The 480,590-nt window shown below is 37.7% G+C and overlaps 2 protein-coding genes, 3 long non-coding RNA genes and 2 pseudogenes across 26 annotated transcripts; 2 read left to right on the plus strand and 5 right to left on the minus strand.

Moving 5' to 3' along the window:
- Nucleotides 1–4,437: 4,437 nt before the first annotated feature.
- On the minus strand, nt 4,438–286,206 carry KCTD8 (potassium channel tetramerization domain containing 8). 4 transcript variants are annotated; one of them, XM_089327169.1, is made up of 3 exons: nt 285,119–286,206; nt 232,776–232,817; nt 4,438–5,776 (listed from the first exon to the last, which is right to left on the minus strand). In XM_089327169.1, exons 1-3 carry the CDS (start codon nt 286,071–286,073, stop codon nt 5,316–5,318), a joined length of 1,458 nt encoding a protein of 485 aa, XP_089183295.1. In that variant the 5' UTR covers nt 286,074–286,206; the 3' UTR covers nt 4,438–5,315. The 4 variants fall into 4 exon arrangements, with proteins under 4 accessions (XP_089183295.1, XP_002709455.1, XP_089183296.1 ...); XM_089327170.1 differs by lacking the exon at nt 4,438–5,776 and adding an exon at nt 217,412–217,610; XM_002709409.6 differs by lacking the exon at nt 232,776–232,817.
- Nucleotides 285,122–376,122, plus strand: LOC138848442 (uncharacterized). Its single transcript, XR_011386225.2, has 3 exons — nt 285,122–285,254; nt 371,501–371,570; nt 375,987–376,122. It is a non-coding gene; the product is annotated as an uncharacterized LOC138848442 (long non-coding RNA).
- Nucleotides 297,687–302,493, minus strand: LOC103345114 (uncharacterized). Its single transcript, XR_001795788.4, has 2 exons — nt 302,360–302,493; nt 297,687–300,854 (listed from the first exon to the last, which is right to left on the minus strand). It is a non-coding gene; the product is annotated as an uncharacterized LOC103345114 (long non-coding RNA).
- On the minus strand, nt 340,300–344,505 carry LOC149127734 (uncharacterized). The gene is made up of 2 exons (XR_016229893.1): nt 344,281–344,505; nt 340,300–341,199 (listed from the first exon to the last, which is right to left on the minus strand). It is a non-coding gene; the product is annotated as an uncharacterized LOC149127734 (long non-coding RNA).
- YIPF7 (Yip1 domain family member 7) lies at nt 365,390–460,175 on the minus strand. 19 transcript variants are annotated; one of them, XR_016229890.1, is made up of 10 exons: nt 460,038–460,158; nt 458,830–458,934; nt 457,241–457,361; nt 450,911–451,074; nt 445,583–445,728; nt 439,253–439,434; nt 377,387–377,503; nt 374,276–374,423; nt 372,063–372,165; nt 365,390–368,859 (listed from the first exon to the last, which is right to left on the minus strand). XR_016229890.1 is itself a non-coding variant. In XM_089327176.1 (9 exons), the coding sequence occupies exons 5-8, from the start codon at nt 451,023–451,025 to the stop codon at nt 435,814–435,816; spliced, it is 606 nt and encodes a 201-aa protein (XP_089183302.1). In that variant the 5' UTR covers nt 451,026–451,074; nt 457,241–457,361; nt 457,774–457,910; nt 458,830–458,934; nt 460,038–460,145; the 3' UTR covers nt 434,028–434,385; nt 435,800–435,813. The 19 variants fall into 19 exon arrangements, 15 of the variants coding, with proteins under 15 accessions (XP_089183305.1, XP_051698465.3, XP_089183302.1 ...); XR_011386222.2 differs by lacking the exon at nt 457,241–457,361 and having other exon boundaries at nt 460,038–460,175; XR_016229889.1 differs by lacking the exon at nt 457,241–457,361 and having other exon boundaries at nt 458,815–458,934.
- Nucleotides 460,176–467,168: 6,993 nt separating this feature from the next.
- LOC100355845 (EF-hand calcium-binding domain-containing protein 14 pseudogene) lies at nt 467,169–468,564 on the plus strand (annotated as a pseudogene).
- A 7,233-nt stretch (nt 468,565–475,797) lies between these two features.
- LOC103346056 (glycosyltransferase 8 domain-containing protein 1 pseudogene) lies at nt 475,798–477,265 on the minus strand (annotated as a pseudogene).
- Between the last annotated feature and the right edge of the window lie 3,325 nt (nt 477,266–480,590).

Below are 480,590 nucleotides of genomic sequence, written 5' to 3' on the forward strand. Positions count from 1 at the left end.
TTAGCCTAGTGAGCCGCGGCGCCGGCCCTGAAATATTTTTAAAAATTTCATGTTAGTAATCTCCCTGTGAGGGATTAGCAATATAAAAATCACTAAGTGGGATTTGGCCTGGAAACCATCGTAAAATGACTTTTAGCAAGTCCAACAAGACAGGGAGTATTTATGCAGGACTGTTGATCAAGTTCTTGCATTGAAATATGTATTTATTATTTTGCAGAAGTCATTAACACCAGTTTACTCATTGCTTCTTCTGAAAGTAAGATCTTAACCTACATGAAACATCTCTAAATCTAATGGAAAAGATAATTACCTTTGTATATTATAAAACATAAGTGATAGATACAGCAAGGATGCTTTTAAAGTGTTCTGATGATGGCGTAATTGAAAGTGAAGGATTGGGGTTGGTGCTGTGGCATAGTGGGTAAAGACGTCACCTGCATTGCCGGCATCCCATATGGGCACGGGTTCATGACCTGGCTGCTCCACTTCCAATCCAAGTCTCTGCTATGGCCTAGGAAAGCAATGGAAGATGGGCCAAGTCCTTGGACCCCTGCATCCATGTGGGAGACCCAAAGGAAACTCCTGGCTTCCTATCAGTCCAGCTCTGCCATTGAGGCAAGTTGGAGAGTGAATGAGTGGGTGGAAGACCTCTCCCTCTCTCTCTCTGCCTCTCCTTCTCTCTCTGTGTAAATAAATAAATAAATCTTTAAAAAAAGGGAAGGATTGAGGAAAGCTTTGAAGACTATGTGTCACTTAATTCAAAATATGTAGCTTGAGGAGATTTATGTGTTTGGTTTTTTCGGGGTGAGGCTATTGCTAATTTTAGGGCATGAGAGAGTTGGAACAATCGTGACTAATTGGAATGCAAAAAAGTTTGCCTCCGGATGTGAATCTGGAAAGGATGGGCTAAATCTATGATAGATTGCAATCATAAATTCTTTGTTGCTGTTCCCATAAAGAGATATAGCAGAATTCCATACTCCTTGAATTTGGACAGACTTGCCTTGACCAACAGATACAGGAAAACTGATGCTGTATGGGCTTGGAGCTACACTTGTGGAGGCTTTGTAATCCCTAGTCTCATGCTTTTGAAACACTTCTGCCATCTGATTAAATCTGAGCAAGACTACTGGAGAACTGAGGCACCCCAGTTGAAGCCTGTAAAACATGGAAGAAGAATTTTCTGGATTACTTAGCCCCTGACATATTACCTGTTGATTGGCCGGATGAGAACACATGAGATCACTGCCAAGAACTGTCCAGGTGATCTCAGATTTCAGGCCAAGTTGTGAATATACACATTTGCAGGCTGATAAATGGTTATTGCTTTAAGTTATTAAATTTGGGAAATCGTGTGTGGCCTAAGAAAAGTAAACTGATATAGACCCATTTTGTTTAGGGCCAATAATGTGGTATTCAGGTCTCTGGATTTAATTTACAAAAACTGGGGAGTCTTAAAATACCTGACACAATTATGTGACCTTTCCACAACCTGTCATAGAAAAGGTATTATATAAAAATATTCAGCCTCGCTGCCCCTTTCCTGCTCTGCCAAGATAGAGCAGGCTTTTGCTGGGGCTTTCATCAGCACCTGTGGGAGTTTTTGGTTTCCAGCTTCCTTGGCTTTAATTCTGAGATACACAAAGCAAAAAGAAAATTCGGGCAGCCTATCATCATGTTTCTGGGGTCTCAGTATCCCTAACTGGCCTTACTTCTTATCTCAGCCAATCAGTCTTAATAAGTCTGTTTCATAATTTCTACAGTTTTCAGTTGTACTTAGTAGGAAGAATAAGAAAAAATATGTCTATTGCTTTTTTTTTTCAGAATAATAAATCTCACACTTTTATTTCTTCTTCTCAATTTAGTAGTCAATATTTCCATAGAGGCTGGCGCCGTGGCTCAATAGGCTACTCCTCTGCGTGTGGCGCTGGCACACTGAGTTCTAGTCCCGATTGGGGCGCCGGATTCTGCCCCAGTTGTTCCTCTTCAGGCCAGCTCTCTGCTGTGGCCCAGGAGTGCAGTGGAGAATGTCCCAGGTCTTTGAGCCCTGCGCCCGCATGGGAGACCAGGAGAGGCATCTGGCTCCTGGCTTCGGATCAGCGCAGTGCGCTGGCCACAGTGGGCCGGCGGCAGCGGCCATTGGGGGATAAACCAATGGAAAAGGAGGGCCTTTCTCTCTGTCTCTCTCTCTCACTGTCCACTCTGCCTGTCCAAAGGAAAAACAATATTTCCATAGAATTAGCAACACAAGCAGTAACACATCAGGTCAGTTGAGTGTCTACTTTATATCCAACAGAAGGTAAACCATAAATACTTAACTTCAGTGCCTGCTTCCAGTCTTCTGACAAACTTTGATGAAGATCAAATTGCAATACATATTCCCTAGAAAGGGAGTTTTAGATAGCAATTTTAGTTCAACTCATCTTTAAATTTTTGTGTCATCTTTTCCTTCAGGGAAGACAAGCCATTCTAGCTGCCTTCCTTAATCCCCAGGTTACCCTAAATGAGGCTACACACGTTCTAGCCTCTGGTAAAAGCAAAACATTTTGAAGGAATCAGACCATAAGCTTCCTCCAAAGGGCAATAGCTGGTAATTTTGTTTCTTGAATATAAGCCAAATAATTGGTATATGGTAAGTGCTCAAGACACTGTTATTAACATGGATTACCTTCAATATCATGATTCAGAACATTTATCATAATTTAATAAGAATTGTAAAGATAAATAGTCTCACTGGTATTGCTTCTGTTAGTGTAGAGAAATGAAGATCTAAAATTTCTCTGTTACCAAATTCTTTCCACTGTGAATCTATTTGAAGTTCTGTGTTGAGAAAAATTAGAGCAGGGTGAAAAGTATTTCTCATATCTATTTCCTGATCTTTGCCTTTGAGCTTTGTATTACAAGAGGATTGCTTGTGTAATTTACTTGGCTAGGATCCTTTGCCAACTTGCCTCTACTTACACTAGGAAAATTACAAGTATTGATGGGAAATCACAATGCAGGAGGAAGTGGGAAGCTAAGGTAATCTTCCCCCTTCTCTCTTTGCTTTAAGATGCATCTATGCAAGTATCTGTGATCCGATAGGGATTACTGCTTTTAGTAGACATTTTGTACCTCTGTATATTAAATTTCCCATTTCTTACTGCTGACTCCTGGACTCTGGTAAGACAATCACCTTTCGCTTTTTCTCCAACTCCATAAGTAGTGGTTATGCTCTACTTCAATAACATCATTTAAATCTTCTCTATGATATTACTGTCTCTTTAAATATTTAATTATTCCAAAGATCACAAATAGTGATATAGGTAAGATTTGAAATCTGGCAACACAACCAACAAGTCTTATCCACTCATCAGCTTGTAGCCATATCAAGCCACATGGAGACTGCCAACTTCCCAAAATGAAATGCAGAACTTAAGAGGTGTTCTTTTCCTAAAGCTTGTATATAATTCAAAGTAAATCATATATCTTAGATTTCTTTAATATTAGATTATAGATGATGTTTTATATAATTGCACAGTGAGAAAGAAAATACATTAAAAAATGAACAGAGAATTTTTAAAATTTTGAATTGATAGTGTTTATGTCCTTGTATTATACCGAAACAACTGATACCACAAGTGCTGCTTCACTTCCATTTCGACTAACCATGGAGGAAATTGATTTCTATAATGCTTGAAGATATTTTTACCCTTTCTCAGCCTGTACTTTAGTGAAATTTCATGCTATGTTTTTCTTTTTCTTTTTTTGTTTTAAAGGATTTATTGATTGATTTGAAAGGCTGAATTGTAGAGAGAAAAGAAGGGATACAAACATCTTCCATCTCCTGGTTCACTCCCCAAATGGTCACAAGGACCAGGCCAAAGCCAGAAGCTTCACCCAGATCTCCCATATGGGTGCTTAAGTGCTTGGGTCATCCTCTGCTGCCTTTCCAGGTATGTTAGCACAAAGCTGGATTGGAAATCGAGCAGCCGGGACATGAACCGGCCCCCAGAGGGATGCTTTACCTGCTATACCACAATGACAGCCCCACGTATTTCTTCTGTGGAGATGGTGAATTGGAAAGGTGAAATTGTGTGGCATTTGAAAATAGAGCTCATTTCTACATATATGGCCAGGAAAAAGTCACTTTTCATAAAGGTTGATCTTTTAGCTTGCTATTGACATTTTTCTCACTTGATTTGTTAGAGGTACTTTCCCAACTATTTTTAGAGAGACTTTCAATCTGGTTGTCAGCAAAAATGAAATTGTGGGCTAAATATTTATTAATATCAGGGCTCTCTTGAATTGACTCTATCTCCACTGTGAATAACATTTAAATTTGCCAACATTACAACTGAACAGATCTCTCCACAGTGTTGGATTAAAGGAACATGGAAGATAATATAACAATTGAATCTTTTAAAAAAACAGTCAATAGAAATCAAGGAACTCTAATAGGGTTTTTCTTTTTTTTTTTAATAAATACATAAAGCTCTTTACCATTTTCCTTAATTATTTTGATTAACATGATAATAGAATCTTTCAGGATATCATTTTACCAATTTTCACAGCCTTCTGTAAAAGACTCATTTTACAGAAATAATCATGACTAGCATTAATAGATGAATGTTGGTGCCATAACACAACAATATAAGGCATATTTACACCATCTTTACACACAGAAACATCATACACATACACAAAAATCACAGACCCAGAACGAACAAAATTCAATCTCCTAGACAGCTTACATTTACAGGTTTTGTCTGAAACTTTTTTTTGCTTTATTTATTGTAATTTTTCTTTCCAAGCAACAAATAGGTCTTCCTATTTCTTGTGATTTATTTGTAACATTATGCTCATGCAAAAATGATACTTGTTTTATTGCATTAACATTTAAACAGTTTTAGAGTTGAGTTCTAAAACCATCATCTAAAATTTTACTTGATGTTACTTCATCCATATTGTCATTTTCATTGATGTGATATGATGATTTGATTTTGGTGAGTTAAAAAATGACAAACATGTCTAGTTGACCACAGTTCAAAAATCAAGATTCTAAGCTTCTTGATCATGCACATTTTACTTCCATTCTTGCAAAACAGGTTAAATTAGATACACCATTTTGATTCAATATTTATTGGTTTCATTTTTTAAATGTTTCTAAAAACAGCAACAACAAAAAGAATAGAAGAAAATACTGTCCCACATCCACTTTTCACAAAAAAGAAGAGCAGCAAGAATCACACTGACCATTGTTAGGCTATCAGTCAGGTGGTGATACAGTAATAAACACTGGATGCCATCTCAGTACTGCAGGAATATGATCATTACTATAACCCGTACTTCTGCAACAGTTCAGACTGCCATTGGCGTTTGCGTTCTGGAAAATAATCTGGAATGTGGATCTTTTTAAAATCCTGAATGCACTTTTTCATTTCTTCTTCCACAGTTAGCTTCTCACAGACTTTCTTTTTGGACAGATTTGTTTCTCGGGACTTGCTGATGAGTGTCTGAAAGAGTTCACTGTTTCTGCGTTTGTCTGGTGGGGGCATCCACTGCACAGGTGCTTTCTTGGAGGGGCGATCCAATGTTAAAGTGTTAGGTTGGTGAGCTGCTGCCTGCTGGGCATTGGGCGGGTTGTCCTGGGGAGTGCTGGCCTCAGAGTGGCTGTCGCAGCTGGAAGTGGAAAGCTCATTACAGGAAGTCCCACTTTCACTTCCTTTATCTGTGACTTTGTCATTTTTCCTATCTTCATGTTCTTGTTTGGGTGACACTATTTTCTGAGGGGGTCCTAAGAAGAAAAAAAAAGTAAAACATAAGAAATGGGAGGGAGAAATGAAATGAATTTCATTCCTATTTTAAAGCAAGATTTGTTTAACTTAAGAAAATGCTGTTGCATTAGCCTATATCTGAGGGATAAATACAACACCTGGGGCCTTTATTGTACATTGAAATATGTAGCATGTTGATTATTTGTAATTATAAAATTGGAGAGTTTGATTATGAGTATTTCTGTAGCTTCACACTGAAAAGAAGGTTTTTGTTCATTTATTTTCGAATTGCTGAAACTTGAAAACACCATATGTAAATATTTTGATAGGTTTATATCTGTTTGACACTTAGCTCACTTCTGTTTTGGCCATACTCTATGTGTCCTTTGTGCATACATTGCCACTGTCAAAGCATGAAAGCAAGATTGCTCTGGGTTACAAAATAGCAGTATTCTCCAGGCCCAGAGGTGCTATGTCATCACTTATATTTCCAAATGGTAGGCTGGTTTAAATTTTATTCGCAATCTCTTAATCTCATTTCCTGTGTATTTCCATGGAAAGAATTATGAATGTGCAAATAAGATTTTATATATTTTACATATATATATATATATAAACACACACCTAATATTATGGTAAGAAAATATAGTTGAAATATAGTATTCTCCTAAAATATAAGGCTTACCATGGAAGTATATTACCTAGGAGGACAATTTTCAGAACATGATAGCTTGCCAAGATAATTATTTCAAATAAGCAAACACTTTATTTTCAGGCGAGAGCATATTTTATTCTCCTTGACTGTGCTGCAGAGCTAGGATCTCCATTTAACATTTATTGAATGCCTCCATACACTCAGAGCTATAATAAAACCTCAATTAAATGGAGCCTGAACACTCAGAAGTCTAGGGGACTCAAATCTCATTTTTTTTTCTTGGAGTCCATTTTTGTGAACAAGCTGTATACATAATGGGGGTAAAGGCATCAGTGTCCTTTAAGCAACTGTTCAAGGGATTCTGTTGTGCAGCCAGAATGGAGAACAACCCATCTAATTCAGAGGGTCTCAATCAAGGCTGCTTACTGCAGTCACCTGGAAAGCTTGATTGTTGATGTCTTGGAATTAGTGTAGACATCTGATTTAATGGAGAGCCACCTGGACATTGGGCCATTTAATAGATCCAGATGATTGTGATATGCAGTTAAGATTATGAGCCATTGCTCAGTATAATATGCAGGTCCCCAAAATTTCATGGGAAAATGGAACCAAAAGATAAGTTTACTTTGGTGCAAAAAATTAGAAATCTAGACTTTTTTTCAAAATTCGCAATTTCCCTGAACTTTGGGAAGACCTCTCATATAATTAACATAGTTTGAATTTCTCAGACAAATCAACAGAAATACTTTTCCTAAAAACACCTACTATTGCAACACACTACTCTTTGCTCTCACCAGTCTTCCTATTTAAAATCAGAAGAAACAAAAATTGATACCAAATATTAGTACATAAAAACTTAAGAAAGCTTGGAATGGACAACTGGTCTAATGGTTAACACGCTACTTGGGATGTGTGAATCCCATATCAGAGTGCCTGGTTTTTAATTACAGCTCTGCTCCTGATTCCAACTTTCAACTAATGTACATCCTGAAGGGCAATAGGTGATGGCTCAAACAATAGGGTCCCTGCCACCAAAAAAGATGGGATATCTCTGTATCCCTCTGCCTGTCAAATATAATTAGTAACTAAAATGTTTAACAAATGAAAATACTTGAAAAATTCTTGTATAATGGAAATATTCTACATCTTGATTGTGGGTTTGGTTACAGGACTGTATGTATTTGTGAAAATCGACAGAATTTCACACTTAGGATGAGTGCATTTTCTGTACGTAATTGATACTGAAATTAACTGGAACCCTCTTCCCCAAAAAAGCAATAAAATCATATATGTACCTATTTGAGGAAAGGGCTTAATCAATATTTCAAACTTTGTCCACAATATGATAAAACTAGAACAATGCTGATGCATGTGACTGGTAGATTAGAAAGTGCAGTAATACATTCAGAAGTATTTATAGCCAGGGAGGTTTTTTTTATTATTTTTTTTATTTTTTGACAGGCAGAGTGCACAGTGAGAGAGAGAGACAGAGAGAAAGGTCTTCCTTTGCTGTTGGTTCACCCTCCAATGGCTGCCGCAGCCAGCGCGCTGTGGGCTGCGGCCGGCCCACCGCGCTGATCCGATGGCAGGAGCCAGGTACTTATCCTGGTCTCCCATGGGGTGCAGGGCCCAAGCACTTGGGCCATCCTCCACTGCTCTCCCTGGCCACAGCAGAGAGCTGGCCTGGAAGAGGGGCAACCGGGACAGAATCTGGCGCCCCCACAGGGACTAGAACCCAGTGTGCCAGTGCCGCAAGGTGGAGGATTAGCCTAGTGAGCCGCGGCGCCGGCCTAGCCAGGGAGTTTTTAAAACATGTTGGTTTTGCTATTGTTGATTCCCCTGCAGTTTCTATTTACTACAGAAAGAGTGGGAATGAAGTTCAGGAATGGGGTGGAAAGGAAGCACTGCTGATGCTGCTAGAGTTACTCAGATCCATTCTCTTCTCTCCCCAGTCTTGGTGGCTGCTGGGAACAGCCTATGTCCTTAGGCTCCTTGCCTCTGGCTTCCAGCTGGAATCAGCCCGTAAAAAGGCCCTCACTCCAATTCTATCCCACTCCAGGATTGTCATGATCTGGTTGTGCTCCTGGACCAATCAAGAACCTCTTTGCATCTCCCTCTTTGTTGACTGACCCTCCTTCCTCCTCTACCACCTCTTTCCCATTCTCCATTAAATAGAGGGTCATACCTTCAGGTCTATAGGGTTTGACCATGCGCACTGTAATCTGCCATGGAGTACTGACCACACTGTTGTAAACTCGCATACCCCAGAGTACTCTCTGTTTCTTCTAGGCCCACTGACTGATGATCCTCACCAGTCATCAGCTGTCCTTTCCTTTGCCCGCAGGAGTGTTGCCTGAAGGACCAGGTTTTAGTGGCAGTCAATTTTAGGGATAATAATATTGAAACATATTAGGTGTAGAGTCCCACTCTTTTGGATTCAAATTCTGCTCTTCAGCAAATACTAGGCTTGCAGCTTTGAGCAATCAGCTTCTCTACGTTTTAATTCATTCATCTATAAAACAGGTTAAACTATTTTCCTCAAAGAGCACCACGTAAAAAGGTTTAGTACAATGAATGTCAACAAGAAGAGTATATCAAGTTATATCTGTGGAAAATTTTTGATGTACATATGCTCATGCCTGTCTCTGGAGATTTTATTTCAGGGTGTTGAAGGTTTGTATGTATATAATTATGCATATGTGGGGGTGCTGGAGATGAAGCATTTACCTAATTATGTTTTTGCATGAATCTGATCCAAGCAAGCTTGCAACTCGCTGCTCTCATACAACAGAAGATATGCATTTTTACACAATCTTCTGCAATTACATTAACAAAAATTTCAATCAACTGAATCTATTGTTTTCTTTCCTGATGATGACTAAAGTATTAAATCGCAAGGACCTGAGCAAACCAATTACATCTCAGGATAGATGAGTGATGAGAAAAATAATTTCCTGTTAGTATGTAAGAGATTGAATGTTAGAGGTATTAAGGCAAGAAAGAAAGACCATCAAAGTAACACAGAAGAGGAAGAGAAAGCTAGCTAATGCCAAAGCAAATTCTTCATTCTTTTTCTATTAATCAGAGAAACAAGCTTAATGGCAGACACCAGCAAGGATACAGAGTTCACATATAAAGTCCATATGTCAACAAGATAAGTTGTATTTAGATATTATACCTAATGCATCACAATTTACTGATAAGCAAAAGGTTCCCTCCCAGTGATGTGGGAAAGCTTAGATAGATAATTTTAAGTACATTTTCTGGAAGCCACACCTCCTTCCTCTGTGTTGCCATGTTCACCTACCTGTCAATCAGAGGACCCCTCACCAGGAAGTACTTCCTCTTACCTGGGACCTGGGGCTGGTACCACATAAATACTTCTGTTTTTCTGAGCTCATAAAATGCTAGAAAGAACAGAAGCTCTCTTTCTTGTGGGCTCAGGATGAACAGAGCAGGGAGTGATATTTCCCATTTTTGGCTCCACTTTCCTGAAATAAAGTCCTAATGGGCCTGTGTATTTTTCTCACACTGCATGCCATGCTTAGGTCTGTACTTAGAATTCATCTCTAAGTAAAAAGCAAGAGTCTGAAAAATTAAGTTAGACCCAACCTAGCTCACAACACCAATAAACTCAAAGATACTCTAGAATACAGAATATGTGTTGATGGAAACCAACGGCTCTTGTAGTGCAAAATAGATCAAGAAAGACTTCTTTGAAGAAGGCACCCATGTGCTAGGATTGGGAGAAGACACATGAAGTATAGGTGAATTCCGTTCTGATGAAGTTCTCAGGATTACTCTGTCACAAAGTTGGTGATGACAAAAATGTGCAGAGAAAAAAGACTGCATATGCATGCCCAAGGATCCTTATCATTTTCTACTAAGATGAGTTGAGACACACTTCATATCATATGTCTTCTAACTGAATTCCTTATAATAGTGTTCCCCCCAATTCAGTCTCCATTTCCTTTGTCACTAATTTTATGATTTCCCTTTTTTTTCCCTTCCCACCACTGATGACAAATAAGATGAATCAGACTATGGTCAGAAAAATAGTCTGTTTAATGTTATTATTAATTATTTAAAATGCATGAGGAATTTTAGAATCTCTCTCAATATAGATGTTTTGATTTATGAAAAGTATGTTGGGGATTGCATTTACTATGATTTTAGGAACTTCTTAACAAAAACTTACAATAATTACACATTAATGAGAATGAATAATTGCATATAATTTTATATTTTACTATTCCTATTTAATAATAAATCTTTAGGCAAGTTTGGCTCCTACTCAAAACAAAAAGGTTTGGGGCCGGAGCCATGGCTCACTTGGTTAATCCCCCACCTGCGGCGCTGGCATCCCATATGGGTGCTGAGTTCTAGTCCTGGTTGCTCCTCTTCCAGTCCAGCTCTCTGCTGTGGCCTGGGAAGGCAGTGGAGGATGGCCCAAGTGGTTGGGCTCCTGCACTGGCATGAGAGACCAGGAAGAAGCACCTGGCTCCTGGCTTCTGATCGGTGCAGCACTGGCCATAGTGGCCTTTTGGGGAGTGAACCAATGGAAGGAAGATCTTTCTCTCTCTCTCTCTCTCTCTCTCTCACTGTCTATAACTTTACCTGTCAAATAAAAAAATTCTAAAAAAAAAAAAAAAAACAAACAGGTAAACAGGTTTATATTATGACTTAGGGGAGAATGCTTCACTTTATTTTGTCCACATTTTAAATGTAATGTATGACAGTTCTCTGGATAAATCATTAGAAATGACTAATAGTCTCCCTTTGATTTATGCAAGCATTCAAAATTGCTACTTGATTAAGCACACCTTAAATCATGATTGATAAGTTAGTGGATTCAAATTGGAACTAAGATACAATCACTTAAGCTGATTTATGCCTTTTTTATGGTATGAAATTGAGAAAAATAGATCAATTGAGAAGAAATAATGATTTACTCTAGCTGCATAGTTTGCTTGTGGATGCCTGATAATTGTAGACTTGCAAGGTTCATTTGCAACCTTAATTTTACATAATTCCACACAATAGTCCAAAGCCAGCTGAAATTCCTTAAGCACAAATGATACTTTAAGTATCTCTAAGTTTTACACATATGGAAACAAGCATGACTGTTGAAAATTCTATTTCTTTCAAATAGTAATAGAATCAAATATACACCTGAATGATCATTGTGAAAGCATTTTGCCCCAGGGCACCAGTGAAACCTAGGTTGAAGAAGGGAATGCAAATGTCCTGTGGTGTCTCATCAGCTAAATTTTTTCCAACATGTAAAGAAACTCATCACTAATTACTAAATTGTAAGCAACAAATCAGTGATTGAGCAAATCTCACATCCATGTAATATTTACTTTCTAAAAAAGAGTTAACTATTTTAAAGTATCCAATACATAGTTACAGATAGAAATTTCAACTATTGAGAAAATGAATAAAGTTTTCATTTGGTGATTTGCCATGAGAGAGTCTACCAACCCAAGAATATTCTATCCACTGAGTATTTTCCAGTGGGACAGACAGCCCTATTTAAGACCTATAAGCCAGCTACCTAGCTCTCCACAATTCCATCTGAAAGAACAGTCAGTACACACACATACACATACACACACGCACACAATTATACTCATTATGTTCGCTTTTTCATCATTGTGAAAATTACTATGGAAGATCTGGGTTACAGTGTGGCTCTGAAATTCCAAGTAAGCAAATACTTTTTGTGCTGCTCCTAGAACTTCTCTGATATTTTGTCCTTGATGGTTAATATTTTAGGGATTACCCTTAAGTCTTTTTTTTTTGTTGTTGTTGTTACAATACTAATTCTAAACGAGGATCTGCATAGGAAGGAATTTTCCAAGCTATAAAGTCCAAGATTTAAAGATTAAATATTAAATGTTTGAAAGTTACCATGAGTCAAAATAACCTCCTAGAATGGGGAAACAAAGTCGATTTTCATTAAAATACTCCAAAGAATTGCAGAGTTCAAGGATGACTTTCTATATACTTACTGACATGTTGTCCTAGGAGACAATATCAACTCATGCCTGTTTAGTGACAGCTATAAAACACCAGTTTTGAGAATAATTAAAGCAGCATAAATCAGACTGTGGATTTATGTCTCAGTTCAATAACTTTAGGTTTGTTTCCTTAGTCAAGTTACTTTCCTTGAGCCTTGGTTTCCTCATGTTTAAATGTCTAAGAATTGTTGACAGGATGGGATCAGCAAACATATATAAAGTACTCTGAATGAGTCTGGCATGTATACATGCTATTTAGCCTTGACATGGCAAATTTACTTACTTGTATATTGAGAGAACTGACTGAAGAATTCAAATACTCCCATTTTAATTATAGCTCTGCACATATTACTTATGCATATACAAGGGATATTCAAAGAGTTTATGGAAAGCACATATGAAAAAGCATAGATTAAAAATTTGCACCAAAATAAACATATTTTAATTTCATTTTCCACACAAATTTTTAGTACTCTCATGTGAACTGTAGGCAAATATCTTAGTTTCTTTGGTTCTTCATTTTTTATAAATTAAAATCAGAATAGCAATTGAAATTGAAATCAGAATAGCAATATCTAGTCACATGGTTAGGGTAAGAATCAAATAAGATAATAAATGTGAAAGAACAGTGTAATCTGTAAAGTTTTACATACATAAACATATATTATCAATTTTGGTCTATAATAATCTTTAGTTATGTTTTGTATATATATATATATGTGCATATATATATATATATACAATTTTGGTTTGAGAAGCTAAGTATTAGATTTTAATATCCAAAAATATATATTTAAGAAAATAAAACAAAAGCGTCTGTTATAGGTTACTCAAAATGTATGAACTAACAGCCAAAGTAAAAACATTAGGTAAAATAAAACAAATGGAAGGTACCACAATGGTTTAAATCTAGCAAAATTCAGCAAAACAATGATTTATGTTAATTTCATTGTAGACAGTGAGACAAAAGAAGGAAAATATAGCTTATATTGTGGTTTAGAAACTAAATGTCTGGCCGGCGCTGCGGCTTACTAGGCTAATCCTCTGCCTGCGGTGCTGGCACACTGGGTTCTAGTACTGGTCGGGGCGCCGGATTCTGTCCCAGTTGCCCCTCTTCCAGGCCAGCTCTATACTATGGCCCGGGAAGGCAGTGGAGGATGGCCCAAGTGCTTGGGCCCTGCACCCCATGGGAGACCAGGAGAAGCACCTGGCTCTTTGCTTCAGATCAGCGCGGTGCGCTGGCCACAGTGCGCCGGCCGCGGCGGCCATTGGAGGGTGAACCAACAGAAAAGGAAGACCTTTCTCTCTGTCTCTCTCTCTCACTGTCCACTTTGCCTGTAAAAACAAAAAACAAAACAAACAAACAAAAAAAAAACAAACAAAAAACCTAAATGTCAAAATTTTTTGTCTTTAAAAAGGCTACAATGAAATCTGTACTGTGGTGCAGTGGGTTAAAGCCCCTTACTGTAGTGCTGGCATCCCATATGGGTGCAGGTTCTAATACAGCCCCTTGCTAATGCACCTGGGAAAGCAGCAGAGGTGACCCAAGTCCTTGGGCTCCTGCACCCACATGGGAGACCCAGATGAAGTTCCTATCTCCTGGCTTCCTATCGACTCAGATCCGACCATTGTAGCCATTTGGGGAGTGAACCAGTGGATGGAAGCCCTCTCTATCTGTGTCTCTACCTCTCTCAGTAATTCTTTCAAATAAATAAAATAAAATCTTTTAAAAAATAAACAAAGTAAGAAAACCACATGATTTCTGAGTAATTCTGTGTATGGGCATATTTATTAAAAGTTGTTATATTTTTCTTTGAATACACAAGCATTTCCAAATGAAATATATGTGTATAACTGCGTACTTGAAAAAACCCTTTATTTTAAAATCTTTATCTGCCTAGTAATGATAAAAAAAAAAAACCTCGGTATATAAAATGAGTATGCAACAAGCACAATTCCCAGAGGGAAAATTACTCTTTAATCATATTAAACTCAATGGTGTGTGAATGGGTATATGTAACTTCAACAGAATGAACCAGTCTACCTAAGTATTAGCACCACATACTTCTAAGGTTTAAGTAGCTGTATATCAGGGGGAGACCCTATATTTGGTTCCACGAATATCTGTTTAGTACCTACTGTGTACAAGGATTATTATTAATATTAATTACAAGGGGAGGGGCATATACACATGAGCAAGCATGTGTGTACACACACAAACAACACAAATACAGTCCTGATATCTAGTAGTTCAGGCCTGAGGTGACAAATGCAGATGTAACCAAAGTTTGAATAAGGCATGCAGGAGGAATGTAAAGTGTAATGTGACTGGAGTGAGATAAGGAATGGGAGCACTTTTTAACATCAATAGAATTCCTATACTACATTGAAACTCAGAGGTTACACAGGAGATGTGCTCATCTTAGAAACAGTAATTGAATGAATAAAGATTAAATCGTAAATGAAAAAAATGGAACTTATTTATTTATGTTGTCCAGACTTCACTGAAATTATTTATCTACTTTTATGAGTAATGGAAATTCAGTTTTATCACTGAATAAATAATATTAACAAAATTGTAAGTAAATGTAATGCAGCATTAAGAAAAAATGTGAGAAAAATAATTGTTTACTGAAATATATACTGACGAGGTTTCAAAAATCAATTTTTTATAAAAGAACATTTTACTTATTTATTTGAAAGAGAGGAAGAAGAAGAAAGAAGAAAAAATGAAGAGGAGGAGGAGGAAGAAAATAAAGAAGGATGAGGAGGAGGAGGAGTAAGAGGAGGAAGAGGGGAGGAAGAAGAAGGGGAGGAGGAGGAAAAAGAGAGAGAGGAAGGTAGGGAGGCAGGGGAGGGGAGGAGAGGAGAGGAAAGAGCATCCAATCACTGTTCACTCCCCAACAGCTGGGCATAGCCAGTCTGAAGCCAGGAGCCAAGAACTCCATCCAGGTCTCCCACATGGAGGTAGTGGTCCAAACACTCAGGCCATCATCCACTGCCTTCCCAGTTGCATTAGCAGGGAGCTGAATTGGAAAAAAGAGTAGCTGGGAGTGGAATCTGCATTTTAAGATGAGATGCTGGAGAAGCAATCTGCTGAACCATAATGCCACCTCCTCAAAATATCATCTCAATGCCTTCCTCTCAAAAATTCAAAGCCTGTTTCAAATGTTGCATTCAGCATACAACTTTTAATGCTTGTATTTAGATGTGATTTCTTGGGATTTCTTACTCTCCTAATAACCCATAGCAGTTCGTTTGAATCTTTGTCAAAATACTGAGAAAATTTTGTCTTTAACTATCATCCTACTATTCTTATTTAAATATTTACCCATGTGTTGTCCCTGTAAAACACACACACACACACACACACACACACACACACACACCACTGTAGCCATGTATGGGGCACAGATTATTTTATATTTTTGAATTTCCTGAAGCATCACCCCATGGCAAGGTCTGTAAAAATTTAGTACCTGTCAAACTGAATTAAATGATATTAGCATCATCTTCAAAGCAATGTCTAAGCACACAGGAGATGTTTTATTTCTAAAGAGGCACTCGTCTTTGTGTGGTGTTTTAACTAGAAAAGATAAATCCTGGTAGAACTCGTGGCTGGCAGTTGGAACACCACTTGGCTTGCCTGTCTCCTGTATCTGAGTACCTCTGTTCAAGTCCTCATTCTGCTCTCCATTCCAGCTTCCTGCTAACACACAGGAGGCAGCAAGTGAAGGCTCTGATGGTTGCATCTCTGCCACTGATGCAGGAGACCTGCATTGAGTTCTGGGCTGCTGACTTTGGCCTGGCCCATCATCAGGTGGCTTGGGTTTGACCTAGGCACTCTATTATGGGATGTGAGTGTCCCAAGCAGCAGATTAATTGGTGCACCACACACCTGCTCTGTCATTCCTTATTACTGATGTTAGAGTTTTCTTCACTTTCCTAGACATCCACCTTCTAATGACCTCCTTTTTCACAGGCACATAGTATATTAGAAAGGTGATTTATCTGGTTTTCAAACTTGTGGACATAAGCCCCTGCCTGGTTGTTCCATATCTATAAAACATGGATCATAACACCGGCAAGGTGCTTGGCAAGGATTAATGAAATGTTGTCTCTATAACATGCCTGATGGCTCTGGGAGGGAAAAAGAAAAGGTGCTTTGCAAACCTAGGCAGAGGGTTCACTTATGATGTTCTGTGTAAAACAAATTTATATGAACATAAAACATTGCTGGTGGTAAATTATTGTTGCCTGTTGTACACTAATAGCTGTACTAAGCCAGTGAAAACTTTGGTGATAACAGGGAAAGCAGAGGTTGTGAGGAGGCCAGCAAAACAAAACAGGGTAACTTAGGTTCCATAAGCAGAAGCAACTGAAGCAGCAAGTACCTAATTGAGAAGATTTTCCTTTATTGGATCTCTTTAGATGCTGAATGCTTGCTTGCCAATAAATGCTTACAAGTACTCCCAACAATGTGCAGCGAGATACTGCTCCTTGTAGCTGCCAAACCATTCATTGTGAATACTGTCTTTTTCTTCACTTTGAGACTGATAAGAGTGTCCTTTATAGGGGCAGCTTGGTGCAGAAATCACTATGATGAACGGAAAATGGAAGCATACACGTGCATCACAGGAGTTTAATTTCACTTTGTGGTACAATAAAAACAATGCTTAGCCTTTGGAAACACCGAAACTGTACTTGAAGTTCTGACACATACTAATAGGTGTCAAAATAAATCTTTGAGACTAATTATCCTATTCTGCTTATGAAGGAATTAAAAATATGTCTCTTTCCTCTTGGGGTGGTTAAGTCAAAATATGTATGAGAAAGCACTCTGTAGAAGGCTAAGACATGGCTCTAGAAAAGGTTGCAGGTCCTAATCCCTGGAATCTATAAATGCTAACTTAGACAACAAATATCTTCAAAGATGTGAATAGGGGTTTTGAGGTACACTGTCATTCTGCATTATCCAGAGGCATCCTAAGTTCCATCATAGGTATCCTTACAAGGGGGAGGCAGAGAAAGATCTGATGCACACAGAGAAGGAAGGAGCAAGATGACCACAGAGTCAGAGATGTGGCTGATGGAGCTGCAAATATATGGGTGCTGGCAGCCACCAGAACGTGGAAGAAGCAACAGATTTTCAGGAGCCTGTGTAGCCCTGCTGACGCCTCAATTTCAGCTCAGAGAAACTGATTCCAAACTTTGTGCCTCTGGAGCTCTAAAAGAATACACTTCTTCTTTTTTTAAAGTGAACAAGTTTAGGGTAATTTGTTATAACAGTCATTGGACACTGACCCAAGTCCATTCAATCTAAGGCATGGCCCTTGATAGATGTTGAAATGTTATCTTACATAAGTTAACATAATTAATTCTTAGTTTCTCCCTCAAAATAAAATCTTTTTCATGCTCTGCCTCCTGGACATCCTGTCTCTGTTTCAGTTCTAATAAAAATATGCCCAGAACATTTTGTATTATAAATCATTCTGTGGTGGGGGTCTGGCCTAGCATTTAAGATACCAACTGGGATGACTCTGTCTCCAAATCAGAGTGCCTAGACTTGAATCCTGGCTTTCTCCTAATTTCAGCTTCCAGCTACTGTGCACCCTATGGGGCAGCAGGTGACAGCTCGAGCAGTTGGTATTCCCATGAGACACTTTGGTTGAGTTCAAAGCTCCTGGTTTTGGCTTGGCCCATCTTTGGCCATTGTGAGCATTTGGTGAGTGAACCTGTGGATGGGAACTTTCCCTTTCTGTTTCTCTAACAAACAAATAAATACAATTACATTTTAAAAATCTAAAAAATGTTATTCTACTTTGAGGTGTCACAATTGTCATAAAACTCCTGAATTCAGCCATAATTTGTTGTTTCAAATTATGTTATCCCCTGGTCCCCTTTTTATCTTCTGAGGCAACACAGAATGAATTGAGCCCCCTCTTTCAACTTAGAGCCCTTAACAATTTGGAAAACTGATTTAAGTTCTTGATTTCCTCCAATAATATAAGTTCAACTATTAGCTGAATGTTTGTAGTCTCATTGTCTCATCTCTGTTCTCACTGTTTTCTCTCTTTCAACAAATCCACAAACATAGCCATGGCTCTACCCATTCTAACACATGGGCGTGCGCGAGTGCACAAGCATGCACACACACACACAATCACAGAGCTATCTTCTATCAATAACTGACTCCACACTCATCTCTAGCACTTAATAATATTTTGAAGCTTCAGCCCCGTGGTTTTTATGGCTTCTGGACATCTCCTAAACTTTATAAAACACGTTTAGAAACTTCACAGAGAGAGGGAGAGACTGAAAGAGACAGAGAGACATCTTCTGTCAGCTGATTCACTTCCCATTTGGCCACAATGGCTGGGGCTGGCCGAGATCTGGAACCTGGAGCCTGGAGCTCCATCTGTCTCCCATGTGGATGGCAGGGTCCCAAAGACTTTAGTTTTCTGCTGCTGCTTTCCCAGGTGCATTAGTGGGGAGCTGGATTAGAGGTGGGGCAGTCGGGACTCCAGACAACTGTCATTTGATATGCTGGGATCTGAGATGGCAGCTTAACCTGACCTGTCACATCCCTGGTCCCAACAAAACTGATTTTTGTTTGCTGATATTTGTATCTTGCAAATTTGCTGAATTTACTCATACATTCTAACCATTGTATTTTTCTGAGAACTTCAGGATTTTCTCTACTTAAGATCATGCTATGTGTGAACAGAGATAATTTTAAATATCCTTTTCCAATTTGTTTGTCTTTTTATTTTTAAAAATTGTTTTAGCTATGACTTCCAATACTATGTTGCATACAAGTGGTGACAACAGTTATCCTTGCATTTTCATGATCTTAGAAGAAAAGCTTTCAATTTTCATCATTGAGTATGATCCAAAACACCGAAAAGTTCTGTGCTTTAATGCATCCCAGGGGTTTCCTGCTACTGAATCACCCAGACTCTTTGCCTCTCGGCCTCATCCTTATCAGCAGTCATGGAACTGGCATGGTAATGATTAGCCTACTCTAGATTACAAATCTGGAACTGAAACTTGGGGGAGAGGGAGGTGGGGAGGGAGAGGAGGAGAGGGGGAGAGTGGGAGAGGAAGAGATACATCTTCTATCTACTACTTCACTACCTAAATACTCACAATATCCAGGGTTGATACAGGCCAAAGCCAGAAGCTTGGAGTACCAGAAACCTGGAGTCTCTCATGTGGGTGGTAAGGACCCAAGACTTGAGTTATTCTGTGCTGCTTTCCAGGGTGTGCATTAGCAGGAAGCTAGAATTGGGATCAGAGTTGGGACTCAAACACAGGCATTTTGATATGGAATGTGAATGTCATAGTGATGCTTAACCACCCCTGGCAAGCATTGTAGACCAAATAAAAAATAAAAATATTACAAGAAAAATTCCTTTTATAAACCTATTTAAATATCTTATTGGATGGAATATGAAATACAACTGAAACATCTTTTCCAAAGGCCAGTGGTATGATATGTTAGTTCTGTTTGCTGTTGGGGAACTCTAGTATTTAATGCTTATTAATAAATAAATAATATTTTATACTCATTTTAAGCTACTCATCAAAAACAGTTGGGGAAGTTGAAAGAATTATCTAGAAAAGATATAAGCCATTTGATTTAGGAGTGAATCATTGTGATTTTAATATATATATAATTTAAAGATCCCCTACGGTTTATTATTATTCTACTAACAAGGTCAGATATTATTGGCCCTGTTGTTACTATGATTATTGGCTTGGATTGGATTCCTCATCCATTCCTGCATGCTGGGGGGAAAAGATATGTTTCAAGAGCAGGTAGAGGTGCAAGGTAAACACAAAGACATACTACATACTCATGCACGCACACAACCAATACATGCTTCGTTCTGCAAGTGTGGCTAACTACGGAAAGCATTATGTAAACTATAGTTTATAGTGAAATAAGTGTTTTACATCATCACATATTAAAATGTTACTATGTAACACCTTTTCCTATATAGCTACTAATTCAAAAGACATAATGAGCTGAAAGAAACACTTTCAGGAATGGAATCAATACATGTTATTTAGTCTATATTTCACCAGGTTGACAGTTGCAATATTTAACATTTATTGAGTGCTTGCTATGGTTCAGGCTTAGGGCACTATATATACAGCACGTCATTTATAGGTCACAGTTACCTAATAAAGCAGGTGCCTATTATGCCTATTTTACACAAGAGGGAACCAAGGCTTGCAGAGGTTATGAAACTTGACAGGGCACAACTGGAAGTGGCAGTTACAGCATTCTGATTCAGACCTATTTGACCTCAGAGCTTCTGCTGACTTAAACTCTGAGATATGCTGCCTCAAAAATCCTGAAAATTATATTACAATAAGCTCCCTTGAAATAATAAACGGAAACTACAGTTACTCACAATCCTCATAGGATTGAACTGAGATGCATATCTGAAAATTTAGGCATAAAAGGGCTTAACTGTACCTGAGTGTTATCATTTATTTAGATCATGTGCCATACTGTATGATTTCTCACCATATCTAGCTATTTTAACAAAAAGAAATTTAAAAGGCTATACACATGAAAATGTAGACTGTGCTTTCTAACTCAGTTTATTGTGATCATTACTAGATCAAATCACTTTAATCAAGCAATCTCTATTTAGCAAACTCATTTTTTGCCCATTTCAAAACAAATGCTAAGGTTGTAATATCCTCTGCAATGCATATTTTTATTTATTTAAATCAGAAAAAGTAAGGCTATATTACATTAATTAGAGGGGCCTGCCAAAAAAAAACTATAAATAAAAATGAAATTATTTACTGTGAAATTAGGAAAATAGGGATTGATGAAGGAATAATTTTAGAACTTGTGACCTGTCAGACACTTCTAATTTCTAGAATATCAGAGTTACATTTGGACAATGAGGATTCTCTAAACTTAAACCTTCCAACAGTGTGTACCCTCTTGATCAGTCAAGGTTCTGACTTAAAGCCAGACATGTCTACTCAAAACTTTCATAGCCTAATTAAATAATGAGTAGATTCTGTCAGTGGTGAGCTGCCTTGAACTTTTCATGTCACTTCATAGTGTACTTTATTGTAAGCCTAATATTTCAATAGCAGAAGTAATGTCAATCTTTCTGACATTAAAGTCTAATAAATTAAAAGACTGAGAAGTGCCACAAATTAAACCATTACAAGATAAAAAGCTGTAGTGGTAAAACCTATTTATATCAATGGAAATGGTTGTGTCAAGGAAGGACTTGCACTGAAAATACGTTTGGAAATGGTATTTAATTATACAACATGTTAGTGATTATTCATTAAAGCATGAAGATAGCACTGGTAACAGAATATGCCTTGGTATGAAAATACTGAAAAGTTTTCCATAAAGTGCTGATAACAAAGAGTTCACAGAAATGAATATTCTGCTTTGATTCCATGCAGTTCAATGAAAGTGGTCAGACGTGTTTTTTGTTCACCATAGCAATTACTTAAAGATTTATGAGCTTTGTGAATGAAAAAATAAAGTGTATATTTCTTGTGTAATGAAAATTTCTATTACAATAAAGTAAATTGCATGTATAATTACTTAACTACAAGGATTAATCATAAAGATTACTTATTAATTAGTAGTTATTATTTATAATTAAATTGATTTCAATACAATTGTGAAGGTATACTGCATCACAGAAGTGATACACACACACACACACATACTCACACTCACAAACACAGAAAACTTAAACCAAAGGTTAAGGAATCATTCTTTGCTTCAATAGCTAGCTATAATCTATTTGTTTTTAATATGTTGTGAATGGTTTTCTAAGCAAAAGTTGCTGGGTCAAGGACAAAGACACTATAGAAGACTGAAAAGGTTCTGTTAGTAAAAATCAAAGAAAAAAATAAGAATTTTTAACAGTTGTTTTTATTGGTCTTTTTCTATGAATTTGTCCTTTTTGATTTCAATAGCAAAAATATACTTGTAACCAGGAAAAAAAAATCACAATTAAATCCTCAGTATCATGTATCCAAATCACTCTACCCTTTAGCTACCTTATTAATAATTAAAATTATTTCATAATGTAATCTTTAGTACATGTTTTCCCAAGATGCAGTTCTTTAGCATGGGGCATTCTAGGGAAGTCAAAATAATTACAAGGATAAATGAATTAAAAACACACTGCTTTCATTATGAGTGTGTGTTTCTAGAATGTCATCAGGGATTAGGGCATCATGCTCTTGATGGTACCAAGACTACAGAACAAATGAATCTTGATGTGAATGGAAGGGAAGAGGGAGTGGGAAAGGGGAGGGTTGCAGGTGGGAGGGACGTTATGGGGGGGGAAGCCATTGTAATCCATAAGCTGTACTTTGGAAATTTATATTCATTAAATAAAAGTTAAAAAAAAAAGACTACAGAACACATCCTTTCCTAGTGTAACACAGTATATAGGGCAGAGGAAAAAAAATGGAGGTGAGAAGCAAGGTGATGAACCATGTTTCCTATATTTCCTAATCTCTCACAAAATCCTTTAAAATGCTAAGGAAGGAGGAAGGAAAGTTAGAGAGAACAAAGGGAAAGAGGGATGTAAGTCAAGACATGTGAAGCCAGGGATGAGGTAGAGAATGAGACTGGATTTGTGTCTTGCAACAATCTTCCCCTGAGTGAGGAATGTCTTGGGAAGCAACAGATGCAGTTTGGACGTGAAGGGTGGCAGCAGATACAAGCCTGTCACTGTTTTCTAGGTGACAGATGATAAAACATTAGACTAAAATGCTGTTGTTACTGAACATGGAGAGGAATGAAAATACTAGAGCATTTTACAGTGTGCAAACCAACAGGATCTACTGATGACTTGGTTGTAGGCGAAGCAGAGGAACCTGTAAGGGAGATGAACACATCAGGGATGATGCTGAGATTTCTATCTTCACAATGGCTGCACTGTCATGTCATTCAGAAGCAGTAGATACTGGAAGAGAATGAGATTTATGATAAAAAATCATGAGTTAATTTGTTGTAAACCTATTGTATGTAGAAGGATTGCTATGTCTCAGTGGAAATTCATGTATGCTTCTGGACATAGACTTGCCTGGATCTTGAAAAGAAGTTGGTCTTTAAATCCAAGAAAGAAGATAGAAACTATAAGGGGAAATGTTTAAGAAAATAAGTGATTAAGGCCGGCGCCATGGCTCACTTGGCTAATCCACCACTTGCGGTGCTAGCACCCCGGGTTCTAGTCCCGGTTGGGGCACTGGATTCTGTCCCAGTTGCCCCTCTTCCAGGCCAGCTCTCTGCTGTGGCCTGGGAAGGCAGAGGAAGATGGCCCAAGTGCTTGGGCCCTGCACCCGCATGGGAGACCAGGAGAAGCACCTGGCTCCTGGTTTCGGATCAGTACAGCGTGCTGGCCGTAGCGGCCATTTTGGGGGTGAACCAGCGGAAGGAAGACTTTTCTCTCTGTCTCTGTCTCACTAACTCTGCCTGTCAAAAAAAAAAAAAAAAGAATCCATATTGAATCTTGAAATTCAGAATTTTCTTTACTTGCAACAATACAAAATAGCAAATAAAAATACTATGGTATCTGCATACACATACACAAACAGTACGACAAGTTGAGAAGAAGACCCCAGAAAAGAGAGAAAAGCTTTATCTTGTAGTACATTTAGCAGCTCCTTTTTTCTTGCTTTTTCAGCAAGAAATTTCACATTTTCAGTCTGCTTTGGGCCATGGAAACTCTTTCAACAAAAGACCTTACCATTTTTTTTTTTTAAACGGAGACTAATGCAGCCAATGAATAGCAAAATCTCTAAGACATATCCAATATGGAAAATTATGTCCTTATAGAAAGAACATTGTAGTCTTAAACATATTTAATTGAAAATGAAAAAAAAATAAATGAGCTAAGCATTTAACTAAGCATTCAAGGATTGCAAGACAACAAAACAACACAAAATAAGCAAGAGCTTACAGAAGAAAGACAGAAAATAACAAAGAAGGCAAAAAATTGGCATAAATAAAATACAGTGAAAATGTTGCTGAAAAGACAGACACCTTTGTGTTATGTCATAAAGAAGGAAGGCATCATTAAGAGCAAAAAAAGCAGGAATAATTAAGATATAAAAAGTATCAGAATGATAGAAATTCACTAGTAGTAAAATTATATCTACATTCCAAATTAATCATTCTCTAAAGCATATAAATTACCCTATTTTGACTGACTAAAAAATAAAAAAAACATGAAGAAATACAGTAAAAAAATAAATGGGAAATAATATTAACATCCCATCCTTAAAAGGAAGCATGACGGCTTTACAGAAACAAGTCTCTAGAAAAATAATAAGCTCTTTGTTATATAAACCCATTGAAAAGTTTTGAATCAGTTATGTAGGCATGAATATCACTGATATCAAACCCAAATAGACAGATAACAGTAATGTGGATCTATTGACTTTTTCAGCCTAGATATACATTTTTAAAAAATATTTATTTATTTAATTGAAAGGCAGAGTTAGAGAGAGCGATCAGGAGAGATAGAGAGAGTGAGAGAGACAGAGATAGATATTGAGATCTACTGTCTGCTGGCTCACTCCCCAAATGGTTGCAAAGGCCAAGGTTGGGCCAGGTCAAGGTAAGAAGCTTGGAATTTCATCCGGGTCTGCCATGTGGGTGTCAGGAGCCAAGGCACTAAGGCCATGTTCTGCTGTTTCCCCAGGCACATTAGCTGTATTGGAAGTGGGGAAGATGGGACTCACACCAGCACTCTGCTATGGGATTTTTTTTTAATGTTTACCTGCATTTTTATTTTTATATAGATATTTTTAATTTTATTAACATAAAGAGAACATGTATTTCACATATACAATTCTAAGAAGATAACCATACTTTCCTCCATCTACCCTCCTTCATATGGGATTAACCCACTGTGCCACAACATTGGCCAAAGATATCTTTCTCTGTCTCTCCTCACTTTATCTTTCAAATAAGTATTTAAAAGGGAGCACATAGACAAGTCTAGTACCTGCTAACGCTAACTGATGGAGTAAATAAAGGGGAGAGTGATCCAACATGGGAAGTGAGATACTCAGCAGACTCATAGAATGGCAGATGTTCTAAATAGCACTCTGGCCTCAGAATCAGCCCTAAAGGCATTCGGAGCTGGCTGAAAAGCTCATGAGAGTATTTCAGGCATGGAAAGCCAAGACACTCTGGCAAAAGATCTCTGCGAGTGAGATCCCAGTGGAAAGAAGAGGTCATCAAAGAAGGAGGTACCTTTCTCTGAAGGGAGGAGAGAACCTCCACTTTGACTATGACCTTGTCTAAACAAGATAAGAGTTGGAGAACTCAGAGGGCTTCCATAGCCTTGGAAACTCATGACCGGAGCATAGGGAGATTACTGATGCCATAGATAGGAGTGTCAATTGGTAAAGTCAACAACAGGAGTCACTGTGCACTTACTCCTCATGTAGGATCTCTATCCTTAATGTGCTGTACATTGAGATTTAATGCTATAACGAGTACTCAAACAATATATTTCACTTTGTGTTTCTATGGGGGTGCAAACTGTTGTAATCCTTACTTAATGCATACTAAACTGATCCTCTGTAAAAAAAAAAAAAAAAAAGAAATTATCAATTCCCAACTTGACTCTCACTGGGATTAAACATGACAATAGGTCTGCTCTGATTTCATCATCATTTAAAAAAAAATCATCTATTATTTTTCACTTTATGTTTCTGTGTGGGAGCAAACTGTTGAAATCCATACTTAATGTATACTAAGCTGATCTTCTGTATATTAAGATAATCGAAAATGAATCTTGATGTGAATGGAAGGGGAGAGGGAGTGGGAAAGGGGAGGGTTGTGGGTGGGAGGGACGGTATGGGGGGGAAGCCATTGTAATCCATAAGTCATACTTTGGAAATTTATATGTATTAAATAAAAGTTTAAAAAAAAATCATGTTAAAATTTTACCATGATTATAACAATGTGGAAAATTATGTCAACCAGAATAAAATGGAAAGGGCAACAAACAAACCATGGGCCTATAGAAACCTGCTATTTCAGTTTGATAGGAAAAAGGATGCACTATTTAATGAGTTGTGTCAAGACAATTAGCTATCCATTTGGAAAATACAGAACTATTTCTACCTCATAATATATTTTCTTGATAAATAAAACAGCCAAATATAAACAGTAAAATTAGAAATGTACTGGAAGAAAATCTGAAGTTCTTTAAAACAATTTTGTGCTATTGTAAAACTCAGAACAAGTGAAAGAATAACAGTTTTGATTTGTAAAGATATAAAATAAAATTACTATAGGAAATATTACCATTGCATTGTCAAAGATAAGTAACTAAGGAAACACCTCAACAAATAAAATCTATTCTGATCCAAAGCATTCAGGCTGATGGAGATCAAAATGTCACATTTGTTAGTGATAAAGTAATAAGAAGACCTGGATTAGGTAAAGATTAGAAAGAAATGATGCTGCTATCACTGTATAACCAATTAATCATATCTTTGGTAGATTTTGACAATTCCAGACCTCTACCTCCTTGGTAGTCTTCTCACTCTAAAGCTCATGACATCGAAGACAAAGGCTAAACAGATATTTTCTGGAGACAAGCAGATCCAGAAGTAAAGGGTAAAAGGTTGAAAGAAAGCTTATGGATCTGATAATGATGGTCTCTTTAGGGAAAGGCACCAGATATTAGGGACAGTGAAGAGGAACTTTATGTGTATTTCTTAATTTTAAAAAGAAATTAAATGTTTTTCTTATTTGGTGATTAAAAAATGCAGGCTCTAGGCCCCTGGCTTCAGTCTGGTCCAGTTATGGCTGTAGCAGGCATTTGAGGAGTGAAGCGGTGAATATAAGACCTCTATCTGTCTCTCTGCCTCTGCTTTCTGCCTTCCAAATAAAATGAAAATAAATAACTTTTTTATGATGCAGGCAGAGAGACATGACAAGAGGCTTGACTTGACATCCCAGTTCTGCTACTAAATAGGGGAACAATCTTCACGGAGAAACCCAAAAAACAGTTTGGATCCTCAATCATTGCTGCTTCAGTGAGGGAAACAACAACTACAAGGAACCAAATGATCTCTCTGAGCTCTGAAAGTTTCAAACATCTCAGCAGAAAGATAGAGAGATTTAGGGCCCAGTGTTTCCATGGGGAAGGCTGGTATCTCACCTCTTCTCAAAATAGCCTCCAGCTACAAACCTGCAGCAGGTTTACAAATGTTCACAGTTATTGGAATCAGACCTGCTTATGGCTCTTATGCTTTCTGGAAGCCAGAAGATTGATTCTCTCATTTAAACTCACATGAGTGTCTACTTTTCACCCACATAGCCTGGGACCTCCAATTGAACAGGAGTTGTATCTTGTGTAGTTGCTAGGAACACAATTTGGAACACAGGGCTGAGTTCAGGTTCCTATTTAGCCTCTTCTTGGCTGGAGGTAACTGTAGGAAAGTTATTAAAACACCTCCTGTAATCAAAGTGTTCTCACCAGTGAAGAACTACTGTAAGGATTACATGAGACATGCTAAGTGGGGAAAATATTATTTACAGAATGGAATCACATTTTTTTCAAAGCTGGAAGAACTGTTCCTTTTAAGTTGGTAACTCGGTGTATTTGTGTCCAAGTACCAGATGATAAACCTTACACTTGGAGATGTTAGAGACCTTTGTTCTAGTATTTGGTGTGGCCTTGCACAAGTTACTTGAATTTTCATTATGTGGGATTCCTAACAAGTAAAAGAGAGATTAAAATAGGTCTTTGGGCATTGTGACTTGCTCTCACTGAGTTCTCAATGAATGTTTTAAAATAAACAAACCCTCAAAAGAAATGCAAATTATAATATATGAATGTTGCATCATCATTTCTTTCATGTATTTGATCAGTATCTTCTCTGAGTTCTACTCTGATTACTCCATCTAAAACCATAATACATCTCTATTTATTCCTCTTTTATCCCTTCAAAATATAATGAAATTTGCTTTTTATGTCTTCTGTATTTCAACCTCTTCCCCATTAGAGTGTTAGTTCCAGCCCCTGTCTTATTCCATGTACCTGACATAGCATAGACACTTAATAATATTTATCAAATAAACAAATCAATGAATGAATAATTCATTGATAATAATCCTTCCCCTCTATCCTATATCTCTGTAATACAAAATTGGTTTTCACCAAATGTGTGTGTTAACACATAAAGTTGATACATTTAAACAAACATGTATCTCCTTAATTTCATAGCAGGGGAAAAAAACCCACAAGCATATAACACTCACGGCAACTGCTACACAAGCACTGAACATAATATAACAAAAACTTCTTTATAACAGGAAAACACACTGTTTTCTCTGCAGGAAGCCTAGAATAATGCTGAAAGATGAAATTGCTTTGCCTGAGGAGTTTTATTAGGTGCTGCAAGCCTGGGGAATGGCTTGCCGCTGAGTTGCTAGCAGTATCAACACAGGCAGAGGAAGCAGGGATGAGAATCAGAGGCATAAAGATAAGACTGAGATGATCACACTTGACCTGTTTGGTGATATCAGAACTTCTTCTGGAGCTCAAGAAACAGGTATTAAAGAAATCTCAGATTTTTGTGCTAGACTAAGCAATCCTATGTCCATCACAGAGTTTTCATCTTTGGGTATAAAAGGTTAACACAGCTTTTAAGAAGAGAATCCACTTAGCTTTTTTAGAAAACAAATCTTCTCAATTTCCCCAGCAATTATCTCCACGTTTCTTTCTTCTGTTGATGCATAGTTTCTGACTATTATCATAATTGTAATACAATAATTGCATTCAGTGCTGAACCAAAGACATCATTATAATTATTTTTATAATAGTTTTACTGAGTCAATACCAAGCGGTGTCATCTCTCATGTTTGCCCCGAGTCTCCTGGCACAGTGAAGGACCAGCTAGCAGGGGAGGTAATTACCTGGGAGCCATAGCCACCAGGACCTTCACAGAATTGCAGTATCACCACAATGCATCTTAATGAGTAGCCTTTGAATCTTCACCTCCACCTCTTATCACCACTTCCATAAAATGAAATCTTCCTAATTAGGATCATCACATCAGGCCACCAGATAGAATACAAATTATATATATATATATATATAAACCACAAAATAGCACCAAATAGGTATGGTATGCTCCAAAAGTACAATGTATGCAAATCTTTCATTCTAAAAGAAAATGATCTTGTCTGGGAGAGAACAGCTGGGCTGCAGATATTTCAATACTGTGCTTTCCATCCTTTTGCTGATGCACTGCCCTACCCCTTCATCCATAAAGCTCAACTGAAATCCAGTCTCCTTCCCCATCATAAATATTATAACTATTACATAAACAAAGGCTTCCTGATCATATCAGGAATTAAGAAATAGAAACTAGACGAGGGAAGACATGTTTGTTTCTATAGTATTTATCAATTCTGACTTGGTAAGTGGTGTCAAGACAGCACTATATGTCCATCTATAATCCAGTCTAAATCTCTTGGCAATGGGAGAAGAATGCCATTTGTTTATTATTAAGAAGTATTTAATTTCCTTGAATGTGGATTTTCTTGAGATCTTTTTATTTTAGGAATGACATGTGATTTCCTATTTAAGTGTCCTAATAGAAAAATTAAAATGAAAAGACTAAAATGTATTTGATCTAAAATCTTGGATTTTTGCCCCCCACAATCAATTACATTCAATGATCTGTTAAAATGTGTTTTCTAAAGGGCTTCTATTATGCGTACACAGCAGGGCTTGCTTTAGAATGGCTTTTGTTACAATGAGGGATAGAGAAAAGAGATGTGATGGGCTGAAGAGCACTTAATAAAAGAATATGAGATTCAGGATTTCTGTTCAAAGGCAAGATGCCCACTAGGGAATATCAGGTTCAAACATGATTTTCATCTCTTTGAGTTCACTCTTCAATCTAAGTAAACATTTTATTTCACAGACTTTAGGATAAAAAGTCTTCTTTCTCCCTTTTTTTGTAATATACTTAATTTGTTCTTTCTCTTGCTCTTTTCAATGCTACAGATGAAGACTAATTTACCTATCATCTATCCATCTAATCTCTATCAACATAGATTCAGATATACAGATAATGTAAGCATAGATACAGACACAGATGTGGATACAGACATACCCAAATTCACTGAGCTGCTTCCATTTGCCAAGCACTGTACTGGTTCCTTCTACAGATTTTCATTTTGCCTGTAATTACTCAGCTTATTTTGTGCTAAAACTGGATGTGAATGTTTTAAGGAATGGTAGGGCTTGAACTGAGAAAAATAAGCCAGTGGGGGGGAAAAAAACGCAGTAAAAATGTAAAGATGCGAATGAAAAGGAAAGGCAAAAATACAGGGACACAAACACACTAAGGAATCTGGACAGACTGAGGCAGTGAAAATGTAAAGTTGTGAGGGCTACAGAAGAGTTATGCTATTAAGAACATGGGAGGGGGCCTGAGCTGTGGCTCACTTGGTTAATCCTCCCCCTACGGCGCTGGCATCCCATATGGGCACCGGGTTCTAGTCCTGGTTGCTCCTCTTCTAGTCCAGTTCTCTGTTGTGGCCCGGGAAGGCAGTGGAGGATGGCCCAAGTGCTTGGGCCCCTGCACCCGCATGGGAGACCAGGAGGAGGCATCTGGCTCTTGGCTTCGGATTGGCGCAGTGCTGGCTGTGGTGGCCATTTGAGAGGTGAACCAGCAGAAGGAAGACCTTTCTCTCTGTCTCTCTCTCTCTCTCTGTCTAACTCTGTCAAATAAATAAATTTAAAAAAAAAAAAAAAGAAAGAAAGAACATGGGAGATTATGGAGTTCTGACTAAATAACTCCATGAGTTGAAAATTGCTGCTTTCTAGAAGGGAGCTATACTAGAGAGACCAGAAGGCAAATTAACCTCTATGAACTCAAGTTTGAGATATTCCTATCTGAATGCCCAATGTGTGCTTTTTTCTATGTGTGTAGATATTTCAGCAGTTAGCCTTATTTTTATCTCTTCACTGCTTTTTCTTTGCAATTCTCTCCCTAGAAGTGTTTGCTCCCTGTTTATGAAATGTTAAATTGTTTTCAATGAATCCATATTTCAAGAGTTTGGGAAGTTAGATAATTATAGCAATGAGCTCTCCCAATTATCTGTGTGTATCTATGGCAATGAAAAAAAATCTTAAAGTATTTTTCTTTTTCATATTATTTGGCACTCCATTGGTAATATTAATTATTGATTTTTTGAAAGCAAGAAGATACCTGGAAAATATTTTTATAAAATAAAAGAAGGATGACAAATCAAATGGTGTTAGCTATAAACAATTAGAAGATTTTAATTATAAACATGATTGGTTTACCTTTATCTCACAATTTTCATCTACTTCAAAGAACATTTATCCACTATGCATTCTGGTAACAACACAGAAAAAATGTTCATTAAAATGTCTTACAAAATGTCAGCTAAATTTTATAAATGAACACTGGAAGAACAATATTATATTTGACAATGAACTTTCCTTTTTACTAGTTTGGTTTACCTTTAAAATATCCTTATAATGAGGAAATTATTAAGCTCATTTATTTAAAAATATTGCTGTGTATAATTTCTTTTTTAAGATTTATTTATTTATTTTAAAGTTGGAGTTACACAGAGAGACAAGGAGAGGCAGAGAGAGAGAAAGAGGTCTTCCATCCGCTGGTTCACTCCCCAACTGGCCACCATGGCTGGAGTTGAGCTGATCCAAAGCCAGGAGCCTAGAGCTTCTTCTGGGTCTCCCACACAGGTGCAAGAGCCTAAGAACTTGGGCCATCTTCTACTGATTTCCCAGGCCATAGCAGAGAGCGGGACTGGAAGTGGAGCAGCTGGGACTTGAACCGGTGCCCATATTGGTTGTCAGCACTGCAGGCAGTGGCTTTACCCACTATGCCACAGCGCCAGCCCCTGTATATACTTTCATACATATAAAACTACAAGTAACATACGTTATGCAACAAAGCATAATATAGCAAATCATGGTGATTATGCCACCAAGAACTTGACCAGTTCTCTTAACGGAATGTGTGGTTTCTCTCTGATGTCAAACCTTTGCATATCCCATAAAGATCACTATCGTTCTTCTTTGTAGAAATTAGTTTTCCCTAGTTTTAAAACTGCTGTAATACACATGAACATGAACACACACACCCTCACACTCACACCCACACACATACACACAGTATAATATCTGGTTTGTGTCTTCTCATTTATGAAAAAGTTGCCATATGTGGATTTAAGAGTGGAATGGTGGTGCCAGCATTGTGGTGCAGCGGCTTACGCCATTGCAGAGTGCCAGTTTGAGTCCTGGCTGCTCTACTTTTGATCTGGCTCCTTGCTAGTGCACTTGGGGAAGCAGTGGATAATGACCAAAATGCTTGGGTCTCTGTCTTCCACACGGGAAATCTACGTGGAGTTCCTGGCTCCTGGGTTAGGCTTGGCGCTGACCTGGCTGTTGTGGCCGTTTGGAGATGAATTAGCAGATACAAGGTCTCTCTCTCTCTCTCTCTTTGTGTGCATATGTGTGTGTGTGTGTGTGTGCTGCACTTTCAAATACCTCTGATTCCCAGGTAACAGGACCTTTCAGTAAACTTTAACTGTGACCACGGAAACGTCTACTGTACCTTAAGGAGTGAGATTTTATATCTTAGGGCCACTACAGGAAGTGTGATTAAAGATCTCATTGTTTGCCTCTCCCTGCTTATAGACAACATTGTGTGGGAATGTAATATAACCCACTTTTATTTGCAATCAAATTCTTTAGCTTTCACTTAGGTATTTGGTTTTAGATGAGATATCCTTTGATTTTTCAATGTGATTGATAATCAACATAAATCTCTATTTTTAAACCTGATTCAATGTATGTACTCACCCGGAACATAACCAAACTAAGGCATCTGAAAGAGCCAACACAGAGAACTGACTGGTTGTTTCCAGGCTTAAATTCTCAGTTTGGTCAGCTGAATAAACTTCAACTTTGATTTTCCAACCAGACTCTGATTATTTGTCAACATATAATTTATTTCTCTGCTTCAGCTCAACATTATATTTCTAAGATTCAGCCTCATGGTTGTGAGTTGCTGAAGTTCATTTACTTTCACAGATGTGTGTTGTACTGTTATGTGATAATACTCTTTTCTCCCATTAGAGCATATTGAGGCAGTTTGTAGGTTTTTTTTTTGTTGTTGTTGTTATGAACAGTGCTTTTACTAACATTCTGACTACTGTTCCTTGGTACATATATATATTGAGTATATCATGGGCAGAAATCACTCAGCCTTATAAAAATGCCAAATAATTTTCTCAACTTACTATTTGTCTGTGTGACACATATAATTAAAAGCAGAAAAGAAGATCTCCTGTCCTGTTAATAAATGGTGGAATTCCCCATGTGTATTAATATACTCTCTGCTATTCGTTATTGCTACTTAATTTTAATTTTTATTATATTTCATTATATTGTTTTATAAATACAAATTTCTATAATTGTGCAGTGCTTCTCATATATATATTACTTTAAAAATCATTCATTATTTGAAATATATAATATTTTGAGATGGGGATAGGGTATCAAAAAGATAGCACAAAGAAAATCTGTGGTAACAGAACAATTTTGTTTCTTGACTTTGGTGATAGTTATACAAATCTACATACATGAGAAAACTTCAGTAAAGCAAATACACACGTTTCCTTTTCCCTTTTTTATTCACGAAATTTTAAATTATATTTTTATTCTTTTTTTCTTAAAAAATTACCTGAAAGGCAGAGTCTCACTCTCTCTCTCTCTCATACACACACACACATAAACACACACACACACACAACAGAGAGATCTTCTATATCTGTTGATTCACTCCCTATTTCAAATTGCCACAACAGCTAGTGTTGGGCCAGGCTGAAGCGAGGAGCCAGGAACTCCATCCTCGTCTTTCAGGTAGGTGGCAGGGTCCCAAATACTTAGACATCTTTTTCTGTCTTCCCAAGTATACTATTAGGAAGCCGGATTGGAAGTGGAACAGCCAGGACTCAAATTGGATCTCTGCTAGGGGATGCTATGGTTTCAAGTTTAACAGTTTAACCTGCTGTTTCTCAATCCTGGCCTCTGTATTTTTATATGTATCTCATATTTTTACTTAACTAATTTGAGATTATAAACTCTAATTTTTTAGTGGGTAGGTCAACATACCATGAATACGTAGTATCTTTTTATTTCAAACCTAAAGTTAATCAATACTTTGGCCACACATTTGAACAATATAAGGGACTATCATATTTGAATATAATTTGAATATTTGGGAGTATCATATTTGAATTCTCACCACCACCTTTTCTACTTAAATGTCATTAAATTGACACCCCTCCCTTTAACAGCCTTAGACCAGTGCAGTCTCGGATTGCCTCCACATTCTTGTGACAGTTGAGGCTTGGTTTTCTCAGCCAGTCTCAGGTATTTCAGCCCCCTCATTGGTATATGTCTCCAAACAAGCCTAGCCTATGTGTTTGCTTATACACACTATTCAAATTTGCTTCTCAATCTGCTAGTGTCCTCTTCTTCTTTAGGTATTTTCTTCAATAAAATGGAAGCCCAGGGCCCTTTAAATATTATATATAGTACTCGATTCACTTGTAGCACAATTATGCTTTAGGATATACCCTAGGCTTTACAGCTATTAAAATAAAGTCCTCTGCAATAAGCCAGAATTTTAAGCAATCTTTCAAAAAACAACAGAGGTAATAAATAGCATAGGTGGAAGACAGGACTAGCTCTGAAAAAGTCCCCTTTTATAAAGAAAAAATTAAAAAGGAAAATTTCATTAGTAAAGGTGTGTATAGCAGAAAGGGTGCTACTTCCAATTTTATCATTTAGAGATTTATTTATTTATTTTTTAGCCTAACAATACCAGCTTCCTCTACCACATAATCGCTCTCCCCATCTTTGCATAATTAGGCTGTACTACTCCAATAAATTGTAAGTTCCAATTCCTTTCTGTAACTCAGGATGATATATATATATATAAGCTTCAATCATCTGATTCTTCTTTCAGTCCCATTTGTTGTGCAACTCTGGTGTGTATGTGTGTAATTAAAATTATTTCCCGCATTTAATGTGTTTTTTATCAATTTAATTTGCAGTCCAGCCAAAAAATAGCAGACTAGAGTTAAGCCATTTATGCTTCCTTTGTACATATAAATGATGCAATTCCTGTTTTCATTGTTTTTTCTTCTCTTTTTGCTTTAGGCAATATCTCAAGCATACAAAAACACAAGTTCCTCTACATCAAAAACCTTCCCTATGCTGCTTAGAAAAAAAAAAAAACAGATATATTTCAATGATCTGGACATATGGTAATAAGAGCAATAATATATAGCTTAGTATTTTAGCAGTACAAAGCTAAATAATGACAAACTCATCATTAAGTAAAATAATAAAACATCAACTTTCAAAGACAAAGTGTTTCCCTTTTATGCATTTTTTAACTTAAAAAATACAGAGAAGTGAAATGCAATGGTATTAATCATTCTTTCATATTGTTATAATTTTTTATAGGGAAGAAAACGCTTCCATCAGTTTTAATTGAAGGGTATGGCATTGAAAGATCACCTTTCTGTTTTCTAATTATGATATTTAATTAGGAGGTCTTAAGTAAGTTAAATCCTTAATTTGGAATTCTTCAGAGAATTAACAGGAGAAACTAAATGGACATGATCATGAATTTGGACTAAAGTCAGTTTGGAGATCTGGTTATCTTCCCAATTTTTAGTGCCTCATTAACCTTATATAGAGATTTAATGAATCCAGAATCACAAAAAAGGGGCTTTTGAAAGCTAGCAGACTGAAATTAACTTATCCGGTTCTCCTGAAAGGAAAGAACCTACAGAGAGAAAGGAGCAGGATGTCTGCCCAAATTGCTAAGTCTTTCTTAGATTATAAGACCAGAAACAGGTCCCCTGCGTCTTGTCCTGTCTTATTAGAAACTTAGAAAACACTTAACACCTAATAATATGATGAGGTGCAAAAAGAAGCAACTGCTGACATTCACTGAAGCCAAAAGGCACTTTCCATTTTTGTATCAAGACTTTGAATGAAAGCAAACAGTGCAGGACTGGAAATTAGTATTTGTGAAGACTCTTTGCTACCAAACTTTCCTGAGTAGAAATTCTGGAGTTTATGAAAATTTAGAAAATTAAATATCTTTAGTGACACTCAGTATATGTACCTTAAAATTTCACAACTGAGATTTCCTACTCCTATTAGCTAAAGAGCCTGCTTAATTCATAGAAATGAGTATGTTTGAATGTTGATTTTCCACCTTGTACCACTTCATGCTGTAAACATATATATTAAATCTCATATGAGGGTATTATCAGGCTTTACTGAGACTAAAAGATAGTCCACAATAACAGTCATAAGGTTACCTAAGATCCTATTTCCTGATACACTAAAGTAGAAGGCACCATTATCACAATTAAAGGAGAAATCCCATTTTTTCTGAATGAATCTGAGGTGAAGTACATGATGGTTTGTACAGGCTGTTGGAAGGATGGAAGAGGAAAACATCAGGATGATATAGCTTAAAATAATATTTTCCTCTATTATAAAGAAAATCTCTGAATCACAAACCAGGCCTGATAACATCTAATTTATAAAAAAATTCAGAAACAGAATTTGATAGTATACATTAAAGCTATCACTGGTTTCTAGCAATGATTTCAGCTGTTCTAATTTGTTAAAATTGTGTGAATATGTGTGCATTTGTAAATTTTATAGAGGCAGCATGGCTAGTAACTATACATACATAACTGGCTCAACAAAGATTGTAAGTTATTAATACTTTTCTTTCAAAAGAGTTTCACTCTACTGGTCTTAAGACCAAATCATCTTCCCACTTATCTAGAAATAAATGCCCCGTTTTCCTTTCACTGTGTGCGCCAAGGTACACAAAAGATACTGTGTCTCTCTTCATCATTTCAGGAAGCAAATGCAAAAAAAAAAAAAAAAATCAAGCCTTCATAACTGAACAAGTCAAAAAGGATTCAAAGAAAGCCAAGCTGGAGTCAAAGGTGACCCTCATATAGAGAAGGAAGTAAATTATCCTCACCAGGGATCTCATTTGTGGAAACCATACTGCGACAGATTTATTTAGTTCTCTGGTTGAAACTAGGAGAAACGTCACCACAGTAAAATACCAGGTCTCCCAGAGCATTATTTTCCCAAGAGTATCTATGAGACCTGGGAGAAAAATAAAAGCAGTCTCTTGGAATGATAGATCACAGGGATTATGATTCTTGATTCAAAATTCAAATGTGGAAACGAGGAATATAATGATAGTCAAATTGGTGTATAGGAAAAATTCACTGGCTAGAAGAGAACATTTGTTGGAGAAACAAAGAAAAAAGAGTAGCAAATCACATGGAAGTATCCAAAAGAAATGTGGAGTGTCATGATATCTGTGTTGGATTAGTGTTGCTGAATCAAAGGCTTTCATAAGCCTCCTTCCTCACCCCACCAGTAGAGTCAGGTGATACAACAATTACAGATACACAGCCTAAAGTGAGGTTCTTAGCTAAATCATTATGAAATCTTTCTATGCTTCATAAAACTGTAACCAAATTCCTTCGGCCACTGACTTATTTCCATAATGCCACCAGGCCTCTAAACAGTGCCTTGAATGCAGACGTTACATACCATCAGGACCCAGTCTCTTGCCAGCCCTTCTCTAGCTTTAAGTGCCCTTGTCCTGCCTTTTGATGACACTAAAATTAACTCACTCAATTGAAGGAGGAGTGCAGCCAGCTCTACAAGGTTCTAATTACCAGACTCATGGAGTCACTTGCTTCTCTGAGAGACAACACCTTGATAGCCAGTACTGTCTTAGCAGGTTTCATTTAGGGAATTCCGAGTCCAAGCAGAAGGGTTCCAGGTTGAGAACAGAGAGTACCAACTGCTTGAAGCCCTCAGACTGACTGAAGCCTATATGGCCATCATAAGCATTGCCTACCGAGCACGGCACTGTCAACCAATTAAAGGAAGGCCATGAGCACCGCAGACCAAGCAGGAACTTGAGCATGAGCTGACCATGTACCTCTCAGCTTCAACTTCAGTTTATCAGAACATTTACCCCTAACTTCCCGGGAAGCCTGCAAATTAATCCATAGCTGTAGGCTCTCTGTTCTGTGCTCTGCAATAAGCCTCCATTTTTCCATACCCAATGTCACAGCTTGACTTTCTGCCTACCTGGCAAGAGGACCCTGGTTTAGGAGTTCTAGAGCAGCTCCTTCAACCAGTTTTTGTTGTTGTTCTGTATTAATAGTATTGGAACTGTGTTTTCCTCAGTATTCCTAGACAAGCATTTTCAGCCTCTTCCATTCAGAACACTGTGGCTTTCACTTTGAAGAGCATTTCTTGATTCATCCTCCATCACCCCTCCCTGAGACCCTAACACATATTTCCTTTAGCCACTTCAAAAAGTATTAGAAAGCAGCCAAATCATAAACTATGCTTGATGAATATAAACATAGAAATTCCAAATTTATTTTGAATTTTATGACCAATCCATGATTTAAGCAATTTATTTATTTGAAGACACTGTCACAATGTTGTAAGTATAGTTTTGATCATGTTAAGGAACTAGAAATGACAGCATGAAGCAAAGAACCAACAAACACATTTTCACTTTTAGTTTTCTAATGTTTCTAATGTTGCTGATTGAGTTGTATACTGCCAAAAGATATTTCCAAATTCTAACTTTCTGTATCTATGGATGTGACCCTGACCTTATTTATTTGACAACAGAATCTTTACTAGTATAATCAAGTTAAGCTATGATAATACTATATGAAGGTGAGCCCTATTCCAATGATTAGTGTCACTAAAAGATGGGATAAATTGGGGGGAGGAGAAACAGAGGTACGAATGTATGGATATGGTTGCAAATGCTGGAATTATTCAGCTGTAAATGAAGGAATTCCAAAGACTGATAGTCACAAGCAGAACTGAGGAACAGTCTAGGCAGGATTCTACCCATAGTCTTGGATGGAGCATGGTCCCTAGATTTCAGACTACTAGCCTTCTGAGCTATGAGAGAACAAATCCTTGTTATTTTCATCCACCCACTTGCAATTTGTTATGATAATCCTAGAAAATTAATGCTGTTAAAATTAAATTAATGCTTGTTAGAATAGTGATTGTTCAATATGATTTTTGGTCTCTACATCTGCATAAAAGTACAACTGTTCCAAAAACTAATCTCTGTCATTTAAAATGAAAGTAGATAGACTAAACATTTTACCAAAGACAAATTTTCTATCAGTTTCAGACCACAACAATTTGTGATTTATTTAAAAATGTTATGTTTTTTATTTCCAGGAAGTGAAAACTACTGATGAACTGATTATGTAGCAAAAATTGATCAGCACAAAATTATATGAGAGTCACAAAAATTCTAAGACACGGTTTCTGCATTCACATTGAAGGAAAACAAAGCTTTTGCATACATAGATCAAAGCAGAACATCTGGTGCATAAAATGTTGCCATAAATGATTCCACTGACATTACTGCTCACATTTTTGATGTTGATCCTTGAACCTTTTGGACTGAAAATGCATTCCTAAGTTTATGCAACATCCATCTGAACTAAAGGATAAATTCTCAGTAGCTTACAGGGTTATTGCAAGAGTTTGAAAGAATGCAGAAAGCCAAAAACAAAAATGCCATGTATTGGTTGTACCTGATTCTCTAAGCCGAACAATGGATTTTCTTGTGGAATTAGATATTCTTTGTAAGGCATGATAAATACAAAAGAGTCTACATCTAGAATTATACTAGTTAAAGGAGTGACTACCTAAGAGCCACTGATAGAAAAAAAAAAAAAGCAGTGGCATCAAAGGGATGGATTTAAACAATTTGCCAACCCAAGGAAAGTGGTATTAAGAGATTGAATGCTCTCATAAATTCAATCAGTAGTGCTCATGACAAGACCTAGAAACTAGCATACCCATTCATTTTTAGGTATAATGGTGGCAATGTAAATAGTAAGACAGGAGAAAAAGGTTAAAAAAACCTTAAAGGAAGGCAGGGTCTCTCTTTTGTAGCTTAATTCCAAAACAGTGGTGTTAGGGGCTAGCATTGTAGTGTAGCAGGTAATGTAGTGTAGCCTACACTGCCAGCATCCCATTTGGGCACCATTCGTTTCCTGGCTGCTTCACTTTTGATTCAGGTCCCTGCTAATAAGCCTGGGAAAACACAGAAAGATGGCCAAGTCCTTGGGTCCCTGCCACCCATGTAAGAGACCTGGAAAAAGCTTGTGACCCCATGCTTTGGTTTGGCCCAGCTACAGCTGTTGCGGCCATTTGGGGAATGAATAAACAGATGAGAGCCTTCCTCTCTCTGTAACTCTACCTTTAAAATAAATAAATAAATAAATCTTTTAAAAAAATTTAAAAACCCAAACTAATGGTGTTAAAAAGAGCTAACTATAAGGTAGGAACATATAGAAACAAAGGATAGTTTGGAATTCTTTAGAGAAGAAGATAAAGAGGTATTTCCCAATAGACAACAGATAAAGTGAAGATAAAAGATGTATTGGTTTCCTACAATTGGCCAGGGAAGCCTAGGAATGACATACGCAATGTTTCCATAGAACTATGATGCAATAGTAATAATAAAACAGGTATTGCTAAAGCATCCAAAGGGAATAAAGATATCTAAGAAATATCTCTGGGGCGAAGACACAAGGTGGTGAATAGGGTAGAGCCACATTAACTCAGCTGCTCTGGGATATGAAAAGAACAAAGGAAGGACCATGTTTCCAGGGGACTAATTGATGGAAATTTTTGGCTATTAACCGAAAACAATGAAGTCTCCAAAGGACAAGAGAAAAGACAGAGACAATGCCTCAGTCAGCCATGTGGTACAGCCAGATGCTGGCTGTAAGCCGCCATCATATCACAACAAGGTAGAAAGAAATTCCCATGTGCCCTGCTGCTTCAGTTTTAGTAAGAGGAAATTCCACAGTCACCCACTGGCTTTTACTTTAGCCCATCCCTTGGACAATGGCTCTCAGTGAATGGCAGGGAGAAGCATCAAGAGGATGAGTAAGGCTGCAGCCGCTTGCATGCATATGACTAGAGAATTTTATCTGAAGGATAAATCCACGGTTTTCACTGACTTAGACTCTGGCCTGCAGAGTTGGCAGGGCGTCTTTGCCCACTTAAGCCTGTGAGTCACTCCCCTCCCTTTTATAGCAGTGGTGCCTGTACTCTAACTGCCAGGGTGTAACACTGACAGGAACTGGATCTGGGAATGCCTCAGCTCTCTCCATAGATGGATCCCCTGCTCCCTCTAACTGTGGGAGACTTATACAGTATGACTGTGGGAGTTCTGTGACTGCACCACAGGGCATGGTGTGTAGCTGGGTCTCTGGGCAATCACTGTGTCTGGTTTCAGAGGCTCAGAGTTCTGTAAGTGTCGGGATCAGGTCACTGAGACATTTTAGTGTTCATACTGAAGAAACATGGATACTTCATGTGGCTCTTGCAAATACATGGGTGGGGTATGTAGACACTGTGGGCTCATCCAGGGCATTGGTCAGTTTGACAGAGAGGAGGTGAAGCAGTGATCACACCTGCCAATGACAATAGAACAGATTTACCACGTTCAAGGTAGGTGTCACTCTGGACTCTTGCATCACTGTGGGGAGCAACCGGACTAGACTGAGTTACTGGAATTAAGACTTATTCTATGCATCTGCTCTCCCACAATATGGCGCTGGGAGAGAAGTAAACAGCTTCCGCACAGCTGCCTCCAGTTCAACCAATAAACTGTAGGACTTGCTCCTGATTGGAGGAGAGCAGCGTACTCGGCGTGTGGGCAGCCGAGTTAGGATTGGCGGAGGAGGACTATAAAGGAGGAGAGAGACGGCATGCACCAGGAACATCTAAGGGGAAGATCTAAGGGAACCTGTGCAGCCCCCGAGAGAGCCGGCCGGCAGTGTGCCGCTCCCCTGCGGAAGTGGGGAATGTGGCCAGGGGGAACTGCCCTTCCACGGAGGTGGAAGGGATAGTAGCCAACCCGGGAAGAACCAGCAGCAAACCCGGGGAGGGCCGAGCAGACGAAAGAACAGCGCAGGGTCCTGTGTCGTTCCTCCACGAAGAGGGGGAGCGACATAATGGTGCCGTGACTCGGATATGAAGCCTAGGCAGGGTTCAGTGTCGTTCCTCCACGAAGAGGGGGAGCGACACATCACCTCCTGAGCAATGACCTGAGCTCTCTGGCCCATCCAACACACACCTTTGAATAACCACTGAAGGAGCCACAGAAGCATATTTCAAAGATAAAAGGCATCAGAGGACAAAACCAATAGTATTTCCACAAATGCCTAAAAATAAATATAGAAACATGAACAAGGAAGACAACATGACTCCACAAAAGGAATACAACAACACTCCAATATTAGAATGTGAAGATGATGATGTGAATGGAAGGGGAGAGGGAGTGGGAGAGGGGAGTGTTGTGGGTGGGAGGGAAGTTATGGGGGGGAAGCTATTGTAATCCATAAGCTGTATGTAGGAAATTTATGTTCATTAAATAAAATATAAATGAAAAAAAGAATATGAAGATGAATAGACTGATGAAATGTCTGAAAAGGAATTCAAAAGAAGGATGATCATAAGATTACTCAGAAGCAATGAGAAGCAATTTCATGACTTAAAGAAATCTACACATGACATGGATGAAAAATTCTCCTGTGAGATAAAGATATTGAAGAGAAATCAAACAAATATTAGAAATGAAGAATTCATTATGTCAGATTAAAAATACTGTGGAAAGCCTTAACAGCAGATTTGGTAAGGCACAAGGAAAAACATCCAAGCTAGAAGAAAAAAATCTATAGAAGTATCTCAGTCAGACAAAAAAAAAAAAAAAGATAAAAATGAGAAAAATTGAAAATGGCATTTGAGATTTATGGAATACTATCAAACAACCTAACATATATATCTTAGGAGTTTCTGAAGGTGTGGAAAGAGAGAATGAATTAGAAGGCCTATTCAGTGAAATAATTACAGAAAAGTTTCCTAATTTGGAGAAAGAAAGGGACAATCAGAAAAGAGTTTCACCATGAGACATTATACTCAAATTTTCAACAGTTGAATATAAAGAAAATATTCTGAAATGTGCACTAGAGAAATGCCAGATTACCTTCAGGAGATCTTCAATTAGACTGACAGCTGATTTCTCATCAGAAACCCTATAGGCTTTCAGAGAATCAACAGACATAGTCCAAATCTTAAAAAAAAAAAAACAAAAAACAAACAAAAAAAAAACTGTCAATTCAGAATAGTGTACCCTGAAAAGCTCTCACTTATGAAGTAAGGTGAAATACGCATCCTCCAAAATAAACAGAAATTGAAAGAATTTTTCACAACTCATTCAGCCTTACAAATGATGCTTAAGGATTTGCTACACACAGAAACACAAAAAGATAGTCGACATTGTGAAAGCAGAATATCTCCTTGCTAAAAGTACAAAGGAAATCTAAAATCCAAAGCAAACAATAGGAATATTTATGAAAAAAAAAAATGGCAAGGTCAAGTCATTACTTATCAATAGTAACCTTGAATGTAAACAGCCTAAATTTTCCAATTAAAAGATAAATACTGGTTGAATGGATTAAAAAACAATACTCATCTATTTGCTATCTGCAAGAAACAAACCTCATCAACACAGATATATGCAGACTGAAAGTGAAAGGATGGAAAAGATATTCCATGCTAACAGGAAGCAAAACAGAGGAGTATCCATCCTAACATCAGACAAAACAGACTTTAACAAAAAAATTTGTTAAGAGACAAAGGAGGGCATTATGTAATGATGAAGGAATTAATTCAATGGGACGATATGGCTAAATTAAATGTACATGCACCCAAAGCCTGGGTGCCTGACTATTTAAAAGCACTCTTAATGGATATAAAGGGAGACACAGACTCCAATATGATAACAGTGGGGCTTTCAACACCTCACTTTCACCATTGTACATACCAGCTAGACAAAAAATCTACAAAGAAACAACAGTGCAAATCTACACTATGGAACAAATACACCTAACTGATATCTATTGAACCTTTCATTCCACACATTCTTTTCACCAGTACGTGAAAATTTCTCTAGGATAGACCATATGCGAAGCCATAAAATAGGTCTTAACAAATTCAGAAAAACTGAAATCATACCATGTATCTTTTCTGATCACAATGGAATGAAACTGGAAATTAAGAATGAAAAAATTCCAGAAAACATTCAAACACATGGAGACTGAACAACACGTTTCTGAATGAACAGTGGGTCACAGAAGAAACAAAAATGTTCTGGAAATAAATGAAAATGACAATACAACATATCAAAACCTATGGGATACAGCAAAAGCAGTGTTAAGAGGAAAACCTATAGCAATTAGTGCCTACATCAGGAAATTCTAAAGGTATCAAATAAATAACAATGCATCTCAAGGACCTAGAAAAACAACAACAAATTGGACCCAAAATTAGTGGGAGGAAAAATAATTAAAATTGGAGCAGAAATAAACAAATCAAGACAAAAATAAATATAAAAGATCGGTGATATGAAGAGAATTTTTTGAAAAATTAACAAGATGGATACAAAATTGGCCCAACAACCCCACCCCCAATAGGGAGAAGGCCCAAATCAATCAAATCAAAGATGTAAAAGGAGATGTAACAATGGATACCAACGAAATGAAAAGAATCATCTGGAACTAATACAAAAAGCTATATATAACCAAATTGGAAAATCCAGAAGAAATGGATAGACTTCTGGACACATACAATCTACCAAAATTGAGTCATGAAGATATAGAAAACTTAAATGGACCAATAACCAAAATGGAGATTAAATCAGTAACAAAGACCCTCCCAATGAGGAAAAGCTCAAGACTGGATAAATTGACTGCTGAATTCTACTAAACTTTTAAAGAAGAACTAATTCCAATTCTTTTCAAACTATTCAAAAACAATTGCAAGGGAAGAAATCCTCCAAACTCCTTCTATGAGGCCAGCATAACCTTAATTACAAAACCAGAAAAATATAAAAAGAAGAGCTATAAACCAATAGCACTGATGAATATAGATGCAAAAATCCTCAACAAAGTACTATCTAAACGAATCCAACAACACATCAGAAAGACTATTGACCCAGACCAATTGGGATTTATATCTGCTATGTAGAGATGGTTCAATATATGCAAATTAATAAAGGTAATACATCACATTAACAAACTGAGGAATAAAAACCATATGATTATCTCGACAGATGTACAGAAAGCATTTTATAAAATACAACATCCTTTTATGATAAAAGAAATCCTTAAGTAAATTGCATATAGCAGGAACATTCCTCAATCAAGGCAATACACAACAAACCCACAGCCAGCATCATGTTGAAGGGAGAAAAGTTGGAAGCATTTCCATTAAGATCCAGAACCAGACAAGGATGTCCACTTTCACCACTGCTATTCCATATAGATCTGGAAGTTTTAGCCAGAGTCATTAGGCAAGAAAAATAAATTAAAGGGATACAAATAGAAAAGGAGGAAATCAAATTATCCTTCCTTGCAAATGACAAAATTCCACATATAGGAAAACCAAAAGACTCCACTAAGAGACTATGGAATTCACAAGAGAGCTCAGTAGAGTGGTAGGATATAAAATCAACACACAAAAATCAATAGCCGTTGTATATACAGACAATGTCATGGCTGAGAAACAAATTATGAGATCAGTCCCATTCACAAGAGTTACAAAAAAATTTAAATACCTTGGAATAAATTTTGAAAAGGAACTGAAAGATCTCTACAATTAACATTACAAAACATTCAAGAAAGGAAAAAGGAGAAACAAAAGAAAATTAAGAATCCTCCATGTTTGTGGACTGGGAGAATTAATATCACGAAAATGTCCATACTACCGAAGGGACTTACAGATTCAGGGCAATCACAATCAAAATACCAATGACATTATCAGATTTAGAAAAAAATGATGCCAAAAATTCAGATGGGAACACATGAGACCCCAAATAGCTAAAGCAACCTTAAACAACAAAAACAAAGCTGAAGGCATCATGATACCAAATTTCAGGATATACTACTGGGCAGTTTTAATCAAAAAGCCTGGTATTGGCAGAAAATAAGATACACAGACAAATGAAATAGTATAGAAACACCAGAAATCAATTCACTTGTCTATAACCAATTAATATTTGATAAATAAGATAAAATCAATTCCTAGAGAAAGGACAAAATCTTCAACAAATAAGTTGGGAAAATCGGATATCCATGTACAGAAGTATGAAACAGGACACTTACCTTACACCTTATAAAAAAATCAACTCAAAATAGAACAAGTATTGAAATCTTTGACTTGATACAACCATCAAATTGTTAGAGAAAAATGGGGGGGATCTCTGCAAGACATTTTCAACGGCAAAAACTTCTTGGAAAAGTTCCCAGAAGCTTAACCGTAAAGAAAAACAGAAAATGGGATTTCATCAAGCCAAGAGGCTCTGCACTGCAAAGGAAACACTCAACAAGGAGGCAACCAACAGAATGGGAAAAAATATTTGTAAACTAAACAACTTATAAAAGATTAATATATAGGATCTTTAAGAGCTTAAGAAACTCAGCAGCCGGCACCACGGCTCTCTTGGCTAATCCTTCATCTGCGGTGCCAGCACTCTGGGTTCTAGTCCCAGTTGGGGTGCCGGATTCTGTTCCAGTTGCTCCTCTTCCAGTCCAGCTCTCTGCTGTGGCCCGGGAATTCAGTGGAAGATAGCCCAAGTGCTTGGGCCCTGTACCTGCATGGGAGACCAGGAAGAAGCACCTGGCTCCTGGCTTCGGATTGGCACAGTGCTCCGAAGCGGCCATTTGGGGGATGAACCAATGGAAAGGTTCATCTCTGTCTATCTCTCACTGTCTAACTCTGCCTATCAAAAGAAAGAAAGAAAGAAAGAAAGAAAGAAAGAAAGAAAGAAAGAAAGAAAGAAAGAAAATAAAAGAAACTCAGCTACAACAAAACAAATGATCCAGTTAAGAAATGGGCAAAAGTCATGAAGTCATGAACAAGTCATGAACAGGCATTTCTTTCTTTTTTTTTTTTTTTTTTCTTTTTTTTGACAGACAGAGTGGACAGTGAGAAAGAGAGATAGAAAGAAAGGTCTTCTGTTTCCATTGGTTCACCCCTAAGTGGCTGCTGCGGCTGGTGCACCACGCTGATCCAAAGCCAGGAGCCAGGTGCTTCTCCTGGTCTCCCATGCGGGTGCAGGGCCCAAGGACTTGGGCCAACCTCCACTGCACTCCCGGGCCACAGCAGAGAGCTGGACTGGAAGTGGAGCAACCGGGACAGAATCCAGCGCCCCGACTGGGACTAGAACCCAGTGTGCCAGTGCTGCAGGCGGAGGATTAGCCTATTGAGCAGCAGTGCTGGCTGGCATTTTTTTCAAAGGATGAAATGCAATGGCCAACAGACACATCAAAAAATGCTCAGGATCAGTACCATCAGGGAAATGCAAATCAAAAACGAATGAGATTTCAACTCACTCCTGTTGGAATGGCTATCATAAGAAATCAAAAAACAAATTCTGGTGAGGATGTGGGGAAAAGAGTACCATAATACACTGTTGGTGGGAATGTAAACTAGTACAAGCATTATGGAAGACAGAATGGAGATTCCTCAGAAATCTGAAAACAGATCTACTATATGATCTAGCCATCCAGCTCCTGTGAATTTACCAAAAGGAAATGAAATCAGTACATGAAACTGTTATCTGTACCCCCATGTTTATTGCAGCTCAATTCACAATAGCTAAGATATGGAATTAACCCACATGTCCATCAAATGATGACTGTATAGAGAAATACTACTCAGCATTTAAAAAAATGAATTCTTCTCTTTCAAACAAAATACATGCAACTGGAAACCATTATGTTTAGTGTAACATGCCAGTTCTGAAAAGACAAATATATTGTTTTTGCTGATTATTTACAGCTGCTGCTTAAACTTTTTTTTTTTGACAGGAAGAGTGGACAGTGAGAGAGAGAGACAGAGAGAAAGGTCTTCCTTCCATTGGTTCACCCTCCAAATGGCCGCTACGGTGATTTTATCTTCTTACTATTTGTGGAATTCTTTACTTAGTGGATGGTTAATCTTATGATCATGAAATAAACTAAAACTATCATTATAAAAATTAATAGAATAGTGGGTAAATCTGCAGCATAGTGGGTAAATCTGCAGCATAGTGGGTAAATCTGCCTCCTATAGTGCTGGCATCTCATATGGGCACAGGTTCAAGTCTCGGATGCTCCACTTCCAATCCAGCTCTCTGCTATGGCCTGGGAAAGCACTGGAGGACAGCCCAAGTGCTTGGGCCCCTGAACCCACTTTGGAGACCTAGAAGAATCTCCTGGCTTCTGACTGGCACAGCTCTGGCTGTTGCAGCCATTTGGGGAGTGAACCAATGGATGGAAGACCTCTCTCTCTCTCTGCCTCCCCTTCTCTCTCTGTGTAACTCTGACTTTCAAGTAAATAAATAAATAAATCTTTTAAAAATTAAAAGAAAAGATAAGAAAGGGATGAGGAGGTAGGGTGGGAGCATGGGCAGCAGGAAGGTTAGGGTGGTAGTATCACTGTGCTCCTAAATCTGTATATGTGAAATTTGTTCACCCTACATAAATTTTTTAAAATATGTGAAGAAAAATATTTGAAGGTATACTGACATTTGAGTAGGGGACACCACGCTGTACCCATAATTCTTCTTCAAACATAATTTACTGCCAATGTTTTTATTTCTTTAATACAGACATGATCATTTGAAACTAAGTGTTATTAGATATTGTGCTTCTGACACTTATTAAGTAGCATTTTTCTTTTGACCTCTGTACTTCTCTCTCCACAAAGGGATACACCTTGTCACATTTAGTTTTTTTGGAGCTTCTTAATATTGAATAGAGATAAATTCTGTCATGAGGAGAACAGTTATAGGGAGCTGAGACCAAAGGCAGAAAACTTAGGGGTATCTGGCATTAAGAATTAACTACTTTGATATGTGAAGAAAATGAACTTAAGATTTTAAAAAAAATTTTAAGAGGAACTCTATACCTCCCTCCACAATGCTTGTATAATTAACTTCAGTTGAGGAGATTATTCTTTGACCAGGCTACCTTTTTTAGCCTAGACCACAACAGCCCTGGTTTACTAATTGCTATTTTTGAAAGACAAGTAATGGGTTTTAGACTCAAGAATCAGTGGCAGTTACATATTGGAATAAATCCATCATCTTGATGTGAGCCAGCAATGTTTGCCTTCATTACTGCTGAGTGCTGGACTCTAAACATATGAGGTTAAATGAGTGAAATACAATCAGTAGGAACTGTGTAGTCCTTGGAATGCTACTAGAACCAAAAAGGCTCTTTGGCAGCAATCAATTTATGGTCTTTCAGATCCAAATGCTTCCTTACACACCTTCTCTACTAATATAGGCTGGACACCAAGAATATTTCTCCTATGGCTGGCATTCTGGCAATAGTAGGTAAGGCATGGACTACTAAACTGGCATCCTACATGGGCACTGGTTGGTTAACTGGCTGTTCCACTTCTGATCCAGATCCTTGCTAATGGTCTCATAAAAGCAGCAGAAGATTGCCCAATTATCTGGGCCCTGCCACCCATGTGGGAGACACAGATGAAGCTCCTGGTTCCTGGCTTGGCTCAGCCATAGCTGTTGCAGTCACTTGGGGAGTGAATCAGAGGATGGAAGATAGCTCTCTCTCTCTCTGTCTCTCTCATATTTAAAAAAAGAAAAAAAGAAAAAGAAAGAAAGAAAAGTATTGCTCCTTTATAACAAGCATTATATTAAGCTGTGATAGTACAAGGTGATGCTGGAATATTACGAGAGGAATTCCTGTTTTATTTTTCTTACTGAATGATCAATCAGAAGCGTGTTTGCTAGTGTGCGAAGAGGGACACCCAGTGGACAAACAAATTACTGCCCTCAGAGAGCTTGCTTTCTAGTGGGGCAGATATACAACACTAAAATTCATCTCTATTTTTTGACAAACACAATAATGGAAATAAATAAAATGAAAATTATCCACATTTTCACTAAAATCTAAGGGTTCACTTAGAGAGGCATAACTGCAGTGGAATTATAGAATAAGAAATTTATGATAGGTGTTTGTTGAATTATAGAATAAGAAATTTATGATAAGAGATAGTACTCAATATAGGAAAGTTTCCATAGCCTCCCACCTCTGTTTGTAGAGTTGAGCCTGGAACAGATAAAGGTCAACAAGACTGGCAATTGTGAAGGAAAGCTAGATGTAAACGAGAGCAAGAATAAACTGGGACCCAAAGGGACTCTTGAAAACAGCATCTGTTGTGGAAGAACACCAATCACGACCCTGTGTGTAACCTGCAGGTACATCTACTCCCTTCACAACAGCTGCACATGTATGCCTAGGAATCAGCAAAGCTGAGGAGGAAATTTGGGGATGGGGTGGGGCTGGAGAAGCTGTGGATCCGGGTGCTGCCAACTGCAAAACTTAAGCCACTGTATCTGTGAAAGACCTCAATATCTGTTGTATATCATCACTCAGAGAGTTAAAAATAAAAGTCAACTGGCATCCACCTTCTAATTCTCATGTAACTGTCCACAAAAGGAATTTTGGGAATAAGAGTCTATCACCCAAAGCATAAAAACACTACACCTGACTACCACGCAGAGAGAGGGGGAAACAAGCCAGACAAAAATGTAAGTGGTCTTCAAAAAGTCTGTGGAAAATTCATATTATAAAAACTATGCATAGCTTTCAAAATCTTCTGCATCAAAATGATTGTCTTTTAATTACATTTTCCATAAACCTTTTGAACTAATCTAATTTTAAGAAGCAAACAATTCTTGAGAATTCTTAGCAAATGATTTTTTTTTTTTTGGACAGGCAGAGTGGACAGTGAGAGAGAGAGACAGAGAGAAAGGTCTTCCTTTTGCTGTTGGTTCACCCTCCAATGGCTGCCGCGGCCAGCGTGCTGTGGCCAGCGCACCACGTTGATCTGATGGCAGGAGCCAGGTGCTTCTCCTGGTCTCCCATGGGGTGCAGGGCCCAAGCACTTGGGCCATCCTCCATTGCACTCCCTGGCCACAGCAGAGAGCTGGCCTGGAAGAGGGGCAACCGGAACAGAATCCGGTGCCCCAACCGGGACTAGAACCCGGTGTGCCAGCGCCACAACATGGAGGATTAGCCTAGTGAGCCGTGGCGCAGGTCCAGCAAATGATCTTAACACTAAACTAGAAATGCAGCTAAGAAACTAATCCTGGGTCATTCTATGTGGTTATGATATGGATTTTTAATTTATTCCAAATTCAACAAGAAATTATTGAACACTTTTATCAGATAAGTATCTGTCTTAATTATGTAGAAAATGTAAGGAGTGTATTGATATTGGATGCAGGGATACTTCGCAGTAATTAGATGAAGAATAATGGTGGTGAGAACAGATGAATTCTTTTAAAAAATCTTTATTTTCACTTTACTTGTAAGGTGGGTGGAGAGAGAAAGAAAAGAAAAAGGAGGTAGGAAGAAGAAGAAAGAGGAACAATGACTGTGAGGAGGATGTAGGGGAAGAGGAGGTGAAGAGAAGGAGAAAGAAAGGGAGAAGGAGGAGGAGGAAGAGAGGGCAGAAGAGAGGGAAATCTTCCATCCACTGATTTACTCCCCAAATGTTTTCAACAGCCAGATATAGCAGAAGCCAGAACACAATTCAGGTCCCCCATGTTGGGTTCAAGGACACAATTACTGGATACATCACTCGCTGCCTCCCAGGGTGTGCATTAGCAGGAACCCAGATCAGAAACTGGGACTTTAACCAGGCACTCCAATATGGAACACATCTTAACTGCTGAGGCAAATGCTTGCCCTAAATGGATAAATTTTTTTGAAAAATATAATTCAGAGGGGCTGGCGCTGTGGCACAGCAGGTTAACGCCCTGGCTTGAAGTGCTGGCATCCCATAGGGGTGCTGGTTCTGGTCCTGGCTGCTCCTCTTCCAGTCCAGCTCTCTGCTATGGCCTGCGATAGCAGTGGAAGATGGCCCAAGTCCTTGGGCCCCTGCACCCATGTGGGAGACCTGGAGGAAGCTCCTGGCTCCTGGCCATTGCGGCCATTTGGGGAGTGAACCAGCGGATGGAAGACCTCTCTCTCTCTGTCTCTCTCTCTCTAACTCTCTCTTTCAAATAAATAAAATAAATTTTTAAAAAGAAAAAGATATAATTCAGAGGTAGGGCCTACAAGAATGTGTCAAGATTTGCATTTACTCATAACATTCCAGAGTAAAACAAAAGAATGGCTCACAGGATTTCCAGTGACTGGACAGTTGGTAAAGACGTTGGTGAAGAGAGAACACTGGATTACCAGATTTGGGGGTGGAAGTGGAAGGGGAAACAAATGTAGCGTTTTATATCTACTACAGAGAGAAGCCTTTGGGAGAGCCAGGTGTGGAAGGGTTAGATAAATTGTTCAAACTTATGGACATTTCTAATAATGGCATGACTATTTCCCACTCACTCAAGCTTAATACACATTCTGCAACATTTTAGGTTTAGTTCTTTCTTACTTTTCATATCAAATCCACCAAAATATATGCAGTTGCTTAAACAAATATTTCACTGACTACTTTGTTCGCAATAAAAAAAATTAACACCACTAACATCTTTTACTTTACTGAAATGGCAGTGAAAAAGTATGGTGATTATTAAGATTCAAGATCAGAAGTGGGATACTAGCATAGCAAATTTTACTTGATTGATTTCCAAGTTTGTGTCACATGTTTTTCTTCCCTTCTCCCATAGTTGAAGTACTGTTACTATTTTATCTGGTTGGCAAAGCTCAAGACCAGGGTTGGACTACTGTTTTTGTAAACAGTTTGTTGAAGCATAGCCATGTCTATTCATTTACAAAAGATCTGACTACTCTGTTGCTATGGAGGCAGAGTTGGGCATAGACTATGGCCTACAACCCCTTATGGCCCTTAAAGAAGCTAGAATAGATATAATTTAAGATAAGATATTCCAATATCTTTTCGTGTAAGTTTCCTGCTTCCTCTTTTCAACCCAATCCTTCCCACACATCACTGATAGATTAATAACTCAAAAGCTGCTCTAAGCCTTTCTTCAATGAGAGCTGGTATACTTAAATAAGCATTAAAAATCATTCTATGAGTGCCTTTGAGTATCTGACACCCATGCTCATAATTTTTCAGCAGCTCTCTCCTGCCTTATGAAATAAACATGAATATCCCGTCTGGCATTCAAAAGCCTCCATTATGTGATCAAGATCTAATTGTTTAGGCTTATCTCCAATTACACCTCAGTAGAGTTGCTTCAGCAAATTGATCTTTCTTTTTAAGTGATTTTCCACTTCTGTGCCTATTCCATATGGCATCTTTGCCAGAAAGCTTTTCATTATGCCATGATCTTCGCAGATACCCATCTGCATTTTCAAGCTAGTATTAGCTTCTAAGACACAAATTCTAAAATTTCAACAACTTAATAGAATAAGATTGTGTTTCTTGTCTACCTAATAGTTCAATGCATGTGTTCTCAGTCAGTGGTGTGGAGTGCAGTAGTGAGTACAGGCAGTCTGCTTCACAAGGACATTCTCATCTTTAACACCAGTCTCTCAAGGTCAAAACGAGCATCTGTGTCCAGTCAGCAGGTAGGGAAGAGGGGACAGAGAAGGGTCACAGCTTCTTAATTTCCTCAATCAAGTAAATCACACATATTCCTTCTGCCAGCATTTGAGTCATGAAAACTAGTGATAACAGCATCACATTATTTCAAGGGAGTTTGAGAAATATGATCCCTAGCTAAAAACTACTCCTCAGTCACAAATCTACACTGTGAATAGAGAATAAATCTTTGGTGGGCAATTAGTAGTCTCTACTAAGACATCTTTCATGGTACATCTCCTAATTAGATTATTCCTAATCAGATAACCTTTGTCCCACATTCATCCCTTTTAACATTTTAAAAATACATTATTAAAATCTCACATAGTACATGAAGTATTTATTATTTTCTTTTTAAAAAGATTTTATTTATTTATTTGAGAGGTAGAGTTACAGATAGACAGAGAGAGAGAGACAGAGAGAAAGGCCTTTCTTCCACTGGTCCATCCCCAAATGGCCACAATGGCAGGAGCTGGGCTGATCCAAAATCAGTAGCTTCTTCCAGGTCTCCCGCACAGGTACAGAGCCCAAGCATTTGGGCCATCTTCACTGCTTTCCCAGGCCTTAAGCAGAGAGCTGGATTGGAAGAGAAACAGCTGGGACTAGAACCAGTACCCATATGGGATGCCTGCACTGCAGGCAGAGGCTTAGCCTACTAGACCATAGCACTGGCCCCTATTTTGTTCATTTTTTACTTGATTTCTCTTTTTACTTTTCCAACATCATTTACTGAGCTTCTGTTGCTCATTGTACCATTTTGTCTCCACTGTGGTGATTACCCAAAAACCCTTGTGCTTGAGTTCATTTTGAATTTGTTGTGTGGGAACTAATGTTTATGGGCAAAGATTACATATTTTTTTCCTGCCCCTACACTATCAAGACGGATATTTGTATGCTTTAGGGGATACACTTAGTGAATTTTTTAAAGAAGCTTTTATTTAATGAAATAAAATTTCATTAGGTAAAATTTTATAGGTACAGGTTTAGGATTATAATGGTTCTTCCCCCCATACCTGCCCTCCTATCCCCAGTCCCATCCCACCACCTACTCCCAATATCCCTGAAATGTAGATGATATTTAGAGATAGTCCCCATTACAAATATGTGGTGTCTTCAAAAATTTCATGGAAACTGTGCATTACTGAAAAACTATACTTGGATAATAAACAGAAAATCTTGCCTCAAAAGAAGCTTATATTTGCATTTAATTTTCTTTATTTAAAAGATTTATTTATTGATTTGAAAGTCAGAGTTACACAGAGAGAGGAGAGGCAGAGAGAGAGAGAGAGAGAGAGAGAGAGAGAGAGAGAGAGGTCTTCCATCTGATGGTTCACTCCCCAATTGGCTGCAATGACTGGAGCTGCGCCAATCCAAAGCCAGGAGCCAGGAGCTTCTCCCAAGTCTTTTACATGGGTGCAGGGGCCCAAGGACTTGGGCCATCTTCCACTGCTATGGTGGTGATTTGTTTTCCTAAAAAGATCCATTGAGGAGCAGACATTTGGTGCAGAGATTAACACTCCATATCAGAGTGTTGGTTCCTAATGGAAGTTTCATTTTAGGAAAGAAAACAGACAATAAAAAAGCTGAGCTAGACTGGGATCAGGGAAGAGTGGGTGATGCTGGTGCTTCAGAAGTTAACTGTCCATAAAAGGCTCCTCTGAGAAGGTGGCAATGAGAATAGAAAGGAAAGAGGGAAGGAAGACCCACAAAAGAGCACAGGAAAGCAAGTGAACCCCTGAAGCAAGAACAAAGTTGGCTGTTTGTGCCATCAACAGGAAGTCACACTGTTCACATATTATTTACTAGGAATGTGATGGGCTAATCGTTGTCCATCCTCTTCAACCTAGTATGTTAAAGTCCTAATCCTCAGTACCTGAGGATATTACTGGATTTGGAGATAGAGCATTTAAAGAGGGAATTAAGGTAAAACAAGGGTAATTGTGGTGGATCTGAATCTGACTGGGCTGGTGTCTTTGTAAGAAAAGAAGTTTAGGACAAAGAGATTATAAGAAGACACCAAGAGAAGATGACCATCTACCAGCAAAGGACATTAGTCACAGGAGAAACTCACTGTGCTAACACCTTGAATTAGGAAAATTTAAAGAAAAAAAATTTCTAGTGTTTGAGCCTCCCAGCTGGTGGTACTTTGTGTGGAGCAGTCCTAGGACACTGGTACTGGAATAGTGGTGTGAAGTGGAGTTGGAAAACTGACATGGTCCAGAACATGACAGTGCTGTGGCAGGGATTCTGGATTTCATTTTAAGGAAAATAGGAAACAAATATCAAGTATTAAATATAGTAGAAACCTTGTATGATTTATGGTGTAGGAATATCTTTACTGGCCATTTTGTGAAAAAGTATTTGGGTAGACAAGAGTAGCAGCATTCTCCCTGTATGTTCACATGATCTTCCCACTGCAATTCTTTTTTTTTCTTTTACTTTAAGGTGTATTTTATTTATTTTTTTCTTTTTTTATTTAGTAAATATAAATTTCCAAAGTACAGTTTATGGATTACATTGGCTTCCCCCCCATAATTTCCCTCCCACTCGCAACCCTTCCATCTCCTGCTCCCTCTCCCATTCCATTCACATCAAGATTCATTTTTAACTATCTTTATATACAGAAGATCGATTCAGTATATATGAAGTAAAGATTTCATCAGTTTGCACCCACACAGAAACACAAAGTGTAAAATACCTTTTGAGTACTAGTTATAGCATTACTTCACACTGGACAACACATTAAGGACAGATCCCACATGAGAAGTAAGTACACAGTGACTCCTGTTGTTGATTTAACAATTTGACACTCTTGTTTATGGCGTCAGTAATGTCCCTAGGCTCTAGTCATGAGTTCCCAAGGCTATGGAAGCCTTTTGGGTTCGCAAACTTGGATCTTATTCCAACAGGGTCATGGTCAAAGTGGAAGTTCTCTCCTCCCTTCATAGAAAGGTACCTCCTTCTTTGATGGCCCCATTCTTTCCACTGGGATCTCACTCGCAGAGATCTTTCATTTAGCTGTTTTTTTTTTTTTTTTTTTTTTTTTTTTTTTTTTTTTTGCCAGTGTCTTGGCTTTCCATGCCTAAAATACTCTTACGGGCTCTTCAGCCATATCCGGATGCCTTAAAGACTGATTGTGAGGCCAGAGTGCTATTTAGGACATCTGCCATTCTATGAGTCTGCTGTGTATCCTGCTGCCCATGTTGGATCTTTCTCTCCCTTTTTGATTCTATCAGTTAGTATTAGCAGACACTAGTCTTGTTTATGTGATCCCTTTGACTCTTACACCTATCAGTGTGATCAATTGTGAACTGAAGTTGATCACTTGGACTAGTGAGATGGCATTGGTACATGCCACCTTGATGGGATTGAATTGGAATCCCCTGGCACATTTCTAACTCCACCATTTGGGGCAAGTCTGATTGAACATGTCCCAAATTGTACATCTCCTCCCTCTCTTATTCCCACTCTAATATTTAACAGGGATCACTTTTCAGTTAAAATTTAAACACCTAAGAATAACTGTGTGTTAATTACAGAGTTCAACCAATAGTACTAGAACAAAAAAATACTAAAATGGATAAAGTATTACATTGTACATCAACAATCAGGACAAGAGCTAATCAAGTCACTGTTTCTCATAGTGTCCATTTCACTTCAACAGGTTTCCCCTTTGGTGCTCAGTTAGCTGTCGCTGATCAGGGAGAACATATGATATTTGTCCCTTTGGGACTGGCTTAATTCACTCAGCATAATGTTTTCCAGAGTCCTCCATCTTGTTGCAAATGACCGGGTTTCATTGTTTTTGACTGCTGTATAGAGTACATGTCCCATAATTTCTTTATCCAGTCTACTGTTGATGGGTTTTTGGGTTGGTTCCAGGTCTTAGCTATTGTGAATTGAGCTGCAATAAACATTAAGGCGCAGACTGCTTTTTTGTTTGCCAATTAAATTTCCTTTGGGTAAATTCCAAAGATTGGGATGGTTGGGTTGTATGGTATGGTTATCTTCAGGTTTCTGAGGAATCTCCAGATTGACTTCCATAGTGGCTTAACCAGTTTGCATTCCCACCAACAGTGCGTTAGTGTCCCTTTTTTTCCCACATCCTCTCCAGCATCCATTGTTGGTAGATTTCTGAATGTGAGCCATTCTAACCTGGGTGAGGTGAAACCTCATTGTGGTTTTGATTTGCATTTCCCTGATTGCTCCCACTGCAATTCTATCTCTATGTCTGAATTTCTCTTTTATAATGCCACCAGTCTTGTTTGATTAGGGAACACCCTAATGACTTTATTTTCATTTTATTACTTTGGTATCAATCCTATTTCCAAATAAGGTCACATTCTGAATTACAGGGGGTTAGTACATCAACCTATCTTTTGTTCTTTGAAAATTATTTATTTGCTTTAGCCTCTCCATGCATATTATATTGACTGAAAATCAAAGGGCTTCATTAAACAATTGGTGAATGAATATTTCTTTTACCTTCCAAAAATATCATCAAATATTGTCTAATAGCTAGTCATATTTTTGGATGTAAAATAAACAGACTCTGAGGCCTAGTTTCCAGGGCTTAAATCCCACCCTTGTCATTTGTAGCTCTAATTTATGTAAAGCTGAATAACCATGATGTTATTCAATTGCCACATCTGCAAAATGGGGGTAATATACTCACCTGTGGCACTGGCTTATTACAACTGAATGTGATATATCTGGAGTACTTAAAACTATACCCAGCACACATATGCATTATGTAAACACTTGATGTTAGTATTATTTAAGATGTATAAGATATAGTGTTGTTGCTATAGTTGATAAAAAGTGATGAAGATCTTATTTTTGGTCCTCAGGGAGTTTACTGTATAGCTGTAAATCAAGTTAATCACATAAATGTTGATTTATCTGTTAAAATGAAGTGATAAAAGTAAAAAAAAAAATGGAGTGATAATTACGAAGAACACAAAGATACTTAATGCTATTATATATCATATAGTTATTCTCAAGCAAATGCTATTGTCTAGTACTGATTTTACCATCTGCCACAAAGTCCTGTTCCAAGAAGTACTATTTATGAGGTACTTCCCTGGAGATCACAAGTTATCTCCTGAAATATTTCTAAAATATGTTCTTTAAGGATGTGAAGTAAGTGAATGACAGGCAAAAATCTACAGTAAAATATGAGATTTTTCTTGAATTCTTAGCTAAGTACTTAAAAATTTAGGACAAATAAGCATCTTACACCTTTGTGTTTTCTTACTTATGGAGGATTCTTGAGTTAAACTTTTAGTTCAGCTTTGCCATAAAATCTCTTTGTATTCAAAGCTTGTCTTCAGGATTTAGAGATCTTATCATAAATGTCATTTTGAACAGCTACTGACTGGGGAATATCCAAACCCTTAAGCATAACAGATGGAAAAGTATGCGATTTCTGAGCCCATTTGGTCATCTGTGCTCAACAGTACCAAGCAAATATTCTGAAAATTGATTTTGCTTGCAAATTTATAGATTTGATCCTAAACTCTTCACGTTTGCTTAGTGTTCTTTCACTGGGCAGCAGAGATGCTAAATGGTAATGACAAACTCAGATATGCTTAGTTAGCCAATTATTTTAGAGTCCAAACACCTGTGCCAACAGTAGGTTGCTGTTGAATAATCCTAGTTGTCCTCCAGATTCCATGTGACTTGTTTCATATGTGAACTATGCAAAGATCATATATCTTACCCCATTCTTTTCCACAAAGGCTCTATCTCTGATTTCCAGGTCTTTCTATAATTGCTTCCATCAATGTTATAACAAACTAAGTGGGCATTTAGGGATAATCTATTCAGAATACTATAATTAGCAAGCTCTGTAAATCTGGAGAGGTTAATGCAAAGCATTCAATTCCAGGAAGGGATTTACATATAAAAAATTTATATAAAATTTTCTTTTTTTTTTTTTGACAGGCAGAGTGGACAGTGAGAGACAGAGAGAAAGGTCTTCCTTTTCCGTTGGTTCACCCTCCAATGGCCACTGCGGCCAGCGCACTGTGCCGAATCGAAGCCTGGAGCCAGGTGCTTCTCCTGGTCTCCCATGGGGTGCAAGGCCCAAGCACTTGGGCCATCCTCCACTGCACTCCTGGGCAATAGCAGAGAGCTGGACTAGAAGAGGGGCAACCGGGAAGAATCCAGCACCCCGACAGGGACTAGAACCCAGTGTGCCGTCGCCGCAGGCGGAGGATTAGCCTATTGAGCCACAGCGCCGGCTATAAAATTTTCTATGACATTTACTAATACTGACTTGGTAGATGCTCATTCTTGGTCTTTAGTTAATTTATTTCAGATTGTATATATATATCACTGCCTTTATCTTATTTTCTGAAATAATTATGATGAATAATCACCGTTATACTTGATCAACATGGAATGTTGTCTTTTAATATGTAGCCTAAACATTTCAGCATTGTATTATGATCACTGAATGCAATTTCACATCACATTTGTGAAATAATTTTAATTCTTTTCATTTATCAGAAAGATATAACACAAAAAATTAACTACACTATTCTTTTAATTTCAACTTTTTATGAAGAAACTTCCCTGGGATTTATGCATCAAAGACATTTCTATCTCTCTCACTCTCTCTCTGTCTCCTCAACCTTTCCCTCCCTCACTCTTTTTTTTTCTCTCTTTCTAGTAATGACTTGTTACCAGTTCATACTGAGTCTAGGTAGTAATTCCAAAAATGAAATCAAAATGGTTGCTCTAAAAGTCAATGGCCAAATTAGAAACCTCGTCATGATATCATTAAGCATTTGTGATGAAATGTACATTTTTAAAATATTTATTTATTTATTTTAAAGGCAGAGTTATAGAGAAGCACAGAGAGAGAGATCGATCTTCCATCTGCTGGCCCACTCTCAAATGGCCACAACATCAGGAGCCGGGCCAATCCAAAGCCAGGAGCCAGGAGCATCCTATGGGTTCTTGACATGGGTGCAGGGGCCCAAGCACTTGGGCCATCTTCTATTGCTCTCTAAGGGCATAGCAGAGGGCTGAATTGGAAATGGAGCAGCTGGGTATCAAACTGGCTCCCATATGGGATGCTGGCACCACAGACAGCAGCTAAAGCCACCACGCCACGGCACTGGCCCCCATGGAATAAACATTTTTAAATTTGATACTACTGTCATTATCACTAGTCCACAAATTGTTTTCTTAGATTTATTTATTTACATGAAAGGCAGAATGATAGAAAGAAGAAGACACACACACACACACACACACACACAAACACACTGGGGGCAGAGGTGGAGAGAGAGACAGAGATTGAGAGAATGAATAAGAGAGAGAGATTGGTCTTACTTTTACTGGTTCACTCCCCAAATGCCTATGCAAGGCTGGTCTAGGCCAAATCCAGGAGCCAGGAATTCCATCCCAATCTCTCACATAGTTAGCAGTAGGATCCCAAGCATTTGGGTTATCTTTTGGTGCCTTCCCAAGCACATTAGCAGGAAACTGGGTTAGAAGCTAACTGGCACACGGCTATGGGATGCCAGCTTTGCAAGTGGAAATTTAACCTACTGTACCAGAAAGCTAGTTCTCAAGTTTTTTGTCTATCTATCTGAATCTTTTGGATAGTAGAGATCTTGTTAATATGAAAACTTCTAATCCCTCGCCAGAGAAATTCTAATTCAATGGATCTGAAGTAGGACCTATTTTTTGGAAATCTCCAGATAAGTCTTAAGTGATAGAGAAACAGCATTTTCAGCAATGATAATTTCTAGACTAAAAGGCTCTTTCACAGTGCTCAAACATTCCTACACTTCATTCTCATTGATATGTTTATTGAAATCCTGAGTTTATTCTTCCCTGGGCTTAATTCTCAGCCTCCTTTGTAAATAATAAAGTGGTTAAAGAAGCTGTCCAAAACTCTAGCTGCAGTGCTGAGTCAAAGCCACTCTTCTGCACTACTCCTTCTGTCACATCATGCTGCCCTTTACCGATACAATCTCCTTAGCTAGATAATTCACAAAGCCTAGCTAATAAGGCTTTTTTAATAGAAAGCTTTTAATGAATACAAATATCATAGGTACAGCTTTAAGAATATAGTGGTTCTAACCCCACAAACCTGCCCTCTCACCCCCACTCCTGTCCCTCCTCTACTACCTCTCCCATTCCATTCTTCATTAAGATTCATTTTTAATTAACTTTATATACAGAAGGCCAATTCTATACTAAGTAAAGATTTCAACAATTTGTACCCCCACACACACAAAATATAAAGTAGTATTTGTGAACAAGTTTTACAGTTAATTCTCGTATTACAACTCATTAAGGACAGAGGTCCTACATGGGGAGTACGTGTACACTGACTCTTGTTGCTAATTTAACAATTAACATTCCTATTTTTGATGTCAGTGATCACCCAAGGCTCTTGACATGAGCTGCCAAGCTATAAAGCCTCAACCAAGTTGCAAGGCAGCATCATAGCTAGAGAATGAAGTGTGCTATGACATTGCACTCAGTTTACAAAATGAAAGGGGATTGAACTGCACTTCAACTTCTATAAGAAGAATCAACTTTGTGCTCATTTTACTCCCAGAAATACAACGAAATAAATAAATTGAGATTACAATGCTAGACTAATAAAAATAATAAACTCAAAAAATGATTTGCTTTGGGGAAAGAACAATTCAATTTTAATAAATTTTACTGATAAATTTTACTTTTAAAGTTGAGATACAGTTTACAACATTATCATACCTATTTTTGATTAAATATTTAATTAAAATGATATTCAATGCTTATTGCCTAGCAATGTGCAATTAAGCAAACATGAAATATACAATGGATATACAGAACATGGTTGCCTCTGAGGAGCTGAAACTGGCTGTGGGAAAGCGAAGGAGATACAGAATAACTTGTTTTTTACTACAAAAATTACTAATTGATGTTTTAAATTATATAATGAACTAGCTGATTAATGTAAAATTTGAATACAAAAAATTAAGAATATTATTTTAGATAATAGTTTCATTTGCTTTTTTTGTTTGTGTTATTTGTCTGTTTTCAACAAGTGAGTTGATTAGTTTAGGTAATCACTTTATGGGCCCTTTTCCAAAGAATGAGTCAAAAATAATGTATTTTCTTTACTGTTCTTTTGAGTGGATTTTTACACTATTATTTCATCTAGGTTTTCTGAGTGCCTTTTGCCTTTTTGGTTCCTTCCAAATATTCAAGATATTATACTAAGGATAAATTATTTTATCATTTATACCTCCCATTTCAGCTTAGAGTGTTTCTATGATCTTAATAATCATAAATATAATTAGTACTTTTTCATGTAGCTTCCTAATTCATTTCAGTGCTGCTTTGCTTTCAAGTTCACCCAGGTTTTTTACCACTTCAATGACCTACACAACCTGTGAATCCCCCAGTCCTTGATTTCACTAAGATTAACTTGCTTCAATGTAACAAGTACAGTGGCTCTCCAGTTCAGATACAATGAACTGAGAACCGAAATCAAGTTACTGTCATATGGAACTGTCAGGTATGTTTTGTTGCTCTGTCCTTGTTTCACTTTTCAACATAATTTCTGTATCATGGGGGTTATCAAAGGCTGCCAAAATTGGATTTAGCATATAATTTATCACAAGAAATCTATTATTTTCAGAGAAAGGTAAAGAATATATTACATTCACAGTCTTTGGGAATCTTAACTATTCTTTCCTGATAGAATTTCTTTAAACTTGAGTATTTTTTTAAGATTTATTTTATTTATTTGAAAGACAGAGTAACAGAGAGAGGTAGAGATAGAGAGGTCCTCCATCTGCTGGTTCACTCCCTAGATGACTACAACGGCTGGAGCTGTGCTGATCTGAAGCCAGGAGCCTGGAGCTTCTTCCATGTCACCCACGTGGGTGCAGGGGCCCAAGGACTTGGGGCATCTTCCACTGCCTTCCCAGACCATAGCAGAGAGCTGGATTGGAAGAGAAGCAGCCAGGACTAGAACCGGCACCGATATGGGATGCTGGTGCCTCAGGCCAGGGCATTAACCTGCTGCGCCACAGCGCAGGCCCTGTAAACTCAATATGTTATTTATATAAGCACAGAACATTCCAATAAAGGAATAAACGGTCTATATATTATGGTTTTAAATAGTTTCCTATTCACTCACATACTGAATATTTCCTGTTAGATGGTTTCTTTTCTGTGCAATGAGACTTGTGATACTATCAACATTGTAAGATTTAATGAGCTAACACATATGTACCTCACTTACCATGTGCTCAGTGCTGTTTTCCATCTTTTGTGTATAATATTTAATTAATACTCAAATGTAGCCATGTATGAGTTACTGTTATCATTAGAAATGTATGGACTACAAAATTGCTGCTGATTCTTTTCTTCAATAGACATGGTTTCTACTCTTAACGGTGCTTATATAGAATAAAGATAAACAAGCAATTAAAATCAAGTAGCAATAGTGTCTGGATATGAGCACAAATGTACAAATGGGGTGCAATGGCAGGAGACCACAGGGAGGCTCTAATCTGCTCCACAGGGTAAAGGAAATTATCACAGAACAGATGAAGCAGTGAAAGTTGAGTTCCATGTGTTCTGATGATGACAACAAAGATGGTTCTGGTAGATGTGCTTTGGCAGACCAAAACAAAGTTGATTAAAGAAAGGCTTTTTGGGATGATTGGAGGAGCTAAAGCGTAAACGCTGCTTTTGCTCTCAACGTATTAATACATGATAATTGGACAGGGAAAAACAGCATAGAGGAGCCTAGCACTGGCCAAGGCCAAACTACTGGCTACAGCGAGGTCATGCAGCATCTCACTACTTGACTGTCAGCTAAAGAGCAGGAACAGAAAGTCATTCCCTTTTGTCTAACCTCCTGCTTCCTTTTAGTCAATGAACATCGAAAACATCACTCAATGTCAGGCCCTACAGGGAAACAGTGGTGAATATTACAGATAAGGTCTGGTCCTCAGGGTTTTTAAATTCCTATGTGAAATTAATGAAAGTCAAGACTTCACTTCTGGAAATATCACTTTTAGATAGGGGCAAAATATTTTTAAAGTAACAGTCCAGAAAATGTAGATCCAGGTTCAGTTAATTGACATCCCTTTAATAACAGGATTGGCAGATGAACATAGTCTTGAATCTTGGTTTAAAGAATTAATAAAATAAGGGCTGGCGCTGTGGTGCAGCAGGTTAAAGCCCTGGCCTGCACTGCTGGCATCCTGTATGGGCACCGCTCCACTTCCAATCCAGCTCTCTGCTATGGCTTGGGAAAGCAGAAGATAGCCCAAGTGCTTGGGCCCCTGCACCCACATGGGAGACCTGGAAGAAGCTCCTGGCTTTGGATCAGCTCAGTGCTGGCTGTTATGGCCATTTGGGGAGTGAACCAGTGGATGGAAGACCTCTCTCTCCCTCTGGCTCTACCTCTCTCTGTAATTCTTTGTTTCAAATAAATAAAATAAATCTTTTAAAATGAATAAAATATATTGAAAAATTACTTGACAGAGGGTGAAGTCCAATCTAACAATAAATAAAATCATTACAACAAAACATATCATTAACCTTTGCTGAGCAGTAATGATGATGATGATGATGATGATACACTAGTAATAAAAGCATAATTGCTCCTTATCTGTGGGAGATAGCTTCTAAGACTCCCAGTGGATGTCTGAAACCCTAGATATTACTGAACCACATAGACTAACTTTTTCCTATATAAACATATGATAAAATTTAATATAGAGAAATAAAATCATGCATATCTCAATTATATGACACTTGTCTGTATATCTGAAGAATGTTGACTTATTCCTTCTGAAAACATGCTGTCAGCACTTTGATTTTACACATGGCTTTCACCTTTATTACAATGATTCTCCCCATTTCATTCAAGGTTGCAGCAGGAAACAGGAAACCAAGAAAGATGTTGGTCGAGTAGAAGGCAACAAATGGACTGACAAAGGGTGAGTGGGGATGAAGGAAACCCACGGGAGATGCTGCAGCACCAGAGGGCTGGCAACACAGAGGCTCCTTCCTGAAGGTTCAGACCTGTAGGACAAGGGGACAGAGCATCCTCCAACAAGTGAAGGGAGGGTCACCCAGAAGGGGTTCCAGCCACAGCACCAGAAACTCAGCCACTGCCCAACTGCCACCCTGAAGATGGAGACAGATAGGAGAACAATCAGACTCCACCATTCTCCCAAGCCTCCATATCCTTCAGCGTCCCCACTACCTGGGCCTTAAGGGAAGTAAGAGGACAAGGGAGCATGGTCAGTGCAGCACAAGAAGGCCAGACTGCTGGAGTCAGGAGGGGGAATGTAGGAATAGGTTTCCAGGTTGGTTCCATTGCTTCTGGCCACTGACAGACTCAGAAAGAAACAGGAAAAAGAGAGAAGACGACTTTGGAACCACTTAAATTCCCTTACTAGTAATTCCATTTTGGGAGAAGTATTTATTTCCTCCCATCTCTTTTATGTTGTTTGATAACTGTGAACAGGTTGCATTCAATTTATGCCTATGTAAACAAATAAGTTTTGAAGCTATATATAGAAAAGGAAAGAAGCTATAACATTTTTCCACCTGTTATACTTTGTGAAATATGCAAGGATTTCAAAAAGCTCATTATTTTTAATTCCATTTTTCTGAACTTTTTGAATCCTGCTTTTATTTATCTGAAATGTACACATTGATACATATTGATATGTGTGTGTGTGCATTTATATAAAAGATCAGTAGGATGAACTCAAACTCCCCAAGAAATACTGAGAAAAAAAAATACAGCTAAAAAGCTATGGGGAGCATTTATTCACCACTGCCCTTGTTTCTAAGCATGGAAGAAATACCCACTGCACAGCTCAGAGGAGCAATGTGGGAGGAATCCATATGCTTCTTTTTCATACCTCTCACCCCTTTCCAGGAAGGAGTGACATCTGGCTGATGAGTAGTTCTAGATAGGCTCTCATTCTCCCTTTGACTCTTTGTTCCCATTTTCCTTTACAAGATACACAGAAATTCCTGCTCTTCTGGATCTTATTAAAACTGACTATGACCCTGTGGGCTGCTCCTGGGGAGGTGAGAGTAATTGGGATGGAGTGGTCTGTGGTTCTGTGTAAGTAAGATTATTCATTCAGGGTACAGTGACAGGATGCCAACTGTGTTCTAAAGTAATTGTAACCACTAGCTCGAGCACACCAGTTATAAAGTCAACATCTCCATCAGTGTATCTCACACATCACTTTAACTGGTTTACAAATGGGGAGGAGAAGGGAGAAGTGATCCTTCTTATTACCTACTCTGAAAAGATGCCCAGCAACAACTATCATGAAACATGAAATCATACAAGAAATCTCTCTTCAGATTCCCCATCTAACCCTGAGTATATACCTTTTTTTAAGGACTCTGCCCACTTGGCTTGCTCAAAGACACCCTAGAAGGACAAAGATGACTCACTGAATAAATCTCAGGTGATGGAGTGCAGAATTACTGCCAAGAAAATAAGTAGAAACCAGAGACAGCTGAAGTCCAAATTTCAGTTTCCACTCATGTGTACATAACACCCAAATCTCCTCCTGTGATTATTCCCTCCCCTAAACTCATATTAGAAACAAGAAGAAATAAAAACAAAAATAAACTTTCCAATATCTTTCACTGCTCTCAGGATGAAATTCTAAATCTCAAGCTTTTTCTTTCACTCTGGATTCATCTTGAGGCACACGATCCTGCACTCTCTCTGTTTGCCAATTCCTCAAACTTAATAGTCTCCCTCCTGTACGTGCTGTTCCTACCACATGGAATGTTTTCCCCACTCTTAGCCTAGTAAAATGCCACTCACGATTTTTATTTCAATATGAGCTTCTCTTCTTTATGGAAGCTTTTTTGACCCTTCAGTTTAAATGATGGATATTGAGGAATTAGCCTAGCATATAATACACTGGGTAAGGTGCCCAAATATCATGTCAGAGTACCTGGGATTGTTACTCTACACTGGCTCCTAACTCAGGTTTCTTATTAATTCAGACCCTGGGAGGAAGTGATGATGGCTCGGTTGTGTTTCTGTCACCCACATGGGAGACCTAGATTGAGTCCTCAACTCTGAGCTTTGGTCCAGCCCCATACTGCTTTGGGGGCATTTGGGAAGGGAACCAACAGACAAGAGTTCATTCTGTCTCTCAAATAAATAAAACTTAAAAAAAAAGGATAATGTGTATGCTAACATAGTTTCACTTCCTCTCTTTACTTCCTTTCTCTCCTTCTACTTGTGATATTTCATTTATTGATGAGATTATTTGGTTAATAACTACTTGAACCCAGACTACAGCTTCATGAAGGTAAAGACTATGTGTAATTCTGCCCACCTACTATTTACAGCAATTTAGCCATTACCTGTAAACAGTGAGTGCAAATTAATGAAAAATGTAGCTGCCTAATTGTTAACATTCATATGTGTATGCAAAAATGCTGACTAAATAGAGTATGGGTCTCAGAATATAGGATCTCAGAATCTCTTAAGAAAATACTACATATTGAAGCATAAGGTGACTTTTAAATTTTACTAGCTAGTTTTCTGTTTCTCAAATTTAAAAAATCATTTTAGTGGCCTCAAGTTAAAAAAAATCACCTCTGTTGAGAGACAATGAAGTTTTTTACTACTCGCTGATTATGTTTTAAATTTATTTAATTCAAACTATTAAGATACTCCAATGAATTTAAAAAATAAAAAAATTTTCTAAAACCATAAATTATTCCCTCCAGATGCTGCATATTCAACAGTCTCATATCAACTTTGCTTATTTTTTATTTTAAATTATTTTATTTGCAAATGGGGAGAGAGGGAAAGAGGGAGAGAAGGAGAAAGGGAGAGGGAGAGAGAGAGAGGAAAAGAAGGAGAGAGAGAGAAAGAGGGGGAGAGAAGGAGGAGAAGGAGAGGGAGAGGGAGACGGGGAGAGGGGGAAAGGGAGAGGGGGAGAGGGAGGGAGGGAGGGACGGAGGGAGAAAGAAAGAAAAAGAGAAAGAAAGAGAAAGAGAAAGAGAAAGAGAAAGAGAAAGAGGGAAAGAGAAAGAGAAAGAGGGAAAGAGAAAGAGAAAAAGAGAAAGTTTGTAAAACTCCAAGCATGATTTGGATCGAAGACAATCACAGTGTACTCCTATACCACAAAATCTCAGAGAGCCTGGATGTTGTTTTAGACTCAGAAGCTACAACATACTTTTCCAAACCAGGAAGTGTTGCAGCTAAGACATGGCTGCTTAAGCCAGAAAACTGGCTCCCATTCCAATATGCCCACTTACTGAGTGTGTGACCTCAGGAAAGTTACTTCACCTATGTTTGCCTCTGTTTCTTCAGCAGTAACATCAAGCTGATGATAGCACAAATCTCATATTATTTTCATATACATGAAATGAAGTAGCACATGGAAGGTCCAAAGAACAGAATAAGCATCAATTAAGTATTGGCAATCATTCATAGAAATGGCTCAGTGAAATAATTCATAGTCTGACATAGCACTTCCTTATATTGTATAGTATGGATGATGATAGTTTATTAAACTATTCATCACTGATTCTGTAGTCTTTTGGTGAGAAAACAAAAGAAGAAAACCTTTGTTCATTTTATACTTCCTAGACATTTTATCAAAGAGAATATAACTTGGCCAATTGTAATTTAATTGACAGATAGTCATTGTTTTGTACTTACTGGTCATCTGTATTGCCACTCTGTCTCACTTTCACTGTGGTCTTCTCTCTTCCTCCCATGAGATGTGTGCTTCCACAAGATGTGTGTTGGTTCTTCCAGTGAGCCTATTTCTTCACCATTCAGACTGGACCTCTGAATTTTCAAAGGTTGGACTTCTAACTTGAATATCTGGTTTCTCTTGGACTTAAGGTTACCTTAATTCAAGTTATGTCAAGCTGTCTTCTACATTTAATGTCAATTACATTACTATATGGATTCAGTAATAAAGAAATTGGAGAAAACTAATACTGACTCCTGCAGAAATGATCAGAAATTTTCATAATGCCATTTATCAGGACCCAGTGCCAGTCTCCATTATGGGAAGCAGCTTTACTTTGAACACTATTTGCATCAATTTGTAAAACCATTTGAGACAGTGGCAGATGATTTACTGATGTTAAGAAATAACTATTGCCTTCTTGGCAGCCACAAAGGTATTCTTGTGTCAAAACAGCAGTAGAATGAGGTTTTTTTTTGGGTTTGTTATTAAGAGAACCATGGACTTCATTGTTCAAATTGGTTTATTCTGTCTACACTGTAAACTCCTTTCCCTATTTTGTTTTTCTGTAGAGAATAAAGGGGGATTCGATTGCCAGCAGCTTGTTTGCAAATACCATACATACTTTCATCACCTTCTTGTATTTCTGCTGAGAGGTTCCTAATGTATGTTTATAACTCTACCCATAAATAAGAACTGTTATCAGCCTAGGATTTTATTCTTGCTTGTGTTCATGAATGATTTTATTGTGTGTATGAGTAACCAGTATCTTCAGGAGTATGCATTCAGGACCTCATAGCCAGTCCCATTTCTGCAACAATTCTTTCAATGCTTTTAAAACTGAAATTGTGACAATTCTAAAACCAGCTGTCCATTGCCAAAATGGTGTATTAAAGGATGTGTTGGGTCTATATAATACCTGTGGCAATTGTTCAATTCTATAAAAATGAACAGGTATTTCTGTTTTACCTAATTCATCAGGAAGCATCTCCATGAAGAGGTTTTCACCCTTTCTTCCCTGTACAGTCTCAGGCAGAACCCTGCTCTGTGTTGAGAACAAAACCCAGACTTCTTGCTTTTTTTTAAAAAATTATTTATTTGAAAGAGTTACAGAGAGAGAGAAGAAGATACACACACACACACACACACACACACCCCTTTCATTTGCTGGCTCACTCCCTAAATGGCTGCAACGACTGGGGCTGGGCTAGGCCAAAGCCAGGAGTCAGGGGCTTCTTCTGGATCTCTGACATGGGTTCAGGTGTCCAAGCATTTCGGTCATCTTCCCCTGCTTTCCCAGGTGCATTAGCAGGGAGCTGGATGGGAAGTGAAGCAGCTGGGTCTCGAACTCGAGACCATTTGGGATATCAGCAACCGAGGGGGAAGCTTAACCTGCTATTCCACAATGTCACCCCTCACACTTGTTTTTTCCACAGTTCTCAAGATACCTATTTTTCTACCCACTCTTCCAAAGCTCAGTGTTGCACTGCCCTCATTTTTTCCAAATACTAAATCCTTAATCTACACTTCAGTGACATTCCACCAAGCACTGGCTACCAAGCACTGGCTATGTGTTTTGCATGCACTTTCTCTTTTCATTCAAAAAAAAAAAAAAGAAAGAAAGAAAGAAAGAAAACTATGCATATCATATTTATAACACTGGTATAAATCATAAAGTTTGAAAATATATAGGGCTATAACATGGCTGAAAGAGGGTTTGTTTTGTGAATGTTGTAATTCTAAAAGAAAATCAGGAGACTTCTCCAGACCATAATACAATATAACTAAGATAGCAAACATATAACATTTTTTGATCACGTCTCTGAGACTAGGTAGTTTTCTAAGAGTACACATTTATACACACATGCATTTATACACTCATGTATGCACACACATACACATTCACAGACTTTAGCTAAATGTAGATTAATTAAATATATGTACATATAAAAGCAAACATATGCATGCTGCTCTAATTCTCAAAAAATCTTCTAAGATTATTCTCATTTCATAAACTGAGGAAATTATAACTTAGAACAATTAAGTAGCTGCCAAACATCAAAAGCCAAATAAATGGGAGAATCAGGTTTGGATTCAGGCAGTCTGCTTCAGAACGAATTCAACAAATACTTAAGGAATATATAATACTTTATGCACCGGGAATGAAACAAATACGGATATTATTTATGTGACCTTATTTCTAAAAAAAACTCATAAAACCAAATAACTATCTGGTATAATATTGAAATATTAGTTCTTTTTAGTAGACTGGAATCACGGATCATAGCTACCAAGTGTCATATCTTTGAATGGCAGGCAGAGTTAACTAGAACCCTGGTAAAATGCACCTAATCCTGAGAGAATAGGTCCGCAAAACCCAGTAACAACCAGTAATAAGGTGATGAACATTGATTCTCAGTTAAACAAAGTAGTGGGTACAAAAGATAAGCCTGCTCTTTATGCTTATAATGAAAGAACTTTAATGATCTTATAGATAGGCTTCTACCAAAGGGGTGTCATGGCACTTCTCTAAGTCAATGCCTTGACTGAAGCCCATGGGCCTTTCTGTTTATTTCAGTTGCTAATCAACACAACATGTCTGTGCAACGTGCAGAAAATGGGAAGCAAAGGGCTTATTTATTCATGAAGCAAACATTTTATTTGATACAACAAAGCCTTACCGTGGGCAAGATACTTTTTAAAAAATATTTTTTCATTTATTTGAAAGGCAGAGTTACAGAGAGGCAGTGACAGAGAAAGAAGGAAAGGTCTTCCATCTGCTAGTTCATGTCCCAAATGGCAGTGTTGGCTGGAGCTGGGCTGACCCAAAGCCAGGAGCCAGGAGCTTCTTCCAGGTCATATGGGATGCCGGCATTGAAGGTGGCAGCTTTACATGCTGAGCCATGGAGTGGGCCCCAAGATGCTATTTTAAATATTTGAAGTATATATTATTTAATTTTAACAACAATCTTATGTGTTAGGCATAATTTGCTTCCCATTTTTCATATAAAGATATCAAAGCAAAGAGAAGTAAAATAGCTTGTCAAATGACATAGGTAGAAATAACAAAAGCTGTTTGATGGTGCTGGGAAAACTGAATCTCCACATGCAGAAGTATGAAATGAGACCCCTACCTCATACCTTACAGAAAAATCCTCTCAAAATGGATCAAAGACCTAAATCTATGACCTGACACAATCAAATTACCACAAAACATTGGAGAAACCCTCCAAGACATTGGCATAGGCAAAGACTTCTTGAAAAAGACCCCATAAGCACAGGCAATCAAAGCTAATATTGACAAATGGGATTACATCAAGCTGAGAAGGTTCCACACTGCAAAAGAAACACTCAGCAAAGTGAAGAGGCAAATGATGGAATGGGAGAAAATGTTTGCAAACTAAGCAACTGATAAAGGGTTAATATCCAGAATATATAAACAGAATGAAATTTAATAACAAGAACACAAATAACAGTTAAGAAACGGGCAAATGGCTTGAACAGGCATTTTTCAAGATAGAAAATTTAAAAAGCCAACAGACATTTGAAAAAATCCCCAGGATCACTAGCCATCAGAGAAATGCAAATAAAAACCACAATGAGGTTTCATCTCGCCCAGTTATAATCGTTTTCATACAGAAATCAACAAACAACAAATGTTGGTGAGGACGTGGGTGAAAAATGTACCCTAATCTGTTTGTGAGAATGTAAACTGATGAAGCCACTGTGGAAGACAGTATGGAGATACCTCAGAAATCTGAATCTAGACCTACCTATGATACAGCCATCCCACACCTGGAAATTTACCCAAATCAAAATGAAATCAGCATATGAAAGAGTTATTTGTACCCCCATGTTCATTGCAGCTCAATTCACAATAGCTAAGATATGGAATAAACCCAGAAGTCCATCAACTGATGACTAGATAAAAAAAATTATGGTATATATACACTATGGAGTACTACTCAGCTGTTAAAAAATGAAATCTTTGCCGGCACCGCAGCTCAATAGGCTAATCCTCCACCTGCGGCACCAGCACCCGGGTTCTAGTCCCAGTCGAGGTGCTGGATTCTGTGCTGGTTGCTCCTCTTCCAGGCCAGCTCTCTGCTGTGGCCCGGGAGTGCAGTGGAGGATGTCCCAGGTCCTTGGGCCCTGCACCCGCATGGGAGACCAGGGGGAAGCACCTGGCTCCTGGCTTCAGATCTGCGTGGTGTGCCAGCCGCAGCATGCTGGCCACAGCGGCCACTGGGGGATGAACCAACGGCAAAAGGAAAACCTTTCTCTCTGTCTCTCTCTCACTGTCCACTTTGCCTGTCAAAAAAAGAAATCCTGTCTTTTACAACAAAATGTATGCAACTGGAAACCATTATACTTAGTGAAATAAGCCAATCCCCAAAAGACAAATACCACATGTTCTCTCTGATTTGTGGTAATTAATAGAGTACCTAAAATGTGATGTATTGGAAAGAAATGGGCATTTTGAGATTCAATGATTGTTTATAGCCCTTGTCTCTTCTGTTGAGGAACAGTTTTTTTCTTCATACTATTTGTTGAACTCTTAGTATAGGGTTAACCTTATGATCATTAAGTAAGCTGAAAATAACGTCTTTGTAAAAATTAAGAGTGGTAATGTGAGGAGGAAGTAGAAGAAGGGTTGGAATGTTGGCAGGAGGGAGGGTAGGGTGGGAAATATCACTATGTTCCTAAGTCAGTATAGATAAAATACATGAAGTTTGTATAACTTAAAGAAAATTAAACTGTTTAAGACACATACACACAGAGAATATGAACTTGGTTGAACCATGAAGACAGAGAACCCAGGGAAATGGAGAAACAAAATATAATGCAAAAGAAGTGACAATTTCAAAGTCAAGAGAAAGAACTTTCTTTGTAGGATCTCATAAAGTTAAAAATGTATGGATGCTAAAGTAACAGTTAAAAATTTGTGTTTTCATTTAATAAATTAAAACCCATGCATCCATGTGTTATGACAAGTTTATCCTGTTGATAGCTGAAGTATGGTAACAAATTTTATATTTAAAAGATAATTTCAGTATTAATACAAATCACATCTTATAGCATACTACAGAGTATAAATTTAATGTTGTATGATTAATATTTGCCATTAATACCTCTAATTTTGTGACTGTACAAATTCTCTTGGAGATACTTCCCAAAATGTTAATGTAGCTGTCTCCATAATGTGAAGTCTGAACAACTGGCACTTCTGGATTCCTAGGCATCAATCCTTTAACCTTGTATGGGAAAGACTTTGATCCAAGTCTTCCTAATAACCCTGTGATATTATAGCTGGGATAAGTATGATTCAGCAATGTTAATTACCCTAAGGACTATCAACTTGTGAGATCTGACACAGCTCCGATTCAAACCTAAATCTGTCCATTCAAAGGCCACACAGCTGCATGGTGTTTAGGCAGCAACAAAACAGGAAGAAGAGAGTGGCTGGTGTTAATAATGATTTTGTGTACTCTCTCCTTTTTATACTTCAGATTACCTTCCCATTAGGTTACTCTTCCTACAAAACAGCACCCTCAACTTCATCACAAACCTCACTACTTCATTTTTCTAACCCAAAGAAACACTGCTTTCACTGCTCTTATCACGCAAGAATATAACAGGCTTTGAAAGATGGCTTGTCTCCACTCATCTGTATTCTGACTATATTCAGGTAGGGATCCCAGATCAAACACAAGATTCCCAAACAAATTTTGACAAATGTAAATTACATATTATTCAAATATGACTGGAATTTCTGTAATTCTATCTGGTAAACATGACAATTCTATTACTAGAAGGTATTAACCTAATCAAAGCACCTTAAGCAGGCTCACTATACTATCCTTTATTTTTCCTTAGGCTACTTCTCCATATTCAAAACCAAGATACTTATAGAGTCTGATAGTTTAACTTTTTGTGATTCTGCTATTTGATTACAGCAAACTGTTTTACATGCCTACTCCATTAGAGTAAAATAAGCTTTCTCAACCTTTCTTTGCTTTAGCAGTTCCTTGGAATGATAAAACAAACACAGTAAAGTGCAAACATTTGGATCTGTGACTTTCAAAACCCTATAATATGTGTCAAAAAGCATTATGGTAAGTGTGGCAATGAAAACAGGGGACATTAAAGGCAAATTATTTTTTTCTGGAGAAGAGAATAGGAAGAATGTGAATGATTAAATAGTCCTCAGCATAAATTGCAATGTCTAAAATATTAATCCCAGTGCATTGAACCTGAAAAAAAAATGCTGGATATAGCATATTCTAAGGAGTCTAAGACTGGCAACTAACTATGTAAGTCACAGAAAATGATCTGACAATAAACAAACCAACCTCCTTTTTCTCAGCTAATAATATATGTAGTATCCAGGTTAACAGACATGTAGGCTCTTACACATGTTATGGCTTCAATAATAAGAACTAATGATGTGGGAATTTTTTCTTTAATTTTATCTGAAAAAAATCCTTTAAAATATAAGTAGAAAAAAAAACATAAGATTCATTCATAATCCAATAAAATGATAAGAGACTATCAGGAAAAAAGATTAGGAATGCAGTCTAATCATTGTTAAATATCAATATTCCAACAACCATATGCCAGCAGTAAATTCAACTAAACTAGTAGTTTTCCCATATCAAGCAATAAATCAAGCAGAAGATTGATTTAAAAAGTCAGCTGACTCTTATAAAACATCCTAGAATTGGTTTCCTGAAACAAAGGTGCCTCTACATAGGTCATAAAGTGCTTGAAATAATTTGAAAAATTTAAGGACTTGGACCATAATATATATTATGGAACATAATATACCTTATATACTCCTCCCAACATTTTACACATATGTCGCTCCCCCACTCGCGAAGGAACGACACCGGACCGGATGCTGTTTTCTTTCCCCCGGCCCTTCCCAGATTTGCTGCCGCTCCCCCGCCTCCACGGAGGAGCAGCATCAATGAGCTCTCCAACCGACTCTCTCAGGGGGCTGGCATGTTGTCTCTCTCCCCTTTTATAGTCCTCTCCCACCAATCCGTGCTCTGCTGCCCACGTGCTGAGCACGCCGCTTTCTTCCAAACAGGGGTTGGGTCAGGAATCAGCTAATTAATGAAGCAGCTGTGTAAGATTTGTTTACTCTCTCTCAAAGCCATATGGTGGGAGATCAGATGCATAGAGTTAGTTTCAGTCCACAGTCTCAGTACTTATTTGTCTCCCGGGCGCCCCGCCATGTTGCGGGAGATGGACCCTGCTCCCCACACACATAGGATTCCAGTACTAAAGGTATTCATTGTTTCTTTAAATAGTGACATTAAACACTAAAACTAATCTGTAAAACCACATTTTCCTATTAGCATTATAAAGTAGAACATGATGACTAGCTCCCAAAATTGCTGAGTTAAAATTTTAAGGTTTTCTCAAATGCTTAAATTCCTTGCAAATGATTGTATGTCCTACTTAAGAAAAAACTAAAGGGGCTGGCACCGTGGCTCACTTGGTTAATCCTCTGCCTGCAGCGACAGCATCCCATATGGGTGCCAGGTTCTAATCCTGGTTGCTCCTCTTCCAGTCCAGCTCTCTGCTGTGGCCCAGGAAGGCAGTGGAGGATGGCCCAAGTGCTTGGGTACCTGCACCCACGTCAGAGACCAGGAAGAAGTACCTGGCTCCTGGCTTAGGATCAGTGTAGCTCTGGCTGTTGCGGCCATTTGGGGGGTGAACCAATGGAAGGAAGACCTTTCTCTCTGTCTCTCTCTCTATTTGTCTAACTCTATCTGTCAAATTTAAAAAAATAAATAAATGTCATCAAAATAAAAAAAAATAAAAATCTAAAATCATTGTATTTGAACTACAACAATCCAAACAATCAAACTCATCTATATTTTATCTATATTTTATCATATATTTTTCTCCTCCTCTCAGGATTGGGTATCTCTCTGCTTTTTTAAAGTTAGTCCTTCAACTTTTGATCTTTAAACTTGGTTTTCCATCTTTTTCAAAGAACATGCTCCATTAGTGATATTTAATCTATGGTAGATTTAAGTATTTATTTGAAAGGCAGAGTTACAGAGAGGCAAGGACAGAGAGAGAGAAAAGGAGAGAGAGAGAAAGAGAGAGAGAAAGAGAGAGAGAGGAGAGAGAGGTCTTCCAACTGATAGTTCACTCCCCAGATGGCCGCAATGGCTGGAGCTGTGCTGATCCAAAGTCAGGAGCCAGGAGCTTCCTCTGAGTCTCCAACTCGGGTGCAGGGGCCCAAGGACTTGGGCCAACCTCTACTGCTTTCCCAGGCCATAGCAGAGAGCTGGATCAGAAATGGAGCAGCCAGGACTTGAACCAGCGCCCATATGGGATGCCGGCACTGCAGGTGGCGCGGCCTTACGCACTATGACAGAGTGCTGGCCCCCTCTTGTAGATTTATATCTACAGCCAAACATCTTTTTTTTTTTTTTTAGAGCATGCAGGCTTAATTTTCTTCTTTTTTGAAAATCAAAATGGCTTGGATTCACCTTGTAGCTACTGTTTACTTTTTTCCCAAGTTTATGCTTCTTGGAAGAGCCATCAATCCTCAATGTTTGCAGTTTCTCACTGCACATTTTTTCTCAACTGTATTTTTTATCTTCTCACCTCCCACAGCAACACCTTTCCCTACAAAGGCTTGTAGTGAAATCAACAATAAAGACTGCTGCCAAATCCCAGTGGCCTTTGAGATGTGGAGCACATATTTAGCCTCACTGCCATCTTCTGCTCCTGTTTGTCCTCCTATTCACAGTTATTCCATTGTTGGAAAAGGTTTGTTTATTTATTTATTTGAAATTCACAGGAAGAGAGAGAGATGCACACAGAGAAAGAGATCTTCACTCCCCAAATAGCTGCAACAGCTAGGTCTGAGCCAGCCTAATGCCAGGGGCCAGCAACTCCAGCCTAGTCTCCTACTAGGAAGGGTGGCAGGGGTCCAGTATTTGGGCCACCTACTACTTGCCTTGTCAGGTGCATTAGCAGGAAGTTGGATTAATAGCTGAATGGCCAGAGCTCAAACTACACCTGGTATTTTTTTTTTTTTTTTTTTTTTGCCAGCATTGCAAGCAGAGGCTTAACCAATTGTGCCACAAGGCTATTCTATTTTCTACTGCTATTCTATTTTTTCTCAGCTGGATCTTCCTGCTCTGCCTACCCTTAAACAACTGCAGTCCACAGATTTGTGTCATTCACACCCCCCCTTTTTAACTTGACAACCCCCAATATATGTATTATTATTTGTAGAGTGAGCATTTTCAAATTACAGCCATCGTCTAGACATCTTACAGGGATTCCAAAACAAAACATGTCTGTCAACTTCTCATCATTGCTACCTGAATGGCTCACAAATCAGGTAACAATGTCCCCAAATTATCATCTTATGCCTACCCCAATGGCTCTATCCCTCACTTCCTTAAGCCTGTCATTTGTTTCTGCATTTTTTATCTGTTGATATCAACTGTTCCAAGTGGAGAAATAAATTAACTTGTATGTATTTTTAGTGATCTGAGCTTCTCCCCATGCAATTAATCACTTATTTCTATTAATTCTAGATTCTAATTTTTTCTTGATTATTTGCTTTTTAAATTTTTTTTATTTAAGGTATCAAACAATGCATTTCATATACACAAATTTAGGAACATAGTAACTTTTCCCACCCACTCTCCTATCCTTCTTCCTCCAGTATCTCCTATCCCCATTCTTATTTTTTACTAAGATCTGTTTTCAATTAACTTTATACACATAAGATTAACATTACACTAAGTATAGAGTTTAAGAAATAGTAGTATGAAAAAAGAACTGTTCCTCAACATTCGAGACAAAGGCTATTCAAAGTCATCACATCTCAAAGCGTCAATTTCACTTTCATAGATTACCTTTCAGGTACTCTAGTATTACCACAGATCAGGGAGAACATATGGTACTTTTCTTTTTGGGACTGGCTTATTTCACTAAGTATAATGTTTTCCAGTTGCATCCATATTCTTGCAAATGACAGGATTTCATTATTTTTTACCATTGTTTAGTATTCCATAATGTACATATCCCATAAAAAAAAAACTGGATAATTTCTTTATCCAGTCAACAGTTGATGAACATTTGGGTTGATTATGTACCTTATCTATTGTGAATTGAGCTGCAATGAACATGGGAGTACTGATAACTTTTTCATAAGCTAATTTCATTTTCTTTGGGTAAATTCCCAGGAGTGGGATAGCTGGGTCATATGGTAGGTCTAGATTCAGATTTCTGAGGTATCTCTAAACTGTCTTGCACAGTAGTTGCTCCAGTTTACACTCCCACCAACAGATTAGGGTATCTTTTTCCCCACATCCTTGCCTGCATTTGTTCTTTGTTGATTTCTAAATCAAAGCCATTCTAACTGGGATGAGGTGAAACCTCATTGTGTTTTTGATTTGCATAGCCCTGATGGCTAGTGATACTGGGGATTTTTTCAAGTGTCTGCTGGCAATTTATATTTCCTCTTTTGAAAAATGCCTGTTCAAGACCTTTGCCTATTTCTTAACTAGATTGTTTGTTTTGTTGTTACTGAGCTTTTTGAGTTGTTTATAGATTCTGTATATTAAATCTTTACCAGTTGCATAGTGCAAACATTTTCTCCCATTCTGTCGCTTGCCTCTTCACTTTGCTGAGTGTTTCTTTTGCAGTGTGGAACCTTCTCAGCTTGATGTAATCCCATTTGTCAATATTAGCTTTAATTGCCTGTGCTTCTGAGGTCTTTTCAATGAAGTCTTTGCCTATGCCAATGTCTTGCAGGGTTTCCCCAATGTTCTCTAATAATTTCACTTCCTGCTTTCCCTTTTGTATCCCTTTGGTTTCCTTTTTTCTTTTTGGTTTCCTTAAAAAAAAAAAAAAAAAAAAAAAAGCTCTGGAAAGAACTTCCACTGAATAACAATGGTGAAAGAGGGCATCCTTGTCTGGTTCTAGATCTTAGTGGAAATGCTTCCAACTTTTCTCCCTTTATGTGATGCTGGCTGTGGTATTATGGTATATTGCCTTGATTGAGAAATATGCCTTGTATACCCAATTTACTTAAGATTATTTTTTATCATGAAATGATGTTGTACTTTATCAAATGCTTTCTCTGCAATCTACAAACTTTCTCTGTTATCTATTAACATAGCATTTTTAACTTTCAATTTGTCAATGTGATGTATCACATTTATGTATTTGCATATATTGAACCATTGTGCATACCAGGGATAAATCCCACTTGGTTAGGGTGAAATATCTTTCTCATGTGTTGTTGGATTTGAATAGCTAGTATTGTGTTGAGGATTTTTGTGTCTATGTTCATCAGGGAAATTGGTCTGTAGTTCTATTTCTCTGTTGTACCTTTTTCAAGTTTAGGAATTAATGCTTGCTTCATAGAAGAAATTTGTAAGGATTCCCTCCTTTTTGCCTTTTTTTTTTTGAATAGCTTGAGAAGAACTGGAATTAGTTCTCCTTTAAATGTATGGTAGAATTCAGCAGTGCAGCCTTCCAGTCCTGGGCTCTTCTTTGTTGGGAGGGTCTTTATTATTGATTCAATTTCTGTCTTGGTTATTGGTCTGTTTAGGCTTTCTATATCTTCATGGCTCAATTTTGGTAGATTGTATGTGTCCAAGAATCTACCCATTTCTTCTAGGTTTCCTGATTTGTTGGCATACAGCTCTTTGTAGTAATTCCTGTTGATTCTTTTTATTTCTGTAGTATCTATTGTTATATTTCCTTTTTATCTCTAATTTTATTGATTTGGGTCTTTTTTGATTAGTTGGGTGAATGGTGTATCAATTTTGTTATTTTTTTTTAAAAAAGCTCTTTTGCTGATCTGATATAATTTTTTATTTCAATTTATTAAATTTTTTTAATTTCAATTATTTCTTTTCTCCTACTAATTTTGGGTTTGGTTTTCTGTTGTTTTTCTAAGTTCTTAAGGTCACTAATAGCTCATTTATTTGGTCCTGTTCTGATTTCTTGATGTAGGCACCAATTGCTATGAACCTTCCTCTTAACACTGTTTTTGCAGTATCCCATAGGTTTTAATGTGTTGTACTGTTGTTTTCATTTGTTTCCAGAAATTTTTTTATTTCTCTTTTGATTTCTCCTATGGCCCACTATTCATTCAGGAGTATGTTGTTCAGTTTCCATGTGTTTGCATATATGCTAAAGATTCCTGATCAACCCTCTTAACAAAATTTTAAGTGCACACTAGAGTTATCATTAAATATAGGCACAGATATCTCAAAGTTACTTTTTCAAAGATTTATTTTATTTATTTGAAAGACAGAGTTACAGAAAGAGATAGAGATAGCGAGAGAGAGAAAGAGAGAGCGAAAGTGAGAGAGAGAGAGAGAGAGAGGGAGAGAAACTTCCATCTGCTGGTTCACTCCCCAAATGGCCTCAAGGGCTGCTGCTGAGTTGAACCAGGAACCAGGTGCTTCTTCTTGGTCAATCACATGGTTGCAGGGGCCCAAGGACTTGCTGCTTTCTCAGATGCATTAGCAGGGAGCTGGATTGGAAGTGGAACAGTTGGGACTCGAACTGGTGTCCATATGGGATGCTGGTGCTGCAGTCTGGGACTTTAACCCACTGTACCACAGGGCCAGCTCCTCTCAAACTTACTCTTGTAAATATAACTTTATATGTGTTAAATGGCAATTCTATTTTCCCTTCTGCCCACCTCAGTTACCAATAATGTTCTCTCTGATTCTATGAGTTTGGATATTTTAGGCATCTGACATAGAATCAAGCAGTATTTCCTCTTTGATTGGTTCACTTCGTTTATTGTCATGTCCTCGATGTTAATACATGCTTTCAAACGAAGGCTGAATAACATTCTATTGTGTATTATGAATAAATTTCAAAAATCTCATGGAAATGCATATTTTTAAAACACTGCATGATTTCAAACATTTTTGCTCTAAAACAAATTCATCATTTAATTTCATTTTCCATGAAAATTACAAAATATTAAAGAAAGAAATAGAAGAAGACTTATAAAAGAAATAGAAAAATCTCCCATATTCGTGGATTGAAATAATTAGTGGTCTAATATGCTCCTCTGTCTTGCAACTTAAAACACTATACTTTCTGCTTATAACACCTTCTTCCTGTCTGTAATAGCTGTCTTATGGCTGCACAGCTAACTTGTATTTCTCAAAAAGAATTGCAGTTAGTTATGGCCATATGATCAAATGATCTCCAATAAAATGGGAGCATATGTACTATGTGTTATAATCCAGTCCTGTTTTGTAAAAGCTCCAGAGTGCCCGTCAACGTTCTCTGGGCCGGTAGCAGAGAGAAGGATCTTAAATTCACATATGCTTGATGATCAAGCTGCCATTAGCCTCAGTTCCTGATAAACTGCACAGAGGAGAGTCCCTCCACGTTCTTGGAGGAGCAGCCTCAGATTGCTTTGTGAGAAAATAAATCTACTGGGCTTGAGCTATTACTTTCAAGATCTAATTAGCCTAATTCACTATCCCTCCTCACATTCAGGTCTCAGCTAAATAAATATTATCTGTTATGAAAATATTGCCTATTATGTTGAATTGCTGAAGGAGGTGCAAAAAAAATGAAGGAGGCGGGATGATTCAGTAGATTAAGAGCTGCAGTGAGAAAACAGAACTACATTGAATTTTATTTGGGACATAGATTATAACATAAGAATACTATATTCTCATTATTTCTTTTTTTCCTCAGGACTACATACAGTTTTCTCTGGCTTTTACCTTTGAAGTAAATTAGAAGTTAATGAGTTACTGTTAACATGTCCTTGCATAAAAATCACTCAAAAATCAATTCTCGTTAACAGTTTTAATGCATACTCTTAAAATCATAAAAAAATTATGGGAAAACTGCACATTGTACAGCATGCCATTTGGAATGTTTTTTCTCTAAAGATTTCATTAAGAAACATTTTAGAATTATAGACCATAAATTCTCTGTCACAGTTATTCAATTCTGTCATTAAAACAGAAAAGTAGCCATGGATGACAAATAAACAAATATGTATGGTTGCTTTCTAATACAGCTTTATTTAAACAAACAGGTGGCAGACAGAATTGGGCCCACAGGATACAGTTTGACAAGCTCATGACCTCTGCACAAACACACAGTATTTGTATAAACACCACCAATTACACTAATTTTTTTATAGTCTCTTCCTCTGTCTCCTCCTCCTCCACATCTTCTTCCTTTTCCTCCTGTTTCTCTCCTCCCCCTCTCTCTCCCTTCCTCCCCTTCCTTTATTTCTCGAATAAATAAAATATTGCAGATATCGTCAAAGCCACACTTCCTACCGTGTCCTCAGAACATTCTCCCAAATTCATCCTTTCTTTCACTATTCTGAAGTTGGAATCTATCATTCCTAAACTTGTATTTAGGCTTCCTCTCCATGTACAAGTATTGATAAGTGATACAAAATTAACATTTTGCTTTTAAATTATCCAAAATGTATGGTATAATTTTTATGCATAATCTTCTGAAACCAGTTGTTTTTCACTCCGAAATGTACTTTATAAAAACTCAGTGTGTTCATCTTGGTGCACATGTACAAAATGCATATGTGTAAGAGCATACACCTACAAAGCGGTGTATAGTCTTAAGTCTCTGAGAAATGGAAATGCTCAGCACTTATGGCGTAAGTACCTTTAATTCTACTAATGCCAAATCACTTTGCATGTATGTGTTCAACAGACATACATTAGTTCCTGCTATATCTGTCTTGCCACACTTGGTGTTACTGAACTTAATAATTATTTTCTATTTTATGAAAGCACAATGAAATCTTGTTGTATTAAGTGGCTTAGGGCTATGGAGTGTTTTTATGTCGAACATGCATCTACACAGTTAGTATGTCCCAAGGTGAAAAATCATGTGAGGAAGGTTTAACTTCACCTCCATTTTACAGCTGAGAGAACAGACTAAGAGATGGAAAATAACTCTCACAGAAGTAGGCTGCTCAGGTTGTCAGGGACAGAACCAGAATGGGAACCCAAGTAATCTCAGCCTGAAGTCCACATTCTTCTTCTTCTTTTTTTTTTTTTTTTTTTTTTTGGACAGGCAGTTAGACAGTGAGAGAGAGAGACAGAGAGAGAGAAAGGTCTTCCTTTTTCTGTTGGTTCACCCCTCAAATGGCCGCCACGGCCGGCACGCTGCGCAGATCTGAAGCCAGGAGCCAGGTGCCTCCTCCTGGTCTCCCATGCAGGTGCTGGGCCCAAGCACTTGGGCCATCCTCCACTGCCTTCCTGGGCCACAGCAGAGAGCTGGACTGGAAAAGGAGCAACCAGGACAGAATCCAGCATCCCAACCAGAACTAGAACCCGGGGTGCTGGCGCCACAGGCAGAGGATTAGCCTAGTGAGCTGCAACGCTGGCCTTGAAGTCTACATTCTTTACACAAGAAATGAACAGTTCTTCCTCTTGCTTTGATTTTTGCTTTGCTCTGATTGTGAGCAAGTTCTATGGCCACTTTGTATACTGATCAAGCACTGAAACCCACTTTTGTGTATTTCCTGAATATCCTCTTGCTTGAGTCAAAGCTCATTATTATTTAATTGTGCTTTCTTTCCTCATTGGTTTGTAGAGATTTTTTTATATTTTCTGAGAAGTAAATAGTATTTAATTTAAACAAGTTGAAAATATTTTCTCCAACTCAAAAGCTTGGTTTTTTATTCTTTTAAGGTCTCATTCCACTTCAAGTTTTCACTTTTTCTTTATGGTTGTCTTTTAAAATTGTTAAATAAGAATTTCATTTTTTAAGGTTATGAAGATTTCTTTGTGATGTCCTTTTTACATTTCTTTTTTTTTTTTCCACATGGATAGCCAATTTTAACAACATATATGGGAAAATGTATCTTTCATTGTAATGCCAGTGTGGCACTTATTCTTCCTAGATGTGAAGATATTTTGAGGCCTTTTATTTATATCCACTGAGATATAAAATATTTAAATTGTCACGGTGCTTATGCCTTAGTGGAATGAATTTTCTCCTATAAGCATAAAAATATCAGGACTGTGCTCTTTTTATTTCTTTGTCCTTTCATGTACATTTAGGCTCGATCTGGCAAATTCAAACAAATAAAAACCAACAGGTAAACTAGGAATAATTTAAATATATAAATTAGATTATGGAGAACTGGCATCTTTATTTTGTGGAGGCTTTATAAACATGATCATGATAAATTTCTCAATCGATTTGTGTCGTCTGTATGTCTTTATTGGTGATTCAATATATTTTCCATGAAAGTTCTATCTAATATTTGTTAGGTTTATTCTTAGGTATCTTATTTTTTGTTATTATAAATAACGTTTTTAAAGCTACATTTTGTAGTTATCTATTGCTGACATTTATGACAGCTATAGATTTTTGAGACAGTAGTCTTTTTTTTTTTTTTCTTTTGACAGGCAGAGTGGACAGTGAGAGAGAGAGACAGAGAGAAAGGTCTTCCTTTGCCATTGGTTCACCCTCCAATGGCCGCCGCGGCCTGCGCACTGCAGCCAGTGCACTGCGCTGATCCGATGGCAGGAGCCAGGAGCCAGGTGCTTTTCCTGGTCTCCCATGGGGTGCAGGGCCCAAGCACTCGGGCCATCCTCCACTGCACTCCCTGGCCACAGCAGAGGGCTGGCCTGGAAGAGGGGCAACCGGGACAGAATCCGGCACCCCGACCGGGACTAGAACCCAGTGTGCCGGCACCGCTAAGCGGAGGATTAGCATAGTGAGCCGCGGCGCCGGCCGACAGTAGTCTTTTTTAATTTGTTCCTCCTTTAAAGAAAATGCCTGTAACATTTCTCTATCATGGATATTGTATATTACAGTTTTTGGAAATAACTTTCTATGAATTAATTTCTACTACTCATTAACTATTCCTTCTTTTAAAACCATGATTATGTATAAAACTTTTCGTATGCTTTTAAAAAATGTGTTAAAAAGTTATTTCCTCCTTATAGTTTACTGTGGGGAATTTCTTAAAGATTTATTTATTAATTTGAAAGTCAGAGTTACACAGAGAGAGGAGAGGCAGAGAGAGAGAGAGAGAGGTCTTCCAGCCGATGGTTCACTCCCCATTTGGCTGCAATGGCCTGGAGCTGCACTGATCTGAAGCCAGGAGCCATGAGATTCTTCCTGCTCTCCTGCATGGGTGCAGGGGCCCAAGGACTTGGGCCATCTCGAACTACTTTCCCAGGCCATAGCAGAGAGCTGGATTGGAAGTAGAGCAGCCAGGTCTCAAACCGGTGCCCATATGGGATGCCGGCACTTCAGGCGAGGACATTAACCCGCTGAGCCACAGCGCCAGCCTCTGTGGGGAATTTCAATAGCAGATTTGTCTAATGTCAAATCACCTTTTCTTTTCTGAAATAACTTCTATCTTGTCTGAATGTGTTTCTTAGGTACACACTCCTGGATTTATATTCCTAATATTTTATTGAATATTCTTACAACACTGGACATAGATGAAATAAATAGGTTGTAGTCTTTCTTTTCACAAATGCTATCTAAAATTTTAACAAGTTGCATGCTAGAATTACAAAGTGAAAACAAGCTCTTTCTATGTTTATGCAATGACTCACATATCATAGGGAGTGACAGTTTGAACATTTATTATAACTTAACCTTTAAGAACCTCCTCAGCCTGTGTTTAGTTTTGTTTCTGAGAGAAGACTTTAATGTATTGATTCTGTTAATTTAATGGCTAAAGGTTGTTACATTTTTCTCCTTAAATCATACTGTCAGTTTCATATACACTGGAATAAAGCTATTCATTTCATGATTTTTAATATCCTTGTATTTTTAAGCAATGACTTTTCTTCTATGTTCTTGTTCAAACTCAGAAGGTTTATAGTTCACCTGACTGTCCCAGATAATGTTTTAGTCCTATTGCTATTCTCTAGTTTTGTTTAATAAAATTTACTAGTGAAATTATCTGGGACTGAGGATTCATTCATGGCAAGATTATTATCATGAAATTAATTTGTAATAGGTATTGACTATTCTGATTTTAATTTTTTCTGTCTTCAGTTTAGATAATTATGATTTTGAAATAATCTGTCCCTGATGGATTAAACATCACCTTAAGTTTCTGTTACTATGTCCATTGATGGTAGAATTTGTGTCTTTTTCTGTAAGACTGGGACGGATTTGGCAAACAGAATCCAGCAGAATATTATAGGAGTGGTGTCTTGGCAATTCTAAGCAGACTCCAAGATGGCTCACAGCTTCCACTTCTCTTATGTTTTTACTCTTGGAATCAGACAAATTATAAGGAAGTTATCTTCATGAAGAACTCCAATAGGTTTGGAGAAAAGTCCACAACTTTCTCCTTTGTTTCTTTCCAGTTCTCTGGACATACATGTGAGGGGAATCATCTTGGCTTTCTATGTCTGAAATGCCTTCTGATCACAGCCCCATGAGATACCCCAAGGAAGATTTGTGGAATAACTATTTGGTTAAACCACATGTTCATGACATACTATGATTGTTTATGTGTCTTGCCACTGAGTTTTGGACATTTTGTTATATAGCAACAAGTAAACAAATTCAGAAATTGGTTATGCAAGTGGGATATTACTGCATCAAACTGTAAAATGTGTGTATATACTAGGCAAAAACTAGAAGGTTTTTTGGGAAACAGTTCATGAACAGTGCAAGGGCAGTGTCAAAACATTACTGGAGCCAATACAAAAACCAACTTGTATTACATAGTGGTGAAAAATCAGGTAACACCATAACCTGTGGTAATATGACAAAATAGAAAAAAAAATTGGCTAATAGATGGATGCATAGTACAAGAGATACTAACTAGCTTCTTTAGTTGTGTATGATATATTATGGAGAGAGAGACAGACAGACACAAATAGATGATAGATATACAGATAAATAATGAATTCTTTAGTATGTTTTATTCACAAATTTGTTATCTTAATAGTTCTACTATATTAAATTGATTACTGCTACTTTTATAAAAATTTTAATTTCTTTTTTAAAAAATTTTTTGAGCAACAGAGCAAGAAAGAGGAGAAAGAGACAGACACAGAGAGATAACACTCCCATAATGGTTCACTTCTCAAATGTAAGCAACCATTAGTACTGAGTAAGACCAAGGTCAGGTACTAGGAACTCAATCAAGTTCTCCTCCTTGGGTGACAGTGTCCAAACTACTTGAGCCATCACAACTGCTTCCTATTTGTTGGCAAGAAGATACAGCCAGGAGTCAGAACCAAGAATTACAATTAGACCTCTGATATGGGATATGAATATCTTAACTCTGAGGCTTATTCCCCAGATATACCATTTAAATAACTTAAATATTTCATAAATCTTTTGTCACATAACAGAATATTACCCCCAACCCTTTCCATGTCCTTTTGTCAGTAATACAATCTCACTACTTAAGAGTTTTTATGCAAGAAAGCATGAATTTTGATCTAGAATTCTTCCCATTTAAAGGAAGTCAATTGGATATCTATATAGAAAAAAACAATAATCTTGTACCTCTGTCTAATACCATACATAAAATCCATTAAGCATGGATTATTGTTCTAACTGAAAGGAAAATAAATCTTTCAGTGGAAACATAACATTATCAACATTATCTTCAAGATAGTATAATAGATGATGATCTCCTAAACATGGCATACAAAACATTTCATCATAAACAGTAAAAATTAATAACTGATATTTAAGAATATTCAAATGAGAGCAGCTGTTCATCTAAAGAAAATAAGTGTGGGATGGTGCCATGGCTCACTTGGTTAATCCTCTGCCTGCGGCACTGGCATCCCATATGAGCACCAGGTTCTAGTCCCAGTGGCTCCTCTTCTAGTCCAGCTCTTTGCTGTGGCCTGGGAGGGAAGTGGAGGATGGCCCAAGTGCTTGGGCCCCTGAACCCGCATTGGAGACCAGGAGGAAGCACCTGGCTCCTGGCTTCAGATCAGCGTAGCTCATGCCATAGCAGCCATTTGGGGGGTGAACCAATGGAAGGGAGAACTTTCTCTGTCTCTCTCTCTCACTGTCTATAACTCTACCTTTCAAATAAATATAAAAAAGAAAAGAAAAGGAAGCCCATAAAATATATACTCTTGGGGCCGGTGCTGTGGTGCAGCTGGTTAATGCCCTGGCCTGAAGTGCTGGCATTGGGCGCTGGTTCTAGTCCTGGCTGCTCCTCTTCCGATCCAGCTCTCTGCTATGGCCTGAGAAAGCAGTAGAAGATGGCCAAAATCCTGGGGCTCCTACACCCACATGGGAGACCTGGAAGAAGCTCCTGGCTCCTGGCTTCAGAACGGTGCAGCTCTGGCTGTTGCAGCCATCTGGGGAGTGAACCAGCGGATGGAAGACCTCTCTCTCTATTTCTACCTCTCTCTGTAACTCTGTCTTTCAAATAAATAAAATAAATCTTTAAAAAATGTATATGTATATGGATATATAAACTCTTAATTCATACATGCAACAAAGTATTTTTCTTCATGGGTACAGAAGAAAAAGCATCAAACTGTCAAGATACAAGTCTTTTCCTTCTGGGAACAAAGATGGTGGCTAAGTAAGATGCTCCAAGTATCACTCCCACAGAGACAATGATTTTAACAGTTATTCATGCAACAAGTCAACTTCAGAAGAGCTACAGAAGACAGAAGACAGGATTTTGGATGATTCACCATAAAGAAATATTAAATGTTTAGAGATAAATATATTTGCCGTGACTTGACATTATATATTGTATATATTCATCAACATATCACATAGTATTCCATAAATACACATAATCTTATACATCTGTTAAAATTATTTTTAAAAATTAATAATAAAAATTATTGAACTATTGACCTGGATTCTTATTTTATAAGTGCCAAATACATAGACAGATGATGATTTCCATGGATAATCTTTAGATTTATAAAACTTAGGTGTATAAAAATATTGTATATATTTAACGTTGTCAAAATATCTCTAGAATCAATAAAATACAAAAGCTTGTAAATGGCACACAATTTGAACAGGTATTTCAGAGGAAAAGATATCAAAGTGAACAGTGAAAAATAAATGAGTTTTTTTTTTAACCCATTCAGCTACTCAGTGTCTTTTAACTTGGGAGTTGAGGCCATTTACATTCAAGATGACTATTGATAAGTAACAACTGTGCCCTACCATTTTTCCAAAAATATTCCTAATTTTTACTTTGAATTTCCTCTGAATTTTACTGAGAGACTTTCATCCTTTATTTTCTTTCATAGCGATTACCAAGTTTCTACATGCAGCACATGCTTAAGCATCTTTTGTAGGGCTTGATGGTTGGTGACAAATTCTTTCAATTTCTGTTTGTTATGGAGGGTCTTTATCTCAACTTCATTCATAAAAGTGAGCTTTTCAGGGTATTATAATCTGGGACGACAGTTTTTTTCTCCTAAGATTTGGACTATATCTCACCATTCTCTTCTAGCCTGTAGGGTTTCTGATGAGAACTCCACTGTGAGTCTAATTGGAGATCCTCTGAAAGTAATATGGCGTTTCTCTTGTGCACATTTTAGAATCTTCTCTTTATGTTTTACTGTGGTAAGTTTGATTACAATGTGTCATAGTGAGGATCTTTTCTGGTCATGCCTATCAGGAGTTCTATGTGCTTCCTGTACTTGGATGTCACGTTCTTTCTCCAAACTAGGAAGCTTCTGTTATTATTTCATTAAAAAGGTCTTCTAATCCTTTCTCTCTTTCCATGCCTTCAGGAACTCCTAGAACCTGTATATTGGGTCTTTTTATAGTATCCTGTAGATTCCCAACAGTGTTTTTTAGTTTTCTAATTTCCTCATCTTGTCTTTGGTTTGACTGTATAATTTCTTGTACTTTGTCTTCTAAATCCGATATTTTTCCTTTTGCTTCACTGATTTTGTTGTGAAGGCTCTCTATTGAATTTTTTATTTATACTATTGAATTCTTCATTGCCTTTTGGTTTCTCTTTAAGATTTCAATTTCATGGGAGAAATTTTCTTTTATGTCCTGTACGGATTTCAGTAGTTTGCGCATTTGCTTCTGATTATTTTCATGTTTATTTTTTTGCTCGGGCAGCTTTTATCTTTGTACTATGACTCTGTAGATAAGTGGAATGTCTGCTTTCAGTGAATATCTGGTGGGTTGTAGTGGGTGAGGCCACTATTCAAAAAACTCTATTAAGAGACTATTGGGGGGACTGGTGCTGTGGCACAGCAGGTAATGCTGCCGTCTGAGGTGCCGGCATCCCATGTGCCAGAATCCCATATCACGTCCTGGCTGCTCCACTTCTGATCCAGCTCTCTGCTATGGTCTGGGAAAGCAGTAGAAGATGGCCCAAATCCTTGGGTACCTGAACCTATGTAGGAGACCCAGAAGAAGCTCCTGGTTCCTGGCTTTAGATCCATGCAGCTCCAGCCATTGCAGCCATCTAGGGCATGAACCAGAGAATGGAAGACCTCTCACTCTCTCTCTCTCTCTCTCTCCCTCTCCCTCTCCCTCTCCCCCTCCCTTTTCTTCTCTCTCTGAGTAACTCAGACTTTCAGGTAAATAAATAAATCTTTAAAAAAAAAAGAGAGAGAGAAATATTGGAACTCATAGAAGAGTTTGGTAAAATAGCAGGATATAAAGTCAATACACAAAAATCAGCAGCCTTTGTATACACAGACAATGCCTTGCTAAGAAAGGACTTCTAAGATCAATCCCATTCACAATAGCCACAAAAAAAAAATGCTTTGCAATAAATTTAACCAAGGGTGTCAAAGATCACTACGATGAGAATTTAAAAAACATTAAAGAAAGAAATAGAAGATGCAAAAAATGGAAAACTCTTCTGTGATCACAGATTGGAAGAATCAATATCAAAATGTCCATTCTTCTTAAAGCAATTTACAGAATCAATGCAATCCCAATCAAAATATCAAAGACATTCTTCTCATATCTAGAAAAAATGAAATTCATATGGAGGCACAGGAGATTTCAAATAGCTAAAGCAATCTTATATAACAAAAAAAAAAGCGAGAGGCATCACAATACCATATTTGAAGACATGTTACAAGGCAGTTATAATCAAAACAGCTTGGTTCTGGCAAAAAAAAAAAAAAAAAATAGGTGGGTAGACCAATGGAACTGAATAGAAACACCAGAAATCAATCCAAATATCTACAACCAGCTTATATTTTTTCAAGGAGCTAAAACCAATCCCTGGAGCAAGGACAGTCTCTTCAACATAGGGTGCTGGAGAGACTGGATTTTCACATGCAGAAGTACAAGCAAGACCCCTACCTTACAACATACACAAAAGTCCACTCAACACGGATTAAAGATCTAAATCTATGACCCAACACCATCAAATTATTAGAGAACATTGGAGAAATTAGAGACATTGTCACAGTCAAAGAGTTCTTGGCAAAGACCCCAGAGGCACAGGAAATCAAGCTAAAATTAACAAATGGGATTACTTCAAATTCAGAAGTTTCTGTATGGCAAGAGAAACTCTCAGGAAAGTGAAGAGGCAACTGACAGAATGGGAGAAATTATTTGCAAACTATGCAACTGATAAAGTATTAATAACCATAATCTACAAAGAGATCAAGAAACTCCACAACAACAAAACAACTCAGGTAAGAAATGGGCTAAGGACTTAAACAGACATTTTTCAAAAGAAGAAATCCAAATTCCCAACAGACTCATGAGAAAATGTTCAGGATCACTGTCAGCTGTAAGTGAAATGCAAATTAAAACCATAATGAGTTTTTAGTTCACCCTGGTTAGAATGGCTTTCATACAGAAATCAACTAACAACAGATGCTGGCAAGGATGTGCGGAACAAGGTTCCTTAATCCACTATTGGTGGGAATAAAACCACTATGGAAGACAGTTTGGAGAGACCTCAGAAATCTGAATATGGTCCTACCATACAACTCAGTCATCCCACTCTTTGAAATTTACCCAAGAGAAATGAAATCAGCAAATAAAAGTTATCTGCACCTCAATGATTATTGCAGCTCAATTCACAATAGCTAAACATGTAATCAACCTAAATGCCCATCAACCAAAGTCTGGATAAAGAAATTTTGTGATATGTACTCTATGGAATACTGCACAGCAGTGAAAAAAAAATGAAATCTGGTCATTTGCAACAAAATTTATGAATCTGGAAAACATTAAATTAGTGAAATAATGGGCCGGCGCTGCGGCTCACTAGGCTAATCCTCCGCCTAGCAGCGCTGGCACACCGGGTTCTAGTCCCGGTCGGGGTGCCGGATTCTGTCCCAGTTGCCCCTCTTCCAGGCCAGCTCTCTGCTGTGGCCAGGGAGTGCAGTGGAGGATGGCCCAGGTGCTTGGGCCCTGCACCCCATGGGAGACCAGGAAAAGCACCTGGCTCCTGGCTCCTGCCATTGGATCAGCGCGGTGCGCCGGCCACAGCGCACCGGCCGCGGCGGCCATTGGAGGGTGAACCAATGGCAAAGGAAGACCTTTCTCTCTGTCTCTCTCTCTCACTGTCCACTCTGCCTGTCAAAAAAAAAAATAGTGAAATAAGCCAGTCCCAAAGGGACAAATACCATATGTTCTCCCTGATCTGTGACCACTAACAGAGCACCTAAAATGAAACCTGTAGAAGTGAAATTGACACTTTGAGAAGCAATGACTTGAAGAGCCCTTGTCTTGACTGTCGAGGAAGAGTTTATTATCTTATTTTATTTTTATTATTTTATTTTTGTACTTAATATCATTAGTCAAACTCTTTACTTAACATAGAATTGTTTATAGGTGTATAAATCCAATTGAAAATAGATCCCAGAAAAAATAAAAGGGGGAATAAGAGAGGGAGGAGATGTACAGTTCAGCGCACATTCCCATGGATTCACCCTTAAGCACAAAGCTAAAAATTTGCCATGGGACTCCAAATCTCATTAAGCTGGGTAGTACTAACATCATTTTATGTGTTAAAGTGATCATATTAAGTGTGTAATTGATCATATAGATTGGAGTAAGTATCAAAGGGATCACATAAATAAGACCAAGTGTCTGGTAATATTAATAGATAGAATTAAAAAGGAGAGAATGTTCCAACATGGGAAGCAGTCCACACAGCAGATTCATAGAATGACAAACACCCTAAATAGCACTCTGATCTTGGAATCAGCCCTTAAGGCATTCAGATCTGGCCAAAAAGCCCATGAAAGCATTTCAGGCATGGAAAGCCAAGACACTGTGGCAAAAAATTATCGTAATGAAGGATCTCTGTGAATGAGATCCCAGTGGAAAGAAGGGACCATCAAAGAAGGAGGTACTTATCTCTGAAGGGAGAGAACTTCCACTTTGCTTATGGCCCTGTCTAAATACTGATGGAGTTTGTGAACTCAAAAGGCTTCCATAGCCTTGGCAGCTCATGTCAAGAGCCTTGTGTGATCACTGACATCATAAATAAGAGTGTCAACTGTTAATTCAACAACAAAAGTCACTGTGCACTTACTCCACATGTAGGACTGCTGTCCTTAATGAGTTGTACTATGAGAATTAACAGTAAAACTTATTTTCAAACAGTACTTTATACTTTGTGTGTCTGTGTGGCTGCAAATTGTGGAAATCTTCACAGTATAGAGTTGGTCTTCTGTATAGGTAATTAAAAATGAATCTTAATGAAGAATGGGATGGGAGAGGGAGTAGGAGGAGGGACAGGAGTTGGAGTGGGAGGGCAGGTATGGGGGGAAGAACTGCTATATTCCTAAATCTGTACCTATAAAATTTGTATTCACTAAATAAAAGGTTTCTTAAAAAAAACTGAGAACTATGGAAATAGAAGAAAATGAAAGATAACATTTGTCTAACCTAAAAAAAAAGTGAACATAAAAGTACAAACGGTGGATAACTTTATTAGTCTATCTACCACCAATTGATGAAGATGTGGAGGAAAGAACTTTCATATATTGCTGGTAAAAATGTAAACTGATTCAACTTCTTTGGAAACCTATCTGATAATATATCCTAAAGTTGAACACTGATATAGCCTGTGTAGTATGCAGAATAGGGTCTCCTGAATCTGCATCCTAAACCCTAGAACTTGTGAATATATTACCTCATCTAACAAAAATGATTTATGTTATTAAATTAAGTGTTTTGAAGGCCGGCGCCATGGCTCAATAGGCTAATCCTCTGCCTGCGGTGCCGGCACGCCAGGTTCTAGTCCCGGTCGGGGCTACGGATTCTGTCCTGGTTGCAGCTCTTCCAGGCCAGCTCTCTGCTGTGGCCTGGAAGTGCAGTGGAGGATGGCCCAAGTCCTTGGGCCCTGCACCCCATGGGAGACCAGGAGAAGCACCTGGCTCCTGCCTTCGGATCAGCACGGTACGCCAGCTGCAGCACGCTAGCTGAGGCGGCCTTTGGAGGGTGAACCAACAGCAAAGGAAGACCTTTCTCTCTGTCTCTCTCTCTCTCTCACTGTCCACTCTGCCCGTCCAAAAAAAAGAGTTTTGAGATTAGGTATTTATCCTATGAGGAACCTAATGAAATAAATTACAGAGGTCTTAGTAAGTGGTGGACAGCAGGGACAGTTAGAGAAAATGTGAAGATGGAAGCAGAGGTCAGGGGCAGGAAAATGCCATGACTCAAAGAATACAGATAGCCTCTATAAAAAGGAAAAGGCAAGAACCTTGAGAAGGATGGTATCCCTAAACTCACACTTTAGACTCTGACTTTAAAACTGTCAAGATGTTCAATTTTTATTGTTTTTTGAGACACTAAAACTGTACTAACTTGTTACAGGAGCAAAAGAAAATGACTATGTTATGTGAACCAACAGTTTCTTCAGTATATCCCAACAAAGTATATTCAGCAAAAGAAGTATGGTACCAGAATGTTTATAGCAGTAAAATACAGTGCTGTGAACTTGAAACCAATTGCCTACGGATAATAGAATAAATAAATAAATGGTAATATCTTCCAAAACAAAACTTCTCTTAATGAGAAGGAGACATCTACAAACACAGGCAGTAACAGGGATGGATGTCCATATATTGAAAGAAGAGGGTTTCTTATAAAAAATAAGGTCTATATGACATCATTTACATGAAATTCAAAACAAAATCTACAATTATAGGAAACTTTAATACGGTTACACATGGGGGCAGATCAGAGCCTGCAAAGGAACAAGACAGGGGGTTTCAGGTTCTGTTAATACCTATTACTTAACATGGTTTATGGTTACACAAAGGTGTTCCATTTGTGAAAATCCATCAGTGTTATATATTTTATACTTTAATAAAAAAGTGAAAAAATGAATTAAAAGATGACCCAGAAATTTCTTTTGATTTACTATAGGGAAAAATAAAATCTGCAAATTTTCAAACGTAAAAAAATGATTAAAAAGTCACTTTGGATAAATTCATCAGAAATATTAACCAAGGTCTTTTTGAGGTCTTATTTAAAAATTGAAACATTCTCTGAAGACCTGAGGGCATTGCCTGAGGCCAGAAATGTCCCTAGAGTACTGTCTTGAAACCATGCATATTTAATTGAATAATTAATTGAAATATGCATAGAAAAATATTCTCCCAAAGCTGATATAATGATAATGTTTTCCTCTCCAATTATTTTTTCCATGTGCCTATTGTGATTACAGCCTAAAAAGGGGCTATATTTTTAGCTATAGTCACTTCTAATTAGATATTTTTGTATTTCTGGTAAACTTTCTGTTACTACTGCTATCAGGTACACTGATGCAGTTAAGTGCCCAGAGAATAGAGGAAAGAAGATTCAAGGCAGCCATATGGTAGGTTTTAGAAATGCATTGGGGTTAAATCCAAAGGCCCCTACTTTCTGTCTACCTCTACAGAAAGAAAAAGTGTACCACTGACAAGGTATGAAAGTCTTGATCTAGTGACCTGATTTCCCATTTTGCAAGAATCATGAACCTACAAAGATTGATGATGCCTATGGATAACTTCATCTGGAACAGGAGGAAAGTTACAGCTTCCTAAATTCCTTCTATTCACTAATTCCTTTCAACCTTTATATTAAAGATATTTTCAGTTGCTCACTGTATATGATGTGCTTTTAGGAAACTGAGGGGTTAACAAGAAATGAAAAAGGAAGTCCCTATACTCCAGGAGACCAGATATCAATAGTAAAGGCAAGTCATTATTCATCGACATGAATTACTATGAAATTTCTTCAAACTATTTTGAGGTCTCCAGTTTAAAGAACTGTCTAAATAGTCACACTATGAGGGATCATAGAGGTCTGAGAATGTATTAAATTTAGAATATATATATCATCACATCCTTATCATTTACCATCCATAGTAAAGCAACCTTACATCCTCCATGCTAAATGTCAAAGGCAAGCAATCATCGAGTTGCAGTGTGAGAGAATCAAAGACATTATTCTATGTAGTTTGGTTTAAGAAAAATTTCTCAGTTTTAATTCTGAAACTGGATGTGTGTAAACACTTAATTCCCATTGTCTAGGTGATAAAATAAAGTAAAATAGTTATAACTGGCATTCTATACTTCCAGTTTTATGACTCCTTACTCTATTAAAGCTAGTAAACTTAAGTTCTCCACCATTCCCTTGTTAAGAAAAGTATTCACCTCAGTAGTTTATTCAAGGACCTACTAGGGTAGGCAATTCACAGAAGCCACAAAAGCACCTTAACTACATATTATTTGGCCAGAGAGTGGCCCTTAACCCACAGGGAGTCAATCTTAGAAACCTCCACGAGTCATGAGTGAGACAAAAATGTTTAAGAATTCGATTAGTATCAAAACTTGAATCAAAAGTACACAGAAGACAGGGCATGATGATATGGCAAGTCCATTAAAGACATAAATGGATAGAAGTTATTAAATTATGAGTAATCAGAAGTCAAGTCATTGGGATAAAGCAGCTTGAATGAAACAAAGATAGGCTGTAGCACATTAAAAGAAGGGTCCTACTCCACAATCATAGAGAATATTTTAAAACATGTATCTCATAGAAGACTTATACCTAAAGCATAAGAACTCAAAGGTATAATGCAAAATAACCTAAGAACAAAAACAGCAAAGGATGTCAATGTTTTTCCAAAGTTAATCAAAAGGCCAATAAGTACATGGGAAGAGACTCAACATCATTAGTTATTAGAGAAATACAAAGTAACAAGGAAATGTCCTTGCATATCCAATAGGAGATCTTTAATCAAAAGGTCAGATAATGGGGTGGCACAGAAGGTTAAACTGCTGCCTTGCAGTGCCCACATCAACTACTTCACTTCCAATCCAGCTTCCTGCTAATGCACCTGGGAAAGTAGCGAGGATGGCCCAAGTCCTTGGGAGACCTGTATAAAGCTCCTCCTGGCTTCAACCTGGCCCAGCCCTGACTGATGCGCCCATTTGGGGAGTGAAGCAGTGGATGGAAGATCTTTCTCAGTCTTTGTCTCTCCCTCTCTCTCTCTAGCTGTGCCTTTTGGTTAAAACAATAAATCTTGTTTTTTGTTTTTTAAAGGGGTCAGATAATAACAAGGGTTGGTAAGGATGTGGAGAAAGTACAACTATTACTCATTGCTGGTAGCAATGTAAAATGGTTCAGCCACTTTGAAAAACAGTTAAGTATTTCTTAACTGAAGATTTAGCAAATGACCCAGCAACTTCATCCCTAAGAAAATACTCAAGAGAAATGAAAAATACATCTATAAGAAATGTGTACATAAATGTTCACAGATTTATTCATGATTGCTAACAGTAGAAACCAGCTGAGTGTCCATCAACTGATGAATGCATATGCAAATGTGACATATGTCTCCATACCATGAAACAGCATTCTGACACGAAAAGAAATACTTGCATATGCTACAATCTGGATATACCTTGAAAAAATCAGGTCAAAAAACAGTATTGTCTTGAGATTTGAGAATAGGCAAATGTATAGCGATATAAAGATTAGTGATTACATAGGCTGGGAAGAGAGAGGATGAGTGATTGCCAATAGGTACAGAGATGATTTGGTGAGTGATCAAAACATTCTATACTTAGACTGTGGTGATGGCTGCACAACTCTGTTCATATGCCCAAACAAAAAGGAATCTTTAAATAGGTGAATTTTGTAATGTAGATTATATGAATATAAAGATCTTTTAAAAAAGAGTACTAGAAAATAAAATAATGAATACAAGAATCCAGGAGGAGGGGAGGAAAGGACATGCTGAACTAATCTCATTTCTTTAGCCAAGCTGAAACATTTGTGAGTAACCCTTATTTCTAGTTGTCTAGCTGTTCATATATTTACAGATTAGGGTGATTTTACTCTTTTAAGAAAAAACTTGTATAAGGTGGACAAATTTCATGTGTTTCATAAATACAGATTTAAAAGCATAATATTACTATCATATATGTGTATTATTTTTTAGGTTCATTAGCTAGCCTTTAATTGTCACAAAAATTGCATGCATTTATGGGGTATAGTGTGATATACTGATACATGCATGCAATGTATAACGATAAAAATCAAGGTAATTAGCATTTCCCTCTCTTTAAATATTTGGCATTTCTTTGTGTTGGGAAGCTTCATTTTCCTGCCTTCTAGTTCTTTATAAAATATATAATAGATCATTGTGAACTATAGTTATGTTATAAAACATTAACTTATGATTCCTATGTAAATTTATTTTGGTTTCCAACCTTCCTATATTTCCACTTGCCTCATAATTCATAGCCTGTAGACACCATTCTTTTACTCTCTACTAAACTTTAATCTGAGAATAAATGCATTCGTTAAAACCCAGAGAATATATTTAATACATTTCCCTGGATAACACTTCACTCCTTTCTCTATTACTGGTTCTATTTCCTTTAATCAAAATTGATTATGAGGAAAGTCACTTGGTACCTATATTGGCATATAAATCAAGTGGTTTAAAATGTGACTTCAGGCTGGTGCTGTGGCTCACTAGGCTAGTCCTCTGCCTGCAGCGCCAGCACCCTGGGTTCTAGTCCCGGTTGGGGCACCGGTTCTGTCCTGCTTGCTCCTCTTCCAGTCCGGCTCTCTGCTGTGGCCCAGGACAGCAGTGGAGGATGACTCAGGTCCTTGGGCTCTGCACCTGCATGGGAGACCAGGAGGAAGCACCTGGCTCCTGGCTTCGGATTGGCGCAGCACGGGCCGCAACGCACCGGCCATAGCGGCCACTTGGGGGGTGAGGCAATGGAAAAAGGAAGACCTTTCTCTCTCTCAAACTGTCTAACTCTGCCTGTCCCCCCTCCCCCCAAAAAAAAGTAAAAAAAAAATGTGACTTCACTTAAAAACTGCATGATCTTTAGCTCGCATTTATCCTCCCTGTGTTTCCGTTTCTTTGTAAAATGGGAATAATAATGACTCGACCTTTTAAAATTGGTGTGAAATATCTGATACGGAGTTAATACTGACAAATATCAACTCAATGTATCTTTTGGAGCCAAATTTCTATATATATGAAGGATCTTGATAAGTTCATTGAAAATGCCTTGGCTGGCACCGTTGCTCACTAGGCTAATCCTCCACCTTGCGGCGCTGGCACACCGGGTTCTAGTCCCGGTTGGGGCGCCGGATTCTGTCCCAGTTGCCCCTCTTCCAGGCCAGCTCTCTGCTGTGGCCCGGGAGTGCAGTGGAGGATGGCCCAAGTGCTTGGGCCCTGCACCCCATGGGAGACCAGGAGAAGCACCTGGCTCCTGCCTTCAGATCAGCGCGATGCGCCGGCTGCAGCGGCCATTGGAGGGTGAACCAACGGCAAAAGGAAGACCTTTCTCTCTGTCTCTCTCTCTCTCACTGTCCACTCTGCCTGTCAGAAAAAAAAAATGCCTTTAATGAGAAAACAATCCATGGATTTAAAAAAAGTACCAAAATAAACTTTTTTTTATTCTCATTTCCATGAACTTTAAAAAGTGCTCTATATATGGTTCCCATAAATAATGAACAGAGTTGGGAAGGTTTTGGGGAAGCAAAGTAGAATTTCCTAAGTCCTTAGATGACAGTAGTGGCCTTTAAACTTTCACAGAATACCCCATCCTGGGTCTGAAGTGGTGCTTGAGGAGTTTTTTGTTGTTGCTTGTTTGTTTATTTCAAAAGTAATTATTTGGTTTGTCTTTGTCTTTTTCTTTTCTATTTGCTGATTTTCATGAGTTTGTCCTTCAGACATACTTTGCACTCACATGCATGCAAAACAGATAGAGACATGATAATTACATGTTTCTTCTCTGCACCTTAAGGAAATAATGTATCCTTTAATTACCATCAGCAAGATCCCACTATAAATGAAGTAGGCAACTGCCTCTTTAACACTTTGAATCTGCCAAAAAGCTTATGCTTCCCCCTTTCAAGTAGAAATAGCTATGTGATTATAAAAGCAGAGATGCAAGAGAATAGGAAAAAGCTACAAGATTTATATTTTCATTCTCCTACTTCCAAATTGAAGAGTAGATCTACTTTTTTTTTTAAAAAAAGATTTATTTACTATTTTAAAGTCAGAGTAACACAGAGATTGAAGAGGCAAAGAGAGAGAGAGAGAGAGATCTTCCATCCGCTGGTTCACTCTCCAGTTGGCCACACCATTGCAGCGAGCTGGATCAGAAGTGGAGCAGCCAGGTCTCAAACTAGCGCCTATATGGCATACCAGCGCTTCAGGCCAGGGCGTTAACCCACTGCTCCACAGTGACGGCCCTGAGTATATCTACTTCTTAACATCTTGAAGGAGGAATGAATTTTCCCTGGGTAACTTGATCTAATTGCTTATAATCTATATAATCAAGTATTTCTTTAATAAAAAAAGATTTATTAATTTGAAAGGCAGAGTTAGAGAGAGAGAGAGGAGAGAGAGAGAGGAAGAGAATCTTCCATCCGCTGGTTAACTAACCAAATGGTCACAACTGCTGGGGTGGGGCCAGGCTGAAGCCAGAAACCAAGAGCTGGGAGCTTCTTCCAGATTTCCCACATGGGTGCAAGAGCCCATGTACTTGGGCCATCCTCCTCTGCTACTCTGCTGTGGGATGTAGGCATCTCAACTTCTAGGCTAATCATCCAGTCCCTAAAAAGTGGTTTAGACTGTGGTGTTTGTGGCAGGGATGAAAATTGGTCAAACTTCATCTTTTTACTGAAGGTTGGAGCTAATGGAATTCCTAATGGTTTCTGTAAAAAATTTACAAATAAAGAATGCCAGGACTTAAGAGAGATATGAAGATTTTTCACCTGGAACACAGGTGTACTAGAGGTGGTACTCACTAAGTTAGAGAACACAGGAGGAGGCAGAAGTTTGGCAGGAAAAATCAAGAATTTGACTTTGGACATACCATTTGAAATGCTGATGAGATTCCCATTGAAAATTCCAGGCAAAAGATGAATACACAAAGGTCTGTTTAAGTGTGAAGTCTGAGCTTGGAAATCAAACTTTGGCTGTCATCAGAGTCTAGATGTTATTAGAAACTATGAGAATGTATGAGATCACCTAAGAATGCCGTGTAAATAGAGAAGAGATTTTGGGGCTGGCATTGTGTAATGAGTTGTGCTGCCACTTGTGGTGGTGGCATTCTATATGGGCATGAGTTCAAGTCCTGGCTGCTCCAATTCTGATCCGGTTCCCTGTTAACGTACCTGGAAAAGCAACAGAGTGTGGTCCAAGTGCTTGGGTCCCTGCACCCATATGGGAGTCTTGGAGGAAGCTCCTGGCTTTGGCTTCTGTCTGGTCCATCCCTAGCCATTCTAACCATTTGGGGGTAAACTAGTGAATGGAAAATTTTCTTTCTTTCTATCTATCTATCTATCTATCTATCTATCTATCTATCTATCTATCTCTATACCTTACCCAACATTAACTCAGCCATTCAAATAAATAGTCTTTTTAAAAATGAGAGAGAGGGAAGATATTTCAAGAACTATTCTCTAAAAATTTCAGATAAACAATAAAGTATAATTAACTAAAGTCATCACACTGTATTTTAGATTCCCAGACCTTACTTTTCACAGTAGAAAAGCTGTATCCTTTGCAAGATCCTCATTTCCCACATCTTCAACCACTGGCAGATTCCATTCTACTCTCTGTTTCTATGAATTTGATGATATAGATTCCAAATTGTAAGTGACATCATATGTCAGTACTATTTGTCTTTATGTATCTGGCTCATTTCATTTAGGTCCTTTAGGTGTATCCATGTTGTGGTAGGATTTTCTTCTTTTTCTTCTTTTTCTTCTTTTTCTTCTTTTCTTTTTTTTAAGATTTATTTATTGATTTGAAAAGCAGAGTTAGAGAGAGGTTGTGGGGGCAGGAGGAGAGGGAGTCTTCCATCTGCTGGTCCACTCCCCAGATGCCCACAATGGCCAAAGCTGTGCTGATCTGAAGCCAGGAGCGAGGAGCTTCTTCCAGGTCCTTCCATGTGGTGCAGGGGCCCAAGGACTCGGGCCATCTTCTATTGCTTACCCAGGCTATAGCAGAGAGCTATATTGGAAGTGTAGCAGCCAGGACTAGGACCGGTGCCCATATGGGATGCTGGCACTGCAGGCAGTGGCTTTACCCACTATTCCACAGTGCTGTCCCCAGGATTTTCTTCTTTTATTGTTAGTACCAAATAATATTTCACTACCAAAATTGTAAACGGGCAATAATCTATGTGTTAAGTGATTTGATTATGATAATTATTAAACAATGCATGTGTAAATTAAATCATCACATTGTATACCTTGAATGTGCATAATTAATTGTCAGTTTTAAAAAATACAGTAAGAGGGGCTTGTGCTGTGGTATGTTGGGTAAAACTGCTGCCCACAACACCTGCATCCCAAATGAGCATCAATTGGTGTTCTTTCTGCTCCACTTCCAATCCATCTCCCTGCTGATATACCTGGGAAGGCAGCAGAGAATGCCCAGGTCCTTGGGCCAGGACACCCAGGGGGAAACTTCTTGTAATATGAAATTTTTGTGTAATTGTTTTCACTGTACCCATGACTTCTAAATTTCACTCTGACATGTTCTCTCTTCTGCCAACACAGCAATGAGAAGCATATGATATTTTTTCTTTTTGCTCTATATTTTGATAATCTTTATTTTGTGACATTTTAAGCATGACCCAGTTGAAAATTTACTTTCTTCTCTCTTCTAGTATATATGGATATTTGTGTTAAAAATATAAGTAAGTGCGGGAATGGAGCTCTTTTGCTTCTCAGAGAATACTAAGTCACAACCATATCTCTGGATTCTTTCCAAGAAAGCAAATGGAGCACCACTGTTGTCAATTTATGTAGTCAATACTTAACAAGACTGTCCCTGAAGAAAGTGCTGATGTTTTGGGTCCTAAAAATGGTTACTTGTTAATTATTTACCGTGGATTCAAGACTTTAAAAACCCAGAGAGAAACACACTGCATTTTATTGTCTACAGATGGATTGATATTGTACTGATACACAATTTATTACCTTACTTTGATGTTAGAACAGCGAGTAGTATGAATTGAAAGACAAAAACAAAAGGAAACGAAGGGAGGAGAGGAGAGGAGAGGAGAGGAAAGGAGAGGAGAGGAGAGGAGAGGAGAGGAGAGGAGAGGAGAGGAGAGGAGAGGAGAGGAGAGGAGAGGAGAGGAGAGGAGATGAAATGAGAGTAAAAGGAAGGGTACGATAGCAGAAGGGAGGGGAAAAGTCAGGACAATATTCATATTGGGGGAAATGGTTTAAAATATGTGAAAATGTTATTAAGAACAGTAAAATTCATCCCTAGTTAACGGCACATCAAGTTGAACTTGTAACCAGAATAGGAAGTAGAAACATTCATTCACCAGCATGATGGCTCCCCAATCCAAATGCAGCTGTATTTTCCTTAGCAGACACCTCAAACATTCTAAAGATGTGTCCTCACAATCCTTGAAAGTATACAGTCAACTGGAATCCCTTTTCTTTGCAGGGAACTATCTCTAATCTCTCACTCTTCCCATGTGACTGGAATATGCTGCCACATTTTGACTGTGACCCAATAACTTAATAATTTAGAATAAGTTACTTATCTTCAATTGCCTAAATTTTCTCATCTGCATAATTTGCATAATTCAGCTTCAACCTCAAATAGTTATTATTGCAACTAAATTAATTTAAAAGGGGAAGGTGCTTTAAATTGTGTTGAGAACATTTTAAGGACTCACTAAATATTACTTATTATTAATGTTTTTTTTTTATTTGACAGGTAGAGTTATAGACAGTGAGAGAGAGACAGAGAGAGAGGTCTTCCTTCCATTGGTTCACTCCCCAAATGGCCGCTATGGCCAGTGCTGCACTGATCCGAAACCAGAAGCCAGGTGCCTCTTCCTGGTCTCCTATGTGAGTGCAGGGTCCAAGCACTTGGGCCAACTTCCACTGCCCTCCCGGACCACAGCAGAGAGCTGGACTGGAAGAGGAGCAACCGGGACTAGAATCCGGCGCCCATATGGAATGCCGGTGCCCCAGCCAGAGGACTAACCAAGTGAGCCATGGCGCCAGCCCCTACTTATCATTAATTTTATTATTAATTTAAAATGATGAAGAACTCTCTCTCTCTTCCACAATTGGTTTATTTGTATGGGAGAGAAGATGGAGGGAGACAGACACACTGACCAGTCTCATCTGTTGTTTCACTCTCCAAATGTCCACAATGTCCTGGGCCAAGTTAAAGCTGGGGGGAGAGAGGGAAAAAGGGAGAGACAGGGAAAGGGAGAAATCCCATCCAGAGATCCATTCTCCAAATGCCAGCAACAGTCAAAGCTGGGCCAAAGTGAAACAAGTAATCAGGAAATCAATCTGAGTCTCTTACATGTGTGGCAGGAGCCCAACCACTTAAATAATCATCTGCTTCCTTTCAGCGTGTGAGAGGAAGCTGTAATTGGAAGTGGAGCTGAAACTCAAATCTAGGCACTCCAAAATGGGATGTAGGTATCCCAAGAAGAGGCTTAACTACTGTGCCAAACACCTGCCCTATCTCTCTCAATCTTTAAAGTTCTTCATTGAAACTTACTGTGAATATTAACATTCTCTCTGACATTTTTTAAAATATTAGTTTGCCTTAATATTTGGATTGGAATTTTACTACTACTACTACTACATAACCACCATAACATTTAAGTCATTTTGAGTCAATCTTCTATGTTCTTACTTGCATCACATTAGGAGATTTGACAAGCCCCAGGATTCTGTCTGCATTATATTATAAAGTCTTAGCAGGTAATACTGTAGCTTTTGTTAGAAATTTCCATTGTATAAATAGTGTCAAAATAAGTTGAGTCTGACAAACTGGATAATTCTGTTGGTTCTAAGGAAATATAGGTGAATATTCCACAGAATGAGAAACTGCTAAGTCTAAATAGTAGTTGCCACCCATATTTTCATCTATATAAATTTACTTACAAATGTGTTTTATATATGTTGCTAATACTTATTTGTTCAATGTGACTTTCATGTCAAGATGATTAGAATTTTCTTTTCAAATATGTACCATCTTTGAGAGTTCTTTGACAAGCATTTATCTCAATATATCATTCCCTTCTCTCAGTGTGACTCAAATTTTTTTTTTTTTATTTCATGGCTTTTTTTTTTGGACAGGCAGAGTTAGACAGTGAGAGAGAGAGACAGAGAGAAAGGTCTTCCTTTTTCTGTTGGTTCACCCCCCAAGTGGCCGCTACGGCTGGCACGTTGCGGCCAGCTCACTGTGCCAATCCAAAGCCAGGAGCCAGGTGCTTCCTCCTGGTCTCCCATGCGGGTGCAGGGCTCAAGCACTTGGGCCATCCTCCACTGCCATCCTGGGACACAGCAGAGAGCGAGACTGGAAGAGGAGCAACCGGGACAGAATCCGGCGCCCCAACCAGGACTAGAACCCAGGATGTCGGCACTGCAGGCAGAGGATTAACCTGGTGAGCTGCGACACCAGCCTTTGCCTATCTTTCTTTCAAATTGAAGAATATTAGAACAGTTATCCCACATGTTGATTATAGGAGTTATAAACAAATTGTTAAGAAGAAAAATTAAGGTACACTCCTCTCTGTGCATCACAAAAAGGCATGAATTTAGGCAGCAGATGAGGTTAAGATTCATAAATAAAGCAAAACTACTAACATGTTAGCCAATGACATGTTTGTACTTATATTATTAATTATATTATAACTGTTCCTATCTGTCAGAAGACATAATTCACTTCGAAATCCTTCCATTTAGGGTTTATGCTCAATCAATATTTATATAGAATGCCAGTCCGCTAGCAGGAATAATCAACCTAATGAATGGTAATCAGTCATAATAGAGATATGCTGGGCATGCCAGATAATTAATTTGGTAATAACTCTTTCATCGTGGGAGACAAAACAGAATAATGATTAAGAGTCTTCAGGCTTTTGACAGAATCTTCTAACACTCAAATATCAATACCATAGTTTACTGAGAGTGCAACCATTTTAATTCCTCTATAAATTAAGAGGATATGAGGACCTGTACTATGGGTTACTATTGTTAGTATGAGACGAGAAGACACATTAAGTACCAGATCATAGTAATGAACCATCAATCAATACCTGTAATATTACTTACATTGATATATACAGAGGGTTAGCTACAAGTAACTGCTATTGACAATGTCTGTCAAATATTGACAGCTTTACATGGGTCAATACAATAAATACACAGACTGAATCTGCATGGGCTCCAAATGATATCTCACAAAAATTAGCAATGGGAGCATTTTCCCATGTAGATCATTTGCAGAAGGACAAATGAGGAAAAACTAAGCTGAAATGAAAATATATTAATGGAGTTCCCAGAATGAAATAATTTGTCCAACTCTCATGCTCAATTCTAAAGTAATACATAAGGGCAGTCTGTTATGAGGCACTTATGAACTTGATAAACTGTAGAATATCATACTCTTAAAAATATGTTGGGGCAGGCATTTGGCACAGTGGTTTTAAGAGGCCACTTCAGGTGCCCACATCCTGTATCAGAAAGCCTGGGTTCCAGTCCTGACTCTGTTCGGTCCAGCTTCCTGTTAATGGGTATCCTGGGAGACAGCAAATGATAGCTCAAGAAACTGGGTCTCTGCCACTTAAATGGGAAACCTGGATGGAGTTCTGGGCTTCTCGCCTTGGCTGATCCAGCTTTGGTTGCTATCAGCATTTTGGGAGTGAACCAGCAGATAGAAGATCCCTCTCAGTCTGTCTCTTTCATCTCTCTTTGTCTATCTTTCAAGTAAAATGAAAAGAAATAAATAAAGCCAAGTGTAGAATGGAGTATTTAAGTTTTATGAAAGTGGTCATCTATACAGAATAATATTTTAGATCATCAGTGTGGAGCATTATTAATAGACTTGTATTACCATAAACTCACATCCTTACATGGAATTTGTGCATATTGATTGCATTAATGGTAACAGAGGCTACACTGTTGTGCACTTTTATTTATTAACACAAATCATTTATTATCATGTCAATTATGCATCAGTTACGGTGTCAGCTGCTAGCAAACATAATGGTGAGAGACAGGCAGTGTCTCTGTTCTCAAGTACAAACAGATCATTGGAACTTCTGAAATCTATTTAATACTACAATGCTCCCAAAACAAAGAACAGAAAATTCTTCAAATACAAAAATACAAACTCCTTTTCTCACTCTATGGAGCATTTATTAATGACAGAGTGGTTAATATTTCCCAAAAGATAATACAAATGGTTCTTATGCAGAAGATAATCCCTCTTCATTTATGAGTTATATAACATATGAAGAGGCACAAAATTTCTTATTTGACTTCAAGAGTTAGATAGCTAACAACAAAATTGGAAAGTGGAAGAATAATAGTCAAATCACAAATCTACTTAAAGAACTCTGAATGTTATATGACAGTTCATTTCTTTGGCAGCTTATTCCCTAAAAAGAAATGTTCCCCAATTTAAAAAAAAATCATGTTCATAAATATTCAGAAGGTGACATTCCTTCCATATGGCACATGTAATTCATTATTTTCCAAGCTAAAGATGAAAAAAAAGTATATTGAAAAGGGCCTGACTCTCCACTTTAATTTAAAAGCTTGCTCTTTTAGTAGTGAATTTATAGGCAAAAAAATATGTGTGTACATTTGTCATATGTAAAGTAACAGATCTCTACATAAATATTTTTCTGTGGGAAAACAACTAAGATATTTTCAATGTTAGCATTGTAAAACCTTAATGAATTTTTCATGACTGAAAAGGAGCAGAGGTTTTCAATACAGATTAGAAGTCTTACAAAAGGTTGAAAATGTCTCAGAAGGCAATCATTAAACAAAGGGTATGGGGAGAGAATGAAGTTGTCTTGGGAAAGTAGTCACTTTTCCTGAACTAAAAGAAAAATATCATAAGCTGAATCATCAGGATACTTCATGGACAGGCATTTCTTAGCTTTTTCCCATTGACAACCTAACAATTATTTAGAAAAGTATGTATTTTATAGGAGAACTTTTTTAAAACTATGACAGGAAGATTAATGTCAGTAGTTAAGCCAAATAATCTGGAGCTTTTTGAAAGGATAATAATACTAAATAATCCAAAAATGCTATAATGATAGTGTACTTTCTAATTATCTTATCAATATGACCAGATAATCAATTTGGGCTCTAAAGTTGTTTATTTAAAAACCATCCTAAGAACTGAGGAGAAAAACATAGATTATTATCCTCTAACAATTTCTGTTGTTTGGAATAAATCTTATTGTTGTTTGAAATCAGGTACTTAAAGTCTCATGATCTTAATTTTTTTATTTTATTTGACAGGTAGAGTTACAGACAGTGAGAGGGAGAGACAGAGAGAAAGGTCTTCCTTCCGTTGGTTCACTCCCCAAATGGCTGCTACGGCCAGTGCTGTGCCAGGAGCCAGGTGCTTCTTCTTGGTCTGCCAAGCAGGTATAGGGTCCAAGCACTTGGGCCAACCTCCACTGCCCTCCCGGGCCACATCAAAGAGCTGGACTGGAAGAGAAGCAGCCAGGACTGGAACCCGGTGCCCATATGGGATGCCAGCGCTGCAGATGGAGGATTAACCAAGTGAGCCTAGGCACCTGCCAATCTTGATTTTTCTAAACTCAAAATGACTATAGTAACCCACTTGATCTGTCAATGCCACCACTCCTTTGTACCCATTAAACTCAATCCCAGAGATTGTTTTAACAAAATTGAACATTCTGCCAAAATTTAGAGAAAGTATCAGAGATTTTACAATACTTAGCTTACAAAGAGATATCCTACCAGCTGAGCAAATCATTAAAAATCCTTACTTTGCTCTTGGAGTAACTGAGAGAGACCTCACCTTCTAGCTTTAGGAAAAACTAAGAATATGTAGTCATTTTTTTCTGAATGATTACAGGTGCTCCTCAAAGGTATCTACACAACTTATCTACATCAAATTCACTTATTATTTTCACTTTTTAATCTCCATAATCACTACCTAAAACTTCAGTTTCCTAGAATTGATACAATTTGAAGCTCCTCCACATCAGAATAATGCTGACCATCAGATTATACTGAAATCATGAATGAATTCTTGTAACTTTTCCACTGACACACCCTATTCCCATCCTATGAGGGGCTCTCAAAATGTTCATTGAAAATGAATACTGTTAAGAGCTATGCATGAGTTTTGTTTTTTTCTTATCAAAATAAACCTCTACTAACTTGTTATAGCAAGTCAGAGCAGGATCTGGTTTGATGTGAGAATTCCAAGAGTCATCTTAGTCACTGCACCAAACTTCCACTCCACGATTTATTTTAACATATAAAGAATCTACAGCAAAGAATCTCTTAATTTAGTTTATTCTTAGATTTCTCTTACCTAGGCCATGTGATCTTTTTTCAGGGGATACATGATCACTTTTCATAGGAAACAGATCCATAAAGTAAATCACTCACTCAACAACAGTTTACTAAGCAACAATCAAAGGAAAATAATTATGTCAGGATTTGGAAAATTCAGAGGAGAACAACAACTTTTGCCCCTAATAATTAATTAGTTAATAATTAGTATGGGACATTGAAAGCATTTACTTCCATGAATTGTCTTAAACATTTACATGCATTATTTCTTATGGTAAACTACGACTTTGATCTTATGCAGGAACCACTATACACTATTATAAAGATAATGAAGCAGAAGTTTATAATCATTCAACTAGTAAACTGTGGAATAGACTTTAGACTGATACGTTTCTGATTACAGAATCTAGGTTCTTACTATACCACTGTATCAGAAAATAAAGTTCCCTAAAGGAATTTACTTTCTGGAAATAGCAATAAGTTTATACAAAAGGTAAAATATTATTCTTCAAATTTTGTCTTGCTGCCTTGCCTTCCAGAAAGCTCAGAACAAAGAAAAGTGATTGGCTGTGATGCTTTGTTGTCAATACCACTGCGTTCTCCCTGTTATTTATTACTTTGGGTTTCCTCTTCTTAGTTTGAATGTTTGACTTTCACCACTGTTTTACAGTTATGAGTGTACTTTAAACAGTTTGTTAAAAATAGGCATAAATGGCAAGTTTATTTAGGGAAAATTTTTGAAATATATGTGTAGTTTTTTCACAATACATATTTTCCATAAACTTTATGAAGACCTCAAATATATCAATTAAGTAAAGTCCATTGAGAACACCAGAAAAAATCCAAATATGTAATAAATATCTGCATCTGCATGAATCACTCAAGAACACTATATGATTAGCCAGATCATTTCCCCATCAATACAATCCAATTAGACATCAGTTTCTTCTTTCCTACATTTTTCCTTTCCTAACTCTTCTGTCTCTCCCTTTTTGAGGCAGGACAAGAAAGATAGCTGCAAAGTGCTGGTAACAGGAAAATATTGCTTATTAAAACTCAGAATATTGACAAGTAGAAGAGTAATTTCTTTCATATTGACTAAAAGGTCAATGATGAAAAATGAAGCAAGGGGCACCTCAAAAAGGTAACGAGGAAACAGTTTAGAAACTGTACAAGAAACAGTGAATAGCCACGGGCTGGCTGGCCTCAAGCTGATACATTATCTAGACTTACTTTGAAATTCTCTTGAATTTGGAAAACATATCACACACTACATTGTTCAACTGTATTCAAGCTGAAACGAAAGGTGTCTGAAATAAGATATGAGAATCCCAGGGACCTGTTTCATAGGCAATCCACGACTCATCCCTGGGCTCATCCTTTCTGACCTCTCAGCCATAACTCATAGAGCAGCCCACTGTTTCTACTGTCCCTCAGCTGTGGAGGAAATGGAAGCCACTGGCTACCAAAACCTTCTGCAGGCCTTTCCCAATATTTTCTTTATTGATAGGCTAAAAGGACCAAAAAAGTAAGGGCCACACAAGTCAGTACACTGCAGGATCTTCATGGTGCAGATACATAACCCACCCTAAATAATTTGTTTTGTGCTTAATCCCCTCCCCCCAAACTTTGATATGGCTTGTATTTCTTAAAATAGATAGAACCACCAAATTAAATTACAATTTATGGGATTTGCAAAGTGATGGGCTGCTCTAGTTCCAATACAGTGCCCTGCTAATGATCTGGGAAAGAAGTGAAAGATGGCCCAAGTACTGGAGCACCCTGTCACTCATGTGGGAAACCAGGATGGAGTTCTTGGGTCTTGGCTTTAGCCTGGGCCAGCTCCTACAGTTGTAGGCATTTGAAGAGTGAACCAATGGATGGAAGATAGATCTCTCTCTCTCTCTCTTTCTCTCTGTTGCCTGCCTTTCAAACAAATAAATAAAGCAAACAAATCTTTTAAAATGCCTATTTCATTCCAGTCTTATTCCCAAAGTTATTAATTAAACTTAAATAAAACAACAATATTTACTTTATTATCAATTTCCTAATTTTTCATGATCAACATGTAGCCTAAACTTTTATCTCCTGCTTTAACCTCAGAATGACTGAGGTCTGGAAATTTTCAGTCACCCTGGAGAAGATGGTATAAAATTTATGCAATTACTACTCTAGAAAATTTCTAATAGAGAAGAACTGTTGGGTAAAAAGATTTCTCTTATCTTTCTGAGAAGTTAAGAATTTCAAAGAGTCTCCCAAGGCTGAAGCATACATAGATTAAACCCTATTAGCCATAGAGAAGCATCTGGATTTTCTCTTCCAAACTAATGATATGCAATAGCAAAGGGGTCCACTGGATTATAAATGACATATACTGCTACACTCTGGGCATTTTTTCACTTGACAGACTCAAGCTGCTACCTTTATCCCCAAATGGTTTTCTGTCACTGTGCGAGCAACAACGTCTCATCAGATTTACCACAATGTATCTACTTGAATTTCAGTGATACCAATGATCAATTCTACCATTAAGGATCAAGGAAATACATAAAATGTTCCAGAACGAAGATGGACTCAGTACCTGCATTGTATGCCCTTTCTCATGGCTACCACAGGGACTATAGTAGGGCATTAAATAATGGGAAGGGACGGCCAGATTTCATGTAGGTAGCTCTTCTACAGGCAGTCAGTATAATCAGAATACTCCTCTTTTTCACACTCTGAAAGTTTCTTTGTGATATATGCATTCCTTCCATTGTGTTCCCATAGCATCTACCAAAACTAAAACAAGTTTTCTGCTTGCTGCCAATGTGGTACCCTTGGTTGTCTGATTGAGTTCCTATAGTTTATGTACATCACTTCAGAATGAGATTCAATTGAGAGAGAAAGGAGGTATGGAGGTAATGTCGCATTAGAAGTAACATAGAAAGTAAGATGATATATATAGAGGTCGTTTAGAGCATGGATGAGAAGTTTTGATCTTATAAAGAAAATTTATTTTTATCAAGATGACAGCATGTTAGAGGTATGAAATTTGAAATTACCAAATCTAACTGACTTTAAAAACTAGTGAACTGAGGCTAAGAGTGGTTATGTAATTAGCCTCAAGAGAAACAGGTTAATCAAGGCCAGTGTAGAGTAGCATAACCGGAGGCCGGTCTGATGCTATTTCCACCATGCTACATGCCCTGTCTCCTTCAAAATTGTGCAATTCCAGTCAGTTTGTGAGTGTGCCCCTTGCTATCTGCACCAAAATTTAAAAATACTGATCACATTCATATGCTGGTTGTTGATTCACTTATTGACTGCATCAGAATTAAATCTGTGGATCACTTTTTCATATAGAATGCACCTCTATGATTTATACTTCATAAAGAGTGCATATTTTCTTACTTATATTTGGAAGGGACAGATGTCCTACTTTTTCCCTTGCACATATTAAAGTATAAATGGCTCAAGTGACAGAGATATTTGCTTCCCATAACTTTTTCCTGGACACTCTTTTGAATAAATTAATGTGTACACTGTTAAACACTGGGGTTTGACTGATAAGATTTCCCCTGGGCCTTCTGCCTAATGATATTAAGACAGAGTTCCCAATTTGTACTTGTGTGATTTACTGTTCTTTTTCTAAACATAATGATGGAAAATGCTTTTCCACTATCATTTAATTAGCCCAGAAATCCTGGTAGAAATTAGTCTTAAAAATGTACCAGCAGAAAAAAGATTGAGAGCAGCTATAAAGAATCTTGCACCACGACTGGACAACTTTAATAGCATAGCATTGGTATTAAGCACTATCAATAACAGGAGTAATCCTTTACCATGAAAGGATTAGACCCAGAGCTCTTCAGCCTTTGGAGGCTTACTCTCCCCATCTGTTTAACAAAGAAGTTGATCTAGCAATTAGAAATATTTCTAGTTCTATGACTCTATGCTTCATACTTCCAAAACGGCCTAACTGAAAAGTGGCCCTGAGAATGAATAGCATGTTGATATATACTAGAAAATGAAATCAGAATTAGACATTAGAATGAAAAGTTATTCTGAAACCATGAAACAAACTGGCTTCTTTATTGAGCTGGTCATACCACAGCTTAATTTCTTGAAGTCCTAGGTGTTCATCAAAGTGTCTAATCCCTTAACAAAAGCAAGAAAAGTGGAGATTGTATATTGCATTTCATACAGGAAATGTGAACTCATCTGGAATGGTAGAGAAGCTTGGCATTGATTTGCTATAATAATCAAACAATAATTAATATTTAAAGAATAAGAGTGGGATAAAATATCAAATATTGAAGCCACAGTAAAGAGACTCAGGTATATGCTTTAGAAATCATAATCATCTTGAGTAATATATATTTTTATAAAACTAAAAATGATAAGCTATGGTTCCTTGAGCTTTCCAGCTATGTAAGTGAAGAAGTCTCTAAGAAAGGAATAATTTCACAGGAATATAAAATAAGATTCGTGGTTTTTATCAGGGAGTCAAAATGTGTAGAATTCCTTTTCAGAAAAAAGAATACATTTCCTTTGCTTTTACAGTCTTTAGTTTTCTTTTCAGCAAAGGCAGAAATTAAAGATAAATACTGCAGATCACACTAATAAAAAAGTTGTACTCTGCTATTACATCTCTCCTCCTCAGGCATGTAAATGCAAAAATATTAATAATTTTTCAATGTCAAATTCGCATATTGCCTCCAGGTTTGATTTTTAACAAACCTGAAAGTCAAAATAGGAGAGATTCTTACAAAATAATGTAAAGTTATATAACTAAGAAGAAGTAGGAAATGTTTCTATCACATTGAAATAGAGGTTTTTATGTTTTTAATTTTTTATTATTTGAATATATGACTCAGGGAACCAAAAAAATCAAAGTGATTACTAATTATTTCTTTTCTTTATCCTTTTCTTTAATCTGCAATAGAAATTCTTTTATTGAAAAAACCTATGAAGATCTAGGAAAGAGTAAAATGTTTTTCTGACTGAACTCCACTTGTATACTGAGACAAATCAATTTTAAAATCTTTATTATAGGAAGAAGTGACCATTCTGCATATGTAGCAAAATAATAATGAAGCATGGTTAGAGATAAGAGTTCCAATGTACCTGTTCTCCCTGATCGGTGACAACTAACTGAACACCAAAAAGGAAACCTGTTAAAGTGAAATGGACACTATGAGTAACGGTGACTTGATCAGCCCTTGCCCTGACTGTTGATGAACAACTTAATACTTTATCCCTTTTAGTATTTTTTGGTTGTTCTACTTAATACTATTGGTTGAATTCTGTAATTAATACACAGTTATTCTTAATTGTTGAAACTTAACTGAAAAGTGATTGCTGTTAAATATAAGAGTGGGAATAAGAGAGGGAAGAGATGTACAATTTGGGACATGCTCAATCGGACTCACCCAAAATGGTAGAGTTAGAAACATACCAGGGGATTCGAATTCAATCCCATCAACGTGGCATATTCCAATACCATCTCACTAGTCCAAGTGATCAATTTCAGTTCACAATTGGTCACACTGATAGGTCTAAGAGTCAAAGGGATTACACAAACAAGAATAGTGTCTGAAAATACTAACCGATAGAATAAAAAAGGGGAGAGAATGATCCAATATGGGAAGTGGGATACACAACAGACTCACAGAATGGCAGATGTCCTAAATAGCACTCTGGCCTCAGAATCAGCCCTTAAGGCATTTGGATCTGGTGAAAAGCCCATGAGAGCATTTTAGGCATGGAAAGCCAAGACACTCTGGCAAAAAAAAAAAAAAAAATGACCTAAATGAAAGATTTCTGAGAGTGAGATCCCAGTGGAAAGAATGGGTCATCAAAGAAGGAGGTACCTTTCTCTAAAGAGAGGAGAGAACTTCCACTTTGACTATGACCTTGTCTAAATATGATAGAGTCAGTGAACTCAAAAGGCTTCCATAGCCTTGGCAGCTCATGACAAGAGCCTAGGGTGATTACTGATGCCATAAACAAGAGTGTCAATTTGTTAAGTCAACAACAGGAGTCACTGTGCACTTACTCCTCATGTAGGATCTCTGTCCTTAATGTGCTGTACATTGTGATTTAATGCTATAACTAGTACTCAAACAGTATTTTTCACTTTATGTTTCTGTGTGGGAGCAAACTGTTGAAATCTTTACTTAATGTATGCCCAACTGATCTCCTGTATATAAAGAGAATTGAAAATGAATCTTGATGTGAATGTAAGTGGAGAGGGTGTGGGAGAGGGGTGGGTTGTGGGTGGGAGAGAAGTTATGGGGGGGGGGGGAAGCCATTGTAATCCATAAGCTGTACTTTGGAAATTTATTTTCATTAAATAAAAGTTAAAAAATGTAAAAAGGCTTAATACTTCACTGAATAAGAAGTTTAACAAGTAAAAAGTAAAAAGACACTAGCTTAGTGGGAATATAGACAATAGTTACAAGCAATCATTGAGTGAAAAATGACCATTTCACCCATATACAGTATATTTTAAAGTTTTCACAGATCATTAAAACTACAATAGTATAACATTCTTAATTATTGGTTTGACAAATATACAAATAAAGTTTGATTTCTAATTTTCTGCAAAACCTGAGGGGAAAATATCAGAAAGAACTTCTGTAGTCTGCATCTACCCAACGATGAGTATATGAGTCCACATTCTCTGCCTTTCTCTGAAGCAGTCACCCACACTGCTGGAAGTCCTTCTCTCAAATCCTATTCTTTCTCACAAACTTGGGAACCTCGCTGAAGTATGTTTCATTTCACTTCCATATTACCAACTCTGATTTCTACATATACAATTCAGTCCATAGAGAAACACAATATTTAACTTGACTCCATTTCCTACACCAGTCACAAATGGCATCATTTCTTTACCTGTGAAGCGAAATTCCTCAAAAGGGTGGGTGCTTAGCCTGGCAGCTAAGAAGCCAGTTAAGATGTCTGTGCATCATGTCAGAGTACCTGGGCTCCATATTTGGTTCCAATTGCTAACTCCAGCTTCCTTACTAACACAGACTTTGTGAGGTAACAGTGATGATTCCAACAGATGGGTTCTTTTCATCAACATGGTAAACCGATATTGAGTTCCTGGCTCCTGATTCACGTCAGTCCAGTACCAGATATTGTGGAGCAGTGGATGGAATGGGAGATCTCTCTCTGTGTCTCTGCCTGCCATATAATTTTCTTTTTCTTTTTTTTTCTAAAGAAATATGTTTATATTTACTGTCTCCACTTCTTCTCCAGCTATAATCTCTTAAATTCACTTAAGTTTTCACTTCAACCACTCCCTCAAAATTACTCTTATCAAATACTGAATGGTCAATTCTCAGTGTTCGTCTCATTTGCCCAGTTAGCACAGTTAATCTTGTCCATTTCTTGCTACGTGTTTCTTTTTCAGACTTTTTGAACCCCACACTTTACTGGGTTTTCTCCTACATCCCTGGTCACTTCTTCACTTTTGTAGATTCCTTCCCCCTTTCCAAAAATCTCTTGATATTCTAGTGTTCTTTAGCTCAATTCTTGCCCTTTTCTCATTTTTGTCCACATTCATTCTGCTGGTAAATACAAGTCTCATAATTTTAAATACCAAATATATTCCAACAACTAAGGTTAATATATCTGAATCTTATTTTTTTAAGATTTATTTATTCTGAAATTCAGAGTTACAGAGAGAGAAGGAGAGACAGAGAGAAAGATCTTCCATCCACTGGTTCATTTTACAGATGGCCACAGGGATGGGCCAAGATGAAGCCAGGAGTCAGAAGCTTAATCCAGGTCTCCCATGTTGGTAGCAAGGGCCCAAACACTTGGGGCATCTTTTTCTTTTAAGTTTTTATTTATTTATTTATTTTTTTGTTTTTTTTTTTAACTTTTATTTAATGAATATAAATTTCCAAAGTACAGAATATTGATTACAATGGCTTCCCCCCCATAACGTCCCTCCAACCCGCAACCCTCCCCTTATCCACTCCCTCTACCCTTCCATTCATATCAAGATTCATTTTCGATTCTCTTTATATACAGAAGATCAGTTGGGCATACATTAAGTAAAGATTTCAACAGTTTGCTCCCACACAGAAACATAAAGTGAAAAATACTGTTTGAGTACTAGTTATAGCATTAAATCACAATGTACAGCACATTAAGGACAGAGATCCTACATGAGGAGTAAGTGCACAGTGACTCCTGTTGTTGACTTAACAAATTGACACTCTTGTTTATGGCATCAGTAATCACCCTAGGCTCTTGTCATGATCTGCCAAGGCTATGGAAGCCCCCTGAGTTTACTGACTCTGATAATTTTTAGAGAAAGCCATGGTCAAAGTGGAAGTTCTCTCCTCCCTTCAGAGAAAGGTACCTCCTTCTTTGATGACCCATTCTTTCCACTGGGATCTCACTCGTGGAGATCTTTCATTTAGGTTTTTTTTTTTTTTCTTTTTTTTTTTTTTTCCCCAGAGTGTCTTGGCTTTCCATGCCTGAAATACTCTCATGGGCATTTCAGCCAGATTCGCATGCCTGAAGGGCTGATTATGAGGCCAGAGTGCTGTTAGGACATTTGCCATTCTATGGGTCTGCTGTGTATCTCACTTCCCATGTTGGATCATTCTCTCCCTTTTTGATTCTATCAGGTAGTATTTGCAGACACTATTCTTGTTTATGTGATCCCTTTGGTTCTTAATCCTATCATTACGATCAATTGTGAACAGAAATTGATCACTGGGACTAGTGAGATGGCATTGGCACATGTCACCTCGATGGGATTGAATTCGAATCCCCTGGTATATTTCTAACTCTACCGTTTGAGGTAAGTCAGCTTGAGCATGTTCCGAACTGCACATCTCTTCCCTCTCTTATTCCCACTCTTATATTTAACAGTGATCACTTTTCAGTTAAGTTTCAGCACTTAAGAAGAATTGTGTATTGATTACAGTATTCAACCAAAAGTATTAAGTAGAACAAACAAAAAAAATACTAAGAGGGATAACATATTAAGCTGCTCATCAACAGTCAGTGTGAGGGCTGATCAAGTCACCGTTTCTCATAGTGTTCATTTCACTTTTACAGGTTTCCTTTTTGGTGCTCAGTTAGTTGTCACCTATCAAGGAGAACAAGTGGTATTTGTCCCTTTGGGATTGGCTTATTTCACTCAACATGATGCTTTCCAAATTCCTAATAGGGATCACTTTTCAGTTAAAATTTAAACACCAAATGTCCATTCTCCCAAAAGCAATTTATAGATTCAATGCAATACCAATCAAGATACTGAAGACCTTCTCAGATCTGGAAAAAGTGGTGCTAAAATTTATATGGAGACACAGGAGACCTCGAATAGCTAAAGCAATCTTGTACAACAAAAACAAAGCTGGAGGCATCACAATACCAGATTTCAGGACATACTAAGGGCAGTTGTAATCAAAACAGCATGGTACTGGTACAGAAACAGATGGATAGACCAATGGAACAGAATTGAAACACCAGAAATCAATTCAAACATCTACAGCCAACTCATATTTGATCAAGGATCCAAAACCAATCCCTAGAGTAAGGACAGTCTATTCAATAAATGGTGCTGGGAAAATTGGATTTCCACGTGCAGAATCATGAAGCAAGACCCCTACCTTTCACCTTACACAAAAATCCACTCAACATGGATTAAAGAGTTAAATCTACGACCTGACACCATCAAATTATTAGAGAACATTGGAAAAACCCTGCAAGATATAGGTACCGGCAATGACTTCTTGGAAAACACCCCAGAAGCACAGGCAGTCAAAGCCAAAATTAACATTTGGGATTGCATCAAATTGAGAAGTTTCTGTACTGCAAAAGAAACAGTCAGGAAAGTGAAGAGACAACCGACAGAATGGGAAAATATATTTGCAAACTATGCAACTGATAAAGGGTTGATAACCAGAATCTACAAAGAAATCAAGAAACTCCACAAGATCAAAACAAACAACCCACTTAAGAGATGGGCCAAGGACCTCAACAGACATTTTTCAAAAGAGGAAATCCAAATGGCCAACAGACACATGAAAAAATGTTCAAGGTCACTAGCAATCAGGGAAATGCAAATCAAAACCACAATGAGGTTCCACCTCACCCCAGTTAGAATGGCTCACATTCAGAAATCTACCAACAATAGAAGCTGGAGAGGTTGTGGGGAAAAAGGGACACTAACCCACTGTTGGTGGGAATGCAAACTGGTCAAGCCACTATGGAAGTCAGCCTGGAGATTCCTCAGAAACCTGAATATAACCCTACCATTCACTTGGGGCATCTTCTACTACTTCTCCCATCACATCATCAGAGAGCTGGATTGGAAGCCAAGCAGCTGGAACACAAACTAGTGCCAATATGGATGTTGGTGTCCAAGTTGAAGGCTTTACTCGCTTTACCACAACACCAGCCCCTAAATATCTCTCAGGCATCTCAAATTAAATGTTCTCAAAATTGAATTCCATATCTTCTCTTCCTACTGTACTGCAAATTTAGCCTTTCCCATTTAATTAATGATGAGACCACCTTTCCAATTGCTTAAACCAAAATCTTTGTAGTCTTCTTAAAATTCTCTCAAAAATATATCTATCAGAAATTACTGTCAGCTCTTCTTACAAATGCATCCGTGATTTTTTTTACCATCTCCAATACTCATGTCACTATCTTGTTTTTCATTATAAAATTCAATAGTTTTCTAACTTATCAAAAGTCCAGTAGCTAGGCAAATGGATACAGGATAAAAAATGTGTTATCATAGAAAAAGGCCAGTGGAATATTCCTTTATATCTCTAAAGGTAAAAGTTAAAAGTCTTGGTTTTCATTGTACAGAAATAAGAAACTATTGGAGCGCTTTAAGTAGAGAAGTGACATGATCTGATCTGGGTATTGAAAAAGATAACTGCTGTTGGAAGGAGAATGAATAGTACAGGCATTAGAATAAAAACAGAGGGATCAAATAAGAGGCTCTGTAGTAGACAAGGGAAAGACAATGAGTGAATATGGAGGTCAGATTTCAAATTGAGGTACAGATCACAGGACGTGTTGATGTTAGCTAAGGGAAAGAGAAATGAATGGAACTAGTGTTCTTACCTTAAGCAACGTGGTAGACAGTGTTTTTTTTTGTTTGTTTACTAATTTAGAAGAGATCCACTTACTACAATTTATTGGTATATACAAAGCTATAGAACAGAATATTCTCATTTATTTCAGAGATATATTTCATAGCTTATTCATAGATATAAACTGACATAAATTCATTAAAATAGAACATCTAACATCACTTTCATATACTCTATGATGCTTCTCTGCTTCAAAATTCATTTCTTAATCATATATTGGTCATGTTGATAAATTCCAACAAGCTTATAGTCAGAAGTATCTAGAATGCTTAATATTTGGCTAATCTATGAGCTAAAAATGCCAGGAAAAGGAAACTTACCTACCACCGGAACTCTAGCCTCAGATTCAACTGTTTTTAATTAATGAATTACTTATTCATTTTTATTGAAAGGTAGAGTGAAAGACATAGACAGTCATACACACACACACACACACACACACACACAGAGTTTTCCAGCTACTGGGTACTGTTTCTCTACCCAAATGTCTTCAATATCTAGGGTTGGGCTAGGCTGAAGCCAAGGAGCCTGGAGCTTCATCTAAGTATCCCATGTGGGTGGCAGCAACCCAAGTATTTGAGCCACCAACTGCTACCTCCCATGTTACACATTAATAGGAACCTGGAATGGAAGCAGTGACAGAATTTGAAGCCAGGCATTAAGATTTGGGATTTGTTCATCCTAAACAGCACAATGCCCACCCCTTGAACTCAACTTTTAAACCTACTGAACAATTACAGCACATATCTTTATTTTGAATCAAAATCTACCTCTTGTATTTATTTATCTAATACTCTGTCTACCATATGCAGTAAATAAATAACATATAATCTAGGATGAACACTTATTTGTACTGCTTAATTCTGCAACACAGAGCAAACATCACTAACTAATCACTGTACCCTTTGCTGCTGATCCAGCCAGCCTTAGAATCATAGGCAACACACTCTTTCTGAGTAGACAGGAGATAAAACTAATCTCTTAAAATAAAAGTAATATTTAATGAGTCCTTAGTATATTTCTGAATTCAAAGAATTCACAATCTGGCTATATAATAAGAAAATTGCAAAACATTCTCATGGAAATGAGGATAAAAAGAAATACAGAATTCTGTAAAAACAGAGCAAAAGGGTACCTGACACAGATTAGACAGGAATAGGAACAGATATTTCTTGCTAACATCCCCTCAGTTAGATACATATTATATGTCCCAACTTTTTTTTTTTTTTACACTGAAGGCCTTAGGGTCAAAGATATTTTCTTAAAATTTCAGATGTCTTCTCTTTTTACGATAAAATATTGAAGTTCAACAATGCTTTCAGTTATCTGTTCTTACTTGTTACATTAAAGTAAAATTAAATCAGAATTTTCTATGTATATATGCAATCAATCCACTTTCAAAAATAATATCTTTCTCACTAGCCATTTAATTTCCCCTTTGATTTTCTAAAAATATATTGAGACTTCCATATGGAAAATAGAGAAGACAAGAAAAGGTTATTGTTGGAGGTCATTGTTTGAGTCTTGTTAGAATTTTTCTCACAGGTCTGTGTAATGTTAATAAAAACAATAAATTCATTATATATTTTTAAAAGATAAAGTTTTAAAATCCATATTTGAATTTTATCCTTGTGTATTTTTTCTTATGTATCCAAGTAGATTCAGAATTCTCATCCGTGAAATAGTGAGACTATCTCTCAGAATTGTGTTTCAAATAAATAGATGTATATTAAATATCTCTAAACTACAAGGTTTTATATTCATATTATATAATATATAAATAGATAACATTAACATAATACATATTAATACAAACACTTTGAAATATCTACAAGGGGCATTCAGAAGGTTATTGAAAATATACTCTCCATGGATTTCGAAATTTTGGCAACAAAGTAAACTTATTTTTTAATTCCATTTTTCCATAAAACTTTTGAAGTAGCCTCATATAAGGACATTTAAATACAAAGCCAAATGCAATGCTGGAATAGCTGCTCTTAGAACAACAGCTATCAAATTTTTCCATCATTAAATACAATTAGTGGTGTATTTTTTTTCTTGTGACTAGTTACTAGAATTAGACATATTAAAGGGGAAAATGTTAAAAACTTCAAGTCAGACTTAACCATTAATAATTCTTCATCTTAAAAGGACTTAAATATTTTAATAGTTACAGAATTTCCTGTGGGAATGTTTTATCTCAGAAAGGACAATGCTTCCCCTCAAAAGTTTTTAAATTATAATTATTAATTCTGAAATGATTCGGTGTACTTTTGTATGTTTAGTAGGGGCTACAGGGAATAATTTTATCCATCTTTTGTAAACACATATCTAACTATTAAAGGCTTATGGCTAGCTATTAAAGATCATTAAGAGATATTGATAAGAGTGGGCAGCCTAACTGTTAAGATGCCTCCATCCCATGTAGTATTGCCTGGGTCCCAGTTCTGGCTCTCCTCCTGACTCCAGCTTCTTGCTTAATGTAGACTCTGGGAGGCAGCATTAATGACACAAGTGACTGGGTCCCTGCCACCCACAAGAGAGTCACAAGCTGCATTTTTAGTTTTGGGCTCTGGCCCTCATGGGCATCTGGGGAGTGAGTCAGCTGATGGGAGCTTTCTCTTACTGTCTATCCCTGTCTGTCTCTTCTCTTTTCCTTTGATTCTGTACCTTTCAAATAAATGAATGAATGAACAAATAAAAGATGTTGATAAAATATTCAAAATAAAATTTAGATAATCATTTTCTTATTTTAAAAAGGGATAGCTAGAATCTGAACAGATGGAAACCTTATATAAGCACAGGATTATGATGGAAACTAACACCTAAAATTTTTATTTGGTATTTTCCCATGCATCTAAAATACAGTTTTCTTCTGAAAACTACTTTAATAAGTTTTTCTTTACCAATTGATGACCCTTTTTCCTTTTCAAGGCAGTTATAAAATATAATCCACCAAATTACTGAGCTCAAATTATTTCAAAAACAAAATGTGTAACTTTCCCAAATTTAAAACCAGATTAATTTATCTCCAATTCTACTGGAAACTGTTAACCTTAACTGCTGCTAGGACTCTAAATTTAATTCCACATCTTGATTTATATTTGATCTTGCAGTGATCCTGAGTAGCTTATAGATTCATGCCTGGAAGTAGTAAAGGTATAACTAATAGAAGAAGCACAGAAGACATAAAGAAATCAGATTTATATAATAAAATGTCATGGAAAAGCAAATGATATTTACTATTTCATTTGCTAGGTTTCTGGCCTTTGATTCTCTACCAACACCCCAGGAATCCACTGAGATACATTAGTTGATAACACTTAATCAGTTGTTTGAGAAAGAAAATCCCCAAAGAAGCGTCTCTGACACTGACCAATAATGGAGCAAATTAAAAGAAATTTCAAAATTAATTTAGAATCTTCTAGTTAGGGTAGAAGATCTTACACGAAACCATTGTCAGACAGCCTGTGGAAAGCAAACCAAAAAAGAGAATTCTTTATCAGAAATATCAAAAGAGGGATATGAATTTGGCATAGTGGTTAAGATGCTCTTTGGGATGCCCACATCCCATACCAGAGTGTGTGGCTCCACTTCTGATTCTAGGTTCCTGCTAACGTGCACCATTCAAGATAGCCCATCACGGCTCAGGTGGCTGGGTCCCTGTCTCATGGCGGGGGTGGGGGGTGTTGGATTGGGTTCCAGGCTCCTGGTTATGGCCTGGCTTAGTCTGGATTACTGCAGGCATTTGGAGAATGAACCAGCAGATTGGGAGATCTCTCTTTGTCCTTCTATCTGTTTGTCTCTTTCTGCCTTTCAATAAGAAAAAATAAATAGAAGAAATATAAAAAAATTATTACATTGAGAATAAGTCCATTTTCTCATTTGTTCAATGATCTTCTTGAAAATTTTGTTAATTTTATGGTATGTCATACCCTTTTAAATTTTTTTTTTAAATTTAAGGTAAACATATGTCATGTATTTCATATATACAGATTTAGGAACATAGTGATACTTTCTACCCCACCTTCCCTCCAGCTCACACTCACCATCCTTCCTCCTTCCTATACTCTTGCTTAAAAACAGGATAGAAAAAGGATAGAGTTCATTGTTGTCAAAGTGTTAATGAAATTGATAATCACAAAACTATGAGTGATGGCACGTTGCTGTGGGGCTAAATCACAGAAATGATTTGACATATACAAGGTTTACATAAATATACAAAAAGGCAAATGAAGTTACATTTCTACCCTTAGGGAATTTCTCCTCTTAGCATGCCTGGGTAACTGGAGTACCATGGTATTGCAGGAGAAACAAGCTCATCTGACACAGAAGCTTAGCAGATTTCATGATTCTCACCTGCCCACTGGCACCAGAAATCTGAAGGCCAGTATATAAGAACACATTCCACCTAAATACCTTACAAAACCAGATATTCACATTGTAACTAGAGAAAACTGTCTCCTAAAAGAATACCTATTCTTTTTCTCATGTCATCAAGTTCAAAACCATTTCACCCTCTAGCACCACAGCAAATGCTGAGATGATCTGGTTTTGATTTATAAAAGCATTGGCTCACTTTGACATAGGGTGCTTATTCATGTATCCTGAAAAATTTCCTGATTTTCTTGGCAACTTGTCCCCTGAGGGCTCTCTTGGATTCTCATCAAAGACCGTCATCAGCAGAAGTGAAAATCATTGACTCTTTTTAACATCCTATATATCAACTTGCGCCTGGGTTTTTAAACTCACATTTCTAAAGGTGGAAGTTTCTTTCCTAAGTGACTCTTACGCAAAGCCCAGTAAAAAGAACAGATGAAAAGTGGAGCTGATTTGTTTAAAGCAGATTGAAAATCCAGTGCCCTCTGGCTTAAGGTCCATCTTTTCTCTGGTGAAGCACTGAGACAAGTTCCTTGGTTTCTAAGGACAGGAGCCCACAGAACCACAGTACGTAGGAGAGGTGACAAAATGTTCTCAGACAAAAGGCAATAAAAGGCTGTCAGAAACACAGAAACTGGAGGGTTACAAACCTGTCCCCTAGCGCAGCCTTCTAGAACTAAGATGCTGGCAATCTTCCTTTTGGCCCTAGGCTCAAGAGTTCCTGAATGCGAGGCCCAGGGGAGCCCCTACCTTCAGGACCTTAAATGCCAACTTCTGGGGAAGGATAGGAAAGCGGGGAGAAACTTAAAATCTTTAAATATCTCAGATAAACATATATTTTATTTGTAAGTGATATTATTTATGTTTCTTTAAATTTTGATGAAAATTTTACCTGTCATTTGTTTCGATATATGTCCTGGTCCAATTTTGCTGCCATAAGAGAATACACAAACCACAGACTATGAAATTTATAAAGAGCATAAATTTCTCACAAGCCTGGAGCCTGGGAAGCATAAGATCAAGGTGCTGGCATCTGATGAGGACTTTCTTGCTGCGTTCTCATATGGAGGCAGGCAGAAGGGGCTAATCCACTCTGCCAAGCTCTTTGTAGAATGCTGTGAATCCATGTGCGAGGGAGGAGTCCTCATGATCTAAACACCTCCCAACACCTCAGTCGGAGAATCAAGTTTCCAACATCTGGGTTTTGGGAGAGCAATTCATATCACAGCAATAGGAAATTAATACTAATAGTGAGTCACTAAAAAATTCAGTTTTAATATTTTGTCCTTTGTAAAATGGTTAGCTGAGTCATTTGGTAGATAAATTCAAAACTGTTTCAATATCTTGAAACTATTCTCAATTTTCTTAACTGCCAAGTCATAAGTAATGGTTTCTCTTAATTTAAATATTTCAAATTATCCAAGTGTGTTTGCTTACTTTTGAAGCAGAATGAAGAAAATGAATATTCTGTTATTTAATATAGTACAAATAGAAATCACAAATGCAGCTTTAGAAATTTAGATGCATACTATTTGAAAGGATTTAATTTTTTTTCTGTTGGGCAAGGAAGAGATAAACCCTCTCTATTTGTGATCTTAGAACTAAGATGAATTTCTCTCTTTCTTTGCATATGAAATACACTTAATTCCCTTCCAGTCACAATATCCCATACAAGAAAAATATAGGAAATTCAGTCTCCAAACAGAAGATCTGTGCTTAACCTTGTAAATGACTCTCCCATAAAACTAATAAGAAAATGAGTGTCAGTCTCAAAAGTATCATAACAGGACTGCATAAGTGAACTCATATTTGTGAGCAGGACTGGGATCCAACAATCATTTTTACTGCTATTCTAGTTTCAAATGAATACATTAATGGCTTGTGAAACAGTAAAATTTCTAAATCATTTTTATAAAAAATAAGAACTTTCTAGATGCCAATATAATCTGCAGAATACTTTTGCTAATCTAGTTCACAAGATTACTATATTCCTATGATAATGCAGAGACAAATGCTATCCTGTGGGTTCCAATAATATTTTTTTCCTGAATTCTCGTAAAGAGACACCAGAGAAGCTGGATGAGTATTTGCTTTATTTTTAAATCTTTCTGTGATTTTCCTGAAAATTTAAAAATATTTTTCTTAGTGACAATTTAAAGTCAAGGAAGATAAACTACTTCTAAAAAAATTCAAGAATGACAGCCCAAAGATGATTTTACTGTTGGTATTACAGAGTCCATGCTATACAAGGCAAAATCTGAAATACTCTATGATACAGAAGAATTGCCCCCTCTCAATTTTGCCTTACATAAACAAGACATATTAAAGTAAGTTCTCTCCATATTTTAAGGAGTACTATATTTAGTGTTACAGAAGCAGAGTACTTTCACATATATTTTTGGTATATCTATGTGCCAACCAGTGGGTTTATATAAAAACATAAATAACACATTCAATAATTAAGACATTAACACATATATAGTATGCTACAAATGCAAAGCACTAAGATAAAAAATTTAAAACAGGATATGAAAAAGGCATCCAACTAAAAGATAAACCAGTAAATGGAAGAAATGAAATAAAAAATACACATGAACAGAAATATTTCTAACAAAGTTAAATTTTAGATAGCTATTCAAAAACTTCATTTACTTTGGACAGTTCCATTTTGGACTGTTTTTCATGAAAATACTCACCCTTCTATAAAAACATAACATAAAATGTTTCTCTATTGGGCCAGCGCTGTGGCATAATGGGCTAAGCCTCTGCCTGTGACACTGGCATTCCATATGGACTCTAGTTTGTGTCCTGGCTGCTTCTCTTCTGATACAGTTCTCTGTTACGGTCTGGAAAACAGTGGAAGATAGCCCAAATGCTTTGGTCCTGGTACCGGCATGGGAGAACCAGAAGAAGCTCCTGGCTCCTAGCTTTGGATCAGACCAGCTCTGGTTGTTGCGGCCATTTGGGGGAGTGATCCTGTGGATGGAAGACTTTTCTCTCTGTCTCCTTCACTTTGTCTGTAACTCTACCTCTTAAATAAACAAATAAAATCTTTAAAAAGTGATTCTCTAAGATTTTCATTTTTATATAATTTCAAAATTAAATATAGACTAATTATATCTTCTTTGGTTAAGTATTCTTTTAAAAGTCTTACAATAAAATATGTATGCATGTTTTCTGTTTTAATGTAAAAATTGACTATTACCTTGTTCTTTAATATAAATCTGTGAAACACAATGTCTCTCCTATATGGCTACCTTAGAGGAACCTTGAGAAAAGACTGTGACTATTAATAATGTTTAAATAAAACATTGTATGCATTTATCTCAAGGCAAAGCTTTCTATGATCCTACATAGAGATATGGTATATCTTACACTGCTTATAATAGTTCAAAGGCATGTTTACCTTTTTATATAAAACATTATATATGTCTTGTTCTCCAAGTTTGAATTTGAAACTTCCTTGGAATACAACACTTGTGCTATGCCTAGCTAACATTTCTGAGTAATTTCTTATGGCAAAAGCTCTGGTTTTCCATGGAATTTTTTACCTCTTATAATTAGAGGTTAGTACTTTCTTCAAAGTGCATAGTAGATAAAACATCCTTTCACTGTACAAATTATAACTAATATATCCATCTCTGATCCTGCCACCAGGCTATGAACTTAGTGGAGTAAAAATCCAAAAGTAGTTATCACTCTGTCCTTCAAAAGAAGAACAAGATTTGATGCAGAGTGTGTCTGTACTCATGAAAACATGTATAGAATGTGAGTTATGATGGAAAATATATATCACAAGCAAATGGAACAGGAACAACAAAGAGATACTTTAATATTTCTTTTTTTTTTTTTTTTACTCTGTACTGATAGGGATTTACAGGTGTCTTCCCAAGCCAACTGAGGCTGAACACTCCTTCCCCAACAAATGGTCAAAGTTGCTTTTGTTTAGAATTATAAGACGATACGTTTCAATACACACATCACCTGAGATGGATCTGCATTCCTAGGGGGAGGTAGGCAAGTATTTGATTTTTCCTAAGAGAACTCGTTCACGCCAATGCCATACACTTTTTTTTTTTTTTTTGACAGGCAGAGTGGACAGTGAGAGAGAGAGAGACAGAGAGAGAAAGGTCTTCCTTTGCCGTTGGTTCACCCTCCAATGGCCGCTGCGGCCGGCGCACTGCGCTGATCCGATGGCAGGAGCCAGGTGCTTCTCCTGGTCTCCCATGGGGTGCAGGGCCCAAGTACTTGGGCCACCCTCCACTGCACTCCCTGGCCACAGCAGAGAGCTGGCCTGGAAGAGGAGCAACCGGGACAGAATCCGGCGCCCCGACTGGGACTAGAACCCGGTGTGCCGGCGCCGCAAGGCGGAGGATTAGCCTAGTGAGCCGCGGCGCCGGCCCCTTTCATTTTTTGAAAAGTAAAATTAATTAAGATGAATCACAGGGAAAGTAGAAAGAGGCACCAGCCCTATCACTGACTGCTCACATTTCCTGTTCTGGCATCAGTGAAGTATAAACATATTAAAGAGCTCATAGCTTCCAGCAGCAATGGAAAGATGCCCCTAAAATGTACTTCTTGATGGTCATCCTGACAGTCTCAACACAAAACACCCTCTTGGCTGGCTGAACTTCCTCTTAGGTATGGAAAATAGCTCTTCATTTAGAGTCACTCCAACTGGCTCTGTACCCAAGTGTCTAAAAGATATCACCATCATAAAGATACTCCGGTTGAAATAAATCTCACTGGATCCAGAAGAAGAGAACACAGTACAGAAGCTGGACATGAAATACAGATCAAACGAAAAAAACCATTTGTCTCATATAAATGAATAAACTGCAAAGGTGAAAATACCTACACAGTTAGTCTTCCAAATCTGCAGGCTCTGCATCCATGGATTAAATCAACTGTGCATCAAAAATATGCCAAAATGAAAAACCACGCATCTGCACCAAATAAGTATAAAGAATTTTTCTAATCATATTCCCAATAAAATAATTATTTACATAGTATTTACACTGTATGAGCCCTAATCAATACTCTAGAAATTATTTAAGCCTACAAGAAGATGTGTGTAGACTATATGCAGATTCTACAGCATTTTATATAAGGGACGGAAACATCATTGATTTTGTTATCCATGGAGGGGAGTGGGGTCCTAGAACCACTGCCCCTGGATATTGAGGGAAGGCTATGATTGTAAAAAAATTAAAATGTGGCCGGTGCTGTGGCACAGCAGGTTAAAGCCCTGGCCTGAAGTGCCGGCATCCCATATGGGCGCTAGTTCTAGTTCTGGATGCTCCTCTTCGGATCCAGCTCTCTGCTACGGCCTGGGAAAGCAGTAGAAGATGGCCCAAATCCTTGGGCTCCTTGCACCCACGTGGGAGACCCGGAGGAGACTCCTGGCTCCTGGCTTCAGATAGGTGCAGCTCCAGCCATTCCAGCCATCTGGGGAGTGAACCAGCAGATGGAAGATCTCTCTCTCTCTGTCTCTACCTCTCTCTCTGTAATTGTCTTTCAAATAAATAAAATAAATCTTTAAAAAATAATAATACGCATTCGGTGTTCTGTGGAGATCCGCCCACCTTTGTGAATTCATCTGTTAAGCCCTCTTCCTCTGAGAGAGCACCAGCGATGGTAGTTAACTCCCATTCATATTCTCTCTCTCTCTCTCTCTCTCTCTCTCTCTCTCATGCTGGTTATTCTTGAATTAAGCACAGACTCATAAGCTCAGTTGCTTTATCATGAATAATGTGTGTGACCCTGCAATTCTTCCACAGTTCAGCAAACAAGTTCTAGCTTCACTGACCAAAAATTACGGAAGGAAAACACAGTTTTTTTTAAACAGTCCATCTTTTAATAGCCGATACTGATGTGTCCATGGTGCTCTTCTTGCTGTGGGATTTCTGAAATCACACCCATTTCTGACTTAGTGTGAGATGCTCACAAGTACCCTTCCTGTTGTTCTGTTAGCATTGAAATCTATTTATTAGGGATCTATACAACAGTGTGGTTCCACTGTATTTCATTTGCAAATGCGGGGAACAGCCATCTCCACCTTTTGCAAATAATTGATACTCCATATTGGATTCTCAAAGACTTTGATATGGCGAACCTATCAAACCTAGAAGCCCTATTCCATCCTCTCATGACTGTGGCCTGAGCTCCCCAGCCCCTTCCGCCTCTCGTTAGATGAACCTTAGCACCCTTTCAGTGATTCAGCATTTCTGGAGTATGTGTCATTGAGACAATCTGAGCTCATGGCTGATGCAGTAACCAGTTTCATGCTGTGTCATCACACTCACTACTTACACTGCCATGGTGAACATGTGGAGGAAGAACAGTCTCTGTGTGTCTGGGAAGCATATACACTTGTACATTTTTTATACTCTGATTCTGTAACATTTCTTGAGTTTTGTTTTTGTTTTACAGAAAAAAAAAAAAAAAAAAAAAAAAAAACAGTGATAAAGCAATCAGAAGACCAAGAGGTTTACTCTTGACGTCAGGGTCATCTGACGTTTTCTGGCCAATAGACCTATATGGCCAAATTAATTTACAGGAGTAATAATTTTTCAAAAGCCAATTTTTTTTCTGTATGAAACTGCCAATATCATGAATAGAAAGGGATAACCATAAAGGAGAAAGAACGTGACGTTCATTTGTGTTTGTGTTAACCTAAAGAAGCAGTGTGGAGACAGACGCCATCAGCTGAACCTAGGGACTTGGTGGCGCTGCTTCGGAGGCATCCATACTTGCATCTTGCATTCTTCATGTGTAATCATATTGCCAAAGACAAACTATTTCATCATTTATTGTAAATAACACTTTCCCCCAGACCTACCATAAAGTTTCTGTGATGTATTGTCTTCCAGTTGCAATAAAAATTACTGAGTTGCATCAGTTGAAGAGAAAAAAAAATAATAATTAGAAGTTTTCAGCTGTAATAATATTTAGTTTCCCTGATTATTCTAAATGTCTTTGGATAGAGCAGCCACTTTAAAAACAAATAGCACTAAAATTATTTTTTATTTTTATGTTAACTGATGCAAAAATTGTACATATTTCTGGAATAAATATTTATGTGATGTGTTGATACATGTATATATTGTATAATGTTCATGTCAGGGTAGGCATATCTCTCTCCTCATGTACTATTTAATACAGAACATTAGTTAGCCATCACTAATTCCCATTATAGATGTGAATATATGCTTGTGGAAGTGGATTATGGCTGTATTATCTGGATCCCAGTCACAAACATAAGAGACCCAGATGGAGTTCCTGGCTCTTTGCTTCAGCGTGTCCCAGCCCCGGCTGCAGCGGCCATTTGGAGAATGAACTAGTGGATGGGAGATCTCTCTGTGCCTATATATTACTCTGCCTTTCAAACAAATAAATCTCTAAGAAAACACAAAAGTAAGGTGATCACGAGAATCTCATTACTCAAAGATAATCACTGATAAAACACTTCTAACTTCTTATCTGACACCACAAGAAATGTTTGCAAGGGTTTTTTCTGCATCATTTTTCAAAAGATCACTCTTATTTCTCTCTCTTTAAAAGGAGGATCTGTCATAATCTTTGTTAGACATCAAGTCCTCTTTGTGTAGCAAATTCTCACATGATGAAACCTCAATATTTTCTCTAAAATTACAAAGAGACAGCAAATGGCTGTTTGTTTCTTCCTTCTTGCATAAAAACATGGTGCCTTGGATAATTTAAAAACATATCTGACACGTCTATTTTTCAAATGTAATAGAAATTCAGACTTGTTTAAAAAGACCTATCTGGGTATACAGTAACACACTGTTTTGCTGTAAAATAAAGTCTGTCCAGTTATGATTAAATTAGAATAGATTATAGTCCTCTGAAGGTCTGATGTTTATTAGCTATGTATTTCTGTTTCAGTTTTCTAATCATGATTTTCATTGCTAATAATATAATAATAAATTGAAAATATCTTCCACAGTGTATCTAATTCCGATTCATACATCTGTAAAAATATTATAATTACATATTTTGTGAGAAAATTATTCCAATATCAACTCTTTCTAAATGAAGGTTATTTGAAATATTCTATTAAATATTGCTGAAAAGAACTAACTTTGCCATCTGATTGAAACAAGGGAAAAGACTATCATATCAATAATATAATTCTTATGGTATGCTTTTTAAATGTTCATTTCAAACTAATTCTATGATATTAGGATTATCAACAAGGCTTAAAGAAATCAAGAATTTTTTAAATTAGGAAAGAGTTAGAGGAAAGACTATTGTTTTCCAACATCTCAGCTGCAGGATATATCCAAATTAAACTTTCAGATTAATAAATTAACATGTAAGAAGTTACACTGATAAAACTTTACATCACACTAAGCTTTGAGAGGACACATGATATCCATCCCACCGCCAACATTACCTTGTGTACTGAGGAACAGTTATATCACTTGAGACAATTAAATTTTGACTCTATTAATATCTCCAAATAACCATTTACATTCAGTTTTATAAGAATATACTTTTAGGACCATAGTATGCTCCTAAATCTGATATAAATAAATTTAAAAAATCATTTTTTCATTATTAAAGGCTTAAAAAAACATTAAGTCCAATACGAATAAAACAAAAACAAAGAAAGGTGAGTTATTGGTATATATCTCTTTCCAGGTGACACAAGAATTGACATGGATGACAAAATTACCTGTTGGTTAAATGAAAGCAATGTAACCAGGACCATAGTCACACAGATGTGGTGAAGTTAGAAGGTCTTCATTTAAAAAAAATAGTTTTTTAATCTTTCTACCATTTAAAGGACTGCTTTTGTCGATAAATTCCTTGTCTCAATCTCCTGAATGTACGGTATTGATTATTTGAAGCTCAATAATAAGTTAAGTGATAGTGGCCTAATCCAATCAGGAAATGAAAGGAACCTCAGTGAATAGGAGGTTCAACTGGAAGGGAAGGGAAGTCATTTGTTGGGACCTCAACTGGACCTTAGCTCATAACTGTCTTCCAAACCTTTCTTTATTTCATTTCCTCTTTAAAATGGTTGCTACAGTTAACAGTTAATGATGATAAATGGTTAACAATGATTTCTACACTTGCAAAAACTTCTGGACTCTACTTCCCTGAAAGTATTCAGACTCTTATTCAGAAGTTTCACATAAAATATACTCCCATGAAAGATAACAATACATCACAAAAAAGCATTATAATGTCATTAATACTCTTTGTTCTATTGTAGTAAATGACCTTAGATTAAAATTGTATAATATAGCTTTCCCACCATTATCTTGATAACCAAGGTAATAACAGAATGAAAAATATTAAATCTTTGCTAGGAAAACTTAAACAGGAATTGAAGCATATTCAGTGATCACGCTTTGTTTCTGATAACCCAAAGTGACACAGAGAAGCTTCTAAAAATGTGCATGAGAGAAACACCAGATCACTTTCAGAGGATCTCCAACCAGACTCACAGCTGAATTCTCATCAGAAACCCTACAGGCTAGGAAAGAATATGGAAACATCGACCAAGTCTTAAGAGGAAAACCCAGAATACTGTACTCCCCAAACTCTCATTTATGAATGAAAGTGAAATAATGACCTTCCACAGCAAAGAGAAGTTGGAAGTATTTGTTGCCACTCCTCCAGCCTTACAAAAGATGCTCAAGGATGTGCCACACAAAGAAATGCAGATACATGGTCATCACTATGAAAGAACGTGAAGGGGATCCAAAATGGCAGTGAAGAGTTAAAATTGTATATGTGCAGGTGTAAAAAGTTAAGCTTAAGCTTACAGGTTTAAACTTTCCTGGTGCAGCTGTGAAAATAAGACAGAGTGAAGTAGCACCTTGACAGTAGGGACTCCATTTTGGAGCACTTGAGACTCCATTCTGAGAAAGCACCCCCCCACCGTGAGACTCTGGTCTGAAACTATGATCTCAAATAGTCGGACAATAGCAGTGCACTACATCACCCTTGGCAGAGCACAAAAACCCCCTAGCATGATTGCTCAAGCTTAAAAGTGGAAAGGTTGCACCTGGGTTACCTGGGCTAATAATAAAGATGTGTCTGTGTCTTACATTAATGTCGTCCTAATTCTAATTGTAAGATTGTAACTGGTATTGTCAAGATTATGATAAATATTAATTTCACTTAGGTTTTAGGTTATGTTTACCCCAGTAACCTTATACTCTCTTTTGATTTTATGTACTCTCTTTTGATTTTAGCAACTGTGTATAGCAACCGTGCATAGCAACCATGAATTCCCCCTTCCCGGTTTTGCGGTTTTTGCCTTTATAAACCCTAACCTTTGGTTATTCGGGTCTGCTCTGCTCTTGTATGATCAGACAGCCCCGGCATGCTGGAGAATCAATAAATCTTTAACCCTTTGCTGGTTGCATGAGAGAAAAGTCTCTTGGAGTTGTTCCTCGGGCAGTGGGCTTTTTCAGACTCTAACAGCAGAATAGGCAGGGAGCTCACTGTACTCCAGAAAAAGAGTTTATTAAAAGTGGAGATACTGTAGTCTCAGGGAAGAGTTAGGGAAAAAAACTGCAGATAAAACGCCTCCAGAATTAGAGGGGCACAGTTGACCTCAATGGAGGTCATGGGAACCCACAGCTCAGGACCCCAGCTGCCGATTCTATGCACCAGCGCTGGAAAGGGAGGTGAGGCGAAACCACAGTATCCCAAGACACGGCAGAAAAGTGGCAGGAAGAGCCTAGAGGGAATGAGGCTTGAAGCCCCATGGGGAAAAGTGCACCAGCCTAACTAGAGGTGAGAAAAAAAAAATAAAAGGGATGGTAAGGACACAATTCTCTCTCTCTACTCACCTTACAGAGGCAAGCGAGGCAATAGAGCAGGCGCCATTTTGGACATATGTAACAGCTGTGCCAGCTTGCGGCTGGGCCCGCTCTCAGCCAAGCAGAAAAACCTGATTCTGGTGTGGAGAAATAATAGAAGACTAAAACCTAGTGAATGTGTGGATCTTATGAAACGGGACTATGAAAAAAAAAAAAAAAACTGAGGATGTGTGGAAGAACTCATGGTGTGGCTGAGATGTGAGTAGTCTTGGTGGGAAACACCACAAATTTGGGCTGCTTTGGCTACCCAGTGAGAGACACTGCAGGGGAATCTGAGTTCACACTGAGGACTGCACAGATACTTTGTGTAGTCCTTGGGACAGAGCAAACAATATTATACCCACTGTGGCTAGCACTCAGGCACTGACTGCCATCCGGGAGAAGAGCTCAGCTAAGTGGAATTACTTCCCTTCTGAATTAAAAAAATAAATAAATAAACAGAAGATTTACCACACCAAACCTGGATGTGTCACCATTGGCACACCCTTAACCCTGAAGAACTAAACAGAGCTCTCTGGCCACACCCACCACAATCCACCAAAAGCAGACAGTTCACTTAATCTAGAGTCATAGTATAACAAGAAAAGCCAGAACAGTGAGAAAAAAAAAAAAAAGAAAGAAAGAAACCAAAGAATATCTCCACAATGCCAAACAACAAATGCAGAAACTGAGGAAACAAAAACAAGGAAGAAATCATGATGCTCCCAAATGAACATGACACTCCAATACAGGATTATGAAGATGATGAGAAAGAAAAAATGCAAGATACAGATTTCAAAAAATTTATGATAAGAACATTTATTAGTTATCAGAAACAAATGCATGGCCAGTTCCATGGCTCACTAGGTTAATCCTCCACCTGCGGCGCCAGCACCCCGGGTTCTAATCCTGACTGGGGCACCAGGTACTAGTCCCAGTTGCTCCTCTTCCAGTCCAGCTCTCTGCTATGGCCCAGGAAGGCAGTGGAGGATGGCCCAAGTGCTTGGGTCCCTGCACCTGCATGGGAGACCGGGAGGAAGCACCTGGCTCCTGGCTTCTAATTGGCACAGTGCCAGCCATGGCAACAATTAGGGGAGTGAACCAATGGAAGGAAGACCTTTCTCTCTGTCTCTCTCTCTCTCACCATCTAACTCTGCCTGTCAAAACAAAACAAAACAAAACAAAAAACAAATGCATGAACTACAGAAATCCATACAGGACAGAAACTCTCTCTTGTGAAAATGAAAACTTAAGGAGAAATCAAAATGAAATGAGGAATTTAGTAGAACATGAAATTGAGATATTGAACAGAAATCAAAATGTAATGAAGAATTCAATAGATCAAATGACAAACAAATTTGAGAGCCTTAAAAACAGAATCAGTGATGCAGAAGAGAGATTATCACACTTAGAAGACAGAGCACAGGAAAGTAGACAGTCAAACCAAAGAAAATAAGAGGAAATTAGAAATGTAAAAAAATTGTTGGGCTGGCGCCGCGGCTCACTAGGCTAATCCTCTGCCTTGCGGTGCCGGCATACCAGGTTCTTCTAGTCCCGGTTGGGGTGCCGCATTCTGTCCTGGTTGCCCCTCTTCCAGGCCAGCTCTCTGCTGTGGCCAGGGAGTGAGTGGAGGATGGCCCAAGTATTTGGGCCCTGCACCCGATGGGAGACCAGGATAAGTACCTGGCTCCTGCCATCGGATCAGCGCGGTGCGCTGGCTGCAGCGCGCCAGCCGCAGTAGCCATTGGAGGGTGAAAAGGAAGACCTTTCTCTCTGTCTCTCTCTCTCTCACTGTCCACTCTGCCTGTCAAAAAAAAATTTAAAAACAAAAAAACAAAACCAACATTCAGGTTCTAGGAGTTCCTGAAGGCATGGAGAGAGAAAGGATTAAAAGGCCTTTTTAGTGAGATACTAGTAAAGGAAGACCTTTCTCTCTGTCTCTCTCTCTCTCACTGTCTAAATCTGCCTGTCAAAAAAAAAAAATACCACCTTTACTTTATGTAGCCTTAAATAATAATAATAAAAAAGAGAGATGGGCCAAGGACCTCAATAGACATTTTTCAAAAGTGGAAATCCAAATGGCCAACAGACACTTGTGGCATGTACCAATGCCATCTCACTAGTCCAAGTGATCAATTTCAGTTCATAATTGATCACAATGATAGGATTAAGCATCAAAGGGATCACATAAACAAGACTAGTGTCTGCTAATATTAACTGATAGAATTTAAAAGGAGAGAACAATCCAACGTGGGAAGCGGGATACACAGCAGACTCATAGAATGGCAGATGTCCTAAACAGCACTCTGGCCTCAGAATCAGCCCTTAAGACATTTGGATCCATCTAAAAAGCCCCTGAGAAATTCTCAGGCATGGAAAGCCAAGACACTGAGGCAAAAAAAAAGACCTAAATGAAAGATTTCTGAGAGTGAGATCCCAGTGGAAGGAATGGACCATCAAAAAAGGAGGTACCTTTCTCTGAAAGGAGGAGAGAACTTCCACTTTGAGTATGGCCTTGTCTAAAGAAGATCAGAGTTGACGAACTCAAGAGACTTCCATAGCCTTGGCAGCTCATGACAGGAGCCTCGGTTGATTACTGACATCATAAATAAGAGTATCAATTGTTAAATCAATAACTGGAGTCACTGTGCACTTACTCCCCATGTAGGATCTCTGTCCTTAATGTGTTGTACTATGTGAATTAATAGTATAACCAGTACTCAAACAGTACTTTGCACTTTGTGTTTCTTTGTGGGTGTAAAGTGGTGAAATCTTTACTTAGTATATACTAAATTGATCTTCTGTATATAAAGATAATTGAAAATGAATCTTGATGTGAATGGGATGGGAGATGGAGTGCAAAATGGGATGGTTGCGGGTGGGAGGGAGGTTATGGGGGGGAAAAGATGTAATAATCTAAAAGTTGTACTTTGGAGATTTAAATTTAAAAAAAAAAGTTAAAAAAATAAAAAAGAACTAATGTGAAGGCCAAAAATCTCCCAGTAATGTACAAAATAATACGAAGTAAACAATAGGGATATTTATGGAAAAATAGCAAGGCCATGGCATTACTTATCAACAGGAACCCTGAATGTAAATGGCTTAAACTCTCCAGTTAAAAGTTATAGACTGGCTGAATGGATTTAAAACAGGGCAAATGTATTTGCTTCCTACAAGAAATGTATCTCAGCAACAAAGATACACACAGATTGAAAGTGAAAAGATGGAAAAAGATATTCCATGCTAACAGAAACCAAAAAAGGAGCTGATGTAGCCATTCTAATTTCAGACAAAATAGACTTTAACATGAAAACTGTTAAAAGAGACAAAGAAGGTACTGTTAATGATTAAGGCATCAAATCAACAGGAAGTTGTGACTATAATAAAAGTATATGCACTCAATTACAAGGCACCTGGCTATTTAAAGGAAATGTTAATGGATCTAAAGGGATTCATAGATTCTAATTCAATAGTAATGGAGAATTTCAGCACCCCACTTCAAGCAATATCAACTTAACAGAAAATCAACAAAGAGGTAACAAAGCTAATTGACATTATGGACCAAATGGACCTAACTCATATCTATAGAACTTTTCATCCCACAGTTGCAGAATACATATTGTTTTCATCAGTGCATGGAACTTTCTCTAGGATAGACTACGAAGTAGGCAGTAAGGCAAATCTCAGCAAATTAAAAAAATAGAAGCCATACTGTGCATCTTCTCTGACCACAATGGAATGAAGCTGAAAACTAATAACTCAAGACTCTCTAGAACATACGCAAACACATGGAGACTGAAAAACATGCCCTGAATGAACTGTGGGTCATAGAAGAAATCAACAGAGAGATTAAAAATTCTAGAAATGAATGAAAATAGTTATCTATGAAATAAAAGGAAAAAGAAGTGACCCAATTAGCTGAGCTATTATCTGCTGCCTACTAGGGCACTCATTATCAGGAAGCTGAGGTAGAACTGGGACTCATATTCAGGTACTCTGCATATGGAATACTGGCATCCCCAGTAGTGACTTCACCACCTTGCCAAATGCCTGCTCCAGATGTAGCGACATTAATGTTAAACTTTAAAAGAAAATGTGACATCAGAGATAAAGAAAATTACTTCATTATTATTAAACAATCAAACTTACCAGGATGATATACTATTTCACTTCATATGTATCTAATAACATAGCATCAGAACATATAAAGAAAAACTTTCAACCGAACTAGAAATACATATATATATATATATATATATATATACACTTTATTTATTATACTAGGTGATTTTTATGAATCTCTGAATAATAGAGCAAACAGACAAAATTTGAACAGAAATTGGCATTGTGCACAGTAATCAAGTCACTCTTTGGTATGCCCACACCACATATGTATCAGAATTTCTGGTGCAAGTTTCAGCTACTCCATTTCTAATCTAGCTTCCTGATAATGTGTACTCTGGAAGGTAGTTTATTTACTTGGTTTCTGCCATCCATGTGGGAGACCTGACTGGACTTCCTGGTTTTTGGCTTCTTCCTGGAAGCTTGTTCTTTATCTCTCTCTCTCTCTCTCTCTCTAACTTTCAAATGAAAGGAAAATAAATAAAATTAAAAATTCCAAATTTGTAAGCCTGGAGAAAAGCTGAATAATTTAAATAACATGGCTAATCTAATACATGTATGTAAATTTATAATTCTTTTTTTTTAAATTTTTTGACAGGCAGAGTGAACAGTGAGAGAGAGAGAGACAGAGAGAAAGGTCTTTGCCGTTGGTTCACCCTCCAATGGCCGCTGCGCCCAGCACACTGTGGCCGGCGCACCGCACTGATCCGATGGCAGGAGCCAGGTGCTTCTCCTGGTCTCCCATGGGGTGCAGGGCCCAAGGACTTGGACCATCCTCCGCTACACTCCCTGGCCACAGCAGAGAGCTGGCCTGGAAGGGGGGCAACCGGGACAGAATCCAGCGCCCCGACCGGGACTAGAACCCGGTGTGCCGGCACCACAAGGTGGAGGATTAGCCTAGTGAGTTGCGGCGCCAGCCTATAATTCCTTTTACTCTCAAATAAAAAATGTCATTTTTTTCAAGTATAAATTAGATAGTTATGAAAACTGACCATTTACTGGGTCATAAACAGAGTTCCAAAATTTCAAGATTTGCTACCACAATAATTCTATCACATTTTCTATAATGAAGCAATTTTTTTATTGATATAATGATGTAAATAATCTTCTATAGGTTAGAAATTTTAATAAATAAAAGTATTTCCAAATAAATAATTTGTTAGATACCTTTTGAACAACACTGCATGTCAAAAAAGTGTAGAGAGACTGATTTTTCTAATAAAATGCTTACATTAGAAAGAATGAAAAGCTAAAAATTAATGAGATGAGTACTCAACATAAGGAGTAGATAAAGAATCCAAGAATAAATCCAAAGACAGTAGAAGTAATAAAAATAAATGTAAAAACAGTAAATTATAAATAGAAAATCTGTCAGTTAAACAGAGGAAAAGGGATTGTTTGCTAATTCTCTAATATGATACTGGCACTGTGCTGTCAGCTTGTCATTATGACTTCATTAAATTTTTAAATCAGTCAAATACTATCATATTGCCACTTTCCTGCTAAATAACTTGCCAAGGTTTATAGGGTTAGTAAAGTGGACATTAAAATATTTGTCTCCTAGTTCTAAATCCTGTGACATTTTCCAATATACTTTAAACATCTTCACATATACTTAACAAAAAAAGTCACACTCAAATATCAATTCAAAGTTCATGCTTTGCCAGCTACATATTATCAAAATATCCAAAGAAAGCTATTAAAATAGCTCTGTTTTCACAAGCTAGAATATAGAGGACCAGAGCATAAAGTTATTAATATTACTACTTTTTTTGTGTAATTCATGAATCAGTATTACCTAGAAGGTTACTTATAAAGACTAATCACAAACCTAATCTGAACTTGTACTTTGGAATCTGCATTTTAACAAGATGATTAAGTAATTCATAGTCACATGAAAGTCTGAGAAATATTGCTCCCACCAGCCATCAAATCTGCATAAAGGTTCATGTGAAATACTCACATTTAATGCTCAGGGTATACAAACAGTGTTGGGAGAAATGAAGATTGGAGAATAGGATTATAATTCTCAAAGATCTCAGCAGGCTACAACCTGGCTTTACAACAATAAATACCTACTTTCGGTTAAATTCTTTACTATATGTTGCACACAGTGCTGGAATTTTTTCTCATAAACATTGATAATTACTATTAACCACATTCTGCAAATTATAATATTGGCGCATAAAGAATTTAAGAAATACCAGCTCTAATACTCAGATATATTTGACTCCAGAAGCTCTGTGTTCTCACCTATAATGTATCATTGTATTTTAGGTTCTTTATATCACACGCATATTTGAGAAGAGTAAGTTGAGTAGCAGTTCATGTATAAAAGGTACTCTGACCTCAGAATCAGTCCCTAAGGCCTGACTGAAAACACCATGAGAGCATTTCAGGCATGGAAAGCCAAAACATAGTTGCAAAAATCGTTCTTCATGAATGATCTCTGTGAGTGACACCCCAGTGGAAATAAGGGGCCATCAAAGATTGATGTACTTTTCTCTGAAAGGAGGAGAGAACTTCCACTTTGACTATGGCCCTGTCTAAATACTGATGGAGTTTGTGAACTCAAAAGGCTTCCATAGCCTTAGCAGCTCATGTAAGAGCCTCGGGTGATCACTGACATCATAAATAAGAGCGTCAGTTGTTAAATCAACCACTGTGCACTTACTCCCCATGTAGGACTGCTGTCCTTAATGAGTTGTACTATGAGAATTAATGGTAAAACTTGTCTTCAAACAGTACTTTTTACTTTGTGTTTCTGTGTGGGTACAAATCGTTGAAATCTCTCCTTAGCAAAGAGTTGGTCTTCTGTATATAAAGTCAATTAAAAACAAATCTTAATGGAAAATGGAATGGGAGAGGGAGTGGGAGGTGAGATGGGAGTGCAGGTGGGAGGGTGGGAATTGGGGAAGAAGCACTATATCCCTAAAAGCTGTACATATGGAAATTGGTATTCATTAAATAAAAACCTTCAAAAAAAGGCCTTATAATTCTAAAATACCATGAATTCAAACAGTGTAATATAGCACATAAAATCATATATGCACCCTTCAAAGTCCCATATCATATTTTGTCATGGTCATTAGATTGTGTCTTCATCATTCTAGAGCAATATTTAAAGTGCCCATTAGACATCTAATATGGCTATGAAAAAACAATTATAATGGTAGTGTACCAAATTTAATGAATTTTTTAACTCACATTCAGAGTATTTTAGACACAGGCAGTTCAAAAATGGTATGCCAGTTCTACTATATCATCTCAGGCCCACTGTGTTTTCATCATTCTGTTCAGCCATTCTTTGCAAATGCTTGTTGCCTCTTTTGACACATAATGAATGATCCATCTACTGCTTTTGAATTATAGGCAGAAAGATGGGAGTAAAAGGTAAGGTCCATCAATGTAATTCAATCACCTTGTAAAGATATTTCCAGAGAAAATGTATCAAAGATTTTCTGTTTTAATGTGATTGGATAAAAGCTCATCAATGGTCATCCTAGAGAGTTAAGAAATAAGAAACTTTATTGGATCTGTCTCCCATAAAATTGGCCTTCTGTCAGTAAAAAAGAAAATGCACTTAGTTCTCTCTGGCTTAGATCATTTTTAAATGGAAAGGGGGAAAAAAGGTGAAAAAGAAATTTCTAATTAACAAATTATATTATGTTCAGGGAAGACAAGCGGGAGAATGACAAAGGAGTCTTAAAAAGTCAAAAGAATGAACAATAGCTAAATGTTCAAGGGACATTTAAACTTGAGAGAGTGATGTGACAGCTGTCTTCATATATGAAAGGAATTACTTAATTATAGCAGCTGTAAAGGAAGATTAGCAATTAAGAGTTATGAAAGAACAGAACTGAACTGAATGCAAGGCAATATATGTCAGTAAGTGTTATTCAGTCTAAAAACTACTAAAATTTCCAAACTCCAAAAAATTTCATGACAGTCTGGTTGCATGTTTGTTATGGGTACTGTAGAAGGCTTGTTTATTTAGGGAAAAAATGAAATTGGGAGAAACTGAAGAGCTCTTCAAAGTCCATGCTCAGGTTTAGATAACAATCACTTGCTTTCTTTGCTTAATATGACAGGGATTAGTCAAATTTATAGAACCCAAATTAAGCTGCTATATATATATATATATATATATAGTGTCTAAAACTGGTATGTTATGGTCAATTTCCATTCCCATTTTATGAACTCATCCTACATATATGCATTAATAGTTTCAAGAGCAAGCCGGCGCCGTGGCTCAATAGGCTAATCCTCCACCTTGCGGCGCCGGCACACCGGGTTCTAGTCCCAGTTGGGGCGCCGGATTCTGTCCCGGTTGCCCCTCTTCCAGGCCAGCTCTCTGCTATGGCCAGGGAGTGCAGTGGAGGATGGCCCAGGTGCTTGGGCCCTGCACCCCATGGGAGACCAGGAAAAGCACCTGGCTCCTGGCTCCTGCCATCGGATCAGCGCGGTGCGCCGGCTGCAGCGGCGGCCATTGGAGGGTGAACCAACGGCAAAAGGAAGACCTTTCCCTCTCTGTCTCTCTCTCTGTCCACTCCGCCTGTCAAAAAAAAAAAAAATAGTTTCAAGAGCAACATAATTTCTAGAAAATAGTTTAGCACTAGATTCACACATTTTCAATAATTTTGCATTATAAAACAAAGATATTTATGGAAGTTCAATAGACTATGATGTTAGATTACAAGCAAAATATGCATTTTCATTTGAATAAAAGACCACTGGGGTCAAAACATGATTACACTATTATAATTTATTGTCCAAATAATTGCATAAGTAAATCTCAAACTCCCGAAGAAAACATTCTGATTCAAGATCCATATCATTTGATGGTTTTCATTATGTTAACTGACATGAGTGAAGTATAATTATCATGAAATAGGCCACAATATATACATACCTTTCATTCAAATCATGTGGCCTTATAGGTAACAAACTTATGTGCCTAAATAAAATCTCTAGTCACATACTCATGAGATGCATATAGCATATAGGTTCAGTGTATAATATCTTAAAGAGATCCAAGTAGAAGAGAGATTCTTCAACTATAAAATGACATAATTTAAGTAGCCTACAAACATAAGAATATGGCCCACCACTGCACCAAACTCTGCTTATTTCAATATACTAAACTACATTCTTTATCTGGTTCTCACATACTATATTTCTATTATATATAGGAACATTTCTTTCTCAATAATATATATGCACTCTTTTATATATAATCCAGAAATCTGCATTATAAATAATACAAAATATTTCATAAACCAAGATAAAAAAGAGAACCTATAATTACACATGATATCTCACAGCTAGATATGGCAACAGAACTTTCAAACTGATATCGTATATAATCAGTCAATCAATAAGCTCTCTTTAAGCTCCAAATCTATGTCTACAATAGAGACTAAATTACCATGAATCTTTTCCTTCTGTCAAAAAGAATACAAACTGTTTTATTTTCAGCTAGTATGATTATCTAAATCTCATTTTCCTCATATAATAGAGTGTTTCCTAAACATAAGCTAGCATTAAAAGTTATGTGTAAATAGGAAACAAGAAAGGAGGGGCAAACAGTACCTAATGTTTTCTATGTTCAAGGTCTATAACATTTTTGTATTTTAATATTTCATGTTTGTATTTTAGTGTGCTATAAATATACCTTTTTGGTAAGACTGGGATATTTACAATGAGAATACACTATTATGTTCACATCTATGCACACATTTTAATTAATGCTTAAAGAGTTCCCTCTTCCAAAGTACTCTAAAAGATTTTAAAAATGTAGATTTCCTATCAATAACAAAATGAAGATTTGCAAACAGAAATGTTCACTAGGACACTATCACAATTTCAAATGAAATATGAAGAAGTAAATACTGAATCACTAACATATAGCCTCCACACTACAGATATAAATCAGAAACTCCAGGAATTTGTTCCACAATAGCATATTAATTGAATGCTGAACAGGAATGTTGGATATTGGCATACAGGACTTAAAGGATATAACTATACTGAATAATGATCTTAATTATGGAATGCACATCAGGTAAAAACTGCATATTATTTTGATTCATCTCTAACAAATCAAACTGAAGTCTTTTAAGCCCAATATCTAAAAGCAGGTGTCTGAACTGTTAAATTAATATAAAAATTTCAAGACTATCTTAAATATAATAACTGAAAAATATTTTACAGAATTGAAAGACCCATTGGAAGACAGATATACCCTTTAAAAATTGTATATTATTCTGAGCCCCATTGATGTTATTGGAATTCAGTAAAAGCTTTTGGCTATATTTAATTCTATTACTCATAGCAAGTAATTTGGCAACTCACGCAATTGTAATTTTATAGCAGAGGTAAAATGGAGCTAATAACTAATTTCAAAAAGTTACATAATTGAGGCAGGCATTTGGCATAGTGATTAAGACTCTGCTCAGAATGCCTATATTTCATATTTGAGTTGCTAGATTCAGATATTAGCTCTGATTCTGACTCCAGCTTCTTGCTAATGTGGGGCAGCAGGTGATGGCCCAAGTACTTGGTGCTCGCCATCCACGTGTGGGGCCCAGATCGAGTTCCAGGATCCTGGCTTCAGCCTAGCATAGTCCTGGCTCTGGTGGGCATTTGGAGAGTGAACCAATGAATGGGAATCCTGACCCTGCCTCTCAAATTAAAAAAAAAAAAAGTAAATAATTTAATAAAAGTTATGTAATAAGTTTCATAAGACTAGTCTTATAATATTTTGTCAAATCTCAACATTTGATTAATTGAAAATACAGTTTAAATAGTTATATTTATTGGTATAACTTGAAGAACAGTTGTCTAACAGAGTAATGAAACTTTGAAGTCAATCTGATAATAGGATTTACATCATTTTTAGAATTCCAAGCCTTGAAAAGATTCTTCAAAAAGTAAAACAAACAAAATGTTTCATATTCTTTAAAACAGCTTGGTACTGTATTACTAATTTAGAATCAATTGACAGTAATACAGTCTTTTCAGTTCATATAAACCACTTGAATCTTATGGCATTTTTAGAAATCAATTTGGAATTTGGTTAAATGTAGCCTAGTGAGGCAGATATATTAATAGCATAGATGCTAATATCTGTGGCAATACTGGGTACTTTGTGGATAATGATTTTGAACACAGAAATAGCCCTAATTTATAATGTGTAGAGCAAGGCATGATAAGATAATGAAACGTTGTTGAATGCGGTGATTTTAGTGCTATAATAAAAAAGGCAACAGGGAGTTTTATGGAAAAAATATTAAAAATGAAAAGAAAAATTAGAGGTTTTAAGCACAGTTTTAGCAAACTAAGCTTATCTAGTGATACAATAAAATTGCTGTTTAATCATTTTTAAGAGTAAAAATTAACTAGTACTATACTATCATAGGTTTTCTATGTTAGTATAAAAGCTTAAACACTGAAATGTTTCAAAGTTACCAGTCTTGGAAACCTTTTTACACAACCATAGGGAATAGTGATCAGATTCATGAGTAAACCTCAGGGACACAACACAATTAGTTACCACCAATGTGAAGAGACATTGTAGATGCATTGAGAGATCTTTTAATTAAAATTATATTGTAATATCAAAAATATCTTCCTTAAACATTTCATTTATTTATTTTCATTTTATTTGAAATGGAGACATCTGAAGGGGGCGGGGGGAGATGCACAGAGATTTTGCTTTCGTTGGCTTATTTCTCACACATCTACAACAGCCAGGGTCGGGTGAGGTAGAAGTCAGGAGTCCGGAAATCAATCTGAGTACCAGCAGAAAGCTGGAATAAGAAGCACTGTAGGACTCGAACCAGGCATTCCAATATGGCTGAGGGCATCCAAGCTTCATCTTAACTGCTGTGCCAAATATCTGAAAATCTTATGATTTGATTAGCCTGGATGTTGACGGAATTTGTTATCTATGTGTGTGCAAGCCCTTGTGCAAGCATTACATATAAATCAACTCTTTTCCATATTGAATACAACAGATTAGACTTGCAGAACTCATTTCCTTCCCACTGACTGGAATGGTAAGTATAGATCACAATACCAGTTTTCCAATGCAGGTTTGCCCTATTCTAATCTTTCACATGTTTCTACATCTCTATTTTACACTCCTTTGTTATTTGCAAACAGTTCTGAATTTAGTTTTAAGGATTCCTGTTAAGAAAAATAATTTTTATATTGCTCTTTCAAAGACAGTTTAAGCCTTTAAATTATTCTGTAAATAACAGTCCAACAAATCTCTTGTTCCCAGAATCAGAGACAAGAACAGCCCTTAACTCTGATACTCTCATCACTTCTCTAAATTTTCAAAATCATTTTGTATCTACAATTCAAATGATAATAAAGGCAATATCTGCCATAAGCTCTCTTTTCCACCTTTATTTTTCTATTTCAAATGGTGTTGCCTTCATTCTCTACATTATTTTCTCTGATAGTAAGAACTTCAAAACCAGATGGTCTTCATGTCTATTCATTACCTAATTCAGTCAGATAAAAGTGAACATTGCTCATTCACCTCGCATATTTAAATACAGAAAGCGATACTTTCCACTTACATTATATTATTATTATATTATATATACTGTCTATTTTAGTCTTGTTACAGGAGAGATCTGTTTTAAAATTCCAGAGTTAGTACCAGATATCATGGCATATTTTCTGAGATGCTGGAAGGCCTGTCCTCTGTGGCTCTCAGATAGGAAGGCCATTATTACAATGCTGTTACCTAAGAGCAAATACGGGATTTAATATTTAATATAACATGACATTGTAAGACAAATGAGGAAGTTCTTTTATTTTTTCAAAATTAAGTACATAGAGTTTTGGGAGTTCTTCAAAGGTGAAGTAAACACTTTATTTGTCTTTGTCTCTCAAAGCACACTTAGGGCTCAACAGGTATTGGCAGTTGTGCACCAGGTAACTCACTTGAACGGACTATTAAACTGAACTGAACAGATTTCCTAATTGCATCTAAAAATTGAAAGGGCATTCAAGCCATGACCTGAATGTCTGGGAATCAATAATCTTTTATCTTTTTAGGATAACATGAAGACACAATTAACACTAATGTTGGTCTTTTATTATGTTTTCACCACCCAATTACTCACTTGGTTTCCAGAGCAAATATGACTGAAAAATGATTTAAGATATAAAACCAAAAAAAACCTATAAAGTGTAACTTCTGCATGCACACACAGATAACTTTGAACAGTAAAACAGATACCATGCACAGTAAAAAATTTTATGAAAAGTATGGAAAAAGAATTACTTATTATCTCTTCACTATCATGTTTAATAATTAAGTTTAATACATACCTTTCCATAATTTCTTTATGCATAAATGTTTTGACAGTCATATTCATAGAATGACAACTTATTTTGTCTCTTGTTATTTTATATAGGTATTATTCTTTGTGAGAAGACAAAGATTGAACAAACATTCAATTATTAATCAGGATACCTTTTGGAAACAATGAGATATCTTGGGCCAAGATTTTGCTTTTCTTCCAGCAAAGGGTGCTTTGCATGATCTTAACTTCTTCATCTGTCCATCTGGTGGGCAGTGGCATCCTTATCACTCACTCCCTTATTGGCTCATATGCTGGTTCAGACTAATTTTCCAACCCAACCCAAGATTGTTTTCTCTCATTTTAAAAATTTTATTTGAGGAGCAAAGAGATAGAGACAGAGGAAGCAGAGCATCCATCCACTAGTTCACTCCCCAAGTATCCACAGGGGCTCCAGGCCTAGAATCACATTCAGGAACCTGAAATTCAATCCAGGTGTCAACATGGGTGGCAGAGACTCTACCTGAGCCATCAACTCTGCTCTCCAGGATGCACACTAACAGGAAGGAGGATTCAGGAGTGAAGCCAGAACTTAAATATAGGAACTCAGATATGAGACATGGGTGTCTTAACCAGCATTTAAACCTTTAGGCTAGATGCCCACCTCTGGCCATTTTTAAGGTTACTATCACATTTTTCTCTCTTCAAAAGGGAAAAACAGAGTGGTAGGTTACTTTGCTGGAATAGTCCTTTGGAGTCACTCAGCTGTTTCCACTGCAATTTTCCCTACTATTTTTCTGTCCATTCTTCTGTGTGCTATCTGCTAATGATTACCAATCTAAATCATCAACTTCTACATCTTCTGGAATTCTAATCTAATAAATCCAGCTAGATGAATCTCTTATATGTCCCACAGATTCTCAAATACATACTTCCAAGACAGAATTCCTGGTCTCTCTGTTTTCTTTACAGGCCAAAGCAACTTATATCATTATTTTTCTTACTTTCATGAAAGAAATCTCCATAACAGGTGCCTATACTGGACCTTTGAGTTCCATTAAGCTTCCATTTTCAAAACCAACCACACATAATCAATCACTAAGTCCTTTCCATTTAACTTCCTGTAATGTCATGAATCTATCCAAAACGTTTCTTTCTTATACATCATTAGGTCAAAATGCATAAGCTTTTTTTTTTATTTTTTTTCATCATGAGACCACTGATTCGTCAGGATTCAAGCCAAGGAACTCTGACACGTGATGGGGTGTCACAACCCATCATCTTAACCACTGTGGCAAATGTCCACCCTTCAGGGACTCCTATCTCATCCTCTAAAACTCGCTAGAAACAGTGTTTGCATAGATTACTTTCTGTGTTTAGGGAGGAATACTTAGAATTTCTCTTGATGTCAAAACCTCCCAATTTCTAGATAGTTGCTTTATCACAGGAAAAGAAAAGGAACACACCTCTCTCACATATTCTAAATGTGCTTATTTCATAAACAATCTGGGTGATTCACAGCGGTGTTTGCATTCATTGACTCTGTACTTGGATTGTCTCTGAACTTCCTTGGAAAGATCGTTTATCTCTGTTGTCTTGCATTCTACCATCTGCAAAATCCCATGCAGTCTGCTTTCTATATTCCATCTATCATATAAAATTTTTAACCATTACTCAATTGTTTATTATCATCATAATGTATCTTTTGTTTTTATGAAAGTTCTGATACATGAAAATTTTGAAAGATTAAAGATGTGAGCTAGATTTTTGTGCTCAAGTTGTCATTTGGGACTTGAAACTCAAAAAAGAAAAAAAAGTTTTACAAGAAGGAATAATCAATATTGCTAAGTACTTCAGAGACATCAAGTGAGATGTCAGTGGAAAAAGTGGCTCTAAATATAGAAACAAGGATGTCATTTGTTACCTTGGAGATAGTGGATTAAGTGCAATAGTGGAGGAAGAGGGCAGGGAGCAGTAGCTTGGGGAATGACTGAGATTTAAAGAAACATACCAAGTATACACATACAATTTTTAAATACTTGTCTGTGAGGGAATGGAGAAAAATAGCCTGTACATGCCTGGAGATGTGTGAATAAAATCTAGGTTTCTATATACTTTTTTTTTTTTTTTACTGCTGTTGCTTGTTCATTTTAAGACAGGAGAGAATATATCAAATTTAAGAGTGGAAACAATTTGAGACGGGAGAATAAGTAAGAGTTAGCATGAGAGAATAATTTATGAAATCTATCATTGGTAAAACAGAAGAGAATAAACTTGGGACATTCATGGAAGAATTCATTAGAGTTAGATGACACACGGGAGGAGAGGAGGAAAGAATCATGTGGATCAGTGTAGAAATGTGGAAAGCTGTAAAGGTTTTCCTCTTACCGTTTTTGTTTGCTGTGTGAAGTTCAAGCTGAGAGAGACACGTTAGGTGTTAGCTAACGTAGGAAATTCAGAGAATGTTGGAATAACTGCCAAAGATAATGGAAGTCAGTGAGCTTGGATAAAACTGAAGAGTTGAGAGTCTAGTTTGGGGGCAGACATCATTCTTCTGCAGTGACATGGTTTCAGTTTATAATTTTTTTGGAATTGCTTTCCATAGCCTGAGTAAGAATGCAAAAGAGACTCACAGGCCGGCGCCGTGGTTCAATGGGCTAATCCTCTGCCTAGCGGCGCCGGCACTCCAGGTTCTAGTCCCAGTCGGGGCGCCGGATTCTGTCCCAGTTGCCCCTCTTCCAGGCCAGCTCTCTGCTGTGTCCCGGGAATCCAGTGGAGGATGGCCCAAGTACTTGGGCCCTGCACCCCATGGGAGACCAGGAGAAGCACCTGGCTCCTGCCTTCGGATCAGCGCGGTATGCCGGCCGTAGCGCGCCGGCCACGGCGGTCACTGGAGGGTGAACCAACGGCAAAAGGAAGACCTTTCTCTCTGTCTCTCTCACTGTCCACTCTGCCTGTCAAAAAAAAAAAAAAAAAAAAGAGAGAGAGAGAGAGAGAGAGAGACTCACAGCTGGGGTTTTAGCCAGGAGAGGACTGGGAGATTAGCAAGAGACTAACTGAAATGTGACCATGAGGTTTAAAATGAATAGGAAAGAAAGTACAAAGAAAAGAAAAAGTACAGGACTTAGGGACTGAGTTCTTTAGTGATAAATAAAATGCAAGGCAGTGCAAATCATGGAGCAAAAGAGTTTCAGGAAAACAAGCTGCAATGAGAGTAAAATGCTTAAGAACAGAATATATAGGGAGAATTTCTATGCCATGTTCTGTTCCTCATGTTGTTTTGCAAATAAGTTACCTAAATTCTCACATCACGTTGAAGAATGATTAAGGATTTGCTATAAGCGGTGAGAAAAGCATGTTTTAGAAAGGTAAATTCCAAAGTTACGCATGCCAAAATAAATAGAATTCAAAAAGGGTTTCTACAGCCAATACTAAGTTTCTCACATCCCCTCTCCCCACATCTCAATGATTTTTATAATGAGAAGGAAACTGGTAGAAAATGGTATTCTGGGCCTGGGTCCCTTGGGGCTTCAAATCCTGGAGCAAGTCTCTCCTACCCCTTCCTACATTGTCTATTCTTCCTTTCAGACGATTTCACATTAAAAAAAAACAATTCCTACCATGGAAAATTGTGTGCTCTCCACATAGCTAAGGAATTTCTTACTTTAACTAAGGCACTTGGAATTCACTTTAATAGAAATTTCACCGTAGATTCTGGTCTGCATTAAATGACAAGAATGCATGTTATGATTCAGATATATAACCATGCCTAGTCATTGGGACTATTTCCCTGTAAATACTGTGAAATAGGGCTTTATACATTTTGGTGGTTTAGACAAATCACTAAAAAAAAGGTCATCCAATAAAGCATTTTTATTTTGGAGGGCTCTGCTGGAATACATGCTTCAGGGAAGGTTTTGAAATAGAAAGACCAGGATGCACAATACCACAGGTAGTATAATAGAAACAACGTTAATGAATTATAATAAACCCCTATGCTACAGTGACTGGAAGAAATGTAGAGGGGAATGAAAAAATGAAATACCTTTATTCATAATTCTAAAAAAAAAAAAACAAACAGTTCAAAACCTACCAACAAACACATTCTCTTTGTTAATATACTTTGGTTTGTTTGAAGATATTTCAAGAGGCAAGCAAAGGACAAGATTAGAGTGACAGGATAAGCCTAATATTGAAACTACACAGACTCACAAGATAACATTCCCAGATACATTTGCACTTGTTGTTCTACATGCCTAGACTGTTCCATGCAATGCTCAAGTTCTTACTGCCATTGTTCATAGTGACTTTCATCAGTCACACTAAGTAAATGCTTCCTGCCATGTTTGTACTTAGCTCTCTATTCTGTTAATGTCCTGAAGCATATTTATCTTAATACTTGTCTTATTTTTCTTTGCTCTCACTTTGTGTTCTCTTTAATCCCCATTTTAACTACAAGTAACAATTTAAAAATCAAGGTAATTCTTTTTGGTTCACTATTGGCCACCTTGAACTTTGCACAAAATATGTTTCAGATCATTTGCTAACTGAATTAATTTGGCATATTCCTTAACTTTATAGCAACAATTTTGTAAAGCTGGACTGTAACAATTATGATACCAACTATATTTGGGTGCAAGTAACAGACCCTAAGAGTGGCTAATCCAAAGTATGCAATTTCTTTTTCATAAACTAGAGGCAAGTATTTCAGGAAAAAAATAACAACTCCACAATACTACCTCTGACCTGGAATCGTTTATAAATTTCAATTTTTTTTTAATTTTCATTTATCCCAGCCTTAGCATCCTCCATTACAGGCCAGAGCATGTAGTCTGATGCATTTGTTTAAACTAGGAGAATCACAAGATATCAAGAATATGCTAATTAGACAGAGGACAGATATCTCATACATATGCTAGGAGGCTCTAGGATGGATATATAACAATAACAAAGTCTTTATCACATGGTTGTATCACTCTATTAAGACTGGTCAACATAGAAACTAAAATTTTTAGCAGAAGGAGGTCCAGAGAGCACTGAGTTTTGGGAGACAGACAGACACACCACACACAAACACACACAGACACACACAGAGACAGACAGAGAATTAAATATCTAATGGCAGGATATGACACTAAGACTGATATGTATGTTCCCAATTTATGGAAAGCCTTTCCAACGAGATACTCAAAGTTTGTGCAGAAAAACATCCTCTCCACTAAACTAGATCTGAATTGTCAGTCAACCACTAATTCTGAGGTGCTCTCTTTTCTGTAGTTCATTTCCTTACTAACTCCTTTCTTACAGGCACATGCATTCTTTTTATATTTTAGTATGTTCAATTAGATTGGTATTAGCATTACAATTGTGGATGTTAATCTTTCTTTTTAAGGCTACTTTATATGTTCTACCTAGTCTATCACATGTTGACTTCATGGTTCAGAAAGCATTTCATTTTCATATTTTCTATGTTCTCCTGAAACAGTCCAGCAAAATCATTAAATAATAATAGGAATGTATCCAAAAAACTATACTCAGTTTGTGATCTTAAAGTTGACTGATAGATAAATATTTAACATAAAATTTCCTTCAAATTTTGTTTGATTACCTTTTCATTCAATTGTCCCTTAGGCTAGGGAATTGTTGCTAATAGTATTTTAGCAATAAAGATTCTCCTGATAATGTTTTTACATTTATATCAGGTGTCAAAAAGGAGGACAGCACCAAGAATGCAGCTGAGTAAGGAGCTTTGCAAATAAGTCTCCACAGAGCCACCAATGTGAACAGCTATACACACACAAGTCACTTTCCTAAGAGCTATCAAAGATGGACCAATGCTTGTGGACAGAGTCTCTGGAAAGCTAGATTGCTACAGGCTAGGGGGAAACAGTACCAAAAAAGTGGAAAAAAGCATTCTCAGGGGAGAATTGGAGCAAAAACTGCAACAGAAATTCTGTGGAAAAGGAGAGATGCTGTGGATCTGTGTGGAAGTTGCAGTCACACAGCAACAAGCACAGATACAACACATGACTCCAGCAACCCAGAGCTAGAGAAAGCACCAGCTTTGAAGATCAAGGTGAGACCAGAATGCAGCAGTCTGTGCCAAGGATGATATAGCCAAAGGAAGAGCCTAAAGGGCTACACTGTCCTTGAGTCTGGCATGAAGCCCTGAGGGTAACAGGGTGCCTGCTAACCCAGCAAAAAAATTGGCAAGTTTCTCTTTCTCCATCCAAACAATGATGCCTGACTACTGGCTGAGAGAGGGAGGATGCTTTTTGGATGTAAGTAGGTAGCAGCTGAGGCAGCTTCTGTGAATGTGCTGAGCAACTGGAGAGGACAAGATGCCATTTTGCCAGCAGTAGAAACCCCAGCAATTCGGTGTACATGCCCAGCAACAAGTGGGGAAAGAGCCATTCTGACGTCAGTATGAACTACAGAGACTTGTATGCCCCCAGCAACCGGTGGGGAGAAGGTGCGATTGCGAAATGAGTAGGGCGCTATTATGCACGTGTTATCCAGAGGGATAAATCCATGCTTCCAACTGACTTTGAGTCTGACTGGGAGGATTGAAAGGGACTGGGCACCCATGGAGGACTCTGGGATGCCACTAGTCTCTCAACATCACAGGCTCCGGCGCAGAAACCACGTAAGTGGAGCACTCACAGGCAGCTGGCTCTCAGAAGGTCTCAGCCTCTCTGTTGCTGGGACAGGATACCGGGGCAGAGAGGATCCACTGTACTCAGTGACTGTGGGAGTCCTGTGTGCTGAGACTGTGGGAACACTGTGACTGCATGACAGGGCAGAGTACAGCTTAGTCTTTGGGCAATCACTGTGTGGCTCAACGTGCTCACAGCTCCCTGATTGCCTGGGCTGGATCACTGCAGTGAGATAAGTGCTCAAAGTGAGGACTGCATGTAACCTTTGTGCAGTGCATATGGAAGCATGGATGAGTATCACACCCACTGATATCTAACACCCAGGTTTTTATCATCTTGGAAGAGAAGAGGTAAGGGTGTGATTATGCCAACAGAGGTGACCAAACCCCTCTTTAGTTAACAAGAGGAGATCTAAAATGTCCAACCTGGGTGTCACCCTGGATAGCTGCCCCACCCTGGAGCATCCACCAGAGCTCCATAGCCACACTCAGCACATACTTCTAGTATTCACTGAAAGAGCAAACATTCCACTAAGCCACAGAAGCACAAAGATAAAAGCCACCAGAAGAAAACAACAAATATCTAGACAAATACCTAAAAATAAATGCAGAAATTCAAGAATCAAGATTAAGAAGATTGGGGCAGGCACTGTGGCGTAGCGGATAAAGCTGCCGTATCCAGTGCTGACATCCCATATGGGCACCAGTTCGAGTACTGGCTGCTTCATTTCTGATCCAGCTCTCTGCTATGGACTGGGAAAGCATTAGAAGATAGCACAAGTCCTTGGGTCCCTGTTCCCACGTGGGAAGACCTGCAGGAAGCTACTGGCTCCTGGCTTAGGATCCGTGCAGCTCCAGCTGTTGCGGCCAGTTGGGGTGTGAACCAGTAGAAGGAAGACTTCTCTTTCTCTCTGCTCTCTCTTTCTCTCTCTTCAAACTCTGACTTTCAAATAAATAAATCTTTAAAAGAAAGACTAAGAAAGACAACATGACCTCCTTCAAAGGAACACAACACTTCAATATTAGAATGTGAAGTTGAAGAGACTGATGAAATGCCTGAAACAGAATTCAAAAGATTAATCATAGGATTACTCAGGAGCAATGAGAAGCAAATTCACAAATTTACTACATATTGTAGTCAGACTTTCAACAGTAAGACATAAAGAAAATATTCTAAAATATGCAAGAGAGAAACACCAAATTACTTTCAGAGGATCTCCAATTAGACTCACAGCGGAGTGCTCAAAAGAAATGCTACAGGCTAGGAGAAATGGAGAGAAATAGTCCAAGTTTTAAGAGGAAAAAACTCTCAACCCAGAATACTGTAACCTGCAAAACTCTCATTTATGAAATAAATAAATAAAGACTTTCCATAACAAGCAGAAAATCAAATTCATCACCACTTGTCCAGCCTCATAAAGGATGCTTAAGATACACATAAACACAGAAAAATAGTTATCAGAATGACAGAATGCTAAAGCAGAAAATCTCTTAGTAAAAGTACAAAGGAAACCAAAAGTAAATAATAGGAATATTTATTGAAAAATGGCAGAGTCAAGTTGTTACTTATCAATAGTAATCTTGGATAAATATGGCCTAAATTCTTCAATTAGAAGATACAGACTGACTGAATGGATTAAAAAACAAGATCCACCTATGCCGCCTACAAGAAACACACATCACCAACAATGATACATACAGAGTGCAAGTGAAAGGATAGAAAAAGATATTCCATGCCAACAGAAAGCAAAAAAGAGTAGGTGTAGCCATCCTAATGTCAGAAAAATTAGACTTTAACTTAAAACTAGACTTTAACTTAAAAACTGTTAAAAGAGACAAAGAGGGGCATTATGTAATGATTAACGGATCAGTTCAATGGAAACATGTGACTATCATAAATGCATATGCACCCAATCCCAGGGTGCCTATTTAAAACAAATGTCAATAGATCTAAAGGGAGACACAGACTCCAATACAATAATCATGGTAGACTTCAAGACCCCACTTTCATCAATGGACAGATGAGTTAGACAGAAAATCAACAAAAAACAACAGAGCTAATCAACACTATGGACCAAATGGATGCAAATGATATCTACAGAAGTTTTCATACCACAGTTGCAGAATACACATTCTGCTCATAAGTGCATGGAACTTTCTCTAGTGTAGTCCAAATGCTAAACCAGAATGCAAGTTTCAGCGAATCATAAAAACTGAAAATATAAATTGTATCTTCACTGACAACAGTGGAAAGAAGCTGGAAATTAAAAACTCAAGAATTTTTAGACATAAGCAAATACATGGAGACTAAACAACAAGGTCCTGAATGAATAGTGGATCATAGAGGAAATCAAAAAAGACATCAAAAAAATTCTGGAAACAAATGAAGACAATACACCATATCAAACTTATGGAATACAGCAAAGGTAATGTTAAGAGGGAATTTTATAGCAATTGGTGCTTACATCAAGAAATTGGAGGAGCTGGCACTGTGCTGCAGTGGGTTAATGCCCTGGCCTGAAGCACCAGTATCTGATATGGGCACTGTTTTGAGACCCGGCTACTCTACTTCTGATCCAGCTCTCTGCTATGGCCTGGGAAAACAGTACAAGATGGCCCAAGTCCTCAGGCCCCTGCACCCACGTTGGAGACCTGGAAGAAGTTCCTGGCGAATGGCTTTGGATCCCAAACTTTCAAACTACTAAAAGAAAGCACATGGAAAACACTTCTGGTCATTGGAGTGAGCAAGTATTTTCTATATCAGATCCCAAAAAAAGCACAGGAAATAAAAAGCAAAAACAAATAGGATTTTCTCGAACCAAAGAGCTTTTGTTCAGTAAAGGGAACAACCAACAGAGTGAGAACACACATACAGAAGGGGAAAAGATATTTGCAAGCTCTACATCGTACAGGGGATTAATATTAGGACTATAGAAAGAATTCAAACTACTTAATAGCAAAAATACAAACAATAAAACCTCCTACTTGACAAAGGATTAATATCCTGAATATATCAGCAACTTAAAAAACCCAACAACAATACAAAACCAACCAATCTAGTTGAGAAATAGGCAAAGGACTTCAATAAGACAGTTCTCAAAAGAATAAATATAGTTGGTGCTGCGGGTCACTTGGCTAATCCTCTGCCTGTGGCGCTGGTACCCTGGGTTCTAGTCCCGGTTGGGGTGCCGGATTCTGTCCCAGTTGCTCCTCTTCCAGTCCAGTTCTCTGCTGTGGCCCAGGAAGGCAGTGGAGGATGGTCCAAGTGCTTGGGCCCTGCACCTGCATGGGAGACCAGGAGGAAGCACCTGGCTCCTGGCTTCGGATCAGCACAGCACGCCAGCTGTAGTGGCCATTTAAGGGGTGAACCAATGGCAAAGGAAGACCTTTCTCTCTGTCTCTCTCTCTCTCACTGTCTAACTCTGCCTGTCCAAAAAAAAAAAAAAAAAATACAAATGGTCAACAAACATATGAAAAAAAATGCACAGCATCAATAGCCATCAGGGAAATGTAAATCAAAACTCAAAGCTGTACTTTGGAATTTTATATTCATTAAATAAAAGTTAAAAATACAAAAAAAGAAATTTTAAAAGTCCACTACAAAAAAAAAAAAAAAAAAACAAAAAAAAAACAATGAGATATAACCTCATCCCTGTCACAGTAGCTAAAATCCAAAAGACAGAGTTACAAATGCTCAAATGCTGGTGAGGATACGCACAAAGGGGAACACTTTTAATCAGTTGGTGGGAACGTAAATAGATTCAGCCACTGTGGAAAATAGTGTGCAGATTTCTTAAAGAACTAGAAAGACTTGCCATATGAACCAGCAATCCCACTACTGGGTATATACCCAAAAGACTTGAACACAACGTATCAAAGAGATACCTGAGCCACCATGTCTATAGCAGCAGTTCTCACAACAGCCAAAACTTGGAGTGAACCAAGGCACCCATCATCAGATGAATGGATAAAGAAAATGTGGCATATATATACACAATGGAATACTGTTCAACTATAAAAAAAATTGAAATTCTATCATTTGCCACAAAATGGTTACAACTGGGGGGACATCATGTTGAGTGAAATAAGCCAGATCCAGAACTACAAGTACTGCATGTTCTCCCTTATATGTGGGAGTTAAATTAAAAAACAAAAAAAAAAAAAAAAAAAAAAAAAAAAAAAAACAAAGAAGAAAGCAAAAGGAAAGAAAAAGAAATGTCTGTATATATCAATACTGTGACAAATATAGTTTCATAAAACTTTGTTTTACATTTTTTGTCAAACCAATGGTTAATAGTGTTATACTACTATAGTTTTAGTGCTGTGTTGATTACTTTGAACTTCACTGTATATGGGTAAAATGTTCATATTTTCATTCAACTATTGTTTATAGTTGTTGTCTAAATTCCTAATAAAATAGGGTCTTCTTGCTTTGTACTTGTTAAACTTCTTATTCGCTGAAGTATTAAGCCTTTTTACTTTAATATAATCTTAAAATATGCTATCAGAAAAACTAAAAGAAAAAGTGAAAGGGTGAAGGAAAAATGGAGGGAGTAAGAATTATATCTACAAATCATTGAATCTGTAAAAAACTAATTAAAAATTAAAATTTAAAATAAAAAAATGGGCAACAGATCTAAATAGACACTTCTCAAAGGAAGCCATACAAGTAGCCAATGAGTACTTGCAAAAATGCTCAATAACACTAATCATGGAAATGCAAATTAAAACCACAATGAGGTATCACCTTAACTTTAGTTACACTGATTGTTTTCATACAGCTCTCCTACCTGAGTACAGGGACCCAAACATGTGGGCCAGCCTCTGTTGCTTTCCCAGGTGCATCAGCAGGGAGTTGGATTTGAAATGGAACAGCCAGGATATGAACTGGTACCCATAAGGCAGATTCACTTGCTACACCACAACGTAGGCCCCTTTTTAAAATAAACAATTTTTGAAAGTAAAATACATAAAAATCAAAAAGACTTTGTTGAGTATATTGAATGAGTCTTTTACATACATACACACACACTCCTTTGTATTTTAGGTATTTTTTACCTTCATGAACATTGGCATGGCACCAGTGACATTATGATGGAAAATTACTGTGTGTGTACATCTGTGTTTCTATTTTGGCAGCTATCTCCCCTTTCTGGTTTAATTTTCACTTAAAACTAGGATTTCATTTTATACCATGTGTCTCTAACTTTTATGGTTTCAGAACTGTGACTAGAGCAGTTTGATGTAGTGGAAGTGACTAATTAAAAGAAATGGTATGCCAACATCCCTCAGATCTACTTCTGTATATTTTATTTACTTGCAGGGTTTCAGGTCTGAATTATCAAGATAACTAGTTTCACTCTTTATTGCATTTACCTAAGCATAAGCATCATTTTATTTTTCAGAATTTTGTTCCTCTTTTTGGTATAAACAAGTTACATTTTTTTCTGCATTCCACCCTACTTGTTTATCTAGTTAGCTTTTCCTCTCCTTCTGTTTTTCACTATGTATGTCCATGACTGAAAGTCCTGTCTTCCCAATATATAAACATTTGAAGGCATGATATTCTCCAAAAATGATCTCCATGCATGAGTAACAGGTATTCTCACAGTGAAATTAACCAGCTTCTATTCTTCATTCCTTTGTTCTTCCAAATGAGGAAGCTAATCTTGTTATGTAAGTCATTACTTCATCTACTCATCAGCTGTTTCTGACATGCTCCAGTTGGCTCTCAGTTTGGAAATAAAATTACACAAGGATGAAAATGAAGCCTGTTTCAGAACACTTTCAAGGAAGATTTGTTCCTCTAATGGCTCTTTGCTGAAAGATATGGTTTTTAATTTGTGAGAAAATAAAAATGCAGTTCAAACAAGTGAAGCGTACAAAGTCAGGGGTCAAAAGACTTTCTTATCTTTATAGTAAGAAAATTCAAACTCCATATGAAGTAAAATTGAAAACACATGTTTTTTTGCTGTGATCTAGTTCTAAGGGTTTAGACAATTCATGTAAAAACAAAATAAGTCAAGATTTCAAACGTGAGGTTTTTGTTCTTATTAGTCTCAGAATCCATATTTTCCAAGTAAGTATTAAATATGTTGACTTCATCCTCACCATCTCTACTTCCTTATCATCATAGTTCTGTTTTATAACTTCTAGTAAATAATGTATTTCTCAGATGACACATGGAGTAATATAGAATGTTTGCATAATGTTCATCATTTTAGTCCCAGATGCAAACCATTTTGTAAATATTGGAACTTACAGCAAGTCCTATGGTATATGGAAACAATCAAGGCTCAGAAAGAACCTAAGAGTCTAAGATAAATTACCATTAGTATTATTACTATTACTATTATCATTTTATTTAAATATTTGCAGACTATAAGGATACCTATTATCTGGAAATAAACTTCCTAAATTCACATTTCAGATTTCCTGCTAATCAGCTGTGGGATCTTGGGCAAGTAACTCAACTTTTCTATGCCTCCAGAGCATCATCTGTTGGTTGGCCAAAGGGAGGAAAGAAATTTTAAAAAGCAGCTCATAATTCATAGAATTATAAAGATTGAATGAGTCATTACAAAAAGCAATCATATTGAACACTTTGTGTCAGATATTTTTCTAAGCAATATGTAATAACAACAAATTGTAACTTTAATAAAGTTTTAAAATATTAATTTTCAAAGTACTCTGGGGATTCATATAGTTCTTCAGGGATATTTTATATGGTTTTTCATTAAGAACATGAACCTATTAACCATTCTGCACCAGCCAAGTCCAAGAGTCTGGTTGCTTAAATAATTAGTACTTCCTAGAGAGCTTCCTTTAAGCTTCAACAAATACAGATGAGGCTGAATTGCGCTGGGGAAATGGTCCAAGCTTTCACAGAGTAGAATCTTAACTGCTGGCAAGTTACTTTGGAAAATCCATTAATCATTAAAGAGCCCTGAGATTCCCTTCATTATTGGCTGTCAGTATAGACCGGTTTGCCCCTCGGTCCATGGCAGCTGAGGAGAGGAGCACAAATCAGAGAACTGTTACTCACTAAGGAGACATTGCTCAAGTCACTTCTCTAAGGGCTATTGTTTTTCCATCTATCTAATTCGCAAAATGACATTTCGCTCTTAAGATCTTGCAAAATTTTGAGGTCATTTTTAGGCATCCTAAAGAGCAGAGTACTCCTTTTGTAACATTACATCACAAAAGTAAATATTGCTTCATGATTTTGAAGACATAACAGTTTTCAGTATTTTGTGGATTAATTCTCTGGAGTTTTTTTAAATATGAAAAATTACCTTCTCCTAAAATCTATTCTATTTAAATGTGTTGAGATATCAATGATTTATCATTCACAAATCAATTGCATTTCTGGCAAAGATTAAGTTTCTTTGCCAGAATCCTGGAAACTTTCAAAAACAGAAAAATCCTGTCCCACTTTACATATTTATTAATAAGTTTGAATTACTTTCTCTCTAATTTCTTTCTAGAATGCCTTTTTGTTAAGTGTTACTTTCCATGATATCAAAATAAAGCATTAAAAGAATGAAGTTTAATAAACATGAAAGAGTTTATAAACTGTAAATTCTACATAGATGTAACACCTCCAGCATTCTTGTGATCTTATCCAATTAGAGATATGATTAACTCTTAGCTGGTTTTGTATAACCAGATTAAAAACATGAACTTCAAACCAAATCTTTGACCTGGATTACAAGCAATTAACACAGATTTATTGAATGAAAAGACTAGGTACAGAATATAAGCACCTGTTCTGGATGTAACATTAAAAATACTATATAATTTTAATGTTATTGAGACACAAGGGATTCAAATCACTAGGTTTTCTTTTTCAGCATCTTAAGACTAATATGAATAGGTGATGACAACCAAAGAAGGAAGGTTAAGTCTAAAATGTAATAAAAATCAACAATGTGTTTTGATCAGCTTACACAGGGAACATTTATGAAGTAGGAAACATTGAATAATAAGAAATAAACAGCATTACAAATACTTTGGGATAGGTTTTATGCATATATTTTAAATATTTGTAAACATTTTAAAATAATTTTTATTTATATAAAGTGAATAAATTTTATGTGTTTCATATATACAGATTTAGGAGCATAGTGATGCTGCCACCCTACCCTCCCTCCCTCCCATGTTTTCACCATACTTCCTCCTTCCTTTCTTACTCTTTCTTTTAATTTTTACAAAGACATACTTTCAGTTTAATTATAATCATAAGCTTAACCCGCCACTAAGTAAACAACTCACAAATAAGAAGAAGAAAAGGCCGGCGCCACGGCTCACTAGGCTAATCCTCCGCCTAGCGGCGCCGGCACACCGGGTTCTAGTCCCGGTTGGGGCGCCGGATTCTGTCCCGGTTGCCCCTCTTCCAGGCCAGCTCTCTGCTGTGGCAGGGAGTGCAGTGGAGGATGGCCCAGGTGCTTGGGCCCTGCACCCCATGGGAGACCAGGAAAAGCACCTGGCTCCTGGCTCCTGCCATCGGATCAGCGCGGTGCGCCAGCCGCAGCGTGCCGGCCGCGGCGGCCATTGGAGGGTGAACCAATGGCAAAGGAAGACCTTTCTCTCTGTCTCTCTCTCTCTCACTGTCCACTCTGCCTGTTAAAAATTTAAAAAAAAAAAAAAAGAAGAAGAAGAATAAAAAACACTGTTCCTCAACAGCAAGGGCTGTAAATAGTAAGCAAATCTCAAAATGTCAACTTTGTTCATATACATTACAATTTTTGGAGTCTATTAGTTACCACAGATTAGGGGGAAACATATGGTATTGTCTTTTTTGAATTGCCTTATTTTACTAAGCATAACAGCTTCCAGTTGTATCCACCTTGTTGCAAAACAGGATTTCATCCCTTTTAATGGCTGAGTAGTATGCCATAGTGTATATATACCACATTTTCTTTCTCCAGTCATCAGCTGATGGGAATCTGGGTTCATTCCATATCTTAGCTATTGTGAATTGAGCTGCAATAAACATGGGAGTACAGATAAGTCTTTCATATGCTAATATAATTTGCCTTGGGTAAATTCCCAGAATGGGATGATTGGGACATATGGTCAATCTGTATTTACATTTCTGAGGAATCACTATACTGTCTTCAACAATGTCTACACTAGTTTACATGCTCACCGACAGTATTTTAAGGTATCTTTATTCTCCAGCATTTATTGTTTTTTGATTTCTATAAGATAGCCATTCTAACTGGGGTGAGGTGAAACCTATGATTTTTATTTGCATTTCCCTGATAGCTAGTGATACTGAGCATTTTTTTTCATGTGTCTGCTTGCCATTTGAATTGCTTCTTTGGGAAAAATGCCTATTCATGTCCTTTATCCATTTCTTAACTGGATATTTTGTTTTGTTGTTGTTGAGCTTCTTGAACTCTTTATTGATGCTGGATACTACTCCTTTTTCAGTTGCATAGTTTGCAAATATTTTCTTCCATTCTGTTGATTGCCTCTTCACTTTGTTTAGTGTTTCTGTTGCAGGGCAGAAACTTCTTAGCTTTATGTAATCCCATTTATCTATTTTTGCTTTGATTGCCCATGCTTCTGGGCTTCTACAAGAAGTCTTTGCCTATGCCAATATCTTGAAGTTTCCCCAATGTTGAATTGATTTTTGTATAAGGTATAAAATAGGGGTCTTATTTCATACTTCTCCACACGTAGATCTGATTTTACCAGCACTGTTTGTTGAAGACACTGTCCTTTCTTCAGAGATTGATTTCAGTTCATTTGTCAAAAATTAACTGGTTATAGATGCGTGGAATGATTTGATTTCTAGGGTTTCCAATCTGCTCCATTGCTCTTCGTGTCTATTTTTGTGCCAATACCAGGCTGTTTTGATTATAACTGCCCTGGAAATATGTCTTGAAGTTTTGTATTGTGATACATCTGGCTCTGTTTCTGTTGTTTCAGATTGCTTTAGCTATTTGGGGTCTCGTGTGTTTCTGTATGAATTTTAGAATCTATATTTCTAGATTTGAGAAGAATGTCATTGGTATTTTGATTCGATCACATTGAATTTGTACACTGCTTTCCATAGTATGAACATTTTGATATTTGCCTCACTGGAGACAGATCAAGTGTAGTTGCCCACAGAATCTCCTATCTCCTGGAAATACATTAAAAGCCCTCAGGTCTCAGCACTGCGTAATCTGATCACTGCACTAGTATATGTTCTATTCAGAAAAGTCCTACCAATTTAAGAAAAAAACAAGTAGTAACCTTGTCAGGTTTTTCTATTATCATTTTGTTTTTCACCATAACTACATTTTCACATTTCATATGAAATACATCTGAATCATAGCACTTAGATCTTTCAGTTGGTGTTCAAGCCATTAGTAATATACAGTTAGAAATTCCTGAAAATTTACAAATGTGGGTCATACCTTCGGCAGTATCTCACAGAAATTACAGTCACACTATTTAGCTTCAAACCTCAGGCCAATGCCATCCTAACTTTTTATTAACACTGTCACTAGACAATTCTATTGTTTTATTTAGTTATGTTGATCTCAAATATATCAACTCATCTTCTAAATTCATGACTTCTTTGAAACTTCATATCTCTGGTTTAGTTTCCTATTCCAGTTTTCACTGGACCTTTGTCATTCATGAATGTTACCAGTATCTTAGGATGCTATCAATTTTGCAGAGGCTCCAGGCCAATTTTGTAGTCACTCTTAAAGGTAAAAGTAAAACAGTTAAATATATTATGAACTTGAGAAAAAACTAGAGTATAAAATTAGAGAGATCTGGATATAAATCATAATCTGACAGTTATCGGAGGTATGAACTTGACTAAATTCACCAAACTTACCTGATTTGTAGTGAATACATCTATAAATTATGCATTAAAATGGCTACCAAAAGGTTTCTGTGAAAATCAAATGAGGGACTATATGCAAAGCATAGGTATACAATTATGGTAGGGACTCGGTTTCCCTATGGAGTTGATTAAGATAAAACAGTGATGATGAAGAGTGTATCAGTGAGGCTGTTTCAGAGCTATCTGCTCTTTCTCAGTTTGGCAGTAGATCTTTGATGAAAAGAATAACTCTAATTTTCAGATTTTAAATAGATACTCTTTATTTTCTATCCTCTATTAACTGTCAGCACAAAATTAAAAGTTAGGGTATTAATCACATACTGACATACCCAGTGTTGAAGATCTTTCAGTTCAATGCTGTTAGGAATAAAATTAGTTCATAAACACTTTAACTATTTTAGTACTTTGAGAAAAATATGTCACTCCATGGAATATTTTTATTCTATTATAAAGCATTGAGGAAAGAATTTGAACTTAACAATGGGATATTTTTCTTGCTTTAATGACTGACACAATGTAAATTTAAATTAATCTGTAAACAAAACTCATTCTAATTTTGAGTAAAAATTCACTGCTAACTTTCCTTGCTACTTTTGAGATAATAACAGTTCTTAAGATGTGTATATCTTGATTGATATACTGCATATCCACATGCACACACACACACACACACACACACATACTGGGAGAAAGAGAAAAGCTACAAGGTCCATGTAAATGCCTATATTTTTTTGAAACTAATTTTCACAAATCTGAAATAAGGTGTAAATGATAAGAAATTATAAGCTACTTCATAGAAACTAATGCCATCAATTGAAATCCAGACCAAAGATCAGCATGCCTCTGACAGACATTAAGTTTAATGCAATATGCTGAAAGAAATATTCTAAGGCATCAGAAGATCTAAATTTCAGTGACTATTCAATTACTTTCTAACGATATCATCTTGAGTAAGTCAAGCAGTCTCTAAATTTCACTGTTCATAACTATTCAAGAAGGAATGGAAATATATCAGCTAGTGTTTTCCCTGAATTTTGTAGCAGTTAAATCCTCTTTTTAAAACATAATCTAATCTGAATTCCTCTAGGAATGGACTTTGAATGTTCACGGTTGGAATGTACATGAGAGGATACATAGTGTCAGACATTCAGTCTTATTTGTCACTCAAGGCTGTTATGTAAGACCCCTTAACTTACTATAGTAAGTCACCAGCAAACTAAGGGAAGACTTTCATTGGTAAAAATCTGGGTTACTCTCTTAAAGACATAAGTTAATAATGAAATACTGTGCTTTACTCATGCTTTTCCAAGTCTCAGTGAGCACAAACAGAATTTGAGCCTGAGCTGGGTAGAAAAAACTGAGGCCACGGCTCCCATGATTCCCTAGTAGCAGTATATTACTGAGGGTCCTTCCAGAAATATTGTGATTACTACTTGTGACTGACTACTTTTACTCAAACATTTCTTCACACAGTTAACTGATTGTTTTTATCTAGTACACATAACAGGCTAGAAAGTTAAGATGATACAGGAGCTAAGCTAAGGATCTGAAAGAGATTATATGAGAATAAATGAAGATGTATATTCTTTTGAAAAAAACGTTTAAAAGCATACAGAAAATCTGAAAGTAAAAAAGAATAACGACTATATTATTACCTGCCAAAGAAATTAGTGAAAAGAGGGTGGATCACTTAATATTCATAGAAAGGAGGCCGGCACTGTGGCTTATTTGACTAATCCTCCGCCTGTGGTGCCGGTATCCCATATGGGCACTGGGTATTAGTCCAGGTTGCTCCTTCTCCTGTCCAGCTATCTGCTGTAGCCTGCGAGGGCAGTGGAGGATGGCCCAGGTGCTTGGGCACCTGCACCTGCATGGGGCACCAGGAGGAAGCTCCTGGCTCCTGGCTTTGGATTGGCACAGCGCTGGCCATGGCAGCCATTTGGGAAGTGAATCAACGGAAGGAAGACCTTTCTCTCTGTCTCTCTCTCTCACTGTCTATAACTCTACCTGTAAAATAAAAATTCATAGAAAGATATCATATTCATTCTCCTTTATGCAGTATGAATGATCACCAAAATATATGAAGCAAATACTAAGTATTAAAAAACATGAACAAAATACAATTTTATTACCAAACTATTTCTAATTAAGAAAGATAAAAATTATATCTGTAGAGTATTTGAAGAATAGAATTAATAAAGTTAATATATAGTATATTGAACTCAGCACCCTATAGAGAGAACTATTATACCTCTTATTCCAATTTTTTTTAAAGTCACTTATTGAAAACTGCATGTCTAACTGCATGCTGAACATTCTTCTAGTTACTAAGTGGCAGCAAAGAACAGAATACAAAATTCTCTTCCTTAGCTAGTACACATTTTAGTGAACTAAGTCACCATAAACCCTCACGAAAACCCAAAGCAGAAATTTTTCAAAACATATTTATTAACCACAGCAATATAAAGGAAGAGATAAAATTACACATATTCCAAGAAAATATTCTATAATTTCTTTTACATATTTATCTTAATTTTATGAGGGGACTTAAAGAAAGCCACGTAAAATGGAAATGAAAAAATGTACATTCCCATGAACTTTTTGAAGGGCTCTTTGTTTATAGAGTACTAGTTCTGAGAATTAATTCTAGGACAATAACAAGATTGATCCCTTGGAAGAGATGAGGTGAAGCTGTGATAAGGTCAGCAGATGTGATCATAACCTTCCCACTGCTGACAACATAAGAGATATGCCATGGCCAATCTGGCTGTCACCTGGACTCTTATCAAGCTTTGATCACTGAACAGTGCTCCCTAGATATCCACTTAAGGAGCAGATATCCCACTAAGCCAGAGAGGCATAGTTCAAAGATAAAAGTGATCAGAGGAGATAGCCAATAAGTATTTCCCAAAATGCCTAGAAATTAATGTAGAAATATAAGAAACAAGAACCATGAAAACAACAGACAATATTGACTCTCCAAAAGGAATACAGCACTTCAAAATTAGAAGGTAAAGATGAACAGACTGATGAAATACTTGAAAATGAATTCAAAAGAATGATAAGATTACTCAGAAAAACAGAAATAAATTCATGAGATGAAGAAATCCAGACACAATATGGATGACAAATTTTGCCAGGAGATAGAGATATTGAATAGAAATCAAACTGAAATACTAGAACTGAAGAATTAAATAAGTGAAATAGAAAATACAGTGGAAGGCATCAAAAACAGACTTGGTAAGGAAGAAGAAAGAATACCTGAGCTAGAACACAGATCTTTAGAGATAACTCAATCTGGCAAAGAAAAAAAAAGTAGTAAAAAATAAGAAAAACTCAAAATACCATTAGAGATTTATGAAATACTATCAAATGACCAGACATATCTGTCATTGGAGTTCCTGAAGGTGTCAAAAGAGAGAATGGATTCAAGGCCTATTCTGAATAATAATAGCAGAAAACTCCCCTAATTTGGGAAAAGAAGGGGGCATCCAAATACAGGAAACACATAAAACTCCTATTAGACATGATCAGAAAATATTCTCACCACAACACATTACAAATCTTAAACATGAAAACATAAAGAAAATATTCTAAAATGAGCACAAAATATTTTAAAATTATCCTGCTTTCAGAGGATCTTCAATTAAAATAAGACCTGATTTCTCATCAGAAACCCTACAGGCTAAGAGAGAATGAAGAGACATGGTCCAAGACCTGAAAGAAACAACCCAGAACCATACCCAGCAAAGCTTTCATTTATAAATGAAGGTGAAATAAAGGCATTACAAAACAAATAGCAATTAAAAGAATTTGTCACTATTTGTCCAGCTTTACAAATGAGTCTTAATTATGTGCTACACACAGAAACAGAATGATAGTTATCATTATTAAAGAATGTGAAGGTAGGCCAGTGCCATGGCTCACTTGGCTAATCCTCCACCTGTGGTGCCAGCACCCCGGGTTCTTGTCCAGGTTGGGGTGCTGGATTCTGTCCCGGTTTTTCCTCTTCCAGCCCAGCTCTCTGCGGTGGCCCAGGAAGGCAGTGGAGGATGGCCCAAGTGCTTAGGCCCTGCACCCACATGGGAGACCAGGAGGAAGTACATGGCTCCTGGCTTCAGATTGGTGCAGCACACCAGCCACAGTGCACTGGCCAGAGTGGCCATTGGGGGGTTGAATCAATGGAAAAAAGGAAGATCTTTCTCTCTGTCTCTCTGTCACTGTCTAACTCTGCCTGTCAAAAAAAAAAAAAAAAAAAAAAAAAAAAAAAAAAAAGAATGTGAAGGCAGAACATCTAAGTAAAAGTACAAAGAAACTCCAAAGCAAACAATGGGAATATTAATCGAAAAATTATAGGATAAAGTTGTTATTTATCAATAATAACCTGCAATGTAATTGACCTAAATTCTCCAATTAAAAGATACCGAATGGCTGAATGGATTCAAAAACAAGACCCATCTATTTGCTGCCTATAAGAAACACACCTCACCACTAACAACTCACAGATACTGAAAGTGAAAGGATGGAAAAATATATTCCATGTTAATGGAAAGTAAAAATGAGCAGGTATAGCCATCCTAATATCAGATAAAACAGGCTTTCACACAAAAACTACTAAAAGAAACAAAGAAGTGCATTATGTATTGATTAAGGGATCAATTCAACAGAAAAATGTGACTATTGTAAATGTATATGCACCCAATTCCAGAGCACCTGGCTATTTAAAACAAATGTTAATGGATCTAAAGGGAGATGCAGGTTCCAATAGGATAATAATGTAGGACTTCAAACTCTACTTTAATCAATTAACATAACAATTAGACAAAAATTCAACAAAGAAACAACAGAATTAATCTAGACTACAGACCAAATGTACCTAATTGATATTTATAGAACATTTCATCCCACAGTCGCAGAATGCACATTCTTTTCATAAGTGCATGTAACTTTCTCTAGGATAGATTATATGAAAGGCAAGAAAACAACTCTCTGTAAATTAAAAAAATTAAAATCATACCATGTATCTTTTCTGAACACAATTGAATGAAGCTGGAAATTAACTGAAGAAACTCTCAAAAATATGCAAACTCACGGAGAGTAAAAACACACTCCTCACTTAACAGTAGGTCATAGAAATCAAAGAGGAAATAAAAAAAATTCTTGGAAACAAAGATGATAATACAACATATCAAAGTAATGGGAAACAGCAAAAGAAGTGTTGAGGGAAATTTATAACAATTACTGCCTATATCAAGAAATTGAAAGGCATCAAATATGTGATCTGTCAATGCATCTCAAGGACATAGAAAAACAACAACAAACAAAACCCAAAATTAGTAACAGGAAAGAGATAATTAAAATTAGAGAACAAATCAACCAAATCAAAACAAAAAGAGATACAAAAATTGAGCAAGATGAAGAGCTGTTTTGTTAAAAAAATACTGAATTATTGTACCATTAGACCAACTAAGCAAAAAAAGGGGGAGAAGACCCAAACCAATAAAATCAGAGATGAAAAAAAAAAAAAAAAGATGTAACAATGGATACCACAGAAGTAAAAAGAATCACCTGGAGTTGCTCACCCCAGTTAGAATGACTATCATACAAAAATAGAAAACAAGATAAACAATAAACAAATAAATCTTTGAGAGGATGTGGAGACAAAAGTACCTGAATACACTGTTGGTGGGACTATAAACTAGTACAACCATTATGGAAGACAACATGGGATTCCTCAAAACTCTAACATATGACACAGTCCTTCTATTCCTGGGAATTCAAATGAAATGAAATCAGCATATTAAAGAGTTATCTGTACTACCATTTTTATTGCAACTCAATTCACAATAGCTTATATAAAGTAGCAACCCAGATACCCATCAACTGATGAGTAGATAAAGAAATTATGTTATATAGACACTATTGAATATTACTCAGCCACTAAAAAAATGAAATCCTGTCTTTGGCATTGAAATGGATGCAACTGGAAACTATTACACTTAATGAAATAAGACAGTCTCAAAAAGGCAAATATCATGTTTTCTCTGTTATGTGGCTGTTAGTATAGAATACCAAAAAATGTATAAGAATGAAATGGTCATTTGAGAATAGGATTTGTCATTTTTAGCCCTTCTTAATATTCTGTGGAACAGTGGTCTTCCTATATTTTAGTTGTTGAATATTATAATTAGTGACAAATTAAGCCTATGAATATAGAGTGGATTAAAATTATATCTTTGAAAACTGATGAACAGAGGGGAGGCAGAGAGGGTATTGGGAAGAATAGTGGAGTGAGGGAAGTGTGACTGTCTTTGTGGAATTGTGCCAACAAAATTCATAAATCTGTTCTTTATATTAATAAAGAAATTTTAGAAAAAGAATCCAGTCAAAAAAAAAAAAAAAGAAAGTGAGAACTTTCAAAGAATCAACTGAAAAACTAATGATAAAAACCTCCTTTAAATGGCTGGAAATATGACAAAAGTTTAAAAAGTCAGTATCTTTTCTTATACCAGTAACAGTGATTTTAAGTAATTAAGTACATGAAAAAAATAATTATGTTCAAAATCATTTTAATTAAAATAATTCTATTATTTTAAGTAAAACCCAAAGTATACAGTTATTTTAATTTTCATAGAACATATATAACCATTAATTGGTGCTTCATGAAAAGCTTCAATAATGTGAAAAAGCATCCGCATTGTTGAGGGTAAAATTTTATTTTACTTTTTACTTTTCCTTTTTTCATTTGTAATTCTAAATTTACAGAACAATTTATTTTATTTTTTTAAGGATTCTTTTTTTAAAGATTTATTTATTTATTTGACAGAGTTACACAGAGAAAGAGAGGCAGAGAGAGAGAGAGAAGTCTTCCATTGGATGGTTCACACCCCAACTGGCTGCAATAGCCGGAGCTACGCCAATCCAAAGTCAGGAGCCAGGAGATTCCTTCGGATCTCCCGTGTGGGTGCAGGGGCCCAAGGACTTGGGCTATGATCTACTGCTTTCCTGGGCCATAGCAGAGAGCTGGATCAGAAGTGGAGGAGCCAGGACTTGAATTGCTGCCCATATGGGATGTGGGCACCACAGGTGGCAGCTTTACCTGTTACACCACAGTGCTGGCCACCAGAACAAAAATTTTAAGATACTATTACAAGTTGTTCCCATGTACTTCTCACTTAATTTCCCCCATTAGTGCCTCATCTTAATATATTTGGCAAAATAAGTAATACATACTCAGTTTGCTCTATTTCAGATAATACTCTCTTTTTATCCATTTGACTCCTCCCAGCCTCTGGTAATCCACATTCTGTGTTCAGATTGAGATTTTTTTGGTTTTCTTGTTTGTTCATTTTAATTTTAGCTCCAGAAACCCAGAAAGTGTCAAATCTTTAAAATCCTAACACTGCACAATGGCCTGAACTGAACTATTTAAAATTCTTTTCTATGGGAGGCATATTTTATTTCTACTTGACAATATCCTATATGTTGTCAATTTTTTGATTTATATGTATGCATTATTTATGATAAAATGAATTGGAATGCCTAGGAAAACAATGCACCATGTAGCCAATATAATTATATTATGTCAGATTATTCATGATATTAAATTATCATCCTAGTTAAATTGGGGAAAACAGATTTTATTTAGCATCACACTATCATCTCCTTTTTATAAATAGCACATAGGCACAAGGAAGAGTTGAAAATACCAATAAAATACTAATCACAGAAATACGATGGAATTAAAGATGATATATATATTTATTCTTTATTATACTCATCTAACCTCCAACATATTCCATAATAGGAATAAATTATTTTCATATTAAGAAAACTAGAAGTTATTTTCCAAATTAGCATTAACTAATAAACAAAGTGAAACTATAGCACTGTTGTATAAAATTTCTCTAACACAGAAAATAAAGATGCAAGAATGGCCTTGAAGTATGTCTGATAAAAATCTGTAAAAGGTCAAGTTTCCATCTAGGAAAATTTTTCAGTTAAGATCAGAGAATGGAACAAATCACTTGGAAGCAAGCTATTTGCCTTCTATATGAATATCTTGCTATGTAGTAACCATGTGCATTTTTGTCTGAAACATGTTCTCATGACATTGAGACTACCATGGATGGATGTGTCTGTGTGTATATGTGGTTTCAATTTATGATTTCTTACATATAATGTATAAAGATTTGTACAAATACTCATGGAAAAAGTTCGTGAAAACTGTGAATAGTAAGTAATTTCATAAATGAATGGTTCAATTGGTGAAATGGTTAAATGGCACTTTGTTATTAGATCTAATCAGAAGGGCTTTCCAAAAGTAGACAAATTTCAAATTGGAATTTTTAGAGGAACAAATGAGAGTGGAGACAGTGAGGAAAGTAAGATATACTTATAATTGAAAAACCTCACTTCATAAGCCCCTTCTATAGACTAGGAAATGAGTATACAAAAGAAAGGGCTAGGGCTTTTTTTGAACACAGAGACACATTCTGAATATTAAGAGAGAAAATTTTTTTTCTTATTTTTTAACAACCTTGCACAGCAGGGGAATTGAGATTCTGGAGACAAGAAGATAAAGCAGTTTAAAATCATCAGTCTGGGTGACACTGAGCCTCAATGACTTTATCTCCAAAATGGAAATATTAACTGCTTAATTTACATGCTAGGGTTGTTTTAAAAACAGATACATGGGGCTGGCGCTGTGGCACAGTAGGTTAAGCCTCCGCCTGTGGTGCTAGCATCCCATATCAGCACTGGTTTGAATCCTGGCTGCTCCACTTGCCATCCAGCTCCCTGCTAATGGCCAGGGAAAGCAGAAGATGGTCCAAGTCGTTGGGCTACTGCACCCACATGGAAGACCTGGAAAATGCTCTTGGCTCCTGGATTCAGATCCATCCAGCTCTGCGATGATTTGGGAAGTGAACCATTGGATGGAAGACCTCTCCGTCTCTGTCTCTTCCTCTCTCTGTCTGTAATTCTGCCTCTCAAATAAATAAATCTTTTAAAAAATATTAGAAATGGTATAGAAATTTTTTAAAGAGTTATTTTATCTATTTGAAAGTCAGAGTTACATTGAGAGTGGAGGAAAGGCAGAGAGAGAGAGTTCTTCCATCCGCTGGCTCACTCCCCAAATGGCCGCAACGGCCAGAGCTGTTGCTTTCCCAGGCCACAGCTGAGAGCTGGATCAGAAGTGGAGCAGCCAGGACTTGAACTGGTGCCCATATGGGATGCCAGCACTGCAGGCTGAGGCTTTACCTGGTAAGCCACAGCGCCAGCCCCAGAATTGATAGTTAACAAAGTGATTACTAGTTGCAGTATCATAAAATGACTCAAAATATTTTAACTACTCAGATAATTCATGTTTTCTTTATTGAGTAAAGAGGAAATTCAACCTAATGAGTCATTTATAGCTAAAAGTTTCAGCATTTCTGTTGCTATCCAGCAGAAAAATGCCTTAACTTACAAGGGGAAATTTTATTACAGAGTTGTTATAATCTCTAACAAAATATCTAGACATACCAAGAGTAAGAAAAAATAATGATTTAAGTATACTGTATTTCAACCAAGGGAAAAAGTTTTAAAAAACTGTATGTGTATTATCATTTTGTCCAAATTTATGGAAGGGGATAGAAGAAGTTAAATAGCTAAAGAATGAACGTAAGAAGAGGATTAATGCTTTGAGATTCCTTACATACATCTACCCCTTTTTATTTTGGTAGTTCTATCCCAAGTTTGTTTTCTTCTCTTTCCCACTTTCCTCACACAGTAGCAACTGTTAAGCCAACTCTTGATATAACAGAGAATAGAAAATTACTGGACAGTGTCTAAAAGACACAGGATCTCAATTAGGATTTCAAGCCCTAATAGATTAAAGAGGTAAAATCAATTATCAATCAGATGTTAGGTCCTCCGTGTGGGTCCTGACTGACAGAAATTTCCCAAATTCCTTGTGGAGGACAGAATAGTGTCACCCCAAGATGCCCAAGACCTAAACCTCAGATCCTGTGGCTGTTACTTGAATGACAACACGAGTCTTTGCAGATGTAATTAAAGTTAAGGTCTCGGAAAAGGGAAAATGATCCTAAATTATCGGAGTGGAATTAATCTAACACATGAGTCCTTAAGGTGGTAGTAGTGGAAGAAGAATGATTGGGCATGAGAAGAGATTGTAAACAGGCTGCAGGACTTAGAAAAGAGGGGCATATACCTCTGATTCTGACCTCTGGCACATGTTAAAGGCCAAAGAGCCAACCCTGAGGAATTTCTGTCTGATAAGGGGCATTTTCACAACTGACAGTCCTACCTGGACAGATACTCAAGCCTTAATGATCACCTTTCTGATCCCAGAAGAAAAATCAACTATGTCAGTAAGGGCTAAGTAGGAAGCTGACAAGCTGCCAATCAACCTGACACCCAGATGTGGAGGACAGCTGAGAAATCAGTTCCAGTGATTCAGTTCCAAATTGGGACCCCAGTATACAAAAAGACCTAAAGAGATTAGAGCATTATACCTTGCTGCTAAAAGATATCCTACAAATTGGAGTAAGCTAAGAGAGATATAGCAGAAACCAGAAGAAAATCCCTCTGCCCTCATACAGAGATTAGATAGGGTCTTACACTATACCTGAATTTTTACTGCAGCCCATTACATGAGGTCAGATGTGGAGATTTCCAGTTTGGCATCCTATAGGGACTAAAAGAATTTTAGATTTTGGACCATCTTAGACTTCAGGTTTTTGTAGTAGGATTGCTCAACCAATATCACCATAACTTCACTAAACTAGACAAATTTATAAAGATTGAAAGCATTAAACATGTGAAAGGATATAGAGAAACTGGTACTCACATACTTTGTTCATGGGAGTAAAAAATGGTACAGCTACTTTAGAAATCTGTTTTGTATGTCTATAATAATTAGGAACTTATCTTTTGATACCAACCTATTCCTAGATTTACCTGAGAGAAATAAAATCAGAGGTCCATATAAAGATTGTGCAAGAATGTCTTTATAATACACAAAAGTTAGATGCCACCTGAATGCCTATCTTAAAATCAGTGGATAAATAAATGATGACATATTCAAACAATGGAGTAATATTTAGCAATTAAAAGAGCTGAATTACTGAACTGCAACAAAATGGATGAATTTGTCAAGCAAAATAACATGAATACGTTAAAGCACACACAATAAGATTCCATTTATAAGAATTCCAAGATTTGGCAAAACTAATCTATAGTAACAACAATCAAAAGAGGGCTTTCCTTGCAGGGAGAATTATAGTGAAGAATGAATAGAAAGCACAGGTTAAAATTTGCTGGTGTGAGCAGCTGGCACTGTGGCGCAGAGGGTTAAATCCCTGGCCTGAAGCCCCAGCATCCCATATAGGCACCTGTTCTAGTCCCTGCTATTCCTCTTCCAATCCAGTTCTCTGCTGTGGCCTGGGAAGGCAGCAGAGGATGGCTCAGGTCGTTGGGTCCCTGCACCCATGTGGGAGACCTTGAAGAAGCTCCTGGCTTCAGATCAGCACAGCTCTGGTCATCCTGGCCATTGGGGAGTGAACCAGGGGATGGAAGACCTCTCTCTCTGTCTCTACGTCTCTCTTGTAACCCTTTCAAATAAAATAAAAACAAATCTTTAAAAAAATTGCTGATGTGATAATTTGTTCCAAATGCAAAGACTTCAAAATTAGTGGAAAATTACACTCTCTTAATTCCATTTTCCTATGAACTTTTTGAAGCTTCCTCATATTTTTATGGGGTAATATATTATATGAAATGGTTATCTGTCAGAATTCATTAAGCTGTATATATAAGCTCTATGAATTTTACTATATGTAAATAATACTTTAATAAAGTAAGATTTTAAATCTACAATGTGAAATTAAGTATAAAGCCAATAAGCTTTCAGGGTTTTAGTAACTAAAATTAAAACATAAAAATATAGTTTATATTATAAACTAATAAAGTATGATAATAGAAACATTAGTATAATGCAACAGCTTATATAATGCTGAACTAGAGGTTACTACCTGAAATTTAGCTGACCACTACATTAAAAGATCTTTTTAACATGCCTATATGTTGATTACTGAACATGTCCTATGTTTCTCTATTCAAACTTATTTTATAATGATTTACTTTACTTGAAAGGCAGTGTGACAGAGAGAGAAGTGGGGAGGGGCAGGGAGAGAGAGAAAGAGAGGGAGATCCATCTTCACTCTAATGGTTCACTCCTAAATGGTGGCAATGGTCCCAGACTGGGCCAGGCCAAAGCTAGGAACCTAGAATTCCATCAGGATCTCCCATGTGGATGGCAGAGCCCCAAGCACTTGGACCATTTTCTGCTGCTTTCCCATGTCCATTATGAGAAAGAGATCAGAAGTGGAGCAGCCAGGATTTGAACCAGCATTCTGGTATGGAATGCTGGCATTGCAGCATCCGATGGCAGGAGCCAGGTACTTCTCCTGGTCTCCCATGGGGTGCAGGGCCCAAGCACTTGGGCCATCCTCCACTGCACTCCCTGGCCACAGCAGAGAGCTGGCCTGGAAGAGGGGCAACCGGGACAGAATCCGGCGCCCTGACCGGGACTAGAACCCAGTGTGCCGGCGCCGCAAGGCGGAGGATTAGCCTAGTGAGCCGCAGCGCCGGCCTTATAGATATTTTAAATTCAACTTCCATGTCTCTTTATGGTACTGATTAAAGCAACACTTTCAACCAATCACAGACCTTCTCTGGAACTGAAGTCTAGCCACTAACTTATTTTAGTATCTTCCTTCTGATGGCTTGTCAAACAACCAGAACATCTATATCAAGTGGTAGAGGTAATTACTGAAAAATTGGCCAGAGAATGTTTGTGGTGAAGGACTTCAACTTCTAGAGACAGGATGAAACTGACTCAAACCAAAAATGTATGCAGATAAAAAGTGTCATCCACCTCTTGTCTCCATGAAAGAGGCTGGATACGGGATCAGAGATGACTCTTCATACTGGTACATAAAGAAACAATTCAGGCTGATCCTCCTTAGTTTTAAGCCAGCACAAAGTGACATTCTTTTGCAAAGCATGTGCTTTTCCTAAGAAAACACAGGTTTTTTAGTTAAAGGCAATATACCTGTTCATGTTTAAAGAGAGAAAGATTAGAATTGAAACACTGCTATTATGAACACTTGTACAAAAAATATGATATATTTGGAAGGAGAGGAGAAGACTAGTAGGGATGCACTGAATCTCTCACGAGTTCAGCAGTAAACAGAGAAGTCAGTCTGATGTACAGATGGCTTGCTGGTGTTCTTAGGATATAGATTCTCTAGACACATCATGTTGGGTGATATTATAGCAGATACTAACAGATATAGCCATGTCTTGGTTGAGGGCATCAAAGTGGAGTCTGCTGTCCCAAGGCTATGAAAAGGGATGTAATTGCAGCCCTTCTTAAAGTATGCAATATGCAAAATTTTGGAAATGAGCAATTGGTCACATTATTTTGAAGCTTTGAATATACCTTGTTAAACACAGCAATATCAGCAGTAGGTCTGTCTAATGAGGGAAAGGGTCTTTCAAGTTCTCTGGTCAAGGTCTGTGGGAATCAAAGATGGCTCACAGCCTTTGTTTTGTTTTGTTTTGTTTTGACAGGCAGAGTGGACAGTGAGAGAGAGAGAGAGAGAGAGAGAGAGACAGAGAGAAAGGTCTTCCTTTTGCCATTGGTTCACCCTCCAATGGCCGCCATGGCCAGCATGCTGCGGCCGGCGCACCGCACTGATTCGATGGCAGGAGCCAGGTACTTCTCCTGGTCTCCCATGGGGTGCAGGGCCCAAGCACTTGGGCCATCCTCCACTGCACTCCCGGGCCACAGCAGAGAGCTGGCCTGGAAGAGAGGCAACCGGGACAGAATCCGGCGCCCCGACCGGGACTAGAACCCAGTGTGCCGGCGCCGCAAGGCGGAGGATTAGCCTAGTTAGCCGCGGCGCCGGCCAGCTCACAGTCTTTGGACCAGGGCTGATGCTGCTCAGTTCTTTAACACAAGTAGTGGCTGCATAAAGCAAAAAGAATGGCAAATGACTCAGCTTTCAATGGCCACTACAGCACTAGGATCAGCATGCATTCTGGAAGACACCAGGAGCAGATGGCTACAGGTCTGCAGGGTGTTTCCAACCTCCATCCTTAACATTTGATCCACAGAGAGATCCTTCTGTTAGTCCCATTAGTTACATATTACTTACTTGGTATTCCTGAGTTTTTTCAACTAAACATGCTTAGTTGACACCGAAACCCAGCAAACTAATAACAAGTAAGATATTTTATGTCTACTAGATTTTTATCTTGTGTGCATATATATATGTATATATATCTTCAGTAGAAATAATGAGAAGATTGCACTAAATAAAAATATCAGCATTAAGAATATCTGGACAGTTAAGATCAGTAACAGAAGTTCATATAAAGCTTTTTAGCAAAAAGATTTTAAAATTAGTTTTAAATACTATTTATATATATATATGAGCCATTCAAATATGTATACATGTGTAAATATATATCATGATGATGCTAATGGTAATGTAGGCAGCCATATGTTTATATTCTTACAATTAAAGAAATACTTAGATCAATAATTTTGTACAAGAAAACAACTGCCATCATTATCCCTGTATGGCATAATCCTGGTCTTTTACTTGAAGTAAGTCAACAACTTACATTCATGATAAATAATGTAATGTTAACATCACAGTTGGAGGACAGTTCTCTGAATATACACAGCAGGTGCAGAAATTATAGCCCAATTTTACTTGAAAATGTACTATTCCTTCGTAATGATTATGTCTAGCTTCAAATAACACAGAAGGACAGGGGTAGGACCATAATTGAAATTACTGTATTACATAAAAAAGATCATGTAGCTTTGCACGATAAAAACTGTAGGTCAGCTATGCAAATCATTAAAGAAAATGGCACTATTAATTGGGTTGAATATTAGAAAAGTGAAGCATCATTAAAACCAATTTTTCTACTTCTTTCTTATCTCAGTTTTAAATAACTGAAATAAGGCAGATGGCATGTGTAACATCAACCTGAAATTCCCACTTGACTCTAGAAAATACAGATGTAAACCAATTTAAGGGACTATTATGTTTAGTCCATTTGTTTAAACAAGAGGAAAATCAGTGCAAACTAGCAAGAATCCCAAAGAAGAATGTAAGTTATTTTGAAGTTAAGTACATACACGCCTGCGTGTAGGTGTGTGGGTGTGTCTTTGGTTTCTAGTCTTTCAATTAATGTATTCATTCTAACAAGAGATAGCTGTGAATGTTCACTGTTGTCAGTAATCTCTATATTAATTCCTCATCAAAACTATGTATAAAGTTTTATCTATTGCTACGGAGGGTAAGTGACAACACCTCAGATGTTCTGATATCATTAAGTTCTAGACCTGTTATTCTAGGAAACTAATGACTCCTCTGAGTTTGCGAACAGTCATTTATGTTCAAATTTCTGACCAAAATTGTGGTTCAGAAATACACACTCATAAAGAACAACAACAGGTTTCAGCAGGTTAAGTTGTTACTTTTAATGCAGATGTCCCAAATCAGAGTGCTGGTTCCAATCTGAGTGCTCCGATTCCAATAGGAGTGGAACTAGGGCACAAATCCATGCACTCAGATATGGGATGTGGGCATCTTAACTGCTATGTCAAACTCTTATCACAAAATTCAAATTCTTTAAGTTGGCACACAGGGCCACACAGGGCTCACCAAAGTCTGGGCCCAATCTTTCTTTTATCTGAAAAATAGTAAAGTCATGTAAAAAAAGACACTGCAGAGCTAGAGATAAGCTTTATAATGCTGATTCTACCCATTACTTAAAATGTTGCAAGATTTTTCACTTTAATTTCATCACTAATAAAATAATATCTGAGTGGATTTTGTAAAGCTAAAATTTTAGGTCACAAAAAGCACTTAACACATATTAACTCCCTTCTACTATAATTTCTGTTCTGCATGTATACAATAAAATTTTAAAAATATAGTTATTTGAAAGTCAGAGAGAGAGAGAGAGACAGAGATCTTTCATCTGCTGGTTCACTCCCCAAATGGCTACAATAACCAGTTCTGGGCCAGGCCAAAGCAAGGTGACAGGAACTCCATTTGGGTCTCCTACACACATGGCAGGAGCCCAAGTTATTCGGCAATCCTCTTTTGCCTTCCCAGGCAGATTTGCAGGAAATTGGATCAGAAAACAAGTAGCCAAAAGTGTATAAACATGGGATGCTGGCATCACAGGCAGAGCTTAACTCACTTTGTCACAACACTGGCCCAAATCAGATAATTTTTATGTTGTGAATATGTCTCATTTTTTCTTGTGTTTTTACTCTTTTTTTTTTTTTTTTTTTTTTGACAGGCAGAGTGGACAGTGAGAGAGACAGAGAGAAAGGTCTTCCTTTGCGGTTGGTTCACCCTCCAATGGCCGCCACGCTGATCTGAAGGCAGGAGCCAGGTGCTTCTCCTGGTCTCCCATGGGGTGCAGGGCCCAAGCACTTGGGCCATCCTCCACTGCACTCCCTGGCCACAGCAGAGAGCTGGCCTGGAAGAGGGGCAACCGGGACAGAATCCAGTGCTCCGACCAGGACTAGAATCCGGTGTGCCAGCGCCGCAGGCAGAGGATTAGCCTATTGAGCTGCAGTGCCGGCCTACTCTATTTCTTTTAAATTTTCTTTTTCTGTACCATACTGATATCCAAACATTTTCTCAGAGATTAAAATGCTACCCATTGAGACAGGCATTTGTCATAGCAAATAAGACATCTCTTGGAATTCCTGTATCTGACATCAGAGAACCGGAGTTCTAGAATAAGTGGACAAAGAATTCAAGATCACCATATGCATGTGTGTGTATGTGTAAAATATATACATATATACATGTATATGTGTATAAACTATATCACAGCATTTGTCATAGCAAATCCTAAAAGAAATTTCTGAATAACATCATCTGACAATATGTGAACCAATAATTTCAAAAAATTATTGTTTGAAGGACATCTATTTATGTATGACAGCTTCACAAAAGATATACTTAGCAATGTGAATTTTAAAAACTTTCATTGCTTCGAAAAACATTTTATAACCGCACTTCTATGAAATGTCATTAATTTAAAATGGCATGATAATGAATCTGTAAAGCTAGACTATCTTTTCCATCATTTATTTAACAAATATTGATTTTCTGCCCCATTTCAGCTTAAGTCTTTGAAAGACCTGTCAATAGCTGCTCTCTTCCTCATTTCTTCTCTTTTTTTTTTTTTTTGAAGTTTTCACAAATTTACTAATTTCTTTTTTTTTTTTAAACTTTTATTTAATGCATATAAATTTCCAAAGTACGACTTATGGATTACAATGGTTTTCCCCCCATACCGTCCCTCCCACCCACAACCCTCCCCTTTCCCACTCCCTCTCCCCTTCCATTCACATCAAGATTCATTTTCGATTATCTTAATATACAGAAGATCAGCTTAGTATACATTAAGTATGGATTTCAACAGTTTGCTCCCACACAGAAACATAAAGTGAAAAATAATAGATGATTTTTTAAAATGATGATGAAATCAGAGCAAACCTATTGTCATGTTTAATCCCAGTGAGAGTCAAGTTGGGAATTGATAATTTCTTTTTCTTTTCTTTTTTTTTTTTTTACAGAGGATCAGTTTAGTATGCATTAAGTAAGGATTTCAACAGTTTGCACCCCCATAGAAACACAAAGTGAAATATATTGTTTGAGTACTCGTTATAGCATTAAATCTCAATGTACAGCACATTAAGGATAGAGATCCTACATGAGGAGTAAGTGCACAGTGACTCCTGTTGTTGACTTTACCAATTGACACTCCTGTCTATGGCATCAGTAATCTCCCTATGCTCCAGTCATGAGTTTCCAAGGCTATGGAAGCCCTCTGAGTTCTCCGATTCTTATCTTGTTTAGACAAGCTCATAGTCAAAGTGGAGGTTCTCTCCTCCCTTCAGAGAAAGGTACCTCCTTCTTTGATGGCCTGTTCTTTCCACTGGGATCTCACTCGCAGAGATCTTTTGCCAGAGTGTCTTGGCTTTCCATGCCTGAAATACTCTCATGAGCTTTTCAGCCAGCTCCGAATGCCTTTAGGGCTGATTCTGAGGCCAGAGTGCTATTTAGGACATCTGCCATTCTATGAGTCTGCTGAGATTCTCACTTCCCATGTTGGATCACTCTCCCCTTTATTTACTCCATCAGTTAGCGTTAGCAGGTACTAGACTTGTCTATGTGCTCCCTTTGACTCCCAGTCCCTTCACCATGACCAACTGTGAACTGAAACTGATCACCTGGAACAGTGAGATGGCATTGGTACATGCCACCTCGATGGGATTGAATTGGAATCCCCTGGTATGCTTTCAACTCCACCACTTGGGGCAAGTCAGCCTGAGCATGTCCCAAAGATGTATAATTTGGGACATTTCTTCTCTTATACACCTCACCAACTCCAATCAGACACCTGTCCCAGTCACCTGAAGGCAACCATTATTGCAAACACCAATGAATCAATGTTGGCTGCCTGGAACAATCTTAGGGAAAATTCTAATTCACTCAATATTTCAATTTCATTCAGATGCCTGTCCAAATATATATTCCCACTTCTATAACCCCCATCAAAAAATGAATTCCTCCCATTAATTCTATTCTTTGTCTGGTCATATCTGTAATTACATGACATTATTTACATAGCAATTTTTAAATTGATTGATTTTTGTCTTCTTCCCTAAGACACAAATTTAATGAGGACATGGACTTTTGTTTACTCACTGCTTTAGCAGCACCTAGAACACCTCTAGCTGTCAGGAAATGATTGTGGAATGCATGAATAAATGATGTGCTGAGGATAACATTATGGGTTAGACAATCTGACATTTTCACCACAGGACTAAAATTAGTTCAGCTTTTAATCATTCAAAGAATTTTATACATCAAAAGTAACCAAACAAACCCATTTGGTTGATACTGAAGCCAAGTTAGATTTCCCTATCATATTACCTACATTTAGTCCCACCAAAAAGGTATAGAATTAATTATATATTATATAATAACTATATACTGTTTATATGTTGTGTATAATGTATAATGCACAGTATCTGTGAGGTTTAACATTATAAACCTAAACCATTTACTTTAAGGTTACTATTCTTATCATTATTTGGTGTTCACAATTACTGTCATGCTTTAGTTTCAGTTGAAAAACGTGTTAGGCTCTGCTCACTGTTGTGCTTACAAACAGCATGATAATAAACCAGAGATAAATACACACAAGTGTTTCTCTGAAAATCCCTTTTCAGTTTCTTGCAGTATCAAGGGACCATTTTTTAAATTTTTATTTATTTTATTTTATTTTATTTTTTGACAGGCAGAGTTAAACAGTGAGAGAGAGAGAGAAAGAGACAGAGAGAAAGGTCTTCCTTTGCCGTTGGTTCACCCTCCAATGGCTGCCACGGCCAGAGCGATGCAGCTGGTGCGCTGCGCCAATCTGAAGCCAGGAGCCAGGTGCTTTCTCCTGGTCTCCCATGCAGGTGCAGGGCCCAAGCACTTGGGCCATCCTCCACTGAACTCCCGGGCCATAACAGAGAGCTGGACTGGAAGAGGAGCACCCGGGACAGAATCTGGCACCCCGACCAGGACTAGAACCTGGGGTGCCGGCGCCGCAGGTGGAGGATTAGCCTATGCGCCGCGGTGCCAGGCTTGAATTCCATTTTTAAGGTAATTTTTAAGTACCCTCATAATGTGAAAACAGTTGTAAGATCCTTTATATATTTTTAATAAAGTTTCTTGTCAGAGATATGTTTTGTAAACATTTTCTTCAAGACTATGTCTTGACTTTTAATATTTACATCTTTTATTTGTAAATTGATTATAAAAGATGATTAAGCACATTATAAATCATGGTTAAGTAACAGAAATGTCCACAATAAGCTTAAATATGATAAAGTGGAATAATATTAAATTCATCCAAATTAGGAACACAAAGAGAAATAAAATGAAAAAGTTATTGATTTCCATGAAATCAAATGTGTTAATTTTCTTCTTTTATATTTCATGATCTTTGAATTCTATAATAAATCTTTGCCAAATCTAATATAACTTAACTAAGATCTTTTCCAACTTCTAGAAATATATAATTTCTCTTTTATATTTAGGTTTATGATCCATTTGGAGTTAAGTTTTTTATGAAGTGTGAAATAGGGATTATGATTCAATTTTTCCATATGTCCTTCCAATTTTTTTCATACATAATTTTTCGATTATTTAAATACTAGTAAGTACCATGTTGCACTGCTTAACTTGCAGTTCCTAACAGTCTCATGGATATATTATAAATTCCATGAGGGAAAAACTTTGTAAAATATTTAGCAAAAATGTTGGAAACAATAGGCTTGATACTGCACATAATTGTTTCTGGTTCTGATGGGAGAAAAGTGAAAAAATAGTAGTCATGAAATGCTATTTTTTTAAGGTTGATATTACTGAGGGAAATGAATAATAGCACAAGAATCAGGAGGTAGGCCGTAAGTAACAAAATAACTTTCGTGCTCTCAACATTTTAGCTTGCATAACTATTGTATTAAAACTAAAATTTCTTTATTCAACAAAGCATTAATGCTTAAAATACTGATTATCAGTGAAGAAAGAATTCTCCAAACAATCTGTCTCTTAAAACAGAGAATGCCAAAATATACTTTGCCCTTCTCTTGGTAATATAGTCATTGGGAATATTGATTACTAAACTATACAGTGATAAGGTCATTCTCTCAGGAGTTACTGAGATCGATGAAGACATTTGCTTTATAGCTGAGCATGTTGCTTCTTTTGTCTTATACCTCATTAGAAATCTTGTTACAGTGTTTTAGTTTTTAGTAACTCTAATATACACTATTAACATTTGGTTATCTCAAAATTACTAAATTATCTAATTCAGTTTTACAATTACAAATATTCTCTACCATTATGAGTAGTTCTAATCTCATTAAAATTGTATACAGATTTTGCAATATGTTTGCCATGATGAAAGTATTCTTATTTATTTCTGAGTTAATTTGTTTTGATAGCTAAGGTTATCAGAATATGATTTCTGTCTAAACAGAGTACTTACACAGAATAAACTGCCATCCAGTGTCTTGACAAAAATTACTTGAACTCCATGTTGACAGTGTGGGCATGATTGAGAAATGCAGATACACTTACTTCTCCAATTGACAGCATCAATCTCAAACTATGAAGGTGATTGATTCATCTTTGCAATTCCATATGGTGCAGCATAATTGAACTGTTGAATGCACAAAGCTACTAAAAGAGTTAAGCACAATCATAAATACTTAAGAAACTGAATACTTTTACACATAGCAGTTAAGCAGTCACTCAATATGACTGAATCCCATACTGGAGTGCCTGGGTTCAAGTCCTGGCTCTGCTCCCAATTCCAGCTTTCTGCTAATGTACACTTGGGAGACAACCAGTGTTGACTCAAGTACTTGGGTCTATGCCACCCGTGGGTAAACCCTGGATTGAGTTCTGAGCTTATGGCTTTGGTGTGGCCCAGCCTCAGGCTGTTGAAGGCCTTTGGAAAGTGAAGTATCAGAAAGAAGCATATCTATGTCTCAGTCCTTCTGTTCTTTTATCTATCAAAAAAAATAATAACAAACAACATGAAAATATTTCCATAAAATATAGAAAATAATATATTCCTACAGCAAAAATTAAATCTAGTATTTTCATCAACAATCATTTGCAAAATGATCATTATCTAAATTAAGAATATGGTTGCACTGAAGCACATTCACACATACTCCATCTTAAATCTATATACACTGTAGTAATTTCTTCCAATTATGGATTTGCCCCTCAGATTTGCATTGTATATTCTTCATTAGTCTCTAATGTACTCTGAATCTTACATAATTTTCAGAATATGGTTAAGTTGAAAAGGATCTAACTTTTCATCAAGACTTCTGAAGTGCTTCTCAATTAACTATAGTCCTTTACATACTTTTACCAAAAGTTTAGTAAGAATTCTAAAGATCACAGTAGTTTAGTGTGAATTATGACTGATGTTGTCTCTATGTACATTTTTTTGAATCATTCTTTTACAGCAAAATATAAGTGAAAGGATATAATGAATATAGGTTCATTATTGGGAAATGGTAATTAATCCTATTAAAATGTGTTTATATTTTCATTTTCTATACCTTCTATAAGCTGCCCAGGAGATGGTATATCAAAGTCAAAGAACAGTTTACTACACTTCATGTCATCCACATTTCATTTTCACACTAGATATTTTTTGTTTATGTAACTTGTAATAAGAGGTTTAGCAAATGAGGACATTAACGTCCATCATGACTATGACATAAATTGTCTTGACTGAAATTATTCTGTGCTTACAACAGTATTTTTGAAAACTCTTAAATTGCTGTGAAATTATAGGAAATTACTTCTGTTGACTATTCTGTAGGATGTTATTCCATTGTTCAAAACACCCAATGGTAATGGCATTTATTTCAAAGAAAGTTATTTATGCAAAATAATAATAATCCAACACAATGATATGAAAATAGTTAACATATTTATTACATGAATTAAACCATACCTCTTTCTGTACCACAGCATTTAGTCCTCATTTTCAATATTGAGAAACTGAGAAGTGAAGATGTTAAGTCACTTGGCAAAGGCAGCACATCTAGAAAAGTGGTAGAATGTGTATAGCCTATCACACAGGGCTCTGGAGTGAGCTTGTGCCTTCTTTCATCAGTCTATGCTTCACTCCTTCTCTCCCTTCTCCAGAATTACCAAGCCAGTAATACAGATAAAGACAAGATGGATACCTGAATGTATGAATGAATAAATGGAGCACTGTTCTTATCTTGATGAAGGAACAGGTAATTCCATAAAATACTGATGCTGGCTCTCAAAAGAAAAGACAAAAACAGGTGAGGTGTGTTAGAAGACTAGTTCTGACCACCCTGGGGTCAGTTAGCATCTTTCCCAAAAGCCAATTCTCTGAAAAAAAATAGTTCATAAATATTAAGACAAAGCCCTTGGGGGAACTCTGCTTAAAAGAATCATCAGAATTGGAAATATTGTCCAGAGGATGTGAATGAGGATAGTACATATAATTACTGAACACCCTTCTGAAATTAATCTAAAATTTAAAAACAAAAAAGTCTACTGCTGTATATATTTATAAGCAAAGACTTTTGTTTTATACATTGTACTTTCTTTTTGAACAAATGTTCTGCTCTGGTATCATCAAAATTAAAGGAAATGTGAGAGTTAAGGAATAATTATATCTGGTATGATAGTTAAGTTCCTCTCTAAGCACATAAATATTCTTTAATTAGAAGTTCTGGATTTCATCTGTTCTGTTTGCTTTTTTATATCACAATGTAGCAAAAACAACATGTGAGGGGAAAGAAATACTGCCAGCAATATTTTTTATGGTAACCTTGAATGCTATTAAAGCATCTAAATATAGAAGATGAAACTGAGTTGGAAATTTCTACCAAATCCATATAGGAAGGACTTAACAAGGTCAGGATTCTTCTCTCCTCTTGAAGCTATATACTTCTTGTAATTTAATAAGAGCATAAACATGTTTCTTTAAATGTCAAGGACGGGGCATGGCTTAATTAGTAGTTTGAAAGTTATTTCACTCAAGCCCATAGTATAAAGAACTTACAGTAACCAAACAGGCTGGTGGAAAGTACACTAAGGCAGGAGCTAGCAACTTGAGTTGCAGCCTCATAATCACTACCCAGTGCCATTGATACATCACTCTCCTCTCTGATTCTCATTTTCTTTCTTGGTAAAATAAAGTGATTATATCAAGTGATCTGTAGGTGCCTTTCTGTATTATATTGAATTACTGTATTTTTTCTTGCTTGAGAAGAATATTTTTTCCAATCAGAAATACACTGATCATTGCTCCTCCAAAATTCCTAATATATTCAGCATATTATTAATGTCAGAGAACAGTAAGGAGGACTGCCACAACCAAAGCTTTCTTACTATATCATCTAGGAATTTTGTCACTACAATCTTCTCATTTCTGAAGTCTAAAATTTATTTTTCTGAGGATTTGATATAAAAGCTTGCTTTCCTGTGTGTTTCAAGTTACTACACAACTTTTTTAGTTCTGCTTTTCACATGAAAGAAAGAAGCATTTAAATTTCTGCAACATTCCCAACAGCATGCAAAGCCCTGTGGGAAACAAAGAAACATTCAAATAGCATTCCTTAGGTTTCCTTAAGTAAACCTATTTGTATTAGTGAGGGATGAATTATGGTTTACTAAGCAAGGTTCAAGAGCCAGACCACAGGGATTCAGTTCCTGATTCAACACCTGCTTATTAAGTGACCTCTAGAAAATTTCTTAATCTCTCTGTGCTACACTGTAATTTTGTAACAAATTGAGGATAATGAATGTCACCAGGTTTTTTTGATGATTAAACAAATTGGCGTTTGTAAAGAAATCAGAGAAATCACCTGTCACACAGTAAGCACTTCACAGTATATAGCAGCATTTATTACATTTTTTCAAATGACATCCAATTAAAAAAGAAATATTATCAATGAAAGAAACACAGAATAAGAGTTTATAATTGTGGGCAGAAAAAGCTGCCCTAATTGATAGGCAACCATAAACTATAAAAGGTTGACAGATCATTTTTAAAAATCTGTAAGACATATCCCTAAGTAAATATAAGGTAAATGTGACACTAGAATAATATGCGTAGGTATGTGCATTGTGGTGGAGTGTGGGGAATCCCACAGGAGTCCCAAAAATAGTCACAGATCACCACTTACCTGACGAGCAGAAGGAGGTGAACTGTGAAAATGCCACAGAAAAACCTAGAGTCAAAAACTACCACTAACCACAAAGTGAAAGTAAAGAAAAATGGAGTCACTCACGTCAAGCCAGAGACTAATGGCATCACTTAAGTCAAGCTCATGGCTTGCCAGAAAGATGTTCCTCATCAGACTGAACAGACATCCCCGGGAGGTCTGATAACATGTGTGCTATGGACGATAACCTTGAGTTACCTTCCTACTTGTATGATGATTGGACGCACCCCAAGAATGAGCTGGAGACACCCTGTCCTAGGCATTGGATTGGTGTCACCCTGGGAAACTCTGGGGAGGAGCACAACTGATTGCTGACACCCGGACCCCTACTGGAGACTCCCCCTTCAGAGTGACAAGGATAAAAGGAGAGCCTTTTCACTGCTCTCCACCCTCTCGAGCATCATGGCCTGGTGTGTGTGAACCTCTGGATCTCGATCTCCACACACCTGAAGCTGAAGGGGCAGCCCATTACTCTGCACGGAGCAGGTAGCAGCACAAGCCGACAATGAATAAAGGGTCCAGTGTGTGAACCTCTGGGTCTCCACACATTTGGAGCTAAAGAGCCAGCTCGCTAGCCCCCTTGCTAAGCAACACAAGGCGACTATAGGATCAAAACTCCAGCGGAGATGCTACCTCGCCTGGACCCCTTATCAGCCCGCTGCCAGACCTGATCACAGAGCTTGACCAGGCCTCTCAGTAGGGGACCTCTCCAGCTCCTCCCTGTCCAACTTGCAACTTCAAGCCCACTGCCCAGAGTGACAGCCTTCCCACAACTTCCTGCCTGTAAGTGACTGATCTGAGATCCGTCACTGTATACTGTGATCTGTGGTTTAATGAATATAATGGGTGAGTAGTAAGAAAATAGTATTATTGTTAAGATTTGATTCCAGTAGTTCTTTAGTCATTAAGGAAATAGTGTTATTATAATAGTTAAGTGTTATTGTAGTAAGTTAAGTAGTAGTTAAGCTATAGATTGGACTAAGTATATTGATAAGTATGGATTGATAAGTATATTGATACTGATAAGTGTATTGACCTTAATGAGCATGCTGATAAGTAGTATGACAAAAACCCCTGGTGTGTAAGCAATAAAATCTTCATTGTGAAGGCAGTCTTGTGTCCTTGTGTTCCTTCTTCCCTGTGCTCTGACACGTTGCCCTTAAGCCCTGTTGAGTTGCATGACAGCAGGCACTCGCGACATGGAGAGAAATGAGCTACCCCCTGGGGCGCCCTCATTCCATACTAGAGTACCTGGGTTCAAGTACCTGTTCTCTCTGTGCTTTTGATCCAACATCCTGCTAATAAACCGGGGAGACAGAAGATGACAGCCCAAGTACTTGGGTTTCCTCCATCCAAGTGCGAGACCCAGATGGAGTTCCTGGCTCCTGGTATCAGTCTGATCCAGCCTGGTTATTGCAGGTGTTTGGGAGAATGAACCAGCAGATAGAAGAGCTCTTATCCTCTCTCTGTCTCACTGTGTGTGTGTGTGTGTGTCATTTGGTCTTTCAAATAAATAAATCTTTAAAAAAAATTGCATCATGACAAACAATATATGAAAACCCTCATTTTAAAAGGGCTCCAGTGAGTCAATAAAGTAGTCAATTGAAAAAAAAGCAAAACCTATTCCCATGAAATTATCAAATAGTCACAAATAAACAACTTTATTAACCAAAGAAAGAGAAAGAAAATTAAAATTGGATGTTTCTCTCCACCAAGACAATGCAGTTATTGCTTAGCACTAGAGAGAATAAAAGGGAGCTAGAACCCCATCACAGTGCAATCCATATGTGGACATTTCACAATGTCATTAGAGATTAAGTAATACATAAAACTTAAATCACACATTTCATTTTGAACCTCATAATCTCAGTTCAAAAAGTCTGTTATAGAAATCTTCACATATATTTGCAAATAAGTTATTTGCAACATTATAATAACAAATAATCAAGGGGCATATATTCTCATTATAAAGGAAATGAATCTTCACATATATTTGCAAATAAGTTATTTGCAACATTATAATAACAAATAATCAAGGGGCATATATTCTCATTATAAAGGAAATGGAGCTATTAATTTTTTAAAACAGGCAACCCACAGGTTAAAGCAACTATTTTTTTTTTCAGAGGAGATAACAGTGATACCAATTTACATACTGCACAGGAAAATACATTGCTAAATAATTACATAGAGTGACATATTGCTTAACAATGTGGATACGTTTGGAAAAATGCACCAATAGGTGATGCAATTTTATCATGGTGCAAATATCATTTGCAAGATTTAATCAAGCACAAGTGAAAATGCAAACAAGATGTTAAACATCACATGCATGAGGCTGCTGCCGAGGTAACAGAGCATATTGTTTTGTAATGATCTATTTTTAGGAATACACTCTAAAATAATAAGCCGTTTAGTATGATAAATATATAAATCAAGAGCATAGTCATTTATTACCATAATCAAGTGTTATGTACTGTACATAATTGAATGTGCCATTGTTTCCTACAGCTGGAATCACAGTAGGTTTGTTCACACACTAGCATCATCACAAACATGTGGGTAATGTATTGTCTCTGACATTAGAATGACTGCGACCTCACCAGGCAATAGGGATTTTTAAGCTCTATTATCTTCTGTATATGTGCCACATATGTTATTGGTCACTGATGGAACATTGTTATGTGTGGTACATGACTGCATTCTGACCAGGTTCTTTTAAAGACAAAAGTTACAGGGACAAGATAAAGAAATATATCTTAATGACACAATCACAGGCCCAACTCAGTTTTCTTCTTCGTTCTATTGCTGTGTTAAAATTTCTCAAAAAGAACGTCTTTCTTATTTAGAGTTGATAATGTTTGTTACTGTGTGCATAAGAACTAAAATATGTGCACATGACCTCAAGTCATGCCTTATTGATAAGGAGATGATGCATATACTGACTTGGGCATTTTAAAAGCTCTTTCAATGCAGTTATGTCTTTCAATGCAGTTACATTATAAATTAGAGTCATGCTTTCTTTGCCTTTTGTGTAATCAAAAGGAGACTTGCTATTGCCAGTCCCATTAGAAACTTTTTACAATAGACACATAACATTTAAATGACAAAATGATATTCCTTTTTATTGAATCAGTGTCCAAAATAAAAATACCATTTCTATATCCATACTCTACTGACAGTACTGTTCTGAATTTCAGTAATAAAATTCATAAATATTGCACAAACACATTAAACAATACCATTCTCTTCTTTAAAGATATCCACACCTAAAACATTCATTTTAATGACAAAAAATATACAGCACCATTAGAAAGGGAAAAACATATACAAAACTTGATGAGGTCATGACAGCTGTCTTCAAACACCTGCAGTATGTTCAGGTAAAGAAAGCATAAACATCTTCTCTTGCTCCACATCTGATCATATGGAAATGGCACATAAATAGAAGAAACTTCTAAGGTTTCAGCTTTTTTTTTCACACAACTCTCTATTACTTACATGATTTTTTAAAGATGCATATTATTTGGAGAATGGAGAAAACCACACCCAGAAAAAAAAAAAAAGTAGACACAAAGTTAGTAAAGCCATGAACTCTTAAAGAATTGATATAGATCCAAGATGGCTGAACAGAGAGGCCCTGCAAAGGGAAGATCTAGAACAACAAGAGAAGAATTGCAGGAGATTGACTGAGGGAATTTTTTGGTAAAGAAGGAAGAGGAACTGTAAATAGCACAGACACCTGGACAGACAGCAAGAAGAGAGGAACAAAGCACACTGCAGCTACTCCCCTGGCATCCAACCACAGGTATGCCATCTTGCCAGAGAAAGGTGAGCTGAAAGCACCACATCCCAGACCAGTGAGACTATCACAGTTCTGTGCAGCTTTAAGGCCAATCTAGAAAATCGAGCGGGATCAGAGGAACAGCTTTGCTCCAAAAATGCAACCCACATTGCTTCTACCCCTCCATCCCGTATTAAGTGGCTGCACGCAGTCCCACTGCAACCAGATGCAACCCCATCTCTGGATCTGGAGCACTTGCCAGAGCTGATAGCAGGTCCCCCCTCTTTCTGTAGCTGCAGGATTGCTGGACACAAGCCCTGGAGCCATGTTTACTGACTCTACACCATCTGGGGAAGTTCCCCTCTTGTTCCTGAGGCCTGGCACCAGCAGTGGCTGATACACAAGCTCGGAGGACCAAACCTGGGGAAGTGTCCTTTTGCATCTCTGAGCACAAGGGGCTGTGGAGGTGGGACACAAGCCCAGGAGGACTCTCACATTGCCTGCGGAAAGTGACTTAGTGTGCTAGAATATCTGGAGTACCTCACATGCATCAGTGGTTCCTGAAAGAGACTGATCTGCATTACCCTGCTTCAGGGTGGTGTCTGTCAGTCCACAATTTCCAGAAAAACTGCACTTGCTCTGGTAGCTTAAGGAACCCACTATATTCTGCAGCTCTGAGACTATGAAGTTGGCTCTGTAAGTCCCAGAGACACTTGCACTCATGCATTGGGCCTGAGGAAGGCTTTATCCGCATCCTGCTCCTCCAGATCTGAAAGTATGAAATCGTAAAAGAAAATACAGAGGAAATATTTCAAGGCATTAGTGTAAGCATTTATTTTTGTTTTTTGGTTTTTTGGTTAACACATAATAAGTGTAGGCAACAACAGCAAATCTAGACAGATGGCATTATTTCAAACTCAGAAGCTGCTTCACAGCAAAGGAAAAACCAGATTTAAGAGACATCTGACCGAATGAGATAAAATATTTACAAGCTACTTATCCAACAAGGAATTAATATTCAGAATATATCAGGAACTCAAAAAATTAAACAATAACAATCAAAATCAACCAATCCAGTTCAGAAATGAGCAAAGAATCTAAATAGACAGTTCTCAAAAGAAGAAATGCAAATGGTCAACAAATGTATGAAAAGATTCTCAATATTGCTAGCAATCAGGAAAATGAAAATCAAACCTACAATAAGGTATCACCACATTTCTGTTAGAATGGCTATTATCAAAAACATAGAAAGTAATAGATGCTGGTTAGGATGTGAGGAAAGGGGAACTCTTATACACTGTTGGTGGCAATGTGAATTAGTATACCCATTATGGAAAAGAGTACAAAGATTTCTTTAAAATTTAGAAATAGAAGAGCTTTTTGGTCAAGTAATCCCACTACTGGGTATATATCCAAAAGACATGAAATAATTGCATTAAAGAGATAACTGCGCTACCATGTTTATTGCAGAACTTTCCATAATAGCCAAGATACAGAATCAACTAAAGTTTATGGCTAAAGAAACTGTGGGAAACACACACATACATACAAACACACACACAGTGGGAAATTATTCAGAGATAAACAAATATGAAATCATTTCATTTGCTGCAAAATGGATGGAATTGAAAGAAATCACGATAGGAGAATTAAGACAGAAAAGAAACTGCATGTTCTCTCATATGTGGGAGCTATAAATAAATAACATAACAACACAACAACAACAAAACCTAAGTCTCAACACAGAATGGTGATTGCCAGAGACTGGAAGGTGTAGGAGGAGATAGAGGGAGTTTGGAAAATGGGTATCAAATCAGAGTCATATTGAAGGAATAATTTCCTAAAATTATACAGCACAGTGGAGAGACTACAGTCTACAATAAACTAGTCTACATTATATGAACAAACAGAAGGAAGAAGCTCCAAACTTCCAATCATAAAGCAATGCCAAAGAAGCGGAAATGCTGATTACCCTGTTTTAGTAAATATTGCAATGTCACATTTTAGCACAAAAATACATATAATGCTTATTGATATAAATTTTAAAAATGACTTGATATGGAAAGCAGAGAAGGTTGTCTTAGAAAATATTACAACTCCAAACCCCTAAAAGCCCTTTAAATGGATGACCTGGCAATTATGTTCCAGGGATATACAAAGGGCTTCAAAAAGTTTGAGAAAAAAAATGGAATTAAAATATAATGTGCCTTTTCAATGAATTTTTGAAGCCCTCTCACATAGGTGAAATTCCCACATTAGGTAGATTTTGAACTTGGGTATTTTTCAGTTCTCTTTAAAGCTCAAGACTTGCACATCAGTATGATATTTAGTTCTGCATATATACAAATATTACCCTAAATATAATTAATCATATGCCTTACACACCAGAAAACACCTGTATAGCAAATTACTCTTTTTGTATGCAACATAGTTGAATTTGGAGCCATTTCAGGGGATAAGATAAAGGTAAAATACACCTAAAATGAACTTCATTGCTGCACAAGTAAAAACAAAAAAGGTCTACCATATTTTAACATATAGAGAAACTAACTTAAATGATAGGCTCCACTTAGTTCCCTTAATGCTGCAGATTTCTATGAAAAAAACAATTATATTGAGACTTAGTTTCCTAAATTCACTAAGCTTCTCTTCACTAAAGCATTTTTTTTTTTTTGACAGGCAGCGTAGACAGTGAGAGAGAGAGACAGAGAGAAAGGTCTTCCTTTGCCATTGGTTCACCCTCCAATGGCCGCCGCGGCCAGCGCACCACGCTGATCCGATGGCAGGAGCCAGGTACTTCTCCTGGTCTCCCATGGGGTGCAGGGCCCAAGGACTTGGGCCACCCTCCACTGCACTCCCTGGCCACAGCAGAGAGCTGGCCTGGAAGAGGGGAAACCTGGACAGAATCCGGCCCCCCAACCGGGACTAGAACCCGGTGTGCCGGCGCCGCAAGGCTGAGGATTAGCCTAGTGAGCCGTGGCGCCGGCCAAAGCATTTTTCTTGGAAATTACTATGTAGTGACAGTTTCAAATTCATAAGTTATAATGGTGGTATATATGTTATATACACATACACACACACACTGAGTAAAGAATGTGGTGGGTAACAAATCCCATTATAGTATTTTCTCACCTTTGGCAAAGCATTTACTATTAAACTCCATGAAGAATTCTCTGATGGGCACCAAACTCTCTTCTGTTATCTTTGTTTAAGGAGGAATGGTGATTTGTTGGTTCTGCTCTCCAACATCCAAATCTTTTTCTAAGCAATCTGGTTTTCTGTGGAGGAATGAGTCTCCTCTTTCCCATTGTGTTTCATTAGTAAGAAGATCATTTTAACTAATGGGTTTGACATTAGTTAAACATTAGTTTAACTAAAGGATTTGACATCCTCCTTAAAGACATCAAATGCAAACCCTTCATCGCCTAAGCAGGAATTATTGGGGATATAGGCCTTCCTATTGGAATCACAAAAAAGGGACATATCACTGACCTATTTCCACCCTACATATAGAATATGGACATGTGATACATGAATGCATTATAAAAAAATTAAGCTCTACCTACCACTAAAGAAGCCCAAAGGTCAAAATTTCCCATTGTTTATCTTGTAAGATAATATGGCCAGGTAAATGCTCTTTGTTGTGAGAGTCCAACTGAGGAAATGTAGCAAGTAGAAGCAAGCACAGTTACAGGTAAGACATCACAGAGGCACCATCCTTCCAAACTACCTAGTGCTTTGGGGCTGCTGTAATTTCTGCTTGTTTTCAAAGAAGGAAACTCAGAAACCTAGAAATCTTTGATCTCATCTATATCCTTCTTATAAATTCTCCCTTGAGAAGGTTTGCCAAAGTTTCTATTGCTGGCAACCAAAATCCATAGATTACCATAGGGCAATAACAAAATATATAATTACAATGCTGAGTTTGGATACATAGTGAAAATTACTAATCCTGATATAAAACTGTTTTAGATAGATTTATTTATTTTTTTAAACTTTTATTTAATGAATATAAATTTCCAAAGTACAGAATATGGATTACAATGGCTTCCCCCCCCCATAACATCCCTCCCACCCACAACCCTCCCCTTTCCTACTCCCTCTCCCCTTCCATTCACATCAAGATTCATTTTCGATTCTCTTTATATACAGAAGATCAGTTGAGCATACATTAAGTAAAGATTTCAACAGTTTGCTCCCACACAGAAACATAAAGTGAAAAATACTGTTTGAGTATTAGTTATAGCATTAAATCTCACTTCCACTTTGACCATGGCCTTGTCTAAAAATTATCAGAGTCAGTGAACTCAGGGGGCTTCCATAGCCTTGGCAGCTCATGACAAGAGCCTAGGTTGATTACTGATGCCATAAACAAGAGTGTCAATTTGTTAAGTCAACAACGAGTCACTGTGCACTTACTCCTCATGTAGGATCTTTGTTTTAGATAGATTTATAAGAATGCTGGGTATAATTTATAAAACTCAATTTTATATTTGAAAAATTTCTATGTACAACAGCAGGAAAAACAGATACCCAGCTTAAAACTCATGAAGACATGACAGATTTCTCTATAGAAAAAACAAACAAATAAAACTAAATCATTTAACTGAAAGAAATTAAAGGAGACCTAACAACTGAGATATGCATCACATTCATGGATTCTAAGACTAAAATTTTTCAAAGATGTTGATTTTTCACTAATTGCTCTAAGGATTGAATTGTATTCAAATAAAATCATAACTCTGTGTCTGTGTGCATGCACATGTAAATAAGCTGATACCAAAATGTGGAGCTGCAAAGACCCAAGAATGACAAAGATCCTACTAAAGAAAAACAAGATGAGACGACATGTTCAATGGAAATAAGGAGTTCTAACAATATAATTATTAAAACAAAGTAAATAAATACAATGCAGAGACCATTATTAGAGCATGCATATATTGGCAACTGATTTTTCTCAAGTTAGCACTTCATACAATACAGTAAGAATCTTTTTCAATAAATTATTCTAGGACAATTTAATATCCACAAAGAACAAAGTGAATCTTGACATATTTCTCACATCATATAAAAAAATCAATTCCAAGGGAACTGTGAATCTAAAGTTTAACAGGCAATATAATAAAACTATAATATAGTATTGGAAAGTATCTTTATGACAGGGTAGAGAAACATTTCTAAAACAGGACAAAATAAATAGAACTATGAAATACAGGATTGGTAATCTGGATTACATAAATTTAAGAATTTATGTTCCCAACCTACAGCATTAAGGGAGTGAAAAGTTAAGTCACACACTGGTAGAAAGCACATGTAACACACACAGTGAATACAGGATTTTTATACTCTGTATGTGTGTGTGTGTTTCAGTTATACCAAACTACAAAAAAAAAAAAAAAACACTTCACAAAAGAGCAAATGGAACTCAATCTAATTAGTCAGATAAGAAAATTAAGACCAGACCCAGATATCAAAAAACAGCAATCAGAATGGCTAGCATTTAAAAAACCTGACAAATAATTGGTAGGGAGTGAAACAATGGAAATACATCAGACTGGTAGGGCGTATATGGTTATAACCACTTTGTGAAACAGTTTGGCATGATCTACTAAAGCTGAAGATACACAGATCTAACAATTTCACACCTGCATGTATAGCCAACAGACAGAAATATAAAATAGAAACTATCAAATATCTATAAGCAATATAATGGAGTTAAAATTACAAAATATCCATAAATTAAATACCATAAAGCAAGGGAAACGATTAGAGTACAGCTGTGTCCAACAGCTAGCATAACCAGCATCATGTTTAGAGAAAGAAGCTAGGGAGGAAAGGATGCATAATGAATGTGTGATTCCATTTATTCAAAAAATGGTGACTCCAACGTGCTTAGCGATGGGCACATAGGATTTTAAACTATAAAGTAAACCAAGGGATTAGCAACATTATATTAGGAACATTGAAGTCAGTATAAAAATTGACAGGAGGCTGAGGAACAGATGGTAATTTAGAAAAGGAGTGTGGCTACCAGAGTCTTAGCACATCTATTTCCTGTCCTGGATGTGTTTGCAAAAGGGTTGGCTTTGCCATAAGTAATTAGGGTGTATAAATCTGTCCTCCAAACTGTTTTGGATAGTTTATATTGCATCAAAATAAAAATTGAAAATTAAAACCTGAAAAATAAAATGAGAAAATTGTACTCTCCAATTTGATGTTATTTCTGATTTCTTTTTTAAATGTTAAGTTATTTAATTTACTTGAATGGAAGAGACACACAGATGGAGATTTCTCATTCACTGGTTCACTCCCCAAATGCCCCAAATGCCCACAACTAAGCCAGGCTTCAGTGAGATTCTGGAAACACACCCAGGTTTCCCACAAGGGTGGTAGGGAATCAACTCCACCTGAGCCTCCCAGAATCTGCATTAGCAGACAGCTTGAACAAGGAGCACAGCTATGACCCCCACTCTGGTATGGCAATGCCAGCATCACAAATAACTTCTTCACCACTAGGCCAAATGCCTAACCTTCTAAATGTTTGCTTTAAAAACTGGAAGCCACAACATTAAATAACAGCACAGCACTGTAATTCTTCTGAATCTGATTTCCTTCCTGCCTAGATTCACATATTTAGCAAAACTGTCACATACCATTCCTTCAACTGACTTCCTAAAACATAATATTGTATGACATTTCTTAAATATATTTTATTGAGATTAATAACAGAAAAAAGTTTCTAACAGCAATAAAATGAATTAAATTTTGAGCACATTAATTATTTATAAAACTTATTGATCATCTAAGTCATCAGTTATTTGTAAATTAGGGAGTAAACATACTTCAGGGACATATGTAAATACATATGTAAGAAATGCCAAGGGGCCAGCACTGTGGCGTAGTGTTTTAAAGCTGTGGCCTGCAATTCTGGCATCCCTTATGGGCGCTGGTTCGTGTCCCAGTTGCTCTACTTCCAATCCAGCTCCTTGCTAGTGTGCCTGGGAGAGCACCAGATGATCCAAGAACTTGAGTTCCTGCACCCACATGGGTTACCAGGAAAGAGCTCCTGGCTTTGACCTGGCACAGTCTTGGTTGTTGTGGGCATTTGGAGAGTGAACCAGTGGATGGAAGATCTTTCTGTCTCTGTCTCTTCTCTCTCTGTAACTCTGCCTTTCAACTAAAATAAATCTAAAAAAAAAAAAAAAGAAAGAAAGAAATGACAAGAGTACCTGTTTTTATCTGTATTCTCTTATACTATATAATACAAAATTCAAAATACTAAATAGAATCGCCTCATTTTTTGCACACGTAATTTATTTCTGAGGTTATTTAACTATCTTCTTTTTGTTCTTGCTTGTTGTGGGACCTAATTCATGTAGATCATGAACTAAATCCATGTACAGCTGTTATCTTCTCTTGAGGCTTAGACAAAATTTCAAGTACCAAAGACTATTCTCAGTAAGCTTAAAATTAATCATGAGGGCAGATAAAAGATACACTATTAAAATTTGCATTGTAGCACTCTCCTAAACATTTTCAACAATACAACATGAAGAAATTATCATGGAGAGAAACATACAAATACCTTTCAGAATAAATAAACTTACCTTCATGAAATAGGAAACTGAGAATATTTGAGTGTTTGAATGTTTTTCCCACTAAATAGAAGTACACAATACACTTAAATATATTCCTTTATTTTAATAAAATATTTGAATCATAAAAAGGAATATATGGAACATATAAATTATAAATGTAATATAATACAAAATAGAATATCCAGATTGTTTTGTACACACCATCCAAATTCTCTAAGAAACTATAAAATTTTTATTTGCTTTACGTATTCCTGATCTCCAATAAAAGACAAACACACTGTGAAAAAGCACTGCTCCCTGTTGTGCTGTACACACTGTGTATGGCTTGCTTGCTATTAGTGTTATCGAAGTTGATAGTTATCTTTCATGAACATTATCATAAAACTGATGAAAACAGAAATGCAGTCAAAGAAAAGTAAAATTAAGGCTATCATAAGGAAAATATCACTAATAATGTTCCCTTGGACATTGTCTTCCAGTCAGAAATGGTTTAGGTAAAACATAACTGAAAACATTAAAAAATGCACTCAGGTTAAGACTCTTTTCTTGGTCATAGGTATAAATGAGATATTATACATTATTTGGATCTCTGTTCAACATCTTCTAAACAAAAGGCTATTCACCCAGTAATGCAATAGAACCATATATGTTGAAATGCATTTTGGTTAGAAATTAACTAAATGTTTTTAAAAATGAAGTATTGGGCCGGTGCAGTGGCATAGTAGATTAATCCTCAGCCTGCCGTGCCGGAATCCCATATGGGCACTGGTTATAGTCCCAGCTGCTCCTCTTCCAATCCAGCTCTCTGCAGTGGCCTGGGAAAGCAGTAGAAGGTGGCCCAAGTGCTTGGGCGCCTGCACCCTCATGGGAGACCAGGAAGAAGCACCTGGCTCCTGGCTTTGGGTCAGTACAGCTCCAGCCGTTGCAGCCTTTTGATGAGTGAACCAACAGAAGGAAGACCTTTCTCTCTGTCTCTCCCTCTCACTGTCTGTAACTTGACCTCTCAAAAAAATAAATAAAATCTTAAAAAAAAAAAATGAAGTATCATCTAATGATGAATCAGATTATTCCCTTAATGGGAAGTAGAACTGTCAAATTCTAATATGATAGGGAACATTTACTGTTAGCCAATTTGAAATACTTTTCTAGACAATAATAATTTTAAAATATCCAATTGATATGTACTCTACATTACTGAGATGGTCTAATATGTCCCCTGAGCCAATACAGAGAAAGCACAACTGTACCAAATTTTGACACTTTTAATGTTTTTGTGAGTATCTTCATATTTATATAAGATACTCTTGAAACAATAGGATAATTGTGAATATTAAAATATAAGTGACATTTTAGGTCATCAAATGGTTATAGAAAGCTTTCTTTGTGTCTGATATAATTCTAAGTGCATAAGCACACATTAGTGTAACACTGATCTTGCTTTTGAGTACTTTATGTTCTATTAAAGAAGATCTGCACACAGTTAACAATAATTCAAAGAAGTCACTGTTGAGTATCATAATAAAGTAAAAAAATCTCAGTACCCTACAAATGTCAGGAAGAAAAGAATCACTTTAGGCTTGATTACATTGAGGCAGGAATTTGGAGACAGCACGTTATATGAGTTTACTGGACTGCCAGCATTTCAACAAATGGCCATGTCAGAAGCAAGACATTATAAGCGGCAGAAGTACAAATAGAGATTGAGTACAAGATGGGGTAAGAGTCTGAATGGGCTTTGGCTGAAATTTTAGCCTCACGTTGGTGGGTCAATTTAAACGTTGAGAGGTTGTCTGAACCATAATTGTGACTGATTTTGGATGCAAAGTTAAGAATTTTGAACTTTATTCTTCAGGGAGATGAGAAACATGAGGGTGAAGAAGCACTATTTTCACTTAGGAGCCCAAATATTATGAGTTCACTGAGACATTTCATTGTAGAGAGATAGTAAAGAGTCTGTTCAAAAATCACATGGATAATGTATATTGGTCAGCTGTTCATTATTATAAAGAAAAAGAAATCCAGTCTTTTGCAATGAAATGGATACAACTGGAAACCATTAAACTTAGTGAAATAAGCCAGTTCCAAAAAGAAATATATCATATGTTTTCCCTGATCAGGGGTAACTAATAGAGTACCTAAAATGTAATGTATTGGCGTGAAATGGACATTTTGAGATTTGATGATTGTTTACAGTCCTTGTCTCTTCCGTTGAGGAACAGTGTTTTTTTTTTTTTTTCATATTATTTGTTGAACTCTTTTATTTAGTGTAGGGTTAACTTTATGATCATTAAGTAAACTGAGAGTAGATCTCTGTAAAAATTAAGAGTGGGAATGGGAGAGGTAGAAGAGTTGGGGGGAAGGAAGTATCACTATATTCCTAAATCTGTATATGTTAAATACATGAAATGTGTAAGTTAAACACAATATTTTAAAAAAGCAAACAAAAGAAAAAGAGATTTATGTAACTCATAGTTTTGGACACTGAATGTCCCAATGGCATGATGCAGGCTCTAGCAAGGCCCCATGCTGGATGGTGGAAGCATGTGTGGGAGAAAAGGGTGCAACACAAGACAGGAAGTTTGAACCACTGGCATTCCACAGTCCTTCTCAGAACTAGCATCGCCAGTGACCTGAAGGCTGTCCTAGACTTGACTCCTTAAACAGTCTACACCATCTGCCAACAGCACCTCCTTTTCAACTAAGTTTCCAAACAGAAATCCTAGGAGGATACACTCAAACCACAGCAGACAGCTAGCAGTGCCTTTTCGACATCAAGACTCTTTCCACAAAACAAAACAGAATGACTACTACAGTAATATAAGCAAGATCCTGTTTGTGACTAATCGCATAATACTACAGAGTGTGGAGCAAAATACTGCAGAAAAAGTTACCTAAGGAGCATCATGAAGTTACTATGAAACAATCTAGTGAATAAAATGGAAACCAGGGGCAACTGCAGTGTGGGATGTGAGTATAATAGAAAACAAATAGTCAAACGGTACTATAAGGAATCTACACAGCTTCTTCACTCAACTGTAAAGGAAATATGAAGATAAATTCAGTGGACAGTTAGTCCCTCCTTATCAAAGTTCAATTTTGAGCATGGGCAGGAGGGAGGATGGGGGGGAAGTGTCACTATGTTCCTAAATCTGTATATATGAAATGCAAGAAACTTGTAAAACTTAAATAAAATTTTAAAAAGCTTATTAAAACTTTAACCCATTTAAATCTAAAAATTTTAAATATTAATTATGCATACACTATGAAACAACTCAGTAATTCCAAAGATAATTTCTAAATATCAAAAGTGTTACAAGATGTACTTATAATACTCAATCCATCTGCTTTACTCTTTCTTTTTATAACATGGGCTAAAACTATCCAATAAATTTAGGGAAAAAATAAGCATGTAGTTATATGGATGAAAATGATTCCTGAAATTGGTATTTTCAATTCACTTATTGTGGAAAATAGTTTATATGCAGGATGATAATTTAACCAAAAAGCTAGAAGAATTAAAATATATTTCTTTTTTTTAAATCAACTGAAAGCATCATTAATTCTAAATATTACCTTGATGCCTGTCACCATGGTATCATATCACAGAACTATTAGAAGAGAAACATTAAAAGGAACTGAAACTCTGATGTCTTTTGTATTCCATTGTAAGTTATATCAAAGCTTAGGAAGTGACAGAAATACTTCACATTCTTTATTCTAAGGTTAAAGTGGGAGACATTTAAAAAGATGTATCTTTGAAGTATTGCTGCCAATTGTAATACTGAGACTAGAACCACTCTCAAGGGTAAGGATCAGGAATGAGGGCACCTACCTGAAAACCTTCTGCTGCTAGCATCAAACACTAAATGAAGTTCACTGCAAACCAACAAAGCAAAGATAACAGATTTGATTAAAATGAGAATCTGTGAGAAAGACCAGGGCAGCTGCTAGAAATGCTACTTTCCTCTAGGCACACTGATAATTTTGCACTAACTTATGAATAGTCTTTTATGTGTTCAAAACATTATACTAGCTGCACTGAACCTGTAGAAGTGTCCCTGCCACTGATCTCATCCTAAATTAAAGACTCAGTAAAAATAAAAATCACTTTTATGGCTTCCATGTAAGCTACTCAGAGTAGCTAAATATTCGATTCTACACCTAAACCTATAGCCACATTTATGTCTTAATATCAGTAACACAGGGTGGTTGAAGGCTCCAATCATGGACAAAAACATGTGTCCTTGTACAAGTGGACATCCACGTGTCAAAAAAAAATCTAAAGACAGACTTACCACTTTAACAACAACAACAACAAATCAACTAAAAATGAACCATAGGTATAAATGTAAAAAACAAAACTATAAAATTTATAGAAGGCAACATAAAAAAAATTAGATGATCCACAATTTTTCAAAAACATTTTGGACACAATACCAAGAGCACGAACCATGAAAGAAGGAATTGATATTGGATTTCATTAATATTTTCACCACCCTCTGTGCAGAACATACAATTAAGAAAAAGAAATGGCAAACCACAAACTGGGAGAAAATTTTGTGGAAGTCACATTAGTAAAAGATGTGCATCCAAACTCAAAGAATACTTTAAGACTCAGCAACAAATAAACAACTTGATTTTTAAAAATGAAACAAATTGAGTGCACACTGTATTTATTAGCCACACAGATGGCAAATGAGCAGATGAACAGTAGCTCAACATGACATGTCATTAGGAAACTGAAAATTTAAATTACAATGAGACACCTCAACATACCTATTAGAATGGCTAGAATCCAAAACATTGGCAAAAACCTGTTGGCTAGATCAGGAGCAATAGAAACTCCCATTTATTTTTGCTGGGGATGCAAAATTATACAGTCATTTTGGAAGACAGTGTGACAGTTCCTAACATAGCTAACACAGTCTTTCTGTATGATCCAGGAACTGCACTTTATCTAAATGAGTTGAAAAATTTTGTCTAAAAAAACTTGAATATAAATGTTTATGCCAACATTGATAATTTCCAAAAACTGGAAGCAATTAAGATATCATTCAATAGGTAAACCAACAAACTATGGTTGGAAAGATTATTCAGCAGTAAGAAGAAATAAGCCATCAAAAAAAAAAAAAAAGACATGGAGGCTTAAATACATATTGCTAATTGAAAGAAGCCAATCTGAAAAGGCTACATACATATGTTTCCAACTAGATGACATTCTGGAAAAGGCAAACTATAAAGACAGTAAAACAATTTTATATTTGCCAAAGATTGGTGGGGGTGGAGCAGTGAGAAGAGACGACCAAGTGGTGCTCAGAGGATTTTTAAGAATGAAAACCTATCATGTTGAAACTATAACAACAGCTACTTGCCATTGTACATTCTCCAAAACCAATAGAGTTTGAAACGCTAAGTAAACCCTACCATAATCTATACACCACAGTAAATTTTAGAGTATCAATACTGGTTTACCAATAGTAACAAATGTTCCACACTAATGAAAAGAACTGGTAACAGAGGAAAATGTGTGGGAGGAGGGTGGAGGGGAAATGGGAACTTTAAACAATATTTCTGTAAACCCATAACTGTTCTAAAACATAAAACCTACTTGTTTTTTAAAATTAACAAAAATGTAAAGTGTTTAGTCTTGAAGAATAAGAGTTCTGTATAATAACACCAGGAAAAAAAAAACTTTGAAGTGTAAATTGCAGGGTTCCATCAAAATGCTTGCAATATTCCTGTTAAGAAAATTACTCTAAAGTCAGTAAAGAAAATATATGTAAATGTCTGAAATATGTGAAAAAATCTTTATTTTATATGTATTCCTAAAATTTGAATGCACCAAATTGTGAAGCCAAGACATTGAGAAAAATGACACTGAATTAAAAACAGAAGCCAAAGAAATAGCCTGTCAGAAAGACAAAAAATAACCATAATGAAAGAAAACTGTCCACTCTTGGCAAAAAATTAGGGTAAATAGGGAAGGGATTGCTATTATATTCTTAGAATTTGTATCTATGAACTACACTTAATCTATTCTGTGTGTATTAATGTTACATTAACATGAAAAAATAAAGTACCAGAAAACACTAAAAACAACAAAAAAATAGTTACATCACTTCAAAAGAAAGAACTTTAACTCCAAAACTAATAAAGATGAAATTGTTTCAAACTTTTTGGAAAGCAAAGTAATAAAAATAGATAGAAATTTTAAATGTGTATACCAATTGAACCAATAATTCCATGTAATGATTTATCCTAAGGGGATTATCAATTAAGGACAAAAAGATTTATGCATAAGGATATTCTTGTAAGTCTTATGCTTATATAATGGGGAGAAATTATAAGTAACACACATGTTCATCAAAATAGCAACTATTAAATAAATTATGGTCACTCCTCAAATTATAAAGAAAATACTTTGCTTAAAAATTGAGCTTGTAATGCAGGCTGTAAAATTATATTTATGGCATGATTTATATAAAATAACATATAGGTTGTCTGCATGTCCAAATCTAAATATGATTATCTGCTTGTGTCTGTACACAGAGAGAAGGGACTGAGGGTATCTGCTTTTATTTTTTATGTCTTACTTCTCAAGAATGTAGCTGTATTAAAAAATTAAAACAAATAGGCAAGCAAAAAACAAATAAGGCCAAACAAATAAGACTTCCCATGAGGGAGACATAACTGCATGGGTTGGCCTATCTCACTGAATTAACATCATCATCATCATCATCATCATCATCCTTCTCATCAATATTGTATCTATAGTTTCTGGCAGCAGGAGTTGGAATTACAAACCTGATTTACCAACTGCTGGAAATCACATTATCCAAGCCAATCTTCCTCTTACTACATTTCTGTCATTTGCCAAGTCCCAAAAATCCTGAATTAGACGGCAGGTGTACACTCTCCTCCCTCCAATTCTTTCTATACCCACAACCTGTGTTGGCTTTTTGAAGGAGGAACTGTATCATGTTGCATGTACTCCACCATCTTCCTGAAATCACCTACTTGCTGCTACAGTAAAGGCAACAAGTTTTACCACTCTGCATGAGTTGCTCTTAGCCACACTCTCCATCCTCACAGTGAGCCACCTTTTTATCTGCACTCCACTCACACCACTCTTCCTTTGGTCCTTCATTCTCCCTTGGCTCCCTCCTGTCACAGACTCTTCACAAGCTGCTGCTCCTTCTTCCCCTTTCCCTAGTTAACTCCTGCTTATCCTTCCATATTATTAACTCAAGCATCAAATTCTCAGAAGCACACTCCTTAGCCTTGCTAATTGAAATGTCCCATTATGTAACCACATTGCATTGTGTATCTCTTCCATTGTTGCACTTATCACAGTTAAAATTTGTGATACATTTTATTAATGTCTGTCTCTTTACCTCAATATAAGCTCCAAAAGTACAGGGAACATGTCTATTTTTACTTAATATTGCATTAGCACACAGTCTGATAAACTTAAGCAACTCAATAAATCATTCATTGAGTAAATATTGAATCATTCAATAAATCAATCACTCAAAACAGCTCAAAGCTAACAGAATATGTATGGATTTATTCTCCATTATTATATCAAGTTTTGTACACATGGCTGTGATGTTCATGCTGTATATTAAGTTTACAACAAGGGATCATGTATGGACAGACTATCACTGATCTTAGAAAGATATACTTTCAAATACTAGTAAAATGAGAACAAAGGGCATTTTCTCTCAGTATTCCCACTTTTTTGCCTAAGCATGCTTGAATTGAGAATCCTTGCTACCATGTATTCAAATGTGTCATTTATGAGAACTTCTGAGACAGTTATAGAAAAAAATAATGGTGATGTTTCTCTTTTCCATGAATTCAATAATCTGAGCGGACACTCTTTAAATATGTTTCCATACACTGAATATGTAAAATACAGCAAATAACACCAAATATACCACTATTCGTATGAATATATTTAGGATTTGATATAATTTTTTAAGATTTATTTTATTTATTTGAAAGGTAGAGTGATAGAGAAATAAAAAGGGAGAAAGACAGGGAAAGAGAGAAAGAGAGAGAGGAAGGAGACATGGGAGAGAGAAAGAGAGACAGGGAGAGAGAAAGATGAGAAAGAGACAGAGACAGAAAGAGAAAGAGATGGAGAAAGAGAGACAGAGACAGAGACAGAGACAGAGACAGAGAAAGAGAAAGAGAAAGAGAAAGAGAAAGAGAAAGAGAAAAAGAGAAAGTGACGTCCCATCTGCTGGCCACTACCTAAATGGCTATAAAACTCAGGTTAGGCCAGGTCAAAGTCAGGATCCTGGAACGTAATGCAGGTCTCCCACATGGGTGGCAGGCGGCCAAGTACTTGGACCATCTTCTGCTGCTTTCCCAGGCGCATCAGCAGGGAGTTGAATAAGAAGCCAAGCAGCTGGAACTCGAACTTGTAGTACTCTGATGCAGGATACCAGCATCACAGGCACCAGCTAAACCTGCTGCACTACAATGCCTCATACTAATTTTTAAACTATCATTGTAGGTTGCTATCTTAAACTTTATATGCATATACATATACATGCACACATCTATATATATATATATTTTTTGTTGTATCTTTTTTAATTTTTTAAACTTTTATTTAATGAATATAAATTTCCAAAGTACAGAATATTGATTACAATGGCTTCCCCCCCATAACGTCCCTCCAACCCGCAACCCTCCCCTTATCCACTTCCTTTCCCCTTCCATTCACATCAAGATTCATTTTCATTTCTCTTTATATACGGAAGATCAGTTTAGCATATATTAAGTAAAGATTTCAACAGTTTGCTCCCACACAGAAACATAAAGTGAAAAATACTGTTTGAGTACTAGTTATAGCATTAAATCTCAATGTACATACAGCACACTAAGGACAAAGATCCTACATGAGGAGTAAGTGCACAGTGACTCCTGTTGTTGACTTAACAAATTGACACTCTTGTTTATGGCATCAGTAATCACCCTAGGCTCTTGTCATGAGCTGCCAAGGCTATGGAAGCCCCCTGAGTTCACCGACTCTGATCATATTTAGACAAGGCCATGGTCAAAGTGGAAGTTCTCTCCTCCCTTCAGAGAAAGGTACCTCCTTCTTTGATGACCCATTCTCTCCACTGGGATCTCACTCGCAGAGATCTTTCATTTAGGTTTTTTTTTCTTCCCCCCTTGGCTTTCCATGCCTGAAATGCTTCTCATGGGCATTTCAGCCAGATCCGCACGCCTTAAGGGCTGATTATGAGGCCAGAGTGCTGTTAGGACATTTGCCATTCTATGGGTCTGCTGTGTATCTCACTTCCCATGTTGGATCATTCTCTCCCTTTTTGACTCTTATCAGCTAGTATTTGCAGACACTATTCTTGTTTATGTGATCTCTTTGGTTCTTAGTCCTATCATTACGATCAATTGTGAACAGAAATTGATCACTGGGACTAGTGAGATGGCATTGGTACATGCCACCTCAATGGGATTGAATTGGAATCCCCTGGTATGTTTCTAACTCTACCATTTGAGGTAAGTCAGCTTGAGCATGTCCCGAATTGCAGATCTCTTCCCTCTCTTATTCCCACTCTTATATTTAACAGCGATCACTTTTCAGTTAAGTTTCAGCACTTAAGAAGAATTGTGTATTGATTACAGTATTCAACCAAAAGTATTAAGTAGAATAAACAAAAAAAATACTAAGAGGGATAACATATCAAGTTACTCATCAACAGTCAGGGTGAGGGCTGATCAAGTCGCCGTTTCTCATAGTGTTCATTTCACTTTAACAGGTTTCCTTTTTGGTGCTCAGTTAGTTGTCACCTATCAAGGAGAACAAGTGGTATTTGTCCCTTTGGGATTGGCTTATTTCACTCAACATGATGTTTTCCAAATTCCTAACAGGGATCACTTTTCAGTTAAAATTTAAACACCTAAGAATAATTGTGTGTTAATTACAAAGTTCAACCAATGTTACTAGAACAAAAAAAAAATACTAAAATGGATAAAGTATTACATTGTACATCAACAGTCAGAAGAGAAAAGACTCCAGGAATTGGTTTTGGATCCTTGATCAAATATGAGTTGGCCTGTAGAATCAATTCAAACACATCTATATATATATATATATATATATATATATATATATATATATGAAAGAGAGAGAGAATACTTTTCTTTAGAAAATCTTCTAGTTTCTTTATCAAGACAGCCTGAGCTGAAGGCCTCTGATACAGGCCATCATGCTCAGCTGGTGAGATTAAGAATAAAACCAGGATTTCCACAGATATCATATAGAGCTTCCGGAACAGTGTCTTCAACTCCTGGCTTATACTCTTCTGAAAGGCAAATTGGATTCTGCATGAGACATACTCTGGAATTCAGCCAACTTCCACTGATACCCAGGGGCATGAATGCTTTTTGGTGAGATTACATGGAGGACCACATCCGAGTGTATGAAAGATCCCTTTAATTATGGGAAGAATAACTCAAGCTTTACATCTCCTGACCATTGTAATTATTCAGCAACAAAAAGATAGATGTGGATTTTGGCACTCAGAAGAGGAACAGGTTTTTTGAGCAGAAAGCTGTTATGTAAACTATAAGTTAAAGAAGTAAGCCCAGAAACAACAAGCCATAAATCTTGTTAGACTCATCTTTGTATAAGAGTATTTCCAAAATCACTTGCCTTGTAAAAAGCAATCTCAACCAAGGCTATAGTTAAATGTGAAGTACAATGGTGACATTTTGAGAAAGGATCAAAATTTCTAAAATCATCGGGAAAACACACTTTCTAGAAATCTTATAATCTGGCACACTTTGGGATGTGCACTGGGCTGCTTCTAACTTGATTTTACACCTGACTGGACTTCCGTGAATCATCAGTATAAACATTGCTCAGTTCTTTCTGTCCTTTTTTGCAACGCTGCATGCAAAAAAGATGGTTATCTAGGTTTTCTGCATCAACGACTCCAAGTTGTATGGGGATACACTTCAATGTAAGGAAGACATGGAATGAAAAGATGCATTTCTGGTTAAGGGAGGAGGGGGTCAGAGTATTTACCAGCATACAAGGACTCTACACTGGAATGAAAGTGGAAAAAAGAGGGAGAATTTCTTTAGCATAAATAGTCTCTGTAATTGTCTGTACACAGATTATTTAGACTATAGTAATTGTTACATTTATATTTCTAATTAAATCATATTTAGGGTTCTAGAAACAATCCCCAAAGGAAAGTTTTCTGGCTACTTTAAGGAAGAGCCAAATATAATTTCTAGTTCAGTATATGCTCCATAGTAAAACTCTGTAAGGGCAGTCCAAGAAACAAGCCCATTCTAATCTGCCTGCAGAATTCACACATTGATTATGAAGGCATCTGGAAACTGCAGAGTCCTTGAAGATGTGAGGTCCTGAGTTCTGGTGAACTTAGTTGATAATCACATTTGTTAAAAAAAAAAAGGGGATAAGAAAGTATCTGCTTCATTAAAGAAGTAAACAGAAGCAAAAAAAAAAAATAGAGAGAGAAAAAACTTCACTGGCTTTGAAATGAGTCTTCTTTTTAACTGTTAAATGAAGTTTTTATTTAAAGTAAGATTTGCTTTTGATTACCTTTGTGCATTTCCCAAACAAGCCTATATGAAGACACAATACCCTGCATAGAGTGGATGCTCTATAAATATTATCAACTATATTGAATGACTATTTATAAAGAAAAAAAATTGTTGCTACTTATATGATATTTACAAGATGCCAAAGAAATTTGATTTCTGAAAATGGTTTGCAAATTTCCAGGTCTTGAGAATAACACGTACAGTGATTTCATTGCAACAGTACTATGTTTAATATTGAAATGAAGGAATGCTGTACTAAAAAATAAGAAATCTGTTACTGAAATTTTAAAAATCTTCTTTTGGTTTAAGAAAATACATGGAAAGCTTTAAAAAAAAAAAAGGAATAAGAGGGAGAGCATTTGGCCAAGAATTTAGGTACCAGTTAGGACACCCATGTGTCCCAGATCAGAGTGCCTAGATTGGAACTCCATCTACCTCTGAATCCATATTCCCATTAATGTGTACCATAGCAGGCAGCAGGTGATAGCTCATGTTGTTGCATCTCTGTCATCCATGTGGAAGACCTACATTGAGTTTTAGATTCCTAGATTTGGCTCCTTGTTTCAGATTGTTGCAGGTACTTTGGGAGTAAACAAGCTGGTTCAGTTTCTTTTTCCCTCTCCCTAAAAATAAACAAATAAAAAAAAATTTAAAGAGGGATCAGAAATTATTATAATAGATGAACACAACTGTCTTCACCTGAATTTCTTTTCTGAAACCTGGATGTTTTAAAAAATAAACAATATCATACCTATTTGCTAGAATTCTACCATAATTTATACAAATTCTTAAGCTCTTTTCTGTGTTATAAAATACCCAGACATTTCAGAATGAAGATGATATAAGTGGGGTGCAAACAAGTGTCTCATGACATTGACGTTCTTTCTGTTTCTGTCATCTTAAATATCAAGATTGTCCTTTCACCCATAGAGTTCACATAAACATTCTTTTTTTAAAAGGCTCATGAGTACCCACTACTGTTCCACTACTTCACTTTCAATCCTGTTTTTTCACAGCAAGAAGATGGAGACATTTTCTGAGCTTAACTATAACCTTTACTATCATTAAAAGAACATAGTTTGGGAAAGCATTCTATTCTAGTGGTTAAGAAACTACACAGGATCCCTGCTTCCCATGCTAGATAACCTGGATTCAATCCTTGGTCCTGGTTCCAGCTCTGATTCCACCTTCCTGCTCATGCAAACCATGAGAGGCAGCAGAAGATATCTCAAGTAGCTGGGTCCCTGCCATCCTTGTGGGAGGCTTGGATTGAGTTCCCAACTTCCAGCTGTCGGCCTCCCTAATCATTGCTGACATTTAGGAAGTGAAGCAGCAGATGGGAGGTCTCTATCTGTCTTTTTATACTCTCTTATTTTTTTTTAATTTTAAAAAGGGACACAATAAGTTGAAAATCTATAGCTACTAATTACCCACCATTTGAAATGACTGTTTCTATATATTTGAATATATGATATGTTTCAAACTTTCAAGATGTTAATATAGACAAATGTACCAAAAGTTATACCTTTACATCTAGGAATTATACACCTAGAAATTTAGTTTACAAGAATAATTAGAGATAGGCTCAAAACATTGCAGATGTAGTTTCCCATTATGACATGATGTTATAATTGAAAAAATAAAATCAACCTAAAGACAGTAAACTACCAAGTTGGCTAAATAATATATAATATTATGACTTTGTGCAGCTGTAAATAACAGGAAATCCTACTAATGGAGGTTTTAACTCATAAGAGTTTGTTTTTCTCAGATGAGAAGTCTACTCACAAGTAGTGGCTGGTACTGTTCTAGGTACTCAGTGATCCCTATTTGAACACAGGTTTTTTATACATTTCTGCTCTCACAGTCTTAGAATATTGCTTATGTTCTCAAAGGTGAAGCATGGCATACAACTCTGCATTTTCTTTTAAGTACCAAGAGTGGGATAATGATCAAACATCTCTATGCATCAGTCCATTTTGTTAAAGAAAGCAGAAACTTCAAAAATCTAGCATAAGACATGTATTAAATACTACTGGTCACAACTGAGTTACATTACCAATTCCAGCTGGAAGAGAAATGTAAAAAGTGAGTATTGCTTTTTCAGCCTCAAATCTTAGAAGTGAAAAGAGACGAGGTGAAAAGTGAATGTGGAGTTAGGCAATGCATGGAACTGACCATTATAGTAGTCAGAGTTCTAGAGAGAAACAGAACCAATAGACTACAGATAGATAAGAACAGATTTATTATGAGGCATTGACTCACATACTATGGAGTCCACAATCTGCTATCTGCAAGTTGAAGAGCCCGGAAAGCCACAGGTGAAGCTCAGTCTGAAAGCCTGAGAACCAAGGGAGCCATTTATGTAAGCACAGCCCAAGACTGATGGCCCATGAGCCAGGAGTGCAACTCTGGAAGGCCAGAGAATATGAATATTCCAGCTCACAAAGAGAGAGGGAAACTGTGCTTCCTTTGCATTTTTGTTCCATTCATGCCCTCGGTTGGATAACGACTGTCCACGTTGGTGAGAATCATCTTTACTCCATCTACCTTAAGAGCTAGTATCGTTCAGAAGCATTCTAACAGGCCCATCAAGAAATACTGTTTGAGGCCAGCGCCACGGCTCAATAGGCTAATCCTCCGCCTTGCGGCGCCGGCACACCGGGTTCTAGTCCCGGTCGGGGTGCCGGATTCTGTCCCGGTTGCCCCTCTTCTAGGCCAGCTCTCTGCTGTGGCCTGGGAAGGCAGTGGAGGATGGCCCAAGTGCTTGGGCCCTGCACCCCATGGGAGACCAGGAGAAGCACCTGGCTCCTGCCTTCAGATCAGCGCGATGCGCCGGCCGCGGCAGCCATTGGAGGGTGAACCAACGGCAAAATGAAGACCTTTCTGTCTCTCTCTCTCACTGTCTACTCTGCCTGTCAAAAAAAAAAAAAAAAAAAAAAAAAAAAAGAAAAAGAAAAAAAAAAGAAATACTGTTTGAGCTGCTATCTGGGCATCATGCTCAGTTAAGCTGACATCTAAAATAAACTACCACAGCTACATAAATTATATATTTGAGATAGATTTCATCAGAGCAGGGACTTTAACTGTTTTCTTTCATATTTCTGAGAGTAGGTTAGAGGTCACCACTTGACACAGTAAGTAATTGATGATAGATGAATGAAATATAGGCATTCACCCCACATATTTTCTTTTTCTTTCTTTCTTTTTTTTTTTTTTTTTTTTTGACAGGCAGAGTTAGTGAGAGAGAGAGAGACAGAGAGAAAGGTCTTCCTTTTGCCGTTGGTTCACCTACCAAGTGGCCGCTACAGCCATTGCGCTGCAGCTGGCACGCTACACCGATCTGAAGCCAGGAGCCAGGTGCTTTCTTTTGGTCTCCCCTGCGGGTGCAGGGTCCAAGAACCTGGGCCATCCTCCACTGCACTCCCAGGCCACAGCGGAGAGCTGGACTGGAAGAGAAGCAACCGGGACAGAATCCAGTTCCCTGACCGGGACTAGAACCCGAGGTGCCGGTACCGCAGGTGGAGGATTAGCCTAGTGAGCCGCAGCGCTGGCCCACCGCACATACATTTTCAAAAGATATTAAGAGCTAAAGAGTTTCCTATAAAATATTAAACAAAGAAAGCAGAATGCAAATCTATTAATTCTGTAATTACAATTCTGAAACACAAATTTGCCAAGTAGGAAGATAAGATTGAGATTAAGAATGGTTCTCTCCAATTAGTTTTACTCCAAGTAACAACCATGCTGAACCTCAGTTTCATTGCAAAATGGATAACAGAAGCTGTAACTCAAAATTCGTTATGATCATGAAACAAATGTCTCAGTTGCTAGGTATCCTCAAGAATCTGTTTTCTTCCCTTCCTCATTTCTGATTAGCTTTTTAGCTAATAATTTTCTATCTGATCCAATGTTGTTTTCTAGCCAGATTCTCTACACATCTTCTCCAGACATCTTACATGAGACTTACAATTACCTTCTGCTGATCCTCTACTTGAGGCCAACCAAGAAATGGTAAAAATATACATATGTATATCTATATTTTGGGGGAGTACATTTGGATCTTCTAATTGAAACAATATTACTCCCTAATATAAAATATTTTAGTGGTATAAGTGATTCAGTCTTTTAACAACCACATTGTGTCATGTACTCTATTGTACTACATATAATATAGTTGCTATGTTCAAGGGGCACACATTCCAGAAAAAGACAGATGGACTACAAATTATAGGTAAAGGAGGCTGATGCAGGGGTAATACTAAAACCATACTGAGTGTTTGCAAGCATAGAGGGAGGTAACAGGGTCTAGCAAAGGCAGGAAGGATCAAGGCAGCTTTATGGAAGAGATGCTACAAATGCAGATTGATACCATGGGAACAGTTAGACTTCGAATGAGAGAAACAGGGGGTGAAGCATTTAAGAAGAAGACAAAGGGAACATCTTCTGAAGAATGATGCATTTCTACCCCAAGAAGCTTGCAACATATTTTCCTTTGTCACTTTACTCACAAAGCCACTTCAAAATCCAGCAGTTTTCTGATAAATGAAAATCCTCCATTCTTGCAGCAAGGAAAGGTCTTAAAACTGATAACAGGAATTCTTTCTGAGCTCAGATTTGTGTCTGTGTTTAAACTTCTACAAAATCTGGACAGATTTCAAACACTCTGCTTTAATTATTTTAAAAACCTAGGGCACTATTACAAGTTGTATCTTGGTGTATAGAAATAACTCCACATTATCTTTCACTGAAGTACAAGTATAATTAAAAGCCTTTGGAAATTCATATGTTAGACTTCAGCAGCTCATGTATAATATAGCAGGACACTTTTTTAGCCACTAAGAAAGAATGACACATCTGTTATAAACATCATTTCTCTTACATAAAATAAACGTATATGCAAAGTCTTTATGTGTACTAAAGGAGCTCACCTTTCCTTGAACTTCTTTGTCCCTCTCCTCCGCCTACCTAACCTGTACTTAAGCTTCAGCAGGAATAAATCCTTTCCTTATTCTGGAACCATGAGAGAGAAGTCTTAAGTTCCTGTGCCTTTCATCCTAACAACTGTCAAGTAATTGTCCATCTCCTTCACTACATTTATAATGCTCACAGACTATAAGCCCTCCTAAAAGGGTCAGTGCAACTGTAATTAAGACTCCAGACTCCAGACATGAGCTGCCTGGAGTGAAATTCTAGCTCTGCCACTCAGTGGCTCTGCCTCTGTGTTCCTCACCTACTTATCCTTTGGTTTCTTCATTTGTAATAGAGTCCTTAAGAGTACACAGTTCATGAAGTTGTTATGAAGAAAGTTATCTAGCACTTTTAAAACATTTATTCTGGAGCTTGATTCATAACAAGTAATATATGTTTAGCTATCTTAAAATTATTACTTAGTCATCAGTAAATGCACACAGTATGATTCTTGTCATTTAACAGATTATAAAAATGTGTTGACTAAATGGATGGAAGAAAATGATTTACCAAATTTCTTTTCTCCCATCCTGTTCTTCCCACTTTACTTGGGGCTCTTCCTCCTGCTTTCTTGGACCTCATTTGCTTCTCTTTTCTTATTTTTTTCTGACCTCTTCCATTCTCATTTCACAACATGGGTCAATACTCCAATTTATGAATTCATGGGTTAGACATTGTGAAATTCACATACCTCATTTATTACACTGAAAGGACTTAGTTAAACACATCTATTTCCCACAAGTACAATTCTTTAGAAATAACACAAAATAACTGAGATAGTTACATAAGTAAAGTATGTGAAGATAATAGTCTCTCGGGATAATTCTGGCAGTCTTCAAAACCAATCTGTGTAGGCAATGGTCAATATCCATTAGCCTAGGCTATCTGTAATTTTCTAGATAACTGCACAGGTTTTCACTATAAACTAGTGGGTAGGCCCGAATTTAAAGTGTAGACTAATGCAGAAAGGTCTATAGTTCTCACAGAGTAGTAAGGACAACTGAGAAGGAGAGGAGAGGAGTGCTGGAAAACTACAGAGAAAAGTCACAGAATGGGATTGGGGGATTAATTACTGAACCCCTAATATGTGCCAGATTTTATGGGTGATTACATTGTTATTTTATTTGTTCTAAGAAACCAATGCATTATTTATTTTTCCACCCTTTTCAACACTGAGGAAACTAAAGCTTAGTGAAATTAACTGATATTCTCAAAGACAAAAATGCTACTTTAAAATTGGATATGAAGACTGGTTGTTGTGACTTCAAAAGTCATATTTTCCCACTGTTATTCAGGATAAATAATGTAATAATAATAATTAAGAGAACTTAGAGCAAACCATATATGATAATGACTAACTCCCCAAATGATCCTTTTCTAATGATTCCAATTGAGAAATAAATGCCACTGGGCTTTGAAAAGTATTTAGTTTTTTAGTTAAATGTAAGCATCCATATTTATTAATGATAAATTAAAAATTATGTTTATTTATAGTTACCTTGGATAAAGCAACCAACATAAACGGGACTGACCTCTTATATCCCAAAATACCATTACGTGGCGGCATACCCTTCTACAGGAATAAATTTCAAGGGCAGGTCATGAACACAGTAAAAGGAGAAATGACCCTTGGCTATATGACACCGACACATTTTCACAGAGCCTGATTTCTAAGAATAATTATGGCAATTTTAGATTGTTTGTGGTGTTTGTGGCAGCTGTAACACAGGATTAATAAACAGTTATTTGATACCAGAATTGTGTTCTGTGTATAAGGAAAAATTATGCTCATAAATCCAATTTTTTTTTAAAAAAAGTAAATAATCTGTGCTTCTCACAGAAAATTATCTATGTCACTACCAATATATAAATATTATTATGATAAATTTTGGTGTTTTAAACAAGCAGAGATTGTCAAATTAGAAACATAGAATAGGGGCTGGCACTGTGGTATAATGGGTAAAGCCGCCGCCTGCAGTGCCAGCATCCCATATGGATGCTGGATCAAGTCCTGGCTGTTCCACTTTCAATACAGCTCTCCGCTATGGCCTAGGAAAACAGTAGAGGATGGCCCAAGTCCTTGGGCTTCTGCACCTATGTGGGAGACCCAGAAGAAGCTCCTGGACCCTGGCTTCAAATTGGCACAGCTCTGGATATCTGTGGCCATCTGCAGCTAGCAGATGGAAGAGCTCTCCCTTTTTCTGCCTCTGTGTCTCCATAACTCTGTCTTTTAAATAAGTAAATAAATCTTTAAAGAAACTTAAAAAAAAAAGAAACACAGAATAAGGTGTGGGTAAATCAGATATCCAATTGCTAAAAAATTACTTATGTTTTCTCAGCTTCTGATTTCCTTAATGTTACTAACATTAAAATAATTTTATTTGAAGAAAACTATATATGGAAATATATGTATCACTAGTAATCTTTAAAGAAGCACTGTTAGACAAAATAAAAATTAATAAATACTGTTTTGACCAGAAGTCTTTGGTGGAACTCATTCCTCTTTTTCAAATCTCTTCTAAGGAAATTTTGTTACTGAAACCTTCAGTCATATCTTAAATATGTTCTGTAAGTTATCATAGACAAATGTTCAAGAGTAAAGAAAATACGATAGACAGTGCAGGGAATCTGGGAACAAATAAAAGAGTTCACTGGCTCAGGTTAAATGAAGCAGACAATCAAAGGATAGAAATAATCTTTCAAAATGAGTTACAAGAGAAATGGCGAATTTTTTCAGGGCATGAATCCAGCAGTGAGCGCTGTATGCCACCTGATCCCTTATATTCTAAACAACTTTATACCTAACTTTCTTCCTACATGTTATCTGGATTCAAACATGATCTGGATCACTATATTGTGTAGCCCTTTTAAAATCACAGTGTTTCAGGTAGGACAAATATTGTCCTTATAATTTATTCATGTTACCACACTTGTTAGCTTACCTTCTTTTTGTTTTACATTATAAAATCTCAAATTGGGGATTTAAACATGTAAAATATATCCATCTAAGCAAAGGACATTGACAATAAAGGAGTCAGACAATGTCGTCAGCAGAGATGGGCAGATACAACCTGCTGGGAACATAGGGATGTATATTGGGAGTGTGAGGCAAGATACAGGAAATCCTGGGGTCCAGGGAGTTCTGGTGATATCTGAGGCCAGAAAGGGAAAAAAAAGTGTGAGGCAATTCTAAGCAAAAGTGACACAGACAGAAATCAGGTAGCCTAGGAAAGTACAGGCAGATGAAAAATGAACGAAGATCAACTAAATGATGTGGGTGATGGGAGGGCAGCCAAAGGTCAAATGACAGTCAATGAATTCAGGAAAGAAGTGAAATGTGTAGGCATTGGGAGGATGTTGTGAGATTTCTCTGTCCTTGGATACCCACTATGGTATTCAAAAGTTCCAAGGCTTCAACAACAGCAACCTAGATCTTAATTCTGTGCTAATTTGTTTAAGGTAACCTGTACAAAACAAAATCTCCCATTGCCAAATCCAACTGGAAGCTAGAAAGATTAGCACAGAACAGGTGGAAGCCAACTGGGAGGCAGAATATAGAGGGAGGCCCTAGCACACGGTTTCTCAATTTGGACAATAGGTTATTTGGAAAAACAAACAAACAAACAAACAAATACTCTAAGCTACCTATCCTTGGAGGTTGTACTTAATCCTTATGCTCTCATCTGCACACATGAGGGAACATGCTTTGTCTACCCAACTCAGCAAGTGTCACAGAGAGTATTTTGCATCTCTCTACTTTTCTCATTCTTTTTCTTTCCTATTCCCCTACACCTGCCTCAAAGGGTAAAACAGACAGATTAAACAGACTGATGCCACTGATTACAATTATTATTCTTCTCAAACACATACAAGGATACTTTAAAACATTTGTGAAAAAAATGAAATTAAAATGTTTGTGTTGGAGTCCAGTGTTGTGGTGCAGCAGGCTAAGCCCCTACTTGAGACATTGGCATCCCATATAAGTGCTGGCTTGAATATTGGCCGCTTCACTTCTGATGCAGCTAATGTACCTAGAAAAGCAGTGGAAGCTGGCCTACGTGTTTGGAGCCCCGTCATTCAAGTGGGAGAACAGAATGAAGTTCCATACTCCTGAATTCAGCCTAACTCAGTCTTGGATATTGCAGAAATTTGGGGACTGAACCAGCAGAGGGAAGATCTTGATCTTGAGCACTCTCTTGTGCTCGTCTCCCCTGCCTCTGTAATCCCATCAAATAAATAAATAATTTTTTTAAAAAAAGTTTATGTTGATGCAAAAAAGTGGTGAATCTGAGTGTAGTTTTATTCCTAAAAATTCCAAGAACTTTTTAGGTTCCTTCATATTCACCACCTAAAACTCCCTCACACACTGCCTGCTGGATACACCAGAGAACAAGGTCCATAATTTCTTATGTTTTCCATCCTACACAAAAGGCAACCTGAGCAGGCCCCAAACTTTCATTCCAAGGGTAAGACTGGAACTCTCCCTTCTTATGTTCTGTGCATTTGATCCCACCAGTTCATGGGTATGTGTGTTGGAGGCAGGGAGGGAGACACATTGTTCTTGCAGCCCAGTGGTAAGTACTTTCAGAGGATCTCCCTACAATGGGATCCAAGGCTGAGTTCTGGGAAAAAGTGGTAGGATTCCCCCAATCTCCTTACACCTGGTCACCCAGCTCTGCTTCAATTTCAAGACACAATCATGCTCTCAACACACTTTCACCAGAGAGACATGTACTTTGGGTTTATGGGGGCTTAATTTAAAAAAGTCACTTTTTAAACTTTAACTACCCATGCATCTAGTATAGAAGTTTTCTCAGGACCAAGAGGAGGAAGAAAACTAAGTGATACTCATCTCATACCACCAAACTATATGATAAGCACAGAGTGTGTTTTGTGTCATTAAAGATGGCTATGTGCTAGGCAATAGGAATACAAGTATAAAAAATCTGAACCTTTCCACCTTCTCGTCAGGGATATAAGAAATGGATTTGGACTAAAGGAAACAAAAGGAATGCACTGAGAAAATGCATAACTGACGGAAGGAAGTTAGCAATGACTTTTCTGTGTCTTGATAAACATGTGTCTGGAACGGAGAATGTATGCCAGGATTTTAGGTAAAATATTCTAGCTAAGAAATGGCATTCCTGAAAAAGGAGGTAACACAGGCTTAAGTGCCAAACAGCATGGAAGACTGGAAAACTGGTAAGTGACAAGAACATCTGGGGCATGTGAAATGCTCAGAAACAGAGGAAATGACGGTGACTCTACCATCTGCAGAACCAAGAGGACAAATATAAATGAAGCCCATATACTACCTGCCTGAGTATTTAAGATAGAAATCAAATTAGCATACTGCTAAACAAAATACATTAAAGATTTCTGTACTTACAAACAGTCTTAGCAACTTGGAAGCCAGACTGTAATGAGGTTTCATACCAGGATATATCATAATCCACACTCTGGTCTGCTCTTCCCACTACAGCTCCTTCCTTTGATGTGAGGGTTTCTCACACATATGCACAGGTACTGCACAGTGCACAATCAAGCTCCTCCTCCATTCTCCCTAGAAACTGCAACTACTGGGCTGTGTCTTAGGTTTATGGTAAAAGATAGGTGAATATTCCGCTCTTGCAAAGACAGACCTGTAAAAGAGGCAAGCTTTGGCCCTGAGACAGGCTTGGAGCCACTTTTTTGGGTGGAATTATGGAGTCCTGAATAACTCAAAGATCTAAAGCAAAGTACAGTTGCAGGGTAGTCAGCAGTCCTTGGTCCCATAGATTCCGGGCTCCTGGCTTTGGCCTGGCTCAGCTCTGGCTGTTACAGCCATTTGGGAAATGAATAAGCAATAGATGATTCATTCTCTCTCTCTTTCTCTCTCTCTCTCTCTCTCCACCCCCCCAAAAAATATTAATAAAGCTAAATAGTTAAGTCCCTTTTTTTTCCAGTTTGACCTTTAATAGTCATTCTCTAGGACACAGTATATTTACCAACAGTATTGGTGTGGTTTAAATTTCTTTACCTAATTTCACTGGCTTGTGAATAATTTATGCAGTTTTAGAAACTGTTTATACTAGTTTTCTTTGGAATATGTTATTTTTATAACCAAATATGGAATAAAGAATAGCCTTTGTTTTCCTCTCCTTCTACATCTTCTTTACTGAAAACTGATAGTTATTTTTACTGAAAATTGATACTTTTGAAGAGCAAATAGAGCTATAGTTTGAAATTAAATTGCTCTTAAAAACAACTCACTCATCTGAGGCCACAAAACTGTGTTCAGTACAATCAATGCTTAAATATGAAAGGAATACAATTCTGCTATATTTTCACAATCGTGGATCTTTCCCACACTTTTTGGTGCAATGATATCCAGTAGGAATCCGGTGTCAGCACTTTTCTTATGTTTTGGTGGCCATCAGTATTCATGCTTCATAGGCTGGAAAGAAAGTATTTCTTTGTCCATATCTGTTCTGACAATTTGATATATTTAGTTTTATCACATGAATATCATTTGGTGATATTTTTGGTATTCAGTAAAAATAGAAGCTTTTCAGCTGCACAGTTAGAGTTTATGATAAAATTTATGTTGAAATGTACAAGGTGGAGATCACGATGAAGCTACATTGTTCTTTGCATGTAAGCCAATTTCATCATTTTTATACTTTTCTTCATTTATCCTGGAAAGGAAGTTATACCCACCATCTGGGATTATCTCACCTGGCTATTCTTAGCTCCCAAAGTTTTTCATTATTAGCATGATCAAAAAACCTTATTTAGCATCTTTTTATTGGAGTGAGTCAGAGTAGCAGTGCCTCTAAGTTTTGGATGTTGATGAATATTCACAGGGGAAAATAAAGGTGATTTGGAGAAGTTCAAAGACTTCTCAAAGCACACCACATCTTTACTGTTTTGAGTAATGAGAATTAGTGATGGCTAACACAACCCACAAGATCAACCTGTGTTTTATTAGTACTCAAATGATCAGGTCAACAAATATGTTATTTAATAATTTTCTAATGCCTTGTTTTGCAGAAAGCAATGTCCATCACAGTGTAACAATTCCAAGACATGAGAACACTGGACATGGTATACTGATTCTGAGAACCAACACTGTCTCCTTCAGTAATCTTTAATGCCACTTTTCAGGAAGCAAAGTTTATCCAGTTTGTGAGACAGTAAAAACCTGCAGGCCCTGTTCTGTTAAAGAAATGAGCACAAGCCTAAACAATACCTATGTGTGGACTGAGGGATGCAAAAAGGGTCATATTAGCTAAAATGTTTTGTCTGTCTTGAAAAGTTTCTGATATTCTCACAATTGACATAAGGCTTTAAGAATCATCTTTTTAGACTTGTACTGAAGTTTGACATTGACCTAGAATTTTGGACCAAACTTGCTGTTTGGCTTTAGCTTCAGGTTCTGGTTTTAGAAGACTGATTTTCTGGTTGGTAACACAGTGTCATTTCTGGTGACTCTGAACTTGTGAGGACTCATCTGGATTAATATAATTTCTAATCAGTCTGACAGTAACACAAAACATCATTTGTATTGAATCTGAGAATATGAAAATTCATTATTTAAAAGATTTTTAATATTTTAATTTTAATATTTTAATTGTGGAAAAACACACATATAATTTACCATCTGAAAGATATATGGTTGATGGAGGAATACTGGAAGATATCTCATTTGATAGCCACTATGGCAGTTTTTTAATTCTCTCATTTGAGTCAATTTAGATACCTGTCAAAATTAAGGCATAAAACCAACCCAAGACAGTATCCAGCACAAGCTCCATTTTATACCTGATATCACTAGGAAGCAGGAAAGTAAACCTGTTCTATTTAGTGTAGTAATGTGAATTGACCCCTGCAGAATGAGTTCAGCATGTGAATAGCCAGGTATTGTATACCCAACATGGGAACAACTATTTACAGATGGGGGGAAAAACACATGTGGTTCTTGGAACACAGAGAAGCCCCAAATGATGGAAGCATTTGCTGATGAACAAGAGAACTATTATGTATAAGTTGAGGTGAGAAAGTAGGCCAAGACTAGTTCATGGAGATCCCTAGAATCCATGGACATTGAGCTTGGATTTACCATTAATTTGATATTCAATGAAAGAAAGGATCTGATGATAAATTCTTCAAGAATTATTTCATATACTTGGTGAACATGAGAAGTAAGGGCAACCAAGAAACCAAGCCTGACCACACTAAGGATAACCAAGATAAACTGCATTGCAGAAACCAATGGGAGGATAGCGTTTAGGATGGGTTAGAGGAGCTGATCAATGTTGCCAAACATTATAAGAGAAAATGGAGGTCATTTCATTGAGCCATTAGATGGTAATAGTTTCAGTAAAGTAGTGAAAAGGCAGAAATCACATTGTGAAGGAGCAAAAAATCATCAGTTCATGAAATAATTCAGACAACTAGGTTTAGGAAGTGAAGTAGAGAAACACTAGTATAGACCAACCCCTCAGATGGTAGTAATGCTGGAAAATATTGGGATGTGGAAATTTCAGTTTAGATGTAGGAAGGCTAAAAATGCCAACGGATCAAGGACAGATTGGTTGTGTAAGCAAGATTCCAGAAGAAGGAGAAGATGATTAGATCTCACTCAGAGGTAGAAGAGTTATCTGGGCAAAGATTCAATGAATAAAGAGACTAATAGCCCTTTTTAAAAGATTAGAAGAAGCTAGCTTGGTTTACAATTAATGATACTTCAGCAGGATAAAGGGTATCTACCAAAGCAATATAGAGTATATGGCTTGGGGTGTCAACCAGAAAGTAAAATTCAAAGAACATATTTCATTAAATATCACAAGAAGAAAAAGAACTGTCAGGTTACAGTAAGTCTAATGTTGGAGATCATAAATCATACAACAGAAGAGAAAGACTTGAATGTAAATAGGAATATATTTACTTTGCACCAACTGTGATGAGAATAAATCTTTTTCTGAATATATATTTTAGAAAGTATTGAGGTAAAATACAGTGTATTCTTTTCTAGATAAGACAATCTTTAGCACATTTTATGATGGACTCTAAAAGAATTTGCGATGCCCTCTATCATACTTTAACCCAGCATTTTTCTGCATTAAGAAAAGACCTCTAGTTAGAAAAAGAGTTTCTACTATTAAACCAGTGTAATCTATTATTAAATTCAATTATATAGTGTTCATGGTACACCTGCTCTTATTTAAAAAAAAAAAAAAGGTATTTTAAAAAAAATGTGTATTTGTTTGAAAAGCAGAGAAAAAGATACAGAGATAGGTCTTCAATCTTGTGATCTACTTCCCAAAAGCACACAACAAGTAGGGCTGGGCCAGGTTGAAACCAGGAACATAAAACGCAAGTCTCCCACATGAGTGGCAGGGACCTAAGTACTTGGGATACCACCTGTTCCCTCCTAGAGTGCCTGTTAGCAGGAAACCAGACAGGAAGCAGAGTTGACTCAAAACTATGATATGGTATGTGAGTATCTTAACCATTGCACCAAACACCTACACCTATGGTAGCTTTTCATATTGTGTAACTGGTATTGCAACTACTTATTTCTGTTCACATAAATCTGGATTATTTTACTACAAGAGAAAAAAAGCTCAAATGTTTGGAGTTGTTTTTGATTTCAGATTAGTTTTTTTTTTTTTAATTCTATAATACTGGCCTGTGTTGCCCATTCAACAGCAACTGTTGAGTAATGGGATTGGACATATAACATTTAAAAATATTTTTAATTTTTTGAAAATTTTTATTTATTTATTTTATGTATTATTTAAGATTATTTATCTGAAAGTCAGAATTACCGACACAGAAGGAGAGACAGAGAGAGAGAAAAGTGATCTTTCATCTGCTGGTTCACTACCCAGATGGCTACAATGCCCCAGGTTAGGCCAGGCAGAAGCCAAGAGCAAGAGCTTCTTCCAGGTCTCTGACATTGGTGGCAGGGGCCAAAGTACTTTGGCCATCTTCCACTAGTTTTTCCCAAGGCATTAGCAGGGAGCTGGATTGGAAGTGCAGCAGCAAGGTGGTGCCTATATGGTGCCTATATGGGATATCAGCAATGCTGGTGGCAGCTTTACCTGTTACACCATGATACCAGCCCCAATTTTTTTTCTTTATTTTAAGGAATTTATTAATACATTAAATTCTCAGGGTTACATCAAATGCATGAGAATTACTACAACAGAATTCTCATGTTAATGTGATATTAATAAAAAGAGAATAGAATATTCTAAGAATATAGTGATACTTCCCTTATACCCTCTCTTTACCCAATGTTTCATAAGACGGTAATGTCGGGTCAAAAATAGGAATATTCTTCTCTCCTAGTTTTCATGTATTCTAGCATGCTGTTACCATTTCAGAATGCAGAGAATGAAAAAAAGAAACAGACATCAAAAGTAGTTCTTTTGTAACTTCAATTATGCAAGCTCAACAAATCCCATGAAAATTCACTATGTGCAGGTTTTTAGTTCAATAGATACGTTTCATGTTTTTGTTTTTTTTTTTTTTTGGTTTAAGATTAGTTTGGAATAAGTAAATGTGGCAAGTTTATGGTACTGATGGTTTTCAAGCAGAACTTTGTAATACCTGCATTCTGTGTTTTTCCTCTGATCACCGTGTCAGAAAGCCCTGCATTCTTTAGAAGGCAATGGAATGACTAGAATTTTTATCAGTGTATGGTTTAGGGTTTTTCTCTGGTGTGCATCTTCTTACAGCAGTCACTGATTCAAGTCAAAGACAAAGGACATTATGGGGCAAAGGTTAACCCATGAGTTTGGAAGTCAGAAAGATCTGGGTTTCAGTACCTTTGTACAAGTCACTTAACTCTTCTGGGGTTGATCTCCTCTCTGCAAATAGAGATGAAAATACTACTTAGAGTTGTCTCAAAAAATAAAAAAGCTTATATATACAAAATATTTAACAAAGGAAGCTCTGAAATAATAGCAATGCTATACTATTTAGGTATCTCCTCTTATATCAAGTCCTTAATATTCTAAGTCTCACAAAACCTTCACTTCCTCAATTAGAAACTACAAGATTATTATGGTGTCGAATAAATAAATTATATTTTTTACATTGTCAAGAGCAACACAGCTTTCTCCTAAGTAATTTTATACAAAGGGGTCATGAAGTTCACAAACTGAAAGAAATTATGGAGCATACAATAGTTTAAAAATGATTCTCTTAGTTATTTCAAGATCCCACATTGTTTTTAAAATCTTAGAGTTTAAAATGAAAATTTGTATTCTGAAGCAAAACTTGAATTCACAAAGTAAGTCTAGCATTTGAATGATTTCATAGCCAAAAAGATAGATTGGTGAATAACGACAGAATAAAGGACAATTCAGAAAGCTACACATTTTCAGATGTCAGTAGTCGTGCTATTATTTGATTTTTCATTTTACTACCTGTAAGCCTTTCAACCTCAAATGTTTACTTTCTCTTTTAAGCACAGACCTTAGCTCAACAGCGCAATGTAAACAATAATCTAACAATGCAAATGTTCTAAGACTCTACTTTCTTTTGGCATTGCAAAATCCTTAATATCAATATTTAATTACTATATAATTGAAATTAATGGCTATATGACATTTACACATGAGGAGTAAAAAATGCAAAAATCCAATGCTTTCCTAAAGAAAAAGAAAACAACATGAGAAAGCAGTCTAGGGTAGTGTTCTCATTAACTCTAATGTGAATTTAGGCAAACGACTTGAGGCCCAGAAATCATCTTACCTGAATTTAAAAATGCTTAGGTTCAAGGATCCTTCCTAGATCCTAGGAAAGGTCCTGAAAATGTATCTATACTTATATTTTCCAAAAATCTACAAAAGATATTTTAACTGAAATGCATTATAATTGCTGTCACACCTCCCCTCAAATCAACTGGCACTGAAGTGGGAGTCTAAATATTGTAGGAATTTGGCTAATGGGAAGAAGAAAAAGAAATTCCTTTCAGGATATAATGAAATGATTTCTAGCAACCTCTATAATCTTAGCCAACCTACTGTAAAAATGGCTCCCAAGAATACTCCTACTGTCCAATAGTCCACATTAGCCTTGAAACAAAAGCTTGGAAAAACATTACATATAATAAACATGTGCCCTTTTGATATCTGGCACTGGAAGTATTCAGTCTATAGAAATAAGGCTGAAAATGAATGGAGCCAAAAATTTGCCCTTGGAAAATTCTTTCATTATCAAACATTCAGTGTGAAACTACAAATGGAAAATTCAACAACACACGGGCAAAACTGAAGATATCCTGTCACCAGTAACTTAATAATGTAGCATACTCAATTACAAAGCCTATTTTTGGGGGATTGGTGGTTGGATAATATAGAACTTACCATAATTGCTTTGCTAGTTAAAAATCTCTAGTAGTAGTATAAAAAGTGAGTGAGTATATGTGTGTGTGAAATTATACCTTATGGATCCCAATAATTTTAAAATATGTTTCAATCAATCATACCAGAGGAAAGACTAAATTATTTACTTTTTCTATAGCAAATATTATGAAAATATTTTAATATGTAGTTGGGAGAGGCATTATATTAATTTGTTAGGTTTGCCATCACAGAACACTGTTATTCCTCAAATCCATGGTGGATTGGGTGCAGAACCCCTGTAAAAACCCGAATCCATAGATTCTCAAGTCAGTTTTATAAAATATACAGAATCTGCATATAACCTATGCAAGCTTCCCATATACTTCACATCATCTCTAGATTACTTATAATAGCTAATGCAATGTAGATGCTCTGTAAAGATGTGTTGTATTATTTAGACAACAATTACCAAAAAGATCTGTACATGTTTGGTACTGGTAAGATTGTTTTTGATAAAATATTATCAATCTTTAGCTACCTGAATTCATGAATGTGGATAGATCCATAGATTTGTAGTGCCAACCATGTACCACAGATCAGGTGACTTAAATAACAAAAAATTATTTTTTCACAATTCTGGTGGTTAAAAGTCCAAGATTAAGGTGTCAGGAGATTTCTCCTGAGGCTCCATTCTTTGGCTTGTAGCTGGCCACTTCTTTGCTCTGTCTTCACATAATCTTCCTTCTGTAAGGGAATGGCCCTTGGTATTACTTCGTATTTCCAAATTTCGGCTGGTGCCACAGCTAATAGGCTAATCCTCCACCTGTGGTGCCGGTACTCCAGGTTCTAGTCCCGGTCAGGGTGCCAGTTCTGTCCCGGTTGCTCTTCTTCCAATCCAGCTCTCTGTTGCGACCCAGGAAGGCATGGAGGATGGCCCAAGTGCTTGGGCCCTGCACCTGCAAGGGAGACCAGTAGGGAGCACCTGGCTCCTGGCTTCGGATCGGCGTAGCACTGGCCATAGCAGCCATTTGGGGAACGAAACAACAAAAGGAAGACCTTTCTCTCTGTTTCTCTCTCTCACTGTCTAACTCTACCTGTCAAAAAATATATATATTTCCAAATTTCTCCTTTTTCTAAGAATACAGTCAGATTGTATTGGGTGCCATTCTGGAAGCTTCACTTTAGTTTAACTATCTCTTTAAAGACCCTTTCTCCAAACAGGCATCATATTCTCAGGCACTAAGGGTTTTCAACCAAAAAAATAAATAAATATATAAAAATAAAATAGTAAAAGAGGTACATTGACATGTTAGGCAATTAATTTTTCAAAGTATTATTCTATAGATTTTGTGATATTTCTAGAATTTTTAATATTTTTAAATGTGCAAATTGTTGAAATTTATTTTAAAATGTGAAATTACCTATTTACTTTTGTACCTTTTTGTTTATAATTCACTTCATATTCTTCAGTATCCACTAAACCAGTATTCAATCCTATCTCTTCACTTCAGTCTATATAATGTCACAGTTCAATTAACTAATCTCTGAAACCAAAACTCTTCTATTGACATGGAAAAATAAATATGTAGACTTCATTTCAATACAAGATACCTGCATTTTGAGTAGAAATGATCACCTCTGTAATGTCATATATTGAAATAGTTTCCTAGGACACACACACACAAGCTTGTTTTTGTTGTTGCTATTTCTCTTTTTTTTTTTTTTTTTTTTTTTTTTTTTTTTTTTTTGACAGGCAGAGTGGACAGTGAGAGAGAGAGACAGAGAGAAAGGTCTTCCTTTGCCGTTGGTTCACCCTCCAATGGCCGCCGCTGCAGCCGGCGCACCGCGCTGATCCGATGGCAGGAGCCAGGATCCAAGTGCTTTTCCTGGTCTCCCATGGGGTGCAGGGCTCAAGCACCTGGGCCATCCTCCACTGCACTCCCTGGCCATAGCAGAGAGCTGGCCTGGAAGAGGGGCAACCGGGACAGAATCCGGCGCCCCGACCGGGACTAGAACCCGGTGTGCCGGCGCCGCAAGGTGGAGGATTAGCCTATTGAGCCACGGCGCCGGCTTGTTGTTGCTATTTCTGATATTCAGTTGTCCTTCAAGTCCATTAAATATTAAATATTAGATATTAAATTCCTTGCTGTATTCTTATTCTATCATTTTTTACATCTCCTTTCTCTCTATGTGTATCAAGGTCATAAGCAGGAAGTTTTGAAAATACCAATAGGGAAAACTTAGTGACATAAATAATATGTAAATGAACCTGACCTTGACAATAGGACACCTAAGTATTTTGTGTTTCCATGTGAAAGTCTATATATTATTATTTAATGAGATATTCATTGTATAACCCAAATTTAGAGCTTTTCTGGAACCTCAGCATGCCCTTGGGTAACATCCAAGTTATGCCTCAGGATTAAGCAGATAGAATAGAGAAGGAAAAATTAGTTGAATGATCTAAAGAGCTGGCCTGTTTGACACATACTCTGCAGAATAATGAGTTAAAGAAAGTGGATGTTTAATTTATAAAAACCTCATGTTTTGCACCTCAAGAAATCTCCTTACTTACACTCATTCAGAATTCCATCATTTTATTTTTAATTTCATGTTTGAAGTCACATAAAAGTAATGAAGCTTGTCAAGCAATCTTACTTTGAACATTTACTGAAATGTTGAGAAGAATTCAGGTCAGACTTTCGGGTGCTAAATGCCGCTCTTGTTTCATAATAATCACAGTTCACCTTCACTCAGTTATGTTTGAAGTAAAGTACTCTGGGTTTCTTAGGACAAAGCTACTTTGAAAAGATTAAAGAAATTACAGTTCAAAGTAGATAACTGGAACTTTATTTTCCTAATTTTAAAATTCATGAGGCTTCTTAATTTAGATCTGGATTTTTCTACTTCGTGTGATCTAATATTCATGACCAATACATATCACCTTTCGTTCCAACCAAAACAACAACTCAAAAAGGATTGATAACATATGGTCTTAGGTTAAAAAAAAAGAACACTGGAAAATTATCCTTTCATTGAGTCAAATATATGATCGTTCAGGCCCTTAAAAATATGTAGAATTTATTTCAATACAAGATACCTGAATTTTATCTATAAAATATCATATATTAAAATGGTTTCCTAGAAAATCACATACCCCAAAACAGGTTGGTTTAGTTGGTGTTGTTTCTGATATTCAGTCCTTAACCTCCAGACATTAAAATCCTTGCTGTGTTAATTTATTATTTTTCATGTATCTCTCCATGTACATACAGGTCATAAGCAGCAAGTTTTGAAGATACCAACAAAGACAAAGAGTAGAGGAAGACATGGCCTCTGTGTCAGTCTTCTAATTTTCTCCAGTTTATCATCTCTGGAACTCTACTTAAACAGCTCCACATACCAAGAAAAAGGTTTCATCTACTTTTATCTTAATCTAATGTAACAACTAACATATATATTAATGGCACTCACTATTACTTTTGAATCAGTCATCCCTCTAGCTATGAGAGCTTTGAAGGGCTTGTCCTGTTGTCTCAGAGAATAGTCCTGTTTTTCCTACCTGAAACAAGCCTTTATACTCTAAACCTTCTAACATGTTTTGTTTGCAGGGAACTGAAAAATTGGAAGAAATGGGTGGCCATTCCTGAAGCCTGACATGACAGTTTGCTAGCCTGGCTTCCTTTGAGTTCAGTACTGAGAAAACTGTTGTATGTCTCTCTTAGATTGAGACACTTCTGGTTTTTTTCATATTAATTTGGATACCTTCCTCCTCTGCCTGCACTGAGACCACATTCAAATCAAAGAGGTAAATATACAGAGAGTATAATTTCTGAGCTTAGAGTAGAAGAGGAACAAGTTTCTGGTAGTTATGTGGCATCTAGAGCATGTTAACAGACTGCTTCCATGGCTTAAATACAGCTCAGACCATCATCGTCAGAGCATCACTTTATGTACTGAAAAATATGACACTTCTTCCCCGAGCTGAAACATGATCCATAAGCCAAGTCTTAAGAAAAGGATTTAGGAGCAGAAATATCTATGGGAACAACAGCCTTCATCAAAAAAAGAAAATGCTGAAGGAATTTTTTTGAAAAAAAAAATGTATTCATAATTCCAGTGAAGAAGATCCCATCTGTGCTTCTTGTCACATTATTTTTATCCTTAAATTTACATATTGTATTTACAAATGTTTCTGTTCTCAGGTTAATTTTAAGAGCTCAAGTTGGGCATTTAAATGTTTGAATAAAACATAACTAAATAAATATGAGAACACAAATCTTGGATGTCGAATGTATATAGATGACTAATTCTTCTAATTGTCAGCCAACACTTCAGTTCAGTTCCATCTGTCTAATAGCCCACTAGTCACGTCCAGATTACTGTCCAACCATCACCTCACAATTCTCTAAAACTTTTAGAGAATTTGCTTTTTCTTTCTCAAAAAAGTACTACTGTACAATGTTATTATTTTAATCACTATTACCAAAACTCTCCCTATTACTTTAAACACAGTTCAGCAACATCATTCTCTCATGCATCACTTTATTCCCTAACTAACTTCTAAAGACTCTGCCCTTAAAAACCTATTTTATTAACCTAGTCTAGGGTCTCAAGATTTATGTCCCAATTACTATATTAAGCTTCTAACTTTATATATCTGTAAATGCTACATTTAACTAGAATGCTTTATTAATGAAAGCAAAAACAAAATGACCTCAAGTGACATATACTCAAAATGTAAGACAAAAAAATTTAACATATGTAATAGTTGAGAAATGAGTGCTAAGAATTTGGAAGTCAGAGTCTCTGAATGGATAATTTATTACCATACTTTTAGCACTAGGATTCTTTTAGTAAAATGATTGACAAAGAAGAGAATGACAGCTTTATGTATCTAGAAGGAGGCCACAAACATCATCTGTGGCTATTTTTATACAGACATGCCATACAGAGCCCAGAGCTCTGCTAGGAGAGCTGTTCACATCCTCTAACAGTCAGGAAGACTAACTTCTAACTCTAGTGTTCCAGCCATGCCAGATATAGCGGTAGCTTGGTTGGCTTTTATTGAAGAAATTACAAAAAATTATGTTGGGGAAAGAAAAGACACTCAGAGACTAAGTAATAATAATTATGAAGTGCTAGTTTGGGAGAAGTCTTTGACTTATACAAAAACAATCATTTTAAAATACTATACCATGTTGTGATCATATAATTCAGCTATCCCCAAGACAGTTATGGAAAATTCTAAATTTTCTTTGATAAAATTTTTCCAACATCAAACGTACCCACCAGACGTTAGGTCTGGTTCAACAGGTTTTTCTCGGGACTTCTCAGAAATTATAATACTCATAAGAGGCACGAGGTCACCAGGAACAGCACATGAAAACGTAGAGTAACTCACAATATCCTACACTTATTTGATGACTCACTGTCATTTTTCTTTCTTGCATTCTTGGAATAAACTTAGAGAAAGACAAAAAAATAAAACAGCTATTTCCATATAATCATTAATGTGACATCCTTTTAAAAGCTGAAAATATAATGCCAAAACACAATTTACAGAAATTATCCTACTTTTTAAAAATCTGTGCCCCCAACCTCCAAAATAGTGAAATCCCAAATCTTAGGACTTTAGACTCTTCCCTTATATGAAAATAGGGCTGCTACAAATACAATTATTGAAGATAAAAATCCTAATAGGGTAGACTCTTGGGCCAAAATGGCTGGTGTCCTTGAAGAAATGAGAGTCATGGAAGAAAAATGCTGTACAACACCAGAGGGAGAGACCGAAGCAGTGCAGCCACAAGCCAAGAAGTGCCAACGTCTGACACCTGCTACCAGAAACCAGGAAGGCACAAGCAAGTATTCTACTCAAAGTGTCAGAGGGAACACAGTCCTGTAGAATGCTAGAGTTCTGAAGTATGAGGCAATAAATTTCTGTTGTTTTAAGCTGCCCAGTTTATGGTACTTGGTTGTGACAACCCTAGGAAACTGATAAACACTTAAGGAGGCAAAATTTTGATACATTAAGCCGGGGTTAAAATGTAAAAAAGTTTAGAGTGAAGCTGCTATGTAGTAACTGGGAAGGGTAATTTAGAAAGAGACTGGGAAGCAAATATCCATGAGTCAACTGAGAAGAAATCTTGTTTGTATTTGAAACAAGCTAATCTAGATAAATAATTTAACACCTCAATAAAACTCAATTTTATTTGTTATGGGGAGAGAGAGATCGATCTTCCATCCTCTGGTACACTCCTCAAATGGTCACAATGGCTGGAGCTGGGCCAGATCAAACCCAGGAGCCAGGAGCTTAATCTGGGTCTCCCACATGAGCACAGGGTCCCAAGCACTTGGGCCATCTTCTGCTACTTTCCCAGGTACATTAGCAGGTAGTCAGATCAAAAGTGGAGCAGCTAGGAACTGAACCAGGGTATATATGGGATGCCAGTGTTGCAGATGGCAGCTTTACCCGCTATGCCACAATGCCAGCCACAGAACTCAATTTTCTGAGCTGGAAAATAAGGCTGCCAGCTCCACTTTATAGGCTGACTATAATGATTACCTGACAAATATGGCACCCAGGAAGCAATCAAGAAATACCACACCATGTTGGCTCTTTTACACTGTCATTACTCTCCAGCCACGAACCTTTTGTTGTCTTTTTTAGCTACTTCAGAGAACTCCAAAGGCACTGCAAAAGTATTATTCTAGTGAAGAAAGAACAGGTCATTAGAATATGGTTTCCTCAGAGAAAACTTTCTCATTTGTGATAAACTTGATAGGCAAAAGTATTCAATTGGGGAGAATAAGCTCCAAAAATAATGGAATGAAAAAGAAAACACTACGATGACATTTAAAACACAATTTAAAATTAATTCTATCATTTTATAGTCATATTGTCAATGAGTTAAATTATTCAATATTATTAAGCTATTTGCCTAGGACTCTCTTTAGACTGTTTTAAACTAGTCAGAGTATTGCTCCAAAGCACAAAATAAAACACAGACTTCTTTTCTCTGAATCCTTTTATCCTTGCCTTGCCATGATCATGCGACCCTACTGCAATTTGTTTATTAATCCAGAACCTACAAGATGAATTTGCAATGTAATAAAATATTGCCTGTATGCTAACTGGAAGTCATCTTCAGGTAAAAATGCTTATTCTACCCTTCTATTTTTCTGTTTAATACTATAAATACTCTATTAACAAAACTTGTTATATTCCACTACATTGGTGCACACATGTTGTAACAATGTATGGAAAGCTCCAGGAAGGAAAATTTTTTGACTAATCTACCTAAACATCCCCTGAGAAGGATGAGTACATCTATATTAGGAGATGAATTACAGAATTTGCTAAAATTTAAGAAACATTTTTATATGCTATGATAATATCTAACAAGTTCATGGAAGTAAATCTTCAGGTATCTGAAACTTGGACCTTAAAAGATAAATTTTGAAAAAAGAAATTCTCACTCCTCTAGGTAGAAATATCTAAACTATGTGACCTATATCTTATGATCTATAGCTGTTATACAAGGAAATTATCTGAACTCCCACATAACAGCAGCCCCTAAGAGTTGCTCTACTAACTTTCACACTTGAGGGACAGGATGACCTATATATAGAAACTGGTTTAAAGGACCAGATTTCTTCCAAATTAATGCTTAAAGAGAAGTCTGACAATATAAGTATTGTTATATGTAAAAATATTACATATTAAATTGTTTACCATATCCAAAAATCATTACTTTGATGGCTATGGCAGGCAGAATAAGGGCCTCCTAAAAATTTTCACCTCCTAATCCCTGGATACTGTACATATTGACAAAAAAAGATTTCTAGATATGATTAAATTAAGTCAATTGTAGTGGTAAGCCGATCCTCTATCATACATGAAAACACAGTATAATCACAGGAGCCCTTACAAAGGGAAAGGGGTAAAGAATGTGATAAGAAATGGAGAGAGTGACAGGAAGAGCGAAGAAAAAGAGGGAGGGAAATACAGGGGGAGAATTGAAGATGTTATTCTACTGCCTTTGAAGATAGATGGGCCCAGGAGGTAAGGAATATGCTTAACTTCTAAAAGGCAAGGAATAGATTTTCCCCTGGAGCCTACAGAAGGAATATAACCCTGCTGACACCTGATTTTTATCCCAGTCACATTTCGGACTTTTGATCTTCCATAACTCTAAGACAATGAATATGTCTTGTTTTAAACCACTTAATTTGTTGACAGCAGCAAAGAGAAAGTAGTACACTGGTCTTTATGGAGTTCTGGAAAAGTACAGTAAAGGAACAAAAAGATTGAAGGAATTTAATCAGTACTGACCAAGGAAAGAAAATTTTCAAAGTTCTAAATATTAGAAAGGAGACCTGGATAATTAACTCCACAAAACAACCCCACTCCCTTTGATCTGTTTTTGTGCTCACCATGCATACTTTTAATGACCAAAGTGACTTCCAGGATATAAAATTAGGAGAATGTGCTCTGAGTAGTAAAATTAAGAGAAAATGTGCTCTAGTTATATTGTATCTGTAAGAATAGCACTGACTCTGTTACAAATGATTTTAAAACTAGGGAGCATAATCTGGTTTTGAATCCATTTAAAAAGATGCACACTGAGGTTGGAGTTTGCTCTAGTGTTTATAGTGGTTAAGATGTCCAAGTCCTAACAAGGCCTTAAAGCCCACCAGGTTGTTTTCAGGCCCCTTCTGTCAGATTCTACTTGCCTCTCAATTGGAAAACTTATTCATGTTTAGGCAACAGCTTTCTTAGGTTCTCCAATAATGAGTCTGTCCTTTGTTCTAGACCCTATCTAGACCACTTGGGGCCTCATTCCTTTGTAATCATAGCCTCTACTCTAACATCAATGGCTCTACTCTTAACCTGTGTGAATTGATGGTGCTCTCCCCCACTTAATGTTGTATGATTATTCAGAATTTCTCTACAGACAAACCCCTCTACCTGCAAAAGATGAGTGGCCTTTCTCCCAGTCTTGGTTAAGATCAGCTTTAAACAATGTCCATCAGAGTCATCACGAAGGTCCAGAGACACCCCCCACACACACCATTTCCTCTCCTCTATGCAATCCTCTCATTACCTGGTTAATGCCACTACTAGGACCATTGGTTGCTATTCTCACCCTGATTTATACTATTGTGTCTGTTTAAGTGTTTACAGGAATTGATAATGGAACGAACCAAGGCATTCACCAGCCAGGCAGTCAACCAATTGCTGCTACAGGGATATACTCGGCTCTCCCACTCAGGAGACAGTGGCTTGAGACATTGCCCCATGCCAGCAAGAGTACCTCATTACCCCATGTCAGCAGGAAGTAGCTCTAAAGACAGATCATTGACCCTCTACCCCTCCTGGACTTTTGAGGCTAATGTAATCCCATACAATTCTTGCTTTATGAAATAAAAGGCAGGGAGGGGAATGTTAGTAAACTGGTGCAGTCTTATCTATGGTGTGATCTACACTCTAGACACAATCCTAGGCTCTAGCCTCCACCCCCACTGCTGGAAGCCAGGTGACCACATGGCCCAACCACTGGTGTCAGCTCCACCCCCAACTCTAATGGGATTTGCTGCTCCTACTTCCCTGCCTGCTCCCCCCACCCAGAGAAGAGGACCTGTATCTGAACATGTCTTAAGTAGGACCTGTACCTGAACACGTGGCTCTCTCTCTTTCTCTCTCGATCTCTCTTTCTCCCTCTTTTCCTTCTTTGCCCCTTCCCTCCGGTCTGTCAGTTTCCCCCAATAAACGCTTTACCTAAAAAAAAGAAGTCCATGTCCCTCATCAGAATACCTGGATTCAATTCCCAACTCCAGATCCTGACTCCAACTTCCCACTAATACAGACAATGAGAGGCAGCAGTTGATGGCTCAAGTAGTTAGGACTTTGCCACCTACAGGGGAGATCATGACTGAGTTCCTGGCTCTAGCTTTGTCTTGGCCTGGCCCTATCTGAATGAAGCAGCAGATGGTAGCTCGCTTGCTCTCTGCATAACTTCTCTCTCCTACCCTACCACAACTTCCTCTCAAGTAGTCATAATTCCTTTTAATAACTGGTGCACCATCACACAGGTGAGGAAATGATGCTTAGAGTAGTAACCTGCATTAAGAAATACTAAACACACTCAGAAAATAATCATCTGAGTCAATAGTAAATAAGGTGCCAGAAATAGAATCCCTGTTTCTGAATTCAAAGCCCCAAACTCTCAACTGTAATTGCTGTAATACAGCAGTGTTGCTGGGGCTTTAAGTACTGCTGACTTTTCACCTTTACATAAAATAGCCAAAGTGGTAGGTTTTAGAAACTGCTGAAAGCCACTTTATGTGTTTTTCTGAGTCTAATTTACGTCTCCTACAGAAATTGGAATGCAAAGCTTATTAAATACTATGTTGAAATTATAGAACACAGGATATTTCCTCATTAGTAGAGCCCTTTATTTATAAATTGTATTTTGGGAAAACATCTTTGAAAATGACTTTAAAATAAAGAAATCGGGCCGGCGCCGCAGCTCACTAATCCTCCGCCTTGCGGCGCCAGCACACCAGGTTCTAGTCCCGGTGGGGGCGCCCGATTCTGTCTCGGTTGCCCCTCTTCCAGGCCAGCTCTCTGCTGTGGCCAGGGAGTGCAGTGGAGGATGGCCCAAGTGCTTGGGCCCTGTACCCCATGGGAGACCAGGATAAGTACCTGGCTCCTGCCATCGGATCAGCGCGGTGCAACGGCTGCAGCGCGGTGCGCCGGCTGCAGCGAGCTGGCCGCGGTGGCCATTGGAGGGTGAACCTACGGCAAAGGAAGACCTTTCTCTCTGTCTCTCTCACTGTCCACTCTGCCTGTCAAAAAAAAAGAAAAAAGAAAAAAAGAAAGGAAGGAAGGAAGGAAGGAAGGAAGGAAGGAAGGAAGGAAGGAAGGAAGGAAGGAAGGAAGGAAGGAAGGAAGAAAGAAATCATATCCTCTATTTTAGGAATTTACCAACTCAAAAAAATTTGTCATTATTTACTAATCTCAGTGATATGCTTTCCTGTTTAGATTATAAACTATTTGAGGGGGAAATGTGCATTACTTGGGTTTGTACATTTGACAGTTGTAGATCTTTGAAAAAATAAACCTCTTCATGAGGACTGAAAAACACATGACACCCACTGAAAGCAAGTTTCTTTTTGTGGGAAACTGCCAGAATTAGCCAACAGCATCTGCTATAACCATTGTCCAGGACAAGATATATCTGACAAAATGGAAAACTACATATTGCAATAAAGAAAGGAAATGCAGAATATCATTAGTTGTCCTAAAAAAGCCTTCATTTAAGAAATGACCCATGTCTGTTCCTCTATTTTAATTTTAAAATGTAGATAAATTTGTTCTTCAGTGTCTGAAATGGGGTTAAGAAAAATTATTTTTTGCTTCTTGCAAGTAAGATAGGCAGACAGAAATGTTCCACCTGCTGGTTCACTCCCTAATGTCAACAGCTGCCAGAGTTGGCTTGGGCTGGACTCAAGAACAGGGAACTCAGGCCAGCTATTCCACGTGGGTGGCCAAGTACTTGAGCCATCACCTGCTGCCCTCAGAGTGCCCATTAACAGGAAGCTGGAATGCAGGCAGAGCTGGAACTCAAACCCAGGAACTGTTATGGAAATCCAAGAGGCAACTTCACTACTGCACCACATGTCCACCACTAAAAATGATGTTTTGATATCATATGAAGATCCATCATTTCTTTTCTAAAAGGAAAATGTCAAAACTCTCTTCCCTTGAAACAGGAGCTCCTGGTGAATAACTGTCTATAAGGTAAGGCATCATCATTATCAATCTAGTCATTAAGAGCACAATACCAACTCAGAGCCCAAAACAAATCAGGAAACTGAAATATGTGGCCTTTAGGCAGAGGATGACAAATAGTTTAATTAACTCCTGAATATTGTTTAGGAATTTATTTATCACATATCAATGAATAATAAATCCATTCTGTCTAATTTATTTCTCAGACTGTCCTAAAATTTCTCTCCTTGTAATTTTAAAAGTTAAAGTAGATTCTTATTCAGTGATGTTTATCACTCCTGATTTTGGCATATTCTAGACTCATTAAAAGATGAAATTTACTAATCCTCCGCCTTATGGCGCCAACACACCAGGTTCTAGTCCTGGTCGGGGCGCCCGATTCTGTCCCGGATGCCCCTCTTCCAGGCCAGCTCTCTGCTGTGGCCAGGGAGTGCAGTGGAGGATGGCCCAAGTGCTTGGGCCCTGTACCCCATGGGAGACCAGGATAAGTACCTGGCTCCTGCCATCGGATCAGCGCGGTGCACTGGCCACAGCAAGCCGCAGCGGCAGCCACTGGAGGGTGAACCAACGGCAAAGGAAGACTTTTCTCTCTGTCTCTCTCTCTCACTGTCCACTCTGCCTGTCAAAAAAAAAAAAAAAGATGAAATTTACTAGCTTTCAAGACATATATCATTGAGGAGGAGGAGGAGCCAAGATAGCAGAATACAGATGGAACTTACTAATAGTCCGGAAGAAGACAGATTAATAAAAGTGAAGACAGTGTAGTCTCAGGGAAGAATTAGGGAAAAAACAGCAGAGGAAATTCTTCTTCAATTAGAGCGACATGGTAGACTCACATGGAGGGCATGAGCGCCCACAGCTCGGGACCCCAGCTGCCAAGAGGCTCTGCACCAACGCTGGAAAGACAGGTGAGACGAAACCGCAGTAGCCCGAGACACTGGCAGAAAAGCAGCAGGAAGAGCCTAGAGGGAACAAGGCTTGAAGTCCTGTGGGGGAAAGTACACCAGCCTAACTAGAGGAGAGAAAAAATAAAAGGGATGGTACGGACACAATTCTCTCTCTCCAATCATCCTACAAAAGCCTACAAGCTGATAGAGCAGGTGCCATTTTGTACACACGAAACAGCTGTGCCAGCTCAGATCTGCACCCGGCAACCAGCCAAATAGAAAAACCTGACTCTGGTGGGGAGTAATAATAGGAGAGTAAGACCTAGTGAATGTGTGGAGCTTATGAAATGGGATTGTGGAAAGAAAGAAAAAAAAAAAAACTGAGGGTGTGTGGGGGAATACACTGTGTGGCTGAGACTTGAGTAATTTTGATGAGAGATGCCAAAAGCTTGGGAGGCCCTGGCTACCCGGTGAGAGACACTGCAGGGGAATCTGAGCTTACACTGAGGATTGCACAGATCTTTTGTGTGGTCCTTGGGACAGAGCACACAAATACTATACCCACTGGGGCAAACACTCAGGCACTGATTGCCATCGAGGAGAAGAGCTTAGCTGAGCAGAATTATTTCCCTTCTGATTAAAAAAAGAGAAAGAGAGATTTACCACGCCAAACCTGGGTGTGTCACAATAGGCACACCCTTAACCCTGAAGAACTGAACAGAGCTCTTTGGACACACCCATAACAAGCTTCTAGAGAGTAACTGGAAGCAGACAGTCCAATTACAAATGCCAAACAACAAAACAACAACTGAGGAAACAAGAAGAAGGAAGACAACATGACACTCCCAAAAGAACATAACATTCCAATACAAGATTATGAAGACGATGAGATAGAAGAAATGCAAGAAATGGAACTCAAAAAATTTATCATAAGAATATTTAGAAGTATGCAAAACATATGCATGAACTACTGAAATCCATGCAGGACATGAAAGAAAATCTCTCTCATGAAAATGAAATCTTAAAGAGGAATCAAAATGAAATGAGGAATTTAATAGAACATGAAATTGAAATACTGAAGAGAAATCAAAATGAAATGAAGAACTTAATAGATCAAATGACAAACACATTTGAGAGCCTTAAAAACAGAATCAGTGACGCAGAAGAGAGAATATCACACTTAGAAGACAGAGCACAGGAAAGTAGACAAACCAAAGAAAATAAGAGGAAATTAGAAATCTTAAAAATATTGTTGGGAATCTACAGGATACTAATAAAAAACCCAACATTTGGGTTCTAGGAGTTCCTGAAGGCATGGAGAGAGAGAAAGGATTAGAAGGCCGTTTTAGTGAGATACTAGCAGAAAACTTCCCAGGTTTGGAGAAGGAAAGAGACATAAAAGTACAGGAAGCATATAGAACCCCCAATAAACATGACCAAAAGAGATCCTCACCACGACACGTTGTAATCAAACTCACCACAGGGAAACATTATAAAAAGATTCTAAAATATGCAAGACAGAAATGCCAGATTACTCTCAGAGGAACTCCAATTAGACTCACAGCAGACTTCTCTTCAGAAACCATACAGGCTAAGAGGGAATGGAGAGATATTGCCCAAGTACTAAGAGAAAAAAAAAAAAAAAAACCTGTCATCCCAGAATATTATATCCTGCAAACTTCTCATTTGTGAATGAAAGTGAAATAAAGACCTTTCATAGCAAACAGAAATTGAATTTGTCACCATTCATGAAGCCCTTCAAAAGATGCTTAAAGATGTGTTACACGCAGAAACACAGTCATCAATACTAAAGAAGGTAAAAAAAGAAAATCTCTCAGTAAAAGATCACAGGAAGTACAAAGTCTATAGAAATATATATTTAGAAATATATTTGGGGAAAAGGCAGGGCCAAGTCACTACTTAGAAATAGTCACATTGAATGTAAATGGCTTCAACTCTCCAGTCAAGACACAGACTAGCTGAATGGGTTAAACAACAAAACCCATCTATTTGATGCTTACAAGAAACATATCTCTCCAACAAAGCTGCATGCAGACAGAAAGTGAAAGGTTGGAAAAAGATATTCTATGCCAACAGAAACCAAAAAAGAGCTGGCGTAGCCATCTTAATATCAGACAAAATAAACTTTAACACAAAAACTGCTTAGAGAGACAAAGAAGGACACTATAAAATGATAAAGGGATCAATTCACCAGGAAGATATAACTATTATAAACATATATGCACCTAATTACAGGGCACTGGATTATTTAAAAGATATGTTAATCAACTTAAAGAGAGACTTAGACATCAATACTATAGTACTGGAGGACTTAAATACTCCAGAAATAGACAGATCAACTGGACAGAAGATCAACAAGGAAACAGCTGATTTAATCGACACTACAGTCCAAATGGATCTAACAGATATCTACAGAACTATTCATCATACACTTGAAGAATTCACATTCTTCTCTAGAGGGCATGGTACTTACTCTAGGATTGAACACATACTAGGCCATAAAGAAAGTCTCAGCAAATTCAAAAGAATCAAAATCATACCATGCAGCTTCTCAGAACACACTGTAATGAAGCTGAAAACTAGCAAATCAGGAACCCCTAGAGCATATGCAAACACATGGAGACTAAACAACATTGCTCCTGAGTGAACAGTGGGTCTTACAAAAATCAAAAGAGAAATCAAAAACTTTCTGCAAATAAATGAGGAAAACAACACAACATATCAAAACTTATGGGATATAGCAAAAGCAGTGTTAAGAGGAAAGTTTATAACAATAGGTGCCTACATCAAGAAATTAGAAAGGCACCAAATAAATGAGCTTTCAATGCATCTCAAGGATCTAGAAAAACAACAGCAAACCAAACCCAAAACTAGTAGAAGAGAAATAATTAAAATTAGAGATGAAATCAACAGAATTGATCCAAAAGAACAAACATTACAAAAGATCAGCAGAATGAAGGACTGTTTTTTTGAAAAAATGAACAAAACAGACACACCATTGGCCCAACGAACTAAAAAAAGAAAAGACTCAAATCAATAAAATCAGAGATGAAAAATGGAATGTAACAACAGACACCACAGAAACAAAAAGAATCATCAGAAATTACTACAAAGAGCTGTATTCCAGCAAACTGGGAAATCTATCAGAAATGGATATATTCCTGGAGAAAAACAAGCCACGTAAAATTGAACCATGAAGACACAGAAAAATCTAAACAGACCCATAACTGAGTCAGAAATTGAATCAGTAATGAAGGCCCTCCCAACAAAGAAAAGCCCAAGACCAGATGGATTCACTGCTAAATTCTATCAGACATTTAAAGAAGAACTAACTCCAGGCCGGCGCCGTGGCTCACTAGGCTAATCCTCCACCTTGCGGCACTGGAACATTGGGTTCTAGTCCCGGTCGGGGCGCCGGATTCTGTCCCAGTTGCCCCTCTTCCAGGCCAGCTCTCTGCTGTGGCCAGGGAGTGCAGTGGAGGATGGCCCAAGTACTTGGGCCCTGAAACCCATGGGAGACCAGAATAAGTACCTGGCTCCTGCCATCGGATCAGCGGGGTGCACCAGCCACAGCGCGCCAGCCGCGGCGGCCATTGGAGTGTTAACCCCTACCTTATACCTTACACAAAAATCCACTCAACATGGATCAAAGACCTAAATCTACGACACTACACCATCAAATTATTAAAGAACATCGGAGAAACCCTGCAAGATATAGGCACAGGCAAAGACTTCTTGGTAAAGACCCCGGAGGCACAGGCAGTCAAACACAAAATTAACAATTGGGATTACATCAAATTGAGAAGTTTCAGTACTGCAAAAGAAACAGTCAGGAAAGTGAAGAGACAACCGACAGAATGGGAAAAAATATTTGCAAACTATGCAACAGATAAAGGGTTGATAACCAGAATCTACAAAGAGATCAAGAAACTCCACGACAATAAAAGAAACAACCCACTTTAAGAGAGCCAAGACCTCAATAGACATTTTTCAAAAGAGGAAATCCAAATGGCCAACAGGCACATGAAAAAATGTTCAAGATCACTAGCAATCAGGGAAATGCAAATCAAAACCACAATGAGGTTTCACCTCACCCCAGTTAGAATGGCTCACATTCAGAAATCTACCAACAATAGATGCTGGAGAGGATGTGGGGAAAAAGGGACACTAACCCACTGTTGGTGGGAATGCAAACTGGTCAAGCTACTATGGAAGACAATTTGGAGATTGCTCAGAAACCTGAATATAGCCCTACCACATGACCCAGCCATCCCACTCCCAAAGGAAATAAAATTGGCAAATGAAAGAGCTATCTGCACCTTAATGTTTATTGCAGCTCAATTCACAATAGCTAAGACCTGGAACCAACCCAAATGCCCATCAACAGTAGACTGGATAAAGAAATTATGGGATATGTACTCTATAGAATACTACACAGTGGTAAAAAAAAAAAAATGAGATCTGGTCATTTGCAACAAAATGGAGAAATCTGGAAAACATCATGCTGAGTGAATTAAGCCAGTTTCTGAGGGACAAATATCATATGTTCTCCCTGATCGGTGACAACTAACTGAGCACCTAAAAGGAATCCTGTTGAAGTGAAATGGACACTATGAGAAACCAGCCCTTGATCAGCCCTTGTCCTGACTGTTGAGGAACAACTTCCTATTTTATTACTTTTAATATTTTTTTGTTCTACTTAATACCATTGGTTGAACTCTTTAATTAACACACAATTTTTCTTAGGTTTTAAATTTAACTGAAAAGTGATCCCTATTAAATATAAGAGTGGGAATAAGAGAGGCACAAGATGTACAGTTTGGCACATGCTCAATCAGACTTGGCCCAAACAATAGAGTTAGAAATGTGCCAGGGGATTCCAAATCAATCCCATCAAGGTGGCATGTACCAATGCCATCTCATTAGTCAAAGTGATCTGTTTCAGTTCATAGTTGATCATAATGATACAATTAAGTGTCAAAGGGATCACATAAACAAGAATAGTATCTGCTAATACTGATAGAATTAAAAAGAAGAGAATGATCCAACATGGGAATACTCAGCAGACTCAGAGAACAGCAGATGCCGTAAATAGTACTCTGGCCTCAGAATCAGCCCTTAAGGCATTGGGATCTGGCTAAAAATCCCATGAGAGTTTCTCAGGCATGGAAAGCCTAGACACTGTGGCAAAAAATGGCCTACATGAAAGATCTCTGTGAGTGAAATCCCAGTGGAAAGAATGAGCCATCAAAGAATGAGGTTCCTTTTCTGAAGGAAGGAGAGAACTTCACTTTGATTATGGCCTTGTCTATTTGTGAACTCAAGAGGCTTCCATAGCCTTGGCAGCTCATGACAAGAGCCTCAGGTGATTACTGATGTCATAAATAAGAGTGTCACTTGTTAAATCAACAAAAGGAGTCACTGTACACTTTCTCTCCATGTAGAATCTCTGTCCTTAATGTGTTGTACTATGCTAATTAATGGTAAAACTACTACTCAAACAGTACTTTATACTTTGTGTATCTCTGTGGGTGCAAACTGTTGAAATCTTAGTATATACCAAGTTGATCTTCTGTATATAATGATAATTGAAAATGAATCTTGATAAAGAATGGGATGGGAGAGAGAGTGGGAGATGGGATGGTTGTGGGTGGGAGGGAGGTTATGGGGGGAAAAGCCACTAAAATCCAAAATTTGTACTTTCAAAATTTATATTTATTAAATAAAAGTTTCAAAAAAAAAAAAAAGGAAGAGGAAAAGATGCACACACCCTAGCCCGACATATCCAGAAGGCAGCTGTCTGCAAGGCAAAAAGAGCACCCTCAGCAGAACCTGAACATTCTGGCACCCTGCTCTTGGACTTCCAGAAATGTGAGAAATAACAATCTGTTGTGCAAGCTACCAATTCTGCAGTATTTGGCTATGGCAGCCCCAAATCCTTGGTCAGGCATCATCTCCTCTGGGGAGCCGGACCATTGCAGAGAGAATTAAATACTCTGCCTCACAATACCTTATGTACTCTTAGTGCTTATAAATTTCCCACCCATCTATACTATTTTAACCATTCTTTTTCATGAAGCAGTGGCAATGATGCTGTTTTTGAGTGGCACTAATGCTGTTCTATTTATGTTTACATCCCTAATATCTAGTATATAATAATTTAGCATTTGTTTACAACAAAAACACTTCTCAAATAAACATAAAAATTCTATAGTGATAAGAAAAGACATATCATTTGTGAAGCTGGCAAATGAATAATTGAATGGTGGGAATATACACAAGTGTCACTAAAGAAGTATGTGCAGGTACAGAAAAGAGAAGAAAATCAATTTAAATTTGGCTTTATAAATGCAGTGCTTAATTTCTCTTTTAAATCCAATTTATTTAAATGAATATAAACCACCAGACACAAGAATAGGAAAAGCTGATTATAAATGTTAATTAAAAATATTTAATTTTGCTGGGCAAGACGAACTACATTAAGAAATACTATTCATGCTTTGATAATTCTCAGAGAACTGCTATGAAAGATAAGAGGTTAATTTTGTGGAAAATATAGGTAAACAAAATGTTCTTTGCCTGTATAGTTTTGAATATATGTTATTGGACAACTAACAGAAAGAAAAACTAAGCATGTCAAGCATCTGTTTTCCAAGAAGCTAAAATAAGCCTTTAAAATAGAAATATAATTTCACTAAAACTAATTGGATTCACCTATCAAAACTGATTTAAGTTACTACCGTATTGCAGGCATTATAGAGGCTCTTGGGTTAGGAAAATGAGTAAGATATGTCCTATTCCTCAGCACATTCAGAGTCTAGAAGAGCAGACAGGTGCATAAATAACTCACTCAGCCACATTCTGGTGGATACTATGAAATGGATCCTTTGCAATGATGCTGTGGTGACCATTATAGAGCTATAATTATAATTAAGAATTGGAGGAAACTGTAGAAGGTGTCCTCCTCTGCTGCCTAAGCATTGTGTGACTTTAAAGGGCAAAGGGAGAGGGAACAATGCATGAGCAAATGGCAACACATGCAGACAGAGGTAAACTAAATGGCAAAACCAGAGAAAGTGAGCATGTTGATATGACTGGAACAAAGATCTGTATTGGGTAGCAAGTGCACACAAGGCAAAAAATAAGCAAGAACTAAGGTGCAATAGTTAAAATTTTCTTTTGTGGCAAATAAATGTGAATTGAAATACTGAAGATTGAAATATCAAGTTTTAACGATTAGAGCTTGCCATAGAGGTTTTTGATGTTTCTTGTTTTACATTTTTATTAACATAAAGAGACATATTTTATGCTTTCCATAGGTACAGTCTACAGAGAGTAGAAGCCTATCAACTACAAACAAGAAAAGTACACGTCCTCAATATATGTATTACTGAACTCGGTAGAAGACAGAAAAATGTAAAAAGTCTTCATACTACATGTACATGGAAATTTTATCATTTTCTTTTCTGCTCCCCAGTGGATTATTTAGTAAATTCCCTGACTTACGTTCATCTTATTTTTGTGACTAAAAGACCTTAAATTTTGAATGTTATGGAAGTTTTAAAGCAAATAAATATCACCCAGAAAATATTATTTAAAACACATATCTTTTGGTCTACCCACATAGATTCCGGTTGGACATATATATCTTTTAGTTAGACTCTTAGTGATAAAGAGACAAGTGGAAGCTTTTGTCCACAATTTTGAGATACACTGGCCTATGATATTCTTGCATTTCCTCATAACCTCAGGTTTTTATATTTACTGAGCATGACAGATAGCATCCATTTCCTTTCAAGGTTTGGAACAAATTCCTGAAGATTAGGCTTAGAAGAATCACAATTCATCTAGATTTACAAATGTTCAAACATAACAGATGCACAATATGTGTATTATGTCACTATCTATCCCCTACCTACCTTGTATAATAGATAAAGTCCTTGGAAATCACAGAGGAAAAACATGCAACATCTGTTTCTTATGTTCTAATGCTTTATGAAGTTACTACTGGGAGAGAATCCAGAACTATAGTTTAAAGAAAAAAAAACACAATGCCCTATTTATAACAATGTTTCGGTTTTCCAATATTAACTATGGAGCTCCTTTTCCTCTCTTATTTAAATTATCCTGCACTTAAAAAATCAATGATCTGATCTGAGCATAGATATCAATTAACTGTTCTACAATATGGGCCATTCATTCTTAGCCTTACTGATATCTTTCTGAAAATCTCCATTAAGGTAACCAACTGGCCTCTTTAACAACGAAGTAGGAATCTCAAACTTGACATTCATGTCTTCAGTGAGAATACTACCCTCTCTATGTTCACAGGTACCTACCTTCCATTTGGCTGCTGGACACACCCTCTCTCAAAGGAAACAAAAAGTTCTCAATTTAAATCTAACAAGCTCCATTATTACAAAGAACTTCTTGTAATTTGAGACTTGAGATACACTTAATAGGAGAATTTTCTTTTCTCCATGATAAGTTGTAGAAGTAAGTACTTTTGACATCCACTGATTCCTGTGATTTTCAAAATGAGTATGTGGAATGGAACTGGCAAGACAGAACAATACCTACAGCCAAGAAGAAACCTACTTAAAATTCCCTGAAAGACAGATGTAGTTTCAAGACGCTCCCTCCATTTTATATCATTTAAAATGACTTATTAATTAAAATGTGTAAAATTAAAATTATTAAAAGGTAACTCAGATTTGAAATGGAGCTAATAATATTATTAATATGAGTATAAAATTACACAGAAAATTAAAACAATATAATTTCATTGTTTTGAAACAGTGAAATGTACAGAAGGTTGGGTGAGAATATAATAGAATGAAATGGGAAGACTAGGACTTTGAGGGTGTATCTAGGTGGCTTAATCCCATCTGCATCACCTAGCAGATGTTTGGTTTAAAGTCTGAGCCTCACTTCCCAGGACAGCAGAATGCAAATAACAATCCTCTCTTCATAGGGCTATTGGGTAGCTTAAAATGAAGCAGCACAGAATGCTTCAGATAGCACATGGAAATTGGCTTATATCTCCCAAATACTCCTATTCATCCCCCTCAGGCTTAGGGGAGCAGTGATGGCTGCTGTTGCTGTTGCTGGTGTTATTTTTAAATAGGAAAGACACTCAACCTCTCAAAACATTATTTTACCAACCATAATTTTGCTTCAATTTCCAGGTAAATTTGAACACAGATCTAAGTTAGTGGTTCTCAACTTTGCTCCCCAGAGGGCACTGGACAGAATGTAGATGCGTTTTGTTGGGGGTGGGGGTGGGGCAAAAGAGTATGCACCAGCATCTGTTTGGCAAAGATCAAGGATGCCACCAAATGTTTTACACTGGCCACTCCTCCCATAACAAAGAACAACTGGACCCAAAGTATCAACAGTGCTAGATGGAGAAACTGAGATGAATTAGTAACGTTGACCCACTTACCTGAACATTCAGCTAGTGAACTCCCATTACACAAGACAGACCACATGCTTTTCCTTTGTAGAAATATTTGAAGAAAGCAACACCAACACTCTGGATGCAAAATAGCCCATTAGTATAACAGCTATGCTGTTAATCATTTTGTAAACTGTCAAGATATCAGTGAAACAAGTTTCTCTGCACTTCATTAACTGACACAGCTGATTCCAGAAAATATCTACCAGTCTGCTTAATAAAATTGACCCAATTCTTCTGTTCATTTAAGCTAGAAGTTATTGTTGATGGCTCACCAGAGACAATGAACTAAATCTCCCTTTAAAGGTGAACCCAGAATTCTAAAGTTAAATGGAGGGCAGAAAGTTAGCAAGGGAAAAAAGTAATGAATGTGCTATGATATGATTGTTTATTAGAATCAAAGTGATGAAACAATATAAATTTTTGAATCCCATTGATCTGTTTACAGGTGAGATGATTAAGACATAAAAAGAATATACTAATCAGCAGCTTCATGTACCTTCCATTCTAAAGTTTCTTCATGAAGCATAGCTTAATTCCTATAACAGGTATTTAATGAGAACTGTGAACTATCCTTGCAGCTTGATTTTATAGTAAAGTTCATTCAGAAAGGGCTTATGTATTTTCAGGTGCTAATAGTAAAATCATTTAAATGACATCATAATTTCATATTGGATGTGTAACTATTTCATAGACAGTGTCGATAAATTGTATCTAACACTATCCATCTTTAACCCAGTCAAATGAGCTCTAGTTTGATTTTAAATAGTAAACATTACCTACTCTTTAGGTTCATAGAGACACTGTTCCCCAAAATGGGATGGTCAACTGGTATATTTTGCCTAAGGAGACTCTCTGGGTCCCCTAGATACTTCCTTTGCTCAACAAACTGTCCGGCCTGTTAGCCATATTTGTCTTTACTTACAAAAGTACACATAAAACAATAGTTCTTATTCCCAAGGTACTTGATACTAAATGCCCCTGTTTTTCTATATGGTTAGATAGGTCTCCACATTTCATGATGTCAAATAATCATTCTCTTTGTCAATCAAACTCATCTCTATCATTATAGACAGAAATTGCTACAGTAAAACAAAGAAATTAACAATTTACAGCCTATTAGAGACACCTAAATGCTTTGGGAAATATCCGCTGAGAGCAATCCTGTTCAGTGTAATTAATGAGGCTTTTTCCTTCTAAAATCAGATTTGTCCATAAAAAAATAAACTTAGCAGATGCTTTAGACTTTAGTCTTTAAAAGCTGCATTTGCACATTTGCATGTGCAGGAACCACTCACTGGTGGTGCCTGAGCAATTAGGATCCATATGAGTTGAAGTGGTGGGCAGAGTCAAGAGACACAGGTGGCAGGAAGCACAAGGAGTTGGAGGAGGTACAGTGAACTCTTTGTTTTCTTTCCAGTCTTTCTGTGACCTCAATTCTGATGGGACCCAATGAGCAATTTTTCTATTCCATAACCAAACAACCAAGACCTGCTGGATAAGGTCACATAACAGAGTCAGTTACTTCTGCTGAAAATCCATGAATGCCAGCTTTAAATACATCTCAAATACATCTTAAATATGTCTTTAGCATGCCTGGAAATTCTCCTGGCCTTCTCTGGTAAATTTGTCTCATCGTCACAGTACATTTTTACCATAACTTTGTTTTTCTTTTTTTAAAACCTCCAGTTACTCACCTAATTATATCACTCTCAGCAAATGTTTTTGCCTCTTTTACAAATAGAAAGTCCTTATACTCTTTCATCTTCCTGCTGCCAGTCATGCAAACCTACCGACAAGTGAACCCACTTTGTCTACTTTTCCTTCTTTTACACTTGATCTTAGCCAAAAGGCTGAGAAGTAATTGCTTTTCCTTCTTTTAAATACGAGAATACTATTCTTCCCACCCTAGGACAGTTCTACTTTGTGCTCTGGGTTATACTCCCCACTATGTTCTTAATATCATTGCATTAGTAATTATTTTAACAGGGCTGTAAGATTTAGGCAAATCATAGGCACTGGAACTGGGGTGCAGAGAACCTGAAACAGTTAGAAATGTATTTCAGCGAACGTTCCAGGAAAGCTTAGCTAGCAACAACGTACTGAGCAGGGGCCAGACCACTACAAACTAGGAAAGCTGTGAGAGATGAGTCTGAGTCTCTCAATCAGATTTTTTTTTTTTATTTGACAGGTATAGTTAGACAGTGAGAGAGAGACAGACAGAGAGAAAGGACTTCCTTCTGTTGGTTCACCCCCCAAATGGCCGCCACAGCCTTCGTACTGCGCCGATCCAAAACCAGGAGCCAGGCGCCTCCTCCTGGTCTCCCATGCGGGTGCAGGAGCCCAAGCAATTGGGCCATCCTCCACTGCTTTCTCGGGCCACAGGAGAGAGCTGGACCGCAAGAGGAGCCACCGGGACTAGAACCTGGTGCCCATATGGGATGCCAGGGCCGCAGGCAGAGGATTAACCAAGTGAGCCACGGTGCCGGCCCCATCTGAATCAGATTTTTAACATACAGTGTCAGTGTAATTATTTACTGTATGTATGTTGCAAGAAGTAAAGGCCCTCTTACTGCCTCTTTCCTGCATCCTGGCACTTCTCTACCTCTTATAAAAATGTTGACAAACTACTTCTCCAGGAGGCAGTTTCTTCAGGGCACTGCACCTTTCTACTATTAGCTTTATCTGTCACAGAAAGCAAAGTTTTCCTCTGAGCATCTTTGCTTGAGGCTAATTCTTTGTTGGCACCTCAAGTGAGTGGACTCCTTGTGTCTACCATTATTTTTTAAATTTTTTTACACTTAACGTCTCTCTCTATCTTTCTATCATTCAGAGTTTCTTCAGTTCCTTCCACTACAATTAAATGTCCTCAAACTTACATCTTATCTTTAACCAACCTTCTACCCTAGCGCTGACCTTTCTGAATGTTGTATACTTTGATGTCACTGTTTTTCTTTTTTTTGCTTTATGCTCAGATCTCAGCACCTTTCCTCCTGGGTTTTTGTCCTCAGCACACCTCCTCAACAGCCCTTTCAAAGGTCTCTGACGTTTTCCATCAGTTCCATTAAATCTAGTAGACATCTTTCTTTCCTCATTTATTTTCTCCTCTTATCAACATTTGACAATGACGAGTTTATATGGAAACATACCTTTCTCCTTCTGTGCAGGGCTGTTACAAATGACTGTTCAGCTTGTGTCTCAAGGTGGGATAAAATGTCATGCATGTTCCTCCACCCAAGACTTTTATAAAAGGGTAGGCTGATGTCACACAGGGTCAGTTTTTTCTTTGCATTCTTCCAGAAGGGGGACTTTTAGTATCCTGGATTTTATGACAAAACACTGTGCTTATCTCTTTGGCACATCCTTAGTAACTTCATCATTTTTCCCCAGTATTTAAATCCTGGAGTTATTTTAGTCCTGTCTTTTTCTTTTTTGTCACCATTCCCATGTCACCAAGGGATCTAATCACCATGATGCAATGATCATGTTTATGCAGATGACTCTCAAATTTATGTCCACAGCATGATCTTCTTTCAATGTCACACCTACTGGTAAACCCAGATCAGTTTTTTCATGTAATATGTGAACAGTATGTCTGATTTATTATATCCAAATTAAATTCAAAATTTGTAATCTCCTTTCTCCCACCTTAAAACATCTGTTTCTATTTCAATGTTGTCTCTTTCAGTCAGTGACAATTCCACACATTCTGATAATATAAGCCAGAGCTTCAGCAACTAACCATAACACATCCTCTACTTGTTTTCCTTTTAGGGTTGAAAGGAATCACAGCTATTTTCTAGTTTATATGTGTTTAATCCAAGCTTCGGGGACCTCTTAGTAGCCTGTGAATACTCTTGACATTTGTGTCACACTTTTATGTGCATAACCATAGGAACACTTTTAGGAGAGAAAGAAGTTCCTACTATTCATGAAATTCTCAAAGGCATCTATAAAAATTGATAGAACTAATCAATGTTTTGATTAATTTCTTCCCTCATATACAAGGAAATTGAAAACCAAAAAGCTTAAATGACTGTAACAGTGCCATAACTCTGGCTGGGGACAAAGTAGGTACTGAAAGTACCTGAATAATTACTTTTTTCACCTGAAGGCATTCAGTGGCCCAAATCAAATTTTTTTCTATAGAGGCCACCACCTCTTGTCACAGATGAAACTGGGCTGATAACAGTGTCAGTCTTAAGATCCCTGTTCTTTGCTGTGCATAAGCACTTACAAATTCTGTTTATAATAAATTATTTAAAATTCAAAGAGCTTATGTTTATATGCACACTTTATAAAATGTTTTCATCAAATTTCAGTCATAGATAAAAATTTGATAGCATAAACTTCCTTTTAGCTTCTTTGTACAAATTAATCTGAATAATGTTTCAAGTGTCCTGATCTGTCTCTAGCTTATGATTCCATTATCACCCAACCCAATCCCCTAGGCCTATTTTACTTTTTGTTGTTAAAAGTTAGGCCTCTGCCACTATCCTAGGATGTTAAGAACAAAAAGGGTAACACTGTATGAGATATTTCTTTATTAACCTCATTGTCATGGATTCATAGTGATAAGTTGTTAACCATATGACATACTCTTTTGTAAGTTATAGTCACAGGTAGGATCCCACTTTATTTCTTCTATCTACTAAACAATTTATCTTGTTCCCCTTAATTTTGGTTATTATATTAGTCATCACTTTGTTTTGTGATATGATCTTAATATACATTAAATTATTTTTTAGACTTTGGAAAATCACTGAGTATTTTGTTCCAGTTGTTTCATTTTTGTTAATGCTGTACTATTTTTATTGCTGTGATTTTGTGAGTTTTTTTCTAAATTGATTCCTATTTTGTAGGTTTTATTTATTATTAAGTACGGTATCTTATGTCTGATTATGTTTTCTAACTGGTTATTGGGATCATTCTGGTATAGGGCAACATTCACAGTTTTCATAAAATTGTTTTGTTAGTTTTAACAATTTGTTAACATAATTAAATTGTTTTCCTTTATATAACTATGTGACAGTTTTATTCCTTTATTTCTGATATTTTCACTTTTCTTTTTCTTTCCAGGATTTATAGTGCTATCCAAAGTACATATAATCTTGAAGTTCTTGGAACTCTTAGAATTTTGTGATTCTTATGAATTTTAATAAATAATTTTGCATGAATTCCCATCTTAATTTTACTGTAAAAGAATGTGTCTAAAGTTTTCTCCTTCAATGTAGCTTTAAGCATATGTTTATATAAGATATATGGTTCATGACTATCACCAAGTTTGAGGTATTCCCTTTATTCCTAAATTTCTAGGAGTGGATTTCTTTTTCAATTATTAATAAGTTCTAAATTATGTAATTTATTTACTTCTATTTGTTGAAATAAGTATATGCCCTATCTTTATTTTTAGTCTGGGGCTGGTGCTGTGGCACAGTGGGTTAACACCCTGGCCTGAAGCACCAGCATCCCATATGGGCACCGGTTTTAGTCCCAGCTACTCCTCTTCCAATCCAGCTCTCTGCTATGGCTTGGAAAAGCAGTAGAGGATGGCCCAAGTCCATGGGCTCCTGCATCCATGTGGGAAATTAGGAAGAAGCTCCTGGCTCCTGGCTTTGGATTGGCACAGCTCCGGCCACTGCAGCCATCTGGGGAGTGAACCAGCAGTTGGAAGACCTCTCTCTCTCTGTCTCTACCTCTCTCTGTAACTCTTTCAAATAAATAAAATAATCTTTAAAAAAGAAAAGAATTAACCAGGGAATTTTAAGGCAAACAAGAATTTGCCTTTTCAATTTCTTTAATTCTTATATGTATGTTAAATTTTCTATTTCCTTTTTTACCAAGTTGATGACACTTTTTCAATAATTATCTTTTCTGGGATTTCAAATTTTGTAGCATATGTTTGTTCACAATGTTATTTTAACATTTTAAACATTTTGTGTCTAGAGTTATTTTTTCCTTCACATCTGTTTATTAATATTATTTTTGTCACCCTATCTCTGCTCACTCAACTTTCTTTTTAAACCTTATTCTCTACCCCCCTTTTTTGAGAAGCAGAGAGTGAGAACAAGAGCAAGAAAGAGTAAAAGAGAGCGAGAGAAAGAGAACGCACTCTCGTTTACTGATTCACTCCCTAAATGTCTGGAAGCTGCGAACAGAATCTGGGCTTTTCACTCTCCATTTGGGTGACAGGGACCCAACTACTCACCCACTGTCTTCTAGATTGTACATCAGTAGGAAAACAGAGCTGGAACTTGAAATAGGAACTCTCTATACGGGTTTGGGTATCCCAGCATGTGGCTTAACTTCTAATCTCTTAAAAGTTTAAAATGTATGTGTTTTCCGTTTTTTGGGGTGAGTTTATTCTCTAGAATTTTGCTAATTTCTTTTTTAATTTAAGGTACACAAATTTCATGTATTTCATATATACAGATTTAGGAATATAGTGATACTTCCAACCCTACCCTCCCTCCTGCTCATACTCCCACCCTTCCTCTTCCTTCCTCTCTTATTCCCTCTCTTAATTTTTACAATGATCTACTTTCAATTTACTTTATACTCATAAGATTAAACCTATGCTATATAAAGACTTCAACAAATAGCAACAAGAAAAAAAAAACACTTTTTCTCAACATTAGACAATAGGACTGTAAACAATCATCAAATCTCAAAATGTCTATTTCACTCCAATACATTACATTAATGGTACTCTATTAGTTACCACAAATGAGGGAAAACATATGGTATTTGTATTTTGGGACTGGGTTATTTCACTAAATATCATGGTTTCCAATTGCATCCGTTTCATTGCAAACGACAGGATTTCGTTCTTTTTTATGGATTAGTAGTATTCTATAGTGTATATATACCATAATTTCTTTATTCAGTCATCAGTTGATGGACATCTGGGTTGATTACATATCTTAGCCACTGTGAATTGAGCTGCAATAAACATGGGGACACAGATAACTCTGTCATATGCTGATTTCATTTCCCTTGGGTAAATTCCCCGGGGCAGGATTGCTGGGTCATATGGAATACCATTTTTTAGCTTTTTGAGATAGCTCCATACTGTCTCTACAATGGCTGTAATGGTTTACATTTCCACCAACAGTGGATCAGGGAACCTTTTCCCCCATATCTTCACCAGCATTTATTGTTTGTTGATTTCTGTATGGCAGCCATTCTAACAAGGGTGAGGTTTTGATTTGCATTTCTCTGATGGGTAATGATCCTGGCATTTTTTTCATGTGTCTGTTGGCCATTTGAATTTCCTCTTTTGAAAAATGTCTGTTCAAGTCCTTTGCCCATTTCTTAGATTGTTTTGTTGTTGAGTTTCTTGAGTTCTTTATAGATTCTGGATATTAATATCTTATCAGTTTGCAAATGTATTCTCCCATTCTGTCAGTTGCCTCTTCACTTTGCAGAATGTTTCCTTTGCTAGTATTTCTATTATTTTATCCTTCCTTGTTTTGCTGAGTTTTTCTGTTGCTCCTTTGTGACTCCTAAGTTCAATACAATGATTGGCTCACTAACCTTTACTCTTTATTGATAAATGTACTTGAAATCAATTTCCTTTTGAAAATGATACTTTATAATTGTCCTGTGCATGTTGATGTGTGTTATTGTTTATATTTTCTTATAATTTCTTCTCATTTTTAGTGCATACTAGTCACTTTGTCCTTGATTTCTAGACTTTTTTGCAGTTCTTCTTATTACTGATAATTTCCACAGCTTTTGGTCAGCTATCTTAGATAAAGAAAGGCTGTTATTGCTGGTTCCTGTCTATTAAAGGATGTGGAACAGAAAGGGGCTTTTCACAGACAATGTCCAGGAGAGAGTCCTTTCACAGAGTATCCTCTGATGCTGTGTCTGGCCATTCTCTGCCACAGATGTTATTGTCCTGAATCAGAGACGTCTCATAGTTTTGACAATCTAGCTAGAGCTGGGTCCTTAGATCTATGATTCTCACTATCTTGTGTTTAAGAGTGAATTATTTGTCTGCCATAATTTGACAAATTATCAGGAATAAGCAGAATCCACTAGTATTTTCTATTCATTGATTCTTTGAGCATTCATCAATTATTCCCTGAGCAACGACAATGCCCAGAATAATTCTAGGTGCAGAGGAAGAAATGACAAGAAAGCCCTAAATCCCTACTTAGTGAGCATTTGGCCTGGTAATACAATCATCAGGACTCTTGTATATCATGGTACATGGGTTCAATTGCTAGTTCTGGTTCATAGTTGCAGCTTTCTCCTGCGGTAGAAGTTTAGAGGCAGTAGGAATGGATCAAGTGATTTAGTCCCTGTCACCCACATGCAAAAGTTGCACTGAGTTCCTAGCTCCCTACTTGGTACAAACCAGTCCTAGAAGTTGCAGGCATTTAGAGGTGAACCAGGAGATCTCTCTAAGTCTCTGCCTCTAAAATAAGAACATAAATAGCCCCCAGCCTCTTGATAATTACACTTTTATTGTGTAAAATAAAATAATTAAGAAAATTATTTCCAGGGGCCACACCATGATGTAACAGGTAAAGCTGCCACCTACAGTGCTGGTATCCCATATGGGCGCTGGTTCAAGACCTGGCTACTTCACTTCCGATCCCCCTCTCTGCTATGGCCTGGGAAAACAGTAGAAGATGGCCCAAGTGCTAGGGTCCCTGCACCCACGTGGAAGAACCGTTAGAAGCTATTGGTTCCTTGCTTCAGATCAGCACAGCCCTGGCTGTTGCAGCCACTGGGGAGTGAAACATCAGATGGAAGAATTTTCTCTCTCTCTGCCTATCTCTCTGTAACTCTGCCTTTCAAATAAATAAATAAATCTTTAAAATAATTATTTTCCAAGCAAAAAAAAATACATCCTTGTCAAACTAACTGCTTTGTCAGACTTAATTTAATGTAAACATAGTTATGTGATATGGAATTTCAAGGAAAGCAGAAGTTTGGCTGAGTCCAGTATTTTCTCTGATATATTATGTTCTTTCAGATGTACACAGGACAAAATTAGTAAGTCACATTTAACTGTGGAATTAATGTTCAGTAAAGGGAATTGACCCACTCTCACTCTGCCTTCTCTGCCTCTCTTCCTCCCTGTCTTCTTTCTTTCTTCATAAAATCTGAATGTTTAGACTACGTGGATATGTTAGTGTGTTCTAACTGCCAAACTAAAGTACCACAGACTGGGTGCTTACACACAAATCTTTATTTTCTCACAATTCTGGGAGCTGACTACATGAGAGCAAAGTATGCACAAGGTTGGCTTCTTCTGAGGACTCTCTCTGTAGCTTGTGGATGTCTGCTTTCTTCTGATTTTTCCACATGGTTCTCCCTCTATATGTCTGTGTCCAAATCTCTTACAAAAATATTGGTCAAATAGGATTGGGACCCAAAACACTTCATTGAACCCTAATTGCCTCCCTCAAAACCCTGTATCCAAATATAGCCACATTCTGAGACATTAGGGGTTAAGACTTCAACATATGAATTCTGAGTTGCCACAATTCAGTCCATAACAATAAGAATTACATAACAATTAAATGTTTATTAGTGTTAACATAACAATTGTTCCTAATATTCTCTGTGATTAAGTAGGAAAAACAATAGGTGGATACTTAAGAATGTTCATGGAAAATGGGAAATTGGTGAAATTGGTACGAAATCCATGAATGTATTTTTCATGATTTTCATTTTCTCTGAATTTGTGAGGTCCCTTCATACATAATTTCCATATACATGGAGCTGATTTTCCATGTGAATAGACATGACAGTTACCTTAAAATTTTAAAAAAATGAAAAGACAGATTTTATATATATATATAGAGAGAGACAGACAGACATAGAGCTCCCGTCAATGCTTCACTCCTCAAATGCCCACCGAAACAGTCTATTTTGACTGTTTTGTGATTTCATATGAATTTTAAGATTTTTTGGTTCTAATTCTGTAAAGAATGTCATTAGTATTTTGACAGGGATTGTAGTGAATCTTGATTTCTTCAAGTACCATAGACATTTTAATGGCATTGATTCTTCTAATCCATAAGTAAGGAATATCTTTCTATTTTTTTTAACTTTTATTTAATGAATATAAATTTCCAAAGTACGATTTATGGATTACAATGGCTTCCCCCCCATATCGTCCCTCCCACCCACAACTCTCCCCTTTCCCACTCCCTCTCCCCTTCCATTCACATCAAGATTCATTTTCGATTATCTTAATATACAGAAGATCAGCTTAGTATACATTAAGTAAGGATTTCAACAGTTTGCTCCCACACAGAAACATAAAGTGAAAAATAATAGATGATTTTTTTAAATGATGATGAAATCAGATCAGACCTATTGTCATGTTTAATCCAGTGAGAGCCAAGTTGGGAGTTGATAATTTCTTTTTCTTTTTTTTTTTTTTTTTACAGAGGATCAGTTTAGTATGCATTAAGTAAAGATTTCAACAGTTTGCACCCACATAGAAACACAAAGTGAAATATATTGTTTGAGTACTCGTTATAGCATTAAATCTCAATGCACAGCACATTAAGGACAGAGATCCTACATGAGGAGTAAGTGCACAGTGACTCATGTTGTTGACTTTACCAATTGACACTCCTGTCTATGGCATCAGTAATCTCCCTATGCTCCAGTCATGAGTTTCCAAGGCTATGGAAGCTCTCTGAGTTCTCCGATTCTTATCTTGTTTAGAAAAGGTCATAGTCAAAGTGGGGGTTCTCTCTTCCCTTCAGAGAAAGGTACCTCCTTCTTTGAAGACCTGTTCTTTCCACTGAGATCTCACTCACAGAGATCATTTTGCCAGAGTGTCTTGGCTTTCCATGCCTGAAATACTCTCATGGGCTTTTCAGCCAGATCCGAATGCCTTTAGGGCTGATTCTGAGGCCAGAGTGCTATTTAGGACATCTGCCATTCTATGAGTCTGCTGAGTATCTCACTTCCCATGTTGGATCACTCTCCCCTTTATTTATTCTATCGGTTAGTGTTAGCAGGTACTAGACTTGTTTATGTGCTCCCTTTGACTCTTAGTCCTTTCATTATGATCAATTGTGAGCTGAAATTGATCACTTGGAATAGTGAGATGGCATTGGTACATGCCACCTTGATGGGATTAAATTGGAGTCCCCTGGTATGTTTCTAACTCTATGATTTCGTATGTGTGGCTATTGTGAATGGGATCTTTATTGATTTCTCTTTCAGTAAATTCATCATTAGCATATTAAAAAAGCTACTATTGGGGCCTGCACTGTGGCACAGGAGGTTAATCCTCTGCCTTCGGTACCAGCATCCCATATGGGTGCCAATTCTAGTCCTGGCTGCTCCTTTTCTGATCCAACTCTCTACTGATGGCCTGGGAAGGCAGTAGAAGACAGCCCAAGTCCTTGGGCCCCTTCACCCATGTGGGAGACCAGGAAGAAGCTCCTGGCTCCTGGCTTTGGATCAGCTCAGCTCCAGCCATTGTTGCCATTTGGGGAGTGAACCAGCAGATGGAAGACCTTTCTCTCTGTCTCTCCCTTTCACCATCTGTAACTCTGTCAAATAAATAAAATAATTTTTTTAAAAAAGCTACTTTTTTATGTTTATATTGTAACCTGCAAATTTCCTGACTCAGTTTATCAATTCTAACAGAATTTGGGTGGTGTGTTTTGTTTTTTTTTCCATGCAAAACATCATGTCATCTTCAAACACAGATAATCTGGTTTCCTCTTTTCCAATTTTGGCATACTTTATTTCTTTCTCCTCCGTAATTGCTCTTGATAAAACTTGCCATACTATAGTGAATGAGTGGTGAAAGAAGACATCCTTGTCTTGTTCCAAATCTGAGGAGAAATACTTTCAGCTTTTCTCCATTCAACATGTATTGGCTATTGGTTTCTGACATATAGCCTTTATAATGTTCTATACCTAATTTGTGGAGAGTCCTTATCTTGAAAGGGTATTGAATCCTATCAAATGCTTTCTCTGCATGTGTTGTAATGACCATCCGGTTTTTGTTCTTCATTTTGTTGATATGACTTATTACATTGATTGATTTGGAAATGTTGAACCACCCTTGCATTCCTATGACAAATCCCACTTGATCATAATGTATGATCTTTTGATATAGTTTGGATTTGATTTGCTAGTATTTTGTTAAGAATCTTTGCACGTTCATTAAGGATATAGGTTTTAGTTTTATTTTTGTATTGTGTCTTGGCTCAGTTACAATAACTAAGTGATACTAGATTCACAAAAGAGTTTGGCAGCTATTCATCCTGTTCAATATTTTGGAATACTTTCAAAATTATTGAAGTTACTTCCTCTTTGAATGTTTTGTAGAATTCGGTAGTAAAGGCTGGCATCACAGCTCACTAGGCTAATCCTCCACCTGCAGCACCAGCACCCTGGGTTCTAGTCCCGGTTGGGGCGCTGGTTCTGTCTCGGTTGCTCCTCTTCCAGTCCAGCTCTGCTGTGGCCAGGGATTACAGTGGAGGATGGCCCAGGTCCTTGGGCCCTGAGCCCGCATGGGAGACCAGGAGGAAGCACCTGGCTCCTGATTAGTGTGATGCACCGGCCGCAGTGTGCTGGCCGCAGCAGCCACTGGAAGGTGAACCAACAGTAAAGGAAGATCTTTCTCCCTGTCTCTCTCTCTCACTGTCCACTCTGCCTGTCAAAAAAAAAAAAAAAAAAAAAAAAAAAAACAAACGAAAAAGAAAAAGAAAAACAAGAACAAACCTCCACTGCACTCCGGGGCCACAGCAGAGAGCTGGATTGGAAGAGGGGCAACCGGGACAGAATCTGGTGCCCTGACCAGGACTAGAACCCAGTATGCCAGCGCCGCAGGTGGAGGATTAGCCCATTGAGCTGCGGTGCCGGCCTTGTTCTTGTTTTTCTAAGTCTTCAAGATGCATCATTACATCTTTGAGATATTCCTTTTTTAATGTAGCCATTTCATGCTATAAAAATTTTGCTTTTTCTGTATCTCACAAGCTTTGATATGTTGTGTTTTCATTTTCAATTATTTCAAAACACTTTTTGATTTGCTTTTCAATTTCTTCAATGATTCATTGATCATGTATTTATGAGTGTTCTATTCTTCCTGTTGTTTTTTCTAGTTTTATTCCTCTGTAGTCTGAGAAGATATATGGTATGATTTCTGTCTTTTTAAATTTGCTGAAACTTGATATGTGGCCTAATATGTAGTCTATCCTAGAAAATGTTCCATGTGCAAAGGAGAGAATGTGTATTTTGTAGCTATTGTGTGAAATGTTCGGTAAATGTCTGTTAGGTCCATTTGCTTGATAGTATCTTTCCACTCTGCTATATCTTCATTGATTTTCTGTCTGGATGATCTGTCATTGATGAGACCAGGTGCTGAAATCACCCACTATTATTGTATTGGAGTCTATCTCTCCCTTTAGGTCTTATAGTATTTGCTGTATATACCTGGGTGGACTTCGGTTGGGTGCATATATATTTATAATTATTATGTCTTCTTGATGAATTGAAACTTTTATTAAAATATAATACCCTTCTTTATCTCTCTTTACAGTTTTTGATTTAAAGCCTTCTTTACCTGATACCAGAATCGCTACTCCAGCTAATTTTTGGTTTCCATTTGCCTGGTATACCTTTTGGAGCCCTTTACTTTCAGTCTGTATATCTGTGTTTGTCAAGTTAATTTCTTGTAGGCAGCATATAGTGGGGGTCTTATTTTTATCCCATCAGCCAACCTAAATCTTCAGGCTGGAGTGTTTAATCCATTTACATTAAAGGTTAGTATTGATAGATAAAAAATTAAGACCTGTCATTTTGTTGATTTGATACTGATTTGACCTCTTCTGTTAGTTCATGTGTTTAGCATGATGTGTCATGTGTTTTCATGATGCTTACTTCTAATACAGGACACCCTTCAGAATTTCTTGAAGGCCCATTTCGTGGTAGTGAATTTTCTCAGTTTTTGCTTATCTGGAAAACACCCTTGCATCCTGTAACTGTGAGAGTTTTGAGACATTACCCACAGCTATGCTCATGCACTCTACATGAGACAAGGGGATTCACCTTAGCTTCTGGAGGCTAACAAAAGATGCAACCCATTAAAAAATCTGTACCCATCCTGGGAGATCTGGATAATGAACTCACTATAATCTCAAACACCAGAACTAGTGTTCTAAATTTCACAATGCCACTGGAATTTACCCTGTAGACATAGGGAAGAACCTACCTGCATCCCACCTCTCTGGACTCATACTCTCCTGCATAGATTTGTAGTCAGCCTGTAGGACTGGAGCAGGATTCAGTTCATGTCCCCTAGTCCCAGGAGACTAGCCACTGTACCAGCTGGACACTCTTAAAAGGACCTGAGGAAGGAACTATCTGCATCACACAGTCTTACAGCCACAGAATTGCTGTCGTAAGCCCCACCATCACTGGGATTTGCTAGCAGACAATGGGACAGTCACGTTTGTCTCCCTCAGCACCAAGAATAAGGCCCTGGCTATCACAATTACTAGAGAGATTGACACCAAACTCTCTGTGGACCAAAGATACACACCCAAGGAAACCCTTATTTATTTCAAAGCCATACTTCTATCCTACTGGATCACTTAGAGACACAACTGATACTCATTAAGACATAAGAAATCAGAGACTACACTCCTATATACACCTAAAACCAGAGGCAAAGTAATAAGCAAGTGATACTCTGCATTCCAGCTAAACCATAAACTCTTTTCCAATAAAACCCGCTCCATAAAGAAAGGATGATTATATCAGATGTACACATGTTAATCCTAGAAACTACATTATGTGAGATTTGGGTTGCTCTTGATTCACTCATTGAACTGAGTATGTATTGAAAGTACTACTGCTGTGGTTGAAATTTAAATAGGGGAAGAAGGTAAACAGATAAATGTAGTGGATCCTCCTGACTGCCTCATGAAAATTTTCCAATAATTTTCTAATTTATATAGACTAGAGAGCTAAAAGCTTTATTTCCATCATGAGCACTAAAAAAAATCTAAAATTTAAAATAACAAGATACCAATTTCACTTTTTATGCAACATTTTTTTAATGATTTATTTTATTTATTTGAAAGACAGAGTTAGAGAGAGAGATAGAGCCAGAGAGAGAAAGAGACTTTTTCTATCTGCTGGTTCACTCCCCAACAGTCTGCAACAGCCAGAGCTGAGCTGATTCAAAGCCAGGAGCCAGTATCTCCTTCTAGGCCTCCCAGGCAGGCAGAGGAGCCCAAAGACTTGGGCCATCTTCTACTGCTTTCCCAGGGCATAGAAGAGAGCTGGATCAGAAGTGGCGCAGTCAGGACTTGAACCGGTGCCCATGTGGGAGTGGGGCTGCAGGCTAGGGCTTCAACCCAATGCACCACATTATCAGCCCCATTATACAACAATTATAAAACAGTTTTGCCAAGTGTTAGAATAGAAGTGAGAGATAACAGAATTTCCATGCACTGCTGCTAGGAGGGTAGATTGGTGTATTCATTTGTAGAAGAATCTGACAGTATTGTCAAATGACAGATAAGCCTACTCAGAGGCCTCACAATTTTCCTCCTAGAATTATATGAGTTTTGAATGAGTATTTAAAAGAATTCTCACTCATGACTACAGTAGACTTGGCCACAATCATGTTGAAGGTATCTTGCATATGATCAGTGAGGCAGTTAGGTAAAAGAAGCACCAGGAAATCAAATGCACCAATAAGAATTAAATGATTAGGGTACATGATGGATGAAGAAGTCTTAAAAATAGTCTTTAATTACAGAGAAAACATAAGGGTAAATTTAAAATATAAGATGAAAAGTATATATATTTTCAGCACATCTAATTATTCACATTAAATGCAGTAGAGTGGCTACCTATCTAATATGATGTGGTGAAGATTAAATGTTAAGTTTTAAAATAATAATAAGGGGCAGCTCTTAGGCACCACAGTTAAGTTACAGTTTGGGATGCCCTGGGTGCAAACGCCAAGCCTGCTTCCAATTCAGCTTCCTCCTAATGTGCAACCTGGGAGGCAGCAAGTGACGGCTCAAGTACTTCGGTGCCTGCCACCAGCCAGGCTACTGGAAGCAATACACTTGCAAGTGAACCTATATATATATATATATATATATATATATATCCCTCCCTCCCTTTCAAAACCATATTAAAATTATTAAGAATATTTCCCTTAAAAATACTAAATTTCCATAGACATATGACAATAATGTGTCATGAGAATTTTTTTTTTTTTTTTTTTGCTGCTTTATTTCTAGAACTATACTTTCTGGACACTTTTGTGGCCTGGGTTCTTTAATGTGACTCAGATTCCATAACCAGATGACCTTGTGAATGGGGCATAAAGAGGTACAGGAAGTGTGCAGATGATCTTATGGTGACTGGCATGAATCATGGCATAGGTGGTATGGTTAGCTGCATGGCAGGTATCTTATCCTGAGCTTCTCAGGATAAGAAAAGCCCCTCAGATTCTTACCAGGCAGCGCCTCCCTTGCCAGTCGTATTCTGTAATGTTCTTGGGAATCATTCCTGGAAGCCCAGCCTTCCCATCCAGTATGTGAGCAATGTAGTACACTTAATAAATTTTTCCACAGTTTGCTAATGGCCTTGTCTAAATACTGATGGAGTTTGTGGATTCAAAAGGCTTCCATTGCCTAGGAAGTTCAAGTCAAGAGCCTTGAGTGGTCACTGACATCAAACATAAGAGTGTTAATTGTTAAATTAACAACAGGAGTCACTGTGCACTAACTCCCCATGCAGGACCTCTGTCCTCGGTGAGTTGTATTATAAGAGTTAAATGTGATACTTGTTCCCAAACAGTTTTATTGTGTGTGTGTGTGTGTGTGTGTGTGTGTGTGTGCAAATTGTTGAAATCTTTACTTAGTATAGAGTTGGTCTTCTGTGTACAAAGTTAATTGAAAATGAGTCTTAATGAAGAATGGGACTAGGAAGGGGAGAGGGAGAAGAAGGGGTCGGAGTGTGGGTGGGAGGGTGGGTATGGTGAAAAGAATAACTATATTCCTAAAGTTGTACATATGAGCTTTGTATTCCTTAAGAAATAAATTAATTAAAAAATATAGCCAATTAAGAGCATCAAAAATTTAATTTTGCAGATTAAATTAGTTGAAGGTATCTGTACCTAAAACCTATGAAAAATACAGGGCATTGAAAAACTACTGTCAATCTTTTCCCAGACATTTTACAAGCTAGAGTCTGAAACTACTATTGTAGTTTGCTAGTGCTGTCATAACAAAGTACCACAAACTCAACGGCTTTAACAATTCAAGTTTATTATGTGACAATTCTGAAGGCTGAAGTCCAAGTTCAAGGTGGCAGAAGGGTTTGATTCCTCCTGAGATCCATGAGAGAAATCTGTTCAATGCTTCCTCCTACCTTCTGTTGTTTTGCTGGCAATTTCTGGCATCCCTTGCCTTATAAAACATGCCTTTCTAACTGTCATCATTTCTCACGAGGCTCCCCCTATGTACATGTATGTCTATATTTCCCTGAATCCAAGTGTCCCCAGTCGTATGAGGACACTAGTCATATTGGATCAGGGCCCTCCCTAATGCCCTGACTTTACATCTATCGCCTCAATAAGGGCATTTGTGCAAACAATGTCACTCTTTGAAATACAGGGGTGGTGGAAGTGGCTGGTTAGGGCTTCAACACATATGCTGGGAGAATCGAATTCAACCCTTAACATGCTGCATATGATTTAGCAAAAATTACAGCCCATATTCCCTAGATTCAGTGATTATATTAAAATGGTGAAGTAAATCTTTTTTATTTTTAGGTTAACCAAATACTGGGTATTACTGAGTTTCACAGTACGAATGCTAAGTACCAAATTATAATGATGATAAATATGGCTTGATAGTGGCAACTATAAAACAGACAGCTGGAGAGAACTAAGTTTATTCTGCAATCTAAACATGCTAATACAGAAAGTAAAAACTGAAATATCACAAGAATCCTTGCATGCTTTAGAAACACATTTGTACAACAGAAGAAAATTGAACAATTATACCAAACTACAGCCACTTAGTGCTGGGCTTACTAATGTACTCCTGGTTCTGTTCACCATCAAAATTAACAATTACTAACAAGGTTCTTATCTTCTACTATACAGAAAATATAGAGGTTTTTACCACTGTCTCTGAAGCATGCTAAAGCAACTCATTACAAGTCCATTGACTTCTGAAAGGAATATTCATTACTCTTTCCAATCCTAAGTTAATCTTCAATATAGAATACTTATCAAAGGTAACCAAGAAAACTCTTCACTTTGATTTGATACTAGGATTTATGCATGAGAAACAGGTAGCATCTATAAGAAATACAGTAAAATCTGGATTTTTGAATTGATTTTTACATTTATTTATAAGGTAAAATACTCAGAAAAGGAGTCAGATGTAGTATAGAAACCAGAAAGACTATCACTTTCAAAGGACTGTTTTTTGGGGTGGGTGTTTGGGGCAGCAGTTAAGTCGCTGCTTGAGACTCCTGGTTCAAGACCTGGCTATTCCACTTCTAATCCAGCTTCCTGACAATGCACATCCTGAGAGTAATCATATGATGGCTCAAGTACTCCAAATGGAGACACAGATTGAGTTCCAGGTTGTAGGCTTCACTCTGGCCCAGCCCTGAGTATTGCGGGTATCTCTCGGTATCTCTCTCTCTCTCTCTCTCTCTCTCTCTCTCTCTCTTTCTCTTTCTCTTCAAATAAAATGAGCAGGCAATTTGCAACAGATTAATAATAAGCAGGCGATTTGTGCAACAGACTAATAATAATAATAGTGTCCCATTTCCTTATATAAACCACAGTTCAGAAGAAAAATGTTTTTAAGTGCTGGTCCTATCTATAGAGTCAAATTGACATCCTCCCAAAACATACTTGTCTGTGTGTGTATACACTGAACCATATCCACATCCACACTCACACTCATACAGTCATGCCTAGACTCTTTTGGCATTAAGTTAGTAAGAAATAAACGTGGTCTTTGGCCACAAGCACAGTCCTCTCACAGGATTGCAATTTGTGCATTTCACATATACTCCATGTGCCATTCACCTAACATGTGCTATCTAAAGTCAAGCAGTACACACAACCTTGCAGATCTGTATGTTCTGGCCCTGGTTCTGAAAAGGAGGGAATATGTTCACTACTGTCTACAACTGTACCTTCAGCATCTCACAGACTGGCTGGTCTGTATCATTGGTTAAAAAATGCATGAAAAAGTTTAAATGGACTAAATAAATATGATGTAGTAACTTAAAATTATCTAACTCTGATTTCTCTCAGTTTGGTCATTTTTATATATGCTGAATTTTAAAAAATTATTACATTATATAGTTCATGAAAAATGGCATCTTCAATAAATGTTTTATTAACAGCAATATACTAAACACATCCTTTGTAAGAAACGACAGTCTGACACACTAAAAGAAGAAATTATCTGCTTAATTAGGCACATATTACATGATACAAATTACTTACAACATTCCATAGAAGTAAATGGAAAAAGATCACTTTCTGCCATTTTTCACATAAAGAATTCAAGTGATAAAAAGGAAAGCAGCAAAAAACAACTAAAACTATGTAATGATGAAGGTTAAGACTACAGTAGTGCAAGGACCTCAATTATCATATCCCTCTTTATTTTGTTAAAAATTTGAACCAACATTAGGAGGACTCATTCCCTAAATCCTCTCATATATACATATATATACATATGTGTATATATATATAATGACACCTATAATTTGTAATCACTATGCCTGCTTCCTGTCATCACTAACTATAAAGTTGCCACTGTGGCAACTTTTCTTATCAAAAGCAGAAGTTGGAATTATACGCATGAATCTTTATCCTCCACCTGCAAAGAGACATGCTAGACTGTGCCTCCACCAAAGAGGTTAGAAAATTGGAAAGTTACCTCTGAATGGCTGCCAGCCTCAGATATCTTTGCTTTAAAAAAGTTGTATTCACAACATGCCAGGGCCATTTCAATGGAGTCTGATTGAGTTGACAGCTAACAGTTTCCCTAAAATTGTGAAGATATGTATTTGAATGCAAAATCTAGGCAAAATTTTGGCCAAATGCCTAAATTCTGTGTGATGCCTGAGCCCACCTGGCTCTGTAACAATTAGCCCTCTTACATAAAATTGCTTAAATTCAAAGTTAAAAGCTTTCATCAGAAATATAAAGAAAGAATATGATTAAGAGGTGATTTGACTAAATACATTCTATGGCTTGAGACAATTTCCATGGAACACTAGTATTTTTGTTCATTGTGTCAAAATCAGCCTCTGACCATCACTTGATCTGGAAGAGTACATTCTTTCCCCTAAGCAATGAAGAACCAACTAGAGTAAACTTCATTTAATATTATCTTTTAATTTGTTTTATACTTAACAGATCAGTAATTTTAAAAAGAAAAAAACTCAAAAAAGCAAGGCCTTTTGAGGGTGGTTTGGAATGAGCATAGCTTTCAATCTCTTCAAAAAGAAAAAAGAGAGGAAATCTGGTACTTGGAATTAATAATGTAGAGAAATTGAACTGACTATGTATTTTGAAGCCATTAAATTAATAAATGACAACTACACTGAGCATTTGTAAGTTGTCCCTGATAGAATTCTAAGTGGTTTGTATGGATTACTTCATTGAATCCTCATAACAAACCTACTAAATGAACACTCTGTCTCCCCCCCACCAACAACACTTTCCCTTCAGGAAAAAGATTATATTATTTTACCATGATTTTAAAGCTAGAGCCAGAATTTTCCAAGAATTGACTAACAATGTATTGGATCATTCATAATGTTCAAGCTTTGCTTCAATGGAGTGGAAGTCAAGAGATTTTGGCATTGTCTCTTCCTAAACACAGTAGTACTCTCCCGAGTCTATTTTGAACCAGATATTAGAAAATGCATCTGATGCAAAATGATGAATCTTATTCTCAAGGTTTTTGTTACTGCAACTGGTGAAAGAAATGGAGATAATACACATGGCTGGTTACCTCATTCTCAATTCTGATGACAAGAAGTTAGCACTGTATTTATTTAGTATATTACTTTGTTATACTTGTTATATTTTTCCTATATAAGTAGAGTATAACAAAAAGTTGGCTACAAAATGGTAAAAATAATATACTAAGTTAAATGTTGAGCACTCACTGACCCAACCTTAGCTAATGAACAAGCATAGAATTAATAAGCATTCCAGAAAGTATCTTGAAACTGTGTGATATTATCGCCAGGAAAGTTGGTTTATTTTCATTGACTACCTTGACACAAGGTACAAGAATATAGGTAAACCTGATATTTTAACACTGATCATTAAACAGTATTACCTGTTAAGCATATTTTAATACATCATTTGAAAACTGAGTACAGATTACAACAATTAGTTAACTAGACATTAGCCTTTGCAAATACTTGTCCATATAGCTAGATACTTCCAGAACTTCACTTATACAATAGGACCAGATCATATCTAGAGGCAGCAGTCATTCTGCTTCTAAGATTTTTTAGTTTGTTTTTAATTTTTAATGTGAAATAATTGCATCTTTTTATGGAATACAGTGCAATTGTTCAACACATATGCATAGCAGAAACTAATAATACCAGTCAACTAGCCTTTCCATTTCCTTGTCTTTTCTTTGTGTTTGGAGTCTATTAGCACCTTCTTCTAGTTCCCTACATAGAATATAATACTTTACTGTGAATTTTAGTCAACACACTGTTCTGTGGAACACCAGAACCAGTTACTTGCACTCAAATGTGTTTTAGTACCTGTCATCCAAATTACCCCTTCCACTCATGCTTTCCAGGCTCTGGTAATCACTATTTTAAATTTATATCTACTAATTTCCATATATGAAAGAGAAAATATGGGTTTTGGCTTATTTCATTTTAATATAATGATCTTTGGTTCCACCTACTTTACAGCAAATGTTAGGATTTCAATTTTTGTAACTCAATAATACTTCCTTGTATATATACATCACATTTTCTTTATCTATTCATCTATTACTAGATGGTCAGGCTGATTCCATAACTTGGCTATTACAAATAGTCCTGTGGTGAATATGGGAGTACAGGAATCTCTTTCATATGCAGCTTTTATTCCTTCAGATATATGCTAAGAAGTGGAACAGCTAAGTGCAATGGTAGATTGATTTTTAGTTTTTTTGAGAAACCTCCATAAACTTGTTTATAAAGGTATTACTAATGTGCATTCCCACCAATAGTGTATTAGGGTTCACTTTTCTCCACATCTTTGCCAGCATTCGTTATGTCTTTTTAACAATGACCACTTTAATTGGAGTGAGATGATACCTCATTGTAGCTATGATTTGCATTTTCCTGATTGCTAATGGCTCAAGTATTCAGGCCCCTAATACCCATGTTGAAGACTGGAATGGAGTTCCAGGCAATTGGCATCTGTCTGGCCCAGCCCTGGCTGTTGCAGCCACTTGGAAAATGAACTAGCAGATGAAAGATAACCTCTCCTCTGCCCTTTTAAGCAGAGCAAAATATAAAAAATTTCAAATATTTTTAAATTAACGTTAAAAAGGAGGTAAGTACTCAACATGGTAGTTGTGGGTAGGCTGAGGCACTGAGAATTTGTCCAGCATCTTTCATACGTTATACAAATCAAGTCAGAGATTTGCTCCCTTACACCTTCTATTCTTGTAATAACTGAAATGTAAAGAAATTCGAGAATGTGTCTGTGTCCATGTTTACAATTCTAACTACATTTGAATATAAAGAACATTATAACATTATTTTAATATGCCCCATACTTTAGTTAATAGTTTACTTAATTTCAATCTTCATGGTGCTTTTGTAGCAACTTACATAATTACCTCTGCCCCTTGCTACTATAGTAAGTAAACCCCCTTTAACATATAACACTATTACTTAAAGCTTACTATGATAACCTTAAACACAAGGTCTTTGTCTTATCTATACTTTTACATCTTATCTGTGCCATAGCCTGTTAATTTCTCAGTAACTGCACTTTAAGTGAAGTGCAACTAAGTCTCAAACTCAATAGCTATCTTAATATAACTTCCAATATTTTTAGTTCATTCTTTAGTTCATACTTGCATTCAGCAAATACATATTAAATTCTTAATGTAGCATTAGCCATTACATTGGGCACTGAGAATATGAAAGTAAGATTCACAACAAATTCTCAAAGAAACACCAAGCTAGTGCAGAAACTCAACATGAAAACAAATAATTGCATATTGTAAGACATGCAGTGTGATACCTACACCTAGTGTACTATGAAAAGACCCAGGATAGAGACTGAATGTAGGATTTCCCAGCAAGGGTTCACTCAGTATTACCTGCCTCTGATATGAGGGTGTACACTAAATAGCCAGTGGGTGACAAAATAAACATGAATGACAGTAACTCAGAACAGAATACTTCATCAACGTTTGTTTTTGGAAAATGCAAATAGAACTAAGTTTGTAATAATAAACTAATTAGGGACTTGGACGTTTAACAGGAACAATGAAAAGCACATGGAGGAGAGGCACAAGACATATATATATTCAACCTAATAACTAGAGCTTCTCCATTACACTAACAATCTACAGGGTAGTTAACTCACCTGTTGGAGTGACTCTGAAAGCCATTCAACCTCTAGGTAGGGCCTTACAAAACCTCTGCTGTTGTAGCTTCTCACTATCAAAAGAATGCACTTGAACAGAAAAGCCACCTTCTGGATTAGAGTTCAAATACCCTTACATTTGTTCTAGTGAAAGAATGACCCTATTTTTTAATAAGTGGTTAATAAAATTATTTTCCATAAAATGTTGCTCAGTGATAAAAAAAAAATTTTAGGATAGAATATGGCATACAGTTTCAAAGATAAGCATTGGTGTGGTTGTTTGGTGCAGCAGTTAGGCCAAATCCCAGAGCTCCCACATCCTACATACAAGTGCCTGGGTTCCAGGACTGGCTTTACTCTCCATTCCAGAGTCCTATTAACAGGCACCCTGGGGAGGTAGCAGGGGACACATCCAGTTGCATCCCTGCCATCCATATGGGAGGCCAGACTTGAGTTCCTGACTCCTGACTTTAGTCTGGTTCAGCCCTAGCTGTTGTGGGCATTAGGAGAATGAACTAGCAGATGGGAGATCTCTCTACAAACTATCACTCTCCTGCTCTCTCTCTGCTTTTCAAATAAATACAATAAAATATTTTTTAATTTCTTAAAAGTATGCATCTGAACAATATGACTTTTAAAATGTTTCTTAGAAAGCCCTTGATAGAAAGGCTTGCTTAAAATACAGCTCAATAGCTGTATTTTAAATATTATTTAAGCATTAAATATGTTTTCAACTTAACTAGTGTTCTTCAACCCAACACAGTGAAATCAGAATGAATCTGAAACAGTAGATACAAAATGCCATTAATACAAATTAGATTTTACAGCACAGCTCAATAATAGTATTAATTCCTGGGTTTGGCACTGTCATATATCACAACAACAACAACAAAAAATACACCAAACTTACTATTAAGTATAACCTAGAGAAATGTATACTTTCATAGACACATGGAGTTCAAATCTTGAAGTATTGCAAGAGAAGAATAGTAAATCAGTGCTACCTTTCCTGTAAACTCTGATTTTCAGCAATAAAGGAAATGCATGTTAGTTCTAACTATGGGAAATTTACATATTACATATGAAATACGTTTACTATCTATTGTCTATGCAAAACTATATGAATACAAAACACCCTTTTGCCTTTGAGATAGTTAAAAACAGCCATAACTACACTTCCCAGATGTTTCCAAAAACAGGGAGTACAATAATTCACTCTGCTTTCCCTAAAAAAGGACAATCCATCTTCAGTATTTGAAGAGTACTATGAAATTTAACAGTACTAGTACAAGAGGATTTCAAAAATTCTGTGGAAAACGCATTGTAAGTGAGTAAACACTTAATCTATCAGATAAACCCCCTGGGTCTCCTGTCGGGGTTCTTAGGCTCTCCTGAGTTCAGCTTCCTGTTAGGCATCCTGTGAAGCAACAGGTGATGGTTGGATGGATTGGGACTCTGCTACTCCTGTGGGACACCTGGATTGATCTCCCAACTCCTGGCTTCAGTCTATCCCAGCTCTGGTCATTGAGGACATCTGGGAAGTGAACTGACAGATTGGAAATCTCTGTATCTTTCTGCCTCTGAAATGTGTGTGTGTGTGTGTGTGTGCGTGTATAAAAATAGCAAATGTATATTATGAAAATATAATGCATAGATTTCAAAGTTTTTTTGCAAAGTATCTTTAAAGTCCATTTTCCACTAGTTTTTAAAGCACTCTGTGGACATTGTAGTGTACTAAAAAGCCTTGATTAATCATTAGTTCAGAGTGGCAGTACTTAAATGTGTCCATGTAGCCAAACAAAGGTGGTATAAATGTTTAATAGACTGGATATAACACTGAGTATAAGAGCCCAAACATGGACACAAGCACTTAGGGAGATATGAATCCAGCTCAGTATTTATCAGAAAATGTTGCCAAAGTTTCAAATCCTTGTAGAGAGTGCTAAAACACATCTTGGCCTTGAATCAGAAATGGCTTCTGATGGAGTCACTCCAGGAAAACTAACTGGAATATGATTGGCAAGCCTAAGTGAGTTAGCCTGAAGAATTCAAGTTCCAGGAAATAATTAAGTTAGGTAGTTGTTTCAAACCTGTGAAAATTTAGTATACTATCATCTAATTGCAAAGTAACTTTCTAATTAACTTTACAATTAAATTACTATACCTACTCTAAAAAATAAAATTTAATGTTCACAAGAATGATAAGGTCCACAGCATATTACTTATAATGGTAACAGCTTACGCTTCTAAAGATTTTACTATGGGTTAGGCCTAAATATAAGCACTTTACATGGATTCTCAAGTCCTACGAAATTGCTACTCTGATAAACTCCACAATTTGAGAAGAAAGTAAGATACAGAACAAGTCAGTAATTTAACCAAGATCACACATTTGGCAAATAGTAGCACCTGGGATTACTGAACCATTTGACTTAAACTATTTTCCACTTTCCCTTTCTACAGCAGACATTCAGAGGCAGTAGAGAAAATTAAAATTGGTGTTCAGGTGTATAAACTACAATTCCATAATTTTTAGAATAGTAGCAAACTACAAAATTCACAAATAACCTGAATTTTAAAAAAAAGTCAAAATAAGATTTATACACTTGATAAATGCAAGTTATACAATAAATATGTATTGAAAGAACCATGTCAAAGGGAGAAATAAAAGATATGAAGTCTCTTTTCTGTATCTAAAAAATAAGTAGTTAAACAGCATCTAGTAAGTTTGCTTTTGTGATTATCACTCAAAATCTTTTTTAAAAGGGACTGTACTCTATTATTTTAATTGAGTAGGATGGATATACAGAAATTTTACAAGATATTTTCATTCACCAAACAGTAAAAGGAATCCCACTAAAACTAACTTGTGAAAATGCAAATGTACAAAATATAAATATATATAAGTAGACAAGATTAATTTTATGTCCATAATTTAAAATGATAATTACATTTGATTGATCCATGACTGGATTTACCCTTTTAAAGTAACAATATTTCATTACCTTCCTTCCAAATTAGGATAATCAATGTGGTTGTGGGAGTCTCCCTTAGAATTATGGGACTACCATGACCGAATCTCAGAGCTCATTAGAAATGTAAGTACTCTGCAAGTGGTTATTAACAATCTGAATATTTTATTTTATTTAATACTTCATTAGGCCCAGAAGTGAAACAGATCCGGAATTCAAGCATCTCTCAAATTACCTTATTTTTAAAATGGCTTAGTTTCCGATCTCAGTAGAGCCTCTTAGAGGCATGTTTTCCTTAAGTAGAGACTAACTGTATTATCTTTTCATCACCTAAGTAATAAACATTCTCAATTCTACAACTTTCTTGTGGAAAAAGGAAGACCAAAACTTGAAGATTTTTGAACTTTCAGAAACTTAACTCCACAGAACACTGATTCTTAAATCTTCTCTGACAAGTCACTGGCTAGCAAGTCAAAAGTTCACTTCAATGCATCTTCTGAGATGACTGGATACATATCTGTTGAAATTATATATATGATTAAAAAGTTGTCGATAAAGGTCTTGTTGATAAAGAATACAATGTACAGAATACTAAAAGTAAATTACTTAATACCTATTAAAGAGATATCAATTTTATATGAACTATAAAATACTAGCTTCCCTTGATTAGCTTTTCTGACTACCAATCATCTTACTGTGTAACAAGTAACACTTTGATAAAAATCTTTCTTTAGTGGGCACTTCATTTAGTTCTCTGTTGAGCTGCTTTCTAGGTGGGATCCAGCTCTATTTAAAAGATAATGTAACACTAACAGTTCGTGAGCTGTGTTTCCTCACCCTACCTCCAAGAATACCAGAATATACAAACACTGCCACCTTCCCATCAAGCTTGCACCTGTGCCAGGAGAGGTCTCTTCCACTTCTCTAGCCAAAATAACGTTCAATCCGCAAATAGTGGGTGCATTTCTAGAACACATAGTCTGTTTCCATTATAGTCCTTCAATGCTGGGCTCCATTACACCACAGGTAAATTTTAAAGCTGCTTGTTTTTGTGCCAAAGGAAAAACGCTTGCCAAATCATGTTCCTGCCGGCATCCCAGCTGGCTCATCATTTGGCCAAGTTGCTCTCTGGTCGTTGTCCTCGGCCCTGCATAGACGTCACTGGGTATTGTGCTCAGCGCACCTCCCAGCCCAGGGCATGGCTGAGGTGTCTGGTGGAGTCCTTGACCTCCACAGGGCTCCCTCCCGCCGCGCACTACGAAGAGCATCCTGCCAAATACTTTCCCAGATCCTCAGTCTCAGAGGCAAAACCACCGCATTTATTCATTCACCTTGGAAAAGTGTATTCCAACCCCCTTTGGCATTCAGGTATGCAGAAAGGACTGCGAGCGCGAACACACACACACACACACACACACCCTTTCCTAATCTCCAACCCTGACGGTAACGCTCAGACATTCTAACTCCAGTTCCTTCCAAACTCCCCTGCCAAAACCCTGGGCGATTGCGCTGCAAGTGCTAAGTGGCTCGGGGAAAATGTGTTTTCCCAACCGTGCGTGGAAACCTTTCTCCACCAGGCGCCCCAAGACAGCGCACCGGCAGCACTTGCCCCCATGGCTTCGGAAACCACGCGTCACCAGACGCACGGGCGCCGGACCTGAACGGCTGCCAAGCAATCCTGGCCGCGCGCGCCGGTGCCTGGATGCCACCCTGCCCTCTGGAGGGACGCCGCGAACAGACACGCAAGTTGACCTACAGGAGCCCCGGGGAGGACGACGTCCGCGACCAGCCCCGTGTCCGTCTCCCTTCCGCTCGTCCTGGGCAGTAGAGAGCCCCGGACGGAGCAAAAGGTCAGTCAATCCCGACTGAGCGGTCCTGCGTGCAGCCGTGTTTCATCGCGTTGCGCCCACTGCACCAGGGAGCGCTGCCCGCAGAAATTGGGTAAGGATCTCCCGCCCAGGACACTCCTGCCCCGTCTGCAGCCTGGCCAGAACGCGCGGCAGGTGCGCGAGGGGCGGGGCAGAGCCAGACAATGCGGAAGCCGCGGACTTACGGAAGAAGATGTACTCGGTGTAGCTGCTCCAGATCTTGTCGTCGCGGTACTGGTTGACGAAGGCGGCCGTGCCCGACGAGTTACACGCCACCATGTGGAAGCCGGCCTCCGACAGGCGGTCGAACGCCTGCTCCAGGTAGGTGAACTTGAGGTAGAAGCGGGACGTGTACTTCTCGGGCTGCCGATCGGGGTCGCGGCTCTCGTTCAGCGTGTCCCCGAAGACCTCCTTGGCCAGCGCGATGCGCCCGCACACCATGATGCGCGCCACTCGCCGGAACTTGGCGTCCGCCTGGTTGTCGCGCACGGTCGTGTAGGAGCCGCGGTAGCCCAGCGTGAGGAAGCCGGAGCGCTTGTCCAGCGCGCCGCCGCCGCCGTGCGCTCCGGGGCCCGAGGGCGCGGCGGCCGCCGCCCCACGGAGCAGCAGCGCGTCGGTGCTGCCCTGCGAAACGTTGTCCTCTAGGTCGCTCTGGCAGCCTTCGTCGTTGAGCGAGTTCTGCTTGGTGACCTTGGGCGACAGCAGCTTGACCAGGTCGGTGAGCTGGAAGTACTCGGCCTCGCGCAGGAGCCGCTCTTTCTCGGGGAAGTGCTCGGGCAGCGCCAGCTGCTTGTCCCGCAGGTAGTCCAGCACGTACCTGAAGAGGAAGCCGTCTCGGTCGATGAAGAAGCGCGCCCGGCTGTCCCTGGGCAGCTCGCCCCGGCGCCGGGCGCCGCCCCGGGGACTCGAGGGCGAGAACATGCTGGCCAGAATGCTGTCCGGGACGCTGAGCAGCGTCGAGTGCTTGGTCACATAGACCTGGCCACCCACGTTCAGCTCCACCACCTCGGGGAAGGGCGAGGGCGCGCAGGGCCCCGGGGCAGCGGCGGCCGCCGGAGCGCCAGGCGAGCTGGATGAGGAGACCATCTCGCTAATGGGCAGGATGGTGCTGCCGCCGCTGCCCGTGTCCTTCAGAGCCATGGTCCCTTCGCCGCCGGCCAGGTGACCCGGGAGAGCAGCACTTTCTGGTTCCCGGAGCCCGCGGGCCCTCGGCGTGCGCCCGCCTTTGCCCTCCGCCGGGGCAGCCTGGCTCAGAGCTCAGGGCAGCGGCGGCGTCGGCGGCGCCCGAGCTCCATCGGGGGAGCGACGCGCGGATGTGGAGCTGGGCGGCGCGGCGCGGCGGCGGCTGAGATAGCGGTGTCGGTGGAGGCGCGCGCAGGAGCGGCTGCGCCTCCGGGGCGCCGACGGGGAAGTGTGCGAGCGACTTGTGAGAAGCTCTGGGGCCGCAGCTCGGCTCTCGGCGGGGGAGGGCGGGAGGAGGGGCTGCGCGAGGAAAACTCGCCGCCCAGGCAGCTGGCGAGCGCGCCGCGAGCCGGGAGGGCGGACGGTGGCGCTCACTACTCCTCGCAGCCCGGGAGGCGGGCTGTGACGTCAAGCCCCGGCCTGGGACCCGGGCCACGCTGTCATTTAAAGCGATAGGCTCGGGGGGTGGGCTGCGCGCTCCGACGCTAGGGGGCGGGCCGGGGGCTGATGCTGCTCCTGGAGAAGCGGGCGGCAAACGACCTGAGGAAAAGGACAGCGTCTCCAGCTGGAGCGGTCCATCCCTTCCTTCACTCTTTCCTCCCCTTCTTCACCCCCATCCTTAACGCCTCACCTCCAGCCCCGATGCTCGCCCGGTAAAACTAGTGTTTTTCGCTCGCCCTAAGGTGAGCGTGGGGAACGGCCGAGGGAGCGGAGGTTTTTGGTTCTGACCATCTAATGTGAAATCCCCGCAGCTGCTGGCATGCCGGCAGAGTGAAAGCTGTCGCCGCGGCTTGGTGGCACTTTTGGGAACGGAGGGCGGAAAGGCTGTGATTCCGCTGCAATCGGATTGTGTGCCTGCGTTCAGAACTGCATGGTCTACGTAGAGTTCAGGATGGACAACTCGAATCTGTTCGCACGTCACAGAATCAGTGAGGGGCTGTCATGGAGCTGTTTCTTCATTTGATCTTTGCAGAATTTGACTCAAGTGGGTGCTTGGTAGATGTGGAGGGAGGGGCTGAGGCGGGGAGAAAATTCACCCCATTTGTTCACAGTTTTGATCAGTCCCTCCATAAGTCTCTCCGTTGACCGTTCAACTCCATAGAGCTGGGTAAATGGAGTGTATTTGATTAGTCTTCTAACTCCCAAGAGTCAGGTCACAAATGGAAATTACATGAATTTAAGGTCACCTTTATTGCCACTTGCCTATGGCCCAGGTAGTACCTTTCTGTCTGAGGAAGAGTAAGGATGGAAATGTGGACAGGAGCTCTCTCTTCTGCTCTGTGTGGGAGAAGCCAACGTATTACCCATCCAGAGGCGTCCTTCTGCGTTCTGAAACACGAAGAATTCTTTATCTATAAAGCCCAAAAGTGAAAAGTCTATTGTGGTACAAAGTAGTGATATTGTAAGTGAACTTTATCTACTAATAGTAAAATGACATACAGATTGTACTATTTTTTAAGATATCTTAAATGCTTACTTAAAATCCCTTCCTCTCCACCAAAAAATGTTACCACCTTTAAGACACGATTGTTGCTTTAAATTTTAATGAACAATCAATACGTTATTCATTGTAAACTATATTTAATTAATTGATCCTTTTAAGCCACATCCACAGAAAATATTATGCTAATTTTTGAAATCTGATTACCTGCAGCAGAGAGAGCCTGCTGGGCCAATGAAAGAACACAATGTGTTTGCCAAAAGGCCAAGACTTAGGGCTGTATTTATTGTGTGTGTCTTCATGCAGTTCTTTTACTTAATCCTAATGCCTCCCCACATTTATAAAATGATTGATAAAATTAAGTAGAATTGATTTCATTCTTCTTCGTTTAAAACCTAAAACCAAGCATTGAAATTTCCTATTGGCATAATGGGAAAAATAGACTGTTTTCTATGTCATTTGAAGCACAGCAAACATTTGTAACTTAAAGTCATACACTGGAAAAAGGGATTAGTAGATTTATAACTTTCAAAGATGAATAAATAATAATGCCTCAAACCACTACTAATGAAATCCATTTATCATGAGGTAAATGTCTCTAATGATAAGTATGGTACAGATGATAGAATTGTAATGAAGTGGATAGACAATATATATAAATACATATATATGGATAGGAACACTTCAACATTATTAATCTGAAATCTGTAATTACATAAAGCATACTTATAAAATAATCTAAAATTTTTATTCTAAATGAATTGCCTTGTGTGATACATTGCTTTTTAAAAGCATGTCTTTTCAACGCTGATTGAACACTTCATCTGCTTCATCTCGCTGTTCCCTATACGCATCTTATTGCTTTCCTTTCCACACCTGCCAACCAAACTGGAAAGAGAACAAATCGCAGCTCCTGAATGTTTGTCTCTCTCTTTTCTGCTAGGAATGCCTTTCCTCTTCCACCACTCTCTAATCTCTTCCCTCTGATTACTCTGTCTTCCAGGTCTGACTTAAATACCACTTTCTCTGAAAATCGTAAATTTACATTTTTCACCCAACCTAATTAAGGGCCCTCCTAATATGTTCCCACAGGATCCAGTGCTTACATATAAACAAGGTTGATCACTCCAGTGTTTAGCTGTCTCCCACCAGATTTTAAGTATAGCATGAAATTGATGCTCTCCTCTGTTCTCCAGAGTGGTGCCTAGCCCTTAAGACACAGCCAGTTTCCATCCGTTTAATGCTGTCTGCGTAGAAATGTGCTCCTAGTGTAAATGGGTGACGATGTATCACATGGATGCTGGGCACAAAGCTAAGCATGAGATTGCAGAGACAAGTTCTTACTCAACATACTAAGAATTAAAATCAGGGAAAGTAAGAACAGAATCTGATCAAAAGAAACTCATATCTAAAGAGGGGAAAGTAGGGGCCGGCACTGTGGCATAGAGGGTTAAAGCCACGGCCTGCAGTGCTGGCATCCCATATGGGCACCGGTTCGAGTCCTGGCTGCTCCACTTCCAATCCAGCTCTCTGCTATGACCTGGGAAAGCAGCAGAAGATGGCCCAAGTCCTTGGGACCCTGCACCCGCGTGGGAGACCCAAAAGAAGCTCCCGGCTCTGGATCGGCGCAGCTCCGGCTGTTGCGGCCAATTCGGGAGTGAACCATCAGATGGAAGACCTCTCTCTTTCTCTCTGCCTCTCCTTTCTCTGTGTAACTCTGACTTTCAAATAAATAAATCTTTAAAAAATAAAATAAAGAGGGGAAAATAGACAGTTGAAGCAGTCCATTTGGTGAACGGAGCAATCCACACAAGCGACTGTAATCAACCATTTTGCGTTAAGCCACAGACACCAATAATCTTATCACAAACGCAAGTGCTTCCTAAAAGCTTCTGCTACTGTGCAAAGGCCAGCCATCAAATTTCTCTGACTAGAAACTACATTAGAATAGTTCCAGTTCCCAGTGTATTTTAAAATAGCCAAACCCTTAGCAAACAAATGGAAGACAATATATCAAGTCCAGATAATAATGCATAATTTACATTTTAAAATAACACATGAAATATTTGTTTAGGAGTCTGAGAGTGACTTAAAGACAGAAGCTGTATCTTATTTGATTGAGAGAAATAACATTTCAAAAGGTAGCAGTGTGATCTAGAGTAGTGTGGAACTAGATTAGAAACCTAGCTTTCTTTACTACCTTTGTGGTTTCAACTACTTACTTAACCCTCTGAACCTTGGTTTCCTCAGGTAAAGTGGAAGAAATAAAGATCACAAGCTTCTTGTTCAATGATGTTCCCACTAACAGGGCCATCTGAGTGTGATGAGGTCACTGTATTTATTACATGACTTCCACACCGTGGTTCTGTGGAAAGGAAACACAGCCATATCCTAACTCCACAGAGCTAAGATCCTGCTTTAGGATTGTAGTAGTTCCACCTACTTTCTTTCCAACTATTCAACTATTCACGTCTAAGACTGGGGGCTCATCCTGCAAGGCTTGCACCGTTGGGGAGAGCGGGATGACAGTGTTCTTCCACAAGAAGAACTGTCCCCACTGGGGACAGGCTTCGGTGAATATGTCCACTGTATTAAGGATCAGGGCAGGCAGAGGGGGCATAACTAATGCAGGGCAATACTGATTCTATAGGATGAAGCTGATATTGGTGCCGCTATGCTTCTCCAATCAGCTTGAAGGCCACAGAGCTAGGGTAGCTTTCCAGGTGGGCCTGGGCCACACCCAGGTGCAGTTTACCTGATTGGCAGGGGTAGGGGAAAATGTGCCCTGGGGCGGGGCTCCTGCTGCCTGCCAGCAGCCAGGCTGCAGAGTCCCGCCGGGGAGACGTGTCTCACCATTACCATGCCCTCTCAACATCCCGCTTGGACAGGGCAGGCAGCCTCACGGAATCACCCACACAAGACAGGGGTAACGGAACCCTACAGTTATGAAATCTCCACATCACTTTGTCCTTCGCTGGCTGTATCCACTGCAGTCTCCTTCTTGCACATTCTCATCCAAGACACCGACATAATTTCATTGATATAAATTTATCTTGTCCCAATTCTTTAAAAATATTTGTTTTGTAACTTCTGACTGTGGTCTAATTAGTTTATTTAAGCTCCATAAATCCAAAATATTATCATTTCAATGTATAATCAAGCAAATATATTAATGAAATAATTTACATTTTTTCCTATAGTCAGTCTTGAAAACACAATATGTATTGTACAATCATCACAATTCAGACTAGCCACTTTTCATGTGCTCAATAGTCACATGTAGCAAGTGGGTATTATATTACACAGCACAACTGTAGAGCATTTGTACCTCTAAAGCACCTACATGTTTTAAAGATTAAGTAGGAAAACATGACTTTCATAAGGTTTTATTACAGGGCTGTGATGGTTGGAGCCTGGAGCTGAGTGCTTGAGTAGAGTCATTTAACAAATACAATAGGGACTGCAAAACATCTATCAAGCACCAAAAGAGAAAACACTGTAAAGAGAAGAAACTAATTAACTACCAAAAATTTGGATTTGCCTGACACGAGCACCACACTCCCATAATGATGAAATTTGAACAAGTTTTGCAGCATATATCCCTCTTGAGTAAAACAGACAAGGCAATGATTGTCTTGTGGGCAAATGATGTCATGCAATGGAAGAAGTAAGTTTCCTGCCAGGGTAAAACAGCGGGTTAACCTGTATAGTGCAAGACAGAAGATGAAGTGAGAAGGACACCTACAAATTCAACAAGTTAGAAAGCAGAAACTCACATATCAGCTTTGAGAATATCAATGACTCTTTGAAAAGAAAAATGTATTCATGTAAATTATTTAGAAAATTCAGTGTCTATGCTTGATGCAGATGTTAGTATTTAACAGCAATTTTAATGAGTGTCTTAATATAATGTGATTTAGTTCTTGTATACGTAAAAATTTACAGAAGTACTATGAACATTAGGGTGATGCCATATAAAACTATGAAATTAAGGACTTAAAGAAATTTATGTAAGTTGTATAGATTATTGTTTAATATTGATAAGGAGTTAGTATAATGCCTGGCACATAAAAATGGTCAACGTGTTTGTGAAATAAAATAATATGCAAGCCACTTTCATATTAAATTATATGATGTACATATTAAGTTTCCAGAATTGTGGGGAGCAACTCGGACTAGACTGAGTTACTGGAATTAAGACTTATTCTATGCATCTGCTCTACCACAGTATGGCGCTGGGAGAGAAGAAAACAGCTTCTACACAGCTGCCTCCAGTTCAGCCAATAAACTGTAGGACTTGCTCCTGATTGGAGGAGAGCAGCGTACTCGGCGTGTGGGCAGCCGAGTTGGGATTGGCAGAGGAGGACTATAAAGGAGGAGAGAGACGGCATGCACCAGGAACATCTAAGGGGAACATCTAAGGGGAACACCTGTGCAGCCCCCGAGAGAGCCGGCCGGCAGTGTGCCGCTCCCCTGCGGAAGTGGGGAAAGTGGCCAGGGGGAACCGCCCTTCCACGGAGGTGGAAGGGACAGTAGCCAACCCGGGAAGAACCAGCAGCAAACCCGGGGAGGGCCGAGCAGATAAAAGAACAGTGCAGGGTCCTGTGTCGTTCCTCCATGAAGACGGGGAGCGACACAGAATTGGCTATTTCACTTAGTACAGTGTGTCTGTGCATGTGTGTGTGTGTGTTTCTGTGTGTTTGAGAGGTGGTTAACAACAGAGGATTTAGTATTTCATGTTGCCCAACTTTTTGCCTAGTTTATACGCAGCCGAGCTCCCCAAAGCCTGAGGAAAGGGGCAGTATAATTCCCCACAACCTTAGGAGAATTTTAATTAGACTGAACAAAAGGGATAATATTTTGATTCTAGATGGACTTTTCAGCTCTTTCATATAACATAAACCAGTAACCTAATACTAGTGGTACCATACAAGTATGCATAATATAAATCTTACAAATTTTGTGCTGCAACTGTTAATAAAACACCTATTGGAGGGCTCTAATATATAAGGTAAATTTAAAATGTTAATTTCTGACAGCCAATTTATATTAGAAAGGCCCCCATTTTATAAACCCTTTTTAAATTTTTTTTTGAAGACAGAGACAAAGATAGACAAACAAAATAAAAGGTATTCTGTCTACTTATTCACTTCTCAAATGCCCACAACAGCTAGGGTTAGGACAGGACAAAGTAAGGAGCAGGAACTCAATCAGGATCTCTCACATGGAGTGTTAGGGACCCAGCTACTTGAGCTATCATCTGCTGCCTCCCAGGGTGCACATTAACAGGTAGATGGAATTGGAAGCAGAGCCCAGACTCAAACCCATGCAATCCAATATGAATGCAGTTATCCTAAGCCGCATCTTACCCACTGTGTCAAAGCTGGCCCCAAGTCATTGGCTTTTATTTATTATTTTGAGCAGAGGAGATTATTAATTGATGAATTTTATCCCACTCCTAAAATCCTAATCCTAGCAACAATACAACCCTTCCCTATACCTTTTAACTCCTTGTCTTGCTTACTAGCTTTGTCAGGAACATTGTTTAGATAATTACAAAGCACCTCACTTCATTGAAGTAACTATGGAGGTTAAATAATATTATTATAAATATTATTATTCTCCTATTATACTTACCACCAATGAGAGTACAGTGTAAATTATATCTATAAAATTAGTTCTTCACCATAAGATTAGCAAATAGAAAAATGTTTGAAAATTATCTTAAATCAAAGAAGAAGCAATTAAAATTTTAAAATACATGTGCTCAGGTGATCCACTATTAAAATTATAATTGTAGAATGTAGATGAGAATGATGATAGTTTGATTAAGTAAAATGCAGTATGTATTATTTAACAGGTCAAATTGCTTCCCTTATCATTGGGATGTTTAAAAAGATGACTGATCATATATCAAATGATTGAGGTCCTTGGTTGCAATGAACTGCCTAGGCCTTGAACAGTATCTTTCCCTACTTGATATGTCATGTTAGGATGAACCATGTATAATAGACACTTTTGTAAAAACTCAAAAGTTGTCAGTTTCATATGGTTCAGTATAATAATTTTTAGCAAGGAGAGAATGAATGTAGTACCGTATCACTAAATGCTTAAGTATTTCAAAATGCATAATTCAGAACTTGAGTGTAAAAAAAAAAAATGAAATCCTGTCATTTGCAACAAGATAGACACAATTGGAAACCATTATACATAGTGAAATAAGCCAGTCCCAGAAAGACAGATGTCATATGTTTTCTCTGATCTGAGGTAACTAATAAATTACTTAAAATGTAATGTATTGGAGTAAAACAGATATTTTGAGATTCGATGTTTGTATACAGTGATTGTCTCTTCCATTGAGGAACAGTGGGGTTTTTTTTCCCCTCTTTTTTTTCTCTTTTTCTTCATACAATTTGTTGAACTCTTTTACTTAATGAAGGGTTAACTGTATGATCATTAAGTAAACTGGAAATAGATCTTTGTAAAAATTAAAAGTGGGAGGAAGAGGAAGGGCTGGAGTGGGAGAGAGGGCTGGGGGAGAAGTGTCACTACATTCCTGAATCTACATATGAAATATGGGAAACTTGCATAACTTAAAGAATTTTTTTAAAAAACTACACTTAGATGTGCTAAATATTTGTAATTTTTTTCTCAAGAAAGATAGTGTTTGCTGTTTATTTTTGGCCTCTCAACATCCAAACAGAACTTGTAATTACAATTTATTTTTCTTTGGCTTGTGTATGTGTTTGAAATTGGCATTCATATGTGAATTTTTCTACCTCTACCTAGATAACAAACTCTTTGAAGACAGAGGTTATTCAGTTGTTTTAATTTCAATTCAGTGCTCTGCATACAGAAAGCCTAAAATGAAGTTAGACAAATTATTTGTCTACAGTGCGACTAATTAGCAGTGAGACTGTTCACAGGAAGGAATTAGTGATGCTGTTTAATTTTCCTTTGCAATGCTAAATAGAAAAATATCAATATTTGTATATTTCTTATTTATACATTTCAAAATATGTCAGTCAAATCAGATTTTAAAAATATAATTAGAGATGGACATTGTGGTACGGCAGGATAAGCTGCCAATTGGGACATTTGCGTCCCATATCAGAATTTCTGGGACTGAATCCTGCCCCCACTTCTGACCCAGCTTCCTGCTAATATACACTGTGGGGACAGCAGGTAATGGGTCAAGTACTTGGGTTCTTGCCACCCACTTAGGAGACCCAAACTGAGTTCTGGACCTGGCTTTGCCTTGGCCCAGGCCTGACTGTTGTGGACATTTGCGAGTGAATCAGTGAATGGATGATGGATTCATTCTTTCTCTCTCTCTGTACCTTTCAAGTAGATGAAAATAAATAAACATTCAAAATTGCAATTAAAGCAAAAATGCTTTAATTTGGGAGGACATTGTAATGTAAGGTAAAAATTCACCTAATGAACACTATGATAGTATGCTGTGTTATTCAGATTCAATAAACAACCTTTTAAAATTACCCATTAAGCAGATTGTATAGTATTGCTTCAAGACAATAAATATTAGTATGTGTTTTGTCTTTAATTATAAAGAGTGTATCACAGGTTTGAACTAGAGAGGGTAACTTGGATTTTAATCCCCACTCCTAATAATTATATTGTTTTAATAAGTGACCCAGAGAAAGTATCTTTTCTGATAAGTTTACCAGCTTGTCACATGCACATATCCCCATTGCATCCAAGAAACACTGTTCTGATTATAGGTTATTGCACAACAAAACCTATCAAAACTTAATAGCTTAAACAAAAATAAACTGATAGTTATATTCTTGATTCTGAGCTCAGTTGGATGGTTCTTGTTTAAGGTCTCTCACAGGATTGAAAATACACGGTAGCTAAGGCTAGAATAATCTGCTGCCTGAGCTCTGACGACTCAAACAGATGAGGGCTGAAACACCTAGAGCTCTTTGGGCACTTGTCCCCTCTCTCTTCCTCTCATTCGTGTATATGACCTGTGCATATGGTCTTTCCATCATGGTGGCTCAGGGCTCCAAAGCTGCATAAAACAAGAGGAGAGAGCCAGGCAGAAGTGACATCATATTTTATAACATAGCCCCCAAAAAATCACAAAGTGTCACCTCTGTCATTTTTACTATTCATGGCAGACACAAGGCCCTCTCTGTTTTGAGAGGATGAAACAGACTCCACTGCTTGAAAGGAAAGGGGACACATTCTGGAAGAGCATGTGGAACCAAAAATATTATTGTGGCCATTTTTGGAAAGTACAATCTGCCACAAAAGCTGTGAGAATCAAGTACCGTTGTACCCTTTATTATATTTGTAAAGATAGAATTCTGTAGATAAACTCATGGTATTTATTTTGTAAGCTCTGCATAAATGAGTGTGATCTATGGGACACATATGCATAGATACACACACACACACACACATATACACACATGCACAGGTAGCTAATTCAGTAATGTAGCTGTCTGAAATCTTAAACCAATACTTAAAGATATGAAAAGACAGCCAGGTGTTTCCTTCATTTTTAATAAGACTCCATTTTTTTCATCTTGATCATTTATTCTGCTCTAATAAATTGCTTCAGCCAATTTGCCTTTGCTCTAGTTAATCCAGAACTCCCCTCTGCTTCATTCTTTTAGCATCCTTTACAACATCTGCAAGACTTAATTCTCCCTCAGTGAATCATTTTTTCATCTTTTAGATGCTGACCTAGTCAACACAAATATATCTGTGAAGACTTCTTAAAAATTTACTTGTTATTCAGTTTTCTAACAATTTTCTCTATTCTAATTATTATATAATGGAAGAAGCCACACTGCCTAAGTTTTTGTTTGTTTGTTTGTTTTTGAAAGGCAGAGATACAGAGAGAGACAGGGATAGACACAGAGAGAGTAGTCTTCTATCTGCTTGTTCACTTTCCAAATGACTGCAAGAGCAGGGACTGGGCCAGGCCAAAGCCAGGAGGTTTTTCCAGTTCTGCCATGTGGGTGCATGGGTCAACTACTTGGGCCATCCTCTGCTGCTTTTTCAGGTACATTAGCAGGGAACTGGATCAGAAGTGGAGCAGCCAGAATTTTAACCTGCACTCATAAGGGATGCCAGAACTGCAGGTGGCCGCTTAACCTGCTATGCCACAATGCCAACCCCTACTGCCTAGCTTTTGATCTTTGTGTTCCAGAGGGCAACACTTCTCTCCTTGCAGAGGCACTAACTTTATGTCAAACAGTACTTATAATACTCCTTTTTTGTTTTTTAAATTATGACCTATGTTATTCTAATTTAGTCCATATTATTCGTATTATTTATTGTTTCAGAGATGTGCAATATGGTGAATATACCTGTCTTGGTATGTGGCTGCCCATGAAACCAGAAATTTTGACATTTTCTGCATTATGTTGGACAAATTGATCAAATAAAATGAAGTAAGCAGTTACTTCAATCCAAATATCTGAGATAAGCAGTACTTATGTTTGGGTCATATATATAGTTTGGATATATTTTATGGTAGCTTCACAAACCAAGTTCATACCAAATTTGTTTAAAAGTCAACAAGTAGGGGCTGGAATTGTGGTGTAACAGGGTAAGCCACCACCTGTGACCCCAGCATCCCATATGGGTGCTGGCTCGTGTCTGGCTGCTCTTCTTCCCATCCAGCTCTCTGCTGATTGCCTGGAAAAGCAGTGGAAGATGGCCCAAGTGCTTGAGCCCCTGCACTCAAGTGGGAGACCCACAAGAAGTGCCTGGCTCCTGCCTTTGGATTGGCCCAGCTCCATCCATTTCAGCCATTTGGGGAGTGAACCAGAGGATGGAAGACCTTTCTCTTTGTTGCTTCTTCTCTGTAACTCTGCCTCTCAAATAAATAAAAATAAAATCTTAAAAAGAAAAAGAAAATTCCCAGATACTGGGAATTCAATTACAGAGAGGAGTATGGTGAATGTCATGATAGAGGAATACACAAAAAGATGTGAGGGCCAGTAGAGATAAAGAACCTCTGGTTGAAGGATTAGAAGATCCTAAAATAGATGAGTCATGGGTGTAACAGGTAGGTTCAATGCATAGACATAACTTTGGTGTACTTGGTGTGGCTCCCTTGCCCGCAAAGGAACGACACTGCTCCCAGCTGATCGGTCTTCAGTAGACTTTTATTTAAACAGGATGGAAAGAGAAACCCTTGAGCAAGGGGAGCTCCAAAAGAAAGGGGAAGCTCCCGTACTATATCACAAACAGCTTATATAGTATATCATTGCAGAAGTATGTAATGCAAGCTTAGTCCATGCTACAGTCCATGCGGCGGCGCTCCAATCGGGTGCCTGATCACGCACAGTCCATGCGCTCCTTGTCCAACCATAAAGGTGATCACGCGCCTTCATCCAATCAAGCTCCTGGTCATGTAGCAGGCGACTCGGGTGCTAACAACAAGCTTCCACCTGGTGTTTTCTCAGCCTTGGTCAGTAGGAAAAGAAGTACGGGAAGCCCCAAGGCCATAGTTGTTTTGACTCTAGCTTGGGGTTATGAAACGGTCCGATATCGCAGCTCAACAGAAACCATAAACATCCACACAGCAGTAACTATTGCCAATGGTCAGCAAGCTAAGCCTTAGCATGTGGACCCATGGCCGGCTCATGGGTCCCCACACTTGGATGACAGAGAATAGTGTTTGATATTGAAATTGTACAAACAAAACCAAGTTTAGCTATTAACAATGCTGTCTCACTGTTCTGTTTCTCCATTCACCTATTTATTTATCCATCCATCTGTTCAACTATTCTTCTACCAGTTCATGTTCATACTTATTTCAGAAAGATGGCTTACAGAAAATTATAAATAGATAATAATCAGTACAGGGAAAATATATATAATTGGAACTTGTGAAGGTGGTAGAACATATAATGACACAATTCATAGTTTCCTACTTTATTATGTCTGATCCGAATTGGGTTTATGTATCTTATAAGCATCCAAGACAAAGCAAAAAATAATCCAGAAGAAAAAAGAAGTCACCAATCAATTTGGGAAAGCAAATTGCTCAGTTAAATATTTATACATACATACGTACATACATATATACACACATACATATATGTATGGCAGTTGAAGTATAAAATAATTGACAGTATCTCAAAAGTATATCTGATATGCATTAATAATAAATTAATGATAGCAGATTTACCAATTCAGATTTACCAATTCAGATTTACCAGTTTACCAATTTTATCTAAATTTACTAATTTAGATAAAAAAATACATAAATTTACAACTGTTTGAAAGTAGTTCTATGGGGATGTTGATAACATTATTCCTGTTTTAGAAAATACATAATAAAAATACATAATAGAAATTAATGCATATTAAGATAATGCAGCTAATAATGATTAAACTTTGGATTTGGATTTGAATCCATGTTTCTATTACTTTGATGGGTAAATATATATTTGTAAGGGATAGAGACATGGTGAAGAGAAAGAGTAGAGGCAGCAGCCTTTCACAAAGTTTGGTTGTGACAAGAATAATTGAAAATACACTATTGGGGTTAAAATAAAGACATTGAGCACAGGAAACATAAGGCTTCTTGCATGGTGAGAGGAAGCAGCCTGGAAAGGCTCTTTAGTGGAACAAACCCTAAAGAAAGATGGGATCAAGACAATTGATGAGTTTACCCTTGACAAGGAAGAACTACTCTCCCTTGAACAGATTAAGACTAAAAAGAATATTGCCAAAGAGCCCAGTAAATTTATCCCAACTATCCTTCTGTAAGGTTTGGAGTCAAATGATCTCCTGTTTGTTTAGTTTTCTATATGAAATTCCTTCAAGTAAAGTATTACTGTTGAAATTTGACCCCTAAAGGGAAAAGCATTTAAAAGTAAAGGAATAAGATGAAATCAAGTACTATTTTTCTTATTGCACTACATTTCCTGCCCACATGAGATCAGTCACACCTGGAAATGTGTACTATAGTCTAGGTGTCAGAATAACTAGATTTCCCTTTTAGCCATGCACATGATATAAACCTAAGATACGTCTGGCATTTTGAAAAGTCAGTCCACCTTCTGGATTTTCCACTTTGTACTATTTAATGTGCTCAATGAGAGCTTCCATATCATCATGTAAAAAATAAAATTTAATATTCACATACTTGAATCCTATTGAGAATTAAATATGCCCACATTGAGGCCAGCACATATTACATGGTAAATAACTGTGAATTCTTTTCTTTCAGTATCTTAAATCCTCACACAGCACACATCAAGATCTGACAGCTAGATAAGGATCCTTAATAGAAGAGCAGTAAATGCCTTCTAGTCTGACATTTATTCATTATGTCATTTCCAATTCTTTCAATAAATATTTATGCATTGCTTTTATGTGACAAGCACCAAACTCACCTTAAAAACAATGCAGAACCTCAGGTTTGAGCAGCATTCCCCTGGCTGTCCTATTTATCTTGAACCTTGAGTCTACTCCCTGGTTTAAGTTCTTTTCCTTGATTGTTGTTATTTTTCTTGTATTGATATTTAAAATCCTGTATCTTAGTGAAAATCTTGATCCCCTTAAAATAAGATGCTGGTTTCTGCTTCCTGTGTCATATCTTTCCTGAGTTTATATCCTGCCTGTAGCTGATAATTTGTCTTATGTATGACATAACTTGGCCAGGATTAATGACATAACATATCAAATGTACTTTATACACTTTAGGGAAAATAATATGAGAAAGACAAACTGTAAATTGCATCTTTTATCAATGAAAGGAAAATATAGTAAAGTTCATAATGAATTAATTATTTTCTGTTCAATCCTTCCAACCTATATTTTCTCATTTAATCCTGTTTCTCAAGGAACACTATAGACATTGCATCAGACAGATCTAGGCAGGGAAATGATGGCCTATGCTCCTGCTGCATAATTGACAAGACTTGATGTGTATTAACCTTAAGAAATGCAACAGAATAAACACTTGGACTGTCCAGAGCAGAAGGTTATTGTCATGCTTCAGTCTGAAAGTCAAGGGGAGGAAGCAATTACTAAAACCTCAGAGTTAAAAATCATATGGAGAGAGCGCTTTGAAGGGGCTATAGCCTTTGGCAGGGGGAATTAATCCAAAGAAACCCGGCAAGAAAAGCCAAGGAAAAATAAATGCTTCAATCTTATTATCCTCCTATTTTACTCTATTTTATTTTATTTGCCATCACTTACTTAAACTCGAACCAAAACCAGAGAGCCAAGAAGCTCATTCTTTATTTCATGTGGATCAGCATTCTGGGCAGAAGGAGCAGCCTGAAAGCCGAGGAGTGCACCTGGAAAGGCAAACAGGAGACATCAGAGGAGACAAATAATCTATGAAGGCAGTGCTACAACAACAATGTAAACACAATGTGAAGCAAACAACAAGCCAAGAGAGAACTCTGGACAGAATCTGATGGCATGAGAGGCCAAGGTGGAAGACAAATGGAGGACTTTGGGCTGAAAATAATATTCCCATTGACAATTTACTAAGACAAAAAAAGTTCTTAGCATTCTTAGAAGAATTTTAATAAACTGATACAATTGGAATACAGAGAAGTGAACAGAAACTATGAGGCCAAATAGGAGGTGGAAAGCCAAGTTAAGTAGCTTTGTACTTATCAGGCAAACAGTGGAAAGCTAGAGTATTTTAAGGAAAAGAGTGATATAATCATACTATTGATAAGAAAAAAACTTGGTAGGGGAGGAAAGTGATAATGGCACCATCTTTACTAGTAGTGTTCATATACCCAATGAAAAGCTAATTACAACTTATTCCGCATTGTAACTAACTGGATTATACTAAGGCATTTAATCTCCACTATAATATATAAAATAGGTATTTTATCTTCTCTACCATTATTTACGATTAAATTGAGACACAGTAAATTAGAGACAACTGCCTAAGTTCACACAACTAGCAAATGATAGAGGTGATATTCAAAAACAGCAAGTCTGGTTTTAGATTCATATCAGTAAATCTGATTTCTAGCTCCTATGACAGAGAGACAGGACTCATATAAAATTACAGAAACTTCTCTTTCAATTTACCAGTTTCCTTTTTGAACCTTCTCATGGATCAAACTCCTGGCATCTGTAACTTTACGCTCCAACAAGATGATTGTATTCCAGACTCAAATATATATGCTTAAAAGCTCACTGGTATTTCTAAAAGTATTCCTTTCGTTGAACTATGGAACCTCATGCTGCCTTATTCCACATTTTTCAACTACACACAAATTCTGTCACGGTGCTTTGCAGAAAAAATGAAGTGTAAGCCATGAAAGTTAGACAGGTGTGCACTTTTTTTTTATTTTACTTTTTTTTACAGGCAGAGTTAGATAGTGAGAGAGAGAGAGACAGAGAGTTATAGACAGTGAGAGAGAGAGACAGAGAGAAAGGTTTTCCTTCCATTGGTTCACTCCCTAATGACCACTACAGCCGGCGCTGCACTGATCCGAAGCCAGGCGCCGTGTGCTTCCTCCCCGTCTCCCATGTGGGTGCAGGAATCCAAGCACTTGGGCCATCCTCTACTGCCCTCCTGGGCCATAGCAGAGAGCTGGACTGGAAGAGGAGCAACTGGGACTAGTACCTGGCGCCCCAACTGGGACTAGAACCTGGGATGCCGGCACTGCAGGTGGAGGATTAGCCAAGTAAGCCACAGCGCCGGCCAGGTGTGCACTTTTAAATGTAGTGTTCTAGTAGTGATATTCAGCAACTAGAAAGAGGTCGCAAAATTCAGTCAGTCTAGATCACCCTCAACTTCTGCCACAGAGTCAAGTGTACGGATCCCTCTTACCTCTGATACCAGTTGCAAGTTCAAGTTCCAAAAGACCACCTTCAGCTTCAGTGATTGTTAAAAAGGCTTGGAACTCGCTGAAAATTGTTGTACTCTTGCCTAAGGCATATTACAATGAAAAGAAACAAATAAAAATCAGCAAGAGAAGGGAAACATGGGGCAGAATCCAGGATAGCTTAGTGTACAGAGCTTCCAGTTGTCCTATCCCAGGGGAGTCATGGAGAACACCAACTTGCCCCACAAAGGGCATGGTACCATGCACAGAATATCACCAAAGAGGGAATTCTTTCAATTTACTGTCCAGAATTCTTATTGGAACTTAGTCATATAGATACACTAGGTTGTCCCCAAGGCATATCTCCATCTCCAACCCTTCCCAAGTTTGACCTGACACCATTTGATTCAAAGTACTCATCATAAATAATATTAAAAGATCTGCCTCAGGGCCTAAGGGTTCTAGATAAACAAAGATAGTCTTATCAGGCATGATATGAAGAAGGTTTACAAATAATCTTCTAGGTGTTGAAGGCAAGGATCAAATGTCTCTTTAGTCAAGGTCAAACTCTGCATTATGCTGAAGCAGAATTAATTTTAATAATACAATTTATTTTGTGCAAGATAGCCAAAACATAATCATTTCAATATAAAATCAACATAAATATATATATATATAAGTGAGATATCTTACATATTTTCTGAATAAGTCTTTGAAATCCTGTGGGAATTTTACCCTTAAAACCAGTCTTAACTTAGACTAGCCACATTTCAAGTGCTTTATAGCCACATATGGCCAGTGACATATGGCAGGTAAAGCTCTATTCTCTCCTTGTCCTTGCTGAGTCTAACAAAGGTTTTTATATCTCTTCTGTAGGCAGCATAACTATCAGTGCTTTCTAATATTTTATTTATTATTATTAAAGTATATTCAATATTAGAAAAGTTTTACTATAACACTTATAGCTGATATTTAAAACATTTTTAAATCCTTATCAACAAATAATCTCTTTACCTTTCACTTGAAATCTAAATTGATATCTCTTTTCTATGTATTTTTCATTCCTCTGATATATTTTGCTTACTTTTAGATTTGTTTCCAACTTGTTCTTAAAGTTCTATTCAAAATAGTTTATGACATGGGAAGCAGGCAACACATCAGACTTACAGAATGACAAACGCCCTAAGCAGCACTCTGACCTCAGAATCAGCCCTTAAGGAATGCAGATCTGGCTGAAAAGCCCATGAGAGCATTACAGGCATGGAAAGCCAAGACACCGTGGCAAAAAATGATCTACATGAAAGATCTATGTGAGTGATACCTCAGTGGAAGGTAGGGGCAATCAAGGAAGAATGTACTTTTCTCAGGGCAGGCACTGTGGTGCAGCGGGTTAACACCCTGGCCTGAAGTGCTGGCATCCCAAAGGGGTGCTAGGTTCTTGTCCCGGCTGCTCCACTTCCAATCCAGCTCTCTGCTATGGCCTGGGAAAGCAGTAGAAGATGGCCCCAGTCCTTGGGCCCCTGCACCCTTGTGGGAGAACTGGAAGAAGCTCCTGGCTCCTGGGTTCGGATCGGCACAGCTCCAGCCATTGCGACCAATTGGGGAGTAAACCATGGGATGGAATACCTCTCTCTCTCTGTCTCACTTCCTCTCCTCTCTCTGTGTAACTCTGACTTTCAAATAAATAAATAAACCTTAAAAAAAAAAAAGAATATTTTTCTCTGAAGGGAGGAGAGAACTTCCACTTTGCTTATGGCCCTGTCTAAATACTGACAGTTTGTGGACTCAGAAGACTTGGCAGCTCATGACAAGAGACTCGGGTGATCACTGATGTCATAAATAAGAATGTCAATTGTTGAATCAGCAACAGGAGTCACTGTGCACTTACTCCCCATGTAGGTCTGCTGTCCTCAATGAGTTGTACTATTATGAGAATGAATGGTAAAACTTGTCTTCAAACAGTACTTTATACTTTGTGTGTCTGTATAGGTGCAAAATGTTGAAGTCATTACTTAGTATAGAGTTGGTCTTCTATATAAAGATAATTAAAAATGAATCTTAATGAAGAATAGGATGGGAGGTGGGAGTAGGAGCGGGGAGTGGGAAAGCTGGTATGGAGGGAAGAACCACTATATTTCTAAAGCTGTACCTATGAAATTTGTACTTATCAAATAAAAGATTTCTAAAAAACCAAAATGGTTTTTTATGTCACTACACGTCCATTTTCTACTCTTGGTGGGGCATGATTTTTTTTTTTTTTTGATCATTTGATGTCTTTTCTCTTTGGATAGCATCTTTGGCAATGCAACATAATAAGAGCAAGACTTCAATAAGAATCTCTAAATATGGCCAGTGCCAAGGCTCACTGGGCTAATCTTCCACCTGCGGTGCCGGCACCCCGGGTTCTAGTCCCAGTTGGGGCACTGGTTCTGTCCCGATAGTTCCTCTTCCAGTCTAGCTCTCTGCTGTGGCCCGGAAAGGCAGTGGAGGATGGCCCAGGTGCTTGGGCCCTGCACCTGCATGGGAGACCAGGAGGAAGCACCTGGCTCCTGGCTTCGGATGGACGCAGCGCACCAGCCGTAGCGGCCATTTTGGGGGGTGAACCAACAAAAGGAAGACCTTTCTTTCCGTCTCTCTCTCTCTCTCTCTCTCTCACTGTCTAACTCTGCCTGTGAAAAAATAAATTAAAAAAAATTTTTAAAAAAGAGAATCTCTAAATATGTACTTGTGTGTGCACAAACCCACCCCATACTAAAAGAAATGCTTGAAATAATTTATTTTTATCTTAATCTGAAAATAAGATGAGAACTTTCAAAAGACTTGAAAATACCAACAGCAAAACTGAACAAGAAGTACTATTAACTATTTGAGAAAATATTTTTCTAGCATTCTCTCTTGTAGTTACAGTTGTTCAATTGTAACTGTGTTTATATTACATTAAAAATGCTATGGATAGTACATGTTATTTACGTGGCTTGTTTCCTTGTGTATAAACTATTAGAAAGAACAAGTGTAAGGGTCACAGTTACCTACAAGGGCCTTCTTTTTTCATCTATTGTGTTACCTCCTATGGTTGTGGAGCACATTCTGAGCTGAGGGTTAGTAGAGATACATGTTAATTATTTTAGATTCGTTCTTCTTCATTAAAATTTTATATTACAGTTCTGATTTCTACCCCCGTTCTCTTCCTTCAACATTTCAAAGATATTAGAATCATACTGTGTTCCACTCTAAATAAATAATTTCTCTCTACTACAGATACCACTTAATATAAAGTCTTCTCAGTACATTTTCTCTTCTTGCTTTGATGCCCTTTTTGTATGTAATTTTGTGGTATGTGTTTATATTGCCTACATCTGTGAGATAGAAATGTCTTTTTGTAGTATTAATTTTTCTGAATTGAGATCATTCTTAATACCTAAACATGGAAAATGATTTTAATTTAACTTATTTATTTCTTAGTCTAGATGTTAGCTTAAAAATTTCCTTTCACCAAGGAAATTTTGACACTTTATTTTTGTTGGTCTGCATATTCTTGTGTGTGTGTGTGTGTGTACATGTATGTTTGTATTTGTCCATTGATATCCCAAGAATGTGGCATGACCTTTAAAAACCCTCCCCATTTTCATATCTGTTAAACAACAAATATGTTGCTTCTTAGGTCAGCTCTCTTAAGCCCTTTCTCCTCTTACAAGTTGAAAATGTTTTTATCTTCTTCTCTTTGTTTTTTGCATTTATGAACAGATAATTTATGTAACATTTATGAACAGATAATTAGTGCTGCTTAATATAGGTGGAATCTTGTTCTTTCCCACTAAAAAAGATGTTTTGTTCTCTTTTAAATGTTAAGATCATCCTTTCTTTTGAAGGTCATAATTGTGTCTTCCTTTAAAGCATTATATGATTTATTGAACTGGACTATCACTTCAAACAACTGTATTTTACTGTAGAAACAATGACCTCTCAATATACTTTACCACCAACCAAATCAGTATCTCCACCATACAAAAATGAAACATATCTAGATGAATGTGTAGCTTTCAAATATCTCCGGACATTTATAGAAAGGTAAAATAGAGAAGTATCTTTTTTTATTTATTTGACAGATAGAGTTAGACAGTGAGAGAGAGAGAAACATCTTCCTTCCGTTGGTTCACCCCCCAAATGGCCGCTATGGCCGGAGCTCTGCCGATCCAAAGCCAGGAGCCAGGTGCTTCCTCCTGGCCTCCCATGCAGGTCCAGGTCCCAAGCACTTGGGCCATCCTCCACTGCCTTCCCGGGCCACAGCAGAGAGCTGGACTGGAAGAGGAGCAACCGGGACTAGAACCTGGTACCCAAATGGGATGCTGGCGCCGCAGGCAGAGGATTAACCAAGTGAGCCACGGCGCCAGCCTCGAGAAGTATCTTTCTAGAAATTACACCTAATGTTATTATATATTCAAATAAAAAAGAATAATTTAAAACAATCATTTAGTAGTTAGAATTGAAATAAAAGCAGAAATTCCGTATTGGCAGCAATAGTAGTAGTATTGCTTTTGAATCTTCCTAATCACAGCTATGAATAATCTATGTATAAAACAAATCTATCCATAAAAATAAATATGACTAAAATCATAAAATAAGACCACCACAAATACCATTTATATACAAAAATAAATAAAATATTTGTTAGATAAAATGTAAGACATTTAGTTAAACTTAGGTAACTATGTAGTTTAGGTGTATAGCAAATATTACATGGTGCATGCTTACATTATATACTATAGGGGCAGGTGTTTGGTATAGTCGTTAAGATGGCCACTTGGGATACCTGCAATCCCCTATCAGAGTACCTGAGTTCAAATCCTGGCTCCTCTCCTGATTCCAACTTTTGACTAAAGAACACCCTGGGAGGCAGCAGATGATGGCTCACGTAGTTGAGTCCCCATCACCCATGTAGGAGACCTGAACTGAGATCCTGACTTCTCTTCAGGAAGGCCCAGATCTGCAGGTATTTGGCAAGTGAACCAGCAGTCAGCCCCCCTCCCACTCTCTCCCCTTCTCCCTCTCCCTTTCCCTCCCTTCCTATCCCCCTTTCTCCCTTCTCTCCCTTCTTCCATTTCAAATTATAGATTGTTCACTAAAATCCAAATTTAATTTAAAATTTTTTTTTTTTTTCTGAATCTATCAACATTTAATGGGCTACAGCTGGTTATGGGGACAGAAATTGTGATACAGAGAATTAAGCTGCCACTTGATAACCTCACATCCCATATTAGAGTGCCAGTTCAAGTCTCAGCTGCTCCACTTCCCATATGCCTATTTGCTAATGTGTCTGGGAAGTAGCAGATAATGGCTCAAGTACTTGAATCCCTATCACCTATGGGGGAGATCAGGATGGAGCTCCTAAGTCCTGGATTGACCTGGCTATGGAGGGAATCTGGGGAATGAACCAGCAGATACATTTCTTTCTCTCTCCCTCTCTCTGCCACTCTGTCATTCAAATAAATAAATATTTAAAAAATAAAATAAAACTGGGGACAAGCTCTACTACTGCATAACCTGTGTAGAATCAACATTTGTGTTAGAGGGTGGTAATGGGACTTCTCACAGACTTGAGAATGTGAAAAACCCTGAAGCCTAACAGGTACTCCTTGGAAAGAGCAAGAAGCCACAGGAGAATAGCTGCAACCAGCAAGGTGTTCTAGGTTCTCCTGGCTACAGTAAGTGCAAGAGGCCTGCAGTGAGCTCTGAAGGGGCTGGGTTACTAACTAAATCCACTGGATCAAAGGAGGTTCATTTTGGAACAGAATCCAACATTAGAACAGAGGCAGTAAATATAAATACACAAAAAGGGCCACAAACTAGAATACCTCTAGGCCACATTTTTCAACTTCACAACACAATAGAAAAGGGAGTTCTAACGCCTGGAAGCTGGAAGATCCCTGGAAAAGGGATCTTGATCCATTTCTTCTTTCTAAATGTTCATTCTTTAGGGCCTGGTTGAATAAACAACAGCACATCCACACAACAGATTTAAGCTGTGGCTGTGCAAAGCAACGAAGAGTATCTTTATATGCAACTATGGAGAGAGCACCAGTATATACTGTTGCATGAAAACGCATAGAGTCATAAACCACATTAAGAATTATATTTTATGTTCAAATAAAATTTAAAGTTACACTGCAAGAATGATATATGTTATAAAATAAAACCAATATTGAGTAAATTTTGGGTTTGTTTCTTGACTTTCTTATAAGAATAAATAGTAGAGCTGATACATTCAAGGAGAACTCTTTTAAAAAGCTACATGGCAATCATGAATTAATAATGGCTTTGAACCTACAATAATGTTGAATCTGATAATTTTCACAGAGAAGTAAAATGAAAAGGGAGTGTAGTTTCAAATTTCAGTAATATCTATAAAAATTGCTTTCCAAACCATTCTTCATGGACAAGAATGATATAAATGATACCAAATTATATTTTAAAAGGCAATCAAGTCTTAGAAACCAGATGAATTATTCATAATAGGTTTTCTCTGATATTTTGAAATCCGGTATTTAAAAAATAAATTTTAAAAAACCAGCAACAACAAGAAACACCATGGAAATAATATTTTGGTAATGCAAGTTCTAGAAGTGCTCTTGTATTACACATAAATTTTCATACTAATGTAATAAAATTATTTCAAAACCTCCCAAATTTGCTTTAGTTAGACATTTTTTATTCCTTAACTGAGCCCACCACAAAACTTTTTTTTTTTTTTTTTTTTTTTTTTTTTTTTTTTTTTTTTGACAGGCAGAGTGGACAGTGAGAGAGAGAGACAGAGAGAAAGGTCTTCCTTTGCCGTTGGTTTACCCTCCAATGGCTGCCGCGGCCGGCGCGCTGCGGCCGGCGCACCGCGCTGATCCGATGGCAGGAGCCAGGAGCCAGGTGCTTTTCCTGGTCTCCCATGGGGTGCAGGGCCCAAGCACCTGGGCCATCCTCCACTGCACTCCCTGGCCACAGCAGAGGGCTGGCCTGGAAGAGGGGCAACCGGGACAGAATCCGGCGCCCCGACCGGGACTAGAACCCGGTGTGCCGGCGCCGCTAGGCGGAGGATTAGCCTAGTGAGCCGCGGCGCCGGCCCTCAAAACTTTTAAAACTCAAAAATATTTGTTCATTTATTAAATGATTATGACTATCATTCACTTAAATATTACCATATCGATATATGACTTCACATAAGAAATAATTTTATTTATATCTTTCGAAGTTGCTGCTGATGCTCATGGTGTTTATTGTTGCACCTTGATGAGGTAGCATTGTGAGATTTTTTTGACCAGCAAGAACTGAGTTGATCTTACTTCCCCGTTTACAGCAAAGCATCAATAGGTTTTAATTCACATATTTTAAGTGTATTATTATTTGTTTGTCTTCTCCATCTACTCCTTAAATGCTGGTGTGTATTTAGTGCATACCCTAGAGATCACATTGTATGCATTTATTTAATGCATATATGTAAATTAGTTTTGGTTTTCATATCTAATTTACTATTATATAAATAGCTTCTGCTGTTTTCTCATTTGACATTGTATCTCTTGTTACATGTTAAGCTAGGATTTGTTCTTCTGAATAAACTATGATATGCCTGACTACATGTTATTCACCCATTTATATATGTTAAATGTATATATAGAGAGAATCATTTATATATATGTTGCCTCCAATTTTTTATTCATATTTTACTACCAAAATAAAAATCTTCATAAGTATCTATATATTTGAGAGTTCATGAAATTTGAAAAGTTTATGGAAAATGTGTATTATGGAAAAATTATGCATGGATTTCAAAATCTTTACTTATCTTTTAATTTCATTTCCACAAATTTGTTGAAGTACCCTTGTATGTCTCAGAGTGACTAGGCATTTACTTAATTTTGCTAAAATAATTTGCTCTGTAAAATGCTTTCATTAATGCCCACTCTCAAATATCACAAGAACCCAATTTCTTGCCATTTTATTTATTTATTTATTTATTTTGACAGATAGAGTTAGACAGTGAGAGAGAGAAAGAAAGGTCTTCCTTCCGTTGGTTCACCCCCCAAATGGCCACTACAGCCGGAGCTACGCTGATCCAAAGCCAGGAGCCAGGTGCTTCTTCCTGGTCTCCCATGTGGGTGCAGGGCCCAAGCACTTGGGCCATCCTCCAGTGCCCTCCTGGGCCACAACAGAGAGCTGGACTGGAAGAGGAGCAACCGGGACTAGAACCCAGCACCCATATGGGCTGCCGCCGGTGCCACAGGCAGAGGATTAACCAAGTGAGCCATGGCGCCGGCCCTCTTGCCATTTTAAAGAACCATTGATACTTCCAATACAAATCATGTTACCAATTTATGGGATAAAGTGTTATTGATATGTTTTTATTTACACTTTTTTATGAATTAATTGAGAGTGTTATTAATACTTATTAGCTATTGGGTTTTTTTCCTTCTTTATATTTCCTGTTTTAAACTTTTACCCACTTTTTATATTGTGGGTATTAATTAAATATATTAATTAAATACATTTTAATTAATTTATTTATTTGAAAGTCAGAATTACACACAGAGAGAGGAGAGGCAGAGAGAGAGAGAGAGGTCTTCCATCCCATGGTTCACTCCCCCAATTGGCCGCAACAGGCCAGAGCTGCACCGATCCAAGCCAGGAGCCAGGAGCCGGGAGCTTCCTCTGGGTCTCCCACGTGGGTGCAAGGGCCCAAGGACTTGGACCACTTCTATTGCTATCTCAGGCCATAGCAGAGAGCCGGATCAGAAGAGAAGCAGCTGGCGCCCATATGGGATGCCGGTGCTTCAGGCCAGGTCATTCACCTGCTGTGCCACAGCAATGGGCCTGGTCCTCTATAATCTAAATTGTTAGACTTGCCAGTTAAAGATGTTTCAAATAGTACCAAAACCAAGGAATTGCCTAAAAATAGAACAATTTGAGAATGTCAAAGCAGTACAGGAGCAAACCAAAAGCTTTCAACAGCCCAAAGTGTAGTTATCCATGAGTATATACTAATATACCTAAATGATTGAAACATAAATGAACAGGGAAAATAGACAAATCTGTGCAAACTTTCAAATAATTTGTTTAAATACTGCCCCCTTCAGGAGATTAGTATAACACCAATCAACTCTTAAATCTGATCAGCCCATGATTGACTTTGAGTATAGTTTGGAAAGGTGTGTGTGGTGAGGGAGGCAGAAATTACTTTACAGTGTTAGAATCTGAAAAATGCTGTATCGGTAGGTAATCAGATTTAATATAAAGAGTGATAAGCCATGTGGATAAAATGTACCTGTGATGTCATCAGACTAGCACTTTGCTTCTGTGATCATCCCCTCTAAAAACCATAACCCCCAACTAATCATATGAACACATCAGCTAAGCCTATACTGAGGAACATTTTACAAATAACTGGTATTCAGCAAAACTTTTCAAGTTAGCAAAAATCTATCACAGACTCCAGCATCCTAAAGAGACATGATAACTAAATGTAAGAGGCTATCATGGATGAATCAGAAAAACAGCAGTAAATGAAAACCAAGGAAATATAAGTCAAGTTTAGAACTTAGTTAATAATATTATATCATATAGATTCATTAGTTATAGTAAATTAACTAGATGAATGTAAGATTTTGACAATAGGGAGAATTGAGCATATAGAAACTCTGTACTCTGCAAATTTTTGGTAAGTATAAAACTATTCAAAAGTTAAAAGTTTATTTTTATGCTGCTAATATTATCTCCCAACCTGTCAATTATCTATTAATTTTTTCCATAATTACTAGGTTGAGTAGAAATCTTAGATATGATGGTTGCTTCAACAGTGTTAGTAGTGGAAGTGAAGTGGATAGGTTTGGGAAGTATTTTAGAGGATGGTAAACTAGACGTTAAGATGAAAGAAGACAAGATATTGGGGAAAGATTCTAATAGTCTTTTCTTCAAGAATAGAGTAATTTCTAGTAGCTTCACAGTTTTCATTGTGATTGTAAATAGTAGCCTATTTGTTACTTCAATTTCTAAATGTTTAATGCTATTACAAAAAGTGCTATTGATTTTTGCATATAGATCTTGCTGCAATGGCTTAATAGTTCTAATAGTTTTTCTGCTGATTATATGGGATTTTTTGTAAATGATTAATTAATTACAAGCACTGAATGCTTATTTTTTTCGTCTTATCAACATTCTTGCTTTTCTTTTTGTATGTAATTGGATAGAATTTTCAGTGCTATTTTAAACAATACAAGTATATTAGAACATCTGCATAATTCTTAAGATTAAAAGGCTGCTTCCAAAATTTCTTCATTAAATATTGGTGTTTGTTATTTTGCTTATCTTGTAATTGGGAATAGGGCTGAGGAAAGATAATGTTTGTATGATTAATTCTTAGTTTTTAAAGACATTTTAAAAAATTTCAAATGGACATTATACATCACCATTCTGTGTATTTTTCTGATTATGTTGAGGTGATCACATGAGGTTTCCCCTACAAATTATTAGTGTGATAAATTGTTATTACATTATCTGATATTGACTGTCTTTCCATTCCTGAAATAAATCCTCTTTAATTCATGGTGTGTTTTAAAAACATGCCAATCATTTTGTTAGACAATTAGTAATTAGGAAATTTTAACCTATGTTCAAAGGAGAAATTGGTTTATATTTGTACATTCACTTGCCATTGTATTTTCATCTTGTTATGGTATTATACTGGATATTGTTTCATTTACCTTTCCAAATGTACTCTCTATTATTCTTCCTCCTGCTCTGTGTCTTGGCTGATGACTACATGGATTCCACTAAAGGGCTCCTTTGCCCTCTAGCCTCTGGTAAGTTTCAGTGATCTCCTTATGACCAGGGATTTAAGGACGGGAGATGAGTGAGGTCTGAATGTTGACTCCCTCCAATTCCCTTTCTGTTAGATTGTGGGGTTCAATGCATCCCTCTACCAGGGGTTTCAGCTGCACTCTGGATTTTGTCAATAATTTCCTCAAAGTGTCCTTTCAAGGGTGGGGAGCTTTTTATGTGCCAAGGGCCATTTGTATATTTATAACACAATTCGTGAGCCATAAAAAAATTTCAACTTAAAAATTAGCCTGCTATTAATTTACTGAATTTTGAGCCCAGCCTGCAGTTGCCTCGGCAGGGGCAGACCAAATGATTTTTGTGGGACTGATATGGCCCGTGGGCCTAATGTTTCCCATCCTTGAAAAAGACAGACGTTTGTTCTTCTGTTATAAACCTGGGAACAAAGCTTCCATTTTGATTTTATTAATGCCAACTCATACCACTGTGAAGAGTCCCTTCGTTAAAGTCTCCTACATCCCCCAGTGTGAAGGAGCTGGCTGCTTCTGACTGAAACTCTGACTAATCAGTTATCAACAGGTACACTCATTTTGAAAACTGACATGTAAATCCTGTTTTCTTGTCTGCTTTGAGAAATAAATTCTGTTGAATACACCAATATCCCTTGAAAGTTGTGTAGAACTCATCTATAAAAACCACATTTTTAGTAGGACGAATAAAGTAGTAATTATTCTGCACAGATTTTCCACTTCTATGTCCATTTTAGAGTATGCATATTGCAAAATATCAGGATTTCAACTTACTGGTATTTAACAGTTCCTTACATTTGTCTATAAATTTTGGATGTTTTTCATATCTTTGCTGATTTTCTATCTTGTCAAATATTTTACTTATTTTCATATTTTTAATTTTTTGGCAAATTTGTAAAAAGTTTGTCTTTCGCAATGTCTTTTCAAATAGCCAGCTTTTGCTTTTGAAAAAAAATTAACTTAAAGATTTTCTGGTTTTCTCTGTCATCGGTTTATCCATAGCTTCAAAAACTTATTTCCTTCACACATATGATAAAATGGATAAGTGAATTTAAATTACAAGTGTTTAGAATATCAAGAAAGGAGATAAATTTTATGTTTTGTTAGGGGAAACAGTTTTAAACTTCCTAAAATAATCAAAACATTTAATGCAGTATTGCATTATACATATTACAGAGAGATTAATTTTATCTTTTTTTTTTTTTTTTTTTTGACAGAGTGGACAGTGAGAGAGAGAGAGAGACAGAGAGAAAGGTCTTCCTTTGCCATTGGTTCACCCTCCAATGGCCACCGCGGCCGGCGCACCGCGCTGATCCAATACCAGGGGCCAAGTACTTATCCTGGTCTCCCACTGGGTGCAGGGCCCAAGCACTTGGGCCATCCTCCACTGCCTTCCCGGGCCACAGCAGAGAGCTGGCCTGGAAGAGGGGCAACCGGGACAGAATCCGGTGGCCCGACTGGGACTAGAACCCGGTGTGCTGGCACTGCAAGGCGGAGGATTAGCCTAGTGAGCCGCAGGCGCCGGCCTCAATTTTATCTTAATGTTTTGTCACCATTGATTTTGGAATGTTTGAATTAACCAACAACATGTAAATGATAAAACATGTTTAATTAGCTAGAAAATCCATTACGAATATTGCTAAGACAACCTGCAAGGTATAAATGTAACCACCAATTCTGTAGTCACACCTGATGTGCCCCTTCAGAGTTTCTCAGTCTCATTTGCCTTCCTCACCTTGCTCTGCATGGGCTGAGTACCCAGGACTCAGCCAGCTGAGTGGAGCAGGCGTGGATCTGAAGTATCACTTCTAAATTTGGACAAAATACCCAACTACAAATGTTTTCCAGTGGCAACCAAAGCAATCAGATAAAACCATCAAAAAACAAAGCCCATTTATGTAGGAGGGGTAATTCCCTGTGCAGTGAAATGTGTCTAAGGTGACGAGGGCAGGGAGAGAGCCAGCAGATATGATTCTTTTGCTTACTTCTGAAAAAATGTCTGAGACATGATTTTCCTCAGCCTCTTCTGAGTCTTCATGGGATGGGGGCTACTGCATGTGAAGCGGGCTTCCTTGCTGTGATTTGGTAGCACAGTTATTTTCTACCTTGCTTTTGCTGCCCCACCTGCCCCCATCACTTCTCTCCTACTTCATTCTTACTTGCCTAAGACCACTTCTTACCTCAACTTTGTCATTTGAGCATTTTTTGACTCTCTTCTTTGGGGAAGACTGACAAGACAGATACTATATCAATCACACATCATCCAACAAGAAATTCAATGAGGATTAGGGCTTCCTTTCTGCCAGGGAAGGACAATTACTTACTTTCTACTGGGGGGGAAAAAAACTAGTTTTGGGGATTCCTGATTTTGAGCTCTTTTCCACTTTCTAGCATTGGCAGTGTAACAAGGGGAATAGCAACAAGGTTAGTCCAATCTGAACTTTGTGGTCATCTCAGTTACCTCACCTACAATAATAACCCTATGAGCAAAGGGTGGTACTCAGATCACTGGACAAGTCTGTAACTTCTGAACAATTCATCCATGATTGTTTCAGAGCTCTGTTATACCTTCTAGAAAAAGAAAAGCTTCTTCCCTACATTTTCATGGATATGCAATATTCTAGTTAAAATCACTCCCCTAACGGTAACTCTGCATATATCTGGATCTTCAAAAATCTCCTAAGACATAGCTTTTGCTATAGGTCATGCGAACCTTGAAGAAAATACAATGTCAAGAAGATGTTTTAAAATACAAATCCGTGAAAATCAGAGCCATAATCAGCCACAATACCACTTCACACTCACTAAAGTAAGTACAGTAATAAGTTTAAAAGAAAAAAGAAATGCCAAAACAGAACCCAAGTGTTGGTGAGGATGTCAAGAAGAAATTGGAATTCTTGTACATTGTTAGGAATGCAAATGTTGCAACCACTGTGAAAACCAGACTGATGGCTCTTCAATGAGGTAAACCTAGAATTAACATGCAGCCCAGCATTTCAACTCTTTTTTAAAATTTTATTTAGACCAGCGCCGCGGCTCACTAGGCTAATCCTCCACCTTGCAGCACCGGCACACTGGGTTCTAGTTCCAGTCGGGCCACCGGATTCTGTCCCGGTTGCCCCTCTTCCAGGCCAGCTCTCTGCTGTGGCCCGGGAAGGCAGTGGAGGATGGCCCAAGTGCTTGGGCCCTGCACCCAGTGGGAGACCAGGAGAAGCACCTGGCTCCTGGCTCCTGCCATCGGATCAGTGCGGTGCGCTGGCTGCGGTGCGCCGGCCACAGCGCGCTGGCCGCGGCGGCCATTGGATGGTGAACCAACGGCAAAGGAAGACCTTTCTCTCTGTCTCTCTCTCTCTCACTGTCCACTCTGCCTGTCTTATTTAAGGTATACACATTTGATATATTTCATATTATACAAATTTAGGGACATAGTGATTCTTCCCAATCTACCTTCCCTACCTACCTTCCCTCCCACCCATGCAACTCTTGGGTATATACTTGAACTAAAAACAGGTGGTCAAGCAAAAATCTGCAGAATGATACTCATAGTAGCAGTATTCATAATAGCCTAAAGATGGAAATGCTCAAATATTGATCACCTAATGTATGGATAAAGAAAATGTGGCACAATAGAAAAGTTTTCAGCCATACAAAGGAGTGAAGGACTCATACATGCTACAACATAGATGAACTTCAAAGCTTTATTCTAAGTGAAACAAAACAAGACACAGGACGCATGTATGCTTCCATTTACATGAAAAATCCAGAATAGGCAAATCTATAGAGAAAGAAAGCAGAATTATTGGTTACTTTGAGCTGGGAGGAGAGAGAATTGGGGAGTGACAACCTCTAGTGTATATGATTTTCTTTTAAGGTAATGAAAATATTCTGAAATTAGGTAATGGTGATGGTTGTTGAACACTATGAATATATAAAATGCTAGCCTTGGTGAATATTATGTTAGATGTGGTTTACCACAAGAGAAAAATAAATAAAAATGAATGTATTTATCTGACTCTATCCCATATGAGCTTTAAAAATTCTTGCTCCTTTCCTATAATCTTTCCAAACTTGTTATTAAGAGTCCCTGGGGTGGGAGAATAGGGTGAAACCTATTAATTCTTGACAATTACTCAATGTTACTACTTTCTTCACCTTCAGCACTCACCAGCTGTGAGAATATGTCCTATGGCAACCAATGCTAAAACAACAGCTTTATCACAAGTGCCATGGAATATGCTAACTCAAATACTGATGCCACTTATATCCACATTGAGGCTTGGAGGCTGCCTTTTTTGTTGTCTATTTATAATCCAGCTCATTCCAAAAATGACTTTGAGCTAATGAGTGCTTCTATCAAGAACTCTTATGTCTGTACCCATCAGTGTTAGAACTCCTTAAGTAAGTGTGGTTGATACTTCGCAGAACAATTTCACAGATTTTAGTAAAACAACTATTTTAGTTGTTACTTGTTCTTTCATTGGAGATTATTGACCTACATCTCAGAATTGAAACCCTAAAATGTGTAGGGGATAGCTCTCTCCTGTTGGCATACTGGCTAGACTTTCAGTCAAGGCAACCAGTATGTGGCCCCTTGGCTCCTGGCCAGAATTATGTCCTAAGATTTTGTTCCAAGCCTGTCCTGCATGAAAACTACTCTACATCCCTTCTGTCCTTGTAATATCTCAGAAAACATGCAAGCAGTCAATAAAGGCAGATGGGGACATTCAGAAGAAACCTAATATTGATAGGGATGGAAAATCTGATTAAGACTTCTCCTACACCAAGACTATGAAAAAAAAAATCCCTCTGTGATAGCACCTTTAAAACAAACAGATTCTAGGATCTAGTATCCTTTGGGTGTGAGTCTGGACTAATAGAAATTTCAAGGTTTTATGGAAGTAGGGAAAATGTTTATTCTCCCAAAGGTCAGCAAATGGGTTCTTGTTTTCATACAAGAAAGAATGCAGATGTGAGACACAGAGTAGCAGTAAGCATGCTAGGCAAGATCATTGAAAAGAAGTATGGAGGAGAGTACCTAACAGACCAGGCAGGCATCTCGGTAAAGATCTGAGAGCACAGTCTGCATTCACACTGTGGCTTATAAGGTAGCGGCGTCCAGTTCTTCCCACCTTTTCTCCTTCCCCACTCCCTCTTCTCCTGGACAAAGGGTTCACTGGATGTGACTTCGGTAGAATTCTTCCCAAGGTGTTATTTCCCAGCATTAAATGACTGGATGAGGAGATTGCCCTAGGATGTCTTCCTTGGGAGAAGACTGTAAAGGTTTTATTTACCCAGTCTTAGCAGAGTAGCTCATCCCAGCCCGAGCAGAAAATAGTCTTTTGAGGAGCCTTGGGGTAAAGACTGGGACCACCTGTAAAGTTATCATGGTATGGGCAGGACTTTGTAGTATAAAATACCCAGTTGCTTCCAAGGTATGCTTCCTGGGCTGCTGGAGAGGCCTTTGTTTCTTTCTGCAGAAACTTTGTCTTCTATAGGCCTCTCACACACACATCAGCCAATATCTAACTTCCTACCTAATAATATGACACAAAGAGATATGCTGAAGTCATAACTAAAGCCTAAAAGGAAAAGTAGAACAACCAGCCCATGTTTAATGAAAGATAAATCGTAGACAAGACAAAAAAGAAAACTGAATGGATTTGGTGCTATGTGAATACCAAAAATTTAGTAGTTAAAAAGAAACTACTAAACTAATAATTGTAAGAGATATGATGCTAATTTATTCAACAATCATTTTTTGAAAAGCTGACACATGCTATGTTCTTCATCAAGTGTGGGGAAAGCAAAAGTGAAGACATAATTTTGCAAATGATTTTTCAGAATTCTAGGAATTGACATATATATGAAAGCATATGTCTGAAAAAAAAAACAATACAATATGATGGCTGCTTTTACACAGAGAAATGAACGAAGTGTTTTAGCAGAATTGAGGAGAGCATTATTGATTCTCTTGGATAGAGTTGCCAGAATCTTCAGTGAGAAGTTGTGGTTAAGGAAGATGGTAATATTCAGGAGCTATTGAGCAGGACAAGAGAAATGTTCATGCGTTACAGGCAATGCTGGGTGATGGTAGGTTAGAACATTTCAAACAAGAGATACAGAGACTGAAACAAAAACTAAGTATTTCAAAGCCGGATTCTTATCACTATCATCTTCACTGCATTCACAGTTAGCAATAAGCTGCCAAAGAAATGAAAAGTGCACAAGAGCTCCACAGCATGGCCTCTCAGTTTTATCCCCATAATTTCCTATATGAAGAATGTTTGTATACTTTAACACTGGCTATAGTACTCCCATTTCTCATCTTCTTCTTCCTGGTCTGGCTTAATTACAAAGTTGTCTTGTTCATTTTCTCTATTGCTTCATTGATTAATTGTTTCCAACTTCTATTGCAGTGTGTGAGTGAGTGAGTGAATGCGTGTGTTAGTTGGTTGTTTTCTGATCACTGAGTTAACAAAGAGACCAAGTTTGATTTAAGCAAAATTTGTCTCTTCATATGTCACTTTTTCTCTCTAGGTTAGTCTTTGTCGGCCCCTTGAATCTCCTTGCATAAAGATTTATTAATAATTTATGTTCAAAGCATTCTTCCTCCCAAGCAGTATTAACATCCTGATGGAAATTAGAATAAAAATGTGTCTATAATGGATGATAGAAAAAAACACTTGGGGGGAGGGTGAGTCTTTAGGATTCCATTCAGCACCATGTTGCAGACACTTATTCTCCCTTATTTAATGTGAACTTTATGAATATTTGCTTTTGAGAGACAGAGAGGGAGAGAAGGATGGAGGGAGCGAGGGAGGGAGAGAGAGAAATTGATCTGATCTTCCATCTCCTGATTCACTCCCTCAATGGCCACAACAGCCTGAGCTGGGCCAGGCCATATGCAGGAGCCATGAACTCCAACTTGTTCTGCCACATGAGTTGGAGGGACCTAAATACTTCCACCATCTTCTGCTGCCTTCTCAGATACATGTAATACCGATTTGAATACAAACTCTCTGTAATTTACAATTTTTTTTTTTTTTTTTGGATAGGCAGAGTGGACAGTGAGAGAGGCAGAGAGAAAGGTTTTCCTTTTTGCCATTGGTTCACCCTCCAATGGCCACCATGGCCGGCGTGCTGCGGCCAGCGCACCGCGCTGATCCGATGGCAGGAGCCAGGTGCTTCTCCTGGTCTCTCATGGGGTGCAGGGCACAAGCACTTGGGCCATACTCCACTGCCTTCCCAGGCCACAGCAGAGAGCTGGCCTGAAAGAGGGGCAACCGGGAAAGAATCCAGTGCCCCGACTGGGACCAGAACCCGGTGTGCTGGTGCCGCTAGGTGGAGGATTAGCCTATTGAGCTGTGGCGCCGGCCTTTAATTTACAACTAAAGCTTTAATTCATACATCAATTTACTATCAAAATTAGTAATAACATTATCTTGTGCTGATCAAGAATTTTACTCTTATTAAGCATTTTACAAGCCTGATCTTAATTAATCCTTCATAATAGCCATTGATGTTGCATTTGTTATTATCCCTATTTTAGAGATGGGGCATCTGAAACTCAGTGAGAAATTAAGTGGCATGTTTCAGTGACAACAGCTAGTAAGTAGCAAATTCTTTACTTGTATTTAAGCATTTCATTGATCAGTTGATTGCTTTTTTTTCTCCACCCCTTTTATATTCTGTTCTTTGCTCCCCTCCATATTTTTCACCAACTAGTGCAGGGCCCATGATCAGAGATAATAACTCAGGATGTGTGGGTCCACATACTGACATGTGTAGACTACTAAGTCTTCAATGAAAAGTAATTATTACTGAAGGGAAGTACACTTGGTTATCATTCGTGGTAGTTTTATTCTATAAAGCCACTGTAAACAATGAGTTTGCAAATACTGAAACCATTATTCACAGAAAAAATACAGGGTTAGATTCCTAAGAGCTTTTTTTCACAATGTTTTTTCCAATTAATCAATTTGTAACTTTGTTTTATGTATGTTTGTGTTTAAAAGCACGTTATTTCATATATATTGCAAATTCATTAGGGACTGACTCATGGTCAATAGCTCTGTGGCTTATGCTTGAGGGAAGCTTATCTAACACATGTATTTTCTCTGTGAGGCACACCAAATCTTTCTCATACTGTAGAACTCTTAGGAAGCACTCCAGTAGTTCTCAACTGGTGAAATCACTACCCAAAGTTAAAAAGCACAAAAATGCAAAAAAACATGGTACTAAATTGACCATGAGAAAGATATTTGCTTACAGTATGAAACTGAAATCAGAGTTGTCACCTGTTTCAGCCTCAGCTGGGAACATGCATGTTGAGTGACTCACATCTATTGCTACTCTGCACATGTCTGTGAAGGACCACAAAAGCACATCAAGTATTGATCTATAAATGTTAGCAAGCAGGTGGATTTGTGATTAAGGAATCCAGGAATGATTAGGATTGACTAAGCGGAACTGTAGTGAAGGGCTTGGAATCTGTTAGCAGACACATTGGCTTCACTATTCACCATCTGTGTAGTCTTGGTTGAGTCACTTATCCTTTCTGTCTGTTTCCTCACCTGTGGAATCAAAATAGTAATAGCTCTTACCTTGTGGGTTTATTATGGGAGTTATATGAGAAGCAGCATGTATTTACGTGGAACATGATAAATAATAAAAGTATGTTACTAGTGCAAGGAATACTAAGTAAGGCAAAAAGAATTAACTCTAACACAAGCAGAATTTTCCTACTAATACCTCTTATGATGATGGAAGTGGAAAGATTTACCTGAATTAGTGACTGTTTCCTCTTATTTGTGTGTATGAGTGCAAAAAATTATTAACATATATAAACAATGTTATATTCGAACATAAAATTGTTTTGGTAAAGTATTATAAATCAGTAAAGTCGTTTTGAGAATCTAAAGTGTACAGATGCTTAGTTTTTAATAGGGTCTTATGCTAGAATTTCAATTACTGCAAATGGCATAGAAATTTAAATTATTAGTGCTACTTTTATTTGCCTAGATTAAGTCAGGAAAAATGAGCTCATGTCTCTAAGGATCTGATCTCAATGCTGAAAGGTAAAATGCACAGAAACATTGTTACATGACCTAAAGTTTCATCTCCTTTATATATGTTTTAAGTGGTTTCTATTTTTAATAAAGCTTAGCTTTTGCTGGAAATCCTAATATGGTATTTTATGAATTAACCACTCACCTGTATAGTATCTATAATACCAGAAGAGAAAAAGGGAAAAACAACACTATTAGTTATTAACCTATGAATTCCTCCTTAAGATCAATGTCTGCTTATTTCATTGAGATGATCCTTGAACTATGTCATATAAGAATCTACTAGAATGTAAACAGGTATAGCCATGGTGGAGGACAGTATGGAGATACCTCAGAAATCTGAATATAGACCTATCCACTCCAAGGAATTTACCCAAAGGAAATGAAATCAGTATATGAAAGAGTTATCTTCATATACTCTTTTGTTCATTGCAGCTCAGTTCACAATAGCTAAGATGTGGAATCAACCCAGTTGTCCATCAACTAATGTCTAGATAAAGAAATTATGGTATATATAAACTAAGGAATATTACTCAACAAAAAAATAAAAAAATAAATAAAAATACCACAGCAATCCTGTGTTTTGTAACAAAATGGATGCAACTGGATACCATAGTGAAATAAGCCAGTCCTCAAAAAACAGAAACCATGTTTTCCTTGATCGGTGGTAACTAATAGAGTACCTAAAATGTAATGTAAAGGAGTGAAATTAACAGTGAGATTCAATGATTATTTCAGCTCTTGTCTCTACTGTAGGGGAACAATTTTTTTCAAACTATTTCTTAAACTCTTTACTTAGTGTATGGTTAATCTTATGAGTATAAAGTAAACTGAAAATAGGTCTTTGTAAAAAGTTTTTTCCTCATGTGTCGCAGTTGGTTATACATTGCTAGTTAGAGGTGAAATGACATATACTTCAGATTGCATACTTCACTCAATTAAAAATGTTAACAATACTAGGGAAAAATATGTTCAATAATTGTGGTTCTCCACCATTTCTGATTGAGGAACTTAAAAATACAGGACAAACCAAATAAACAAACATAAATTAAAGAATGTTTATACTCCCTATCTATATTCCTGCTGAGTAGTGCTTTTTCTACTTTTCACTTGTTGAACTGTCTACTTAATGGAGCACTAAGCCTATGATTATAAAGTAAATTAAAAATAAATTTTTACAGGGGCCAGCACTGTGTGGTATAGGTTAAGTCTCTGTCTGTGGTGTAAACATCCTATATAGGCACCATTTTGAGTCCTGGCCGCTTCCACTTCCCATCCAGCTCCCTGCTGGTGACCTGGGAAAGCAGTGGAAGACGGACCAAGAGCTTGGGCCCCTGCACCCTTGTGGGATACAAAGAACAAACTCCTGGCTCTTGGCTTCAGGTCAGCCGTGCTCTGGCCATTGTGGCCATTGGGGAGTGAACCAGTAGATAGAAGACCTCTCACTCTGTCTCTCCCTCTTTCTGTCTGTAACTCTGCCTCTCAAACAATAAATAAATCTTTAAAAAATAAGTTATTAGAAATTTAAAAATGAAAGAAAGGAAGGAGGGAACTGTTATATTCTTAAAGTTGTATCTATGTACTACATGAAATCTGTTCTCTTTATATTAATGAAAATATAAATTAGTTGAAAAATACTTTCCACAGAAGTGTACAATAGGAATACAAAGTATTTCAATAAGTTTATGGAATATGTAATTTAAAAAGATAGGCTTGATTTTGTACAAAAAATTCAAATCTGTGCATACTGGAAGGAAGTTGTTAAAATTTTCGGGAAAAATGTTTGCTACTAAAAAAAAAAACCCTATGTATAAAGGATCTAAAAATGTTTTCCACCAAAATAAACTTATTTTTATTCCATTTTCCACAGATTTTATAATGTATCCTCATATAAATATGTATTCGACTTTCTTAAAATGTTTGAGGTTATAGTTTTTATTAATTTCAAGATTTACCTGTGAAAAACAAGTTATAGGCAATTTAAAAGTAACTTTTCGCTATCCCTTTACAGAAAAGATTATTAACTTGTGATTCATGGGTCTCTAGTACATATTTAAACTCATTAACATTGTTCTTGAAGTGTATGAGTGTACTTCAGAAAGTTCCTGGAAAAATGAAATTAAAGGTAAGGTTATTTTGGTGGAAACATTTTTTGAAATGCCTGCATAGTTTTTTCACAGTACACATTTTCTTTGAACAGTTTGAAGACCACTGCTATTTTTATAACTTCTTTACAACCTTATTCCCCCTACTGTCTTCCTTAGATATTAACTGAAAATGCTGCTTAGAAAAAAACAAAGCAACTTTATTTAGCCTTTTTTTTTTTTTTTTTGACAGGCAGAGTGGACAGTGAGAGAGAGAGACAGAAAGGTCTTCCTTTTGCCATTGGTTCACCCTCCAATGGCCGCCGCGGACGGCGCACAGCGCTGATCTGATGGCAGGAGCCAGGTGCTTCTCCTGGTCTCCCATGGGGTGCAGGGCCCAAGCACTTGGGCCATCCTCCACTGCACTCCCTGGCCACAGCAGAGAGCTGGCCTGGAAGAGGGGCAACCGGGACAGAATCCGGGGCCCTGACCGGGACAAGAACACGGTGTGCCGGCGCCGCAAGGTGGAGGATTAGCCTAGTGAGCCGCGGTGCCGGCCTATTTAGCCTTTTTTATACTGACACAATTTTGAGGATTTTCAGTAAACTGGTATATACACTGCAGAGATTTTTTTTTTAACTTTTATTTAATGAATATAAATTTCCAAATTACGACTTATGGATTACAATGGCTTCCCCCCCATATCATCTCTCCCACCCGCATCCCTCCCCTTTCCCACTCCCTCTCCCCTTCCATTCACATGAGATTCATTTTCTATTTTCTTTATATACAGAAGATCAGCTTAGCGTACATTAAGTAAAGATTTCAACAGTTTGCTCCCACACAAACATAAAGTGAAAAATAATAGATGATTTTTAAAATGATGATGAAATCAGATCAGACCTATTGTCATGTTTAATCCCAGTGAGAGTCAAGTTGGGAATTGATAATTTCTTCTTCTTTTTTTTTTTTTTTTTACAGAAGATCAGTTTAGTATACATTAAGTAAAGCTTTCAACAGTTTGCACCCCCATAGAAACACAAAGCGAAATATACTGTTTAAGTACTCATTATAGCATTAAGTCTCAATGTACAGCACATTAAGGACAGAGATCCTTCATGAGGAGTAAGTGCACAGTGACTCCTGTTGTTGACTTTACAAATTGACACTCTTGTTTATGGCATCAGTAATCTCCCTATGCACCAGTCATGAGTTTCCAAGGCTATGGAAGCCCTCTGAGTTCACCGACTCTTATCTTGTTTAGACAAGGTCATACTCAAAGTGGAGGTTCTCTCCTCCCTTCAGAGAAAGGTACCTCCTTCTTTGAAGACCTGTTCTTTCCACTGGGATCTCACTCACAGAGATCTTTCATTTAGGTTTTTTTTTTTTTTTTTTTTTTTTTTTTTTTTTTTTTTTTTTTTTTTGCCAGAGTGTATTGGCTTTCCATGCCTGAAATACTCTCATGGGCTTTTCAGCCAGATCGGAATGCCTTTAGGGCTGATTCTGAGGCCAGAGTGCTGTTTAGGACATCCACCATTCTATGAGTCTGCTGAGTATCTCGCTTCCCATGTTGGATCACTCTCCCCTTTATTTATTCTATCGGTTAGTATTAGCAGGTACTAGACTTGTGTATGTGCTTCCTTTGACTCTTAGTCCTTCCATTATGATCAATTGTGAACTGAAATTGATCACTTGGACTGGTGAGATGGCATTGATACATGCCACCTTGATGGGATTAAATTGGAGTCCCCTGGTATGTTTCTAACTCTACCATTTGGGGCAAGTCAGCTTGAGCATGTCCCAAATTGTACATCTCTTCCCTCTCTTATTCCTACTCTTATGTTTAACAGGGATCACATTTCAGTTAAATTTCAACACTTAAGAATAACTGTGTATTAATTACAGAATTAAACCAGTCATATTAAGTAGAACAGACAAAAAAACTACTAAGAGGGATAATGTATTAAGTTGTTCATTAACAGTCAGGGCTATGCTGATCAAGTCACTATTTCTCATAGTGTCCATTTCACTTCAACAGGTTTCCTTTTTGGTGTTCAGTCAGTTGTCGCCGATCAGGGAGAACATATGGTATTTGTCCCTTTGGGACTGGCTTATTTCACTCAGCATGATGTGTTCCAGATTCCTCCATTTTGTTGCAAATGACTGGATTTCGTTGTTTCTTACTGCGGTATAGTATTCTAAAGAGTACATATCCCATAATTTCTTTATCCAGTCTACTGTTGATGGGCATTTGGGTTGGTTCCAGGTCTTAACTATTAGCTATTGTGAATTGAGCTGCAATAAACATTAAGGTGCAGACCACTTTTTTGTTTGCCAATTTAAATTCCTTTGGGTAAATTCCAAGGAGTGGGATGGCTGGGTCGAATGGTAGGGTTATCTTCAGGTTCCTGAGGAATCTCCAGACTGACTTCCATAGTGGCTTGAGCAGTTTGCATTCCCACCAACAGTGGGTTAGTGTCCCTTTTTCCCCACATCCTCTCCAGCATCTGTTGTTGGTAGATTTCTGCATGTGAGCCATTCTAACCGGGGTGAGGTGAAACCTCATTGTGGTTTTGATTTGCATTTCCCTGATTGCTAATGACCTTGAACATTTTTTCATGTGCCTGTTGGCCATTTGGATTTCCTCTTTTGAAAAATGTCTGTTGAGGTCCTTGGCCCATCTCTTAAGTGGGTTGTTTGTTTTGTTTTTGTGGAGTTTCTTGATCTCTTTGTAGATTCTGGTTATTAACCCTTTATCTGTTGCATAGTTTGCAAATATTTTTTCCCATTCTGTCGGTTGTCTCTTCACTCTCCTGACTGTTTCTTTGGCAGTACAGAAACTTCTCAATTTGATGCAATCCCAATAGTTGATTTTGGCTTTGACTGCCTGTGCCTCCTGGGTCTTTTCCAGAAATTCTTTGCCTGTGCCAATATCTTGAAGGGTTTCTCCAATGTTCTCTAGTAACCTGATGGTGTCAGGTCGTAGATTTAGGTCTTTAATCCATGTTGAGTGGATTTTTGTGTAAGGTGGAAGGTAGGGGTCTTGCTTCATGATTCTGCACGTGGAAATCCAGTTTTCCCAGCACCATTTATTGAATAGACTGTCCTTGCTCCAGGAATTAGTTTTAGATCCTTAATCAAATATAAGTTGGCTGTAGATGTTTGGGTTGATTTCTGGTGTTTCAATTCTGTTCCATTGGTCTATCCATCTGTTTCTGTACCAGTACCATGCTGTTTTGATTACAACTGCCCTGTAGCATGTCCTGAAATCTGGTATTGTGATGCCTCCGGCTTTGTTTTTGTTGTACAAGATTGCTTTAGCTATTCGAGGTCTCTTGTGCCTCCATATAAATTTCAGCACCATTTTTTCCAGATCTGAGAAGAAGGTCTTCGGTATCTTCATTGGTATTGCATTGAATATATAAATTGCTTTTGGGAGAATGGACATTTTGATGATATTGATTCTTCCAATCCATGAGCATGGAAGATTTTTCCATTTCTTGGTATCCTCTTCTATTTCTTTCTTTAAGGTTTTGTAATTTTCATCGTAGAGATCTTTAACATCTTTGGTTAAGTTTATTCCAAGGTATTTCATTGTTTTTGTAGCTATTGTGAATGGGATTGATCTTAGAAGTTCTTTCTCAGCCATGGCATTGTCTGTGTATACAAAGGCTGTTGATTTTTGTGCATTGATTTTATACCCTGCTACTTTGCCAAACTCTTCTATGAGTTCCAATAGTCTCTTAGTAGAGTTCTTTGGATCCCCTAAATAAAGAATCATGTCATCTGCAAAGAGGGATAGTTTGAGTTCTTCCTTCCCAATTTGTATCCCTTTAATTTCTTTTTCTTGCCTAATAGCTCTGGCTAGAACCTCCAGAACTATATTGAATAGCAGTGGTGAGAGTGGGCATCCCTGTCTGGTACCAGATCTCAATGGAAATGCTTCCAACTTTTCCCCATTCAATAGGATGTTGGCTGTGGGTTTTTCATAGATTGCTTTGATTGTATTGAGGAATGTTCCTTCCAAACCCAGTTTCCTTAGAGTTTTCATCATGAACGGGTGTTGTATTTTATCAAATGCTTTCTCGGCATCTATTGAGATAATCATATGGTTTTTCTTCTGCAGTCTGTTAATGTGGTGTATCACATTGATTGTCTTGCGCACATTAAACCATCCCTGCATACCAGGGATAAATCCCACTTGGTCTGGGTGGATGATCTTTCTGATGTGTTGATGCATTCTATTGGCGAGAATTTTATTGAGGATTTTTGCATCTATGTTCATCAGGGATATTGGTCTGTAATTCTCTTTCAGTGCTGCATCTTTTTCCAGCTTAGGAATTAAGGTGATGCTGGCTTCATGGAAAGAATTTGGGAGGATTCCCTCTTCTTCGATTGTTCTGAATAGTTTGAGAAGAATTGGAGTTAGTTCTTCTTTAAATGTCTGGTAGAATTCAGCAGTGAATCCATCTGGTCCTGGGCTTTTCTTTGTTGGGAGGGCCTTTATTACTGTTTCAATTTCTGTCTCAGTTATGTGTCTGTTTAGGTTTTTGATGTCTTCCTGGTTCAATTTAGGTAGGTTGCATGTGTCCAGGAATCTATCCATTTCTGATAGGTTTCCCTGTTTGCTGGCATACAAGTCCTTGTAGTAATTTCTGATGATTCTTTTTATTTCTGTGGTGTCTGTTGTTACATTTCCTTGTTCATCTCTGATTTTATTGATTTGGGTCTTTTCTCTTCTTTTTTTAGTTAGTTGGGCCAATGGGGTGTCAATTTTGTTTATTTTTTCAAAAAACCAGCTCCTCGTTTGGCTGATTTTTTGTAATGTTTTTCTTGATTCAATCCTGTTGATTTCTTCTCTGATTTTAATTATTTCTCTTCTCCTACTAGAGTTGGGTCTGGTTTGCTGTAGGTTTTCTATATCCTTGAGGTGAATTGAAAGCTCATCTATTTGGTGCCTTTCCAATTTCTTGATGTAGGCACCTATTGATATAAACTTTCCTCTTAACACTGCTTTTGCTGCGTCCTATAAGTTTTGGTATGTTGTGCTGTTATCCTCATTTACTTCCAGAAAATTTTTGATTTCTCTTTTAATTTCTTCTATGACCCATTGTTCATTCAGGAGCATGTTGTTCAATCTCTATGTGTTTGCATATCCTCTAGGGATTCCTGAGTTGCTAATTTCCAACTTCATTCCTTTATGGTCTGAGAAGCTGCATGGTATGATTCTAATTCTTTTGAATTTGCTGAGACTTGCTTTATGGCCTAGTATGTGGTCAATCCTAGAGAAGGTTCCATGTACTGCTGAGAAGAATGTAAAATCTTTAGCTGTAGGATTGAAAGTTCTGTATGTATCTGTTAGATCCATTTGGGCCATAGTGTCATTTAAATCTACTGTATCCTTGTTGATCTTCTGTCCTATTGATCTGTCTATTTCTGAGAGTGGAGTATTGAAATCCCCCAGTACTATTGTATTGGGGTCTAAGTCTCCCTTTAAGTCACTTAACAAATCTTTTAGATAAACTGGTGCCCTGTAGTTAGGTGCATATACATTGATAATTGTTATATCTTCTTGCTGTATTGATCCCTTAATCATGATATAGTGTCCCTCTTTGTCTCTCTTAACAGTTTTTGTGGTAAAGTTTATGTTGTCCGATATTAAGATGACTACTCCCGCTCTTCTTTCATTTCTGTTGGCATGGTATATCTTTTTCCAGCCTTTCACTTTCAGTCTGTATGGATCTTTGTTGGAAAGATGTGTTTCTTGTAAGCAGCAAATAGATGGGTTTTGTTCCTTAACCCAATCAGCCAATCTGTGTCTTTTAACTGGACAGTTCAGGCCATTAATGTTCAATGTGACTAATGAAAAGTGGTAACTTTGCCCTGCCATTTGCCAAAGGTAAGTTCTAATATATGCTTTGAATTCCCTGTGATCTTTTGCTGTGAGGTTTCCTTCCTTTATCTTCTTTCATATTGATGACCATGTTTCTGTGTTTCTGTGTGTAACACATCTTTAAGCATCTGTTGCAGGGCTGGACGAGTGGCGACAAATTCTTTCAATTTCTGTTTGCTATGAAAAGTCTTTATTTCACCTTCATTCACAAATGATAGCTTTGCAGGATATAATATTCTGGGCTGGCAGTTGTTCTCTCTTAGTACCTGGGCTATATCTCGCCATTCCCTCCTAGCTTGTAGAGTTTCTGATGAGAAGTCAGCTGTGAGTCTGATTGGAGATCCTCTGAGAGTAATCTGACGTTTCTCTCTTGCACATTTTAGGAGATTTTTTTCCAGTGGAAAGTCTCCACAACCCCTTGATTTCAATAAGGAAAGCAAAAGTTGGGTTAACTGTGAAGCAAAAATAACTTCAATATCAAGAAATAGAAAGACATCATAAGACATCATTACACACTGCTTTGTCTGATGGGTACTATTTGGAGGAATAATTTACTTCGTCCACAAGTCTATGGCCTGAAGCAAAGGAATAGCATAATCCGGGCCAACAAGTGTCTTACATTTCTACAACCTGTTTTTTGTTTTTTTTTTTTTTTTTTTACATATTTCACAGTTCATTGTCCTCCACAGACATATCAAAGGAATTTATCTCAACCACATTACAAAAACATTCAAAATCTGGAAGTTATTCACTTTTCAAGATCCAGTGGTCACATCACACAGTTCTGCTAGAACTATAGTTGATAATGCCATCCAGTACGCCATGATCCAGAGTTTCAGTGCCACATGGCTTGGTGCTTACCTTTGGCACTGCCCAGAAGCTACATCCGATGCCAAGGTTGGTCTTGCAGAGAATGTAAATTAAAGAGCCATTTTCATTTATAACAAACAGATCCAGCTGGTGACACAGCTGTTAAGTGGGAAGCAGGGCAAAATTTCCAGCTACCTGGGAAGGTCTAATTATAAAACCACCTAGAAAAGCTTTCAAAATCCATAAGTGAACTAGCCTACCATCAATACTGGTTTAACCTAAAGAAGTAAAAAAAAAGAAAAGGTGAATTTATCTGAAACACCTATTGCTGAAGAAATCAGGAATATTAATAAAGTCTTAAAATCTATGTCTTTCTTGAAGCTGCCTTTGATATTGTCATACTTTCTCTATATGCAAACTTAAAAATCTCAGGTTTGGGATAATCCAGACAAAAAGAGTTGTGAAACGTAATCTTTTTACATTTCTATATCAGTGTTCTCTATTAAAAGAAAATGAGAAAAGATCAGCAAGTACAGTAAATGAAGACAAAATCTAGACATTTGAATATTATAGCAGTTTCCCTAAATAGTTAAAGTAGATGAATGTATTAATATATAAAGTCTCTTTGGCATTCCTTAACATTTTAGCAAGTTAAGATATAAAGCTTCATTATAATGTGGTATGTTCATGGCTACCCTTTTATTAGGAAAAAATTACATTGCAAAACAAAATAATCCTTGCTCTACATGTTGTACTCCAACAACTTAGCTTCCCAGTGTCTATTTAATGTGTGCCAAAGATTTCCCAATCCATCCATCTTGGAACCTACTGAGTGTAGAGAGTTTCTAGGTGAGGACAAATTCCCCTTATTTACTGTATCCTTTAAGTGGTCTTAATAACATTCGAAACACATCCAGTATTCACCAGTGAGAGGTACATTGTCAGTGTCTTAGTCTCTAAGTGCAGTATCTGTCCATCATAATAAACATGCATTTTTCACAGATACTACTTGGATTTAAGTTTAGACTCATTTCACTGTACAATTTATACCATTCTATAGCATCTATAAAGCTTCATCTATCCAATGACTAAACATAATGACTAAATTTGAGAAGCCAGTTTTTAAGAGTATCTACTTTTGAAGTTGTCATTTTTAATTTATAAAAGTATTACTTCTTTTTGTTTATCTAATTATTCTTTGCAGTAAAATAAAATCATATAACTAAACTCTCACAAGATTTGTAAAGTTTTAAAAATGGAAATATACATAATAAAATTTATCTTGAATTTTACCTAATATCTGAGAAATGATGTAATTCCAAGAAACAACAATATTAGAATAAGACTTACACAGTTCTGTATTTATATTTATACTTAGTGCCATCCCAATTGAGGTCTTACATTTGAACAACACTCCTTATTTTATAGTGGTAAATATGGATTGAATACTGCCTCAAAAATAGTACCAGTATGTTAGTAAATAAATATTTTCAAAAGACTCTAAAAGAATGAATATAAATGTTGTCTTTCCATGGCATTTTCTCAGGGAAGCAATGAATGAATAACTAAAAGGAGAAGGCATTGATGTTATTGATGGTTGGAATTTCTGAAGTGTTTATTAATTGTCTAGCACTGTTCTAACCTTTATTATATAAATTTTCCCTTGCAATCCTCACAGTGTTACCTTAGGAGGTCTTGTTTTTTATGTAAGGTAGTTGGTGGGCATTGACACTCTGGCAAAAAAAAAAAAAAATTGAGAATGACCTAAATGAAAGATCTCCACGAGTGAGATCCCAGTGGAAAGAATAGGTCATCAAAGAAGGAGGTACCTTTCTCTGAAGGGAGGAGAGAACTTCCACTTTGACTATGACCTTGTCTAAATATGATCAGAGTCGGTGAACTCAAAAGGCTTCCATAGCCTTGGCAACTCATGACAAGAGCCTAGGGTGATTACTGATGCCATAAACAAGAGTGTCAATTTGTTAAGTCAACAACAGGAGTCACTGTGCACTTACTCCTCATGTAGGATCTCTGTCCTTAATGTGCTGTACATTGTGATTTAATGCTATAACGAGTATTCAAACAGTATTTTTCACTCTGTGTTTCTATGTGGGTGCAAACTGTTGAAACCTTTACTTAATGTATGCTAAACTGATCTTCTGTATATAAAGAGAATTGAAAATGAATCTTGATGTGAATGGAAGGGGAGAGGGAGCGGGAAAGGGGAGGATTGCGGGTGGGAGGGAAGTTATGCCGGGGGGAAGCCATTGTAATCCATAAGCTGTACTTTGGAAATTTATATTCATTAAATAAAAGTTAAAAAAGAAGTTATCTATTAAATTTTTCTATTGCATTTACTGTTAGGATATTTCCCAAAAAGGCTTATCCTTGGGTTTTTGTGGTTGGATTTTATACTTGTTTGGGAAGAGGATTCTCTCAAATAGGGGCTATTAACTTCATAATTTTATGATGAAGAATATTCAGTATATTAATGAACTCAGCCCAGAGTGTTGTCCAACATAGTGTGAGTTCATATGTGGATTTTTCTCACTATAGCATCCAGAGTTTCATGAGATCTACAAGTGCTCTTAGCACTGTAACACTACCAACAACAGTGAAAACTTTAAGAACCAATTTTCTGAAAGTTGACATTAGTGAAAATGGTGGACAAAGGATGTTTCATGTGTGACCCTTCCATAAAGCCAAAAAATAACTGGCAAAAAAAATCATTATCAACTTTCCCAGAATTCTGGTAATTATACAAAAGCTTGTATCAATCCGACGAATGGGGAGCATTTAGTGAAGGAAAACAGCTAAATTAGTAGGAAAAGTGAGCTTTGTGGCATTTTCCACTTACCTTCCTTTCATCCCTCTCCCCCAATATCCAGCGTTGCAGCAGCCTTAGAACAACAGCCAAGGGGCCTGGTGCTGAGGCACAGCAGTTTAAGCCACCCTGTGACACTAGCATGCTACATTGGCATGCCAGTTCCAGTCCAGCTGCTCAGCTTTCCATCCAGGTCCCTGCTGATGTGCCTAGGAAACCAGCATAAGATTGCCAAAGTGCCTGGACCCCTGCCACCCATATATATGGGAGACCAGGATAAAGTTCTTGGCTCCTAGTTTCAGCAAGACCCAGCTCTGGTCTTTGTGCCATTTGAGGAGAGAACCGGTGGATGGAAGATCTCTGTCTCCCTATTTATTCCTTCTCCTTTCTCTCTCTCTCCCCCTACCCTCTCTCTCTCTCTCCCTACCCTCTCTCTCTCTCTCTCTCTCTGCCTTTCCCTTTCTGTTTATCATTCTTCTTTTCAAATAAATAAGTACACCTTAAAAAAATAAGTAACAGCTGGCATTCCTTGTACCAGAGGGAGCAGATCAGGGATGGAACAGTTTTAAAGCCTCATTCTCCAAAAGAAGTCATTATTTGCCCATCTGTTGGTTTCCCCGGAACACCCCACTGGGAAGGCTTATCTTTACTTGACCTCGGATGAACTTACCCTGTGCTAAAAATTTCTCCCTAGGGGATATTTTCAGATGTTTTAACATCACTGCTGCCTGAGGCAACAAATAATGGTTGCAGGAAACAATGCACTAAGAAAAAGTTGAAAAGGAAAAGTTGTGAAAGGAGATGTCCGTAGGGTCTTTGAAAAGTTCCAACACATTCCTGGGGATGTAAAAGGGCACACGTGTGTATTTTGTGCATGCTCATAACAGTGCTCTCGCCTCTGATTGATCTTCAGAATCTAACAAGAAGTGAAGGCTAAGGAAAAGAGGTAATTTGAATGAATTGTGTGTTTAAGACAGACCCCAACGAAATCATAGAACCCCTAGAAAAATTAATCAAACTTCATTAGTTCCACATATTTAACACTGTCCTATCATTAGCTGACTCTAAGGAAACCATTAGTTGACTCTGTTAAGCTGAGTAGAGACTTCAGGGGAACAATAAGGTATTGAATTTACAGAATTAGTGAGGAAAGATCAACAAACAAACAGCCACAAAAAACAGTAGCAATGACAACAACGTAGGGTTGGGGGGTGGGAGTTTCTTGATTGTCAAAGTTACCAAAATATATTCTTCGAAATGTCCAGTTTTCAATAATTACAAAATAGTCAAAGAAATAAGACCATAACACTTATGGGGGGGGGGGGCGTGGACAATATAGAAACTCCCTGATGAATCCCAGACTTTGAAATTGTTTCACAAAGCTTTGTGTTTTCTAAAGAGTTATTTTGTTTATTTGAAAGGCAGAGTGATGGAGAGAGGGGCATAGACATAGAGAAAAAAGTTTATTTTATCTGTTGATTACACCACAAATGACTGCAACACCTGGGGCTGGACCAGGCTATAAAGTGAAACCAGGAACTCTATCCTGGGCTCCCACACAGGTCGCAGGGGCCAAATACTTGGACCGTCTTCTGTGGCTTTCCCACACACAATAGCAGGGAACTGGATCAGAAACAAAGCATTCAGGACTTGAACAAGTGCTTTAATATAGGATGCTGATGCCACAGGCAGAAGCATAACTCACAGAGCCACAACATTGGCCATAGGCCAAAGTTTTAGATAAACAATTTTAAATATATTCAAAGAGTTAAAGGAAATCATATATAAATAACTAAAAATGATAATTATGTCTATGTAAAGAATACTAATAAAGAGATAGGTTTATAAACAGGAACCAACTAAAAATTCTAGTATTGAAAAGTACAATAACTTAAATGAAAAATTCACAATGAGGATGAACAGCAGATTTGTTATAAAAAGAACTGAAATCTGAAGATATATAAATTGATATTACTCACTCTATGGAACAGAAAGAGAAGAATGTAGGGAAACACTTTCAGAGATGTGTGGGAAATGATTGAGTGTACCAAAGTATAAATATTCTGAGAATGAGAGGTATGAAAGGTAAGGTCAGAATGAATATTTGAAGAAATATTGGGTGAAAATTAACTAAATTTTATTTCAAAAATCATCCTACACTTCCGAGAAGCACAAGGTATGTTAAACACAAAGGAAGCTTCACATAGACATATCATAAACTTTTAGAGTCAAAGTCAACAAGAGAAATGAGTCATCATATATGAGGTTTCCTAAGCAAGGCAAACACTGATTTCTTATCAAACATCATACAGACCAGAAGGCAGTAGCATGACATATTCAAAGCAATGAAAGAAAAAACTGTGAACCAAAATAGCCTTTTAAAAAATGAAAAGGAAATTAAGATATTTCCCTATAAACAAAATTTAAGTAATTTGCTGCTATAATAACTGCCTTCCGTACAGGAAATACTAAAGGAAGTCTCTAACTTGAAATTGAAGGATAACTCATATTCACATGAAGAAGTAAAGAGTTCCAGTAAAGGAAACTACATAGATAAACATAAAAGACAACAACAAAAATCTTAAATTGACCTACAAAAATTGCTAGATCACAGGAAGTAAAAGAAATTAGTTGTTAGAAATACCTTGAAATGTTCAAAGAAATATGGAAAGCAGTCTTTTGTTTCAGCAACATACCCATTGAGTCAGCAGTCAACAAGCAGCACTGCTGATTCTTCGGCAATTCATGATCATTCACTGCCATTGATGTCTGCTGTGCAAGAGAACTCTGGGTTCTATATCCCAGTGACTTTCCAGATGTAGTCCTGAGCCAGTACCGTAAGTATCACCTAGAACTTATGAGAAAGGCAAATTTTAGAGCCCCTCCCGGCCTACTGATTCAGAAATTATCCTAAAATGCCCTCTAAGCAATTCTGATGCACTCTCAAGTTTGAGAACCATGGATTGCTAATAGTAGTATGTGGTGAATGACCAGAAAGGACTCAGACCAGTTTCTTAAGAACTCAGGATGCAAAATGTATGACAAGGAAGAAGTATGCCCAGTGAATTTTTATGGGAAAGTTAGGAAAAATTACGGTTCAAAGTGAGATACTGGATGAAGAAGTAACTATTTGTGTGTGTGTTATTGATGAAGTGAATGTCTGTACTAGAGAAAACAAATGCTGGAAGAATTCCTTCCTAGGCTGTGCCTTTCTAGAAACAAAGGAAAAGATGCTAGACAGAAATAACTTCTTGCAAGGAAGTCAGAAAGCAAAGAAAGTCAAAACTAGAGAACAGAAATAAAAACCAGAAATCGGGCTGGGGGTTGGCAGTTGGCATAGTTGTTAAGGTTCCACTTGGGTCATTTACATCCCATACATGAGTGCCTCTATTCAAGTCCCATTTCCTAGTCCAGTTCTAGTTTTCTACTAATGTGCACCCTGGGAAGAAGTAGGTGATGGCTCAAGCAGGTGGGTCGCTGCCACCCTTGCAGGAAACCTGAATTGATGACTGGGCTCTTGGTTTAATCCCGCCTCAGCTCTACCTGTTGTAGGTATTTGGGGAATGGACCAGTCAATGGACCATCTCTGTTTATCTGCCTCAGTCTCTCTCTGTTCCCTTACCTTCCAAATAAATACAAATAAATAAATAAAAATTACAAAAATATGGAATCAAGAGATTGAAAAATGAAACAATATGAGATTCAGGACAATATTAGCCAAATAGAATTTGTGACCTCTTACCAGACACTGTGAATCCATCCTTTCTAAGTCTACAACTTGTAAAACAAAAAAAGAGGATTCATACACTAAATACACTATATGTATACTTTTAGTAATCCTGAGAGGAAGACACGGGAAGCTAAGAGATATCCTCTTATCAGGTCTTAAGACATAGTTGAGAGTTTGAGATACTGCTTTCTGAATATGCTGAGAAACATATGGAAAGATGACACAAACTTAAGTCTCTTTATCATTCTCATTCTCTGTTTCTAATTCCTGAAAGATTATATAACCCAGAAAAAACACACATTAACTACTTCCTGTTGATATTGAAGTCCTTGATAAGATAGAGGATAGGTAATTTGGGAGTTTTTTTCCTCCTGTTTTCTATTGAGAATATTATGCTTTGAAGGAATGAAAAGAAAACTAAAAACAGCTTGTAAAAGGACAGTATTATTTTTTCATTTTGTTTTGGAATTAATATAAGAAGATTAAATGGCCAATGAGGCTATCATAAATGTTATGAAGATTGAAAATAACATTTTCATCTAGAGCATCATGATTTGTTCCAATGGATTCCAAACACAAGCAGGTAAGAATGTAAAATTTCTAAGCCAGCAAACAAAAAAGCCTGAAAAACAAATAGGTGTGGGAGTAGGAATTGAGCCTAATGGTTAAATCTCTATTTGAAACACCTGTGTCTCTCTTTGGAGTGCCTGGATTCTGGTTACTTGCTTCCAGCTCCTGACTCCATCTTCCTACTAAAGCAGATTCTAGTCTCAGCTATTGTGGCATTTAGAGAGAGAATCAGTGAATGGGAGCTCTTTCTGACTCCATCTCTCTGAATCTCTGCCTCTCAAGTAGTTTTAAAAGTATAAGTATGCAATTATACAAAAGAAAAAAAAAGCATTCATAGTGACTCAAAATCCTGAAAGGTAAAGAAGTCTTTACTGATAACTTTAACAAAAATATGCAGTTCTTATTGCCCATAAATCACCAGGTTATGGGACACATGATTGGGCTAGAGAAATGGAAATGTATGCCTATTTTAGAAAGATTCATTTATTTATTTGAAAAGTATAGTTGCACAGAGAGAGAGAGTAAGAGAGAGAGAGAGAGAGATCTTCTATCTTATAGTTAACTCCCCAAATGGCCACAACCTCCGGACAAGGGCAGAACCGAAGCCAGGAACCAGAAGCTTCTTCCAGGTCTCCCACGTGGGTGGAGGGGTCCAAGGACTTGAGCACCTCCACTGCTTTCTCAGGCAATTACAGAGAGCTGGATCATATGAGAAGCTGGCACAGCAGGCTGTGGCTTAACCTGCTGCACCACAGTGCAGGCCCAAAGATATGTCTATTTAAAAGCAGCAAAGTAGACAATGGAAATATGTGCCAAGGAGATACTTGTATAAAAATTCACATACACCAGACAGAACTAGATGAGGTTGGAATTGAGAGATATGACATCATTAAAGTAACACACTTGAGACTATTTAATCAGAGTCAGACAGTGTATGATGTTAGTTGCCTGTTACAAACAAATTTGAGCAGAAATTATTAGTGGTTGGGGACTTCAATTATCTGGGCATCTGCTGGATGTTTCATTCAGCTAAGGGCAAAACAGCTGACAAAATATTCCTAAAAAATAACCTCATTTCAGAGCAGAGTTATGTAGTTTTAGGTGTATAAAGGATTTTAATGAGAATTAAGTTCAATGTCTCCCCTAACATTTAAATCCAGGGGGCCGGCACCATGGCACACTAGGTTATTACTCTGCCTGCAGCGCCAGCATTCCACATGGGCACCAGTTCTAGTCCCGGCTGCTCCTCTTCTAATCCAGCTCTCTGCTGTGGCCCGGGAGGGCAGTGGAGGATGGCCCAAGTGCTTGGGCCCCTGCACCCACGTGGGAGACCAGGAAGAGGCACCTGGCTCCTGGCTTTGGATCAGCGTAGCTCTGGCCATTGTGGCCATTTGGGGAGTGAGCCATCGGAAAGAAGACCTTTCTCTCTGTCTCTCTCTCTCTCTCTTTCTCACTGTCTGTAACTCTACCTGTCAAATAAATTTAGAAAAATTTTAAATCCAGGAAAATTTATTAGATCTAGATAGGTTACATTTTATTCAGTGTTACAAAGTAAATTATACTTGAGACAGGCATAAAATATCAGATTTCATTTCATTCATTCACATTTTGTCATAAACTTTGACCCTCCAAGATCATGTATAGCTCTTATCTGAATGTGTCTGCCAAGAGTTCATGCGCTGAAAATTAAATCCTCAATATGACAATGTTGGGAAGTTGGCTCTAGTGGTGGTGTTTGAGTCATAGAGTAATACCTTTCTAATAATGGGCTTACTATCACAGTAATTTGGCCCCTTTTTTTCTTTTTTCTACCCACATTCTCTTGCCCTTACACTTTCTGCAATGAGTTGAAGCAGCACAAGGCCCTCACCAGAAGCATAATAGATCCAGATACATGTTCTTGGACTTTCTAACCAAAAGAACCAGAATCTTGAATAAACCTCTTTCTTGTATAAATTACCAAGTATCAGACAATATCACAGCAACAGAAAACAAACTGAGACAAATATGTTGAAACTCTAAACTATAGTATAGTGGTATTTTTTTTTTTTTGACAGGCAGAGTGGACAGTGGGAGCAGAGAGAAAGGTCTTCCTTTACCGTTGGTTCACTCTCCAGTGGTATTTACAGGTACCTCTTTAGGGAAGTAATTAGGCCATGAGGGTGGAGCCCCAATGATGGGACTGGTGTCGTTATAAGAACAGACGTAGAGAGGTGATATCTACTGTATAAGAATAAATCAATATATTCCTCTGCAACCAGGAAGAGGAGCCTTACCAGGAAACATGAGGGGTGGCACCTTATCATTGACATTGTCACCTTCAGGATTATGAGAAATAAATGTTTTTCTAGGTTTTGTTTTGTTTTGCTGGTCAAATCTATTGAGACATTCTCTGAGCATTTGTAGAATCTGGATGTCAGACACTGTTCCAGGGACTTCAGTACATTAGCGCAAACACACATACATCTCTGTATTTAAGAAAAATATATTCATATATTCTAGATAGAGGAAAGAAAAAATGAATAACATAAAAATAAGTAAATGAATAAGGCTTATTAAAATGATAGTCACTCTCCACATATGTCTATCTAAATTTAAATAAAGTAAATTCATCCCTCAGTCACACTAGCCATTTATTAATTGATCAACATCCACATGCACCTGCGGCTATCTCATTGGGCAGAGTGAAATTACTATGTTAAAGTTAATAAGAATGATTTTATCCTTTTTCGGAATATTAACTCTCTGTTTTTATATGACAAATTACTCCCAAACTCAGCATCTTAAAATAATACACATTTGTTATCTCACAATGGTTTCAGAAGGTCAGAAATCTAGGAGTGGGAGTGGTTTTCCTGGATTCTGGCTCAGGTTAAACATCATGAGTTTGCAATCAAGTTGTCAGTCTTGGCTATAGTCACCTGAAGCTCACTCACATGGCTGTTGGCAGGAGGTTGAATTATTTAAGCCTCTTCATAGGATGCTGACAAAGTATCAGCTTGTATTACCTAGAGCAAAGGATCTGAGAGAGACAGAAAAGAGAGTTACAACCTTTTTTTTTTTTTTTTTTTACAGGAAGAGTAGACAGTGAGAGAGAGAGAGAGAAAGGTCTTCTTTTCCATTGGTTCACCCTTCCAATTGCCGCTGCAGCCGGCGCACTGCGCTGATCCGAAGCCAGGAGCCAGGTGCTTCTCCTGGTCTCGCAGGTGGGTGCAGGGCCCAAGCACTTGGCCCATCCTCCACTGCACTCTCGGGCTACAGCAGAGAGCTGGCCTGGAAGAGGAGCAACCGGGACAGAATCCAGCACCCCGACCAGGACTAGAACCTGAGGTGCTGGCGCCACAGGCGGAGGATTAGCCTAGTGAGCCGCGGTGCCAGACAGTTACAGCCTTTTTAATAACCTAATCCTGGGAGTGACATTCCATTATTTCTGTTGTTTTCTATTGACTGCAAAGGGACTCATTAAGTCCTGCTGCAAAGAGAAGAATGAAGCTCCTGGTTTTGAGGAGTGGAGCATTAAAGGGTGTGTGGATGCATCTGTAAGGGGATCCTGATTAGGTAAAGAGGATTGAGAATGCCAGTTTGCAGGGTTTGGGAAGGAGGAAGCAAGGTGCAATGTTAAACAGGGTGAGCAGAAATATCATTGAGATGTGAGAGGTGACCAAAGACTTGAAACATTGCAAGAGGGAAAGTAACATTCAGGGTTCTTCCAGTGGGCCCGGGCTGTGGTGCAGTAGGTTAATCCTCCACCTGTAGTGCTGGCATCCCATAAAGGTGCCAGTTCTAGTCCTGGCTGCTCCTCCTCCAATCCAGGCTCCTGCACCCACATGGGAGACTGAGAGGAAGCTCCTGGCTCCTGGCTTTGGGTTGGCACAGCCCCGGCCTTTGCAGCCATTTGGGGAGTGAACCAATGCAAAGCCTTTTTCTCTGCCTCTCCCTCTCACTGTCCGTAATTCTACCCCTGAAATAAATAAATAAAATCTTAAAAAATAGGTTCTTCTAGCTACTACCCATAATTCGGTGAGAAAATCACAATGATAGGCACTCAACACCACTTTTCCGTATGTAGAATAGATTCATTAGTAACAGATTGGGGAAAAGATAGCCTTGTAGGCTGTTTAGAGCCTACTGGACATAGAAATATGAATTGCAGGAAGTTCAAAAATACAGTGACCTCTTAGAGACTGTAAATCAGAATAACAGAGCAGATGTTAGATCTCAGGTTATTCTTTTTTGAAGTTCAGAAAATTTTCATTGTAAACATTAAAAATAATTGATGGCCTAAGATGGAGGCATAATTTTTCTTTAGCAAAGATTAATCTTCTGTTCTTCTAAGAAATATTTATTTATTTATTTATTTGAGAGAGATACCCCATTCACAGATTTGCTCCCCAAATGCCTATGGCAGATAGACCTTGGCTGAGGCTAGGCAGGGACCAGCCAGGAGCCAGGAGTACAATCCAGGCTTCCCACCTGGAAGGCAAGGATTCAACTACTTAAGCCTATACCACTGCCTCCCAGGGTGTATATTAGCAGGAACAGAAGGTAGGATTGGAACCAGGACTCAGATCTATACACTACCATCTGAGATGTGTGTCATGACTACAGTCATAATCATTAAGTGAAGTGCTAACTCTATTCCTTTGTTCTGAGTAAGAATTTTAGTGGTTTCTTATTATCAGGATTTGCTGAGGATAGTATCTGTGCAATGTTTTCAAAGAAGAATAAGTTCAGTAAAAACATTTCAATCAAAAAGTCTTTTGAACTGGGTATATTCACAGATGTATATCCCAGAAGATTTAGTCACATACAGTTACACATGAGGGTATTTTAAAAAGGTTTGTGCTACTGGGGCCTCAGAATCAGCCCTTAAGGCATTTGGATCTGGCTAAAAAGCCCATGAGAGTTTCTCAGGCATGGAAAGCCAAGACACTGTGGGAAAAAAAAAAAAAAAAAAACACACAACCTAAATGAAAGATCTCTGTCAGTGAGACCCCAGCGGAGAGAACAGGCCATCAAAGAAGGAGGTACCTTTCTCTGAAGGGAGGAGAGAACTTCCACTTTGATTATGGCCTTGTCTAAATAAGGTCGGAGTTTGTGAACTCAAGAGGCTTCCATAGCCTTGGCAGCTCAGGACAAGAGCCTCGGATCCGAAGCCAGGAGCCAGGTGCTTCCTCCTGGCCTGTGAGCTCTGAGGAAACAATCTTCCAGTACCAATTAAAATTTGTTCCTAGAGTTACAATTCATCACCTCTATGCTTTAAGGCATATGAGAAGCCTGTTTGAAAGAGTAGCTGCCTGCAATGTTTTTATTATAAACATTACTGAGAGCAAGCACTGTCTGAGATGCAAGGGGAACAGCAATGAATACAACAGACACAGGTTCTGCCTTTCCCAGTGGGGAAGACAGGAAGCAGTCAAATAAGCAAAATGACATGTAATATGGTGACTTAAAGCAACAAGTGTGGTATGAAAAGTGAAGTGTAGTAGGTCAGGAATAAAACAAATGGGAGCTATGGTGATATCATTTGAGAGGAAATCTGAAGAAAGTGATTCAGCAAGCTGTGTGGATATCACTAACAAAAGCATCCCATGCCAGCAGGAGAGCACTTCAGAGATCCTGAAAGAGGTGTATGTGTGGCATGTTCATAGGGCAGCACAGAAGCCCTGGAAAAAAAGGAGCAGAATGACAGTAGAGAGACTGGAGTGACAGCTGAGGGGTGAGATTATGCAGGGTCTTGGAAGCGGAAGTCTGGCCATTGGCATGTATTCTACATGTGAAGGAATGCCATTGGAGAGCTCAAGCAGGGGTAATAAGATCAGAGGTGCCTGTTGAAGATCCCAGGCTGCTGTATGGAGAATAGAGCCAAAAAGCCAAGATGAAGCAAAAGAGAACAGTTATTCTGTAAACGATCGGACCCATCCCACACCTCAGAAACAAAGGAGAAGGAAGAGAAGAGTCCCATCTTTGTGCTGAATTTTGATGGAGAAACTATGAAATAGGTAGTTGGGCTTTTCAGACAATTATATCAATCACATTAGAGCAGCAAGAAGAATAGGACAGAATGAAAGCACAAGGAGGGTCGGCGCTATGCATGGCTCACCTGGTTAATCCTCCTCCTGTGGCGCCGGCATCCCATATGGGTGCCGGGTTCTAGTCCCGGTTGCTCCTCTTCCAGTCCCGCTCTCTGCTGTGGCCAAGGAGGGCAGAGACCAGGAGGAAGCACCTGGCTCCTGGCTTCAGTTCTGTGAAGTGCCATTTGGGGGGTTGGGCATGAACCAACGGAAGGAAGACCTTTCTCTCTTTCTCTCACTGTCTATAACTTTACCTGTCAAAAAAAAAAAAAAAAAGCACAAGGAGATTTATTATGGAACATGTGTGAAATGTTCAGAGATACTGAGAAGACATTTTGGGGAACACAAGTCAGGAAATCTGGTGTATGAAAGGGCTCAAATCATTGCAATTTGGGCGTAAAATAAATGATAACTTTGTAATCATAGGCTGATGTGTGGTTGAGGGAGATATAATGAAGGCTAAAGTAAGGGTGGGCATTTGGTACAGCATTTGGAACATTGGTTGGGATGCCTTAAGCCCATATCAGTGTACTTGGGTTCAAGTCTCAGGTCCTGTAATTTCAGCCTCCTCATGCATACCTGAGAGACATCAGAGATGGCTCAAGTGATTGGGTTCTTGCCACACACATGGGAAACCTGGATTCTGGATTTTGCCCAGTCATTGAGGGCATTTGATGGAGTGAACTAGCAGATAGGAGATCTCTCTGTCCCCTTTCTATCTCTCTCTGACTAACAAATAAATAAAATAAGTAGTAAAATATTTAAAGAGAATAAAGTAATGGAGAAAAAATACTTTCAGTAATCTATTTAGTAAGAAAATTGTTCACTGTAATGTATTTCCCCACAGGGCTACACAAGGATCTGATTATAAAGGATCATTTAAAAAGTGACATACAATAAGCAGAAGAAGTAAAATTGGTACCATAAGTATTAACAAATGAAGTGGAACAGATGATACAGTTAAGTAATTGCAAGACTATGTCTTAAGACTTAGAAGAGGTGGGTGTATCAAATATGTCAGTGTTGCCTGTACCCACATCTGCTATAGAGGCAGCAGGAACTGGGAGCCACATTCCTTGGGTACTACTAAAATTCCTTGTCTCAGGACTTTCTCTTATTACTAGAGTTTCTTGTACTTTCCTGCCTGTTGGTATCAGGGACAAAGTTTAAGATATTGAAGCACTGTAATTATTCCAAATTGTTTCAAAGTCTTAGCTTTGTGGATTAGCAATGAAATACAATGTGTTTGCTTAGTTTCTTTCTCCCATGGAACTCCTTCCATTCTACCCAAGCAAATTCTACAATGCATATACACCTGAATTTGCAATATAGGTTTATCTAACTCAGGCCTTCACTTACTAGGATCAGGGAGAGGAAACTGTGTTGAGCCTTGGTTTGCAGACAGGTGGAAGTTTGGTATTTGGCAACTGGTTCAGGAGAAAGAAATTCAAACCCAATGTTAAGACACAAAAGTTTGCCACCATATTTACAAAGTAGTAAGTAATTCACCTAGATTAGAACTTTATTCATATTTTTAGTGCTTCTGAGTTGAAATTAGAAAATGTCACATGTGAATCACATCTGATAGGCTGTGATTTTTGTCAGTGTGGCTTTTGTGTATTTATGGGCTTCACTCACCAGAAACATAAAGCTGCTAAAATTATGCTTTATGCAGAAAGAAGCATAATATCATTATTGTTGGAAAACTTACCTGCTGTGCTCATAATACTCTTGTTGTCTACCCCTGGGGGTTCATTATGATAAGTTGTTTAAGGTTGTGAACTCTTTGATACATAAATGAGAATCATTGCTGAATAAAGATATTCCTTACTTCCTCTCATAAGGAGGTGTCTTTGCCTATGCATTGATAACCCATGACTTGTACAAAGAAATTCTATTTTTCTTACTTTCTTTTGGGTTAAATTTGAAGGTCATTCCTTTCCTCAATTAACTTCTATAAAGTAAAAAGAAATTAAAAGATGTCTAACTACACTGATATCATGTGCAGTGTTCCTGGACTTACAGTAGGGTTACTTTTCAATAAACCCATCATAAAATGAAAATATCTGAGATAGAAATTGCATTGAATACAAATAACCCACCATACAGCACTGCTCAGTAACAGAGCACACCGTGGAGTATCACTTGTTTCCTCTTGTGTCTACAAGGCTGACTGAACGCCACGGCTCCTGCCACTGCTCAACATCTCAAGAGAGTATTGTACTGCATATTGCTAGCTTGGGGAAAGATCAGGTTTAAAAATCCAAAATAAGGTTTCTACCAACATAAAGAAGGGAGTGTAGATCATATTTCTCAAAGGACTCATTTAATACAGGTTTTTAGGGGGATTCTGGCTTGTTAACATTGAAAATAAAGATCCTTGTCATAGTTTAAAAATTATGTTAATTATAAGTGCTAAGTTGAAGGCCCATGGGCCTTGCTGGTTTGCTGATGTGTTTGGTTTCTTCAAATGTTTAAAAATGTCTAAATTTTAGAGAATTTTGAATTATCTGCTTACTTGGATCATGGGAGGATTAAATAGTACTGAGCTCAAATTCATCAGTTAGATTAAACCAAGGAGTAGTTCCCCAATGTTTCTAGCCACATACTTCCCCACTGTCTTCTGTTCAGCTCTCTTCACTACTTCGAGTTTCATTCCTGGCTCTTCTAGGCATTTGGCTTTGGTTTCTGATTTCTGTGTCTGGTACTTACTCTGAAAGTTTACTCTTTAACATTTTTATGATTTAAATCAGTCAAAATAAATATTATACCCTCATACTTTACAAGAAAAGAATCAGCAACTCATACATAAATCCTTCATAGACTTCCTGAATACCAGTGAGGATCTACACCGCTCTTTCTCTACACTGTTTTTACCTTGAGCTTTCCTCTGAGATTTTCTCCACATGGTGACGAGGAAACATTAGTACAAGTTTCCAAGAGGGAATACTTAACTTCTTGATTATATAAAGTTAAAAAGAGAACACATGTCATGTTTTACTGTATTTCATGATGTGGAGGAAAAATACTGTCCAATAAAAATCAACTTTTTTTCTTTCAATCTAAAAATAGAAAAAGATCATACAAAAATACCCCAATCTTCTCATTTTTTTCCTTTTTAAAAATTTCTTTCATTATAAAATTACTCTGGTATTAGCTGTTAAGCAGATCTTGTTAACTAGATATTAATTTGATGCTTGGTATTATCATTTACTTAAGGTTGCTAGACCTTCATTATATTTGGTTTTCATCAGTAAGATGGGACTGATCATATCTAAGCTGTAGCATTGCCATGAGGCCTCCAGAAAATATATGCAACAGCTGAGCACAGAGGAGGAAATAATCAGCACCATGTTATTATAATTTGAGCTAAATACCTGCACCTAATCTCTAACTTCTGTAGACAGAAACAGTTGCCAATTGATTTTGCAAGAATTTTACAACAGTTGATTTAGACATGTTGCAGTGTGGAAGGATGACTTCTGATTATTAACATCAACCTTATGTGCACCTAACCATCTGTTTCTTGTACACCTGCACCCACAAAGAAACATATCTAAGAAGAAAAATTAATCATGTAACTGGACAGATTTAATTATAAATATTGATTGCTGAATTAAATAGCCACTGAAAACTGTCTAGTGATCTTAATTATAGCTTTCTATTTGGTTTGTTCCATTTTCTGCAGAAGTTGTTTCCTAATTTCTCACTTTTTAAAATCCCCACCCTTGTTTTCCCTTTGATCACAGTAATTTCATGTCTTATACTTCATTGACAAAAGATAGTGTGTCAGAAACAGCTCAGATTCCCCTCCATGAATGTACAACATTCACATGCTTTCTAGCCCCTCTTTTGTTTCAGGGAAGGGGATTTCACTTTGCCAGCACAGGCTCATGGTGGCATGTCACATCCCAGTTCTCAGTTCTTGAGGACTTTGATTCTTAGATATTCTCTCTGTTGTCATCATCTCTCCCTTTCGTCTACATCTTTTATGCACACAAACAAATACCTTCCATCTTCTCTCTTGACCCCAGGTTCCCTTGCAGCTACTGTTTCTATCTTCTGTTCTCATCTCATTCCAAATTACACTTATATAATAAATCACTTGTATCCCATGTACACTCCTTTTGACAATTACTTAATTCAACTGGAATAGCCCTTTTCAATCTAGCTGAAGATCTTCATGTGTCTGGTTCAAATGAAATTTTTATGCTTTTTTCTCAAACTCAGCATGCATATGAAAATCTAGATCATTCAGAAATGCAGTTCAGACTCAGTAGACCTGAAATGGGGCCCAAGATTCTACTTTGCTCATAAGATACCAACTGATTCCAGTGCTGCCCATCTGTGGGCCAGTCTTTGAGTATCCAGGTTTTTCAGACATTGTGTTTTTGGTTTTGGGGTCTTTTGGATTGTTTCTGTCTTCTTGTTTTTCACTGGTTCCTGTTCTTCAAAAATTATTCTTTGTGTTTTGCATGCAGAACACTTTTTGTATCACCTACAAATTATTTTTCACGCCAAAATAAAGTTGCTGAATTACCCATCTAGAATGAATAATTGATAGATTTTTATCATAACATTATATTATACATTATTATCAGCCTTATTACTGTTTTGTTGCCTTCACCACTAGACTATGAACCACAGAGAATGGTTAACATGCTTTCATTATTCACCACTCTTTTCTAACATAAGGGTGACACAAAGTAGGAGATTAGTAAACATCAACTTAATGAATACTTGTGTGGATAATTCTACAAAATCATGCTCTTCAAGTTCAAATTGGAGCTAGAAAATCCTCTTAAGTATATTTGCTGACCTTAATTTGTTTTCACTCAAACACATTGCCGTGTTGGATATCCTGCTCTTATCTTCAAATATTTACATTTCATAATTCTTTCTGAAGTCTTACTGTCCACTTGCAGATAAAAATCAAATAATTGAGAAGTTCCAACTTTTCTTTGAAGGCTTTTCAATTAATTCATTCCAGTGGCTTCTTTGCATGATCCTTCCTTTCTAGAGTTTGTACCACTCGTGGAAATTACTACATAATACTTTGAATTGTTGGTTTTCTCCTTGTATTAATCCTCCCCTTCCCTAAGTGGATAATCCTCTTGAAATTCAAGGAACATGTCATAATCATAATAAAACATCATGATAATTTGTAAAATACCAATCTTTCCTGTAGGATCTTGGGTTCCACTTCAGGTCTCCTGAGTCCTAACTGCATTTATGAAAGATCCCCTTTTGAGAAAAAGGCATATAGCTTATATAACTCAGTCTTGCTATGACTTTTATGGTACCAGTTTCAAATATAAGGAATTGTGGTCCAAGATATTATTTGTCTAGGGTCACATGGCAAAAACCTGGGAGAGTGTGAGCGCAAAGCTGGTGCTATCCACTGTAATGCTTTTCCCTATTACGCTAAATTAACCTTTATCCTGCATAGTGTTGCTTGACACCTAATACAACTCTCTCACATTATTAGAGTGAAGCAACTATTAGTGAAAATTTGGCCTGTATCCTCTCTGGAGTGTAAATTTGAAAAGGATTAAAATAATGACATATTCCAATAACCTGCTCCTTTCCTCCAAAGGTATCTATGCTAAACTGCATGTGACATCAAGAACTCACTGATGTTCTTATCTCAATGTTTATAACCATGCATGTTAGAGAGCAAAAAATTATCATATCTCTCTTTTACAAAAAAAATTGCAGTGAAGTTGCTCACATGTTTTCTCATTTTTATGAGTTTTGGAGGGAATATTTATTCTGTGTGGTAAGATAGTAAAATCTTAGAGGAATTTAGGAATAAACATACAATAATCATTTTCTCCCTTAGAATTTCATAACTTTTGCCTTGGGGAATAAAAAGAAACACTCTGAAATAAGGACCATAATGAGAAAAAAAAGCAATTTCTTCTTAGACGAGCATGGAATCAATTTAGTCCCCCAAAAGGAAAGGGAGCTTGAAACAGGGTTCACTGTGCCTGTTAATCTCTTTGGAGTATTGTAAGGCTTTATTTAGTGAGGCAGCTAAATCCTCAAACTTCTCAGTAAACTCTGAAATTAAGCACACAGTTGGGAAGTATATTCCACCTAGCCATAAAAGGAGAACAGGCCTGTCTTAAAAGTCTACAGCTAAGCATAACCCAGGAAGAGATGTGGGAATTATTGCTAAAATCATACTAGATCAAGAGATAAAAAGTAAAAATAATAAACTCATGAAAACATCAAATTGATAAATCAGTACTCAGGCAGGTCCCCAAGCTAGAAGCTGTCTTCACAACTAGAACTAAAGAGGTATCAGTTCCTGGTCAATGGGGCTTCATTCCCCAAGCAGCTATGACAGGATAGAGAGGGAGTCAGAAGGGACTACCAAACAGCTTCATGTTTCTTTCAGATGCTGTATTTGCTTTTACAGGAGCAAGATTCCCAGACACAAATAACTCCAGGATTACTACTCAAGGGATTTTAACGTGTGTCTATGTTTCAGTTTGTGTTATATTTATTTTTCACTCTTCCTGAATTCAGCCCGCAGATTCCCATTGTCTAAAATGCCTCATAAAAAGAAGAGAGTTTTTTTTAGCAGTATTGACCATGAATATCATGGCCTAGATGGAAAGAGTACATTGTCCCATTAAATAACAGTCGAATACATAGAAGAAAGATAATAAGAAACATTGACTGTGCTCAATAAGATCCTATAAATCCATGATCTACATGACAATTGTAAAGGTTTTGTGCAGATGATCCAAAAGGACACAGTGCTTATTTCTAGTTCTATTTTTCTTCCTTAAGACTCTGACCAGATCTATTTTTTAATCTGTTTTCCCCTTTTTATACCAATCTTCTTCCAGAACCAATAAGAATGGGGGAAAGATTCATCTTAAAGGCAGTAGTGGTGCTTACAAAAGTGATACACAGAAGTATCTGGAAATGGAAGAGGTTGTCCTTTAACATGTCTCCACTTAGGTGACTAAAATGCATTATCAGGAACTAATTCCTAATGAACTGTTGACTGCTTAACTGGAGACTATCTTTAATTCATTCCAGTCATAAGGAGTTTCTAGGTTCTATCACATTGGGTTTTCTTGTAGATTACTAAAGACCCTGTGATGAGATTGAAGACATAAAGAGAGGGTAGAGGAGGTGACAGAAAGAAATCTGGGTGATGGAGGAGGTAATTGTTAGCTGATATTATTAAATCTGAGGTCAGAATGTCATAACAGGAATCTTGAGTCTGCTCCCTTTTTTTTTAAATCCTGACACCATAATTTAGGAATTATTTTATCATCTCACCACCCCTTCCTGTTACATCATCTGGAATAACCAGGGACCCCTCTTCCAAACCACACTGCCATGTTTCTGATGAAGCTGTGACTTCCTCTAGACTTTGTTTACAGAAATAAAGTACTGATATGTAACTTGCCAGCCACTCTTGGGATAAGTTGAGAAATAATGTCTCCATGGAGAGTGTTCAGTGGGCTGAGTGAAATCCTGGGAAATATTACACCAGTTAACTTTGCTATAAAAATAGCCAATGAAAACATTAAATTTCTTATGGGATTTCCATGTGCTAAACTTACCCAGAAGTTCTATATCCTTTTGGAATAAAAGGACATATGAAATACCTCTATAGGATTCTGGTTCTGTGGAAGTACGAATCATCACATCCTTTTACTGACTATAAATTCTGAAATAAAAAATGTTTTCCTGAGATACCTATGATTTTAACTACAAATAGTTGATGATGTTTTAATATCAAACTTTGAAGATTTGACTCACTTCTGCTTTGACAAATATTGAGATTCTTAGGTCTTAAGGAATCAGTGTTTTCTTATCGTGCTTAAGGTAATATTTAGAGAAGTTTTATGATAAACTTATTTTTGAGTAAGAAGGACTGGACTCTGCCTTATTTTCACAGATTTTATTTCTGATTATAATTTAAGTTCCTACTTTTTACCATTATGGCTAAAGTTGAAACCACTTACATTAACTCTCTGGGCTTGTAAAGTGTTTAATTTATATATTTATTTTTATTTTTATTTTTTTTTGACAGGCAGAGTGGACAGTGAGAGAGAGAGTGACAGAGAGAAAGGTCTTCATTTGCCATTGGTTCACCCGTCAGTGGTTGCCAAGGCCGGCGCGCTGCGGCCAGCGTACCGCGCTGATCCGATGGCAGGAGCCAGGTACTTATCCTGGTCTCCCATGGGGTGCAGGGCCCTTGTACTTGGGCCATCCTCCACTGCACTTCCTGGCCACAGCAGAGAGCTGGCCTGGAAGAGGGGCAACTGGGAAAGAATCCGGCACCCTGACTGGGACTAGAACCTGGTGTGCCGGTGCCGCAAGGCAGAGGATTAGCCTAGTGAGCCGCGGCGCCGGCCTAATTTATATATTTTAAATTGTATATCACAGTTCTTTGAATATCATGACTAAAGAGTTTCAAGGCTCAATAGGGGATCAAGAGAGAAGTGATCTCAAACTCATCATTTTAAGATCTTATTTTCATCAATGTGCACAGTATCTGAGACTAGGGAATACTAATTTAGGAAACATTGTAAAAATAATTCCTCTTTCCAAGAGAAACACACAAAGCCCAAGTAGTTTGATTTTATCCTGCCTCAGAAGTTGAGGTAATTGCTTACAAATGATTACCAAAAAATGAAAATAAACATTTTGTGGGTTAGGCTTAGCTTATCTGACAGAGTGGCTTGATTATGAGCATTCATCCCCTGGAGACCTTGGGTCAGGATATTACATGTGTCAGCGGAGCAAGAGAAAGTGCTCCTGTGCCTCTAGCAGGGGTTCAGCCCTTTGCAGAGTTCTGCATCTGTAAGAAGGTCACATCACAGCTGGAGAGGCAGAATCAGCACAGTTTGTCACAGGAATGACTAATGTCTGTTAGGAAGGAGTAATGCCTCACTGAAATCATCAGGCAATGGTCTTTCATATTTGATACTTTCTTTTGAAAAAATAAAGATAAGATAAAACTGCACAAACCCAGCAATAAAGAAACAGAATGGATGTTAGTGAAACTTTCTATCCACTAGTTGATTACCCCTCACCCCATGGATCCAAACCAAAGAACATAAAGCAAATAATAAATAAGACAGAGAAGCCAGCATCATTAATTATAATGTGGTGGTCAATTAAGGACATCTTATATTTTGGAGTTTAAAGAAAATTAGATTGAGTTCCTTGACCTGTGCCATATGGCCTCTCAAATATTCCTCTGAATTTGGAAAGGGGCTTTTATATATGCAGTCATACCAGGCTAAAATCCCATTATCAGTGGAAGTTTTGAACTACTTCTTGTCTCATCTTCTTGGAGATACTCACTTGTCTCTACTCTGTGTCACTCTCAAACAGAAAATCACCTCTTTTCCTTGATTTGTCCTCCAAAACAAGCATATGCCGTATTTACATTGTTAGCAGACTTCAGGAGAAGTTTGAAAATACAGAGCAGGAAAGGTTCTACAGTGAGGCAATGAATTTAAAATGTATTCATTCAACAAGTACATGGCCTATTCAGAGCCAAATGCTATTCTATGGACTAGAGCTATAGAACTAAATAAAAATTTAAAAATTGTTGCTCTCGTGTAGAGAAACAATATAAACTTATATGCATATGTAATATAATAAACATCACATAGAAAAGTGCTGCATCAGTATGTGGTTACTTAGGTCAGGAGTCAAAGTAGATCCCTCTGGTGATATTTGAGCTGGGCTCTGAAGGAAACCCAAGAAGAAGGGTCAGCACAAGGCAGGAACGTGCTTAGCATGTGCTAAGAACTAGCAGAAGGCTACAGATGCTGGACAGGAGAGGCCAAGTGAGAGCTGGAAGTCAGAGGATAGAGGGGTTAACAACATGCTAAGTTAGACTTTAGAATTGTACATATGGTGAACTGTTGTGTTTGAGCAGAGTCACATTGTTCTCTCTAGAGTGGCTCCTGAGTGCATGCTGTTTTCCTTTCTTCAGGGTTCTGCACATCTCACTTATCTCTTTAGTCCTCCATGTGGGTCCCATTCAGGCTTCGGAAAAGGCTCTTCCAGTGCAGGAGGCCAGCCAGGCTTCATTTGACTCACCATTCCTAGCCTCAGCAGATCTGCGCAGGCTGGCATTGGTTTTAAGAAAGCTGTAAATGCTTTATTAAGCTTAGCTCAGTGCCAAAACACAAAGGCACCTTTCAGCATTGCTCCAACTACCTAACTTTATAAGTCTGCATCTTTTGCAAGAAGTGTTTTTTGTCTTGATAGAGCATGTAGTTCAGATTTACTCTAGAAATAATAGGTCTGTATATCAGAATCAAAATGAACCTGGGGTATAGCAATCAAAATTGAGGTTTTCTTTCTTTTTTCTGAACAAAAGATTGTTGCCAATATATCCCTTTGAGACTGAATGGAAAATAGTTATCAGTGCACAAGTACTTTTTAATTTGAAGGGCAACTCTACATTATTTTTATTTAATAATTTCAACATTTTAAAGTTGTCATTTAAGATTCCTCAATTGACTTCTATGAAACATTTTTAAACTTGTAAAATTTAATGTACAGGCCGGCGCCGCAGCTCACTAGGTTAATCCTCAGCCTTGCGGTGCCGGCACACCAGGTTCTAGTCCCAGTCAGGGTGCCGGATTCTGTACCGGTTACCCCTCTTCCAGGCCAGCTCTCTGCTGTGGCCAGGGAGTGCACTGGAGGATGGCCCAAGTACAAGGGCCCTGCACCCCATGGGAGACCAGGATAAGCACCTGGCTCCTGCCATCGGATCAGTGCGGTGCCTTGGCCGCAGCGTACTGGCCGCGGTGGCCATTGGAGGGTGAACCAATGGCAAAGGAAGACCTTTCTCTCTGTCTCTCTCTCACTGTCCACTCTGCCTGTCAAAAAAAAAATAGTTTTTAATGTACAGATTGAGCATATATGTGGAAGCATTATTCCTATGCTAGGATCTGAAGTGATATGAGTTTTTTGTTGTTGTTGTTTGTTTGTTTTTCTACCATAAAGGGCCATGTAATAGTCTAGTAGGTATCAGAAAACCAGGTGGAAGTGGAGTCAGGGTGAATCTTACCAAGGATGGTAGAGGTAGAGAAATTAGGTAGACCTACAAGATGGACAAATTTTCAGGGAAGTGCCAAAGAACAGAAATAGGACAAGGTGCATACTCATGCTTATAGTTGGAAAAGTGATTGGGGAAGAGTATGATGGCTGGAAAAGAACTGTAGAAAGAAACCTCCCTGAAAATCTGTCTACAAGGACAGCAATGTAATAGCAGGGCCTAGAGTTACATAGCACTCCACTTAATAAACAAACAAAAAAACACTAAAGAATACTAGAGAAATTTGAGTTAATGAATAAAGAATCAAAATGTGAATTCTGGCACTGTAAAAAAGATAAGTCTGTTACTTGAACCAAGACACTGACAATTATATGTCTGACATTATGCAGGGAGTTATGGGTAGATCTATGAGGAATATGAAGTTTGCTTTTTTAAAAGTTTTGCTTTCAGTGAAAGACATTTAAAAATATACTTCTGTAAAATGATAATGTTATGGTAAAAAGAGACTGCAGGACATTTTAGTAATATTGACAAGGAAAATATTGTCTTTGCCTGGGGAAATTGGAAAAATCTTCTTGATAAATGTTAAAGTCTATATGTAAAGCTGCATGACAAATTATGAGGAAAGCATATATAATGCAGCCAGTTCTTCTATCAAAATTACCAACTATAAGAATTGTTGAGGACTATTAAGTATAGCTTGGGGGAAAATGACTTCTTTATAATGGAAAGCGTACAGACTAGAGCAACAAATAATCACCAAGCTGGTTATGAGCTGTTTGAGACCTAGAAGTTTGTGCATTTGTGGATTACATAGTATGGAGTTCCACCATATTCAGTAATTGGTATTTCCCATCTTCCAAATTGTTAGGAAATTGGAGTATTTTTTCATTCTTCTGTTTTATATTGATTATACATATATATATATGTATATATATATATATATATAGTTGCAGGTACTAGGAAGATTTATTACAAATTTGAAACAATAGTCCTGAAAGTATAATAGTAGGACACCTATTTAATTATAATAACTCTCATTCCAGGAGCAGCAAAGAAATTTCTTAATTTATTACTTTAAAATATACGTTTTAGGTAAAGACTTTACACTTTGCAGAAGGAAGATACTTTTGCAAATCAATATATGTATTAGTTTTGTTACTGTAATAGCTAAACATTAATGTCTACTTCAGAGTTTTATTGGGAGGCCAAATACAAAAGAATAGTCAATTGGTTTCCAAATGAATACTGCTGAGCACTATAATGGTTTCTGGTTTATATAACATCTTTCAAAGAAATGGGGTAATATCCTAACGAGGAATAACCAAGAAATAGTGGGAACTCTCGCCCTCTAAAAATAAACATTTTACAGATTAAATGGCTCTGGTGGAGGAAATAAAGGTTCTGCTGAGGTATAACAGAGTTACCTGAACCTACTGCCTATGCCTAGTGTGCTCCTCAGAAATAAAACAAAGCTAAAACATAGAACACTGGGTTTTTTTTAATGACTCTATGATACTGAGAAGCCATAACACAGGAAAATTTCTCATGTTGGATGAATAAGAAAGCTATTGAGAACAACATTTTAAAAATTCCAGAGATCTTTGGATCCTGTGTTGTGGCTTAGTGGGTTAAGCCATCCTTTGCAGCATCAGCATCCTATATGGGCTCTAGTTTGACTCCCAGCTGCTCCACTTCCAATCGAACTCCCTGCTGATGTGCCTAAGAAAGCAGTGGAAGATGGCCCAAGTACTTGGGCCCCTCTACCCACATGGGAGATCCAGAAAAAGCTGCTGATTCCTGGCTTGGGATAAGCCCATCTTCAGCTGTTGTGGCCATTTGGGGAGTAAACCAGTGGATGGATGATTCTCTTTCTCTTTCTCTCTCTCTCTCTCTCTCTCTTTCAGCAATTCTGCCTTTCAAATTAATAAATTAATCTTTTAAAAAGCAATTCCAGAGATCTGTTCCTAAGCCACTAATATATGTCAGAAAATTTGTTGTGTGCCAGACACAATGGTGTGGATCACAGATTTTATGTTCCAGAAATCGCTGTAATGATTGCTTTCATATAAGTCCTTGAAATGTGACTTTGACATTCCAACCATAGAGAGGTGGGGGTCTATCTATCCTCTCTGAATCTGGAAAGTCTTATGACTATGGTGAAAATGAGGTGATAAAGCTTCTGCTTGAATTTCTTGTAAAACTTTCTCTTGTAATCAAGTAATCCCCTGGAGAGGCCCACATGGAGAGAGGCTACAGAAAGCCCTGACTTACCAGTCACATGCATGAGTCATCTTGAAGTATGTCTTTGAGTCTAGCCTAAGTCAGGTCATCCCAGTTGGCATCATATGGAGTAGAAGTAAACAATGCCTATCAAAACTGTCTACATTGGCCGGCGCCGCGGCTCACTAGGCTAATCCTCTGCCTAGCGGCGCCGGCACACCGGGTTCTAGTCCCGGTCGGGGCGCCGGATTCTGTCCCGGTTGCCCCTCTTCCAGGCCAGCCCTCTGCTGTGGCCAGGGAGTGCAGTGGAGGATGGCCCAGGTGCTTGGGCCCTGCACCCCATGGGAGACCAGGAAAAGCACCTGGCTCCTGGCTCCTGCCATCGGATCAGCACGGTGCGCCGGCCGCAGCGCGTCAGCCGCGGCGGCCATTGGAGGGTGAACCAACGGCAAAGGAAGACCTTTCTCTCTGTCTCTCTCTCTCACTGTCCACTCTGCCTGTCAAAAAAAAAAAAAAAAAAAAAAAAAAAACTGTTTACATTATAGATTTGGGAGCAAATTAAGTGATTGCTGTCATATTAAGACTGTTTTTTTTTTTCTTGATGGTTTGTTACACAGCAACAGCTAAGCAGACCAGGAGAAATATATCAAATTTGCTTTCTTCTGAAGTTTATAGAGAATATTGAATAAAATTAACTGGACTATCATGATGTATTGCAGAAATTGTTCTAATAATTAAATATATCAATGTGTATATTAGTGTGTGAGTATATTTGGGGACTAGACTGTAATGTTCAACAGTAATAGCTTCCCTGAGACATAAAAGTTAATGTGACACCAGAAGGAGGGGTGAGAAATGGAAGTTGCATATTTTAGAAAAAGAAAGACAGTGTATATTGCTAATCATCTTTATGGTTATGGGAGTGGGGAACATAGGAGAAAAAGAACATGGGTAGAAGAAATATACAAAAGCTAAATGAAATTATGTCAAGAAGTCTGGACTCGATCCAGAAAGAGACAGTGACTCTTTTAGTTAACTAAAACTCAGGTTTGCATTTTAGAAAGACTGAGGCTCAAAGCAAGGTAAATCTAGAGGTGTGTAGATTAGTTAGGTAGTAATAAGAATCCAACCCTTTTCTACCTGCAGAATTTCTCTTCTTGGTAATACAACTCTATTAACGTCATCATCCCTAGCTGTTCAGACCAAAATCCCTGGAAGCATCTTTAATTCTTTTTTTTGCATCCTCCAAACAGTCTATTTGCAAATCCTACTTTATCTACCTTTAAAGTATCTAAAATCTTACTTAAGGGAAAAAAAAGCCAAACCATTGATGTGGCTACCATTCTGGTCTAAACCATCATTTCTCACATGAATTGCTGTAAACATTTTCTAAAATATGCCCCTACTTTTACTTTTGCTCTACTTACTACATGCTTATTTTCAACACAGTGATCACGGTAAACATTCCAGAACCAAAATAAGGGGTGGACATTTGGCGTAACAGTTAAGATGCTGCCTGGGATGCCTGTATCCCATACTGGAGTGCTACAGTTTTAATCCTGACTTTACAACTGATTCCAGCTTCCTGCTAATGTGCAGTCTGAGAGGCAGTGGTGATGATTCAAGTAACTGAGTGTCTGCCATCCATGTAGGAGACCCAGACTGAGTTCCCAGTTCCCAGCTTAGACCTGGCCCAGCACTAGCAGCAGTAAGCATGTGAGACTGAACAACCAATTGGGAGATTCTCTCTGCCTGTCAAATAAAATTAAAACCTAAATAAGATCATCTCAATCCTCTGCTCACTAGCATGCAGTGCTTCCCGTTTTACTTAAAGTAAAAGGCGGAGTCCATGCAATGGCCCTAGAGGCTGCAGGTTTTCTGGTGCTCTTGTTTTCTCGCTGATACTGACTTCAATTCTTGTCCTCTTGATCTTTCTCTTTGAGCCTCACCAGAACCAATAACTGCACTAGAACTCCAGTCTTGGACTCTTGATTCATCCTACAAGACCTTCTCACAGACATTTGCTTAGCTGACTTCCTTATCTCCTTTAAGTCTTCGATCAACTCTCATTTACCAAGAACTGCAATTAGCAGCCCTCTCATTTACCATACCTTAAATTCCCTTACCTTGCCATACTATCTTTCTTTTTTTCAAAGTAAATATATCACCTTCTAAAATACCATATAATATATTTGTTTACTATGCTTATTTTCTATCTTCTCTTATACCTCCCACATTTCTGATAGAATGTGATAAAGGACAATGAAAGCAGAAATTATTTTTTTTCATTGATGTAAATACTTTAAAGTATCTGGTATGTAGTGGACATCCAAGTATTTGTTGAATGAATGAATGATAGACATGGATGAACTCCCTCTATTTCTTCTACCACATATTTCAAAACTTAACATAACTTTTAACCTGTCCTTTTCTCTGCTGAAATTCTACCACTGTGTTGTTGGCATTCTCATTTCCTTTTTCTCCACTGTGACTGTCATTGGATTTCAATCACTATCAAAGTCATTTTGGTTTCTTGGTCAGACAAATACAAGATAGAGCATTTCAAATATTAATACTCATGCCACCCTAGAAAGAAAAATAGGAGTGGCCTATAGAAGGCATCAAAAATTTAAGTGGTTTATTCAAGGTCACTTTTTCAATCAATAGAGAGAATAACCCATACGGTAAAGGGCAGGATTTTAACTCAGGATATTTCAAAAAATAGATTGAATGAAGAGCACACTGAATGAAATTAAGTAAGAAAATGTATTGGGTTGAACAAAAACAATGCACATACAGAGTAAATGAAAATTTTTCTTTTTGCTGTTATATTATAACTCCCTGGATCCAACCAACCCATAAATCTGAACTCTGCTAGAGACTCCCTTTCTTGAATCTCTTTTGATGCTCGATTGTAAGGAACAACTCCCTCAGCTTCCTTCTGTATCAGATACAGTTAATAATCATCTCATAATTTAAATAATAATCTCTCTTGCATTTCTGTTGAATGTCTATTATATATGTGTTATACATGTGTGAGTCCCTAAGAATGTCCAATACAAAATACATATGAGTTGTTTGTTCAGGAAAGTTAGATCCAGTAGTTAATGCAAGCTACAGTAGTGAGCTAGAGGCCAGTTACTATATTTGGCAGTTACTATCCCCATGCTTGACAGATTCCAAGATCTGCCTCTTTCACCTTTTTCTAATTTTGGCTTCTAACAGACTAAAAGTAATTAGAGAATCCACAGCCATGTTTAGTCATTTAAAATGAGAAGATTGTATTAATCTTATTATTTCTAGTATATTCAGTGTAATTTCTTGAGCTTTTGCCCTAGGTACTGTTCGGAGGGTTGAAATCAGTTGAGAACATGATACACATGGTTTCTGCCCTCATGAATATTCCAAATTAATGGAAGTAGATGATACCCTGTCTCATGCCTGAATCAACAAATGAAACTTTCCACAAAAATTTGATAAGTTGTAATGGCTAAAAATTCTTTGTTTGTTTTTTGGGGATTTTTTTTTTTCATTTTTACCTCCTCTGTGTACCATGACAAACTCCCCAGGATTGGGGACCAGGAGTGGTAAAAAAATTAAGTGTCAGATCTTCATTGGGGGCACCTCTGCTCCTCCCAAATCCATGGTGTACGACTATCCCAACTTGTTTTGCTTTGAATATCACCAGCCACCTCAGGACTTCAAATACCTTAATACATTAGATCTAGTGTATATTCTTAATGCTCAGCCTGTGCAGTTAAAAATCCTAGGGCTTATAGATAGTATATTCTATAAAGAAAAGAGTCCACTACTGTATCACGTGGGCCACAGAGGTAAAATTGTGTCTGTGTTGTGTGTTTGTGTGTGTGTGTGTGTGTGTGTAGTGTGTGTGTGGGGTGAGTATTCCAAGGCAAATAGCAGGGACAAAGACATAAAGGAGTCATTTTTAAAACAGAAATATATTCAAGGCTAAAACATACAGAGACTGCACAGTACTTATGCCCTTGAAGAAACCAGTTTCTCTGGCAGAGAAGCTGTACTTTCAGATAAGATGGATAAACAATTGACATGGGTTTCAGCCTGACCTCATGGCTTCCAGCTCATGCTTGTGGATTGCAGCTTGCCCTTGCTGCACCCAACCCTACCTGAAATCCACTTTTCCTCTTCAATTGCATAACCTGCAGACTTTAAGCTTCACCATTAGGCATGAAGAACAACAGATACTGCTTAACCTGCCCCCCAATTTTACAAGGTAAAAATTCCTGAAATATGTCTTTTTCAAAAGCACATGCTGATTCTGCCTCTCTAATTGAATCCTGACTGATACATTCACGATAGTAATAAATTTTTAGAAATATATGATTGTTTTTATATAAGCAAAATAATTTGATAAAATTGAACAACTTTTATGTTAAAATCTCTCAATAAATTAGGAACTAAAGAAAGTGTCTTCAACATGAAAAGACCTACAGCTAACCTAATTCTTACTGTGAAAGACTGAACACTCCCCCTAAGATCAAGAAAAAGACAAGATGTCAGCTTTTACTACTTCTATTTAACCTTGTGCTGGAAGTTCTAGTGAAGAAAGAAAAATGAGGAAAATTTAAAAAAAAAAAGTAATTCGATTAGTAAGGAAGCATTAAAACGCTTTGTTATCCATTTATGAATAAAGAAAACCTGATGTAATCTACACAAATGCTACTGGAACTAGCAAATGAATTTTGTCAAGGTAACAATGTACAAAATCACTGTACTACAGTGAATTATGTTCTTGGATCCTAGCAGTAACTAAAAGCTGAAATTTTAAAAATACACTACTTAAAATAGAATAAAAATAAGAAAAACTTAGTGATGAAATATGACAGAATATGTGGAAGATTTCCACACTTACACCTACAAAATATTACTGAGAGGAATAGAAAATAAAAATAAATACAGAGTTACTGTTTTCATGGATTAGAATACCTAAAGTTGTCAAGATGTAATTTCTTCTCAAATGATCTATAGCCTTAATAAAGTCCCAATAAAATTATAGTAAGTTTGTTGTAGAAATCAATAAACTGCCAATAAAATATGTAAGGAAATGCAGAGGATATAGAATAGCCCAGGTTTGTAAACAAAAGCAAAATTTGAGAACTAATGCTACCTATCAAGGGTTTCTATAAAGCTAGGATAACTTAGAAAATGAGGTATTGGTTACTGGGACAAATATAAATAAACACATCAACACAGTAAAAGAGACTTAAGAAACATACCCACACATCTATGAGCAATTAATTTTCAATGATAGTATAAATGCAATTCAAAAAAATTGTTTAAACTGGATAGCCTAAAATAGAATGAACTTTTTTTCTGCCTTATGCCATGTGTTAGAAAACCTGAAACCATATACTGGAAAAATATTATAGAGGAAAGCATTGTATCCTTTCTTAAATACAACAAATGTTTGATCCATTAAAAAAAATTGATATCTTGGACTTCATGGAAGTTAAGAGTTTCTGTTATTTGAAAGATACTGTTAAGAGAGTGACAATATGAAATATAGACCAGAAAAAATATTTGCAAATGTCATTATTTTTAATAAAATACAAAGAATATATGTGATGACAATTTGCTACATGAAAAGATGCTCAACATCTTTTGCCATTACAGAGTTGCAAATTGAAACCATAATGCATTATTATTACATACTTTTTTACTCTATTGCATTATTACAATGGCTGACATAAAAGAGAATGGCCATATCAAAGATCAGCAAGATGAAGAAGAACTAGAACTCTCATACCTTGCTGGTGTGAAGGTGAAATGATAAAACCACTTCAGAAAACAGTTTCGTAAAATTCCAAACATGTATCTACTATATGATCTAGCTATTGCACAGAATAAAAATGAAAGCTGCTGTCTATATAAAGAAGTGTGGGAAAGAGGGAGGAGGGAGGAAGAAGGGTTGGAACATGGACAGGAGGAACCGTAGGGTGGAAAGTGTCACTATGTTCCTAAAATGAAATACAAGAAACTTGAATAACTTAAATAGCAGTTAAAAAAAGTATTATACACAAGTGCTCATAGCAGCTTTATTTGTATAAACCAAAAACTGGAAACAATCCATATGTTCATCAACAGGAGAATGAATAAATTATAATATATTTATTTAATTAGAAATTACCAAACATTAAAACAGAGTGAACTATGGATACATGGATAATACATGAGCAATCCCAAATAACTATGCTCAGAGAGATGAGACAAGAAGAATATCTAACCTGTTATTCTATTTATTTATTTAAAATCCTAGAAAGTGGGAACTGATTTATAGCCAAAAAACATACCAGTGGTTACCTGGGAATGGGGCTTCAGTGAGGACAAAGGATGTACTACAAAAGGAAACTTCTGGGGGCAATTGATATGTGCATTAGCTTCATCTTGGTGATGACTCTCTGGGCACAATCTTATGTAAATACGTTCAAGTTGTTTAAGTACATTGTATTCAATGTCAGAATACCTCAGTGTAAAGCAATTTAAAGTTAACATATTTATTTATAGGAATATAATTTTTTAGGATTTATTTTTATTTATTTGAAAGAGTTACAGAGAGAGGTAGAGACAAAAAGAGAGGTCTTCCATCTGCTGGTTCACTCCCCAGATGGCTGCAAAGGCCAGGGCTGCGCTGATCCGAAGCCAGGAACCAGGAGCTTCTTCAGTGTCTCCCATGCAGAGGCCCAAGGACATGGGCCATCCTCTACAGCTTTCCCAGGCCATAGCAGAGAGCTGGGTTAGAAGTGGAGCAGCTGGGACTAGAACTGGTGCCCATATGGGATGCTGGCACTTCAGGCCAGGGCTCTAACCTGCTGCGCCACAGCACCAGTCCCAGGAATATCATTTTTACCTTACTTAGGATTTACTATATTGTAGAAATTTTGCCCTATGCATCACATATATTAATGTGAAATGTTTCAACAATCCCATGATGAAGACAATTAAAATCCCTATTTTCCAGATAACAAAATTGAAACACAGAAGTTGTTTCCCAAAGTCACACTTTAGTAAGTACTACACGAGATTTCATTCCACACTGTCCAGTTCCACAGTTTATGCACTTGTCCATGATGCTACATTGCTTCTTAAGGACTAAGTTTCTGCATTGCAATTAGGCTACCATGTCTAAAACAAATAAGGTTCTGATTCTTCTTGCATCTGTTTTCTGGGTACAGCAAGCCTGTACTACCATCTTTCCTATGTTGATTCAAATCTTCCTCTGCTTTCTCTGTTGACTATTTTATTTTTGCAATGCAGCGTGACATTATTTTTATCTTGTCAGAAGTCAATATACTGTTAAGTGCACCACTGTTCTTTGTTAATTGATATGCAACAATTAGATAAAATGACAATCACAAACACTAAAATCACAACATTATTTATACTGTCTTCTGGATGCCCTAAGGCATGCTTTGTTAATATTTTTATTTTTATCAATAAGCTGATTTTTTATTATTATAATCAAACTGAAAAATTGGTTAACATAACTTAAGAACTTGCAAAGGAATATCTGCTAACATCCAAATATCCAAGACACCCAGTTATAAAGACATTGAACTAGAAGAAGAAGGAGTGGAATGACTTTATTTTTAGCCATTCACCTTGTAATTTGGCATCCATGTACAGTTTTCCACACTTTCTGTTAAGTAATCCCAGTTAGGCTTTCTGCCATGAAACCATGGATCATTTAATTTCAGTTGAGGTCTAGTTTCTTCATCTATTAAATTAAGATCATAGTATCTTGCTCTTGTCTGTTAAAAATATACTGCATATGTATGAAAATGTTTTCACAAACTTTAAATGTTGTAGTATATTAAAGAGAATTTCTTTCTTTTTTCTAAAGATTTTATTTATTTATTTGACAGGTTAGAGTTACAGACAGTGAGAGAGAGAGACAGAGAGAAAGGTCTTCCTTCCGTTGGTTCACTCTCCAAATGGCCACAACTGCCAGAGCTGTGCTGATCCAAAGCCAGTAGCCAGGTGTTTCTTCCTGGTCTCCCATACGGGTACAGGGGCCCAAGCACTTGAGCCACCTTCTACTGCTATCCCAGGCCACAGCAGAGAGCTGGATTAGAGGAGGAGCAGCCGGGACTAGAACTGGTGCCCATATGGGATGCCGGCGCAGCAGTCCGAGGATTAACCTACTGTGCCACAGCACCAGCCCCAAGAATTTCTTTCTTTTTTTTTTAACTTTTATTTAATGAATATAAATGTCCAAAGTACAGAATATGGATTACAATGGCTTCCCCCCATAACGTCCCTCCAACCCGCAACCCTCCCCTTATCCACTCCCTCTCCCCTTCCATTCACATCAAGATTCATTTTCTATTCTCTTTATATACAGAAGATCAGTTTAGCATACATTAAGTAAAGATTTCAACAGTTTGCTCCCACACAGAAACATAAAGTGAAAGATACTGTTTGAGTACTAGTTATAGCATTAAATCTCAATGTACAGCACACTAAGGACAAAGATCCTACATGAGGAGTAAGTGCACAGTGACTCCTGTTGTTGACTTAACAAATTGACACTCTTGTTTATGGCATCAGTAATCACCCTAGGCTCTTGTCCTGAGCTGCCAAGGCTATGGAAGCCCCCTGAGTTCACCGACTCTGATCATATGTAGACAAGGCCATGGTCAAAGTGGAAGTTCTCTCCTCCCTTCAGAGAAAGGTACCTCCTTCTTTGATGACCCATTCTTTCCACTAGGATCTCACTCGTGGAGATCTTTCATTTAGGTTTTTTTTTCCCCCAGAGTGTCTTGGCTTTCCATGCCTGAAATACTCTCATGGGCATTTCAGCTGGATTCGCATGCCTTAAGGGCTGATTCTGAGGCCAGAGTGCTGTTAGGACATTTGCCATTCTATGGGTCTGCTGTGTATCTCACTTCCCATGTTGGATCATTCTCTCCCTTTTTGATTCTAGTATTTGCAGACACTATTCTTGTTTATGTGATCCCTTTGGTTCTTAGTCCTATCATTACGATCAAATGTGAACAGAAATTGATCACTGGGACTAGTGAGATGGCATTGGTACATGCCACCTTGATGGGATTGAATTGGAATCCCCTGGTATGTTTCTAACTCTACCGTTTGAGGTAAGTCAGCTTGAGCATGTCCCGAATTGCACATCTCTTCCCTCCCTTATTCCCACTCTTATATTTAACAGCGATCACTTTTCAGTTAAGTTTCAGCACTTAAGAAGAATTGTGTATTGATTACAGTATTCAACCAAAAGTGTTAAGTAGAACAAACAAAAAAAATACTAAGAGGGATAACATATCAAGCTGCTCATCAACAGTCAGGGTGAGGGCTGATCAAGTCACCGTTTCTCATAGTGTTCATTTCACTTTAACAGGTTTCCATTTTGGTGCTCAGTTAGTTGTCACCTATCAAGGAGAACAAGTGGTATTTGTCCCTTTGGGATTGGCTTATTTCACTCAACATAATGTTTTCCAAATTCCTAACAGGGATCACTTTTCAGTTAAAATTTAAACACCTAAGAACAATTGTGTGTTAATTACAGAGTTCAACCAATGGTACTAGAACAAAAAAAATACTAAAATGGATAAAGTATTACATTGTACATCAACAGTCAGGACAAGAGCTGATCAAGTCACTGTTTCTCACAGTGTCCATTTCACTTCAACAAGTTTCCCCTTTGGTGCTCAGTTAGTTGTCGCCAATCAGGGAGAACACATGATATTTGTCCCTTTGGGACTGGCTTAATTCACTCAGCATGATGTTTTCCAAATTCCTGCATCTTGCTGCAAATGACTGGGTTTCGTTGTTTTTGACTGCTGTATAGTGTTCAATAGAATACATGTCCCATAATTTCTTTATCCAGTCTACTGTTGATGGGCATTTGGGTTGGTTCCAGGTCTTAGCTATTGTGAATTGAGCTGCAATAAACATTAAGGTGCAGACTGCTTTTTTGTTTGTCAATTTAATTTCCTTTGGGTAAATTCCAAGGAGTGGGATGGCTGAGTTGAATGGTAGGGTTATATTCAGGTTTCTGAGGAATCTCCAGACTGACTTCCATAGTGGCTTAACCAGTTTGCATTCCCACCAACAGTGGGTTAGTGTCCCTTTTTCCCCACATCCTCTCCAGCATCTATTGTTGGTAGATTTCCTCACAGCAAAAGATCACAGGGAATTCAAAGCATATATTAGAACTTATCTTTGGCAAATGGCAGGGCAAAGTTACCACTTATCATTAGTCACATTGAACGTTAATGGCCTGAACTGTCCAGTTAAAAGACACAGATTGGCTGATTGGGTTAAGGAACAAAACCCATCTATTTGCTACTTACAAGAAACACATCTTTCCAACAAATATGCATACAGACTGAAAGTGAAAGGCTGGAAAAAGATATACCATGCCAACAGAAATGAAAAAAGAGCGGGCGTAGCCATCTTAATATTGGACAACATAAACTTTACCACAAAAACTGTTAAGAGAGACAAAGAGGGACACTATATAATGATTAAGGGATCAATACAACAAGAAGATATAACAATTATCAATGTATATGCACCTAACTACAGGGCACCGTTTTATCTAAAAGATTTGTTAAGGGACTTGAAGGGAGACTTAGACCCCAATACAATAGTACTGGGGGACTTCAATACTCCACTCTCAGAAATAGACAGATCAACAGGACAGAAGATCAACAAGAATTTCTTTTTTAAACTGACTTTACTTTCGGTTACAATCCAATTTGTACTCTGCATTACCACCTCCACAACTAATTAGCTATATAATCTTGGGCAAGTCATTGAACTTCTCTTTACTTGGATTCCTCCTGTGTAAAATGGAAATAATAACAATGCATTCACAATAGTCTTAAGAGGATTCAGTGAGAGAGATCTTTGAAGCCTGGACATGTAAATATTCAGTAGATGTTACTCCCTAGGATGGTCAATATTTTAAAAGAAGACATTGTAGATATAGAATGTTTTCCCTTCTCTTACTTTTTTTCCCTAAATTTTGAGTAAGAATCACCTTTTCAGAAGAGGCATTTAGCCTAGCCACTGTTTCTTCAGTAAAAATACTCCGGCCTATGCTCAGCTCTGGTTTCTGACTCCAGCTTTCCAGTGCAAACCCAGGAGGCAGTGGTGATGGTTCAAGTAGTTGGATTTTTGCCACTCATGCAGGAAATCTGAATTGAATTTCTGGCTTGTAGCTTCAACCTCTGGCCCAACCCCATCTGTAGTAAGCATTTGGGGAGTGAACCACCAATTGAGAACTCTCTCTTTGTCCGTTACTCTCCCTCTGTCTTCATCTCTCTGCCTTTAAAATAAAGAAGTAAATAAATAAATGCTTAAAAAGTAATCAAACACAACAAATCATCATACTTCTTTAGCAACAGTTTACAGAAATGTGATCCAGTTATTTACAGTACATATTTGATTAATAAATGACTGCTACTAGTTAATATACTATACCTTTTATCATTATTTTAGAATTTACTCCTCTATTTAGAAGGAATGTTACTATAAAACTGTATGCCATACTATGCCAGCAGCTTCATATGTTTCATGTTTCCCTCACAATGTGATGGCATAAAGAGGCCTTCTTGAATGATTGATTTATAATCTGTATGTCTGTATTAGTGCATTCTATAAGTTTATACAATGTTGAAATCAACTAACAACACATTTCTCAGGACATGTCCTGGTCATCAAGTGACTAATGTTTATAGATGTACATGTCTGTGTACACATCTATAAATCAATAACTAAATTAACTAGATTAAAAATGAAAATTTCTTTTGTATCAACTAATTAAATATGAACAATTTCCTTGAGCTAATTATTTTTCTATTAGTTTTTCTGTAACGTTAATACCCTAAATATAAATGACCCTTTCAGATATTGTTGGAGGGAATCTGGATCTTTTGGGTAGACCTAAATCACATTTACAGTCATCCTGAAAGGGAAGATAAGTAGCCCTACATAATGTAATACATTACATAAACATGTATTACATGTAATGTATGTTTTAGACAAGGATCAGAGCTACTTATCTTCCCTTTCATTTAAATAGCAACAAAAAATTAGATTTATTGGTTAATTTTTCCTATTTTTTCAAATCAACAATTGCTGTTAAACTATCTTGAAATATTTTGTTTTTGAAAAAAGAACAGTATCTAAAAAGTTAAGAACTTGGGGCCAGCGCTGTGGTACAGTGGGTTAACGCCCTGGCTTGAAGTGCTGGCATCCCATATGGGCACCGGTTCTAGTTCCAGCTGCTCCTCTTCCAATTCAGCTCTCTGTTATAGCCTGGTAAAGCAGTAGAAGATGGCCCAAGTCCTTGGACCCCTGCACCCACATGGGAGACCCAGAAGAAGCTCCTAGCTCCTGGCTTTGGATCAGCGCAGCTCTGGCTGTTGCGGCCATCTGGGGAATGAACCAGCGGATGGAAGACCTTTCTTTTTGTCTCTATCTCTCTAACTCTGTCTTTCAAATAAACAAAATAATTGTTTAAAAAAAAAGTTGAGAACTTAATTTGTGCCACTTTCTTTTCTAATTACTTTTTGTCATTTTCTCATTTAATTCCTATACCAAACACTGAAGGAGATTTAGTTATTACTCCCATTTTACAGTCAGAGGAATTGAAACAGAGAGAGTTTAAGTAACTGATACAAGGTCATACCACTAGTAAGTGGACCAAAGATTTAAACCCCAAAGGTCTGACTTCAGAGATTTTGTTTCTAATCACAGTAATAGAAATAGTTGTCAGAATAAAAGCATTCAGAACTCTGGACTATATTCCTAATTTAAATTTTTCAAAAATCTTTGCAGAATTAGTTAAAGTTGGTCTGTATTTAGGAAACCAAAGTGAAAGTTCTGCCAGATTCTCAGAAAAAAAGAAATCAGACTAATCTATAAAAATTCCACCCATAAACACAAGAGTACTATGTGAGGCTAAATGTCTATAGAAGTTGTATTAAAACTGGTGTCCTCAGCTCACTGGCTAATCCTCTGCCTGCGGCGCCGGCACACCGGGTTCTAGTCCTGGAGGGGGTGCTGGATTCTGTCCCGGTTGCTCTTCTTCCAGTCAAGCTCTCTACTGTGGCCCAGGAAGGCAGTGGAGGATGGCCCAAGTGCTTGGGCCCTGCACCCGCATGGGAGACCAGGAGGAAGCACCTGGCTCCTGGCTTCAGGTCCGTGCAGTACGCTGGCCGTAGCGGCCATTTAGGGGGTGAACCAACGGAAGGAAGACCTTTCTCTCTGTCTCTCTTTCTGTCTAACTCTGCCTGTCCGGGAAAAAAAAAAAAAAAAAAAAAAAAAAAAAAAAAAAAACTGGTGTCCTGTGGCTTATGATTGAAGCCCACTCTTTGATCATAAGGTCTTTTATAGGTTCTGAGAACCTAACAATAGACTGAGCATTTGAAAAACAATTCCATATTATCAGTATTATTTGTTTTTAAAGCTCTTAATGGAGTTATTAAGATGCTGATGATGTATTTATGTTCAATTTTCAATTAGTTCTGAAATCTCCTTTTTGCTTCCATAAATTTTATATTTTAACTCTCTCTGACATGCATTATATAAGAATCATGAAAATAGAAAATATAATAGAAAGCATTTGTGTATCTTATTTTGTGCCAGTCCTAGTCTTATAAACTTCACACATTTTAACTCATTTAAAACACACGGTAGCACTATTAAGTAATTACTATTATTAACATTTTCTAGATAAAGATATTGTGGCATTGAAGTTAAGTATTCTCAAGGTCATTTACTAATGTAAGTGGTAGACCCAATAAGCAGGCCAAAGAGTTGGGATGAGGAAACCAAGTTCATAACCACTATTATACTATTACACTATCATGAGATGATCCAACTACTATAAATCACCATTAGGGTCACAATCAGAGTTATGGCTACATATTTGCTAAGCATTTACTCAGCCCTACTTTTCCTAGGTGCCATTCAAACTATGGGAATACAATGATGAATAAGGCTGTGGGACTTTTAAGGAGAAGAGGGAGACATGTAAGTATCTGAATACAATCTAGTGGGCTAAGCGCCAACATAGAGAGTACAGAACAAGCTGCAGGACCATAAAAGTGACCATACTGGCTTGGAAGTCTTGGTTGTGAGGAGGAGAGGGGATGGAGGAATATTTGAAAAAAGAGAAAAATGTAGTGAACCCAAAGAAAGACAACAAAGCGAATTCTAAAACCAGAATGCATTATCTTTACCTAAAGGAAAAGATCGTTGGTTTAATGCTTGAAGAACTCTCAATGGCAGGGATAGTAGAAGAAATGTTGGGATTGCCAGCATCCAGAAGCTGTTACCCTATCTAAACTGAAGGGACAAAGAGATGTTGCTGTTCCTGGCAACTAAAAAGAGCTGTAATGGTGGGAGAGGACCTATCTCAATAAGAGCTGTGGCTCTAGGTAGAGGAAGAAAAAAAAAACACTGAAAAACCACAGTTCAAGGCTGGGTGAAATCATACTCTGTCCGTTTTCTCTTGGCACTCACCAGTCCCCTGCTGATGTTCTCACTGGCCAAAGGAAGGGCAAGCAAGTGCAGGCAGAAGTCAGTGTCCTGGCACAGAGCAGGACAGCAGGAGAATGTACAGACCCTGAAGGACGGAGAGGACAACCAACACCTGGTTACTGTTCAAATGCAGTAGATGCTACCTCATTATCACCAAGGAAAATAACACGAGGAAACCAGCAAAATGAAGACTTTTCTAAAATAACTACACAATTGCTAAAATTGGTGACATACACATGGCAGTTGTAGTCATCTTGTGTAAAGCTTTTAAAATACAAAATTCACATAACTTTAAGTAAGTCCAATTATTTCCAGTAGTACTAAGTGCTTTTGAAATTTTCACCCTAAGGTGCTTTGTTTCCATTTACAGATCTCACTTTCATGGCTTGTCTTTTAAGGAAGATTTTTATTTTGTTCATTTGATCAACAATATTTTTAAAAATGTTTATTTTATTTATTTGAAAGGCAGAGTTATAGAGAGAAGGAAAAATAGAGAGATCTTCTGTCTACTGGTTCAATCTTCAAGGTCTGGGCCCAACCAGCAAATGTTAAGAATGCTGTCTCCCAACATCCTGTTCTCTATTTGTTCCTCTCTTTTGCCCCTGCCATATTCAGTTTGCGCTTTCACAGACCCAGGCTCCTACTGGGCCCTGATGACTGTAAACTTCTGTCACTCCAGTGACAGGTAGCTCTCTGCCAAGAACCCGACTGTGCTCCCCTAACACAACATGCAATAATTCGGATCATGGCACCAGTAATTTCACAAAGATTCTCACTGATGATGTTTTCCAATTTGCATGTAATTTGCAGTAATTTTAACTATGCAAAATTAGCACTTAATTACCATTCAGTCTTTTCTTTTTTGGTTTCTTTTAGTGAGACCCATTAATTAAGGTGAGAATTTTGATGAATCAGGTTATGCTGAATAAGGGAAATTGACTTTGATCTTTATGTAAAAAGTAGACATTCAAAGAGATCCATTAATCAATATTAATATTCTATCTGGTGGCATTTAGCTTCAGGTGTTTGGTATTGTTGCCTCTTCCTAAGTTTTTTCTACATTACTCTTAGAAATGACTTAAATGTTCAAAATTATTTGTTAATTTTTTTCTTTGGTGTTCAAAGAAGGGCAAGTGGTTCAAAGTATCAAGTGTAAAAGTATCTCCCCAAGATACTACAGAAAACAGGACTTGGAATACATTAAGGGAAAGAGGAAAAGGGAGAATGAAGAATGGGAAACAGAGAGTGGTAGCTGTAAAGTTCAACTCTTAATACTTAAAATGACTTTTTTACTTTTAGCTTGTCATATATTAAATGATTAACTCCTTTGCTGTGACACTCCTTGACTAATGGTATTGAGTTTTTACTATCTAACTGGTATTGAACTTAATCAACTCTGTTTATAAAACAATAGTAAATGTGTTCTCTATCTCCCCAGAGAATATCAGCACTACACATTCATCTAATACATATATACATAATGTTTATATGTACTAATTATATATTTATAATATATAGATGGCCCCGCTTCAAAATTGTTTGCCTTCAGATTTTTGAACTTTACAAAAGGTATATGCATTCAGTAGAAACCATGCTTCAGATTTTGAATTTTGATCTTTTTCTGGGTAAGCAGAATGCAGTATAGTACTCTCACATAATGATGGGCAGTAGCAGTAGCCACAGATTCCAGTCTGCCATAGGATCCTGAGGGGAAACAATGGACTCTTTACAATGTACTGTGCTGCTAAATTACATTGCTCAGGAGGTTAGTTGTATTAAATGCATTTTGACCTGCAATATTTAAATTTATGATTGGATTATATGGGCATAGGCTTATCAAGAGTCAAGAGTAATGTGTACTTTTACATATAATATATATAGGAATATGCACATATATATTTACTTATATAAGTATACATATACTTGTACATATAGACATAGTATATATAGTATTTATTCAGGTTCATTTTAGGAAATACAAAAAAACGAATGTCACATCCAACTGAAACAATGCTGAACTAAAGCTAAGAGTCTTGAAAAGTGTATCAAGTATTCTATCAACAAACATTTGAATGATTAATCTGCTCAGTCTTCTTCCATATCATCTTTTTTTAAAAAAAAAAAATTTATTTATTTTATTTGAAAGGCAGAGTTACAGAGAGGCAAAGGCAGAGAGAGAGAGAGAGAGGTCTTACATCTGCTGGTTCACTCCCCAGATGGCCGCAACAGCTGGAGCTGGGCATATCCAAAACCAGGAGCCAGGGGCCAGGAGCCAGGAGTTTCTTCCAGGTCTCCCACATGGGTGCAGGGGTCCAAGGACTTGGGCCGTCTTCCACTGCTTTCCTAGGCCATAACAGAGAGCTGGTTCAGAAGTGGAGCAGCCGGGACGCGAATCAGCGTCCATGTGGGATGTTGGCACTGCAGGTGGCAGCTTTTACCCACTATATCACAGTACCAGCCCCATATGGTCTTAGAAGAACATAGAAATTCAAACTATGACTTCACTCTCCAAAAATTTTTAATAAAATTAAAACTCATTAAAAAACAGTAAATGCTATCATATGTCTATGATTAAACTGTTTTATTAAATATAATTACAGTAATTAAGAAATAGAAGAATAATACTAATTCGAATAGCCTTTATAAATGAATTGTTTTTGAAGCAGATGTGGGGAGTAGCCACAAATTCAGAAGACAGAAGAGACAAATGGGAAGAGGACGACAGCTAAGGCTTTGTACAAGTTTCATATGTTTTAGACTTAAGACTGGTCAAAGCAGAAAATAAACTAACATTTATAGAGCACTGTACATCAGGCATTCTGCCTGTATTTCCCAGCTGATATAGTAAATGAATGAGGTGATGTCATTGTTATAGTATGAGGACATGGTATAGAAAATTGACTGGAACATAATATAATGATGATGTATTATATATATATATATATTATTTAGTCTTGCCAAACTTCTATTTCTTCATCTGAAAATGGGGGAAATCATTAACATTGTTTGCTTTATTTGTGAAGTTTAAATGAGATAATACAAAGAAATTACTTCAGGTGGTGTTCAGTCTGGCTCCTGTCTAAATCCTAACCGTATTCTGGCAGAATTGGACACAGAAAGAAAGAAAATTCACATTCCCAAGGCAATGTTTCTCAAAGTTGTCTAAACTAGCTCCATTCTTATCATTTGATGACTTTTAAAAAATATTTATTCAACTGTACAACATGCCAACCACACATTTACCTTGTACTTTCTTTTTCACTCTCTCTAAAATGAATGAAAAAAGCAGGAAAAGGGCTTCTCTTCCAATAAACAATGACAATTATAGTGCAAGAACCTACTATCCAAAAAAGATCTGAACTGGTAGATGGGAAAGAAAAGCAGATAAACTTCTCAGATAGTCATAAGTCTTGACAGAGTCGCATAAGGAGCAAGTCTTCAGCAGGGAAGGGAGTCTGCTTTTCTGGAGAAGCTCAGAAACTTCAGTTTTAGTGGTGAGTTGAAGTGAGATGTTAGTGTATTTGCAGCAGACTACCTGTGGTCATCTTTTTATGCCTCAGTAGAGGCTCCCTTTCCCAATTTCAAAGCCCTTCACTTTAAGCTGTCAAGCACTTTCTTTTCAGGAAATGACACTAAGTTTTTCTTTAAAGGTATTGGACAAATAACTTTGTAAGAGCCTTGGAGGAGAGCCCCTGGGTATGGTGGCATGGGGCAGATGAGAACTGAATCTTTGCTTCTCCCTTGCTTGTCAAACATTACAGCCTCCTTGCAGGAAAGACACTCATGGAAAGAAGGGCACAGTGCATCTACAAGAGGTCTTTTCTATTTTTTTGTAATCTAGAGAAGATTCCTTTTCTTATTTCATTTGTTGAGAAATGTTGCTTTTCTTCTTTTCTGTCCACCCAGAAAAGGTGACATTCTTCAAGTTTCAACAACGATACAGCTGTATGTTGGGATTGAAGACCAAAGACATCCATACATTGGCATCTAAAGGTCTCCTCCTTATCACTTTCTTCTCTGCTCACACAAAAGCAAGGCATGCTTTCAGTGAACTCAAAGCATTTCTCATTTACTCAGATCTCCGTGATCAAGAAAAGCAGATGACTTGCAACCAATATGCCCCTACATTGAATGAGCCTCTGATTGGGGTCACAAGCTGTCGTGCCAAGCCAAATCCCATCCACCATCTCTTTTTTGTGCATTCTATGAGCTTAAAATGTTTTTGTGCCTTTCTGTGCTCGAAGAGAATATTATTATTCCATCTGTGTAAATTATGTGATTCAAATTTCAGTATCCATAAAGTTTATAGGAACAACTCAATAGATGCATACTCATATTATTTAATTAAAACATTTATTTATTTATCTTAATTTATTTGAAAGACAGAGGGACAGATATTATATCCATTGGTCCACTCCAATGGATAGTTGCAGCTGGAGCTGAAGCTAGGACCCTAGAACTCAATCCAGATCTCCCATGTGGTGGCAAGGACCCAAATACTTGAGTGAACACCTGCTGTATCCCAGGATCTGCATGAGCAGGAAATTGGAATTGGGATTGAACATGAGATTCAAACACAGGCACTCCAATGTGGGTGTATTAATCACTGCAGCAAACACCCACCCTGACATTCTCCTGTTATGGGTGGCTACATTTCATCACAAAGGCAGAGCTTGGTGGTTGCGTTTGACCTGGAACATCTACAATATTTGCTATCTGGCCCTTGAGAGAACTATTTTTTTCATTCCACTATATAATATTATTACAAAATTCTCCCTTTACTTGAGAGAAAAAAAAATGGCTTGGGAGGTGGACATGTTTTTGGCCTTTTTTTAAATGTTTTTACTTGCTTTATTATTTCTACTCTTGATTAAAAAACCATAAGTTGAACAGTATAAGCTAGATCCATTTCCATTTTCTTGTGTCAAATGGAAAATATGCAAAAGTCCAGCTGAATTTGGGCTATGCCTAAGGGAATAGGAGGTCAGACCAGAGCATCCCCTCTCCCTCTCCCCCTCCCCCTCCCCCTCCCCCTCCTCCTCCCCCTCCCTCTCCCTCTCCTCCTCCCCTCCCCCTCCCCCTCCCTCTCCCTCGTGTGTGTCTGTGTGTGTGTGTGTGTGTGTGTATTTCAGAACACAAAGTTTCAAGGCCAGAGTTCTTCATTAACAGCTCCAGAGGAGTAGTGTTTAAGAACTGGTGGCTGTCTTTTTATAATAATCTTCCTTTGGTAGCCTGAACCTATGCAATTATGCTTTTATTCATAATTTTTCTCTGTAAATAGGTTTAAAGTAAACTTCAAACACTACCTTATTCCATTTTCCCATAGAATGGCCTTCTGTAACTCTTATCCTTAATACCTATGCCTATGCCTGCAATCTTTCATGGGTCCAGGAACTCTGCCATCATGTCCTGAAGATGTGAATCTGAAGAAAGAAGAAAAATGTTAGAGAAATCCCTGGAGACAACATGGGGTTATCAAAAGGACAACTTCATTTTCAGTTCCTGATGTATTATTGTTCTGCCAGGAAAGAAGCGTCACAGGTCCTTGACACTCTGGGAGCTAGGCAGAATTTCTGCAGTGTTACAATGCTTGCAGCCTATGCCCACGAAATGCCTGAAGTAATGTGAATTTTAATCTGGGGATTTAAGTGTTCTTTCAGAGTATTTTGATGTGAGCACATGATGGAGCTATGGGCACCTACACATTGAAAGTGAAACCCAGAGAGGCAGAATGGAGACCAAATGGAGACAGGAATTGTCTGTGGATTTCTCACCCCAGAATTCCCCAATAAGTGCCCCTAGACTCTTCAGAAATGGGGTGAATTCAGTAGACTTTGGAGTTAGAGACAGAAGATCTCAGTCTACTGTTTCTGACTAGGGATCAGTTTATGCTTGCTTATGGCACAATTTTAAAGCCAAAAGAGAATGATCATTTAATTACCACATCTGTGCCACTTCCAAAGGTTGAATGTAATGCTGTTCTTTGAAAGGGTAACAATCTATTCTTTTTTATATAAAGATTTATTTATTTATTTGAAAGGCCAAGTTAACAGATAGGCAGAGAGAGGGAGAGAGAAAGAGAGAGAGAGAGAGAGGTCTTCCATCTGCTGGTTCACTCCCCAGGTGGCTGCAATGGCCAGAGCTATGCTGATCCGAAGCCAGGAGCCAGGAGTTTCTTCTTGGTCTCCCACGCAGATTTAGGGACCCAAGGACTTGGGCCATGTTCCACTGCTTTCCCAGGTCATAGCAGAGAGCTGGATGGGAAGTGGAGCAGCTGGGATCGAACTAGCACCCATACGGGATGCTGGCACTGCAGGCGGAGACTTTACCTGGCCCCACGGTCTGTTCTTACTCTGGACAAAGCAGGTAATGAAGAATCATGAGGAGAACATACTTCAAATGGTGATCCCTTGTCTCCTCAGCACTAGGAAGGCTGCCAGTTTATTTGCCTTCAAAAAGACAAAGTCAAAACTATGGAAAGAAAATTGGTCTTTGTAATGGGATCTATTAGCTAAACTCCAACAAAGAAGATAGCATAAATACTATGCAATGAATTCATAAAAAGATGTTGTGTCAAATTGAAGTTATTATAATTATAATCATTTATGTACAATTAGGAAGACATTCAATATGGCTGAGTCATATACTGGCTCCAGACAAAATTTAACATCAAAGTAGCATTGTGTTATATAGCAATTATGATAATAGACATTTAATTCACTATTAGATTCACAGCTGTAATGAAGTTATTCCATGAACTATTAATAAAGAATATTAATCCCCACAGCATATCAAATTTTTTACACTTTTCCTCAGAAATACTACTTTTAACTTTTAGCAGTATGAAAATATTTAGACTTTGTGGTATAAAAATGTACATTATTTTAGCATATACTGTTAGAGAGGACACTACAAAGACAGGTTTGATATTCACTGTATATACCAACCAAAATTATACTACAATATATTTTATTGTGTATATTAGTCTTTCCAGATTGCCATAACAAGCTATCATAAACTTGGTGGCTTAAAAAACATACATTTACTTTCTCACAGTTCTGAAGGCGATATGTCCAAGATCAAGTTGTCAGAGGGTTGGTTCCTGTACTTTTCATGTCTTGTAAATGGCCTTTGTATGTCTCCTCACATAAGCAAGTACACACACATACACACACGCACACACACGCAGACAGAGAGAGAGAGAGAGACAAGGAAAGACACCAATTCTCAGTTCTATCTGATAAGGCCCCACCCTTATAACCTTGTTTACTTTAAATACCTCCTTAGAGACTTTATCTGCATTTATTGTGTATGAGTGAAGTTGATCATTTTTTCATTTGATTATTGTTTGTAGCTCTTGCCTGTATTCCTGCTGAATTATGATCTTTTTACTTGTATTTGTTGAACTCTATTGATTGGAACATTAAGCCTTTGACAAAAATGTAAATTTAAAAATACACTATCTCAAAGGTAATGAAATATTGAGTTAAAATAAAACAACAAAGACTCATGGCCAGCGCTGTGGTACAATAGGTTAGTCCTCCACCTGCAGCGCTGGTACCCAATATGGGCTCCAGTTCTAGTCCAGGCTGTTTCTCTTCCTATCCGGCTCTCTTCTGTGGCCTGGGAAAGCAGTAGAGGATGGTCCAAGCACTTGGGACCCTGTACCTGCGTGGGAGACCTAGGAGAGGCTCCTGGCTTTGGATCGGCTCACCTCCAATTGTTCTGGCCATTTGGGGAATGAACCAAGGGATGGAGGGTCTTTCCCTCTGTCTCTCCCTCTCAGTCTCTGTAACTCTACCTCTCAAATAAATAAATAAAAATCTTAAAAAATAAAAAAAGCAACCAAAGTCTCCCCACCAAGAACGTCTCTCCAAATAGTGTTCAACTGGAGGTATGATTTCCACATATAAATTTAGAAGCAAGAAAATTTGGTTTATATTAACATGTATAGGCTGGCGCCGCAGCTCAATAGGCTAATCCTCCACCTGCGGCGCCAGCACCCCAGGTTCTAGTCCCGGCCAGGGTGCCGGATTCTGTCCCGGTTGCTCCTCTTCCTGTCCAGCTCTCTGCTGTGGCCTGGGAGTGCAGTGGAGGATGGCCCAAGTGCTTGGGCCCTGCACCCGCATGGGAGACCAGGATAAGCACCTGGCTCTTGGCTTCGGATCAGCACGGTGCGCCAGCCGCAGTATGCTGGCTGCAGCGGCCATTGGGGGGTGAACCAACAAAAAGGAAGACCTTTCTCTCTGTCTCTCACTGTCCACTCTGCCTGTCAAAAAAATAAATAAATAAAAGATGTGATGGTCCTTACTGTTTGGTGTGGGTGGCTGGGGTGTGGTTGTAAATTTTATATGTTGTCTTGACTGGGCAAGGAGGTACTCAAATATTTAGCCAAACATTACTCTGTGTTTCTGTGAGGGAATTTTTGGATGAGGTTGGTTGACATTTAAATTGGTACTAACTGGAAGAACAGTGACCCTCTCTTGAGTAACTGAGAATTCCTTCTGCTTGATAGTCTTCAAATTTTAGCATGAGCTTTATTATTGCATTTGGACTTGAACTGCAATATCAGCTCTTCCTAATTGTCAACTTGTTGGCCTTTGGATGGAAACTACTGTTCTTATGGGCCTCCAGCCTTTGGATTTGGTTTAGATCTGAGCCATCAGTTTTCTTGGATTTCCAATTTATCAACTAACTCTGATGATCTTGGGACTTACCCAACTCCATTATCACAGGAATCAATTCCTTGCATTCAAGGTATTAATCCATGTACACATACACACTGTTGGTTCTGTTTCTAGGGAGAACAATAATATGGGGAGTGCTTACTTCATAATCTTGTTGTTTTCTGCCATGTGAAGAAAAGTTAATCTTAATTTTTCAAGAAGATAAGGGAGATTATTTTCCTAGGAAAAAGTCAGTGATTTATTTCTTGAGGGAAGAGAAAAAGATTTTTACAATGGAGAATTGAAAGTAAGAAAATTAGGCATGTATAACACAGTCCCTTCACTCTTCCTCACCTGCTCGCATATGTTCTCTTCTGCCTTGTATTCAGAAGGAACTGAATGACCCTTTGCTCATGACAATTGTGTAAATAACTTCAATTATGTAGTTCATGTTAGAAAGTCCATGAACATTCTTCAGTATTTACTATTAATGATGGGTGTGCTAGTTTTGACTCAATCTACCATGATATTTTGACTCACTGTCATTTGATTCAAATTCAACTGGGAAAAAAGAGGATTGTTTGTTGTACAGCAACTTGAACCCCAAATAGATATGATACAGGGAAAGCAACTCATGAGAGAGATTAAATCTAACCTAGAGAGACAGGAAAGGCCTATTCAAGGGTATTCTGCTTGGAAACAAGTTGAATAATCAAAGGGATAGAGGGTAAGTCTGCAGCATGGTGAGACCTTCCCTTCCTGTGACTGGATGAGCCCTGCCTATGGCTCTTTGCTCTTCTAAGCTATATTGACGTACCTTTTTAAACATATCGTTCCATTTTTATTCTTCAAGGTCTTTAAACATGTTGAAATAGTCAGACTTCGCCATGAGTTACATCTTCTCTTTTTGTTACAAGAAAGCTTTCAATAATCCATTTAAATTGTTATCCTTTTACAAGTAAATTTTTCATCATGTATTATTAATAATAATAGTCATCAATTATTGAACAGTTACTTTCTGCTCGGAACCATGCAAAGAATTTTATAAATATGATCTCATTTGTTACTTCTAAACTCTAATAGAGAAGGTATGACCATACCCACATTTAGCTGAGAAAATTGAGGCTTAGGAGGTTGAATGGCACGTCTGAAGATCACGTAGCTAATAAGTAGCAGACCTGGTTGAAACCAATTGCATTATTATAACCCAAATGTCTCTACTCCTAACAATTTACTTCCTTAAAAGCTAATGTTATTTTAAGTTTTGAATTATCTGTTTTCATCACAAATTATAACAAAACCGTATGAAGAAACTGATAGAGCACTAGCAAGGAAAAAACATGGCATTCCATTTAATGTCTTTCACTAGCCAACAACTCAAGTTCCAAGACCTTTTAATGCAGAGTAAAATGTGTGGTTTTTGTGTATGGAAATTATTGCATATTTCCTTATTTTTAATAATTATCTTTAAAAAAGAATTACATAATTTAGAAAATATATTCTCACATAGACTAACATAAAATTCAATGCTAAATCAATGTATTATTTGCTGAAATTTTATAATGAATGACTTCTGAAACTCAGACATGTATACTTGAATTATTTGCTGAACAAAAACAATATGCAAAGCATTGTGTCAGGAACAATGGAGAATACAAATTCTATCTTCAAGGATATCACAATGTCTTACATTGTGATTTCTTATTCTCATTTCTATTCACAGAAGTTATTTTATTATTTCCAAAGTGAGCTTCCTGTTTGCCTCTCACTATTTGTTTTGTTGCCCAATATAAATGAGAGATAGGTTGTTTCATAAACCATATTTTTATTGCTTTGCACCATTGAAAAGAGAAAAGACAGGTGAATAGATTTTTCTGCTTCTAACTAAAATTTTAATAGCACCTAGAACACCATCATCATAAAAAATAATTGATTGTGGTGTTGATGCCAGCATTTATTTCTCTGGTGCTTTATTTGATTGAAAGAGCATTACAGTGAATGAGAAGCTCTACCCATTCTAAATACCACAAATGGCTGATAAGTATCCCCCTATTTCTGAAACTTTTCTGAGACATGTGTAGTTAGTTATCTGCTCCAAGTTCAAAATGTCTGTGGCACTTGGTGTGCCACCTACTCCCCTAGGCAGAGAGAACAGAAGAGAAGAGAGCGTCAGGAGGAACAAGAGCATGCTTAGGAAAATCCTTCCCAGCAGAAAGCAGGATTTGAGAAACGGTGTCTGCCCTCTTCCTATCTTTTTACAGTGGCAACTTTGGGGAAGCTTCTGGGATGCATACTGGAAGTTTTCCCTATACTTGTTGGCTCATCACATTGTAGTCCAAGTATATATCCTATAGAAGCTAAATGAAAATCACTTGGCACAGTGATTGATTCTGTGTGCCCTTATTGTGGCCTCAATCTTCCTCATCTCAATCTGCACTGATAAGAAGTTAATTTAAAGTGAAAACAACTCTTTTGAAGAGGATATGAGGAGAATGAAGAGTAGAAGGAGAATTAAGAAAGTCTTTTTACCAGTTGTGGGTCTAGATGGAGAAGAAAAAAATAAAGAATGACTTCTGTATCAGCTTGTCTTTCTGTAATTACAACAATCATTTTTAAGAACTGTCTGGATATTAAAGTGGTAAAACTAAAATCAATCTAATTATCCACAGTAAAGCTTTCTTCCATCAATTTCCATTACAGAGGAAACAAAATTGGCCATTACTTACTACTTCAATATTAATGCTGGCTGCAGCCCCAATGAGAGGTACTTAGATGCACACCATTTGTTGGAAATTTGAAAGTGATTCTTTTGACTATTAGTACATGCATAGCAAAAAAAGAACAGACAGAAAATATTAATTTATTTTTTCTTTCAACAAGCAGACACTAGGCTTAGCACTGTGACTATAAACCTGGATAAGATGCTGTTTCTTTATTCAAGGAACTCAGAATCTGGTAAGGAGAGGTGATCACATTAAATAGATCATAATGAAACAATGTGGTAAAAGCAGTGATAGAGAGAACACAGTACTGAGGAGGAATAACTAGCCAAGTCAGAATGCTTGTGAAAGGTGAGGCGAGAGATATTAGTCAGGGATACGGCTGATTTCCTTCTTGGGTAAAGTGACATGGAGGAAGAGAGCCTTTCCTCTGTAAGGAAAACCCCGAGCAAAAACATAGAGGCAAGAAATACTAGGAAGTGAATATGGAACTATAAGCAATTTACATTTTGTAGCATGTTAAATCAGGCAGAGGCTTCCAGGCAAAAGGGCAATGAGGAATAATTTCTCTCCATTTTAAAGAATAGAAAGTTTGCCTAATACCATATGGAGGAACCCAAATGTTTATAAGCATTATAGCTACTGTAAGATCTATGTGCTGGATTTTTCCACTGTCCTTCCATATCCGTTCTCCACCTTTCTCAATTCATCACTCCACCCTGAGAGACTGAACTACACACACTACATCAAGGACTCTCATGACTTCTGATTTCCAGTTGGTTTTGGCCAATGAGGATCTCAGTCAGGAGAACAGAAGGAGGGTGGGAGTGAGGGCAACGTGTTTACCTGTCTTCCTCTCTTGTGAGGGCACCTTGAGTTGATATATCCCTTGATTAGTCAGTGATCTATGTTTCTTTCCAAACAGCCAGCTCTACTCATGTAATTTTTTTTCTGTATTCTAGTAAGCCATCCCCTCACCTTTCTCCGTGGAGCTCAGGGGTAGTAACAGCTTGGTCAGATTATTACACCATCTGTTGTGATTGTCCTACACACAATCCCGTGGAAGTTGTCTCTTTGTGAATACGATTTCCTTGAATTATCCTAGCTTGAATGTGGGCAGTGTTTCTTACTGGGACCTGAGTTGATACCATGTACATTTATATTAACCAAACTGAGCACTATAAGGGGTGGGGAATTTAAAGAACAGAAAGGAAATGACTCAGCTAAGACATGGTGTGGGTCTAAACCGTATCAATGATCATTAACACAGAGAAGTGGGAAAAAAAAGAGAAATACTTGGAAGTGAAAACCAGTTGCATTCTTTAATTGATTGGCTGAGGAGAGAGGTGATGAAGAGAGGAAAAGGACTTTTTTTTCTAGTTTTCTTTCAAGCTTTTAACTTCAATGACTAGGTGCCATTGTTGGTGCCATCAATTGATACCATAGATGAAGGAATCATCTATGGGTAAAATGATAAATTCACTTCAACACATGCCAGCTTTGAGGTGTCCCTTGAGCTAGAACACATAGAAGTTAAGTTTGCTTATGAAGCAGAATATAACACCAGAGAAGACTGCTGTCCTGGGAAATCACTTAATATATTTGTAACAGAATCTTGTGTGCCAATTTCCACAGTAAATTCCCAGCCATCCAATGGCCACTTCTCAACCAAAATACAAATCAGAAAAGGAGATAATTGTGAGTCCATAATCAGGTGTTTAATGAAAATGGGCTGAGGAATGAAAGACTTTCCCAAAGTGAAACTGATGAGATTTGATGTCCACTGCTGGGGCCTTGGGAAGTCCCTGTCCTTGGAAAAGAACACACTGGGAAGACTGTCATTTCCAAGCATGTTGTTTTCCACATACATGAACCTCAGAAGCAAGAAAATTCATCTCACAGAAAATGAGTGATGGGCAGGTATTGGTGACACTGTTATCTATCTGGTTCACCAAACTCATGCATATTGGAGATTTATCCTGATCTCTCAGAATACTACTACTGTGATTATGCCTCCTGACTGGTTATGAGAACGTCATGCTGAATTCAAGTAGATTTCATTTTTAACCATCAAATTCTGCATGTAACCATAATTATACAAAGTCATCTTTGATTCCTGAGCTTAATCAATATTTTGTCACCTTGGGATATATGAAAAAAAGATTCTGGTCTGATAATTATACCTTTGGAAGTTGTCAGCTTATCAGTAGGTGGTAGTTAAATTGTGACTTTCTGATGGTGAACTGGTTATAGAAACCCTGGAAAGGGACAGTAATTAAGGAAAATGTTCTCAAATTTTGAACCACATAAATACCACCCCAAAACTATGTTAAAATATGCATCCTGGTCTACTGCTTCTGATTCAATAGGTAGAGTGATGAGTTTAGATATTTTTCATCCCAGACATAAGTACCAATTGATTTTGTTTATGTTGTTTGAAGATAATACTTAGAGAAATACTAATTTAAGGATGAAGAAGGAAAATATGCTCATAAATCAGAGAAAAATCTAGCATCCTTAATATATAGAGAACTCATAGAAGTCAACGACATAAAACAACCCAATTTAAAAATGAGCAAAGGGATTGAATAAACATTTTTCAAATCAGAAGACATATGAGCGGCCAGGCCAATGAGTAAATGAAAAGATGGTCAACATTAATAATTACAGAAGTTAAATCAAAGCCACAAGGAAATGCTATTTCTTACCCATCAGGTTGGCTAACAACAAAAGTGCAGAAAACAAGTATTGGAAAGGATGTGGAGAAACTGAAACATTTGTGCTCTGTTGATAGGAATGTAAAATCATACTGCTATTGAAAATGGTATGGCAGTTCTGAAAAAAAGTTATATGATCCAGAAATTCTGTTTCTGGGTAAATGCTCATAAGAATTGAAAGGCGTATCCCAAACAGATAGTTCATATTCATAGCAGCACTATTCACAATAAAAATATAGGAGATAGCCAAGTGTCCATCAACAGGTGAATGAATAACAAAAATTTGATATATATGCATATTATTCATAGGTGCAATAGAATATTATTTAGTATCAAAAAGAAAGGAAATTCTAATATATACCAAAATATAGATGAACCTTGAGGACATTATATTAAAGTCAGTGACAAAATGACGAATACTGTATAATTACATTTTTATAAGATATGTTGGTAAGTCAAATTCATAGATTGAAATTAGAGTGGTACAACTGTGAGATGGCTGGACAAGCCCTAGAGTCATGCTTACTCACTCTGCATGATCTAAGGAAGTTCCCCTCTGCTTACTGGGGCTGTTTCTCAGTAGCTAATACACAAATCCAGAGGACCAAACGTGCAGAAGTGCCCGTCTGCATCTCTTTGCAAAGGATGCTGCCTGATCAGGGCACCAGGCCCAGAAATACCACTGGATACCCTGTGGGAACTAAGAGCAGTCTCTTCAGTGTCCTGCAATCTGGGACTGTGGCTATTGGTACTATAATCCCTGGAGTAATTCTCACTCAGTGGGACTTGAAAGGTCTTAACTGCATTCCTCTGCTTCAGAATACCATTCCACAATCCCAGACATACAAGACGTTCATCCTGTGAGACCTGGGTAAGGATTTCATTGCATCGTACAGATCCTGGACAGTGACTGTGACTGTTGGTTCTGAAGGTCCCAGAGATACCTGCATTCCCCTGTAGAACCTGGGGAATGTCTATCTTGTTCCAGTCTGCACCTAATAATGGACAGTCCCCAGGGTATAACCATCACCATGTGGGATCTGCATGACTTACTCTCTGAGTCCTACAGTCCTGGAACTGTGGCTGTTGGAGATGAATTCAACTAAGTCACCTAAGTTCACAATGTGGGACCTAGGGCAGATCTTGTATGTGTTCCTCTGCTCTAGACCCATGCCGGCCAGTGCACAGTTCCAGGATAACACCTCCCTGTGAAATGTGGGACCTGGCAATGGTTTCAATTGTATCCTGGGACTGCGACAATGATTCTCTTTGTCCCTGGAACACTTGCACTTTCTCTGTGGAACTTACAGAAGGCCTATCTCCATTATACCAATGGAGGCCCACATCTTTGAATACACAACCATCAGCATAATGTACTACACCTTTTCTCTGAGACCCAGACAAGGCATCCCTTCCTGTTCTGCAACTCTGGGACTTTGACTGTTAATACTATACTCTTAGAGTTATCTGAGCTCACCTGAGGTGCTTCAGGAACACTCTTCGCATATTCTACTACTCCAGGAACATCCCCAGCACACGATATTGACAATCCCTAGCATAACCTGAATTTACCTTATGGACCCTAGGCAGGGTACCCTTCATATCCTCCAACTGGCACTGGGTTTTGATAATTTAAGGCCCACCATAACCCACCACACCAAACAGTACCTGGGGAAAGGCCCATCCATACCATAAAATTCAAGGGCCATGTTTATTGGTGTCACAAGACCCAGCATCACTGAGGCTCACCTGGCAGGATGAAGGGACCATCACTTCTGTGTGCTCAGCACTAGGGGTATATCTACTGATATCAAAAAATCCTCACTGTCATTAACACCTCTCTGTGGAGTCTGAAGACATACACCTTTTGAAGCTAAGGCCCACTTCAAAGTCCTACTACTATCTCCACAAACTGCTGAAGACTAATGATTGTGACAGTCATAGACCTTGCTGACATGACTGCAGCTAAAGAAAATACCCCAGAGGTTATATTTCTGGTTCTCCTAAAACCAAAGCTATAGCGACTGTCAAACTGGCATCCCACATTCCCTCTGGACACAAAAAAAGTCACTTCCTCTTCATTAAGAAGAAGCTTGTACCAGATGTGTAGGCATCAATGTGGGAACCAGGCATCATGAAAAAGCAAGGAACTATGACACCACCAAAAGACAACAATAGTTAGTTGGAAATAACCTGAATTGAAAGAAATCTGTGAAGTCAATGAAAAGTAATTTAAAATAATGATGCTAAGGAAACTCAATGATCTCCAAGAGACTACAGGTAGACACTTCAAGGAAATGAGAGGAAATGCATGATATGAATGAGAAACCCTACAAAGAAAAAAAGAATTGATCAGAAATTTTGGAGTTGTGAATTTTAATCTACAAAAGAGAAAACACAATTAGGAGCTTCAATAATACAATAGACCAAGTAGGAGAAAGAATTTCTGATGTTGAAAGCTATTGTTAAAATAACCCAGAGAAGCCGGCGCCATGGCTTAATAGGCTAATCCTCCACCTGGGGCGCTGGCACACCGGGTTCTAGTCCCGCTAGGGGCGCCGGATTCTGTCCCTGTTGCCCCTCTTCCAATCCAGTTCTCTGCTGTGGCCCAGGAGTGCAGTGGAGGATGGACCAAGTCCTTGGGCCCTGCACCCCATGGGAGACCAGGAGAAACTCCTGGCTTCTGGCTTCGGACCAGCATGGTGCACCAGCCGCAGCGGCCATTGGAGGGTGAACCAATGGTAAAGGAAGATCTTTCTCTCCGTCTCTCTCTTTCTCTCTCACTGTCCACTCTGCCTGTCAAAAAATAAAAATAAAAATAAAAAAATAACCCAGAGAGACAAAAATAAAGAGGAAAAAAATAAAGAAATGAAAAAAACCTATGAGACTTAAGTGAAAAAAAAATGCTTGTAATATAGGGATACCTAAAGGAGAATAGAGAACCAATTTAATAAAAGAACTTTAAAAGTTCACAAATCTTGAAAGACATAAGAACATTCAGATATAGGAAGCTTTTCAAAGGACAACAACAAAAAATAACAAGATACTCAGATTATAGGGATATTATGATCAAATTGTTGAAAGTTGAAAACAAAAGATAATTCAAACTACAGTAAGAGAAAAATGTCAATTTACATATAAAGGAAAATCAGTTAAACTAAAAACAGAATTGTCAGCAGAAATCCTACATGCCAGAAGAATGCAATGATATAGTTAAGGTCTTGAAATTAAAAAAAAAAAAATCCATGAACTAAGAATATTATATGCAGCAAAGTGAAGGACAAATAAAGTTCTTCCCAGGCAAGCAAAATTTGAGGGAATTCACCACAACCAGACCAGCCCTGCAAGAAATCCTGAAGAGGGTCCTATATTAGGGGTAAAAGAATCACACCAATTATGAAAATGCATGACAGCTTATAAGATTTACTAAGAGAGCAGTTGCACAGAAGAGAAAGAAAAAAGATGACAACCTTATCATGGAATAAACTATCAAAACACAAGTATAAATAATAAGAGATAAAGGGGCTGGCACTGTGGCTCACTTGGCTAATCCTCTGCCTGTGGCACTGGCACCCCAGGTTCTAGTCCTGGTTGGGGCACCAGATTCTGTCCCGGTTCCTCCTCTTCCAGTCCAGCTCTCTGCTGTGGCCTGGGAGTGCAGTGGAGGATGGCCCAAGTGCTTGGACCCTGCACCCGAATGGCAGACCAGGAGGAAGCGCCTGGCTCCTGGCTTCAGATCAGCGCGGTGCGCTGGCTGCAGCACACCGGCCATAGCGGCCATTTGCGGGGTGAACCAACGAAGGAAGACCTTTCTCTCTGTTTTTTCTCTCTCTCACTGTCTAACTCTGCCTGTCAAAAAAAAAAAATAAAAATAAAAAAAGAGGTAAAGGAACAGGAAACATAAAAGTCAGTAGTCAATGAGAAAAATATAAGGAATTATTTCTTACCTATCAATATTAACTTTGAATGTAAATAGATTAAGTTCCCCAGTCAAAAGACATAGGTTGGCCAAATGTATTTAAAAACAAAAAAAAAGACCCAACTATATTATGTCAACAAGAAATCCATTTCACAGGTAAAAATATGTATAGGCTGAAAATGAAGAGTTGGGAAAAAAAAATGTATGCAAGTAGAAACCAAAATTTAGCAGAAGTAGCTATATTTATATCAGACAAAACAAATTTTAAATTAAAAACTGTGGAAAGAGGCAATGAATGACGTGCTATTTTAAAAGGGGGTTGATTGAGCAAGAAGATGTGAAAATTATAAATTTATATGCACCCTGAACAAGACCACCAAAATATATACAGCATATATTACTGGACCTAAAGGTAGAGATAAACTTCAATCAACACCTCACTGTCGTAATCTAAACAGAAAATCGACAAAGATACATTAGAAGTGAACCATAGTATACAGCAAATGAACCTAACAGACATTTGCAGAAAATTTAATGTAATAGCCACATGATACACATTCTTCTTATTAGCACATGAAAACATTTTTCAGGAATTAGATTTGAAAACTAATTAAAATAAAAGATAATTAAATTAAAATTATTGATGTATATTGTGACCATCTTAATTGCTGTGTCAAATGGCCACCCTCATAGGTGATTTGAACTTGTCTGATAGTCTATTAATACCTTGGAAGAACAAAACTTCTTGGAACATTATTAGGCCCAGCCACCTCAACTTAAGTGTTACCTAAAACCACCGATAGAACTTGCCGTTCTCAGAATCAGTTGGAAGTATAGAAATGAAAAAAGGCCCTTGAAACATTCACTTGTAAAACCAATTAGTACTTGATGTATTCACACATCCATTCTTCAAATGATAATTATCTGTCCTCTATACAGATTCATTTTTCCAATCCTCAAATATTTGAAAATGACTCATTCTTTGAAATTACATACATCTTGCCATCTTCATAACAAGATCACATGTAAAAAGCAAACTGAAAAATCTCGAGTTTTACATAAGAATAATGATGAGTTAACCAAAAGATTGGTTAAACCCATAAATTTTAGCTGGTTTTTAAGTTTTCAGAAAAACATACATTTATCTCCATAATTGTGCTTATCCTAGACTTAAAATAATGCTTACACTGGCTTCTCTTCCTAAAAATAAAGAACACTTTCTAACCCCACCATCTTTTTTACTTTCTTCACTATTTGTAAAGTTGCATTCTCTCATTGCTTACTTTGATCTGTTGCATTTTGCCTATTTTCAGTTTGTCTGTACTTCTTGAACTTACTCATTCACCACCTTTATGGCATGGATTCATATAACTGAAATCCTGTTCCTTAAAACAGCTTGTGGACTTTACTCTTCTATTCTGCTACCATTCCGATCTTGCTTCCAGGACTAATTGCTATAAATAATACATGCTGATTGGATGTACTGCAAACTTAAGCTATCTATAATTTTAGAGGCAGCATGGATAGTAGTTTAGTGGCTGTGCCATATATGTTGGTGCTTTAAGCAGTTCATGAAAAAAGAATTAAGTTTATTTTGTTGCAAACATCTTTTGAAATCTATGCATAGTTCTCTTATAATATGCATTCCCCAAAAACCCATCATGTGCATAGATTCCCAACATTTTTTACCTAGAAACGTTTTATTTAAGATATGCAAACGTCATACATTTCATATGTACAAATCCAGGAACATAATGATTCTTCCCATCCTACCCTTCCTCCTGCCCGCATTCTCACCCTTCTTCATCCTCTGTCTCCTATTCCCATTCTTATTTTTTACAAAGATCTAAATAGTATGAAAAAAAATATTCCTCAACAATTGAGACAAGAGTTGTTCAAAGTCATCGCATCTTAAAATGTCAATTTCACTTTTATAGATTTCCTTTTAGGTACTCTATTAGTTACCACATAGCAGGGAAACAATACGGTATTTGTGTTTTTGGAACTGATTTATTTCAGTAAGTATAATGATTGGTTTCCTCATCTGAAAAACGGAGCAATTGTGTAAATCCAAGTCTTTCAGGCCATCCTCCAAGACTATAAAGATAATGTAACACACACACAAACCACACAAAGTTCATTCTTTCAATGTAACATATTTTGGATTAGCTGTAACTTAACAAAGTACAAACAAGATAGATAAAATAAAACCAGTTTCTGCATACACATTTCTAAAAATCTTGATGATGTGAGTTTTTGCAGAGGTAAGGAGCTCTACAAAATATTATGCTAAATATAGAACAAAAGATTAAAATGAAATCACCCCCCCGAAAAGAGAAAGTTTTCCTGATAATAAGTCCTAGGGCAACAGAACATGAACCGCAGGAAATAGATTTCAAAATACACATATTTTCAGGAGTCATTCTTGCTTAGGAGATACTTCCTGGGGAGATAAGGCAAAAAAAGGAAGCGAGAGATATTCTGAAAATTGTGTGGTAAGAGATGAAAGACGTAGTAAGGGAAATTTTACAATGCCTCAAGACAAACCTTAGACAAAAAAGGAAGAAGAAACTGGAAAAATAAAAATAGAAACTTATGGGATACTATCAAATGATCAAAAACATGTATCTTAGGAATTTCTGAAGGTGTGAAAAGGAGAATATATTATAAGGCCTATTAAGTGGAGTAATAGCAAAAAGTTCCCTAATTTTGAGGAAGAAAGGGACATCCAAGTACAGGAAACACATAGCACTCCTAGTAGAGATGACCAGAAAAGATTTTCACCATGATAAATTTTAGTCAAACTTTCAACAGTAAAACATAAAGAAAATATTTTAAAATGTGCATGAGAGAAATGCTAAATTACCTTCAGAGGATCCCCAAAGAGACTAACAGATTTCTCATCAGAATCCCTACTGGCTATGAAAGAATGGAGAGACATAGCTCAAGACCTAAACAACAACAAAAACCTGTCAACTGAAAATACTGTATCCAGCAAAGCTCTCATTTATAAATTAAGGTGAAATAAAAATCTTCCAAAAGAAACAGAAATTGAAAGAATTTGTCACCACTTGTCCAGCCTTACAAATGATGCTTAAGGATGTGCTACACACAGAAACAGATGATTATATGGGGCTTGCACTATGGCATACTAAGTTAAGCATCCACCTGTGTGCCAGAATCCCACATAGGCATCAGTTTGAGTACCAGCTGCTCCTCTTCTGATCCAGCTCCTTGCTGATGGCCTGGGAAAGCAGTAGAAGAAGGGCTCAAGTGCTTGGGTCCCTGCACCCACATGGAAGAAGCTTCTGGTTTTGGTCTGGCTCAGTCCAGCCATTGCATCTATTTGGGGAGTGAACCAGTGAATGGAAGACCTCTCTACCTGTCTCTCCCTCTCTCTATCTGTAACTCTGTCTCTTGAGTAAATTTAATAAATCTTAAAAGAAAGAAATAGAGGATTATAGTCATCATTATGACAAAATGTGAAGGCAGAAAATATCCTAGTAAAAGTACAAAGGAAATCAAAAGCAAACAATAGGAATATTTATTGAAAAATGGTAGGACCAAGTCATTATTTATCAATAATAACCTTTAATGTTTATTGTTGCAGTTGATTTCTCAACAATGTTGCAGTGGATTCGTTTCTGAGAGGAGGAACATGGTGGGGGCAAGAGGCGCGGAGTCACCACACAGACCCCGGGAATCGGGTAAAAGCGGGCTTGAGGCAAGCAGCCCGCAGACTCATTTATTTCAGTTGGTACAACATCTTATATAGCCAAGACCAGCCAGTCTGGACAAGGGGCGGTCTATGCCCCAACCAATCATAGCCTGTTGCCAGGCAGTTTCAAATCCATCCAATCACAGCCTGTTGCCAGACAATTTCCAAAGCCATCCAATCACAGCCTGTTGCCAGGCAGTCTCTGTTGCTAGGTGGGTTTCAAAGCCATTCCTGAGTAACTGATGCTGTCTTGCCAGTGGCCACCTTGGCATGGCCTTCTCATTCCACCACAGTTTGTGGCCTAAATTCTCCAATTAAAAGATACAGACTGGCTGAATAGATTAAAAAAAAGACCCATCTATTTGCTGCCTACAAGAAACATACCTCTCCAACAAAAAAACACAGACTGAAAATAAAGGTTTGAATATGATATTCATTGCTAATGGGAAACTAAAATTGGCAGGTGTAGCCATCCTAATATCAGACAAAATAGACTTTAACACAAAAACTGTTAAAAGAAACAAAAAAGTGCATTATGTAATGATTAACAGATCAATTTAACAGGCAGATGTGACTACAGTAAATGAACATGTACCCAATGCCATGGCACCTGACTATTTAAAACAAATGTTAATGGATCTAAAGGGAGACAAAGACTCCAATCCAATAATAATGGGGGACTTCAACATCCCACTTTCATTAAAGGACAGATAAACTGACAGAAAGTCAACGAAGAAACAACAGAACTAATCTACACTACAAATCAAATGGACTAATTTGTATCTACAAAACCTTTCATCCCACAGTTGCAGAATACACATTTTTTTATCATTGCATGGAACTTTCTCTAGGATAGACTAAATGCTAGACCATAAAACAAGTCTCAGTAAATTTTTAAAAAATTGAAATCATGCTTTGTATCTTTTTTGAAACACAATGAAATGAAACTGAAAATTGACAATTGAAGAAACTCTAAAAAATGCATAAACACTGGAGACTGAACAACATGCTCTTAAATGAACAGCAGCTCACAGAAGAAATCAAAAGGGAAATAAAAAAAATTCCTGGGAAAAATCAAAATGACAACACAACATATCAAAACTTATGGGCTACAGCAAAAGCAGGGTTAAGATGGAAGTTTATAGCAATTAATATCTATATCAAGAAATTGAAAGGCATCAAATAAATGATCTATCAATGCATCTCAGAGACTGAGAGAAACAGGAATAAACTAAACCCCAAATTAGTGGGGGGTGTAAATAATTTAAATCAGAGAAGAAATAAAATTAAAACCAAAAACTTATACAAAATATTAGTAAAATGAAGAGTTGTTTTTGAAAAATAAACAAAATTGATACAGCTTTGATCCAACTAACAAAAAAAAAAAAGAGAGAGAAGACCCATATCAATAAAATCAGAGATGAAAAAAGGAGATGTAGCAGTGGATACCACAGAAATAAACAGAATCATCAGGAATTTCTACAAACAGCTGTATGCCAACAAATTGGAAAATCTTGAAGAAATAGATAGTTTTCCAGACATATACAATCTACCAAAATTAAGTCATGAAGACATAGCAAACCTAAACAGACCATAACCAAGATGGAGGCTAAATCAGTAATAAAGATTCTCCAAATAAAGACAAGCCAAGGATTGGATAGATTTTATTTGTGTTTCCCGGGGCTGGTGATCCTTAGCATCTTTTCCTGTGTCTGTTAGTCATTCGTTATTTCATCCTTTGAAAAATGTCTGTTCATATCCTTAGCTCATGTCTTTACTGGATTGTTTGTTTTGTTGTTTCTGAGTTCCTTGAGGTCCTCATATATTCTGGATATGAATCTTTTATCAGATGTATTGTTTGCAATATTTTCTACAATTCTGTCAGTTACCTCCTTACTTTGTTGAGTGTTTCCTTTGTGGTATAGAAGTTTCTTAGCTTGATGTAATCCCATTTGTCTAATTTTGCTTTAATTGCCTGTGCTTCTGGGGTCTTATCCAAGAAGTCCTTGCCTATGCCAATGTCTTACAGTGTTTCACTATGTCTTCCTGCACTAATTTGGTTGTTTAAGGTCTTACGTTTAGATCCCTGATCTATTTGGTGGCTGTCATTTTTTAATGATTTGAGAAATGATCCAAATGGATGAGAGCTGAGCCAATTGACTTAAAATCCTTTTCTGTGATGCTCTGGGATGGTATTTTAATAAAGTATGCATGTTGAAGGCTATTTCCTTATTCAGAATCTATTGCAGTTGTTAAACTAGGGAGGGGGCAAAGAATAAATAGGAAGTATAAGACCTGGCACCTTCAAAGAAAGAGCTGAGCTTGCTCCTGATAACACTGCCTAAAAGACAAAGTGCCTTTAAAGAAAACAGTTAAGGATGATTGGCAAGCCTTCTATTTAAAGAGGGATCATATCTTATACAAACACCATCACATTTAGAATGATGGAGACAGAATCTTTATCAAGATGAGACAGGAGAGATGGAGTAAATACAATCACAGCCAGAGATATCACATGTGCTTCCTGCTGAGATTGTTAAATTGTTCCGCACTGAGGAAGATGGACAGTTAAGGATGGATGATAATAGCTTCAGTGTTCTGTTAAGCAGTGTTGACTACAGTGCTTCCTTCTGGTTGCATAGAAGGGTATTGTCTTCTGTGGATATATCTGCCCCATACCCCTAGAATAATTATAACTCCTTGTATAGTTTAATAACATATTCATTGACAATTCTTTTTGATAACTTGATGTTTTATTTACTCATTCCTAGAGAATAGTTTTTTTCTGAAATTTACAAACTATCAAAATTTACTTTGCATCAGGAAAATTACATTGAGAACTCTAAATACTTAACACACTTGTTTCACACTCTAACACATAGTAATGGCTAAGCATAGTTTTCTTTGGTTTCAAAAGAACAAGACAGGGGAGTTAGAACTAATCAGCTTATATATCACAGGAGCCAATGTAGTGTTTTGTGCAACAGCTAAGAGGCCACTTGATATGCCTGCATTCCATATTTGAGTGCTAGGATTACAGTCGGTGTTCTGCCCCTAATTCCAGCTTGCTGTTAATGTGACCCCTGGGAGGCAGTAAGTGAAGGCTCTGTATATGGGTCACTGCCACCCTTGTGAGAGACCTGGATTCCGTTCCTGACTCCTGGGGTAAGCTTGGACCAGCCCCCACTATAGTGGGTATTTGTGGAGTGAGCCAGCAGTAGGAGCTTACTCTTTCTGTCATTGTCTGCCTACCTGCCTGTCTCTTTTTCTCTCTTTTCCCACCTCTAAATAGGTAAAATGAATTTATTAAGAATTGAATTAGTAATTTCAAAAATAAACCAAAAGCAACCAATAATCATCTCTTCACCTCCTTTCTGTCCCTAGTGCTTTGTTACATAGCTGTGTAGATTGTTCACTGTAAAACAATACCTTGTTGAAGAGGTAAGTGGGGGCTGAAAACTAAGCCATGCTATATTTTTCAAGCTATGAGCTCTAGGATGAATATACAACTGCATTCACTGAGCATGTCCATCTCTTAAATTCTCACAGAGATATCCGATGAGTTCACAGCAGCTTTGCTGTCTGTTTCTATCAGGACATAGATACAAACATTTACCTATTGCTAGTAATGCTCTGTCTCATATGAGAAGAAAGATCTCTGGCAAACTACTGATGATTACTATACAACCCTTTTTTTATTCTTCATAAGAAAAGCCAGCATCGTTTATGATGACAATGCACTTCATTACAAGCACTCAGCTTGGGGCTGGCGTTGTGGCACAGCATGTAAACTTCTGCCTGCAATGCCAGCGTCCCATATGGGCACAGGTTAGTGTCCTGACAGTTCCACTTCCAATCGAGATCCTGATAATGGCCTGGGGAAAGCAGTAGATGATGGCCCAAGTACCTGGGCCCCTGCCACCCACATGGGAGCCTCAGATGAAGCTCCTGGCCCCTGGCTTCAGCCTTCCCAATATTGGCCATTGTGGCCATCTGCAGAGTGAACAAGAGGAAGGAAATGCGCGCGCGCTCTCTCTCCCTGTGTATGTGTGTGTGTGTATGTGTGTGTAACTATGACTTTCTTTTTTTATTTTTTTAACTTTTATTTAATGAATATAAATTTCCAAAGTACAGCTTATGGATTACAATGGCTTCCCCCCCATAACTTCCCTCCCACCCGCAACCCTCCCCTTTTCCTCTCCCTCCCCCCTTCCATTCACATCAAGATTCATTTTCAATTCTCTTTATATACAGAAGATCAGTTTAGCATATATTAAGTAAAGATTTCAACAGTTTGCACCCACATAGAAACACAAAGTGAAAAATACTGTTTGAGTACTAGTTATAGCATTAAATCACAATGTACAGCACACTAAGGACAGAGATCCTACATGAGGAGTAAGTGCACAGTGACTCCTGTTGTTGACTTAACAAATTGACACTCTTGTTTATGGCATCAGTAATACACTTGATGTTAGCCAAAAGGATAAGAAGCAATCAAAATAAATAAATAAGTCCTTTTTAAAAAGTGATTCTCTTCAGACTGCCATGCACCTAGGAGTATATGTGCTGGACGATTTTGACCATGGACATAAGCTGAAGCTTTCTAGGAATGCTTTGCTCTTTCTGGTGTAGCTGGCAGTCCTTCCTGCTTCCTTGCTTGACCTTCTTGTTTGCAAAGCTAACAGTATGCTGAGAATGCGTCAGCCATTTTGTGAGTAGAGGACAGTATGAAGAAAAAACATCCTCTCTGTAAAGAAGGCACACCAGCAAGACACAAGATCCAGGACATCAACAGCATTATAAAAGAGACACGTCACACATACAAACTTCTCACCTCTGGACTCCTTGTCCCCTGCAAAAAAACAAACTTCCATTCTATGTACTAATTACCATCTTGGGTAGCAGAAATGCCTCCCCGCTGATGTGTCAGTCTTGCCCATAGCTTGAAAAAGATGTGTGGGAAAGCTTTTGTAGACCTCGTGCCCAAAATATTCAGGGTATGTTATATTTACCCAGTTTTAAACTTTCATTATTCATCACCAAGGAGAACCTAACTTATTGATTCTACCTCACAGAATAACTTAGTCACAATTTAGTTAAACAGTATGGATATATTGTTAACAACAAATTATGGCTTTTCCCAAAGTCTTGGTAAAATTCCAAGCAAAGGGAAATAGAAGTTAATATTTAGCTGAATATTGCTGTTTTCTCTATTTAATATGCTCAAGACATAAATATTTTTAAACAGATCCTGGCCCATGGTCAGTAAATATTGAATAATGATTACAATGATGGCAATATATCAAGGGCTTTAAACAATTTCCAAAAGAACAGTTTATACTATAGATAAAAATAGACAGGATAAATTATAGTTCCTGATGATATAGCTCCTCAAATAGAACATCCTTCTATTTCAGTGGCCAATGTTTCTTACTTTTTGCAAATTGGAAATTTTGCTGACTTTACTTATGTAAGTCTACTTTGCAGTAAGTCTACATACAGTAATTATAGACTTTCACGTGCATTGTTTTAAAAGGACAATTCTAGAAAAGATGAACAAAGTAATATATTTATAACCTGAATCTGGTACTACATGTAAGAAATCACCTAGCAAACATGCTCTGTGTCTCATCTCTTCCTTAACACGTAAACTCCAGGAGACAGAGTTTTTCACCGCAGGCAACTGCATTTCCTAGAATATTGCTATTCCCTGAGTGTTGAAGCTTCTCTTGTCTATTGTTGTTCAGACGTGATGCCATTGGAATTGAAAGGTGACTAAGGCTATATCTCTCCTAGAAGTATTCATGTTACTGGAGTGGAAATAGATACACTTTTATACCAGAATGAAGAAAACTTAGGAACCAACATGGTTGAAATTGCTTTGTAATTGAAATATATGAGTAACAACTGTGGGGCCAGTGTTGTGCTGCAGCAGCTTAAGCCTCCAACTGCCACACGGGCATCCCACATGGGTGCCACTTTGGTTCTGGTTCTGATCCAGTTCTTGGGAAGGCAGCAGAGGATGGCCCAAGTCCTTGGGCCCCTGCACCCACGTAGGAGACCTGCAAGATGTTAACTTCTTCCAGGGAGACCTGGAAGAAGCTCCTGGCTCCTGGTTTCAGATCGGCGCAGCTCTGACCATTGCGACCAACTGGGGAGTCAATCAGCGAATGAAAGACCTTTCTCTCTCCCTCTGCTTCTCTTTGTGTAACTCTGACTTTCAAATAAATAAATAAATCTTTTTTAAAAAAAAAGAAAAAGAAACAAATAATGCAAATATTCTTACCCTGGATCAATGGATAATTTTCTATGTTTTTGTAATATAGGAAACTTTGCTTTAAGTTAATGAAGAAACAGAAATTAATAAAAAGGCTGATTAATCAGTCAAAAATGTTTGAGAGAGAAAAGAGATTCGTCTCCATTTAATATAAAATGTTTTCAATGTATTTTTAATAGCAAAATTTAAAATTTTTAGAGTTAGCTACCATGCATCATCATTTTCCTTTTGAAAAAGAATTAACAACAACATCAAAGGAAGCCAACCTGGTGGCATTGCGGGTCAGACCACCGCCAGCAACACTGACATCACATATGAGCACTGGTTGGTATTCTGGCTGCTACACTTTCATTCTTCCTTGCTAATGCACTGGGGGAAGCAGTGGAAGATGGCCCGAGTGCTTGGGCCACTGCCACCCAATGTGAGAAACTCAAATTGAGTTCTGGACTCCTGACTTCGACCTGGCCCAGCCCTAGTTTTTGTAGCCATTTGGGGAGTGAACCAGCAGATGGAAGATTACTCTCTCTCTTCCCCTCTCTTTCTCTCTATTTTTCTCTTTATCTCCCTTAAAAATAATAAAAAAGGAAATTTCTTTGTACCCTCAACAATATATATATAATATAGAACTTATTTATCATTAAAAGCAAGAGAATAAACCCTAGGAAGTATAAGAGAAGAATTCAAATGACAAAACTAAACTAATAAATTTGAAGACTGCCGGCGCTGCGGCTCAATAGGCTAATCCTCCATCTACAGCACTGGCACACCGGTTCTAGTCCTGGTCGGGGCACCGGATTCTGTCCCGGTTGCCCCTCTTCCAGGCCAGCTCTCTGCTGTGGTCAGGGAGTGCAGTGGAGGATGGCCCAAGTGCTTGGGCCCTGCACCCCATGGGAGACCAGGAGAAGCACCTGGCTCCTGCCTTCAGATCAGCGGCGGCCATTGGAGGGTGAACCAACGGCAAAGGAAGACCTTTCTCTCTGTCTCTCTCTCTCACTGTCTACTCTGCCTGTCAAAAAAAAAATTGAAGACTAAAAACAAACTTTTTGATGAAATGGTTTGGGGGAAGGGAAAAAGAGAAAATTTGAATATAGAAATGAGTGTTGACAGAATATATTTCAAATTTTAATGAATATGGAAAGATCAAGAGAGGAAAAGTATGATTTTATAAGTAGATACAAAAATGTATAGATAGTGGTTGAGCAACAACTTCTGATTTTAACAAAAATAAGAAAGAAGATATTCTCTTAAAATATTTTAGAAGGTGTATTTTTAGTAAATAGCATCTTTTTTAAGGTTTATAAGAGCAGAGTGTCTACTAAAGTTAGGAATAAAACATGTCTTTCCCTTTCTATCAATATCATTTAATATTGTTCTGGGAAAACTATTCAAAGCAATTTTGAATTTCAGATCTCAACTCTGAACTTTTCTCTTCATTCAAATTTCTGTCACCATTCTCAGTAATATCATCATTCTCCTCTTGCAGAGTGACCTTTTTGTTCACTCCTCCAGAATTTTTGAGCCACCAGAAATGGAACCACTTCAAATCTCAACCGCTTACACCGAACCCTCCAAACAATTCTTTTGAGTTTCCTTAACTTCTTGCTCAAGTATAACTATAGATTGACCAAACATTTTGGAAAACAGTAATACATTGAATTGATGAACTTAAAATTTTGTTTATTATTATAAATTGTAATTTGTTGTTCCTATTTTCATCACTTTTACCCATCAATGCACCAGTAATCTCTTACATTACAACAGAAAGGCTGAAGCATGCAAATTTAATAAACCTAAACATTAACATTCAAATGCTATTAAAACAATTTTGCTAAGAATTATAGGCTATTAATTTAATGTAAACTGAAATAAGTAACCAGGACAGTTCTTAAGTAAATCCACAAACCTTGAGAGCATTAATTTTCATTAAGAACATAATAAGGTTTCTTTGAAAATCATAATCAATCTTAAGAGTTCAGATTTGTATTACACATGCAAACAAATTCACTGTATTTATTTTTCTTTTCCAAATGTTAACTTGCCGATGAACTACCAGTGAGCCCAACAATACCCACTGTGAAATACTGCTGTAGATTTATATGGAAATACAGTCTATAATATGTAATTTCTTTAAAAATTATAAAATACCATATTTATACTATAAATTACATCAGTTAATATTAGTGTATAATGTAACATGGCCATTGATGTAAAATTACATAATTATATAAATAAATTATGTGGACATATTATTAACACAGAAACCAAAGCATGATGTTACCTAGATCTGGGAGAATGCTCACCAAAATATACCAGGAATGGTAAGGGATTCAGAGTAAGCCTCTCTCTGCATTTGCTATTTTACAAGAATCTTCAGTTCATGGGCTGGCATTGTGGTGAAGTGGGTAAAGCCACTTCCTGTGATGCCAGTATCACATGTGGGCCCCTGCTCCACTTCCTGTTCAGCTCCCTGCTAATGGCCTGGGAAATTAGCAACAGAAGTCCCAAGTGCTTGGCCTCCTGCACTCACTGGGAGACCTGAATGAAGCTTCTGGCTCCTGACTTTGGCTTAACCCAGCTCTGGTCATTGAGGCTATTTGGGGAATGAATCAGTGGATGGAAGACCTCCCTCTTTCCCTATGTCTCTGCCTCTCTTACTGTAACTCTGACTTGCAAACAAATAAACCTTTAAGAAAAAAAAAGAATTTTCAATTCAAAATAATCAGCATATCAACATGGCATATTTTTTGGAGTGGCATGTCTCAAACTCCACTAATTTTCCTCATGAGCCTTTTGGAATATTCACTTTTGGGATCTTCATTCCTGTAAAATAGTATGTTTGTGAGAATCCAAAACTACAAGAACCCGTGTGTGGCAGCTCTGATCTTGAGCTCCTAGCTGAGAGTCAGCATGCCTTGTGAGAGCCATCCCGCATTATGGTCAGTCAAGTCTTCAGTCCTGTCATGTGAGAGACACTATGCGCGAGCTGCCCAGCTGATCCCAGAATTGGGAGAAATGATGGTAACATTTTATTGTAATCCATGTATTTTGGGTGCATTTTTATACTAAACTGAAAGATACTCTTATAAATCCAAAAAGTGACCTATTTCAAGGATTCTGGAAGGTACTTTCTGCTCAAGATTTTTCTCAGTGCCCTCAAATATGTGTGCTGAGATTCAATTTTTTTTGGCCTGGAATTTAACCTCTATTAGACAAAATAGCACATTAAACTCTCTTTATTATAGAGTAAATTGCTTTAGAGGACTTTAAGTGATGGTATTTTTCAAATTTTAATTAAAAGGACAGTAGGAGAGATAATAGTATAAACCAAAAGTCATTCTGAGAAGGTCCAGGAATGAAAGTGCAGACGGACATTTACCCAACCTGTACCTGAGAAAGAGGAATGAGATTGGGTGTGTGTATGTGTGGGAAAAGGAAGAGCCCAAATTTAATTATCACAAAGATAACCGTTGATTTTTTTTTTTTTTTTTTTTTTGGACAGGCAGAGTGGACAGTGAGAGAGAGAGACAGAGAGAAAAGTCTTCTTTTTCTGTTGGTTCACCCCCCAATGGCTGCTGCGGCCGGCGCACCGTGCTGATCCAAAGCCAGGAGCCAGGTGCCTCTCCTGGTCTCCCACTCAGGTACAAGGCCCAAGGACTTGGGCCATCCTCCACTGCACTCCCAGGCCAAAGCAGAGAGCTGGCCTGGAAGAGGAGCAACCGGGACAGTATCCAGTGCCCCGACCAGGACTAGAACCCCGGGGTGCCGGCGCCTCAGGCAGAGGATTAGCCTATTGAGCCATGGCACCAGCCAATAACCATTGATTTTCATACTCATCTTGGAGACTGCAAATGTTTTCCATTATGGCCCCAATATATAAGTAAGAAATTTTCTGCTTTCTCCCACCTTTCAAGTATCCTCTATCATCCTGTATTTATTCATACTTTCATTTAATGAGTATTTATAAAATACCCATGTGGTTTAATGCAATAGGTGTGGCAGTGGGAATACAATGGTAAACAAGGTAGGCAACTGAAATGCCTCGTGTATAGATGAGGCAGCCCAAAGTTTGGTTTTAGAGGACTTAAATCAACAGTAGGAGAGTGAATGAAAGATTAAGGGGTAGCCAGGACAATATACATCAAAAGATCAACAGCTTGATCAACTGTATTTCTCCAAGCCTTGGTGCTAGATTTGACCCTTTGGGGACAACTGGCTTCCTTCTCTGGCTCAGGAACTGTCTAAACCTCCCATCCGGCACACTCCTCTACTCTTCTCAGTATCCCATCATCCTCCCTGTTCCCTTGTTTCTGACTCCTTCTTCCATTAACTCAAAGCTATACTCAACAGCTTTTTCTTTTAAAATAAAGACTATTAAAGATTTGCTACATGAAACAAACTCCAGATCCTATAAACATAATTTTTTTCTTTTCATTCAGTCCAGGTTGTTTGTGTATTTATGTAAGTAGTTACTTATTTGAAAGGCAGAGCAATAGATAAAGAGGGAGAGACAGAGAGATCTCTGCAGCTTTACTTTCCAAATGGCCACAACAGCCAGAGCTGGGTCAGGTGGAAGCCAGGAGCCAGAAACTCCATCCGGGTCTGCCACACAGCAGGTAGAGGCCCACGCACTTGGACCATCATCCACTGCCTTCTCAGAGCCACCAGGTCTTGAATTGGAGCTGTGATAAGGTATTCCAGTGTTGCAGGTGGTGGCTTAACCCACCTGTGCCACAATGCCAACCGCAAATTTAATAATTGAGTTGAAACACTCTGAATTAAAAATTCATTGCAAGACCCTTTAGTTTTTGCAAAACTCAAAGTTAAATAATTCTAAAAGAGTAAAGCAATCACATAAAATTCTGAAAGAAGAATGCATAATAAAAGGTTCAAAACAGTCTTTCTTCTTTTGGAAGTAAATACAATTACTATTTCCCTTTGTGCACACAATGGCTAGTCCACAGAGGAGGCAATGGGGGAATTATCATAATTTAGACAATAGAGTCGATAAAGATAACCTATTGTCACTGAAAACCTCTCAATCCATTTAATAAGGAAATAAAATGCTCAGAGCTTTTGTCTCTAGCTGCAGAGATAAATGAAGCTACCCGAGTGAGTGTTAAGTGGTTTAAGAAGAGAACAAATCTAATCTTAAAGATGAGAAACAATAAAAATGTACTAACTAATTTTTGCCTGCATATCTGCATATAGGAAGAAAAGAGGAAAGATATAGATCCAGGCACTATTATACAGAATCATTCAGCGTAAATCTTTGTCACTGAAGACAGAAAGTCCCAATGATAATGTATTACAAAAAAAGAAGTTTACTTACTTATGTATTTTTATTAAGTCCAATGTACTTCCAAAATATTATAACAATCACACACCAAATGCTAATCAAAGGAAACTCTTATGGTAACAAAATATTTAAGTTATGGAACCTTAAGAAATAACATCTGAGGAATTAAGATAAATGATTATAAATAAAAGTCCTAGCCAACATTCTGATGAATTCTGATTTTTTAAGTACTGTGGAGGGTTTCTTCTTCCATAAAGTTACTCGAAGAAAATTATTTTATCTCTAAAGAGACCTACAGACATCTTTGAAGTTGTAAAGCTTCTAAGGGTCTATCTCCCATACACTGGCTACAAGAAAAAGAAAACAAAGAATAGAAGAGACAGAGCCTGGCAAAAGGCAAACAGGATAGAGAGATGTGTTGCTTTGGGCAAGCTTAGAAGGATGTAATACTTTTTGACATTTCTGGATCACTAGCATTATAAAAATATCCAAGTTATAGAATATGATTCAGTTTTCCTTTATTTTTCTCTCTATTAACCCTGTTGTAAGGAGTGAGTTCTACTTGCCTTGCAAATGCATTTTTTTATTGTATCAAAGTGCATTTTCAATTTTTTGAAGACACAGTACCATCAAAAAGAGGGAAACGGGCCAGTGTTATGGTGTAGTAGGCTAAACCTCTACCTGTGGTGCCAGCATCCCATATGTGTGTTGATTTGTGTCCCTGCTGCTCCTCTTCTGATCCAGCTCCCTGCTTATGGCCTGGGAAGGAAGTGGAAGATGGCCCAAATGCTTGGGCCCCTGCATCCACGTGGGAGACCTGAAAGAAGCTCCTGGCTCCTGGCTTCGGATTAGCTCAGCTCTGACAGTTGTGACCATTTGGGGAGTGAACCAGTAGATGGTAGACCTTTCTCTCTGTCTCTCCCTCTCTCCATCTGTAACTCTACCTCTCAAATAAATAAATAAAGAGGGAAACATTGATAACTTATTGAGCAACTGGTTTCTGTGTTCAGCTTCTAATTTTGCAAATGTGTCTATTTCCAAAAGACATTTTTACTTGCAGAAAGAGAAGCAATAGATTTAAAAACACACGCATGTTGATTTACAAATATTTCTAGGCCTTACAGTAAAGTGTACTAAAGTATGTGTTAAAGTTTAGCTTTAAAAAAAAAAAAAACACAAGACTACAAAAGTAACAACACACAAATGTGCTTTAAGAAGAAGAAAAGCTTAATAGCCAGGAATCTCAAACATTAGGTGATTATCTAAGCAGATCATTCCAAACCATTGATATTAGACCAAGTCCAGGCTTCCAGTGTATAAGAAATGCCATGGCTTGAAAAAAACTTCCATGGACAGGCATTTAAGTAGTAGTTAAGACTCAAGATGTCTGCATGCCATAATGGAGTACCTGGGTTTGATTCCCCACCCTGGCTCTTGATTCCAGCTTCCTACTAATGCAGACCATAGAGGGCAACCGATGAGATAGCTCAAGTGACTGGTCCCTGTCATCCATGTGAAAGTCCTGAGCTGAGTTCCTGGCTCCCAATTTTGACCCCAGCCAAACCCAACTATGGGCTTTTGGGGAGTGAATGAGCAGATGAGAGCGCTGTCTCTGCCTCTCCGTCTATCTATCGCTCTCTTCCTTTCTCTCTCTCAATCATATAATTTAAAATAAAGAAAAGCCAAACTTCTAAAAATAAACAATTAATAGAGTTAAACATGATCAATAAATACTTTTCATTTTTAAACATTAGTAAACAATCATAGAAGCCACACTTCTTATCTGAGCTATTCATGAACAATAGCAGGCTTAGGACATGTACTAGTTCTTTTGAATCTGAAATATTTCTCCATCCTCTCATCCATGCTGTAGGCCCTACCACTTTCACCTCCATCATTTGCCTGAAAAACTGACTCTTCTTCAACTCTCAGCTCTAGCATAGCCTCCTGAGCAAGCCTCGCTGTATCCTAGCCCTTGGCCCTGGCAGGACTGAAAGGTGGTTAAAGTGACCATTTATTGCCTCATATCCCTAACATAGTACATTATTCTAGGTGCACCTAGGTGAGATGTGCTATCTTATTTATTTCTTAGTACTGTGTTTGACATTTACTAAGCCCTTAAATACGTTATCTTTCTTCTAAACTGAATGAAATTGAAGTTCTTCCTGGTCATTTTAACAATGCCTGAAACCTTATTAATAGGCAAAGAATGGGAAAGAGGGAGAGAGAGTAAAGATTGAACAAATTTTACAGAATGAAGTAAATGGTCTTAAACAAGAAATAATACAAAAGCAATTAAGGCTCTCATGTAAAGGATCAGTGTGCCCCACTTGCCCCTTCTCAGACCTGTGCGAGGGAGCACATCTGTCCCAGGTCTTGTCCAGATCTTCTGCTGTTTGAACGTACTCCCCCCTTTCTAAAAGTCTAATCTACCCACTGACCTTGTTCTTTTCTAAAATTGGCTCAAGTCAGGCTAATTACTTCTTGTTATAAAAACTTCTTATGTAAAACTCAGAGAATTTTCAGTTTCTTCTTCAATTGATTCAAACTAACTTCAGTGTAAAATCTTTCTTAATTACCTTCCTATAACTCTAACACAGATTTGTAGGCCACTAAATTTTCCATACATGCAATCCTTTTCCAATTCCACCTCTTCCAAGTATTCCTGAACAGCAACCTGATAAAACTAGAGTAGTTTCTTTTTTTACTGCTAAAGATCACTCTGGTATTTGGTAGAAGAAAATAGTTCCTAAACTAAATGAAACGTCCCCCAATATTAGAAAGTAAAAAATCTGTTAGTACATACCATTGTAACACCCAAATGTCCCAGGCTTATAGTATCACTTGTACTTTTCTATATTAGTATGAAATTCCCATTACCCACATAGTGTAAAAAACTCACTTTCAGTAAGTCACACAATTTCTAATGTAGTTTATTCTATATAGGGTTTTACTTTAATATGATAAATGTGAGTAAACTCACATTTTATGTCACCTATAAAAGGAGCTAGCACACATGATGCTCCCATGTTCTCCAAAATTTTTAAATACAAAGGCTTAAAACTCCAATTTTTTAAAATAGACAATAACAGCAGCACTTAAAATAGCAATTACTGTCCGCTTCCATCACAACTACTCATGTGGATATTTACAAGTTATTGCTTTCTATGCACTTAAAGCAATAGCTACAAGAGATTATATTCATTAAAAAGAAATGATATTCATGTTATCAGATTGTGAAAGATAAAGAGGAATAGAAAAATAGAAAAGTGTGTTTTATAAGAACATCACAAAATAAGCATTAAGGAGACAGTCTATAAGCAATTAAAATAAAAGAAAATTTAGAATTTTATGATGAGAATTTAAAAAAAAAAGTTCATAATTAGAATAGGAAATAAGGAATTCTAATGCTAGGGGGAAAATATTAGCCAGGTTTGTGTTCCTCATTTAAAATGAAATCAAATCATGCATTCAATAAAAATAAATCCAACAGATTGAGTTTTTAAAAGCAAACCCATATGTAAATATGAAGAATATTAAGGAAATATAGCAATGAGCAGAAATGGAAAATCTGTTTTTTATAAAATTAGATTTAGAGTTTTCCTATTATAAACATAAAAGATACTTAGAGAAACTGTGATGATTACAAAAACGTCACTAAATAAAAACTCTACATTTCAAAGAGAATTACATTTTTATGTTTTAATTTAAACTTTGTTTATTTGCATGTTTTTAATATCTGAGTTAATACCAGAAATAAAGTGGGTGGCTTTTACCATTTGCTATTATTACTTAAGTATTTCCATGTTACTGATTGATTTGTAAGGAACTGAAACCCAATTAAAAGTAGATTAAACATTTTAGCCTATATGAATAAAAAGGTTACTGCAAAGGCCGGGGGTAAGCTTGTTGGGGCTCATGTGCTCAGATGAATTAATTGAAAATCCATCATTATCCCCACCTCTTAGCAAAGATATTTCCTGTGTTGGCGTCACTCACAGTCCTTTCTTCCCACAACATGGCAAAAAGTCCCGAGAAGTTCCGGGGTTACCTCTCATTTAGAAACTATCATTTGAAGTTTCTGTCTTTTCACTAATTCTCTCTGTGAGTGGTCTCACTTGGGACTTTTACCTAGGGAGATATGGCATTGATTACTCAAGCCTGAATTACCTGGGATACTTAAGCATTGATGCAAAAGAAAAGAGTACAAAGAGTGACCCTTGGGTCTCAGTAGACTTGTAAGTACATAAGTGGTATAGGACAATTGTGATCAGTTTTCCTTCCCATAAATCCCACAGTCTCTGTAAATTGCCAGAAAGGCTATGCCCTGAAAAGTTCATGTATTCTAACATATTTCAAGTTTAGCCCCAAGATAATATTTATAAGAGGAAGTATTTCAATGGGTTAATACATCACGGGAAAATCAATGTCAGAGAATCCAATTAAAATAGTACTAAATGCATTAAACAAAGCCTATATTCCACTTTAAAGAAAGAATTCATTGCTCTGTATCTAATGACTGTAAAATCTTTCCTGGCCAAACAATGGAATCAGACAGCCTGCTCATCCTCAAAGTCAGGTTCAATAATATATGGAAAACCATGATATAAGACAAACTGTCACCTGTGATTAACGTATTTTTGCACTTGAGCTAAAGCTGCCACTTCTGAGGACATTGAATGTCTTTTGAAAATTTTATCAACAAGATCAAACTGCACAAGACTAGAATTTTAAAGGTAGTGTATGCCTTAAAACAATTTGCAAAGAACTTGGTATGACAGAAAATAAAATATGAATAGCTTACTACTATGTTCAGCTCATGTTATAATGAATAATTTGCAATATTTTCTTTGGAAATTCTAAATAATTTAAGGTAACCTTCACTAAATTTTTTATATAAGTAAATCTAAATGTCTTTACTATTAGCTTGAGAACATGATGATGCATAATCTGTAAAATTATGGATCTAGAGGAATTCTTAATTATATGTTTACACACAAAATCATTGTCTACAGGATTAGCATTCCCAATCTTAAAGTCAAAATTTCAGTATGAAAGAAAACATGTTCTGAAGAATTCAAAGCAGGCCGGCGCCGTGGCTCAATAGGCTAATCCTCCACCTTGCGGCGCCGGCACACCGGGTTCTAGTCCCGGTTGGGGCGCCGGATTCTGTCCCGGTCGCCCCTCTTCCAGGCCAGCTCTCTGCTATGGCCAGGGAGTGCAGTGGAGGATGGCCCAGGTGCTTGGGCCCTGCACCCCATGGGAGACCAGGAAAAGCACCTGGCTCCTGGCTCCTGCCAGGATCAGCGCGGTGCGCCGGCTGCAGCGGCGGCCATTGGAGGGTGAACCAACGGCAAAAGGAAGACCTTTCTCTCTGTCTCTCTCTCTCACTGTCCACTCTGCCTGTCAAAAAAAAAAAAAAAAAAAAAAAAAAAAAAGATTAAAAAAAAAAAAAAGAATTCAAAGCAAACTAAATGACAACAATATTTACAGCCCCAGAAAGGACTGGAAAATAACTTCCACCTGTAATTTATAAAATTTTGCTTTGCAGGACATTTTTTTTTTTTTTTTGACAGGCAGAGTTAAGACAGTGAGAAAGAGAGAAAGAGAGAAAGGTTTTGCTTTTTCCATTGGTTCAACCCCCAAATGGCCTCTACAGCCAGCGCTGTGCCGATCCAAAGCCAGGAGGCAGGTACTTCCTCCTAGTCTCCCATGCGGGTGCAGGGCCCAAGCGCTTGGGCCATCCTCCACTGCCTTCCCTGGCCACAGCAGAGAGCTGGACTGGAAGAGGAGCAACCAGGACAGAATCCAGCGCTCCAACTTGGAGTGCCAGCGCCACAAGTGGAGGATTAGCCAAGTGAGCCGCAGCGCCGGCCTTGCAGGACATTTTTAAAAGATAACTTCTCTCGGGGCTAGCTCTGTGGCATAGCACCCTGCTAATGTGACTAGGAAAGCAGCGAAGGGTGACCCAACTATTTGGCCCCTGCACCCACGTAGGGGACCAGGAGGAAACTCCTGGCTCCTGACTTCAGATTGGCCCAGCTCTGTCCTTTTTGGCCATGTGGGGAGTGAACCAGCAGATGGAAAATCTCTCTCTCTTTCTCTCTTTCTCTCTCTGTCTCTCCCTTTCCCTTTCACTGTAACTGTCTTTCAAGTAATAAGCAAAACCTTAAAAAAATCTTTTACTAACTATTTAAAAGTAATCCATAGTCTTAATGAAGTTCTAGGAAATTGTCACAATGTATTAAAAGGATAAAGTATATTTCTTGGTTAAAAATGCAAATTATTTCAGGCTCATTTGAAGAGAAATCTAACATGACAAGTCTTATGTATAGCATCAAGATTCCACTGGAGTTAGTGTTATGTATTTCTGTTAGGCCGTCACAAAACACACCAAACACAGGAGTAAGGGAAAGGGTTTATTGGGGAAAACCCAGCAGACGGGAGGGAAGGGGCAAAGAGGGAGAAGGAGAAAGGAGAAAGAGGAGAGAGGAGAGGAGAGAGGGGAGTGAGAGAGGAGAGAAGGCTAGAGAGAGTGAGCAGGAGAGAAGAGAGAAGCCAAGAGAGACAAGAGGAGGAGAAGAGCCAAGAGAGCAGGAGGGAAGAGCCAAGTGTTCAGGAACAGGCCCTTTTAAAACTTTGCCAGAGGGCGGGCAGGGAAGCAGGAGCAGCAAATCCCATTAGGATGGGGGTGGAGCTTGACACTGGTGATTGGGCCATGTGGCTACCTGGCTTTCAGCAATGGCGGGGGTGGGGGGCAGAGCCAGGGCATAGGATGTAAATCAGGGTGTAGATCGCACCATAGATAAAACTGCACCAGTTTCCTAACAGGTAGTCTAAAGAACAAAAAGAACATTGATAGAATAGGACTGATCACATAATGCTAGAATGAAGACACCATTGCTTTTCTTAGCAAAAGCAAAATATAGGAAGAAGAGGTAGATAGATTCAACAAATGAAAATTTAAAACTAAAGTATGTCACAAAATACTGCTTATGTTTTAAAAGTAAATAATAAATTAAGCAAACTTTTTAAATTTGAAACTAAGTTATTGGCCGATGCCGTGGCTCACTAGGCTAATCCTCTGCCTGCAGCACCGGCACCCGGGGTTCTAGTCCCCGTTAGGGCACCAGATTCTGTCCCGGTTGCCCCTCTTCCAGTCCAACTCTCTGCTGTGGCCGGGAAGGCAGTGGAGAATGGCCCAAGTTCTTAGGCCCTGCACCCGCATGGGAGACCAGGAAGAAGTGCCTGGCTCCTGGCTTCGGATCGGCGCTGTGCACTGGCAGTGGCAGCTATTTGGGGAGTGAACCAATGGAAGGAAGACCTTTCTCTCTGTCTCTCTCTCTCACTAACTCTGCCTGTAAAAAGAAAAAAAAAAAGAAAAAAAAACTAAGTTATTTTCAATATCAATATTTAAAAATCAATAACATAAAAAAATCTTTCTAGAAAAGCAGACCAAGTGTCACAGAAGGAATGTATTCACATACTACCTAAACCCTACATTGAATTTTATTCAGCTTATTATAGTCAACCGCGTAGAATGTATTAGAATATTAGAAAATAAAGGGGCTGGCATTGTGGCATGGTGGGTTAAGCCACTGCTGCGACACCAGCATCCCATATAGACACTGGTTCTAGTCCCAGCTGCTCCATTTCTGATCCAGCTCCCTGCTACCACAACTGGGAAAAGCAGTAGAAGATGGCCCAAGTCCATGGACCCCTGCACCTCTGTAGGAGACCCAGGCTTCTGACTTTGGCTTTGCCTTGTCCTGGCCTTTGTGGCCATTTGGAAGTTGAATCAGCAGTTGGAAAATTTCTCTCTTGTCTCTTCCTCTCTCTGTACCTCTCCCTTTCAAATAAATAAATATTTTGAAAAATATAGAAAATACATCAATACCAGTTTTATTTGATCAACTTAGGCTATATTAAAGCTTATTGGAATTAGAGCATGGGAAAGCAAATTGTATCATAACAGGTAGGGAGGGGTTAAAAATCCATTTGGAGACCATTTTGGAAATATTTGGGAAAGATCAGTTAATTTCTGGAAGTTGAGTCCTACTTGGACAGGGGGCACTGTTGATACCCCCCAAAATAGAAGAAGAGTCGTTTTGCATCATTTCCAATGAAATATCATATCTAACTAAGCCAAACCCAATATCTATTATAGCTGCACACAAAAGGCCTTTATCTTTGAAATGCAGCTTATAAATTAAGAAAGCAGCTTCTTATGTACAAACTATTCATAGTCCACAGACAGGGAGATCTTGCCAATGGGGTCAGTAGGACACAGCAAATGTATATCTACTTTACCACACCCTCATAGACATTGACGTTTATCTTTAACTAGCAATTTTAGAGGTGAAAATAGTAGCAGTGTTGTTTTAATTTATGTAATTTAATTTATCTCTTTATCAATGAGTTGAAGGCCAGGTCCTTGGCTTCCTGCTTTCATATCATCTCCACACCTCTAAATGCTCCTGCTTCTTCATAAGAAGTCTACAAGAAACCTACAAGAATTCATGCATTTCTTCAGTACCAGGTTACAGAAAGTTCTTACTTGTAATTGATATTTTAAAATTATTCAAAGAACTCATGAATTTATTGTTTGTGGGGTTCTTTCTTAGTTAACAACTTTTTTGCATATAATCGTGCAATAACTCCTGATTACCTTCAAAGCATGGACAAACTCCTTCCTACAGTATGTATGCTGTATGAGGTTGCTGGCCACCAATTCATTATCTTCCTTCTACTACCTCACACTTTATACCCAAGCAACACATGACTGCCTCGATGTTATCTAGACTCACAATGCTGCTCATTTCTTTTTTAGTTGAAGATCTTTCCTCTTTTGTATTTTATTTTTCCCACTTTTCCTCTTCCTGTTTTTTCTCAGTCTCACATCCTCTGGCAAGCTTCCATTTACATTTAGCATTATTTGACACAATTTTACTGTATGATTTTTTTTTAAATCTAAGCCAAGGTATCACCTCCTCTGTAACTACTGCAGGCTGGACTGGGTGACCTTACTATAGAACGAAGCTAGGAGCCAATATCTTCATCTGGGTCTCCTAAGTGGGTACAGGGGGCCAAAGCCTTGGACCATCTTCCTCTGCTTTCCCAGGTGGCTTAGCAGGGAGCTGAACTGGAGGTGGAGCAGTGGGGACTCGAATTGGTGCCCATATGGGATGCTGGCACTGCAGGTGGTGGCTTCACCTGCTATGCCACAGTGCTGGCCCCAAGACTTCATTTTATATTTCCAGGAACTAGCAGAGTGCTGGTGTTAACAACTGAGTATCAAATGTGAAATAAATATGTTTAAATGAATGTATGAATGACTGAATTAATTATTAACCTTGAACAGGAAATGTAGCATTTTGTAAAATGGGAAGGAAAGAAGAAATACTAGCTACATGTATCACTAAGGATTCTATCAGAACAAGAGAAATATCTCTATGCATTTGGTATAGGATGGAACTTAACACAAGGGGTAAGAGCCCAAAAATACAAAAGTCAGGGATCAAGTATTCAGGTTTCAGGGGATCAAGTAGGAGAACCAGCCAAACTGGAAATAACAGTTTTATTTGCTATCTTCCATGGTGCAAGCAAGGGGCGGAAGGAGACACTGGCTCCCCAGTGTTCCTTTATCCCTTTTGAAAAAAGCAGTGGGTAAGTTCCAGGTCAGTGCAGTGCAGTTGGCAAGGATTGTGTCACTATTGGAGAGTCCACATGTAAAGGTCTCTGATTCTTTGAGGATCCATGAGCCAGAAAGAGGGATGGGAAAAGAACTAGGAGTGGAAAGATATTGAGTCACAGTAGTGAAAATTACCACAGTCAAGTCCTCTACTAAGGTCTCAGAGGAGATTTTCTGGGAAGTGCTAAGGTGACCCTGGGCCAGGTAAAGAGGCCCCTGATACACATAAGAGCACAGAAGGCCCAGAGGAGGCTGACTCCTTGGCTGCAGCTCCCTACAGAAAACTACAGTGCATGATCTGTGCACCAAGTCTAAGGTAATGAGAGGTGGGAAGGGCATCTTCCTGGTCTTCAGACAACAAGTCAGTCTACTTGTATGCACTCTACTATTACTATAAAAACAACTGGATTCATCTGTGAAGGAGAATATTTATTATAATTTTAGCCTGTAAGGACAAATACTATCAAAGCCTAATTCAATCTCCCTATTCACAAAGGGGTTTGGGAATTTATGGAATTAGGATAAATTGGGCACAAATAGATGCAAATAAACAATGGAACCTGACAGGTGCAGAGGAAAGGAGTAGGAAAAGTCCTTTGAGGACGCATCATAACCAATCTTGCCTTTACATACATGGCAAGTTCAAAGAGATTGCTAGGAGGTGTGTCATTTAACATTATAGTGAACTTTAGGATAACTCTGGGCAGCGTGAGTCAATCTGCACAGACTCGAATTATAATGTTGTCTGCAACCAGGTCTCTCCAGTTTTATCAGAGACCCTAAAAATAGCTCAGCACATTTTTTTAGCAAAGATAATTGTAAGACAGCAAGTTACTATGCAGCAGGTAGGCAAAATACTATATTGAGCTGTTAGTATGTTGGGCAGCTAACCTTTGCATTCATGGTTTTATCCCAAGAGGCCTTCTCTGTTCTCAACCTCTCATGGTTGCCTGTGGACCAGCTTGGAAGATCCCACACAGGATCTGGGCACCAAGTGGAACTTCTCACATTCAACCCTCTAATACTCAAGAGTTTAATGTATGTGGGGATTGTAGGAAAATGCAAGGAATATTTTGAACTGTCTATGACACCAAATTGGATAAAGGATAAGAGAAAACCCAGAAAGTAGAAATGCCTCATATTAGGCCTCTGAAAAAGACCATGTTTGGCCAGCACTGCTGTAGAGATTTCTGCTTCTTTTTAGCCTGTCACATTCCCACAAACATGCTCCAAAGGCCCATGCGCTGAAGGCTTGGTCCGCAGGATGGCACCACTGGGAGGAGTTGGAACTGAGGAGGTGGGGCCTAGTGGGAGGGCCTTACGTTATCAGGGGATGAGTGCAGAAGGTGGCTCTCCAGTGACGATTGTGTAATTTTTTTTACTTAGGATGGGGGTTGGGAGGAGAGAGAGAGAGGAGAGAGAGAGTTCCCATCTGCTAGTACTCTCCCCAATGCCTGAAGTAGCTGAGTGGGCCAGGTTGAAACTGGGAGCTGGGAACTCAATCCAAGCATCCCATGTGGGTGACAAAGGACCAGATACTTGAATCGTCACCTGTTGTTTCTCAGGGTCTGCACTGGCAGGAAGCTGAAATTGGGAACTACAGCAAGACACAAATCAGGAACTCTGATACGGATATAGATTTCTTAACCACTAGGCCGAGTGCTCACCCCTCATGTGGCATCTTGAGTTCTCATGGAAGAGTTGATACAAAAGCCTAAGACGGAGCCCGCTGACTCTACTTCTCAGCTCACCATGTGATCTTTCCTGCCCAGGCTCTGCTTTCCGCTATGAGGTTTTTGCCAGGAACTGCAACATACTTCTTGGGCTTTCACATTCCAAAACTGTAAGCTAAATAAACTCTTGTCTTGAGATTCAGTTGTCTCAGATAGTTCATTGTAATGACACAAAATTGACAAGTCCTCACATCTTAAAAAAAAAAAAAAAAAAAAAAGAACATTTATTTTATTCTTTTGAAAGGCAAGGAGTGACAAAGAGAGAGAAAGAAACAGAAAGAGAAAGACACCTTCCATCCTCTGGTTAATTCCCCAAATGCCTACAATGTCCAGGGCTGGGCCAGGCCAAAACTAGGAGCCAGCAACCCTATTCAGGTTTACTGTTCTGGTGACAGAGGCCCTAGTAATTGGACCATCCTCCACTGCTCTCCAGGGAGATTAGCAGGAAGCTGGATCAGAAGCCCAGCAGCCAGGATTTGAAACAGCATTCCAGTATGGGATGCCAGCCTTGCAAGCTGTGGCTTAACCTGCTGTGCCACAGTGCCAGCCCCTAATTTACAAATCTTGCATGAATAACATTGTAATCTTACCTGGAATCTTGATGGAATTTGCTTAAAGTAATTCCCACAGTGCCAGTTATTGTGATACAAATTAACACAAAGATAGAAAAAGGATTCTTGCGTTGTCAATAAATAAATCATCATGGTCATAAGACAGAGCACAGAGGTGGAAAAGAAGGAATATTTTCACAAGAGGACACATATAATTAAATACATGGACAACAAAATTGAGAAAGTGTAAAACTGGATTGAGATAGCCAGGAATAGTTAAAATAATAACTTTGATAATGTGAACAGGTAATTCATAGAATAATAGATTGTAAGGATCCTATAAACTGAAAAGTTTAATCTTCTACTAATCAGAAATAATACATACACACATATCATTTTTGTTAAAGACTTATAAATGCTACCAGTGCTACTTTCACTAAGTTACTTAATGTGCCAACTCTAAAACAAAACCATTGTTCTTACCTGTACTGTTATTGAAATCAATTGTTCTCACTCTCCACAAATTTTATTTGTCAAAGTACATCAAGAACCTTCAACTGTTATTTTCTTTAGCTCCCCAGTCCTATCACTAAGAATTCATTCAAAATTAAAAGGAAGAAGCGTTGGTCAGTGACAATCTAAATAACCACCTGCAAGAGAGTATTAAAAATAAATTTTAACATCTCCAAAAAAAGAAAGATATAGTTATTAAAATATAGACACTGGGGGGTGGATGTTGTAGAATAGAGTTAAGCCACTGCCTGCAGCACCAGCATCCCATATGGGCACTGGTTCAAGTTCTGGCTGCTCCACTTCTGATCCAGCTCCCTGCTAATGTACCTGGGAAAGCAGCAGAAGATGGCCCAAGACCCTGAGCCTCTGCACCCATGTGGGAGACCTGGATGAAGCTCTTAATTCCTAGCTTTGGCCTGACCCAGACCTACCCAGTCCTAGTTGATGTGGCCATTTGAAAAATGAACCAGCAGATGGAAGATTTTCTCTCTCTCTCTCTCTCTCTCTCTCTCTCTCCCCTTCCCCCAAACATTTATTTACTTTCTTTGAAAGTCAGAGTTACAGAGAGAGGAAGAGAGAGATATTCAGTCTGTTGATTCACTCCCTAAATGGCTGCAATGGCCAGGGGCTGGGCTGTGCTGATGCCAGGAGCCAGAAGCTTCTTTGAGGTCTCCCACATGAGTGCAGGAGCCCAAACACTTGGGCCATTCTCCACTGTTTTCACAGTCACTTATCAGGGAACTGAATAAGAAGTAGAGCAGCTGGGTCTTAAACCAGCATCAATATGGGATGCAGGTGTCACAGGCAGTGGCTTTACCTGTTATACCACAATGCTGGCCCCTGGGAATATATTTTCTGAGAGTGACTAAGTACACTTCATAATATTAAAGTGCAATTTGTAAAATAATTTATACATTATTTCTGCTGTATAGATAGAAATAAGATTGCAAAGAAATGCACCACAATGTTAATAGTAGTTTTTCCTCTATGAAGGCATTATTGGTACCTTTTCTCCCAATACTTTGTCTTTTCTGTTTGTTTGCTTTCATTAGTACTATAATCAATATGAGGGCACCTCAGAAAGTTTGTGGAAATTAATGAAAAGATGTTCATTTTGGTGCAAAAAGATTTAAAATCCATGCAGTTTTTTTCATAATATGAATTTTTATTAATTTCGAAGACTATATACATGGATTTAAAACATTTGTTGCACTCAAATTCATCTTTTAATTATATTTTCCACAACTTTTTCGAAGTAACTTCATATGCACTGCTTTTCTAACTACTGAATTGCTTTTAGAATCCATTTGATATTTTAGTTTATAAATTTGAATTCAAACTTTTCTATATAGCTGTGTGACTCTCCAGTTTCCCAGCAGCACCTGTCAGATTGAGTGTGACATCAGAAACTAGGAATTGACACTGATTTAATATTTGTGTTGCTTAGCATAGCACATTGGAAGAAAGGCAAGGGACTTGGAGAGTTGAGAGTGTGAGCAGGTGAGACACCACAATGCCTGGTTTGCAGAGAAACAAACATCCAACATGTTAGGATTAGAGAAAAACACAAAAAGTCATGGGAAGAACTGGCGAGAGGGGTGAGGGATTGAGAATCCAAAGGAGATTTTTCTTTTCAGGTGGAAAAAGCAAAGTCCAGAGTGTGCCTGCAGTAGTTGATGCTAAATGAAGGCCACACAAAGGCTACTGCAGTCAGGGGGAAGTTTAGCAGCTGCGGGGGGTGGGGGCACACACTCCCCACATGAGTATGCAGGTCTCTTGGGAGGATTCATGTTCCAGGAAAGAACAGGACACAGTAGAGCGTCTAAGTCCTCAGTGGTTGCAGAGGGGTGCCCAGGAGCAGGAGGTGCAAGAAAGAGGGTGTACCAAGTAGGCCTGAGCAAAATACAGGAGGTAACAAGAAGTGATGAGAATCATAGTACTACCTCCAAGCTGGTTCATTATTTAACTATAAAAAAAACCTTTGATTTTTAATTATCATGACTCTTTAAAAATATGTGTTCAGTAACCCATTTTTCTTCAGTACCTTTATGATTACTTAGCTTCTGAAGGGGAAGAGGTTATATCATCAGTTAATTTACTTCCTAGCTATCATTACAGTGATTAATGACTGGCTGTGCAGAGAAGTCTGCTTTTAAATTTTTTTTCTCATTAAAATCATACAAGAAATGTTGACAGTACCAATTGCACTTTAACAAGCATTTCAGGTTCAACAATATTTGAGAACCATTCTGTGGATAGTTGCTCCAGTGAATAGATTTCACATTATGTTGAAATTGGTTTTATGTTAAAAGTACAAGTTTGTCCTAAATTTTTTTTTTGTTAAATTGCTTAGAGACTTGGAGTTCCCTTTGGACAGAGCCAGCTAACCTCCTGGGTGAAGATAGAAGACAAGATTGCCATCACTGCCTTCTCTGGACAAAATAATTCTGTGAGATCATGGTACTCTAGCTTTCAAATGGAGGTGGGGATTTGGTGATGTAACTAAACATGGAAGTAGTTGTGGTGTCAGGGGAGGGGATAAGGAGAAATAGGAATTCTTTTTTTAAGATTTATTCATTTGAAAGGTAGAGTTGAGAGAGGGAGAGAGATCATCCATTCACTGGTTCACTCCCCACGTGGCTGCAACAGCCAGAGTTGGGCCCACCCAAATCCAGGAGCCCAGAGGTTCATATGTTTTTGTTTTGTTTGTTTGTTTTGTTTTTCCCCCCAAAGAAACCTTTTATTTAAGGAATGCAGACTTACTGTATTTAATAAGTACAACTTTAGGAATATAGTGATTCTTCCCACCTTACCTTCCCTCCCACCCACACTACCACCTACCCTCCTTCTCTCTCTCCCATTCCCAGTCGCATTCTCCACTAGGATCCATTTTCCATTGACTTTATACACAGAAAACCAATCTATACTAAGTAAAGAGTTCAACAATTTGCACAGACACAAAGAAAAACACGAAAAAGCAAAACAAACAAAAATAACTGTTCCTCAACAGTCTAGAAGTTAATTTCACTTTGAAGTAAATTTCACTCCTTTTTTTTTTAGAAACTTGATTAACATTAAAGAAGTAAGAATGATATATGTTTTGCAAGCACTTAGACATAGTAAGAATACAACTCTTTGAGGACAGAGGTCCTGAGTGGGAAGTTAGTGCACAGTGATTCTTGTTGTTAATTTAACAACTGACACTCTTATGTATGACATCAGTGATCAAGTCTCTTGGCATGAGCTGCCTGGGCTATGGAAGTCTTTTGAATCCACAAACTCTGCCAGTATTTAGACAAGGCCATAAGCAAAATGGAAGTTCTCTCCTTGCTTCAGAGAAAAGTACCTCCTTCTTTGATGACCACTTCTTTCCACTGGGGTCTCACCCACCAAGATCCTTCATGTAGGACATTTTTTGCCTCAGCGGCTTGCCTTTCCATGCCTGAAATGCCGAGCTTCCTTTGGGTCTCCCACACAGGTGCAGGGGCCCAAACACATAGACCATCTTCCACTGCTTTTCCAGGCCCATGGACAGTGGGCTGAATCTGAAGCAGAGCAGCCAGGACTCAAACCAGCCCCTATGTGGGATGCCAAAGCAGCAGGCAGCAGCTTTACCTAGTACACCATAGAGCCAGCCAGAGGGATAGGACTTCGGATTGGAATTTTCATCAGAATATTTTCATATTAGAAGCTATCTGTCTAGTATGTCTTTGTCATGGACATTTCTAGCACCTCAGGGCTTTTCCAGGCATCCTTGTATTCCAGTGGAGTAGCTTGAACTTCTTACACAGTGGCTCAAGGCTTTAAGAGCCTGAAAGCAGAAGCAGTCAGTTCTCTCAAAGGTTGCACTAATAACGAGTACAGTGTTGTTTTCTTTTTTAAAATGTATGTAAAGTTTATTATATAACATAAGTCTAAAATCATTATTCTATAATGTTAATTAGGAAAATCAACACTACTGAGTATTTCTACTTTCACCTTCACTGATTATTATAAATTTTATTTTAATATATTATATTTTTATTTTATAATAGTATAATTCTGAACTATTCCATTTATTTTTTCCCAGAAGCCTTTTATTCAAGGTATACAAATGCCATGTATTTCATAAATATAACTTTAGGAACATAGTGTTTCTTCCCATCACACCCACACTCCCACCCTTCTTCCTCCTCCTTCTCCTATTCCTAGTCTTATATTTTACTAAGATATATATTCAATTAACTTTATTCACATACAATTAACTCTATACAAAATAAAGAGTTCAACAAATAGTATGAAAACAAAAACTGTTCCTCAACATTCGAGACAAGGGCTGTTCAAAATCATCACATGTCAAGTGTCAACTTCACTTCTATAGATTACATTTTAGGTGCTCTATTAATTATCAGAGATCTAGGAGAACTTATGATATTTTTCCTTTTGGGACTGCGTTATTTCACTAAGTATATTGTTTTCCAGTTGTATCCATTTTGTTGCAAATGACAAGATTCCATTTTGTTTTACCACTGTGTAGTATTCTATGGTGTACATCTCCCATAATTTCTTTTTCCCATATTCAGATAACAGACATTTGGGTTGATTCCCTATCTTTGCTATTGTGAATTGAGCTATGATAAACATAGGGGTACAGATAAATATTTTATATGCTGATTTCATTTCCCTCGGGTAAATTTACAGGAGTGGGATGGCTGCATCAGATTCAGATGGCTGGGTCTATATTCAGATTTCAGAAGTATCTCCAAACCATCTTCCACAGTGGCTGTACCAGTTTACATTCCCACCAACAGTGGATTAGGTGCCTTTTTCCCCACATCCTTGCCAGCATTTGTTGTTTGTTGATTTCTGTATGAAAGCCATTCTAACTTGGGTGATATAAAAACCTCATTGTGGTTTTGATTTGCATTTCCCTGATATCTGGTGTCTCTGAGCATTTTTTCATGTGTCAGTTGGTCATTTGGACTTCATTTTTTGAAAAATGTTTAAGTCCTTCACCCATTTCTTAACTGGTTTGGTTGATTTGTTGTTGTTGACTTTCTTGAATTCTATAGATTCTGGATATGAAGCCTTTATCAGTTGCATAGTTTGCAAAGAATTTCTCTCATTCTCTCAGTTGCTCTTCATTTTGCTCAGTATTTCTATTTGCAGTGCAGAAGCTTCTCAATTTAATGTAATCCTATTTGTCAAATTTGGCTTTGATTGTGCCTCTGGAGTCTTTTCCAAAAACTCTTTGCCTATGCCAGTGTATTGAAGAATTTCCCCAATGTTCTCTAATAATTTGATGGTATCAGGTCAGAGTTGTAGGTCTTTGATCCATTTTGAGTGGATTTTTGTGTAAGGTGTCAGGCAGGGGTCTTGCTTCATGTTTCTGCATGTGGAGATCCAAACTTCCCAGCACCAATTGTTGAAGAGACTGTTTTTGTTCCTGGGATTGACTTTAGCTCCTTGTCAAAGATAAGTTGATTGTAGATGTGTGGACTGATTTCTGGAATTTCTATTCTGTTCCATTGGCCTACCCATCTGTTTCCGTGCCAATGCCAGACTGTTTTGATGATAACTGTCCTGTACTATATCTTGGAAATCTGGACTTGTGATGTCTTTGGCCATGTTTTTGTTGTATATGATTGTGTTAGCTATTCAGGATCCTCTGTGGTTCCATATATATTTCAGCATCATTTTTTCTATATCTGAGAATGACCTTGGTAGTTTTGTATCACCTTGGATCTATAAATTGCTTTCAATAGTGTTGACATTTTGATGATTTTGATTCTTCCAATCCATGAACATGGCAGACTTTTCCATTTTTTGGTGCATTCTTCTTTTTTTTTTTTCTTTAATGTTTTGTAATTCTCATCACTGAGATCTTTGATGACCTTTATTAAATTTATTCCAAGGTATTTAATTTTTTTGCAGCTATTGTGAATGGGATTGATCTTAGAAGTTCTTTCTCTGCCATGGCATAAACTGTGTATACATATACAAAGGGTATTGATTTATGTGTGTTGATTTTATATCCTGCCACTTTACCAAACTCTTTTATGAATTCCAATAGTCTCTTCCTGGAGTCTTTTTGATTCCCCTATATATAAAATCAAGTCATCTGCAAATAGGGATAGTTTGACTTTCTCCTTCACAATCTGTATCCTTTTGATTATTTTTCTTGCCTAACGGCTCTGGCTAAACCTTCCAGGACTATGTTGAATAGCAGTGGTGACAGTGGGCATTCTTCTCTGGATCTGAATCTTAGTGGGATGCTTCCAACTTTTCCCCATTCAATGGGATGCTGGCCTTGGGTTTTTCATAAATTGCTTTCATTGTGTTGAGGAATATTCTTTCTATACCCAAGTTGTTCAAAATTTTCATCATCAAAGGATATTGTATTTTATAAAGTGCTTTCTTTTGATCTATTGATATATATGGTTTTTATTCCTCAATTTGTTAATGTGATGTATCACATTGATTGATTTGCAGATGTTTAAATATCCTGAATACCAGGGTTAATTCCACTTGGTTTGGGTGAATAATCTTTCTAATGTGTTGTTGGATTCAATTGGCTTGTATACAAAATACAAAATATTTCACCTTCATTCAAAAATGAGAGCTTAGCAGATTACAGTATTCTGAATTGGAGGATTTTTTCTCTGAAGACTTGGAATATATCTTGCCATTCTCTCTTCGCCCATGGAGATTCTCATGAGAAGTCCGCTGTGAGTCTAATTGGAGATCCTCTGAAAGTAATCTGGCATTTCTTCTGTGCTCATTTTAAAGCCTTTTCTTTATGTTTTCTATGGAAAGTTTGACTACAGTGTGTCATGGTTAAGATCTTTTCTGGTCAGGTCTATTAGGAGTTATGTGTGCTTCCTGTACCTGGACATTCCTTTCTTTCTCCATATTAGGAAAGTTTTCTATTATTATTTCACTAAATAGATCTTCTAATCCATTCCATCATTCCACATATCATGCCTTCAGGAATTCCTAAGACCTGCGTGTTGGGTCATTTGATAGTATCCCATAAATTTCTGACATTGTTCTTTAGTTTTTTAATCTCTTCTTCTTCTTTTTTTTTTGTCTGACTGTAAAACTTCCAGAGATTTGTCTTCTAATCAGATGTCATTTCTTCTGAATCACTGAGTCTTTTTTAAGACTTTCCATGACATTTTTAATTTATCAATTCAATTCTTCATTTTCAATATTTCATTTTTATTTCTCTTTAAAAATCTCTATTTCATGGGAAAATTTTCATTCATGGCATGTATAGATTTCTTTAATTAGTGGATTTGCTTTTGATTACTTCTAAATAATCATATGATCAATTTTTTGAATTCTGTTTCCAGCATTTCTTCAATCTCTTCATCTTCACATTCAATATGGAAGTTTTATTGTGTTCCTTTGGGGGCATCACGTTGTCTTCCTTATTTTTGTTTTTTTGAATCTCTGTGCTTATTTTTAGGCATTTGTGGAGATACTTGTTGATTTTCTTCTTTTTTTTACCCTGTGATGGCTTTTTTCCTTAGACTATGCCTCTGTGGCTAGTGGAGTATCTGCTCTATCAATAAATATTCAGAGGTATGTGCCAGGTGTGGCCCAGAAGCTCTGTTCAGTGCTCCAGGGTGAGGGGAGTATCCACGGTGACACTCAGGTTAGGCAAGGTAAATCTCTCTCTCTCTTTTTTTTTTTTTTTTTTTTTTTGACAGGCAGAGTGTACAGTGAGAGAGAGAGACAGAGAGAAAGGTCTTCCTTTGCCGTTGGTTCACCCTCCAATGGCCGCCGCGGCTGGCGCGCTGCGGCCGGCGCACCGCGCTGATCCAATGGCAGGAGCCAGGTACTTCTCCTGGTCTCCCATGGGGTGCAGGGCCCAAGCACTTGGGCCATCCTCCACTGCACTCCCTGGCCACAGCAGAGAGCTGGCCTGGAAGAGGGGCAACTGGGATAGAATCCAGCGCCCCGACCGGGACTAGAACCCGGTGTGCCGGCACCGTAAGGTGGAGGATTAGCCTAGTGAGCAGCGGTGCCGACCTCTCTTTTTTTTTTTTTTAATGAGAGGGGAAGGTTTGACCAGCTCTGTTGGAATAGTCTCATAATCACATCCTCTCCACCAAGGAGACCAATGCATGGGCACTAGCCCCAGTGGGTGCAATATTCATCCACATTGCTACAAGAACCACACAAAGGATCCATGCAGATCTCAGTGTAAGTCAGGGATCTTGCAGCAATAACTCTCACCAGGCAATCAGGGAGCCCTGAGTGTTTGGAACCACCCACAATAACTTTCCAGAGACCCAGCCACACCCTGCACCCTCTCATGAAACCACAGTCTGTTCACAGTCTATCCCAGTGCACAGGGCTCCCACAGTCACTAATGCCCATCCCCTGTCAATTCTCCCAGCCAGACTCAGGCATCTCCTCTCAACTGGTTGCTGGGTACATGGACACAAGCTGAAGCAACTGTTAAATGTGTCCAAAATGGCACCTGCTCTCTCTCAGCTAGTTACAGGACACCAGTGCTGGGTGGTTGGAGAGAGAGAAACGTGCCTAACCCCCTTTTTTCCCTCTAGGTTGGCAGGTACACTGTACCCCACTGGGCTCCAAACAGGACTCATATCAGGCTCTTCCCACAGCTTTATCACCAGTGGCTTGGGCTGCTGCAGTCTGGTCTCACCTCACTCTCCAACACGGGTGCTGAGGCCCTTGGCTGCTGGGGTACTGCATTGCACATGTCCAAACCCTCCATTTACATCCACCGTTTACTGTCCCACGCTCTCCACAGGAGATCTACAGTCCCACTAATTTGCGAGGAGTTTCCCCTGTAGTTTTCTCCCTAACTCTTCCCTGAGATACCACTCTCTCCACTTCTTTTTAACTATCTTCCCCTGCACTAGAGCAGTAAGCTCACTCCCTATTCAGCCATCTTTCAGTGTCTCCTCAGTGTCATTTTCACCTGCTTGTTGGTCAAAGCAGTTATGGCAGCTTAGGTACAGGAAGAATGATACTTGGTATGGAAAGGGAATTGATGGTGGTGGTCATATTTCATGAAAGGTCAGTGGGAGTGGGGTAGACATTGCTTCATTTAACATATGGGAAAAAATTGTTTGTAGCAGAATGAGAAAGAGATTAGAAAATTACTTGGATAAGCAAGTGATACATAGGAACAAGCATATAAACTTGATATCAGACTTCTTTTATGTAAGTTTTTTATTATTATTTGACAGGTAGAGTTACAGAGAGAGAGAGAGACAGAGACAGAGACAGAGAGACAGAGAGAGAGGAGAGAGAGAGAAAGGTCTTTCTTCCGTTGGTTCACTCCCCAAATGGCCGCTACGGCCGGCACCATGCTGATCCGAAGCCAGGAGCCAGCTGCTTCTTCCTGGTCTCCCATGGGGTGCAGGGCCCAAGCACTTGGGCCATCCTCCACTGCCTTCCCGGGCCACAGCAGAGAGCTGGACTGGGAGAGGAGCAACCGGAACTAGAACCGACGCCCATATGGGATGCTGGTGCCGCAGGCGGAGGATTAACCAAGTGAGCCACGGTGCCCGCCCTGACATCAGTCTTCTTTCACTGGCTATCTACTACATATCATTTTCCATGCCTGATGATGAGGATATAAAAATGATTACACAAGGACAGCATTATGATCTGGATTGTGTGTCCTCTGACTCAGAATGTATAATTAACTCAGAATATGACTGACTGCATTTGGGCACAGGGTCTTCAAAGATGTAAATAATGTAATATGACATCAAATGGGTAGATTCTAATCCAATCTGACTGATATTCTTAAAAGAAGAGGAGATTGGGATACAGACACACAGACTGAGGAAAGACCATGTGAAGATTCAGTGAGAAGGTGGCCATCTGCAAGCTAAGGAGAAAGACTGCAGAAGAAACCAAACCCACTCACACCCACCCTGATCTTAGAATTTCATCCTCCAGAACTGTGAGGCAATGCATTGCTATTATTTAATTCCCCCATTCTGTGGTACTTTGTTGTGGCAGCCCTAGCAAACTGATACTGTCAGTACTTTGACTCTTAAATTCCACTGAAGTTGTTGCCAAATAAGTAGGGATTTCAATGCCATGTAGTAATACCTTGAACAGGATAGACAGGGTGCTAGGAGAGCATCCCAAAAAAGGCATTATGGCCTTAGTTTAAATTCCTCATTAGCTCAATGCCTCATTTTTAAAAAAATGTTTATTCTTTGAAAGTCAGAGAGAGAGAGAGAGAGAGAGAGAGAGAGAGAGAGAGAATCTCCTACCCTCTGTTTCACTCCCCAAATGCTTGCAACAGATAAGGCTGGGCAGAAAGGTCTGCCATGTGAGTGCCAATATACAATCACCTGCTGACTGGGTGCACATTAACAGGAAGCTGGCATCAGAAACAGGGATCAGCACTCAAACTCAAGCACTCTGATAAGGGATGTGGGTGTTCCCAATGGCATCTTAACTGACAAACCAAAGTCTACCCCGGACTGCTTTTTTTTTATGGTGAAATGAGATATTCTATATAAAGCACTAAAACAATGGATCCCCTCCATATACCCACTCTTTAAACCCTCCTTCATATCTATTATATAATATACATTATATTATAATATATATTATATTTCTCCCTCTACTCATGAAAGAAAATAAGAGTGGATGAATCTGAAAACAACAATAGCAACAACACACAACCACACTGGTCAAGAGGAATATATTCACATTGAGAGATAAAGGTGGAGGTCTGGCTTTGGCAGCTATGGGCCACATGGGAGCAGTGTTTTACAACCAAAGGGCTGCTGTTCTGAAGCTGTGTGTGTGACCCAGGATGGCTCTGATGCCAATGCTAAAATAGTCTGGATGAGTTCATTCTGCTCAAGTTAAGAGGAATTTTCCCGATTAGTTGAAGCTATGATTGAAATCAAAGATTAGTAAAGTAGAATTTCTCATTATTTAAAAATAATAATCCATGAAAATATGATGTTCAAGCAAATTCTAATGGCTATTTAAAGGGTCTATTTTATCCAAGTCCTTAAATGATGAGAGGTTTATTGAAAAGAGTTGGTGCTGGAGGGAATTAACTTGGGAAATCTTTCTGGAAGTGGGTTTCTAATAAGATCAAGTTAGCATTAATGCATATCATTCATCAGGGAGGAGTTGTTTAATTTCTGATTTATTATTTTAATTAAGCAATGTTTTGTAATAGCAGTCAGGATCCAGGGCAGAACGATGGGGTATAGGCTAAGGGGATGCAATACGTTACACCAGGCTCTATGATTTGTTGCAGACAAACAAGCCCAGGGTCATATCCAAATAGATATAAAATAAATGCATTTGTTTCCTGTGTTTACAAAAATAATGCCAGCAATAGAAATACTCTCGCTTATTCTATATGCTGTTTGGACTCATTCCAGCAAACATCCTAGGCAAATGAATAATATCAAATATAGAAACACTCAGTGGCATTCTCAGGTATCTACAAACACATTCTAAACATATCCTAGAGTTGTGAAAGCATTCTATGAAAGTTTCCCTAATAAACATTTGATAAGAGGATATCCTTGTTTATAATTGTTGTACTGGCTTCTCTCACCCCTGTCTGTTCAATAAATGACTCCTCCAATAGAAGTTCAGAATGGCTGTTAATCGACAAGGCTCACATGTTTTATTAAGTAAGAATGAATTCCTCATTTGCTATTTCAAAAGTCAAGGCAGATTGAATCACCTACAGATGATGATCTCCTTGCAGGCTGCGGCTGAGGTGTTGGGTGCCCTTTTGGCTCCATCAGTGGGAGGACCTTCAGATAGCTCTGCCATTGACTGGCATTCTTTGCCACTCTTTTCACGCTTGCCCTAGATTCTACCTCTCGGAAATATTCAACATTCTGTTTTTTGAATGCTGTTTTTCATGTAGTAGGAGTCATCTCTTTATACAACATTGTACACCATCAAATACAGCCTTCAGTTAGTCTCAGGAGTTTTGCTGCTGGGACAAATAAAACCCAAGTTCTTTAGCTATTATACTGTTTCAAGTATTGTTTTTCTTAATTTTTGTTTACTTCTTTGAAAGACAGGCAGAGCTCCCACTCAGTAGTTTACTCCTCAAATGCCTACGATAGCCAGGACTGGGCCAGCCTAACGCCAGAAGCAGTAAACTCAATCCCAGTCTTCCATGTAGGTGGCAGAAACTAATGGTTTGAGCCATCTGCTTCGGCCTCCCATGGTGTTCATTAGAGGAAACTGGAATCAGTAGCAGAGCTGGGGTTTGATTCCCAGGACTCCATTATTACAGATAGGAAACTCAGATCAATATATTAACCACTAGACCAAATGCCTTCTCCTCAAGTACTATTTTGTTGTGCTGTTCTGTTCAATAAAACCTCTACAATGAAAGTATAGGTACTAAATTTTCTGTATGTGAGTGCTGCATACACTGGTACGAAGCCCTGTACATCTGCTCAGCTTCTATCACTGCTAGAATATGGTTTTTGCTTTCACAATTATTTCTAACTGCCCCACTGCTTTTGGATCCATTTAACAAGAATTTCAAGGCCTGAACAACATAATCTTACTGGCTATTCCTAGTTCATGGGTCACTAGCTGCCAAGGATCAGAGAGAGGGTATCACTGTCTACTTTAGGATATGGTAAATAACTTCAACATAAGAAAGATGTTCAGATGCTTGGTGACTAAATAATGAAACTTCAAAAGAGGCCCTTCTTTTAAATTCATAAATTGGGTTAATATTTCTAGCAAAACTCTAAGAGTTTGGCTGGCCTTGACATGATCTTCTTCACCAATTGTACTACTATACCAAAATAATTGTTTTCCATTAAGTGTGTATTTCAATTAAAGTCATCATCTTTTACCCATAATTTATTCATGACATTATGGAAAAGTAAATAGCCTTCCCTAAAATCCCATTCCAGAGGATCTATTACAGCTGTGCTAAGTTCCCATTTACTGAGTAATTACTATATGCCAGGGCACTGGGCTGAGTAATTTATATGCAGCATGTTCTTTAGTCCTGTTAAGGTCCTTGCAAACTCTGAATCATTCAGTTCATTTTCTATGTGAAGAAAATGAGATTCAAAAAGCTATGTAAAAGGATCTCAATGTCACCCAGCTGTTTACATGCAAAGCAGTATCAGAACCTAGGATGGACTGATTTTTTCTCCTCTTTCTGTGTCAAAGTCTGGGTTCAAGATATTTTCAAGACTCTGCATGACACATCAACAGTATAGAAGCCCACAAATCTTACCTTTATGAAAACTATTATTTTTGTTATTTTATCTGAAAATATATATTTTGGTCAGCACCTTCATGAGTTGCTTGTGACTCAACCTGGTTGGTTTTCTTTTTGAAAAAAATTAATAATAATAATTCCAGATTTCAACTTAGAAATTAAAACTGATTTGAAAACTGTAGACCCTTGATTGTATCACAGAAATAGCATAGAACTACCATAGTCTTAAAAAAAAAAAAAGGAGCAGGAGATTGTCAATGTGGTTTTACTGTTGGCGCTACTCATCTGGAGCCAGAATGAGTAGGAAAGCATCTGTCATCAATGTTGCAAAGGCCACTGCCCTAGTTAAATTGTTGTGAACTGGGGCACTTGAGTCTGAGCAATTCAGGACTTTTATTTTCAGCACATGTCCCCAATCATTCCTGTAGAAATGAAGGCCATCTCTTGACTCCAAATGTGCCATTTACCCTTAGCACATAATCTGTAACTTTCATCCACCCAGAAAAAGACAGAAAAGTGAAAAACAAAATGCTTTATTCCCATAAAAACAATTTTGAAAGCATTTTGAGGAAAAGGGAAAAGGAAAAAGTTTTCTGGGGTCTATTAAAGCAAAAAGATGTTTCTACACTGTATGTGTACACCATTGTGTTCCCATCCACTTTATCATTTACACTGTAACATAATCTACTGACCACACATTACACAATTTGCTTAAAATTTTGAAAAAAGCCCTCCATTTTATACAAATTATTGTAATACTGAAACTTCTTGGAATGGGGAGAAATAACTATATTTTGTGAATTTTTTCTATCCAAGTGGTAACTAGATCTGAAACTGCATAATTTATTTCAACTAGAGTTCAGAAATGGACTCAGAAGATGTATAGGTACCACTTTAACCTGTTAGCATTCTGAATTCTATAATTTTACTGTTTTTTAAGCAGGTGAAGCCCATCAACCCTATATACTCTAAGCAGAATAAACAGTAGTCATGCTGTTATTTAGTACCAAACAGCATTAGGTACTGATTATTAGATCTGGAATCGAGCTTCCCTTATCCAAATCCTAGTTATTGACTGAATAATCCTGGGAAAGTGGTTGAGCTTCTCTATAACTCAGTAGCTGGGAAATGGAGATGATGCTAAGTACTTTTCTTGAAATTTTTGTGAGGATTCAGTGAGTTAATATACACAAAAATCCTAGCCCAAACCATAGGAAGTCCTCAGTAAATATCAAAATGGCAAAAACTTAAACATGTTTTGTCTTATGTCATGATTCTTCCAAAATATGTTATAGTTGTCTAGCACTCAATCATCCAAATGAACTATTTATTTACCTCATTCCTAATTATTATGATTTTTAAATTGTTTCCAAGTTTTCACATGTATACATTTGCCTATCTTTCATATGTAATCTTTGACAGCCTCTGGGATGATGTAAATGATTTACATTTTTAAAAAATCACACAAGCTGCTGCATATAGAAAAGGCTGTTGGGAAGAAGATATGGAGGCAAGAAACCAGTTATGTAACTGCTTCAGTCAGGCAACAGAGGAGAGTGGCTTGGAGTAGCATTGGCAAAGAAGGGGTTCATGAGACATGGTCACATTTGGGAATATTTTGATGGTAGAGCCAAAATAATTGATTGACTAGATGTGGACTGTCAAAGTAAGAATAACAAAGACTTGCTACCAGCTTGTAGATGGAGTTACTGGGTGACTTGTGTTTTTCGTTAAAAAGATGAGGAAATTTGGAAGAGGCACAGAGGAGCAAGTGGGACAGTGTGGAAGGCAAGGGTTTAGTTTCAGAAAGCTATTTTAGCAACAATCATGAAATAAATAGAGATATTAAGTATAAATGAGATGTATATGTTAGAAGCTCATGGGAAAGTGTTACATGAAGATGAAAATATGGAGTTATAGATTTTTTTTGACAGGCAGAGTTAGACAGTGAGAGAGAGAGAGACAGAAAGACAGGTCTTCCTTCCGTTGGTTCACCCCCCAAGTGGCTGCTACAGCTGGTGCTGCGCCGATCTGAAGCCAGGAGCCAGGTCTCCCATGCAGGTGCAGGGCCCAAGGACCTGGGCCATCCTCCACTGCCTTCCCGGGCCACAGTAGAGAGCTGGACTGGAAGAGGAGCAACCGGGACAGAATCCGATGCCCCAACCGGGACTAGAACCTGGGGTGCTGGCGTCACAGGTGGAGGATTAGCCTAGTGAGCTGCAGCACCGGCCAAAGTTATAGATTTTTAAAGCCATGTAATCAAGTGACCTCATTTAGTGATAAGTATTGCAGAAGAGATTGGATATTGAAAAAAGGAAAGAAGTCCAGCCAAACAGACTGAGAAAGAGCTATCAGTGAGGTAACAGAAACATCTGAGAGCTTGTGACACTCTAGAAATCAAATGAAGAAGTAAGTACCTCACTTACCTCCTGGCTAGCGGAGGCTAATGAAGAGGGTAATCAAATAAATACCTCTTAGAGTTCAAGTAAAATGAAACTGAGAATTAAACTGTGGATGTAGCAAGATGTGTTGTTGCTGCTTTGACCAAGGTGGCTTTGATCAACAGTGTGATGAAATATTGATGGACTGTAAGAAAGAGAGACTAGAAAGTGACAACATGGAAGCAGAGGCAACAAACAACTTTTTCAAGCATTTTTTTCGCTATAAGAGGAACATAGAAATGAGCCATAGCTGGAGAATGATGTTAAATTGAAATATTTTTAAGATAGGAGATATGGTAATATATTTATGTGCTTACATGGATAATAGGACTAGAGAAAATATCCATTATGTCAGTGGGGAGGTGACTATTGAGAAGGGAAAGGAGTGACAAGAGATAAGACAGAGTATGTATGTAGGTAAAGATGCAGGTAGGTTGGTAGATGGTGGGGAAATGAAATGAAGTACTTTTCTTCTAGATGTTTCTGGTTTTCTTTTTTTTTAAGATTTATTTATTTATTTGATAGTCAGAATTACACAGAGAAAGAGAGGCAGAGAGAGAGAGATCTTCCATTGGATGGTTCACTCCCCAGATGGCTGCAATGGTAGGAGCTGCGCTGAAGCCAGGTTCCAGGAGACTCTTCCAGGTCTCCCACGTGGGTGCAGGGGCTCAAGGACTTGGGCCATTTTCTACTGCTTTCCCAGGCCATAGCAGAGTGCTGGATCAGAAGTGGAGCAGCCAGGACTTGAAGCAGTGCCATTATGGGATGCTGGCACTACAGGAGGCAGCTTTAGCTGCTACACCACAATGGTTTTCAATAAAATAAGAATCCGTTAACACTGGGAAATGAAGAAGAAAAGAATGTTGAGGATTTGAGCAGTGAAGAACTAGTGTAATGTAGCCATATAAGACAATATGAAAGATAATTTAGTAAGAATATACAATTAGGGGCTGGTGTTGAGTGTAGGTTAAGCCACCGCTTGCAATGCTAGATCCTATATGGGCTGTAGTTCAAGTCTTTGGTGATCCATTTCTGATCCAGCTCCCTGCTAGTGTGCCTGGAAAATCAGCAGAAAATAGCTCAAGTCCTTCGGACTTTGTAATGACATGGGATACCTGGAGGAAGCTCCTGGCTCCAGGCTTTGGCCTGGACCAGCCTTGGCCATTGTGGCCATTTGGGGAGTGGACCAGTGGATGGAAGACACCTCTCTCTCTCTCTCTCTCTCTCTCTCTCTGTGTGTGTGTGTGTGTGTGTAACTGTACCTTTGAAATAAATGTCTTTTTAAAAAAGAATTTACAATTAGGATTTAAGTATAGTAATTAGAAGCTATTTAAGATATAGTAACATGAAGGGGGAGGCATTTAACCTACCCATTGAAAGACACCCATGTCACACGTGCAAATGCCTGAGTTTGGTTCCCAGCTCCAGCTTGTGACTCTAGCTTGTGACTCCAGCTTCCTGCCAACGCAGACTGTGGGTGGCAGTGGTGATTGAGTTCCTACCACCCATATGGGATACCTGAATTGTATCCTTGGCTCCCAACTGTTGAAGGCATTTGAGGGGTGAACCAGTAGATGGGGAGAGTTCTCTGTCCCCCTCCCTCAAGTAAATCAATCAACAAATATTAAGAACAAAAATACAGTAATACAATTCAAGGCAAACAGTGGGTTCTCTCTAGTAAGATGCATTTACTTGTGGAGAAAATGCTAAGGCTGTGGAAGATATATGCAAGGGAGAAATTATAGTAATGGATGATGGCATCTAGACCAAGTAAGTGGGGAAGTGGTGAGTCAGTGCATTATCCAAATGGAACCAAAGAGCAGTCACTAAAGTAAGTTAATCAAAATACAGGAGGTTCTTTGATTCTTTTGGTAAATAAAACCCCATAAATATACCTTTTTAACCCATGTACATACACCTTGAGCCATCATGAATATTTTTCAAAAGGCTTAGTATAGATTTAAACAACAAGCATATGGTTTTCTTTATTTCTAATTTCTCAGAAAGTAGTGTCCATTAGTACAGCAACTACATACTTTTTATTTGTAATTATTTTAAAAAGTTTTACTGCACTAAAATGAAAAACAAAACATCCTTCACACTGAACAGGCCATTAGAGCACCACCCTTAAGTGCTATTTTGTCTCTCTGCTTGTTCTCGCAATAGCAGATACAGAAACTCTATCACCAAATTTGAATGCTGATTCATTTCCAGGATAATCTGAACATTAAACAAATAGAAAATTTCAACACCTTTTCAACACTCTTCAGAAAACTGTTAGGAGAGCAAAAAGTCCATAAAGTAAGGCACAAGGGTAGGCAATGAGAAGCTGCTGTCCTTCCATATCTAAGGCCGAAATGAAGATCTTAGAGGCTGAAAGACTACACCAGCCAATGATGACCAATGCTGACACGGTTCCAAAGGTGCCCCTATAGCAAACACAAAAAAAGTGGTTGCCTTATATAGGTGAAAAGAAAGGAAATCATTGATTCAGAACTGCCTCTGAAATGTGCTTGGTACAATATTTATAACCATTTTGTCCATTTGTAAAATGAATCATATGAATTCAAAAGGCCACATCCAGTTAGAAATTTTTTGTGTCAAAACACCATAGAAGAGAAATATTGTAGACTCCAGTAAAACTAGGATTAGTAAAAACAGAAATAATCATGTGCATTCACTGTCCTCTGTCAATGTTCATATCCCGACTTCTGACATTCCTATCTGTACCCTAAGTAGGGCCTTCTCTTATAGTGAACAATTTCCTTTCCCCGACCTTCTTTATGAATGGACCCACAAAATAAGAAAAGACAGAGAAACCTATCACAGTGGCTAATCTCTGTTCCCAAGTCCACGTCCCAAGACTTTATCTGAGATGGGAAAGCCTAAAACTGCTCCAGTAGCTTGGAAAGCACATTTGTGTGTTTCTTCTCGTCTCATCCCTTCAGAGCCATTTTATGTGTTTTATGGTATATGTGTTTTGTGTTTTTTTTGTTTTCTTTGTTCTGTTTTTATTACAATGTTACAACAGATTTGTTCAGATCTGTTGTAGCTTCAGTAAGTAATATATGGAAGCAATCAGCTCTTTGAGAACCAAGTCAATGAGGTAGTTAAGTCTGGCCCCTTGGGGAAAAAAAGGGGCATATGAGTGATGAAGAATGCATTTCTTCTCATGTGTGTAAATTGCAGTGCATTATTCAGAAAAACAAGACATAAGAGCTAGAAGATGTCTCAGGAGATATCTAGCACCCAGCTTTACCACAGTGCTGTGACAACAAACTGCCTAGCAAAGTGGGTATCAGGTGAAGATCTCCCAAGCCCTGGACCATGGTTGTTTCCAACACCAACTGTGCTGTCTGACTCCATCATGGCTTGACTCTGAAGTTGAGAACTGTGTTTATTGTTTGTGAGAATGACACAAATATCTGCTGTTAACAACTGAACCAAAGCAAAAAAAAAATTCATACAATGTCTTACAATGTCTTAAATTGTAATAACCCCAAAATATTAAAAATATATTCACTGGTTTAATTAATTTCTATTAGGAATAATATAGAATTATTTATTTTCAACAAAATATAAAATTATATTTTAAATTATATTTAATTTGAATGATACAGTAACAAGTTAATGATCATAGAGGTCAGATAACTTATTCTCTTTTAATATAACTTAAAATATCTCTAAATATCCTTTCTAATTTCAGAATGAAAAAAGACAGTGAAAAATTTCAGATTTATGCTGATTCTTCAAATCCTAGAGTTTTAGTTGCTGTTTTCTTCACTAATATTATGAAGACACTTAAGATGCCACAGATGTCAACTTTATTGAAAATAATGTTTAACAATTAGAATTTTTAAACAATGGATCATGATAATAGTCTTCTGTGAAAGCATTTGACAAAGTAGACTCTGTGGTAATATGTCAGATTCTGTGCTCAACAACAGAGAAAATGGACCAGCTTGCTGTAGCATACAATATGAAGAATATAGAATTTTTCCATGGGAAAATACTATAAATATACTATAAATATAATTCAAATTATATTTATATATCCTGAGCATCCATTTCTTATCATGTTTTTCATTTTAAAATGTTGAGTACTTGCTAATAAAGAATTTAACTTAGAGTAACTCTAAGTTACTCTCCAAAATTCTACTTTAAAATATGAGGCCATATTAAAACAAAAAACTATTTCTAACTAAATCATTCTTAATTTTTTTTTTTTCCGACAGGCAGAGTGGACAGTGAGAGAGAGAGACAGAGAGAAAGGTCTTCCTTTGCCGTTGGTTCACCCTCCAATGGCCGCCGCGGCTGGCGCGCTGCGGCCGGCGCACCGCGCTGATCCAATGGCAGGAGCCAGGTACTTCTCCTGGTCTCCCATGGGGTGCAGGGCCCAAGCACTTGGGCCATCCTCCACTGCACTCCCTGGCCACAGCAGAGAGCTGGCCTGGAAGAGGGGCAACCGGGACAGAATCCAGTGCCCCGACCATTTTTTAATATTTGACAGATAGAGCTAGACATTGAGAGAGAGAGACAGAGAGAAAGGTCTTCCCTCCACTGGCCCACTCCCGAAATGGCTGCCACGGCTGGAGCTATGCCAATCTGAAGCCAGGAGCCAGGTGCTTCCTCCCAGTCTCCCATGCGGGTGCAGGCACCCAAGCACTTGGGCCATCCTCCACTGCCCTCCAGGCCACAGCAGAGAGCTGGGCTGGAAGAGAAGCAACCGGGACCAGAACCCGGTGCCCATATGGGATGCCAGTGCCGCAGGTGGAGGATTAACCAAGTGAGCCACAGTGCTGGCCCCAACTAAACCATTCTTAATAATACTATGAAAAAATTATTTATAATTATATTAGACAAAAACAATAAAGGCTTTTCCACGATGTTTATCACTGGAATTGGTAAATTCTCTATATGATATCCTATTCAATGTAGCTTTAAAAACCTAAGACTTGGATCATCTGAGGAGAAAATGCTAAGGGTGACTCTATATTTAGAAGAATTTACACAGAAAGTAAATGTTTATTTCCAAGTGGGTTTAGAGAGCTGGCAGCTGACAGAGGACTATATATTTATTCAGTGTCCCTAACCAATGTGGTAGTGACACACATGCCCTGGGAAAGTGCCCAATGGAAACTTAAATCTGCTGTATCTTTAATGATTTCCAGTTATACATAGGAACTGCCTAAGTGAAGCAAAAAAAAATTTTTTTAAATCTGTATTGACTGAGGATATATGCTATAAAATTCTTGAGCATTCATATCCTCATCAGGATTCCTGGGAATTCTGTGCTGCAAGGAGCCCAGCTGAGAAAGAACAGTGGCTTCTAGCCTAGAAGGTAGAGTGCCTGGGAGCTGAAGCAATTTGTCAGTATTCAGCAGGCACTTACTCTTCCAAAATTAAATAAGTGAATTTTCTGTGGTTGTTATATTACCCATGATAATAGTTCACATTGAAGAATGTGACAACTTAAGAAGTGCCAGTTTTACAGATAACTTGCCTTAATTTATTTTTTAAATCATTGAAATAGGAAGAGCACCTGAGCCAGAACTGACCTACTTTTCTGAATCTGCGCAGCTTTTAATAGTAATGGTTTCCCCAGTTCCACTGCTGAAACGATCAGAAAAAGCTTAACTTTTGCACAGGTGTGGCAAGCCTTAGTGATGACTATGCACAGGGGGTCAATCAGCTCATGCACTTACTGCAACGAAAAGAAGATGGCACAGCTGGAAAGGATGACCATGGGCAGCAGACAGTAACCCAGCACACTCGCCACACAGCCATATGACACTCCTGAAGAGCTCATCAGGTTCAATAAGGCGTGAATCCCAAGGCAGCCAATGGCACTCATACCATATACGTAACCAAATTGAACTTTTCCTGCCTGAAACAATGTAAAGAAAACAGATTTAATGGACACCAAATATTGAAAAGACATCAGAATAACAAACAAACAGAGAACATTTTATAGTCTACTGAGTGCTGTTCCTTATGTTTGGACTATCATCATCAGAAAGCTGGGGGATCAGATCCTGAAAGCAAACACCCTTGACTATGTGATGGTACAAGCATGCCACAGAGAAGAGGAATTATTGCCAGGTTTATACTATTTAATCACAGATTGTCTATCAAGAGTACAAGGTATAAAGCAGACTGTATTTGGTGAATCACTGAATGAGTGAATGAAAGAATGACTCAAACTCCAAGTTAGTCAGAGATTTACAAAATATATTACTCAGATTAGTAAGCATCTATGAGATTTACTGTCAGGTCCTATTCTAATTGTCCTACATGTGCTCATTCAATCCACATAAAAACCCTATGAAATAGGTACCATTATTTTATCAGCTTCAAACATGAAGAAACTAAGGTGCAGAGGGGTAAAGTGACTTCCTCAAGATAATAAAATGCTAAGCAGTGGAGACTGGATTTCAATCCTGTCTCTCAAATTTAAGTCCTTAAACATGATAGGAGATAAAACAAGTCCTAAAATAATGAGACTTACTAAATTATATTTAACTCAGCATATCCCAAATTTATTTGGCTACAGAATTTTTTTTGATAATGCTTATTACCAAGTTAACTGATCATACTTTATGAAATGCTGGTTTTTGTAAACCACTTGGCAACGTAAAAAAAGCATAGCTAAAACTAGTGTTCAAGGTACACCACTAATCTTCCAAGGAGAATTTATAAAAATAGCCATTACCAACAAGGTATTTACTGGGTGATCATGAACCCTAATAAATTAGTCACATCCTGCTATTAATTCAACATGGGATACTTTAATATTTGCTGCCTGAGAATGCCAAAGTTCCAGCAAAGAATACATTTGTCTTTTATATTTACACAAAGATGACTAAAACTTAGAGACTGAATGGGCTGACTCTGGTTTCCAAGGGAATTGTGGGAAAACAATGAAGGATCTGATAAATTTAGAATGAGAGAGAGAGAAGGAGAAAGCCTTTTGTCTGTCATTTTTTTTTCCTTCTCCATGGCTGTTATCCATTTAAAAGAGATATTTATTCAGCAACCAATTAAGGATAATGAATGTCATGACCATGCTAACATTCAAAATTGTCCACCTACTTTGACTTCTTCTTGAGTTGGAGAGATTGGTCACTTCTAAGTCCTTTCACAAAATATTCCTGAGTTACCCCAGCAGGATTTTCTCTAGCATGAGTCATTGATTGGTTCTCATTGAATGTCACTTGCATTCTTTATTTTTAAAAGATTCAGTTTATTTATTGGAAAGGCAGAGTTGCAAAGAAAGAGAGAGACAGAGAGTTCTTTCATTTATGGCTCACTCCCCAAATGACTGCAACAGCCAGGGCTGGGCCAGACCAAAGTCAACATCCAGGAGCTTCTTCCAGGTCACCCACATGGATGCAGGGACCCAAGTACTTGGACCATCTTCCGCTTCCTTCTCAGGCACATTAGCGGGAAGCTGGATCAGAAGTGCAGCAGCAGGGACTTGAACCAGCACCCATATTGGATGCCAGCCTTGCAGGCAGCAGCTTTACCTGCTATACCAAAATGCTGGCCTCATCTTTTGCATCCTTATGTCCATTTTATGAAATAATGCTGAGCATGGATGTCATTATGCATTGTTCTATTGGGTGGGTTTGCTTCACTTGGAAAATACCAACGATTTCCAAACACTTTCATGTATTAGACATATTTTCTACTTAATATTTTACTTGGATGGGATAATTCTGAGGTAGGGCTAACTGTAATGTAAAGGGAAACTTATACCTAAAGGGCACATAACTGGATTTTCCTGGCCCTAAAAGGCAGTTTTATGAATGAGGTGGAGTAAATAGGGAGCCATGAAACTAATTTTGTAGTAAAATTATGCTTATCCCCATCAGTTATTGACCTGTTTCTTCATATCTTTCTGTTGTTAATTTGTCCAATTTAAGTTGCAATTTCATTTGCAGAAATCGCTACCATTTAGAAATTATTTTAAATTTGACTAAGGCTTATGATTGAAATAGAAAACAAATATTTCATTTTGTTAATCTTTGTATTTTTTAATATCCTCCCTATACCACCCTCATGGCCATATCTTGACTTAAAATAATTAGTATTTCTCTGATTATACTTTTATATTGCTATGTATGTTGCTTTTTCAGATCATAAGCATAGTCCTATCAGAAAAATTAAATGGAGTAATACCTTTAAACCACTTATATTCTTGGTGTTGGGGTTGAAAATAATTTTGGGGAAAAAATAAGTGAAACTAAATTGATGAGGGCTTATACCTGATTTTTCTGATTTGCCTCCTGAAGCCTGAAGAAAGTCCACTAAAATGCATTGTGTTTTATGTCAACCTAAATCATAAAGATGATGACTATGTGACTATGAATCTTACACCTCTGTAGATAATGAACAGATTAGATACAGGTTCTGAATTTTTACTTTCTCTAGTGAAATGCCTGTACCAGCCCATTAATCACCACTTACATTTTAATTGTAAACATCCAAGGCAGAATTAACCTATATTAAATGGATTCTGAGTTAAATGCTACTTCAATTAAAATCCAGTTGGAGATTTTGGAGGGTCTTTATTATGTTGTATTTATCAGAATGAATTCTGAAGTTACCACATCTAATGCTAAAATCCAAGTGATAATGTTTGCATATAAAACTTCACAAAATACATTTTTCTTTTATTTCTCAAAATTTTAGAACCAAAATAAAGCTTAAGAACTACTCAAAGAAATGCTTTTTGTTTTGAAAAAAAAAAAAAAAAGAAATTAAGGCATCAAAATACGAAGCCAAAGCAAGATCCCAGCTGGTGGCAGAGTTAGGGGAAGATCCAATTTTCTCACTTCTTTATTTATATTGTTTTGTACTTAAAATATCAGAGAGGATATTTCAATGGCTCCAACTAACACATCCAAGAGTGATCCTAATGGAATTAATGTATTTTTAAGGCACAGTAACAGTAATATTTTCTATGGAAAACCAAACAGCTGATGTATTACAAATGATTTGAAAAAGAAAGATGAGTTAATATATTAAATTGATTGTTTCTGACTACTTGATTAATTGACATGGCCTTACTTAGCAGCATAATCTAAGATTATCAAATTACTGTGACAAAGACAGAAGAAGGGAAGATAAAGACTAAATTAAAACTCTAGTAGATATTGTGTTTGATTTACAGAGTATTAGTATGTGCTGTAGAACAAAGACAAAAATGTTATCATTAGATGCCATTGTATTGGATAAAGATGATGTTATTACTGGTCATATTACCAAACAGAAACTATATTGCTATCAGTATTTTGATTGATGTTACATAATTAATCAATGAAAAGTGAAAAAAAATTTTTTTTTTACTTTTTTGTGGCTTGATCAGCATAGCCCTGACTGTTAATGAACAACTAAATACATTATCCCTCTTAGTAGTTATTTTATCTGTTCTACTTAATATGACTGGTTTAGATCTGTAATTGATGCACAGTTATTCTTAAGTGTTGAAAATTAACTGAAATGTGATCCCTGTTGAACATGGTGGTGGGAATGGGAGAGGGAAGAGATGTATAATTTGGGACATGCTCAGGCTGACTTGCCCCAAGTGGTGGAGTTGGAAGCATACCAGGGGATTCCAATTCAATCCCATCGAGGTGGCATGTACCAATGCCATCTCACTGTTCCAGGTGATCAGTTTCAGTTCACAGTTGGTCATGGTGAAGGGACTGGGAGTCAAAGGGAGCACATAGACAAGTCTAGTACCTGCTAACGCTAACTGATGGAGTAAATAAAGGGGAGAGTGATCCAACATGGGAAGTGAGATGCTCAGCAGACTCATAGAATGGCAGATGTCCTAAATAGTACTCTGGCCTCAGAATCAGCCCTAAAGGCATTCGGAGCTGGCTGAAAAGCCCATGAGAGTATTTCAGGCATGGAAAGCCAAGACACTCTGGCAAAAGATCTCTGCGAGTGAGATCCCAGTGGAAAGAACAGGTCATCAAAGAAGGAGGTACCTTTCTCTGAAGGGAGGAGAGAACCTCCACTTTGACTATGACCTTGTCTAAACAAGATAAGAGTCGGAGAACTCAGAGGGCTTCCATAGCCTTGGAAACTCATGACTGGAGCATAGGGAGATTACTGATGCCATAGACAGGAGTGTCAATTGGTAAAGTCAACAACAGGAGTCACTGTGCACTTACTCCTCATGTAGGATCTCTATCCTTAATGTGCTGTACATTGAGATTTAATGCTATAACGAGTACTCAAACAATATATTTCACTTTGTGTTTCTATGGGGGTGCAAACTGTTGAAATCCTTACTTAATGCATACTAAACTGATCCTCTGTTAAAAAAAAAAAAAAAAAGAAATTATCAATTCCCAACTTGACTCTCACTGGGATTAAACATGACAATAGGTCTGCTCTGATTTCATCATCATTTAAAAAAATCATCTATTATTTTTCACTTTATGTTTCTGTGTGGGAGCAAACTGTTGAAATCCATACTTAATGTATACTAAGCTGATATTCTGTATATTAAGATAATCGAAAATGAATCTTGATGTGAATGGAAGGGGAGAGGGAGTGGGAAAGGGGAGAGTTGTGGGTGGGAGGGATGGTATGGTGGGGGAAGCCATTGTAATCCATAAGTCGTACTTTGGAAATTTATATGCATTAAATAAAAGTTTAAAAAAAAAAAAAGAAAAGTGAAAATTTATTTAGTTGCAAATACCATCTTAAACTACTTTTTAAAAACTGTGGTTATGTTGAAATAAATTGTTCTAATGAGAAAGAAGAGAAAACGGACTGAATAGGCATTTTAAGACCTTTTCGTAAAATCTGTAATTTCCTACATTATTTATCCTGCCAAGTTGATCTCATTGTAATTAATGAAACTGTACTTTTCAGGACAACTGGAACTTTTTCTCATCCTGTTTTTAGTGCATTGTCATCTCCTTCTTGTATATAAATCATAGACTTTTTTTTCCATTTCTTCCTCCAAAACAATTAAAATGCTGCATTAAACCATGAGCTAGAAGGCATTCTTAATTTTATTTAGGTGGAAATATGTTTTCTTTACCATTTTGGTGACTTGATATTATAACTTCCAGATATAAAGAATGAAAGGGGCCTACACATGAGGCATATTGATAAAATCAGGGGAAAGCCTTCATTAAAAGCAGAAATATAAAAATATAAGAGAAAAAATATAGGTTGAGTAAATAAATCATTGTTGCAAAGAAATTTAATTCTTAGTAGCCTCTTCAGACACAAGGAGACCCAATTCATGCCTCACAAGATGTTAGAAATACTGTCAAGTAGTTCTTTCATCACAGACAGTGATGACCAAAGAGAAGTCAGGTGTCTAGTGCTACAAGGAACATTTAACAGAAAACAGGACATGACCTGTGGGTCTCATGTTTTCCTAACCCATTTTTTCCTTCAAATATTCCAGTCTGACAATCTTTTTATTTATGTATTCACTTGATAGTTAATTAACTTTTTATGTATTTAGAGGCAGAGAAAGATAGAGCTCCCATCTTCTGTTTCACTCTCCAAATGTCTGCAATCCAGATCTCTAATGTGGTTGGCAGGGACCTGAATGCCCTGAGCTTTTCCCTGCTATATTCCCTGTTGTGTACTGTGGGAAATGGGAGTGAAGAGGCAGTGTTCCAACCCAAGTACCACAGAGGATGTAGGCGCCCTTCTTGTCATCCTAACTGTAGGCCAAATGCTTGCCTCTGACAGACTTCTTAAAAACAAGAAACATATAAGTGATCCCTAGTTTTATTGAAAATTTTACTTAGTGGTTTGACTCTTGCAATTATGTTTAAATTTTTTTAATCTGGTGTAATACATAATAGTAGCTCTTTTTGTCCCTATGATTCAATTAAATATGTCTCACTGAAATAGATGGAGTCACAAACTTAAAATTTTTCTCTATATTCTTAAAAAGCAACATACTTTCTTCTGAGTTTGCAAAGACAGCTTCAAGTCTGACACTGGAAAGGCCAAGCATTAGCACTGAGTATTTGCTGTTAACACATTACCAGAAGCAGGGTGGCTCCCAGGGCTATGCAAAAAATGATGGGCCCAGTGAGGTCTGTTTCGTTCATGATGCTGCCATCTGCTGGCTTCAGTGGGTTTAACACCGTCAAGGTTTTTTGCCAAATGTGATCAAAATTGATTCCAAGTTCTGCAAAAAGAAAAATAATTAAACAAATATAAAAAAGAGTTTATTCTTTAATAAAATATTAACTTATATTATGCATTTACTTAGTATTTTCATGTTTTATTACAACTTCATAAACTAAACTCCTACACTTGATCTTAGCCAAAAGGCCGAGAAGCGATTAAATTGCTAATATATTAAAACTTCTGGGGCCGACGCCATGGCTTACTTGGTTAATCCTCCAACTGCGGTGCGGCATCCCATATGGGTGCTGGGTTCTAGTCCCGGTTGCTCCTCTTCCAGTCCAGCTCTCTGCTGTGGCCCGGGAAGGCAGTGGAGGATGGCCCAAGTGCTTGGGCCCCTGCACTCGCATAGGAGACCAGGAAGAAACACCTGGCTCCTGGCTTCAGATCGGTGCAACGCCGGCCATAGCAGCCATTTGGGGAGTGAACCAATGGAAGGAAAACCTTTCTCTCTGTCTCTCTCTCTCTCACTGTCTATAACTCTACCTGTAAAATAAATTAAAAAAAAAAAAACTTCTAAAAACAAACTAAAAAAGTTGTTTCCAAACAATAAGCTAAAAGAAGTATTTTAAAGAAAGAATTTCAAAAAGGAAAATTTTTCCTAATTAATACTGCAAATACCTAGTTAAAAATTGGGAAGTTGACACTATGTAGTAAAAAATAAAATAGAAGTTAACAGATCAGAAGTCTCATCATGCTGCCATTGAGATGTTTCCTTTTCCTATATTTTCACTTATTAGCACTTCTAAAATGTGGTCACATCAAGAATGGCATCAGTTTTCAAATCGAAGTACTAGCTATACTAAGGAGATTGAGCTCAGGTCTGGGATTTAATTTCTACTTGCTTAATGAGAAGAGTGGTTTTGCACTAAGTGCCTGATACTCTGCAGAGGAGGAAGGAGAAGAGATTTTTCTGTAAGTAAAAGTAATCATGATGTGCAAGCACCTTTTCATAAGGTCAATGCACTATGAGGTTAAGTCAATGTATTCAAAGATTACGTTCTGGAGACAAGTTAACCTTGCCTTTTTGAGTGATAGTGTCAGAATAAAATATCCAAAATCAATAGGTCAGTGTTTATTAATCCAACCTCATCTATAAATTTTTATTATTTTCCAATGCTTACTTTCCAAAGAATTCTGGCTGCCTCCCCCCATACCCCTTTGCTAGATTCTGCTTCGCTTGTAACATTTTTATAGAGAAAAACATTGAGCCATATGACATCCACTGATCATAGAAACAAATATTGATATCACATCAGTTTCTTTTCTTGCCATTCCTATAAAGATAAACTGTCATGGTAGAAAAGGACAACATCTAAGGGAGATAGTGCAATTTGACTATTTAGGAACCAGCAATCAAACTAGTTACCTTGCCTCAACAATTTAAATAATTCAATAACAATGAAGAAGATGCTAGGAAGAACAGACACTAACCTGCTGTAAGTGCATACATTTCAACTAAAATGAACTACTCTTTACTGAGGTTTTACCGTGGACCTCACCAAATTTACAACCACTGATCTTAGTGACATTCAATGAAGATGGTACTATTATTTTATTTCCATTTTATGTATTAGATGGCTATGTTCTCAAGAGATTAACATGTCCAAAGTCACAGAGCCAATAATATAAAAATATAGGTTTCAACACTGAACAATCTGACTTGAGACCACATGTTTTTAACCTTGTAATTGTGGTGGGGGTCAATGTACACCTAATTTCATTATTATGTTTTGTTGTTGTTTTTATTTTGTTAAATAAAGTTTTTTATATAGATTTATTTATTTGAAAGTCACAGTTATCAGAGGAGAGGGAGGGATGGGGGAAGACAGGGGGATGGAGAGATCTGCTGGTTTCCTCCCCAATTGGTTGCAATGGCCAGGGTGGGCTAGGCCAAAGCCAGGGGCCAGGAGCTTCTTCCAGGTCTCCCACGTGGGAGGAGGAGCCCGAGCACTTGGGCCATCTTCTGCTGCTTTTCTCAAGTGCATTAGCCAGGAGCTGGATTTAAGTGGAGCAGATGTTGCTTGAACCAGCAACTAATGCTGCTGTCGCAGGTGGGGGCTAAATCCACTGCACCACAACTCCAGGCCCTATAGTTTTTTTGGTTGAGCCCAGTTCTCCCATGGGAAGGACTGTCTTCCTAAATTCATTTGTGTTTGGCATTCAACTTCCCTTCTCAGGATTTAGCAACCCTCTTTGGTCAGTTCAACTTCTTTTACAATGGCATGTACCACTAAAGTATCTTACAAAGCTGCCATTGCATATATAGAATACAAGGTGGACTTTTAATGATCTACATGACATGGAGGGACCTTTCTTGAACAATGTAGAAATTTCAGAGGGTCAACCAGATACTTCCTTAACTGGGAAAGAGTATTCTTTTACTTAATTAATGCTCAGGTTGGTATGTATTATTCTCAGCTTCAAAAGAATTTGATCAAATTAATAAAAGTAAGAGAATTACTTATATTTCAAATTCTCTATAACATCCATTGTACAAAGTGCATTTAAATATGTCTTACTGGGCACACATTTGACAGCGTACTCAGTTTACTAAGCTTATAATGAGGTTAGATCATCTAATGTAATTTTTAAAAGAGGAACTTTAAAAATTGAGAAATGATGTGACTTACATCAATTTCACTGGAGGCTTATATTATTTTCAGACTTAAGGTTTTTTTGACAGGCAGAGTTAGACAGTGAGAGAGAGAGAGACAGAGAGAAAAGGTCTTCCTTTTTCCGTTGGTTCACCCCCAAAATGGCCACCACGGCTGGTGTGCTGCAGCTGGCGCACTGTGCCGAATCGAAGCCCGGAGCCAAGTGCTTCTCCTGCACCAAGCACTTGAGCCATCCTCCACTGCCTTCCCAGGCCACAGCAGAGAGCTGGACTGGAAGAGGGGCAACTGGGACAGAATCCAGAGTCCCAACCAAGACTTAACCCAGGGTGCCAGCGCTGCAGGCAGAGGATTAGCCAAGTGAGCCATGGCGCTGGCCCAGACTTAAATTTTGACGTCATAATCATATTGTATTCTCAATATTTTCCACAATAAAATAGTATTTCATTCCAAACACCTTTGTCTTAAAAAAATCATTTCTGAAAAAAACCCCAATGAAAAATTCTTTATGCAACACTATTAGTGATTTCACCCATTTGTTTGATGGCTTAATTAACTTCTGCACATGTTTCAACATTAAGTCATGAAATAGTGAACATAAAATCTAAATATTTTATAGGAACAAAAGATTTTATGTGCTTTATACAGAAGTATTTTGTATTCAAATTTATTATAAAGTATGTGAATGAGATTGTAAGTATTTGCTAATTGTAGATAGCCTAATATAACACCTTATTATGCAAATAAAAAAGATGAAACTGCAGTGAAATTTGCATGCAAAATTTATTGTTTTGCTGTCATCTAGTGGTAGTAAAGTATACGACACATATGCTATAAAAATGAGTTAAGAACTTTATTTTCTATCCAAATTGTGGCATTGGCCTTCTATATATAAACATCAAATTATGCTACAAATATAAGTAACTTTTTTCTGGTCTGACAGACTTGCTCTGACTTAACATAAAAATTGCACATTATCAAATAGCAAAAGTTATCAATCTTACATAAAACCAAACAAGAATTTTAGACTACAAAGCACTTAAGGAATAAATAAACACATTTTGTGAAAGGAATAATCCCTATTACATGATTTTGTGAAACAAATGATCCTTATTACAGCTTCATAATTGTGTAGGCCATTTTTGTGTGTGCTAATAAAAACTAACAAATGTCAATTATCATCTCTCTCAGAAATGATGCTTATTGCTTTTTTTTTATCTTTAGAAAAAACTTTATATTTGTAGTATGATCCAACTTTCATTTTTAACTACTCATAAATACATATACATTCGTTGAAAAATAGTATTTGATTTGATGTATGTATGTATAATCATAATATACACATTCATAGGAATAGAATAAAGCTAGAAAGAAATATATTAAATTATTAATGTTGGTCTTATCTTGGAGACAAGATTTGAAGTTATTTTTGTATCTATTTGTAGGTTTATATATTTTCTAAACTCTGTAACAAATAGTAGACAACTGATAGTGCTTTTTTTTTAAGCACAGATGCTGTTGGAGTCAAGGAAAAGGTTTAACAAAAATAGCTGGCAACTTTCAAATATTTGTTAATTAAATAGGCAATACAGAATGAACTGGTTAAACAAAACTGATCCAAAAATTTAGTCAAAATATCTACTATAAAATTTTCTTTACTCTCCTTAGTGGTTTCACATTTTTTTATATTTTTAAGGCAAAAGAAAAATAATGATTGGACTTTGAGTGGTTGTGTTCATATGAGGCAAACAAGGGTCTCTGATATAAGACTGGGAATTTCAACATATTCCTTTTCATTTGACTACATATAAAAGACTTGGAGCAATTACACTGAATATTTCTGCTTGGTCCTCAAATTTAAACTGACTTGCATTTTTGTTTTTGAATACCCATAGTTGTAGCTTAATGATGACATTGTTTAAGAGGAAAAGCAGCAGATACGGGGTATCTGGACACAGAAAAAAAAAATAATCTGAACATCTCTGAAATCCCCTAAGGAGACTCAACAGGAAGGATATCCCAGGTCTCCTTCATACCAGCAGTGTGATCTCCTAGAATGCTATTCTTCCTCTCCCAGTCATGCCATGCCAAGATGAGAGGGATCATATGAGCCAGGGGAGAGAAAAACTGGCTTATCTCCATGTCAACAACTCACAATATTAACCTGAAGAACTCTGTTCCCGGGCAGACATAGCAGAAAATAAATACACTGTTAGGAAGTTCTTCATTAACTGGGGTTGAAGGGGTGGTTGTTTTAAGAGAAACACTCTGCCAAAAGATGTCTTTGCTGTTGTCTAGAGATGCCAAGAGAATCTCAGTTTAAGATTAGTGAAGAAACATTTAATGACTGCCACAGTGTCACAGCAGTGGCACACAAGTGCTTCCGACTTCCCCCACACCAACATACAAGAAACTTCCAGTGGTTTAAGAGTCTCGGTTTAGTATACTTGTTATACGTGGAACAATCATATATAAAACACAGACAGCAAGTTGGCAACACGCATTACACCCAATTATTGCTATTATTCTTTGAGCTGTGCACACATTAATAATACTTCCTTAACTTACCTTCTAGCAAAGGAGGCTCTTCATCAAAACTGTCGATGTAAGGAGACTGTGAATAGTAATCGCAGTTGGATGCTGGCTGAAAAAACTGCCCTGCATAACCTGATGGCATGAGCATCTCAGGGGGAACAAACGAGGCAGGCTGAGGTTGTTCACTCACTTGTTGGCTAGAAAAAGAAAAACACAGATATTTATGTATCTGTAAAAGGGATATCATAACAAATCAAGGAAGAAAATTATAATTTTCCTTATATGAATTCATCTATCTTTATGACTGTTTTCCCATGAAGATATAGCTTGTTTAAAAGTTTTCTGTCCAAAAAAGTAAAATAACTGGGCATGAAAAGACTTCTAGAAAAATGCTCAATATCAACAAGTAACAATTGAGCACATACAATGTGCTTCCCCACATATTTCCTCAGTTTAACCTCATAAGGTAAAAACCGTGTTTTTATTCCCATTTTACAGGAAAAGAAATACTGTCTCAATTATGTGCCCAGTACAAAAAATAACACTGCAGGTGCTGGAATTTGAATTGAAGTTTGCTCAGCAATGACCTGCACCCTGCACAGTGCTCCTTTGTCACTTATCTTCAGGGTCAATCACCAACACGATGCCCCTACAGAATCTGTAGAACCCACAGGCAAAGATTATAATTGTAATAGCATAGTCAACTCACAGGAAAATAATACAAATCTGTAAACCAATGAGCATCCACCAAGAAATACACTTTGTAGTTCTGGCCATTCACAAATATTGCTGACTGAATTATCTTTAGGTACTTAGCTGTTATCTCCATCCCTCTTCTACTCCTCCATCCAGCAACACTGCTCCATCAGTAGTTTGTTCTTATTGTAATGGAGTGCAACATTAAAATTCTCCTACTACTTATTTTAGGAAGTAAATTTCTTTTTTTTTATTTTTTTAAACTTTTATTTAATGCATATAAATTTCCAAAGTACAGCTTATGGATTACAATGGCTTCCCCGCCATAATGTCCCTCCCACCTGCAACCCTCACCTTTCCCACTCCCTCTCCCCTTTAGGAAGTAAATTTCTAAGATTTATTTAGTTGAAAGGCAAAGTGAAACACACACACACACACACACACACAAAGAGAGAGAGAGACAGAAAAAGAGAGAAAGATCTTTCATCCACTTATTCAATCCCCAAATATCCATAATGCCACAGCTGGGCCAAGCAGGCACATTAGCAGGAAGCTGGATGGGAAGCAGAGGTGGGCTCCATCCCAGGCACTCCAGTTTAGGAAATGGGCATCCCAAGTGGTAGCTTAACCTGTTATGCCACAACACCCAACCAAAAAAAAAGTTAAAATTTAAAATATCAAAGAAACTTCAAAATTCTTTGTAAAAACTAACATGTTCATCTTTGATAACTGTCCAGATTAAAGTTCTTTATCTTATAACTGTATACCTGACTATGTTTAATGTTATATTTCAATGAACAAAATCCAAGCAGTATTAAAATAATCATACTGATAGCCCACAGTCCCACACAGAACACTATAAATAACCCAGTTCTCATGTTTTATACATTTTCCCACCTAGCTTCTCATATTGTGAATCTACACTTAATAGCATGTCTTTTCTTCTCGTTTTTTACCATACGAAGCCAACTCTGGCTATGTAATAAGTTTACCTACAGTCTTAGTAACACCTTCTATGCAATACACTATATATTCACTAAAAACAAAATTCAGGGGTAAGGGACTGGGCATTTTACTACTTACTCTATTGAGCCTTAGCCCTGAATACTTAACCTATTAGTGCAATTACTGAGGCAGATTAATATACTCAATATTTAAGATGTTAAAATTATATCTATACTCCACACAGTCATGGGAGTTTTGTGGAGTATACCAAAAATATTCCTTTGTCTTGAATCATAAAGCATCTTAATTAGTTCTATGAAGAAGAAAATACTAAAATGTAATAATCTATAATTTGGAAAATTATTCCATATTAAATAGATGGTCAACTGAATTAGGCCTAAAAGTACTAAACTCTGGAAGGTGGCATATAAAGATTAGCTTTGTCAGTAAATGCTTCCTATTTCTGTAAAAATAATGTTAAGGAACTGTGAGGTGACTAAAAAGATTCCTTTAGAACAGTCAGCAAATCACTTCTTGGCCTTTTGGCTAAAATCAAATGCAGAAGAGTCAGCAGCATTCTTGATCATATTTCCCTTTCTTCATGCCCCAACACTGTATATGTACATCTCGGCCTTGAGTGTCTGTCCAGTGGTAGGATTTATCCTATTACAACATGACCTTTGGAATCAAATCCCTGTTCAAATCCCTGATATGTTATCTCAGGCACATTCCCTCATGTCCTGTGCCACCGTTTTCTCTTTTGTAAAATGAAGCTAATACTGTAACTCACAAGGTTGTTGTGAATTGCATAAAATAAGGACTTAGAATAGCACCATGAGAAGTGATCAAGACACATTTAGCTAAGTATTGCATACTTGCCACTTCGTGAGACTTAATAGTCATGCATTCTAAACATATTCTTTACATCTAAGAAATGCATCTTCTGTGTTTATAATAGTCATCTCCCACACTGTCTCTTACTGAAAGAAAATGAACATCAATGGGAAACTAAGAATTTGTGCCTTCTGTGTTGACTATATTTAGATTTTTTCTGTTTGTCTTGAATGCTTAAGTTGATTTCTGCAATATCTTAGCAGTCCTCAATCTCCACTATACCCATGCCAGGATTGCTGTCCCTAAGCGATGGCCACACACATGATTCATGTAAAAACTACTGTGTGTGTTCACTGATTCTTCAATATTACCCTTTCACCCTCCATACCTGGGTAATAAAGTTCCAACTAGCCTCCAGAGGCTTGTCTTTACTTACATGCTATTATGTTGAGATAAGTCATAGTCTGGGGAAATTTGTTACAGGTTTCTGAGTCAGTATAACTTAATATTTAAATGGTAATGAAAATATAGAAAATCAGAATACTTATGATAATTTCTATAGTTGGACATATATAGTCCATTCTGTACCCAATCATATAATCATTAGTACATGTTCTATTAGAGTTTGATTTTTTAAAAAGCTATAGGTTTAGACTTTCATCAAGTGGTGCTGCTTTCCTTTTGTAGTCTGACACTGGGAGAACACAGGCAGGAAATTCACTTCCAGTATAGTATTGAGAGTATTGTATGGACTGCAGTTCAGGTGGTGAGGTACATACCATAATATAAGTACAATTCATAGTAAGTCTGTCTCCACATTTGAACTCATATTCAAATGTGGGCACATTTTTTTAAGATTTATTTATTTGAAAGAGTTACAAAGATTTGGATCTGACTAAAAGGTCCATGAGAGTCTCACAGGCATGGAAAGCCATGACACGGTGGCAAAAACCAATCTAAATGAAGGATCCTGGTGAACAAGACCCCAGCAGAAGGAACAGGCCATCAAGGAAAGAGGCGCCTTTCTCTGAAGGGAGGAAGGAACCTCCACTGTGATACGGCCTTGCTAAACAAGCTCAGAGTCGGTGAACTCAAGGGGCTTCCATAGCCTAGACAGCTCATAGCAAGAGTCTCAGGTGACTGCTGACATCATAAATAAGAGTGCCAATTGTTAAATCAACAACAGGAGTCACTGGGTACATGGTCCCCACATAGGATCTCTGTCCTTAATGTGTTTAACTATGAAACTTAAAAACAACACTACTAGTCGAACAATACCCTATACCTGCCTGGTTCAGTTGTGTGAGTGCAGCCTGTTGAAATCCCTGCTTAGTATATACTAAGTTGATCCTCAGTATATGAAGGTAATTCAAAATGAAACGTGATGAAGGGCGGGATGGGAGAGGGAGTGGGAGAGGGGAGGGCCATGGGAGGGAGGGAGGTTGGGGCGGGGGGAGCCACAACAATACAAAAGCTGCATTTTATGTTTTACTTAAAACTATTGGTTGAACTCTGTAATTAATACACAATTACTCTTAGGTGTTTAATTAATGCTATAACTAGTACTCAAATAGTATTTTACACTTTGTGTTTCAGTGTGGGTGCAAAATGTGGAAATCTTTACTTAATATATGCAAAATTGATCTTCTGTATATAAAGATAATTGAAAATTAATCTTGATGTGAAGGGAAAGGGAGAGGAAGTGGGAGAGGGAAGCTTTGTGGGTAGGAGGGAAGTTATAGGCGGGGGGAAGCTATTGTAATCCATAAGCTGTAATTTGGAAATTTATGTTCATTAAATTAAAAAAAAATGTGTAGGCATCCACCACAAAAAAAAAAAAAAAAAAAAGAGTTACAGAGAAAGAGAGAGAGAGAGAGAGACAAAGAGATCTAGTGGATCACTCCCTGGATGGCCACAATAGCTGGGGTTGAATTAGGCCAAAGCCAGGTGCTCCTTCCAGGTCTCCCATGTGAGTGGCAGGGGCCCAAGCACTTGGACTGTATTATGCTGCTTTTCCAGGCACATTAGCAGGAGCTGGATGGGAAGTGGAGCAGCAGGGACACAAGAACCAGCGCCCTTATGGGATGCTGGCATCACATGCAGTGGCGTTATCCACTATGCCACAGCACCATCCCTTGTACATTTTTTTTTTTTTAATCAGGAAACCTTATGCCTCTCCAGAAACATTAGGCTACAAAAGTTTTCAGGATTTACAACACATCACCTGAAACAAAATAAAACAAAAAACAACAAAATGCCCAGTTGGCTAAAAAGAAAAATGTTTAGTCTGGACTCCCGGAAAAATTTTATCTATGTTGATCTTAAGACAGTAAAACCAGTCATCTTAAGTGCCCTTTGCAAGACTGTATTGTATGGAATCAATTCAATGGTATTTGGGTTAGGGGATGGTGGCCAAGGTGGTTGACTTATACAAAATTTATGGGTCCAACTTGGTCCAACTGGGTGCCCAATGATGCCATTAACTGTTTGAAATACCAGGGTTGGTTTATACCAGGGGTCTAGGGATTCAGAAATGATGATGATTCCATGCTGGCTGTTAAAATTCTTTCAAAGCGTTCAAAAGGAATTTGCTGGTTGCTGTCACCTTTCAGCAGCAATATTTCTTTCTTTCTCCTTTTTCCAGGTAATATGAGTAGTTCCCTCATTTAAAAAAAAAAAAAAAACTGGAAAATCTAATATATAAATACAGTCTAGCTATAGGTCTTTGGAAATCACTCCTAAATGAAGTACTGAATAGTTACTTTTTTTAAATGAGAAAGTTCCTCTTTGTTCATTCCAAAATTAGAAGCCTTTTGTTTAAATGCAAATATCTTCATCATCCTAGTAAGCATGGGCAACCAGGTTTCTGGTCAGTTTATCATTGATCCAAATAGGCTGTTTAAAACAGTCTCCCATATACTGTGGGAGAAAGGTTTAGGATAGAAAGAAAAGGGGTGTGTGTCTATGTGTGTATATGAGACAGACAGAGAGAGAGAGAGACATAGCAATTGATTGATTGTTCATAACTGTCCTCTGGATTCCTATATCTTTGCCATGGGGATCAGCAAATTGTACGCTGAGTTTAAGTATATTTTATTGAACTATTCATGATATGAATAAACTACAATTTTTTAAAGTTCCTTTCATGTATATCAGTAAATTACTGACCTGACTCCATGTTTAATGTACTTCTTAAAACTAGTCCAGCTTAGATGCTCTTCCCTAATTCCTGAGATTTGCAATGTGGATTAGAATTTAAATGTTACCTCATCCAAATCAGGACTTGGACTTGAATGCTAACCATCTGAAACAGGCAAGGCCATTAACCTGATGCATTATAATCATGAATTTCCTCATTTGTTTATACTAATTTCCATTTTTTATCATCTTGATTCCTAGGAAATGAAATCAAATAGACCAAAAAAAAAAAAAACCTGGGGTTTGGGAATGGGGGAAGAAAACTGTGTTCCATGAGCCATTGCCTAAGGAAAAAGCTTCATACTTCTCTTGTTGGACTTTTTAGTTTACTTCAGCCTACAAACATATATGCTACTCAAATGCCCATTCAATCTAGAAAAATAAGTGGAGAAAAGGAATGGGACGTTCAGGGCAAATTGGTTCCTTTCTATCAAACAGGAGTACAGGGCTGAAATGGCCTATTAGATAGCGTTCACTGTAGACTGTATATTTTGAGGGACCATCTTGTAACATGTTAATGCTCAAATTATTCCTTTGCTTCAAATACTTTCTATTTCTTTTCTTCTCTTATTCAGAAGTGTAATCATAAAAGGTAGATTGACTGATTTAAACAAGATAGAATTGGAATGTGAATGACATCAAATTCCAGATATTTAACTTTCCAATTTTAAAAACATTAAACACCAATACCTTTCTCTAGTCTTTTGAGATGTAATTTAGAAACAGCATCCAGGAAGAAGCTTGTGAGAACAGCATATATTCACTTGTATTTGTAGGAGTGATCAGTCAGTGGGAACAATGGTCAATTTTCCTGTAAAGAGTTGGAACAGAAGACCTACCAATTGTCTGTTGCATTTATTCTGTCATTCCCCTTTCCATTTGGAGATGTTAAGGTACATTTTTGCGTTTAAGAAAAAAAAACTTTAAGAATTAATGTATTTGAAATATTTATTATGAGGTGTTTTGGCCTAGACTTACAGGGTGGTAAATTCTGAAATGGTCCAGTTTATTCCTGTTGTCTCAGTGACATTATTAATAACAGTATTTTATGCTAATAAATATCTTTATTTACAATAAACCACATGCTCACCCTAGTTGTGGGCCTAATCAGCTTTGGGCTAAAATTGTAACCTCTTTTCTTAACTAAATGTGTGACTTGAGAAAGTTCCTTAATTTCCACGTGTGTCTGATGTCTCAAGTGCAAAGCAGAGATAACATTGTACCTGCTTCATAGGGTTGTTTGAAGATGCATTGAGTTGATTTATATACTCTTAAAGCTCAGAATGGCTCCAGACATATAGTAACTGCCAATAAACACTGTGAAAGTTGAAGAATCTGACCTTTCTCCAAGTCCATTAACCTAGACCCACAGAAGAAAGTAACATCACAAAACCAACTCTAGAACCAAATAAAGTTTAAGTTATTTTAGGTAACAAAGTATTAATTGCTTTTCTACTAATGTTTACATGAGTAAATAATATTTCTGTAGTGATATATGTTTAATATATACTTTCCTACACATTAGAAGAATCATTTTTCATGACAACTTTGTAAAGTATTATCATTGTCCTTATTCCACAAATCAAGACAGAAAAGTTAAGTCTTCTCAGTGTCACAAAGACAGCAAACACTGGAGTCAGAACTTGAACCAAATTCTTGTCACTCTAAATTCCATAACTCAAGTTGGAATTTCAACTTAAATAAGTAATACATTTTAAAATATACTAATGTTCCTTCTTTCATGTACTTCTCACACTATAATTGCATAATTAATTGTTCAACTCCTTCAACACAAAATCTTAATTTTATAAAGAAACCAACTATGGATATAACCTCTGAGTTTCTGGTGAGTTTGTGGTGTCCTTATCTCTGAGTCTGTAGTGTCCTTAATTTCTGACACACAAGCAGACACTAAATAAATGTTATTAAATACATATAATCTATTTCTCAAGCAGTGCCCTTAAAAATGTTAGGTAAGAGAAGAATGTTTCCTGTTCACAGAGTGCCTGAATTTAGGCTCCTTGTTAAGTGCTATTTTGGAAACAGTAGACAAGACATACACCTGGCTTGGTCCTGACATGATCAAGGGAAATCACGGAGAACTGAATTCATTTCTGTGCCCTTTCCTGACATTTATTCTGAAGTGTTTTACCAAGATATGTGGAAGAAAACTTTGACTTCTACTTAGGAACCCTCCCTCCTTGGAAATCCTTACAATTAGATTAAGATTCCTTAAAATGAAAGCTTATTATCGCAATACTTACTTTCTGAATACTTACTTTCTGAATCCATAGGTCTCAGAATCATTAGAGCTCTGCTCCTGGTTATCAATGGTATAATTAGATTGGTAAAAATCAGGGTCAAATTGTTCCAAGTTTGACATCCTGAAGAATAAGAGTGTTTTATACTAAGTTTGTGAGTCAATAAGACTTCTTTTGGGATATTTACAATGATTAATTAATGATGTGATAATGCTTTGATGCCCATTACAGAACAAAGTATTATTTGGAGGAGTAAATTAAGTACTGGAGGAAGGATATGGAAATATAGGACAGAAAGTCATTTACAAATGTGTTACCTTCAACTACTTTTTCTGAAGGCTTTACAGCTGCAGAATTATTTTGACTAAATTGATTTTTCAAAATATTTATTTATTTATTTGAGAGTCATGAGACACACACTCTTTATCTATGGTTTTATTTCCTAAACTGCTGAAGTAGCAAGAGTTGGGCTAGACTGAAGTTAGGAACTACATTGGAGACTCCCACAAGGGTGCACAGACTGAAGCATTTGGTCCATCTCCCGCTGCCATCACAGCGCATTAGTAGGGAGCTGGATTGGAAGCAGGTAGCTGGGGTTTGCACCAGGCTCTGTTATGAATACTGATGTCATAAGCAACAGTTTACCCTAATGAACCATAACACTGGCCTCAAAAACTTTCTGTTTTAAAAGAGTGAGTTGAAAAATCACTGGGAGTAATCAATATAATTACAATAATCTATGAAAAACTACTCAATAAATTTCAAATAAAATTTCATAAAGTCTTAGCTCTAAGAGCCTCATTAATCAGAATATTCAAATAACAATTGTTAATTCTATCAAATTTGCTCAGTTCATTAAAAAGACAGAGTTTTTCTAAAATTAGATACAGCAATTCATATATCTGATTTAATGAATCAAGATTTTTCATTAGTAAAGTATATAAAAGTAACTATGAATTATGTAAGCTAGAATCAAGAACTGATGATAAATCTTTTAATAATTTACAATTTAAAAAAACTTAAAAATCAATAGTATAACCTTTTCAGTTTATGAAAACATGTTACAATGCATTATCACAAAGAGTAAAGAATAATTTCACCTGAGAAGTCGCTAAGTTTTCATAACATGCAATGTCTTATGTAATACAACTATCAGTAAAGTCATTACATAACCCAGTTTTGTATTTTGTTTAAATGCTAAGTCTTTCAGAAGGACTAGCTCATACCTCTATGTATTTTACTTGATGAAATCCTCCGAGAAATGTAGCTTTACTGGAAAACTGCAAAGCAAATCAGTTGGTGAAAGATGACATGCTGGCTATATATAAATTTCTAAATTTGTACTCTGACACTCTGAACAGATGCCACAGCTGAAGAGGGGGAAAAAAGCCTACCAAAAGTCAAGCACAGCCTAATGATTTGTTATGGTTTACAAACAGTGAACAGTGTACACATAACTTGTAATGTGGAAAGATAGATTCAGTGTCCTTGTGAGCATGTCCACTAACTCTGAGATAAGATCATTTATTTGAGGCAAGCATTAGAAAGCAAGAGGCCTCAATGCTTTCCACTTCATAACCTAAAAAGAATATAGTCAACCAATACAAAATTTTTTGTTACTATCTAGTAACATTTAATATATGATGCATGATCTTAATATGAAGATCTTGGCACTGAAGTAAAAATGGCATCTTGTGTCAATTTTATCCAAATCTGAAATACTCAATTTACAGGAACAGTATTTAAAAAGACTAACTGCAGTCTGCCTCTACATTTTCCCCCACTGACTTTTTTAGTAGAACTAAGTGATCTACTGCTCCCCACTTGCCGGACATATTTTATCCCATTTTCATCCAACCCTGACCAACAGAAAGGGTCAAACCCATCTGCACCACATGAAGATGCCTGAGTTGGTTCTCTCTACATCACTGGGTTACTGCCAAGGGCCTGCTGTCTAGTTTGGGCCCAGCTAACATTAGTACTCACATTTCTAACTGGATCTGGTGTTTCTGTCCCTAATACTCACATCAAGGATGGAGATTTCCTTGTGGTTTGTTTTATGCTGATCATCCTTTCTCAGACTTGAAACTTCCCATATATCCAAACCTCACCAACTGCAATGTGCTGTTCGCAGGCAGATTGTTCGGCATTTAGGAGCCAAAGACAGAATGCCAGAGTAACTCCCCCTGTCCCCCAAGCATGTTATTTTGCAAGATTTGGAATTTGCATTTCTTTAATCAGAACCACTTTTTTATGGTTACTAAAAAAGTAACTGTGGACCACATATTTATTGAGGACCTAACACTGATTACCCACCTGTTCTAGATGTTGTGGTTGCAGAAATGGATGGACTAAACAGACTGGCACTTAAAGAGAGACATTTGGTTTTGATTATATTACATCTACAATAATGATGACTAGCTAGGCATTGTCCATGAATTTTATGTTTAAATCACTTATTTTTTATAACAACACTCTGAAGTTTTATTGTGCTGTTTCACAGAAGAAATAGAGACTCAATAATCTGTCCGAGGTCATCATCTAGTACGTGAAGTCACTATGTAAAACCTGGCAGACTGAGGCTGGAGCTGTGGTGCCGTGGGTAAAGTTGCCACCTATTGTGTGCCAGCATCTCAAATGGGCACCAGTTTGAGTTCCTGCTGCTCCACTTCCAATCCAGCTCCCTGCTAATGTGCCTGGAAAGCAGTGGAAGATGGCCTAGAGTACTTGGGCCCCTGCACCTATGTGTGAGACTTGGAAGAAGCTCCTGGCTTTGGATTGGCCCTGCTTTGGCATTTGTGGCCTTTTGGGGAGAGAACTAGTGGATGGAAGATATTATCAAAGAAAAAAAACCTAGAAGACTGAGTTCAGAGCTCATTATTGTCCAAGAACATTTGGGAATTAACCAAGTAGAATTAAGATGGAGAGTGCCAAGGGAGAAAGAAAGAGAAGACCTCTTGAAAGGGTCATTGTGATTGATGAGCAAAAAGAATTCACTTGAAAGAACATGTGAAAAGCATTTCAAGCAAAGGCTTTAAGATGGCAATGAATTTCCTGGGTTGTGTTTTGAAAAGAAAGCCAGTATGGCTTGTGATTCTGATCCTGGGGAAAGTTGAAGAAAATGGGGTCATAGACATTGTCAAAGGCCAGATCATGAAGGTGTTTGTGGGCCACAGGAGGCTAGATGCTGTTATAATTCAAATGAGATGCCTTTGGTGGATTTTAAACAAGTGGACTATATGATCAATTTTTCACAGAAATGAAAAGTAAAAACTGATTAGGAGGAGGTTGTTGCAATAACACAGGCATGAGACGCAGGTAGTTTGGAATAGGGTAGAAGTAGATGTAGGAGAACTAGTACAAAATTATGTGAGAGCCAGGGGAAGGATGAATTGAAAAAGCAAACACTGGAGCAGTCAAAGAAAATGTAGGCAAGGAAAATGATGATGAATTATTCAAACTGAGGAAGGTCCAATGGTGATAGGCCTAGACAGGTAAAGAAGATTAATGGAAAGAATTTGTGTGCTGCAATTCCTGTTAGAAGGAAGGAGAAAAATGTAATTAACGAAGATGATTGCTAGAACACAGAAGGATGAATTACTGTGTAGTAGCCAAATTTAGATCACCATCCTGTTAGGTAGGAAGTCAGAAATTAGCTTACGTGTATATGACAGGGCCTAAGGAATTGACATCTGCAGCGGTCCAGCATCCATATCTCAAAATCACCCCATAACCTTCCAGGTGCAGCCTAGTATCTGCACTTCATGTAGAAATGAAATTAAACACTAAGTGGTTTATAATCCATGAAACACTGAATGTTAAATTACTTAAATTTCCTGAGAAATGCATTCATGGACCATTAGTACATACAACAGAGTATGTTAAAGGCACTCTTACAAATCTAACACTGCACATGTATAAAACATATATTTAAATGTTTTTCTATTAATGAATAATCTGATTGTTCTGCTGTATGTTGAAAGACAGAGTTTAGATCAATATGATATATAGTTACAGTGTCATTAATTATTTTACTTTATTTATTTATTTGAATGCTTATTTCCAGGTTCTGAGTGATCAAAAAGACTACATAAGAATAAAGATCTTCACCATATCTAAAGTGCATTATATTTTTTAAGATTTATTTATTTATATGAAAGTCAGAGTTACAAACAGAGAAGGAGTGGCAGAGGGAGAGAGGTCTTTCATCTACTGGTTCACTCCCCAATTGACCAGAATGGCCAGAGCTGTGCTGATCTGAAGCCAGGAGCCAGGAGCTTCTTCTGGGTCTCCCATGTGAGTGCAGGTACCCAAGGACTTGGGCCATCTTCCACTGCTTTCCCAGGCCACAGCAGAGAGCTATATCAGAAGTGGAGCACCAGGACTCAAATCGGTGCCCATATGGGATGCTGGCACCCCCTATGTCACAGTGCCGGCCCCAAGAGCATTATATCCTACTCACAAACACTTTCCTTTCATTCATTTCCTGTTGCTGCTCTCTCCTTCCTTCCCTTCACTATGAACTCTCTCCTAAGGTGATCTTTCCTATTTCCCAGGCTTTATATAACATCAATATATAGACAATCCCAAAGTATATATATGTAGTCCTGACCTTACTTCTCAGCTCTAGACTGCCTATTTGGTTAACACCTCAAGATTGTCATAAAGGAAATGGAGGAATATTTACTTCTAATTTCTCCATCCCAACATTCTCTTCTTCATTTCAAGGAATGGCATCCATTTGTGGCAGGTGTTTGGTGTAGTGGTTAAGATGCAGCATGGGGCCGGCGCTGCGGCTCACTAGGCTAATCTTCCGCCTGCGGCGTCAGCACACAGGGTTCTAGTCCCGGTCGGGGCACTGGATTCTGTCCCGGTTGCTCCTCTTCCAGTCCAGCTCTCTGCTATGGCCTGGGAGTGCAGTGGAGGATGGCCCAAGTCCTTGGGCCCTGAACCCACATGGGAGACCAGAAGAAGCACCTGCTTTTGGCTTCGGATCAGCGTGGTGGGCCAGCCGCAGTGTGCTGGCCGCAGCGGCCATTGGGGAGTGAACCAATGGAAAAAGGAAGACCTTTCTCTCTGTCTCTCTCTCTCACTGTCCACTCTGCCTGTCAAAAAAAAAAAAATGCAGCATGGGACACTCATGTCCCATACTGGAGTGCTAGGGATTTAGTCCTGTCTCTGCTTCTAATTCTGGCTTCCTGCTAATGTTGAGGACATTTAGGCAGTGAAGCAGTGGTTTGGAGATATCTCTTTTTCCTTTTCAAATAAGATGAAAATAAATAAATATTTTTTTAAAAAAACCACTCATACAAATCAAAAATAATCTAATTTTTTAATGATTCCATCAATTATATATATAAAAACAGAATTCTTAGTATATCTGCAACCAAGTCCCTTCATCTCCACTGCTGTCAGCCTCATTGAAGCCACCATGTTCACCCACTTACATATCTATCTGAAATTATTCAACAAAGTAAAATACCACTTGTAAAGTAACAGACTGGTAGGAAGTAATGAAGCTTATAAAAAAGACTGCAGAAATTGTACTTTTAATGGTGCAGTGACTTGTCAAAATCAGGAAATATTTCTCTGCAGTAGCTAGCTGCAATTAGCGGTGGGAATCAAGGAGAAGCATTTCCATCCATAATTTCTTGATATCTCTTGGGTGATCTATCAAGTGTTGAAGAGACTGTGAGCTGCTCAGCATCTGCACCTACACAAACTGTCCTGTGTTAAATAAAGGATGACTGGTTAGATGGATGGATGAATGGTCACTACTTGTTTTTTATTCTTTTTAAAAAATAACTTTATTTATATAAGATAAACAAATTTCATGTATTTCATAGATAGATAGATAGATAGATCTAGGAGCGCTCTAACCCTCCCTTCTCCTTCCTTTTTTATTCTTTCTTTTAATTTTTACAATGGCATCTGTTCAGCTTACTGATAATCATAAACCTAGCCCTCCACTCAGTAAAAAATTCAACAAATAGTAAGAGGGGGAAAAAATCAAAAAACACTGTTCTTCAACAGTATAGATAAGGGCTATAATGATCAAATCTCAAGATGTCAATTTCTTTCATATGTATTACATCTTTTTGTACTTAGTTACCACATATCAGAGAAAACATGATATTTATCTTTTTGGGACTGGCTTACTTCACTAAGTATTATGGTTTCCACTTGCATCCATTTTGTTGCAAAAGATAGGATTTCATTCTTTTTTACAGCTGAGTGTATATATAGCACATTTTAGTTATTCAGTCATTGGTTGATGGACATTTGGGTTGATTCCATAGCTTAGCTATTATGAATTGAACTGCAGTAAACATGGGGGTACAGATAACTTTCATATGCTGATTTCATTTCATTTTGATAAATTCTGCATACTCACAATCCAATATTTCAATTAATGTCTATCAACTTAATTAAAATAAAAATGGCATTCATCACTGCAATCTGCTTATGTAAACACAGAGTTTCAAAAAGGCTAAGTGCCTGTGCAAAGCCAAGCACCTAGCCTATGATAGGACCTAGTCTGGAACATCGGCTCTCTCACTGAAACCAGTTTCCTTCCATTACTGTTTTATTTATTTTTTCCTGAAGACTATCTGTGGCTGTCAGAATTCTAGTAATGGCCAGCATTGTGGTGAAGCAGGCAAAGCCTTACACTCTGGCATCCCACATGCATGCTGGCTCATGTCCTGGCTGTTCCACTTCTGAGCCAGTTTCCTGCTCAAGCACCTGGAAAGCAGCAGATGATGACTCAAGTCTGTCAGGACCCTGCTCTCATGTGGGAGACCCAGATGAAGCTCGTGGCTTCAGCCTGGCCTATTGCAGGCCATCGCAGCTGTATGGGAGTGAACCAGTAGGTGGAGGATCTCTCTCTCTCTCTCCCTAACTCTGACTTTAAAATAAATAAATAAATCTTTTAGAAACAACTCTGGTGTCATCAATGTACTTGTTTGAAAACACTAACTGATAGTTATTTGCAATCTCCCAAAATATTTTTCAGCTGAATAGAGCTGCCAACGAACCTAGAGGAACATATGCTGTTATTATCTACCGGGGTTTATCAAGTAATTATTTTGGAAAATTACTGCAATTTAATGCACAATGATTCCATTTTATCTAAAAATTAGTATTCATACTAATGCACAGAAAAACACAATGGCTTCTGTTTTCCATTATATTTAATGTATTTTGATCAGCATTCTGAACATGTTCTTCTTGTTAGTACCACATAAGATTTGTTTCTGATCATCTGTCCTTTAAAGATCATAATCCTTCTTTTTATAAGACAGAAATTGCAGTGCTGAATATTATGCTGTATGTTTGTGTATATATGTATATATATAATATATAGTCTCATAAAAACGGGCATAAAGTCCTGTTTTGATGCATAAATTTTAAGGAGCCCGATATGCTCTATGGCAAGGAAAAAAAAAGTAAACTAGAGGGTTTTGCATCACTAACATTATCATGACTATCTTTTTTTTTTTTTTTTTTTTTGACAGGCAGAGTTAGACAGTGAAAGAGAGAGAGAGAGAGAGAGAGAAAAGTCTTCCTTCCGTTGGTTCACCCCCAAAATGGCCACTGCGGGTGTGCCGCACAGATCCAAAGCCAGGAGCCAGGTGCTTTGTCCTGGTCTCCCAAGTAGGTGCAGGGCCCAAGCACTTGGGCCATCCTCCACTGCCTTCCCAGGCCACAGCAGAGAGCTGGACTGGAAGAGGAGCAACTGGGACAGAATCCGGCGCCCGAGTGGGACTAGAACCTGGGGTGCCAGCGTCGCAGGCGAAGGATTAGCCTAGTGAGCCATGGCGCCGGCCTATGACTATCTTTGACTTTTAATTTGGCTACTTCTTCTTAGATTCCACTTTTGTCTTCCTAGAAAAAATTTGGAATGTAGTAGATATTACTGAACTCTTAAATTTTTAGTTTGGTAATACATAATTTTTAGCAAAAACAAAACTTGCACCTGAAATTATGAAAACTGATGAGCTCCGGCGCCGCGGCTCACTAGGCTAATCCTCTGCCTGCGGCGCCGGCACCCCGGGTTCTAGTCCCAGTTGGGGTGCCGGATTCTGTCCTGGTTGCCCCTCTTCCACTACAGCTCTCTGCGGTGGCCCGAGAGTGCAGTGCAGGATGGCCCAAATCCTTGGGCTCTGCACCCACATGGGAGACCTGGAGAAGCACCTGGCTCCTGGCTTCGGATCAGTGCAGTGCGCTGGCCGCAGCGCACCAGCCGCAGTGGCCACTGGAGGGTGAACCAACGGAAAAAGGAAGATCTTTGTCTCTGTCTCTCTCTCTCTCACTGTCCACTCTGTCGGTCAAAAAAAAGAAAAAATAAAATTGATATGAGCAATTCAGTTTTATATTCTGAGATTTCTCTGTTGACCTCTGCAGTAAACCACCTCAAAGCCAATGTTAAGTCAGCTGCAGACTTGATTAGCCTGCCTGCCACTGTGGAGGGACTTCAGAAGAGTGTAGCTTCCACTGGCAATGGTTTAAACAGTGTCCATCTTGCTGTGAATGAGCATAAGAAAATCAGGGAGCTACTGCAGAACGATATGAACCAACACTTCTCAGTGGAGACCAGTGGAAGCAACCAGATCATTCCATCACCTTCAGTTACATCAGAACTGGACAATAAGATCCACAGTGATGGCTGGCGCTGTGGCTCACTTGGCTAATCCTCCACCTGTGGCACCAGCACTCCGGGTTCTAGTTCCGGTTGGGGTGCCAGATTCTGTCCCGGTTGCTCCTCTTCCAGTCTAGCTCCAGTCCAGCTCTCTGCTGTGTCCTGGGAAGGCAGTGGAGGATGGCCCAAGTGCTTGGGCCCTGCACTCGTGTGGGAGACCGAGGGGAGGGGGCGAGGCACCTGGCTCCTGGCTTCGTATTGGTGCAGCACGCCAGCTGTCGCAGACATTTGAGGGGTGAGCCAATGGAAAAGGAAGACCTTTCTCTCTTTCTCTCTCATTGTCTAACTCTGCCTGTCCAAAATATATATATATATATATATATATATATATATATATATATCCACAGTGAGAATCTGAAACAGGATATCCTGTACTTTCACAGTTCTTTAGAGGAGGTAAACAGTGCCCTGGTGGGATACCAAAGACAGAATGATCTTAAACTAGAGGGGATGAAAGAGACAGTCAGTAATCTTACCCAGAGAGTCAACCTGATAGAAAGCAATGTGGCCATGAGCAAGGCAGAAAAAGAGAGCAAACCTGTCCTTCACCATGATGGATGATAGAGCTGCCACTCTAAAAAGAGAATCTTTGGATCAAGTGACCAACAGAACAGAACCATTAAAAACTCAGAGCGTAAAGAAAGCAGATAGTTCAAATTCTCAGCTATCCAAGCTAAGAGAAGCTGCAGCTCATCAGTGCCCTCACAAACAAACCTGAGAGCAACAGGCCTCCAGAGAACAGTGATAAAGAGCAAGTTCAGAGTTCTACATCAAAACCATCAGCATTGCCAAAATTTTCACAGTCTTTTGGTGACCAGCTTAAGAAAGCTACCCAACCAAGACCTATCTCCCTTCCTAGAATTTCTAAAATTGAAGATCTTCAGGATTTATTCCACAAGACTGGCCAGGACATGGATGGGAATGTGACCTTCCAGGAAATCCCACAGGCCCTAGGTTCTGCCATGCCAGAACCAGAGTGCTTAAGAACATTTGATTCCGATGGAGATGGGAGATACTCACTTCTGGAGCTGAGAGTCACTGTAGATGTCTAGCTTCATCAGGCATGTTTCAGAAATGGAGATACACCCCCGACTTCCTAAAGTCTACTCACCTCACAAAATAACCCTTTTACTTACCCATCAGTCCTACAGACTGCTGTAGCAGACACATTGCCTCCTTGCAACTTGTTTGAAGAAGCTATATCAAAGTTATTTAAAAAAAAAAAAAAGATCATTTTACTTCACAAAGATGTTCAGAAATCTATGATTCCTAAAGCCAGGTCATATATTTTTTTTTTTTTTTGACAGGCAGAGTGGACAGTGAGAGAGAGAGAGACAGAGAGAAAGGTCTTCCTTTTGCCGTTGGTTCACCCTCCAATGGCCGCCGCGGCCGGCGCGCTGCGGCCGGCGCACCGCGCTGATCCGATGGCAGGAGCCAGGAGCCAGGTGCTTTTCCTGGTCTCCCATGGGGTGCAGGGCCCAAGCACCTGGGCCATCCTCCACTGCACTCCCTGGCCACAGCAGAGGGCTGGCTTGGAAGAGGGACAACCGGGACAGAATCCGGCGCCCCGACCGGGACTAGAACCCGGTGCAGGTCATATATTTTTGAATTTCCAAGAAAAAAGAAATAAAAGCTTCATTTTTTTCTTTTTCCTTTTTTTGAGAGGAAGAAACTTTACTTTTTAAAACTGGGAAATGTGTAGATAGATAAAATAAGCCACCTTTTATATTTCACATAAATTTGCCTTAAATTAGCTGTACTTTATAGAGACTCAGAAAAATGTCTTTCCTTTCAAAGATAGGCCTTTTCTGTTTGTAAATATTTACAACAAAAGAAAGAATTGTGCATATTTTGTGGAAAATAGGAAGAGTGGTTTTGAACAAGTGATTTGTTATTAAAAATTGCTTATATGATCTGAAGGAGCTGAAAAAAACCACTAATTTTGATATCTACATACCATTTTGGAGATCCTGGGAGTCCTGGCCCTGCTCTGATTCTAGGTTCTTGCTAATGCTTATGCTTGGATGCAGAGGTTATGGCTCAAGTGATTAGACCCTGACACTCAGATGCAAGACTTGGATTGATTTCCTAGCTCCTGGTTTCAGCCTGACCTAACCCTGTTGGACACTGTGGGTGTAAGCCAGTGGATGGAAGCATTCTTTCTGCATCTCTTTCTGTCGGCCACTCACGTAAATAAATAAAAATGCAATAACAAATCAAATTTGCATGCGTTTAGCAAACATAATTAATTTTATAGGACGTCTTTTCTATAAATTATATAAATTCCTAAGTTATATACCCACATGGATACTTTTCTCCTTTGTGGGTAAAAATTATTAGAGTTTATACCCATATTTTCTATACTGTTTAGTTCATTTTTACTTCATCTATTTAATTTTATTTTATGTATATTTCATAAAATATCTAAATCATTAAACATTATGTATGCCTTACTTTTATATGTGTATATCTCTGTATAAATAAACTTGTGTATGAAATGTAGACTAGACATGATTTTGCAAAACAACAGTTACTACAGTGGTCAGCAAGAAGTTAAGTGCTCAATTCATGCTATGATTATATTTCAAGGTGTCATGATTACATATCTAGGTGCAAAATTAAGTTGGATCAATAGCTTCTGTATTTACTATCTATATTTACTCTTGTATCTATTATTAATCACCTATAACAATTTATTTTACTGAATTCTATTTTGAAATAAAATAAATAAACATGAAGAATACATTTCACTGAAAGAAAGTGGTGGTGGTGTGTGGGGGTAATAGTGTTTGCAAATGCACTGTGTAATAGACAGGTTGTATTTAGATTAAGTATTTCTTAAGCATTCATCTTTTTTCAAGCTTATTTCGTTTACTAATTTGAAAGGCAGAGGAAAAGGGGAACAAGAAGACAGAGAGGTCTCTCATCTGCTTGCTCATCCTTCCCACCCAAATGCACAACAGCTGGAGCTGGGTCCAGTCAAAGCCAGAAGTGGCAAGTCATTCCAGGTACCCATGTGGGTGGCAGGTATCCAGCTATCTGAGCCATCATCAGCCACCTCTCAGGGTGTCAATTAGAAGGAAGCTGGGAATCCATGGCACAGCCAGGACTTCAAATTAGGCACTCTGAAATGACATGTGGGTGTCCCAAGTGGAATATTGAATGCTGCAACAAAGTTTTCCTCATCTCTTATTTTATAGCACAGAAATCAATTTTCTTATTCTTTTTTTTTTTTTTTTTTTTTTTTTTTTTTTTTTTTGACAGACAGAGTTAGACAGTGTGAGAGAGAGAGAGACAGAGAGAAAGGTCTTCTTTCCCTTGGTTCACCCTCCAAATGGCCGCTACGGCCAGCGTGCTGCGTCAATCCGAAGCCAGGAGCCAGGTGCTTCTTCCTGGTCTCCCATGCAGGTGCAGGGGCCAAGTACTTGGGCCATCTTCTTCTGTTTTGCCGGGCACATTAGTAGGGAGCTTACCTGGAAGTGGAGCAGCAGGGACTCAAATTGGTGCCCATATCAAATGCCAGCACTGCAGGCAGTCGATTAACCTACTGTGTCACAGTGCTGGGCTCCAGAATTGTCTTTTTATGATAGTATCACTGTTTCATGGTCTCTGAAATTGCACCATTATTAAATTTTTTTTTCAGGGCATCCCAATTTTAATTTGAATATTTTACTGTGATCAGTGGGTAAAAGTAGTTATGATGGTTTGAGGAAAATGACTAGATATTTTACAAATTTAAATATAATTATCATTATGCAAATTCAGTTTCATAAAACAACATCTCTATCATATAGGTCCTAGAAATTCAGCTGCTTACCACTTAGCACTTTAACCTAATTTTGAACATTTACTAAACCATTGCTTTGATCTAGAGGAACTTTTTAAAGGCAAACTCTCTGCTTGCAGTATTTATATTTTCTTTCATAAACCTGAGACAAGAAAAGTAGTCTACATAGAAAAAAATTATAGTTTAAGGACAGTTAATTTTCTTCCTGGAACAATTTTGGGGTATGTGCTTTAAAATGTTACTAGGTAAACAGTCATTTCACAGGTTCCAGAAAAACAGCCTGTGAGGGTTAAGAAAAATATGCTACAATGCAAAGAAGAAACTAATGCTGAGAGTCAACCTACTGCTGGAATCTTGGCAAAGCCATGTATGATAAGGTTCATGAGTCAATGTGAGAAAAATTGTTTTCCCTCATGCACAGAAATAGCCCACTCATATGAAGTGAAGAAGATTCCTGAAATCTTCTAAGACTCAGTTTTCTACTAAGTTGAAAAGAAGCCATCGCTCCACTGTAATGATGTGATTTTCCCAGTCCCAGAGAAATAATCCTGCCACATGCGCTGATGTTCTGACGAATATTTAGAGAAAACCACTCTTAGGAGAAGGCAAGACTGGCCTCAGGGAATACAGTGGGGGAGGGAGGGAGATTATAGCTTTTTAGGACTGAAGTAGAGGTTCTTATTAATTGTTATGGACTAAATGTGTATGTACTCCTCAAACCCACACATTGACATCCAATCTGACTGTATTTGGAGACTGGGCTTGGGGATGTTACTAGGTAATGAGGGTGAAACACTCATGAATAGTATTCTTACATAAGAGGATACATTGAGAAGTCCAAGTACGCAATTGGAAGAGGGCCCTCACAAGAACATGCTTATGATGGCACCCTTATGTTGGACTTCCAACATGCACAACTGTGAGAAATAAATTTCCATTGTTGATAAGACATTTAGTCTATGATACTTTGTTATAGAAGCTTGAATATACAAAGACACTAATAATGGTTCTAAGTGTCCTAGAAACAGTCTGTCTACTACCCTATTGTTGGTAGAGTCAGACACAAGAGATACCTAGTAATTGAGGAAATACAGATTCTCATTTACCATGTGACTTTCACAGGACATCTGATGTGAAATCTGTGCAAAATGATCCAGAATAGGACTACTATTCCAAACCTGAGGTTTACTGTTATCTAATACTAGATTACACTGTAATCTTTCTACTTGTCTGGGTTCATCTGCAAGGTTAGTGTGGATTATGAGGAAGAGAGTCCAAGTCTGCCACTTGGAGAAATTGACAGTGGTGCTGCTTCTTCCTTTCCTTTTTAAAAGACCACAGAATATTGTAGTTTATGAGTGTCTAGGAGAGGGGGTTATGAGTTATATTTTTAACTTAAGCTTGCTCTAGCAGAATGCACACACAACAACAAAGTTGGAGTCAGAGAAAAAATAAATGCAAAGATAACTGACTCGAACAAAACATGAGAAAGAAATAAAGATAATATGGTCACATTAAAAGAAGGCATGATGTGGGTATTTGGCCTAGTCACTAAAGACACTGGTTAAAACATCTACATCCCACTGTGGAGTACCTGGGTTCAATAGCCAGCTCTGTGGTGAGGCCAAGGCAACTTCAGCTGGCTGACAAGGTCACAGCAGGTCTGTCTCAGCAAGGCCTGAAAATGACAGCTGCGGTCTTTTTGGTGGTTTTAGGTTTGTTGGGAACTATACTCTGCATAAGAAATCTGGAGCTTCCTGGTGGTCCCACTAATGATTGCTGTATTCCTAATTTTAGGGAAGTATGCTTAGTCTCATTATCCCCCAAATGTCCATTGCTTTATAAAATTCTAATCAAATCAAATGATGCTTTACTCAAGATTGAGCTGTTTGTGGAAAAGAATTAAAAGGCAACAGACTCCTTGGTATATACTTCCCACTAAACAAAGATAAATATTATTAAAGCTTTAATTCGATATATGCAACAAATACTACAATGGTTAGGATGTCAAAACTGTAGAATAGATCTAGTGAACCTTTAAATAAGTACAATAAAGAAATTAGAGTTACAGAAAGAACTGCAAAGAGGGGATACATTTAAAAAAGGGCCTGCTTTAAACATTGGAGCTTCTAGTAAAGATTAGATAGGTAATATTTTAGCTTATGTAGCCAATTTCTGCATAGCTCGACAGCACTCTAGGCCTTGGCTTGTGTGGGCAACCATTATCTCATGCCTGTCTATAATTGTAACACATGCTCTGAATATGCCCTTGAAAATCGTTGTCATGCACCTGTCTCTGATTGTAACCCATGCTCTGTGTATGCCCTTGAAAGTCAAAGAAATTGTAACTAGATGTAGACATACAGTCTAGAGATAGCATAAAATACAAGGTCAATGGTTCTAAGAAAATGAACAACAGACTTTTTATTGTAAGAAGAAAGAATCATTATGTGACTTATGATATAAAAATAAAGTCTGGTGCTCAAGAGCCAGAGTCATGCCATCAGCCTTGCTGTGAGTGCATCTCTCATTTCTTTGACTGCTGACACCTCACACACCTTGGGACTCCTGGATTAGCTGGAGCTGGTCTTCGGCAACTCTGGTTCCAGACTCCAGTGTTCTGTTAATGTGGATGCTGAAAGGTAGCTGGTGATGATTTAAATAATTTTGTTCCTGTCACCAACCAGGGAGATCTAGATTGTATTCCTGGCCCCTAGCTTTGGCCCCGACTCAGCCCCAGAGATTGGGGCAAATGATGAATGGACGAGAACTTTTGTTCCTTTTGTCTGTCTGTAATGTCCCTATATGTCTCTACTTCTAAAATAAAAATAAAAAGCAAAACAAATATCTATTTTCCTTGGCATTTGTGCACTTAGAAATACACTCTCCTGTTTATGAATCAATTACAGGATCCTTGTAATGGCTATTATTGCTACTCAACCTGTCTCCTTATTTCCTTTTGGTATCCAGTTTTTCTTTCATAGAATGTCCTGCTGACATTGTGAAAGCCTTGCAGCTTGGATCAGAAATGACCTCTGTAGTACTAGTAGTAGTAGGTCCATTTAAATCCTCATCTCAAGGTTTGTATCCATTGACTGACAGAATAGATGCTTTCTCCCCATATTTGAATATGAAAGCACAGCATTTCAGTTATTCAGGATACCATTTAAAATTATTTATTATTATTATTAGTAGTAGTAGTAGTAGTAGTATTTGAAAGGTAGAAAGGAGAGGAGGAAGGAAAAGATAGGGAAAGGCAGATCTGCCATCTTCTGGTTCACTCTTTAAATCCCCCACAACAGCAGAGGCTGGGCCAAGCCAAAATCAAGAGCCCAGAACTCAATCCAGGTCTTGAGTGGCAGGAACCCAAGGACTTGAGACATTACCTGATGCCTCACAAGGTGCACATTAGCAGGTAGCTGGAGTGGACCCAGGACCTGTTGTGGGATGTGGGTGTCCCAAGGGTGTCTTAACCAATATGCCAAATGCTTGCTTCATTTTTAAGGACATCAATATGGGTTTAACCCAAGATATGGAAGAAGGCAGAGCCAAGAGATTACCAGAATAAATATCACATGTTGTATGGTCCTCCAGGTATCCAGCTCTTTCTCTTATCTTGACTGAGAAACACAGAGTGCCTCGACCACGCTGTGACCTGGCCAGCTACATTTCACCCTATAGACTTGAACTCGAGGCTTTAACATTACCAGGCAGTGGTAAAGGCATTTAAAATGTTGTCCCCCCCCCCCAAAAAAAAAAGAGAAACCACCTCTGCTGCTGAGTAAAATTCCTTAAAGCTCCACATAAAATGGATGCAAACATACCCAGATAGAGCACCTTTCTCTTGCTGGCTACCCAAGGGAAAGCCGCAGCACTGTGCAAGTCATCTTGATCCTTAGAGATCCTTTCTCTGGTATCCCAACCCACTCCCATCTCAGGATAGTTTGTGGTTTGGAGTACTCCACTATGAAAACTTCATTGCCTATACTTTGGAGTCAGCACCAGCTGTGGATTGATCTGGGGCAGAATACATTGGCATTCATATTCAATTATTTGTATCCCTATAGCAAAATACAGCATTGAAGCCTAGCGACTGATAACTTCCCACACATACATATAGTCTTCTAAGATTACCTGAGAGATGCTTATAGTTTACATTCTTTTTACTTTGTGTTTTAGATCTCAGTATGTCTTCAGATTAGGCTGAATATGCCTGTTGAATCTGGAACATACCATTTTTCCCAAATATCAATGTATGGAGCAGTTCTTCCCCATGGCTTAACATGTCTATTCCAGTGGAGTATTTGGCAGCCTTTATAAACTGCGGTAAATATAGTTTTCCAGCCTGGAACCGAGGTGGTGTGCATTCCACATAGAGTCAATGGTGGGGTGCTGTTGATAAAACACCATGAGCAGAGGAGGTATTGTGATGCTGCCAGCCAGTGTTCTGCTGTATAATCCCTTTTCTGCATTGAGCCTCACCGATTTTTCCAGCTAGCTAGTTATATTTTGAATAAATGGCCTTCTTTGCACTGGGAACCAGAATTGGCAAAAGAGCTTGCAAAGGTTAAGGGTTTTATGGATTCCCTTGGTCAGGATCCTCCTTTACTTTCCCTTCCAAGAATGCAGTGTCAAAATTCACAATTTTGTATGTGATGCTTTTCAAGGAACCACTGTTAAGCCAGGACCAAAGATGGTCAGGAATGTTACTGAGCATAACAATGTAGAAAATCACATTAAAGGGAGTGTTCTGCTGAATGCTAGTTATGGCTGCGATGACCCCTCTAAGCCTGTCTTCAGATGCAGTAATGATCACAGGAATCTCCTCTTGTCTCTCATCTCCATCACTTTGGGCAGCATTAGAATTCCTTAATCTGAAACCTCATTCCTTAGGAAACTGTTCAGGCTAAGGAAGTTACAGTACAATACCAGTAAGAAGAAGACAATAGCCAGGACCAAGATGATGCTGTTTATAGATTGATATCTTTTTCCTCTGAATTACATAAATATTAATTATTAACGCTGCAGTGGGTGGAGGAGTGTAATGTATTTCTTGACTTGCTTGTGAATTATTGCAATACAACCTGGTCTACTTCAGTTTTGCATCTCCATAGCTTAATACAGTGTCTGACACACAGTAAACATTCATCAAATATTTGCTGATTAATAATGAATAGAATTCTGCCATTCTAAAATAAATATTTGTATTTTAGTTATTGTAGATACCCATTGCTGTAAAACAAACCATCTCAAAATGTACTGAATTTAAATAAGACTTTCTCCCCACAAATCTGTAATTTGAGCCATGCTGATGCGGAGAGCTCTTCCCTACTCTGTTTGATGAAGTCTGCGGTAGCATCAAAGCTGAGGACTGGAATCATCTCAAGACCTGATCACTCCATATATCTGGTGTCTGATGGTGGGGATTTAATTAAAGCCACTAGTCTATTGACTAAGATAGGGAGATGATCTGAGTGGCCTAATCTGATCAGTCTAATCACAACAGCCTTTTAAAAGAAGACTGTTCTTTGACGGGTGGCAGAGGAAATCAAAGGTTTGAAGCACAAAGGGGACTTCATTTACTGTGGCTTCTTTGAAGATGGAAGACCATGTGCCAAGAAATGTTAAGTAGCCATTAAGAAATGAGAGTGACCCCCAGATGACAGCAAGAGACAGGAATCTCAGCCCCACACAGAATGGAATTCTGCTAGCAAGTTGAATGAACTTGGAAGTAGATATTACTCTAGAGGCTCCAGGTAAAATCCCAGTTCTATAAGATCATGGATTTCAGTCTTATCAAATACTAAGCAGAGAAGACAACTAATTCATGATAGAATTTTACTCTACATTAACAGTGAACTAATAAATGTGTGGATTTTTTTTAGAGGCTACAATTACAGTAATTAGTCATACAGAAATACAAAGGTAATACAATGTGGCTGGTGCTCAGGTTCTGGAAAGAGCATGTTAGACAAGAAATATTGCTGTGGTCACTTTAAAAAAAGAGCAATCTGCCACACAAATATTTATTCAGATTACTTGGGTTTATAATGTTTTTAAACTTAAATACTTTAAAAGTGGTTACTGAGAGCAAGCATTATGCCTAGCAGTTATGATGGCTGCTTCTCAAATCAGAGTACCTGAGTTTGATTCTAGCTTTTTGCTAATTCAGACCATGGAATGCAGCAGTGATGGCTCAAGTAACAAGGTTTCTGACACCTATGTGGCAGATTTGGATTGAGTTCCTGCCTCTGGGCTTTTTCACTGTAGCTCTAGCCTAGCATTGGCCACTGTGGGTGTCTGGGTAGGGAACCAGTGTCTGAGAGCTCTCTGTCTCTCTTAAATAGATATTTTAAAAAAACAAAAGTGGTTAATATTAAAACAGTCTTTGGATATGAAGGTTAATTAACTTTAAGGTAATTTTCACAGAGTTTCATAAATTATGATATGGATTCTCAGTTGAACCCATTTTTGAGTCTGAGGTAAAGGATGCCCACTCAGATTTTTAACTTGAATCAAGATTTACAACAAAAGCTATTAACCTTTAGTCTTGCTGGAAGTCAGTTCTTAGATGATGCTATGGATCCACTTATGTTTCTAAAAATGTCATATTGAAGTCTTAATTTTGAAGACCTTAGATGGTGAGCTTACAAGGAAATAGGGTCTTGATAGAGGTAACCATGTTAAAATGCAGGTCATTCTGATAGGCTGCAATCCAATTTCACTTCTGTTTTTATAAACAGGGAAACTTTGGACACAGGAATATATATACAGAAGGAAGATGAAGTTAAGAGAGACACAGGGAAAAACCTGCATGATGAAGGTAGAGACTGTAGCGATGCATCCACAAGCCAAGAAATATCAGACTGGCAAGAATCCGTTAGAAACTGATAGTGAGATGAAGGAATAAAGAAAACAGTAGATATACACAATGGAATATTATTCAGCTATAAAAAAGAATGAAATTATGCCATTTGCAGCAAAATGGGCACAAGTGGAAATTATCATGTTGAATGAAATAAGCTGGACCCAGAAAGCCAAATACTACACATTCTCCCTTAAAGTGAGAGCTAAAATTTATAAAACAAACAAAAAATACGAAAGGAAAAAAGAATGAAGTATCTGTGTCTATCAGTATTGCTGTGAATATAGTTTCATGAAACTTTGTTGTATACCTTTGTGAAATAAATGGTTAATAATATTATACTACTATAGTTTTAATGATCTGTGATTATTTTAAAATTTACTGTATATGGGTAAAATGGTCATTTTTTTCATTAAATTACTGTTTAGAGCCATGGTCTATATTCCCACTAACCTAGAGTATTTTTGCTGACTTGTTAAACTTCTTAATGGGCTAAGTATTAAGCCTTTTACTGTAATGTAAACTTAGAATGTTATCTCAAAAACAAAAATTAAAAAAAAGGAAAATGAAGGAGGGTTGGAGGGAGGGAGGAAGGTAATATCATTATGTTCTTAGAATTGTATCTACAGATGTTGGCACTGTGGCATAGTAGGTTAAACCTCTACCTGCAGTGCCAGCATCCTATATAGGTGCTGGTTGGGGTCCTGGCTGCTCCTCTTCTGATCCAGCTCTCTGCTTATGACCTGGGAAAGCAGTGGAGGATGGCCCAAGTCTCTGGGCCTCTGCACCTACGTGGGAGACTCTGAAGAAGCTCCTGGTTTCTGTCTTCAGATTTGCCCAGCTCTGGAAGTTGTGGCTATATGTGGAGTGATCCAGCAAATGGAAGACTTTTCTCTCTGTCTCTCCTTCTGTCTGTGATTCTCTCTCTCAAATAAATAAATATTTTTTTAAAAAAAAGAATTATACCTGTAAATCACATTGAGTCTCTTGAAAACTAATTAAAAATTAAAAGAATTTTTTTCTTAAAAAAATTAACTGGTAGTGAGGAATGGAACAGATCCCATTCTCTCACATGGGTAGCAGGAGCCCAGGTACTTGCTCCATCTTCCACTACTTTACCAGGCACATTTTCAGGGAGCTGGATCAGAAGCAGAATAGCTGGGACTCAAACTGGAACTAATATGGAATGCTGACATTGCAGAAGTCCGTTTTTTTTTTTTTTTTTTGGCTGTGCCACAATGCTAGCCCATTATTACTTATTTATTTGAAAGGCAGAGTTACAGAGAGGCAGAGAGTGAGAGAGATCTTCCATCTGCTGGTTCACTCCCCAAATGGCCACAACAGTGGGAGCTGGGCCGGTCCAAAGTTAGGAGCCAGGAGCTTCTTCCGGGTCTCCCACACAGGTGCAGGAGCTCAAGTACTTGGGCGATCTTCTACTGCTTTCCCAGGCCATGGCAGAGAGTTGGATCAGAAGTGTTACAGCCAGGAATCGAACTGGCACCCATATGGGATGCTGGCACTGCAGGTGGCAGCTTTACCCACTATGCCACAGCACTGGCCCCCATTATTATATTTTAATAGATAATCTTTGAAACTCGACTCCTGAACCTCTCCAAGCTTCATTCATAACTGCCTACTGGATACTGAATATCATAGTTCCCCGCCGTGTTAATGAGCAGTGCTATTTTTCCATTCTACTAAAGGTAGAAATTTTGGAGTTACACACTCCTTCCTTTTGCTGTATATTAAAATAACCCTAATTCTATTTCCCACACCACCCTTTCACCACTATTCTCTGCCACTGATTTATTCTGGAATCTACTGTGTGTCCCCAGATAACTAAAATAACTACTTCTCTCTCTCTCTCATCTCATTCATTTTATTTTCTAATACATTTTACACATAGTTATCAGAGTAAGTTTCTGAAAGCAAAAAGCCTATTGTGTTATTTTCACCCCACACAATGTCATTTTGCAGAGGATAATGGGTGAAATACCTACTAGAAAACCTCTTTTGAAGGCATCCTCAAGCTAGCTCAGACTATTCTTTCCATATATAACTTGTGCAAATTTTCTCCTTCTGTCATTGAGGTACTTTCTACTTTGTGATATTAAAAACATTTATAAAGCTCCAGTGTATGTTCAAAACTTGAAAAATATTAAAGTCTAAAAAAATCATAATAGGACTTTAAAAACTAGTTTAGAAAATGAATCTTAAGTTGTAGTTCACACTGTAGTCACCTGGTGGCATCATTTTAGCTGTCTAAGAGCAATGCTAGAGATTTTCTGGGTAACATAGCAAGAATATATTATAAAATTTTGCATATAATTTTAATGAATATTATGATGCTATTTTGTGAAATCTTTAATTTATTTACTTGAGAGATACAGATCTACAATATAAAGAGTGGGTGTCCAAGGGCACAT

This window comes from Oryctolagus cuniculus, chromosome 2 (genome assembly GCF_051225735.1).
Source record: "Oryctolagus cuniculus isolate XC-2025 breed Fujian yellow rabbit chromosome 2, ASM5122573v1, whole genome shotgun sequence".
NCBI lineage: Eukaryota > Metazoa > Chordata > Mammalia > Lagomorpha > Leporidae > Oryctolagus > Oryctolagus cuniculus.

Bases quoted from the DNA above. Each gene is read 5' to 3' on its own strand.
- KCTD8 (XM_089327169.1), bottom strand. From the start codon at position 286,073: ATGGCTCTGAAGGACACGGGCAGCGGCGGCAGCACCATCCTGCCCATT. The intron at 232,818-285,118 runs GTAAGTCCGCGG...CTCTATTTGCAG, and splicing joins CACCGAGTACATCTTCTTCC to AGAGGAGATCAACCCCAGAA. The intron at 5,777-232,775 runs GTACTGAAACCC...TTTTCTTCTTAG, and splicing joins GTTAAGTGACTTGTACAAAG to GACCCCCTCAGAAAATAGTG.
- YIPF7 (XM_008248411.5), bottom strand. From the start codon at position 458,933: ATGTCAAACTTGGAACAATTTGACCCTGATTTTTACCAATCTAATTAT. The intron at 451,075-458,829 runs GTAAGTATTCAG...TTCTTTTTCTAG, and splicing joins GAGACCTATGGATTCAGAAA to CCAACAAGTGAGTGAACAAC. The intron at 445,729-450,910 runs GTAAGTTAAGGA...TTCTTTTTGCAG, and splicing joins AGAGCCTCCTTTGCTAGAAG to AACTTGGAATCAATTTTGAT.